The sequence below is a fragment of the Ambystoma mexicanum genome, chromosome 6p, assembly GCF_040938575.1.
Source record: "Ambystoma mexicanum isolate Mex_15411 chromosome 6p, UKY_AmexF1_1, whole genome shotgun sequence".
NCBI lineage: Eukaryota > Metazoa > Chordata > Amphibia > Caudata > Ambystomatidae > Ambystoma > Ambystoma mexicanum.
In genome coordinates, this window is record NC_090935.1 from 621,552,746 (window position 1) to 622,129,461 (window position 576,716).

The window sequence follows — 576,716 nt, forward strand, 5'->3', positions numbered from 1 at the left end:
AAGGGTGGCTTCTGTGCTTGGGCTCCTCCTGGTTGGGCACGTGCCTACGTCCTACCTGGCTAAGCCTTGATCCCAAATCCTCCAGCAATTTCTGTGCGTGCCAACTGACACAGGGTCACAGCACGCCAGGCTGGCCAATCAATCAACACCCTGTGTCTGTGCAGTGCATGCACTGACCTCGGCACGTGCGGGCTGGGGCCTGGCTGGCGCCACCCGGGGAAGTGAAAGCAACAAATGTTGCTATTTGCTGCCCTGTGTCGGCCTTGTGCAAGCAATGCATTATAAAAATCAACGTGCTGCGGTGCATACATCTGCAGAAGCACTGTGACCACGAAATGGATTGCAGAGTCAGACTGCTTGCATGTGCTCAGTCAGACTGGCCCCGTGTCCGGGCTCTGACTGGCACATTGTCACTTAATGAAAACGTTGTACACAAGTGAAAAACAGTATTAATCTTTTTTTCACTAATTATGTATGAGATACTACTGGGCAAACTCTCGGACTGCTGGTGTGGCGCTCCCTAGAAGCTGACATGTCAGGCAGCCACCTGCCCTGCCTGACGCAAAGACTGGCCCTGCTGTTTGTGGTGTGTCGGAAAGCATCACACATAAATGACACCACTTCATCCTGTAGTTTTATTTTGGTAAGATCATTTGATGGATTTATTTACATTTTCCAGGTCACAAGTTCCAATCTCTGGAAAATAGCTCAGCAGGCTAACTAACCTGCATGTTCATTTTACTTTAAGTAATGAAGGCTGCAGATTCAGTTACGACCCCCATGGCCGAACAGGCCATGCTTCCATACGACAAAAAAAAGAGGGTACCAGGAAGCCCGACTGCAGACCGGTAGCCACATAAAAGGTAGGAGAAGATATCCAGGGCATCTGCCTGTCTACTACACATGGAGATCTCACCACACAGTTGCCAACATAACTACGTCCCCCTCACTAAGTCATCTAGACGAAAACTAGTAAAATTAATATAAACATATCTCTTTAATGATTCTGACTACATACACATTTAATCACAGACTGGCATAGCATAAGCAAAATGCGTAACATCCTTGCGTAAAGGCGTTTACACATTTTGCTTACGTAACGCCCCATTTTCCTGCATTTGTATGGCGTAGTGGAGGGGTTGAATGCAACTTGCGTATCCAGCGGCTACCTTCCTCTCTGTCCTAAAAATGCCCCAGCATTTAGACTGGCATGCATTTTCATGCTGGCGTAAATGCTGGGGATCCCTCTGTAGCCAGGGGCTTTATGCACCAGCAGGCAGACTCCATAGGGATTGATTGTAAACCATGGCAGGCAGCATTTAATTGTAATTGTAAACGCTACGTTTATTCATATGCACAGCATAGTGCAAAACCTGCAAGGCGTTTGCACCTTTGCACTACGCTGTGCAAAATACATACAAATTCGGCAGCGGGAACCTGTGCACACCAAAGGGCATTTGTACAGGTCCTCACCCTCAAATTACGTGGAGCTCCAACATGTTCTTAACATACTCAATTAAAGCTCAACAATTGTCTCTACATATGCATCACTTGTGAAATCATCAAACATGCATACTTCTATGCCTACAAAGAACATTGTGAAGTCATTTCGGCAGCCACCCATCCTCCCTCCTTCTCTGCCTTTCCCCTTTTTTCTGCTGACGAGGTTTCGAGACAAGTCCGATCTATGAAAGTCTTGTCAAAACAGGTCCACCCCTGTTCCTCCAAAACTATCAAGGACCACATCGACTCCCTGGCGCCTGCCCTGGCTGACTTCTGCAATCCCTCCTTTGCCTCTGGAGTCTTCCCATCCCCCCTCAAGCACTCCCTTCTGCACCCCCTTCTTAAGAAACCCTTCTCCGACCCCTCCTGCCCAGCTAACTATCGCCCAATCTCTATCACTCCCTTCCTGGGCAAGCTCCTGGAGAAACTGGCCATCTCCCAGCTTAATCTCCATGCTGAATCTGTTGGTAGTCTTCATGACCATCAGTCTGGCTTCAGAGCTGCCAGAAGCACGGAAACTGCTCTCCTGAACATCCGTGAGGACCTGCTCTCAAACCTTGACTCTAATACCCCTTGTGTTCTCATCTTGCTCGACCTCTCCTCTGCCTTTGACACTGTTAACCACACCGTCCTGCTCAACCGTCTCCGTGATAACCTGGGTATCACTGGTCAAGCTCTGGCGTGGCTGTCCTCCTTCCTCTCCAATCGACCCTCCCAGCTCCAACTGGGTCCCTTCCTCTCTGACATCTTTTTCTCTACCTGTGGTGTCCCCCAGGGATCTAACCTCTCCCCCTGGCTGTTCAATCAGTATCTTGCACTTCTTGCTCAACACATAGCCGCTCTCTGTCCCAACTTTCAGTGCTACGCGGATGATACCCAGCTCATTTTCAGGCTACCCTCAGCCTTCTCTTCCACTTTCCTCATCTCTGACTGTCTTTCTGCTATCCAGGAATGGTGTGCCGCCAACGACCTCTGCCTTAATGCCAGTAAGACTGAGATTCTACTTATCGGCACACCCACTCCCTCCTTCCCTGCAGCTCTCTGGCCGGCCTCCCTTGGCCCTCTTCTTGCTCCTACCTGCACGGCAAAAAACCTTGGGGTCATCTTCGACTCCACTCTCCTTCTCTCCTCACATCTCTGACATCTCTAAGAAGTCACACTACCAGCTACACCTCCTCAGAGGTATCCTTCCTTTTCTCTCCTTCCCCCAGAAGCTCACTGTCTCCAGAGCTCTGGTTCTCTCTAGGCTGGACTACTGTAACAGCCTCTATCTAAATCTTCCTGCCTCTACTCTCCGCCCTTTGCAACTCATCCAGAACAGGACTGCGAGACTTGTCCTTGGCCTCAAGCCCAGGGACCGTATCTCTCCAGGACTGAAATCACTACACTGGCTCCCAGTGACTGCAAGGATTAAGTTCATAACCCTCTGCATTGTCCACAAGGGCTTCTGGGGCCTTGGGCCGAAATACCTTCAACTCTCTCTTCCTAAATATCTTCCTTCTCGAGCCCTTCGCTCATCCACCTTCAACTACCTCAGGGTCAGCCGCTTCTCCCAGCAACGAGCTGGTGGTAGATCTCTCACCGCAGCAGGGGCCTCCCTCTGGAACAGCTTTCCTGCCTCCCTGAAACTTGAGGAGAACCATCTCTGGTTCTGGAAGCACCTCAAAACCTTCCTCTTTGCCTCTGCTTTCTCTCCCTCTCTCCCCTGCTAAAATCACTGAACCTGCACTAAATCTGCAACTGGGCCACTCACCGATCTCATGTCCTGGCCCCGTCACTCTTCCTTGCACTGCCTACATGCACTACGGGACTGTCTCTGTATCCTACAGCCCCTTCTCCCGGCACTTACCTTTGCACTTGCCACCAGCTGGCCCTATTATTTATCTCGTATTCTATTAACCATTTACCGCACTTTCCTTGCACTTGCCACCAGTTGGCCCTATTATTTATCTTGTATTCTACTAACCATGTACTGCACTTCCCCTCTCCCCTGCACTTTTTCCCAGTCCCCCTACCCTTGCACTTGCGCGATCTGAATGACACCTGGCCTAGTAGGATCGTTGGCTGTCTCCCTGTGATCCCCCCCGCCTCGTCGCGCCTTGAAACACTTGTGTATAGGCGCGTTACAAACGCCATATCATATCATATCATATCATATCATCAGACAGAAGTGCTTATTATATGTTACAAAACCAGAAGCTCTACACAATATGGAGCCAAAGTTTGAACAATTATCTATAGATTTTTATCCCCCCCATGGGTAATGCCTGTTAAACTACTTCAGGAGTCAACTAGTTCACGGACCGAGAAAAGAAAGCCAAAATCAAAAGCCTCAGGGTAGCCGGCTTAGGGCCTAGGAAATGGACACCTCCTTTGGCACCGCCACTGCCTGTTTGCCTGTTCTCCCTGGCCATCTCTTGCCTATTGCAACTATCAGGTAAGATGGGAAGAGTAGGGCATACAGCCAGTGCTGTACTCCTGAAATCTTCCCATTATGTTTAATATATATATTATTATTATTATTAATACTGCAACTAGAATTCTGCCACTGTTTCAAATCCAGCTGCACTCTGAAGTCTTCCACTGTTTAAATCCTGCTACCATTGGAATTTGCCACTGTGTTGAATTTAGTTGCATTGGGAGTGTAGCCAATGTGTTGAATCTAGCTGTGCTCTGATGTTTCCCACGGTTTTAAACCTTGCTACCATTTGAATTTGCCACTGTGTTGAATTTGGTGCGTTGGGTGAGTAGCCAATGTGTTGAATATAGCTGCGCATAAAGTTTGCCCCATTTTGAATCCAGCTGCCCATCAATTTAGCCACACTAGAATTATACTGAATCAGGCAACACTGTTGCTGAATCTAGCCCTTCTAGAACTGTAGTGGTTTAGATAACACTGCTTCTGAATTAAACCACGCTAGAATTGTACTGAATCAGGTAATGCTGCTGTTGCATTTAGCCACAATAGAACTGTAATGATTTAGATAACAATGCTGTTGCACTAGAATTCAATTGAATCAGCAAGGCTACTGTTTGAACCTGGCCACACTACAACTGTAATGGTTTAGATAACGTTGCTTCTGAATTTAGCCGCACTAGAATTGTACAGAGTTAGGCAACACTGCTGTTGAATTTACCCACACTAGAATTGCACTGAACTTAAGCAAACTGGACCTGTAATAATTTAGATAACACTGCTGTTGAATTAGTCGCGCTAGTATTGTATTCAATCAGCAACGCTACTGTTTGAACCTAGCCACACTAGAACTGCAATGGTTTAGATAATGCTACTACTGAATTTAGCCACACTAGAATTGTACGGATTCGGGTAATGCTGCTATTGAATTTAACCACAAGAATTGAACAGTATTTAAGCACACTAGAACTATAATGGTTTAGATAACGCTGTCTTGAATTTAGTCACACTAGAATTGGACTGAATCATTGAGGTAGACGCCAATGGGTGTCGCAACATAACAGAAACTTAACCCAACAACAGGGAAGCAACCAACCCAGGAGGGCGCCCACCCCTGGCATATATCTTATGCCCAAATGTAAGACCAAGGTGGAAAAGCAATGCATCACAACCCTACAACCATAGCGACGTGGGCCCCACTGGGTGTTGCAGCGCATCGATCTATCTCTGATCTCAGGAAAAGAAAGCAACCCAGGAGGGCACCACCCCTGGAATACACCACAAACCCGATTCAAGACCAAGGCATCTAGACCACAAACATGCCACAATACAAGAAGGACAAAGAAAGAAGAATAGGAAACAGAAAGAGGAAGGAAATCACACCCCATGGAACAGGAACCACTTAAAAGAACTCGCAACACCTAAAAATCCCCACTGCTAGACGGACTAACGATACGGACCAAGACAAGTTCAAAAACAGAACACATCTCCTGCTACCTCTCCACTTACAACCCTACCTCAGCGGTAAACAAACAGCCCACAAGTAAGGACCCAGACAACCTTAGCGTGGACCCCACCAGACCGCACACCACAACAGGCAGAACCCAGCAACTCTAAAGACATTTTTGGGAATACCCCAACAAGAATCCAAGGTAAGCTAGAATCCCTAAACATCCACACCCCTTACATAACCAAACACTGGAAAAAAGACCACACGCACAACCAAACAACTCACTATGAACCAGAACATAGCAACCCATCACTCAAGTTAATTGAACTCCTCAACGGAGAGACAGAGGCTCCAACTTCACAACCAGCAAATAACCTCATCCTAGAGAGAACCGAAAATGTGACAAACATTGCCCCGACCAAGACACAAGAAAGGATATGCAACAATAAACAAGGAAAAGTGCACACTCTATACTGAAATCTACTCAACTTAAGATCCATCGCCAAGTACAAGACAGAAATGAATGACCTCCTAAGCGAGGGCAGCACTGATGGGCTCTTCTTCACAGAAACATGGCTATCAGACAACTACCTCACCTTCCCACACAGAACCATCACAATCAATTCCTTTGTTATATCGAGACTAGACTACGCAAACAGCCTCTACCCTGGAATGCCAGAACTCCTCACAAAAATACTCTGATGCATCAAAAATACGGCAGCAAGACTACTACTGAGATTAAACAGAAGAGACCACATCACACCAGCCCTGAGAAGTCTACAATGGCTTCCAATAAAAAACATATTAACTTTAAAGCCTTCTGCATCGCCCACAAATCACTACACGAAAAAAGAGCTGAATTGCTCCAAGCCAAAATCAAGCACTACCAACCAGGAAGAAACCTAAGCTTGAGCAACGTTATCCAAATCGAAACAAAACACTATAAGAAAAGGAAATTTGGAGGAACCACATCCTCCCGTTTGATAGCCAAACTATGTAACACCGTACCGAAGGAAATAAGAATGACTGAAGATCACTTAACCTTCAGAAAAATTACTGAAAACCTGGCTGTTGAATTTGCTGAGACTAGCATAAAAAGAGGCACCTCCGCATATCATACCCCGGACCCAAGGCAAACATGGGACAGTACGAATCATGGAACCGACTATAAAAGAACCACACATCCTCAGCCGAACCTACTACCTACCAACTTCCCTGTTCCTTTCTCCTCTCCTGCATACATCCCACGTACTACACCCACCCAAAGGGCCTGCCACACTACAAACAAAAACACACAGGCCACACATCCACCACAAGAGCAAACAGCCACAAACAATCCAGACACTAGACATTACTCCTCCAGAAACAACAAGCCCAGTGAACACAACAAAGCACACTGAGAAAACCGACACGCACAGATGCCAGTTTCTCCTGGTTTGGCAAGCATCTACAGAAGAGCACAACCTCTATCCTATCCCTCTTCCCTCATTAACCAACCCCACCCACTTTCTTTCAGAGCCATGTGAGTGCCTGGAGACCATGCAAATGACAACGGCGTACAGTATAAATAAACATAACATATTGAGAAGGACGCTTTTGTTTAATTAACTGTTGTCCCAAGGGGGTTTTACATTATGCTTGACATGTTTTGTTCTTTATTGGCAGTCAAAAAATGTCCTCAAAGACAAAGCAAAGGGAATAATGGGTGATGAAAAGAAAGTAATTCCTGCATCTTCCGAGGCAGTGGGGGTTTGTGACTTGAATTATATTGGAAAAATGTATAAATAGTTATAGTGACTAAAAGCTTAGGGGAGTTATTCCCAATCAACTGTTCAGCTAAAGTGGAAGTAGAACTCGTTGTAGTCCTAACATGAATAATAGTCTTATTCGAAATGGAAGCCTTCTCTCGTGGACCTTCCAAACGCTTTGTCTCTTTGGATTTCTATATTAGTGTGGTCATTTTCTTCACATAGCTGTAGGGAATGGAGAGGCATATATTGCACCTAATTTGCATTGCAAAATGGACTGCATTTTTACACGCAGTTGCTAATTAATTACTACAAAATGTAGGTATTGTTTGGGACCTCTGAGTACCTGTTGGTCTCTTAGAGTCTATACATTGGTATAAGTGTCGGCTGTTTGCATAGTATTACACCAGTCTATTCCAAGTCTTTTTGCTTTCTGTGCTATATTCTACACAGGATAATTGATATATTAGTTATCTCTCCTTATTACCCAAATAAGTGTCATTAGGTATATATCGATTCCTTTGAATCACATAGAGGAGCTTACCTTCAAGAGAAATACCCACTGCATGCTCACCCAAGTTCGTGTTAAGCGGCCAAGTTGGACGTCATTATAATGTGTATCAAATGTCGCCAGCACACAAATCATGAGTGTAGCGTAATGGTGTCATGCGTGTTTTGTGTGGGCATATAGGTCATTGGAGATTTGGGTTCCGCGGGTTGGCTTTCTCTGGGGTAGCTATAAATTGAACCACTATCACTGTTTTAAGTAAAAAAGAAAAATGGGCGATAACCCTAGCCAGGTGTTCGATTGCCATGGCAAATAGTATTGATGACTTTCTAGTTCCCCTTTTTAGAGAAATGGGTTCAGATATCATCGAATTGGTAATGATGTGAGCCTCGGGTGTGGAGTATAAAAGCTGAATCAACTGCATAATATTAGCACCAAACACCATTGGAATCAAACGCTTTCTCAGCGTCCAGAAATGTGGAAATTGCGTCCGACTTTGGGTTAATATCTGCTATTGTGGCAAAAATCCTTCTAAGATTCAGCTGTGTGGATAGACAAGGTATGAAACCCGACTGGCCCGGGTGTATTAAGCCTGGTATATACGGAAAGATGTTAGTCGTAATGATTTTAATCAGGATTTTATCGTGGAGATTTAATGGTGAGAGCAGACTCATTTCTCTGCTGGTTACTCCCGTTTTGGTAGCAAGACTATATAAACCATGTTAAGTGAGGGTGGTAGAGCTCCACCAATGTATGCCTCATTATACATATCAAATGGTGGTTGCCCAGTAGATCAATAATGGCCTTATAAAACTCAGCCTTTAGGCCATTATGGCCAGGTGTTTTGGCACCCGATAAGTCTCCCTCTGCCTTCCATATTTCTGCTAGCTTGATTGATGTTTCTAGTATGACTGCCCCGCCTGGAGTAATTTTGGGTGATGTCTAGCTTGTCTAGGTACTGTGGCGTCTCTACGGTAGATACTGTTGCTTTGGTGTTGTATGGGTTTGCATAAACATTTCTGAACACTGAGTTTATTCCCTTTTTGTCTGTGGATATAGCGCCTGTGTTATTCTCAATCTCTGATATAGCCCTCTTCCCTCTCTCCCTATTCATTGGCCAAGCCATGGATCTGCCAGGCCTATCTCTCTCTCTCTCCATGGTTCTATGTTGTTTTTCAATTTAGTTTTTACCTAAATAATTCCTTCGACAAAACTCATCAAAATATTTTATTTTTATTTGGTGGGATTCCCTGCCAATCCCCTCCTTCTCTATATTTTTATATCTACCCCAAACCCCACCCTATCCTTTTTATCCCCTTAGCCCCTCTATATTTCGATTAGTTTTTCCGCTGGAATTTTGTCAATACAAATACCAGCGAAAAAAATCCTGTCAGCAAAACGTTGCTATACCCTCTCCATATTTCCTTGCTCCTGTTGGTCTGTATGTGCATTTAATTTTATAGTCTATAGTATTCCTGAATTGTGTCACATTGTCTTGTATGCCTGCCAGTATTTCATTACTGCCCGCCCTACTGAATTTTTGCTGTAGCTTAAGTATTTCTGATTCAATTATGTTCGCCTCGCTCTAATGTCTTTGAGAATACCAACTCTACTGTAGATACATTTGTACCATTTGAAAGCCTCCCATAGAGATGATTTGGATGAGACTGAGTCAGTTGTGAGTCTAAAATATTATGTGACTGATGCTGAGATCCTCTCTGCAAACACGATACCAGTCAGTGATCGTGAGTTAAATCTCCATATGTTTGAGTGTTTGTGCGATATGGTAAGTCACCATGTCACCATGACCGGACTGTGTTCCAACAATGTTTCAGTCAATAATTTACTGCTACTCGTCTCTCCTACCATGCCATAAGGATGTAATCAACGCATGCCAATGCATTATGCAATTCAGAGTAGTGTCTCTATTCTTGAGTAGGTTGGCTACACTGCTTCCAGACGTCCAAGAGAGTGTGATATTCCATAATTTCCCTCATCATGATAGCTGATTGTGTAAGTCTCCTAGCATTTCCCCTAATGCTGTCCAGCCCAGAGTCTAGGACCAGGTTAAAGCTCCAAGCTAGATCACTTGACTCTCTATACTGTTAGACAGTATATTCTTTGTAGAGTCAAAAACCAGTGGCTCATCTCTATTTGGTGCATACATGTTAAGTCTTCTCAGTTGCACGCTATGTATTGTTTTTCTCACTTCAAGGTATCTCCCTTCCGGATATTCTTGGATTTCGTCCAGAAGAAATCTAATTGATCTGTGGCTCATTATCGCTACCCCTCGGGCATAGCTAGAATAGGGTGCATCGTAGCAGTCTCTCCCCACTCCCCACGGACCACAGCCCACTTCCTTCCCTTGGTCATGTGTGTTTCCTGTAAGCCTAGGATGTTCACACCATGACGATTCGAATAACCTATAACCCTACAAACGTTCCTATTATCATTCAGTCCTTGCACATTCCAGAACATTATAGTTAGCTTCACACTCATGTTACCACTGGAACAAAGAATTAGCTTGTATACCTTTCGTTGTTCCCCTTCCCGGCCTCACCCAAATTGTATGATACCCTGCCTTTTCCCACCTCATGTCTCCCCTGGAAGTATCTGCTCCACTTGATTGCCTATAATCCTTGATTTCACCATCCCCCCACCCACACTAATTTACCCCAATGCTCAGTGCAGCATCCCCCACATTTTCCAACCTCAACTTCCAAGGAAAAAACCTTTCATTGTCACTGATGTGGGCAATGTCTCATTGCTGAGCCATTTAGATTGATAAAGACTGTTCCTTCAATGGCTTGGCATCATACTATGAACCCAGTCCATGTTTGGGTTTGATATTTCCAAGGAATTAAGTATTAACCTAGAAGTGTGTTTTCTCACGATTGTTGCTGTTCCAGAGTTTGAGATCAGCGTTCCATAGGCGTTAGATTGTTGTAGGCATATGCCATTTTCAGGGTCGATGAAGAACATTATTTGGCTACCATTTGTTATCCGGCGCTTGGAAGGGCATAACGTTGAGTATTTGATTTTTTTCCAAGATCTTTCTTGCACCAAACTGTCTGTGGGCTTTCTGTACACCGAAGCTTAGCTCAGGGAAGAATCTATTTGTGTTTTCATGACACACCTTGACCATTTTCCTGGCCACTATGAGAATCTCATCTCGAGCTCTATAGTTTAATAAGTGCATGATAATTGGCCTTGGCGGCGCTCCTGGGACTGGTCAATGGCCCAGCAACCTTTGTGCCCGCTCTACTACTAAACATTCTGAGATTCCTATGGAGGGAAGAAGTTTGGTGATGAGGGCTTTTATATATTGTTTGAAAGTTCCCTGTTTCAGACCCTTCTTTCAAACCCACCACTCAGATGTTGTTTCTCTGCGACCTTCCCTCCAAATCCTCAATCTTCATTTGGAGTGCCTTGATTTCTGATTCAGAGTGGGTTGCTTTCTTGTTGATTTTTCTTAGCAAGTCTCAAGCCTCAGTTATTTGCTTCTCCGTCACACCTTGATGCACCGCTGTTGAATCAAATTCACGATTGGGCACTTCATGTGTAGAGAGAGTGTCTTACAAACCAGTGTGCAAGCATGAGCTAGTGTAACACAGCACTCTTGCTTCTCCACACTGTTGCATAACAGGGCTTCACCTCCCAGCTCATCTTCCTGTTTACAGGAAGCTTTGTGTTCTCAGCTTATTTGCTGTGGGTGCATCTGGTATACATTGGCACAGTCCAGGGGTGTTGCTAGGTCTGGAAAAGACCCGGGGCTACGCTGATGTCGGAACTGTCGGGACTGGGGGCTAGCTAGCCTTTTGGCTGTAGCTCCTGAGATTCTATCCGGGGCTACAACCAAAAGACCAGGGGCTATAGCCCCCTTAGCCCCCCCCTAGCAACGCCTCTGGCACAGTCTTTTGTTTAGATCACCGCACTGTTGTTTGATGGCCCTTGAGTGGTTGCTTCATCAGTGGTCAAGTGCCCCACTGAGTGAGTGACATGCCCCTCTTTGTGCCTCACCACAGGGGCTTGGTTGCTGGCATGGGCTAGACAGCAACATTCTGAGGCCCGCAGATCCATGGCTGCCTCAGCAGAATCCTGCCTGGCCCTGTTTGGTCTGTTGGACCTCTTTCCCTCTGGTGTGTCTGTTCTTCTGTGCTGCGGCCACCTTTGGTTCACAGTACTGCACATGCTATGTTTCAGGTGGCATGTCTCAGTGCATCCGAGCCAGGGCACTAGCTGTTTTTATCATATACTGTGAGGAGATACAATTGAGCGGCGGACACAAAGTTGTAATGTTTTCAACATTAGACATTTTATTAAAACTAAAGAGAGTTTCCCTGCCCAGGAAATCAAAACTAAAGATCACTCTGTGTCTCGTTGTTAAGATTGGGCAAACTGTCATTGTGTCCAAAACGTATGTGGCCCTCACACTAAAATGAACAACAAAAGGTGCTAGGTGGGTTGGCTTTAGCGAACCGTGTGTATATAGAGCGTGCAATCTGTCCCTAATTACCACACAAACGTGAACAAATCTACCCGACTCGTATTGCTGCACCAACTATGATTCAGAATAACGGACCCACGCTGACCGTTACACGATTATGTCATACTGCCTGAATGATATTATTGTTACCATTGCTAATGCCTAATAAGCTTACCTCTATGTTGATTACTCATTCCTTTTCCCTGTTTTCCCACTCACTGCCTAAGTCCTCCTAGGTTAAACCTTGCATGTGATCTTGATTATTCATCATGTTACCGCTACCTAATATACCTGTGCCTCTAGTCATTCATGCCACGGGCACTGCCTCTACTGCAAGCTAATCTACTTGTTTTGTGTGACATATGAGCACCCTAGCTGCCTCACTAGCACTGTACGTTTACTGGTATATGATTACCACTCAAACTTGCATATACTTGATTATTATGCTTAGTATTTACTGAACATGCCCAGCTAGTCAGCATTTACTGTCCTCCAACTTAAATTGACCTTGCCTACTCTTGATAGTTCTTATTGCCCATCGATTTCAGAACTGAATGTATGCTCAACAAGATTATACTGTCACTTGATTATGAGTTGAACATGCCCACTTGCTAGCATATACAGTCACCGATTTTGCATTGAACCCACCTCTGTTGCTATCATATACTGACCAGCATATACTGCATATAGCATATACTGAACCTACCCCTCAACCTTATACCGAATTTGCCTACTCCGACTACCCTACACTGCCTATTGTGCTAAACCAAATGGCCTTTCCAACTAGCATAGCCATCTAGCACCTGCCCACCCAATACTGCCTTGCTTGCTCTGGCTGTACTCACCTCTGGGGGCTCAATTGATCCTTTTTTTTTTTAAACAATTTTATTAATTTTAAAACAAACAAAACAAAACCACAATACAACCAAACACGCAGTGCATTTTGCAACAAAATAATCACAGTAATTCTTCAATCCTGTCCACTGCTTCTCCCCTTCCCACCCCCCTTCATGAGCCTGTCTGTTCATCGTTCTCCGTGTCCGCCGCATGCGGCGGGGTCTCGCTTCCTGTATATTCGGTCAGATCTTGTATTGCTCCAAACAATTCCGCTATTAATGATTTCCATGCCATCAGGGTCCCTGTCTCTTCCTCCCTCCTACAGTGTTCGACTCTTGCCATACCATTGTGTCTGCCTCTGTCCATTTCTGCAACTCCTTCCACCACACCTCCACCCGTGGCCTATGACAAGTCTTCCATCCCATGGCAATCCTCTGTTTAGCAAGCACATATGCTAGATCTTTCAGTTTATCAACATGCTTAAGTTTTGATGATCTGGGGAACCCTCCCAGCAAACAGGCCCAAACTGTGTCTATGATCAACGTGACTCCTTTCTCGGCTAGCTTTCGTGCCACTTCTCCACAGAAACGCTCAATTACTGGGCATGACCAGAACATATGTGTCATATCAGCGTTCTCCTCGTCACATTTCGGACATGCTTGTCGTCCCGCGTTTTTAAACTTGGATATCCTCATAGGCGTCATATATGCTCTGTGCATTATATATAGTTGTATTTGTTTTAGTCTAGCATTCCTTGACACCTTCTTATGGTATCCCAGTGCCCGTTCCCACATCCCATCCTCTATCGGGGTTCCCACCTCCGCCTCCCAATCTAGCCTCAGCTCCGTCAGGTCCTTCCCAACCTTAGTCATCACCATCTCATACAGCCTAGAAATCTCATGCCCCCCTTCCGATATATCATATATTGTTTCTATGATGGCAGCTGGTTCTTCTTCTAATACAGTTTCAGGCCACGTTTCCCGAATTCTCTGCACAATTCTATGGTACGTGATGTACTGGCCCGCGTGCAATCCTATCTCCACCCGAAGGGCCTCAAAATCCAAAATGGCCCCCATCTGCCAGACGTCTCCTAACGTTACTAGCCCCACCGATTCCCAATGGGTCCTGAGTATCGCTCTTAACTGTGTATCTTCCCCTGCCAGCGCGACTAGCGGTACCTGCGGGGAGCATTGGAATGGGTTCTCCATCATCCGGCACGCCCTACGCCACATCTGCCACCCGAGCATCATCATCCTGGGGCGCTCTCTCATTTCAGACTTGGGCAACCAGATCATCTCTCTTAAGTGAAATGGGGCACAATCATGTCCAAATAACCTAAATTCAGGGGTCGCCTCGTCTGAAAGCCACTGAGCCACATATTGCAGCTGACTTGCTACATAATACACCTCAAAATTGGGCAGTTTTATCCCCCCTCTTTCGTAAAAGTTCTGCAGCTTCCACAGCGCCACTCTGTTCCGGGTACCATGTCACAAAAAAATCCCTACACATACTGTTAAGTTTAGCGAAGAACTTCTTGGGTATCATGCATGGGACATTGCTAAAACAATGCAAAAGCCTGGGCAGGACCACCATTTTTAGCATTGCACCCCGTCCCATCATTGCTAAAGGAAACTTGACCCAAAATTGCATACACTTCTCAATTTTCCTGAGTGCCACCTCGGTGTTACGCTTGTGTTCCTCCTCCACCGTATGGTACACGTCTATCCCAAGATACCGGAAAGAACTAACCTCCCACGGTATTTGTAACACCGGTAACCGCGTCTTAGGGGTTCCCTTATAGTCGCCTAGCGGGAACATGTTGGATTTTTGGGGATTCACCGCTATCCCAGACAGTTCTGCATACCTCGCCATCACCTCCAGTATGTACTGGAGATTTTCTTCCGGGTATCTTAAGTATAGCAACAAGTCATCTGCGTACAAGGAGATCAGATGTCGTTCTCCTCCCACTTCAATACCTATTGTGTCATATTGCTGTCTGAGGTATATTGCTAGGGGGTCCAGGGCTAATATATAGAGCATTGGGGACCAAGGGCACCCCTGCCTAGTGCCTCTACTCAGTTGCCACCTCTCAGATATTACTGCACCCGTTCCCACTCTGGCCAGTGGCTCACTGTATAGCATCGTCACCCACCTCATATAACCGGGCCACATGCCATACTTCTCCAAGGCCGCCAACAACCACGGCCACTTGACCGAGTCAACCGCGTCCAAGGACACGATCGCCATTTCGCCCTCGGCTGTACTACCCCATTCAATCACCCGTCGGAGTCGCCTATGATTATGGGTTATATTCCTATTCGGGACATAGACTGTCTGGTCAGGGTGTATAAGCTTGCTAATTACTCTCTGCAATCTGTTTGCCAGGACAGCCGTCAGTATCTTGCTGTCCTGGTTTAACATCGAGAGAGATCTGTAGGAACCGCAGCTGTGTGCAGGTTTATTAGGCTTGGGAGCGGTATTATGACCGCCTCTCTGAATGATTCTGGCAACCGTCCCACCCCAAACGCTTCATTGAGCATATCCAACATCGGGGGGAGCACCTCTTCCTTGTATGTCTTATAGAATTCACTCGGGAACCCATCCGCCCCCGGGGTCTTGCAGGTAGGTAACTGCCTCACCACTTCTTCTAACTCCTCCAGGGTGATCGGTGCATCTAGCTCCTCCCTCTCCTCCTCACTTATCATGGGTAGTTCTATATCGTCTAATGTTTCCAATATTTCCTCTCGGCTGCCCCCCATCCCGTCTGCGTACAGCGCTTTATAATATTCTGCAAACTCCTCGTTGACACCCTCTTCCCTCATTAGTGTTCTGATCGAGGGTCTGGGAGCCTCGCTCTTGTATAGCCACACTAACAACCGTCCTGTTTTATCCCCTCCCGCTCAATTTATCCTTATAGCCAAACTAAACCATGCCCACTACTAAGACTTAACTATTGTTTACAAAACTAATACTTCTCTTTGCGCACTCACAATAATGGCCTGTATTACTCTCATACCCTGCACCTCGCAGGAGAGAAATACAAGACTACGAACCTAAGGCTAATAGCCTCAGCCTCCAATACTCTGACATACAGCAGAATATTAGAACTTCACGTTCCCATTTACCTACACCACCTGTAGAAAATGCATACAAAACTCACTCTAAAACTAACCTCCCAAAACAAAGACCCTCTACCCAAGGGCAGCACAAAGTGACAACTATCACAGGAGCCATCATTAATGCCAGATCCCTTATGGCACATACCACAGAAATAGCAGATATACTCTCTATGGACGATCTAGACATTTTAGCTGTGACCGAATCCTGGGTTCATGATGCAGCGGGCCCAGCCCTCATGTTAACCATACCAGAGGGATACCAAATACTTAGAGTGGACAGGCCCAATGCCAGAGAGGGTGGCCTTGCCATCATAGCTAAAACTAAACTAGCATTAAGGCTGAGCACACCCTTCAAATTCAAATCCTGCGAGTTACTCTCATCCAAACTCCCAATCTCTGACAATAATACGCTAACTATTTTCCTAGTATATCGACCCCCTGGTCCAATTGGCACATTCGAAGAAGACCTATCCAGCCTCCTTACTAACAATATCAAAGACACCTCACAACTCCTATTGCTAGGAGACTTCAATCTGGGCTTCAATGACCCCAAGGACAAACAAACATGCTCAATCTATTGAAACCATCCTGACTGATCATGGCCTGACCCAAACAGTCCTCTCCCCTACACACATAAAAGGACCCATATTAGACTGGGTAGCTAATATAAATTACGCCATCACCATCACTAAAATAACCCCCCAACCGTGGACCGACCACTATTTAATCAACTTCTCGACTGCCATAGAGTCACTAAAACAGAAAAACAGAAAAATATTGAAATGGCACCACCGCTCCCTACCAGAAGCAAAAAAGACATCACTGTAGAAAAACTACTTACACTCCTCCTACCCTCCCTCTCTTCAATCACCAATAACACTGACCCTAATACTCTAGTAGCTACCTTCAAAGATACTATGACGAAAGCCCTCGATATCATTGCCCCAACCAAATTCCGCAAAAGTAAACAAAAGTCTTACCTCAATACGTGGTTTACTCCCCAGTTTAAAGAATTAAGACTCCAAAAGAGGAAACTCCAAGCCATCTGGCGACACTCCCCTACAGTCGAAAACAAATCTACATTAAACAACTTCGCCAACATGTACAAAAAAGAAATAATCCTTACCAAAAGAAATACATTCACTGAAAGAATCTCCAAAGCAAACTCCAACACTAAGGAGCTCTTCACTATCCTTCGTGAAATGGAAAACCCTATTACACCCTCAGATAACAGCCCGAAAGATAAACAATGGTGCATTAGCAACCAAAACACCTTATCTAATAAAATAGCCACTTTGCAGGCTAAAATAGCTGTCAAAAAAGCCTCCTTGTGCTCCACTGAGGGGCACCCTATCCCTCGCTTCACTTCATCAGTCATGAACACACCTTTCAGATTTACTAATATCTCCATATTGGATACTGAAAGGTTATACTCTCTTTGAAACCCTCCAATTGCCAGGGTGCCAGCTCAAATAATTAAGAATGCAGCCAGAGAGTTAGCACCTTTTATTTCTAAGCTAATGAACGCCTCCTTTAACTCAAGTACCGTCCCGGTCAACCTTAAAGATTCGTGGGTACTACCACTTCTTAAAAACCAGACACTAGACCTGTCCATCCCCACCAACTACAGACCCATCACAACGGTTCCCTTCCTCATCAAAATTATTGACAGAGTAGCCTACCTCCAAATTCAAACTTACTTGGAGGCAAAACACCTACTAGGATCACGCCAATCTGGATTCAGACCACAACATGGGACTAAAACGACATTAATTGAATTAAAAATACAAATCAATGAGTTGAAGGATCCTTTGCTGTGCAGGCAGTTCAGATGTGGAACTCCCTTCCAGTGATTCTGAGACTACAGGAGAATCACCTACAATTTCGAAAGCACTTGAAGACTCACCTCTTCAAGTAATCCCACTTTCTAGACCTTTTACTCCTCTAGCTGCACCACTGAGATCACTAGATAGTTTGTGTTTTGTTTGTGTTAACACGCCCTGATGCCTGCGGGCTACCGGCGCTATATAAGCTCACATTACATGACATTACATTACATTACATTACATTACAAGGATAAAGGGAAAACAGCTATGCTACTCCTCCTCCACCTCTCGGCAGCCTTTGATCTGGTGGATCACGCGGTGTTATGCGAACATCTAGCATCAGCTGCACACTTCCTGAGTGATGCTATGGCCTGCGTTCAATCCTTGCTAGCCAACCCTACGATGAGAGTGTTCTCCCCATCACCTTCAGCAGACCCAATCCAAATTACCTGTGGTGTTCCACAAGGTTCATGCGTCTCACCGACAATGTATAATATCTTTACAAAGCCACTCTTATACTAATTATGCTGACGACACGCAGATCCTCATTCCCCTCTTGGACAACTTTGTCGAAGATACAGCTCTGGTAAACAGGATATACCGCCTCATTCAGGCACGGATGGCCTCACATGGACTCTGCCTGAATGACGACAAAACCGAGATCTTGATCTTGGGCTCTGACTCCAACTTAAAAAAACGAAGCCCCAACTACGCTGCATTCACCATCGATGATACCGTAATTAAAGTAGTCACTCGGGTAAAAACACTAGGTTTTTACCTGGATTCCACACTATCACTAAAAAAACAAGTTAGCTCCATGGCCTCATCTACACCCTATACCTGTAAATTAATCAGGGCCTGTAGACCCTTTCTATCCAAATCCAGCTGCATTACACTTGCCAATGCATTAATAATGTCTAAACTAGACTATTGTACTGCTTTTTACGCTGGCGCTAACAAAAGTATCATTAACTAAATTCAAACATTACAAAATAATGCTCTAAGAGCAACCCTGAATATACCACGACGAGACCACATCTCCAGCCATAGAAGAGACCAGCATTGGTTAAAAATTTGCGACAGGATACTCCTCTAAATGGCATCCCTCTCCTTCAAATGTCTCAATAACGCTGCTCCCCCTTATCTCTCTGCCATACTGATTAGAAAAATCCCAACACACCACACCAGAGCCGCCAACCACCTCTGCCTAGAAATTCCTAGATTCAGACTTTCCAAAGCAGGTGGAACCAGCTTCCCTGTCAAAGCTGCTCTTTCCAAGAATGCTTTGACCACTCACATCAGAGTGGAACAACCATACTCTAGCTTTAGGCAAAACTTGCAGATCTGGCTGCAAACCAATGACAACTAATAACAGCCTCCCAGCTGGACCTCTGATCTTTGTATAAACCTGCGCCTGTATATATATATCTCTGCATCCATTTGCCCCATCAATGTATAGACTAGGCATTGTGTACACCCAACCCAAATTGTAATATGTAATATGTTTCTACGATGTATGTACCTATCTGTATTCTGTAACTAAGCTTCAAGTATTCTTGTAACTGCTGCGCCCAGCTACCTAAGGATTTGGTGCGCATTACCAAACAAACAAACAAACAAACAAACAAACAAACAAACAAACAAAAGAATACTTGCATTCATGGGATGATTCCCTTCCCCTGAACTATGTCAGGTAGAATATTGAAAATGTTCTGTTCAAACAATGTTTCTTTAAGATTAGTAGAAATGTCTTTTTCACATAACACTTTTTTACGGATGATGAAAAATGTCTTTTCCAAGCAATGGTGTTTCATTTAAAGATGGCAAAAGTATCTCTTCTACACAGCTACTTAAGTAATGGTGTTTTAAAACTTCCTTAAAGATGATGAGAAACATGTCTTTTCCAAGCAATGGTGTCTCTTCTACACATTAACTTCCAAAAGATGGTTTCCTGGTATACTATCCTGCCAGGAACCTTTTCACAATATCTTTTCCTTTCACATACTTTAGATGGATTAACTGGTGTACGCCCCTGCCAGGAATCCCCCGCTGGACCTTGTAGATGCCTGGTATGCTCTCCTGCCAGGTATCTTTCCCCCAAAGTCTCACTGTCTGATGTACTTCTTTCACCAGCTCTTCTTATAACCTTCTCTTTATCTTTCAGTTTGCTTTCTCCTTAAGTATAACACAGTTGTACTCCTTCACTGTTTATACTTTATTGGCTGCGGTCCTACTTGTTCCAACTTCCGTTGTATTGACATTACATACAGGAAGACTTGTTTGAGTTTTGTTTGTTTACTTTGTTGTTCGTAGTCATTGGCTTGTGGCAATATTTTTTCCAATCTTCCTCATATTGACATCTCATATATGAAGACTTGTACAGATCTTTCCTTTCAACTTCTTAATTTGTTTTCAATTGCTTATGACGTTTACTCCAGTTTCCCATATATGGAGACTTGTGTAAATTCTGTCTTTCTATATTACTTGGTTGATATTCAAAACAAGTTCCCAACTGTTTGTGCGCCTGTCGCTACGCCCCAGTGTTCCCAATACTTTTGTCAGACTCACCAGTGTTTGCTGGCATTTCCGACCTGTGGTATATGGCTGTGGCAAAGTCCTAGCTTCAGGAAAGTGTTTCCTATTCTGCTGGCCCTTTTTGAGCTCTCCTGTTGGCTTCTCCTTCACCCGTCAGCTGAACTGCTGCTCTTCACTGCGTCCGGTGCTCTTCCGCTGCTGCCGGCTCCTGCGTGGTCCTCCTACAGTACTCGTTGTGCTTCTGCCGGTCTCTCGCCTTTCCGGTAGGACGCGCCTGCCTCCTTCAGCACAGTCTGCTCTCGGGTGTCTGCCTTTGGTTCTGCTTCCCACTTTGCCTGCTCTGCATATTTTCTTTCCACCTTTCCTCCTTACTTAAAGAGGCAAACCATTTTCAAATGTCCTGCACAGCTGATTTCCATCTGAACAACTAGATGGCACATTTAGCTTGGTGTTTCTTTTAATCCACATCGACTTCTTCTTCCTCTTCCTCATCCCAGTACTTGAGGTTTTATGGGAGTCGGAGTCCATAGGATTATTGTTCTTTTTAAAGTTGTATTGCTTTGGATTTCCGTTTAAATCAAAACCATCAGAAACAGCAGGTGTTATACATGTGTTTTGTACATATGAGGTGTGAATGGTATCCTGTTTAGGGTGCTTGGCAAGAAGGGGTTTTAGGGTTTTACAACTATAAGGATTTGTATAATGACAACATGCCATAGCGAATTTAGGAATGATAGGATCTTCTTCACATGGAAGGGGAGAATACTGCATCTCTCCTGATGGAGTCACCACATCTTCCCGACAGCCATCTCCTCATATGTGATCATCCCTCATGATACCACTCCCAGTTTCAGGATCCGGCAGTAGCTGCTGTCCCCTGGCCACAATGGAGGAGATCGTAGGCTGGGGACCAGTGATGACGCCACAGGATTCATCACAATACTCTGGTTGCCAATGGGTACAGTTACCAGGGGTCCCTCGACTGCAAGGGGCATTGGCCCCACTCTGCCGCTGCCTCTCGCCCAGCGGCTGCAGCTCATGTCCCCCTCACTCGTCCATTCCCACGCACTGCTTCCAAGGCCATTTTAGGTGGCACGTGCAGGCATTCATAAGTTCCTCATTTGCCTACTCTCTGTACTCATGGGCAGTGTTTTGGTATCTTTTGGTTCCGCAGAGCTCGGGGTAGTCGTGAATATTGTTTAATGTTAATATTTCCTTGGTAGTATCTGTATATGAGCTTAGATTTATGCCGCCCAGGAGGGAGCTCCCTCTCTGTTCAGCTTAGGCCCCACTCATCAAGTGACCCAGTGCTGGTATATATATTGGAGCACCATTATGAAAGGTGTTTGACAGTGGCAATCTTGGAACTGCTAGCAATAGAAGTTCAACCTGTAATGCTAGGCTTCTTCCCCTGAAAGAAAAGAGTAACACCTGACATGCTTTGGATTTGTTGGGCTTCAACAAATAGGTGCACCTTATTTTTCTATGCTACAGCAAGCAAGGCAACCACATCTGGGCATACCCTCTCACACTTGGGGAGAGACACTACAGCCGAAACATGTGATGGGTGGAAGGTTTTGAATTATTCTCAACCACTGACATTGCTGGGGGCAACCTTCAGCACCACTGTTTAAATCCAATCTGTGCCACTGTGAAAGGGGACCAGCCATATGTAAATAATCCTGGTACTATCACCAGTGAGGTATAACAAATAAGGGGTGCTTCTGTGGGCAGTCGTGGTGGGGGTCAAAATACTGACAAAGAGGATACATGGACCACACTGCAAAAATTAACTACTCATAATTCAGTAACAAGTTATTCTAAGAAAGGAGACGTGCTTTAGCCATGATGTCATGTCCGCTATCCTAAAACTTAATGAACAATGTTGCGTAGAATTATAAACTGGAGTGTTAATGTTAGAAAATCAATATATGCCTTTATTGTTCAGATATGTTTGGAAGGTAATGGTAGCATAACAAATAAGACACAGACAATTTAGTGAATGAACAAGGATAAAATAAAACTCAAGTTCATTCAGAACGAAAACAGTTGTTCAACACAATAAGGTCAATTGTTCGATCAAAGAGTAGTGCACAAAATACAGAAGAGAAAACTAATCTGAAGTACATTCATCAATTTTGCTGATCCATAGAGGTGTGACTTTTTACATCTAGAAATATTCATAAACCCTCTATTGGATATGGTACTTGAGTATGGTATTAGTATAATTGTTCGGTTTTATTTGACCGAATGTTACATTTGACCGAATTTGGTCAGTAACATTTGATCGAATTAAACCGAACAATTAGGCTAATACATACTGAGCATGTGGAGCGGGGGTTGCAGAGGTGTCCCCCGCTCGTATGCAGTCGCCTTGGGAGGTTGCAGGGGTGTCCCCCGCTTCCTTAATATTGGAGGCGGGGGACCAAAAAAAAGAAAAAGAAAAAGGGACCCTGCAGCATCAGATCCGACCCGCGTTAGAGGGACGGATCTGTCGCTGCAGGAGTGAAGTGCACCAGGTAGGTAGAAAAGAGGTAAGTAGGGAAGGGTGAATTTGAGGGGTGGGTTGGTTTGAGCGTCTTTGATCATATGAAAAGTCATCACATGCGGGCTGTTTTTTTTCGATCACTTTGCCGCAGTCACTTTTCGTACGATATAATACCCCCAAAAACTTGAGTATCCATGTTCTGGTCTATCACCAGTGAGGGCAGTCCAGCCAGAACTGCCAGGCCTCTGCAACCATAGAGATGTTTAGGCTTTGTTTAGAAATAGTTCCAGTCCCGGCACCAAAGGCTACCACCACCACTTGTGCGAGGGGATGGTTTTAAACCTGGGGCATTGCCGATGGGAACCTTTGTACTTTGCCAGCGTTGAAGGCAGATTTTGGTGCAATAGAGAGTGTAGAACTCTTCCTGAGACACTGGTAAATTCCTTTTGAAGCAGTAGCAGGGCACACCGGGATCTGAAAGGAGAACAGGAGAGCTTTGAGACTGCACCTGGCCTTTGGGAAGCACAGTAGGTTTGTGTGAGAGAAGAACAAGTGACACCAGTGCAGCGATATCTCTTGACTCTGATTTCAAATAGGAATGATCGAGGTTTTGAGTACCATTACTAGTGACAAATCTAATCGGTGTGTAAACTCCAGTGAACGTTTTCATCATGCTCTGCAGGGTAATGCACATGTTGCAGACAGATGTCTCGGAAAGTTGGAGTCAAATGTTTCCAATCCCTTTAACATATTCACAGGAAGTTAGGGCTGCAGAGATCTATGTAAACTCTGTATATCAGATTCCTAAAGGAAGGCATGGAGGAGAACCTACAAGCCAAATGTATGCAGAGGTGACGAATATGTAATAACGTTTGCACACACAGGCCTCCAGCTTTACTCCTTATTTTTGTGTTGCAAGGTGGCAGTGCACAAAGAACGTCCTCTGAAGGCATGAATCCATGTCTATTCATGGGCCAAAATATTGTGTTAATTTTGTGTGCGCTTAACCCCGCACTGCCCGTGTGTCTCCCAGGCCGTACCCAGTGATATTTGTGGAAGCTGTCACCTCCCAGACCTCCCAGCACCCTTGATTGGCTGTTCCCACCTCAGGTCCCCTGGACCTCTGATTGGCTCCTGGGGCCTCCTTAGGTCATACTGTAGAGCAGCCCCTGCGCCGAGGGGGTCCCATTGCAAAGGGCAGCTCACAAAGAGGCAGCTCCAGATGGTGTCTGCCGGTGTCAGTGGGGAAGCAGGAAACAGGAAGCTGTCAACCAGCAGCGACAGACAAAGTAAGTGGGGTGCAGACAGGGGCCACAGCAATCACTGCTCCCGCAAAACTTGCCCACATCTCTTCTATCTTAGTATCCCCACCACCAAATAGCAGGTAACATGCCTGTACCCAGTTCTATTTTGCAACTATTTGCCCACATAGACTCACTGAGATGTGAACTGTGTTGCCCAGCCATGTCTCACATCAGAGAACTTTTAGTTAGCAATATCTTACAACTAGGTGGACTGTACTCTGTACTGTCCTATCTATTCCAGATAAAAGTGTATACATGAGCCTGTTTCACATCTAGACAGAATTGTGAAGCTTAGCATTGCAAGACACCTAGACAGATTAGTAATACTAACTTGCGTCACATTTAGACAGAATTGTAAAGATTAGCATTCCGTCACATCTAGACATAATTGTGAAAAATAGCTTGTCACATTTAGACAGATTTGTAATAGTAGCTTACGTCAAATATAGACAAAATTGTGAAAATTACCATATGTCACATTTAGTCCGAATTGTAAAGATTAACTTGCGCCACATCTAGACAGAATTGTGTAGATTAGCATTGCCTCACATCTAGACTGTATTGTAATACTAGCATTTATCACTTCTAGACAGATTTGTGAAAATTGGCTTGCGTCACATCTAGACAGAATTTATGAAGATTAGCATTGTGCTACATCTGGACTGTATTGTAATGCTAGCTTGAGCCACATCTAGACAGGATTGTGAATATTGGTTTGCATCACATCTAGATAGAATTGTAATGATTAGGCTTGTGTTACATCCAGTCAGAATCCTGAAGATTCCGGTGTCCAAAATCTAGGTGCTACTGCATTTTACTGTCTACTGTTTACTGTTGTATCCCCATCTAGGTGGTCTCTCCCTCTATCCAGGTGTCCCAAATCTAGTTATTTCTGAATTTTACTGTGTAATGTGGTACCCCCTTTTAGGCCATCCACAACACTGGCACAAAATTCCTTCAAGACATAGTCACTTGCTATCACCCCTCTAGGACTCTCAGATCTCGCACATCATCTCTCATGGCTGTCCCACATTATAACTCCTCCAGACTGGGCGGATCCTCTTTCTCCGTCCAAGCGCGGATGATCTGGAACTCCCTACCCCTGAATATTTGCAATATTGACAATTGTCCAGCATTCAGAAAGGCCCTCAAAACATGGTTTTGCCTCCCTCCTCTTGAAACCCTCTTGCACTCTACACCTGCGATAGGCGCACAGAAACGCGGACCCAAACACAACCAAACTGCTACTCCCCAGTGCCCCACGAGTGCCGGCAGCATTTGCAGAGATGCACCGCAACAAACTATCATCCTCTCCTCAGCCTGCCCCCTCTTTGGGCCCCTCTCCCGCTGCTCAGACTTCCATTCCAGGGAGACCACAAATAGCCAGACCTGCAAAACGCACTGGACCAAGATAAAAGAACACTGCAGTCAAACTCCATCCAAGTGTATGGTACGTATACCTACACCACATCTGTGGACACAGGCCACAATCACGGCCACACATTAATGCACCCTAGAATGCAGCTATGGCTATGCTATTCCAGTCTATCAACACACATAGCTGTCCACTCTGAAATCCCTGACGTACCTCAACATCCTGCCATTAGTATACAGCGACAGCCAATGAGAATACATTTAGTTTAGCTGGGTACATATTGAATCTTCAGCGCTAGCAATCTATCCTAAACCATCCAACAGCATCCACCCACGTGCCTGACCTCCGGGCTTCTTACTGGAGCCTAGCCAGCCCACCTAAGTCCTAACCCAGCACAAAATGCACACATGCATCTTTTAATTAAGACTCCTAGAACCTCCTACACATGAACTGCAGTCACTGAGGAAAGGGCACTATATAAATGACAAATACAATACAATACATCTGGGCAGGGGGCTAATCTGTTTTAAAGCAGCTGTGTCTGTTTTTGGGCTATTTGGCCCAGAGAGCAAATCTCAATGAGGTTAGTCAGAGGCTCCTAAAAAATACTGGATGTGTATAGGTAGGGATGAGTGGCTACTAAGAGGAAACTACATTAATCAATGGAAGTAGCATGCATGGAACATTTCCTAATGTCTTCCTACTCACCTACGATTTTAGCCAAATGGCAGACTAGAATGCTACTGCTTCAGCCTACCATTGGACTCCAATATGATAACTCCTCAAGTTTTCTCAAACACACTCATAACCCAACTAATCATTTCACGATTCAATGTGCCATCACACTTATACTACACTGCCTTCCCACAAAGCAACTTCATGTCTGACGTTACCACTCTCACTGCATTCATTTTGGCAAAGCCGATTAGAACAAACTGTCAGGCCTATCATGTATTTAGCCCCATCACACAAACCATCACCTTCTCCCATCCCCTGCCTCTCTGGACCAGTGACAATCTGTATGTCCTAACAATGTCATCTAATACGATATTGGGTTTTCACCTCCAGATAAAACATATACCCAAGTGTCACCAACACTAGCCACAAAGAACCATACCCACACTCTGGACTAGCACATTCTTCTCTGCACACAGCAACACCACAGCGTTCACATCTGCCTCACCCTCTTCTCCACTTACCACTCCCCTCAGCTTTTGCCAATCCCCTGGACGCTAGGGCACCAGAAAACGGCAGTGGTGGTCTTTACAAGACCATGTTACATTACAGTATATTAGATATTACATGCAACACAGGACCTTTTCAGGGAAAAGAAGATCCATTCAACCACCAGTGATAGAATGGGATGCATGACTAAAGATCCACAGCTCTTCGGATGGTACATGTTGAATGAAGGATGAGAGATGCCAGTCACCACCTCCCACTATAGCCACTGTAGCCACTGCTCCTAAATATTGCAGGGTGCTGTCCTCACCTAGTAATTATTCAGTGACATTGGGTAGGAAGCCTGGAAAATACTGAACCGCAGGGCTCAGATCTGGGAAAATCTAAAACCTTGCACTTCCCTAGTTGATCTCTCCCAGCTCTTTAGCTGCCTTCAGAATTAGGTCCCGATCCCTGTAATTGAAGATTTGGTGGTTGACATGACGCAGCTATCGGGCCCAGGGAACTGTGCACTCTTTCCACCAAAAAGTGTGGGAGATACCTGGTTTTACCAAACACTTCTGGGATCATTTTCTCTAAGAATAGTTCAATCTGATTATGGACGGCAGTCTCCGGTAAGCCTACAATGGCCACATTTTTTCTACGTGATCTCGTTTCCAATTCTTTGCTCTTTGGGTTCCTTCTTGGTGTTGCTATATCTGAAGCATGCTGCACATGATGTCCACCACTCTCTTCTCAATTTCAGTGATTCACCCACATTGCTTAATCCTATGCTGTATGCCTCCACTCTGGTTGGGAGGTCATCAATATTACGATCCAGCAAGCCAATGGCATTTTTTAATTCCCTAAACATATCTTTCAGATTGGGCTGTTGTTTGTCTTGCACCACACCATTCTGGTAATGGGCCATTCTGGTAATGGGCCATTCTGGTAATGGGTATGGTTGTCAGGGTCTTGCGTTCCCCTTGCACCTCCAAAAAAGGCTATGCTGGCCCCTTGTTTGTTTTTACAGCATAACCATCCATTTAGGACTGCCTTTTGGAGCTTCCACCTATGGACATCCTTTCAGTACGTTCCCCACCGCGCAATGAACCTTTCATCGGCGTGCTGTCACAGCGGTTTGCTATAGGTTATAGTAGACTGCATGAAAGTTGGGCCACTGGCAGGAGGAGCAGAGGCTCTCCGTTAGATTGACTCGCGTTATATTATAAAACACTGCCAATCTTCAAAACTTAAGGTGCAGCACATCCTCAGCCCTAACTGGGCTAAATACAGTATTTTTTGCTCGTGGGCTGTCCGTGATTAGCTTGTCCATTTTCCAGGCCAACTCCAATGCAGCTGAAGGGGAAGGAAGGCTGATCCTTGCATGCCCAGTCAAAACAACCCGAACCGCAGCTGCGCTCTTTCACGGGTTTCCGCTTCCTCTGTCCCCTCCACCCAGGTTGTAAGGTCATCTGGTGCTCTATTTATGGCTTTTAGCGCCCAGCCTCTTACCACTTTAGCTGAGCCAGGCCAGAGGCACACTCCTCACCCCCAGCTGCTCTGCAGTCATCCTGTGCAGGGCCTGTAGACCCATTCAGCTGCTGGCAGAATTGGGGCCAAGCCTGGTATGGGCCTCTAGGCCTCACGCCAGTGCACGTCAGCCTCCACAACACCTGGAGTCACAATCTCCCACCTTGTCTTCTTTGCCCTTAGCTACGCTTCCCTCTGCTATTTTTATTGGAGGAGTCGCCCAGTCTTTCAGGATCTCAAACATGATTTCCGCTGGGCACGGAGTAACACAGTAAAGCAGCCATCTTGTATCGCCACACTAGTGCCCTTTGTGCATACTGACCGTTTGTGTTTGTGCACATATGTCACAGTCTGTGAGGTCAACCTGGCCCGCAGGTACCCCTGTTGCCAGATAATGTTTGTGTCCAGAGTGTGTGGGTGCCTGGTACGGACTGGAGATTGGCACTACATATAGTGTAGGGGAGGGTTGAGAGAGTATTCTGGAGGAAATGTATACATTCTGGCCATATGAAACTGGAAAGGCCATCTTCTGTAGACCGTGTGAATTTTAGCAATCATGCAAATCATAACTAGGCAAATAGCTATAGTGATCCGGGTATGGAACTGTTGAAAATTGCATGGTTCTTTTCTGATCGCAGTCAAAGCTGATGTATCACTTTTATTGGAGATATGTGGAAAGTAGCATGACAACATGCTCAGTTGGGTAGCTCTGGCTCGGCACTATTGAACCTGGCATTGTCATTTTCTTGGGGCATTGCTAAAATGGCATGGTTATTTCCAGTAAATTGCAATGTTAAATTATTGGGATTTATACTGTGCCCACCACTGCCATTTGCCTGCTGTCCAGGCGCTCTGATGATCTGCAAGGGAAAGTTGGGGTATTTGGTTAGGGGAGGCGAGGGAGAAGCCAAGGAGTTGTGCTTAGGTGTTGATGCATGAAGAACCAGGACCAGGAACATGTGGCTTCTGTGTGGATGTGTTTCCTAGGTTGGTACATTGATTTATTATACCTGAGATACTTTGTTCCACATGGGAGGCCTTAAGTCTTTACCATGTTAGGGCGATTGGGTTGGTGAGGTTTGTAATTTGATTCGAGAGATGTAGAGTTTTGAAAGGTTCAGGCCAGGGGAGAGGGTTTTCTCAGCTGTTTGTGTTGGCGTAGTTGGTGAGCAGCACGTGGTGAGTGAGGGTGGTTGAGTATGACATTGTTCCTGGGTTTCTTAGGGATACCTAGATGTGAAACCCAATCGGGCACAATATGCAGTGGACTTTCTTAGTGATGCCTAAGTGTGAATCCAATAAAGCACACTATAGAAACAATGCAATGAGCTTTCTTAGGGTTTCCTATATGTGAACACCATAGAGCACCACATGAACATTGTGAAACTAAACTACCAACGTGTGGCCATTACAGAAACGACCATGACAATGTGCTTAACTGGGCTAAAATGCTGTAGCATGGTTGACAGTAGCATAACAATGTCTTTAACAATGCTACGCTGGGAATATGGCATAACATAAAGGAGAATGGTTGACTCTAGGCCCTTATCCATCCTCCATAATAATCAGCATTTTACACCAGCATACAATTATAATGGACCTGTTCAAAAAGCGCGAGACTGGGATTCACACCTGTGTTGTGTTGCTATGCGTTGTCTTGCTTCCAAGGCACACGCGTTGCCCCTGGACTATCCTCCCGGCTCAGGGGGGAAGAAGTCCAATTGTAGCGTAAAGGTAGGTGTGAAGACGCTGCACATCTATCTGCAAGAAGAGGTAACATCTTTCAATAAATGTAAAGAGCATTTCACTCTACCAGGGAAAGAACGATGTCGATGCCTTCAGGTAAGACATTGGCTACTCAAAAGCAAGGGCTCCAGACCGCTCTGCGCTTTCCAAAAAGTGCTTATTACACACACACGTAATAAAGGCTGATCTCGAAAATATACAAAGAACAAAGCCTGGCTCTCCATGACGTAGATCATAAGTGCATTAAGGCATGTAATGATTATTTAGGAGTTAAGTGGGGTAAAGTGGTCTGGGGAAAAATCTAGAAAGACCATCAATAGAATCCATTTGTACCGCCCATAAAGAGCCATATTCTAAAATGATATTCCGATGGTCTCGAGTCCTCGAAACCTTAAAACGATTTGTGGCATGTGAACGTGGGCTATGCTGGAGAGAGTGCAGAGGAGTGGTCACATTGTCTGAAGTTGCACCAATTTTGGGCACACGTGATAGAGGAGAACAGCACAATGACAGGAAATAATGACCGATGACAAAGCGACGTTTATGGTTATAGGTTGCCTGGATGAGTTCCACAAGAGGTGGCAGAGATTTCTGACTTCAACAAGGACTACACATTCCTACTCAGTTGAGAGCTAAGTGCTGTTACAGTTTTCATGTCTGCATATTGAACTAAGCTGATAGCAACAGTTTCATTTTACAGAAAGAATATTCAATAATTGAATGTTTTGGGAAAGTCATCGTACCAATATATCATCATGTATATAGAGCGACTCTGGTGTGAGGTAGGTGTGGGGGTAAGGGTGGGGGTATTTTTCAATAAGGTGGCGGCAGACACCATGTGGAATCCTTATAATGTTTAGTAGAATCTGTTGGAAGAACTTTTCGGTTACATTCAGTGTCTGAATTTTAATAATATATAAGTCAATAAAAAGATTATAAACACATAATTGTGCTTAGCTAAGAAAAAAAAAACAATGTGGCACTGTTATACCTGCAATCACAACATTTTATTTTCAGGATTTTTCTCCAGCCTCACGGGTAAAGGCTTGGGAACTGGTCCCAAAAAAAGGCTCCTGTGCTCACCTATTGAGTCTTAGGTGAGCAATCTAGACCAGCCTCTCAGGAGAGGATTCTAGTGAGTGAAATAATGGACGCCGTCCCATAACAGTCAGCAAAAGAGACTGCCCAAACAAGAGTACGTTTTAAATACCTTGTATCTGAACAATGGACTCCACTATGCATCAGTGAAAATGCTATGTTTCCACATTGAAGAATTTTAGAATTAAGGAACTGCTGTGTTTAGCATCAACCACAGATTCACGCCAGGCTCTGTGGCCCAGTAAAACTCAGTCAAGGCCAAACACATTGAAGGGGCACCCATGAAATAGGTCAACATCCGTTAAACAAATCACACCCCGGCATTATCTGGATTTTTAATGTCCAAGTCCAGCATAGGCTTATTAGCAGAGTGGGAGATGTTCATAGTACTGAGCATGGTTAATGTTTGAGTCAAAGGCATGGATAACCAGCTGGGCTTTCTGGGCTCTGTCTGATTCCATACCACCTGGAACTCGGAATTTCAGTTATTTACAACCCACCTGGGAAGACATGGGTATCCTTCTCAACATCAGGGCCACAGTTCCCAAGTTAAGGCTGGGTCTACTTTACTAGAATTGGCTCCTAGCTGTAAATTGTTGAGCCCAGCAGCTCATGGTCCGTAGGCTTCAGCTGCCGTTGACCTGTGCTTTCAAGACTGTGCCTCGGTTAGAAGCAGGGACTGCTACTTTCATGTTCTATAGTGCTGTGTGGTTCCTGTGACTTCTGATTGGCAGCTAAAATGTCCATAAAGGTTGACGGATCAGAGTGATCGAGGTGGACTGATCTCCTGGCTGACGTTCATTGCAAATCTTTTGGCCTAATGGAATCATGCCTTTATCAATGTTGGCACTGCGTAAGGTGCAGTTACGCATTGGTGGAAAGCAGGTGGGGAATGCCTTCAGGGTGAGTGCGAGTCTCCGGGATGAGAGGTACTGGTAATCAACATTTCTAATACTTAACAGTTGTAGGTTTCAGATGCTCTAGATGCCAGGTAGCGCCAGGTCTTGTTGGTCATTTTTCCAAGCGACACTGTCACTTCCTTGACCTGCGGTAGGACGACTCAGATTACATTCTAACTGCCACAATAAAATAAGCCAGTGCTGGTCCTGGCCTCAATCTGAGGAATGGAAGGTCTAGTCAATGACATACCGGGCAGATGCCCTCCATTTTTAGGGGCAATTGGGGTATGGATAGGGATTGGAATGACTACTACTAACTATGAGAGACCAACGGAGTAGTTTAACGACGCCTGTTCCAAACTCCTATTAAAGCCTTCTGGACAATACAAGACAAAAAAGGAACCAACCGTCTATCTCCTATTCAAACTCTACCTACCCTCCCACTCCCGGCCCATGGACCAAATAGGGACCGAGTCAGAGGTTTTGAAAAACAAGTACAATTTTATTCAAGAAACAAAACACAATGTACAAATTATCTTAAAATGAAATCTAAACATCGTAAAAAAAGTGTAAAACCTAGTGCACTTCTACTAAAACATCAAATACAAAACCACAATACAAGTTCTAAATCAGTTTTAAATAAAATAAAAAAACTGATAAAAAACAACACCAACCTGCCTAGGTGTCACCTATACACCTATAAAACTCATGCCTATACAAATCTTTGCAGTGTAACACAAAAATCCCTGGTGTATAGTTACGCTTTGGTAGGTAGCACCTCCAAACAACCACAATTCTTTGTTTGTTAGAGGTATGTTGTTAATCACCTGTCAGTTAATTGTCTACCCTTCTAAACTGCTACTAGGGTGACTGTAACCATTAAATTGGTTAATGTACCGCACCTTACAACTTAAGGTACTCATATGCCTGACATGTTTCATTCATATACATTTGAAAAAATTGTATGAACTTCTTCAGGGGATCCAAAACAATGCCCACTATACACAATAAACAAACACCACACAGGACACGCTGTTTAAGCTGTCAAAAAGGTGAGGTATGTTCAAACGTTGAGGCTACTTCCAAGTAAATGAAGACCTTTTGAATGCACAACCCGCTAAAAAAGGAAGGGGAGGGGAGATAGAATAAGAGAACAGAAAAGGAGAAAAAGAGAAAAGAGATCCGAGTTAGTTATATATCTCAAATCAACCTACTAGGTTACAATTAACCTCAGTAAGACTCACCGATATCAGGTTTGCCAGTATATGGTCAATACTGCCAAGTTCGGTAATGAGGGGAGCGTCTCAATTGTAGACGTTTAAACACATTTCTGTATTTCCAAGAGAAGAAGACAAAAGGACTGGTGTGAGCAAACAAAACGGATCACTGTTCATCTAACACTGCAGGGGGGTTAGAACAGTGACTACCTAATTCCATGACCAAAAAACGATTCTAGGTGCACTGCAGGTGCGTTAGAACAGTGACTACCTAATTCCATGACCAAAAACGATTCTAGGTGCACGTTATACGAACACTATGGGCCTCATTACACGATAGGCGGAGGACCAAGGTGCTATTAGCACCTTGGTCCATGCCGGTAAAATACTGGCACCGCCTTGGAGGAAAGGGGAATTACCGCCCTATTCCAAGGTTGGCGGGGCGGTAATTCCCCCTTCCCCCATTCCCTTCCCCATTCCCATTTTTGCCCGATAGGGCTCTATGGGAATGGGGAAGGTGCTAATTACGGTGCCGCAAATTGCGGTACCGTAATTAGCACCCTGGTCCCTTTGCGGGTTGGTTTTTAACGCCTGCTAAACAGCAGGCGTTAAAGTACCAACCCGCAAAGGGACCACGTAGTAAGGCGGTAAGGGTTTACCGGTACCGGTGCCCTTACCGGTACCGGTAAACCCTTACCACACTACGTGTAATGAGGCCCTATGTGACTCTCTAAGACCCCGTCACCAATAGCTGAGGGTCCGTACTGCATATCTTAATATGAGGGACCAATGTGAATACAAAATATAATGGGTAAAAGTTCACGCTCGCGCACTCAATCCCCAGTGTGTTGCCCCAAGGGTCACCAAGCTACCACATGCGTATGATAAGTTGTAAAGCGCCCTTCACATGATACAGACAACCTACCCTCTAGGGAGGTAAGCGCGAAAAATTGGCTCGATTACTGTGTCTCACCCGCGTTGTTGCCGTGTCCCGTGTTATGATGGTGCTAAGCCCCTCTGTGCCGTGGTCGTGTGCCACGGGTCTGTAAATAAACAGAGGTGAAACCAAGAGTCACCTAGACACTGCGGGCAGTGCGCCGACTTCTGCTTTCGTTAGTTAGAAAATAAGCAAAAAAAAGCACAACTAGCAGCTCACCCGATATCTGTTGTCACAGAAGGAAGGAACTGCAACTCGCTTCGTCTGCTTGTACAATGCAGCTCGTACGCGCTGCCCCCACTGTGCCGTATAAATGGAAAACCCGGAAGTATAAGTAAGGGTAGTGGGTGTGGTCTACCAGTCACGTGAATAGTCAGGTGGCCGCCTCATCTACGCGAAGCCTACAGAGCGTGATGAGTTACGATCTGTACACACGGCTTTCATTCTAAAATTAGGATCCAACTTATGGAAAAAGGGCGATGGAAACACAGCGTCCATGTATCATGAGTAAGGAGGATTTAGTGGCATGGGTCGAGTGAGTGAAGACGCGTGTTGCAAAAAAAAGCGTATGCTGCTTACTTGAGAACGCAACAAAAACATATTCAACAAATGTCAGTCTGGCTAACCTTGACGACAAATTGGGGGAATGGAAAACCCATCCTCGTGTGAACTTAACCCCATTGAAACATGAGTTAATTGGAGGTGTCAGGCATGCTATTATGCCAGTCTGACTGTTCATTGAGGCCGATTATAGCTGACTTCGTGAGAAATATCAGCCATTGTTCCTTAAACAAAAGCTTATTAGTTTTATTGTCATTTACCTTGGACCTATCTAGTTGCCATAAACCAGTCCATTGTACATCATCTGGGCCATGTTCCATAGTGACAAAGTGATTAACTAAAGGGGCTGCAATATTCTTCTTTTTAATGCAACTCCTGTGTTCACTAATCCGTCACTTAACTTTCCGTTCTGTCATCCCAATATAGAGTCTCAGACACGGGCACCATATAGCATATACCACATCAGTGGAATTGCAATTGGTGAACTGCTTTTGTGTCCACGGTCGTTTTAGGCCTATGTCGACTTCCTTTGTGCGCCTGGTGTATTTACAATTAACGCAGTGACCGCACGGAGAATGCCCGATCATGGTTGGTAGACCCCAAGTTTCAGTAACACCCGTGAGGTGCCCTTGTTTTGCTGTGATGTCATTCTTCGTGAGAAATTCTTTAAAATTAGGAGTTCTTTTGTACGCACACATGGGGAGATCTAACGGACATTCGCCTCCAGCCAAAATGTGCCAATTCTTCCGTATTATTTTCGTTACCTGGTTGGATGTGGAGCAAAAGGTGCTGACAAAAACAATGTTGTTGGTGGTAGGGCCCTTCTGGCGGTATTCTAAAAGAGCCTCCCTGTTATTATGTTTAGCTCTTCTAAAAGCCCTTTTTACTATTTTCGGAGGGTAACTCCTAGCCTCCAATTTAGATTTTAACTGTGCTGCCTCTGTCAGGAACGTAAGGTTAAGGGTGCTGTTCCTCTCAAGGCGCAGAAACTGCCCAAACAGTACATTTTCCCGCGTGTGCAACGGTGGCAACTCCCAAATTTGAGCAAAGCATTGCGGTCCGTCGGTTTATGAAATGGACTGACCTTCAGAGTGGTACCAGTTTCATCCACCTCAATGGTAATGTCCAAAAAATCTATTTTCTTTCTACTACTAGTGCAGGTAAATTTAAGGAACTGATTCCTTTGATTGATCCATTGAAAGAATTCTGCAAACGATTCTTCTGAGCCGTCCCAGACAATAAAAATATCATCTATAAACCTTCTCCATAAAGCGAATGATTCAGACATTCCCGTTGCCCACAAATGAGTTGTGGCAACATTCAAGCTTTGTGGGCTTCTTGCAGAGTGAACTGTCCCTACGTGGATTCACTCAGTACTACCTCTAGAAATTTAAGACAGGCACGTCATGACCATATATGTCGCACACACTGTCCATAGTAACAATGTACAGCTGTAGGACCTCGTCACTGACCAGGATAGGCTTTACACAGCCAGCTAGTGGACTTTACGCACCTAGAAAAATACAGGGTACCCAGTCTAAAACTATGACCTCAGGACCACATCAGGTATCAAGCCCTTGATTAACCCTAGTTATTTTTGGCTTGTTAGGAAAAGTCAACAACACAGGTGAACCAGGCAGGACAATTAAAAGAAATTCAAGGATGCTGTTGCAAAGTTGTAGGTTAGTTCTTCCAGCGATTAACTGGGGGCATTTTACACTCGCTCAGCAATGTGGAAATTGGCATGCCAATGTTTAAAGCGACAGGCTAGCATAATGCGCTGGCATCCTGGAGATACTATGCTATATTTGACTGTCATCTCTTGTGGCAGTCCTCAGTCAGGCATGGATCATTTAGGTGCACCCCCTCCGGGGTCCCAGACTCCAACAAGTTTTTACAAAAAGGGGAGGCTAGGGGTGAAATTCTGGACCCCAGCTTTGGACAGCCCCACAGTCCATTGATGTTCTCCTGCAAGCATGCGTTCATGCCTCAGCAATCGGCAGGGCAGCAGACCTGGTTCAAGCGTGCAAGGTAAAATCCTTAAGTAGCAGGATTTTCAAGCAAGGAAGTCTGTTTGCTGTAGCTTAGAACCAGCCAGCATCCAACAACTCTTCCTCTTTATTCAATGTCTGCTCTCAGTGGGGGGTGGTGAGAGTAAGTAGTGTGGGACTCCTCAGTCAGGCATGGGGCACCTAAGTGCAGTCCCGCTGCAGCAACAGACTGTAGTAACATGTTTTTCCAAAAAGAGGGGTATTAGGGGCACCTCTCTGGATCCCAGCTGCAGTCTGCCCCGCAGTCCAGTGATGTTCTCCTCCAAGCAGGTTAGACTTGAATGGGAAGAAGGCTTTGCTTGCGGTAAAGCCCTAACCGCTGAACAGATTTTCACCAAACCTGTGTGAGGATTTTGGCAAGTCTTGAAAACATTTTTTTGAAAATTTTGCATTTATCCGCCCTTTGTTTTTTTTTCTCCAAATGTTTCAAAATGTAGGTACAAAAAAATAGTGTTACACCTTTGGTGCCAGAGGCATGTCCTGTGGCCTCTTGAGCCATGTGCCGGACAATCTGGCCACGGGTCAAGTCCACCATGAGTCCAACTATGGGGTTAAAGTGGGCACTGGGCCTGGCGTCCGCAAATGCCAAATGTCTACTCTGACATGGCTGGCAGGGCCTGCAACCTGGCTGAGGCCCATGCCCTATGGATTGTGGCCACTGGTCATGACTTCAAGCCATGACCAGTGGCCCACAGTCCCATTGTTGAGGGGCAGTGGCCACTGGGCCAGGCTACTGGCCATGGCCATAGGTTACTGTGAGTTGATTCGTGAGGCATGCAATGTGGCTTTATCTCATGGTCCAGGGAGTGTGGTTAGAGGCCATGGCCGCAAGTCATGGACTGTTGTCCCGGTCCCATAATTGGGCCATAGTGTCCACTGGGCGGGCTGCATGCCAAGCCCAATCTCTGCTGTGAGTTGTTTCATGGGGCCAGCAACCACTCTGCATCCCATGCCCCAGGGCTTGGGCCACGGGCCTTCGCCACATGCAGTGGACAGTGGCACGCGGCCCGATTATGGTATAGTGGTTATTGCACCAGACTGGAGATGGGGTCATGATTGAGTCTCATGCCCTAGGCAATTCACCCATGACTAGCTTCTCCAACATGTACTGCTCAAATTGACACACATCAGTATGCGCTTCAAAAAATATATTTGTTAGAGGAGAGTTACTGTTGTTTCGTATATGTTAAAAGTGGAATTATTATTGATTTACATACAGTGCTGGAACATCATGAACCTTCTTTACTAATAAAAAAACTGTTGAAATTCAGTGAAGAACATGAAACGGACGTTATGGTTAAGTTACTCAATAAAAACAGTTGAAATTCAGTGAAAAAACATTGCTAAAGGGACGATATGGTTGCAGCGCACAACAGAAAGACCAAAGAAATGTGGCAGTTATGGTAAACTATTACTTACCATAATAGATTATTTTAAAACAATTGTTGGGGACGTGTGACAAATAGGTCGGAGTTGCACATAATACCTTTGTTTGCTGGCTTGTTGGTATTTAAGCCCCTTCTCTTTGAAAACCCACCAGCCACCACTGATCAACTATGAACAGCTGTTCCAGTGAAATCAGTCATTAATGCTTCTCTGTACTGCTTATTTGTGGACTATAGTTATGCAGGTCAGTGTGTGCCCCGGGTGCCTTTGTATGATTGGCAGTAGTACAATGGTGTCCCTGCCCGATGCCAATGCCATTTAATGCTCGACATCTCGAGCACAGCCTGACCTGAGAAATCACTAAGCACAAACAATGAGCAGTATTGAGGTCTCCAATAGGGAAAACTTGACGTGCATAACTAAAGTACAGCTAAAGGTTATGAACAGCTAAACGGGCTATTAAAGGCAACTCAAGTCCATCTCAATTACATACTGATTGTTGTTACTCAGTAGCCTTGTGATGAAGTTTAATCTTTAGTTCCCCATGTGAGAATAAGTCATTCTACAAAAGCGAATTCATGATTATATTGGTAGGAGCTATGAGTGTACAATGTGTACCCTTGCTCTACTTAGGGTATCTTTGATAGGGCTTAGAATATTCCTGACCATACATCCAAACGCCATGGAGTTAGCACTCAAGTTTTTCGAATTGGGCTTATGTGCGTTATATGGTCTGTCCAAGGGGATCCAACCAGCGAAACTGAAGCTTGTCAGCACTCGCCCATATCGATTTTGTGTGGATTCATTTAGCTTGTTGGTTTATAGTGCTGGACTCCAGAGTGATGGGTAGATTGGAGAGCGACCACGATCCAGTTACATTGGAATTGTTGTCTCGGGACGAGAATCACTAAAACCACGTCTTTTTTATATTTGGCAAATAGCAGACGGACAATTAAATGGAGTACATTACATCTACCAACTACGTAATCACTTATATCCAAAAATGTTGTTCCGATTGTTGTATTGTTTCACACGAGAATGCAAAGGCAGCAGCTCAAACAGTTGACGTTGAGTTAATGTATTCATTGCTGAAGCAATTGCTCCATGTGTTAAGTTTCCCTCTTCAACCTTGAGAAACCTTCCTGGACCCTACAATGGCTGGTCTGACAACGACTACAGTTAGCAAAAGAAGCCCTAAATGCTGAAACTAAGGCTGGAACTAATGTGAATTGCAATATAATTGTACAATTAGAAATGCATTGTAGATCTCTTGCCTAGGACTTAATCGGACCCTCTTTACTGACAGAAGTCATCGGGAAAGACAATCGGGTCTTTTGGTCTGTTGTTGCCAAAAGGCAAGTGGCTGATGGCCCCTTTGAAAATGCAGCAGTTATCCTGACCCCCTTGTAGTCCAAGTATCACACCCTTTATGGAGATGGGAGCAGAGGGGCTTCCACAGGGGAAAGAAACCTGTTAAGATGCCCAGTGACTTTTTATTGTGAATTATGGAGCTGGGCTCCTTTTCTTACATCTTTTTTTAATATTCATTCCACAAACACTTTATCGAGTAGCTGGAGCCCCATGTCTTATTTAAGCAATATGCCCGAGCCGCGGGGGCATTACCGAGTCAAGTAATGCCCTCGGGCCCATAATTATAGGCCCGAGCGAAGCACCTTCCTCGGTAATGCCCCCGCTGCAAGGGGCATATTGCTATTAGTACCCCGGCCCGCAAGACCGGGGCACTAATAGCATTCTTTTCTGTTCCAAAACGCTGCGGCTGTGTTACATTCTGGTTGACCCTCGCCGGGTACTAATTTAAGAAAACTACTACCAGCGTATATTGCAGCATATATTGCAGCATATAATGTTTATCAACTGTTGAGTGAATGTTAGGAAAGATTTTATTTTTGCAGATTTCCCTCCATTGACATCTGTAGAACATTGTGCTATTGTTTGACTCCTGACCTGACTTTATGATGGTAAGTAAAGCCTTTTTCTTTACTGACCTTGCGTAGCTCATCTGTCCTGTGGGCACTAGTCAGACCCTAAGAATGCCAGTACAGGGGGACTGCTTCCGTTTACCAGATTCCCTGTTATTTTTCAGCTGCACACATCAGTGTCAGGAGTTCTTTATATCCCTTTTCCTTTTTATCTTAGTAACGTTTTTGTTAGTCGCATGATGTGTCCAAGGTGGGCTGGTAGCAGCAGATTCTTTTTTATGCAGGGCTCATTATAAGTTTGGCGGTATCAGAAAAAAGTGGCAGTAATTTCGTTACTGCCACTTTTCCCACACTGCCAAACTACATGTTTGCCAGTGGGATGACCTGATTTCCCTCCAGCAAAGAGCTGGAGGTACGTGAGGCATCCCACCGGCAAACAAATCCAGTGTTACCGGTGTGGGTAATACCGGCAACCCACCCATGGAGTCCTGTGGGCTCCACAGAATGGGGGTTAATTTACCATTGCCGGCACCTATAATCTGCTGGTGATTCCGGCAGAGCAATCACCGGCAATGGTATTACTGTTTGGTGGTATCCCGTAGGACTTAACGGCAGATTACCACAAAACTTGTAATGAGGACCAAATGTCTGTGGCCAATGGCTGTGCCACGTGTTTGTCACCCCATCATTTGGCTGTCCTGTCCTTTGGCTTTCTTCCTTCCTTTTCAGGTCAGGAAATACCATGTAAGCAATACCCTTTCCAGGGCAATGACTCTGCTTTCCCAGACAAAGGAGTGTTGTGTGCAGCTGGCCTGATGGGGGGCTAAGACTGTCTGGTCACAATCCACTCTCTGACCAGGGGCATGTCTGTTGCTGGCCTCATTTGGGGCAAGAGGCTCTCCAAGACTGGACAGTCTTGCCAGTTAGAATGGTGCAGATACTTCCCATTGGCGGGCTGCGTGCGACCCTGTCTCAAATCTAAGATAAAATGGGAACTCCTGCAGCCATTTTTCAAATCATTGTTGGAGCTAAGACCCTTTAGAAGAGCTGCAGGCTGCGAACAACCGGAGGACGACTGTTGAAGATATCCAGCATTGTCTCCACCCGAGTCCCTGTGGAGCGTTGCCTCTCTAGACGGAACTCCTGAAAAACCTTGTGGCTGCTTCATCACTTGCCTTAGTAGGACCAACTAGTCCAGACCTCTGCAAGCCAATCCTGCCCTCTGGAACTTTCAAAAGTTTCCCGGAACCACCTTCTGGGCTGACTAGCTGCGCCCATGGTCTCTGCTGTGTTCTGCTTTTGTCATGGGACTTGTGGTGGTCTGTATGTCGGGGTTCCTGGGTCATTAAGCCGCCAAGTCGTAGGAACCTGCTTGCCGGAGCTCGGATGCATTGTCTAGCCAGACCCAACCCTGAAAACTACTTCTGCACCTACGGCCCCTGGAGCCCTTGCTAATGGATCAGTGATTGAAGTAAGTTGGCCCAGTGGACCCTACGGATGTCTTCCAGAGAAATCTGAGTAAGGGGGTGGGGGAAAGCTTGCATACCTATTCCCACTCCCCCACATACTGCTATAGGGTTGTGTCGGCGCTAGGTCCTGACCCTACCTCTCCCTTTCTTACTCATGATCACTGGAGAGCTGGTCCCCTCTACCCTGGACTTCCCCTAGTGTAGTGGGTTGGCACAGGATCACTAACACTTTCACCACTGGAACAGTTGACGTACCTGTTGGCTTTGCCACTACTTATTTCCTCCACTTAAAACACTCCTGTCTTCCCACCAAAGGTATCTAATTGGGACAAGGGACTCTTTTGGGGACCAGACTTACCTACTTTATCAGGGAAACCCGTTTTAAGTATCAGGGGCCTTATTTAAAAGCAAAGTGTAATAATTACTTCCATCTTGACAGTAAACGTATGGGATAAGATTCTTTTAGCAAGACTTGAGGACTGGGTGAATAGGAATAGCCTAAGAGGCCTGCAGGGTGGTTTTAGTAAAATAAGGGAATCAACAATGTTTTTGCTTTGTGCATCAATACAGGAAATTGCTATACAGAAGAAAACTTAATCTAATTTCTGTCACCTTTCAACTGCACTTGATAGAGTAGTTGAGAAAATAATGTGGCAAGTCCTTAAGGATATGCAGTTATGCCCTAAAAGGATGTGACTTAGCTTTGCACAAGATGGCAACTAGTTTGAACAGGTAAGTCCCAGTGTAGAAGTAGCTAAGGGTTTTTAAAGTCTCCCTAGTTGATTTGGACTTAGTAAACTACTGGGATAAAAATGTGTGACACTGTCCGTAGTGTTGTTACAATATATAGGATTGGTGAAGGGGCAATATACCAATACAAACCTACCTGAATGTACTGCTAAATGCAAGCAAAAGAAGGCTGTTTAACAAATTCAGGCTGAATATTTAGCTGTCTGTTGTGTTCACATCGAAATGAATTATTCTTTTTGGTGTCCTATATTGTCACATTTAGGTCATGCTAGGGAAGGGCACCTCATTCTTTGCACTCTGTTGTTTTTACATTCATGTATTTCCTGAGGAATCCTCAAAGCAAGCTATCCCTAAGAATTCACATTCCACTGTTGCACATTGTGATTTAGGTATCTCTAAGGAAACACATTGCACTGCTCTATTCTGCTCACTATTATTTTTGCCTCCCTTCTAGCTAGGCTGTAGAAGCGCATTGCATTGTATATATTGAGCTCCATCATTGCCTGCAATATACATATCGCTCAGTGCATTGCATTGACTCTAAATTGTGCCCTAAATTGGGACCCACATCTAAATACCTCTTCAAAGCACATTAGTGATCTATACTGTGCACTATTGGCCTACTCTAACTCACATCGAGGTAGCCCGAAGATAAAGTATAGAATTGTTCTTTATTGTTCTCTATTGTAGTTTTACATCGAGCTGTCCCTGAGAGTGCACATTTCATTATGTCTATGCTGTGCTTGATTGTGCTCACATTCAGATGCCCCTGTAAAAGAACATTGCATTGATCTGTGCTGTACCCCATTATTATCTCCCTCCTTTCTAGGTAGTGCGACGAATCTGAGGATGTCGTCCCTTCTCCCATAGGGGGAGACCTTTCCCATGGGGCCAGGGTGGCACGTCCACAGCACAATAGCCCTCCTGAGAGTGGTTAACCGAGGGAGGATCACACGGGGAGGAGCCCTGCTATGGGATTAGGGACGACCATGCTAAGAGAATGCGGTATTCCCGGCATTAGTACACCTAAACCCTTCCGCAATGTTAAATCCTCCTTCCCCTTCTGTGGATAGGGCCAATTTCTGCTATTGTATAGTTAGCCAACCTAATATACTTGGCATTATTAAAAGAGCAGAGAATGTAAAGTATATTGCATGTGGCTCTATTTCAAGTATTGGGAAACCTAATATGCTTGACATGATCAAAACATCATAGAATGCAAAGTATACTTCATATGTCTCTACTGCAAGTATTGGGAAACTTGCTCTACTTTACGAGACTGAAACACTACAGAATGCAAAGTATGTTACATCTGATTCTTTGGCGTGTACTGAGAAGATGATGATGACCAAGAGTCCAAGGATCACTACGGAGAAACAGAATAAGCACTCTAGCTTCTCAACGACTGAAAAGAAAAAGATGATCAGGATTCCAAGGATCACTCTGGAGAAGAAGAGTGAGCGCTCTAGCTTCTCAGCAAATATTATTGGCCCAAGCATTTCCATTTTTCAACACAGGATTTTAAACATCCCACAGCTGGGATGCAAGAGGAGAGCTATCCTTCAAGGAGGAATCCTGCGAGCTGTGGAGCTGCAAATGCGACGAGAGCCAGCAGGAGGGAAGCCGAAAGCAGAGGAGATGTCGAGCTAGCTCCAAGGATGAAGGACTGCTCTGGCTTCTGCCGTGTGAAACCTCTGGGCATCCAGAGCAACGGAGAGGCGTCAATGAGAGAGGACACACCGCCGGGGAGAAACAGATGTCTGGAGAGCTGCTGCAGATCGCAACGGTGCCCCGAATGCTACAGGAGCCTCAAGAGATGCAGCAGCTGCTCGGGAAATACTGGTACCTACCAGAAGGAAGCAAACAGGTATGCTGGTTATCCAAGTGGTGCTGGAGGCCCAGGAGGACAAGTGGTGACGGCGGAAGCCGGGTCAAGAGGGTCTGAGATCCTGGGAACAAAGTGTGAGTCTGAGACCCGCACCCATATGGGTAATTGAAACAAAGCCAATCAGAATATTGTGAGTCTGGGACCCGCACTCAAAGAGGGACAGTCCATGAGAGGAAGGAGGCTTGGCAGGAGAGTGTACCAAGCCAGTTTGAATATTGCGAGTCTGGGACCGCCCTCAAAATAATGACAGTCCATGAGTGGACAATTGCTTGGCTGGGAAGTAAACTAAGCTATTCTGAACACTGCAAGTCTGCGGACCTCACCCAAAATAAGTGAATACATAGTGAAACAAATCCTACACCTGGCAAAAGGATTGTGCCAAGTTGGTGGGATAAATAGGTGAACTGCCTACATTTCTATAAACAAGTACAAGTCTGGGAGGCCCCAAAAGGAGAGAAACACTATAAGAAGGAATCTAGGGGAAAGGATTGCGACCCTAACATTGGAGTCCTACGTTTGTGAATATTTCTTTGTCACCAGGATTCATGACCCAAGGGACATGGAACCTTTGTGTTGGTTGGTTATACAAATAACACTTTACTTTGGGAAGATATCATCCTTGCACAGTTGGTTTAGGTTCTTAGTGTTAGGGACAGAAATAGGCTTTTTTTTTAAACAGATTTATTTTTCCTTTGGCGATACAGTATTCCATACATAATAAGCACAACATAACATTTCTTACAACATAGTCCTATTTACTCTTGTTGCTATATCGTATATATTGTCCTGTATCCCCAGTGTTTTCCCCATTTCTTGTTTTATTTTTGCCCCGCTGGGTCTTCCCTCTCTCTCCCCGCCCCTGGCCATTCTTGCTGGGTTCTTGAGTCCTTTGCTGTCTCCATCTGATTTCCCTCGTCGTGCTGTCTCTCTCTTTCCCTGTTCTGGATTGTCAGGTGAATGAAATATTTCTAAGGGTCCGTGATTTATAAAAATGAGCTTCCCTGTCTCCAACAAAGTCTCTGAAGGGGAGCCATGTGTACAAGTATCTCTGGTATTTTCCTGTTCTCATGGCAGTTACCTTCTCCATTGCCATCACTCCCCATGCTTTCACCCACCACCATGGTGTCGTCGGGCCTTCTGGCGTTTTCCACCGTTGTGCCAATGTCATTCGCGCTGCTGATAGTAAGTGTGTTATCAGGGTGGCCATGTGCCCCGAGGCTGTGTATGATCCCTCTGCCATCACTCCCAACAGGATCACCTTAGGTGAGAGCGGTAAGCCCCTGACAGTAATGTCTTTGATGTGTCCCAGTATCTCCTTCCAATAGGATATCGCCCTGGGGCATGTCCACCACATGCGGAATAGATCTCCTCTCCCTCCACATTGTCTCCAGCAGTCCGGGGGATATTCTGGGTTTATTTTGGGTAATCTGTGGGGGGACATGTACCATCTGTAGCATAGTTTATATGCAGCTTCTTTAATTGCTGTACTTTTGGAGGATCTATGGGCTCTTGTCCATATCTGGTCCGGTTTATAGTGATAGCCTCGAATGCAAAAGCATCGAAGGCAAAAGCCTCGAAAGAAATGCATCGAAGAAAATGCATTTTTTTCTTCATTTTTTTTAATGGGGGGGGCCACAAACCCTGTTTTTTTTCCTCTTAAAACCCATTTTAATAAAAAAACGTTTACCTACAAAAACATTTTTTCGATGCATTTCTTTTCGATGCTTTAGCATTCAATGCTATGTATTCTAGGCTAACTTCTTGGGGGGCGTGTCTAAATGGCCACAGGTTAGGACGTGATCTCCGAGAGCTCCTGCGGATCCGTCCATGATCCTGTAGAAAAAGAAGATCCATAGTTTGCGGAGAGCCGTGAAACTGCACGGGATGCTTCATGAATATGCTGGGAATGCAGCGGCACCAAACCTTTGGGAGCAGTAATCGGAGAACTGCGTAATAAGCCGGCGAAAGTTGTGAGATCCGCCCGAGAGGAAAAAAGAGGATGGCGCCCTGCCAAGAACAAAGGGAGTAGAGGAGTGCGATCCTAACACGAACTGCGAGGCCACGTCATTGTCTAGCACAGCTGACTTGTGGGACGAAGGAATGGTCGGTGGATAAGATGTGGCAGCAGAGTCAGAGGCTGCAGCTGGCACGGTGGGAATAATCGTCAGGAGCCCGAAGCACAGCTGAGCAACAGATACATTGTCGCATTGGCTGGGAACGTACTGCAGGCTGAGGCTGAAACACAGGCACAGCAGGACAGACTGCGGACATTGTGATTGCAAGGAAGGGGGCGCCTAGCAATGCGAAAGTGAGTGAAGGCAGCAGACTGAAACACGGGGCGGGCAGCCCCATACCGCGACTGAGTTGGATTGAAACTTGGGGTGGCCTGCGAGAGCGCTGGAGAAGGCGGGATCAGAGGGAAGAACATTATAATAAACATGACCGGCATGATGTGGTCCAGAGCTTATGCAAAACGCAACTGACAATGTAAATGGGGAAGTAACTCTCCGACTGCACGTCAGCTGGGACAAGAACAGCGTGTGCAAATAAACAGCGGTGACAGAACACAGTGTGAGCTCGGCTGGCAACTGCATCCTGGGAAGGTCCCAACCTACATTGATGAAAAGATGGGCACACCTCCAGCATAGCGGGTGCAGTGGAGCAACAGAGGCTGTGGATAACGGAGGCCTGTAAGTAAAACTGGCAAGTAACGTGCTAAGGGGCCACCACACAGCAGAATTGGACAATTCGGCTAGAGCTGCCCAGGTGGGACACAATGGAACATGGGACTGACTGATGTGAGAGGCAGAAGAAGACCCTGGGAACCGAGCCCACTGGCACAGAAACATTTTCCCGGTACAGAAACTACCTCGCATTTAAGTCTTGGGACAACGAGGCCTGCAGCTATTTAAAAAATAAAAATAAAAAAATAAAAAAATTAAAAGGTGGAATAGAAGCTCGCGAGCACAAGGCGATCAGCGCGAACATTACCATGGTGGGACCCTTAATGGAGTGAAGGCCCCTAGACAAGCGCGGTTAACAGGCACAGCAAATAAGAAGGACCTGCAATACCAGATGATCTTGCGGCAACACGACAGGGAGGCGCACTTAATAGCTACCAAGGCCAACACAGCGGGACAGTGAGAACCCACAAGGCCTCAAAGAAATGGGACAAACCTAAGGCGCTCATCCAGGGGGAAGCACCGCAGACGCATACAAGCCCGGCCGACCCCTCCTCAGAGCCGGCACTTGAAAGGTGGAGGCACTGGGCGTGCGGACAACATAAGCCCAATATGAGCCAGTGCACCAAGGTACACCAAGGTAGCGGTGGCCACAGCAGCCAGTAACATGGGAGGATACAACCCACTAGAAGGCCAACTCACAGCGCTGAAGGGGGCCAGGCCACAGCCTTCTGCCGGTGCCACGAATGGCCTTAGACAGGCTTGGTAACACCGGAAGCCACACCCAGCACAGCCAATCAGAAGCTTTGGGGCAGTAGCGTGATGGCCGGCAGACAGACCAAGATCAAAGCGAAGCAACCCACGCTGGAGGAGTTTGCTAGGTCCCTGCAGGCGGCCGAAGGAGCCAGGAGTAAAGACAGGACCCCATCTACAGACTCCACCACGGCACGAAATGACCAGCAGATCCTGGAAGCGATCGCCGATGTGAAACTCACGTGGGAAACCAAGTTGGAGGCCGCCATGACAGAATTGAAAGCGGCACTGGAGCTCAAAGTCAGAGAAGTCCAGGAGGACGTGAACCTCCTAAGGCAAGATGTAAGAGCACTGGCGGAGCGCACAGGCGAGTTTGAAAAAGAGGTTGCCCCAAACACTGCGGCATGCGCGTCCCACACATCGGAGATCCACATTCTGAAACAACGGCTGAGCAACTTGGAGGAAGCGGAGGGACGCGCTCAAAGAAATAACATACGCCTTGTGGGGCTACCAGAAGGGGCAGAGGGATCTAACCCAACATAATATGTCAAGACGATGCTGCTGCAGGAAATAGAAGGAGGGGTGCTTTCACAGGGCTTTGCAGTTGAGAGAGCGCACAGAGCCTTAACCAGGAGACCGCTACCGGGTGCTCCCCCAAGACCGATTATAGCCGCAATCCTGAACTATCGTGATAGGGAGAAGATCCTTGAGCATTTCCGGAAAGGAGGCACGATACAAAGGGCATCAGCGACCATCACAGCGTACCCGGACTACACACTCCTGGTGCAGATACAACGTATCAACTATGGGGCCGTGAAGAGAAGATTGTGAGAGGCGGGCTACAAATACATGTTGATGTACCCGGCGAAACTAAAGGTGTACCATAACAATAGAGTCCTGTTCTTCGACTCCCCTGTGGACGCAACGGAGGCCCAGAACTGCCCGTCGGGACCAGACAACCGGAAGGAAGCCGGAGCAGATAAGTAGAACTGAGGCGGCTGGCCTCAGGGCACTGCCCAACTTGACAATGGGACTGGAATATAAGATAGGGTGATGCCAGCAGTGATAGTTAAGCAACGGGTGGCACATATATAAAGGAGCCTGCGTTGGGCGAAACAGTGCAAATTGCAGGAGGGCTGGGGAGGTCGTTCTTATACCCCCATAACTAGTTTAGTTGGGCCGCCGTTAGTACGGCAACCCAATGCTGGGTTCTTGAGACCGGCATTGCCGAGTTAAAGAACCAAACGCGGGTAAGGCTGAGATCCAGGGATGGAGCTGGGCAACAGTTGGGAGGGGGTAAGGGGGAAAGTTTGGGTGTGTGTGCAGTGTGGTTAGTTGAGAAGACAGGGGGAAGGGGAGTAGTTGGGGAGGTTATGTTGAAAAAGCACGGGGAACGAGCTAACACTCAGGCCAAGTTAACTGGAAGAGGACGAGGGGGGCGGAGGGAAGGGGATACATATGGATGACCATGGGAGAACTTAGAATAGTGACCTGGAATGTCACGGGCCTCAACATCTACCTGAAGAGGAACAAGGTTATGATGTACCTGAGGAGGCATAAAATAGATATAGCCCTGCTGCAAGAAACCAACCTCACTAGAGAGAGACAGGAGGTGGTGGGAAGAAAGTGGAGGGGGACCACCATCGACGCGACATATTCAGCTTACTCTAGGGGGGTGATTACCTGGGTGGCACCACATGTGCCCTTCCAACTGCTCCAAACCACGGTAGATCCAGATGGGAGGATGGTAATGATGCGGGGGCTGCTAGAGAACAGAGAACTGTGTATCATAAACACATATGCCCCCAACCAAGATACAGTGGTCTATTTCAAAACATTATACCACAAAATTAGCCCCCACTTAGGTGGCGCGGTCATATGGGGAGGGGATTTTAACTGTACGTTGCGCCCCAAAATGGACAGGTCGGATACCAAACTAGACAAACCCACCCCCGCGGCAAGAACATTACAGGCCTTGCTGAGAGATTTTGGATTAGTAGATATATGGAGGCAGCAACACCCAAACGATAGGCACTACTCGCACTACGCTGCCCCACACAACCTGCACATGAGACTGGATTATATGTTTGCCACCCAGGAACTGGCCGGGGAAATGACCGACACAGAATACAAGGCGTGCATATTATCGGACCATTCCTCTCTGGTCCTGGCCTGGCGGCACCTGCCTCCCAGGGCTAGAATCCCCACATGGAGGCTTAGGGCCGAAGCGCTGAAGGACACCGCTTTCCGAGAGGACCTCAGGGAGGAAATAATCGGGTATTTCGGCAACAACACGGGGAGTGTGCAGTCAGAGGGAACCCTATGGGAGGCCTTCAAGGTGGTGGTCAGAGGGGCCGCCATATCTAAATCTAGAGGGCTCCAAGGGGGTATAGAGCGAGAGTTGCATGAGACAGAGAGGAAACTAGAAGGAATTATGTGGCAAGGGAGCACCTCACAGGAGGTCGCTGAGCGGGTGGGCCAACTACAACAGGAGTGTGTGGGACTCTGGGAGAGGCTCTGTAATCTGAACTATAAAAAATATGTGGAGAGGCAGAATGCTGGGGGGGATAAACCAGGGAGGCTGCTCGCATGGCTATATAAGAACGAGACTCCGAGGCCAGCGATTAGAGAGATACTGGGGGAAGAGGGCCAGGTCTGGAATACCCAGGAGGGAGTGAATGAGGGGTTCTATAGATTTTATAAATGCATGTACGAGGACGCAGGAGAGCCCGCAGCACAGGAGATACGGGAAATGCTAGAAGACATGGGTTTGCCAAAATTGAGTGGGGAAGAGAGGGAGAACCTGGACGCCCCCATAACACTAGAGCAATTGGAGACAGTGGTGTTACACCTGCCCCTGTGCAAGGCCCCAGGGACGGATGGCCTCCCTAGAGAATTCTACAAAACATATAGACAGGAAGTGCTCCCCCCACTGCTGGTAATGTTAAACGAGGCGTTTGAGAGGGGGACTCTGCAGGAGTCCCTAGGGGAGGCGATGATCATCCCGCTTATCAAACCCGACAAGCCAAGCACAGATTGTGGGTCGTACAGACCCCTGTCCATGTTAAACTGGGATAGCAAAATCCTAACGACAGTGCTGGCTAACCGATTGAAAAAGGTGATAACCAAACTTATACACCCTGACCAAACGGGTTACGTTCCAGACAGGAGCATAACGGATAATCACAGGAGGCTGCACCACATCATAGAACAGGCAAAGAAGGATCCTGACAACATATCGATAGTCTCACTAGACGCTGTGAAGGCCTTCGACTCGGTAAGGTGGCCATGGATGCTGGCGGCCCTGAAAGAGTATGGGATGGGACAAGGGTACCTGCGATGGGTTAAACTGGTATACAGCTCCCCTATAGCCAGGGATAAAACGGGGGCGATAATATCGGACAAATGGCAGCTCAGCAGAGGTACAAGACAGGGATGCCCATGGTCTCCGATGCTGTATATCTTGGCCCTGGAACCGTTAGCAGTCTGCCTAAAACAGCAATATGAGGAAATAGGGGTACAAACTAAAGGGGGATCGCACTTGGTATCGCTGTACACGGACGATATGCTGTCGTACCTGCGCTTCCCTGAGGAGAACTTGCAATACGTCCTAGAGGTGATGGAGAACTCTGCCACCCTCTCGGGCATAGCAGTTAATCCAGAAAAGTTATGCATGTTCCCCCTGGGAAGGTACACGGGAGCCCCACAGAGTAGTTTGCCCATTTTGCGGATACCATGGCAGACCAGAACATTCCACTACTTGGGGATTAACATATATCACACGACCGCAGATGAGCACAAATATAACAGGGACAGGGCGGTGGAAGGTATTAAGAACAACATGCAGTTCTGGGCAAAACACCCCCTAGCCATGGTGGGGAGGGCGGCCAGGCTCAAGATGGTGGTCCTACCTAGGCTGTTACATTACTTCGCAAACATCCCGTGTATGCTGCCTAGATGTTTTTTCACCAAACTCCAGAGCCTATGTCGAGGTTTCCTATGGCACAACTCTAGGAACAGAATAGCCTTATGGAAACTACAGAATACGTACGATAGAGCGGGCATTAAGCTGCCGAACTTTGAGATATACCAACTGGCAGGGCTGCTACAATATGTGGCTAGATGGCTGTCGGAAGACGAGACGGCAGAATCCAGACTTCTTAGGGGTAAATGCGAACCCTACTTTTTCAAAGAACTAATATGGTTACCGAAATCAGAGCTGCAGGGGCACCCGGGATTACTGGTACTGGGCTGGAAGACGTGGCGTAAGGTGTGCAGGGTGGTGGGGAACCCGACCCCTAGCTCCCCGCAGGTGCCACTAGTGGCACTATACAGGGCGGAGGAGCAACTACGGAGAGGGATCCACAAATACTGGGAACCGGTGGGCCTGGCGACCCTGGGAGATATATGGCAAGAGGGGAAGGCACTGGATTTTCATGCGATAGTGGAGGACACGGGGGTACAAAGTGGGTAGTACATTACGTACACCAGAATAATTAAACGGATAAAGGAGACGTGGATCGAGGCAGCACTAGCGGAGCAGCCGGATGCAGCCATAGAGACGATGTATGACATCTCGGAGGGAGGGCATGAAATATCTCGGATATACGAAGTAGTGATGTCCAGAATGAGCAAGGAGCTGCACCAATTGAGAAAGGAGTGGGAGGAAGATGCGGGAGAACCCATGCAAGACGGGCAGTGGGAAAGAGCCCTGAGATACCACAAAAAGGTGTCTAGAAATGCCAGGTTACAGCAGATGCAGTTATATGTCACCCACAGGGCATACATGACACCTTTAAGGATTGCCAGATTTGGGGGCCCAGATGTACAAAAATGCCCCAGGTGCGGGGAGGTGGATGCTGGGATTATTCACATGTTCTGGGCATGCCCAGAGGTGGGGAGATTTTGGGGTGAAGTCCAGCTATGATTATCCGATAAGGGGATTAAGTTGGATGTGGAATCTGTATGGGCATGCATGTTGGGAGGATTTGCCAGACCACGGAATTTAAAACACGTCAAACTGAAGGACCTGGCATACATCCTGGCCAAAAGGAGAATAGCCATGGGTTGGAAAGTAGCTCACAGGCCTAGATTGGAAGTGTGGTGGAATGACCTCCTGAAATGGGCAGACGCTGAGACCATGGCGTGGTACGAAGCAGTCAGTAGGGGGGGGAGAAATGGGCCCACTTATAGCTTGGAGGCAAATGGTTGCCACAGTGGCAGGATCTCCCATCGTCGACTCCAACAAAAGGCATACTAGTGGAAACGACGAGGGGGAATTGCCCCCGGATTAGAGAAATTTGAGGTAATAAGGGGAAGCTCGAGTTTAAGGGATGGGAGGGGGGATGACTGTAATATGTAACATGAAACAAATGCCATGCTGGAAGTAATTGTGACAGTCGGGTGTGTTGGTTATGTTATGTATGTTGTAAAAACCAATAAAATATGTTAAAAATAAATAAACAAATAAATAAATGTATTCAAGGCTATCACTGGATACCATCTGGTCCCACTCTCTTTCCGTTATCGACTCTCCTACATCTTTTTCCCAGTTCTTTTTATATAGTAGGTTGTCCGTTGGTTGTGCCCCATCAAGCAGTCTGCAGATTCTTGATATCCCCCTCTTTTGTTCCCCCTCTTGCATAGTTAGTTCCAAGCCTGTTGGGGTTCTTGTTCCTGCCTTTTTCACTGACGGATGGGAGATCCAGTGTCTTACTTGCATATATCTGAACCTTTCGTTTTCTCGTTTTCTCAAATGTCTTTTTGCAATCTAAGAAGGGGATTGGGTTACTGTTTTGGCACATGTCCTGCAGTGTCAGGGTATCTGCGCCCTTCCATCTCTCCCAAAATATCTTCTTCAAGCCGGGGTGAAGTCGGTATTATGTGCTATCGGGGATAATGGGCCCAGACCTCGTTTGATCCTTTTCATTTGCATGGCTCTATCCCAGCTACGTAGGGCTGTTGTGGTGACTCGCTCCTAATAGTTTTCCTTCTGATTCACGGGACTGGGGCTCAATGCCAGGAGCGCAATTATCGGGATCTGTGTGGATGCTTGTTCTATTTCTCTCCAACCTTTCGTGTCTGCTGGTTTATCCCATTTGAGTATGGGGGCCAAATGAGCTGCCATGATGTATCTGCCCAGGTCCGGAATCCCCAGGCCTCCCAGGAGCAGGGGACGAGTCAGAATGCGTCTCTGTATTCTGGGTCTCTTTTTCGCCCATATGAAGCTATATACTGCGTTTTGGAGTCCTCTGATTAACTGTGGTGGGATCTCAGCGGGTATTGAACTGGTCACGTATAGTAGTCGGGGGAGAAGGGTAATTTTTACTGCTGCAATTCTGGCAAACCACAATAGTTCCTGGTTATCCCATCTCAGCAGTTCGGCTTTTAGTTGTTTCCAAAGAGGGGGGGGTGTTTGCTCTGTATAGGTTCTCAAATTTCTTTGCCAGGTGTACTCCCAGGCATTCTAGAGTTTTTTTCCCAATTTCAGGGGGAATCTCTGCTTCATGCTGTTTATTATATTTGTGTCTTTATGGCCAACAAGAGAAGTTCTGGTGAGACGAAAAATGATAGATGTTGAACAGATGTATTGTCGTTATTGTAAATCTGGTACCACCATAGAAACACTGCAACATCTGATAGTGACATGTCCTCACTTAAAATCTTTACGATCAAAACAATTTACCGAACTTATAAATTTGTATGTGGACCAAGATGAAAAGGAGATATGGAGTATCCTAGTAAACAGTCCTAGATTTTCAATCATGAAATCAATGGTACATTTCCTGGAAACCATTTTACAAACAGAAATACATCTCTAAACTGGTATGACTAAATTTTACACAATGTATCTAATTCTATTTTGCCACAATATGGGAGAATGAAATCATTATGGGTTCGCATCGAGAAGATTTTATATAAACATGTGATTATTTGAAAGTCAATGTATATATGTGATTTTAAATCGCTCGCATGCTCTTTTTTATATTTTGTACCAATGTGAATTTTGTATCAAATAATGAACCATGTATTTATTTATTTGCAACATTTCATTTTATTAATTGTATAAATATGTAAATTTGAAAAGTTGATTGAATTCAGCTAAATCAAATCAAATAAAAAAAAAAAAAAAATATTTGTGTCTTCCATTCTGTTCAATGCTTTTGATTTAATGTGGTTGATTGTAAACCCGGATATGGTGGTGAATTCTTCCAGTGTTGCTACGGCTCTCGGTAATGTATTTGTAGTGTCTCCCATATAGAGCATCACGTCATCAGCATATTATGCTATTTTCTGAGAGGTCTCTTTGATTTATACTCCTTTTATGTTGGGGTCTTCCCTGTATTGTGCTGCTAATGGTTCCATTGTCACTGCGAAAATGAGTGGGGTTAGGGGGCAGCCCTGGCGCGTACCTCTCAGTATATCCACCTGTTTTGAGTTGTGGCCGTTCATCAGAAATGATGTAGATGGGCGCTGAAAGTTTGCCAGGATCATCCTGCTGAACTGTGTCCCGCACCCGAATTTATCCAGGACCATCTGCAGGTATTCCCAGTCCAAGCTGTCGAAAGCACGTGTAGCGTCTAGGGCCGCTATTGCAAATTTCTGATTTCTGCGTCTCCCCCATTCCATTACATCTATGGCTCTTCTGACGTTATCTTGGCTGTGTCTTCCCCTGACAAACCCTGCTTGATCCTCGTGAATGATGTCTGGGAGGACCTGCAATAACCTATTTGCTTTTATCTTGGCATATAGTTTAGCGTCCGTATTTAGGAGTGCTATCGGGCGGTAACTTGAGCATTCAGTGGGATCCTTGTTTGGTTTCAGGGTCAGGATTGTTAGGGATCTTGCCATATCTGGGGAGATCGATCCAGTGTCTCTGATTGTGTTAAAGAGTTGGGTGAGGGGGCCCAGTAGTTGCGTTCAGAAATAGGCTTTTTGAGACACAACAGTGACATACTTTATCATTTGGACATTCTGACAATGTCCTTATTTTCTTAGAGGCATAGAAACCCCTCTCTGTTTTATGGACAAGGAGTCATTTATCCAATCCCTTTTCACATAATAACCATTTCTGCCCAAAAACATACCACCATTTCATCCAAGTATTATGTCTGCACTCTCACAGTAGCCTGAAGACTCCATTGCAATATTATAGATTGCTCTCTACTATTGTTTCCTATATTTGTATCTTGAGAGAGTGAGATGGGCTATAATGCATATCTTTCATCTAAAAAAACCTTAAAAGCATACTGCAATGTGCCATACGGTGCCTGGCTAAATCAAGATTCAAACTTTACAACATAAAACCAACAATCAAAGATTCAATTTACTTCACAAAAATACAAAACTGAAGTGATTGCATCAAATGACTTCACATAGAAAAGTGCTATAATAAAACTCAAATGGAGGAAAAAAGAAATTAAAGAGAGAACCTTTCCAAGTAAAATGTCTAAAATCGCTAAGTAGTTAGTTTTAGGCTTCTAAGGAAGTTGGTATCTGCTGACCCCAAAGACGTGGGGAAGCCACCCAAGCACCTTCGCCAAAGTACATCTGTATCATTTGAAATTTCTCCTTGGATTAATTTCCCAAAAATTAGTGCGCTGTGCATTCAGTGCAGTGCAATTGGTTATCAAATGTCTTAAGGTTTCGACTTGACTTTTGTTCTCACAAAAATCGAAACAATGAAGACTCCTGAGTAATTTATTTCCTTCTTTAAAGAATCTCCATGGTGGGGAAAACATTGCACCTAAATCTCATCATTTCTTCTCATCGATAGGGATTGGGAAAACTGTTCATATTTGGAGCCACCACCCCATCTTTTTTATGCTCCAACTGGAGGTGTTGCAGAAACTGATACTCGTGGAATTGAGACTTAATCGCTGTCAGTAGGCCCTCATATGGGCGGCTGCATTTACCCTTTTGGGACAATTGTACCAAAGCCACATAGACGTCCAGTGGGGGATGTTCAGTTAGCGAAGTCTCCCGGAGCATGATTAAACCCTGCTCTCTTAATGTACTCATAGCTTCAGGATTTGTGAGCAAATGTACATTCCACATGGTATCCCATGAAATTGCCTTTAAATTATCCAACACGCTAAAGATTTTTCTTTTGGGTTTCGAAATTGGGCTTACCCTTATTTAAAAATCCAGCCATCCATGACCAGTCAGCAGTGGCATTTATGTGGGATATGAAACTTTGAGAACATTCAACTTGTCTACTTCCACAGCCCTTGCTATCCAATGAAAAATCATATGTCGTTCTCCACAATAGCATGGGTAGGCGTGGCCAACAAAGGGAGTGAGGGAGTGATTGCATTCATGCACTTCAAACCCCAATTTACGCAGTGGCAGCTGCTCCTTCAAAACAATCCTGATTCATTTTAGAACCTCTGTGCAAAATTACTTGGTCTGTTCTGTCGGGGTTCAAAAATGCAACACTATCTATGTCTCTCGTTGATATTAACTCTAGGTTCGGAGTTTCACCAACAATTACCAGCACATTTGATCTATTCAAGCACAATCCCTCGCTTCCCAGATAATGGGAGACTACTGTACTACCGAAGGGCATCCTCACTCCTACTCCCCCTGGATTCTCTTCTCAGGTGGCCAGGGAAAGGCCATCACTTTTGGATCCTGAAGCTGGGGGTGGAGAAGCGAGGGTGGATCACCAGGATGGAGGATCCCTGGGGATTGGGATGCCCACAGGGGAGACATGGTATCCCCCTTACCCTATTGAAGACTAACATAACCCTCCCCGGGCTATTATAGGCTATTGTAAAACCTCTCCCCTCACATCCCCACATTTTACCTCTAATAGTACTGGGACTAAGAAGAGGCAACTAAGAGTAATGAACACTACAACCTCCTTTTACCATTCTAGTACTGGGACAAGGAAGATGCCTGCAGAGTACTTCCAAGGTCAGGTATGTCCTTTTAATTATAGCCAGACAGACCCAATAAGAAATCCACACCTGCAACCTGTCAAGTGGTTGCAGGTATATAAAGTGGGACAGAAAGGAGAGCAACAGAGACCCTTTTCGTGAGGAGGTAGCAGTGGTATGACCTGAGAAGGAGCCAGGACGCCAGCTAACATCCTCAAGGACCTGTGGGGCCAGTTGGACCGTTAGGCTACCACAGGTCTGTTAGCCTCTGTGTTGGAGGACGAGCAGCTGGGGCTGCGAACAAGCAGGAAGGAGAGAAAGAGGATGCAATCCACGTCTGTGATGAAGCAGCAAAGCAGCCAGTGTGTGTCAATCTGCACCCGGCGTGTGAGCAGGGCTCGCGGGTGCAGAAGCAGCCAAGTTTTTGGTGTATGCAACTCTGCACACGGCGTGCGAGCAGGAGCGGAACGTCAAGAATTGGTGTGTGTCGGGAAGCCACTCCAAAGCTGGGGCACTCCTACTGGGCTATGCATAAGTAACGAAGCATCGAATTGAATGAAAACTTGAAACCAAACTGAACTATACATATTGGGCCTCATTACGAGGAGGGTGGTAAGGGGTTAACGGTGCCGGTAAAGGTGCCGGAGCCGTTAAACCCTTACCGTCCCATTACGAGATCCGCTCGCGGGACCCGCTCAGGACGCCTGGTTTTACCAGATGTCCCTAGCGGGCCCCGTGAGCGGCCCAGCATGCTAACAACAGGCCTGTCATTAACGGTCCCGTTGTTAGCATGCTCCCCATTCCCATCAAGCCCTATGGGGGCTCAAATGGGAATGGGGATGGACCGGGTCTGGGTTCCCTGAATGGGGAAATACCGGGCCCTCCAAGATCGGAATGGCCTGGTATTTCCCCATTCAGGGAACCCAGACCCGGACCTGGGTTTGGGGGTAGCCATGCACTAAGGGCATGGCTACCTCCAAACCCGTAATGAGGCCCATTGAATATCAAAACTTGCAATCAAAATGAACTATGCATATTGAATACCGAACTGAATAAAAACATGGAACCGAACTGAATTAAGCATGGTGAACCTGAAATGAAACAAAGATTAATGGGCGAAGTAAATAACTGATGAAAGGCAAACGGGAGAGTGCCCATGTGAAACTAGCTTATGTAAAAGAGAGCAAGTGTAAAAGAGGGCAACAGAAAGGTGGGCATGACCAACACCACAACAGAGTGAAGTTTATGAGTGGATGCAGTGCGGCAAGGTCAATGACTGACAAGAGGTGTGCAACGGGCTTTGGCAAAGCCAAGAGGCTGACCAAGAGAAAATAAGTAAATGTGAATCTGTACACAGGGGCAAGTACAGAAGAACCTTTCTGGGCTGAAGAGCCTAGGGAACCAGGTTGCGACCTATGATGTGTAGACCATGTGTTCTGACAACTGTGCCTAGACCAGTGAGTCCGGAATGGTGAAAGCTAAAGAAACTATAAAACAAGCCAAGAGAAGCCCTGTAAATGAACTGGTGATGCAACCCAGAAGGAGGTCAGATTGACCTAGAGCTAAGTTGGACTTTGAACAATTGAAACAGCTATTTTGAGGGGTGCTCATGGCTTCCCCAAGACTTCCTCTGTTGAAGTCTTGGGGAAGGGAAATCTGAGACCTGAAGAACTGTGAACACTGTCTTGAGGGTGGAGCCTCAAGACCCCTTTTCATTTTGAACTGTGATGTCTGAAATTCAGGGAAGGGAACCCTGATGACTATGTAGAACTGTATTACTTTGAACTTGAAAAAGGTAACTTTGAGACATTTGTTGAACTTTCTTGAACTTGGGGAAAGGGATCTGGAAAGAAAGCTAAGAGCTGGAGGAAGCTCAGAACTTTACGCTGATCAACATTTCCTTTATTATTGGCATCCCTACACATTGTTTAACTTTACTTGTGAGAGCAGGAATAGGTTTTGTAGACAGACAGACTTTTATGTTGAATTTGACTCAGACTTTCTGTAGTTTCTTCAGGTAGGGAAATACCACCTTAGCATAGGGTAAATTAGGCCTTCTACCACCCTGACATTTGATTTAATAAACTATTTTGTTTTGAACCTTGAATCAGTTGTCTGTGTCTTGCTTCATGATGCCTTCACACTACCTGTATCTTATACGGTTGAGAACCAATTTTCTTGTGAGCCTACCTAGAGTGGTAACCCCTTGGTGCCCTAGGGCAACCCTTTCCTGACACGGATGGCTGGACTGTGCCAGGAGTAGGGTCCCCAAAGTCTCTGCCATGAGCACCCCTCAAAATACTGAAGACAGAACCAGCTTTAGCTCTGCCCTGCAGAGTCAAGTTGCGCTAGATTTTCCTAGAAGATCTGCCGTTCTGATGACAATTCCTAATATTCTGGATTTCATTTGATGTTAACTAGGGCCTTTTCTTGTTTTTTGAAGTATTGGCAGACCTGAGGGACCTTCTCGGGTCAGCCTCAGCCCCTGTTGGACCATTAAATGTGACAGTACACTCAAGAACTTTAGCTGCGTTTGTTTGTTAAGCCGTAGCTTTGTAGATAGCCCTTTTTGGTCATTATTTAGGGTTCACTTTTATGTTGATTTCACTCAGCATTAATGTGTGACCTCTAACCTCATTGTCGTCACAGTGGTAAACTCATCCTGGAAAGAGGTGATGAGCCGCCTGTCTAGGGTGAGGGGACAGAATAAGAAACTGACCCTCATTGAGCTGTTGCGAGAAGTGGTGAACAGTTGATGTTCTGTGGAGGACACCACGGGAGTAAAATACAAGGGAGATCTATCTGGATTATGAGTGTAAACAGGAGGAAGAACATTTTTAATGCTCCTATTTTTTGCTCAGAACAAAATTCTTAAAAGATATGTACATTATTATAACGAGGGTGACCAAGTAGTAAATGAACATCCATTTGTTTTGAAAAAGGTCCACCGGTTTCAGTGGACTAGTTGTTGCAAGGCTTCGGCCGAGGAGTCTCAAATTCTTCTGTGTTGGTAGAGTGTGGATTGTCTCAAGTTTGTTTGCTTTTCTGATTTGGTAAAACAAAATGAAAAAGGAAGCCTGAACTGCTATTGCTGTTTTTTACAAGCTCCTCAAGAATAGATGTCTTGTTCCCAGGAGACGTTCATATGATTAGAACGCTGAAGTGCTCACGTAGTGAGTGCTTTCTTAGAACTAAGCAGTTCAAGCTTTTGGAAGAATTATAGACTCCATGGCGCAAGCCTTGCAAAAACTAACATCTGGGTGATATCAAAATGTGATCATTCTAACTTTATAGGTCCTGAAGAAACTGGAACAGTCTATAATCCACTGAAACCGGTTGACCTTTTTTTAAATAAAGGGATGTCCATTTACTACTTGACCACCCTCAATATAACTTTTAAGAATTTCATTCTGAGCAAAAACAGGAGCATCAAAGATATCCTTCTTTCTGTTTACACTCATAATCCGGATAGATCTCCCTTGTATTCTGGTCCGGTGTTTTTTAAGTAAAAGTTCACTTCCACAGAACATCCATTGTTCACCACTTCTAGCAACAGCTCAAGGAGGGTCAGTCTCTTATTCTGTCCCCTCACCCTACGCAGGCGGCTCTTCACCTTTCCTAGAGGGAGCTTACCACTGCAGGGACAGTTAGATTGATGTTGGAGGGCCAAATGAGCTATTAGCTAGCAAAAGTTTGAATCAGAATCAACATGACAGCCCTGTTATTTTTCTTTATGAAAACGTTTGGGATTTAAAACAGGGTTCATATACCCTTCATGATCCTTAAGTATATTTTGAGCTCTATCCGCATTCCTGATATTATCGTAAAGTTTGATAAATGAACTCTGGAACGAGTTAAGGGCTGATATTGTTGGAGATGTCAGTATTATCCTCTCATCAACTTCCCTTAGAGTGTGATGCAATAGTTCACTGTTGCCTCCAATAGGAGGCGACTGGGGAACTTCATTGTTGGAGGCCTGAAGCAGTGTGAGTGATGTAGGGTGCCTGAACATAAAGAACCTTGAATTGGAGACACAGCATTGGTCTTCGAGTTATCAAATCCTCTCCCCTGAACCGACAATGACATTGGGGGTCGGGGAGATTAAAAAAAGAAATTCTCATCCATTCCCACCAGACTTTGGTCGTTTGTGTGAGCATTCCACTGATAATACGGCTCATGGTGGCTTCAAAGCCCATACCTCCGTACTTGTGCCAGAGGTTAGGAAGTAGTCTGTTATGTTACAGCTTGAAATAGGGGTTATAGATTGTAATTCCCTCTGAAAAAGATTCAAGTATGGGCTTTTCCTGGATTGACCACAGCCGGTAAAGTGAACAACTTGCTGCTGTAATTGGTTCGCACAGATTCGATTACAGCTCAGAGACTAATGCTGTTCTGATGCCACTTTCCCAGAAGGCCCCCCACCTCTGTAGAGCGCTGCAACTCTATAGGGGTTTCAATGAGCGGAGACAAGCCAAGCATAACGTTATTGTAATTATCAAGGGGCTGTACCAAGGTACTTTGTAGCAGGTACGTATTACATCCGGCCATATTGTGCAGGTGGGTACTTCAGTTAAAAAGACAGTTAACAGGAATTGATAAGATTTTACTCAACAAATCATGTCCCTCTGGACTCAAAGTGCAGAGACTATCGCCCCCTGCCGAACTGCAGTGCACTTATGAACGCACTTAAACACGCGGGTTAATGTGCTTAACTGTGCTTTTAATTCCTTAAAGCAGTGGCAGTCTATCCCAAGCCAGAAGGGAAAAGCAGCAGAATGCCCAGCAGCTCACTCAGGTGTTCCGTTTCCTAAGTGAAACACAACCTTAAAGAACACTTTACTTTGGGAAAAGGTCATCTTTGCACAGTTGGTTTAAGTTATTAGTGTTAGGGACAGAAGTAGGTTTTTTGAGACACAACAGTGACAGACTTTATAATTTGGACATTCTGACAATTTCCTTAGTTTTCTTAGAGGCAAGTCGACCCCTCTTAGTTTTAGGGACAGGAAGGCATTTTTCCAACCCATTTTCAAATTATAAAAGTTTCTGCCCAAAAACATACCACCATTGTGTCCGTACCTTACTTCTGCACCCTCACAGTAGCCTGAAGACTCCATTGTAATAGTCTAGATTGCGCTCTACTATTGTTTCCTATTTATGCGAGAGTGAGATAGGCTATAATGCACAATAAATTGTATTTCACATCTAAAAACACCTTAAGAGCGTACTGCAGTGTGCCTTAAGGTGCCCCATTATATTTATGATCTAATTCACATTTGAGTATCCCGGGCATAGCGTAATACATTGTTCTATATCCTGCTCTCTTATAATTTCATATCCAGGTAAAAAATGCATTGGCCTATTTTCTAACACTATGGTGCTCACATCTGCGCTTCACTGGGGGAGGGGGCATTGCATCACTTTTATATGTTGTGCTGTATTGTGCTTACATTCAGCCACCCTGTGATTGCTTCTTTACTGTACTCGCTTGTGCTCATATCTGGGAATACCAAGAAACGCATTGCATTGCTGTATATTGAACATGCTGTGCTTCGCATCGAGGTATTCCTAAAATACTGCTACCAACCTCTCACTCAACCACATGCTGACCAACCATGCCAACGCAAATGACCATAGAAAACCCTCTGCAAAATGCTGCACCTCTCAAATAAACTTGCAACCCTCACCTAAACAGCAAAGCACCATGAAAAATCAAACACTTCAGGGCTCCCATCTGGAAACAAAAGACAGTGGGCCAATTACGAATTTGGAGGTAGCCATGCCCTTAATAAGGGCATGGCTACCTCCAAACTCAGGTCCGGGTTCCCTGAATGGCGAAACACCGGGCCATTCCGACCTTGGAGGGCCTGGTATTTCCCCATTCAGGGAACCCGGATCTGATTCCCATTTGAGCCCCCATAGGGCTCAATGGGAATGGGGAGCATGCTAACAACGGGCCCGTTAATGATGGGCCCGTTGTTAGCATGCTGGGCCGCTCGCGGGACCCGCTAAGGACGTCTGGTAAAACCAGGCGTCCAGAGCGGGTCCCACGAGCGGACCTCGTAATAGGGCGGTAAGGGGTTAACGGCTCCGGCGCCTTTACCGGCACCATTAACCCCTTACCGCCCACCTCGTAATGAGGCCCAGTGAGTGCGAATCACTGCCCGCCAAGAAAACAGCTCAGCACAGATGCCATTTGCTCCTGCTTCTACATGCACCAGCAGCTAAGCACAACACCCTGTCTTTTCCCGCTTCTCCCGTAACCACCAACCCACCTTCTTTCCCTTTCAGATCCACCAGAGACCCTGGAGACCATGAAAATGGCAGCAGTGTGCAGTATAAATCCTAAGTGTTATTGTGTAACTGTTTACATGATGAATGGGCATATTCTCAGGTTTCCTGAATCCCTGGAACAAATTGGCAAAGCCAGTTGGTCCAGCTTCTTAAAGGACATGTGCAGCTTCCTATGTTTGCGTACAGACTTTCACATACAGATTTTGACATCATTTGTCAACTGCCACCTCAAATCTGTGGATGCTTTCATTGTGAGACAGGTAAAGCCATACATGCCAAACTACAGCCTGCATATGCTCAATGTATTATTGCTCCTTTTATTCTGCGCAGACCAGCATTCCCCCTAACCCCCTTGCCCTTCGTGTTACTGCACTTGCACGATCCGAATGTCACAAGGCCTAGTAGGACTGTTATTGTTATTTTTCTTCCTTGTTTCTTCCACCCCTCCCCTTTTTTTGTCTTGTGGTACCTGAAACACCATTTGTTGTATAGGTGCCTTACAAATATACAATAAAATATTATCATAACAAAGGTTTATTGTAATTTTCTTACTAAAACAGCCTTTTGTTGACAAGCTTCACAATGAAAAACATACCATAACAACCTTCCCACACAACCATTCCCCTTCTGCCTCCTTCTTTCTCCCCAAGCCATCCCCAAATCCCTAAGACTTCTGCCATTAAACTCATGCCCCTCCACCTTCTGCTCTCCCAGCCTCGTTCCTCCCCCTCTCAGCATCAGGGTCCACTATTGCAGTCAATTCATTTCCCCTATATCCTCTGTGGCGGGTCAGAAGGAGGACAGGGACTCTTAGATGACATGAGGCACAGTATTTTTTTAAAGAAACTTTAAAAGGCCTAGCTTTCCCTATCACATTGGGTGTTCACTCCCTACATTACTAACTAAGGGGTTCAGTCGTCAGTCATGAATGTCAAAATAAATGAGTCCTCTGTAAAAATAACTACCCTATCTCGCCCTATCACTATGAAACACTAACTTAAATCAGGAGAATGGCTCCTTTCTCCTGAGGGTACTGCTAGTACCAAGCTATATGTTATTTATTAGTATTTTATTCGCAAATAGTCTCTTGTGACTTTGCGCATCAGTCTCTTTAGTCCATCAACTGCTTTATTACATCTTCCTTTCCTTTCACAGGAATCGCTGTTGGGACTTTCTCATAGGATTTGTATATCTCATTGTTGCTGCTGGTGTATCTTGTTAAAGTATTATTGTTCTGTTGGGTCTTCCCTCCTGGACAATTGTATATCCCCTTCATTTGGGTTAGTTCTCTAGTCCAATTGTCTAGTTCTCTCAAACTGTGGTTCATACTTCTTTCTCTCTCTTCAATTGCATTTTTCATGTACAAGGTATTTAGTTACTTTCCCCTTTTCTCAGGGTATTTTCCGCCTGACTGCTGTTCTCGAATATCAATAGGATTTACATTAATCTGTTTCCATTTAAGTTCTGTTCATATTCTTCACTGAGATTAGTGGTCGAAGTGGGCACGAGCGGTTGGGAGCAGTGCTCTTCTACTTTTCTTTATTATGTTTTACTGTTACTATACTTTTATTTGAAAAATAAACTGTTCTGGAATGGTTTTGTTTTTAATATAAAAGCATAGGAAGAAGTTCAAACTTGCACTTCAGTGCACTGCACTCAACTTAAACAGCACGCGCATTTGTTTGGGGGTTTGTATTGCACATGGGAGAAGCGTGGCGATGGGGTTTGTAGGGAGCTGGGGCAGACCAGCAGGCAACATAGGTCCACTACTTCTTTTCGTACACTTCAACCACTGACTGAGACAAGTTGTCGCTGCGGTATAACAATACCCTGGGTGCCTCCCGTGCTTCCCTTCATTTCCGTTACCCTTGTCCCTGATGGGGGACATCCCATGAAGCTTTCTCGTGAAACACCTCTCCTTGGATCACAGACCACAGTTTGTTTTGTTCGCTGGCCTCTCTCACTCCAACTTCACTTGCTTCTCCAAAGTGTCTTGGCACTTCACTGTGTGACCAGAGCATTTAATGGTTTGCTTCTTGTGGTGGTCTCAGCGATAGTTTGTGGATAGGCTATCCACCACGGCTTCACATCGTGGATAGGCTATCCACCACGACTTCACCTCTGTGGTCTCGCCACCACCCTCTCGCAGGCTGCTGCCTTGCTGCTTTCTCTCTGTTTGTGTTTTCAGTATCGCAGGATTCCAGGTTTCCATGGTCCTCAGGTTTGACATAGCGTGCGGCTTCCCCAAGCCTACGTACTTCCTCATCTCTCTCTTCTCATTGCCTTCTCATGGAGGACTCATTAATCAACCTACTCGTCTCAGTGGATTGGTCATTTTTATAAAAAGGGATATGCTCATTTCCCATAAAATAATGGCATTGATCTTGTGTTTCTTCGTCCCAGTTTTGATATTTTATATCTTCTGGTTCATTTGACCTTCCCATATAAGCTACAATGTATCCAGCTTTAGGGAGTTCCTCATGGGAAAAAAGTCCTTAGGCCTCATTCTGAGGTAGGCGGCAACCCCGCTGACCCGGAAACACTGAATCTGCCGTCTGACTTCCTGGTGCCACCGGGACATTACAAGTCCCGGCGGAGCGGGATGTCAAGCGGCAGATTCGATAACTCCCCATTCCTGTGGAGTCTCCATGGTAGTGGGGAGAGACGAAAGCACCAGCACCGTTGCTAATGGTGATGGTGCTTCCATGATGACTCAGCCTACTGGGGCCAAAGCGCCCGGCAGGGTCAGACCTGCCAGGCGCTACAGCCCCCTGCAGGCAGACTAGTATTGTGGTGGTCTGGAAACAAAGTTGCCGTGAGCTTATCAGCACCATTGTGTCTGTGCCGCCACACTCGGAATGAGGCCCCTTGTCCCCTAATGGGGGGTCTCTCCTGGTGAGGTGCCACTTGCCTCGTGGGTACTGCGAAGTGGGCTCATTTCTCTAGCCTCACAGGAGGGGAATCCCCCTTGGGGAGAAGGGACAAATTGCCTCTCATGTTTGTTGGGGCACCCCTTTTCTTGTACACCAACTTTTCCAGGTTCATGCACCTGTTCATCCCGTTCTCCGACACTTGTAGCATGGGAACATCTCTTTTCTCCCATTTGAATGCAATCCCTCTCTTTGCTAACGCGATAGCCACACCTACCAGATTTGTTTCTGCTACTGTAAGAGATGCATCTCCCCAAATTCCCATCTGGCATATTAACGGATCGACCTCTAGTTCATCCTCGGCCAAGGTGTTCAAAAACTACAGCACTCTCTCCTGGTAGATGCTTATCCTCAGGCAGGCCCAGGCCATATGTTGGTACCTACCCACACCTCTTCTTCATTTGGGGAAAGTATTGTTTTCTCTTCTCCCCATCTTGAAAAGCTTCTGTGGTGTGTTGTAAACCCCTTATGCAATACCTTATATTGGATCATCCTAAAATTTGCATCTATGGCTACCTCTCTGGCCATCCACAGGGTACATTGCCAATCCCTGTCCTCCAAGGGGCCCCAAGTCCCTTTCCCATTAGTCCCTTAATTGAGTCAAGTGTTTCATTGTGGAGCTAGCTATCCACTTGTAGGCCTTTGAAATTGGCTTGTCCTCAAATTGTTCAGTCACTGTTAATCTAGGCAGTGAAGACTGCAGGGAACTATCCGGATCTAACCTCAGCCTTGTCCTGAAAGGGTATTACATTGTTCGCCTATATCACGTCGCTCACCTTTTGTATTCCTTGTTCCATCCACCGACTCTGGCCCTGCAAAACCCTAAGTTTGGGGATCAATATATTCCCCAATAGGGTTTAGACCATTCCCAGACCCATCCCTTCGTTTGTCTTACCCATCAAGGCGTTCCATACCATGACCACCAACTTCCCTGTATGTGGGAATTCGACAGGGTACGTCTTCCCATACAAGATTTGGCTGGGGTTTAGTGCTCCCATACTCCAGGTCTCAAGACAGATCGTCGGGTAACCCTCCTCTAGGAAGAGCAAGTCATTCGCTGACACTATCTGGATTTCACAAAAATATTTCTGTAAGTTGGGAGATTCAGTCCTCCTTTCCAGACCGGGTTCATTAATTTATCCAGGGGTGCCACAGCCCCATGGCATTTAACTCACCTCTTTCTACAGATTATCAAATTATTCTCCCGGGATGACATAGAGGGTGGCTTGCATGACAAAGACATTTGGAGAATGCTCTATTTTTAAAAAGTGCTAACTTGACTAGCAGTGATAGTGGAAGAACTGTCCACTTTTCTATGTCACTGAGGAAGCGAGCAAGTACAAGATCCCAATTTAAGGAAAACAAACTCTGCCTGTGACCTAATAACCCAAATGCCCAAATATTTAAATGCCGATCTAGTGGGAACCAATCCACCCCATGACATGTGGCATCCGTCGCCCCCAGTAAGTGCAAAGTACGCTGACCTTGAGGCCACTGTAGCCTACAAACGTATGCGGCATTTCCACTGACCGTGGCACCGATATCTGTGGGTTGCTCAGGCAAAGAAAAACATTGTCCCAAACAATTCAATCTTATCCGTATACTCAACCAGCCATACAAAACATGTGAGCAGCAGGTCGGGTGTCACCGATTCTGCCAATGGCTCGGTCAAAAGTGCAAATAATTATGGAGAAAGGGGACACCCCTGCCTCTTTCACCGTTGCCATGCAAAGGGTGTGACAGACACTCGTTAACCCTCACCCTGTCTATTGGGGACTTGTAGCGTATTGTCACTGAGGTAATGAAAGGCAGGCCAAAGCCCCGCCTCTCCAGCATTGCCCACAAATAACACCCAGTTACAGGAGTCGTATGCCTTGTAGGAATCTCGGGACAAGATTGCGTTTATTTTCATTGGGTAGCCATTCCGCTGTTGAAATTACACCAAATAGCCTGTACAGATTAAGGCACGTTGACCTTCTTGGCATGAACCTCTTCTAGTCCCTATGAATCAAGTGGGGGATGACTGCTAGCAATCTATTGGCAAGAGCCTTTGGCCAAGAGTTTGACCTCTCCGCCAAGGAGGAGATTGGCCTGCAGGACTCACAGTACTCCTTGTCCTTGCCCTTTTTTGGGATCACCGTAATGACACTTTCCCTGAGATCTGCGATCAGTTTCTCCTCGTCCCTACTTCTCTGAAACTCGGCCAGCAGGTGACTGCTTATCTTTTCCCACAGCTCCGGAGGAATGGTGTTGGGACTCAGGGTTTTGCCTGTTTGTAGCTGCTGTATACTACATTCGATTTCTGAGAGTGTCACATATCCCCCAAGCTTTTTCTTCTGGGCTGCTGAAAGCCTTCCGAGTGGGAGGGCTTCTAGATAGACAGCCATCCCTGCTTCCCCTATTTCCTATTCCCGGTATTGTCCCTGATAGTGTTCTCCCACCTATCACTATCCTGCTATCTCACCATCCAAGCTAATAACCTCCCGCTCCTGTCCCTGTGGTAATATACCCTCCCCTTACTCAGACAGATTGATTGTCTTGCTTTGTCAATGGAGATTGTCCTCAGTCTGTCCTGAGCGGTCTCTCAGCCCCCTCTGCCTTCTTTCATTTTTGTGTTCTGTGAGAAACCAGAGGGTGTCTCACCCATTAGTCCCCAGGGATCTCTCTCTTAGGTGGATAGGGTACGGCCATCGTCTTTGGATCCAGACTCTGGGGGTGGACTAGTGCTGGGGGATCACCTGGGTGAGGGGTCTTCAGGGAGTGGGGGTCAGGCAGTCAATGGTGAGATGCAGTATTCCCCCCTTTTTATTTATCTAACCCATCCTATTTTTTAGGATTCTCCAAGGTTCCGACTCCACACCCCTTTTTACACAAACACTGGGCAGAGGAAGAGGGTGACTGTGAGTAACAACACAAACACTCATACATTGTACTGGACATGTCCCACTGATTGGGTCAGGCAAAGAAAGGCACTTGACTTTAAGTGCATACACCTGATACCATTTAGCTCTCCTCACACAAATAAAAGGCAGAACCTAGAGAGACACTCTGAGCAGGGCGGAACACAAGTATGAGCAGAACTTCCGGGGTGAAGGCAAACCTACTGGAGCCGAGCGACACACAAGGGACGAGAGCAGCGGGTCGAAAACCCCAAGAGTTCCTTACTGGAGGTCGTTGCTTCCAACAGGCCACGAAAGACACATGGAGAAGGCCAGATCCCCCATCCAAAGGCTGCATTGTGTTTCAAGGATGCCATTGACCCTCCCGGGTGAACGGCAGAGTTGGGTTAGGCGAGACCAAGCCTGTGGTACTAACCTTGACTCGTGAATTTGGAAATCCTAAAACCAAGAAAGAAACACACACAGCCGGTGAGTTGGCAAGCGACCTGAGAGATCAGTGTGTGTTAAATTAAGTTTTAAGTGGCAACATTATATCGCATGTGAAGGCTGCACAAGTGTGGAGATACACGAAGAAAGGCAGACCTGTCAATGAACTTTGAAGTAAGGACAGCTGTGAAATAAGCGATTCTGAGTAACGGAGTGGTCCGGCAAAAGGAAGTAGCCCACTCAAAAGTCTCTGTCAAAGGTGCATTGTCTGTGACGATAAAGCAAATGAACTGCAAAAGCGAAGTAAGCAAAATTAACTCCTAGAGAAGGGGAGAGTAAAAGTTGAATCTTGAACTTTGAGTCGAAGTGGTCCTGCAGAGGTCTCTAAAGAAAGCCATGCATATTCGAGAGTCTTCGACATCCGAAAGCAGTCTGAGCCCGGCAGAGGGAGACCCAAAGTGTAATAATGTAGGGTAAGGGACCCCCTAACAAGTTTTGTGGAACTTTGTTCTGAAGAGGTCTGAGCCTGACAGTGGGGGACTTATGTGAACTTTGTTGAGAAAGGCCTGAGCCTGACAGAAGGGGTCCTACGTGAATTGTTTGTTGGAACATTATTTGGAAGTCTGGAAAGAGAGACTTTAACGTGTAAGGCTAGACTCGCCTCGATCCACTTTTTGGAACTGTTTATTGTGTTGAAAACCAGAGCCAGAGTGTGTCATCCTGTCTACAGGGACCGCCTTACTCCGTGTGGTCCAACGTGGGGAGGAGAGCTGATTCAACCACATTTATTCTTTTGAACACTGATGTTTCCTTTACATACTTTTCTCCTTTATACGCATTAGGATTTGTTACCATAGGTCATTTTGATTTGATGGACTTCACTAGGACTGTTTTGTTTATTGTTTGATGGTTGAGACTACTCCCAACTTAGTTATAGGGCAAAGTAGGAGTATTTTTAACCCCAGAAACTTCAATAAAGGTTTTTTCAAATTGTGCCTATTGTGTCAGTGTCATACTTGTGATACCATGTCTCCCCTGCACTTCCTTGCACTTCTCCTCCGATGCCATGACTCTGGTCTCCACCCTTCGTAACTCCTTATGTCTTTCCTTCTCCCTTTTCTTGATGTCCGTCCTCGCCACAACCCTAATAACTGTCTTATAAGCTTTCCCACAACGTCACTGGCCTTTCAACATAACCCTGGTTTTCCCCAAGGAAATTATTGGTTGCCTTTCACAATACGTCCCCCATGCCAGGGGACAAGAAGTGGTAAGCACAAAGCACAGAAATCTCATTCTGAAGTGGGGCCCTGCTGGGGCTCACTAATTTCCCCTGGCAGGCCCAGGCTGTAGAGGTCAAGGCTTTTTTTCTAAAGCCGCCTGAAGCTCTCGCTCATGTGCAAGAGCTTCAGGCTTCAGAAAAAAATGCCTTTAATCCATAATGGTGGCACCGCACCTGCGAGGCATCCTTTTTTTTTTTTTTTTTAAATATATTTTTATTTTTACATATAAACCAAACGACAATACAACAGAACATAAATAACCACATTTAACAACAAAAGCACTGCAATCCCCATCCCTCCCCCCTATGAGCCTGTATGGTGTCCGCCATCGGTATCCGCTGTGAACGGAGGGGCGTCATCGCTCTCAGATTCAATTGGAGCCAACCCCGTTCCAAACAGTTCGGCTATCATCAATTTCCATGCCGCGAGGGAGCACATTTCCTCCTCCTCCCCTGCAATACTGGTATCCCGCCACACCGCCGTCTCGGCCTCCGCCCATTTTTGGAGATCCCTCCACCAGACCTCCACTCGTGGCTTATGACACTCCTTCCATCCCATTGCAATCCTACGTTTAGCAAGCACATAAGCCAAATCTTTCAATTTCTCAACATGTCTGAGTTTACGCGCTCTGGGATATCCCCCCAGTAAGCAGGCCCAGGCTGAATCCACTTTGAGCGTGATACCCTTCCCTGCCAGTTTCTGCGCCACTTCACCCCAGTAGCCTGCAATTACTGGGCACGCCCAGAACATCCTGCGAGGCATCCTTCTAGCAAGAGATGCGAGCGGGCCGGCACCACCATTATGGAACAAAGGTGAGGCTGCAGGAAGGAGAGGACTTTTGTTCTTAAAGCCTGAAGCTTCTGCTCCTTTGAGGGAGATTCGGGCTTTAGGAACAAAAGGCTTCCAACGGACTCCTCTTTTCAACCTTAATGGTGACGCTGCCCCTCCCAGGTATGATGCCTGGTGAGGGGCAGTGGTACCATTAAGGTCGAAAAGGCAAGGCGCTTTCCCCTGCTAGGCAAGCACTTAGCAAATAAATGAAGAGATCAGCATCCTCTCTCACCTAGGGGAGAGGGTGCTAATCTCTACAAAAGACTGCTTGGCGGGTGTGCTTGTAGCTCATTGAGCTGGGACTCATCAAGGGTGCATGGCCTAATGAGCCAGCAGGCGACCCACCATTGTTAGGCCACGCCCCCTTGTTGGGCCCTGGCTCATTTTTCATCGCCACTTACAGCACTGCATTTAAATGCCAGGTTCCTTGTATCTTGGTCCTACCAGACCCCCACCCCATCAATAAAGGCGAGTGATTGGAAAGTCCCCTAAGGAGGTACTCCACATTCTTGATCATAATGACTTATTCCTTGGTGGTAAAATAAATAATCGATATGGGACATGGAGCCCTGGCCCGGAGTGAAATGAAAACCCGTCTTCATGTGCAGCGCCCTCCAAACATCTACTAGGGTCAGCCCATTCGTATAGTTTTGTGGGCTGTCTACACCTATAAGGACATGTCCGAGTCTGACACAAGAATCAAATCCCTAAAATCTCCCATCAGTCCGTCTTTGTCCGGTGGGCAGGCATAGCCATTAATCTATGTGAACAGGTTCTGAAGCACTCTAGCTGTAACATATATATATATCTTCCCATTGATTAAACTTTAAGAGTTCCCCTGTCCCACAGGATTGTCTGTCTAACCATAATTGCCATCCCCTGGAGCCCATAGTGAATCCCGCATGGAACACCCTGGGGTAAACACCTCTTTGCAGAAATATTTAATTATTTCCAAACAGATGGGTCTTTTGGAACTTCACGACATCCAGTCCCTGGCGCCTCTGAAACTGTGCCATGGCTCCGCTTTTAACCTTATCTCCCAGCCCGTTTACGCTCCATGACAAAAATGTCATTGTTGCTTCCCCAATCTCATCACATTGCACCTATTTTTGTGTGTATGTGGGCCCTGTAGGCTGTTCTGAGGGTGAAGAAAGTCTGTTTCCATCCCCTGATGTTATCCTGGGGAATAGTTCCCACATGTCCTTGCGCTTCTCTGACCATGGTAGCCCGATGCCTTATGTGCCAGTAGTCCAGAGCATGAAACCATTTAACCTTTGCCCCGTCCTCATACTTCAAACCCCATGAAGCATCTGTTGCCCTCTCTTAACCCCCCACAGCCCTTTAACCAAAAAAAACACTAAAAGTAGAAGAATACAACCAACCGCTACCACTGAGCGCTCTGCCGGCTAGCGGGGTGTCTCCTAAATTAGTTTCTTCCCCAGTCAACTCCCCCAAACACCCGTAACCTCAGAACCCTGTCACAGAATAAAGGGACTTCCACACTTTGATACCACCTATAGTGCTGCTAACTGGTCTTCAAGCACTAGGACCTAGGAACACAGGCTTAAATCTTCAATAGACCTGGCTTGGGTCCAGACTCATTTGCACAGGTTTAGACTGCATATGTCAGAAACACCCTCTTTAGCTATATACGTCACATGTATTAATTATTTTGACATTTGTAAAAAGCTTATACGAAGAAATTGCTCACTTCAGAGAACATTGTGAAGAGAGGCAAGACACAGACAACAGATTCAAAGTTCAAACAAAAAGACTTTATTAACTTACATATCAGGTTGGTGTAAAGCCTAACTTGTCCTATACTAAGGTGGGATTTCCCTACCTAAATAAACTAAGGATAGTCTGAGCCAGTAAATTCAACTTCAGTCTGTCTGTGTCCAAGATCTATACTTGCCCTCACAACTAAAGCTAAACCATGTGCAGGGATGTCAACAACCAAAATAACAGTGTTCAAATTAAAGTTTGGTTTCATGCGAGCAGTGCGTTCAGAGCGGCTACAGTCTTTTATCCTCGCAGTGCCTTTCTTTGCTGTCGACTTTGGAGGAAGTACATTTCCTACAAAGACTCCGGCTCCAAGCAGAGCGTAGCAGAGTGTTGATTGTTTCGTGCGAGCAGTGCGTTCAGAGCGACTACAGTCTTTTTTCCAGGCAGAGCCTTTCCTCGCTGTGTACCTTGGAGAAGTACACTCCCTACAGACTCTGGTTCCAAGTGGAGCATAGCAGAGTGTTAATTGAGTGTTCCGTGTCTCAGAGGCTGCGTATTGAGAGCAGAGGGTCGCCGGACAACGCTTCATTCGAAGTAGGTGTGTGCCTGAGGCATTTCTTTTTGTTTTCTTGCTGGATGGTGGTAACTAACTCTGTGAGCTAGAGCGCTATTGCCATAAACACTCAGTGCCTAATCCCTTTATAGAATCATAGACTTTACCGGAGTGGAAACTGCAGGGAGTATTCACTCTGATCCATGTGGGGCTTGGCGGGAAAAGCATCACTTGATATCAGCATGAAGTGCAAAGGTAAGGTCAAACGGTATCACCTAAGCAGCTCAGAACATTTACCATCAGATAAGGAGGGAGGCTCCAGGTTTAAGTGAAGTTGGGAATTTGTTGAGTTCCTCCACTAAAGCTAAAATGATGGCGTTCTTCCTGCAGAAAGCAGCAAAAACATGCAACCAAGTTGTCTTGACTGATACTGTATCCCAGGATATGGAGGGATTGGAGGATGTGGAATCAAATGGCCAAGAGCTGGACTGTCGGGGGTAGTGCTCGCCCAAGCTGACCTGGAGGCAAGTAGTCCCCTCACAGAAGTATGCATGAGCCTGTAAAATGAAATTAGAGCAGCAGAAAGCGCCTATGAGTACTTAAGTATGTCTCCAGGTCTTTTTAAAACCCAAGAAGCAGAGGCAATTGTAATTCTGGATACTATACCGGATACCATAGCCTCAGCAAACTGCTTGGACGAGTTCTCCTTTTCGTCTAATGACTCAATCTGCCGGGAGGCACCAGAGAGAGAGAAGGCGAGCGTTCATTTGAACAGAGGGTGCACCATCTTCCCGATCCGATAGGCTGTGAGTGCTAAGCATAGCCTTCAGTTTGGAGCATACAACATAATAATTTGTATAGCGCTGTACAATAGCCTTCCGGAGTGCTTGCCGACATGCAAAAAGATGTGCAGCAGTATCCCTATTAGCTTGTTCATCAGCCAACAAAACCTCAATTTTCCGATTTATATCCATGTTCCACCTCTTGCAATACTAAACGTTTGTAGTCAAAACGCCAGAAGATTACAGGAGATCACAGCAAGTCTGTGCGTCCTTCCGCAGACTTGCCCAAACATGCTAGACCCTGACTGGCCAGCGCTGACTTGCCTGATTATATCCTAAGTACGCTCACAAACTACAATCTTGATGGGATTTGTAGTTAGTAGCGTGGCCAGTGTTCTAGGCCACCCTTCCCGGAGGAGAAGGGTGGCCCAACAAGAAGGTCGAACACATGCACGAACAAGAAGCTCAAAAATATAAAAAAAATGGGCCCAAAGTATCAAATTGGGGGTCACTGAAGTACTTAAAGACTATATGACTGGCTGCTAATAAGAGAGCCAGGAAACAAGCAGACTTAGCTGAGCAAATGACGGAGCAAACAGTGGAACCGAGCTTCGCAGGAAGCGGCCACACAGAGCCTAGTTCTTTTGCTAATGTGGAGTGCTCAGAGGCGCTGTCAAGGAGCAATGATAATGTGAACAATCTAACGTCTGGTCAAAGGGCCCCGAGACCTCAACAATGTAAAAAATATAAAAAGGTAACATCTAAAGAGGCATAACAATGAAAACATAGGTGTCTCGGGGCACACTGGGGGCAGGGGGGCACATCACGCACTACGCCACATAGCACCATGGCCTTATGTGATCCAAGCACAGAGCAGATGGCTCAGAGAGTAAGCGATGCATTGCAATATGCTTACACTCAAGTAGATAACATGACACATTTAGTAGGATGGATGGTCGGGACACCCAACAGGCCCTCTTGCCCCACAAGTCGGGAACCCACCCCATCATCTTTGAATCAGTATTCAAAGAAGACAAGAAGGTACTGCTCAAAAGATGTGGCATACTAGAATTGCTTGCCTCCATCCCAGTTTTAAAAGCTATTACTTCTGTGGACCTAACGTTTTTGCTTTTATTTGACTGATTGCATCTTGTAAAATGAGCGGTCCACTTTCATTTAAAGCTGGTGGAAACTCTGGTTAGTGAGTGCCAAGAAGATCTGCTACTGAATGGTTTTGGGGCATACCATACTATGCCAAGGCCACTGGGAACGAGTGCCTAGACAAGGGGCGAGTCAGTCTCACAGTGAACTGCTTCTTTGAAACTGACCAATGGAGGCTGGTTGACCATGACTCAGCCCCGTCGATTTGGGGCTGGATTGCCAGTTCGCTCCCTGCAACATTGAGAAAGCGTCCAGGGTTCTAATGACTCAGAAATCATAATTTGCAGCTGGAACTCGAGAGGATACAACTCTTTCTAGAATTCTGACATTAATGATTTGTTCCAGGGTGCTAACATCTTTCTGCAGGAAACGGGGCTCAGAGCGACCCCTGTTTTCGGTGGCTACATGATTATATGTGACAAAGCAAAAAAGGCCGCCCGGTGGGAGGGTTATTAACTGCTGCAAGAATTAGTAGTTCACGTATGATTTATCACGTGAAAATGGGTTTGGATGGCCTACCGATAACCAAGAGGTCTGAAAAGATCAACGGCCAAGATGCTCACACCCTCTTGCTTAACATCCATTATTATCCCCTTACAGGGGACTTTGACAGAGTGGATGTATACGAATTGTTCGAACTACAATTGTTCGAATTACAATTGACCTTTGCACAATTGACCGAATTGTGAAGGTCAATTGTTACATATATGGGGGGGGGAAACCCCCCGCAACCCCCCATTATATATATAAATATATATATATATATATATACATATATATATTACCAAACCATATATATGCGGTCAATTGTGCAAAGGTCAATTCGGACCCTCGACTTTCGGTCAATTCGGTAATTCGAACAATTGTGTTCGAACAATTTGGGTAATACCTGACAGAGTAGTGAATGAGGTTGAGAGTGCCTTGTTTGAATGGTATACAAAGGATGGGTGGATCCCATTGTCAAAGGGGGAGGTTTTAACTGTAAATGCATGGTGTCTCCTGCTGAGTTAGAAGAGTTAGATCGGTTTGACTGTGGCAGGGAGAGTGTTGTCACCTCCAGAAGGGCCAATCCTGGGAGGCCATGGTCGCAATATCTGTCTCAATGGGGCTTTGTTCAGTCCAGTTTGATAGGGGAAGCCCGGCTAAAAGATGTCGCCACATGGGACAATACAAGGACGATAGACTACATCTTCATCAAAAACATAGATCTGGCCAGGGTGAAAGACATAAAGATAGTAAAAAATAATGTGAGCGACCACTCACTCCTCTTATTGATTACCGCAAGTATCGTGCGATGAGTTGGAGTCCAAAGGAAGTAGAAATCTGATTATCTCTGGAGCAAAGGGCAGATTGGTCCAGAACAGCCGTAATGCTGGGCCAATAAATAAGAGGTTGGCTAGTTGGTGGTATGGCCTCACTTTGGAAGACAAGAGTGTGGTGGCATCACCAGTCTTCTTCCGCGGCCTGATAACCAAACTGGGGAAAACCAAGGAGGGGGCCCAGGTGTGCCCAGCAAGATCGCTGCAAGACGCCAAATGTCATCCATTCGACAGGGAAGTAGTTAATAGAAGGTGTCTTTTGACAGCAGAAATTCAGATGGTTAGGAAGCGCAACCTTAAGACTAGTGAAGAGAAGTGAAGAGCTATAACATTTCTGAACCAGACGTACAAACTCTGAAATAGACATCGTAAACTACAGAAATATATGCATAACAATCAGGAGTTGCTGTTATGTTTAGTAAAAAAAGGCACAAGGTCTATATGGTGGTCACTCAATAAAAAGAGTCTACTCCAAATTCCCATTCAGGCTTCTGGTATGTCTGAGGAAGCGTGGGTGAATTTTCTTCAGAATAAGTTCAGTGGGGGCATCCAGACGCCTAGTGTAGGAAGGTTTTCTGCAGAGAAGGCCCCCATTTGGGACTTCCAAATTGACATAGAGAACTTAGAATTAGTGATTAACAATTTAAACAACTCCTGAATCAACGACCCGGATGGGGGGACTGATAGGGTTTTGAAAAATAATCCTTGTCTCTGGCTGATACCTTGAGTAATCTGTTTGAACAAATAGCTAGGAGTGAAACGTGCCCCAAGTCATGGAGTAATTCTATTGTGATTCCACTCAATAAAATGGGAGATAGAGTGTCACCGAAGAGCTATCGCCCGATCTCCCTTTTAGACATGACATATAAGGTTTTTGCTTCCATCATACTGCGGGTACTGGGAAACTGCGCCGAAGTTACCCATCACCTGCATCCACTTCAAAAAGGGTTTAGGAGGGGAGTCAGCACTATACACAGTGCAATGACCCTGTATGCTTGTCACTTGGGAATCAACGCCAGCACTTCAAACAATCTGTATGTAGCTGCCATCAATTTATCTGAAGCCTTTGATAATGTGGACCTTTCGTGCCTATGGAAGAAGTTAGCAAGTTGGGATATTCATCTGGGTCTTTTGGCAATAATCTGGATGCTATACACCAATAATACCACTAGGGTTAGGCTAAATATCAAAGAGGAAATATCCAGAGACATCAGTGACAAGGGGGGTCCGACAAGCGTGCATAGTGGCACCCGCTTTTTTTAACTTATATGTTTGAGACTTGTGGTAATAATCTAGAAAGTAGGAAGGGTATGCTCCCTGATGGATGGAGCTGAAAGTGGGATGCATCGCCTACGCAGACAATTTAGTGCTGCCGCACTATACTCCCGCAGGATTTCAGCGGTGCCTGACAGCAATATTGAACTATCTGTCAGAGAATCATCTAAGAGTAAACACTGAAAGATCCTATCTCATGTCGTGTAACAAAAGGAAAAAACAGCTTAGTTATACATGGAAGTTAAATGATTCACCTATAGATAAGGTCAACTGCATAAGAGACCTGGGTTACCTCGTTTCCTACAAACAGAAAATAAATGGAGGAAAGGGATATGGTAGAGAAAGCGCGGGTGTGCCGTTCACTAAAAAAGGCAATCAAAAATAGCTTGTGTGCATTTTCACTGCTCCCTTTAATTGAGTTTTATAGGTCCAAAATGTCCATGATCGTCTTGTACGGTTGCAAATTGACCAATACTAGGTGCAGGATGTTTTTTGCCATTCTGGAAGGCAGGATTCTGAAGCGAGTTCTGGGTCTCCCCTTCTGATTGCCGGTTAGTGTGATTAGATCAGAACTGGGCCTGCTTTCTTGGTGGGCTCAGTTTATGAAGCAGTCTTTCCCTCTTTTGTCAAGAGCGGAAAAAATGCACATTGATTATTACTTGTACACCACGATGGGCAAGCGATATAATCCCGTCTTACTCAGATTTAAGAAAGGAAGGGAGCATTTCATGGAGCAGGTAGGACTTTTTGGTCCGGTACCTGATGACATTCAAAAAGAAGGTAAAAAGGTGGGACAGCATGGCAGATAAGCAAGACCTGTGGTGCCTAAAACTGTACATGGGGCAAGATCTATTGTACTTACCTACTGGGGATGTTAGATTGTATCTAAAGAAATTCCCATCGGCAGAACTTCGAGATTGGTACTTTAGATTTAGAATAAACTGCCTACTGCCGTTAGAGGTAATAGGCCCAAATTGTGGATTCCCATCGAATTACGATCTTGCAGATTGTGTGGTGATGAATTTGAGTCGCTGAAACATCTGGTGTTGTTCTGTCAAAAGTTGCTGGATAAGAGGATTACAACCTTTGGTCCTTTCATTAATTCCCTGGCAGAGATGTTTCGGCAGACCCATAGGCTTATGACGACCTACCACTTGTCACTCACATTAGCACTGGCAAAGTTTTTGGTGGTAATATTTGAAATAATTGAGAAGGTGATGGCTGGAGTGCAAGCAGATTTGGAAAAGGTCATATGATACTAGGTTGTGTGGTTGTTTCTTCCTACTCCTCCCTCCATCCTGCCAACAATGGAAATGAAAGTAGAGCTATTATGTATGTTGCTGTGAATTGTACATAAAATAGATTTTGGGTTGCCATCAGTATAAGCCATTTGCAAGACGGGCGAATCAATTTGACTGGCGTGATCTGATTGTATCATGTGGGTTTTCTATGCATTTTACATTTTTTATGTTTATTGTTATATTTTTTCTTTTTTCTTATTGTGTCTTTACATTTTACTATATTGCAACTGGCTTTTTCTTTCTGTGCTTGTTTGTTATTATGTAAAAAGTACCCTGTCTACTAAAATACATTTTAAAAAAAGAAAAGTAAATGAAAGTTCTGAGCTTCTTCCAGCCACCGGTTTGCTCTTGGCCCTTTTTCCCAGGTTTGAGACAGTTCAAACCAATATAGCCTCAGGGTTCCCCTCCCCAAGTTCAAAAGAGTTTCACAAAATGGTCTCTGGGTTCCCTTCCCCTAGTTCAATGCAGTTCTACAGGTTTCAAAGTCATTTGTTCTGTCGCTTCGACAACTTTGGGCTGACCCACTTCAGCCTCTGGATTGCTTCTTGGTTTACTTCATGGAAGGGTTCCTTGGTCAAGGAGCAGTTTTCGAACCACACCGTCTACTGTTCACAGGTCACGCAACCGATAACCCGTGGCACTTTGTAACAGTTCACTTTCACGGGACTTCCTTGACAACACACGTTTCCTTTCTGCCTTTGTGATGTAAGTCCACTCAAACTACTGGTTCACTTTACTGGCTTCTTGCCTTTCTCAAAAAACAAGGGGAGTCCTGGAAGTCCCTCTGCCAGACATTAGTCCCGGTTACAAGAGAATTATCCAGAGTCTTTAGCTCAATATCTTTCACAGAGGAGCAATATCAAAACATATCAGTCTTTGTCCTGCCCTGGGCAGTCCAGCACCGAAATGCTAGGCAATTCTCCTCTGAACAAGAGTACCAGTAGCAACCCCAGACACGTGTTTCGGTCTGGTTGGACCTCATCAGTAGGGTGGAGCTGTCCCTCTCTAGGAAAAGTGAGCAAGGGCCCCATGTCTGGATTCCCCTAGTAACTTGGGGTGAGACCCAAAGTTACTTAAATTATGCAACAAACAAGGGGGGGCGGTCATGCCTTTCTCAAGAGGTGACTTTCACACACATTCCTTTGTAGTATTTGTCCTGGTAACTACCTTGCTTCCACACTATCCAATAGTGCTCTGCTTTTCGCTCTCTTCACTTCGCTTGCAAATGCTGTGTCCTTAAATTCCTCTCATTCATAAACAGACTTCACTTTCAATTTAATTTCTGCGATATTCTCATATCCCTTTCTTTAGTTCAGCATTCAAGACGTATACAGTACTTTTCAACTTGTTCGGGGTTTTTCAACTTGTTCAGTATTCAATAGTTCAGACTTGGACATCCGACCCATGTAACAATATTCAAAACTCATTATTTGCTTGGCAATTCGTACAGTATTCAATAAGTCTCTTAATTTGTCTCCAGTCCCCAGGTATTCTTCCTTATTCGGCATTCGCCACAACCCATACCATGTCCCTGGAGCGCCCCAGCTGAGTGAACCTTCCCCGTCACTCACCGGTGTGTGCGGCTGCTCTTCCGGGTTCTCTGGTCTCTCTCCTGGGGTTCTCGCTCGCTTCCCTCTCACTCCCGAGGAGCTCTGGCGAGTCTTGCTTGCCCTCACCAGCTCTTCCTGCAGCAGTCGGCATGTCCCTCTGTGTTCCCCACTCCCAACACAAGGCATCGGGCTTCGCACAGGTTCAGACCCTCTGGCGGCTTGCAATAGCCTTGGCGTTGTCTTCACTTACGTGATGCCAACGTCCTTTTCACCTGTACACATTCCACCCGTTCAACCTTGGATGGCCGTGTTCTCCAGCCCAACTAGTTCCCTTCTCTGCTGTTTCTCACTCTTTTTATATACCTGCAACCAATTAACATGTTGCATGTGTGAATACTTACTTTCCCTTGCCTGACCATAGTTATTGGGACATGCTTGGCCCTTTCAGCAGTCCTAGGCCTCCTTCTCGTCTCAGTACGAGTGGTGATATAACTGGTTAGTGTTCACTACTCTTTGCCGCCTCTTCCTCGTCCCACAGCTATAATGGTCTGAATGAGGAAAAGTGAGGGGAGAACACTTACAACAACCTATAAAGGCATGAGGAGGGTATGGTTGGGCTTCATTAGGAAAAGGGGGATGCCATGTCTCGCTTTCTGATATCCTCTCCCCTATACCCAAGGACCCTCCACCCAGGTGATCCTCCCTCTCATCTCCATCCCCACGGTAAGGATCCAAGAGCGATGGCCTTTCCCTGGCCACCTGACAAGAGGATCCAAGGGGAGTAGGTGTGAGGATACCCTCAGATTTCTCACACAGTATGATCATGAAGGATGCATGAGGTGGAAATGGGAACTTGCTTTTCTCTTTTTTTGTATTTGTATGTACTAAACATAAGGTGTGCCATTTTAAACTCACAGGAAGTAATACAGATGGCAGAAGCAGTTCCGCGTTAAGGTGCCTTTAGGCTATGCTGCAGATATATGAGTGAGAGTAAACCGGTTGATAGGGGGTTAGTATAATAAGACATAGTCCAGGGACAAAGACTAAGGAACAGGCATAAATAGGATAAACGGTAGGCGCTTAGTCCCAGAGCACTTACTCAACATACATATTTACATTTGGAACATACATATGTGGCATTACCAGGCATTACCTTTGGTTGGACTCCTGGGACTTGCAGTTTTCCTAAATTTTAAATGGGAAAGGAAATCAAAAGCAAAACAAGGACTCGCTGGCCTTCTCACGCATTACCATGGGAAACTTGATAGCTCTGAGCGTGGCAAGTGCGTTACGAGAATATTTTGTATATGAAAAGTGTGTAGGCATCATACAAAATACTACATTACATCTGAAGATTAAAAAAATCCCAAACTAAAAAAACAGAAGTGGATGGCATTCTCACGCATGGCCACTGGAAAATTGAGAGCTCTGCACGCAAGGCCTGCAAATGTTACTTTTTCAGCCCTACTCTTGCGGCTGGACAAAAGCACAAATGCTCCACATGCAGGGGTTTAATTGCAGCTTCTTTGTGCTTTGCATACTGTAATAAGAGTAAGAAAAGGTTGCTTTAAGGGGAGCTGTAGCACCTTTTGCCTCTGCTTCAGGGTATTGATATTGCTATTGATATTGTATTTCTATCGTGCTCGTACACAAGTGTTTCAGAGCGTGACAAGGCAAGGGAGGGGAAGAAGGGAGAACAAAAATACAACGATCTTACTAGGCTGAGTGACATTGAGAATGCATAAGTGCATGGGAGAGGGAAAGGGGAAAAGTGCATGGAAGGGGGGAGTGGAAAGTGCTGAGCAAAGGAAAACAGATAAATAATAAATAATAAAAAGCACCAAACAATGGTAGTGGAGCCAGCAAGTGGCAAGTGCTGGGTTTAAGGCTACAGACAGGTGTGTCTGGTAAGTGCAGGAAAAAAGGGGGGCTGTATGGTTACAGATACAAACCCCAGTGCAAGGGATTGCCAGGAGGCAGAGCGGGTGGGTGGCAGAGTGAGCAGGCACCTGGGCCCGGAAGTCAGAGGGTAGGCCATGTCCATGGTGCCGCGAGAGAGCAGATCAGCAGAGGAGAGGCGAAGTCAGAAGCAAAGAGGAAGGTCTAAAGCTGCTTCCGGAACCAGAGATGGTTCTCCTCAAGTTTCAGAGTGGCATGGAGACTGTTCCAGAGGGAGGCCCCAGCCGAAGACAGAGATCTACTCCAGCACGTTTCTTTGAAAAACAAATGACACTGAGGGAGTTAGAGGTAGAAGAGCGAAGAGCTCCAGAGGGGAGGTATTTATGGAGGGACAGCTGAAGGTATTTTGGACCCAGGCCCCAGAAAGGCTTGTGGACAATGCAAAGGGTTTTCAAATTACTCCTTGCATCCACTGGGAGCCAATGGAGAGATTTCAAGGATGGAGAGATACGATCCCAGGGCTTGAAGCCAAGGACAAGTCTTGCAGTACTGCTCTGCTGAATGAGTTGCTAAGGGCAGAGAGTCGAGGCAGGTAGATTTAAAAAGAGGCTGTTAGAATAGTCCAACCTAGAGCGAATCAGGGCTTGGGAGCCAATGAGCTTCTGGGGGAAGGAGAGGAAAGGCAGAGTACCTCTGAGGAGGTGCAGTAGGAAGTTAAACATTTTTGAGACACCAGAGATGGAAAGTGTGGAATCAAAGATGACCCGAGGTTCTTAGGCTCTCAGGTGGTGGTAGAAGGGAGACTTTGCTGACCAAAAGGACTGAAGGAACGACCCCCAACAGCTTTATCCTTTGGTGTGCCGAAATGGCGTTGACAGAAAATTATTTCATGTTCAACGGCCAACTTTGCCATCCAGTTCATGGGACAGCGATGGGGTCATCTGTGGCTCCTTCGGCAGCCAATTTATATGTCGAAAGTTTCGAAAGGAGCACCATTTATAGTCCCACAAACCCATTTTTTTCTAACTTGGGCTTGTGGCGACGTTATATTGATGATATACCGATCGTATGGAATGGGTCCCTAGCTGTGTTTGGTGACTTTGTGGAGTGGATCAACAAACAAAGTTGATATTTGAAGTTTACCTCAACACAGAGCAACACAGAAATTAATTTTCTAGATGTGACTATCTGGGTGGATATTGGGTCCAATACCCTGAAAGTAAAACAGTTCCATAAATCCACAGATCGGAATTCTCTTCTTGTGTTTGATAGTTGTCACCCACGCCACACAATGGAAAATCTCCCATTTAGCCAATTTTTGCACCTCAAAAAGAACAGTTCTACTCGTGAGATTTTCCGTCTGAGGCCCAAGTAATAGGCTCGAAATTAGAAGCCAGACAGTACCCTAAGAAGATAATCAAGCTTGCATACAAAAGATCTACGAACAACAACCGTGCAGCTCTCCTTGAATATTGTGACCGAACTATAGAGAAGAAAAACCTAGTGTTCGTGAGTACTTACAATCCTTTGGCCAACCAAGTGGTTAAAATCATTAGGAAGAACTGGCACATCCTCCTAGGGGGATAGTGCCCAGTGCAGCAACCAATGTGCGCATTTAAAAGAGGACCTAATTTGAAAGACCTTCTTACTAAGAATGATATAACCAAACGTCATCCTCAACAGAGAAGCATCACAGAACTTTGGTGGTTACCGAAACTAGTAGGTCACGCACCCTGCGGCCAATGTACCAATTGCCACCTAAATAGTAGATCGGTGCAAGTGGACATATGTTTAAATACACTATGGTCTCAGAATAAATTTACCAATTGCAACACAGATAATGTCATTTATGCAATTTGGTGCCCGTGTAATAAAATGTTCATAGGCATGACTAGCCATAAGGTGGAGGTAAGAATTTCTGAGCACAAAAGTTGTATTAAAAATAAAGTGATCACAGCCCCCTTAGTGAGTCACTTTCTGATGATGAATCATAAAGAAAATGATTTGAGATGGACATGACTTCTTAGTGTTGATTCAGGTCCAAATGGTGAGTCGGTCACCAAAAGATTACAGACAAAAGAAACGTGGCTTATTTTTTTGTGTAAAACCACAGAACTGGGGCTAAATGAGGCCATTGATTGGAATGGCATAGATTGAGACCATTGTTAATGGTGCAGAGACACAGGAGCAGTTTTTACGAGTCTGGTGTCCCCTATGCTAATTGTTTTTCACGAAGACAAACTGTGGAAGTAGTTTTGTTTTTTACAAGGCTCCACTGCGGTTTTTAAGAAGCAGAGGCTGCTGCTCACGTTAAAAGCAGGCGGGCCGCAGCAGGCCACTAATTGGGTTACACCTAGTATCAGGTGTTAATCATTACCAACTGGCGGCTATTTAAGCCATGTAGCTCGAGACCCGTGGTGTTGCAGGGATCAGTCACACGGTACGAGCAGATGCAATAGAGATGGCTCCAGTATCTTGCTAAGTAAGTGGCAGTTCGAGCTTTCATGTCATTTCTTTCTGATGGTGGTTTGGGAAAGTGTGTGTTGGTGTAAAAAGAAATTTGCACCCAGCACAGTATTGCAGTACCAACTGTTAGAGACCTTTTTATGCTGGTTAAGGATCCATTGAGTAACCTGTGTTTTTATTATCTAACACAGGTTTGTCTCTGTCTCTCCCTGCGATACGCGGACGGCGCTATCGCTTTCCCCATTGATTACTTCTGCCGATTTAATTACTTCTGCCGATTTGACTGCACGTGAAAGGGATATCGGATTTTACAACATGTCCGTGTCTAATGCCAGCATTAGCGGCTTACGACTCTATCAAGGGTAAGCCTCACACCCTTCTTTCTCTATTGGTGTTAGACGGCACACAGGGTATCATTTCCCATTTGAATATGTGTAAATTGCGAGCCGCTATTTGCATTGAGGCTCATAAAAGAGTGTTTCCTGCCTATGGTCCCTTGAAAGGCGAGCCTTCTCTCTTCTCATATGTAAGAGGTGAGGTCTGGAGGTTAAGACAGCCACTAGCTCAGTGCTGGTGCCTTTGGAGTGCAAAAGCAGCAGGTGTACTTTCGGTCTTGATACTGTGCACTATCATTCTCTTTGGAGTGAAAGCGACTGTTATATAAATGATAGAGCACCAAATCAGTGGGCAACTTTGGTATGTTTTGTAGAGTTCCCGAGGGAGATTTGTTTTAATAAAATTCTTTGGCATGACTCACAGAGGTTGAGTTGCTTGGCACACGTTTTCTCAAATTGGTGTATTTTGTTTTGTTTGCAGAGTTGGTAGTGTCTACTACGAAGACCTGTTTATCCATCCGTCTAGTAACATTAATTGTGAATAACGATACGGTGAGCCATCAACAGGACAATCATATTCCTGTTGTTTTTGTGCTTCAAATGACCAGTTTATACTCACAGCTGTTTTTCTATGTTGTCCCTCCCTAGGTTGCATGAAGTCCACCATGAAGATATCACAATCTTGTTGATACATGGTGTTTTAAGAGCCAAGACCTATTGTTTTGATAAAACGCCATCTTTCTCACCCCGAAGAAGTTCTCACATTGTCTCTACTAGTGTTAGAGAACGAAACATGTTGGGTTTTTCTGTGTGTTGTACTCTAACCAACACTGTGCAATGAAGAAGTGAACAATTGAGAACCGCACACCAGGTTTGATGCGGATTCATAGAATAAGAACATAAAGTGTTGTAAGAAAGTACCCCCTATGATAGGGACTATCTTTGGTATTTATTAGGAGTGTTTTATCACTTTATAGGGTCTCTTTTTCTGTACTATTAGTCAGTTATTTTCTGTTAATTAGTTTATCAGATTTGGTTTTTTAGGGTGTTTTGAGGTATGGTTTAATGACACTTAATAATTTGTATATTTAAAATGATATGAAATGTGTTTTTAACAGTTCAGTGTTTTTTGCTGTATTTTACAATCCTATTAATATGATCATATTACTGTCAATTTAATAAAATATTAAAAGTATGTATTACCCACTGGCATAATTGGTTTGTTTGCTAAGGTGGCCATCTAATTGGTGGTTTTCATGCTTAGGGAGGGCCTACATGGGAGCCACGAGATTCTCTTGTTCAGAAGCAGTTGCAAGCCTTATTAAGGGGACGAATCTCGGGGCTATTTGCATTCCCCTGAGTCTTTCTTTTGTTAAATGGTGGTAGAAGGGGGGCCAAGGGAGGCCGGCCAGAGAGTGAGGGGAAAGAAGGGTGAAGGTGTGCCGATGAGGAGGATCTCCGTCTTGCTGGCATTCAGGCTGATATTGTTGGCGGCACACCAATCCTGAATGGCAGAAAGGCAATAGGAGATGAGAGAAGGAGAGGAGGTTGCCGAGGGAAGCCTGAAAATGAGTTGAGTGTCTGTGGGGTGTTCCTGCATAGGAGGCATGTGCGAGCACAGCCAAGCATGCTACTAGTGAATCCATACTCTTCCTTCCCTCTGCCAAAAGTCAGGAAGCCCACCAACTTTCCATTCCACATACATATAGCAGTGATCCCAATTGTCCCCCCTTGGCCAAATAACTTGTGACCCCAGCACTCTAGAGAGGACAGTGGGACATTTAATGGAGAACTGTGGAGAACATTCACGATTTGTAAAAATGAGGGCACAGCCATGGTTTGCAGATTTGGTTCGCAGATTTGTGAATAATATTCGAGGTGCACAGTAAGATTATGGGAATTGTGGCTTGAAGAATTCTGGGGAAATTCAATGTTTGGGGAACTGTGAGGGACGTTCTCGGTGAGCAGAGACGTGCTGGGCAATCCTAGTTTCCAGGATGCTGGGGGAATTTATGATGTGCGCAATTTGGAAAATGTCCACAGTTGATGAATAGAAAAAGAGTAAATTCCTGAAGTGTAGAACTGTGTAACATTTATCATCCAGTAAATAGTGATAGATTTTAGTGAGAAAAATAATGATTTTAAATGATAGTAAACCAGTAGACCACCGTTCAAATGGATTTTGTTTTTAAAAGACATCTATTCAGTTTAGACAAGAGATATTCTTCAAATATAATTTGAAAATGCATATTTTTTGACATGCAATCTTTTGGCCACAAACTATTGATTGATCTATTAAAAGAAAATCCTGCCAGCCTGCCTGAAATAGCCATTTTACCGCCTGTGGCGTCCTGCATTTTCCGCCACAATCAGTAGCATCGCACCAGGCTTCATTACATAGCGTTTCCGCCATCCTGTGGCGTCATGCTAATATCGCTGCAGCGTCCGTAGGCCTTCCAGCCATCTGCACCCTCCAGAGCGCATGACGCTTTGATGCCTGTAATCCGCAGGTCATGTCGTTTGGCTAGGAGCCAAGGGCTCAGTTTATTTCCTGTGATCCGCTGATCAAACATCCAGTCCTGCCCGTCCACTGCACTCCAAGTGGGCCGATTTCCACCTACCAAGATTCCCGCCAGCGAGCGAGTGGGAACCCACACCACCTCGCTGAAGGTCCTCACTTGCCACCATCAAGTCGGTGAGTGTGGCCTAGCAATTCACTAGGCTCCTAGACAAGTCCTTGGGAGCCCGGCTCGACTGGACTAGCACTGTACAGGGCAGCTCCTTAGAGTGTGACACATGCCCATTGCACGGGGCTGACACAGGTAGAGGGGTGCCTCTATCCTAAGCAAAAGGGAAAGGACTTTTTTCTCCACATATTTCATATTGGTTGATCTAAGCCGCCTCAGAAGGCCAGTGGACCTCAGGAGGAGAGGACCATCACATGCCCCATAACGCCGGCAAGCTGCCCATATCCACTGAGGCCGTTAGGAATGGCGCCAGCATTGTAGTAGTCAGACCAGGTGCGCACACCTATGAACATTTGAAGATCAATACAGAAGGCAAGTCCAGAAGCTGAACTCTCATCATGCAGGGTCGCGAAGCAGACCAGCAAGCACCGTTGAACGCTGGCACAAGGGCATCCTTCCTCAGGAAGCTGGCCCCATTCACACTGCTACCACAACAGGATAAAGCACCCCGCTGGGTCGAATGGGTCGACGAATTTTGAAGACTTTATCAAGGCTGTGGGAGAAGCAAAATGGCCCATCATTAAGGACATCTTCACTAATCTGGCTGGTAAGGAAAGAAAGAAATTATCAAATCGATTCTGGAAGAAGAAAAGGCAGCTTATGGGGACCCTGTGTCTGCCCTAAATAAAAAACTAGTAATACAACCAAACAGAGACTATGAACGTTATGTTTTCAAAAAGTGTTCACAATTGCCCCATGAAACCATGAATGGGCTCATTACCTGACTCAGGCAGAAACTGGTACCCTGCCAATTTGCACGATTCTTGGACGATAAGGCCATATAGCTACGTGTCATTGAGGGCTTCGTCTCATCAGCATTCCGAAAGCTGCTTCTAAAAAAGCCACTAGAGATAGATGAGGTAATTGGACTTCCGAGAGTGCATGAGAGGGTGGAAATCCAAGTGACCTCCATGGAAGCGCTGAAAAAGAAAGTGGAAAGAGACGAGAGTGTAGCGGCCATCACATCGGCCAGAGACGTGACCAGGGGACCCATAATCACCCCTACTGTGACAAGAGGGCCAGCAAGAGACAGATACCAACAAAGAAGACCAGGAGCCCAACCCCAGAGGATAAGTTTCCGATGTGGGTTGTGTTCCCACAATCTGGAATGTGCCCAGCAATCAGCCAAAGATGCTCCAAGTGTGGAAGAGAGGGCCACTTCTACAAAGTAATAATAATAATAATAATATCTAGTTTTATATAATATCTAGTTTTATATAGTGCTACAAGCCCGCAGGCATCTGAGCGCTGAGATAACAGTTGATATTATTATCCAACAGAGTTTTATTGCGTGGTACTCAATTTATCAACCTCAGAAGGATGAAAGGTTGAGTTGGCCCTGCCCGGATTCGAATCTGCATCAGCAGGCTGCACGCAGATGTCAGTAATGGGCGCTCAGCTCGTTGTGCTATCTGATGAATGCAGAGAAGGGAGACCATTTCCGATCATGAGACAACCCGCCCCCACAACATGGAGGCCTACATACCAGAGAGCCATCTCATGCACCATAGAGGCTGCCACAGGCATATCCGCAGATGCCACGTAGGATGGTAAGGACTATGGACCCTGGTCCGGATTATGGTGAGGAGCAGTTTGAGGAGCAAGCTCTCCAAAACACATACTACCCTGATCAATATGAATACCCACCAGACTCATATAAAGACTTTGGGCCTCATCACGAGTTGGGCTGTAGCCCTTAAATGCGGTGGTAACGGTATTACTGCTGCATTTAAGGGCTGGCCCTATCACGAGTTGGGCGCTAAATCGACTGTTTTACCTCCAGCTTTTTGCTGGAGGCGAAAATCCCTGTTTTCAGCAGTATTACAGCCGGCTGTATTAGCCCGCAGTATTAGCACCGAAAATTCTCCATTGGATCCAATGGACCCAATCAGGAATGGGGATTTACCGTTTAGGCCCAACCCGTGATCCGGTGGTAATACCACCGGGCAGGTCGGTGCTAGGACTATTACAGTCGGCGGTATTACAACCGGGAATTGAGCCGAACTCGTGATGAGGCCCTATGAGTAGTACATAAAAGACTTTTACCCGGAATACACATGATGAATTCATGAACCTGGTGCATGGGGAGCAGGAAGCGGTGGAAGCCCTGATGGTCCTGGTCAAGATGGGGGAGGCAACACACTGGGCCTCGTTACGAGTCTGGCGGTAACAGAGGCGGTAAACCCCCTGGTTTCCGCCAGACTCATTTTACCATTCCGCCTCCGTGATTCCCGGAATTACCGGGGCATTACAATGGTGTGAATCCCCATTCCCATTGAGTCCTGCAGGACTCAATGGGAATGGGGATCATGGAAACACCGGCAGCATCTCGTGATGCTGCCGGTGTTTCCTCGTCCGCCTGCAGGCGGGAGGTGTTAAACCTGCCAGGTCAAACCTGGCGGGAACATCACCTCCTGCCTGCAGGAGTCGGGATCAGGCGGTCCGGAAACAACGGAAACAACGGTGGCGGCGGGTTTTTGTAATGAGGCCCACTGTTTCCTAATTGATATGGGTGCCACAGTAAACATTATGGGAGAACAAGAATTCCTACAGACGAGTGACAGGACCAACCTATCACAGTCAAATGTATGCTTAATCCAGTGGGGCGCGAATACACAGTTACCCTCCATCCGGCAGTTCCAGCAGACTCTGTCGCAGAAAGAAAGAACGACAATCACCACCATATTCGTCCTCAGAAGCCCTGTCAGTGGGAAGTGCCTACTCAGCTACCAGACGGCAAAGGAACTAGGTCTAATTGATGTCTATTACCATGGCAATGAGGTGGTCAAATGTCCCAAGGAATGTGCCGACACAAGGATCCTATCCCGAAGGACGGGAACAATGACCTCGAAAGACATCATAAAACAGGCATTTTCTGTGCTCTTCCAAGACCTAGTGAAACTACATGGAACCATAGAACGGTTGCACATTGACGTAAGGGTATGGCCAGTACGGCAACACCCCAGGAGGGTAGGATTTCATCTTCAACAGGCAGTATGCCATGAGCTACAGCAACTGTTAAACAATGGTTTTATTGAACAAATGGGACCAACGCCATGGATCTCACAGCTGTTGGCGGTACCGAAAGGAAGAAAAGAAAATCAGACTTTGCATCGACATGAGGTTGGCAAACATGGCTATACAAAGAGAGAGGCACCCAGGTCCCAAAATATAGGACATGATCGTCCAACTGAAGAGAGCCACCAAATTCTTGAAACTGTATTTGAACCAGGGGTCATCAACTGGAACTACAGCCCGATTCAAGACCTATAACTAAATTCGCTACTCATGAAGTGGTATTTTGATACAAACGCCTCAACTTTGGCATTTCCTCTGCCACAGAAATCTTTCACACGTCCATAAGGCAGTTACTGATCCACATCAAGTCGGCGTTGAACTACAGCAATGAAATCCTGGTGTATGGGATGACCCAGGAGGAACACGATCAGGCATTCATGGCCATATGCAACATCCTGAGCAAAGAAGGCCTTGCGTTGAACTTTGAGAAGTGCACCATTAACATGGAAAAACTCTGGTTCTATGGGCACGTCTTCTCCAGACGTGGGATGCAACCTGACCCTGAGAAAATTCAAGTAATTAATGAGCTCTGTGCGCCCATGCAGATAGCAGAAGTGAGGTTGTTCCTAGGGATGGCAGGATATTGTGCCAGATATCTCCCCAGTTACACCATCCCCACAGAACCATTGAGGAGACTGTTGAGAAAGGAAGGACAATTCCACTGGTCACATGAGTGTCAACATGCATTTGACTCTATCAAGGAGGAACTGGCAAATGCAACACACTTATCCTTCTTCAACCAGTCGTGGCACACATAAATAGTAGTTGATGCCAGCCCCGTAGGGCTAGGAGCCATCCTGGCTCAGAGAGAGGTGGCTGGCTCGCCTGCAAGTCACATAGTAGCATATGCAGGCCCTGCTCTGTCCCCCTACGAAGGAGCCTATTCCTAGGCAGAGAAAGAGCGCCTGGTCGATGTCTGGGTGTGTGAATATTTTCATCACTTTGTGATAGGGAAGAGATTTGCGTTGGTGACGGAGGACCAACCACTATTTTTGCTGTTTTCCAACCCAAGAACGGAAATGTCACCACAGATCGTAAGAGGGGGCATGCAGCTCCAGGAACATGATTATGACATCGTCCACAGACCAAGAGGTGACAATAACCCAGCTGAATACATTTCACGACATCCAGGCCAGCAACGACAACAGCCAAGGGTGGGCGAGGGCGATGCTGAATACTTATGCTACATCACAGAGAATGCACTACCACCGGCACTGACACTAGAGGAACTAGCCCAAGCATCACAGGAATATCCATCCATTGTCATGGCCACAGACCTTAACAACACCAACAAATGGAAGGACTACGAGTGGCAGCTACAACGCCACAAGCACACCAACAGGAGGGAGGTAGAGCGGCTAGCGAAAATCTACACTGAGCTTGCAGTGTCCAGTCAACAGGTCCTACTAAGAGGGTGTCGTATAGTCATTCCAGCAACTCTTGGGAGGAACATGATGCTGACCGCACATGAGGGTCACAGAGGGGTAGACGCCACAAAGAAAATACTATACCAAAATGTGTGGGTTCCGTTTATGGATGCTATGGTTGAAGAGGTAGTCAAGAAATGCTTCCCCCGTCAATGAACAACTAAAGGTGACCCGCCTCTGCCACTGCAGGAGACAGAGATACCTGAGAAGGTGTGGAACCGAGTTGCCATGGGCTTTTATGGGCCAATGAACATAGGGGACTACCTGCTGGTGATAATAGATGAGTTTTCAAGATTCACGATTGTAAAAAGAACAAACACCAAAGCGTTTGCCCAAGTAGCGGGGTGATTGATGAAGTCTTTAGCGAATGGGGCATCCCTCACACAGTGAAAACGAACAATGGCTTTCCCTTCAATGGCCCCGAATTCCATGAGTTTGCAAAACACTTAGGATTCCTACACCACAAAATCACCCCCTTTGGCCCCAAGCAAACAGCATGGCTGAGCGATTCATGTCCTCCATAAAGAGGATAATTCAGAAGTCGTCATTGAAAGAATGCCAATTCAACAAACACTGTGTAGAATGTTACGGCAATACAGAAACACGCCCCATTGTGCCACTGAAAAGACCTCAGGGGAGCTAATGATAGCCTATTATGCAAAAACGAGGCTACCCGGGGCAATGCTGGAACAAGCAGAAGGAGACCATGACGAGATAGATAGAGACTCAAAGATCGTGACGCCAGGGAGAAGGAGCAATCGAAGGAGTGGACTGACTGTCAGAGGGGAGCAAAGATTAAAGTATTCAATTAAGGTGACAAGGTCCTGGTAAAGCAGAGGATGCAGAAGAAGATTGATTCGAGATATGAAGCAGTGCCCATAAGGATAACAGAAAACAAAGGGACAATGGTGATTGCCCTGAACGAAAGAAAGGAGGTGATCCGAAATGCGTCATTCTTCAAGCACCTCATTCGGGACACAGAAGAAACAGAAGAGCATGAAGGAGACCCAGTACAGGACACCCAAAGAGAGGCCAGCGTGTCAAGGAACCTAGAACTACAAGATCAAAATGAACAACCAGAGAATGAAAGAGGAAGCAGTGAAAGACCACAGAGGATCATCAAGAAGCCAAACCGCCTCCTTGAAGAGATGTAAGATGGACGTAAGGAGATATGTGAGGGGGAGGTGTTGTGGGTGACGCAATGTTGTAGAAGAAGCCCTTAGAGAGGGAGCACCTGTGCGGGAGGAAGAGGCAGAGTCAGAGGAGGAACGGCATTAGAATAAAGATCTTGAACAAACCAGTCCTGCCTTGCTGTGTCTGTTACATGTGATAGATGCAATCCTAGCCAACAGTAGGGATAAAAGTTATGTCTAATTTCCATCTATTGAACTATTCCCAGGAGAAAAGAAAAACACCTCCGGGACAATTGAGAAAGGTTTTGTGCTTGTATGTGACCCCATTGTCTCCCCTCCCTTCTCTGCACTTTGAACTAAGTTGTACTTACATTACTTACATATGGCACGATTTAAACAAAACAAATTGGGAAGGGAACTGCACTGGTTTTTGCTGTCATTTGACTCATCTTAAACCGACATTTCTCAGTATCTTTGTAGTCCTATTATTTCCAGTTTGCAGTTTTATTTATTTAACAATGCAAAGTCCTGAAAAGGTTTTGTTGAAGGTACATTTTACCAGGGCAAGGTCAAATGTACACTTATTAGAACACGTTGCAGAGATCAAAGTAGCTACATTTTTATCTGCTCTGGATTTTGTTGGTTTCTCCCAAAGCACAAGGTACACATTGGACATTGTGTTTTTACATATAACAGAGTTCTCCACCATAAATATCCTTTAAGTTTGCTTTAAATCAAATAAATGTGATAAATGTGATGTTTTGTGTTATGCTATGTGGCATTTATCTAGCTCTCCCTCAGAATTACCATGAACCTGTGGCGATAATGACGGTCATGATTGATGGACTGTTACTGCTAAATGAAGTAGGTCTGTAGAGATGGTGCTGTGAGTAGTCCTGACAGTGTGGCTCAGGTACCTGTAGGCCTTCCGATCTTTCTGGCTTTGTTCATTTATCTTTTCGTGCTATTTGTCTAATAAAATCTAAAAGCTCTATGACACCCTCAGTACCCTACTCCTGGCTACTCTGATTGCCTTGACTCCACCACCCCCACTTTCGCTCCTTATATTCTTTCACTGATTGTTCCCCCACCACTGTGGCTGAGCTGACAACCATCGTCTGGTCTTCCAACCCTCTCGCACTCCTATAGATTTCTTTGCACCCCAGTTCATTCAAGACCTGGCACCCGTTGCCTGCAACTAATGCCCTGCATAATTTCGCTACTCACTGGCATCTTCTCAGCCAGCTACAAAGCAGACATCATAATGCCCCTCTTACAAAATCTATGGCAGACCAAAACAAGTGTGCTAAATGCCAACCTGTTTTCCTTTTCCCTCAAAAGTGTAGTAACCTAGAGCATGTGGTGGTCATCTATTTCACCAACTACCTGGATACTCATGGACTCTAAGACCCCGTCCTATTTTGGTTCTGTAGCCATCACTCCACGGAAACAGTAGTCACTCGGGTTTCTAACTTTCTCACTCCTGCCAATCACTCCTGCCTCTCCTCCTTCATCGTCCTCCTTAATTGTTCTGATATCTTTGATACTGTTGACAACTCCTCTCTCTACTGGCTCTCTCTTACCTTGGCTTCCATTGCACTACCCTTGCCTGGATTATCTCTTATTGTACTGGTTACTACTTTTCTATCTTCTTGAATGGTGGACCATACTCTGCCACACCTCTGCCAGTCGAGTATCACAGTACTCTGATCAATCATCAATCCCTGTAATCCATCTTGTTCCTATTTGGGAAGAGCTGGTCTGGGCTTGATCTCATCAACCTTAATGGTGGCCACATCCATATGAATTTCTTAATGGATGTATTAATGCTTAGTTGCTACCGGTTCATTGATATGCAATAGGTAGCTGACAGGTTTATTCGGCACAGACCCATGCTGAGTGCATCCTGGAATCCCTTAGGGACGTAAGCCTGGCAGGTTGGTGAGTACAACTGCACGATTGATACTGCAGCCCCCCGTGACACGGCTTGCAATTTACGAGACGACGTGTGTCTGGGAGCGTCTTCCCTCCACAGATGGGAGCTCACGCCTAAATATATGATTGATTTTCACTCTGGAGACACTGCAGCCCCTTGCTGCGCAGCTTGGCACATACAAGACATCTCACTTCCGATAGCCTCTTTACCCCACTGATGGGAGCCGATGTCTCCACAAATGAGTAATTTTCCTTACAGTGCTTTCGGCGCATTGCATTTAGACTGATGAAAACACAGTCGTTACCCCATTATAGGACACATGCTGTCCTTCCCTATGGGGCCCACTGTGCATTATTTGCGCACTTCCTCTGTGAGGCTTCGGATTTTTCAATACCTCTGGGACCATTTGTTGTGTTTTCCTGGGTCGTGCTTTCTTTGATACTGATGAAGGCAGAAAGTTAATACGGTCCGAAAGGTTTGGTATGTGTCCTCAGTATGACTACTGTTAACTTGCATAACCATAATTGCATTAGTCACGCATGAAGACTAACAATATGCGTCACAGTAGCTGAATATGTTAGACATGGGCCTTTTGTTCAACGTATGTTCAACGTAGACCCTTGGTACGTTCCCCCCACACCCCCTAGAATAGTTAAAGCAAAGGGAGGTCACAGCCATTTTCTCTTTGATTGGAAGGGTCAGAATTGGTAACAAAGTGGCTTCTCGACATCCCTTAATGGCTGCATGAATTTTGTAATTATTATTTTTATTTCCTTAACCATTTGGACGTTTGTACATATTTTATATGTTGTGTAAATCTTGTGTTTTCTAATCTTCCTTATGTACATGTGTTGCTTCCATTTCTGTTTGCAGGCAGTACAATTTTAAGTACTTTTTGAGCATGTGTATAAATTAATTTCATTCTAGTTGATTTCTCAATATTGCTTTGTTATTACCATGTACGTGAATATCTATTAATTATTTCTTCCAGGCAGAGTTGTCCAATATATTGTATCTGGGGGGCTAAACCAGCTAAGTAAATAAGCCACATTGGCCGTAAATAATACTTGCTAGGAACAATTTCTTTTTGGGCTTGTTCTAGTTCCTCTCCAGTTCCCAGCGGAGATGGAGATTACCCTTCTGTGAATATTAGTTGCTACCGGAAGGCACAAATGTAATCTTGGGTTTAAATTCCACATACTGCCTAGATGCTGTGTTACTCACAGTTTTGCTAACTGCTAGTTGTTTGAAGTGTAGCCATAATTTCAATTGATGGAACATTCTAAACAATTCCACCTGCATCTTCAAAGCTTTCTTGAGGGCTTTGCTTTCCACTACTGACAATGCTCTGTTTGAGATTTTCACCACTAGTGAGTTTTCAACTGGGAATTGTGTGGATCGACCTCCTTGCTGTTCCACTCCCCTTTCCAGTCTTGGTGCTGGTCCAGCCTTAAAAAAAGACTGTCTATTCAGATGTTGAAGGGAGCTTTAGCTTCCATATGTGTGGTACCAGAGGAAGTAGATGTTGCTTCCAAAACGTAATCATTTAGAATATTGGGTTTGTTTATATACACATCCGCTCCTTTTTTTGTTAATCAAGCTCCTTGTGCATGTGTAAACCCTGTCAAATCAATAGTCAAATAGACAAAGGGGTCTCTGTTTTTCAGAGCAACACCCCTCCATTTCCCAATAGTTTTGTCTAGCTTATACCTAATCAGGGACCGTTCTTCAACTGTGAGTCTTGTTCTAGCCACTGTTTAGTGTTATTAAGGTTACGTTTAAAACAGTTGCAAGAAACCTTTAGCTCTTGAATAGTTAACAGAATAAGATCCAAAGAGCACTTAATGATATCATCTGCCAAATTCGAAGATCTTATTTCCCAGGCACAACATGGGTTTCAGTAAAATCTTCAAGCTTATGGGCATATGTCAGTTCTTTAAACAGTATGTTAAATTGTAGTGTAGTTCTTCAATTTATTGTTTAGCCACATTTTCAAAGCATCATCATAAATCATAGAGGACCGGTATTTACACCAACTCTTCTCAATTGCTTTGCCATTTAACCTTGCATAAAAAGTGACTCTTTCTATAATTATATGGGTTGTCATCTCCTCCGGATCCATGCTGTTGCTTTGGGTCAGGGTGTCTTCTAATTTTTGAATTTCGATTGCTCCCTTTTGTCTTGTTCCTTCTCCCAGTGCATTTATTAGGGGGACTGTGGTTGCTATATGCCCTCCTGAGACCACCCTTCCATCTCATAAAACAAACACTTCGCCCACCTACCACATTTTTGTATTAGTATTTATTTTATATTTATATTGCGCTTTACACCAAGGCGCATTACAGATAAAATATGGTACATCAAGTATGAACAGTTGAGAGAAGAATCAAAACTAATGATGTGGAATGCAGATGTTGTTTTAGAAGGCTATGAAAGAGAAAGGAGGAGGAAAGGGAGCAAATGTGTAACGGCAGTGGGACCAATAAAGTAAAAGAGTGAAAATGTGATTGTCCACATGGTAGGCGGGGGAACGTGAAAAGAAATAGGGAATTGGAGTGAAGAGAACGAGTAGAAAGTTGCACGCGAAGAAAGAAAGGGTGGAGAGAAATTGTGGAGTGATTTAAAGACTAAACAGAGAAAGTTACATTTAAGGTGAGAGTGGAAGGGGAGTCGGTGCAGAGAAGAAAGGGCAGGTGAAATAGATTCACAGGGAGACAGAGAGAAAAGGAGAAAAGTAAGCAAATAGAAGAATGATATATAGATTTAAGAGGGCTTAGATGCGATATTGGAAGACCAAAGAGCAGAGAAGAGAAATAAAAGACACATGACAATATTAGTGAAGACACAAGCAGTTTAGTGGTGTGAAAAGAAAGAGACAAGCTTTACGAATAGTATTAAGATGTGCACGACATGAGCAGGAAATAGAAGAGATATGATGTGTAAAAGAGAGAAAATATCAAGTAAACAACAAGATTTCGACAGCTAAGGCAAATAGTTAAGCTGGAGGCAGGAAAAGAGATTGCAGTATGTGGGAGGAATTGGAAGAGCAGGAAAGAAGAGAAGTTCAGTTTTAGAAGAGTTAAGGACTAAGAAATGATAAACTATCCAAGATTGCATAGCCAGCGAGCAAGAAGAAATGTTAGCGTGAATCACAGGCGAGAAAGAGGAGAATGATAGAAAGAGTTGAGTATCATCAGCAAGGAAGTGATGTAAGGTACCGAAGGAAGAAATTTTCGAATCAAGAGGACAAGTGTAGAGGGAAAAGAGGAGAGGACCGAGAATGGAACCCTGACGGAAACTATGGTGAAGGGGCGTGGTCAAGGAGGTGCAGCCAGCCCAAGAAACTGAATAAGTACGATCAGACAAGTACGATTTAAACCAGTTAAGAACAGCACCAGAGAAACTAAAAGAAGAGAGAGAAGAAAGCAGAAGAAGCTGATCGACAGTATCAAATGCGTTGATAAATTAAGAAGCATTAGGAGAGAAGAGTGCTTAGAGTAGCAAGCAGGGAGTAGGGAGTCACACACCAACTGAAGAGCAGTTTCGGTAGAATGGCTGGGGTGAAAACCAGATTGGAATCGGGGAAGCAAAGAATTAGAGGTAAAGGAGGAGACTTGAGAATAGACAGCATGCTCTAAAAGCTTGGACAAGTAGGGAAGGAGAGAAATAGGACAGTGGTTGGAAGGAAGTAAGGAATGTATGGAGGGACAGCCCAAAGCAGACTTTCTTCTGGTTCTTATTATTACTACTAGTTTTGGGGATACTGGATACAATCTGTGCTCAAATATCCTCCTGAATTAATATGCTGAACTCAATGCCCGAGCCAAGCTTGCGTTTTCCAAACAGGGGCATTTGAGATGCAAAGTATAATTTGTGAATGTTGGTGGGTTTCCATTGTAGAGGTTTACATCTTTAAAGATTTGGCATGCACTTTCTCCTGCAAAACCTGCAAAGGCCTGGGCTGTGTAAGGTAGGTACGAAGGGCCACAATCTAATGCAAGTAGCTCCAGATTTCCCTGAGTTGGAGCTCAATTTTTAAGTGCCTGGAGAGTCAACATCTCTGACAGAAAAATTATGACCAGCTCCAATTAGGGTTTCAGGATGAATGGTTTTGCCATTTATGAGGGGTTGTGGGTTTTCCAAACAACCAATTTATTAGGAAGTTATGCTTGCTTTTTGTCCAATATTCTACTAAAAGTAACTTTACAAAAATGTAATTAATTGTTTCCCCTCAATCTATTGCCCATGTCATGCACCAACGTGGTTCTTTTTAACGTTGATCAGAAACAATAAAGTTAATCACCTCCACTACTATTGCTAACCAGTTCAACCCACACAGCACCACCCCATCTCATCTTTCACTCTGCTAAGGGTCTCATCTCCACCCTTGCCCTCATTTTCTGCTCGGGTCATCTCAAAATGCCCCATTGAATCTTTATTGTGTAATATGCTTGTCTGTAGTCATTGTTTGTCAGTGCTGTCCCCTATTGCTGTCCGTTTGCCTCCTGTGAGTGTGTAGGAGTAAGACACGGACACATGGATGGTAAGTTGACTGGCAAAGACTTTTATTAATAATAAAAACAGTGGGGGTTGGAGGAAATCCTAACTAGCCCTACCTCTAAGAGGGGTTTCCCTGCCTCAACAAAACTAGCTAATGAAACGGTCTGTGTCAGAATGTCCAAAGTAAAGTTTGCTGTCCTTTGTCCAAATCACAACCTATTCCTCACAAACTAAACTCAACATAAGGTGAAAAAGGAAAGGTCTCTTTGATTGCCCACCTGCAGCCTAACCTTGTAGGTCAAAACAAAGATTCCAAAAAGGCATATCAAAACAAGTCAAAGTTCCATGAGACTCAATGGGGGTCATTCAGACCCTTGCGGTAAGGTGTTAACAGCGCCGGTAAAGGTGCCGGAGCCGTCAACCCCTTGCCGCCTCATTACGAGTTCTGCTCGCGGGACCCGCTATGGACGCTTGGTTCTACCAGGCGGCCTTAGCGAGTCCCGCTAGCAGCCCAGCATGCAACAGGCCCGTTATTAACGGGCCCATTGTTAGCATACTCCCCATTCCCATTGAGCCCTATGGGAATAATAAATTAACAAATGCAGAACGACAACAGTAAGGCAGATAAAATAGTATGCAGATACAGTAGAGGATTAGAAGAGTACAAGGAAAAGTGCATTTTCGAAAGAGGAAGTGGAAAGGACCTTGCACTCTAAGCGATCAGGTGGGAGGAGTCGTTCATGGCGAGCCATTTTTTAGTGTTCGACCTAAAGCTATGGAAGGTCTGGTTAGTGCGCAGATGGAGGGAGAGAGCATTCCAGGCTTGGGCTGCTTGAACAGGGACGCTAATGCCGCCAGCTCTTTTCAGGTTGAATCATAGAACTGAGATACAGAAGGAGTTGATTAATCTTGTTGGTCTAGATGAGGATATCAAGTTGATTTTATCTTTCAGATACTGTGGTGCAGCATTGTTGAGGCATTTATAAGTAATGGAGACTAATTTGTAGTAGATCCTGTCCTTAATAGAGAGCCATTTGTGGTTCCTTCTAGTTTTTGGAGATGTGGTCTCTCTTAGGGATGCTCAAAGCTGTTCTCAGAGCATTGTTTTATAACATTTGGAGTTTGTTCAAAACTTGTTTATTTGCTCCTGCATACAGTGCGTTACAGTAATCAAGTTTTGACAAGATTAATGCTCTCGCTAGTATGATGCAACTGTTAGTGGACAGGTAGGGTTTACCGGCATGTATAAGCTTGCATGTGTAGGCCGCAGCTGATGCTGTCACGTTGGCTTGTATTCTGAGGTTCAAGATGGAGTCTAGGTAGAAACCTAGAGTTTTAGGTTCTCTGGCAGTTTTAATGATGTTGCCATCTATGTTAAATGACAAGCATAATGTTTTTTTTTTGTTAATGTTAGTGGGGGCACCTAGGATTATAATTTCCGTCTTCTTATCATTCAGGCAGAGGCTGTGGGCTGCCATCCAGGCCTGAATGATAAGGTATATTTATGATGATAAATACATAATAGGGACACACGCCCTTGCGGCACTCCACATGTTTTGGGGATTTGGTCCGCTGCGGCGGAAGATGAGAAGACTCATCGATCTATTGCTTCGGAACGATTTGATCCAGTCTGTGGCCTCTTGTGAGAAATTTGCCGCTGATCACAAGTGTTCACAAAGTATGTAATGGCCCACCAGGTCAAAGGCGGCTGAGAGGTCTAACAGGAGGAGTAGCACATATTGTCTATTGCCTTTTGGTTGATCTATATGCATATTCAGATCGATTAGTGCAGTTTCCGTTCCGTGGAGAGGTCTGAAACCCGATTGTCTGAGCCGTAAGAGATTATTAATCCCTAGATAATGCTGGATTTGGATGTATGCCGCTTTATCAATTATTTTAAGTAAGAAGGGCACAGTTGTTATGGACCTGTAATTCATTGAAATAGTGGGGCCTAGTAAAGCTTTCTTTAGTAGAGATAGCACCCAAGCGTCTTTGAGGTTGGTAGGTACCTGGCATGTCCTAAAGGAGGCATTTATTAATTTAGTGATAAATGGGGCAAGATCTCTGGCTGCTTCTTTAATTATTTGTCCCTGGCATATGTCACCTCGGCATCTAGAAGGTTTCAAGGAAGCAATTATTTTTTCGACCTCTGACGTGGACACTTGGGCAAATTTGAATTCTTGAAGTATATTGAGGGCTGGGTTTTTCTGTAGCTTCTGGGCTATCTCTAAGCTACTGATGTTGGTCCATTTAGTTGCTATTTTGTTTTGAAGGGTGGCAATTTTGTTGGCTAGAGAATTTTGGATGTCAGTGCACCATTCTTTATTTTTAGGGTGAGAGTCATCAGGGCCCATGGGTGATTCTAGTTCACTCACGATTGCAAATAGTTCCTTTGTACTGGAACTGGCATCTTTGATCCTTTCGTTATAGGTTTCTTGTTTGGTTCTGATAATTTCGGCTTTTTAGTAAGCAGATATTGTAATTACTTTTTCTTTGTTTTTTTTTTAGGGTAGATTCTTCCAATTGGTTTCCATTTTTCTTTTTTCTAGCCTAAGGGCCTTCAACTGATGGGTGAACTAGGTGTTAAGCTGAGCTTTAGGCTTACTCTTTCAAAGTTAAAGTGGGGCAGGGGAATCCAAGGCTTGGGTCATGGTGTTGTTAAATAAGTCTATCAGTTCTTCTGGGGCTTGTGATTTAGTAGAATTCAAGGTCGGGAACAAGATAGGCTTCAGCTTATCACGGTGATGTTACATTTGTTTCTAGTGAGGAGGGGTGGCGCAATGGTTTTAGATTTAATGGCTGGCCGATTGGCGCAAATGTTAAAGGAGATGAGAGAATGGTCGGTCCATATCTGGGGTTCGATGGCCGTGATGCAGATATCACAGTTATGGTCAGCCAACCAGTTTAGTGTTCTTCCTTTCTCATGAGTAGGTTGACTGGTTCTTTGCGTAAAGTTGCCTAACACTAAGTAGGTTTGGTGATGTCCGATAGAATGGTGATTAGGTCCTCCTCAAAGGTCCCAGTCGGGCCAGGAGGTCTGTATAATAAGTGAATGGTTAGAGTGCTAGTTTTTGAGGTGGTTAATTTAACTGTGAGAAGTTTGCAGGACTTGATCAAGGGGGCGGTAGTTATTCTGAGCGCTAGGCTAGCCTTTGCAATGATGGCGACCCCTCCCCCTTTCAATGTTTCTCTGTCAGCTCTGTTGCAATATTAAGTCTTCCTGATTGTTCGAGGCGTCATGGTTAACTTCCTGATTGGGGCGTTAAGGCAGGTGATTACTTGCTGTGTATTGCGGCCTGACAGCTACCATGTGAATTGTTTCACTGGTAGCAATTTAAATAATGCCTGCTGTAGCCCATTACGAAGCAAAGACTGCTGTGTATGTACACAGGCACATGCAGTTTGTCGAACACTGAAAAAGAAGAGTGCTAAAAATGTGGCAACAGGAGTAATGGATACTATACGCAAGACTAATGGGATTGAAGGATCTGTTAGAGGGGAAATTACTGCCTTCCTCAAATCTACAACGAAGAATCCTTTTGGAGGCATTTACCGTGCCGTACCCTCAACATCTAAAATTGTGACTCCTCCCACTAATAATGAATGTGCAGTGTTTGACTTATTGTGTGATAACCCAAATGACAACAATGTGTTGCTAAATGTATCTCTTAGCTTGGAAAAGGAGGGTAATATTGCGAAAAACACTGAACTGTTAATTGATTGTGACACCCTGAACCCTGATATTATTAATATGTCATGATCTCTGCTTCCAAAAGGTCAGGGTTTTCCCAACTCCCTTGGAAGCAGATCCATAACCCAGGTTCCGAGTGCCAACCAGTCCCAATTGGGACCTTTTGGACCCAGTCCTGGCGCCAGTGGCACCAGGCTCATAAATATGCCCAGTCCCAGCGCTGGAAGCGCCGGGCTCATAATGCTTGGGTGGACTTACCTGCAGCAGACCATGCTGCTTACTTGCCTGCCAGTTGAGCCTCTGATCCTCTTCTGTTTGGAACTACTTTTTCTGTTGGGTGGGGCAGGAGCCACTCCCTAGATTCAGAACACTGGAACTCTTCTGGAAAGCAGGAACTCTTTTCTTACCTAGGCGTGGCTGTGGAAGGAGACACCTAAGCACTATAGGAGGCTATTTAAACCACACCCGATGGATGAATCTTGCTTTGCGTTATTCTGCAGCCTCTGCAGCAGAACACTCATCGTGTCTTCTGCATCTGATCCTGGGCCTAAGGAAAAAGGCTTACCATCCTGAATCCAGTCTTCAGCAACACCTATAAAGACAAGAAAGAACAGGTTAGCATTACGGTCTTCAGTGACAGCTCTTCACTTACCTGGTCCATCGGCTGTCACCAACGCCTCGCGCTGCATTCCGGCATCTGAAAGACAAAGGCTTACCTACTCTTCGTGCGCTCCGGAGGTCTTCACACTGCATTCCGGCATCTGAAAGACAAAAGCTTACCAACTCTTCGCACGCTCCGGAGGCCTTCGGCGCTGCATCCCGCATCTGAAAGACAAAACAAGGTGCGTTTAAAGACATTGGGGAACTTTAATACTCACGTGCCATTACTCCTTTCCACATCTAACCCAGTGGGTATTCCGGCACCCTGCAGCCGCTCCGAACTTGTACCTGCAAAATAAAAAGACAGTTAGAGCGCATCGTGAAGCAGGCAACAAGCGCTTACTTACGTGCTTCCAGGCGCTTCTATTCATCACACGGGCTCCATCTTCAACTCACTTCAGCCCGTCATCCGCCATCGCCGGAACCCTGCAAAACAAGAAACATCATTACTAAAGACTTTAAAGACATTAGAATTACTCGAAACTTACCGTTCGTGCAGTCAAGAGGCCTGCTCCCCTTATCCAGTGAAGAAACTGGTTACAGCACCCTGCCCCGAGGCAGATGGAGAGCACGGCGTTCACTTACCTAAGGTGAGAGCGTTAACCTTTGGGGTTCTACAGGAGAAGAGAAAGGGAAGAAGAGGGAGACATTCAATAACCCAGTTCCTTAATCCCATATTTTCTATCTGCAGACATCTTACCCTTCGAGTCAGACATACAGTGCACAGAGGTCCAGCCCAAAGAGCCAGCCGTGTGTTACACATCACCTTTGAAGATACGGTATACGCCCAGTCAAGACCGGCGCCTCTATGGGAATCAGGTGAGCGTTACAGAACGCAAAGCCAACCACAAAACTCCCGTCCAGGCGCTATGGAAACCTCGGATACCGACCAGCTAGCCCAGTTACTTGGGGAACTAAGGGCAGAAGTGCATGCATCCCGTCAGGAAACGAACGCTCTAAGAAGGGAACTGATTATTTCCAAGGAGCGAACAGATGATCTCGCTAGACAATTGCTACAGTCACAAGCCGGACAGACCCCGTTACCCGCATCTGGGGGAAATCTTCCTTCTACATCCTCTATGAATCCAGTGCAGATCAACCTACCTGGGAATGTACCTCTGGCTCCGCCCGAACGATTTTCTGGTGACCCAAAGAGGTTTGCAGTATTTATCAATCAGTGCCGGTTGCATTTCTTATGCCGGCCAGCAGCCTTTCCAACTGATCAAGCTAAAGTAGCTTTCGTGCTTTCGTACCTTAGCGGCAATGCGGCAGACTGGTCGATCCCTCTAGTAAATCAAGATGATCCGGTCCTGCATGATTTTCAAGCTTTTCAGCTCAGTATGGAAAAACTGTTCGCAAGACATTCACAGGGGCAGGCCTTGGACAATGAGCTTCTTTCGTTGCGACAAGGTAATCAAGACCTTTTGGCTTATATTGCGTCTTTCAACAGACTGATAGTGGAAACTCAATGGCCTGAGGACAAAAGGATTACGCTGTTTTATAGAGGTCTACGTGGAGAGCTCAAAGATGTGTTAGCCCAAGTAGTGAATCCCCCACAAGATTGTTCGGACTATATAGACTTAGTCGTTCAAATAGATCACAGACTGCAGAACAGGAAGGCCGATCGTTCCAAGTTTGATGCTCGAGTATTTTCCAAACCGCCAACTCCTTCCAAAGGAGTAGACTCCGGGGAACCCATGCAAATAGGGGGTCTGAAAGGTCCTCTAACACAAAAGGAGCGGGAAAGGAGAAAACAGTTGCAATTATGCCTCTATTGCGGAAACTCAGGGCACTTTCTTCGAGACTGTCCGGAGAAACCTGCCAAGAAGGCAGTAGGAGCTGCAGTTACCAAAGTTACAAACTCTGAGCAGGGAAACGACCTCGCCCGACAAGAATAGAGGTCCTTTTGCCGAGCGTGAAAACCAGTTCCGTGACCTCGCATTTCGTGATACCTATGGTCCTCATGAGCCCTGATAATCTGGATCGATTACATGCAATTGAAGCTTACGTCGACAGCGGTGCCATCGGCAATTATGTGGATCATGAAATGGTTTTGAGGATGAATCTAACTCTTTGTCCCAAGGCTGTAAAGGACGTCATTACTACGGTGGATGGTACGGAGATAGATACCGGGCCAGTAACGCATACCACTCAAGAGGTGACGCTAGTAAGTCAAGATGGACACCATGAGAAGATCGTGTTCGATGTGATCAAGGCCCCTCAGTTTCAGATTATTCTAGGAATACCTTGGTTAGAGAAACACAATCCTCTGATCGATTGGCGAGCAAGAATGGTCCAGTTTCCAGAATGTGTCTCTACTTGTCACCCTCCACCTGGTGTTGCACTGGCAGCAATTTCTTCAGAGACTCCCCAGTTACCTCCCGAATACCTAGAATACCAAGATGTTTTCCGGAAGGATCAGGCTAACTCTCTACCTCCTCATAGGTCTTATGACTGCCAGATAGACCTGATACCTGGATCTACTCCTCCTTGTAGTAGAATTTATGCCCTCACCGAGCCTGAGAACCTTCACCTTCGACAATACCTGGATCAATACCTGGCAAATGGGTTTATTCGTCCTTCCAAGTCCCCTGCTTCTTCAGCTTTGTTCTTCGTTCCAAAAAAGGAAGGAGACCTTAGAACTTGTATAGATTATCGCTCCCTGAACCAGATCACCTTTAAGAATAGATATCCGTTACCTTTGATCCCTGAACTCCTGGACCAAGTCAGAAAAGCATGCATATATACAAAGCTGGATCTTAGAGGAGCTTACCACTTGGTACGAGTAAAAGAGGGCGATGAATGGAAGACGGCCTTCCGCACCAAGTATGGGCTATTTGAATATCAGGTCATGCCCTTCGGACTTTGCAATGCCCCGGCCGCCTTTCAATATTTTATGAACGATGTCCTCAGAGAGCTCATAGATGTGTGTGTTGTTGTTTACATTGACGACATCCTCGTTTATTCTTCATCGGAATCTGAACATCGGAAACACGTGAAAATGGTCCTCGAAAGATTGCGTCAACACAAACTTTTCGCTAAATTGGAAAAATGTGTTTTCAACGTGACTGAAGTTGAATTCTTGGGATTCATATTATCACCTGGCGGAGTGCGTATGGATTCAAAGAAGGTCGATGCAGTTCTCAAATGGCCATCACCATCCTCCGTAAAAGGTGTGCAAAGCATGTTAGGCTTCGCTAACTTTTACCGCAGGTTTATCCCCGAATTCTCTCGAATAGTCCAGCCCATCACTGCCTTGTTAAAGAAAAACAAACGTTTTGAATGGTCTACCGAGGCGGAACAAGCTTTCCAGGATTTGAAGACTAAATTTATCTCTGCACCAATCTTAAAACACCCTCGCCCCGAACTCCCCTACATCGTGGAAACTGATGCTTCAAGCCTTGCCATGGGGGCAGTTCTATCACAAAAGGACCCGGTAACCAATCAGTTGCATCCCGTGGCATTTTGGTCCCGCAAATTCTCGCCTCCTGAAATCAATTACACGATTACTGACAAGGAACTTCTGGCTATCAAGTCTGCCTTTAAGGCTTGGCGGCATTATCTGCTGGGGGCCCGACACACCGTTACTGTGATTACGGATCACCGAAACCTGCAATATTTGAAAACCGCAAAAGCCCAATCCTCTAGACAACTCCGTTGGGCATTATTCTTTGCCGAGTTTGACTTCATAATTACCTATCGACCTGGTACAAAGAACGGTAAAGCTGATGCCCTTTCTCGGATGGGAGTGGAAGAACACTTGATCAACCCTAAACCTGTACCAATCATTCCCGAACAAAGAATTCTGGGTGTAATCGCCACAGAATCCATAGAGGAAGTTAAGGATAAAGCCAGGCAACTTGTAACTCCAGCAGACATACAGAATTGACATCCCACCTCGCCCTTGGCATACGCTTTCTATGGACTTCATCACCGATCTACCTCCATGCTCCGGATACAATACGATTCTAGTAATCGTGGACTTATTCTCCAAGATGGCGCATTTCATTCCGCTCAAAGGCTTGCCAACAGCAGCAACTCTGGCCCGAGAATTTCTCGAAAACATCGTCCGACTGCACGGTTTTCCTTCGGTTCTAATTTCGGATCGAGGTAGTCAATTTATTTCTCATTTTTGGCGAAGTTGCTGTCGGTCGGCTCAAATTGATGTGAGACTATCGACCAGTCACCACCCTCAGACCGACGGACAAACCGAGAGGACCAATCAAACTCTGGAACAGTATTTACGCTGCATGCTGCAACAAACTGAAAAAACTTGGAAAGACATCCTTTGGATAGCCGAATATGCCTACAATAACTCTGTCCATTCGGGAACTGGGAAAACCCCGTTTTTTCTTTTGTACGGCAGTCACCCTCGAACATCGGAGTTGGATCCCCTCCAAGATCTTGAAACACCAGCAGTAGACTACCTGCATTCTACAATCACCCAAGCCTTTAAGGAAGCTGTTTCTCACCTTCAAAGGGCTAAAGAACAATACAAGAAAGGAGCAGATCAACATCGGAAGGAAGCCCCTCAATATCAAGTAGGGGATCAAGTCTGTTTATCCACCAAATATCTACCTCTAAAAGGGCCACGCACATTCAACCCAAGATACCTTGGTCCCTATTCCATCACTACCATAGTAAACCCAGTAGCGGTCAAGTTGGACTTGCCCCCGCACATGAAGATACATCCGGTCTTCCACGTCTCTCTATTAAAACCCGTGCAACCTCAAACCCGACTAACTAAATCTCCAAAACCTATCCTAGTTGATGGAGAACTCGAGTTTGAAGTCAAAAGCATTCTGGACTCCAAGATCTCCAAATCTAAACTATTTTACCTAATTGACTGGAAAGGCTACGGCCCCCAAGAGAGATCCTGGGAACCTGCTGAATATGTCCACGCTCCTCGCCTAATCAAAAGATTTCACCGAACATTTCCTGACAAGCCAAAACCCCCGGAGAAGCCCGGTTTGGGAGGGGCCTTGAGGGGGGGTACTGTCATGATCTCTGCTTCCAAAAGGTCAGGGTTTTCCCAACTCCCTTGGAAGCAGATCCATAACCCAGGTTCCGAGTGCCAACCAGTCCCAATTGGGACCTTTTGGACCCAGTCCTAGCGCCAGTGGCACCAGGCTCATAAATATGCCCAGTCCCAGCGCTGGAAGCGCCGGGCTCATAATGCTTGGGTGGACTTACCTGCAGCAGACCATGCTGCTTACTTGCCTGCCAGTTGAGCCTCTGATCCTCTTCTGTTTGGAACTACTTTTCCTGTTGGGTGGGGCAGGAGCCACTCCCTAGATTCAGAACACTGGAACTCTTCTGGAAAGCAGGAACTCTTTTCTTACCTAAGCGTGGCTGTGGAAGGAGACACCTAAGCACTATAGGAGGCTATTTAAACCACACCCGATGGATGAATCTTGCTTTGCGTTATTCTGCATCCTCTGCAGCAGAACACTCATCGTGTCTTCTGCATCTGATCCTGGGCCTAAGGAAAAAGGCTTACCATCCTGAATCTAGTCTTCAGCAACACCTATAAAGACAAGAAAGAACAGGTTAGCATTACGGTCTTCAGTGACAGCTCTTCACTTACCTGGTCCATCGGCTGTCACCAACGCCTCGCGCTGCATTCCGGCATCTGAAAGACAAAGGCTTACCTACTCTTCGTGCGCTCCGGAGGTCTTCACACTGCATTCCAGCATCTGAAAGACAAAAGCTTACCAACTCTTCGCACGCTCCGGAGGCCTTCGGCGCTGCATCCCGCATCTGAAAGACAAAACAAGGTGCGTTTAAAGACATTGGGGAACTTTAATACTCACGTGCCATTACTCCTTTCCACATCTAACCCAGTGGGTATTCCGGCACCCTGCAGCCGCTCCGAACTTGTACCTGCAAAATAAAAAGACAGTTAGAGCGCATCGTGAAGCAGGCAACAAGCGCTTACTTACGTACTTCCAGGCGCTTCTATTCATCACACGGGCTCCATCTTCAACTCACTTCAGCCCGTCATCCGCCATCGCCGGAACCCTGCAAAACAAGAAACATCATTACTAAAGACTTTAAAGACATTATAATTACTCGAAACTTACCGTTCGTGCAGTAAACGACGGACAGCAGTCCTCTGAAGTCAAGAGGCCTGCTCCCCTTATCCAGTGAAGAAACTGGTTACAGCACCCTGCCCCGAGGCAGATGGAGAGCACGGCGTTCACTTACCTAAGGTGAGAGCGTTAACCTTTGGGGTTCTACAGGAGAAGAGAAAGGGAAGAAGAGAGAGACATTCAATAACCCAGTTCCTTAATCCCATATTTTCTATCTGCAGACATCTTACCCTTCGAGTCGGACATACAGTGCACAGAGGTCCAGCCCAAAGAGCCAGCCGTGTGTTACACATCACCTTTGAAGATACGGTATACGCCCAGTCAAGACCGGCGCCTCTACGGGAATCAGGTGAGCGTTACATAATATTCCTACTACAATGCTGTCCAGAACACCAGAACTCACACAGATTGCAGCGAGTGTCTATGCTTAGGCATCTTATATTGAACCTTGGCCCGGACCTGAATTTTTGATTGTCCTTAAGGAGCTATTTATGTTATACAGTACTCTACATAGAGATCAACAGATAATCACACAAGGTTTAACAAAATGTATTGATGTGGTTTTGTCCCCGTATGACCTACTGCCTGTGGATAATGGATCAGATTTAGAGAATGTTTATGCTACCTCTATTATTACTATACCCGATACCATTTTGCTAAATGAGAATCAACCTATGAGATTGTAGCCTATACTAGATAATTAGGTTGACATTACTTTGAAGGGAGAAACCAGGCAGAAGTGGAAACAGCTGGCCACGAAGAAACGTACAAATAAGCTCAGCAAACTTCTAGTAGCTACAGTGGCTACACAAGCTTTGGGAACGCCCTTCCCGACACATATGTGCTGCCGGGAAACAGACAAGGGTTTTGAAATTGTTTCAATTGCCACTAATTCTTTGACATGTGAGGAAAAGCATAAATATATCCCGTCAGAATAGTTTAAGGTTAATAAGAGAGATATTATTATGCTGTCACATGACATCAATAGCAAATCAAAGGAGATAAGCCGCTCTCAGGTAGCTATTAGGAAGGTCTTGGAAACTACTGGAAGCAACACTACTATGCAAATAGAGACTCATGCATTAGACTGTATTGCAACAACTCACATGAGATTATGACCAATGGGATGTTGATCCTGCTACTCAAATAACATCAGCTGCCACAGACAGGCTGCTGTATGCGCCTTTTAATTTAAAGTTGGCTAATGGTGGATCTAAAAGTATGAAGATCTGGGATCGTTATGCAATGTCATCTAGTCCTTATCTAAATCGTATGAATATTTTACAATTATTACATCAAGTCCCCTATTTGAAAAAAATTACCTCGCAGGACTTGGCATTGGTAGAAATACCACATGATCCTAGTGGTGCAAACTGGGTGGTTATACACCTTGTCTCTCCGAAATGTACTGAAGTGATTATGGCTCAATCTCTAAGATTTGTGCATCCCTATGTTCCAAAAATGATACATCAGTCATTCATAATGGCGTAAATATGGTCTATTCTCACATAGGTGGGGTTGAGTGACTGAATGATGATAATCATCAATTATTTGGTTGTGGAACAACAGAGGTTTTGGGTTCTTTATGAATAATCGTAAGGGTGCAAATAATCTTTTGACTGCTGTTGTTTTTCTCCTACAGGAAACATGGATGATGAGGGATTTCTAAATTGATGGCTTTTTGATATTTCAAAATTCAGCACAAAGAAATATAGCGGGTTGTCCTTATAGTGGCCTAATTGTGGGCAAAGCATCTAATTTAAAGGCCACTGAATATTTAAGCCACATGATGTGCCAATTTGTTATGTCCATTTGTGTGTGGTGGGTAGCAAATGGTATTACTGTTTCTACACTATTTACTTCCATAGACCCAAGGGAGTTGAGAATATCAAGGCTATTCTTAAAGATTATTATTTGGATAAAAATGATCATGATTGGCACAAATGTATTAATTCATACCAATTTCTGCAGCTGATCACGGTTCATATTCATGGATTGATCTAGTATTAACAAACACAGTTGGCTTTGTTAAAGTTAAAAAGTTTAGGTTGATTCCTAACAAACTAAGTGATGATGTTGTAATAGGGTTTCTACTGGATAAAGTTACACTTAGCAGACTCGAGCCATTGGAAGGTGCCTATTGCATTGATAATGCTGGAAATAGAGTAAGATGGACTGAGAGGATCTTACACACGTTCAATGATACCATTTTGTTGCAGTCAGTTAATAATGATTGTCTTGAATTTACTGATCAACAACCGTTTTATGATATTGTGAAGATACATTATGATTATTTTTTAAGGTTACAAAACAAAGCAAAAATGATGACAAGGGGTAACACATAGAATAATAAGTATGCTCCTGTTGTTAGATCACAATTATTTCCTCTAATATAAAATGGATGAAAAAATGCTATAGTGATATATCAGTACAACAGAACAACACCAAAACACTAAAAGTGACATTTAAAAATTGGATCAGATTGCATAAGGGATCAGGAGCATCAATTCAATGGCAAACAATGTATAGGGCCCTCAAGGAGAAATATTCTCATAGATGTTTGTTCATTTATCATGAACATAACACCTGACGGTTGGCCAAACGAGAAATGAATCCCATTCAAAATGGCAAATGTGAAGATTACATCTTAAACAGGTATTACCATGGTCATTTAGCTGAAACTATCAACAACTACCAGGATATAATAGAAGAACAAGTTACTTACCAACTGTAACGTTCTTTCGATTGGATGTTCCTTCCACATATTCCTCATCTTAGACATATCCTTACCTTCAGCTTGCTGCTTTTGAATTTTTTTTTCTTCTTTCCACCAGAGGGCGCTCCCCTCGAGGCCGTGGCGTTGATGTCCCTCGGCGGCACCCGTCGAACACCGACGCCATCGCCTGTATAAGAGCCTCGAGCGCGCCCGCTGGCTTCAGTTCTGTTTTTTCGTATATCGTAGTCAATTGATTTTGATTAATGTCGTGCCTCTTTTGACCCAAGCTTTAAAAGAACTTAGAGTGTAACACACATAAACTGTACTGTGGGGTTGGTTGGGAGGGTCGATGAAGAATATGTGGGAGGAACATTCAATCAAAAAAACGTTACAGTTGGTAAGTAACTTGTTCTTTGAATGGATTGTGTCCTCCCACATATTCCTCATCTTAGATAGACTCCCAAAGCAGTTTTGTCTCGGAGGTGGGAGTACAGAATTTTTCTAATCGTTTATAGAATATAGTACAGATTTAGCAAACAGACTTCCTTGAGAAGAAGTCGAGCCCAGAGCATAATGTTTTATAAAGGTGTGCATGGATGACCATGTGGCTGCTGCACAAATGTCTTGTACAGGGACACCCCTTTTTAGTGCTGTCAAAGTTGCCATGGTTGAATGAGCTTGCAATCCATCAGGTGGTTCTTTCCCAGCCAATCTATAACATTCTGTTATAGCCAAAATTATTCATCTAGATAATGTTTGTTTAGTTACTGCTAGTCCCAATTTGCGTCCAGTGTACCCCACAAAATGTTGATCACACTGACATATTTTTGCCAATCTTGAAATGTAGAAAGTAAAAGCTCTTCTGGGATCTAGTCTATGTAGCCGCTCCTCTTCTTTACTTGCATGAGGAGGAGGGTAAAAAGTAGGTAAAATTATTTTTTGTGACAGATGAAAGTCCGAAACAATTTTTGGCAAAAAAGATGGTTTAACTCTTTATCCTTATAAAAGATAGTGTGAGGAGGACCGCTAGAGAGCGCCTGCAACTCACTTACCCTGTGGGCTGATATCAATGCAACAAGGAATATTGTTTTCAAAGTAAGGAGCCTTAGCAGACAAAAGTGTAAAGGCTCCAATGGAATACATGTGAGAAATTTCAGAACTAAGTTCAAATCCCACACTGGAACCTGGAAAGGTATTGGTGGAAATACATTGTTTAACCCTTTCAAGAATTGATTTATTAAAGGTATATTGAAGTAAGATTCTTCTTCTGAAGAGCGCTTAAAAATGGATAGCGCTGCTAAGTATCCTTTTATCGTACCAACCTGGAGCCCCAGATTAGCTAAATGTAACAGAAAAGTTAAAATTGTGGGGATATTACATTAAAATGGGTCCACATTCTTTTCTCTGCACCAGTTACTGAACTTATTTCAACGACATCGATACAGAGACTTGGTTGCTGGCCTTCTGGCCGAAAGCAAAATCTCCATCACGTCATCCAGAAGATCCCAATCCTTGTATCTCAACCTCTCAGGAGCCATGCGTGAAGGTTGAGTATGTTGACCTCCAGATGGAGAACATGACCTTCCTCTCGCGAGAGAAGATCCTCTCTTCTTGGAAGACGTATTGGAGGGCAGATGGACATGTCCAGAAGGTCCGGGTACCACGTTCTCCTAGCCCAATCCGGGGCAATTAGGATCATGGTTTTCCTGAACTTTCTCAACCTCCTTATTACCTGAGGGATCACAGGGACTGGAGGAAACGCATACAGAAGAGGAAACTCCCATTCAACTATGAATGCGTCTCCTAGAGCTCCTCTCGGGGGAAATTCCCTTGAGCAGTACAGTTCGCACTTCCTGTTGACACTGGTCGTGAAAAGATCCACCTGCGGGGTTCCCCAAAGGGCGAAGATGTCTTGAAGGACTTCCTGAGCTAGTTCCGACTCGTGGGATACTGTACTCTGCCTGCTCAGAGCGTCCGCTGCTATATTTTGCTCTCCGGCTAGATGAATTGCCCAGAACCAGAGTTGCATCACCTCTCTGCACAGCGGCAGTGACCCGACTCCTCCTCTCTTGTTGAGGTAGTACATGGCCACTGTGTTGTCTGTCATTATCAGGACATTCTTTCCCCGTACAGAGGGCAGGAAGGCCTTCAGCGCTAATCTGATTGCCCTCAACTCCGAAAGGTTGATGTGTAGTTTGGACTCCGATGGAGACCAACAACCGCTGATTGTCAGATCGTTGGTATGGGCTCCCCACCCCGTGAGTGAAGCGTCCGTCACTACTGTTATCTCCGGCCATGGTTCTCCTCTGAGAATATGATGCCTGCAAGCCCACCATTGTAGATCCTGTGCTACTTTGACTGGAACCTGCAACAGATCTGACATTTCCCCTGAGAATTGAGACCATTGAGTTCTGAGAGCCCATTGAAGGGATCTCATTCTCAATCTGGCTTCTGGCACCAGAAAAATGAAGGATGCCATCAGACCGAGCAACCTGAGAAAATCGAAGGCCGGAAGATACTGGGCATTCTGGAATTTTGTTACCATCTGCAGAATGTGGTGATCTCTTTCTTCGGGAGGCGAGGCTTTGCCCGAGCAAGTATCCAGGACTGCCCCAATAAACTGGAGTTTCTGTGATCGTATCATGTTTGACTATTTTAAATTCAGAGAAAATCCTAGTTTGTGAAGGAAGTGACAATCCTTGGACAAATAATCCTGGGCTTTCTCCGGGGAACGTGCTCTGATCATCCGATCATCCAGATATGGGTAGACATGAATCCCCCCTCTCCTGAGACTCGCTGCCACTACCACCATCAACTTGGTGAAAACTCTTTGGGTGGAGGTTAACCCGAATGGCAGAACTTGAAACTGATAGTAAGACTTGCCAATCGCAAACCATAGGAACTTTCTGTGCTTGAGATGGATTGGCACATGAAAGTAAGCATCCTGAAGGTCCAATGATACCAACCAATCCTGGAGTTGGAGAGCCTGAAGGATCTGAGAAAGTGTGACCATCTTGAACTTGCCCTTCCTTTGGAACTTGTTCAAGTTTCTCAAGTCCAAGATGGGTCTCAGTCCTCCGTCCTTCTTTGGGATGAGGAAATATGGGGAATACCAACCCTTGTTCCTCTCTGCTACAGATACATGTTCTATTGCACCTTTCTGTAGCAGGGTTAAGACTTCCTGCAACAGGAGCGGATCCGGATGTTTGACAGAGTTGTATCCCGGGGGGTGATTCTGAGGTTTCTTTAGAAAAGGAAGGCAATAACCTTGGGATACTGCTTCCAGTGCCCAAGCATCTGAAGTAATGCCCCGCCATTCTTCTAGATGCTGTGAGATTCTGCCTCCCACCGGGGTCTTGTGGGTCAAAACCTCAGAGTGGTCTTGCAGCAGCTGCAGCAGCGGCTGAAGGGACAGATGCTGCTGCTGGGGCAGATCTAGCACCTTTTCTTCGCCTCAGAGGAAATTTTCTTTGACCTCTTTGACTGGCCTGTCCTCTTCCTTTTCCCATTGAGGAATAATAACGAAAAGGACGACCCCTCCAGGAAGATTAGCCTGTGTAGGGGCATTGCTGAGGTTGTCTTATAGCGGCACTGAGAGATTTAGCCGCAGCTTCTCCAAACTTTCATCCGCCTTGCTGCCAAACAACCTCGAGCCGTCAGAAAGCATATTAAGAAGCCTGGATTGCACATCTGGTGCAAAACCAGACTTTCTTAGCCACGCAAATCTACATAGCACCGTGCTAGTTGCCATGGACCTCCTGACACTGTCAGCTGTGTCCAAACCTGATTGAAGGCATTCTCCCGAAGCCTCCTTTCCATCCCTTATTATGGCTAGAAAGCCATCGCGCTTTTCACCTTCTGGGATGGGTTCAGCTGGCACTGACATGCAGTCCCACAGGGTACATGTGAACCTTGCCAATGTACAGGTTACATTAGTAGACTTCAAAGCCATACTCCCTGATGTAAAAATATTCCTAGACCATGCATCCACCTTTTTATCGTCCCTATCTGGAGGGATTGTAGGGTATGCAGCATTTCTTGTGGAAGTGGCTGCTTGTACTACCAGACTTTCTGGAGTTGGATGTTTACTCAGGTATTCTGGATCAGAATTGCAGGGTCTATATTTAGACACACATTTTTTATTAACTGCCGGGATGGCTTCAGGGTGTTCCCATGCAGAACTAACCCTTCTCTGCAAGGCATTGTGAAAAGGGAGAATGGGGTCTTGTTGAGGAGTTCCTGATAGTATATCTGTCATGTCATCATCTTGACAGACTGGTGAACTTCTAACCCACCACATAAATTCTGTAACTCTATTCATGAGTTTTCTGTAACCCGCATCAGCCTGCTCTGATGGGTCTGGCTTGTCAAATTCGAAATCTGGAGAAGTGTCCAGACCACTTGCAGTCTGTAAACATTCTTGTAGATCTTCAATTTGTGATTGAGGATTAATTAATTCCTCTGGAACAGATCTTGTGCCAAATTTAACACCAGCAGAGGTGATCATCTTCTGATGATTCTCCCTCATAGATAGATGACATGATCCTGAAAAAGTCATGTCTATTCTCAGGTTGAAAAACCTTTTCTGGTAATGTGGGTTTTTCCCTTATAAAAGGCTTGGGCGTCGTCGTAAACGTCGATGGCGCTGATGTCATAACCACATCCTTCGCCTTCGTCGAGTGAACCTTCGATGACCTCGATGTAATCGTCGAGGGGGTTGCGGAAACTGTTGAAGGAGCTTTCGAAGTTATCGAACGTGAACTCAACGTAGTTTCCTTTCAAGGAATTTTCAACTCAAGGGCCTTCGAAGTCTTCGATGGCGCTGATGTCGACTTCGATGGCGTATGATGTTTCAACACCATTTTGTTTCCCTCTACCTTCAATTTATGCACCGAAAGGACTTTTTCATGAGGTGATCGAGAAGAGTCCCTCGATGACATTCTTGACGACTTTTTATCAGCTTTTCTTGTTTTGGACCTCCCTCTGTCACGTTTTTCGTGAGTAGTGGCATGGTCTTCTTTAGGTTTTTTTGAGGGGGTCTGGGCCGCGGTCTCAAACATTTTTAGCATGGAAACTCGAAAGGCTTCCCATTTACTCGGGGAGTCAACGGCGCACGACAGGTGTGGCTTATTTTGTTTCCAGGCAGGAGCGGACGGCGAAGAACACGGCATTTGCAGGATGTCTCTGTGAGGGGCTACGAACTATCAGCGGCAGCGGGCAGAGAGTTGCTGTCAGATGGCTGAGGGAGTGTTACTACGTAATCCGGGACAGCTTCCGGGCCTCCCGGACATCATATAAGTACAGGGAAGGGCTGGAACGATTGAAGTGGCGGCGGGTGGAGAATTGCTGCCAGACTGTGGAAGGCGTGGTACTGCTGTGTTCGGGACGGCTCACGGGCCTCCCGGACACAAGATAGGTGGTGGGGAAAGGTCTGGTAGCCTATTAGGTTGATATATGAATCTCCTCCAAAACCGGGTTACAAGGAAGGTGTAATTGTATGAGTCTCAGGAACATGGTGCTATTTATTTCACACATCCAGCACTCTTCAAAAACCGATATGCAAATGGATATTTCCTATCTGTGAAAGGTACAGTGAGAAAAAAGCAAATGGCTGCGAACTCTCAATGTGGTTAACAACCACTGAACAGGTTATCATGCCTTGTTCTTCCGAGGGAGGGGCGCCTGCTACCTTTGTTGAATTCTTTGAAGGAACTTGAGGTTGGTCACCCTAGGTTACCTGGGGGCAACCAGACGTGGACTCCCTGCTCACTGTGCTTAGAGAGGCTCAGCTTCACCTCACTGATGATGCCCAACAAGGCAGAAACACGAATATGGGGTTGCTGTTGGTACTCTTGTTCAGAGAGGAATTGCCATAGCATTTTGGTGCTGGACTGCCCATGTGGGCGGGACAAAGACTGATATGCAAATGGGTATTTCCCATCTCCGAAAGGTACAGTGAATAAAAAGCAGATGGCTGCAAACTCTCAATGTGGTTAACAACCAATGAACTGGTTATCATGCCTTGTTCTTCCGAGAGAGGGGTGCCTGCTACCTTTGTTTAAGATTTATACTAAGTTGGACGTAAGAGGAGCATATCACCTGATCAGGGTTAAAGAGGGTGATGAGTGGAAGACCGCTTTTAGGACTAAGTTTGGTTTATTTGAGTATTTGGTTATGCCTTTTGGTTTGTGTAATGCTCCAGCGGCTTTTCAGTTTTTTATGAAAGAGGTATTGCATGAATTCATTGATATCTTCGTCATTGTTTACATTGATGACATTCTGATTTATTCAGATTCTTCAGAGCAGCATGTGCAACTTGTGAAATCTGTGTTGCAACGGTTGCAAGAGTATCAACAGTGTGCATTCCATGTGACTCAAGGGGAGTTCTTGGGCTTCATACTGACAGCAACAGGAATTGTGAGGGATCCGAATAAAGTGCAGGCAGTCATCTATTGGCCATCCCCACAATACATGAAAGATATGCGGTCTTTTCTGGGGTTTGCTAATTTTTATAGGCTGTTTCTTAGTAATTTTTCTAAGATTGTCACTCTCATCGCGCAATTACTTAAGAAAGCAGGGAGATTTACTTGGAGTCCGGAGGCAGAGAAAGCCTTTCAAGAATTGAAGGTAGCTTTTACCACTGCACCAGTGCTAAGACATCCCAATACAGAAAGGGCCTTTCAAGTTGAGACAGATTCCAGCAATGTAGCCGTAGGAGCTATTCTATCTCAAAAGGATGAAAAGGGAGTATGGCATCCTGTGGCATTCTATTCTAGGAAACTGTCGGGGTGTGAACAAAATTATTCCATCACTGATAAAGAATTATTGGCTATCCGATCAGCATTCCTGGAGTGGAGGCATTATTTACTGGGAGCAAGGCATCATAAGGTGGTGGTGATAACGGATCACAAGAACTTGCAGTACTTTAAAACAGCTCAAACTCTCAGTCCCAGGCAATTAAGGTGGTTGCAGTATTTCAATGAATTTGATTTTGTGGTAACCTTTAGGCCAGGGAGTAGAAATGGAAAGGCTGTTGCCTTATCCCAGCAACAGAACTTGGATAATGCAATAAGTGAAGTGAAAGCAATAATTGCGCCCAATAAGATTATTGGGGCTATTACCAAGCAGTTCATTGAATAGGTTAAGAAAGCATTATCATCTAAGCAAGTACAGAATTGGCAGAGTAGTCATCCGACAAGAACGATACGAGATGGGCTACCATATCATCAGGGTCGGTTATATTTACCAACCAAAGTATTACAAGAGAAGGCATTATTTTGGTGCCATATGTCTCCCTTGGCGGGACATGCAGGTCAGAGAAAAATGAAAATGATGTTGGAGAAGTATTTTTGGTGGCCCACGTTAAGACAAGATATAGTGACATACTTGGTACAATGTGAACATTGTTTACGTAATAAGGCAGATCATGTTCAGAAAAGAGGGTTGTTACACCCATTACCCACTCCTGAGAAATCATGGACTGATATTTCAATGGATTTTATCACAGATTTGCCCCCTGACAATCAATTTGATACAATTTCGGTAGTAGTGGATTTCTTGTCAAAACAAGCACATTTTGTTCCTTTTGTTGGTATACCGGGAGCAGGCCAGTTGGCAGAGTTATTTTTGCAACATGTAGTGAGATTACATGGTTTACCAAAGAGCATTGTCTCAGATAGTGGTTCACAGTTTACTTCCAGGTTTTGACGTGCTTTTTGTCGACTGTTGGGAATCAACCGTGCTCTGTCCACCAGTTATTATCCTGAAACAGACGGTCAGACGGAAAGGGTGAATCAGACACTTGAGCAGTATTTGCGAGGGTATCTGGGAGATGGTAGAGAATCCTGGGTGCAAGCTCTATGGTTGGAAGAATTCACATACAATCAATAACACATTTCACAGTTCTTTGGGAATGGCACCTAACGGGTGTCTGTTTGCTCATGAGCAGAATATGATACCCAAACATTTGTCAGAGGTGGAAAGCATGCCAGTACTGCAGGAGCAGTACTGGAAGTCAAGTTGCTTCTGGAAGTCAGGCAAAAAGCACGAGCAAATTTGGAACAAGCCAAAAGACAATATAAAACACAAGCTGATAAGCATAGACAGAACAGTCCTAAATATCAAGAGGGGGACAGAGTGTGGTTATCAACTCAAAATGTATCCATGATAGGATCACGCAAATTTATGCCTCGCTTCATTGGACCATTATTCAATGTGTTTCTGAAACTGCTATGAAATTACGTTTACCTAAGAATCTAGCTATAAACCCGGTGTTCCATGTATCTTTACTTAAACCCGCAGATCCTGGGATGCCGACTAAACGACCGCCAGTGATAATGAAAGAAGAACAGATGGAATATGAAGTGAAACGTATTTTGGATGTCAAGAAAAGGGGCCAGAAAATTTGGTATTTGATCCAATGGAAAGGCCATGGGCCGGAGGATTGTTCTTGGGAGCCAGCAGGAGCTGTGCACGCTCCTAGGTTGATTTCACAACTTCATTTGCGACACCCGTTCACGCTCGGCCTGAGGAAAGGCCGTGGAAGAGGAGGTAATGTCAGGAATAAGGTTTGGTGCAAGAAAGGAGTCTGTAAAAAACACTAGAAGAACTTGTACATGGAGAAGCAACTACAATTCCCAGCAGTACTTAGGGGAAATTGTAGTTGTAAGCGGTGCGCCCATGTGACCAGCTGTCAGAGATTAGCAACAGCTTAAATTGGGCCAACGGCGCACGGCAGGTGTGGCTTATTTTGTTTTCAGGCAGGAGTGGACGGCGAAGGACTACGGCGTTTGTAGGATGTCTTTGTAAAGGGCTACGAACTATCAGCGGCGGCGGGTGGAGAGTTGCTGCCAGACGGCTGAGGGAGTGTTACTACAGCGTTCGGGACGGCTTGCAGGCCTCCCGGACATCAGATAAGTACAGGGAAGGGCTGGAACGATTGAAGAGGCGGCGGGCGGAAAATTGCTGCCAGACTGTGGAAAGCGTGGTACTGCTGCGTTCGGGACAGCTCATGGGCCTCCCGGACACAAGATGAGTGCGGGGGAAAGGTCCAGTAGCCTATTAGGTTGATATATGAATCTCCTCCAAAACCGGGTTACAAGGAAGGTGGAATTGTATGAGTCTCAGGAACATGGTGCAATTTATTTCACACATCCAGCAATCTTCGCTGGGTTGAGTTTAACAACCCTGACATTCCAATTAAATGCTGGGAAAGTACAACAAGAGAGCATGGGTTGTTCTCGTTCATGTCATATGTCCAGCGTTTCATGTTATGTTTGTACTCATTGATTTATTACGCACCGTGGGCCATGTGTTCGTTAATCATTGTGAGTGTTTATCCAATTGTGTATGTTCAAGCTGCTTACCATATATGTGAGTCCTTGTATTCATGAATTATCATCAGTGCACGTAGTAAGGTCTACTCACAATCAGGAACGGATTCTGGATGAGGCAGGTGCTGTGGGTTCAATGCATGTATTAAGGTGTGTAAATCACAGTTGTAGTTAAGCATAATAGGTTTATGATGGTTAGAGTTATAGAGTGTTAGCTGGTTACAAGAAGCTGTAGGTAGGGTTCTCTCCCTGTTGCTTCCCCCTGTCCTATCCAACTTAGGTGTTCCTAACCCTCTATCCGGTGTTCCTAACTTCCCCTCCCCTATTCACAACCTCTCCCTAACTCCTCTTCCCCCCTTTGGCTGCCACGTGGTAACCTGTTTTTCTACTATCAGGTACCTGTGCCAACCACGGGTGGGAGGACGACTTCATTCGGCTTCCGTGGTTCGGGAGAGAGTGTCGAATTCTCTCCCCTTTGTGTATTATTGACAAAAGTGCAGGAAAAATATTAACAGATGTCACTGGAATATTCAGAACATTTTGTTACAAGAAGTTACTGACTATACATACTTCGGTATACAGATTAATAACAATATGAATGATGTATGCTTGCTGATTCAATTGTAAATAAGACCATGGAAAAGTTCCAGGCTATTCGGTCGTTTATCTATAAAGGAAGTGGTCAGTCTATTGAAGGATGTTCAGATGGATTTCTGAACTCTGACCTGGTGGGCAGAGGTTCGGAAGGCCAGCCTAGTTTCTTGGAACAGGGTAACCTTCTGGACAAGCGAGACCAATCAAGGTAGCATTGGCGGCAGTCAAGACCAGGTCTCAGGAGGGGTGAGGGTGACTGAAGGTCCTCAATGAGCACACAGAGTAAAGGACACTTACAAATCACTCCCAGTCAGGTGTATAAATCTTAAAAATAGAAATACATGTATTCAAGGCCTTTGCGTTTCAACACAATAGTTATTAACAGTAACACTTTTAAACCAACACAATCCTACTAAAATACATATATACAAAACCAAGGGGCCTAAAGGGTTAATGTATGAAATGGGTCCACAACCTAGAATCGGAAAGGAAGCAGGTAGTGCTAAGAGTCCGTAGGCAGTTCTGCAGTAATTGCAACCCTAACTGAAAGGCAGTCCAGTCCCTAAGAAGAGGGGAGCCCATTGCTCAAATGTACTTGCAATGCTGGCGCACGCGGTAGTGCAAATGGGCGAAAACGGGGTCTCTTGTAGGGTCATTAGCAGCTCAGGAAGGTGGGTGAGGTGATGCAGAATAGGTTCCCACTATTTGTGGAGGGTATCCCTGTGAGGGCAGAACAGGTTCCAGGAGTTGGGAATAGCTCGATAGCTCAGGCTATCTGTGGAAAGGAGAGGGGCCCTCAGGGGCCACTCATGTGTAAAAATTGATGGCTGCGCTAGGGGCCACCGGTAAGGGTTGCAATTACTCACTGACCCCTGGCGCACTCTGGACCAAACTTTGGCAGTCAGGTCCAATTCGGTTGCAGGTTCAAATGCAGCAATCTCGCGGCTCAGCAGTTTTCATCAACGTTACATCGTTGATTCCCAAACTGGAAAATGTTAATTTCTCCGCTCCTGGTGGATGGATCAGGCCAGTTTCACAGTGGCAGGCTTCAGGGCACAGAGGGGCACAGTAGCAAAGCACTTGCAAAGTTCGTCACCACGGCTGGGCGGCACGGTAACCACGTGTACTCCAGACTTGGGAATGCCAAGTGTATGAAATTTGGTGTGAGAGTGCCGAGAACACAGAGCTTGCGATGTACCAAGTTTCAAGAGCCTCGTCGAAACGGCAGCGTTATCAGAGCAAAGGTCCTATGCAAGCTGGTCAGCCCACTGGTTGGCCCAGGGACACTTCCGAGAAGGCTTACTTGCAGGGTTTGAAGAAGGTGCCGAGAATAGTTAGTCCCACTATTCCAGTGGGTCGAAGCAACTTCGCAGACCGTCTAGTTCGATCAGATGCAGAGGGGTCCAGCGGGACGACTGCGGGCTCAGGGTGCCAAACCTTCCTGCGGTTCACCAGTGGTTCCTCTACTCGGCTTCCTAGTTTCAGGATACTTGGATCCTGTCCTTCGTTCAGTGAGAACTCAATAGATCGACCTGGTATGGGTGTTTTGGAGCCTTCTCTTCCAGAATCTCCTTCGCACCAAAACGAAGAGGACCCAATGGGAGATCTGCTCACATACAGGCACATCATACGTGGACCAATCATGGACCACAGTGGTCCCAGGCATTAACAGCAGACTCTCTGGCACCCAGGATGTGTATTGGAACCAGGCAGTCCAACCCACATCCTGGAAGCACACACACAAGGCATGCAGAAGCCTGCGAAAGCTTTGCGTTTCGCTGGAAAATGTATGCCCAAATAAGGACTGACCCGGGTCGGCTCGACCTGGGAAAGGTGAAGAGGCAAGATGGCCAAAGGACAGGACAAAGAACCTCGTGGCATGGCCATTTTGGAGCCAGGCCGCCTATTTGTGCCACATGTGCAGAAATGTTGCAACATTGACAAGGAGTAAGGGAAACAAAGTCTCCCAGTACTGACTGTCTTTAAGGGCATGTCAGTTTCCCCATAATAAAGTGAGTGAAAGGTCCAGGGGAGTGCAGCTGAAGGCTGTGCTTCTCTGGCAAAGTCAGACTATGGTGCATTACAGCAGCAAAAAGTTGGGGGGGTACACAACTGGAGGGAAAATTACATATGAAATAGAAATCTTTCCTAACAAAGGGCTTCTCCGGCTAGATAGGATCTGCATTGTTCCTTGCATATTATATGGTTTGGAAATATTTACAGCTGGGGAAGTGAAATGGTTGAGAGGGGAAGCTTTAGAGGATGCTCCGCTTGCCCTCTGCAATTATGTGCATGTAGAGATGATTTGCAATGAACTAGGATTAATGTCACTACAAACTCAGAAAATGATCTCTAACTGCTCATTATACTTAAAAATTAATTATGAAAGAGACAATTGTGATTCTGTCTACTCCTGTTTTGCAAAAAAAAAGATTTCTTGGCACCTCATCAAGTTTTAAAACCCCGGATCGATGAGATCTTTACATTTTTAAATGATATTAGAGTTGTTTTTGCTGATTTAGACAGTATAACTTTAAAGGAAAGGGAAATCAAGAAAAAGGTGGCGATCTCGGATCATTATCTCAGATTTTCCTAACTGTATGGCATGTCAACTTGCTCAATCTATTGAATGCAATCTTTTCTGATAGGGGCTCCATGTAGTTATATTAAAAATTTACAAAATTCAAAGGTCAGGCGATTCATAATGCTCCTTAGATCTAACCAGCTTAAAACTGTGTCAAATCAGGGTGCTTGGTTCCACATACTTATCCAGTAACGGCTATGTAGACTATGCGGTTTGGGTGTTGAGACCCCACAGCACTTACTGACAAATTCCAAAATGCTTGTAAAATGTATATGAAGAGATATGGTAGATTGTCCTATGATTTATGTTTTATACATACCGATCAATTTTGGAGCAATATTTATACTGGTAATAATCTTGTAACGAATTTTACTGTCTATTAAATGTGGCAAGACATTTTAAAAAGACTTGTTTTAATTCACCCTATTCAAACTAATATTATGTTAATGAATTACTATATGCTTTCATGGAAATTATATTTTGATGAAGTAAATTCTTTTTAATATTTGTGTTAATGTATTTAATATAATTGTAACTGTGTATGTGTTTAAGGTTATAATTAACCAATATAAAACTATAATAAAAAAATAAAAACATTGCTTTTTCCCTTGCTGGCATAGCTAGTTGGTAAGCTGAATAATACAAGGGTGGCAGCAATGTTGCGAAGGGCAATGACATTAACTTCTTAGGCCCAAGAGGGTGACTTCAGTTGTATTAGGTTTCCACTGCAACCCATTGTCTAGCATTCAGTGCCCAACTTCGAGACATGGCTTTATAGGCTGGGGTCAGCACCATCAAATATACTTGAGTATCATCTATGCGCGAGCAGTACGCAGTGCTGATGAGCATCACCAAAATGAATGCATCCTGTGAAGAATGGTAAGGCAAGACATGTACAAACATAGCACCTCATAGCATCAGAAGTCTTGCACTTGTGACACTGCAGCCCAGTTAGTCTTTGCTTTCTTGTATTTCCTAGGCTAAGGAGATGTGAGGCGACAAGAAATGTTATTTATAAGCACCTGGGAATGAGATGTAAGGACAGATACATTAAGATGCAGTAGGGAGGTGTTGGGACAGCAAGAGTGGACAGTACTGATGAACAGTAAAAACAGGTGGACATGTGAACATATTATGACTACACCAGCAATGTCATGTGAAGTTCTGACAGGTAGGTCTTTTGGTTCCATTTTAATCAAGTGAAAGACATTAGACAGTGTATAGCACTGCAGCAAAAGAAAGGACTTGTCAGAGCAATTTCTTTGTCAAGATATGAGTATTGTATTTGTTAGGCAGAATCATATGCAGTACCCTTTGGGAACACCACACACAATTAAGACTACAAGTGGAAGCACAATTTCACCTTTGGTACAAGCCTGTACTACTCAGTAAAGTGGTAGTGATGGCTGAGCAGCCAGACCTATCTCAAGAGTAAAGTGAGCAATACAAGGAGTTACACAAAGGACAGCAATTACTATGGTTCAAGCAAACACTGATTCAAGGTTGTTTCTGAGTAAAAGAATATACATTCATTTACACCATCAGTTATAAAACAGTGCACTATCATAAAGTAGTAGAACATTACAGTCTTAATACACTACAACAACACCCAATCACTTCTGGACAAGTTAAGCTCAAAATGAAGTGTGAGCAAAATTGCACTCCAGCAATTTAAAAGGGAGAAAAGACAAGGTTATCCAAAATCAACAACACCAACAAGTTATAGACAGGGCAATCTAGAAAAGGCTACTACAACTAGGATTCAAGTCAATAGGTCTGGCCAATGTTAATGGTTCAGAGTCTTTGCAGATGATCACACAGTTCAAAGTAGTTTGCGGTTAAGTCTTTGCCAAGAGTTAAAAATGAAGTTGGTCGGAGGCAAAGTTATTCAAAAGAGAAGAGAAGGACAAGCCTTCGGAGAGGTGAACGATTTCTCGTACTTTCACCGCGGACGGAACGAACGACTGAATTTGCACAGTACCTTAAAAGAAGAAGAATGCTGTAGCTGAGGTAGTTGTTCCTGGCAGTTCCTGCAGGCTCACAGTTCATGAAGCTTCAGTCGGGGTTACAAGAAGTAGGACGGCTGGAGGGTCCTGCACTGCCCAGGGAAGAAGGCAGCAGCGGAGCAAAACGAGGAATAAAAGGTGCGCTCCTTAAAACCCAAACTGGTTCTTTTCAAACTGGCTATCCGATCTACTGTAGTGATGCACAGTAAATTCGACCAGGATGGTCGAATTTACTGTGCATCGCTGCACATAAGTTGTCTGGCGTTTGGCGAGCTGGTTGTTCCCACCAGGCTCAAGGGAAGAAGATTCCTTGCGGATCTCCTCTGTCGTCGAAGTTTCAGATAATTCGGACCTGCAGCACGGCTTCACCGGGTGTCCAGCAGTTGCAGCAGTCATCTTCCTTCAGCTCCTTGTTGGTTTTCTCGTTCCAGCGGCGACTCTGCCTTCCATTCCCAAAGACTGGCTTTTATGCACCAAATCCCCCATTCACACAGCCTGGCTATCAATCACACAGCAGGGTGTCCTGGCAGGACAGCCAGCTAGCCAATCAAACAAGAGTGTGACTTGGGTCTCCAAGGAGACCCTGTGCATGGGGCCTCAAACCCCTCCCTCAAATCGTGACCACCCAGGCGCCTAAAGAGGGCTTCTGTGCAGAAGCCCGCTAAACGATGGCAAACAAAGGAACCAAAGCTGGTTTGGCGTGCAGAGTAAAACGCTAGAAAGATGTTTACAAAACGGTATGGCGAAACAACTCGACCGGAACCAAGCTAAAATAAAAGTGGATTGCCGGGTTTGAGTTTGAGCCTACAACCATAGCCTCTAACGGTACTGAGGCTATTTTTATAGATCGCAGTAGAATAAAAAATGGTAGATACCACTGCCACCAGCCAAATCTCAGAGAAATGGGAACATACTAATGTTCCATGAGAATCAGACACAAGGGGATAATTATTAACCCCTCCAGTACTCTATTGGAAGATAGTTTGTACTGGGTCTATAAAGTTAAAAAGACTAGTAAAGTCAATGGCAACTTTACATGTTCTGGGAGACAGTAGTCAGTCACAGAAAATGGAGTTTAAAGTGGGAAGTCTGAAAAAAACAACCCTGTGTCACTGCACTGAAGGTGCAGTGGGACACACAGTAAAAAGATGATGCCTATGGAGTGGGTGAGACTCCATAGCCCATGAGCAGAGAAATGTACAACACACAGCAAAACACATGTAAGTGTGGGCAAAAAGGCTCACACTCTTACCAGGTGAAAAAATGAAAATCCTAGAAATCTAGTAAAGCTGCTGAGGGACTCTAAAGGTAAGGGAAATTAGCCATTCTGGAGAATTCTCCCTAACACTAGTTTTCTTTATGTTGGCATGCGTGATAACAAAATAAAAAACCTGCAAACTGCAGATGCTTCAAAACAAGCTGTTTGGCTAACATGTGCACTGGTGTGAAGAGCCGACACCACTCTGCAACATCATTTGGACATTTCGACCAATCACAATTGCAATAGCTGCCATCCCAATACACGTGCCACTCCTAATTTCACAGGCAGAAATGATGCCACTATGGCAAGTAGGAAGGTAAAACCCAACATTACACACGTGTGCCCTTAAACAGCTTCCTAATGACAGCAATGTGGCTTGGGGTGGGCACATCGTTCAGTGAAAGCCGTGGAGGGTGCATGAAAGCATGTTCAAGAGAAGAGACTGGTAGGCAATTGCTGTAAGCTCTTAGTGAAAAGAAAGTTCATGGTAAACCCTGTCCCCAGGTAGCCCAGTAGGTCCTGCTCAATACTCATTCACAGCGCCTTCCCTGGCAAACTTTGTTATCATGGGCTAATCTCACCAGGCTCCCCCCTTAAAACCTCAATAGGAGTGCAAACTACACAGCTTAGACTCAGGGATGTCATTTCACCAAAATGCAAGGGGCAGCGGACGCGACATCACACGGCCCTTGACCTCTGATGACATCACAGGAAGAGATGTGATTTGACCCTACCCCGAAGTGACATCACAGGAAGTGATGGAACACGACCTGTCACCCCTCGACAAAACAGGAAGAGGCATCACATAGCATTGTTTTTAAGTACACTACAAAAATATAGTTACAATATCACTCTAAAGTGATACACATTTCATACAAGAATAGATCACCATATGTATCGTTTTTATCAGTGCATATAGGCCCATATTTACCAATTCACTGTGAATGCAAGCAGACGTTGAATGCCAAACTATAATGATGTGTTATTATATAGCACTTAAGCTTAAGCGCTTCATATAGAACAAATATACATACAATATCACCAAACCTGTGTTGGTACTCATTTATCAACTTCAGCAGGATGAAAGGTTGAGTTGACCTTGCCTGCAGTCGAACCTGCAGATCATGCACACATTGCAGCAGCTAGCGCTTAACCCACTGAGCGATCTTACTAGCTATAGCTATCGCAAAACCAGCCACTGCAGAAACAAAGAGCCACATGCTGCTGGCCACAGCCCATGAGCCTCAATGTTAAAAAAAGAAGAAAAAAAATGTCTTGTTTTTTTAAGGGTAGCAAGGGAGACCTCAGGGGTTGCAGTTGTGACCCATGGCACCCCTAAATGACATCCATGAGCTTAGTCTAGGTGGCAGGAGAAGAGGCATCTGCTGAGAGAAAAAAAGCAGAGTGCATCTGTCAACTTCAAGTGCTGGTTAATCAACATTAACCCAATATCCTCAAGTTCAGGGCTAGTCCTAGGATTTGGGGGACCTTAGGCGGCCAGACCAGCCTGCCCCTCAGGTGCTTGGACACATATATTGCCATCTCTAGTTGGTAGAAATGTTTTTGACTGGTATTTTTGCAACTTTGACTTGTAAAGACGACCTTACTGCGCACTGCATAGCAAAACAAATGCCAGGTGTCGACGAGGAAAACCCAAAATGGAGGAGGCCCCCCGATAACCCGGCCAGTGTCCTCCTCTGAAAGCACCCTCCTCAGAGGAGGGGAAGCAGAGCACGGCAAAATCAGAAAAAGCCCGCGAAGGGAGGAGCGCGGCAAAAAGAAGAGAAAGCCCGCGAAAGCGGGACAATGGAAAGGGGAGGAGTTACCCCCCTCTAAAGCAGGCGGGTCCCCCCTGCAGAAATCATTCACCCCTGGCAGTGGGACCCGCATGCCACCTGGGAAGTCGTTTTCCACCCACCCACCCTACAAACAGGGACAAGCAGGAGGCCTGGTTGTCGACGTCGCAGGACGACAGGCGGTGTGGCGGTGTTTGGGCAACCAAACACAAGAGACAGACTCCGGAAGAGACAGGAGAAAGCGGGAAGGGTCTTTGCCCTTTCCAGACCCAGCGCCCCTTGGGAGCCTAACACGGCAGGGGCGTCTGGGGGGGGAACAACAAGGGCTCAGCTTCCCCCAAAGAAACGGCACTCTCCCCGCCCAAGGTTACCTGCAGGGGCAGGCGAGGCTCAGGCACAAAGGGTTGGGAGAGTTGGGCCTATGATGGACTTTTGGAAAGCAAGGGGGAAGCAGGTTTCGGACACGGAGCAGTCGCCGCATCTTCCAAAGTATCTCCACTAATGTGTGCAGTGTGTTTTATGATCTGTGGAGAATAAATCTGCGGCCTTTTATGCCAAAAAACCAAGCAAGGCTCATGTAACACTTTTCTGGGGGGAAAAAAGGTACGAGTTATTGCTAAGTAATGGGTCCAAAATGGACGGATGCATGGGTTATGTGATTGTGTTTTGCTAACTGATGTGTTGCTCTTGCAGCAGCTTCATGACTGCCTTTATTTTTATGGTGTATATTTTTGCGCGTTTCCTACAAGATCAATACACTTTTCATTCAGAAACTGCGCCGGGGAATTATTTCTCCTCTCAAAATAACAGAATTTCCAAGCAATGCCTATTATTATTTTTTCTCCTGCTGTGTACACATGCTCCAGGGACATCAGGGCAGGGATTGGGCCTGGGGCAGCCAGGGCAATGTGTCTCAACTGCAGGATTGCCCTAATAGTGCATTGAAGTAGAACCTGCAGGGCCGGACCTAGTGGCGGCAGCGCCCCAGGCAGCAAAACAAAAAAAATTGGCACCAACCCCTCTCCTCCCCCGGGCGCCCCATGTCATGTGGGCGCATTTAATTTCATTAGGGAGCCTGCCCGTCTTCTCCAAACAGGCCAGCTCAGGGGAGACATTGAAAGACTCCCCTGAGCTGGCGGGCTGGGGGGCTAATGGCAGAGCTCCTCGAGTGGTCACCCGGGGGGCCCTTAGAACCTGTATAACTTTTAGGTCACGAGGGATTGAAAGTAAGCCATTTTGCAGCTCTTCAACATGTGGACATAATCACCACAGGACCCCAGCCAGGGAAAACAATGTCTCCAGTCTCCAGTCTCCCCACCTTCCTAGCAAATCATCATGACTCACTCACAACCTCCTCACCCCCATGCTTGCTTTCAGCAATACTCTATTTTATGCAAATCCGGGTAGAAATGTGTTAAAACAAAAAAAGTACTATTGTCGCCACATCTTGAATGAAATTCTACAAATACAAACATGCAATTCAGCGTAAGGTTATAACAAGGACCGGCGGGTTTTGTGAACAAACAATAGATAATGCGTGAAAAGGTAACCTGGTGGTTATGCATGCTTCATATGATATGTGATGCGAGGAAAATATGAAATGAAAATAGAAGGAGACAGTTGGCCACTTTTTGTATGACATGTCTCGGAAAAATGCCCCTTTTGCAGTTCTTATCACCGAAAGTTTGCTTGTCTAAAACAACGGTTTCCTAAATGAGTCATAAAGAGTCAACTTTAAATGCGCTTTTAAAACAAAGAGAGTAATAAGTAGCCAAGTATTTATGAAGCTTCCGTGGAGGTATTTTCTCCAGAGCTTCACAGGGGTTAGCAAGGCCTCGCTGATGAAGGCATTAAAAAGAGGCTCGGGCCTGAAAGCCCCCCTGGAATATAAACAGTATCCGCGTGGCAGTTGGTCGCTGGGGAGCTCTGGTCTGTGCAACAGACTGCCCGTGCCTAGGGCCGTCCCTGCTCAAGTTATTATTTGAGAGATAAAAGCAGGGTGTGCTGGCAGTGTAATGAATTACGAGACATCGAATACGCCTCACTGAGACGGGGCTTCAGGCGGTCTGAGCCCCCCTTTGAAGTATCGTGAGGTGTGTGCATTGCCTTTGTCGTCATTATAAAGAAGATGGGGGATTGTCTAAACTCCCAATAATACCGCCACCTTCAAACAACAGGAAATCTCAGCTAGAACAGAGCGTCTATTATACCCTTGAGGCAAACGGATCCTGCACTTTGCAGCCCAAAGTATTCTGCCAAGATATTTCTCTCCACTGCCGCAGGGGGGAGGGGGAGGGGCGAGCGTGCAAAGAAACTGTTTTGGAAAACATGTACACAATACAATTGACATTTAAAGCATTACAGTGACAGATTTTGGATTTAACTGTTTTTTAAATTTACTATTATGCAAGAAAAGCACAAGATGCAAATGCTTAAAGTAAATTGTTTATATCCTGCAAACTTTCAGAATCGCACATGCAGTTTGTTTTAAGATGTAACTTAAAATAAAAGAAGGAACCATCTGACAGCTTACATTACAGGTAGAATTTGAGATGTGGTGGCCTAGTGTTCAAGGAGCTAGGCCCGATATCACGAGTTCTTGTGATCAAATCCTTTGTAGAGCGTCTCGTTTTTATTTTTACAAAAAAGACCTGCCAGTGGCACGTGTCACTTGTAGTAGTGACATGCAGTGGCACGTGTCACTGGCACATGACACATGCCATATTCGGATCCTACCCCTATTGCAGGTGGGTGCCCAGGCCATACATATAGGGCCCAACGTTTATTATTTTTAAAGGTATGCATGGTCCAAATTTACTTGCCAACAATGCCCGTTGCATGTGGAAGAGAGTTTAAAAAATGGCCGATTCTGTAGCTACAATCTTAATTAAGGCCGTGCTAAAACTTGAAATGCCTGATTTATTTATTGGATATTTGTAAGGCACCTATACAACAAATGGTGGTTAAAGGCGCCACAAGGCAAACGTGGGGGTGGAGGGAGCACGGGAGAAAGATAACAATAACGGTTCTACGAGGCCTTGTTACTTTCAGATCGTGCAAGTGCAGTAACAAAAAGTGAGGGGGGGAGTGACTGTGCACGAAAGCGAAGTGCTAGAGTGGGAAGGGAAGGCAGGGCAAGGAGAGATTGCAAGTGATAAGGGCAGGGTGGAGGAGGGGGGAAGAGGACCACAGGGGCGAAGATTGTGCTAAGGGGAGGCCAGGTGGGCAAGTGCCAAGGAATGCATGGGATGAGTGTTCACGGTGTAAGTGCAAGGTGGGGGAGGACTGAGCGGGGGGTTCTGGTGCCCTGCAGAACTCAGAGGGAATCTGGCAGCCAGTCACTGCGGCAGATGGGGGTGTTAGCAGGGGAGCGGGAGAGGGAAAGAAGCAGAGAAAAGGAGGGTCCTGAGGATTGATTGATTGATTGATTTGGTATTTATAATGCGTCTATACACAAGTGTTTCTAGGTGCAACAAGATAAGGGGGAGAGCAAGACAAAGAGGAGCTTCTGGAACTTAAGGAGATCTGGCTCAAGTTGGAGGCGCCTGCGGAGGAGAGAGATCTACCCCCCACTCTCTGCTTAGAGAAGCGTCTGATCTGCAGAGAGTTGGAGCAAGAAAACCAAAGGGCTCTAGCAGGGGGGTATTTAGGGAGAGAGAGTTGGATGTAGCAGAGTCCCAGGCCCCAGAAAGCCCTGTGGATGATACAGAGGGTCTTGTACTTGATCCTAGCAGCAATCGGGAGCCAGTGAAGAGATTTTAAGGCTGTAGAGATGTGGTCCCTGTGCTTGAGGCCAAGGATAAATCTTGCAGTCCTATTCTGGATTAGTTGAAGGGGGCCTAGGGAGGATGAAGGAAGATTGAGGAAGAGGCTGTTGCAGTAATAATAATAATAATAGTCCAGCCTAGAGAGGACCAGCCTAGAGAGGACCAGAGCTTTGGAGACATTCAGTTTCTGGGGGAAGGTGAGGAAAGGGAGAATGCCTCAGAGGCGGTGAAGTTGAAAGTGGGCCTCCTTGGCAAGGTCCGTGATGTGGTGAGAGAAGGAGAGGGCAGTGTTAATGATGACACCAAGGTTTTTTGCCTCACAAGAGAGTGAGGGGAGAGAACCCATAGAGGGCGGCCAAAGGGTCAGAGGAATGCGGGAACAGGGCTCCCAATGAGAAGGATCTCAGACTTACTGGTGTTAAGGCAAAAATCGTTGGCAGTGCAACATGTCTGAATAGCAGTCAGACAGTCAGGGATGAGAGTGGAGGAAGAGGAGGCAGTGAAGGGAAGCATGAAGGAGAGCTTTGTGTCATCTGCATAACACTGGAAGTGAGGCGAGAATGAGGAGATCAGGTGGGCCAGATGATCAAGGTAGATGTTGAAGAGCCACGGCGAGAGGATAGAGCCTTGAGGCATGCCGCAGGAGGAGAGTGTGATAGGGGAGAGAAAAAGGCCCCGTTGAACCTGGGAACGTCGGTCGGAGAGGAAAGAGGTTGACCAGTCCAGTGCTAGGCCTGTGATGCCAAGACTGTCACAGAGCCGATTTGTCAAGATGAGTCGAAGGCTGAGGTACGCTCCAGAAGGATAAGAATGGATTAGAGAGTCGGAATCGAGATTTGAGAGCAAGTCTTCACGGGTGTTTAGTAGAGCCATTTCCGTGCCTCTGGCTGCTCTGAAGCCACGGTTTTGGACGAAACGTCCGAATAAAAATCACCGACCCCACCAAAAGACCAAAAACACACACTACGAAAAGTTCTAACTACCAAAGGTTCGAACTTTTCATGGTATGTGTTTAGGTGTTTTGGTGGTGTTGGCATGGGGCTGGAGGGGGGTCCCCTGCAACAACCCGCTCACTACAGTGAGCCGGGGTTGCGGGGACACCGCCCAGACCCACACCAGACCCCCACCAGAAGAAAAAAAATCACAAAAAAAGATGGAGGCTGCGGGGGTGTCCCCCGCAACACCCCGCTCACTATACTATAAAGTATTCTATACTAAAGTATAGTGAGCAGGGTGTTTCAGGGGACACCCCCGCAGCTCACCCGAGCAAACAAAAAAAAAAACTGGGGGCTGCAAGGTTGTCCCCCGCAACACCCCTCTCACTATACTATGCAGTACAGTGAGTGCTATACTATACAGTAGAGTGAGCAGGGGTTGCGGGGGACACCCCTGAAGCTGCCCAAAAAAAAAAAGAAAAGGCCCCTGCATCACAGAAATGAAAGCGAACCGGCACTGCAGGGACACAGCACGAAGGAAGTAAAGGTAAGTAGGGTGGTGGGGGTGTGTTGTGGGTGTGGGTGGGGCTGTATGCATGTATGGTTTTCTATTGGATGTTTGCATGGGATAATGTATCAACATTTATAGTGCGTACATTTCCCATGCAAACATTTACGTTGCTGACTTTTCTGCGACGGAAATATCACGCAGATCCGAAGCCACACTGGTGGTTGTGGAGACAACCAACAGATTCAGTGTGTTGGATCAATTGGGAGATGACCAGTTCGCCAAGAGTTTGCCCAAGAAGGGGGTAATGGAAATAGGGCTGTAGTTAGCCCGGCAAGAGGAGTCGGCACAAGGCTTTTTGAGGAGTGGATGCACAAGGGAGTGCTTGAGGGGTAGCGGGAAGGAGCCAGTGGCAAAGGAGTGAGTACAGAAATTACCTAAGGCTGGGGAAAGGGAGGCTATGTTGTCGTTGATAGTTCTGGAGGAGCAGGGGAGCGCCTGTTTGGAGTAGAGTTTCATAGCAAGGACTTGTCTAAGACCTCATCCGGTGCTATGGTCGAGAAGGAGGAGAGTAGGAGGGACAGGGATAGGGAGGGCAAGGGAAGCCTGAGAGCTGATGAGGGAGGAGGGAGGAGAGTGAGGACAGGATGTCCTGAGTTTTTGTTAAGAAGTGGCAGGCCAGTGAAGTACAGAGGGTCAGGGATGGCAGGAGAGAAGAGGAGACTGCAGTAGGACTGGTGAGTTCCCTGCAAATTGTAAACAGTTTGCCCATGTTGTTAGTTTCCCCAGAGATGCAGTCTTGGGCATGAGCCCTCTTCTTCATGCGGAGGAGTGTCTGTATTGCCTTTGGAGCAGGTGGCAGGCCAGTCTGTCTGAGGGTGTGCCTGATGTTCACCAGTTCCCCTCAGAAATTCTGCACTTGCGTGTCAGAGAGGCTAGGTCAGAGTCACACCAGGTGTTGCGCTTGGAGGCAAGCTTCATGCGGATCCTCATGACAGGAGCAAGGATGTCCAGGGTATATCAAATATGTCGGGTTATTGCCTTATTATTTAAAGCAGGAGATTTCTGAAAGAGTCCTAACTGTGCGTACAGTGGGGGCTGGATTCACAAAGTATTATTAGTGGGATGCAACTATTGAAAACACGTTGCGAATCAGGCACATGGTGTTGTGGTCACATGTTTGCATGCAAATACAAAGTCAACCTGTACTTGGGAAACCAAAACCAATAAATAAGAGGGTTGCACGACATGTATCAACACCATTTGAATACATTTATCAGTATTGCTTTTACAAGCACTGCCTTCGCTTTAAGAACTATGTGGGTACTTATAAGTTTCCCGGCCTGGGAAAATTGACAGTAAAATTGACAGTAATTCCTTGACAGTAATTTTCCCGGACCAGCAAACCAGTTTGCCGGTGGGGATTCACTGATTTACCTCCAGTAAAAGCTGGAGGTAAATCAGGCCCCCAGCAGCAAAAACATTCAGTATTTCCGGCAATCCCCTCCATGGAGTAATATCCCCAAAAATTCCAGGATATCATGCAACGGAAACGGTAGGTCAGTTTGCTGGTATCCCGCCAGAATTACCAGTGGCATACTGGAAAATGTGTAATGATGGCCTATGCCTTAAAATGCTATGGACTGGCCCTCTAAATGCAAGGGCAAAAAGGGTGTGTACTGCAATTCCATCAAATCTATGGGTCTACTCTGCTATTCGTAAAATGTACACGTACAGGAGCCAAGGAACATGTCATACAGGAGCAAGGGGAGGGTCAGTGACTTAGATTTACTAAGTTCGGTGAAATGCATCAAAGTTCCTAAAATACCTGCACTGTTGATGGCTGCTGCATGCACACTCTCTCTTGCTTACTTTGGTCTCTTCGCATTCCCCATGCGCGTAAGTGTGCAAGCTCGGTGCAGTAAGTGGGCCTGAGCAGGGGAGTATTGAGTCTTGCAGGAGTGATGGGCAACCAACCATGGAAAATTACCTGCTTTTTAATGGAAGAATCGGTTTCTCCCATTGTCTGGTCACAGAAGGGAGTAAAACCTAACCAGCCAATTCATGGCATTGAGCTTCCTCCGACAATACTACGACCGTTTTTAGTGGTTGCAGCTGGTGAATTTGTTAAGGGGAGGAGTGAAAAAGTTTTCCCCGAATTGGTCCAAGGGGTGGCCCTGCACTAATCCAGTAAGAGTTTGAGCTGTGGCTCCCCTTAGAAACATTTAAAATAATGGGTTGAAATCATGCAAAATTGAGTAACAATGCACAATTTACAGTCGGTTCTGCAGTGAAACACATAAAGCACTCCAATAGATGTCAGGTTATCAAAACAACTCGAGCGTTGTGCAACACTTCTTGATGCTGGCTTACCCTCAAGAAAAACCATGAGGCCTCTCAGCAAATTATGTCTCCAATGCACCATTTTCAAGCAGGTTCTACCCAAATCTGTTCATGAGGTCTCTCACCCTTTCATGATTTCTGTGTCGAAATAAATTAATGAGGCTAGTCTCAACAATATATGCCATCATTGCCACTGTAAAACACATTTTCTTGTTGTTGGTGCTCAAAGAAAACACGAGGCCTGTCTCAGGAATATATACCTGTGCTGCCCACCTTTCATGCTGTCAGTGCCCAAAACAAATCCTTCAGTCCATCATAATATATGCCCAAGCCGCTTGCTGTTCTTCATAATGTTGCTCACAGTGCCCACAAAGTACCCCTTTGCCACACACACACACACACACACACACACGCACGCGCACGCACACGCACACACGCACACACGCGCACACGCGCACACACACACACACACACACACACACGCACCCCCCCCCCAAATTGGAATGTGGGTATGTGTATGTTAAAATACATATATTTCAAATACATACATAAACATGCATTCATAAATACATATACAGAACACTTACCTTAGTTAGATCTTCTTCTGTCGGGCAGGTAAGGGACACCACAAGCAGCATGCTGGTGTTGGCATGCATGGCAATGGCGTGCGCCGGAAGGATTCAAATTCCTGGGGTGGGCCACAACACCTACATGGTTGTCATGGCAACTTTGTATGTGGTGCGGTGCGCCACCAACAGAGCTTTTTTAAAATATCTGCACTGGCTGGCGCTCCCTAGCCAGTCAGTGCTGATATTAAATATATGAAAAAAAACCTGTGAGTGGCGCGCCGTACAGGGTGTTTTTTTATTCTAACATGCACGAAATAAGCAAAACGTTAACAAGGCAGGAACACTCGAGCCAAGTCGTGTGTAGCTTAGAGATGGAGCCACTAGAGAAGCAGGTGCTGCCTGTATGCACTTATGTGTTCTGCCTTGTGGGGAGCCATTGTGATTGCTGGGGCGTTAAGTCAGGCCTTGCTATAAAAACATTATTAGCTCCAGAGTATATCTAGGCTGATGGATAGGCTTTAGAAAAAAGAAGATGTTGAAGGTATTGCTCTGCGTATTTATTGCCAGAAATCTGAATTTGCAGGACTTTGCAATGCAGGTTTTTTTATTTTCCTACACAAAATAAAACCAATGTCAGCATCATTTGCTCAGACAGCATTGTCCAACTGCCGAAATAATGGAAGGCTTTGGCAAGTTTTCATGTGGGTGCTCTTTAACTACTGCCTCTGTGATAAGTGAGAGGCGCAGACCCCTATCTTACTCCTACTGTGATGGAAGAGTTTATCTGTGATAAGTGAGAGGCGCAGACCCCTATCTTACTCCTACTGTGATGGAAGAGTTTATCTGTGATAAGTGAGAGGCGCAGACCCCTATCTTACTCCTACTGTGATGGAAGAGTTTATCTGTGATAAATGAGAGGTGCAGACCCCTATCTTACTCCTACTGCGATGGAAGAGTTTATAAGTCACAAACTTTGTGACCAGCGAGAGGGAGGAAGTGGCTGCCTTCTGCACACTTTACACCTTAAATCATGTATCCTAGCTCTGCTTATCAGTTTCAAAGGCATGGTTTACTGATGAATATTCCCCAAGCCAGTTGAATATGAGGCCAGCTGATTTTAAAAAATGCATGCCTCCTCAGCACTGCCCATTTTGCTCGAAATCTTCTGTGGCAAAAACACATTTGGGACAGCTGTTTGTATAAAAGGCATGCATCAATCAAACATGGTCCACAATCATAGACATGTTTTCCCTGATCTGGGCTTGTTAAAATGCAAAATGCAAACTCTTTTTCAATGTATGTAGGAGGGATTGACTTTTTCTGAGAATTTCACATCAGCTTGTTTACCTGTTAGTTATATAAATTCATAATTGGCACATAATCTGTACCTTTAAAACATGTGCATAAATTACAATAGCTCACAAAATTGTGAAATAAATTAGGTCTTTGAAGGACTTTTTATCAAGGCCCACTGCCCAGGCACCAAAACACGGGACAGATTTGCAAAACCATGCTTCAGGTCCTTGCTGGTGCTCCTCGCGCATGTTTGCTGCAATCCCGTCCAGCTCTTCACCTATCCTGATTTCAAAACACTTTACCACATAGCTGGTTTCTGGTGGCCATGCCAATTTTAACTGCATTGCCGGTCCATCGTGGTCATGGCCAGTGGCCAGATTTTACCTCAGTCACCAAAGGTATATCACTATTTTTTGTACATACAATATGACACTTTTCAAAAATGAAAACAGACACATTTGCAAAACTATGCCTGCGGGTCCTTGCCAAAGCTCCTTGCACAAGTTTTCTGCAAATCCGTCCATGTTTTATTTTTTTTAAATTGTAAAAATCTGCGTACACAAAATAATCATATAACTTAGCCCCCACTTGACAAAATCCATTCAACCTTTGCACAAACATTCAAAGTCGGGTCTTTAAACTTTTTGCAAACCTTTGTGCAGATATGTGAAATGGCACTAGAGTTATAAGCCATCTACAAATGTTGAGACTAGCCCTCTAGTTTGCCCCCTCTTGACAAATTCCCACCAAACATTCTGCAAAAACATTCAAGGGTGGGTTTAAAATCCTTTTGCAAACTTGTAAGCTGATTCGTCAAACAGCACCAAATTTATATGCTGTTCAAACATTTTGGGACCCCCCTCCAATTTTGCCTGCTACCAATCTTTACAGAACCATTTGGGGTTCAATCTAACATGATATTGAAAAGTTTCATGCAGTTTCATTGGGCCTCATTACAAGTTTGCTGGTCCGGGAACTACGTTACCAGTAAACTTGCCAGTACCGTAGTTCCCGGACCAGCAAACTACGAGTTGTGCTCGCCGGTGCCTTTCAGGCCATCAGGTCGGACAAGGCGGGCAGAGTGGCACCCTCTGCTCCTAGTGCATGTTTGACGCAAATCCGTTCAGCGGGTTGGGCTGTAGGCGTGAGCAAATTTGTTTTTGCATTATGTCTATGAGGATTTCAGAGGTTTTGGGACCCCCCTATAATTTTGCCCTCCCTTTGATGAAACCGCACCAAACTTTGCATAATCATTCGGAGCTGGCCATATACTTTATTTTCAAAGATTGGTGAGAATTTGTAAAACGGTGCCAAAGTTATAAGCCACTTAAAAAGTGCTCTTCCTATGGTTGAGCATCTTAACCATAACTACATGGCCGCTACCGCAGGCCGTGTAATATATATATATATAGGCTTATGTTAACCATATTGATTTACACATGTAATATATTGGTTTATTTATGAGCCCTATTGGTGGTGCCTTTTTGTGTACACTACTGGTTCACACAAACCATATTGGATTTTATCCACTATACTGTACAATATGCACTGAGGTGATTGCATAACACACTGGTGTGTATGCAAAATATAATGGTTTGTATGCATAATATATTGCTCTGCCCGCTTAATATACTGCATTATATACACAACTAGTGGAAAAGCCTGTGTACACGGGCCAAAGTTGTGTTGGATGGAGGTTTCCCATCATTATTTTAGTAAAATTTCCATTGAGCAGCGTTCTTTTGATCAGTGATGTTGGTGCAAACATTTCTGTTGTATTTACAATTGTTTTCCCCCTCAAGGGCTCTTTCTGCGTCTGTCATATTAAAAAAATCAAACATATTCATTCTACGGACTGCAGAACGGGATCGTTGCATATCCTGTTGTGGAGCTGTTTCCTGAGCTGTTATATTGGCCCTATTTTTTGTTCGTTTGCAGTACTCTTTTCATATTGACTTGCCTTTTGTTCCATAGTCATATTTGTCAGACAAATACGTAGAGCCTCATTTCTTTGGCGTTTAAGGCTTTCTGCATCTTCATGTGTTAAACTTCTCTTCAGAGGCATTGTGAGGAGTGACATGCTGAAAATAATTGTATTTACGGAAAGTCCTCTCTATAGGAAAGAAAAGTAATGTATTTTGTTATGTTAGAGAAATAGTGCTTAATCAAATGAATTTTTATTTATATAGCTTTTTTATGTATATATTTTATCAGTGTAATGTTTCCATTATCATAGAGCGTTATCAGTGGGATAAAGAAGATACTTTCGATTTTCATCAACACAGTAGAACGACTATATATCCTAAAGTAACAGCTCCCTCTAGCGGTGACAACAGGCGAAGCACGCAGTCTCTACTGAGCACGACTGCATCGGACAAACATACATCTGGCCTTTTAGTATATTGTATGATATTGTGGTTAAAAAAACCAAAATCTGATGTGCATTTTTTCTTATTTACTAATTTAACCCATAAATATTGTTGTTTTTTCACATATCAGACAGGTCTGGACACATAGCGTACAAGCTTGTATGTATCATCATCATCTGCTCTGTACATTTAATACACTGCTGTGCATGCAAACGGTAATGGTTTGAATGCATTATACATTGGCTAGTCGACATAAGGTACTGATTAGTTTGATTGATGTAATGGTTGCATATGCATAACCCATTGGTTTGCATGCATTTTACATGAATTTCCAGCCATGATGCACTAGTAAACAGGTTCAATGTGCGGATTTACACAGAAAACGACTTGCAGAATCTTCTGGCTTCCATGCATGGAATTCTGATTCTATCAGCTTGGTTTACAGATGTATATTACTCATTTATATTAAGAACGCAGCAGTTTGAGAGCAGCTTCTATTGATTTATCTGCGCACACCCTGCTGTTATAAATCCCCTGTATACTCATTTAATAAACTGTGTTCTCTTTTCTCATCACACTGTTGAATTAATCAAAACCCATGACTCTACTGTGCTTGCTGTGTTTCACACAATGTGCACTTGTCCAGTTTTGGCTCATCTAGTTGGGTGGAGATAGTGACAGTGGTCACATGGTTTGTGCAGGCTCCAGGGATTTGGGAGCAGAGCACTTCCTGTTCAGAGAAAACACTTGTAGCAGACCTTCTCTGCAGAAAGGTAACTAGAACGATCTACTCTTTTCATTTGCTCACAACGGTAATATGGTGTTTTTAAGACCTCATCACGAGTTGGGCGCTAACCACCGGGGCTGTTAGCCCTACCGCCAAACCCCCCCCGGCACTATTAGCGCTGGATCACGGGTTTGCCGGAATGGTAAGTCCCCATTCCCCATTGGGCCCATTTGTGAATTTCCCATTTTCCATTGGGCCTGATAGGGAATGTTCGGCGCTATTACCGCTGGCAGTAATAGCGACGAAAATCAGCAAAATCGCAGCGGATTTGCCCGCAGCTCAGAGCTGGGGGTAAATCCGCCAAGCCCGTGATTTGGCAGACCCTTAAATGCAGCGGTAATAGTATTACCGCTGCATTTAAGAGTTAACGCCAAATTTGTGATGAGGCAGAATGGGTTTTGCTGTCCTGCCAGGGACTGGGGTATGCGCGGTATGTGTGCAGATCCCCCACACTGCTCCCCAACCCTGAGTGGGAACAACAGAGGAGAGGAGACAAAGAGTATGTGGAACAGCGCCCTTTTTTATTAGTGTTACTCCCAAAACTGAAACATTCCTTCCATCCCCCACCCTTTATGCCCCCACCCTCCATTGTCGTCACTTCCCTGAACATGTGACTCGGCCGAGGCCAATAATGTCACAACCCCCCTTTCATAACAAAATGTTATTCTAGTCCATCTCCTCTATGAGTCTTTGCGTTCGCATTCGTGCCCTTTGAGGTCTTCGGGTCTCGCTCACCTGAGAGTGCCTTGGACTTCTTGGTGAAAACGCCACCCCTGGAATCCTATCCATCTCCTTCGTAGGGAACATCCCACTCCCGGGGATCAGGGTCCTCATCTTGTGCTTGTGTCACAATGATTCCTGGCATCCTCTTGAAGTATGATGAGTTGCAAGCTATTTTCCTCTGTTCACCTTCCGCCGTGATGAGGGATCCCTTCACCTGGGTAAGAGTCAATGGCTCACTGTCAAAAGTGGCTGTGTGTTTGTGAGTCTGGGGTTGGCGCACCATGACCACATCCCCTACCTCAAAGTCGTTTTTCTAGGCCTTCCTAGCCTCGTCAGCTCTTTCCTTCATTTCCTCCTTGGCTTCTTTCTCACAGCTCCGCATCTTGGAGTCTTTCTCGTATTCTTCTCATGGGCCTGCAACATGGGGCATTCGTGTGCGAATGCTCCTCCAAAACATCACCTCTGATGGTGCCTTTCCAGTGGCGCTGTGAGGGGTGTTTCTGTAATCATGTAAGAGCTGATATAATATATTCTCCACCGGTTCTCCCGTCAGACTTGCGATCTGAATGTTCCGTTTGATGTTGCTCATAAATCTTTCTACAGTTCCATTGGCCTGAGGCCACAAAGGAGTGATTCACTGGTGAGTGAATTCCATGTATTCTGGGAAGGCCTTGAAGTCTTGCCCAGTGAATGGGGACCCGTTGTCCGACTTTACCACTCGTGGAATCCCGTAGGCAGCGAACATTCGGTTGAGCGCTGGTATGGTGTGATATGTGGCTGTGGACGACACCAGCTGCACATCCGGGAATCTAGAGTACTCATCCGTTGCCACCAGGAAGTATTCCTCCCCTTCAATGGGTCCGAAGAATTCAATTGCTATCTTCTCCCATACCTTTTCAGGTAAATCCGTCATGTACAGCAGTTCTGGTTGTGTCTTGGGCCCAATGGCTGCGCATGTGGCACATTGTTTAAGAAGCATTTCCACTTGTGTGTCCAGCTGTGGGAACCAGACCTTCTGCCTTAGCATGCTCTTCGTGGACATGATTTCCCGATGTCCCTCATGTGCAAGTTTGAGCACCTTTATTTGTAGTGCCCTGGGGATGACAAGGGTGGTGCCTTTGAGTAGAAGCCTATCTTCTGATCTGGCCAGCTCCTCCCTTACTGCCATCAGGCTCACAAGGTCCTGTTGTGTGTCCACACTCATGCCCTCCCCCATCTGTCTGGCATGCTTCCATCGGCCCGATTTGATGCATTTATAGATGGTCTGGATAGCCTGATCATTTTCAGCCTCTTGTGCGATTCAGGTATGGTCTATTCCTGTGGGTGTCGCGGCTTGTATGACATAATGTATGTATCGTTCCGCTATCGCTGGTGCGTGGTGGAGCTCTTGTGTGGATGCTGAGACAAAAAGTCAGCAGGATTGTCCTCCTGGACAAATGCATAGTGTTGTTGGTACAACCTGCGATTTTCAATACCTTCTATGTTGATAAAATGTACTATTTCTGAAAGTTCTCTTGTTTGTAGAGCTCCATAATATTTCAATCAAACCTTTGTCTTTATACAGTATCCCATTGTTTCCACAAAATAAATTACTCTGTTGCAATTTACTTTGTAGGTATTACTTTGAATTACTTCACATTTGTATATGTATTTGTTGGGCAAGTGGTAAACGGGAGTGCCTGTTTAGTGTGGGAGTGGTAATGGAGGGAAAAATCAAAGTAACATTTCGAAATAATGAGAACGAAGTAAATTACATCAAAGACATTTAATTTGTTGAAATGACATGGAACATGTTACAGTTAAAGTCAGCAGGGCTGTCTTTGTTTAAAGTAAACTGGACAAACACATTGCACTCTTGGAGGAGACCAATAACAAATATCGTATTCATTAGTAGTATGTAAAAATCCAATGTTCGGTCAGCCCATCACATACAAGTGCATTCATGTAGGCAGTCAACCATTCAAGCTCACAGGTATTTAGGCTATTCACTCAAACCAGTCACCCACAACACAGAATGTGGATTGGAGTAAGCACCCAGCCTTTCAGAGCACTACACTGCATTCATACCAGTTTCAGTTAGTGCTGGCCCAGGCATTGTGTCACACAACCAAAACCAGACACCCACAACACAGATTGTGAGTTGATGCCCAACTCAATTCATACAGGTCCCACCCAAAGTGTGTTCCCCACAACACAGTCACTGGGAAGGCTCTAGCCAGTCTGGCATTGGCAACCCACCGTGATCATATATGGTCCATCCACCCAACAGCCATTAAGGAGGAAGAGGACAGAGTCAGGACTTTGGGAAATAAGGGGGCAAAGGCAATAGAAACTAAGATGCTACAGTGGCCATCTTGCCTTTGTTCAGTAATCCATTGATTCCTATGGCAGGGCTTGGGTGTCCCAAAATTAGAGGACACTCAGAGCCACTGTTGAGTCAGCATGTAGCTGCTACCAGCCAATAACCTGCTCTGTGGGCAACACACAGGTGCCCAAAAACATATGCTAGGGGTACAAGGTTGTACGCCCACCCATGGGTGCCATGAGGATATCCCATGGGTGTTGCCCACCAAAAGTAAAAATGAAGAGCTGCCCTGCCAAAGGCCCAGGCTGGACCACGGTGGCAGAAAACATACAGAAAACATACAAAGAGAAGCGGTAGGACAAGGACTGGGAGGCCCTGTCCCTCCAAAAGGCATTTCCAGTATCGCACATACCGAATGACAAACGATGCTGCAGGCTATGTGGTGACCCAGGGGCACTGGAAACTGTGTGCTACATACAAATGCATGCAAAAGTATTATGTTAGATTTTATATGAAATATATTGATGGACTGCATGAAATGCAAAATGAACCCTTTTGTTTGAACTGCATCTTGGGGTGGAGTACTTCCTTGTTGATTGCAATTGCAAAAGGTGCGACATGCCTTTGAAAAGGAAATCGCCTCGGAACAGCAATGACAACGGGTACAAGGAATAAGTAAACAGTACAGTGTGATATATGTAGGTGATGTACTATTTTATGTGGAATTTAAATATATTGTATGATTTTACGTTATTGGTATAATGGTTATTGATGTTTTTTCTTGCTTCTTTACTTATATAAATTGATATTTTTTTAGCTTGTTTTGTGATATGTGAAAAGTTCTTTTTGAACTATATCACATTAAATAAACACAAAAGTAAATAGAACAGCAATGAACTCTACAATCACCAATGATCACAGCAAGGCACTGATTCAAAGGGGTCAACAATGGTAACAGCACCCCCAAGTGCTGCTTTAAAGGAATGACCAATGGTCATAATCTGTATGTAGAAACTATTGAGGTACACACCATCATGAACAACCTTAATCCCTACAGGAAATACATCAAACTGTGGAGGAGGTTTATTGACGATATCCTTTTGATCTGGACGGGTGATTTGCTAAATTTTGAATCATTTGTATCATGGCTGAATTTACAAAATCCTTTCTTACAATTTACTAAAACTGTGAGCACAGAAAAGATTAATTTTCTAGATTTGACAATTTTCATAGATAGAGACTCATTGACGCTACAAGTAAGACCTTTCCACATAGAAACAGATAAGAACTCTATGTTACTGTATTCGAGCTTTCATCCCAGACATACAAGACAAAATGTACATTTTGGACAATTTTTTGCGTATGAAACGCAACAGTAGTAACAGAAGGGATTTTGTGAAAGAAGCAGACAATCTAAAACAAAATCTAATTCTGAGGGGTTATCCGAAAAAGATTGTGAAAACAGCGTACAAAAGAGCATTGAATAACCACAGAGAGGCTATTTTGGATTATAGGCAGAAAAAGGTTGAAAATGACAACATTGTGTTCGTGAGCACATTCAATCCATTATCCAATGCCATAACAAAGATTGTAAGGAACAACTGGCACATACTTGAAAAAGGAGATTGTCCATTATCGGCACCTAAGTGTGCATTCTGCAGGAGTAAAAACCTTAAGAAACTGTTAACAAGAAATGATGTTTCCCTTAAAACAAGTGCTCAACAAACCCTGACCGAAGGTTGGGGCTTACCTGAAACCACAGGACATAGCCCTTGTGGCCATTGCAATTGCTTTGCCCAAACTTGCCGTTCTAAAGACAGTGATCTAGGACTTAACAAAAGATGGGAACAAAGAGTATTAACCAATTGTAATTCAATGATGGTAGTTTATGCTATTTGGTGCCCTTGCAAGAGGTTCTATATTGGGAAAACCGAGAGAAAAATCAGAATAGGCGAACACAAAAGTTGCATTAGGAACAACATCATGAATGCACCGTTGGTAGGCCATTTTGTAAGCCTAGGACATAAACCAGAAGAACTAAGATGGACAGTTGTGATGAAAATTGGACCTACACAAGACCTTTCCAACAACAAACATACTTTGAGCGTGCAAGAACAAAACATGATTTTTTTGACTAAAAGTTATCCACAAGGACTCAATGAAAACATAGACTGAGTGTTTTTATAAAATAAACCACTGATTAGTTGAAAGAACTCTTCGGTTTTTGACACTCCCAAAAGGCATCTATTCCTTGTGAAACTCCCGAGACAAGTCTTCCTTCCACTTACACTTATATCCGTAGGCATTCCTCTAGCTATTCAACTGTATCCAAACGCAGAACACCGATACCAAAGGGTGATTCCCCTTCCATAACTTGAATTTATTTACAATATTCCCCATCCCCAGGCCATTTTACATAAGCGAGACCACATTACCTTCTTCCCCGAGGACACCTGCACTTCAACACCTAGGGGCTACATAGCACACTAGATACACAAAAGTTCTATGACACAAATTGCATTCATACCTACAATTCGAGTCACGAACTCCACCCTAAAAATGTAATGGCTGCCTATGAAAAATGTACCTACTATCTGATTGTCCCTGTCAGTTGCTTTTTTAATACATGGCATTTGAGTACCATGACACGTTACTTCATTGCCTCTCGGAGTCTTTCTCCATCACAGCTCCGCAATAACGGAGATTAGCATCTCCGGTAAGAGATTAGTATCTCCGGCACTGCGCATGCCTGTTATTTCACTTCTTGCAAGACTTTCCAATCGCGAGCGCATTCGTAAAATATTTTCTCTACAGACTTTTGGATGCCAACAGTTTATCGGAGGCATCACATCAATTATAATACCTTTATGGCAGGACCATACCTATTTCCTGATTTTAAGAGAGTAGTCTTATATTTCTAGACTCTTTGACTCACGCGCCATGTTTGACGCTAGTCACCTCACACATGCGCAGTCTAGTATACGTACCGGCCCGTATTTAGAAGGCTATCCGAACACTCACAACCTGTATTTCTGATGGAACCTCAACTACAGCGACATCAGGATGAAGCGCCTCTACACATCCCTGTGTAAGTAACATATATAGAGTGCGCTACCAAATCGCTAATGCACCATAATTAACTCTGCAATATAGATCGAGATGCAGCTTTCTCCCCGATTCGGTATTTACTGCCCGAGTGCACAAATTTGTTTGCCGATCTCGCTACATTTTAAAAATATGCCTGCTATTTGCCCTGGAATCAACTGGTCACAGTTCTGATTCATTTCCAGCCAGATGATGTTCGTAATCTTGGAGATTTAGACTTCTCATTTTTCCAATATAGACTTGCACCGCTTCCATTGTGAAACCTTTGATTATTTCTGTACAGAAGAATATATGAGAGTTTATTATCAATCACATATTGACACGGGGAACCTTTTTCTAATCCATAGAATTTGGGAGCGAACACAGCATGCCTGCATCAACTAAACTTTAACAAGCACTCTTAATCTCCAACAACACTTTGAGACTATGAGTGAAGTTCTAAGTAAGTCCTCTTTCACTTATATTTGTGTGACTTTATCCAAATTTTTGATCACACCACATTTTTCACAGCATTTATTTAGAACCTCAATCTATTGGGCCTGACAGGACGGTGTGTTTTGTATCTGTATGTCTATAGGGTTCCCACTGGAGACTGCAATACTGTGATTCCACGCAGTATTCATGGACCACTTACCAACACTAAGAGATGGTAAGCGCCCGCACTAAGTGCATCTTCTAATGATAATAGATCACTGATGCATCTTATTGAGCAACCACACTAATTACGATGTGGTTTCCTTGTGTTTAGCTTAAATAGGTGTGACCAGGATCGATTTTCTTGTATTGTCAACAAGACTACACAGACATTATCTTTCCGAATTGTCCTTTAAGAAACACAGAACAAGACTTCACACCTTCATGACAGTCTGACAGCTACCATCTCAAAATGGGCTGGGAGTGTTTCTCGCCCCAACCCCCACACATTTTTTTTCCCCTGAAGAAGTTCCTAATATCAACCTATAGGACCATAGGAATGAAACATGTTGGGCTTTGGACAAATACTAATGTGAAGTATGTTTCTATGGACTTATATTCCAGTGATGCACTTTAGGTACTCTGTGACTAAGGCATTATAATCAGAGACACCTAACAAAGAAGGTCTCTATTCATGCACCTTGTGTGGTTGTTGTTGTTGTCCAATTGAAGCTGTATATTGGACTCATTCAAAAGTACACAATTGTTTACAAATCTAAATGTACAATGGGAGCTTGATTTGATCTATGTTTCTCGCCCTTTTGTAGCCATTTGGTAAACAGCACTTAGCACTTTGAGTTGTAAGTACTAGCTACTTTGGCAGGACGTATATCAGATTTTATATGTTAGTTTTACACAGTTGGTTTTAACATTTGTATGGTTTTTTATTAAAATTGCATAATTGATTGTATTGTCAAATGAAGTCAGGTTGTATTTTCCTTAGACTTCGATTCTGTACTGTCCCCCAATTATTGTTGAGTGTGATTTTTCTAGCGATCTAGTTAAGTGCATGCTCACACCTACTCTAGGTACGGAAGCCCCAATTTTGCTTTTGTTACACAATGGTCGCAACACCTCCAGGCACTGCATCAAAGGGTTCCCCAATGGTCGCAGCACCTCCAGACAGTGCTTCAAAGGGTTCACCAGTAGTCACAGCCCCTCTGGGTAGTGATTCAAAGGGATGACCAATGGTCACACCACCTCCAAGTACTGCATTAAAGGGATCATTTATTGTCACAGCACCTCCAGGCAGTGCTTCAAAAGGTTCCCCAATGGTCGCAACACCTCCAAGCACTGCTTCAAAAGGTTCATCAATGGTCACAACACCTCCAAGTCCTGTTTTAATGGGATCACCAATGGTCACAGCACATCCAGACACTGCTTCAAAGGGATCATTAATTGTCGCAGCAACTCCAGGCAGTGCTTCAAAGGGTTCACCAATGAGCCAGCACCTCCAGGTACTGCTTCAAAGGGTTCCCCAATGGTCGCAGCACTTCCAGGCACTGCTTCAAAGGGTTCCCCAATGGTCACAGAACCTCCAGGTGCTGCTTAAAAAGGATCACCAATGGTCATAGCACCTCCAGGCACTGCTTCAAAGGGTTCACCAATGGGCTCAGCACCTCCAGGCACTGCTTCAAAGGGGTTCCCCAATGGTCTCTCAGCACCTCCAGATTCTGCTTCAATTGGATCACATATGGTCGCATCACCTCCATGGGTGCTCAAGGTACTGCTTCAAAGGGTTCACCAATGGCCACAGCACCTCCAGGTACTGCTCAAATGCATAATGACTCCAGCTGCAGTAGCTGCACATGGACTTCTCACCAGGAGGAAAAGAAAGGAAAAACTGCCAGAGCAAGAGATTCATAGAACGAGTCCATTTGTGTGAAATTTTTTGGTGATTAAATTCCAAGTTTTAAAAACTTGACACATTAAAACGGTCGTTTGTAGGAAAGTGTTCACGATAACTTATAGACTTCCCACAGTGCACTTCCCCAGCATTGCCTGCAACACGCTCGTCGTACCAGGCAGTGTTTCTATGTTTGCCAGAATATCACTGCCAGTTTCCCCTGGATTTTGTAACAGGAGTTAAATGGGATGTAACAAGATTTTAAAGGGTACACTTCTTTCCCACAAAATATTAAGACAGTTTGTTCATGGACTATCTAGATGTTGAAACATAGTAGGTGGAATTGATTGTAACATGTAAGTAGATACCTGCAAGAGAAAACGATCTTATTTTTCGCAACAGAAAGATGCATTATTGAATAAATCTCAAAAGTCATTTTAACTTACTTTTAACACATTAGCGTGCAGGAGATGGAAGGTCTAGGCATGTCCTGTGCACAATCATGTAGTCAAGAAAGAAGTTATTCAAAACTGTTTTCATTTTTGTTTAAACCGAAACAGAAATCGAAGAAATAAATAAATGAAAACTTTATTTATTCCAAATAAATGATGCACAAAAAAGGCAATGCGCCTCATCACGAGTACGCCGGTGACACCAAAAGCGGCAGTTGTGGACTTACCACCACCTTTTCACTCCACACAATTACAGGTCACCGAAAAAGGGCATTAATTTACATGGGCTCATTCCAGCGAAGGAATTAGCGTCGGAGGATGCACGGATACGCACCTGCGGTAAATCAAGCAGTACTAATTCCTCCAGCGGAATTGGCCTCCAAAAATAAAAAGGAAAATCCACAGCATTACTGAAGTACTGCTACATTACTGCTAAAGACATGTGGTAACTGCTCAAATACGCAGTGCATTTACCTCCATCTAAGGCAGTGGTCTTCAAACTTTTTTGGCCGGGGCCCCCCTGAGCAAAATTTGGGCAGGTCGGGACCCCCCCAGGAAAGCCAAATGGACAGTATGTATTGCCACCGTCACCTGCTCCCATCACAGTCGCTGGGCTCCCTCATCCTACTCCTACCCAGTCCCTGGTCTCTCCCCACCCCTTCACACATCCTGGGCTCTCCCCACTCTGCTCCCACCACTATCCCATGGTTCCCGGCCATTGTGCTCCCACCATAGTCCCTGGGTTCCCCCCATCCTGTTCCCAACACAGTCTGAGGGCCAGTGGCAGCTGGTGATTTTTTTACGTGGAGGGGCATAATTATTTCCCTCAAAAATGCCAAAGCGACCGAGCATAGTGAGGGAGCCAGAACCAATAAATGGGGGTTCGGGCAGAGTTTCCCCCTGTGAATTTTTGTTAAATAATGGGTTGCAATGTTGCATTCTAGAGCATACTTTTAACAAAAAAATGGGTAAATAACCAATCAGTTTGCAAATGGTGCTGGGGGGCCCAGGGGGTAGGCATGACATTTTTTACTGGACATCTATGATAGATGTCCAGTAAAAAGATACCAGCCCTGTCTCCTGGGCCCCACTGGGCCTAACACAATCAACAAGATTATGTGTGTATGCAAGGCGCTGCACATTCATACAGCAATCACTCTATCATTCACACGAGCATCCATCACCATACACTCACTCATAACATAAGCATGCACGCATCCATACACATGTTTAAATAAAAACAATGAACATAAACATACCTTCTGCATTGGCCTGCGTGTGGGTGCTGAAATGCCCTGCTCCAGGCTGCTCTGTCCGTATGTGCGAGGAGGTGCAGGAGCTCCCCCTCAGACATTCAGACATGCAGTGCCCCAGCCAGCATTTCCAATGAGCTATGCAATGCTGGCGAAGCAAAACACCCCAGCACTTGCATGGCTCAGTGAGCATGTGCGGCTGGGGAACTAAACTGAACTGTCAAAGGGAAACAGTGTTTCCCTTTCCCCATGGCCGGGAACCATGGGATAGTGGTGGGAGCAGAGTGGGGAGAGCCCAGGATGTGTGAAGGGGTGGGGAAACAGTGTTTCCCTTTGACAGTTCAGCCAGCCCAGGAGCACTCCATCTGCTGGAAAAAAGCAGCTGAGGGAGTGCTCACTGTTTCACTGGGCTGGCTCCTTAGCTCCTCCATAATGGGTGAGCGGCCACTGGGTGGGCGTCCCCTCGCCATTATGGATGAGCCGCCAGGCTCGGACTGGCCTATAGGGCAATGCCTGTACCAAAATGTAAAATGCTAGTGTAGGCCAGTCAAAATGGGCCACCATTTTAGCCAATGTGGACCGGGTTTATGAGTTACTTAACTATGCAGTTAGTAATTTTGAACATTGTTGCTGAATTTATCCCAATTTACTTACATTTTAACACAAAGCATCCCCTTGGGTACTATTGAAACAGTGGGCCTCATTACAACCCTGGCGGTAGCTGTGCCGGTGAAACCGGCACGGCTGTCGCCAGAGTTGTATCCGGGTCCGCCACCCGTGAATGGGCAATTACCGGGTCATGCCGAGTTAGGCAGACCTGATATTTGCCCTTTCGCGGGTGCCGGTACCGGTAGATCCCCATTCCCATCTGAGCCCCATATGGCTCAATGGGAATGGGGAGCTTGGATGCACCGGCACCGTTAATAACGGTGCCGGTGCATTCGACGAGCTGTGCTCGCGGGTGCTGCACGGCCTGCCAGGTCAGACCTGGCAAGCACAACTCTTACTATGGCGGTACGGTAGCAACGGTGCCAGTAGCTTACCAGCACCGTTGTTACCGTACCGCCATAGTTGTAATGAGGCCCAGTCTGTGACTAAAGGAATGAATATCCATTTACAACTGCGGGCCACTTTTTCATTGTTGCCTGAGACAGTTTCATGCTTCAACCCGACCATGTGAGCCACCCCTGCCCATTTCTTCCAATCTAAAAAAAAAAAAAAAACATTTTTTTTAATATTTCTTGCTGAGCTCTCAGGGCCCCCCAGGGATGCACCCACGGACCCCTGGGGGGTCGCGACCCACAGTTTGAATACCGCTGATCTAAGGGTTGAGGGTAAATGTATCCAGGGGATGTAAATTAAGTGACAGGTGCTGATAATGTTAGGACAACACCTTCCGCTAAATACACTTCCAGACACCTTGCAGTGGTGGTTAACCTGGACCTCCATTGGGTGTTGCTGCCCGTCATGGACCGCACAAGTATTTGAATCAAGCTTTGTGCTGCAAACCCACCTATTCTGCAATATGAGGATCCTGGGGGACCCAGCAATTGGACAATGAGTGTGGATATGCAGAAGCGACTGGTGAAGTGATAATTAATAGATGCACCTCTGTGGAGTGATATCGATGGGATTTCTAATGGATACCCACACTACAGACATTAACAAAATGGTGGCTGCGGTCGAGGACTGAATATGAATGGCCTGGGAGCACAAGGCTGAGCATGGAATGGACCGGAACACATCACTGGGTTGCCTGAAGAGGCTGTGCATCTACGGCGAGGTAGAAGAGGATGCCAATGCAGGAGACAGGGAGCAATTGGAATAGCCCAGCCAGGGACCACATGGACGGTGTATGTCGGAGAGAGTACCCCATAGCAATTGAGGCGATTTGAGCTTGTGGTTAGTTTGAGAGAAGGAGGGAAGGTGCTAAAGAAGAGCTTGGACTACACAACAAGACTGCCCCCATGACAGTTGTTTACTGGTAGGATACACAACCTTTATTAAAAGTAGACAGCCACAAGGAAAGGTACAGAATTAACTGAACTAAGTCTGGATGTGAGATCTGTGGATTCTTGAGATCAACAGAGAAGTCCTATAATCCTGAAGTTAATGTGAGATAATGACAGGAGGGAGACTGCAGAAAGGAGTGTGCCAAATGAAAATGTATGCGTTCCCGGTGGGCTCGGCAGCAGAGCCTCTACCTGGCCCATAAAATACGAGCGCAGAGCACTTGGTGAATACAGACATAATGGAGGCCTTACGCGATTGCAGAGCTACACTGAACAGTATGATAGACGCTCTGGGGATAGATCTGATGCTGCTGAGGCAAGTAGTGAGGAAGATTTTGGAGAGAGTCTTGGCAACCGAGTCCAAGATGACATTGGTGGAGGAAAATACTAAATCTCATGAAATACAGATCCTGGAACTGCGGGCCTTTAATGCTGCCCTTGAAAACGATGTGAAGATGAGGAGGGGAGAACCCGATGCACAGGGGTGGGCAGAGGCAGAGGTAGAAGAGGTTAAAGATCCAACCGACTAAATGGAAAAACTACTACTTAAGGTAATCGGCCCATGCCATTTGTCACTGATGTTTGCTGTGGAGAGAGCTCTCAGGGCATTGTTGTGTCGCTATCATCCTGGACTTCCAATTGTTAAGCTCCTGAATTATCAGGACAGGAAGACTATTCTGAAGCATACACAAGATCCAGCCAGCTTGATATAGGGACCATCTACATTATCTGTCTTCTCAGTTAGTCCCCAAGAGGTGCAGAAGTTACACAACTCCTACTGAGAAGTTACATGATTATTGCATGAAAATCAGAGAAAATACTTGAATGTACTGCATAACAGTAAGGCACTGTTCTTGTGCGACATGTTGGGCAGCGTTTATAATGATTTCCTGTGGAAACTACCTGATTTTTGCTGGTGCATAAAGTAGTCGGTTTCCATAAGAAATCATTGGTTTCAAGCCAGCATGAAAATATTGTGCTGGCGTGAAACCATGGGGTTTTTAAAGGGGGAAGTTAAACGGGAGGTGGAAGCTTAACTCCTGATACACGCCTGCCCTCTTCCTTCAAAACCAAGGGAAATTCCCTATAGCATGATTGTGGCATTGAGACAGGCGTAGCTGTGTTACGCCTGTCATTTGCGCCTCCATTTACGCTACAGGGCTTCCGAAAGGAGCTCCAAAGACTCTGGAGATTCTCCCAGAGACCTGTGTGCTCACGCAGAGGTGCCAAAATGGCTACAACAGTTTATGAAACAGTAATCAACATCAAACAATGGGTGCCAAATGTGCATAACATACATATATAGATGCATTAATGTGAAAGTCCTTTCTAGGTTGAGAGGAACCAGATGCAACACACGTTTTTCACCAATGCAGGTCGGCCCTTGTCCGTTATCATGGCAAATCTACCATATGTATAAACATATACAAAAGGATAAACAAACATGTAACACACCGAAAAAGGAAGAAAGAAAATGGGCCTCATTACACGGAAGGCGGTAAGGGTTAACGGTCACCGGTAAGGGTACCGGTGACCGTTAACCCTTACTGCCTTACTACGAGTACTCTTTGCGGGACCCGACCTTAACAGCTGGTGTAGACCAGCCGTTAAAGTGGGGACCCGCAAAGGCAATTTGCGGTACCGTAATTAGCGCCTTCCCCATTCCCATTATGCCCTATGGGGCAAAAATGGGAATGGGGAAGGGCCATGGAGAAAGGGGGAATTACCGCCCCGCCTACCTCGGAATGGGGTGGTAATTCCCTTTTCCTCCATGGTGGTACCGGTATGGTACCGGCGGCAACCGTGGTGCTAATAGCACCATGGTGAGGCCCAATGTGTGTTAACGGTTTCAATTACCAAGTAGAGATTGACTCTTTGTAGCCAAATGTCTAAACACTTTACTGCACTATTACCTGTGTTCCTGTGTGTTATCACTGAATCTACAATAAAACATCAAGTGTTCTATATGCACGTGTACTCCAAAGCTCTGGTGATCCTAAAAACACCATTTAGCTCATCTGTACCAACAATTGGTCACAAAACAAAGTACCTGAGCCACTGCTGCGGGTATCTAGTAGATCAATGAGCCAGAGGACAAATTACCTGCAAGTAAAATGTAAACATATGTTTCCATGTTTGGGTTGAGAAAAAAGCATGCAACAGTTTATCTAACAAGGTATGAATCTTTGTGTGTTAGGCACCCTCAAAAGGCTGGGCCTTCATTGATACAAAAAATGTAAGTACTAAACCTAGTTATTTTTCCATGTCCTAAAAATAAGAACATACTGCAGGAAACAACAAGTGTGTACAGATGCAGTGATGTCACAAATGCGATGACATCATCAGTACGATGATGTCATCATGTGCGTCACTGCTTTTTTAAAAAAAAAATTAGATTTGTAAAGAGCAACTGCACCCCGCGGTCATCGAGGCACTAAGTGGTGCTTATGGAGGCTTACTTGTGGGTTACATGAGAGCCGCCCAGAAAGATTCTTATACATGGTAAGGTTAATACGAAACCTGACAGAGAGTATACGAAACCTGAGAGAGAGTTGCGAGTTCAAACTGCTGCTTGGTTACAGATGCAGCGTTAAGCAGGAAAAGCAGGTTTAGAACAACAACAATTTCAAACAAAGAGCACAGTTCTGATCGCCTTACGCAAGGCTACATGGGAGTTTGTATGCATTTACAAACGTGGTAATGCACTAATCCGATAACGTGAACGTTATCTAGTAAAACACAAGTCCAATTCAGAAAAAATACTTTTCTTTTCGGAGCCTTTAAGCAGTGGTTGAAGTGTACGAAAAGAAGTAGTGGAACTATGTTCCCTGCTGGCCTGCCCACGCTCCCCACAATCCCCACCGCCACGCCCTCTCCCACACACAATTCAAACCCCCTACCACTAGCACCTGCTGTTTAAGGGAACGTTCAGTGCAGTGCACTGAAAGTGCAAGCTGCAACGTCTTCTTACACTTTTATTTTAAAACGAAACCATTCTGGAACGGTTTCTTTTTAAAATAAAAGTATATGAGCTGTAAAATATAATTTAAAAAAGTAGAGGAGCACCGCTCCCGACCGCTCCCGCTCACTTCGACCACTGCCTTTAAGTTAAAAACATGAAAAGCAAAAGCGAAGTGAAAAGGAAACATGAATGACATTAACAATGCGGGCCTCATCCACTGCTACTTCCTATGCCATAAGGAATCTATAAGTTTGGCAACATGTTAGATGCAAGCTAAGAGGAACCAACATTATACTTAAGTATTTGCCAATACATTGAGAGCCTTTCATTGAAATGCCACCTATTGATAGTAATCCTCAACAATCTCACTCTTAAAATGTGTAGTAAATATTGGTACATTCAAAATCTTTCACAAAATACTCCTTATGGGTCTCTAAAAATGCTAATCAAAATCAATGCTGAGCTAAGTATACTGCAATTAGACAAGCAGATATGTAACCTTCATTACAGAACACACAATCTGAGAAGGTAAACAAATGCAAAAGGTTCAGCCATCTTCTCATAAAAGAAATTCCAAATATTCCAAAGGTATAGTCTTCATTCATGCATCCTGGGGCAACTGCGTCTAGCTTATCGATCCAGAATGTTTCTCTGCAGGCCAGCCTGTTGTGGAGGTCATCATGAGGTTCATATTTCTTAATTACCTCCAAAACTTGAAAACTAATTTGTGAAATGTTATGCCTTTGTTCCATCCAGTTTCTGGCCATTGAGGAGTTCAAGTTGATAGTCCTTATGAGACTGTTTCCATTTACATTTTTTTGAATCCCTAGAGAACACTATGAGCTCGATGGAGACCCAGAGCTGCAACACGGAAAGGGAGTACTGAAAGGAGTGCACACTAAAGAGCAAGACAACTAACAAGGGGTAAGGAAATAGTGAGCCTGGATGAATGGAAATACTGATTCAGGATGCAATTAAATAAAACACGGAAGTGTCTGAGGAGGAAGGGGATGGAAGTCCTGGATGGCAAGGAATGTGTATTGACAATACAAAGCATTAAGTGAAAAAATGAAGGAGGGCGAGGCGCGCACTCCAGGTCCTGGTCAATTAAACCTGTTGCAAAATATATATATCTGGGTTAAATCCCAACATGGACAAGCATTCACCAGGGTTAAATCCCATCTGCTGAAAATCCCAAAGATGAGCAAATATTAACAGGGTTAGATCCCTTCTGCTGGCATTCAGTTGTGCAGTATTAACAGGGTTAGATCCCATCAGCTACAGTTCTGTTGTCTGTAGTTGTTCTCCTCCAAGCGCTTTCTTGTCTCAAATAATCATCAGGGAGGCTGTGTTTCTTTAACAGGTGTTACTGATTAGACTCAAAGGATTCTGGTAGCTGTAGTGAAAAAGTGTTTTCAGTTCAGGTGACCAGGGACCGACACCCCTCCAAAAGCAAAAGTCCTTCCCAAGTTTGGGGGAGGGGAGAGAACAAACTTTATGATTCTCTAAAGTGGGGCACAGTAACCCCGGTGCCGCTGCCTCCGGAGCCCGGGACTGCCATAGCATTAGTGAAAAAATGAAGGAGGGCAAGGCGCGCACTCCAGGTCCTGGTCAATTAAACCTGTTGCAAAAAATATATATCTGGGTTAAATCCCAAAATGGACAAGTATTCACCAGGGTTAAATCCCATCTGCTTCAAATCCCAAAGATGAACAAATATTAACAGGGTTAGATCCCTTCTGCTGCAGTTCTGTTGTCTGTAGTTGTTCTCCTCCAAGCACTTTCTTATCTCAAATAATCATCAGGGAGGCTGTGTTTCTTTATCAGGTGTAACTGATTAGACTCAAAGGATTCTGGTAGCTGTAGTGAAAACATGTTTTCAGTTCAGGTGACCAGGGACCGACACCCCTCCAAAATCACAAGTCCTTCCAAAGTTTTGGGGATGGTAGAGAACCATCTTTATGATTCTCTAAAGTGGGGCACAGTAACCCCGGTGCAGCTGCATCTGGAGCCCGGGACTCCCATAGCATTAAGTGAAAAAATGAAGGAGGGCAAGGCGCGCACTTCAGGTCCTGGTCAATTAAACCTGTTGCAAAAAATATATATCTGGGCTAAATCCCAAAATGGACAAGTATTCACCAGGGTTAAATCCCATCTGCTGCAAATCCCAAAGATGAACAAATATTAACAGGGTTAGATCCCTTCTGCTGCAATTCAGTTGCCCAGTATTAACAGGGTTAGATCCCATCAGCCGCAGTTCTGTTGTCTGTAGTTGTTCTCCTCCAAGCGCTTTCTTATCTCAAATAATCATCAGGGGGGCTGAGTTTCTTTAACAGGTGTTACTGATTAGACTCGCCCTCCATCAAACCTCAAATAATTTGAGGGTAAAATATAACCATTAGATAGAATTATAACAATCAGAATTATATTGAGGAAAGGAGGAATTAGATAAACAGTGCAAGCAATATTGGAGATGCAGGAAGAAAAACAGCATGAGTTTGGAGACAAGACAGGCCAGCTGCTGGCATGGTTTATTAAAGGGGTGGTACCAAGCCTGATTTGCGTATGGTCTTTCCCCTTTCTGTAATGGCTTGGCAGACAAAGAACGATACTCTGGAGCGTTGCCCAGAGCAATTGCTAGAGGTTTAAGATGAATTCTAAACCTTCCAGCCATCACCTCTTTGTTTTGCATTGTCAAGGGTATGCCCAGACGTGGTCCCGTGCCTGCTGGGCCTAGAGAACCAAGCTACTCCTCAGTGATGACGCCCAATGAGGCTGAAACATGTCTCTGGATGCTTGTAGTCTCGTGCAGAAGGGATGTGACCTAGCAGTTCATGCTGGACTGTCCCATTAGGGGTGGCACCAAGCCTTTATTTGTATATGGTCTGCCCTCTTCCTGCAATGGCTTGGCAGGCGAAGAACAATGGTCTGGAGGGTTGCCCAGAGCAATTGCCAGAGGATTAAGATTCATTCTAAACCTTCCAGCCATCACATCTTTGTTTCGCATGGTTCATTAAAATACAGGATGGCGGGAAGAGTATAACCATTTTTATAGACGATACTGGTAATATTGTATATTCATAGCACCTGATCAATAATAGCTTCAATAAGAGCCCCCAAAAGCTACATAGGAAACAGATAATGGCATTGGAGACAACAACACACAAAATGATAGCAGAGGAGAAGCTGAGTAAAATAGACAGAGAACATAAACACAGATAAATGTTCCTATCAGTGAACCAGAGATTAGGGAGGTCATTCTGGAAATGGCCAAAGGGAAGACACCGGGCCAATGTGGGATCCTGAGTAAGTTCTAGTATATACTCAATGAAATATATAACCCAGCAAGCTTCTGGTGGTATATAAAGAAACATATCAGATGGCTCCCTCCCCCAGTCCATGCGAGAGGCGGTCATTTCAATGTTTTTGAAACCTGGGAAGGAAACGCTAGACTGTTGCTTTTATAGGCCGCTGCCCCTTCGTAACAAAGATTTAAAAACACTTAGTAAGTTATTGGTGCTTAGACTGCAGCCGTACAAAGACCAATGCAGGTTTTATTCTGGGACAAACCACCTACAGCAATCTTAGAAGAGTGACACACGGAATATAGGAATCTGAAAATAGCAGCAAAGCATATGCTATAGCATCCTAGGATGCTGAAAAAGCTTTTCATTCATTGGGATGGGAATGTATGTTTCATAAAATGGCGGCAATGAATATTGGAGCTGAATATATCAAGTGAGTCAGATTTTTAAACACACTCTGAAGCGCTAGAGAAAGAACAGTAGTATCCGATAGATGGGGTATTCAGAGGGGACCAATACAGGGTTGCCCTCTGTCTCCCTCCTCTTTAAATTATTAGAAACAATAGAGGAATCTTGGAGATGCGCTGGCTTATATAAAAATCAAAGGAAATCATGCCTGTTCCCATTGGGCACGCTTTGGGCTCATTACAAGTTTGCCGGTATTCTGGCAGTAAATCCACCAGAATACTGGCAAACTGTGTTACCGTTACCAGCACTCGGTCCAGCGGTCTTACTGTTGGATTAAAAGTGTTGGTAGACGGTGTAAATCCCCAAGTCATGGAGCCCCATTGGACTCCATGGGGGATTCTGACGGTATTACAGCAGCTGTTATACCAGCGATTTTTGACGGTACGGTGGCTGAATGACCTCCAGCTAGTAGCTGGAGGTCATTCTGCCACCTCACCGGCTAACTCATAGTTGGCCGGTGTGGTTACGTGCCGGTATATGTTAAAACCAGCACCTTGTTACCGCACCGGCCAACCTGTTATGAGGCTGACTGCCCCTTACGTAGTGCAACATGGAAGGAGAGTTTGAGGCAATGTGTTTACGAATAAGCATGGCACAGTGGTCTATGCCAAGGACTGCCCAAGATGGTATTTACCACAAGTTAGCAAGGCAATGAAGGAAGTAGATCTCAGTCTGTGGGAAGATGGGGGATGTATGGTGGGGGGAATTTGTATGCAGGGAGCACCTTCTTTCGCTTTGAAGAAATGGCAGGGATGTATAATGTGAAGTCAGGTACAGTTTGCAAGGCCATCCAAGGCGGCCTGTGAAACTTGGCCAAGCTTTCTGGATGAATCAGAGGAGTCAGAGGCAATGAACATTATATTGGACTTGGGTTAAGGTGGGGTGTAGAGAACATACATAGTCCTAAAATATGATGGGAACATCACCCGGCTTACATGTAGAGAAAATGTCAAGCTGATTTGAATAAAACAATTAGTGACAAGGAATGGAGGGCCGGTCACGGGAATGAAAAGGCAGAATCATGCAACAGGAGATTGAAACGGATCCAATGTAACATATTTAATGGGACTTAAATTATTGATCATATGGTGAAACATAAAGCAGAGCTCCACAAGGGAATGTCTGAAATGCAATGCCAGAGATTCCAGTTTATGTCATTGGTTTATGTCCTGCTGAAAAATTGGAGAATAGATTACTAGTTATTGAGAATATGCTGAATTTAGAGCTGAGAAACCGCTATGCATGCTATCTGTGCTAGAGTAAGCTGCGTTTAACGTTGAATTGCTAGGATTGAGGAGAAGTAAGAGAGATCCAATAAGGCAGATGGATGGAAGTTGGATGAATTAGATAACAGACATAATCCATGTATAGACTGACATTGATACGAATTGTGCCTAATGCTGGTTGTTCTTTATGCATAAGCAAATAATAAAACGATTTTAAAACACGTTGAGCTCCAGAATCTCCTGCTGTTCATTGAGCTACAGAGGTGCACGCAGTGGCAGCGTACCATGATACAATGTGGCCCAAGGTCGGAGGAGACTTTGTGTAAGGAGAGCACCCATTCCCTGGGTTAGGCCGTCAGGCTTGGGCACTCACTGACGGGCAGCTAAGTGTACTGCCGAACAGGGCGGCTATAGCTGAGCTAATCCTGATACAGGCAGCTGTAGAGAAAAGGATCAGCATAAGAACAGCCATCCCACCACTGTTGAAACTAGTGTTGGTGCTGCACCTCTTTGCCACATGTACTTTCCAGCATACTGTGGGCATGCTGCATGGCATGTCACAGCCCACATTTTCCATAGCGCTTCAACAGGTGTTAGAGGTGGCTAGATGCGCTCATGCAACATGCATCGCAGTACATTTCCTTGCCTTCCGTCCCAGCAAATGCCACAAAGGCATGGTTCTATGCAGCTACGTCCTAAATGCCATTGCAGCTCTGGACTATACGCATGTCACATTGGAGGCCGACCCGGTGTCGGAAGCAGTGGTCGAAGTGAGCGGTTGCGGTTGGGAGCGGTGCTCCTGTACTTATTTAAATTAAGTTTTACAGCTCCTATACTTTTATTTTAAAAAGAGACCGTTACGGAACGGTTTCGTTTTAAAATAAGAGTGTAGGAAGAAGTTGAAACTTACACTTTCAGTGCACTGCACTGAACATTCCTTTAAACAGCAGGCACATGTGTTTGGGGGTTTGTATTGTGTGTGGGAGGGGGCATGGCAATGGTGTCTGTGAGGAGTGGGGCAGGCTAGCAGCGAACATAGTTCCTCTACTTCTTTTCTTACACTTCGAGCACTGGTCGGAAGAGGTGTACCAGAACCCGAAACAGCAGCATTCCCTCAATGTAAATGTGACCTGTGATGATGACTTGACCGTAAAACACTGCTGTGCCTTTTATCCATTATGCTATGGTCCTGCAGAACAGTACACCTACTGCATACATGGAGATCTACAGAGGACAACAGACCTGGATCCTGGGTAAGTAGAAACACAATCAAAATAATCATGCATAGGTCACGCGTGAGAAAGGTGGGAATAAGTAGGAGGAGGTGTGCCAGCTCTGCCACTCTCCTCTACATGACTGATCTGCACTTTGGCCCCTGTATGACAATAGGAGGCCATGATACAAATGCATTACCCCACGAGTACACAGGCGCTTGGCGTAAATATTCAGACACAGGCCATGGCACAGATCACCAGTGGAAGATGTGAGTGCAGCACAGACAAGTACATAATAGTGTAATGAATGCTGCACACCATGAATGGTATGTCCTAAGTGCATGATCACTATTACGAAGCATAGCTCCTATCAGAAAGTGTAACAGAGAGCTACCAGCGCCGTTAACCTCTACCGCCTTCCTCGTAATGAGGCCCTCTGTCTTTCCCCAGCACCCATGGCTAATGACACCTGTCCAGAACCCTCAGACGGCACAGAATGTGACATATAATGAGGCGCACATCAGGGCCAGGTTGGGTATAGAGCACCTGTCCAGAACCCTTAGACGGCACAGAATGTGACATATAATGAGGCGCACATCAGGGCCAGGTTGGGTATAGAGCACCTGTCCAGAACCCTCAGACGGCACAGAATGTGACATATAATGAGGCGCACATCAGGGCCAGGTTGGGTATAGAGCATACTTTTGGCCTGATGAAGGGAAGGCTCTGGTGCCTCTATCAGAAAGGGGGCACTCTAATGTACAAGCCACATAAAGTGGGAAAAATATTTGATGTGTGTGCCATGCTACACAACAAGTATATCAGGAGACATGCCCCCATACCGCCAGATGGTGACATGGCACCCGCAGAGGAGGGTGACACCACACTTTGTGGGGACCACACGCCATCACATAGTGACCATATGGAAGGCAGGGGCGGTGTTAGGAACTCGGAGATAGCTTTTTCTTAGAACATCTGATTGCACCTACTTCACATGACTGTATATAGTCACAAAGTAAATATTTGACACCCACTCAATGAGTATGCTTGTCTTAATTTATGTTTAAATGTCACTTTATTTTCTGATTATACAATTCTTGGGCCCTTCCCCTACCCTCATCCCTGGCTCCTGTGCCTTCCCTTCACCCTCATCCCCAACATTAATGTCTCAGGAAAGGAAGCCCTATTTACGTGATTGTTTGCCCTGGCCAAATTGCTATGCTAGAGGGTGAGCAGCTGAACATTGAGACAAAAAACGGGGCTCCAAGGCACTGAGTCTTTAGTGGCGGTGACAGAAGTAAAACTTTAAGAATCCAAGCCATGGATGTGCTGCATTGTCAGGAGCAGTGACCTTTGCATTGTCTCTGTGCTGGACGATATGGACTCTGCCAGCTCTTGGACTCTTTGGCCCACTACTGCATTAGATGCTGTCGTATCTGTGAGGTGGTGACACTGCTAGCTTATCACTGTAGCCATCCATTGGGATGTGCCCTACATGGCATCCCCAATGGCCTGCAGGTCTATGCCATTCAGCCTGCTCTATATCCCATCAAGGGTCTACTGGGGGCACACTATCAAGGGTGTGGAAGCAGTGTGGGTGTCACACATGCAACTGTCCCCTCACTCACGGGCATCCAAAGATGCAATGGCATCATCATCAGTCCCCGTGCCAGTGTCCTGATGCAGGTGCCGCTGAATAAGAGGAGTAGGTGAGGAGGGGGCAGGAGGGCCCTGGAGACTGGTCTTACCCTGCCAGTGGTAGGCAATGTAACCCCATGGATCCCATAAGAAGTGTCGAACAGCTGTCTTGCAGGTGGTAGTGGTGGTGGCAGATGGAGTTGGTGCTGCCAGAGAAGTTTCATTGATGGTGTAAGTGGCCACAGCTGCTGTGGTGGTGGGAATCTAGCTGGTGGGTGCTGCTTCCTTGCAGGAACTTGTGTCAGAGGTATTCCTTCCAGGGATAGTCCAGCAAGTGCCATGAGTGCAGGGAGCACGGGAGGTGGTGAATGCGCTGCTGGGTGATGTTGGTACCTTTCTGGTATTAGAAGCAGGTTGTCTAGACCCAGCTTCCTCTCCATGGGTAGCCTGTGACCTGTTTGGGGGTGAATGATATGAGTTCATTTTTCATGGGGACTGGCTTGTTGCTGGGAATGACAATCATGCATTTTGGAGAATGCTGACCAAAGGCCAGTGGGAGAGGGATGGGTTCAGGAGCACGGGCATGTCTATTCTGCTACTGGCACATCTGCCCTCTGAAGTGAACACGGCTTGGTAATTGTGACACAGAAGTTTGGTTTCTCTGGGTTTTTGTTGATGTGTACACCTTGTGAGGGACACTGCATGCTACTTTATTATCATGGACAGGGTATGTCTTAGTGGCCCACGCACAGCAGTTGGACTGTGAATGGCTATGACTGGGGATACATGGTCATGCAATAACATGGTTGAATTCGGGCATGGATACATGATATCTTGGCCTGCCATGTGTGCCGATGTTCATTGGCAGGTGCATTGCTCTTGTGGCATTTACATTAGTTTGTCCAGTTACTGGCTCTGGTGTTTTCAATGTGGGTTTATTATTGCAAGATATATAGGGGATGCATGTGGGCACAGAGGGATTTTGTTGACCATTTGCCCATGGCCATCCCTAATGGATGGATCTCCAGGTTGTATGAGGTCACATATCCATAGATGCTATGTTACATTTCTGTCTTCAAAGTCGTGTAGACTTAGGGTCTCTTCCTAGGTGTAACATGCATTTTGTTGCCCAAGGATAGCCTCCAGGCCATTCCACCTCCTGTGGCAGTCTTTGTTGTCCCAAGGTAGAGTGCTCACATCTACCACTTTCTCTCTTATTTCTGTCCAAATGGTGTTCTTCCACTGGACAATTATTTTCAGAAGCTGCACCCCAAATAGTTCACCCGCAAGGCTGACCAACTGTTCAGCAAGGAACCGAGCTCTCCTTGCTGAATCTTGGTTTTGGCACTGGTATTTCGGGCACTTCCGCTTTGCCGTCTTCCACTGGCATGATTGAAAGCCCTTGTAGTCTCAGATGGCAACAGGAAATGAGTGATGTTGCATGGATTGAGTTTTCAAAGATAGCCGCCACGGAGCCTCTCCCTTATGGAATGCTGCTATTTCAGTGTGGTACTAATACCTCCAGTTTTCGCCTGTTTTTAATTGGAAACAATATTTCCGCTGAAAGGTGATGAATGTTTACTTGGTACCGGGTTTTCACCCTACGTCCCCGGAAAAGAATTACTGTTATCGCAAGGGTTTGGTCACATATTAGTTGCCTTATAATTTCCACCATATAGGATGCCGGTAATGAAGCCCAATATAATATATCTATGTAGAAATAATGAAACACATTTTAAAAATAACCTTTCAACTCTCCCAAATAAATTGTTACATAAGCGAACAGTAAAAAAAACTATAGAGCAACTATTTTATTTTTTTTAAACTTTTATTTTTGGCGGCAAGGGTTACATGGTACATACATCAAGGCAACAAGCAGAAGTAAGAAACATTAGGTGGAGCAGTGCATAAGTTGCTGTACATAATCACAGTAATGTCAGACAAAGATCATACAACATACATATGAATACGAGTTTATGTTGTAGTAGTGGACACTGAAGGGGTGGGGGACGAGCCGGAGCCGGGTGTGTCTTCACTACGACTGTTAAGGTACGAATTGAATTCCACCCATATGTTCTTGGGTCGAGAAGTGACGGGGAGCATGGATATAAATTCCTCCTCACAGTTCCGTGACCAAGTAAGCATATGGAGCCATTTCTGGTGGGCCGGGGGGAGGGGACTTTTCCAGTTCTGAAGTATGCATTTTTTGGCTATCATGCACCCAATATTAAGAAACTTAGCCAAACGTCTCGTGTCATCCGTTTTCCAGGCTCCAAAGAGGATGGCTAAAGGATCAGGGTCAATCACTGTGTCAGTGATAGCCGTGAGTGTTTCTAGGATGCTTTCCCAGAACCCCAGCAATTTGTCACAAGACCAGAACATGTGTAAGTGGTCAGCTGCCGTCGCCCCGCAGCGGGGGCAGGGGTGCGCCGTAGCACTGGTGAACCTCGAAGTCCTGTTGGAGTGTAGTAAAGTCTATTTAGAAGTTTGTACTGCATGGCACGAAGACGGAAATTGAGGGAGACTTTCTGAGTGTGTAGGCACATATCCCCCCAAACCCTATCTGATATTTCTAGATCTAGTTCGCCAGCCCATTCATCACGTGCCTTGAGAGTGGGAGTAGGGGTAGCATCCTGTAGGATCTTGTAAAGTGATGAGACTACTCCATGGGCACCTCCAGAATTGGCAATATATGCAATGGCCGAGTTGTCTGGGGGCTCATCGGGGAATGTGGGCCATCTGGTGTGAAACGCAGCTCGCAGTCTGTAGTATTGAAGGGTCTCCAAGGCGGACCCGGTGTGCCCCGGTTTCCAAGTTTGGGGGTCGATGAACCTGCCCTTGGGGTAGAAGTCCGTCAGTGCTTGGTATCCCAGCATCCCCCAGTGTCGGGCCAGTGCCGCATCATGAGTGGGTTCTAAGCCGGGAAAGGCCCACACAGGAAGCCACTTGTAGTACGGAGAGGCTTCAGGTGTCTGAAATAGCAGGCGAGCCCAGGCTAGGGTCGTGTTGATTGGGTCAATGGGAGAGTCAGGTGTGTAGTGCCGATGTAGTATGAGGGACATTAGGTTGACACTAGCAGCTGCCAGTCGTTCCAGTTTGATATGGGGACGCACCGGAGTACCAGGGTACCAGTGAGTGGCATGTTGGGACTGGGCCGCGGACCAATAACGTGACAGATCTGGAGCCGTGAGTCCCCCTTGTCTATATGGGAGTGCCATGTCCGTCCACTTTTTGCGTACTGCGCCAGAGTGCCAAAGGAACTGTGCACATAGTGTGTGTAGTCTAGTAAAGTATCGCCTCCCGGGCCATACGGGTACGTTGCTAAACGTGTAGAGAAGTTTGGGGAGTAGGATCATTTTAATGAGGGAGAGCCGTCCAGCAATGGATAGTGGGAGGGCACGCCACCGTAGGAGTTTAGTCTCAGCTATTTGTGATATCGCGGAATAGTTATCAGCAATGAGGGTGGATTTGTCTAACGATATTTGCACACCCAGGTATCTAACACCATTCGGTGACCAGCGGAGGGGGTATTCAGTGGTGGGTTGCCGGGTGGAATTAGTGAGCGGGAAGATCTCTGATTTGGAATAGTTAATAGTGAAACCGGAGTGGGTGCCAATGCGGGTGATGTCCCTTAGTATGGGGTCAAGATGTGTTGCAGGGTCTCTGATGTATAGCAAAACATCATCCGCATATAGAGATATAATTTCGGGACTATCTTTCAGTCTTATTCCCTTGCGGGCGTGATGAGCACGGACATAGTCTCCCATCGGCTCTATTGCTAGGGCGAACAGGATAGGAGAGAAGGGGCATCCCTGTCGGGTGCCCCTGAAGAGTGTGAAAAGGTCAGATGTCAGTGTATTGGTTCTAACCCGCGCCACAGGAGAAGTGTACAGCAATTTGATGAACCTAATCATGTTTGGGCCTATGCCCATGGTTTCCAGCACTAGCCATGTGTATTTCCAGGAGACCATATCGAAGGCCTTCTGGGCATCAAGCGTGACCGCCACAGCTTGTACATCTTGATCAATGCGGGACATCACGTTAAACAGTCTTCTGATATTGTGGGAGACCTTCCGGGTACAAAGCCGGCCTGGTCTTCATGGACTAAATACGTCATAATGGGCAGGAATCGGTTAGCTATAATTTTTGCAAAAATCTTTGTGTCGAGATTCATAAGGGAGAGGGGTCTATAGGACCCACATTCATCGTCAGGTTTACCAGGCTTGAGCAGCACTGTAATGGCTGCTTCGCGCATGGAGAGGGGGGGGGGATAGAGGCACGGAGCGATTCGTCCCAGACCTCAAGCAGCCTGGGGGCGATTATGGCGACGTGCTCTTGGTAGAAATCGGCGGTTAGGCCGTCAGGTCCCGGGGCCTTACCTTTGGGCAAGTCAGAAATGGCTGTTACTATTTCATCTAGTGTAATTGGGGAGTCCAATTCGTCTCGAGTGGCGGAGTAGATCTAAGTGGTAGGGATCTGGTCGAGGAGTTCATGCATATGTTGTTCTGTGTGTTCAGCGGGTTGAGAGTAGAGGGACCTGTAGAACTCAGCGAATGTGTCTAGGATTTGTTGGTCAGCCCATTGTGCGTTGCCATGTTTATCTTTAATAGAGGTGATTTGCGTCCGGCCAGATTCCCATTTTAATAGCGTCGCTAATGTTTTCCCGGGCCTGTCTCCCTCTCCATATTTCCTGGCTGCTTGCGGGCGGGTAAAGTATTGTGTTTCGCTGATGGCGAGCTTGTTGTATGCCTGGAGTTCATCGGAGACCTGAGCAAGAATGGCAGGGTCCGCCCTAGTGGCACATTGTAGTTCCAATTGCTTCAATTTGGTTCAGATCGACCCAATGCGGTTCTGATTGATTTCAACACCCCAGCCTCCCGGGAGATAGACATACCCCTAATATACACTTTGAAGGCGTCCCACCTGACTGCAGCCGAGGTGTCCGGAAGAGTGTTGTGTTCAAAGAAAGACAGAATGTCAGCAAGTATTTCAGCCCTAAATACAACATCCCTAAGGGCCTCGGATTTGAAACGCCAGGTGGTAAACGTCGGGACAGGTATCCTCAGCCTCGCCGAGAGTGTAATCGGGGCATGATCAGACAGTGTGCGAGGTAGAATCTGGGCTTCCACCACCCCACCCATGACTCCTTTTGATACAAGAAATAGGTCTATCCTAGAGGAGCTATTGTGCGCTGATGAGTAGTAGGTGTAGTCTCTCCGTTGGGGGTGTAGCTTTCTCCAAGCATCACAGATGTCAAGTGTCATAATGTGGGCTTGCAGTCTGCGTGCAGCACTGGACAAGGAACGAGGAGCAGTTCCAGTCTGTCCAGGACCGTGTCAAGGATAAGATTGAAATCCCCACCCCACAGGATCGGTACGCCCACATATCCCAGCAGTATGGTGGTGATATTGTCAAAAAATTCAGGGGAATCCACATTGGGGCAGTAGGTATTGACAAGTAGATATTCTTTGTTAGCCAGAGTGCAGTGCAGTATTACATAACGTCCCTCAGGGTCGGTGTAGCTTTTGTGCAGTGTAAACTTAATGGATTTGTGAATCATCGTTAGAACACCCCTGGATTGAGTGGAATAGGAGGTGAAGAATCTCGCTGGTTCCCATGCAGGGGCCATAGTTTTTGGTATGGGGCCATTGGAGTGCGTCTCCTGTAGGAGCAGTAACTTGCAGCTGTGTCTGTTAGCATAAGCTATGATTTTACGGGCCTTGGTGTGATTGCTTAGCCCACGGACATTCCAGGACATTATGACGGTAGACATTGCAGTAGTAAATATCCTATCATACCGCACACATTTTTAGTGGACATCTCGGACCCAACAGTAGTGTGTGCCCCAACGTTTGAAGTCGAACATGCATTCATGGACCTTTAATGCTCGCACCAAGCAACCTCGTGTGCCTTTTTTAGATAACACCCCGTTCCCACCCACCACCCTCACCACTAACCCAAATTTAGTAGTGTAAACGCCAACCCCCCCTACCTGTGCACAGCCGGATCGACCCCAACCTGATCCAGCTGGTGCAGGAGCCCAAGAGGGACTAACCCATAACAAAAGTATAAAGAACAGTGCAATCGCAATGGGGTGCGCTATTGCCGTGCGCTAGCACGCTTGGAGCCCAGTGGGATCCGTGAGAAAACAAGCAGTGTTTGCGGTATGAAAATGCATGTTGCTGCATCCATCAGTGGCCGTGCCGGGTCTGAATGTGGATCAGAGGAACGTTACACTCAACAACAATAGGAAGTCAACATGGTCAAGATGAGTAGTTCAACATTATGGTAATTTGACAGTGCGTCTCTGAGAGATTAGGTGCTGTGAGTACAGCCAGGGCTACATAGGAAATGTAAATAGAACAACCGGATACTTGTGGAGCCATCAGGACGCCTGACCATAGGACGATCAGAGGGAGCAAGCCTCGGATGGAGTTCAGTCATTCTGCATCATATCCTCAGCGGGTATCCTCAGCGGGTATGTGAGGGGGAATGTGTGCCTCTATGAATTTCACCACCTCCGAAGGCACTGTAAAGAAGTAAAGTGTGTTGTTGAATGTGAACTTCAGACGTGCAGGGAATAGGATGGCATAAGGAATGCTTCTCTCCCTGAGCAGTTTCTTAACTCCAAGGAATTGGCGACGTTCCTGCTGGACTCCGGTCGAGAAGTCAGGGAAAATTCAGATCACCTGCGAGTCCATTCTAAGCTCACCCTTCTCACGTGCGAGGCGGAGGATCTGGTCGCGATCTTTAAAACACAGGATTTTTGCAATAATGGGTCTTGGAAAGTCCCCAGGCCTGGGACGTGGGGCCAGTGCCCTGTGAGCCCTTTCGATCGTGAAGAAGGGGGACATATCCGGGTTGCCCAATAGATCCTTCAAGAGGTTCTCAACAGCCAGTTCGAGTCGGCCCTTCAACGCGTTTTCCGGGACCCCAATAATGCGTATATTATTCCTCCTTGATCTGGATTCGAGGTCATCACACTTAGCCTTTACTGACTTCATGTCCGTGACAAGGGTGGCCACTGTACTCTGCAGTGTGGCTATAGTGTCCTCGCTGGCACCAATTCTATTTTCAGCCTCAGTGATTCGCGTCCCCTGTTGATCTAACTTGGCCCTAAGAGATGCCACATTTGCATTGATGTCATCCAGCTTTTCATGAAATGCAGCGAAGTTTCTGGCCATAGTTTCCATCATGACCGTCAGGTCCGCCTGAGGCCCCTCCACAGGGAGCGGCGTGTCGGTCTGGTCTCATGAAGAATAGGCCGATTCGGATCTCGAGGTGGCTTTTGCAAATTTATCCATAGGCCCAGTCTTGCTGGTATTCCTGGATCTGTTGGACATTATGTGGTATGAGTACTTAGGCACTATATATGACCTGGGGCTATGCAGAGCAAAGGTCAAATGAAGGAAACCACTCTCTTCTAGATGGTGTAGCAGTAACTCACAGAGTCATCCGGAGCGTATTATCAGGGGAGGCAGTGTCAGGGGAGATGTCCATGCAGTGTGCCTCAATAGGTCACAGGAGAACTGGCCGGCGTGGCGAGGTCCCAGGGGCGTATAGCACAGGTGAGGGCGCGGGGGCCGCAAGTGGAGCGGAGGGATTACATGGACGCCCGCACGCAGCAGCCACCCCGGCTCCTCACCTCAAGCCTGCGATCGATCCAGATGACGGGGTCCCCAGCGAGTCCACGCGTCACCCGCAGGGGTATCACACGCGTCTGGCGGCACAGCGGTGCACCGTGAAGTTCCCCGGCCGCAGGCCCCACGGGGAGATGTCCTCGGGGGTCCCGCGGAGACACAGGGGCCGCGGGAGGGAGCCAGCCAGTGGCGCCACGAGAGCGCAGAGCGGCGGACGGCCACGGACGATCCCAGCGGCCAGGCGGTGAAGTCCGATGCGGGATCCACCCACGTGTAGCAGGGCAGTGAAGGCGGCCCCCGCGCTCCAGATCAGCTCCAGCCCCCAGGCGTCGGGAGGCCAGCGACCGAGCGAGGGAGGCGGGTAGCAAGATCACGCGAGCCGCAGGGCTGCAGGCAGCGGCGAGCCCCGCCCGGCGCCACCTCGTCCCCCGCTCGGCAGCAGCGCGGCAGCCCAGTCGGCCCAGTACGGGGGCAGCGCCGTCGGTCAAACCCAGGCTCAGAAGGTCCGGTTCACAGACAGGTAGCTCCAAGTGTCTGCAAGGCAGGAGCCGGGTTTGAAGACGGGGCAAGATGTTAAACTGCAGATGGAAGCAAATATGAAGCGGCAGCACTCGGAGCTGGAAAGCTAGGCAGCCATTTTGTCGGCTGCTCAACAGTGCCCCCCTAGAGCAACTATTTTTAATTTAACGTGCATTAGCCAAAAACAATTCTGACTTTTTACACAAAAACACTCAAGTAGATTACTTTCATTACATTACAAAAAAAAAGAAAGAAAAAGCAAAAAGAACTAACATTTTATCACACCTCCTCCATCAGACCTTTGACTTTCATTCATTCAATGCACAACCCATTTTATCCGTGAGTTTCAAGGACCTCAGAAGATTAACCACTTCAGTCGTGAGGAAGATCTCATTACCTGATATTAGTCTCTCCCAGAACATGAGGTAGTCCAAGGAATTAATATTATGAACACATCTACTCAATCGAGAGGCTCTCATGGCCCAAGTGCCTGTACATTCATTTAGAACATGTTGAGTAGAATGCTTGAGTCCAAACTCACATCCCTGGCAGATGTCAGTTGGATAAGCTTCCCCATCTCTCACGTGTAGGATTTCTAATGTTGGTAATATATTCAGCCTAAATCTGAGGAAGTCAATTCGCACACTCGGATTCGGTGACTTTCTCAGAAGCAGCCGGAAACAATCTAGGTTTATTGCACATGGCGAGGGACGAGGAAAGTTTTAAATGTTGAAGAAATAACATCAGGCGCGTGTCCTTCAACAAACACATATGATAACCAACCTAGCAACCAATAGCCAAATACCAAGAACCAAAGCGTGCTGAATGGAAACACGCATGAATTCAGCAAAAAAAAAAACTATAATTAGGAGCCATTTTGAAACAAACTGACATTTTCTCACTGAATGATAGATTTTTAAAATGATGTGCAGCAATATTACTCCAAGAAAATAACCTTTTGGGGCAATCCTTCATATTTTTAGGGAGAATTCGAATATTCAGCTCTACTATGTTTGTCTCAATAGCAAAAGACCAATTATTTTGAAATAACGGTTAACAAGGAACATGCTGTTCATGTACTGTAATCATGACATCATGGAGCTGGACATGTTTTCATTTTTTTAATATGCCTGTCCAAACCCTGGTAAATTCCGGACAGCAAAATCCATATCTTTAAATGTTCATAATTCGTGTACACAATTGGTAAAGGTAGAATATTGCTGCAGGTGTTAGAATGTGGCAGAATAGTGCCTCCAAATTGGAATGTAAACGGTGGTTGCATATCCGAACCAAGAGCAGGTGGGTAATTGTTTCCCATGACGTAGCAGCTGTCCCAGTGTAGTAAGTAAAATATGTCTATAACAAATACAAATAGCAAAACATACTAATGGGGTAATTCATGGAATAATTGTGTGCCGAAATTTGTGGCGCAAGCTGGCACAAGCGTGAACAAGCTAGCGCACGCTTGAGGCCCTGCACGTGTTTTTCCCGGGATGTGTGCCAAATCCTCGCTTACCTTACACGTCACTGCGACTTTCCAAATGTGTGCGCAACAGGAACGAGGAAAGCGCACAACTTCTCGCGCACACACCTAAAAAGGGGGCGGAACACGGGGAATGGGGAATGGGGAACAACGAAAATGTGGGCGTAACGTGGGAAGTACCGCTGGGAAACACATGCAACGCCCTCACGCTAGTTAACAACACGTATTCATGGAATTGAATAGGGAAAACCCATGCATGTCAAAACACACGCACACGCACAAATACATCCTCCACACGAAAGCAGACGGAAGTGCCCCCGCGCAGCATAAAAGTGTGCACAAACAAAAAACAAGCATATACAGCTACGATGAATGTCCCATTCCTCGCAGCAGTGATCGTGGGACACCGCAGGAGGAGGAGAATAGCCAGGCCCCAAATTGTTTTGCCCAGGACCAGCCTTTTTGGGATGCCTGATGACCAGATCTATGGCAGGTATAGGTTTCCACCTCATATCATCCTAGAGCTGGTCACTGAGTGGGAGGATGAACTCACATCACCCACGCTGTGCTCCCAAGCATTGAGCCCCTTGGAGAAGGTGCTCAATGTACTGCATTTTTTGGCCACTGGGTCATTTCAGCGGACAACTGCCATAGTGAGGGGTGTCTCACAGCCCACGCAGTCACGTTGCCTACACCAGGTGTTGGCAATCATCACTGCGCACCCCTCAGTCTGCAGGCACATATACATGCCCAGAACACCCGCAGAAAGGCAGGCCGTGGTCCTGGACTTCTACAGAGTGGCACACTTCCCCAAAGTGCTTGGTGCCATAGATTGCAACCATGTAGCCCTACGTCCACCTAGGGCCACTGAAAACATCTACTGCAACCGCAAGCACTGGCATTCCATCAACGTGCAGGTTGTATGCGATGCCAAGGGAATCATCACCTCTGTCTATGCAAACTATCCAGGGTCCACCCATGACAGTTTCATATACAGAATGTCCACCCTGAGCCAGGCCCTGGAAGCTGGGAAGCATGGCGACACATGGCTCATAGGTGAGTACAAATGCCTGTGCACATGCATGCATGTCACACACAGACAAATACACAAGCCCAACTAATGACAACCATTATCACCTTGCCAGGGGACAGTGCCATCCCTCTGAGCACCTACATGATGACACCAATACGGAACCCCACCACACCACCCCTGGTAAAATACAACGCAGCCCATATTGCAACCAGGGCCATAGTGGAGCGCACATTTAGAGTGCTCAAGTCATGCTTCCTCTCCCTTGACCGCTCTGGCGGACAGCTACTATATGCACCCCCAGTAGTGTGCAGGATCATTGTGGCAGCATGTGTCCTGCACAACGTTGCAACATGGCAGGGTGTACCGGTGGACATGGTGGTGCCCCCACATCCCCAATCACACGCAGGGACCCTGCGCATGGGAGGGGAAAGAGCATGTGGCGAGGCAGCCTGTACCCAGCTTGTGCCCACATTTTTCACCTAAACTCCAACCCCTGCGGAGTGCACACAGGCCTGGCACATACCAGGTGATAATCGATGATGAGAAAGGGACAGTTTACTGTCACAACCTTACCACCCTGAGAATGTGTCCACGTAAGTGCCACATTGTGTGCATCCCTAGCTACTTAAACACAACCAATCCCATGTGACCAAAAGGAACACATGCAAGGTGCATATCCCACCCACACCCTGCAAAACAGGGCATGAACGTACTGGTATGCCACCCAAACCCATCCAACTCCGATGATCCCTGTCTGCCACAACATACCATGGTATGCAAAGGAAAAACATCAAACCATATGCACAACACATGACACAATAGTCATGAAGTGCCACGTGAGAAATGTAAATAGGCACCAGACAAATCAACCCGACATGGAATCTGAAGAAATGACTGACCAAAACCACACCCCCTGAAAACTGTGGCACAAAAGCATGCCACCAGTGGTGCAAGCAACAAAAGTTAGAATACCTGTTGCCATGCACATTGGACAATAGCAAATTGGCATTACAAATACCGTTTCCTACTTGTGTGTCCCCTGCAACACACTGCTCACCGGGCAGCACAGTGAGTGTGTATTGCGTTGGGGAAACCCCTTGAGCATCATGAAAAATAAGTACAATCAACCAAATAGTAGCCTGTGGTACATGTACACGATCAATGAATCAGAAGTGAACATGGATTGTAGGGTCACAGCATGCCTGAGAAGGCAATCTGGGTGCACGTGTGTGCATGGTGTCGCCGTAGTTGGTGTGGGGGGCGTTGCCTAAGTGTTTGTGTCAGTAGGGACATGCATCGAATACATGCATGTGAAATGAAGTGAGCCTCAGTGTCCTGTACACAGCACATGTGAACATTGCACTCAAGGACCCCTCTGTGTGTTAAACCACACCAATCCCCTGACACCTCAAAATCAAACCCAACATAGGATCAGCCACTGACCAGCAGAACATATCATGTACAGAGTACCCCACATCGACAATGGCAGACAGTGAGCAATCACTGATTCATTGAAAATCCTTATAGGGCCTACACACAAAGTGCATCAAAGCGCCTCAACGAGGGAGGGAACAAGGGAGAATAACAGTACCTTCCTACAAGTCCTTCAAACAGTCCAGAATGTGAAAATGAACAATCAAATCAAAGTACATAGTACAAGTGCTTGTAACAATAAGGGAGATTCTAGGGAGGGAAAGTGGGAAAACAAAACTAGCATCAACATTGCTATGCCTGACGGCAATAGTTGCAGTGCAGGAGTCACATAAGGAAGGGGGTGACGGAAGAGGAGGGAAGAGGTGAGGAGAGTAACAAAACAAGTGACAAACTATGGAAGGTCCATGAATACTCAAGATAGTGCTGGGGAGGGGGAAAAGAAACACAGAAGGGAAAGGGGAAACAGACGACCTGTAATCAGTGTTGGAGGGACTGATGATAAATGTAAGTGCCAAAATAAAACTCAAAAAGGTGAAGGTGGGAGGTGGACGGACGGAGGCAGAGGGGCAAGTGTCTGCAAAGAACACGCAGCTACGTATCACCATGAATGACGGCAATTGGGGTAGTGCCGGAAAAAGACAGACAGAGGACAAGGAGGAGGGGAAAGGGTGGTGGAGAGGGAGAGGGAGGAGGAGGAGAGAAGGGAGGAGGCCTGGAGGCAGTGCAGCAGGGAGAGCAGGTACCCGGGCCTGAAGGACAGAGGGTGTCCAGGTGCACAGTGCCAAGAGAGGAAGCAGTTCAGCTGGCGAGAAGAGGGGCTAATGCAGGAGTAAATAGGAAGGTCTTGAGGTGCTTCCGGAAGCAGAGATGTTTCTCCTCAAGTTTCAACGTGGCAGGTAGGCTGTTCCAAAGGGAGGTCCCAGCCGTAGACACAGATCTGCCCCCAGCTTGTTCTTCAATAAACGACTGACCCGGAGGGAGTGTGAGGTAGAGGAGCAAAGAACTCAAGAGGAGAGGTATTGGCAGAGGGATAGTTGAAGGTATTTTGGACACAGGCCCCAGAAATCCTTGTGCACAATGCTGAGGGTCTAAAATGTTATCCTTGCATCCACTGGTAGCCAATGAAGGGATTTTAGAGCTGGAGAAATAGGATCCCAGGGCTTGAGGCCAAGGACAAGTCTCGCAGTCCTGTACTGGATTAGTGGTAGAGGGTGGAGTGTGGGGGCAGGTAGAATTTTGAAAGAGCCTGTCACAGTGGTCCAACCTTGAGACAACCAAAGCTTGAGAGACAGTGAGCTTGTAGGTGAACTAGAGGAAAGGCACAGTACCCCTGAGGAGGTTAAGCAAGAACTTTATATATCTCAAGAGACGTCAGAAATATGTGCGGAGAAGGAATGTGAGGTGTCAAAGATGACCCTGAGGTTGTTGGTCTTGCAGGTGAGGGTAGGAGAAGGTCCAAGGGAGGCCGGCCAGAGAGTGAGGGGAAAGAATGGTGAAGGTGTACCGATGAGGAGGATGCCAGTCTTGCTGGCATTTAGACATAGATCGTTGGCAGTACACCAATTTCAAATGGCAATGAGGCAATCAGAAATGAGGGAGGGAGAAGAGGTGGCCGAGGGCAGCCTGAAAATGAGTTGAGTGTCATCAGCATAGCACAGGAAGTTGCAGCAGAAAATGAAAATGCAGTAGCTTCAACTTGGGTTCTTCACAGCGGCAGGGATCCCACCACCAGCCGGAGACGCAAGGCCCAGCTCCCCTCCGAGGTAATCATATCTTCCGGGAGTGAGGAGTCTGGTGCCGCGTCCATGGCCGCAGCTGCCGAGGGAAGGTCCAAGAGGCGGAGGTTGGAGGTGGACTCCTCGGCAGCAGTAGGGGCAGCTGAGCCCACACAGGGGCCTACGGGGAAAGATGGCACGGAGTCATCCAGGTTGGTGGGGGGTTTGGTTGAGGAGGAGGGCGTGGAAGCCCCACGCACGGGGCCTGGAAGGGGGGATTCCACTGGTGCTAGTGGTGCAGTCCAGGGCCAGGGACAGGAGGCAGCACAGGCCGCCGCAGAGGTGCCTGTGTGTAATCCTGTCCCTGATCCCGTGACTGCATCATCCGGCACCAGCAGAGATGCCTCCGTCCAGACCCGTTTTCAGGGAGGGGATGCGCATACAACAACTGGCCGTCCTCTCCCTGCGGACGTGGCAATCCATGACCGGATTGAGCCTGTCCTGGCTGGTGTGGCGTTGCGCCAACGTGGTATTCGCGATGACATGCAGGGTTCTCGTGCGGACAATGCACGTCATTTCAAATGCCTGATTGGCCGCGTCACACTACTAGGACAGATCGTCGACACTGGGTTCCTCCGTGTGCTGGATCTTCTTGTGCCCCCCTCCTCTACTGAACCTCCTATGCGTCAGTCGTCCTCCATGCCATCTTCCCGCCCAAGTATCACCTGGGCTCCCTGCAGAGCTGCCCCTGAGCCAGCAGCCAGGTTTGTTGAGGACACATCCCTGCCACAGTTGGGAGTCGGAGGTCCATCAGGGGTGGCCACCCCACCAACTGGACCCCAGCAAATGGATGACGTGCAGGCATCAACAAGCAGGGAACGTGCACGGCAGCAGCAGGCTCATGGTGGGAGCGATCATGGCTTGGGGCCATCAACATCCCTGGGGCAGGCATCGGCCGGCGGGCAGGAGGACCCAGGATTGGGAGTGTCTTCCGTGTGGCAGCGGTTGGGCCAGTGAATAGATGCGTAGCAGCTGCGGGCGGAGAGGGCAGGGCTCACAATGGTCAGGGCAGAGAACTTCATGCACCGGGCGTTGAGGCGGGCTGAGTTCCTCGAGGCAACTCGCAGGGAGTTGGAGGAGGCCATGGCTGCATCCCTGCAAGACCTCGAGGCCAGGGAACAGGCCCGCCTCCGGAACATCGACATGGAGTTCGATGATGCCCTGGCCCGGGACATCAATGAGTGAGCCGTTGGACTAGCCCGCCGCCTTTGTATATAGTTATTTAGGTTTAGGTTTCATTTGGTTTTTATTATGTTTTGGAGTCCACAGACTTTGCTCCACTTGTATTTTAGATAGGGTAATTGGTAGGTTTCATTTTGTTTTGGCATAATGGACCCTTCAGACTTTTGTTTTCAAGATTCCGGACATGTACATACTTTTTTTGTTGGGATATTCACATGGAGCAATGTTTTTTTATGCTTTTCATCTTAGGATTTATTTATATGAACTTTGGGGATGGACCACTTTTACTTTACCTATTTTACCTGGATGCCTGCATGGTGCGCCTGCGCGAAGTGCTTGAGCCAAGTGTTAGAGCAGTCGGCAGTCTGCAGATTGCTACTGTTGCAGTTTGGTTTACACTCTGCCATCCATGCGGCACAGTAAGACCTAAATTTGCTATTTCCTACTTTGGCTTTACCTATGCATTACCAATTATGAAGTATGGTGGGAATTGAGCCAAACAAATTGTCTGAGACTGATTCCTCCATCGCCTGACATTATAACGTACCAACCAGCCTGTTAACAGCCTTAACAGCGACACGAGACACTTAGCGGGATCGTTAGAAGGTAGAAAGATAACTTCATATTTTGCCCTGAAATCTATACCTAAAACTGAAACTCCAAAATGAGTTGTAGCTAATAATGAAACATCCACACTCAATAGTCAATAGTCCAGTTATAGATAACAAGTTGCTCTTGGACTTACGTTTAGCTTACAACGGAAAGTGAGGCAGTTTCGAGCACAGATCAACCCCTTATTTTGGCCTGTGAACCAGACAAACAAGTGGTACAAGTTAAATGAAAATCTTAGAGCTTCTTCACGCTCCCTTAACTCATGTACCACTGTTAATACATCCTAGTTGTCGGTGAAAACTGTTCCTGGGGCCAAGCAAGCGTTGCAGTATAGATGTTAATTTGTATGGATGCAGGCAGAACTGCGTAGGGGTGCAGTCTGTGCAGCTGGATTGGTGTCAGTGTTGTCGAGAGTCTCTTTTCCCTGGCTGCAGTCTCGTGACAAGGAACGATTATGAAGAAAGTTGCAAAACCATTCTGACCCGCGGAGTGTAGCTGCGTAGATGTGCTGTCTGTGCAGCTGGATTGGTGTTGGTGTTCGCAAGAGTCTCTTTCCCTGGCTGCAGTCTCGTGACCAGGAAAAGGGAGTTTCAAAACATTTCTGACCCATGGAGCGGCGCAGAGCTGCATAGAGGTGCAGTCTGTGCAGCTTGAATTGGTGTCAGTGTTGGCGAGAGTCTCTTTTACCTGGCTGCAATCTTGTTTTCATAAGGCCCTTTGGGTAGCATGTATGCAGTGGATGGGAGGCAGAGTAACTCTTACACCAAATAATCAAACCACCTCAGGAAGACGGCAAAGTTTACTGTTTTATTAACAATTATCTAAAACAGTTACAACAGACATCAACAGACGTTCGCGCAAGTCTCTCATCAACCCACGCAACGCATTTCATAAAAAACCTAGACTTTATACTCGTCATAGGTGACATCATAATACGTGGCAAATAAGAAAAATATATGAGGGATTGTGATACATTCAAGGGGATCATCTAAGTATAGTTTCTATAAGGGGCGGGTTGTGATTGAATCTCTACTGTGAGGTGAACAACTTATGCCCACCTGTAGTGCAAGTCATCTTCATCACTATTAGGTACACGATAGATCATGGCATCTCAAACTATAAGGCCCTTCGTTATATGGCCCTCTACAATTGGTTGAATGCTCGTGCCCTTCTGGAACATTCGGCTCACTTAGCAGCACATAAGATCAACCCCAGGTGCCAGGAGGTGGACTTGACTTTACCTCCCCACCCAATTAGCCCATCATCTCTCATCACCCATGCCTTCTGCCACGAAGATTGTTTTGAACTTGGCCTTGCAAAGTATCCTTGCCCCAGGGAATATAAGGGAGTGCGAGCACACACTATCGTTATTCTGGAACTCCAAGCTCAATTCTATTTCCATCCTTGGCTCACGTGACAGGTGACCACAATTTGGTCCATTTCGCAGCATTTAAGTCTCTTAAATGAATAAAACTTGACACGCATGGTGTTTTTTCTTTGCACCTTAACAAGGGATGATTCAGCAACTCCCGTTCACCGCCTTCGAGAATAGATAACCGGCCTTGGCTGCTTCAGTTTTGACACCAGGCCGACAGCCCTTCCAGACTCTTCCACGATCTCAGCTAATTCATGCTGCGGCACAGCTTTAGGCTCTTCTCTCCATGGGTCTGAGCTTACTAAAATTCATGACACAGATGTCCAGCTTCTATACAATGGCGGATTTACCTGCTGTCTACTCACTAGTTATAGCCAGCTTCAAAGATTACTTGATCTACTTGCATTACAGCATCTGTACATTTATTTAACGGCTTGCATTCTATGCAGTGCTCTTCACACATGCAATCTTATCTTCACAAATGAAAGTTTACTCGAGTCTTAATTTCGTCATCAGATTCTATAAGGTCCATACGTTTTGTCCAAATAATCTTCTTCGGGCGTCACATTCGTCTTTCGTAACATCACCAGCTCCTCTTTGTTTCATTTTCATATTCCTTCGGGGAGTTCCTCCCTTAAATTGTCATCTCTTTGGTATACATTTGAAAGGGTACCTTCTTTCGAATATACGCTGTGGAATTGCCAGAACTGTTGGTCTTAAGCATGACACAATCTTAGGCTTGCAACATATGGCCGGTAGGGGGGTGGGACTTCCTGCAGAGGCAATTAGCTGCTCCTCTACACTTGTTACCAGGCACAAGGGAGAAGGAAGTTTCAAAAACCCTTCTGATGCGGCTGCGCAGCACAGTGCTGCATAGAGGTGCAGTCTGTGCAGCTGGATTGGTGTTGGTGTTGGCGAGAGTCTCTTTTCCCTGGCTGCAGTCTCGTGACCAGCAACAAGAAAGAAGGATGTTTCACAACCCTTCTGACCCGCTGAGTGGTGCTGAGCAGCGTAGAGGTTCAGTCTGTACAGTCTGTGCAGTCCGTGCAGACATGCTCTTGTGCTGGTGTCACTCTCTCATTTACCACTGGTAAGAACATTGGCTGATCTGCTACTGCAAGTTCTTTTTTGGAGTGGACCAGGATTTCAAAGGCCTGCACATACGGAAATATTGACAAAGTAAATGGAAGGCATCCCAACTTTCTCTGTAAATTGTCCCAACCAAGAAACCCTCGAGGTACATATCATAAATATATCTCATCCTAGTACATGACCCCATGGATGCCAATGTTTTATCACAAGTGTGAACGGCAGGGTTTGAAATTGACATTCAATGAGCAGGAGCTAAAACCCGCACCTGGGTCTCGGGCAACACCCTGCAGGCAGGAGCTACCGCAGGGGAACCAGGAGCTACAATAGATGCTCCTTTAACCTTTTGTCCATTTTGTATGAACCGTTGTGTTTAAATGTGTATTAGATGTGTTCTACTATTTCTTCATTAAACATTCTCAAAGTTAATGTCACATTTACATGTTCGAAGAGCACCAGTTGGCCCTGGGAGCCAAAAGTAGCTCCTGGTAGCTGTTGGTTAGATAACAAGATAACAAGGCTCTCCTAAACTAGAAGCAGGAGCTAAATAGCTCCCAACTCCCCTCAATTTCGAACCCTGCGCCCCAATTCCTTAATTCCCCACAGCCTAGCTCTGGCGTATATGGGACCTGGGATCCTGTATGCCTATGTAGCCGTATTCATGCTTGCAAAGCACTGAACACAGGTCAAATTTGCAACTATGAAGAGTAGCAGTTGAGAGAAGCATAGCTTGTAACGAAAATGTAGCGTTATAAATGCCATATCATATCATATCATATCAGTGACATCCTTTCTATTCTTACATGAGGGAAAAATGTGGACTCCGGCATCCAGCAGAAAGTAAATTGGGCCTACGCAGCCAAGAATTAAAGCTCCATGTCAGGGGCCCCAATCCAAAGATGGAAGAAAGGGTGTATCATGGTTTCCCACTTAATCCTGGGGGTGTTTGGGTGCCACACCAATTGTATTAGCAATGAGCACAGCTGCGCCAGAACGCTCCCACTCAGCCAGATTGGAATGCTTTTGAACGAGATAATGGAGTTTCGGGATGATGAGCATTTTAGCGATAGCTATCCTCCCATATGGAGATAATGGCAACAAACTCCATCTAACTATTTTATGGCATAGAGATGCTAGATAGGTGGAATGATTATCTCGTAGAATGGAAGCATATCTCTTACTGATTACTATGCCTATGTGCTTGACCGATTGCTGTTCCCATCTATAGTCCCCATGTCTTTGAGTAAAGTCATAACTTCAGTTACAGGGAAAATTAAAGACTTAGACCAATTTATACAGTGACCCAATAGCTGCCCGAATGCTACTATTTCTTGTGTGAGAAGGAGAGTATTTTCCGATGGGTCCTTGACATAAAGCAGAATGTAATCCGCGTAAAGTGATATGTCTCTCTGGCCCCTGACAGCCAGACTTCTATCTATATGCAATTGCGTTATCCTGGTTGCCAGTGACTCAAACTCCAAGGCAAACACAATGGGGGACAGTGGACAGCCCTGCCTAGTTCCCCTGCCAAGGCCGAATGAATCCAAGCATCTACCCAACAAACGTATCCTAGCGGACGGATTTGAGTATAATAATTGTGTACACTGTAGGACATATCTCAATATTACCACCCTCTGTAGCCAAGAAAACAGAAAATCCCATGATAGCAAATTGAATACCTTTTCAGCATCTAGGAGGGCGGCCACTGCCTGGATGTTAGGATCAATTTGAGCCAGGACCGCAAATAGACTTCTCAAATTTAGAGCCGTCAATCTTCTAGGAAGAAACCCTGTGTGGTCTGCATAAATTAGTGGAGATACATGTATTATGAGGTGATGAGATAGGATTTTTACAGAAATTGTCATATCGAGGTTTAGCAACAGAGTTCAGAAATAGCCTTAAAGATATCTGTCATAGTGATCGGAAGGTTTAAAGAATTCAGAGCGGTTTGGCCAAGCCTGGGTATGGGTAACTTGGATAGGTACTTCGATCTTTCCTGGAATCAGAACACATTCCTCAGCGCATATAGCTTCTCATACAAGCTCTGGAAAGTCCTGGTGGCATCCTTCAGGTTAGTGATGAGTGTTCCCTCCCTGCTTCATACCGCAGGTATGCTAGTGGGTCCCGATTGGTTTTCGATTGTTTGGCTTAGAAGACGAACAGGTCAACCTCCATCACTGTATCTGCGGGCCTGTACAGGGCCAGACATCCATCTGACCTTGCGGTCGTCCAGTGAACACAACTGATCAAGTTTGGATTTTGTCGCCGAAGGGTGTTGGCACAGTCGGACTGTTATAATTTGGCCTCTAGAGCCTTGATTTCTGTCTACAGAGGGCACATATTCAACCGGATGGACTTTAGGATGCCACTATCTAAACCTATACAAATCCCCTGAATATATACTTTTCCTATACTATGGATGCTGAGGGGACTGAACCAACATTGGTTTGAAAAAAAGTAATTATTGCTTCTACATCACTCTCAAAGGCCACGTCCTGGAGTGCTTGCAATGTGGGCGCTCAATTGCATTGTCTTTGACTCTAATGGCTCATGATCAGAGAATGTACGGGGCAAGAGTCGCTGCCTCTTTGATCTATGTAGAATCCCAAGAGGGGTGCATATGTAATCAATCCTCAAAATCATGAACCGAGGAGTAGAATGAGTGGTCCCGAGAATCTGGATGCAAAGTTCCCCAGAGGTCTATAAGACTCATGTCTTCTATGCCCCTAAGAATTGCCTGTGCTGATAGTGAAGCATCCGAGGAGACACACTGGATCTATCTAGGGACACATCTAAAATGGTATTAAAGTCCCCTGCACAGATAATAGGGGTATTCATGTACCTGAAGCATTTATCAATCTGGAAGTCATGAAACTGCAGATCTTCTATATTTGGGGCATACATGTTGATAATTGTAAGGTTGGTTTGAGACAGGGTGCCCGAAATTATCACAAATCGGCCCGCTGGGGAACTAGTGCTTATGTATCTGAAATCTTAGGGATTTATGCATTAGTGTTAATACCTCACGTTAACTGGTGTAATAAGACATATAAAACCTCAAGGAAAATGACTTGGATCAACCAGATGGGCTCCTGGAGCAATATAATTTTTTCTCCTTAGCGCTCACAATAAGCCAATATCTTGCAGGCTTTTACAGCTTGTTTAAACCCCATACATTCCAACTGATCAGGGTACAGGACTTCTGGATGGGAATCTGCGGCCTAGATGAGGACAATGTGTTTAGCTAGCAATAAAACTCACTCTTGGTGGTATGATGGTCAGATATGTAAAATTGGTGTCATGAATTGCTGTGATAAAATTTGAATTGTAGAAACCCAAAGAAAAGCCATGTGGAAACCTCTATCATCCCCATCCACACTGCTCTGCCCCAGCGTGCAGTGAAGAAATCCCTCCCGAAAGCATCCCAACATAATCTAACCAAAATCACAGGGTAACCATCCAGGGGCATCTCGGAGCCATGCCTTACCAGAGCTCCAAGGCAGAAGAACACAAGAGGGGTGGGAGCAAAGGCTGGTGTAAGGGCCACATATTTGAAACTTAGGATCAAGTGAGTCGTTACATACATGAGTATTTTATAGTGCATCTCTCAACCAACCGAGAGTAGGGGAACGATTGAGCCTATGGGACTTAGCCTTTTCTACAGGTGATCATCTTGGGAGAAGTGACTCCAAAAAAGAATGGGCTTCCGAAGGATTGATGAAGAAGAGCGTTTTATTGTCTTGGATAACACATAGCTTTGATAGGTATAACATGGCATACTTCAAGACCCTTTCCCTCAGCTTGAGTTTCACTGATGCAAATGTTGAATGCGCTGTTTGTGTAGCTAATGTGAAGTCTGGATCGATGGATATCCTAGCTTCTTGTTAGCGTAACCTTATGTACAGCACTTTGGGCTATGTACAGCACTTTGGCTTAAGGCGCTATATAAATCCCAAATGTAATACAATTACAAAATACCCAATTCTCTAGCTCACCTCAATATTGTATCATGATCGCGGTAGTTGAGCAGTCGAACAATGATAGGGCATGGATTTTGCCATGGTCGCGGATTGGGACCCGCCACTCTGTCTGCTCTTTCCACCAGAAACTGGGAAGACAAGGGTGAATCTTGTAGGACCTCTTTTATGAAATTCTCCATACAGGTTTCCATATATCCATTCCAAAGGGACTCTGGTACATTGACCAGCCACACATTATTCCTCCTTGACCGGACCACAAGATCTTGATTTGTGGCATGCACTGCCAGAGTCTTACAAGACCCAAACCTGATGATCAACTTCAGACATGTGCCTACTCTCTTTCTCAATCCTCTGCTGCATCTTGTCCACCTTGAACACTAGGTTATCTAGTTTACTGTTGGCAGAGTTAAACCTAGATTTCATTTGCGATATAAAGATGGAGAGTTCTGATGTGGCCTGCTGCTGCCCCACTGCTGGCACCTGAGATGATTGGGTTCTTGGGTAGTCTGACACGGTGTGATCCAGTCATGCCATCTTTGATGGGACGTTGAGCGTTTAGTTTAGACAGCCAGGATGTTATTAGCAAATGACAACTGTGCCTGTTTCTTCCCTTTGGCTATAGAGGCACCTAGGGTTGTCACCCTCAGTATCTCGGGCCCCAGTGGGGCGGATTGGATGCCTGGACTGTAGATAAAGCAGGTATGGGCCCACTTTGAAAGCAGATCGGAATGCCTGGATTGTTGATTAGCCAAGTGTAAAGCAATTTTCGATGAGGATTGGCTTCAAGGTGACATGGTACAGCAGGTGTCTGTGCCAAAGGTATATCTGCAGGATTCGAGTTTCTTTATTGCAAATCCAGTCCTATTCATCTCCAGAGGCATTAAAAACGGGGTGGGAGGGGTAATCAAGGCAGGCTCTGGGAGAAGGGTCCCAGCATGTTCCCCCAGATCATCAGATTGACTCGCCAACCCTCCCAAATGATCTGGGCATTCAGGTAAGAGATTACGGCTCAGCAGTACCGCTGCAGTACCGCTGCTGCCGACGGCTCAGAACTGCCTACAACCAGACCAGCCTGCTCTCTCTCAGGTCTTCATACCAATTCCACAAGGGCGCATTGTCTAATTGGGGCTCCTCTGTCTGTTTATGGAGCCACCGGTGCAGACAAGCAAAAGCTTGGACTCCCATGCAGAAGGAGGCATGGGGAGCAGGTGCAGAGAAGGAGGGTACAGGGAGGAGGTGAACATACCACTCTGTCGTTGCCGCTCAGAAGATGGCCGGGCCTCCTTCAACTACTGGTCATCCTACGGTGTCCTCTTAGCTGAGGCCCACTCTCCGCCGTGACTGCTCGGTCCCCTCAACGTTTTCACAGAGCGAGATGCAGTCAGGGCAGCTAAACGACTCCAGCTGATCCAGTTGTTTCCCCCCTCTATAGAAGCTTCGAACTCGGCCACCATCTTGGACGCGGCCCACCTAATTACATGTTTTCTAAAACCATATGACGTTAAAATGCATGTCATTGAAACAGAAAACAGAGATCTATTCATTTACATGCAAACAATATTTAGTAGACCACTTAATTAATACATTTCCAAATACATCTCGTGCTATTGGCCTGGTTGAAGCATGGGCAAGTATTGAGGGCTAAGCGTTGCTACCTGAGGGAACAGCCTGCACCAAGGGCTTTGCTAGGCGCAAAGGTACATGAGCATTAAAATAACAGGCAGTGGGAAAATTATGGTTAGCCTAAAAAACTATGAATAAGATGGCTGCCTTGGAAATGGTAGGGGGTATCTGCACGCAGTCCTAGCTGTGAAGGGTGCCAGAGAGAGGTGGGACACCATAGGTGAGGGGACATGTGGGACAGTGGCCACATATCAAGTAAAAGGTATGTTGTTTTTTAATTAGAAAAATTAGGATAGGGGGGGGGCGCTGTTGAGCAGCCCGAGAACGGCTGCTTAGCTGTGGAGCTGTGTGGCTGGGACTCGTAATCCAGCAGCATCAGCGGAGTTCATCATCTTTCCTGCACATTGCCAGCTTGGATTGTTGCTGACACTGAACTGCACATTTCGTAGTCTTCCTGAACTAAATCGGGCGTTGGGGGCCCTGCTGGGCCGTGCTGAAGTTCTCGGCCTGCTGCCTGCTACGCACCACAGCGTTTTCAGAGGGCCGGCGCGGCCGCCTCCGGGGAGGATATCTGTCATCTCGCCGTGGCGCGGGGGGCGTGGCGCCTGCGGCTGCCGTCACCGCTCTGTGCCCCCGGCCCCATCCGCGCACTGCGGCTTCCCCCGCTACTGCTCACACCGCTCTGGCGGACCGGAGCGGCGCCCGGGCGTGTGCCTGCCCCTGATCGGCTCCCCCACCTTGACATCTGGGGAGCCGCGGCCACTGGGTTCAGCGATCTTTCCGCTCGTGTCCAAGACTCAAAGTGGCTTCCTCGCGGGTTGCAGACTGTACCCGCCCCCAGGTGAGGAGTTGGGCTGGGCGGGGGCCAGTCCTCCCACATTCTTACTACTCCCAGCCCCAACGCCTCCTCATACGCACCACCCGTGCCGCACCACCGCCTGTTCCTTGGGCCCAGCTGATCACTGGGGCCCTCTGTCAGCTGTGGGCCCCTGGCGCCCCCCGGCTGCTCGGCGCTGGACCAGGGGCGCCCACTGCGACATAGCCAACAGGGAGTACTTGCTGGTGAATACTTATGGCCCTAATGTTGACTCTCCCGAATTTATTGATCAAGTAGTATCCATATTGCTAGGATACGTTGGCGTACAGATCATTTGGGGGGGGGCATGAATTTTATATTGGATACCGTGATGGACAGGACGGGCCCGGCCCCTAGGCCCCTGTCAGGCGCAGCGCGCAGATTGCTCACTCTCAGGGCGACACTTGACATCCACGACATATGGAGAGCACTACACCCGCAAGCGTGTGAGTTCACTTACTATTCCTCAGTACACAACAGCTCGTCTAGGATAGACATGTTTTTGTTGTCCGGTTCACTGCTAGGCAGGGTAGCGGAGTCACGGATACTAGCGCGCACACTCTTGGATCATTCACCTATTTTGATAACCCTAGACCTGGGAATTCCTGCCCCTACTATTAACACATGGCGATTTAAATCATCTGCTCTGCAGGACATTGTATTTAAAGCAGACATCCTCACCGACATCCAGACCTATTTTGAACACAATACCCCGCAGTCCACCACACTGGGGATCCGCTGGGACGCCTTCAAAGTCTTCATCAGGGGTGCATCCATTTCTAGAGAGTCAGGAGTCCTCAAAACTATTAGAGCCGCCCTGTCCCACGCGGAAACCAAACTGCGAGACCTGGAACGTACCCACCCAGCCTCGGTTGACCCGAGCATCCTCTCTCAGATCAGTGAGGAACTCAAAATCTTCAACGAACACGCCACCAGGGAAGTCGAGTACTTCAGCCGTCCACAGGCAGCTCGGAGGTACGGCGAGGGGGACAGGCCCGGGAAAACGCTGGATGCGTTGGCAAGAGGGGAGTGGGGCCAATCCCAAATAACCTGCGTCAAGAACGGACAGGGGATCCTACAGTGGTCTGATCAGCAAATCCTTGAAATCTTCACAGACTTCTACTTAGACCTATATTCCCAGCCCCCCGAACATAGTGACTCCCAGATGCGAGAGCTCCTGGAACAGATACCCACCACCTGTGTCTCCACCGCCATGAGAGACCAATTAGATTCCCCTTTCACACTGAATGAAATAGTGGAGGCTATATCCAGCCTCCCTAAAGGAAAGGCGCCGGGCCCCGACGGGCTAACGGCTGAATTTTATCAAGAACACGTGTCAATCTTGGCCCCCGAGCTGCTTGGGGTATGGAATGAATCGCTCAGGCTGGGCTCCCTTGCCCCGTCATTACACGAGGCCGTCATTACGGTACTGCTCAAGCCTGGTAAACCTAGCAATGAATGTGGCTCCTACCGGCCCCTGTCATTGATGAATCTGGATACTAAAATCTTTGCTAAGGTGATCGCTGCCTGTTTCCTGCCTGTCATGGCCCATATGGTGCATGACGACCAGTCGGGCTTTGTCACCAGGAGATCCACGTCCCACAATATCAGAAGGCTCCTGAATGTTATGGCACGCATCGATCAGGGGGTGAGTGCCTTCAACATGGTGTCTTGGAGGTACATGTGGCTCGTCCTTGAGGCCACGGGCACAGGACCCAGGATGATTGCATACATCAAGCTTTTATACACCTTTCTGGTTGCCAGGGTCCGAGTTAACTCCCAGACCTCTTCTCTATTCCCTCTCTTCAGAGGCACCCCCAGGGATGCCTGTTCTCCCCGATCCTGTTTGCCCTCGCCATCGAGCCTATGGCAGACTACGTTAGGGAGCGCCACACACGCAAAGGGATACGGCTGCAGGACTCCCCTGAAATTATCTCTCTCTACGCGGATGACGTGTTGCTGTTTGTCTGAGACCCCAATACCCATCTTGACCCAATCCTCCGGGACATCACCCGTATCGGCACGTATTCTGGTTTCACAATCAATTATACCAAATCTGAACTCTTCCTTTTCACAAACTCCACAGCACAACCGGCCACCGAGTACCCCCTCCGCTGGTCCCCCGACGGGATTAAATACCTGGGTATCCAAGTGTCCCTGACCAAAGACACCCTCCTGGCTAACAACTACCGGGCCGCGGCAGAACTGGCCGAAGCCAGGATAGCACGTTGGCACCCTTTCCCGCTATCTCTGGCAGGGAGATTGTCACTGGTAAAAATTATATTGCTTCCTAAGCTACTGTATATATTCAATAATGTTCCTATCTGGCCCGGTAAGAAATACTTCACAGACTTACATAAGTTGTGTGCTCAGTTTCTGTGGCACTCAGTGGTGGTGCGTAAAAAATGGCTTGCTATGACACTTCCCTACGAAAAATTTGATTTGCGATACTGGATCGCAGCGCAGGCAAAATTCGCCTCCTACTGGTATCCCGGCCACCCCCACACCCTCATGTCAAGCTGGAGGCCCTCGCGGCATCTGGCACCAACATAATGGGCCTCATTACGACCCTGGCCGTTACCGCCAGGGCCGTGACTTTACCGCCATGGCGCAAACTACGTTTACGCCATGGCGGTAAGGGGATTTACCGCCCCATTCCGACCTTGGCGGGGCGGTAAATCCCCAATCCCCATTTACCCTTCCCCATTCCCATTTTTGCCCCATAGGGCATAATGGGAGTGGGGAAGGCGTTAATTACGCCACCGTAAATTACGGTGGCGTAATTAACACCAAGTTCCCTTACCGCCATGGTTTTTTACACCTGCTAAAAGCAGGTGTAAAAACCGCCATGGCGGAAAGGGAACTCGTAATTGGCGGAAAGGGGTTGGCGCAGCTAACGCTGCCGCAAACCCCTTTCCGCCAGGGTCGTAATGAGGCCCAATGTCCCTAATACTGCATCGACGATATGAGCCGGACTCCGCTATTGACCCGGTCCAGGCCACCGTGCAGGCCTGGGGACAAATATTTGCCGCCGGGGCAGAGGAACACCCATACTATAAGTGGCTCACCGCTTGGCATTTCCCCGGACTGGAACCCACAAACGACGTAGCTCTAGCACGACATTGGCAGTCCCTGGGCTACTTAGGCCTAACGGACTTCTACCCGGACGGGCAGTTCATAACACCGCAGACCTGGAAGCCGGGCCACACGGGGTCACCGTTGGAGCTGCTACAATTCTACAGGCTCCGAGCGGCCTTCCGAGGTGCCTAGCCAGGGTTTCCCTGTGAACCCCCCGATTCCCTTGGGATTTCATATATTGCCAACTCGGGCAGGGCCCGCGGGGTGGTATCTTCTTTATGCAAACTCCTCCTAAATACTACCTCACCACAGCCTTCCGGGGCCCGGGACGACTGGGCATCCGAATTGGGACTGGAACGCACCGACCAGCTGTGGAGGAAAATGTGCTCCACCACTAATAGAGTCTCATTGAACTTTCGCTACCGTGCTATTCAGTACAAACTGCTGAATAGGTTATACTATACCCCACGCAAAGTCTCGAATTTGTTCGCTCCGACCCATGGCTCTGTCCTCGCTGTAGTGCAGAGGATGCGGGCCACCTACATATGTTCTGGGACGGGGTCCTGAAAACTTTGTCTGAAATCTGTGATACTGTTATAGAACCTGACCCACTGGGGGTGTTGTTTGGTGCATGGGAGGCTGAGGGAGCTAGAAGTGCTGCTAAATTCTTAAACGTGAGTTGCATAATTGCTAAAAAGTATGTGTTACAGAGATGGAAGTCCCCCCCAACATTCCAGAAATGGCTGAACTTATTAACGTGGTCTCGGAACTGCGAGGAGGAGTACCTCAGTGTCCTCCCGGCCCACTCTCGGCCAAAAATATATGGACTGCTTTCAATAGCTATCTCAACAGCCTTGATACACTCTTGTCTGCAGACGATTCATCACACTCATCTCTATAGTGTTCTACAGCCCCTGTCACTTTACAAGATTGCCTTCCTGACTGTGTTTTTTTCTCTGTTATTGTTCATATGTACCACTGTGTCCAGGTAACTATGTATCATGTTCCTACTGGCTGCTCTGATGTTTGTGTAAGCTATCTACCACAAAAATAAAAGTTTAAAAAAAAAGAAATTTAGGACAGAGTTGGAGGTAGGCAGAGGGTGGAGCAAGCACTGTGGGTGGCTTATACTGGCTGTTAAAGCCCAGGATTCAAGCAACCGGATTGGTTGTTCGCACCCACCAGGGTACGACTGGTTATTGCTCTTCATCTATGGCCATCTTTAAATATCTGGTGTATTTGCAGAGTGCCCATTCCCTCTCAGTGGGGGAAAGCAGTGTTTCTGCTCTGTTGATAGTTAATAGATATTTGCCATTATCTAAATTAATGGTATTCACTTTATCAACCTTGGAAGGAAGAAAGTCTGACAGTATATGCCAGTTTTAATTTGATCAAATTCGTATATCAAAAGAGAGGAGTGGTATTGCAGATGCCTGTCTCTTGACAATTTGACGCACTCTACTATAATAGTATGTTAAATAAAGTTCTAAATGTATACAATGCCCAGCCTATGGCTTCAAAATTGGGCTCTTCAGTAGAAAAAGGATTTACCTTGGAAAGACAATGAGGCTCTTTACAGGTTTGGTGGTATCCCGCTGGCAAATCTGTCTGGATACCAAGAAACAAAATACCTGTTGCCAGCACTTGGTCTGCCGGAATTACCTGCAGATTACAAGTGCCTGCAAGGGTGGTTAATCCCAATTCCATGAAGTACCGTAAAACTCCATGGGGGGATTGTCGGTATTACTGGCACCAGTAATACCAGCTGATTTTTGCCTGGGGCGTCACTGACTTACCTCCAGCTCTTGGTTGGAGATAAATCGGGAACCCCACCCGCAAACATGTAGTTTGTCGGTGCGGAAAACGGGCCGGTATACAGAATTACTGCCATGTTATTTCTGCACTGGCAAACCTTTAATGATGCCAATGTTTTACGTTAGAATCACCACTGAAAGTTTAACATAGCAATATGGCTAAAGCAGAGTTATGTTGAGGAAAATGTGTATAGTGGTAGCAAACCATCAAGTGGTTGTAGGCCCCATGAACAATATAGTAAAGCTTAGCTAAACTGGGAAGTTATTGGTTGAATAGGCCATGGTTTTGAGGGTCTTTGGAAGATGAAATGGCATTTAATTTGGCACAGTGATGTAGGGTGGAAGTTCCAGACCACCTTTTTGACATTGTGAAAACTGGAGAGCCCATGATAAAGTATGCAGATGAACAAAAGATCTTTCTATTTTAAATAGTGGCGGATCTCGCTGCAGAGGAGCCATGGACTCAGGATGTAGCAGGAAGAGAGACCAATCCAAAGTGTCATGAAGAGGATGCATTTGAGTGCTGGTAGCTGAAGGAGCACCTCATTCTGGGGTAACATGGTATCTGCAGTTGGTGCGGTTGAGAAGGTGGGCTGATGCAATCTGTACTTGTTGTATGTGGTTTATCAAGATAGCTGGGAAGCAAGGGTATCAGCTACTCCAACTGTAACTGGACAGGGTAGGTTAGACTATGGGGGCCCTGTGGGGGAATGTAATGCAGAGATAGCTTCTGTGTAGGAGTTCCAGGTGGAAGGAGCAGTGTTTGAGGACAGATGTAACTTGGGTAATGAGTGGAAAAAGATTTGACGAACTGGGATACTAGGTCAGAGATATAGATGGATGGGTTGGGTGCAGTGCTATGAGAAGAGGCATATGGAGAGGTGTTCCAGATTTGGACATGATCAATGAATGTAATCATTTAGGGGTTTTAAGCATGTTTAGCAAATTAAGGGCATATTTAATTGCTCTGTCATTGCTTTTCAGGTGGGAACTCAGTTCAGCTGTTTCCAGCAACTTTTCAAGGAATGAGAGAACAAACATTGTACTGAAAATGTCAGCAGGGTCAATGGCAGCGTCTTGAGAAGTTGGGTCATAAAAGCAGTGGGAGAAGGACTTGATACTGATCAGAGACAGAGGGTTGTGGTAGATCCTAGTATCTCCAGGAGTATGTCATATAATGAGTCAAGGGACAATCCAGTATATTTGCCAGAGGAGGATAGCTAATCAAAATGTTATTGGATGAGGTCTTGAAAAAGGTAAAAGGATGTGGCAAAGCAGATTGTGGTACAGCATCTATGGGACGCTGTCAAAGGAGATGAGCTGCACCTGAGTAGGAGATTGAGGTGTGAATCTTGTAGATCTTGTTGTTGAAGAATGTAGATATGTGATCCAAGAAGAATTGGAATGGAGGAATAAACCAATGGGAGGATTTTGTTTTGGTTAATTGTGCAAGCCAGAAAATCTCTTTTTGAGTGTTGGGGGGAGCTGTGGTTTCTTGAAGTGAAGTGTTGTTTTTCGGTGTATGTTGCTTGTAAACATTAAGCTTTGAGGTGCACACGGTATAGGTATTTGCCAGTGCCGTTGATTTCCATTGCTTACATTCAATTGTGTGTGTGGCTGATGAGTGTGAGAAAAGGCAGGTCGGAATTAAACCATTTTGCTCTGGCAGATTTAGAATCCTATGCAGAAGTTAACCAATTGTAAAGGACGGTAGGAGTCAGTGTTGGAAAATGAGAGGATCCCATTGAGGATGGGCTCCAAGCCAATAGGTTTGAGATTGTTATATGATATAAGGGGGCAAGTGTGTTCCACAGAAATGCAAGCAGCCTTTGTGGTATTGCTTTGTAGAGCGCAGAATACAGACCACACAAAGTGACCCTTTCTTGTCCAGGTTTGGTCCAGTGAAAAATGCCCTGTCCTCTTCAATCCTGGGCAGATAAATGGTCAAGTGAAAAGGGATTAGGATATGATATGTCCTAGCCATCGGTAAAGGAAGCCTAAATGTTATAGATGTGTCAGTAGAGAACATAAGATCAAGTAGGTGACATCTTCCCCAGCTCTGCCTGCTTTTTAGTTTGTGCAGTATTTCACAGAAGAACTTCCAATCGACAACCACAACTCCTGGAAGACGAACCCGATGAAAACAAAAACCCAAGACAAAACCTAGAAGAACTATTCGAAGACGCCAACACCCCGAAACCTACACCTCAAGATCAGAAGACGACCCTAACAAGAAAAGCCAAATCAAACTACACCTCCAAACTCCACTGCAATCTAGTAAACGCAAGATCCATGTCAAAACACTCTACAGAGATCTTCGACCTTCTCGATGACAACGGCATTGACATCCTATTCATCACAGAAAAATGGCTGGAAGAGAACTACAAAATCACACTCCAAAGCTGCCTTCCAACCAACTTCAAATGCCTTCAAATACATAGGAAAAATAAAAAAGGAGGAGACATCGCAATAGCATTCAACACCTAAAAATAAAAACAGACAAACCACTCAACATCCTCAACTGCGAAACCATGGTTATACACCTAACAGCGAGCCCAAAAACCAACATCACATTCATCTTGGTATACAGACCACCGACATATGATGCAGCCTTCGTCGACAACTTCATAGTAGCCATCACCAACATAGCCATCAACCACGAACCCCTAATCATCCTGGGGGACTTCAGCATCTGGTTCGAAGACAGTCAGGCCAACTCCCAAAACTCACTGATTGAACAACTCACTACCATGAAACTACGACAACTAGTAAAAGGGGCAACACACCCGGTAGGACACACCCTGGACACACTTTCCGCCAAGAAAAAACTCCTCACCACGGCACCGCCGATACAAATACTGTGGAGGGACCATCTCATCATCCCATTCGTGATCACTCTGCCTACTCAAGTCTGCATCCAACCTCCTAAACTCACAACACTACAAAAAGAAACTGGAAAGACGTCAAAGAAAGCAACCTATTCAAACAACTGGAGTTCATCAAACCCTCAACTAGAGAACTAGAGCTAGCTGACCTAGACGGGAAAGCAGAGCTATTACACAAATGGATTGCAGATACAATTGACAAGATCGCCCCAGAAAAACTATTCACCCCATCAAAAAAGAGCAATGGCAAAATGGTTTACCCCACTATTAAGCACCATGAAAAAGGAAAGCAAAAAGATGGAAATGGAATGAAGGAAAGAATACAACCCAGACATAAAAAACAATGTTCCAGAAACAAATCCTTGCATACAAGAAGGAAATCCAAAAGGCGAAGAGAAGGCATTATGATGACAGAATCACCAATGCCACCGACACACAAAAAGAAATGTTTAACATCATTAAAGAAATGAGAAACCCACCAGGCTGTGATAACACCCCAACCCCCTCAGAGAAACTATGCAATGACCTGGCAGACCACTTCAAGAAAAAAAATCAATGACATCCGACAAACCATTCAACAGAGACCAACAAACCACAACATACAACCAAACTAACCTAACTCAGAACCACCACAGCACAAACTCAAAAACTTTCCTGAAATATCAGCAGAAGCATTCGCAATGCTGGTAAAACACAGCAAGAAAGCTGGTTCACCCATGGATCCCTGTTCCCCAGACATCTATAAATCAATACTCTCACAAGGAACGCCAGCAGAATATTACAGAAACCTTCTAAATCTTTCACTAGCAACAGGAACTGTACTGAGGACCTTCAAATCAGCATATATCAAACCACTTCTAAAAAACACAAGTGGCAACGTAGAAGACCTCTCCAACTACAGGCCGATCTCAAACATCCCCTACCCGGCAAAACTCCTGGAAACCTACGTATACAAACTAACCCAAGAACACGTAGAAAAACACCACCTGCTAGACCAAGCTCAAGTCGGTTTCAGACCCGCAAGAGGAACGGAAACAGCACTACTATCCATCTGGGACAACCTAAAAACTAACGCAGACTCAAACACAACCTCAGCCCTTATTCTGCTCGACCTCTCCGCAGCCTTCGACACAGTTAGCCATGATGCCCTAAGCAAAAGACTAGAAGACATAGGGCCTCATTCCGAGGTGGGCGGTAAGGGATACCGGGCACCGGTAAGGAGGCCGGTGCCGGTAATCCCTTACCGCACAATTCCGAACCATAAAGGACATGTGGTCTGACCATGTGGTCTGACCACACGTCCTTTATGGGTCCCACTAAGGGACCAGAGCGCTAATAACGGGCCTGCTATTCGCGGGCCCGTTATTAGCGCATTCCCCATTCCCATTGAGCCCTATTGGGGCTCAATGGGAATGGGGAATGGTTTGGTGAATGGGGACTTACCGGGTCCTCCAGGGTCGGAATGACCCGGTAAGTCCCCATTCAACCAGACCAGTGCCGGACCCGGTATTGGAGGCAGCCATGGCGCAAATAGCGCCATGGCTACCTTCAATCTCGGAATGAGGCCCATAGGCATGACAGACACAGCACTACGCGGGACTAAATCATTCCTAGCAGACAGAACAGAAACCGTATGTATTAAACCCTTCAAATCCACCCCACGAGTTAACAACTGTGGAGTGCCACAAGGATCCTCACTATCACCGACTGTACTTCAACATCTACCAGACCCCAGTTATCAGAATATTCAAAAAATACAACATTACATGCTACAACTACACAGATGATACTCAAATCATCTACAAAATCAAAGACACCCAAGCCGATCATTCAATCCTAATCGACTGTCCAAAAGAAGTCTTCAACTGGATGAATGCCAACAACCTGAATATCAACCCAGGAAAAACAGAAATCATGATCATATCCAAAGACCAAGAGAACGAAACCGCCATCCCGTGGCCAACGGAAATGGGAACCGCACCATCACCATCTAAGGTAGTAAAAAATCTGGGAGTCCTGATGGACAACACCCTAACCTTAGAACCACAAATAAATTCAACAGTCAAGAAATGTTTCTTCCTCTGCCACACGGCAAGAAGAATCCTACCTTTCCTCTCCTTCACGCACGAAACATTCACTATCGTCGCCCTCATCATGTCAAGAATCGACTATTCAAACAGCCTCTACCTCAGAATACCAGAATACTACAACCGATCCAAAATTGAAGAAACTACAACAGATCCAAAATACAGCAGCAGACTACTCCTCAAACTATCCAGAAGAGGCCAAATCACTCCTGTCCTGAAAACACTACACTGGCTCCCAGCAAAACATCACATCACCTTCAAAACAATGTGCATAATGCACAGGGCAATCTGTGGACAAGGAGCAGAATTCCTACAAAAGATATAACAATCTACAAGCCAACGAGACTCCGCCTGGAACTAAAATCATACCTTAAGAAAAAACTTGGAGGCACCTCCTTCTACCACTTAGCCGCAAAAACCTGGAACAACATCCCAAAAGGAATAAGAAACACCAAAGATCACCTAAAATTCAGAAAATTACTAAAAACCTGGCTCTTCAACACCACGACTCAAACTGAAAACTGAAACAACAGAAAGGAAAAGAATGACTAAACCGGATAGGACACTGACAAGCTCCCAGAACCTACTGAGAAACACCCACGGCACCTGAACGGGTGACGCCGGGTACAGTGGAACACAGGCGATACCCATGGAGACGGAGTCAACAACCCCAGCCAATCCCATCCAACATCTTCACTCACTCCTTAGATGCTACCAGGTTGCACAGTGTTGTGGAATTGTCGGGATATTGCAAATCACCACACTGAGTTGTGGACACTGGCAGGTGCACTGGCCATATAAGTGGAAAGGGAGGACAGGTGGGGTTGTGAGGGAGGCTTGTGGAGGTGGGAGTGAGATGTGAAAGGGACCTTGAATGCCGGACAGGCCCAGATCAGGACAGGGGCGCAGGGTGCCCCCGCACCACGTCTGGAGAAATTACACAAGCCCAACACGTCAATTCTGGATAGAGATGCCAACTAACCAATTCCACTAACAATTTCCCCCTCTGCATACCTCTCAAACTCCAAACCAAACACAACCACAAACCTAAAGCACAACAAACTGCACAAACTTCACTACACTCCAACAACAAAACAAAAAACACACATAGACTTGCACAACAGTACACAACGACTACCGGCCGCAAACACCCCAGGCCCAGCCAATGGACCCACTGGGCTGAGGCCGCCAACAGCACATCACTGCTCTCTTGCACTTTTCCAGCTTTCTCCCACTAACTCACCCTCCTTTCCTCTTTCAGAGCCGCCAGAGTGCTAGGGGATCACTCTGGTGGTGATAGTGCACGATACAAATGTCCTTTAACATTAACATTAACATTAACAATATAGTAGCACATGTCTGTAGTTTTCTTCTCCCCAAAAATGCTTGAAATTGACTCAAATACCCCTAATGTAATTGAAGTGGATTCAAATCTTTGTTTGTGAATGTATAATGTGTAAATAAGGTGCCAATCATTCACCATTAGAGAATATCTGAAATTAATTTCCCAAATATTTGCTATCTGTGCAACTTGTAAGTACATTTAAAAGTGAAAGGCCTGGAAATGTACTGGCCAATGAAAGAGTCAGTTGTATTTCAAGCATAGGTTAACAAGGGGATTAATTTTGCACAACCTAATCATCCTTTCTGATGAACCGATAGCTGTAATGGAAGTGACTTTAAGGTTGAGCTGGAAATTATTTAAAAAACACAGAAGGTGGCAAAGTAGCTCTGCAACCTTATCCCCCGCTCCCAATGCATTGTTGCAGTAGGTATGGCGTCACAAATAGTGCCAATAACATCATCTAAGAATGTACCTATATTCAAGGTGAATGTCTCCGTTATCTGCCAGAGACCTGGGAAGAGAAGGATTTGTACAGTTAGGAACATGTTACTTACCTGCAACTTATTCTCCAGCATGGGTCTTACATGGATTCACATGCTCATGAATATTCCCTGTCATCAAGCTGGGAATCCTCGGTAATATAAAGCAGTTTAGCTTTAAGCTAAAAACTGCATGTCGCTTGTATAGCCTATGGCTGTCACTTTGGATCATACTGCCCCTTTCAATGACATCCGTACTCCTTTGCTCAACCTCTGGTGGCCATCTTCAAATTTGGTTGTGCACGTAAAGTGGCAGTAGGAACCAAGAAAGCCAAGAGGGGAAGGAGGGAGGATTTTCATGTGAATCCATGTAAGACCCATGCTGGCCAACAAGAGTTACAGCTAAGTAACTTATTCCTTCTCCAGCATGGGGTCTTACATGGATTCACATGCTCATGAATACGATTACACAGCAGTGCACTACACAACCATGGTAGCAAGGCCCAACTAAAGCAACCACTGGAACTCACCTCATGCAAATAGATTCCGAAGCACTGCTTGTCTGACACAAGACTCCTCCCTGGAATCCCTGTTGACACAGTAGAATCTTGTGAAGGTATGGTTAGACCTCCAGATAGCCGCCCTCCAAATATCCAGCAGGGGAACAGCAGAGAGGAACGCTGCCGTTGATGCAATGACTCTAGTAGTGTGGGCTCTCGGCCGGCCTGGCAATGGTCTGTTGGCCAGCTGATGGCAATGCATGATAAAAAGGGAGAGACACCTGGAGATGGAAGCCTTGGACGGGGTCATCCCATGCCCCACAGGTCCAAAATTGACGAAAAGTCAAAAATTCTTTCGCAAAGTCCTTTGTGCGTGCAACATAGAACTTCAAGGCGTGTGAAACGTCCAGCGAATGAAAATATTGTTCAACAGGTGAAAGAGCGTTTGCAAAGAAAACTGCCAGAACCAAAGGCTTATTTTAAATTAAAGTCTGACAGGACCTTTGGCATATAGGAAGGGTGAGTTCGAAGAACCGCTTTAGCTGAGTATAATGACAAATATGGAGGCTTACATGAGAGAGCCTGTATTTCCCCACCCGCCTGACAGAGGTAATAGGAGACGGGAAGGCAGTCTTCCAAGAAAGAAACTTCAAGGAGGCCCGATGCATAGGTTCAAACGGAGCACCCATCAGTTTGGACAGTAACACATTCAGCTCACATGCAGGGGCAGGAGCCTTCATCGGAGGGAACATTTTGAAGAGGCCCCTGAGGAACTCCTTAAATATCCAATGTGACCACAGGGAGAGCTTTCCCGGAGCATGGGCGTACCGGATATGGCATCCAGGTGTATCTTGATAGATGCATGGGCAAGGCCAGACTTGGCCAGTAAGATCAAGTAAGGAAGAAGCTGCAGCGCTGTTATGCGCAGCAGAGAAATAGTCTGTGACTGGCACCACATCATAAATCACTTCCACTTGTGTCTGTAGCAGACAACTCTGGACCTGTTATAGAAGGAAGTGTTCAGACAATGATCAACCTATTGGCAAGTCCAAGTTGGATATTGTGAATGTTTGTCAGTTGTTCAGCAAAGCGGATGACCATATATTGGGGCTACCCAATATTGAAATCAAATTGTATCTTTTAGGTGGGCTATCCAGTATGCGCCAAAATGCGGTGTTGTTAGGAAAAAGCACACTTACAGTTTTTATGGTGGCTACAATTCAGATTTATTTAAGATTACTCGAATTGGTCAGTATATGTCCTTGTTTCAAATTGCAATCAGGTATGTTTATAACTCTTATTACAAATTGCAGTCAAATGTATTCATAACCTCTACACGTGTTTCACCATTTTAACTCTCAGCGGGTCATCAGGCGGGTTTGCTATAATTGGGGATTTGTCCTTTGTGGGTTTCTTAGTGTTATTGGTATGGATTTGCCTTAGTATTTTGAGGGCGGTCTGGGTTTCATACATTTGTTAATCAACCCTTAGATTGTAGCTTAGCAGGATTCAGTTGTCCTGTGGCGTTCTTAAAATTTGAACCGCTTTTCAGATCTCTGGACCTGTCTAGAATGACCTTGCATTCCAAAGGCAGCGAATAGTGTCCATATTCGTGGGCTGCAGGAGCCAGGCTGTCCGGCTCAGAGACGCTGGGGCGTGGTGCAGGATTGACCCTCCTTCGCTAGAGAGAAGGTCTGGAAGAGGACGCAGTTTGATGGCTGGGAGCACAGACAGATACAAATTGCATGAGTACCAGATGCGCATGGGCCATGCTGGCTCAATGAAGATCATCTTGCAGTGACATTGTCTGAGTGTGTTGAACACTCATAGCAACAGAGGAATCGGCGGGCATGTGTACAGGAAGAGGCCCTCCCAAGGAAAAAAGCAGGCGTCCCCCAGACGCCTGGCCTGAGGATACCTTCTAGCAGACCTTTGGCATTTGGTGTTGGCCGCTGTCACAAAGAGGTCAATTTGAGGGTGACTCTACTCTTTGAAGAGATGGGACACTTGTGCTTGCTGTTGCTGGCACTCATGGCAGGACCCCAGCTGCCTGCTGAGAGAGTCTGCAATGGTATTTTGAATGCCTGCCCGGTGAAATAGCATTGAGGATTGAACTCAGAAATAGTGCGTTGTGGGGTGGTACTATGCAGGATGTGGGATAATTTATGGAGAATCCAAGAGAGGTAAGGGTCTGGATAGTGTCTTTGTATGCTGCACTGCCAGGTGGTGAGAATGAGACAAGGTGAGCCAGTCGTCCAGATATGGATAGATGTAGACACCTTGGTGGTGAAGAAAAGCGGCCCCGGGGCCAAGTACTTGGTGAAAATCCTTTTGAGCCTATTTCTTGCTGAAAGGCAGAGCCTTGAATTGGCAGTGTCTTCCTTGGACGAGGAACTGGAGGAACTTTTTGTGCTTTGGATGAATGGAGATGTGAAAATACACATATGGTATATACTCCGGAGCACCGGAGTCATAGAGGTACAGGGTCTATTGCCCCTTTTCCACAACATGGCTTGGACTTCCTTGACAAGTTGGGTCCCATGCAGCTCTTGCCTTGAGATGGGATGTATGCAAGGGCAGTTGCTTTGAAACTCCAAGGTGTGACCATGTTGGATGATATTGCGCACTCATTTGTCCGTGGAGATGTTGCACCACTGGCGGTCAAATCGAGACAGCTGGCATCCCACCGGGGTGCGAAAGTGGGGTCACAGGCCCCAGGTGGGTCAGGCTTCCTTGGCTGTTGGCTTCCAGGTTGCTGGGGCGCAAAAGCCCTATATAAGCTTCCCGCGAGGTAGATCGAGATGGCTGATGGTAGGCTGGACTGAGGACCGTAGAGGTTCTGGAAACCTTTCCCTTAGTGCGGCAGAAGGACTGCTTCCACATTTGAGTTGTGCCCATTGAACGTGCCATCCCAGTGTCCATTTTGATAGCCAGAAGAGACATGTCCACTGCCTTGCGGAAGAGGTTATCCCCATCAAACAGCATGTCCACCTCCCCAGCCTGCACACCTGGGTAGAAGCTAGTGGTCTTGAGCTAGCCATGATATGATATGATATGATATGATAGTTTATTTATATAGCGCCTATACACAATGTGTTTCAAAGCGCTTCAAGGCAAGGGAGGGAACAAGGGAAAATACAACAACATTTTTACAGGCCATGAACAGTAAGGATGTGAAGTTAACTATCGTACTCGGCCTGACGACATTTCAGATAGTGCAAGTGCTAATACATAGATAAGGAAGGGAGGGGGAGAGTGGGAAGGAAATGGAAACAGACAGCCATGGTGGCGTAAAGCTACTCCATTCCCCATTTGCCAGAATCCAGAGTTCACGCGCCTAAGGTGATGGTGATAGCATGTTCGGAAGCCACCTCACCATCCTGGAGGATGGCTAGAGCCTCTGCCTTCTTGTCATCCAGGAGAAATTCAAACAAGGGGGCCAGCTTGTACCAAAGCTCTCTATCATAACAAGAGTGAATGGCTAAGGTGTTGGCATCCTTGATCGTGGACACCACAGTCATAGTTATGCGCTTTCCACCAGCATCTAACTTGTTCCCCTCCTGGTCCGGCGGGACTGTACAAGCCGAAGAAGTGTTTACTGACCTTTTTCTTGCTGCCGCGGAGACCAATGAGCCTGGTGTGGGTTGGCTTCCGAGGCACTTGTGTTCTGTGTCCGGGACCCTGTAGTTCTTTTCCAAATGCTTCTTTTTGGGAGGAGCAGAGTAGGGGTTCCTCATCACCGCCATGCCGTCTTTCCAGACGTCATCCAGTAGAGGAACAGAGACAGAGTCTTCCTGGAGGACTCAAGACATTGAAAAAGAAAACCTTTCTTCTTTTTCTCATCAGGGATGTGGTTAAACAGCTTCAAAGCCCGGGAGATCATGGCTGGAAAGGATCTGATCTGATCCAGAGGAGAGTCTCTAGCTGGCATGTCTGCGTGGACATAGCCATACTCATTCGTCCACCGAGTACCATCCGTGTCCGGGTTGGTGTCAGTAGTGGTATCCATACCTGTAAGATCAGGGTCCCCCAAGATAGGAGGGCGTGGAACAGGTGGCTGCTGTGGAACAGCAGGAGTCGGATGAGGTGGTGTCTGGCAAGGTCGGGACGGTCTTGGACGACTTGTAGCTATCGCCGGGCTGGGAACCACTTGAGTGCTGGGAGCCACTGATGGAAGAAGCTGCTGAATCTCACAGACTAAAGTATGGAGAGTGGTCAAAATGTCAATAGAGTTGTGTGACAAGTGATAGAGAAAGTGGGCACTACTTATAAGTATATTCTTCCTTAAGTGTGAAGAGTTCAAAATTAATTCAATTAGTCTGCAATTCTGAGTGAGGTGCAACCCACTATATCATGACGCCATGCTGGGCATGCAAAATAGTACTAGTGAAAAAATGTACCTAGGCTGGTTAGCCTTCTATGTGGGTTACACTCCCTTATTGCCACTCAAGTGGCTACATCAATTTAAGATAGTTGGTAGTATTAAAATTCAAATAGATTCCTATTGAAACTTGCTGTTTCTTAAAGTTTATTCTGAAAAAACGAGTTGTAGATATGCCAAAGGTAGCATATTATATGCAAGTGGATGCCAATGTGTTTCGGACTATGAAGAGCTCTTCATCAGGGCATTTCTTGATGAATATGATCAAAATATACACAAGTGTTAATTGAATCAGCAAGTCACCAAGGACCATAAATTCCCATTCATGCATGCCGTCAGATAATCATAATGTGTTCCCATTGTATCATTGCAAGTTTCCCCCATGGTATCACTGATGGTTGGACAACATTGATTTGTTACATCGTGGTGGGACATATGTATCAGAACATAGGTCATGGTTCAATTACATAGACAGAAATTCAACGAACAACAATTAAACAACATGTAGAGAAAGAGCGAAAAAAGAAAGAAAAAATAATAAAGAAAAAACACAATGCAAAACAGTCATGACCTAAAATAGATTAAAATCAATCGGATAAGTACATAACATGTTAATTATGTGTTAATTTGCCTGTGCTATGGACAGTGATTTTTTCCTACGACAGCTGGCTCAAATGGTTTTAATGGCGGTCCTTATGCATAAAAACATAACATTGTCTCAATATGGCGTGCAAACCTGATGTTAGTGATCTAATGTGCCCTTCAATTATGGATATCCCATGGATAGAGAACAGCAGTCTCATGCGTGTTACACACTGTTTGTATGTGCTCTTAGTGGTGGCATAAACCTACTACCAGTCCCATGGTCACCCATGCAGTGCTGGTGGCTGTTGGAGAACATGAGTCATTACTGACCTTTACTGTAGCGCAATGGCACATGCAGTAATGCTGGCACTGCGTCAAAGAGATGCATTATCTATATGAGGAATTGGGTTAATTCACGCAATAGATAGCCTAATCTCTCTTATATCATAATCACTGGTCTTCTTACCTCATTCGCACGTGGCTCATATGCGTCATACCTTGATTGTTACTGTAACTAATCTGTAATTACAGAACACACCAAGGTGGGTTATAATGCGAGTCCGTGGTTGGGGATTTCTGTCTCTTATCTTGTCAGACTGCAGTTTGCTTACCTGTTCTGCTCGGGCAATAGTGTCTAAGGTTCCGCACTGACAGCATTACAGACTGTACAGTGGTGTGTGAGCTCGCGTTCACTGGTAAACATATGGTTTCTATGACAACAGTATACAGCCATGATGTTGTCTGGCCCAGCGTTTGGAAAGATATGCAGGTGGCCATGTTTGAAAAGAGTGTAGGTAATGCAAAGTACTAGCATCTTTGCTCTGTATAGATAAAACAGTAACTAGTATGGGTTCATTGTTTCTCATCATCTGTTTTTACAGCCATGATAATGAAAGGATATATTACACAACTCATCATCTATTATAATTCACGGACAAAAGATAAAAATTGCACCTTCAACTTATAGCGTTAACTGATGCTGTCACACAGGATAAATGAGCATAAAATTTGCATTAGGAACAGGAACACAACATCAGCTGTTGCAAGACATTTTCACGAGAAAGGTCATAGCGGTTCTCAGTTAATGTTCCAAGTACTGAAAACTATAGATGCAAAAAATCAAAGGGCGATAGTTAGCCGGGCAGGAGGGGTCAGCAGACAGCTCTTTTAGGAGACGATGCACAAGGCAGTGTTTGAGGGATAGAAGGAAAGAGCCGGTGTCTAAGGAGTGGTTATAGAAGTTGGCAAAAGCTAGGATGTGGGAGAAGATGTTGTCCTTAATGGTTCATGAAGAGCAGGGGAGCACCTGTTTGGAGGAGACTTTCATAGAGCGGACTTTAGAGAACTCATTTGGTGCTATGGGCAGGAGGGAGGAGAGTGTCGCGGGTGTTTAGAGAAGAGCCAAGGGAGGCAGGGGAGCGGGAGCAGAGATGGGAGGAACGAGAGTAAGGACAGGACGTCCTGAGTTTTAGATGTGAAATGGGAGGCCAGAGCTGTACAGAGAGCCAGGGAAGGAACGAGAGAGGTAGAGACTGAGGTTGGATTGGCGAGTTCCTTGCAGAAGAGTTCAGCCATGTTGTTAGTGGCTCCTGAGATGTAGACTTGGATGTGGGCCCTATTCCTGGAGCAGATAGAGGAACTATATTGTCTTTGGAGCAGCCGACAGACCAGTTTGTCAGAGGATGAACCTGAGGTCTGCCACTTCCCTTCAGCAACTCTGCACTTATGTTTTATTTAGTCATACCAGCCATTGTATTTGTAGGCAGGCTTTAGGCGGATTCCTGTGACAGGGGAAAGGATTTCTATGGTGTTAGCTATGGAGAGGTGCAAATTAGCAAAGACAGAGTCAGAGGGAGAGCCAGAGGCAGGGGCTGGTGGGGGGCTGAAGGTGGAAGCAAAAGACGCAACTGACACTCGCTTCATCGGTCGAATGACGGCGAAGTAGGCTGGCTGGGCTGCAAGTGGCTCTGATAGATGGCAAAGGGGCCCCAAGCAAGAGGAGAGGAAAGAATGGTCAGACCAGGAAAGGGGGGTGGTGACCGGGTTGGAGATGAGAGAGATGAGGGCCTCCAGCGTGTGTTCAGCTGAATGGGTCAGGCCAGAAGGGAGCATAGAGAGAGAGAGAGGGAGTCACAGAGGACACAGAACTGTGAGGTGGCTGATTCAGGGGAGTGGAGGTGGATGTTGAAGTCACCAAGGAGGAGGAGTTTGGAAGAGGAGGTTGAGAGGGAGGAGGAAAGGTCAGCCCATTCAGAGAGGAAGACAGAAATAGGGCCAGGGGGCCTGTAGATGGTAGCGAGGGTGAGAAAGAGTATGTGAGACCCTGAGCCTACAGGCGAGCCATTGAGGAGTTGGATTGAGTAGGTAAAATAGAAGCAGGGACCCGGGAAAATCAGGGCTACTCCACCTCCAGGCCTGTTGGGTCTGGGTTTGGAGAGGATGTTGTAGCCCTCAGGAAGGAGAGTGCCAAGAGCAGTGACAGAGCTGGCATTGAATCACGTCTCAGTAAGGGCGAGTACATCAAGGTCAACATCCTCAAGAAGGAGGCAAATGTCAGAGGATTGTTTGACAGAAGAACAAGCCTTCAGGGCAGCTAAGGGAAGCTGATTACCACCTTTGAAAGTGTGTTTTCTGGGGGGGGGGCACAGGGGCGTGGTACTCCCGTTTGTGGTGGTGGAGAGGTTAGAGAAGAGGATGAAGGAGGAGTAGCAGGAGAAGGGAGGAAGGTGATGAGAGATGGCAGGTGCCAGTCAAGGAGGAGGAGAATAGTTTGCGAGCATTGCGCCATGATAGTGCCATTGTGATAGACATTAATGATACACCTAGAGGATGTGAAGTATGCCAAGAGTAATTCCCATCTAGTGCCACGATTAATGGGTGAAGAGGCAAAGGGGGAGAGAGTAGAGATCAGGTGAGACGTCCAGAGGACTGGGGAGGGGCTTGTAAAGAGGATATTGGTAATAGTCTGCCTGGAAGTAGAATGGGTGTCAGCAATAGGTAGGCCTGGGATGATGACCAGGAAAGCTTGTTTTGGCTTTTTTCTTCCAGATTTCGTGAGAGAGATAGGGTCAGTGTTAAAATAGCCGTTAGAATAGATAGGGGGGATGGATAATGCCATATGAGTAATGAGTGGGGAAGAGAAGAGAGAGACAGAGGAACTGGACAGTGCATGAGCAGGTTCACCAGATGGCCTAGCAGCACGACAGGCACAGGTGGAGGTGATACTTTAAGCAAGGTGTGCACAGAGGTAGGGAGTTTTGAGAACCCAGACAGACTAGTAACACGCAAGTTAGAGGTTCATTTGAATCAGCTAAACACTAGAAAGCAGCAAAAACCACAGGGTGCAGCTTTTAGGGGCATATCTACATTCATATGTTAGCTAAACACTAGAAAGCAGCAAAAGACAACAGGTGTGCAGGTTTTAGAGGCACATCTATATTCAAATGTTTTGCTAAACACCAGAAAGCAGCAAAGAAAAGAAAATGTGGGTAGGTATAGTGCAAAGCAGGGTTCACATTACATAAAGTGCAGGATTACAGAAGTAAAGGCAGGCTTCAAAAGTCAGGAAGATGAGGAGGAAATATATCGGTGTGTGGGCGGACGGCCCTGGACGGTGGAGGATAGATCAGTCAGGAGAGTTGGCTTTCTGCTTGAAGTGATACATTGAGTTCAAGTCAGGAGGAGGCAGCGAGATGGAGTTGGCAGACGAGAGGCTGAGTAGAAGTGGCCCAAGCAAGCTGGGTCATGGTGTAGGTCCACCTCATGGTCATGAGGGGTGCTGCAGAGGGTGTCGAAGGCGAGGGGAAAACAGCCGTGTTAGCAGGGCATCAGGGGTGCCCCAGGCAACAATTTTACTCCATCTACTACGGAGGAGTGCAGGAGGCTGGACATATCAAAGGTATGCAGCGGTGGATGCCCGCTGCCCCTGCGGCCACGGCCAGACACGGCTCCCTGATTGGGTTTAAGGCTGCAAAGGATGGGCAATAACGGTGCAGGCAAGGCGAGCTGGTGAGGTACTACATTGTGGGACATGGCATCGGCCATGTTTGAAGATCTAATGCCACACAGACTTCAACCGCCCCACTGGGCTGCTGTGATGATAAAGGCGGCAAAGTAAATGTATGTAGCAGGCTGTAAAGAAAATTGTAGGCAATTAGGAGATGGTTTGAGCTAAAGTCTTCATTTCAAAGTGAGCGCACATAAAATCAAACAAAGCGCAGCTGGGCTTACCTGCGCTGTTCTGTGGTGATCTCGATGTTTCAAAAGGCTTGTGATCTCGTGGAGGCTTGCACTGCTGCCGGCTGTGGAGGTACCAGAGAAGAGTGAGGAAGGAGTATTCTCAAAGATCTTTAAGTTTGAACTGATAAATTGTTTTGTTGAACTAAAGTTAGTCAAACATTCCTTGTATAATTTTGTTGTGTGTATGAGTGTGACGGTCAGATATATCTGGGAAACTAGGTCACTTTTCTTTAGTATTAGTTTGCTAGGCAGGGACCTCCATGTTAGGATTGGGAAAGACAGACGTTATCCCACCCTTTTTCATTATTAATGGCAAACCTTGAGAAAACTTTAGCATTGTGTCTGTCTCGCATTTCTGACCCCTCACAGTGTCTAGTAAGAGTGTGTGTCGTAAGAGTGCGCGTCATAAGTGTGTGTGTGTCATAGGTGAGTGTGTTTAAGAGCATGTTGTAAGTGTGCAGGCCTGGTAAGTGTGTGTGTTGGAAGAGCGTGTGTCATAGGTGTGTGGATTTGTTGTAAGAGCGTGTGTTGTAAGAACATGTGTTTTTAGTTGCATAAGAGCATGTCTTGTAAGTGTATGTGGTAAGTGTGAGTGTTGTAAGTGCCTGTGTCATAAATGTGTGTGTGGTGTGCGTGTGTTGTACGATCATGTGTCATATATGCGTGTGTTGTAAGAGTGTGTGTCATAAGAATGTGTGTGTTAAGTAAGTCATAAGAGCGGGTGTTGTAAGTGTGTGCGTATGGTAAGTATATGAGTTGTAAAACCGTATGTGATGTAAGATCATGTGTTGTAAGTGTGTTGTCTTGTAAATGTGTGTGTCTTACATGAACATGTGTCATAAGAGTGTGCGTTATAAGTGTGTGTGTTGTAAGAGAATGCGCTAATGCGTGTGACAGAAGAGCGGGTGGTGTCATTGTTGTAAGTGCCTATGTTCACAGATTGTGTGTGTGTGTGTGTGTGTGTGTGTGTTAAGTGTGTGTGTCGTGTGTGTGCTGTTAGAGCATATGTCATAAGAAAGTGCGTTGTGAGTGTGTGGGTCTGCTAAGTGTTTGTGATTTAAGAACATGTGTCATAACAGTGTGTGGCAAAAGTGTGTGTGTTGTGAGAGTGCGTTTCATAAGAGTGTGTGGCATAAGAGCCTGTCTTGTGAGTGTTTGTGTTGTTAGTGTTGCAAGTGCCTATGTCATGTAGTGTGTGTGTGTCATATGTGCGTGTGTCATAAGTATGTGTCATAAAAACGTGTGCCTTAAGTATGTTGTAAGTGCATGTTTTGTAAGAATGTGTGGTGTAAGGTGTAAGCCGCTGGCATGTGAGTGTATGGGATATAATTATCATTGAGGGTTTGACATGAATTAATAAGATGCACGTGTCGTATATGCCTCGTATGTTTATGGAATTTCAGATTGAAATAAAAATGGACTTTGATGCAAGTTTTTATATGTGTAGAAGGCACATAAGAGTTGTACAGCTCATACCTGTATTCAATGTACATCTGCTGAAAACTGACATCAAAGTTAGTCCTAACTTTCATGGTAGTGTTCAGATGTATATTAGTGTAGAAGTATGAAATGTATTTCTCCCACACATTCGTACATAAAACGTACATTAATTCTGCTCAAGTATTATATGCCTCCTATGCGTTTAAAAGGTCAAATTATAGCGAGATAAATCTTTGATGTGAGTTTTGAAAATGTACAAGCAGCGTATATGAGTTGTATAGTTTGTACATTTATGCAATTTACATCGCCTGAAAACTGACATCAAAGACAGTCCTGACTGTGATGTGAGTTTTCAGATATATATTAGTCTACACATAAGCATACCGCTGTATATAAAATGTACATTCATTCTGTTTTTGTATCATATGCCTCCTATATGTATAAAACCTTACATTAAAGTGAGCTTTAACTTTGATTTGGGTTTTTAATACATCTGACAGGCACATAGGAGTTTTACATCTCGTACATGCACACAATTTAAATATACTATACATCTGATATACATAAGAAACATATCTTCAAAGTCAATCCTACTTTTTTGTGTTTTCATACGTATAGTAGCATATATATAGGAAGTTTACATCTTACACGTGTACAGTTCATTTAAAAGGTGCACATCAATTCTGTGCATTTATCATTTATAGATAAATCTTAGAAAGTGAATATCTCGAAATTGGCCTCTTTGATTTTCAAGATTTTTAGCATGCACCTAGATATTGGGTCTCACCACGAGTTGGGCGGTAACCCTTAAATGGGGCAGTAACGGTATTACCACCGCATTTAAGGGCTGACCCTATCATGGGTTGGGTGGTAAGTTGGAGTTTTACCTCCAGCAAAAAGCTGGAGGTAAACATTTCCACTTATCACCCGTTTTTGGCTGTTTTTGGCGCTATTACCGCCAGTGGTAATAGCACCCCCAACCCCATTGGGTCCTATGGACCCAATGGGGAATGGGGATTTACCGCCCAACCACTACTTGTGATCCAGCGCTAATAGCGCCAGACCAAGTAGTGATAACGCTATTAGTGTTGGGTGGTATCCCAGTGGTATTACCGCCGGGATACTGCCAGACTCCTGATGAGGCCCATTATCATGAACTGAAAATTGGGCGTGCCAATTTTAAGATATTTTGGCTGAAAACATGTTTCAAGCTGTTCAAAATGCGATCAAAACAGCAGTGTTTAAAATATCAAGCACACTTTCAGGAAGCGAAACTGAGGAAATTAAATATGTTATGTCCAGGCAAAGGTCTTATAAATCACCAGGAGCTAATGGAGTTCCTAATGACATTTTTCTTTGCCAGATTGACCTGTGGGCGCCAGTTCTTGGCCAGGTCCAATTCGCTGATTACTACTAACATCCTTCTGTGCAGCTGGAAAATAGGAACTATTGTCCCTATATTTACAAAGGGCAATAGATCGGATCCATCAGTTTACCGCCTGGGAACCTCAAAAATGTTAGTAGGAAATATTCTAAAAAGATTGGAAGAGCCGGCACAGGAAAGGGATCTTTTATCAGATCCCAGCTCGCCTTTAGGGGAGAATATGTAATATCTATCAGGGCCTTAATCTATACCTCATCCTAGCAAAACATGTAAATATTATTTTTTAAACGCTTCATTTATCATTTAAACACATGTCAAACAACAAACAATATGGACATTTTCGTAACATCAGAGGCTAACATTTAAAAGATACCATGTGTACCATTAAACAATTTAAATATTCTGGACACTCCTCTCTACATGGCATTTATGAACCTGAGTTCCGCTTTTGACCACGTGGACTGGAGTCTCCTTTGGTCTGTCCTGAGTGATATGGGAGTCCCTAAACTTTGTTCTCTATGATAGTGGCCCTTCACCCAGATTCTAGTGCGTCCGCTCGCTGTGAGACTGGGGCCACCTTTCTTTTCAATCTGTATGTTAGTTCACTTGCAAATACTCTGAGGGAAGAGGAAGTTGCCAGTTCAGAGCTATGCAATGACCCTGGGCTCCAGGCCACAACTCCGTTTACTTCAGCTACTGTTCAATGAATATAAATGCTATATGTCAGATAGAGGCCTACTAGTTAACCATAGTAAATGCATTTAACTCCTGGCTAAAATGGGAAAACCACATTGAAAAGTCTACAACCATGAGTCAGGTGTCGATCTGCATTTTTATGTTTGCTAAAACCAATAATCACTATTCAGTTGACCATTGGATGGCCACATATAGGGGCAAGGCCATTCCAGCCGGATCATATGGGTGTGGAATCTGTGGTAAGGGGAACATAGACTCGCTACAAATGGCTGAGAATTCTTTTCTGACACCTCTGCTGCACACCCCCAGTTAACATCACCCATTTGGAGACCGCCTCAACCTATTTGACTGATTTACTGCACTCCCGTCCTGCTCTCTTCTGGCTCTGTGGGCCGATAAACAAGAGAATCTGACAAAAGATATGTTTAAACACGTGTTGTTGTAAACAAGCTGGCATAAGATAGCCTGGCTTACTTTTGTCAGATCCCATCTTTACAAACTGTTTCGTGAACATTGATATGCTGATAATGGACCCCAAAATATGATTCAAAAGACCCAAGTAATACTATATCTGCCCCTCTCTTCTATTGAGAGGGCCGCAGGGTATTTGTTGACAGTTGCAGACACACATCATGGATTTTACTCACTGAGGAAGAGTTCTTCTACTGAGGTCTGTTACTTCTAGATGACGACACAACTCAACAGTTAGTGATACCTTTCTTTGCCTTTGTGGGGAGTGGGAGACATTGGCACATTTTCATCTGTTGTCCTCTTTATGCGGACACTAGGAACACGCTACTGGTGGGGATTCTGAGAGATAGCGGGTTAAGGCATTACAAACCAGCCCTCACTTTTTTACTGTCGTGTTTGGAGATGAAGGTGGCATTTGCCTTTGCTAGCTTCTTGAGGAAAGCATGGGCTACGAGATCATGCTTAATCTTATCGCCCCCGGAGCAGCGGAACCTGGTGTAAAGGGATTGTCTGTTCATTTATATGATACCTCAATACATTAACTGTTTCATGTTACTATTTTAGATGATCTTGTATTTGTTTGTTTTTTATTCTTATGACGTCCAAACAATAATCAATGTATTATTTTAGGATTTTAATGTATTATCCTTTTTTGAAGGATTCATTTTTCTTCCTATATCGCTATTGTATAAAATGTGATCTTATGTGCTTTTTTTGGATCAGTGATCTGAAAGAAACGAAACAAAAGACAGAAAGATGAAGCCGCCCATGAACAATTCTGACTTTTTCAATGTAGAGCTGGCTGCCTCGAAATGTTACTGTTAATTTGCTTATTTCATTATTTCTGTGAAGATTTGTGTTTGTTCAAAGATGGAGGCGGAAAGTGCTGTTTGTCCACTAAAAATGTGTATCATGAAAAACAAGAAAGCGATTAGAAACAAGGATTTTCGCTGCGCTTCAGCTCTATATTAGAACCTTTGACACACTAAATCTGAGATACATCAAATCGGTTCTTTGGAACGAAACAGATGTTATCTTCACCCAGAGATGTTAATGCAAAAAAAAATATTTACAAGTGACAGAGACACGCTGAATTTATTATCTTTGAGCCGATACATGTGGCTTGAATCTGGATCAGGAACTGAACATCTTGTCCACTAAGCTGTTTATTAGTAATATACTATTTAGATTAGGTGTAGCCCTTTCCTCTCCATGTGTTAACCCCAAATTACTTGCACAGCTCTTGTTGCTTCCTAGCTAGGTTTAGGCTATATAAGCCAAATTGAAAAGCCAAATACAAATACACTGACATATGCTCACTCTTTAATTTTTCACACAAGTGTTCTTAAATTAAGTGTCAAAAACCAGAGGGTGTTTCATGACCAAGTCCCCGAGGATTCCATACTCAGGTGGCCACGGAAAGGCCATCGCTTTTGGATCCCAGCCCTGGGGGCGGACAAGCGAGCGAGGATCACCGGGGTGAGGGGGTCCTCATGGAGTGGGGGTGAAGCACCTGATGGTGAGACATGGTATCCCCCTTTTTCCCTAACCCACCTTGCCCCTATCCCTGCTTATTTTATGGGTAACTACATCTCCCATAATTCCTCCCCACTTCACATTGACAACACTACTGAGCCAAGGAAGATGATTACCTGTATTGACTTGCAATGGCTCTGTCCCTCTAATGAGAACAGGCATAGTCAGGCACAAAATCAAAATTACATACACCTGCCACTTGTTATCATTCCCTGTCAGGATAAAAGGTGGTGTGCACAGGCACACTTTGGGCGAGGCTGGGTACGAGAGGGAACAGCTCTTTCAGGGCTGATATGCCAAAGTGGAAGGCCAAGGGGCTGATCGGCGGCTGTGGAGAAAGAGAGAGAGCCAGGCGAGAATTCCATACTTTCAGAGCCAGGCAAGAATTCCACACTTTCGGGAAGCCGTATGCATTCCACGACCAAAACCGAGTGAGCAGAAAGGAGAAACCTTCAAAGTGCTTCCAGGTGGCCTGCTACCCTCCTGGGTGAATGACGGAGTTGGGGAGGAGCAGAGGAAGCGTTGGTAACAGCCTTCACTGCTACGTGAAAGGCGCTGAAGATAGAAGCCCAATTAACACGACCAGTGAGTTATAAAAAGCAACAAAAGCTCAGTTTTGTCTTAAGAGCAAAGGAGGCATGTAAAAAGAGTTTAAGGTTGCACATGTGCCGATAAAATGTGTAATGAAGAGGACAATGGTTGAATGGTGAGAAAAGTATACAAAGTAACAGAGTGGTCCTGCGAAGTGGAATCACACATTCAAAAGTCTCTGTGAAATGTTCTGAGTTATGGAAAGCGGGAAATTAAGGCAAGAAAGTAATTGTGTTCAAGAATGAGAGTTGACTGAGTGCAAAGCAAACTATATGAACTTTGATAGATGCCAAGAGGGCAAAAGTAAAGAGAATAAGAAACTACAAGTACCAAGAGGCATTGGTGTTGCATATTAACTTTGAAAGGTGACAAGAGGGCAAATGTAAAGAGAATAAGAAACTACAAGTACCAAGAGGCATTGGTGTTAAATATTAACTTTGAAAGGTGACAATATGGCAAAAGTAAAGATATTAAGAAACTACACGTACCACATTGATGTTGGGTGGTGATGAAGATTGTTGATAGCCAAAGTGTTTAAAAGGAGGTCAAAGTGGTCATGCAGGGGTGTAAGTAAAATCTTTGAGGTTTTGAAAGTCTTCGACAGTGAAAAGAGAAAGACAAGCTCGAGCCCGCCAAAGGGAAGCCTGTGCTGAACTGTGATAAAGTGAAAAGTTGAATGTGGAAAGAGAAAGGCAGACTCAAGCACAGCGGAGGGAAGCATCTGTTGAATAGTGGCCAAGTGTTTATTTGTGGTAAGGTGGAGGACGCCTATAGAATTGATTAGACTGTCAAAAGCTTGAAGCCCAAGCATGAACTGTTGAATTGTAGCAGTAAGCCAGAGCGTGCAAGACTGATAGAACTGTGCCATCCACCTATCCTTTTTAAGAAAAACTCGATGCCCTGTGCTTCTGAACGTTTGGAAGGAAGTTGTTACTTAAGCCATTCTGACATTTCATTTAAGACACCATTTTTTCCTTTTTGTATTTCCTTTACACATTTGTCATTTGATGAAGGAGGGCAAGGTTAGGTTTTTTAGTGTAGGCCTTTTTATTTTGACTGGACTGACTTGGACTCATTTGTTGTTTGTTTAATAGGCAAGACTACTCCCATTTTAGAGTTAGGGTCAGTTAGGAATTCCCCCAACCCCAGTAAACTACAAAATAAAGGTTTTTGAATATTGCGTCTATTATGTCTGTGTTTATTGTTAATACAATGCCTTCCTTACATAAGGCAACTCTTAACTTGCAGTTTGTTGCCTGTCTTTATTTATTTTTATTTTTGTGTGATCTCCTGGTGCTTTTTCTACAGGGATAGATATGGAATAAGGTAACACTGGCATTGCACTAGTTTAATATTGTATTCCAGTAAAGGTCATCACTGTAGTGTAATAGACAGCAGGATTAATGTATGTTTTTTTTACTTCAAATTCGTCTTTATTGAAAGTGTTGTAAATGAGCAACATGACTTTATGAGGCATACATTTCAACAGTTTTGCAAACCCCACTGGAAGCCTTTGCCCTCTACCTCCTTCTCATAAGAATCAACAATGAATTGCCCCCTCCCGCGCCCACTCCCTGCAACCCTCCTGGTACCCCTGACCTCTTTCAAACCCCCTTATTCAAACTGTTATTCCCTTAAAACTAACCATAGGCGCTCGCTCTCCACTCTGGGGACCATTATTCTCCTGATTCATCAGCGTTGCCTGCCCTCTTTTGGCTAGTTCTTGATTCGTATCGTTCCGTGCCCTTACTTTCATTCTCCCTGCTCCCCCTCACCCCGCTACTCCACCGACCCCAGATATTTATCGGCAAACCCTCCCCACTCCATCTCCAGTTGACCCGCACAGCCGTGCAATCCCGATGTTATCCGTTCCATCACATAAAGGTTCTTAGCAACATTTAACCCTTCCTTTTTATCTGGAGTGTTAGGATTTTTCCATTTCATGGCGAGACATGCTCTCGCTGCTAGTAGTAAGCCCGAAGACATCTCAGGCATCCTAAAGTGCCCCCCTTCACGCTCCTCTACTCCAAACAAGACTAACAGCAGGGATTTGGCTTGGTCAATCCCCTACACCTCTTCAATCCAACCCAAGACTTCATCCCAGTAACACAGCACCCTTGGGCAGCCCACCACATGTGCCAGTTGTCGGCCTTCAGTCCACACTCCCGCCAACAAAGTGGGCGTTTTGGTACATTTTAGCAAGTCTATGGGTCAAGTTGGGTCAAGTTGCCATCTATGAAGAAGCTGCTTTATGCTGTACTGTTTATATTGACTTGATTTCGAGGTCTGGTGGGCACTCCTACAGAGACGTCCCCATAATGTGGCACCTATAACTGCCTCCAGATCCCTTTGCCACCACTGCCTCAGTTTCTCTGTTGACTGCCCCCCACCCCCTGGATTCTACAAGAGGCCCGATACATCACTGAGATCAATCCCTTCAACTCTGACCTTGTATCCAGAATTATTTCAAAGAGGGTCAGGTCCCTCTGTATTTGTTTGCCCCATGCCTTATGTGTAAGGACCCCCTTAGGTTGTAGATACAGGAAGACGGATAGTTTCCCTATACCCAGTGCCTCCTCCAACTCATGTATATCTATGAACTTGTCCCCTTGTATTAACTGGCCTAATCTCTCTAAACCGGCCTCAAACCATGTCTGGAATCTTTCCGGGTTAGGAATTGCATCTCTGACTCCTGGGACCCATAGATGTCCCAGTGGGAAAGGCCACGTTGTGACCCCCCCTCATTTCCGCCCCTTTCCTCCAAATGTTCCATATAGTCCACAGTATGGGGAGTTCTCGAATTCTACGGGGGATTCTGTCTCTTGGCACCCATAACCCTTCACCCACTGTAGCTGGTCGCAGGTGACGGTTGTCCAGTGCAATTCATTGGAGGTCCCCCTGGACCCTGAGATGTGGTATAAGAACCCTGAGTTGGACTGCCTCGTAGTACCTTTTCACATCCGGCAGACCCACCCCACCTTTTCCCTTGGGGAGCACAAGTACCTTCCATGCGATCCTGGCCTTCTTTCCCTGCCACAAAAAACCGATAGGGAATGCGTCATCTCCCAGCAGAATGAGTCTGGGATGCCAATAGGGAGCATTGAAATAGATACAAAAGTCTTCAGAGGACCACCATTTTTATTGTGTTGAGGTGCACCAGCCATGACACAGTGAGCTTACTCCATTTTGCCAGCTCCTGCTCAATCGTGGACTTCAGTGGGGTGAAATTGGCATCAAAGAGCCCGCCCAGGCCCTTGGTAAGATTAATGCCTAGGTATCTTAACTTCCCCCGCTAACTTGCATCCCCAGGGGTTCAGATCTTTCGTGTCACCATCTTTATCCCTGTCCAGTGGGAAGATAATAGATTTAGATGTATGTATCTTCAGTCTGGCGAGTGCACCGTAGGATTCTATCTGGTCGACTGCTGCCTTTATGGAAGTCAGTGGGTTCACAGTGTGACGCAACATGTTGTCTGCATAGAGGGCAAGTTTACATTCTTCCCCTCCTACACATAAAGAGAAACCTTTGCCCTGGCTTCTTTTGATCCTTGGACAGATAAGGCATAGGGTATTATCAGATCTAGTTGATCTCCCCAGAGCTTGGCGGGTGAAACAGTTTTTCAAATAGGTAGGAGCCTTGTCCGTGTAAGCATTTGTGTGCTAGGGTCAGGATTTTAAAGGAAATCCTGCAATTAGCTGGGAGCAAGTGAAGCTCGCTCCTGGCCTTAGTTATATGTTGCATTCTAGACACACCTTTAATAACGCGGACTGCATAATTATGAAAAACCTGAAGTTTTTGTATGCAATTTTTACTCACTCTGATTTATATAAGGTCTCGTAGAATGAGGCAAAGGCCTCCTAGATCCCCTATGTGGATGTCTCTGTTGCCTCGCCCCTCCACCCCTCTATTTCCACCACCCATCTTTCTGCCCTCTGCCCACTTAAGCTGGCCACCAGGAGTGCGTCAGCTTTATCCCCTTTTTTGTAAAATTTCTCCTCAATGAGCCGCAGGGCCTCTCGTTTACCCCTGGCCTCCTTAATCGCTTCCTCCCTCCCCTCCCTCTGTGCCTGAGGTCTCTTATCCAGGTTGTGTATCTCCTCCCGTAGTCTGGTCTCAATTAGACCCTGCTCCCTTTTATCCGTGCCCCCTCTCTAATCAGTACCCCATCCAAGTTGCCTCCCCCGCCTCCCACACCGTCCTTATGTCCACCTTCCCTCTGTGATTAGTGTTGAAGAATTCCTTGATTTCCCTAGCCATCTCCTGTTGGAAACACCGGGTCCTTCCATAGGGACTTTTAGCATCTCCATTTGGTCCCCCCTTAGTTCATTGCCTCCCAGCCCAAGTCCAATGTCACCATATAGTAGTCCGACCAAGAGGTTGGGTGAATTTCTGCATTCAGTGCCTCCTCCCACAGACCCCTTGAAGAATACACATAATCTATTCTAGTAAATGTTCTGTGGGGTGGTGAGTAAAAAGTATATCCCCTCTCTTGTGGCTGGAAGTAGCACCACATATCCCGCCGCCCATACAATTCCAGAGTCTCCTGGATCTCCCCATGGCCTAACCTCCCCACTTCCTGGACCCTATCCTGGTTCCCCTGCCTGTCCAAGTTTACGTCTGCCCATATTTTCAAGTCGCCTCCAATGATGAGGTGTTCCGAGCTCTCCATCATTATTTTAGGGAGGATATTATTCAGGAATCTCAGTTTACCTTGGTTGGGTGCATAAACCATGGCAAATGTGAAACACACCTTTCTAATGGTCCCTGAGACCAACAAGGTCCTCCCCCCCACATCCGACCACACCTTTGACATCTCCATTTTAAGGGCCCTGTTAAGTAGAATGCCCACCCCCGCCCTCCTTACCAGACCCGACCCCCAGTATACCTGACCCACCAATACACCGGGAATTCTTCTCCCCCTTACAATATTTGGTCTCCTGGAGGATTAATGTAGGTTTAACATGGGATGTGGTCGAGTTGTGCTATAACTGTGCCGAAATATAAAAAGTGGCAATAGAAGGGTTGCTATAAAAAAAAACTCAGCAGTTTGAGTACCCACTGCAGAGACGTAAGCGTAATCTTTAGATGACCAGATCAAATCAGCTTTTATCCTTTCGAGGTTGGTGGAAGGAATTCCATTTGGTTGTTAGTAGTGGTGTTTAAAGATGCCAATAGTTTATGCCAGTATGACTGCAAAAACAACAGCACTGCACAAAAACAGTGATGTGAAAAAACAGCATTACAAATTTCAAAGTATGGTGCTTTGCACCATAAAAAAGATAGAACCGTTAACATTGAAAGCTTCAGTCATTTGTAACATCAATGAGTATATGGATTGCATTGAGGTATATATATCTACTTGGTTAATTATTCTTGTGGTCTATGACTTTGAACTATAGTACAAAGGAATAAAGTAACCCCAACAGCACATTATCCGTATATTGCCTTTACCATCAAGCCCCTGTGAATTTTATTAATAGAATTCATAGGAATACCCGTTTTACGATCTCTTCGGTCCAACGGACACAATCACTTTTTCAGCCTCGTCATAAGCTTCAGTCTTTTGGAGGCACTAGCTTTGACGTACGTGCTCCTGGCCTCTGGAACTCATTGCTGCTTGAGTTAAGAAATATCCCAGATCGTCATCATTTTAAAAAAGCCATTAAAATGTATTTGTTTAATTATGATGACTAAATAAGGATTTTGTCTCTTCTGCTCTGCTTCCTTTGACATTTGCATGTTTCTGGACTGACTTTCTCCTACTCCTTGGTTAAGTCTTCCTGCGCACTGAGGCCTTTGGGCGTGTTGCACATTATAAAAATGAATAATAATAATAATAATAATATTGCAAGTCATCATTCAGTCTGAAACTATACAATGTCATAGAACTCTGTTTACTTGCATACTCTGCCCCTCCACACATAAAATATATATTTTCATGTCAAATCATGTTGGATAGAGGTCTGATTCAGGTTCCAAATGTGTAAAGACACTCCTACCAGAGTCACCATTCAGCTCTTATACTGCAGAACAATACAATGCTGGAACACAGTTTAGATGTCTCTTCTGGGGCAGTTATGTCATCACTGTCTTATTGCACGGACTAGAAATCAGGAGCAGGACTATGATGAAGCGGAAGGACAAGGGGAAGGTCAAAGTGCTAGGAGAAGGACTAAGATGAAGCAGAATGACTAAGATGAAGGACTAGGACATAGGATGTGGACCATAATAAAGGATCAGGATGAAGGATTAGGAGGAAAAAGAATGACCAGGACTAAGAATGAAGATGATGTATGAAGGAAAAGGAGTAGTGGGAAGGCGAAGGACTAGGCCAACATATTAGAACAAAAGCTCGGACAAAAGAGAAGGGCTAGGACTAAAAGATTGGGATGAAGGGCGAGGACAAAGCAGAAGGACAAAGTAAAAGGACTAGGACGAATGGCCAGGATTACGATGAGGGTTATGACTAAGGCAAATGAGATGGACTCAATCTAACAACTAGGGAGAAGGAGAATGATGAAGTCGAAGGGCTAGGACAATGGAGCAGGGCTAGGACAAGGATGCAGGAGTAGGATTAGGGCAAAGGGGAAGTATAATAATGAAGCAGAATGTCTGGGACTAAGGGCTAGGACAACGGGCAAAGGGAAAGGTTGAAGAGAAGTACTAGGATAAAGGGGGCAGGCTAAGACAATGGACGTGGAAAAAGGAAAAATACCAGCATGAGTGCAAAAAACTAGCCTGAAGCATAAGGGTTAAATCTGAAGGACTAGGATTCAGGACTAGGACTAAAATTAAGGACTAGAATAAAGAAGTATGACTAGCACAACACATTAGGATTAAGGAGAAGGATTAGGATGAAGGACTACAATGAAAGAGAAGGAGTGGGACAATGGAATAAGATGAAAAGCTAGGACGCCAGAGAAGTACTGGGACAAAATTGAAGGAGTAGGATGAAGGAGAAAGACTAGAACAAAGGATTAGGAAAAAAGGGCAAGGATGAAAGACTAGGATGAGTGTGAAAGACTAGCATAAAGCATAAGGATAAAAGCCGATGGACTAAGATGCAGGACTAGGAGTAAGACGAAGGACTGGGGTAAAGAAGAATGACTAGGACAATGAATTAGGATTAAGGAGAGGATTAGGATGATTAATTACAATTAAGGAAAATGAGTAGAACAAAATAATAGTATGAAAGACTAGGACAAAAGGGAAGTACTGGGACATAGATGAAGGACTAGGATTAAGGAGAAGGACTATAATGAATGACTAGGACAAATGACTGGGATGAAAGAGCGGGATGAAGGAACAGGGTGAATGAGAAGGACTAGGATAAAGGTCTAGGGGGAAGGAAAATGACCAAGGTGAAGGACTAGAACTGTGGACTATGATGAATAACTAGGATGAAGAAGGACTAGGACAAAGGAGAAGGATGAAGGACTAGAAATGAGGACTAGCATAAAGGACTAGGAGAGAAGACTAGAACAAACAACTAGAATGCAGGAATAAGATTACAGTTTTATTTTGTTAGCTTGTGCCTGCGCTGATACATGTTGACAGAAGAAAGCATGTTGAGCAGCAGAACACCAAAGATAACTCTATATCGCTGCCAATGCACTCCAATAGCATTGCCATTTGCCATGCAAAACAAATATTCTGCTTCTCAACACCCATTCAATTATCTCGTCATTCTATATCATTGTTTTGGCCATAACCATATGTACCAACAGAAAAACAGCCTCTCTGTTGTAAACATAGATAAAAGTGGGAGCCACATTCTATTCTCACTTATGAGAAAGGATTATTCCAGTGCTGACATTTGTGTCTGACCTTCAGGACACTTGTTAAAATCAATGTAGGTCTGAGAATCCCATATCTTTTAGAGGCGACAAATCGTGTGCCATTAAAATAGATGTGTTATCTTCAATACGAACAAACGCAGAACCAAACACTATTTAAAAAGAAATAACCTACAAAAGGCTTTGACAGCTTTTCTCAGAGCAGTCATGATCGGAAAACTAAAACCCTTCTGTTGTCACATCAACAAACTGTCTTATACATTTTCCAGTCGCTCCCTACAGAAAAAATACATATAGTGCAACCACTATTAAGTGTTCAGACCACTACCTGCGCCAGCCATTGTTCACAGTAGGGGCTGCCACCAATAAACACATAGGCCGCCAACTATACATTAAAAGGAAGTTGCAAGTGACTCTGTGTTTCCTGACCTCATAAAGACACTTGGCTCATTAGGAGTTGGCCAACTCCTAGTCTGCCGGTAAGGGCTGCTAGTAGATCAGGGCCCTACCGGCTGACAATTGCCACAATCCCTGGCACCGGTGCCTGTGATTGCGGTATCTCCATCCTACAGGACTCCATGGGAATGGGGATTTACCAGCGTCTCCGCCACCCATAATATCCTGGTAATACTGGGATATCGGGCAGTGGAGATATGGTAGTCCACCAGTATCCTGCCGGAATTACCGGCGGGCTGCCTGGGGACTGGCAATGAGGAACTCCATGGTGACTTTCAATACCAGTCGCGAGACCATAGAGAACCGTAATAGATAGAATAGGTTCTGGCGCTCAGAATCACTGTTCTACAATCACGGCAGAGTACAAGAACACTTGCATGGAGCAGGGCATATAGATTAAATAACAGCATAAGTAAAAGCCGCCAGATTAAGAGGTAAGGAACTGAGCCCACACTAGTTATTAGTGTTTCAAAGTATAATAATGTGACTGATATGTGTCCTCCATACCTAGAATTAACTAGAGGCTGAAGAACTAGCCAAGAGGAGACATGTCGCCCCTAAGGAGTACGACAGAAAATGAGAAACTCTAACCAGAATTGAAACATCCCTGCATGCCGTCGAACCCACACAGGTACGTTTGTTGAGGAACTGAAGCATAATTTTGTAGATTTGACTAATAGTCGAGACACAGACCCACTTACTAGCTAAACATTCCATTTCTTCATTGTAGGTGGATAAACTATGAGAGTCCATAAAGAGCCATTGATACCCTGATCCACAATGTATGCTACAGATTCCCCCACGGGTAATCACACCTAGTGAGGGCAGTGAGGCGAGTGGAAGGATATCTTGCGACCACTCCCATTAAATAGTTTAGCATTTAGTGCTAATAATATCCTGTTTTTTTATCTTAGAGATAATGAGGAGTCCCAAATGTTATCAAGTCATTACAACTTGGTTATAAGTGACAAAAAGAAAAAGTTCCTGAAGAAAGTTCACCACATTTGGGTTGTATAACTGAAACATGTTGAGCATGACAGGAGGGAGGATAATTTATTAATTTAATGTTCCCCCCCTTACTATACCTTGGTATATTTTCCCTGGAGTGGTAAGAAAACAAACAAGTCACTTGCGTATGTCTTTTTATGGTGTTTTTTTAAGATGGCATATGAATCTGTTGTTTTTAGGTACTGTATTTGTATTTTGGGATCCATGAAGGCATTGATTGTAATGTATTATATTGTTTTTGGCTAAAATGGTGAGTTTTTGCTAATCCTAAAACTAGAGTTGGAACTGGTAATTGCCTAAATGTCTTTGGGAATCAAGTTTTTAAAATCATGAATGGTCTCCACAGATGAGAAAAAAACAGTTTAAAGCCCCACCTGAGCTTTGATATTAGACTTTCAATACCATACACATGTATATTTGGGAGTACCTTATCCCATCCATTACTATTATTAAACACATGTGTAAAGCGTGACACCTGCCACCAAATCTGTGGACCTGACAATGGGGTACAGAAATACAGAAGTATTCTTTTTGTTTGAAGACTCTGGTTTCTGCATATTTGTGAGACTCTAGAGTCTAGACCGTGAAAAAGCAGCACTTTCACTGGGGTGGTACTTGGAACTTCTTTTTGGAAGAGCACCCAACAGTTTTTACCCAGGATAATTTAAATTTTTTGTCATCACATATCTTCATGACAGAAATGTGTTGCTAGGTTACAACATTCGCAACGATAGAAAACAAGCTACAGCATCAGTTAATCTCAGCAAATTAGCGTGCATCTAAATCGTTGTAGGCACAAAAGTCAGCCCCTGGAAACAAACGGGCCCATGTAGAATGAATTCAGAAAATGTCCATTAGACATCAACCATCATAATAATATTGTTACAGAAAGCAAGAGGCATATGGTTCATTGGGCATGGTCTCTTCCGAGGCTGGGTGGAAGTGCAGTGCCCCAACTCCTCCCCCATAACCTAATATCTGGTTGTAAGCCCAACCGTCCCATATCCACATTAGTTCATGGTGTCCTCAACAATCTGTTCCTCCTATCAGGAGACATTTGCATTTAACAATCTGTTCCTGCAAAGGGGGAAGGAGAATCTGTGGACAAAGTTTGCCCCATTGACCCATCCCTCCCTGAACTTTAATTCTGCTAATAAGGCCTCTTCTGTCATGACGCATTTCATCATCTCCGTGTTGCAGGTTTCAAAACAAGGAACGCTGCACCAATCATTTGCTGAGTGATTAATCGTTTGCAAAATAACAGTTCCAAAGGGATACATTTTCCAGTCATTTTAACCATCTTTCTAAACAGCGGTAAACCCAAAATTCATCTTATTGAGTGAAAATGTGGCCAGCGTCTCAGTGCTGTGAAACTAGTCATCGATCTTTTTCCACCAATCTGTAAGGGTACGCATGATCAGACCATGTGGAAAAAGGCATCATGTCACACACACACCTAGCAGAAATTGGGGAGAGCTTGGGTTGGAATCTTTGCACCCTCTGTGGAGTAAGATAACTCTTGTGAAGTATGTATTGAGAGAAACCAACTTAACATGAGAACATATCCTCTGCCGTTCTGGTTCAGTGTAGGTTACTTTTAGGTCCTGATCCCATGGGGGCCTCATCTCCACAGTGTGATGAATCTGAGGACGTTGCCCCTTCTACCCCAGGTGAAACCTTTCCCGTGGGACCAGGGTGCTGCATCCACGGTACAATAATCCCCCTGGTGGTGATGCACAGAGGGAGGATCACATGGAGAAGGAAGCCACCCATGGCATTGGGGATGACTATTCTCAAGAGACACGGAATACCCCTGTTTCAGTACCACCAACCCCTTCTCCAGTAGTAAGTCCTCCTTTTCCGCCTCTAGCCAGAGCCAATATGTTCTATTGTGAAAGAGGTCAGACTAATATACTTGACAGGGCTGAAATACCAACTAAGTACTTTGCATCTGCTTCTAAAAGAAGTACTGTGAAAAAGAAGATGACAGAGTCCCGATCCCATGGGTGCCTCATCTCCACAGTGTGATGAATCTGAGGACATTGCCCCTTCCACCCCAGGGAAAACCTTTCCTGTGGGACCAGGGTGGTGCATCCACGGTACAATAATCCCCCTGGTGGTGATGTGCAGAGGGAGGATCACATGGAGAAGGAAGCCACCCATGGGATTGGGGATGACTATTCTCAAGAGACACGGAATACCCCTGTTTCAGTACCACCAACCCCTTCTCCAGTAGTAAGTCCTCCTTTCCCGCCTTTAGCCAGAGCCAATATGTTCTATTGTGAAAGAGGTCAGACTAATATACTTGACATGGCTGAAATACCAACTAAGTACTTTGCATCTGCTTCTAAAAGAAGTACTGTGAAGAAGAAGATGACAGAGTCTAAGGATCAATTTGGAGGATTAACATGAGCGGTTGGTCTAGCTTCTCACGGGATGTCATTGGCCCAAACAAAAGCAAGGCAGCAGTTCAAAATGAGCTCAGTTGGGACGCAGAAGAAGAACAATCCTCCGAGGAGGAACTGCAGGAGCTGTGCACTGGGCAAGCTGATGAGACCCGAACGGGAAGCTGTGAACGGAGGAAAAGTAGAACACAAACTTTGTCCATGCTGGAAGGGCCGCTCACACTGCTGCTGAAACGAACCTCTGGGCACCCCAGGCTCCAGCAAAGCACCTGCAAGTAGGGAAGTACAGCTGGGCAGAGTCAGACATCCGCAGAGCCGCTGCAGGGCCCACCACTCACCCAAACGCTACCGGAGCCTCAAGAAGCAATGCAGCTGCCCGGTAGACACCAGTATATACAACAAAGAAGCTAACAGGTACGGGGGTTATCTGAAAGGCGTTGGAGGTCCGGGAAAGCAAAGGGATGAAACGAGAAGTTGGAGCAAAGGGGTCTGGGACCCTGAGAAGGTACTGCGTGTCTGGGACCCGCACCCATGTGGAAGTGAAAGTATAAGTGGGTCTGGGACCCCGAGGAAAAAGAGGGTGTGGGACCCTGAAGGGACATTGCAAGTCTTGGACCCACACCCATTTGAAAGTCAAAGAATAAGAGTGTCTGGGATCCATAGAATAACCAAGAGAGAGGAACCATATGTTTGGCAGCAGAGTGAACCAAACAAATATGACAACGAAGTGCGGGTCTGTGACCCACACCCATATGAGAAACCAAGAATAAGAGAGTCTGGGACCCTAATTGAAGAAGGAGCAAACCAGGAGGAGGTGTATGCTTGGCAGGGGAGTAAGCCAAGCAGGTCCAATCCTACATTGCGTGTCTGGGACCTGCACCGATGTGAAAGGCAAAGGAAGGAAGGAACGAGGAACAAGAGGGTCTGGGACCCAATAAGAGAAAGAGAGATAGTCCATGATAGGACAACGGCTTTGCAGGAGAGTACACCAAGGTGTTCACATCTTTCCAAGTCTTGGACCTGCACCCATGTATGAAGCTGAGAACACGAGGGTCAAGGACCCTGGAAGTGAAAAGGACATAATCCTATGCTTGGTAGGGAACTGCGCCAAGTTGATGGGATAAAAGAATTGTGAAGCTGAGAAAAAGATCCTTGTAAATTACCCAGTGACATTTACCTAAAAGGATACAGGGCTCAGAAGCCCAAAAAGGAATGAAAGTTGAAGAAGTCTGGGGAAAAGGAACACAACCCTAACCTTGGAGTCCTACACTCATGAACATTGTTTATTTCATCACTTTTGATTGCCTGATAGACTGGGAACTTTTCCGCTCACTGGAACTATCATGAACACTTTACTTTGGGAAGAGATCAATCTTGCGCAGTTTGTTTAAGTTGTTAGTGTTACGGACATAGGTAGGCTTTTTGAGACGCAACAGTGACAAACATTTGGGGTTTTGGACATCCTGACCATCCCACTAGTTTTATTTGAGGCAGGGAAACCCCTCTTAGCTTTAGAGATACAGAGGCCTTTTTCTAACCCTTTATTGATTAATAAAGGTCTGTACCCAAAAATATACCACCATTGTGTCCGAGCCTTACTTCTGCACCCTTACAACAGTCATGAGAAACTTATGGGGCTAGGGATTGATGCAACATTGTGAATTTATCCGGCTTCCTATCATAAGGGACATTGACTGCATTGGTATCCATAGAAACTATCAAATTCCGAAAATGTCAAATAAGGGGAGTGGGGGTTGCAGGGGTGTCCCCCGCACCCCTTGTTCGATATTAAGGACATTCGAAAGTTGCAGGGGTGCCTCTCGTTTCCATAAAAAGGAAAGCAGGGGACATTTAATGTTTTTTTTAAAAGCACATAAAAAACGCACCCTGCGGCGGAAGTTCCACCCCTGAATGGCAAGGCGGAACTCGCATTGCAGGGAAAGAGCTTCAGCCGTGGAGAGGATCAGCAGGTAAGTGAACCGCAGAGGTAGGTTTCAATGGTAGGGGGTGGAGGGTGGAAGGATAGCAGGGGAGGGTGATGTATGTGATTATTTTGTGACAGGCATTTCAAATTCGTGATTTTTGGATTCAAAATATTCCTCAAAAAAATAATCACGTACATCCGGCTGCATCAGAAGTGACTGAGGAGTTTCTGCTGAGTGGTCGTGCCAAAGCCTCCTACAACTGAATGGATTTTCAAATATGTTAGAAATTGTCTTGCTGGCAAATCACATTCTTGCCATATCTCTGAATAGTTCCTACCTTTTCCTTTTCTATATGAACAGCTCCCCTTATTGCAAAACTTCTCTTGCCAGACACGAATCTCCGTCCCCAATTACCGTCTATGTATTTTAATTGTACTGGTCAACGACCCTTCTGGAGCCTAGCTGCATCCTCCAATGTATCCTTCCTTACACTTGTGCACTGGTGTACATCAGTGCCAGCCCTTCCCCTTTACATTTACATTTATGTGCACTGTCTAACAAACATTCCAGAGGAGTTTCCCCCTTCCCAATGTTGAGCCAGCACTGCATACGCCAAGTTTCCCTTTCCACACACCTATTCCACAGCGTGCTGCTGCACAATATCGTACGAAGTCTGAGTCTCCCAGGCCCCCTTTTCATATGGCAGTTTCAGTATCACTTAGGTAACTTTTGGTAACTTTTCCTTCCAAATCATATATATATATATATACACACAGTGAAATAACTTTGTTAACTGGACGGTGTGGTTAAGTTACACTAATAAAAACCTATGAAATTCAGTGAATAAACTTTGTTAAAGGGACGTTATGGTTGCAAGTAAAACAGAAAACCCCCAGAAATTCGCCAGTTATAAGCTAAGCAATCATAACTCACGCCACCACTGTGCACTGCTAAGAACGGTTCCATGTGTTAAAATCGCGGCACAAATGGCTGTTTACACAAAAAATCGCAGCAAAAAGGCTGTGGTTTTGCCGCTGCAATCCTTGTAAAGGATGCGGGGGACACCCCCACAACCCCCAGACCCATTATACCATTTAAGGGGACCGGGGACAACCCCGCAATCCCCGCTCCCCTTAAATGGTATAATGGGGTAAACCACAGCATTTTTGCCGCGATTTTTTGTAAAGGTGACATTTTTGCCACGATTTTATTACTGCATACCCTAAGAACACCCAGGTCATCAAAGATATTGGTTTTTATAAGTGAAAATGTTTCTTGATGTTATATCACTGTATATAAGTTATTAATAATTCCTTTTAACATATATGAAAGTGCTATAAACCTCCTTTAACAAACATATTTTTTGCAACGCTTACTTATGTGTGCCGTTATCAGCAGCGCATGCATGCTGGGGATGCAAATCATTGTTGAATTGCCTACGCAATGAGGCTCAACCATGACCCCAGCCCCACCAAACCACCCCCATTATTCACTGCACCGACCCTGCATCCTAGCCCAGTGTCCATTATACCCCAGTTGCCAGTGCTCATGGCTTGCAGCCATGGCCAGTCTCCAGAATCCACATTCCCCAAAACGCAAATCAGAGTACACATTTGCATTTGCCAAGGGCCAGGCTCACTACCCAAACACTAAATGGATACCACTAGTTTTTTAACATTCTGACACTTTGGAAAAATAAAACACAAGACATATTTGCAAAAACATGCTTTCAGGTCTTTGCTGATGCTCGTCGCACAAGTTTGTTGTAATCCAATCCAGCCCTTCAGGCTGCAGCCGCAAGAAGAATATTTTTTCCCATTCAAATCTAGGACTTCGGCCAATCCGAAAGCCCGAATAAGCAAATCAGAGTACACATTTCTTCTTGCTGAGGGCCAGGCCAATTGCCCAGGCACCAAAGTTATATTACTGTGTTGTGTACTTACATTTTGACACTTTCAAAAAAATAAAAGACACGACAGATTTCCAAAACCATGCTCTGAAGTTCGTGCAGATGATCCTCGCGCATATTTGCTGCAATTCCATCCAGCACTTCAAGCTGTAGCCACCCCAGAATTTCTTTCCCTATTCAAACCTATCCCGACTTCGAAAAACGTTCGCACATAGCCGGTTCCTGGTGGCCATGACCACTTTAACCCCTTAGTCGGTCCCTCATGGTCATGGCCACTAGTCAGATTATCCGGGTCATGGCCACAGGCTATACCCCAGTCCCCATAGGTATATCACTATTTTGTGTACATATAACACTTTAAAAAAAAATAAAACACAGACACATTTGTGAAACCATGCTTTCGAGTCCTTGCCAATGCTTCTTGCACAGGCTTGCTGTAAATCCATCAATGTTTTAGTTTTTGAAAAGTTTCAAAATGTACGTACAAAAAATAGTCATATAACTTACCATATCCTCACAAAAATTATGACACTTTTCAAAAAATAAAACACAGGCACATTTGCAAAACCATGCTTTCGGGATCCTTGCCAATGCTCCTTGCACATGTTACACAAAATAGTCACATAACTTGGCCATATCGTGACAAAATCTCACCAAACTTTGCAAAAATATTCAAATCTGGGTTCTAAAATCTTTTTGCAAATCTTTGTCCAGATTCGTCAAACAGCACCAAATTTATAATCTTTTAACTATTTGTGGACCCCCTCTAATTTGACCCCCTCTTGGTGAAACCGAACCAAACTTTGCAGAACCATTCAGCGTTCGGTCTTAAATGATATTGCAATTTCATTGAGTGGTGCTAATGTTATAAGCCATCCAAAAACTCCTTTTCACTGACCATATTATTCAGAAATATACATACAAGCCTGTGAACATCTGGGATGTGCGCGAGCATCAGAGGAAGGCCCCGAACATCTGAGATGTTCACAGACATCAGAGAAGAAAAATGCCCTGTTTTTTGGCTTTTTATGGCCATATCCCACCCCATCCTCATCACCCATCACCTCCCCAGAGATAGTTTCTTTTGTTTGACATGTGGAATGTTGTGTTTTTTAATATGTTTTTACTGCGATGTCAGCAGACTATGGGCGCAGTCCGCTAATCCAACATGGCGTCCGTTTCAAAAGTTTTGACGCACCTCATGTTTTTTATTAACTAATCAGTGGCTGCTTATGATATCTGCGCACATCACGCCATATCTGATTGGCCCAGAGGTGCCTGCAGACCCCGAATGAGGAAATGAGTCTGCAGACCGGACCCAGCTATCACACATTTACACCAAATATACAAAAGCACGCTTTCGGGACCAAGCCACCACTCCTGGCGCAAATTTGGTTAAAAATTCAGTCGAGCGGAATGTGCGGAAGGTGCAAGCAAAAACTTTTTTCCATTGCGTCCACTGTACCCATGATCCCTCACGCGTGTAGGACCCTCAGATTGTATTTTTTCTGACATGAGGTAGCATGAGGAGTAGCGTGAGTACAGATAATCCAAGCAGATAGAAAGAAAGGTAAGACTACAAGTATCCATGCGCCTTCTCTCAGAGGGGAGGAAGGGTGGGTTGCATGTGAATCTAAGCAGATACAAGCATCAGAAATACGATTACAGTGAGTAATGTATCCCTTCTGAAGCTTGTGGAATCTGCTTAGATCACATGCTGTGCATAGATTAGCGAGCAGTACCTGAAGAAGGAGGTGGGATGTGAGAAGGGTCATGAGCAAATAAATGTCTTAGAGCCGCTTGTCCCACTTGTGTATCTGTCTTGGAATGGGTGTCAATGCAGTAGTGCTGAGTAAAAGTGTGAATAGAGCTCCAAGTAGCTGCTTTGCAAATGGTGTCGAGGGGTACATTTGCAATGAAAGCCAGAGTGGCCCCAATGCCTCTTACAGAGTGGGCTCTTGGCCTGAAAGGCAGAGTTTTTTCAGAAAGAGAGTAACACAGCTGGATACAGTTAATAATCCACTTAGAGATGCCACCTTTAGAGACGCAATCCCCCTCTCTGCCTGTAGCTACGGAGACAAACATTTGGTCTGTTTTCCCTAGCGGTCTGGTCTTGTTTACATAGTAGAGAACCACCCTACGTACATCTAGGGTGTGTAGTTTCACCTCAGCCGAGCTTTGTGGGTTTTGGAAGAACCCACTGGTTCACGTGGAATTTGGAAATAAACTTAGGTGAGAACCTAGGGTGTGTACGGAAAACCAGCTTATCCTTGTGGACTGTAAAGAAAGGATCCTGCACTGACAGAGCCTGAATTTCACTAACCCTTCTTCTGGATGTAATAGCTACTAAGAAGGCTGTCTTATACGTCAGGTGTTTGAGGCTGCTTTTATGCATGGGTTCGAATGGGGGGCCCATGAGTTTAGCTAGCACCACATTAATGTCCCACCCTGGTGATGGGTTTGAAATAGGAGGGTGAAGTCTCTTTACTCCTTCCATGAAGGCTTTAACCACTGGAACTTTCCACCACGACACCTTGTTATGGGAGGTGGTGTATGCTGACAGAGCTGCCAGATGCACCTTCAGTGAGTTAAAAACCAGTCCTGCATCCAGCAGGTGGAGCATGTATGTAACAATAGTTGAAGGAGTGCAATCAACTGGGTTGATTTGTCTATTCTGGCACCAGATAACAAATCTCTTCCACTTGTCAAAGTAGCAGTGCCTCGTGTTAGGCTTCCTAGATTCTTTTAGGATGTCCATACATCTTTGAGGTAAATTGAGATGTCCAAACTCTATGACCTCAGGAGCCATGCTGCTAGGTTCATTGAGCTGGGTAGAGGATGTACTGTTTGACCTTGATGCTGGGACAGTAGGTTGTACCAGCCCGGGAGTTTGATGGGTTCGCACGTCGCTAGTCTGCGTAAGTGTGGGAACCACGGTTGTCTCGCCCACATGGGAGCAACTAGGACGAGCGTCATCGATTCCCTGTTCATCTTGTTCACCACCTTCGTGATGAGAGGAGTTGGTGGAAAAGCGTATGCAAACATTCCTGACCAGTTCATCCACAGGGCGTTCCCCTGGGAGCCTGGTTGTGGGAATCTGGACGCGAATCTTGGGCATTGACTGTTTTCGCTTGTGGCGATTGGGTCTATGGTGGGGGAACCCCACTGATAGAAGAGATCTTCTACGATTTCTATGTGTAGACACCATTCGTGCTCCTCTGGGAGGGGATTTCTGCTTAGTGCATCTGCTAGAGAATTGAGATCCCCTGGAACATGTTGCGATGATAGGAAGATGTTCTGTTTGAGTGCCCATGTCCAAATTCTCTGGGCAAGTTTGGACAGATTTGGTGAACGAGTCCCTCCCTGCTTGTTTATGTAAAACATGGCTGTAGTGATGTCCGTCCGGATCTGCACTGACAGATTCAGCAGGTAGGGCTCGAACGCTTGAAGCGCTCTGAATACTGCCAGAAGCTCTAGCAGGTTGATGTGATTCTTGGCCACTGAGTGAGACCAGAGACCCTGAGCTGTGTGGTGGAGGAGGTGAGCTCCCCACCCTGTCAGGCATGCATCGGTTGTGACTACCGCCTGTATCTCGGGATCGTAAAAGGGTTTCCCCTTGGACAGATTTTCTCTTGTCCACCAGTGAAGGCTTTGTACCAGTGTTGGCGTAACGACCACTAGATAGTCCCACTGCCCTCTTGCCTGAGACCACTGTTTCGCCAACCATTCCTGCATGGGACACATGCGCAGGGGTGCATGGGGGGACCAGGTAAATACATGACGCCATCATGCCTAGCAAACGCATTGCTTTGCGTACCGTTATCTGACGACCGGCCTGATATTGAGGAATTTGCAGTAGTATATTCCGAATTCTCTCCTCTGATGGAAAGGTCAACCCCTCTTGTGTGTCTAGGATAGCTCCTAGGAACTGTTTGGAGGTGCTTGGCACCGGACTTGACTTTTTCTCGTTTATTGAGAAACCCAATTCGAAGAGGAGGTCGATTATTCTTTGAATGTTTGTTCTGCAAATCGCTGGGGTTTCCCCCGTGATGAGCCAGTCGTCCAGGTAAGGGTACACTGGGATTGCCTCCCTGCGTAGGTGTGCTGCCGCAACCGCCAGTACCTTGGTGAATACCCTTGGAGCCGAGGCTATTCCGAAGGGCAGTACCTCGAACTGGTAGTGCCGATTGTCCACCTTGAAGCGCAAGTACTTTCTGTGTGCTGGGAACATGGAAATATGAAAATAGGCATCTTTCATGTCCAATGTTGCCATGTAGTCCCCCTTTTTTAGGAGGAGGATTACCTCTTGGAGAGTTGTCATGCGAAACTTTTGGGCTTGACATATTGGTTTGCAGGCCGTAAGTCTAATACTGGGCACATTGTTAAATCTTTCTTTGATACAAGGAAGTAAGGTGAATAAATACCCTTGTTTACCTGGTGTCCCGGGATGAGTTCGATGGCATCCTTTGCTAGCAGATTGACGAGTTCCTCGAGGAGGATTCTTTGGTGGTCCAAAGAATTTGTTCTTTGTCGTGGAGGGTGGTTTTGGGGACGCTCTAACAGTTATATGCAGTATCCTGCGAACACTGTGGATAGCACCCATCTGTCTGATGTGATCCCTTCCCAAGCTTGGATGAAGTTGGAAATGCGTCCGCCTACTGGGGATGCGTGAGAAGGGACTCTGAGCGGAGCATCACTGTTTTAGTGGAGGCGTGCCGCCGTCTCTACTGGGGCTGCCTCTACCTTTACCCCATCCTCTCTTATTCCCCCTGCTATAACCTTGGGTAGACTGTTGGTTATTGTTCCACTGCGTACCCTGGCCCTGGGAATAGTTTGACCCTCTTTGGGAATTTTGTCCGTGTGTGCGGCGAAAATTGCCATTACCCCTTTGATTAGGGGGTTTGGTGGTTAGTTGACCGAGGGACTTGAGTGTTTCATACTCGTCCTTGGCATTTTTCAGCGCGTCCTCGCCCGCCTTACTGAACAATAGATCTGGCTCCACCGGTTTGTCTAACAATGATGCTTGGGTTTCGGCCTTGAATCCAGACTGATGTAACCAAGCATGTCTCTTGATAACAGTACCCTCTGCTATCAATCTACCGGCATTATCGGCGGCATCAAAGGTTACCTTTAAAATGCAACCGGATACGGCTCTTCCTTCCGCTGAGACTCGTGCCAATTTGCTCTTTAGGGGTTCTGGGGCGGAATCTATGAGTGCCGCGACTTCCTCCCATTGGTGGCAGTTATAACTCGCCAGCAGGGTGGTGGAGTTGGCGATTCTTTCTTGGTAGGCAGAAGTGGAGGCAACCTTTCTGCCAAACCCATACATTTTCTTGCTCTCCTTGTCGGGAGGAGCTTCTGATGATGACAAGGGTGTTCCTGCCCTATTGCGGGTGTTTGTAACGACTAGGGAGTCCGGTTTCAGATGCCCTCTTATATACAGTGGGTCTGATTGGGCTGCCCTGAACCGCTTCTCAATCCTGGGGTTGACTGCCCTGGTGAGGTTGGGGTTTACCATTGAAGGGTCTATTCTTCTTTGGATCGACCTAAGGATAGGGATGGCCTGTGCAACAGGTCTCCTTTCTCCCACCAACTCTTCGGCAAAATCTCTTTCCTCTTGAGCACCCTGGGTGTCAATGTGGAAGTGGTTTGCTGCTCTAGATAGGACTTCATTTAGGAGGGGCTGGTTGTCGACAGGGGAGTCGTTAACCGGTGGTTTTTTATCTACCGGGGAATCTACCCTGTATATTTCTGGGTCGTCCTCTTCCTCCTCTTGTTCCTCATCGTCCCCATAGTAGCCTGTCCCAGTCTGTTCTTCCAACATGCCCAAATCTGTATCCTCACAAAGGGAAGGATCTTCTTGTTCTTGAGAATAAGGGTGAATGTGGAAGGGATCTGAAGACGGTGTTGTTTCGATCCCGGGACTTTTTACTTGGGGGATTGGATCCTTGGAGCCTGAGGGTGCTGACCCTTCAGGGTTATAAGTGAGAAAATGTTCTGGATTTTTAGCATAGAAATCTGCCAATGAAGACATTCTTGACATATCTCTATGTCCTCACTAGACCACTCTCTTGAACTTGGAATGGCTCTGCCTGGGGGGAGTTTCCCTGTCTCATCTATAATAGAGGTGTGCGACCTGTCTGTCTGTTTGAGTGGAGTGGAATGTTTCTGCGGTGTGAAAGTAGGCTGAGACTGCTTCCTCTGTTGTTTTACCCCCTCCCCGTGGCTGGAAGAGTGTTTACCCTGCTTCTTTGGGCCTTCGGAGATTTTCGACGCCTGGCGTCGAGCTTCGGTAGTGGTGGTACTATCCTTCGTCCGTGTAGGTTGGGATTCGGGAATGGGTGTTACTTGGGCTGCTGGCGCCGACTCCTGGAGTGCGGTCTGGGGATAGAGGTCGGTTTCGTCTTCCGACGATCGAACCTCGGTTACCTTGGGGAGCATGGCACTCTTGGCAATAGTGGATGATTGCCTGGCGTCATGCGGCGATCTAGATCGCGAACGCCCAGAGGACGCCGATTCGAACCGTTCCCTATGTGCCTAAGTATATAAGAGTGTAGAGTATGTCCACCCCCCACTCTCCCTACTTGTAGGGCCGAGGCCAGAGGCCTTCCTAGGCCCACTCTTTCGTGAAGCTCTCGACGGTCGCTTTCTTCTCTGGTTTGGCGTCGGGTGTCAAATTTCGGTGACTCGACGTTAGGGTGGAGAAAAAAGGGGAAATATAACAATATTTTTCAAAGTATGGCTAATGCCAGGGAACTCTGCTGAATGCTTCCGACCAATATGGCGGAAAAAAACAATCTGAGGGTCTTACACGCGTGAGTGATCATGGGTACAGTGGACGTCACACTAGGGATAGTATTACTGGCACGCCCTGTGTCGACGCCCATTTTCGAGTTTCGAAAAACAAACTGTAATACTCCACAACTTCCACTAGATGTCGGCCTATGCACAGCATGTGATCTAAGCAGATTCCACAAGCCTCAGAAATATATATATTTTAAATTGTGTTTATGGTACAAAATATACTTTACACAACCAATTTAATAAAATTTTAAATTAATATTTAAATAATATTTTAAAAAACAAAGGAGAAACAAAGAAACAAACACGTAATAACAATAAAAGATAAACAATTAATCCTAGAACCATACATAAATTACCAATTCAATCATTCTACTCCAAGTACATACAGTGGTGATATTTCATCAAACAATATATAAAAATATAGAATGTGACCCGGTTAGAGCTAATCTGAAAGGACTGCAAAATACACAATCAAACCAAATATTATTCTATTCCATACAGGAGAGGCACAGTCAAGGAACATAACCAACTGTTATACTTCATTAGACATTTCTACATATTAGTTGTAAGAATTCCTCCCCTTCAATTTCAATTAATTTCAATGTATTAAAAATCTCACCAAAGCAGGTGCTAAATATAGCTGTGTTCCATTCATTAATTCCAGAGAACAGTTTTAATAACCCTGGAAATACAATTACAAAAATCGGCGGAATTACCACTAGGTAATTCCAACAGTGGTAATTCTGCAAAAAATCCCCAATGGAGTCCTATGGACTCCAGAAAACGGGAATTTACACTGCCTATCACCACTTGTAATCCCATGGTAAACTCACAGGACCAAGTGGTGGTAATAGTAATTCTGTTTGGATTTATCGCTGACAACAAAACTCGTAATGAGGCCCCTTATCTACCAGGGAATAAACAAATGAAACCTTTCCTGAGGGATGACAAGTTCACCATAGAGCTGCATCTCAGGTTCATCCTCAGGATTTTGCAAGCCTATCGCTGTCCATGGCGGCAGATAGGTCTGCTGAAGTATTGCACTCCGTATAGGCTTACATTGGAGAAAGGAGTACACGCAGTGTCACTGACCCTCCCATTCCGCTGACATTCCACGCTACTGTTTCAATTCCTCATGTCTTTCTTCGGTTCCCATCACTGAATGCACATACTGAATTCTATGGGTCCAATAGATCTCCAGCTGCGCAGCATCCAGACCAAGAGCCTACCCTCACCCATAGAACAAAAAGCTGAAAAATCCTAGCAAACCAATCTTCCATGCTCTGGAAACATGCCCGCTCTTGCGGAAATGACTCAACCATGACCATCCCACAAAATACTTTGAAGACCATTATTACTGAACACAACTGTGTACTTTATAGTATTCCCTCATCCACCACCTATCAAACAATTATCCCAATAACCATGAAGTAAATACCTCTGATCAGAATTAGAGAATGCCACTCTGTGGCAGTTAGAACAGGCAGAGGTTATGACCTATTCCATGAAGTGACCAAGAATTAAATACTAAATCACTGATCAGAATTGCAGAATGCCACTCTGTGGCAGTCTGCACAGGCAGCAGTTATGACCTATTCCAGGAAGTAATCAAGAAGTACATACTAAACCAATGATCGTAATTACAGAATGCCACTCTGTGGCAGTCTGAACAGGCAGCAGTTATGACCTATTCCAGGAAGTTACCAAGAAGTACATACTAAACCAAATATCGGAATTGCAGAATGCCACTCTTTGGCCCTGCCCAGGAAATGGTAATTACCTATTCCTAGAAGTAACCAAGAAGCACGTACTGAACCACTGATCGTAATTGTAGAATTCCACTCTTTGGCGGTCTGCACAGGGAGCGGTTATAACTTATTCCAAGAAGTGACCAAGAAGTACACACTAAACCACTGATCACAGTTGCAGAATGCCACTCTTAGGCACTCTGCACATGCAGAGGTTATAACGTATTGCAAGAAGTAAGCAAGAGGTACTTACTAAACCACTGAGCGGAATTGCAGAGTGCCAGTCTTTGGCAACTGCACAAGCAGAGGTTATGACTTATTCCAAGAACGAACCAAGAATGCATACTATACCACTGAGTGGAATTGCAGAATGCCATTCTTTGGCACCTACACAGGAAGCGGTTATGACGAATTCCAAGAAGTAACCAAGAAGTACATACTAAACCACTGATCACAATTGCAGAATGCCATTCTTTGGCAGTCTGCACAGGCAGAAGTTATGACTTATCCCAAGAAGTAACAAAGAAGTACATACTAAACCACTGATCGGAATTGAAGAATGCCACTCTTTGGCAGTCTTTACAGGAAGTGGTTATGACCTATTACAAGAAGTAACCAAGAAGTAAATACTGAACAACTGATCACAATTGCAGAATGCCATTCTTTGGCAGTCTGCACAGGCAGAGGTTATGACTTATTCCAAGAAGTAACCAAGAATACATAGAATAAATACTATACCACTGAGTGGAATTGCAGAATGCCACTCTTTGGCATTTGCACAGGTGGTGGTTATGACTTGTTCCAAGAAATAATCGAGAAGTACATACCAAACCATGATCACAATTGCAGAATTCCACTCTTTGGCAGTCTGCACAGGCAGCGGTTATGAATTATTCAAAGAAGTAACCAAGAAGTACATACTAAACCACTCATCACAATTGCAGAATGTCACTATTTGGCAGTCTGCACAGTTAGTGGTTATAACTTATTACAAGAAGAAATCAAGAAGTACACACTAAACCACTGATCGGAATTGCAGAATTCCACTCTTTGGCACCTACACAGGAAGTGGTTATGACCTATTCCAAGAAGTAAGCAAGAGCTACATACTAAACCACTGATTGCAATTGCAGATTGCCACTCTTTTGTAGTCTGCACAGTCAATGGTTATAACTTATTCCAAGAAGTAACCAAGAGGTACACACTAAACCAGTTATCGGATTTGCAGAATGCCACTCTTTGGCACCTACACAGGAAGCAGTTATGACCTTTTCCAAGAAGTAACCAAGAAGCACATACTAGACCACTGATCGGATTTGCAGAATGCCACTGTTTGGCAACCTGCACAGGGAGCGGTTATGACTTATTCCAAGAAGTAACCAAGAAGTACATACTAAATCACTGATCACAAATGCAGAATGCCACTCTTTGGCAGTCTTTACAGGAAGTGGTTATGACCTATTCCAAGAAGTAAACAAGAAGTGCATACTAAACCACTGATTGGAATTGCAGAATTCCACTTTTTGGCAGTCTGCACAGGGAGCGGTTATGACTTATTCCAAGAAGTAACCAAGAAGTATATGCTAAACCACTGATCACAATTGCAGAATGCCACTTTTTGGCGGTCTGCACAGGCAGAGGTTATGACTTATTCCAAGAAGTAACCAAGAATACATACTATACCACTGAGTGGAATTGCAGAATGCCACTCTTTGGCACCTGCACAGGAAGCAGTTATGACCTATTCCGAGAAGTAAGCAAGAGTTACATACTAAACCACTGATCACAATTGCAGAATGCCACTCTTTGGCAGTCTTTACAGGAAGCGGTTATGACCTATTCTAAGAAGTAACTAAGAAGTAAATACTGAACCACTGATTGGAATTGCAGAATGCCACTCTTTGGCAGTCTGCATAGGTAGCGGTTATGACTTATTCCAAGAAGTAAACAAGAAGTACATACTAAAACACGGATTGAAATTGCAGAATACCACTTTTAGGCGGTCTGCACAGGGATCGGTTATGACTTATTCCAAGAAGTAACCAAGAAGTATATACTAAACCACTGATCACAATTACAGAATGCCACTCTTTGGCAGTCTGCACAGGCAGAAGTTATGACTTATACCAAGAAGTAAAAAAGAAGTGCATACTAAACCACTGATCACAATTGCAGAATACCACTCTTTGGTAGTCTGCACAAGCAGAAGTTATGACTTATTCCAAGAAGTAACCAAGAAGTAAATACTGAACCACTTATCGGAATTGCAGAATACCACTCTTTGGCATTTGCACAGGTGGTGGTTATGACTTATTCCAAGAAGTAACCAAGAAGTACATACTAAACCACTGATCACAATTGCAGAATGCCTATTTTTGGCGGTCTGCACAGGGCGCGGTTATGACTTTTTCTAAGAAATAATCAAGAAGTACATACTAAACCACTGATCGGAATTACAGAACGCCACTCTTTGGCGGTCTGCACAGGCAGCAGTTATAACTTATTCCAAGAATTGACCAAGAAGTACATACTAAATCACTAATCGGAATTGCAGAATGCCACTCTTTAGCTCCTGCACAGGCAGAGGTTATGACTTATTCCAAGAAATAACCTAGAATAGATACTATACTACTGAGTGGCATTGCAGAATGCCACTCTTTGGCACCTGCACAGGAAGCAGTTATGACCTATTCCGAGAAGTAAGCAAGACTTACATACTAAACCACTGATCATAATTGCAGAATGCCACTCTTTGGCAGTCTTTACAGGAAGCGGTTATGACCTATTCTAAGAAGTAACTAAGAAGTAAATACTGAACCACTGATTGGAATTGCAGAATGCCACTGTTTGGCAGTCTGCATAGGTAGCGGTTATGACTTATTCCAAGAAGTTACCAAGAAGTACATACTAAACCACTGATTGGAATTGCAGAATGTCACTTTTTGGCACTCTGCACAGGGAGCGGTTATGACTTATTCCAAGAAGTAACCAAGAAGTACATACTAAACCACTGATCACAACTGCAGAATGCCACTTTTTGGCGGTCTGCACAGGCAGAGGTTATGACTTATTCCAAGAAGTAACCAAGAATACATACTATACCACTGAGTGGAATTGCAGAATGCCACTCTTTGCCACCTGCACAGGAAGCAGTTATGACCTATTCCGAGAAGTAAGCAAGAGTTACATACTAAACCACTGATCACAATTGCAGAATGCCACTCTTTGGCAGTCTTTACAGGAAGCGGTTATGACCTATTCTAAGAAGTAACTAAGAAGTAAATACCTAACCACTGATTGGAAATGCAGAATGCCACTCTTTGGCAGTCTGCATAGGTAGCGGTTATGACTTATTCCAAGAAGAAAACAAGAAGTACATACTAAACCACTGATTGGAATTGCAGAATGCCACTTTTTGGCATTCTGCACAGGAAGCGGTTATGACTTATTCCAAGAAGTAACCAAGAAGTACATACTAAACCACTAATCACTATTGCAGAATGCCACTTTTTGGCGGTCTGCACAGGCAGAGGTTATGACTTATTCCAAGAAGTAACCAAGAATACATACTATACCACTGAGTGGAATTGCAGAATGCCACTCTTTGGCACCTGCACAGGAAGCAATTATGACCTATTCCGAGAAGTAAGCAAGAGTTACATACTAAACCACTGATCACAATTGCAGAATGCCACTCTTTGGCAGTCTTTACAGGAACCGGTTATGACCTATTCTAAGAAGTAACTAAGAAGTAAATACTGAACCACTGATTGGAATTGCAGAATGCCACTCTTTGGCAGTCTGCATAGGTAGCGGTTATGACTTATTCCAAGAAGTAAACAAGAAGTACATACTAAAACACAGATTGAAATTGCAGAATACCACTTTTAGGCGGTCTGCACAGGGATCGGTTATGACTTATTCCAAGAAGTAACCAAGAAGTATATACTAAACCACTGATCGCAATTGCAGAATGCCACTCTTTGGCAGTCTGCACAGGCAGAAGTTATGACTTATTCCAAGAAGTAAAAAAGAAGTGCATACTAAACCACTGATCACAATTGCAGAATACCACTCTTTGGCAGTCTGCACAAGCAGAAGTTATGACTTATTCCAAGAAGTAACCAAGAAGTAAATACTGAACCACTGATCGGAATTGCAGAATACCACTCTTTGGCATTTGCACAGGTGGTGGTTATGACTTATTCCAAGAAGTACATACTAAACCACTGATCACAATTGCAGAATGCCTATTTTTGGCGGTCTGCACAGGGCGCGGTTATAACTTTTTCTAAGAAATAATCAAGAAGTACATACTAAACCACTGATCGGAATTACAGAACGCCACTCTTTGGCGGTCTGCACAGGCAGCAGTTATAACTTATTCCAAGAATTGACCAAGAAGTACATACTAAATCCCTAATCTGAATTGCAGAATGCCACTCTTTAGCTCCTGCACAGGCAGAGGTTATGACTTATTCCAAGAAATAACCTAGAATAAATACTATACTACTGAGTGGCATTGCAGAATGCCACTCTTTGGCACCTGCACAGGAAGCAGTTATGACCTATTCCGAGAAGTAAGCAAGACTTACATACTAAACCACTGATCACAATTGCAGAATGCCACTCTTTGGCAGTCTTTACAGGAAGCGGTTATGACTTATTCAAGAAGTAAATAAGAAGTACATACTAAACCACTGATTGGAATTGCAGAATGCCACTTTTTGGCAGTCTGCACAGGGAGCGGTTATGACTTATTCCAAGAAGTTACCAAGAAGTACATACTAAACCACTGATTGGAATTGTAGAATGTCACTTTTTGGCACTCTGCACAGGGAGCGGTTATGACTTATTCCAAGAAGTAACCAAGAAGTACATACTAAACCACTGATCACAACTACAGAATGCCACTTTTTGGCGGTCTGCACAGGCAGAGGTTATGACTTATTCCAAGAAGTAACCAAGAATACATACTATACCACTGAGTGGAATTGCAGAATGCCACTCTTTGCCACCTGCACAGGAAGCAGTTATGACCTATTCCGAGAAGTAAGCAAGAGTTACATACTAAACCACTGATCACAATTGCAGAATGCCACTCTTTGGCAGTCTTTACAGGAAGCGGTTATGACCTATTCTAAGAAGTAACTAAGAAGTAAATACTGAACCACTGATTGGAAATGCAGAATGCCACTCTTTGGCAGTCTGCATAGGTAGCGGTTATGACTTATTCCAAGAAGTAAACAAGAAGTACATACTAAACCACTGATTGGAATTGCAGAATGACACTTTTTGGCATTCTGCACAGGAAGCGGTTATGACTTATTCCAAGAAGTAACCAAGAAGTACATACTAAACCACTAATCACTATTGCAGAATGCCACTTTTTGGCAGTCTGCACAGGCAGAGGTTATGACTTATTCCAAGAAGTAACCAAGAATACATACTATACCACTGAGTGGAATTGCAGAATGCCACTCTTTGGCACCTGCACAGGAAGCAATTATGACCTATTCCGAGAAGTAAGCAAGAGTTACATACTAAACCACTGATCACAATTGCAGAATGCCACTCTTTGGCAGTCTTTACAGCAACCGGTTATGACCTATTCTAAGAAGTAACTAAGAAGTAAATACTGAACCACTGATTGGAATTGCAGAATGCCACTCTTTGGCAGTCTGCATAGGTAGCGGTTATGACTTATTCCAAGAAGTAAACAAGAAGTACATACTAAAACACGGATTGAAATTGCAGAATACCACTTTTAGGCGGTCTGCACAGGGATCGGTTATGACTTATTCCAAGAAGTAACCAAGAAGTATATACTAAACCACTGATCACAATTGCAGAATGCCACTCTTTGGCAGTCTGCACAGGCAGAAGTTATGACTTATTCCAAGAAGTAAAAAAGAAGTGCATACTAAACCACTGATCACAATTGCAGAATACCACTCTTTGGCAGTCTGCACAAGCAGAAGTTATGACTTATTCCAAGAAGTAACCAAGAAGTAAATACTGAACCACTGATCGGAATTGCAGAATACCACTCTTTGGCATTTACACAGGTGGTGGTTATGACTTATTCCAAGAAGTACATACTAAACCATGACTTATGACTTATTCCAAGACTTACATACTAAACCACTGATCACAATTGCAGAATGCCACTCTTTGGCAGTCTTTACAGGAAGCGGTTATGACCTATTCTAAGAAGTAACTAAGAAGTAAATACTGAACCACTGATTGGAATTGCAGAATGCCACTGTTTGGCAGTCTGCATAGGTAGCGGTTATGACTTATTCAAGAAGTAAACAAGAAGTACATACTAAACCACTGATTGGAATTGCAGAATGCCACTTTTTGGCAGTCTGCACAGGGAGCGGTTATGACTTATTCCAAGAAGTTACCAAGAAGTACATACTAAACCACTGATTGGAATTGTAGAATGTCACTTTTTGGCACTCTGCACAGGGAGCGGTTATGACTTATTCCAAGAAGTAACCAAGAAGTACATACTAAACCACTGATCACAACTGCAGAATGCCACTTTTTGGCGGTCTGCACAGGCAGAGGTTATGACTTATTCCAAGAAGTAACCAAGAATACATACTATACCACTGAGTGGAATTGCAGAATGCCACTCTTTGCCACCTGCACAGGAAGCAGTTATGACCTATTCCGAGAAGTAAGCAAGAGTTACATACTAAACCACTGATCACAATTGCAGAATGCCACTCTTTGGCAGTCTTTACAGGAAGCGGTTATGACCTATTCTAAGAAGTAACTAAGAAGTAAATACTGAACCACTGATTGGAAATGCAGAATGCCACTCTTTGGCAGTCTGCATAGGTAGCGGTTATGACTTATTCCAAGAAGTAAACAAGAAGTACAAACTAAACCACTGATTGGAATTGCAGAATGCCACTTTTTGGCATTCTGCACAGGAAGCGGTTATGACTTATTCCAAGAAGTAACCAAGAAGTACATACTAAACCACTAATCACTATTGCAGAATGCCACTTTTTGGCGGTCTGCACAGGCAGAGGTTATGACTTATTCCAAGAAGTAACCAAGAATACATACTATACCACTGAGTGGAATTGCAGAATGCCACTCTTTGGCACCTGCACAGGAAGCAATTATGACCTATTCCGAGAAGTAAGCAAGAGTTACATACTAAACCACTGATCACAATTGCAGAATGCCACTCTTTGGTAGTCTTTACAGGAACCGGTTATGACCTATTCTAAGAAGTAACTAAGAAGTAAATACTGAACCACTGATTGGAATTGCAGAATGCCACTCTTTGGCAGTCTGCATAGGTAGCGGTTATGACTTATTCCAAGAAGTAAACAAGAAGTACATACTAAAACACGGATTGAAATTGCAGAATACCACTTTTAGGCGGTCTGCACAGGGATCGGTTATGACTTATTCCAAGAAGTAAAAAAGAAGTATATACTAAACCACTGATCACAATTGCAGAATGCCACTCTTTGGCAGTCTGCACAGGCAGAAGTTATGACTTATTCCAAGAAGTAACCAAGAAGTAAATACTGAACCACTGATCGGAATTGCAGAATACCACTCTTTGGCATTTGCACAGGTGGTGGTTATGACTTATTCCAAGAAGTACATACTAAACCACTGATCACAATTGCAGAATGCCTATTTTTGGCGGTCTGCACAGGGCGCGGTTATAACTTTTTCTAAGAAATAATCAAGAAGTACATACTAAACCACTGATCGGAATTACAGAACGCCACTCTTTGGCGGTCTGCACAGGCAGCAGTTATAACTTATTCCAAGAATTGACCAAGAAGTACATACTAAATCACTAATCGGAATTGCAGAATGCCACTCTTTAGCTCCTGCACAGGCAGAGGTTATGACTTATTCCAAGAAATAACCTAGAATAGATACTATACTACTGAGTGGCATTGCAGAATGCCACTCTTTGGCACCTGCACAGGAAGCAGTTATGACCTATTCCGAGAAGTAAGCAAGACTTACATACTAAACCACTGATCACAATTGCAGAATGCCACTCTTTGGCAGTCTTTACAGGAAGCGGTTATGACCTATTCTAAGAAGTAACTAAGAAGTAAATACTGAACCACTGATTGAAATTGCAGAATGCCACTGTTTGGCAGTCTGCATAGGTAGCGGTTATGACTTATTCAAGAAGTAAACAAGAAGTACATACTAAACCACTGATTGGAATTGCAGAATGACACTTTTTGGCAGTCTGCACAGGGAGCGGTTATGACTTATTCCAAGAATTAACCAAGAAGTACATACTAAACCACTGATTGGAATTGCAGAATGTCACTTTTTGGCAGTCTGCACAGGGAGCGGTTATGACTTATTCCAAGAAGTAACCAAGAAGTACATACTAAACCACTGATCACAATTCCAGAATGCCACTTTTTGGCGATCTGCACAGGCAGAGGTTATGACTTATTCCAAGAAGTAACCAAGAATACATACTATACCACTGAGTGGAATTGCAGAATGCCACTCTTTGCCACCTGCACAGGAAGCAGTTATGACCTATTCCGAGATGTAAGCAAGAGTTACATACTAAACCACTGATCACAATTGCAGAATGCCACTCTTTGGCAGTCTTTACAGGAAGCGGTTATGACCTATTCTAAGAAGTAACTAAGAAGTAAATACTGAACCACTGATTGGAAATGCAGAATGCCACTCTTTGACAGTCTGCATAGGTAGCGGTTATGACTTATTCCAAGAAGTAAACAAGAAGTACATACTAAACCACTGATTGGAATTGCAGAATGCCACTTTTTGGCATTCTGCACAGGGAGCGGTTATGACTTATTCCAAGACGTAACCAAGAAGTACATACTAAACCACTAATCACAATTGCAAAATGCCACTTTTTGGTGGTCTGCACAGGCAGAGGTTATGACTTATTCCAAGAAGTAACCAAGAATACATACTATACCACTGAGTGGAATTGCAGAATGCCACTCTTTGGCACCTGCACAGGAAGCAGTTATGACCTATTCCGAGAAGTAAGCAAGAGTTACATACTAAACCACTGATCACAAATGCAGAATGCCACTCTTTGGCAGTCTTTACAGGAAGCGGTTATGACCTATTCTAAAAAGTAACTAAGAAGTAAATACTGAACCACTGATTGGAATTGCAGGATGCCACTCTTTGGCAGTCTGCATAGGTAGCGGTTATGACTTATTCCAAGAAGTAAACAAGAAGTACATATTAAAACACTGATTGAAATTGCAGAATGCCACTTTTAGGCGGTCTGCACAGGGATCGGTTATGACTTATTCCAAGAAGTAACCAAGAAGTATATACTAAACCACTGATCACAATTGCAGAATGCCACACTTTGGCAGTCTGCACAGGCAGAAGTTATGACTTATTCCAAGAAGTAGCAAAGAAGTGCATACTAAATCACTGATCACAAATGCAGAATGCCACTCTTTGGCAGTCTGCTCAGGCAGAAGTTATGACTTATTCCAAGAAGTAACCAAGAAGTAAATACTGAACCACTGATCGGAATTGCAGAATGCCACTCTTTGGCATTTGCACAGGTGGTGGTTATGAGTTATTCCAAGAAGTAACCAAGAAGTACATACTAAACCACTGATCACAATTGCAGAATGCCTCTTTTTGGCAGTCTGCACAGGGCGCGGTTATGACTTTTTCTAAGAAATAATCAAGAAGTACATACTAAACCACTGATTGGAATTGCAGAATGCCTCTCTTTAGCTCCTGCAGAGGTTATGACATATTCCAAGAAATAACCTAGAATAGATACTATACTTGTCATGATGCCTACCCCCGGGCATCAGGACCAAGGCCCTCAGCTCCAGGAGCAGGAATCCAGACATTTGTTTAAACCTCAGCAGCCCCAGCTAGGGGCTGTCTGGCTTCAGTCCTGGCGCCTTAGGCGCCAGGCTCATCACAGAAATCAGTCCTGGCGCAATAGGCGCCTGGCTCATAGACTTTACTTACCTGATACAGACCATGCTGCAAAAGAGTCCAAGCCTACATGAGGCCTGCATGGGACTATTTTGTTACAGGGACTATTTTTTACTCGGGCGTGGCTCTAGGGAACTTCTTACCTGGAACTACTTTGGAAGCTATTTAAACCACACCCGAACAGCAGCATATGCTTCACGTTCTTCTGCATCCAGCAGCGTGACGCTCACCATGCCTGCAGCCAGCATCCAGTCTTCTGCCACGCCCGCGTGCCTGCAGCCACCATCCAGTCTTCTACTAAACCACTGATCACAATTGCAGAATGCCTATTTTTGGCGGTCTGCACAGGGCGCGGTTATAACTTTTTCTAAGAAATAATCAAGAAGTACATACTAAACCACTGATCGGAATTACAGAACGCCACTCTTTGGCGGTCTGCACAGGCAGCAGTTATAACTTATTCCAAGAATTGACCAAGAAGTACATACTAAATCCCTAATCTGAATTGCAGAATGCCACTCTTTAGCTCCTGCACAGGCAGAGGTTATGACTTATTCCAAGAAATAACCTAGAATAAATACTATACTACTGAGTGGCATTGCAGAATGCCACTCTTTGGCACCTGCACAGGAAGCAGTTATGACCTATTCCGAGAAGTAAGCAAGACTTACATACTAAACCACTGATCACAATTGCAGAATGCCACTCTTTGGCAGTCTTTACAGGAAGCGGTTATGACTTATTCAAGAAGTAAATAAGAAGTACATACTAAACCACTGATTGGAATTGCAGAATGCCACTTTTTGGCAGTCTGCACAGGGAGCGGTTATGACTTATTCCAAGAAGTTACCAAGAAGTACATACTAAACCACTGATTGGAATTGTAGAATGTCACTTTTTGGCACTCTGCACAGGGAGCGGTTATGACTTATTCCAAGAAGTAACCAAGAAGTACATACTAAACCACTGATCACAACTACAGAATGCCACTTTTTGGCGGTCTGCACAGGCAGAGGTTATGACTTATTCCAAGAAGTAACCAAGAATACATACTATACCACTGAGTGGAATTGCAGAATGCCACTCTTTGCCACCTGCACAGGAAGCAGTTATGACCTATTCCGAGAAGTAAGCAAGAGTTACATACTAAACCACTGATCACAATTGCAGAATGCCACTCTTTGGCAGTCTTTACAGGAAGCGGTTATGACCTATTCTAAGAAGTAACTAAGAAGTAAATACTGAACCACTGATTGGAAATGCAGAATGCCACTCTTTGGCAGTCTGCATAGGTAGCGGTTATGACTTATTCCAAGAAGTAAACAAGAAGTACATACTAAACCACTGATTGGAATTGCAGAATGACACTTTTTGGCATTCTGCACAGGAAGCGGTTATGACTTATTCCAAGAAGTAACCAAGAAGTACATACTAAACCACTAATCACTATTGCAGAATGCCACTTTTTGGCAGTCTGCACAGGCAGAGGTTATGACTTATTCCAAGAAGTAACCAAGAATACATACTATACCACTGAGTGGAATTGCAGAATGCCACTCTTTGGCACCTGCACAGGAAGCAATTATGACCTATTCCGAGAAGTAAGCAAGAGTTACATACTAAACCACTGATCACAATTGCAGAATGCCACTCTTTGGCAGTCTTTACAGCAACCGGTTATGACCTATTCTAAGAAGTAACTAAGAAGTAAATACTGAACCACTGATTGGAATTGCAGAATGCCACTCTTTGGCAGTCTGCATAGGTAGCGGTTATGACTTATTCCAAGAAGTAAACAAGAAGTACATACTAAAACACGGATTGAAATTGCAGAATACCACTTTTAGGCGGTCTGCACAGGGATCGGTTATGACTTATTCCAAGAAGTAACCAAGAAGTATATACTAAACCACTGATCACAATTGCAGAATGCCACTCTTTGGCAGTCTGCACAGGCAGAAGTTATGACTTATTCCAAGAAGTAAAAAAGAAGTGCATACTAAACCACTGATCACAATTGCAGAATACCACTCTTTGGCAGTCTGCACAAGCAGAAGTTATGACTTATTCCAAGAAGTAACCAAGAAGTAAATACTGAACCACTGATCGGAATTGCAGAATACCACTCTTTGGCATTTACACAGGTGGTGGTTATGACTTATTCCAAGAAGTACATACTAAACCATGACTTATGACTTATTCCAAGACTTACATACTAAACCACTGATCACAATTGCAGAATGCCACTCTTTGGCAGTCTTTACAGGAAGCGGTTATGACCTATTCTAAGAAGTAACTAAGAAGTAAATACTGAACCACTGATTGGAATTGCAGAATGCCACTGTTTGGCAGTCTGCATAGGTAGCGGTTATGACTTATTCAAGAAGTAAACAAGAAGTACATACTAAACCACTGATTGGAATTGCAGAATGCCACTTTTTGGCAGTCTGCACAGGGAGCGGTTATGACTTATTCCAAGAAGTTACCAAGAAGTACATACTAAACCACTGATTGGAATTGTAGAATGTCACTTTTTGGCACTCTGCACAGGGAGCGGTTATGACTTATTCCAAGAAGTAACCAAGAAGTACATACTAAACCACTGATCACAACTGCAGAATGCCACTTTTTGGCGGTCTGCACAGGCAGAGGTTATGACTTATTCCAAGAAGTAACCAAGAATACATACTATACCACTGAGTGGAATTGCAGAATGCCACTCTTTGCCACCTGCACAGGAAGCAGTTATGACCTATTCCGAGAAGTAAGCAAGAGTTACATACTAAACCACTGATCACAATTGCAGAATGCCACTCTTTGGCAGTCTTTACAGGAAGCGGTTATGACCTATTCTAAGAAGTAACTAAGAAGTAAATACTGAACCACTGATTGGAAATGCAGAATGCCACTCTTTGGCAGTCTGATTAGGTAGCGGTTATGACTTATTCCAAGAAGTAAACAAGAAGTACAAACTAAACCACTGATTGGAATTGCAGAATGCCACTTTTTGGCATTCTGCACAGGAAGCGGTTATGACTTATTCCAAGAAGTAACCAAGAAGTACATACTAAACCACTAATCACTATTGCAGAATGCCACTTTTTGGCGGTCTGCACAGGCAGAGGTTATGACTTATTCCAAGAAGTAACCAAGAATACATACTATACCACTGAGTGGAATTGCAGAATGCCACTCTTTGGCACCTGCACAGGAAGCAATTATGACCTATTCCGAGAAGTAAGCAAGAGTTACATACTAAACCACTGATCACAATTGCAGAATGCCACTCTTTGGTAGTCTTTACAGGAACCGGTTATGACCTATTCTAAGAAGTAACTAAGAAGTAAATACTGAACCACTGATTGGAATTGCAGAATGCCACTCTTTGGCAGTCTGCATAGGTAGCGGTTATGACTTATTCCAAGAAGTAAACAAGAAGTACATACTAAAACACGGATTGAAATTGCAGAATACCACTTTTAGGCGGTCTGCACAGGGATCGGTTATGACTTATTCCAAGAAGTAAAAAAGAAGTATATACTAAACCACTGATCACAATTGCAGAATGCCACTCTTTGGCAGTCTGCACAGGCAGAAGTTATGACTTATTCCAAGAAGTAACCAAGAAGTAAATACTGAACCACTGATCGGAATTGCAGAATACCACTCTTTGGCATTTGCACAGGTGGTGGTTATGACTTATTCCAAGAAGTACATACTAAACCACTGATCACAATTGCAGAATGCCTATTTTTGGCGGTCTGCACAGGGCGCGGTTATAACTTTTTCTAAGAAATAATCAAGAAGTACATACTAAACCACTGATCGGAATTACAGAACGCCACTCTTTGGCGGTCTGCACAGGCAGCAGTTATAACTTATTCCAAGAATTGACCAAGAAGTACATACTAAATCACTAATCGGAATTGCAGAATGCCACTCTTTAGCTCCTGCACAGGCAGAGGTTATGACTTATTCCAAGAAATAACCTAGAATAGATACTATACTACTGAGTGGCATTGCAGAATGCCACTCTTTGGCACCTGCACAGGAAGCAGTTATGACCTATTCCGAGAAGTAAGCAAGACTTACATACTAAACCACTGATCACAATTGCAGAATGCCACTCTTTGGCAGTCTTTACAGGAAGCGGTTATGACCTATTCTAAGAAGTAACTAAGAAGTAAATACTGAACCACTGATTGAAATTGCAGAATGCCACTGTTTGGCTGTCTGCATAGGTAGCGGTTATGACTTATTCAAGAAGTAAACAAGAAGTACATACTAAACCACTGATTGGAATTGCAGAATGACACTTTTTGGCAGTCTGCACAGGGAGCGGTTATGACTTATTCCAAGAATTAACCAAGAAGTACATACTAAACCACTGATTGGAATTGCAGAATGTCACTTTTTGGCAGTCTGCACAGGGAGCGGTTATGACTTATTCCAAGAAGTAACCAAGAAGTACATACTAAACCACTGATCACAATTCCAGAATGCCACTTTTTGGCGATCTGCACAGGCAGAGGTTATGACTTATTCCAAGAAGTAACCAAGAATACATACTATACCACTGAGTGGAATTGCAGAATGCCACTCTTTGCCACCTGCACAGGAAGCAGTTATGACCTATTCCGAGAAGTAAGCAAGAGTTACATACTAAACCACTGATCACAATTGCAGAATGCCACTCTTTGGCAGTCTTTACAGGAAGCGGTTATGACCTATTCTAAGAAGTAACTAAGAAGTAAATACTGAACCACTGATTGGAAATGCAGAATGCCACTCTTTGACAGTCTGCATAGGTAGCGGTTATGACTTATTCCAAGAAGTAAACAAGAAGTACATACTAAACCACTGATTGGAATTGCAGAATGCCACTTTTTGGCATTCTGCACAGGGAGCGGTTATGACTTATTCCAAGACGTAACCAAGAAGTACATACTAAACCACTAATCACAATTGCAAAATGCCACTTTTTGGTGGTCTGCACAGGCAGAGGTTATGACTTATTCCAAGAAGTAACCAAGAATACATACTATACCACTGAGTGGAATTGCAGAATGCCACTCTTTGGCACCTGCACAGGAAGCAGTTATGACCTATTCCGAGAAGTAAGCAAGAGTTACATACTAAACCACTGATCACAAATGCAGAATGCCACTCTTTGGCAGTCTTTACAGGAAGCGGTTATGACCTATTCTAAAAAGTAACTAAGAAGTAAATACTGAACCACTGATTGGAATTGCAGGATGCCACTCTTTGGCAGTCTGCATAGGTAGCGGTTATGACTTATTCCAAGAAGTAAACAAGAAGTACATATTAAAACACTGATTGAAATTGCAGAATGCCACTTTTAGGCGGTCTGCACAGGGATCGGTTATGACTTATTCCAAGAAGTAACCAAGAAGTATATACTAAACCACTGATCACAATTGCAGAATGCCACACTTTGGCAGTCTGCACAGGCAGAAGTTATGACTTATTCCAAGAAGTAGCAAAGAAGTGCATACTAAATCACTGATCACAAATGCAGAATGCCACTCTTTGGCAGTCTGCTCAGGCAGAAGTTATGACTTATTCCAAGAAGTAACCAAGAAGTAAATACTGAACCACTGATCGGAATTGCAGAATGCCACTCTTTGGCATTTGCACAGGTGGTGGTTATGAGTTATTCCAAGAAGTAACCAAGAAGTACATACTAAACCACTGATCACAATTGCAGAATGCCTCTTTTTGGCAGTCTGCACAGGGCGCGGTTATGACTTTTTCTAAGAAATAATCAAGAAGTACATACTAAACCACTGATTGGAATTGCAGAATGCCTCTCTTTAGCTCCTGCAGAGGTTATGACATATTCCAAGAAATAACCTAGAATAGATACTATACTTGTCATGATGCCTACCCCCGGGCATCAGGACCAAGGCCCTCAGCTCCAGGAGCAGGAATCCAGACATTTGTTTAAACCTCAGCAGCCCCAGCTAGGGGCTGTCTGGCTTCAGTCCTGGCGCCTTAGGCGCCAGGCTCATCACAGAAATCAGTCCTGGCGCAATAGGCGCCTGGCTCATAGACTTTACTTACCTGATACAGACCATGCTGCAAAAGAGTCCAAGCCTACATGAGGCCTGCATGGGACTATTTTGTTACAGGGACTATTTTTTACTCGGGCGTGGCTCTAGGGAACTTCTTACCTGGAACTACTTTGGAAGCTATTTAAACCACACCCGAACAGCAGCATATGCTTCACGTTCTTCTGCATCCAGCAGCGTGACGCTCACCATGCCTGCAGCCAGCATCCAGTCTTCTGCCACGCCCGCGTGCCTGCAGCCACCATCCAGTCTTCTGCCATGCCCGCCTCGAATCCGGAGCTCCTAGAATAAAGAAGAAGAAAAGGACAAGGTTAGAAAACAAACTTATTTCAAATTCCTCACCTAATTCCGGAACCATTTCATCTCCGGACCTGGAAAGTACATCAGTCCTGCACACGTCGCTTCGCCAGCTCCAGCACGGCGCCATACTCACCAGTTCTCACAGCATCTTTCCATCTGGCACTGTCTCCATCATTTCTTCGCCGTATTCCGGCACCTAGGGGACACAAGAAAAAACAAGGTGAGCTAAGGGAATCAACAAATACAACATCTTACCACCATAGACTTACCACCGGCGGTATTATTCCATAACTCTCCACATTTTCATATGCTGCATCTGTAAAGAGGGAGAAAAACAACACGTTAACACATGCAATAGTTACCGGACAGCGTTGGGTAACACAGACTCTTACCTGAACGCCAGCAGCAGCTACGAGACCTTCTTCTCACGAACTCAGTTGCAACTTAAGGAAGGAAGGGGACAAGAGTGAACAGCGGGCACATTGAACTCTTTGAACTTGATACTTACCAATCCCGCCAGGGACTTCAGAGTCAATACTTACCGGAACTCTCCCAACGCCTTCAAGCCAGTGAAGTAACTGGTATCTACGTGCCCCTGCAAGACACGCAGGATGGAGAGCTCATCTTTTACGAACATAAGGTGAGGTTACTAAGGGGATATCGGAGGTGATTAGTGGGGGAGAGCGAGAACAGTTGGGAGGCCATCACTAAAACCCACAGGTGGTTAATCCCTGTCTCCACTTGCAGAAAAATACTTCTTCAGGTCCAGCAGACAAGACTAGGCGGGCCAGTCCAGACAGTCATCTCTGCACTACGCATCACGTTGAAGCAGACCGCAGCTGTCCGGGTCCGATCGACACCCCTGTGGGGTCCAGGTGAGCGTAACAATACACTGAGTGGCACTGCAGAATGCCACTCTTTGGCACCTGCAAAGGCAGAGGTTATGACTTCTTCCAAGAAGTAACCAAGAATACATACTATACCACTCAGTGGGATTGCAGAATGCTACTCTTTGGCACCTGAAGCAGTTATGACCTATTCCGAGAAGTAAGCAAGAGGTACATACTAAACCGCTGATCGCAATTGCAGAGTGCCACTCTTTAGCAGTCTGCACAGTTATTGGTTATAACTTATTCCAAGAAGTACACACTAAACCACTGATCGGAATTGCAGAATGCCACTCTTTGGCACCTACACAGTATGCAGTTATGACCTATCCAAGAAATAACCAAGAAGTACATACTAAATCACTGATCACAATTGCAGAATGCCATCCTTTGGCAGTCTTTACAGGAAGCGGTTATGACCTATTCCAAGACGTAAATACTGAACCACTGATTGGAATTGCAGAATGCCACTCACTGTTTGGCAGTCTGCATAGGTAGTGGTTATGACTTATTCCAAGAAGTAGGCAAGAAGTATATACTAAACCACTAATTGGAATTGCAGAATGCCACTTTTTGGCGGTCTGCACAGGGAGCGGTTATGACTTATTCCAAGAATTACATACTAAACCACTGATCAGAATTGGAGAATGCCCCTCTGACACCTGCACAGGCAGAGGTTATGACTTCTTCCAAGAAGTAACCAAGAATACATACTGTACCACTCAGTGGGATTGCAGAATGCTACTCTTTGGCACCTTCACAGGAAGCAATTATTACCTATTCTGAGAAGTAAGCAAGAGGTACATACTAAACCACTGCCCGCAATTGCAGAATGCCACTCTTTGGCAGTCTTTACAGGAAGTAGTTATGACCTATTCCAGGAAGTAACCAAGAAGTACATACTAAACCACTGATCACAATTGCAGAATGCCACTTTTTGGCGGTCTGCACAAGCAGAGGTTATGACTTATTCCAAGAAGTAACCAAGTACACATACTATAACACTGAGTGGAATTGTAGAATGCCACTCTTTGGCACCTGCACAGGAAGCAGTTATGACCTATTCCAAGAAGTAAGCAAGAGTTACATACTAAACCACTGATCACAATTGCATGATGCCACTCTTTGGCAGTCTTTACAGGAAGCGGTTATGACCTATTCCAAGAAGTAACTAAGAAGTAGATACTGAACCACTGATTGGAATTGCAGAATGCCACTCTTTGGCAGTGTGCATAGGTAGCGGTTATGACTTATTCCAACAAGTAACCAAGAATTACATACTAAACCACTGTTTGGAATTGCAGAATGCCACTTTTTGGCGGTCTGCGCAGGGAGCGGTTATGACTTATTCCAAGAAGTAACCAAGAAGTATATACTAAACCACTGATCACAATTGCAGTACGCCACTCTTTGGCAGTCTGCACAGGCAGAGGTTATGACTTATTCCAAGAAGTAACAAAAAAGTACATACTAAACCACTGATCGGCATTGCAGAATGCCACTCTTTGGCAATCTTTACAGGAAGTGGTTATGACCTATTCCAAGCAGTAAACAAGAAGTAAATAGTGAACCACTGATTGGAATTGCAGAATGCCACTCTTTGACATTTGCACAGGTGGTGGTTATGACTTATTCCAAGAAGTAACTAAGAAGTACATACTAAACCACTGATCACAACTGCAGAATGCCACTTTTTGGCGGTCTGCACAGGGCGCGGTTATGACTTTTTCTAAGAAATAATCAAGAAGTACACACAAAACCACTGCTCAGAATTGCAGAATGCCACTCTTTGGCACCTGCACAGGCAGAGGTTATGACTTATTCCAAGAAATAACCAAGAATACATACTATACCACTGAGTGGCATTGCAGAATGCCACTCTTTGGCACCTACACAGGAAGCAGTTATGACCTATCCAAGAAGTAACCAAGAAGCACATACTAAACCCGTGATAAAAATTGCAGAATGCCACTGTTTGGCAGTCTGCACAGGCAGCGGTTATGACTTATTCCAAGAAGTGACCAAGGAGTACATACTAAACCAATGATCACAAATGCAGAATGCCACCCTTTGGCAGTCTTTACAGGAAGCGGTTATGACCTAGTCCATGAAGTAACTAAGAAGTAAATACTGAACCACTGATTGGAATTGCAGAATGCCACTGTTTGGCAATCTGCATTGGTAGCGGTTATGACTTATTCCAAGAAGTAAACAAGAAGTGCATACTAAACCACTGATTGGAATTGCAGAATACCACTTTTTGACAGTCTGCACATGGAGCGTTTATGACTTATTCCAAGAAGTAACCAAGAAGTACATACTAAACCACTGATCAAAATTGCAGAATGTCACTCTTTGGGAGTCTTTACAGGAAGTGGTTATGCCCTATTCCAAGAAGTAACCGAGAAGTAAATACTGAACCAGTGATTAGAATTGCAGAATGCCACTCTTAGCATTTGCACAGGTAGTTGGTATTACTTATTCCAAGAAGTAACCAACAAGTACATACTAAACCACTGATCACAATTGCAGAATGCCACTTTTTGGCGGTCTGTGCAGGGAGCGGTTATGACTTATTCTAAGAAGTAACCAAGAAGTACATACTAAACCACTGAGTTGCATTGCAGAATGCCACTCTTTGGCACCTACACAGGGAGAGGTTATGACTTATTCCAAGAAGTAACCAAGAAGTAAATACTAAATCACTGATTGGAATTGCCGAATGCCACTCTTTGGCAGTCTTCACATGTAGCGGTTATGACCTATTCAATAAGGACTCTTGTTGCACTGGAGCATTACTAGCATACTTAACATGAATCATCTTTGCTTTATCATTCTTCATTCTCGATTACTACTCTATAATCAACCCTTAGGATGCACATTCCTTGCAGGACTTCTGGTAAACAAAATTCCCATATTGTCATACCCACTCTCCCTGTATCCTAGAAAGCAGCAACAGAACACTGTGACTTACGTACGGTCTTCATCTTCAGTTGTGTCTACTCACTCCAACTGTTTAAACTGGTTTTGCCAATCATTAGTCATCTCTTCTTATTCAGCTGATCCAGACCTCTGTCCTCCTCAGCCCCCTACATTTGCCAGTCCTTAACCTGTTGGTCCAGACCAGGGTGCCTGGATCCTTTCATTCGCTGCTCAAATTCAAGTTTATCTGCCCAGTTCCATGCTTCCTGCGGCATTGTAAAAAGCAGAGGGTATCTGCATCCATCAGTTTCAATTTGGAGGATAATTGTGATGAAAAGCCCTGCATGAGTACAAGAATGAGTAGTGGCTACACCATTTACTCAGCCCACACACTTCGACACAACAAGAGTGATCCCTATCATAAAGGAGAAATAGGCACAGTCAAGAGATATTCCTCTGTCTTTTGTGGTAATATGGGCCGATGGAAGGCTATACTCTCAAGAGGGGTGTGAATGTGATTCGGTAGTAACACAAACAGCAAAGTATAACAGCTCCAAATTAAGGGAATGTCCAATCAAGTTTCTATGAAAATATCTACACTTTAATTAAACGCACCATCTGCAAGAAACCCACCACATTGGAAAGAACAGAGAATATGGGAATATGCAGAAAAGAGAGAATGCAGTACTCTTTATGAAAAGTACAGGGGTGAAAAGGAAATTTTAATTACCACAATGCTCTTTGTAATGCAGTTATGGGTCAACAGTACCTTATTTACGTTTCGACTATGGCGCACCAGGCTGTTTGGTGCTGTTTGTGTGGATCTACCATAAAAGACTGTATTGGAAAAACCTGAGATACAAAAAAAGCATAGCTGACTTTCTCACATTTTTTAACTCATGCTTTTCCAAATGTGACATTTTGTCCCCCGCTTTACATTTGATGTATGCAGGGGGCACCCCTGCAGCCCCCGCAGCCCATAATGCTGAACTAGGGAAGCGAGGGACACCCCTACAACCCTTGCTTCTCTTGTTCGGCATTATAGGCGACGGTTTTTTTACTAAGCCAAAATCGCACTCAAAGCGCATTCAGCTTTTTATTTACAAGCTTTTGCTGCAATAACGTTTGTGCAGTTCGATGCTTTTCAAGTATGGCGGTTGTGGTGTCCTAATCAGGGAGTCATGTGGAACAGGGATCAAATTGAGCTTGTTGCGGTTTGAAGGCAATGTGTGGAGATGAGCGGATCATAAGTGCCCCCAGAGTCAGTTCCACAGCCAGTTCGAAGAGGCTAGTGACTGGATGTGCTGGTCTGTGGGATCGGTTTGATGAAGCGTTCGAGGTGCTGCAGATCGCGAGGCACACCAGGGTTTGTTCGACAGTCGAAAAGATGGCGACGACGCTGATGACCGGATGCGCAGGTTTGGTTTGAGCGGTTTGATGAGGCTTCCAATGGTTGAGGCTCGAGGATCCATGAGGGTCAGTTCCTCTGGTGATGATGATCATCTGCGAAGATGCTGGTAGAGCGAGCAGCAGTTTGGCGGTGGCAGATGCAACAAAGAGCTGGTAGTTCGAGCCGAGTGTCATGATCTCTGCTTCCAAAAGGTCAGGGTTTTCCCAACTCCCTTGGAAGCAGATCCATAACCCAGGTTCCGAGTGCCAACCAGTCCCAATTGGGACCTTTTGGACCCAGTCCTGGCGCCATTGGCACCAGGCTCATAAATATGTCCAGTCCCAGCGCTGGAAGCGCCGGGCTCATAATGCTTGGGTGGACTTACCTGCAGCAGACCATGCTGCTTACTTGCCTGCCAGTTGAGCCTCTGATCCTCTTCTGTTTGGAACTACTTTTCCTGTTGGGTGGGGCTGGAGCCACTCCCTAGATTCAGAACACTGGAACTCTTCTGGAAGGCAGGAACTCTTTTCTTACCAGGAACTCTTTTCTTACTTAGGCGTGGCTGTGGAAGGAGACGCTTAAGCACTACAGGAGGCTATTTAAACCACACCCGGTGGATGAATCTTGCTTTGCGTTATTCTGCACCCTCTGCAGCAGAACGCTCATCGTGTCTTCTGCATCCGGTCCTGGGCCTAAGGAAAAAGGCTTACCATCCTGAATCCAGTCTTCAGCAACACCTATAAAGACAAGAAAGAACAGGTTAGCATTCCGGCATCTGAAAGGCAAAGGCTTACCTACTCTTCGTGCGCTCCGGAGGTCTTCACACTGCATTCCGGCATCTGAAAGACAAAAGCTTACCAACTCTTCGCACGCTCCGGAGGCCGTCGGCGCTGCATCCCGCATCTGAAAGACAAAACAAGGTGCGTTTAAAGACATTGGGGAACTTTAATACTCACGTGCCATTACTCCTTTCCACATCTAACCCAGTGGGTATCCCGGCACCCTGCAGCCGCTCCGAACTTGTACCTGCAAAATAAAAAGACAGTTAGAGCGCATCGTGAAGCTGGCAACAAGCGCTTACTTACGTGCTTCCAGGCGCTTCTATCCATCACACGGGCTCCATCTTCAACTCACTTCAGCCCGTCATCCGCCATCGCCGGAACCCTGCAAAACAAGAGACATCATTATTAAAGACTTTAAAGACATTTGAGTTACTCGAAACTTACCGTTCGTGCAGTAAACAACGGACAGTAGTCCTCTGAAGTCAAGAGGCCTGCGCTACCTATCCAGTGAAGAAACTGGTTACAGCACCCTGCCCCGAGGCAGATGGAGAGCTCGGCATTCACTTACCTAAGGTGAGAGCGTTAACCTGTGGGGGTCTACAGGAGAGGAGAAGGGGAAAGAGATGGGGAAACTCCAATAACCCCAGTTCATTAACCCCGTATTTTCTATCTGCAGACATCTTACTCTGCACGTCAGGCATACAGGGCACAGAGGTCCAGCCCAAAGAGCCCACCAGGTGCTGCACATCACCTTTGAAGATACGGTAGTCGCCCAGTCAAGACCGGCGCCTCTGCGAGAATCAGGTGAGCGTTACAGAACGCAAAGCCTACCGCAAAACTCTCGCCCAGGCGCTATGGAAACCTCGGATACTGACCACCTAGCCCGGTTACTTGGGTAACTAAGGGCAGAAGTGCATGCAGCTCGTCAGGAAACGAACGCTCTAAGAAGGGAACTAATTATTTCCAAGGAGAGAACAGATGATCTTGCTAGACAATTGCTACAGTCACAAGCCGGACAGACCCCGCTACCCGCATCAGGGGCAAATCTTCCTTCAACATCCTCTATGAATCCAGTGCAGATCAACCTACCTGGGAATGTACCTCTGGCTCCGCCCGAACGATTTTCTGGTGACCCAAAGAGGTTTGCGGTATTTATCAATCAGTGCCGGTTGCACTTCTTATGCTGGCCAGCAGCCTTTCCAACTGATCAAGCTAAAGTAGCTTTTGTACTTTCGTACCTTAGTGGCAATGCGGCAGACTGGTCGATCCCTCTAGTTAATCAAGATGATCCGGTTCTCCATGATTTTCAAGCCTTTCAGCTTAGTATGGAAAAACTGTTCGCAAGACATGCACAGGGGCAGGCCTTGGACAATGAGCTTCTTTCGTTGCGACAGGGTAATCAAGACCTTTTGGCTTATATTGCATCTTTCAATAGACTAATAGTGGAAACTCAATGGCCTGAGGACAAAAGGATTACGCTGTTTTATAGAGGTCTACGTGGGGAGCTCAAAGACGTTTTAGCCCAAGTAGTGAATCCCCCACAAGACTGTTCGGATTATATAGACTTGGTCGTTCAAATAGATCACAGACTGCAGAACAGGAAGGCCGATCGTTCCAAGTTTGATGCTCGAGTATTTTCCAAACCGCCAACTCCTTCCAAAGGAGTAGACTCCGGGGAACCCATGCAAATAGGGGGTCTGAAAGGTCCTCTAACACAAAGGGAGCGGGAAAGGAGAAAACAGTTGCAATTATGCCTATATTGCGGAAACTCAGGGCACTTTCTTCGAGACTGTCCGGTGAAACCTGCCAAGAGGGCAGTAGGAGCTGCAGTTACCACAGTTACAAACTCTGAGCAGGGAAACGACCTCGCCCGACAAGAATAGAGGTCCTCTTGCCGAGCGTGAAAACCAGTTCCGTGACCTCGCATTTCGTGATACCTATGGTCCTCATTAGCCCTGATAATCCGGATCGATTACATGCAATTGAAGCTTACGTCGACAGCGGTGCCATCGGCAATTATGTGGATCATGAAATGGTTTTAAGGATGAATCTAACTCTTTGTCCCAAGGCTGTAAAGGACGTCATTACTACGGTGGATGGTACGGAGATAGCCTCCGGGCCAGTAAAGCATACCACTCAAGAGGTGACGCTAGTAAGTCAAGGTGGACACCATGAGAAGATCGTGTTCGATGTGATCAAGGCCCCTCAGTTCCAGATTATTCTAGGAATACCTTGGTTAGAGAAACACAATCCTCTGATCGATTGGCGAGCAAGAACGGTCCAGTTTCCAGAATGTGTCTCTACTTGTCACCCTCCACCTGGTGTTGCACTGGCAGCAATTTCTTCAGAGACTCCCCAGTTACCTCCCGAATACCTAGAATACCAAGATGTTTTCCGGAAGGAGCAGGCTAACTCTCTACCTCCTCATAGGTCTTATGACTGCCAGATAGACCTGATACCTGGATCTACTCCTCCTTGTAGTAGAATTTATGCCCTCACCGAGCCTGAGAACCTTCACCTTCGACAATACCTGGATCAATACCTAGCAAATGGGTTTATTCGTCCTTCCAAGTCCCCTGCCTCTTCAGCTTTGTTCTTCGTTCCAAAAAAGGAAGGAGACCTTAGAACTTGTATCGATTATCGCTCCCTGAACCAGATCACCGTTAAGAATAGATATCCGTTACCTTTGATCCCTGAACTCCTGGACCAAGTCAGAAAAGCATGCATATATACAAAGCTGGATCTTAGAGGAGCTTACCACTTAGTACGAGTAAAAGAGGGCGATGAATGGAAGACGGCCTTCCGCACCAAGTATGGGCTATTTGAATATCAGGTCATGCCCTTCGGACTTTGCAATGCCCCGGCCGCCTTTCAATATTTTATGAACGATGTCCTCAGAGAGCTCATAGATGTGTGTGTTGTTGTTTACATCGACGACATTCTCGTTTATTCTTCATCGGAATCTGAACATCGGAAACACGTGAAAATGGTCCTCGAAAGATTGCGTCAACACAAACTTTTCGCTAAGTTGGAAAAATGTGTTTTCAACGTGACTGAAGTTGAATTCTTGGGATTCATATTATCACCTGGCGGAGTGCGTATGGATTCAAAGAAGGTCGATGCAGTTCTCAAATGGCCATCACCATCCTCCGTAAAAGGTGTGCAAAGCATGTTAGGCTTCGCTAACTTTTACCGCAGGTTTATCCCCGAGTTCTCTCGAATAGTCCAGCCCATCACTGCCTTGTTAAAGAAAAACAAACGTTTTGAATGGTCTACCGAGGCGGAACAAGCTTTCCAGGATTTGAAGACTAAATTTATCTCTGCACCAATCTTAAAACACCCTCGCCCCGAACTCCCCTACATCGTGGAAACTGATGCTTCAAGCCTTGCCATGGGGGCAGTTCTATCACAAAAGGACCCGGTAACCAATCAGTTGCATCCCGTGGCATTTTGGTCCCGCAAATTCTTGCCTCCTGAAGTCAATTACACGATTACTGACAAGGAACTTCTGGCTATCAAGTCTGCCTTTAAGGCTTGGCGGCATTATCTGCTGGGGGCCCGACACACCGTTACTGTGATTACGGATCACCGAAACCTGCAATATTTGAAAACCGCAAAAGCCCAATCCTCTAGACAACTCCGTTGGGCATTATTCTTTGCCGAGTTTGACTTCATAATTACCTATCGACCTGGTACAAAGAACGGTAAAGCCGATGCCCTTTCTCGGATGGGAGTGGAAGAACACTTGATCAACCCTAAACCTGTACCAATCATTCCCGAACAAAGAATTCTGGGTGTAATCGCCACAGAATCCATAGAGGAAGTTAAGGATAAAGCCAGGCAACTTGTAACTCCAGCAGACATACAGAATTGGCATCTGCAGGGAAAGGACTTTGCAGTAAAGGACAACTTATTGTATTTCCAAGAACGATTATACCTACCCAGCACAGATTTACAGAAAAAAGTAATCTCTTGTTATCACGACTCTTTAATGGAAGGTCATCCCGGTATAGCCAAGACCTCAGAAAAGATCAAGCGCTACTTCTGGTGGCCGTCTTGGAAAAAAGATATCAGAGACTTTATAATGTCCTGTGGAGTATGCGCCCAAAACAAGAGTCAAAAGGAAAGACCAGCAGGCCTCTTACGCCCTATTGACATCCCACCTCGCCCTTGGCATACGCTTTCTATGGACTTCATCACCGATCTACCTCCATGCTCCGGATACAATACGATTCTAGTAATCGTGGACTTATTCTCCAAGATGGCGCATTTCATTCCGCTCAAAGGCTTGCCAACAGCAGCAACTCTGGCCCGAGAATTTCTCGAAAACATTGTCCGACTGCATGGTTTTCCTTCGGTTCTAATTTCGGATCGAGGTAGTCAATTTATTTCTCATTTTTGGCGAAGTTGCTGTCGGTCGGCTCAAATTGATGTGAGACTATCGACCAGTCACCACCCTCAGACCGACGGAAAAACCGAGAGGACCAATCAAACTCTGGAACAGTATTTACGCTGCATGCTGCAACAAACTGAAAAAACTTGGAAAGATATCCTTTGGATAGCCCAGTATGCCTACAATAACTCTGTCCATTCGGGAACTGGAAAAACCCCGTTTTTTCTTTTGTACGGCAGTCACCCTCGAACCTCGGAGTTGGATCCCCTCCAAGATCTTGAAACACCAGCAGTAGACTACCTGCATTCTACAATCACCCAAGCCTTTAAGGAAGCTGTTTCTCACCTTCAAAGGGCTAAAGAACAATACAAGAAAGGAGCAGATCAACATCGGAAGGAAGCCCCTCACTATCAAGTAGGGGATCAAGTCTGGTTATCCACCAAATATCTATCTCTAAAAGGGCCACGCACATTCAACCCAAGATACCTTGGTCCCTATTCCATCACTACCATAGTAAACCCAGTAGCGGTCAAGTTGGACTTGCCCCCGCACATGAAGATACATCCGGTCTTCCACGTCTCTCTATTAAAACCCGTGCAACCTCAAACCCGACTAACCAAATCTCCAAAACCTATCCTAGTTGATGGAGAACTCGAGTTTGAAGTCAAAAGCATTCTGGACTCCAAGATCTCCAAATCTAAACTATTCTACCTAATTGACTGGGAAGGCTACGGCCCCCAAGAGAGATCATGGGAACCTGCTGAATATGTCCACGCTCCTCGCCTAATCAAAAGATTTCACCGAACATTTCCTGACAAGCCAAAACCCCCGGAGAAGCCCGGTTTGGGAGGGGCCTTGAGGGGGGGTACTGTCATGATCTCTGCTTCCAAAAGGTCAGGGATTTCCCAACTCCCTTGGAAGCAGATCCATAACCCAAGTTCCGAGTGCCAACCAGTCCCAATTGGGACCTTTTGGACCCAGTCCTGGCGCCATTGGCACCAGGCTCATAAATATGCCCAGTCCCAGCGCTGGAAGCGCCGGGCTCATAATGCTTGGGTGGACTTACCTGCAGCAGACCATGCTGCTTACTTGCCTGCCAGTTGAGCCTCTGATCCTCTTCTGTTTGGAACTACTTTTCCTGTTGGGTGGGGCTGGAGCCACTCCCTAGATTCAGAACACTGGAACTCTTCTGGAAGGCAGGAACTCTTTTCCTACCAGGAACTCTTTTCTTACTTAGGCGTGGCTGTGGAAGGAGACACCTAAGCACTACAGGAGGCTATTTAAACCACACCCGGTGGATGAATCTTGCTTTGCGTTATTCTGCACCCTCTGCAGCAGAACGCTCATCGTGTCTTCTGCATCCGGTCCTGGGCCTAAGGAAAAAGGCTTACCATCCTGAATCCAGTCTTCAGCAACACCTATAAAGACAAGAAAGAACAGGTTAGCATTCCGGCATCTGAAAGGCAAAGGCTTACCTACTCTTCGTGCGCTCCGGAGGTCTTCACACTGCATTCCGGCATCTGAAAGACAAAAGCTTACCAACTCTTTGCACGCTCCGGAGGCCGTCGGCGCTGCATCCCGCATCTGAAAGACAAAACAAGGTGCGTTTAAAGACATTGGGGAACTTTAATACTCACGTGCCATTACTCCTTTCCACATCTAACACAGTGGGTATCCCGGCACCCTGCAGCCGCTCCGAACTTGTACCTGCAAAATAAAAAGACAGTTAGAGCGCATCGTGAAGCTGGCAACAAGCGCTTACTTACGTGCTTCCAGGCGCTTCTATCCATCACACGGGCTCCATCTTCAACTCACTTCAGCCCGTCATCCGCCATCGCCGGAACCCTGCAAAACAAGAGACATCATTATTAAAGACTTTAAAGACATTTGAGTTACTCGAAACTTACCGTTCGTGCAGTAAACAACGGACAGTAGTCCTCTGAAGTCAAGAGGCCTGCGCTACCTATCCAGTGAAGAAACTGGTTACAGCACCCTGCCCCGAGGCAGATGGAGAGCTCGGCATTCACTTACCTAAGGTGAGAGCGTTAACCTGTGGGGGTCTACAAGAGAGGAGAAGGGGAAAGAGATAGGGACACCCCATTAACCCCAGTTCATTAACCCCGTATTTTCTATCTGCAGACATCTTACTCTGCACGTCAGGCATACAGGGCACAGAGGTCCAGCCCAAAGAGCCCACCGGGTGCTGCACATCACCTTTGAAGATACGGTAGTCGCCCAGTCAAGACCGGCGCCTCTGCGAGAATCAGGTGAGCGTTACACCGAGGCTGCAACGCACTCAGCTTGCGCGGTCGGGCAGTGAACCGGTTTGATCATGCAGTTTGAGTGTGAAGAGATTTGTGAATGCCAAAGGCATCTCCAGAGGGTCCTGCTGGTTCGGGATGCGGTGAACCCGGTTTGACTACAGTTCGACCAGTTCAATGCAAGGAAACACAGGGCGCCTAGCTGTCTTAGTTGTCAGGATGCTATGAGTCCCAGTCTGCGGTTCCAGGGAGAGGTTCAGTCCTTGTTCTCGGGCTCCCAGCAAGTGAGGCTGATACACATCTTCAGGGGTCCTTGACCATGTGGAGGTCCTGGCAGCAGAGTGCCTGGCAGAGATGCAGGTTTTGTTCCTGCAGCAGGTTCACCCCTAATGTGCCCTGGGATGTGTGGGAAACATAGCTCGACTCTGCCTTGGACACTCAGTCTTCCCCTCGCTGGTGGAGGGTTCTGGAAAATCAGCTTATCCAACAGAGGTCCAATGACATCCTTCTTAGTTGTTTGTTGCAAAATGAATCTAAGAAGTGTTGCAAGACTCCTTTATTTCATTTATTTATTTTGGCATTTGTAAAGAGCGCTTAACCCTGGGGCATCTGGGTGCTGATTTTAAAGGTAAAATCCCCAGGTGACTGGTCTAATGCTATCCTGCGTTAGGGGTCAAATCCCTGCTTTTGGAACCAGTGACCTCTGCCTTCTGACATCACACCATGAGTGATTTGTGCTACAGTAAGTGGGGAGAACAGGAAGGAAAGATAGAGTCAGAGTGAAACAAGGTGGTGGAACCTACTCCAGCTGTACAGGTCTCCCTCGGGCTACACTAACCTCACCCCTTCTCTTCCCAATAGAATCAAAGGGCTTTAGATATGCAGCACCCTGGTGTAAGGCTACTCCTGTGTGAATAGGTGCGCTCATTTCATTCCAGTTCTCAGGCCAGCTGCCTGTGGAGGGGCTGACTCCTTTGAAGGTTGTTACCTGCCCTCACAAAAGGAACTATGAGAGGTAAGCCCATGGCTATGGTCTTGCTAGCAATAGCAGAGACAACCTTGTCTGAGGAGAATACACTGGGCCTCATTACAAGTTTGCTGTTATTTTGATAGTAAATCTGCCAAAATTCCACCAAACGGATTTACCGTTACCGACACTTGGTCGGGCAGGAATTGCCGCTGGATTATAAATGGTGGTAGGTGGTGTCAGTTCCCATTTATTAGAGTCCATAGGACTCCATGGGGATTTTGACAGAGTTACTGCTGACGGTAATTCTGCTTATTTAGCAGATTTTTTGGGTGGCAAGGTGGCACATTTTCCTCCAGCTTTTAGCTGGAGGGAAATCCTCCACCTCACCACCAAAGTTGTAGTATGGTGGTGCGGTAACGTGGCAATTGTTTCCTGCATGCCCATACTTGTAATTAGGCCGATAGTCCCAACACAGCTGAGCTGGGCTCACAGGGCTGATACGTGTGACATCAAATTTTATGTGGCTGTAGTAATTATGAGGATACGATCATAACTCAGGTGTGGCTTATATTTAGAGATTTTTTTTTAAATTATTTTATTGTGATATAGTCAAAACATAGTAATTTGACTTTTCACAACTCATTATTTATACAAAAATGCATCATGGAATCAATATCTCAAATCAAGCACAGGATATGTATGTTACACAGTTGATACAAAATTCATACCACGTAGAGTTTAAAAAGTAGAATAGAACAAACAAACAAAACATCAAAACGTATTATACCATGCCTTTTCAAAGATTAATCATGAAGTTACTCTCAGTTATTCCTACACCTTCAACAGATTCCACTGTTTCAATAACTTTACCACTTCACTAGTGAGGAAAACTTCCTGGCCTGATGCCAATCTTTTCCAAAAACACTGAGTTTCCAGCCACGAATCATGGGGTGCAAATCTTGCTAACATTTGTGTTCTTTGATCTAAGGTTCCAGAGCACTTGCTCAATAGATGTCTAAGAGTTTGAGTATCTAGACCATCACATTTTTGGCAAAAGGGAGAAGGTGTTTCTACTGCATCCCTAATGTGCTGGATTTCCAAAGTAGGTAGTAGATTTAGGCGGAATCAGAGAAATTCCTCTCTAATAGTAGGGTCTGGGAAGTAAGTTGTCAATGAGTTTCTAGGTTTGTCTGTGGGGTTCATTGAAGTGCATATCTTAGATTTTCTCATGATTGCAATGGTTCTGATCCAATCCATCCTTTTAATTTGTTCTTTAACTTTCAAAGGATTTTATATCAGAGTTTCTTCAAGACTTTCTGATTCGGCTAAGATGTTAACAAATATCTTTTTCAGATTATTCAAATACTTGTTCTTTTGACCTTGTAGGGTGAGCAAGACTTCTTTGTATAGGGAAAGGGAAGGCAGTACCAGAATCCGCCTGTACAGAGAAATTCACTTCCATTCCAGATGTCCTCTAGCTCGTATCTCAGGCTTGCAATGGGCACGCAATTGGACTACCCTCTAGTCTCTCCCATTCAGTGGAGTGTGATTGCAGATTTGTGTCGTAGCCAAAGAGTAAGGCTGGTATAATTTTGCAAATATAATATTTAACATTTGGGAGAATAGAGAATTTGCAACATTTGAGATCCCAATTGAAGTATCTTTGCATCCAGATTGGCAGTGGCATGTGCCTTAGTAGTGAAGGATCTAACCACGGATCCCAAATATGGTGTCTCTTTAGCTATCGGTACCATGTGGTTATCCAGACGCCAATTAAAGGTCTTGGTTACTCTAGATGGATGTTTGAAAATCAAAATTTTAGATTTATTGGGATTTATCTTTAGGTCATTTAATTCTGCGTATGCAGAAAGCAACCTCTGCAAGCCGATCTGGGTGCGATCTAATAGCACAATGTCATTGGCATAAGCGATCCAATTGATCTTTAAGCTACCCAGCTTGGGGCTTGCCAGAGCTGAATCCAGGTTCCATTTCACTAGGTCAGCTAGATAGAGATTAAAGTTCTAGTTGCCATCCCTTTTGAGAGATTGCCCAGTCTGTTCAGCCTGACTTGTAACTATGAGTTTTTATGGAGCTCAATCAGAATAGCGAGCAAGTTATCTGGCAAACCCCAGTCTCTCAGTTTTCCTCAAAGGCGGTCCCTGTTGGTGGCATCAAAAGCCTGGGACAGGCGAATCCATGCCCCAAACAAAGGTTGGCCACCTTTGGCAAAAGACTCCGAGCTCACATCGCAGGCTGTTCAAAGATGTTGAGAGGCCTCTACAGAAGCCAGTTTGATGTTTTGAAAAAATGCACCATGCTTTAGCCCGATTTCTAAGTCCCTTAAGACTAGGCCTGTAAAAAGAAATCTGTCGGCATCTAGGAGCAATATTGGGCGGTAATTGGAAGGGTTGAAACGGTCCCCCCCATCTTTAAGATTGGGATAAAAATCACCCTTCTCCATGTATTTGGTATTTGTTTGGAGTCGATTATTCCTTTAAACAGGGCCACCAGCATCTGAGCCCATAGATCGGGGTTTGATTTGAGGATCTCGTTGCTTAAGCCGTTAGGTCTGGGAGATCTAGATTTAGAAGGTTTCATTATGAGCACTTTTATTTCATCTTGTGAAAACTTCAACAAACACGATGTGTCTTTGCAATCTTTACCATATCAGTGCAAGAAGCTCCATACAGCTTACTGAAATGGTCAGCACATGCGTGCTCCTGGATAACTCCACCCTGTCCCAAAGTAGCTGGGTTATCCATTGAGCCAGTGATAGTCCAAAAATGTTGTTAGATGAGTTATTTTGGCAAATGGACCTCAACATTATTTCCCCCTCCAATTGTGCATGCATGGGGCTCATGTGCTCTGGACCAATTTCTAAAGGAGTTTTTTTAGGATTGTCACTTGCTTTATATATTCTGTTCCATTTGAACTCCTAGTTTTAAGATTTCTAAGTTGCCTCCTCAATTCTCTTTTCTTTTCCCAGGTCTGAATATCAAAATGATGGGGCTGTTTAGTATACGTGGAGCGGGAGGATGCTGCAGGGGGGATGTGGCCCTTAAGAAGTCCACAGAGGTATTTGGTTTGCAGATCTTCTGTAGTTCTAATTCAGACATGAAATGGATTGCCTTCCCCAAACGGTCAACCCAAGCCTGTCCATTCTTTTTAAACTTTATCACTCTATTCCCCTCTTTTTGATTTTCAAATCTAGTGGGAAGCATTGGAGTTTTGCCTGGGATTTTCTTTTATTAACAAACATTGCCTCCAAGATATCAAGGTCGCTCTGGGGGCCTGTTAGTGATTGTAAAGCAAAGGCAACTTTCAAAGAGAGTTCTAGACAAGAATAAATAGTCAATAGTTGAAAAGCTTTTCTCCCTCCTCCAGGTGGGAGCCGGGGGAATGTCCCCCTCAATAGTACCGTTGGCCATCACAAGGTCCTACCCAGTGGTCGAAGTGAGCGGGAGCGGTCGGGAGCGGTGCTCCTCTACTTTTTAAATTACCTTTTACAACTCCTATACGTTCCGGAATGGTTTCGTTTTAAAATAAAAGTATAGGAAGAAGTTGAAACTTGCCCTTTCAGTGTACCGCACTGAACGTTCCCTTAAACAGCAGGTGCAAGTGTTTGGTGGTGTGTATTGTGTGTGGGAGTGGACATAGTTCCACTACTTCCTTTCGTAGACTTCGACCACTGGTCCTGCCCCATTAGAAAATTCATCCTGCACCCCCCATTATCTGAGGAGGGTTTATGGGATGCGGACCCCGGGGCAGAACTTTCTATGCATTGGGAGTTGAAATCCCCCTTAACTAAAAATTCATGATTGGGCAACTTACCCGACCAGAGAAGAAAAAGACCTGCCAGGAGGTGATGAAAGGCTAAGAGGCCAACCCTCTTCGGATTCCAATAGATATTTACAACATTCCATTTCAAAACCCTCCTACCCCTTAACCCCCCCCCCCCGATTCAGCCTTGACAGCCACAATGCCCGTTTCTGTGTCAGTATAGCAGAAAACATAATTTCTACAAGCAACACAAAATCCCCCTGAGGGCCGAACCACCCCATCTCCCTCTGCCAGTTGATGGAAGATCGAGAAACCTTCCAAACCAAAGGGAGATTGAAGCCACGTTTCCTGGAATTCTATCACATAGAATTTCTCGAACATATATCCCTTTCAGCTTTCAGTTCGAAAGATCTGTAACCCTGTGTATTCCAGACTAATAGATCAATGGACTCTTTTACTAGAGTCTCTTCCCAGGCAGACCTAGCTTAAGGAATATTTGCGAGACAAACTCCGGCACTGGCGCTCAGGCATTTGAGGCAGATTTGAACCTCTGTGGAGATGAGATTTTTGAGTGCCCGTCATGTTTTTCAGACCCAAGTCATAACTTGGCTTTGGGATTGTTGGTAGTTCCAGAGATACTTCCTTTTCAAGTATGTGCCCGCTTTCCATATGGTGTCCACGCCTAATCTGGATTTAAGGTCGAGCTCCACCATATCTGTCAAAGGTAAATTGGGAAAGCGGATATATTCAATGTCTGATGAAGTGAAAAAATGTAGATCGGGGATTTCTTTCATAATTGTTATAATTAGACTCCTGTTCAATGGGCTCCTTCTCGGATTTTTCACGTCTGATCTTGTGATGAAGACGGCTGGACACTTCTTGTTATGTGGCTCCTGTAGTTTTGGAGTTTCCCGCAGCCAAGTGGGTTTTTCAGAAAGACCCTTCGAGCAGGTCGAGGCGGGCACAGGCATGCTCTTCACCATTCTGGCTGTTCCCCCCATTCTCGTATCCCCAGTGAGAGTAGTCTCCCTACCATCCGCAGGATTCCCCCCCCTCCACGGGGCTTTGAGTTGACATTTGCCAGAATAGGCAATGGGGAATCGGTGGGTATGCATGCAATTACTGGTTTTTGATTTTTACTTTGACCAGTCAGAAACCCAGCCCCATTCTCTTGAAAAGGATCGACACTTTGTTTGCCTCTAAGAAAGATGGAGCAATCTTTAGAGGTTCCAGTGGAGCCTCAGTTTGACTCCCCGCTGTTGTTGTCCCGGGTATTGAGCAGGTAATTTCTTTAGATGTTTGTAAGGATATATGAGCCTTTTCCTTTGTTTTGCCCTTAGCCAACTGGCATCGTTTTTGTTGGAATTTCCACAACATCCAAATCAACTTGTTTGATTTTCCTAAGAAACTGATTTGTTGTCGAGCTCCTGTTTTTCTTATTTTTCTGGTGTTTAGTTTTCTTATTTTCCCCTATGTCAGCTTGGGTCTCTGAGGCTGTTAGGGAGAATTCTCCAGAATGGCTAATTTCCCTTACCTACTGAGTCCCTCAGCAGCTTTACTGGATTTCTAGTATTTATTTTTTACACCTGGTAAGAGTGTGAGCCTTTTTTTCCCTTCTTACATGTGTATGCTGTGTATGTTTAACATTTTCTTGTGTTCCTAGACTGTGGTGCTTCACCTACTCCATAGGCATCATCTTTTTACTCTGTGTTACACAGCACCTTCAGTGCAGTGACACAGGGTTGTCTTTTGTAGGCTTCCCAAACTCAGACTCCATTTTCTGGGGCTGACTACTGTCTCCCAGAGCATGTAAAGTTGCCATTTACTTTATTAGTCTCTTTTAAAACTCACAGACCCAGTACAAACTATCTTACATAGAGTTCTGGAGAGGGTTAATACTTACTCCTTTTTGTCTGTTTCTCTTGGAACATTGTTTCGTTCCCTTTTCATTAAGACTTGGCTGGTGGCAGTGGTAACTACCCTATTTTTCCTACCGCGGTTATCTTAAATAGCCCTGGTAGCCTCGAACTTAAACCCGCTGGACCACATACGTTTTAATATGGTTCTGGCTGGGTTTATTCGCCATTTCTTTTTGTAAACGTCTTTCTCAGGTTTGACTCTGTGCGTCAAACCAGGTTTGGTTCCTTTGTTCGCCGTCCTTTCGCGGGCTTCTGCACACAAACCTTCTTAGGTGCCTGTATGCTGAGCGGGACATGATGTGAGGGAGGGGTTTAGGACTCCCTGCACAGGGTCTCCTTGGAGACCCATGTCGCACTCTGATATGATTGGCTGTGGTGACTGTCCCGGCGGGACAGCCACCCTGCTGTGTGATTGACAGCCAGGCTGTGTGAATGGGGGAAAAGACTGCATAAAAAGCACTGGGACTGGAAATGCAGAGTCGCCACTGGATCGAGAGAGAAGAAGAGAAGCTGATAGAAGAGAACCTCTACCACGACTGAAACCTGGTGAAGCACTGCTGCAGGTCTGAATCTTCAAACTTCGATGACAGGGAAGATCTGCAGGGAATATTTTCCCCTTGAGCTGGTGGGAACAACCAGTTCACCAAACTGCTCGCCAGGCCTCCCTTCTCTGGTCGAATTTCCTGTACAGAGCTATAGTGAACCAGATAGCCAGGAGGAACGGACCCTTGCGTTTTAAGGAGCGCACCTTTTATTTGTCGCTTTGCTCTGCTGCTGGTTTCTTCCGTGGGCAGTATAGGACCCTCCAGTCTTCCACCGTCTTGTTAGTCCGACAGTCGGTTTAGGAACCGTGAGCCTGCAGGACCTGCCAGGAACGTCTGCCTCAGCTACAGCATTCTTCTGCTTTAAAGGTACTGTGCTAACCCGGTTGTTCGCTTCGTCCAGCCGCGGGGTGTAAGTGTGTGAAATCTTTCGCCAATCCGCGGGCTTGTGCTTCTACATTCTTTAAAGTAACTTTTCGTCCGACCAACTTCGTTCTAAACTCTTGGCAAAGACTTAACTGCGAGCTACTCTGAACTGTGTGATCCTATGCAAAGACTTTGGTCCATTGACTTTGGGCCAGACCCCTTTAATTTGATTTCCTCACTGTAGTTCCTTTTTCTAGATTGTCCTGCTTACTCACTTGTTGGCGCTGCTCAATTTCTGGCTCACTTTGTCTTTCCCTCCCTTTTAAATTGTTGGAGTGCCATTTCGCTCACACTTCATTTTGAGCCTAACTTGTCCATAATCTATTGGGTGCAGTGTAGTGTATTAGTAACCTGATTTTTTACTGCTTGATAATAGTGAAATATTTAATAACTGATGTGTAAATAAATGTATATTCTTTTACTCAGAAACCTTGAGTCAGTGTTTGTTTGAATCATAGCAATTGCTGTCCTTTGTGTAACTATTGATACTGCTCACTTTACTCTTGAGATAAGTCTGGCTGCTCAGCCATCGCTACCACTTTACTGTGTGGTAAAGGCTTGTACCAAAGGTGAATTTGTACTGTCACTTGTAGTCCTAATTGTGTGCGGTGTTCCCAAAGGGTACTGCATATAGTTCTGCCTAACACTGGTGTACAGCGGTGAGGATCAAGTATAGTGATTACATTTAGAGTGCTGCTACTACCTTGGATCAACTAACCACAAAGCTAAACATCACTAAAAAGCAATATTAATTATGTCTGATATGGAAAGCTACAGTCAGGAGACCCTCCTTAGTTACACTGTGGATTATCTGAAAAATATGTGTCGAGAAAGGAATCTGTCTGTTAAAGGGAAAACGTCTGAATTGATTGAAAGGTTGTTAGAGAAAAAGCCTGGAGGGTGGGTCTGAAATACCTGACCCGTCAGCAAATGTGGAAAATAATGAGGATGATGTGTCTATTATTGATCAGTTAGATGAAACAGATGTGTCCCACAATGTAGGCCTCACTGCTCCTTTACCTGCTCAGCAACCTCAACCTTTGTCCACTCGGACCCCTACAGGTACTACACTCAGTCCTGAATTCATTGCTCTAGAAAAGACGAGGCTTGATTTGGAATTTAAATGTTTAAATGCTCAAACTGAACAAAAGGATCAAGAACTTAAGCTCAGAGAAATGGAGATGAACCATGCCTTAGAAATGAAAAAGTTGTCTATTGAAAATGCTTCTCTCCCAGAGTCTCCTAGGTCTTCCAGTCCTAAGAGACCCGGTATGCCTAAAGAAATTGTGGGTATGCATGAGGCTAAGATTGATATTTTGGATTGGTTGGCAATGTTTGAATATAACCATGGGATTCAAGACATTACAGGGAATCAGTTGCTTCCTTGGCTCTTCTCTAGGCTACCCACTGTTGCATCTGATGTTGTGATGGAGTTGGGGGAGGTGGATAGGATGGATTATGAGTGTGTGAAGCTAGCTTTAATTGCTAGATTTGGTAAGACCCCTTCCCAGTACCTTAAGAGGTTTAGGACCCAAAAAAAGCATGATGGTACCACTTGGGCTACCTGGATATGTGAATGTTTGAAAAACGTAGATGGTTGGGTTAAGGGTTACAGAGTAAACACTTATGAAGGTAAGAGAAATCTTGTTATGTTGGAGTCAACTTATGATGCCTGCTCTCCTGAGCTCAGACAGCACTTGGCTGATTCTAAGGAGATAGATCCAAAGAAGTTGGCTAAGGCTGCTGACTTGTGGGTTGCCAACAGGGATACTCATAGGGATTCTGGGGCAACTCCGAAGAAGGACGAGGGAAAGCAGCCAAAGAAAGATAACAAGGAGAATTCAAATACCTCCAATCCAAAAGAGGGCCACAAACAGCAACATAAGGGTAAACCCCAAGGGAAACCGAATCAGGCTAGTTTATCATCTGGACCCAAACCAGATGGAGGTCAGAATAAACCCCCATTCATCAAGACATTTGGGAAATGTTATGTTTGTGGGTCAACTGACCATGTGAAATGGGATCCCGGATGTAAGGGTAAACCTTCAGGGGTCCACACTGACTCCTTAGGCTTCTCCCCAGAGAAAGAAGTACCTATGGCAAGTGGAAACTTTCACCTACTGGCTGATGAACCCATGAGTCTCAGCTAGTGTTTCATTCGTGTCCCTGGGCTTGTGGAAACAACAGAATTTATATGTCTATAATTCAATCCCAGATAATACTAAAGAGTTTTATAAAGATAGTGTTCTTGTGAATGGCCAGGAGACTCCTGCCATCAGAGACACTGGAGCCAGCATAACTGTATTGGATGAATAATTTTTCAAGGTGGAGGATGTTGCTAAGGCACCCAAAGCCTCACCAAGTTAGCTGGAGGCCCTGTGCAAATGCTTCCCCAGTTATGAGCTCTCATCCAGTGTAATGATATGACTGTCAAAATACCTGTTAGTGTGCAGAGTGAAGTGCCTGGGAGAGTCCTATTGGGTAATGACCTGAAAACTCTTGGAGTTGTGTCTAGTACCCCCAGGCCTCCCAGTAAAAGGAAACAGGAGCTCACTAGGCCTGTAAGGGAGATGACCTTGAGAGGCTCTCCAGAGGAGTTGATAGAGGAAACTATCAGCCCCCACGCCACAGGAGATGCTCACTGCTATTTCTGGAAAGAAAGAGGCAAAGGGGAAACCCAAGACCTCAAGGAAAAAAACAGACAGCACTCCTGTGCTACCAACAAGGACATCCCCAAGATTGTCCAAGGTCACACCTGTAACTCCTCCACCTGCTGAGGCAGAGTGTGAGGTACGACCCTGTGTGGTTGACCCAGTTTCTGAAGAGTCAGATCTGGAGGAAGACACTGTTTTGGTTGGAGATCTTGACCCTGTTGACCATCCTGAGGTGCAGTCTTTACTGGCAGAAGGTGGACCCAACAGGGAAGACTTCAGCAGAGGACGAAGAGAATGTCCTACTCTCGAAGGTCTTTCCATAACAGGCTGCTTCTCAACTTGATGGGCAAGAAGTTGGAAAGCATAGGTTGAGCTGGGACGATGGCCTCTTCTACAGTGAACCGACTGAGTCTATCCCTGGGGACTGCAAAATAGACCAAGGAAAGGCTCCCCTTATACTTCTATTGGCCTAAGGTGGGTTCAGAAGTTGACAAATTCTGTAGGAGCTGTCACACTTGCCAAACCTCTGGCAAGAGTGGAGGCTAGAATGTGGCACCCCTGGTGCCTCTCCCAGTGGTGGGAGTTCCCTTTGAGAGGGTGGGCATCGACATTGTTGGTCCCCTCGACCCTCCCACATCTTCAGGAAACAGGTTTATCCTGGTTGTAGTAGATCATGCTGCTAGGTATCCTGAAGCAATACCTATGAGGACTGTTACGGCTCAGGCTGTGTCTAAGGCTCTACTTGGTATTTTTACCAGAGTAGGGTTTCCTAAGGAAGTGATATCTGACAGGGGATCAATTTTATGTCCCACTACATGCAAGCCATGTGGAAGAACTGTGGTGTCACTTACAAGTTCTCTACAGCCTACCATCCACAGACAAATGGACTGGTAGAGAGGTTTAATCAAACTATGAAGAGTATGATAGGTGCTTTAGAGGAACCCCTTAAAAGAAAGTGGGACCTTCTACTGCCATGCCTTCTCTTTGCTTATAGAGAAGTCCCTCGGGAGGGAGTTGGTTAAAGTCCCTTTGAACTTCTCTATGGCCATCCAGTCAGAGGTCCATTGGCCTTAATTAAGGAGGGGTTGGAGAGTGCTCCTTCCCCCAAGCCAGTCCGAGTGACTGACTATGTGATAGGTCTCCGGAGGAGAATGTCACACATGATGGCAGAAGCTAGTGATAACTTAAAAGCAGGTCAGGTTCTGGTCAAACATTGGCATGACCAGAAGGCCAGCATGGTTCAGTTTACTCAAGACCAGCTTGTATTAGTTATGGTGCCAACACCAACAAGGCAGAGGGCATTGCAGGACAAATGGATAGGACCCTTCAAGGTTGTTGCCAAACTTGGAGAGGTGAACTAATTGGTGGGCTTAGGCAGACCTAAGGGGGCTCCCAGAGTCTTTCACACCAATCGTTTGAAGGCATATATCTCGAGACTAGAAGTGGGAGCTTTGCTTCTAGCTTCAGCTCAAGAGAAGGAGGAGAATGAACCTCTACCTGACCTCCTCAGAGGCCAACCTTTGGATGAGAACATAGATGGAATCAATCGCTCTTCTCAGCTGACATCTGAACAAAAGGAGGAGTGCAAAGTTCTGTTGAATCAGTTTGCCTCCCTGTTTTCACTTTCACCAGGCCTGACCCCTTGGGGCCAGCATGATCTTCTCACTGGTGACTGTTTACTGTGAAAAGCAGAGGTTACAGAATGTCAAAACATGTGAGATCCCACATCAAAGGAGATGTCAACAAGATGATTGATCTCAGGGGTATAGAGCCCTCTACCAGTCCATGGTCTAGTCCAGTTGTTCTAGTACCAAAGGCAGGATCCAAGGATAGACTTGGTTCAGCCAAGTGCCTCAGTACATTTGATCTAACGTCAGGCTATTGGCAAATAGCCCTGACAGACCATGCCAAGGAGAAAACTGCATTCTCAACCCCAGCATACCTCTAAAAGTTTAAGGTTATGCCTTTTGGACTAACGAATGCACTTGCTACATTCCAAAGGATGGACAATCAAGTTCTGAATGGGATGGAGGACTTCTGCAAGGCATACTTGGATGACATTGCAGTGTTCAGCCCTACATGGAAAAACATATTGATCACTTAGGATATGTTTTGCAGGCTCTTGAGCAGGCCCATCTGACCATAAAGGCAAGCAAATGTCAAATTGGTCAGAGCAAAGTGGTCTACCTTGGTCATGAGGTAGGAGGAGGTGAAATAAGGCCATTGCCTAGCAAAGGACAAGCTGTACAAAACGGGGCCACCCCTACTACTCAAACCCAAGTGAGAGCCTTCCTGGGCCTCACTGGGTACTACAGGAATTTCATAGAGAACGATGGGACCATAGCTTCTCCCTTGAATGTAATCTTCTCTCCAAAATTCCCAAGAAAGGTTAGATGGAATGAGGAGTGCACTCAAGCCTTTGAAAGCCTGAAGAAGCCCTTTTCAAGCTCCAGTCCTAAGAGCTCCTGATTATCACCAACCCTTCATTGTGCAGACAGATGCATCCAATACAGGTATAGGTGCAGTCCTTAGTCAACTGGATAAGAAAGGTAGGTAGTACCCCATTTGCTTCATCAGTAGGAAACTGAAGGAACCAGAAACAAGGTGGACAACCATAGAGCCTGAATGTTTTGCCATTGTGTGGTCTTTGAAGAAGTTTAGACCATACCTGTATGGATCTACTTTTGTGATTCAAACTGACCACCAATCCTTGAGATGGGTAATGCAAATGAAAGGGGAGAACCCAAAACTTCTAAGATGGTCAATCTGCCTGCAAGGGTTTGATTTCACCATTGAACACAGAGCAGGATGTCACCACCAAAATGCTGATGGTCTCTCTAGGATGTTTTTAACCGACTAGAGGAAGACATTCATCCAGGAGTGGATTAAATCCTCCTGTCGCTTAGTCTGGGGGTGGGGGGCTAGTCTTAGGGAGAATTTTCCAGAAAGGAGTAATTTCCCTTACCTACTGAGTCCCTCAGCAGCTTTGCTGGATTTCTAGGATTTATTTTTTCACCTGGTAAGAGTGTGAGCTTTTTTTCACACTCTTACATGTGTTTTGCTGTGTATGTTTAACTTTTTCTTGTGTTCATAGACTGTGGAGCCTCACCTACTCCATAGGCATCATCTTTTACTGTATGTTACACAGCACCTTCAGTGCAGTGACACAGGGTTGTCTTTTGTAGGCTTCCCAAACTCAAACTCAATTTTCTGGGACTGACTACGGTCTCCCAGAGCATGTAAAGTTGCCATTTACTTTATTAGTCTCTTTTAAAACTCACAGACCCAGTACAAACTATCTTACATAGAGTTCTGGAAAGGGTTAATACTTACCCCTTTTTGTCTGTTTCTCTTGGAATATTGTTTTGTTCCCTTTTTATTAAGACTTGGCTGGTGGCAGTGGTAACTACCCTATTTTTCCTACCGCGGTTATATTTATTTATTTATTTATTGTTGATTTGATCAGAAAAAAATCAGATCTTTCAACAAAGCATACAAATAATATTCAAATGTTAAGTGTTATTCAACACAATACACAATACACCATCTATCCTTTGTGAATTAACACATCCTGGCATAATTTCATGACAAAGACAAATTATTACCATTTGATATTAAAGGAAATAGAAATCATTTAAACATACTGACTACGTAAAATATCACATAATTAGGTATCCACAGAGCTATAAAGCAAGAACTACCTCATCAGAAAGCTGAAACCTGATATTTTCTTACATACTGTGCGATTACGTTTTTGTCAAGGGATTCTTTAAGTTCAAACCATTTAAATACCACACAATTGCATATTGCACACATCTTCTATTCGTATGGAATAGTTCACGCCACAATGTTTCTTCTGTCACGCCCACATTACCAATAAAATAGCTTTTCAAATGAAGAATTCACTTTTCTAGGATCTTACTACATGCAAGCATTAAATGTTTCAACGTCTCAGGGGATTCATTGCAAAATCTACAGTGTATGGCTTGTATAGGTGTCGGATGCCATTTTATCAGAACTTCCTTGGTAGGCCAAATGTTCAGTCTGAAGCGTAGGTAATATGCCCGATGTATAGGAGAGGGGGATTGCTGCAAATATGCTTCTACTTGACCATATGATTTTAAACAGTAAGGAATTGTTTGAAATGTTTGTAACTGCATACACTTAGATTGCGTTTTGATCCAATCGGACCTCCATAATTTTTGTTTGGCTTTGACTGGATTTTTAATTAACATTTTTTCTGTTATCCTGGCTCCCTGGAGTGACTTGGACGCAAAAGTGTGCCAGCTGTTTGCAAAGTCCTCGTTTCCCTGTATTAGATGCTTAGAAATTATTTTCAACAAACCATTATAGTTTCCCTGAATAATACATTTCCTATAAAGTTGACAAAGCTTCCATTTATACATGGGGTACAAAGATATTAAACCCAGTTTGTGCCGGATAATAGCCATAGATTCAGATTTTGGTAGATTTAGAGGTCTTTTCCAATAGGACCCTTCCTGATATTGCCAATGTTCGTAAGTTTGACATTTTCTGGTCTCAACCCCATACAGCATGATTGGAACAGACTTTTGTTTGTGATATATTATTAATGAGAATATTGAGAACTTGCAATATTTGGCACTTATTATACGCATTTGGGAAATAGCAGTCTGTTGTTTGGTTTTCATAAGATCCTCATATGGCTTGTCACTATGATTATTATATACGCACACCCCCAGATACCTATAGGTCTTAACTGATAGCAAGATGGTGTTTTGTAGTTGCCAATGATATTGTTTATGATTAGCTTTACCAAACAGCATTGAGATTTAGTGGTGTTAATACTAATGCAGTTTGCTGCGGCATATTTATCTAGTGCTGACAGTAATGTTCTGAGCCCGGAAGGCGTTTTAGATATGAGAATCATATCGTCTGCATATAAGAGCCAATTTATCGCCAAGCCCTGTAGTTTCCGAGGATCTGTAATCAGATCTTTAAAACAATGGCATATATCTGCTCGAAAGAAATTAAATAATGCAGAGGCTAGCAGACAGCCTTGTTTTAGGCCTCTAGATGTTTCGATGGGGGCGGACATCCACCCATCATTCCTCAATCATACTTGGATTGATGTGTGCCAGGAAGTGTTTGTTTCGATGTTCAGCAGGGTCCGAAATGGATTGTTCCCGATGAAGGCTGTCCAGATTACTACACACTGCCGAAACGCTGATTTGAACTTTTTCTTGGCATCGACCTTGGATGTATTTAAATCTCTTGACACGTATTGTGTCACACCTGAAGTGTGAGACACTGTGCACATCCAGTGTTCTCTTTTGGGAAAGAATACAGGGATTCCGTGCCATTGGTTTAGTGCACTCGAACTAATTGGCCTGTAATACATTCAGTGTGGAGGAAACAACACCTCTGCGAATTAAGAAGTGGCTTTCTGAAAAAAACGTAATCGGATCATCACTATTGAACACCTTGTGAAGCAAAAGAAACTGGCTCGTTGAAATTGAATGAAATTCGTCAATTCACATCAATTTGAATTCTGTTTTTGACAACACCACAGGGCCTACTCCTCCCAGAGATGGCTTTAACTTGGGTTTTCATAGACAAAATATGGGGATCAATGTGGGTCCATGAATGATCATTTTGGAATACCTACCCAGTGTTCTTACATCTTTTGATGGAAAAAATATTGTCAAATAGGCACTTTTGGAATCATTAAAATATCAAACCCATATGGATGGGATGGTCTGAGTCACACAACAAAATTACCAGGATTGCGTTTTTTGCACAAGTATGAGTGGTTCTTTGTATGTATGGGGATGAAAGAGTATGGAAGGCAATGATATGTGAGATGTGAGCTATTTTTGTTGATGTGATAAAATGTGTTCTTGACAATTGATTTTTTATAGATGTGTTATTAATATATGCTCTTTTGTAAAAGTTTTCTACAATTAAAAAATGATTAAATACATCCAAAACAAATGAGTTCTGGCATGCTGTCTTATGTCTAAAACACACAACCTTCAAATAGGGTTGTTGTCTTGGAGGGGATTATGCAGCCTCTTTACGCATAAATTTACATTGAATCAATTATAGGAGTTTGTGCAGTTTATCCGCGGATAACTGCTGCTTTTGTTTGGTGTTCGTGTGTAAAGCCACAATCCACTTCATTATAGACCACAGACATTTCTGATCACATAACTTTTTAAACAATAGTTCCCTAGGAACTAAATCGAACGTCGATCGAAAGTCTAAATGCAAGGTATAAGGGTTGATTGAGCTGTTTATGTTGTGATATAATAGCAGTTAACGTTATCAAATTTATTGCGGTTCCTAGACCAGGGATGAACCCTGTTTGATAGGGATCACAACGTTTTTTTGTATCTAACCAGATGTTAAATTCATCCAATATGAAGCGAGCAAATAACTTGCCCAGACAGTCCAAAAGAGCTATGGGCCTATATGAGGCTGGATCACTTCGCGAGCCCTTTTTAAAGATCGGCAATATTATTGAGGTTTTCCAGGACTCCGGTACATGGCCTGTTTTTATAACATTTCTGAATATTATTTGTAGAATGTAGGCTCATATATCTGGATTTTTTTTAAGCATGGAGTTGTGAAGCCCATCCGAGCCAGTTGCTCTAGAATTACTCAATTTACCTATATGATATGGTATATCTGCTAAATCGAATTCCATATTACAAAGGTGATTCGGGGCATAGATGTCAACGTTAAGGCCTCTGAAAGGTGTTTGAAAGGCATCACCAAAGTAATTACGCCATATTTCTTCGGTGACAGGATTAATTTGTATGACGGATTGAGGCTGTTGGGATGATCCATTTAACAACGCCCAAATGCCTCCCATAGATTTAAGCATGAATTGTTTTAACATTGACTCACCATTATGTTGATACTGAATGGCTCGTCTTCCTCTTTGCCAATATGTATAGGCACTCTTGAGTTTTTTTATCTGCTTATGACTATTCCCGGCCTTTCTAGCATCCCGTATGTTTTTCCTAAGTTCTCGTTTTTTGTCTTTAACTTCATAATCAAAAGCATGGCCATGCTTACTATTGCTTCACCAATCAATCACCTTCTTGGTTTTAAATGCCTGCATAGAGTCAACATAGCTTATATTACTGTTGCTATTAGCAATTTGAAACGAGGTATACAACATTTCTCGATATTTAAGTAACTTTACAGTGTTCCATGATACTCTGGTTCTAGCATTGTTGACAATTAATTCAGACATGGATGGATTGATCAAATCCTCTGTATGGTCTGCGGGCCAATCACGTACCAAACATAGTTGATTGTGATCACTTTTGGTTGAAGTTTTGATGTTCAATGATCTTACTTTGTCTACAAACTGGTGATTTACGTAGATGTAATCCAAAGTTGCATACTCCCCATCTCTATGCCATGTCGTACCCGGTGGAATGTCACCTTGAATGGTGCCATTTAGCATGACATAGTTGCGTTTGTTCATAGATTTTAACCATTTGTATTCTTCCATGGTTTTGATAGATGTTACATTGGTCATCAAGTGCATGTTTAAGTCTCCCATAATTAGAGTATGCATGATTGTTTGGTCTATACCAGGCTGTCGAGAATAAAGTATAATTCATTAAAAAAGGCATCCACAGACAGACGTTTTCTGCCCCAATAGATACTGACAATAGCAATCGTGTATACTCCTCGTTGAACTTTCAATACTTGAAAACATGGAGATAGAGTAGATAGATTGAGAATTTTAAACTGTTTGTCATTTCTAAACTCCATGAGTAAACCCACCATCGGGCGCCCTTGCAAAGCTTCTATAGCGGGTATTGTATGGATGTAATATGAGTCCCATATGGGGGCAGTAGAAAGCCACGTTTTATGGAATACTATGATGTCATAGTTATGTGGATCTACACACTTGGTGTTAATGAAGTGACCATGGCCTCTTGTGTTCCAGGAGATAATGTTGATATTATCACATGACTGGGAGTGTTACGATTTAATTTCCTGATTAAGGTTTGCCCATGAAGTAGCTCCAATGAATTGTGCGGCCTGACCCCCTTGATTTTTATTTGCGCCATATATGTGTATTCTTGGCTGTGCTGGAATTTTACCCATAGATGGATTAGGGGGAGCATCCTGATTGATAACAAAACCTAGGTTGAAAAATGCAGTGTGCGCTGCCCATAATGTGTTCCAAACCACTCCAGATTGTATGTAAATTCTTACCTCACCTGAGCCTTGCGGTTTTGTAAATTCGACTAGACCAATATCAGAGGATCGCATAGGTATATCAGAACAAATATTCAAAACACTTGTTCGATTTAGGTCATATCGGGGAAAGGGGTGAGGCCTACATGTAATTAATAAGCAGCGGTGATGTTCATAGGGGGCCCATCGCTTATCTATACATTTCTCTCGGGGAGTTTTTGTTTGATGCACTCCATTCAAACCAAATTGATGCTCCTCAATTTGAGGTTCACGATTTTGACCTCTGGTGTTGACCAGACCTTGTGTTATCACGTGACCTCTTAAAAGGCAGGTGACCTCTGGGAATGTGTTCAACACGGGGTGTTTGCCACTAGTCCATAGTGGGTTATCAGTCGTCCCGTCCAGGCTGGGTTGATTCATCTTCTGATTATCACTCTTATAGGCCGCAAATGAGGCTCGTATTTCCTCCCGTAGATCTTGAATGGATTTGTAAAGAGGTTGTAAGAGAGCCGGCTGTGAGGTGGACGATGTGGTGCTCATTGCCGGTGCTTTGCTTGGTGTCTCAACGGAGGGCGGGATCTCTGATCTGTTTATACAGATTTCTTTATTCATAGTGCCTGAGTCTGGAGTTGCCCTTGGTATGATTATCTGATTTTTAACTATTTGACTTGATGCCGGGCAAGAACAACTAGCTATCGATTCTGCCACGAGATCATCCAAGGGTTGATAACTCTTTGACTGCTCTTTCAACTGTTCTGAGTTAGCAATGGCCTTGATCAGTCTCTTTTTTCTCGCTGCAATTGCTGCGAGTGTAGATTTTTTCAAAATGTTTTTGGCTTGAGACTTTAGGCGTAACAGCACTTTTTTTATCATTGAAACCTCATTGAGAGGTTTGGCGGTTATCCAATTTTTACCATTGTTGAATGTGGGGATAAATGGCTTGACTGATAAATCCAGTGTCCCAGTCTCCGGCACTACTGGGTGAGGTAGGAGTGCCTCCTGGATTAGAGTAGCAGGCTTGGTGCCAGTATACAGGAGCGATTTGCACATATTTGTCAAGTCACTTTGGACTATAACTAGGGGAAATGCCTCTTTCACGGTATCATGACACTTCTTTAACTCCTCTGATTGCTGGTGTAGTTGGCCCTTGTCAATTAGATTATTTGTAGAATTAGTGATCTCAGATTCATTATTTTCAGATTTATTTGAAGGCCGATTATTCTTTAACATAGTTTGATTATTCAATTTTGTCATGATTTGTTGCCAGCATGGATGTATGGTTATTTTTTTTTTCGTCGAATGCTTCATACAGTTTCGCCATTGAAAAAAGGGCCATATTCATAGCCCCTAGCGTATTATTTAATGCAGGAGCTTCAGGGAACGAGAACCTGTGCACAGTCGTCAGATTAGTTTGTTGGTTTATGATAAAGAAAGGTTGATCGCTTCTGGGGGCATCAAATTTCGTTCCCCTTGGAGTAGGAGCAACAAAAGATAGTGACCTACTAGAGCCACTCCTATCTGTTTTATCAAACATGATGGGCGACTTTGATAGATCATGTTCCTTTGTAGGCAGAGTAGTTAAATTCGTGTTAATCTCCATCTTGTCTTTACTGTTTTCACCTGTAGCGGTGAAAACCTGATCAAGTTTCGTCAAGTCCCCCATATTGGAACAGATGTATTTTATCTCCTGGGAAACCTCGCCTTGATCAGTAGAACTATTCATAAAGTCCATAATATCATTGTTAATTTCTCCAACAATAGTTAACCTATCATATTCTTTTCTCAAATCATGTTGGGATTGTACTGAACATACACGCGGATTTTGTGGTGATGAGTTACAATTAAGTAGAATCTGCTGAGGTTTAATAGGGTTCAATTGAGTTGCGCATGAATGACCTGGTAGTAGGGTTGTACATAAATCCCCAGTTTCACACGCACATTCAATCGTTCTGTCTGTTAATTCATTCATGGAAAGAGGAAGCATATTCTTTACAACAATACTAGATTCATTTTTGTTAATTACCAGTTGTTTAGGCAAAGTCTCTTGATTAGGCTTGCTCTTTACTAGAGTTTCGTGAGCCACAGGAGTGACTACGCCCTTTGCTCTAGCTGGATCTAACGAGCAAAAGGAATGAATGTCAACGGTGAGAGGAACAGACCGTGGTGCCGTCGACATTTTTTTTCCCTTGCGTTTAAGGGCTATGGTATTCTTTCTTAGCTGCAGTAGTTCATCTGTGGGTGTCACCTCCGCCAAACTTTGCGGCATGCCAGTTTTTAGGGTAACGATATTGAGACTGCAATGAGAAAGTTAACCTCCGTAGGTAGACCAGGAGCTTACTGAACTACAAGTAGTATCTACTTAAATACATCACGGTCTATGAAAACTTACTGCCCCCGCCCCACGCTATCCTGCTAGACAGCAACACAGCCACACACTTGCAGCCAACTCACTTCAACTCCCGCGCGCGGTTACAGTACTTTTGGAGGCGTTGAGATGGGCTGGGGGCGGGTTTGAAAATCAAATCTAGGTGAATTGAAAAACAAGGGGAGGAGTGTTCGGTACACAGGTGGTTAGAGTTCTCAGAGTCCTCAGTGTTTACCAACAAGGTACCGGCAATAAATCCAGTCCAGGAGATCTTCTTACCACGAGCACCAATCAATACAGGCACAATATCCTGAAGGACAGTCGTATGGAGACAAGAATCCGGCAGCAGCGTTCCAAGACAGCAAGACAGCCACACTCTTGCAGCCAACGCACTTCAGCTCACGTGCGGTCACAGTACTTTTGAAGGTGTTGAGCTGGGCTGGGGGCGGGTTCGAAAATCATGGGCACCAACAATACAGGCACAATATCTGGAAGGACAGTCGTATGGAGACAAGAACCCGGCAGCAGCGTTCCCGGACAGCAAGAAAGCCACACACTTGCAGCCAACGCACTTCAGCTCACGCATGGTTATCTTAAATACCCCTGTTATTGTTTTAGGCTATCTTGGTAGCCTCGAACTTAAACCCGCTGGACCATATACGTTTTTATACGGTTCCAGCTGGGTTTATTCGCCATTTCTTTCTGTAAAAGTCATTCTCATGTTTTACTCTGCGCGCCAAACCAGGTTTGGTTCCTTTGTATGCCGTCCTTTCGCGAGCTTCTGCATAGAAGCCCTCCTTAGGCGCCTGTATGTCTGAGGGGGACAGGATGTGAGGGAGGGGTTTAGGTCTCCCTGCACAGAATCTCCTTGAAGACCCATGTTGCACTCTGATATGATTGGCTGTGGTGACTGTCCCGGCGGGACAGCCACCTTGCTGTGTGAATGGGGGAAAACTGCATGAAAAGCAGGTCTCTGGTACTGGAAAGGCAGAGTCGCAACTGGATCGAGAGAGCTGAAGAGAAGCTGACAGAAGAGGACCTCTACCACGACTGAACCTCCCGGTGAAGCCCTGCTGCGGGTCTGAATCTTCAAACTTGGACGACAGGGAAGATCTGCAAGGAATCTTCTCCCCTTGAGCTGGTGGGAACAACCAGTTCACCAAACTGCTCGCCTGGCCTCCCTTCTCTGGTCGAATTTGCTGTACAGAGCTACAGTGAACCGGATAGCCAGGAGGAACAGACCCTGCTTGCGATTTAAGGAACACACCTTTTATTCGTTGCTTTGCTCTACTGCTGGTTTCTTCCCTGGGCAGTGCAGGACCCTCCAGTCTTCCTCCTTCTTGTCCGTCCGAACGTCGCTTCAGGAACCATGAGCCTACAGGACCTGCCAGGAACGTCTGCCTCAGCTACAGCATTCTTCAGCTTTAAAGGTACTGTGCTAACCCGGTTGTTCGTTTCTTCCAGCCACGTTGAAAGTGTGTGAAATCATTCATCAATCCGAGGGCTTGTCCTTCTCCGTTCTTTAAAGTAACTTTTCGTCGGACCAATTTCATTCTGAACTCTTGGCAAAGACTTAACCGCAAACTACTATGAACTGTGTGATCCTCTGCAAAGACTTTGGTCCATTGACTTTGGCCCTGGCCTCTTGATCTGATTTCCTCACTGTATTTCCTTTTTCTAGATTGCCCTGCTTACTCACTTGTTGGTGCTGCTCAATTTCTGTCTAACTTTGTCTTTCCCTCCCATTTAAATTGCTGGAGTGCTATTTTGATCACACTTCATTTTGAGCCTAACTTGTCCAGAATCTATTGGGTGCGGTGTAGTGTATTAGTAACCTGATTTTTCTACTGCTTGATAATAGTGAAATGTTTAATAACTGATGTGTAAATAAATGTATATTCTTTTACTCAGAAACCTTGAGTCAGTGTTTGTTTGAATCATAGTAATTGCTGTCCTTTGTGTAACTATTGATACTGCTCACTTTACTCTTGAGATAAGTCTGGCTGCTCAGCCATCGCAACCACTTTACTGTGTAGTACAGGCTTGTACCAAAGGTGCATTTGTACTGTCACTTGTAGTCCTAATTGTATGTGGTGTTCCCAAAGGGTACTGCAAATAATTCTGCCTAACAGAGGCAGATTCCTCAAGACGGTTTTTCCTTTTCTTTTTTTTCTTGCCATTAGGCATAGCAGATTTGTCACTAGGGTGGTTCGGCTTAATAGACACCCTTGTACTGGTTGTGTTATCACTCAATAGGTTTATAGCTGGTTCATCAACCAGTTGGGCCAAACGCACAAATTCTTCCATGGCTGAGGCTGACAGGGGTGTGTCATCTAACACAGTCTTTGCAGATTCTTGGCTCAGGCTTTCAGAGCCACTCAGGGGGTCTCCCTTTGGCCACAAAGGGCCCACTCCTGGCTTCAGCCAGGTTTGATTTTCAACATAGCCAGTTCAGTCTTGAGCCCTTCCCATTGCGTTTGTATGCGGTCCAATTTTCTGGATTGATTTTTTGTTTCAATTTGAATCTCAGCTAATGCCTTCCCACTTAATCATTAAGCGCTGATTTTAGTGCTACTAGTGATGACTTGTTCATTTCCATGTCTTTGCTGATTTCCAGGAGAAGGCCCGAATGTTGGTATACTTCTGACTTTAGAGCTTCAAACACTTTATCTAGTGAACTCAAAACAAAATTTAGGGCTGTGATTGTCGGCGTTGTAGTTGCAGGCTCCCGATTAGCCTGTGTGGTATTATAGAGGAAGGCGGACCTATCATCCCCTCCTTTGATGGCATTGTGTTGTTCGGCCACAGATTTCGATACTTGCAAAAGGGCTGATAAGGCGTTTATTTGAAAGGAGGAATCAAGGGAAATGTGTGGCCATGTCTGCCTATTTCAAAGATTCTATTATGAGGGTCTCCCTCAGTAAATTGGTTAAGGGGGCTCCCCCAACCATTGCTGTGGGAGTCAGCTGGCTGGCACTTTCATTTGAGGGGAAAAATTCAGCAATGGTGTTTTTTAACATGGTAGCCTTCATTGTATATTCCGAATTGGAGGCCAACACCCCGTTCATAAATGGGTGGGAGGTTGTAGAGGCGCCAAGTATCCTCGAGTCCATGATGTTGGTGTCCATAGACCCGCAGCCCGTGGGGACTTGGTTATCCTGCACAAAAAGGCTCTTAGGAGGGAAAAAGCAGCCACAGCCTGCAGGATAGGGCTTGAAGATGGATCTTTCTGAGACTTTTTAAATTTTTCCCTGAAGCAACCGGAATGTCAAATTCTGGTGCATTCAGGTCATCCACCAGAGCTGTGCTAAGCAAATCACAAGAGCGTGACATGATCTTCAATCAAAAAGCAAGGGCTTAACCCTTTTCGCCCTCGGCCGTTTGGTAGGTTCACAGTAGAACTTCTAGAAAGCCCCTTTATGACTGGGTACGCTTACTTTGTAGATGCCAATCTTGCGTTCAATGGACCGTATTCACTTTGTGCAACTGGCACAGTTGTGCTGGTTTAAGCTTTCATCCATGAATGTAATCAGTAGAACCAAGCGGGTTTACCTGCTCCCATAGAGGCTGCCGGGATGAAAGGGTAACACCTCACAGTCTCCTGACAGCACACAGTAGTTGCGGTTGGATTTTCACTGAAATGGGAAGAGGCAGTCCCTCTAAGCACTTGAGACCCCACTGCTGGGATCAAAGGATAAATCCCCACAGTCTCCCAGCAGCACACGATCTAAGCCAACAACAGAAGCACATGGCCGAGAACTCTTTTGACCTCCCCCGGCTCTGCTGTAGGTGTAGAGGTGTTGAACAATGTTTAGAGATTTTTGGAGAGCGAAAGTTCCTTCAATACTGCTTTCAGGACACAGTACTTACAATTTTGTTTAAATTACTTGTAGCACTGTGTCCACCTACAGCACGTAGTAAATGTGAGGAGAGAGGAAGATCTTTTCTGGCAGTTACAGTAACCAATAACCGCGAACTGCAAACTGCACTCCACTTATCGACCTACTTTGCATCGCTTTGCAGAGCGGCAGCAGTTTTGAGCTGGTCTCAAGGGGGTGGAGCACGTCTGCCTGCACAGTGTCCCCTTTGATTTTAAAGGAGTAGGCTCCTTATTCTTGAATGTGCTCCATTGTATTGGAGCCTTGCACAGATATGAAAATAAAATATAACGGCACAGACCTATCCACGAAACAGAATCTAATGCTGGAAACAAAGTAACCACTGCCAACTGCACCCCACTTAACAACTTAACTTAATCAACCCACTTCGATTATTCCTCCACCAGGACAGTAGACTCATAATTATGGGTTTTGGTACAGGTGTGCATGTCTTAAATCCATTCCCTGTTCTGCAGAGACTTGGCTGTCACTGCAGCTGTCCGATTGGCACCTGTGTCCTCTGAACCTGCTCTGTGCCACTGAAGAGCAGGTGCTGCAGATCAGACTACTGATGCAGCAGGGCACATGTGTATGTTGGCATGAAGCTTATGAAAGGGGAATCTGATTGGCAGATTACCCTTTCAGAGATGCAATTACAGGATCCTTTCATTAATTGATATAAATTTAAAAAACAGGGCTTCTACACCCCTGCCTGGTGTCAATTCCTAACAACCGCATGCCCTCCTTCATCCCGGGCGCTGGCTCCAGAGACACACTCGCCAATAACCATGGAGGCAGACTGTTTTATTTTAGCCCTCATCCACCTCCTCTCTCAATAACTCTGATCCTACCAGTGCCTAATCTTATGTGTCCTCCGGCCTATGTCACTACCGTGACTCACCAACAGGTGACATTTTAGGATTGCTGTGAGGGAGGGAGGAGGTATATTTCCACACTCCATTCAGTTCTCCAGATTAATTAATTTTGAATCAATTTCAGCTCACTTTGTTCTACATTGCTTCCTGCACACGAAACTGCTCGCTATATGAATTTTGTACAAGCATTACCATCGGATTAGTTGCCCGCTGATGAGTGCCAGGGGGGCTCACAACCTATCCCACCTAATTGATCGGAGCGGGAGGCTGCCATCTTCCCTCCCCTGGAATCCAGTAAGTGCGCTCCCCGCACCCACTTCCCCAACCCACTTGTCTACATTTTTAAGGACCCCTTCCCCACTTACCTTCTGCTACATTATCCCTCGCTGGCGCCGGAAACAGGACTGTTCCTGGCGCATCGTCGTCCCACGATTAGCCGCCATGGGAAGCAAGAAGGGACTACATGTAGTCCTTTCCCATGGCAGCCATTTTTTTTGTTTACATTATTTAATTGGCTGCCATGGAAAGGGAGAAGGGACTGAGATGTCATCCATGCTTCATGGATGAATACTGAATCAGATTTCAGTTTGGCTGTAACTGCAATAGGCTGGTAAAACGAAGTCGTATGCTTTAACTTAAAAAAGAACAATTCCAGAATGGTGAAAGTGGCTGTCAAAAGTAGTGGAACTGTTAACAGTAAAAAATAAAGGTAGAGGTACTCAGCTCACGATAGCTCCCGCTAATTTTGACCTCTGCTCTTGAGTAGTACAGAGACGAATGCTGGGAACATGTACAGTACCCATTTTATTGGGATCTTCAGCACAGTGGCCAAAGTAGGCGGGAGCAGTTGTGAGTGCCCATCTCCTTTTCTTTTAAACCGTACCGGAACGGTTTACTTATAAAATAAAAGTGTATGAAGAAGTTGAAACTTGCACTTCAGGGGTCAAGATGTTCCCTTAAACAGAGGCGCCTTTGCTTTTTGCATTTTCCTTACTGAGGATTTGAAATTTAGCACCTGCTGGATGAGCTCCAACCTCACATCATAGCGAGCTATCATAGATCTGCTGGTGTTAGGCAGAATTATATGCAGTATCCTTTGGGAACACCACACACAATTAGGACTACAAGTGACAGTACAAATTCATCTTTGGTACAAGCCTGTACTACACAGTAAAGTGGTAATGATGGCTGAGCAGCCAGACTTATCTCAAGAGTAAAGTGATTTGTATCAATAGTTACACAAAGGACAGCAATTACTATGATTCAAACAAACACTGACTCAAGGTTTCTGAGTAAAAGAATATGCATTTATTTACACATCAGTTATTAAACATTTCACTATTATCAAGCAGTTGAAAAATCACGATTCTAATACACTACACCACACCCTCGCACCCTGAAACACTTGTGTATAAGCGCGTTATAAATGCTATATCATATCATACCCAATAGATTCTGGACAAGTTAGGCTCAAAACGAAGTGTGAGCGGGGAGCGCTCGAGAGCCCGAGCAAGATGGCAGCGGGACCGTGAAGCTCCGTGCGGGCCCTCCGTTACATCCAGAGATAACCCCCCATGCACCGCCAGTGCATGCTGTAAAATGCACCCAGTTCACTTAAGAACATGCTGATTGGAGGCATGTAAAAGTCCGGCCAATTTAAAGGTCACCAAGACGCCTTCCGACGCCATCGAAGAGTGAGGTTTCCAGTTCCCGCTTGAAGATCACAGAGACCAGCGCCGCGTCACTTGGCAGCCCCGCGGTTGGAGGCGAGTGAGCCGCGACACCAGGGCGCCCCACCGGATCAGTGAAAGACACAACCCTCAGCTGCATACGACAAGGGGGCTGGGACTGCGGGGGAGCTGCATGAGCAGCGCTCCGCCCGACGCGGGCCCTGCAGCCAGAAGGACCTGCCACAGAGCCACTACAGTGGCATATTATCAACCGGGGGGACGCCGGTGAGCGCGGACGCTAGCCCGGAAAGATCATTGGAGAATAGGGGGCTCGCCACCACACCGGTCCCACCTCCGTGGGAGCGGCTGCCACCACGCAACAGCTGCTGCAGAAGGTTGCCCCTGATCCCATCGACGACCCAGCCAGAGTGGGAGTCTGGGGTGCGCCGCAACGTCTCCCAGGACGTCCGGGCAGGACCCGGGACGGCAACCTCTACCGCCACTACAATCTCCATCATCCAGACCCAGCCCCCCTCTTATCGAGGGCCGTTGACCAGCCCCCACCCTGCACTGCCAACGGAGGGGTGCTACAGGGCACGACAGTGGAGACCCCGGATTGCCACCACCGGCTCGCTCAGGCGGTCTCCCCCTCTCCTGACTGCCCGCCCGTCCCATCTCAAGTAACTACAAGGGGCCAGGATCCAACGGAGCACCGCGGGCCGCACCACCAACCACCATCGGCCTGCAGGAACCCTCCAGGAGTTAAAAGAGCCCAACATCTGAGGTGAGGAGGCTATAGTACTATCTACGCCCTGGTCCAGGGGAAGATCAGGGGGGCCTTGCTTTGCACCCCGACCACACCCCCAGTCACAGCCAAACATGGCCCTGCTCGCCCCTATCACCATCACACCGCAACCGCCCCAACTTCTGCGAGTCGCGTGGGGGCCGTCAAGGGGAGTGACACCCACACCCCCAAAACAGGTGGTATAAGCCTGTGGCAACGACCTCCCTACACCCAGCCGCCTGCACAACCCTCACCTTACAGCAATAAGTGGCGTGACCCCAGCGGACCCGGGATGTAGTGGAGTACACGGGACTGCCTTGCCAAGGACTCTTTTGGTCAGAGAAGCACTATCTGCACTGGGGTCTCAAAGACAGCTCACCTGCTCAATTAAGCCCAGACCCTCTCACACCTCTCTCTGAACGAAAATAGGGGGCCACAGGACCAGCACACACGGTCGCAGCACCAGATCTACCATATGACTCGACCATCAAAGCCACCCCCGCCCATCAACAGGAGGGCCTGATTGATTGTCGCACTGCAACAAGGTACAATCTGCGCCACCATCCATCGGTAGGCACCCAGCCCGACGCGACCAGCACACATTAAATGAACTACCCCGTGTGACCCCCAGCCCCTCCGGGCAGAATTAAACCCGAGACCTGTGTGGCGCGAGAGTGGTCACCGGGACCAACCCCCTGCTCGACGCTCCTGTGGTAGACCAGGTCGAGAACGGGGGTGGAGGAAAAGAAAGTGGTGTAGCAGTCCGGAGAGGGTACAATAACACCCCGCAGATCCCTGACAAGGGGCAGAGCTACAGGCCATCACAAACTACAACCCAAGCCTATCGTAGGAGTCCCAGGGGGTACTCTACAATACTAGGGGGAGTGCACAGGACGGCCCCACCAGCAAAAGGACTCCCGAAAATAGCCGCTCTGCCATAGACACGGTGGAACCAGATAATTTGGGAAACGGAACCACACATAAATACGGTACCACTGCAGCCCCACGAGACTCATCCCGCTGTTGGTGGAGAGAGACCCGCACAGCCAACAAGAAGGACATCGCGGAACGGGCTATGATAGAGGAGCCCACACTCAGAAAGCCTGAACCCCCGATTGAGGCGATCACCACAGTACCCACGAACCGAGGATCTCCGCTAGACACAAAACAAGCGGAGATATCCCTGCCCAACTGCAAGCGATCCTCGCGGAGATGAAGCTCATCGGACAACGCACATAGGAGACCAAGGAGACCAACACTACGGTCCAAGATATAAAAAGAGACCTGCAAGATGTACAAGCGCAACATACGATCCAGACAGAAAGAACAACGGACAATGAGCAGCGTATCAGCTCACTAGAGGACAACCTGGTATTGACATCCACCAAACTCGACGGAATGATCAGCGAGGTCCAACGCTTGGGTGCCAAAATGGAGGACCAGAAAATTGGTCCAGGCGGAACAACCTGCGGATGGTCGGCCTCCCCGAGAATGCTGAGGGACTGGATCTGGAGTCCTTTATGTATAATTTCATGCAGGACATTTTGCGCATTGAGAACCCCAGAGAGCTGACGATTGAAAGAATACATTGCGCTCCTATCCCAAAACCGGCGATGGGTGAGCACCCACCCATAACACTCAGACTCTTGAATTTCCAACACAAGATGGCGATACTCAAGGCGTATCGATCGGTAGGCCAGGTGAACATTGAGGGGGTCCCCATCAGGCTGTTCAACGACTATTTGGCAGAGGTGTCACGCCGGAGGAAGGGGTTCAACCTCATATTCGAAGCTCTGAGGGGCCATGAACTGAGGCACTACCTAAAATTCCCAGCGATCTGGTGCGCCCTAATAGACCGCCAATGGCACTCATATGACGACCCTGAAGAAGCCTGGCGATTCTTACAACGACAAAACCTAGTCTCTACAGACTTCCCACGTGAAATGGATCCAAGGGCCCAATCCGCTCAGGCTGCATCAACATCGGACCCTCGCCCACAGCCGAACAGAGACAGGTGCCATAAAAAGGGACGGGGCTTGAAAGGCCCGAACCAGAGACGCAGAAATCCGGACACTTGATTCACTGGCAAAATATAGGCAAATAAACAAATAAATGAAAGAAAAAATAACGCCCAAGGATGAAGGGCAACGAGTATGGTCATGGCATCAGTAAACGCTTGAACTGGTGATCGAATCTGAGCATAGTCACTCAAGAGTGAAGACTTTTCCAATAGCCCCAATCTCCATCCGGACGCCCCCGCACGACTGGAAGGTTCATGGGGGGGGGGCATCAGACAAACAATGGCGACAAGTGTGATGGCGGGCCTGCCCGGCACCAATGGCCCTGCGTCGGACATCTTCCCTCCAAGACTACAGCACTAACGGACCCCTCAGCCCTATCACTGGCCAATGGTAGGGGTGGCGAGCACCATGTGGTCCGGCCCCCAACTCCACTGCAGATGACACACAACACCAACCCCGGACTACGCAGGACCGCCACCCCGCAAGGCTGCCCACACCAAGCAGAGGGATATCCGTTATGCATGGAAGAGGGGATGGACCGGTGGGTGCGCCCTCACGGACACCATGCATTGGCTTCACGGCCTAGTATTGGAGGTGATATACACATCTCCAATGTTATACAAGGGATGTTTCTCTCAACTGTTGTTGTTTATGCTTATAGTTCCACACATGCCTCATGTCCGGAATATGGGCTTTGTCACATACAGGCACACCACAACACTCAGACACAACCCCCACAGGGTGGAGCAACCTGCCCCCTCCCCACTCCGGGATAGGGAGGGTGGACGAGCGCTCACCAGTATACTGCGATGGCTAGCTTCACACTGATCACCCTGAATGTGCAAGGTCTGGGGCACCCCATTAAGCGCAGCCGCGCCTTGAACCACCTTAGAGACCTTAACAGGGACATAATATATCTCCAAGAAACACACTTGAATGATGGGGAATCGAAAAAATTGGAGCGGGGATGGGTGGGGGTGGCAGCGCACTCTCCCTGCAGGGGGAAAAGGGGTGTATCCATTTTGATCCACAGACGAGTACCTTTCACACTCCAAAACTCATTCGCGGATAGGGAAGGGAGGTGGATTCTGTTACAGGGTTTGCTACACCAACACCCCATTACTCTCCTAAACCTCTACACCCCTACGATAGACTCCCCGGCCTTCTTTACACATACCTTCGCTAAATGCGCACCATATATGAGGCGCCTCACGCTGATAGGGGGGGACATGAATGTGACATTGGATCCTGCCCTAGACAGACTTTTCACGAGCCAACCCTCCACTTACCGACCAAAAAAATTAGCGGCTCTCACCTCCCTTATCGCAGACCTCGGGCTCGAGGATGTATGGAGAGATTACACATTTTATTCCTGCAGGCATCAGAGCCAATCAAGGCTGGACTATTGGCTAGCCCCGCGCACGGCCCTACATGCCCTCGAAAAATGTTCCATCCTCCCCACCAGCCTTTCTAATCATGCACCTCTTAGACTAAAACTATCAATACCAGATGCCCCACGCGACTCTCCTGCCTGGAGACTTAACCTGCGGGCCCTGGCGCACTCTGACTTTATAGACCACATAAAGGGTGACATGGGTACGTGCTGGGACACCAACCTCGACTCCTCCTATACTACATATACCTGCTGGGACGTGTTTAAGGCCTTCCTGAGGGTCCAATGTATCTCCAGATGGGCATACAAGCTGAAACAGTGGCGCACCCAGACCGAGAAACTGACCCACACCCTGCGAAAGCTAGAGAAACAACATAAAGAGGCACCCGATCAACATAACCTCACTCAGCTTCTGAAAACCTGTGCAGAAATTAAAGAAATAGAGACGACCAGAGTCCAGAAATCCTACTCCACATGGTCCCAAAAATACTATCTAGATAACGATACACCCTTGCGTCTTATGGCACTCGCTTTGAAGCAGAGACAGGCGGCCACTGCTATGACGGCCATTAAAGATGGGGAGGGGAGATACTAGAAGGAGAGACGGCTATCAATCAGAGATTTGTCGAATTCTACGCGCACTTATACGCAGAACCAGAACCACTCACTCCAAACTCAATCCAGGGCTTCCTACGGGCCATTCAACTACCCAAAATCAGACGGGCTCAATATGAAGTGCTAGACACCCCCATCGGGGAGGCCGTGGTCCGACGGGCAATACGGACTCTGAACTCCGGCAAAGCCTCAGGCCCGGACGGGATTCCCATAGACCTAAATAAGGCCACAATAGACGAAATAACCCCAAGGCTTCTGGCAGTATTCACTGAGGCAACCGAAAGAGGCCGCCTACCCAGATCAATGATATAGTTATTTTTAACAAAAAAGGTAGGCCCGCAGATGAATGCGGATCATATAGGCCCATATCTTTAATCAACTCTGATGCTAAAATCCTTGCGAAGTGCTTGGCCCTGAAGCTGGAGACGGTATTACATGGTTCCTGAAGTGACTGTCGGACTGACACGAAGTAGGAAGACTGGAGGGTCCTGCAATGCCCAGGGAAGAAGCCAGTAGCGGAGCAAAGGGGCGAATAAAGGGTGCAATCCTTAAAACCCAAGCAGGGTCCGTTTGTCCTGGCTATCCGGTTCACTGTAACATTGCACAGCAAATTCGACCAGAGGAGGGAGGCCTCGCTTGCAGTTTGGCAAAACTGGTTGTTCCCACCAGCTCAAGGAGAGAAGATTCCTTGCAGATCTTCCCTGTCGTCGAAGTCTGGAGATTCGGACCCGCAGCAGGGCTTCACCGGGAGGTTCAGTCGTTGGAGAGGTCCTCTTTTGTCAGCTTCTCGTCGGTTCTCTCGATCCAGTGGCGACTCTGTCTTTCCAGTCCCAGAGACCTGCTTTTTATGCTGTTTTCCTCCCATTCACACAGCCTGGCTGTCAATCACACAGCAGGGTGGCTGTCCCGCCGGGACAGGAAACTCAGCCAATCATACCAGAGTGCGACATGGGTCTCCAAGGAGACCTTGTGCAGGGAGTCTCAAACCCCGCCCTCACATCCTGTCCCCCTCAGACATTCAGGTGCCTAAGGAGGGCTTCTGTGCAGAAGCCCGCCAAAGGTCGGCGAACAAAGGAACCAAACCTGGTTTGGCGCGCAGAGTAAAACACGAGAAAGACTTTTACAAAAAGAAATGGCGAATAAACCCAGCTGGAACTGTATAAAAACATATATGGTCCAGCGGATTTAAGTTCGAGGCTACTAAGATAGCCTAAAACAATACCAAGACAATTTAAAATAACCGCGGCAGGAAAAATAGGGTAGTTACCACTGCCACCAGCCAAATCTTAATGAAAAGGGAATGAAACATTGTTCCATTGGAAACAGACAAAAAGGGATAAGTATTAACCCTTTCCAGAACTCTATGAAAGATAGTTTGTACTGGGTCTGTGAGTTTAAAAAGACTAATAAAGTCAAATGCAACTTTACATGTTCCTGACAGTAGTCAGCCCCAGAAAATGAAGTCCGAGTTGGGAAGTCTGGAAAAGACAACCCTGTGTCACTGCACTGAAGGTGCTGTGTAAAACACAGTAAAAAGATGATGCCTATGGAGTAGGTGAGGCTCCACAGTCCATGAACACAAAAATGTTAAACACACACAGCAAAACACATGTAAGAGTGGGGAAAAAAGGCTCACACTCTTACCAGGTGAAAAAGAAAAATACTAGAAATCCAGCAAAGCTGATGAGGGACTCAGTAGGTAAGGGAAATTAGCCATTTTGGAGAATTCTCCCTAACAGCTGGGTTGTTGCTATTTTTTCAGTGGCTTGCTTGGGAAAAGGTCAATTCCCAAGCCCTTTTCCCACAGTAATAAGAATTTCTCTTTTGCATTTAAGCAACTTAACATGGACATAATACAGGCACCTCTGAACATGCACTTAATGGGTAGGTGGGAGGGGTGGCTTTAATCTTTATTATTCCCCTTAAGAGGTGCAAATGGTGGGTGATTTGAACGGGGAGGGTGCAGAAAGCTGAATGCTGTGGGGGGAAATGCATAACGTTAATGGGTGTCCTTTAAAATGCACTTTGCATTTTCTCTTGCTGTGTTTCAGCGTTTATACAGTAGTGGGAGTGGAGTGGATGACAGATGGGACCTTTACAAAGTGGTGGGAGTGGAATGGAGGAAAGGTGGGACCTAGGTATGAGGTTTGCATTGTGGGTGGGAGGAGGCGTGGGGATGGGGTTTGTGGGGAGGGGGTGCGAGCCAGCAAGGAACACATTCACACTACTTATTTTCCTACACTTCACACTTGCCTTAATGCATACTACTGGCATCCCTGATTGCCGTAACCTGGAGTTCATGCTTTCTCTGCAGTGCTAAATCTCCTCTGGCAATAAGCCAGTCCCTGCAGTCAGATAAACAGAGATTATTGACTATTTCCCAATCGGAACTGCTTTCAACAGTGTCACCTCTGTACCAGTGCTATACATGAAAGGCAACGTTTATTAAAACGTGACGGTGTTGTAGTTTCTCCCTCGTTAGTGTCACCAGGACCACATTAATCCAGTCATGGCTTATTAGCCATACATGTTGGGACTTGTTTTGCTCATTCCATTGTAAGTATGACCTGTTGGTTTAAGGTTCAGAAATGAATAATCGAGATGGCATTGTTCAGTTAGCGAGCTACTATATGCGTTCGTCTGTGGTGCTGTGGAAGAGTGGGCCGATCACTTTCGGTGCAACTCATATCTGAACTGGTTCATTGTGAATCAAAAACAGTTGATTGGTATGGTCACGTGGTCAGAGAAGACTAGCTTAATCTTGTGAATCAAGGTTATAAACAACTGCAATGGAGTGGGTGGGGGAGGGGCAGGACTCAACCAAACGTAAGAAATGCCACTAGATCTTATTACCTCCATCTGCCTCTTCATCGTCCAGTATTTACTTATGAGGCACATGCCTCCATGACAGAAACACGTTTTCTATTTTTCTTATTTCTTCTTCCCATGCCCCTCCACCCATACCAGGAGTATAATAAACTCCTCTCCCTGGCATGCCCCAGTTTTTTTCAGTTCCTACCTACTGGCGGGAATCCCGGTGGGTTTCTGGGCTGCTTCCCTTTGGATCCTCCCTTGATGTGGCTCTGGCTCAATGTTCAGGCCTCTATCAGGGTGACGGCTGCTGGGCTGCCTGGTGTGGCATAAGGGTCAAGTAGCTCCCGGCTGTTTGATCCAGCCTCCGCGGCTCTGCGCGCGGGGAGACTGGATCAGTGATGATGATAGGCCGCGCGGCCGCTATGTCGCAGCTCCAGCAGGAGCGAAGAAACCATGCAGCACACAGTGCGTAGGTTGGCCCGGAACTGCCTCCCGTGCTCGGGGGCGGGGCTTTTATTAGAGCGCCCTGCGTCACCGCGTAGCGGGACGCAGGGCGGATGCAACATTCCTCCTTTATTTCAAACAAGGTAACAGCTAAACACAAATATGCTATAGACTTCAAATCAAACCAATATTAAACTGTTCACATACAAGGACCCTCTTTGCTCACAGTCCACAGGGGGCCGACTACCATACATAGTCTTTGAGCCTGGCGGGCGGTCTCGTGGCAGTTCTCAAACTATAGCGCCCTCCTCTGGGGCTGACCCCCATTGTCCCATTGGGTGGCTCACCTTCTCTGCCCGGCTCACCCATGTCCGGCTCACTCCACTGCTCCCACGTCCTGTCACCCGCTGCTGCCTCTTCCTGGAGGGGCGCGGGATCTTCTTCGTTGGACTGAGATGCTTCATCTTCCTGGTGGCCTTCTCCATCGGTCCACAGATTGCGTGGCACCGCCTTGAACCACGACGCATTTCTTGTCACCCGGCGGCGTCCTCTTGTTACCGTCACCAAGGTCCCTTGCCTGCCACTGACAGTCCATGGGAGCTCGTCGTATCTGGTGTCCAGTTTTGACTTTGTCGGATTTCGCAGCATGACCACTTGGTCGCCCACCTGGTGGTCGGACGGTCTCGCCCTCCTCTTGATACTCATGTGTGCGTTGGCACTCGTTCTCCTTCTCTCCGTGCGCTCCTCATCGACTTCGTCCGAGGTCCTGCTGGGGTAATGTGGAATCGAGGATTTTATTACTGTGCCGAACATGAGGTCAGCTGGCGGGACGCCCGTCGTGCTGTGAGGGGTGACCCAGTAGTTCTGCAGAAACCGGTATAGGTCAATCTTCCACGGGCTGGCGTTCGCCTTTGACACTCTTAGTACTTTGTTTAGAGTCCTCATGAAACGTTCCACATCGCCGTTCGCCTGGGGCCACCTCGGCATAATGTGATGGTACTTGATGTTCAGTTCGTACAAATACTGTTTGAATTCCTCCCCTGTGAAAGGGGGACCATTGTCGCTCTTGATGGTGGTGGGAAAACCATGTGTTGCAAACATTTTCTCCATGGCAGGGATGACCACCTCCGCTGCTGTGGATTCCATTATTTCGACCTCGGGATATCCCGAGTGGTCGTCAATGGCCACCAGGAGGTAGAGGCCTTCCCGTAGTGTGCAGAAGTTGATGCTGATGGCATCCCACCGGCCACGACCACGTTACGCTGACTGAATGGGTTCGGGTTCAGGCGAGGCCCCGGTTATCTGGCAGGGTAGGCATGTACTTATCAGATTTTCAACCTTCTCGTCAATCTGTGGGAACCACACCCGGTGCCTGATCCGAGCTTTTGTCCTTGCCATCCCTTGATCTCCTTCGTGGTCCAGTGCCACTATTCTATCTTGTATGCTCGGTGGGATGACAATCTGATTTCCCCTGAGCAACAGTCCGCTCTCTGTGATCGACAGGTCTTGTTTTACGGTGAACATCCCGGAGAGAAAAACCTTCGCTTCCACTGTCCTGTTGTGGGTGTTTGTCATGAAGGTCTTCCAGTCGCCTGAGATGATGGCGTCCTTCACTAGGTCGCAGCATGGGTCTTTGTGGGTCTCAGACTCAATGTCCTTGATGCTGACAGCCTTTGGCCTCATGGCTCGCACTACCTGGCATATGTGCTCCTCAGTCTCTTCGGCCACTTGGACTTCTTGTGAGGTTGCCGCTCGAGGGTGCCTTGAGAGGAAGTCTGCCGGGTTTCCACTTCCCGGCGGGTAGGCCAGTTCAAAATTTTACTGCTGGAGGTGCAGCAACCATTTAGTGATCCTTGCCGGTGGGTGTGACGACGTACCCATGAAAATGGGTAATAGTGGTTTGTGATCTGTGATCGCCGTGAATCTCTGTCCATAGAGGTATAGGTGAAAATGACGACACCCCCATAGCACGGCAATGGCCTCTTTCTCGATATGAGAGTACCGCTGTTCTGTCATCGTGAGAGCTCTTGATGCGTATGCGATGGGCCTCTTCTCCCCCTCTTTGGTGACCTGCATGAGGATGGCCCCTAGCCCTACGGGGCTCGCATCCACGAACAGTTCCGTCGGGAGCTCGGTGTCATAGTACGCCATTTTCGTGTCGGCGGACAGGGACTCCTTAATGTTTTCGAAAGCCTCCTGGCACTCCTGCCCCCATTCCCATTTGGTGTTCAGTTTGGTCAGTTCGCGTAGGGGCTCCGAAAGAGTGGCCAGATTTCGGGTGAACCTACCGCAGTAGGTGGCCATGCCCAGGAAACTGCGCACTTCAGTGGGTGTCATCGGCGGGCTTGCAGATTGAATGTCTGCAACCTTCTGGGGGCCGGGGGAAATGCCTGTGCTGCTGAATTTGTACCCAGAAAATGTGATTTCAGATTTGAGAAATTCGTACTTTCCCTTATGTATGGTCAATCCAGCGTCTTCTAGCCTGCCCAGTAGCGTCTGGAGCCTCTTGAGATGTTCTTCCCTGTCATGTGCGTGAATCAGGATGTCGTCGCTCACATTGAGGACACCAGGTATATCCCGGATGACCTCTTGAATGGTTTGTTGGAAGACTTCAGCCACTGAAGATATCCCAAAACTCAGGCGTTTGTACCTCCGCAGCCCCAGATGTGTTGAGAATGTGGTAATGTAGCGAGAGTCTCTGTGAAGCTTTAGCTGGTGGTATCCTGCCTTCAGATCAACTTTGGAGAACACTCGCGACCCCGTAAGGTCGGCCACGATTTCGTCGAGTGTGGGTGTGATGTGGCGCTCCCGCTTGATGGCGGTGTTCGGGAGACGCATGTCTATGCAAATCCGGACTTTGCCGGGCAGTTTGTGCTTTCTTGTTACTACCATCGGGGAGTCCCATGATGTAGGCCTAGTCACCTCCTCTATTATTCCGGCTTCTTCCAGAGCTTTGAGTTCTTTCTCCACCTGTTCTCGCATGTGGAACGGTGTCCTCCTGTGTTTTACTGCCTTCGGCTGTACTGATTCATTAATGTGGAGTCTGATGGTCTTCCCTTTCAGACACCCTATCCCCTTTTGCAGTTTGGGGTAGTGCTTCAAAATGTTCTCGACTTCTTGCAATTCATGAACTTGGCAGATGAACATGACCAACCCCAGATCTTCAGCCGCGTCCCCACTCAAAAGGCATTCGATCCCCGCCTTCACGACGTAGATTTCCGACCATAGTCTGTTTTTGGAGGGAACGAGAGTGGTGCGGAACCGGCCGACGACCGGTAGAGGCTTCCTGCTGCTATACGCAAACAGCAGTGTGTCCGTATCCTTCAGATCCAGTTGTGGTTGTAACGTCTGGAACATGCTTGTGGGCATGACGTTAACAGAGGCTCCCGTGTCGATGGTCATCCATACTTGCTGATTTTGAATGGTGACCAAGCATTTTCGCCTTCGAAGGTTCTTTCTCTGTGTTGTCTGCCCCTGATCCAACGCAGACACTAGGTAGACCTTCCTCTTTTTTCTCCATTGTTCCTTACCGGCTTCATGTTGCGTGCCTGAGACATCATCCCCCTCTTCCTCGGTTGAAGAGTTGGCCGTTTCGACTCGCCTTGCGCTGGCCTGCTTCTTCTTCTTGATCCTGCTCTTTTCTTGAGGGTTCTGCGGGGGCTGTGCCGTGGTGCCCACTGACCGGCATACCTTCGCATAGTGGTCCTTCCTACCACATGCCCCGCATGTTGTTCCTTGCGCAGGGCAGTTCCGCCTTCCATGTCGCGGTCCACCACACCATCCACACTCTGTGGGACCCGGGACACGTGGTTGCCACCTGTTTTGAGCGTAGCTGCCACCAGCCTCGTCCCTCGTGAGTTGTCTGTTGGTGACATGGGACACCATGGCTGTGGTGAGGGCGGGCTGCAGTTTTTGTAGCGTTGCCCCCATGTTGGCAGCCCTGGTATGCGCCAGTTCTCTTTGTCGTCCCAATTCGAGAATCCGTGTGAGGGAGATGCCTTTCTCACCAAGTACCATCCGTCTCAGTTTTTCCGATTGGATGCCATTGATGAGTTGCCTCCGGATTTCCTTTTCGACGTTTGTGAATTCATAGGACATGGCTAACTTCCTCAGCCGTGTGTGGTAGGCGTCCAGCGTTTCTTCTTCTGCCTGAATGGTGGTGCAGAATATGAAGGTCTCATAGTCCGGGTTTAATTGGGAGAGGAAGTGCGCCGTCCGGGCATCTTTTGCACTTTGGTATGCGTCCTGGCCATCATCAACGGTTAGAGAGTTAATTATGCGCAGTACCTCATCCCCCACGTGTAGCAGAAGGTGCAATCTCATCTTCCTGGCAGTCGTTATGTCCTTGCATTCCATCGCCATTTCGAATTTCTGGATCCATAGTTGCCACCTGGGGCCAACTGATGACGGGTCTGTGAAGGGGTCAAAAGGCTGGATCAATCCTGAGGAACTCCCTTGCGGGCGAGCCTGTGGTGATGGCATCGACAGGTTTGCCACCAGTCTGGGGGTCGATGTTCCGGTCGCCATGCTGTGCTCGGTGCAGGTCCCTGGCCGATCCCTTCGATTGTTCAAGTGGGCAGCAGTTGCGGTATCCGGCACTCACCATGTGCACTCGTGCTGACCAAGTCAATGTGGATCAGCATTGGGCCTCCTCCGACGATTTCTGGAGCTTTCTGGAGCTTCTGACTCCTGGGAGAGAGATGGAGAGCCCTGGCGCCTCCACATCTTGGTAGGCCGCCCATTGTAGTTTGGGTCAGGTTGATGCAGGTGGGGGATGTTCTCCCCTGGTGAAGGAGAAAAAAAATGTTTTTTTTTTGTTTTTTTTTGTGGGTGGGGGTTCACATGCATTTCCCCCCCCCCACCGGGTGTCCAAAAATTGATTTACAATAGCCGTGAGCCATCCGGAGCCTGTCGAGCGCTGAGCGCGTGTGTCTCGAGTAAATCACCTCGTCGCCATTGTTAGATCCAGCCTCCGTGGCTCTGCGCGTTGGGAGACTGGATCAGTGATGATGATAGGCCGCGCGGCCGTTATGTCGCAGCTCCAGCAGGAGCGAAGAAACCACGCAGCACACAGTGCGCAGGTTGGCCCGGAACTGCCTCACGTGCTCGGGGTGGGGCTTTTATTAGAGCGCCCTGCGTCACCGCGTAGCGGGACGCAGGGCGGATGCAACACCGTCATGCCTGCTAGGTGACGAATGCCGGTGGAGCATTTTCTGGGGGCGAGGGTGCTTGGCAAGAGCTGTTCCCGAATGCCTGGCCCAGACAGTGGGATTGCCACGCCTAGGCCGTTCAGGTAAGGAGTGGGGAGCGCGCTCAGTGGCCATTTTTCCTCTTATGGCCAGTGCGATGCCCTGTTGCCTGGATACGCCAGGTTGCTGTCATGGGTGGGGTGTGAACGGCAGTGCCGGCTATGTTTTCCTTTATTTATTAAGCTGTTTGCTGGGTGACTGTGTGGGTCTAGGATTGTGCAGAGCATGGCAAGCATGCTGCTAAATAAACTGCACCATGTAAAGGTGTCCTCCTCCTCCAGTTCTTCTTCCCCTAAGCATCGTCATGAGAGGCATCATTCTGCCCTTGATGCCTCTGAATCAGCCGGCTAGTGCGCCAGTCTTGAAAGCCCTTGTACTGGGAAGATAAAGGTAAGAATAGAGATCTCCTTTTGTAATGTGAGTTAGTCTTGTTATCTATCACTGGCCAGGAGTGCATGCTGATAGAATGTGGATGTATGTATGATAGACAGCTCAGGAGAATGTTGAGTGAGTGTTGTGTGAGTGTTCCATGAATGTCAGTTGGGGGCCTGAACTGGAGGTGAGAGATGGCCGGTGGATCTGCCCCTTACATGTCTACTGATGTGTACCTGTTTCTGTTATGTACATACCTGCAAGTAACTGGAGTTGTACATATGTAACTATATATAAAGTATCCTGGTTTAACCTACATGGCTCCACAGCTGGCATGTGTATTTATGGTCAGATCCCTACACCACATCATAACATCCCCTTGGTTCTTTTTCATCCTCTTCTTCCTCAACGACCTCGAGTTCTTCTGACTCTGAGCCTGTGTCAGATCATCTGGGGAGGTCCCGGCCATGACGCCATACGCCTACACCAGGACCCTTACCCAATTCAGCTCTCACCCCACTGAACTATCCACAACTGGTGTCTACCCCAGGCCGCCGAACATTACAGTGCCAACAAATATACTGTTGTAAGACCTGCACTACCCATCTTGCCTCTGTCATAATGATCCTCACCACTACATAGTAACTTAATTGAACTGCAGATAATCACAAGGTGTTCACAGCGCTAGTATTCTGCCCTGTAATGCCTTTAAACCACCCGAAGCGCCGTTTTATTGTTGTGTAGGGTATGTTACTGTTTAAATCACTATATGCATTGCATAGATTATCACACGAAAAGTATTCAGTCAAATGCCGCTAACCCAAATGTACTGTATAGTATTGCATCGTGTAACCTCTCACTAGTATTCACTAGAGCATGGGTTCCATTACTGTGTTCTGTATACTATTGTCACATGTATCACCTAGATTACCACATGTAAAGCATTATCACACAGTTACTAACCCTAGGTCCAGCCTAGTATGGCTCTGGGTAGCCCCCTCTAGCACTCATTTAGCCAGTAACTTATACTATTCCACGGCACTGTTTTCACGATTGTACCGTGACGTCACCACATGTGTAGGCCGACCTACCAGGGCACCATTGCAGCACTGCCCTGATACGAATGTGTCGCAATCCACTGCTAAACTACCAGAGGCCCGCCGTGGCCAGTCCTTGATTCTCGATTCTACACTGTGCCAATTGTTTTGCCCAAGATTGCATTGTCTAAATATCTCCCAACATTTATTAGCCAGTAGAATATAGTACTCTTGGTGCGCTATTACGTTTGCACCGCTTACTACACTTATGGAACCTGCCTACTCATTGCTGACAATAGAGTCTATCCTAGGTCTTTCTGCAAAGCCAAAAGGAAACATTTGCTCTTCACACTACACAATTGCCAAACCCATAGGAATAATACTATGCACGTTGTATTGCTTACTATTATTGCTTCCGCATAACATACAGCAAACCCAGCTCAGCAACAAGTCCACAGCAGCCACACACCACCACCAACTCATCATGCATCACTTACCCATCACCAATAGTACATACTCCACACCTTGCTCCAAGTGTGCATTCACCCAAATAGGCACAGGCCTATCACGCCTATACTGCCCCAGACACCACCCCCTACCATGCCCCACCTAATTTCTGCCCAATATACCAGCCTTCATCACTACACCGCCCATCGCCCCATATCACATACCACTACAGCTCTCCTAGGTACAGCTCGCTGCTAGAGACTCTCCTCCAGAACCTTTACCTCCCTCGCACACACTAGACCCATACTAGGAGCCATAAGAAAAGTTACACTCTCATCCCACACCATCAAGAATACCACCACCTCACACCCCTTCAGGAACATAGTCAGACACCAAGTAACCGATACTCATCCAACCACTAACCCTAGTTTACCAAATTATCCTAAACTTTAAAATAACCACCAGAAAACCCAATACACCACCCCACCTCCCCCACCAGTTCCCATAACCAAAAATAGCCTCTCCCCACCAGTCACAGAACCATTAATGGGTGCCCTACTCAATGTTAGATCCTTAGGCGCTCAGGCCACTGATGTTCATGACCTTATTATCGAATTCAGACTGGATTTTCTTGTAATAACTGAAACCTGGCTCCATTCAGCTTCAGGCCCTTTGACTACCTTAGCTATACCACCTGGTTACACATTACTCAGAGCAGATCGCCAGGAAACCTCCGGAGGTGGAGTTGCCATCATCGCGAAAACACCCCTCTAGTTCCGGTAATGTAAATCGGAAATCCTACCAGGCTCCGAGCTCCTAGCCCTTAAGCTAGCCACAGACCCCAAACCACCATCAACTTCTTAGTAGTGTACAGAGCCCCCAGTTCCAACAATAACCCTGATATCGAACTACCCCCCTGCTCATTTCCCCATGTTAGGCAGAATCCTATGCAGTTCCCTTGGGGAGCACTACAGAAGATTAGGACTACAGGTATATGCAATAAATCCCCTTTGGTATCAGTCTGTACCACACAGATTTAGTTGGTAGCTGTGGCTGAGCAGTCAGACTTATCTCAAGAGGGAGATGAGCAGTATTCAGGGTTTACACAATAGGACTACAATACTATGGAACAAGGAAAGACTGACCAAAGCTGACCAATATATATTTATTTTACACACTTTTAGTTCAACACAGAAATCACTATCATAAAAGCAAGTTAAAACAGTCAAGAAAAGTATACACAACTCCCTAAGTAAATTGTAGACAAGTTTGAGCAAGAGTGAAAACTGAGCAAAATGGCACAGTGTAAAACCAAGCAGAAATGGCACTCTAACAATTTCTTCAGAGGCAGGGAAACGTCAAGTTATATAGGGTTAGACTCCTAACCACCCCAGCAACCCTTCCCAATTGGATTGTGAGCAAGTTAGGCAAGGCAAAACTTTAGCAGAAGCAATACTTAGGTGAAAACCAAGCAAAATGGCACTTCACAATATTTAAAGGGGAAGGAAAAGGCGGTTATAAGAGTTTGGGTGCACCAACTAATTTCTTGAGGAAAAGCAATCTAGAGAAGGCAGTTGTAACAGATTTAGCCAGAGTCAATAGGCCTGTGCCAGAGTCAGTGGTACAAGGCAAAGTGCCCAGGATCAACCGGTTCTAGTAGCTGCAGTCAAGTCTTTGTTTAACGGTTCGAAAAGGAGGGTGCAGAAAGTCAAAAGACAATGTTAGACGAAAGGGGCGGCCAGCCCATAAGGTAGGTAAAGGATTTAAGACACCTTTAGCAGTACCCAACGAAATGGGAGGCCTGGCGGAACACTGTACCTTAAAAGTGGATGAGGCTCCTGCGGTGGCGATAGTTCCTGGCAATTCCTGCAGTTCGGGAGATCCAGCAGAGGAAGAGATGCTCTCGTCGTGGAGGAAGGTTCAAGTCACTGCACTGCCCAGGGAAGAAGCCAGCCGCGGTGATGCCAAAACGGAATAAGAGGTACCCTCCTTTAAATCGCGGTCGTGGTCGACGGGTGCCTGGCTATCCGGTCTCGGAGTGCTTGGCACTGGCGATTCGACCGAGGCAGGTCCTGGAAGGCGATTGGCGAACTGGTTGGCCCCACCAGCTGAAGGGAAGAAGACTCTTGCAGGTGAAGATCTTCTCGGGTCGTTGGAGAAAAGTGGTGAGGATCTGCAGCAGGGCTTCACCGGTGGTTCAGTCGTTGCAGATGTCTTCGGCTTCTCTCCTCTTTGGATTTCTTAGGTGCAGTGGCGACGTCTTGTCCTCCAGTCCTCAGAGCCCTGCTTTTGTGCAGAAAAACCCCCATTCATACAGCCTAGCTGTCACTCACACAGCAGGGTGGTTATCCTGGCGGGATAATCCCCAGCCTATCAGGGCAGAGTGCGACCTGGGTTGCTTAGGCAACCCTGTTAAGGGTGCCTATTCCCCCTCCCACAAATCCTGTCTACCCCAGACTCAGTGGCGCCGAGAGGAGGGCTTCTGTGCAGAAGCCTGCCAAAAGGACGAACAAAGGATCCCCGACCTGGGTTAGGATTTCAGAGAAAGAAATATTATCAAAGATCTGGCAATAAAACCCTACCGGAGTAAAGTTAATAATAAAATAAACCAGCGGTTTGTTAGAGGCTGTCAGTAAAAGTGGTAGCCTCGAACAATGGGAAAATCCCATAGGGAAATATTTGCGGTCGAATATTTATGGTAGTAACCACTGCCACCAGCCAGAAACTTTGGAGGGAGGGACTGGACAGTACCCTCTCGAAAATGAACACTAGGGAAAAACTATTAACCCTGGCCAGTACTTCCTTAGTAAGATGGGTTGTACTGGTTTTGTTCATAACCATGTACTAGTAAAGTCAATGGGGACTTTACATGCCCTGGGAGATAGTAGTCAGTCCCATGGTATGGAGTCTATGTTTGGGGGTCACTATGACACCCCTGTGTTACTGCACTGAGGGTGCTGTGTAACACACATGCAAAAAGATGATATCTATAAGGGTGAGAAAAACCCCATAGACCATAAGCACAAGAATAGCCTAAAACACACATCAGCAATCTGTCTAAGAGTGGGAAAAAGAGTCTCACTCTTAGCAGGAGAAAAAAATAGACACTTCAAATCCAGCAAAGCTGCTGGGGGACTCTATAGGTAAGGGAAATTAGCCCTTTAAGAGAATTCTCCCTAACACCCCACTCCTCAAATCCAATACTGAATTCATCCTCGTAGGAGATATCAACTTGGGGTACAACGACCAATCTGACCTCAGAGCTACAGCATTCTACAATGCATTTTTTGAAATGCAATTTCACCATATTGTCAATGCCCCAGCTCACTCAAAAGGACAAATCCTTGACTGGATTCTAACACTGAACACTACAGCCCTCTTAGCAGGGGCGTAGGAGACACATATAATCTGGGGATACACGGGACACCTTGGGGACTTTGCGTTTGTGTATGAGGGAAGTCCCCAAGGTGGGCTTGAGGGAAGTGACGTCCGGAAGGTCACCAGCAAAGCACACATTGTAAGCCCCAGAACGAATGTAATATAGAAAGGAATGTATTGCCATGTTGTAGGTGCTGACTGGCAAAACGGGGAGTCAATGTCATCTGGAAGTTTGAGGCCCCTCTTAAATGAAATGTTTGAAAGGCCCTTATGCTGCCCCGGAGGGGCCACCTTGTTTGTCCGGTTTTACCCACTTGGCCGTTAACTTGTACCAGCCTAAAACCCTTGACATAACTTGCACCATGTTCCCACTTACCCTGTGCCCTTCTTCCCCCAGCAGCTCAAGCAGAACCCTTGGGCCATTTCCATGAGTTTTGTAAATCATGAGGGGAGAAGCTCCCTGTTGTTTTGTTTCATTATGTTGCCATCATTATGTTGCCATGTACATTTTGCTGCCTCAACTCCCATTGAGGGGGTGTTACAGGTCCGAAGCTTTGTTTCTATCAGGTACAAGGGGGTCAGAGGAATGTATGTTTGTAGTGATTTAGGAAGGCAGTAGGCTATTTTTTCTGGCAGGTTTGGTTACTATTAGGTGATGTCAAGTCGCTAGGTGGGTATGCAGAGTATCAAGGTGTGTTTTTCCCCTAACATCCCTCTACTATCCAATTTTGTTACCCTAACCCCCTTCCCGGTTTCTCTACTTCCCCCTACCCATCCACAACCTCTCCCTAATCCCTCCTTCGCCCACTTGCTGCCACATGGTCATCTGTAATTTCTATCATCAGGAATCCGTGCCAACCATGGTGGGAGGGTCACACATCCAGCCCCGAGCTAAACAAGTTGTGCACCCCTGCATTAAGGTTGGGGCCACTAACATGGAACTCCTTTTGGGGGATGCGTGGGATGTTGGCCATATGGTTTCCTCTTTACTCGTCAGAAGATGCTTCGGTATTACCTTCAGCACACAGCTCCCAAAACCTGTGCAGTTAATTTACATTAGTAATGCACAGTGCAGCCCCTAATTACGTAGACATCTGGCCATTGCCATATATGTGAGACACAGCTGCCTCTTCAGAGTTTGTGCTTTGTTCGTATGCTGGCACAGTTCAGCAACCACAGGGTACGTTTGCTCTGCTTCCCTGACTCTGCTTCCATTCATTTAGGAAAAGTGGCTTACTTCCTACTAAGCTAGAGCTGTGCATTCATAATGGAATGGTAGGACAATCAAATTGCCCAATTATATGCTGCCAATTATATAGTTTTGCGTTATAACATGACATGTCTTTTTCTGCAGGTCAGCCGATCAGCCGATCAGCCGACCAGGCTCTAACATGGAATCTTGAGCTCCCCACATGAACCCCCCACGACCAGACCATAACATGGAAGCTTGAGCACCCCACATGCACCCTCCGCTTACCAGGCCCTAACTTGGAAGCTTGAGCCCACCATATGCACCCCCTGCCAAGCAGCCCCTAACATGGAAGCTTGAGTCCCCCCACTGGTACCCCCACTGACCAAGCCCTAACATGGAGCGTGAGCCCCCCACATGCACCCCCCGGCGACCAGGTCCTAACATGGAAGCTTCAGCCCCCCACATGCACTCCCCGCCAACCAGGCCCCAACATGGAAGCTTGAGTCCCCCCCCACATGCACCCCGCACTGACCAGGCCCTAACATGGAAGCTTCAGCCCCCACATGTACCCCCAACTGACCAGGCCCTAACCTGGAAGCTTCAGCTCCCCACATGCACCCCACACTGACCAGGCCCTAACATGGAAGCTTGAGCCCCGCACATGCACCCTCCGCTGACCAGGTCCTAACATGGAAGCTTCAGCCCCCCACATGCACCCCCCGCCGACCAGGCACTAACATGGAAGCTTCAGCCCCCCCACATGCACCCCCGTGCTCAGCATTGTCTCCCTTATGTGACTCTGGGAATGTACATGATAGGTTGTTGGGTGCAGGTGTTAAAGGGGGCTGGTGGACATATACGTGTATACTGAGATCTGGGTAGGCAATACACCTAGAGTTGTAGTGAATAATCGTTCCTCCTACACTAGGCCACATTTAAAGTATCAGCCTGCAATTATGTTTCAGGTTACATTTGACACACGTGCAGGCATTTACAATTGATTAACTTCTGCGGCCTCCAAAAGCATTCTTAATCGGGAAACCAAAGTGCTGGACGTCCTTTCACTAGGATACGTCCCGTTGGTTTGCATTGCTTTTCTGCACAGAGTGCTGAGGTCAGTGATGGGGTAACATTTTTAGGGAAGGAGGGAAATCAAGGGGTGGGGCAAGGCACTACACACTCCAGAACATTCTGGAGATCTTCATGGCATTCTGAGGGCATAGCTCTTTGCAATATGGAGATTGCAGTCTCTTATTCAAAACGGGAAAAGCAAAACCACAAGTCCCAGAATTCAGATGAACACCAGGACTGAATGGGCAACTCACAGAGGATCTGGTGGCTTCTGACATGTGATGCAGGCGCATCGAGTCGCCTTGTATGACAGTAGGAGGAAGGGCCCATCATTTGATGGGAACAGGGTATGCAAGAGCAAATGAACCAACAGAGAGTTGCACCGGGGCTCTGCCCAGAGTACATTAGAAGATCCGTACCTGTTGAAGCGCCCATAACCAGACAACCCTGGGCTGCACGGTACCCTATCAGACAGCCATACGAGCCGATGATACGAAATGAGGAGTACCTACATAGAGTCAACGAAGAAACCCCAGGAGCCTTAATGGAGGGCCAATGGAAATGACAATGGCCCGAACCAGCACGCGAGTAAGACACGTTAGAACAAGCTGTTATGCAAACCTATGTATCGAACACAGGAAGGAGACGATGCTAAAAAATAAGGAAACGTGTTACTAGACATGATGAGAACAACCGACCTGTCGAATGTGTGTAAATAAGCTTGGAACGCAAGAAGCTAAGAAAACGATACTGCTTGCAATGCTTAGTAGAATATTAGGAGCGGCATGCGCCGACTATATAGCTACCTCAAGAGGCACGTTATACGAGTGCAAAAATGGGCCCAGGCTGCCAGAGGCCTGGCAGGCCAAGTTTCACAACTCAGCCAGAACAGAGAGGAAGAGCGGAATCGAAACTGAACAGAGAGCGGCTCGTGCCTGGGAAATCGAGGTCACCCCGAGAAGGGAGGAGAGCGTCAACTCGCAAGAACCAAACTTCGGAGCATACCAACTCGCCCGTGAAGGTCAAGATAAGAGAGGCCCAGGCAGGTGGTAGGGCCGAAGCAGAATTAAATACAATAAAAGCTGGAAACTGAAGCAGATCCATGGTGAACAGACATGTGACCAGCCAGGCGCTAAGAGGTACCATCGCCTGATGTCATCCAGAACCCAGGATGCCATAGCTTTTCCCGATAAGAGACTACAGTCTCGAGGCCAAACCCAGCCAACTAATTGACACATAGCCCTAAGATACTGATTGATGGAAGGGAGGCAGGGTGAAACTTGGTACACCAGACCCTTAGGTGTCCATTCTGCATGCTGCTAATTAAAATGTGGATTTATGTCTAGGGGTGTAACCTGACCAAACACAATGGAACAAGTTATCTGGAGTCTTATAGATAGTAGAACCAATGAGATGTACTTGTAGTGACGTCAATCACGTGTGATGTAGTGGGATGGGCTTTTACGCCCACCTGGTGTCCACGGGGGTGTCGATCTGAACTGGGCTGTTGTTACCTCTTCCAGCGACACACGGGGCGCCGAAATAATGGACTGGACCGGACCACCCAGCTTAGCTTGTTTTGCCCGTATGAATATTCTGCTGTAATGGAGAAAAGGGAATTAGCCACCTGCGGGGACTGGGCGCCAACCCCACCTTCCCCCACTCCTGCGAACTCTTCCCACAAATTACTTCCGAACTCTTGCTATGTTCTCACCTGATAGTTTGGAAAGATGAGCTCTCCATCCTGCCTCGAGCGCAGGGGCGCGTAGATGACCAGTTACTTCACTGGTGTGTGATGTTGGAGAGTTGCAGAACGGTATTGACTCCGTAAGGAAATAGTTTGAAAAAGAGTTCAAAAACGTCTGGCTTTCACTCTGTCCAAATTCCCTAGGTTGCCTTAATAGTTCTTGAGAAGAGTTCCAAGTGGCAACCAGTAAGATGCAGGTAAGTGTTTATGGATTCAGTTCAGTTCGATAATGAGGACCTGGTCTAACCTGTGACCCTTTCCTTTTGCAGGCGCTGAATCGGTGGAGGTTCCGGTGATTGCGGCCTCAGGCAGTAACCAGGTAAGTCTGTAGCAGAATTCGGTTTCCCCTACTTGCGCTTTTGTGTTGCTTTTGTTTCCCCTTTGGGGCCGGGGTACGGCGGAGAAGCTGTGGAGGCTGCGCCGACCCGAGATGAGGTAAGTACCCCCTGTGGTATCAGGTAAGTCCTGGGGGTTGCCTTTATTGTCGGGGAATGCTCCCTTGCTCACCTTATTGTCTTTATTTCCACAGGTGTTGGAGAGCTCGCTTTTCAGCATCTAGAGGCTGCTGGATGCTGAAAAGCGCAATGGAATGCAGAGGATTGCTTCAGGTGAGTTCCCGCGCGGCGCTGCAGGATGCGAAGCGGCGCGCATCTGATGATTTCTTCCTTCTAGGTCAGAGCCAAGAAGATTCAGGATTCAGGTAAGGATTGCAGGTAAAAACTCTGGTTCTAACCTTCCCTCTGCTTTCTTTCAGGTTTCCAGGAGCTCCAGCATCCAGGCGGGCGTGGCTGAAGACTGGAAGCTGCTGCAGGCACAGTGAGCGTTACGCTGCAGGTGCAGAATAACGCGAAGCATGGATTGCTGCCAGGGCGTGGTTTAAATAGCCTTAGAAGTAGTTCCAGGTAAGTATCCTTCCGCGGTCCCACCCAAGTAAAAAATAGTTCCTAGGGAAAAATAGTCCCTCCTAGGCCTCATTTGACTTCTGGTCACTGGCAGCATGGTCTGCCTCAGGTAAGTTAGCAGCATGGTCTGCTTCAGGTAAGTCCTTGACCATGAGCCTGGCGCCTATGGCGCCAGGACTGATTCTGAATTTATGAGCCGACTGCACCCAAATAGCCCCTAATTGGGGTTCATGGGCTTGCATTAAATGGCATGATGCCTGCTTCCGGGGCAGCTGGGCCAAACCTGGTTTCCCGGGGGCAGGCATCGTGACAGCACTCCCCCTCAAGGCCCCTCCTAAAGTCGTTCTTCCTCTGGGCTTTGGTTTGTTAGGGAACTCCCGGTGGAATTTCCTCACCAATTGGGGTGCATGCACATGGTCACTACTTTCCCAGGACCTTTCTTGGGGTCTGTATCCTTTCCAATCGATTAGGTAAAAGAGTTTTGACCTAACCCTCTTGGAGTCCAAGATGTCATTAACTTCAAATTCAGGTTCCCCGTCAATGAGGATGGGATCTGGTGGTTTGGTTAATCTAGTTCCTGGTTGGACTGGTTTCAAGAGAGAGACATGGAAGACGGGATGAATTCGCATATGGGCGGACAGGTCCAACTTGACGGCCACTGGGTTGATAATGGTCTTGATCGAGTAAGGTCCCAAATATCTAGGATTAAAGGTTTGTGTTCCCTTGAGTGGGATGTGTTTAGTAGATAGCCATACTTGGTCTCCTATCTGGTATTGTGGTGCTTCTCTCCTAAGTTGATCAGCGTTTTTCTTGTATTTATCCTTAGCTCTCTGTAAATGTTCTGTTGCTTCCTTGAAGGTTTGTGTAATGACGGTGTGGAGATGGTCTATTGCAGGCATCTCCAAACGTTGGGGCGAATCCAAGTTCGAGGTTCGAGGATGATGTCCATATATAGTATGAAAGGGGCTGTCTCCAGTTCCTGAGTGTACTGAATTATTGTACGCATATTCAGCGATCCATAAGATGTCTTTCCAATTGCTCTCAGACTGATGTAGCATACAACGCAGGTACTGTTCAAGAGTCTGATTGGTCCTCTCAGTTTGACCATCGGTCTGGGGGTGGTGACTAGTTGAAAGCCTAACATCTATTTGTGCCAGTTGGCAACATTTTCTCCAGAAGTGTGAGATGAATTGACTCCCTCGGTCGGAAATTAACACGGATGGGAAGCCGTGTAGGCGAACGATGTTTTCAAGGAACTCCTTGGCCAGGGCTGCAGCTGAAGGTATCCCTTTTAATGGAATAAAGTGGGCCATTTTAGAAAAAAGATCCACAATAACTAGGATAGTGTTGAAACCATAGCACGGGGGTAAGTCCGTGATAAAGTCTAATGACAAGGTGTGCCAAGGAATCGGTGGGATGTCCATAGGTTGTAATAGACCAGCTGGTCTTCTTTTTTGACTCTTGTTTTGGGCACAAATGCCACAAGATAGGACAAACAACTTAATGTCCTTTCGCCAGGTGGGCCACCAAATTGTTTCTTGATTTTAGCTTCCGTTTTTGTAATACCAGGATGCCCCTCCATTAACGTATCATGGTAACGAGAGACGACTAGCTCTTGTAGTTCCTTTTGTGGCAGAAATAGAGGTCCTCGGTAATATGGTAGCTCATTGGCGACGGAGAAGTCTGGGCCTTTCTTAGCCCAGTCTTGTAAGGCAAGAGGATCAAAGAGTTGTCGGATAATTCCTTGAATGTATTCCAGCGTCTGTACAGATGTTATGCCAAGAATTCGCTGTTCAGGAATTATAGGTACAGGTTCCAGGGTCACTTCTGCTTCTCCCATCCCTATTCGGGATAAGGCGTCTGCTTTACCATTCTTACAACCGGGCCGATAGGTTATTACAAAATCAAATTCGGCGAAGAATAGTGCCCAACGGAGTTGGCGAGAAGACTGGGCCTTAGCTGTCTTTAGATATTGTAAATTTCGGTGATCGGTGATGACTGTAATGGTATGTCTGGCTCCGAGTAGATAATGCCGCCAAGCCTTGAAGGCGGACTTGATAGCTAACAGCTCCTTATCAGTAATGGCATAGTTTAATTCAGGAATCGAGAATTTTTTTGACCAAAAGGCCACTGGGTGAATCTGGTTAGTTTCGGGGTCCTTTTGAGAGAGGACGGCTCCCATTGCTAAGCTGGATGCATCAGTCTCCACAATGTACGGGAGTTCAGGACGTGGGTGCTTTAGGACTGGTGCAGATGTGAATTTAGCCTTTAACTCTTGAAAGGCGCTTTCCGCTTCGTCTGTCCACATAAAGCGTTTGTTTTTTCGTAAGAGCGCCGTAATTGGATGAACAATATGCAAAAAGTCTGGGATAAACCTGCGGTAAAAGTTGGCAAAGCCGAGCATGCTTTGCACACCTTTGACAGAACTTGGCGAAGGCCATTTGAGAATTGCATCCACCTTTCGTGTATCCATCCTGATTCCTCTCGGGGTTAGGATAAATCCTAGGGATTCCACTTCGGTGTTGTGAAAAACGCATTTTTCCAATTTGGCATAAAGTTTGTGCTGGCGTAATTTTTCTAAAACTGCTCGGACGTGTTTGATATGATCAGATTCTGATGAAGAATATACTAGGATGTCATCAATATAAACGACAACGCAAACATCGATGAGTTCTCTAAGGACATCGTTCATGAAGAACTGGAAGGCTGCTGGTGCAATGCACAGTCCGAAAGGCATCACCTGGTACTCAAATAGTCCGTACTTAGTGTGAAAGGCTGTTTTCCATTCGCCGCCCTCTTTGACACGTACCAAATGATATGCCCCCCGGAGGTCGAGTTTAGTATAAATGCAAGCTTCTTTCACTTGGTCTAGTAATTCTAGGATCAAAGGCAACGGGTACCGATTTTTAATGGTTATCTGGTTCAGTGCACGATAGTCTATGCATGTTCTGAGGTCACCTTCCTTTTTGGGCACGAAGAACAAAGCGGATGATGCAGGGGACTTAGACGGGCGAATAAAACCATTAGCAAGGTACTGGTCCAGGTATTGGCGTAGGTGAAGGTTTTCGGGCTCCGTAAGGGCATAGATTCTGCTACAAGGGGGTTGTGCGCCTGGGATGAGATCTATTTGGCAATCATACGATCTGTGCGGAGGTAAGGTGTTTGCCTGTTCTTTTTGGAAGACATCTTGAAACTCTTGATATTCCGCAGGTAATTGCATGGCAGCTGGGGTTACAGAAGCCAAGGCTGTGTTCTGAGATTTCCTGGGGTAACAGGTGTGCGCACATTCTGGGAAGGTGATTCTCTTCTCTCGCCAATCAATGCAGGGATTATGTTTTTCCAACCAAGGTATCCCCAGTATTACTTGGAACTGCGGGGCCTTAATTAAATCAAACACCAAAGCCTCTCGGTGCCCATCCTGCGCCAGCAATGTCATCTCTGTGGTGGAGTGAGTTACGGGACCAGAGGCAATTTCCGTTCCATCAACTGTGGTGATGTCATCTAAGGTGGCTTTTTGGGCGAGAGGTAGGTTCATCCTGGAAGCCAATTCACGGTCCACGTAGTTTCCTATGGCTCCGCTATCAACGTATGCTTTTACCGCATGCATCCGAGATGGCTGTTCTGGATCTACGAGGACCATTGGAATGATGAAATGCGAGGTCTGAGTGTCCTTCTTTAAGCTCGGCAAGCGGACCTCTACACTTGCCGGGCGGGATCGTTTCCCGAGTCAGAGTTTTTATCTGCTTCCCCCACGACCTTCTTAGGCAGTTTTATAGGACAGTTCTGCAGAAAATGACCAGTATTCCCACAATATAAGCATAGCTGCATTCGCCGTCTCCTTTCTCTCTCTTTTTGAGTCAAGGGTCCTCTCACCCCACCGATTTGCATAGTTTCTGAGGCTTCTGCTCCCTTGGAACTGAAGTGGGTCTTGACCAACACTCGGTTCTCAAACTTGGCTCGATCGGCCTTCCTATTTTGAAGCCTGTGATCTAGTTGGACCACTAGGTTGATGTATTCCGCACAATCTTGAGGCGGGTTCACAATTTGGGCCAAGACATCTTTGAGTTCTCCTCAAAGCCCTCGATGGAACAATGTGATTCGTTTAACTGCAGGCCATTCGGTTTCTACTATTAGTCTATTAAAGTTTGCAATGTAAGAAAGAAGATCCTGATTCCCCTGTCGTAGGGACAAAAGTTCGTTAACCAAGGCATGACCCTAGGAATGTCAGGCAAAAAGTCTTTCCATGCTTGTTTGAAACCCCTGGAAATCCCGAAGAATTGGTTCATCCTGATTAACTAGAGGAATGGACCAATCTGCTGCACTGCCGCTGATATAGGACAGTACAAAGGCTACCTTGGCTTGATCACTTGGGAATGCTACAGGTCTGCATAAAAAGTGTAAGCGGCACTGATTCATGAATACGGCAAACCTTTTAGGGTCTCCGGCAAAACGTTCGGGCGGAGCCAATGGAACAGTTCCTGGCAAATTTATTTGTACTGGGTTACTTGATGGTATAGGAGATGGACTAACCCCGAGTCCAGGTAGTGGTGTTTGCCCCGCCTGGTTTTGCAATAACTGTCTGGCCAAATCATCTGTCCGTTCCTTTGAAACTATCAGTTCCCTTCTAAGGGCATTAGTTTCCTGGCGGGCGGAGTGCACTTCAGCTCTTAGCTCCCCTAATAATTGGGCTAACTGATCCGTTTCTGAGGTCTCCATAACGCCCAGGTGGCCTTTTGTGGGTAGGCTTCGCGTTCTGTTACGCTCACGTGGTGTCCACGGGGGCGTCGATCTGAACTGGGCTGTTGTTACCTCTTCCAGCGACACACGGGGCGCCGAAATGATGGACTGGACCGGACCACCCAGCTTAACTTGTTTTGCCCGTATGAATATTCTTCTTTAATGGAGAAAAGGGAATTAGCCACCTGCGGGGACTGGGTGCCAACCCCACCTTCCCCCACTCCTGCGATCTCTTCCCACAAATTACTTCCGAACTCTTGCTATGTTCTCACCTGATAGTTTGGAAAGATGAGCTCTCCATCCTGCCTCGAGCGCAGTGGTGCGTAGATGACCAGTTACTTCACTGGTGTGGGATGTTGGAGAGTTGCAGAACGGTATTGACTCTGTAAGGAAATAGTTTGAAAAAGAGTTCAAAAACGTCTGGCTTTCACTCTGTCCAAATTCCCTAGGTTGCCTTAATAGTTCTTGAGAAGAGTTCCAAGTGGCAACCAGTAAGATGCAGGTAAGTGTTTATGGATTCTGTTCAGTTCGATAATGAGGACCTGGTCTAACCTGTGACCCTTTCCTTTTGCAGGCGCTGAATCGGTGGATGTTCCGGTGATTGCGGCCTCAGGCAGTAACCAGGTAAGTCTGTAGCGGAATTCGGTTTCCCCTACTTGCGCTTTTGTGTTGCTTTTGTTTCCCCTTTGGGGCCGGGGTACGGCGGAGAAGCTGTGGAGGCCGCGCCGACCCGAGATGAGGTAAGTACCCCCTGTGGTATCAGGTAAGTCCTGGGGATTGCCTTTATTGTCTGGGAATGCTCCCTTGCTCACCTTATTGTCTTTATTTCCACAGGTGTTGGAGAGCGGCCGCTGGATGCTGAAAAGCGCAATGGAATGCGGAGGATTGCTTCAGGTGAGTTCCCGCGCGGCGCTGCAAGATGCGAAGCGGCGCGCATCTGATGATTTCTTCCTTCTAGGTCAGAGCCAAGAAGATTCAGGATTCAGGTAAGGATTGCAGGTAAAAACTCTGGTTCTAACCTTCCCTCTGCTTTCTTTCAGGTTTCCAGGAGCTCCAGCATCCAGGCGGGCGTGGCTGAAGACTGGAAGCTGCTGCAGGCACAGTGAGCGTTACGCTGCAGGTGCAGAATAACGCGAAGCATGGATTGCTGTCAGGGCGTGGTTTAAATAGCCTTGGAAGTAGTTCCAGGTAAGTATCCTTCCGTGGTCCCACCCGAGTAAAACATAGTTCCTAGGGAAAAATAGTCCCTCCTAGGCCTCATTTGACTTCTGGTCACTGGCAGCATGGTCTGCCTCGGGTAAGTTAGCAGCATGGTCTGCTTCAGGTAAGTCCTTGACCATGAGCCTGGCGCCCATGGCGCCAGGACTGATTCTGAACTTATGAGCCTGGCGCCATAGGAGCCAGGATTGCACCCAAATAGCCCCTAATTGGGGTTCATGGGCATTCATTAAATGGCATGATGCCTGCTTCCGGGGTAGCTGGGCCAAACCTGGTTTCCCGGGGGCAGGCATCGTGACATGGGCGTAGACGCCCACCCGATAAGAGTTATCCAATCCGCATGCCCTATTATCATATACAGATATAGTACCTATTTATAAATTACCTTTCCTAACCAATTGGATTGCATGCCAAGTTTTGTGGAGTTAGACGTCAATGATGACGAATATTGTCTATAAGAAATGCTGTTCAACTGAAGTTCGGGGAAGTTGGAGTGAGACAGGTGATCGCACTGCAGCTGATTTCTATTTGTTTTCCTGTTTCATGTACTTGTCATTAAATGGACTTCCCTTTGCCAAACTACTGAGTCCTCGTTATTGATTTGTGTCAGAGTAAGTGAATCCTGCACCCCCTGTCCTAACATGGTGCAGCTATCTTGTCTTACAAGTTCTAGAGGGTGAGTGCTGACCAATGGGCCCGTCAGCAAATTCCTCTCCTCCTGAACACTTGGTAGCGTGAGGATGGTTACGGCCATCGATTATAGATTATCGATTGATATAGTTATAAGACACCCTTAGACCGAAGGCACGAAGTAACTCTAGGCCTTCGGTAGGATCACAAGTCCTTTCGCCATTTCGGCTGAGTAGACTGAGAAGCTCCCCGTGGACAATGATAGAGTAAAAATTTCCAAAATCTGGAGTGGGTCTGAAGGAACCCGCCTTTTCAAGCATAAGCCTTCTCATTCCCACGGGCAGCAGATCGGACGAAAACCTTAAAAGCAGGAAGAGGAAGGGGCGGTGATCCCGAAGTTCCAGAGAGGAAACGATGCGATACGTGAGTGAAGCAATAAAACTCGTTACTTTGGCAAATGTTGTGTAGGCATTAGAGCCAGCAAGGGAAAGGTAACGAAGGGCGGCGGGGAAAAGAAAAATAATAAAGTAGCTAGAAGTAGAAGAAGACTGTATATATATATAGGGGGTTAATGACTCTAACATAAGAGATACAACGTAAAGAATACTGGGGGGGGCACCTGAGAGAAAGCGTAAAGAATACCGGGGGGCACCCGAGAGAAAACGTAAAGAATACCGGTGGGGCACCCAAGAGAAAACGTAAAGAATACCGGGGGGCACCCGAGAGAAAACCTAAGGATTCGCCTTGTTCCTGCGCTTTAAAGAGTGGTCAGAAGGAACGTGAACCCATAGCCCATAGTGGGGGTCAATTAGGCTACGATGACGTTTAAAGACGTCATTAAGGGGGTTTGTTCACATCCCATGACAAGTCTTAATTAGAAGGCAGGTATACGTATGACCAGCTGGTGTCTGTCTAGTCTGTCAAACGTCTGTCATATGTATTCTGTTGTATGTGAAATATAAAATAATTGTATTGGTGATTGTTTAAAATGCATCTTGGCTTTACGCGATTCTGTAACTAAGAGGGAATCGCCACTGAATTGATGAGTTTTGAGTACATTTTTGATATAAAATTTGGCAGGAAAAGATTGGATTGGATTTTGCGTACTTGGTGCTCGCTCATACTATTGAGAGGTCATAGAATTGTATAATCACTGTGGTTATGAAATTAAGAATGGAGGAAGTTACCCCGTTTGCGCATCTATGGAAGCAACTGCCCAAGCATGCAATGAAGTTGAAGAAATATAGCCAGGAATGTGTTAAGGGAACCGCCAATAAGATGTTTATGCCATGGCCCCAGAATGGGTCACTCTCTAAGGCTGTTTTACAACACATGACCACCTTCCTACATGCCACATATACCGGCAAGAAGCTAGAGAAACGTCTTGCTTTGCTGGAACTGTGGAAAATGTTTGAAGAAACAAAGGTGGAAGAACCACCCACAGACTGGATATTAAATGTATGTACGGAGGGGGGGTGAGACGCCTACCGCGCCACCTGTCCTGCCTGAGCCAGTGATCGAAGGGAGTAAGTCAGAGGGTATTTACCCACTAAGAGAATTTAAGGCAGCTACGGGGTACAGCAACCCGGCATATGAATCTCCTACATACAGTAGTGACGACATCAAAGAAAAGGAGCAGGAAAGTAATAGTGCCTCTGTAGTCCCGAGGGACAAGGAGAGACGCAGTGATGAAGGAAAGGATCAGGCACAGAGTAGTGCATCTCTCTCTCTCTCTCTCTCTCGAGAGAGAGAGAGAGAGAGAGAGAGAGAGAGAGAGAGAGAGAGAGAGAGAGAGAGAGAGAGAGAGAGGGAAAGAAGCAGAAAGGAAGTAGCGAGTTAGCATTCGCAAAGGACGAGTGGATGGGAGGTCAGATATTGCTGAAACTTGATGGTAAAGGGAGTGATGACATTAGACCGAGGGAATGGTCTGATGAGGTGCAGAGAAAGGGAGAAAGAAAAGGAAATAAGAGACGAGAGGGTAAGAAAGAAGGATAGGTTAAGGCGGGAACAACTATATTGCGAAGAGCAAGGAATACCGCGCAGTCGCACACAATACACAGCCTATGAGAAGTACAGGCAGAACATGCTAAAACTAGAGGAAGAAAGGAGAGTGCAAGAAAGAAAGGTAAAGAAGCGAGAAGACGAGGAAAGTAGAAGGGCAAAAGAACGTACAAATAAACGGATGAGGGAAGTAGATAAGGCAAGAGAAGAAGCGAAGAAGCGAAAGGAAACAGATGAGGAAGCAGAATGCAAGTATAGACAGAGGGAACGTGATTTAGAATATTTGCAACAGGACGTTAAAAAACCCAATCCTGTTGTAGAATGGGAAGACATAGAAGAATTCTTTCCTGCAAACGATGCGCTACCAGGTACAAGCGGGACAAATATTGAAGATGACTTCGACACCAGAAGCATCGGGGAAACGATTGATAAAATCTATGACGAGATGGGGCTGGAACTAATTTCCCGAGGGATGAAAGGAGGATGAGCGCTTAGAGAGCACTCAGCTATATGACAATGAGGATGTCACCCGAAGTAGTGGGAGCAGGGGACTGTCCCTAGACAGGCTGGAGATTGGGCAGAACAAAGGAGATGCAAGAAGTTGTGTAAACCGGGAGTATTCAGGATCTGACTCCGGTGGGGAAACGGAGGATGGGGCACAAGAAGAAGGGAGACGGTGCGAAAAACGGCTCCCAAGGGACCGAGGGGTATGATGGTCAGATGCTAGCAGGTCCACAAGTAGGGCACCGAAGTCCGCTGGACAGTCCAGCCGACATGAAGAAACACCCCATGGTCAGAGGGGGGCGTCAGCACCTGCCTATGCAGACAGATTAAGGGCATTGCCAGGTAGACGGCAAGGCGGGAATGCCACCCCGGCGGTAGGCCAGAGAGCTATGGGGAAAGAGAAGGAGGACTGTGCTTTCCAATTCCCGTTGCTAGAAAAGGGGGGAGCAAGACCACAATATGTTCCATGGCCACACATGGACCGAGAGAACCTTAAAATATAAACTTCCAATGTTGACATCGGGAGCCGGAAAGTGGATACATGAGTTAGAGAAAATGACAGGGTGTGTCACCTTAGCTACAGGGGACATAAAGGGCCTCCTAATTGCCATACTTGGTGAAAGAGCCGATGATGTATGGAAACGGGCAGGCTACCCTAGGGTAACCCTAACTAACACCTCCCATGATGGAGCGCCATTTAATAATTGTAGAGCAGCAGTGTGGAAGGCGCTGCATATGCTGTATCCAGACACTTCTAATATGGGAGCTATAATGACACGAAAAATGAAAGAATCTGAGGATCCGTTGATTTATATCCAGAATTTTCAAGACGCGTGGGTACTCAAAACGCATGAGTCTTGGACGAAATCTATCCCTGTATTTTACCATATATTGTGCCAAGGGTTACCAGAACCGGTGCAAAAACAGCTTAAGAAATTGGTAGGAATAGAAACTAACCCATGGGCCGAAATACAATTAACAATCACGCACTATTGGAGATTGCTGCAGGAAAAGAATCACAAAAAGGAGGCATCTCGTAAGGGAGTGGAGGCAAAGCTGGTGCAAAAGAAACTCTCGAAGTATGCTCTCGAGGGAGCCATGCTCACCAACCCAGCCGAACCAAGCACACGGCAAGCGATTAACCCATCGTAGAATAATCAGGGTAACACGGGATTTTACCCCAGGGGAAGGGGTTTTGGAGGTAGAGGATGGCAGAGCAATCAGGGAGGGTTTCGAGGTAACCAAGGAGGTTTTCAGAATGTTCAAGGTGGCTTTCAGAACGCACGAATGGGCGGTACAGCTATGCCGGATGGACAAATGGCCCAACACCGCCAGTGTGTTGGCTGTGTGGAGTGACAGGACACGTCGCGCGCATGTGCAGAAGCCAAGGCATGTGGCAAAACAGCCAAGGGATGGGGAGAGGCATGGGGAATCAACCTGCCACCCCAAAGCAGCGCGGTGTACGAAATTACGCAGTACAGCCGCAGGTGTCCGGCACGCAGCAAGGTGCACAGCAAGCGGGTCAACCACCGAACATGGGGAATTTGCCACAGGGACAACCCCAGCAGGCACCACCGCAAATAGCTCAGGGCAATAATCCCGGAGGGGGAATTAACCCTGGAAAGGGGGGAAACCCACAAGTGTACAGTGGACCGAATTTATACATAAAATAGGACAGCTCTCGGGAGACTATGATGTGTTCTATCCTATCACTGACACCAGACCCTAACAGGGAGCCAAGGGTGAATGTCACCATAGGGGGCAAAGAATATTCCTTCTTATTTGACACGGGAGCAACGCGCTCGTGCATACGTGAGGGGACATTTTCCTTGTCCGGCGAGGCCATAGATACCCAGAGTTTCACTGGAGCTCATAGCAGAGTTCCCTTTACAGACGCACTCCCAGTCTCAGTGGGAGAGCGCAAAATTAATGTACCTCTATTATATTCACGCCAGACCACAGTAAATATTCTGGGTCGGGACCTGATGACTAAATTAAACATGATCATCTTGTTTACCAAGAATGGTATAGTGTGCTCCACCCCAGGAATGCATTATTCAAACGTGTGCGAAATGATCAGAGCATACCCAGGACGTGTAGCAATGAGGGCTACACCATTAGAGCCAGAGGTTTTCACTTATGCCGTGCGGGTACTTATGGCGGGACTGCCAGGCCTCGCAGACAAAACTATTAGAACCCCTGATGAGTTTCTATTTAGACCAAGAATACCCATGCACGAAGAGGAGGGACAGGTATTTCCCTTAATGCTACAATCTGCCGCAGTACGAGGAAAAGTGATATTGGTTGAAGGAAATGACGATGAAGGCAGACAATGGTGTGCTATTATTGCCATTGAAGAAGGGTATCGAGTGACTGACATCACCGATGATGATCTGTTCGAAGAAACACCCTGACCTAGAAGAGACAAGGGTGGAAGTGAGTCTCATATTTTGGGTCAAAATGATCAAACGGGAGGTGCCACAGAGAATGATGTTGGCACTGATACACCCAGAGTACTTTGATGATGACATGGCCCAAGTGCCTGCCGCAGTATGGACTATAGGGCCTTATGACGTAGGTCTCCTAAAAGGGGCAGGTGAAGTGAAGAGTAAGCTGAAACCAGGAGCAATTTTGCCACAAGCACGACAATATCCCATGTCCAGAGAAGCGGATGAAGGGATCGCAAAGACAATTTCCGCCAAGATGGAACAGGGCATCTTAGTGACGTCAGAATCACCTTGCAACACAGTGATTTATCCTGTCAAGAAATCAAAAGGAGGGTCTTGGCATTTAATCCAAGATTTAAGAGCATTAAACGATATTGTTGAAGCCGAGTTCCCTATAATCCCGAACCCCTCTACAATTCTATGCAATATACCCACTGAGGCAAAATATTTCACAGTGATCGATTTGAAAAACGTGTTTTTCTCGATTCCATTGCACCGTGACTCATTCACTCAGTCACAAGGTCTGACGTCATTCACTTTCAGACAAATGCGTCTGAAAAGCACGAGGTTGCCACAGGGGTACTGGGAGTCCCCATCAATCTTCAACAGAGTACTGCAAATGGACCTAAGCAACATTGCGGTGGACAGTGTTGTCTTGCAGTATGTAGATGACATTCTGATCTGCAGCACCACTGAAGAGCAATTCAGGCACGACTCTGTGCAGCTATTGACTATACTGGCTGAGACGGGATACAAGGTTGATAAGGAGAAGTTGCAGTACTGTCAGCCAGAAGTGTTATACATAGGCCAACTGATCTCTCATGAAGGGAAAAAGGTAACCCCAGAAAGGGCTATGAACACGGCCAAGTCGCACACAATAAAACAGATGCAAAGCTTTTTAGGCCTGTGCAATTACATCAGAGCATGGGTCTCTGACTACAGCTCATACACCAAGCCCTTGCTTCAGGCCCTAAAAAAGGCCCAGGCAACAAGGGAAGATATCGAATGGACTGAGGCAATGGAAAAGGGGTTTACAGAACTCAAGGGGGCAATTTGTAAGGTCCCAGTCCTTGGGATACCTAATTATGCAGAAGAGTTCTACCTGTTCTCACATTCCAATGGTAATTTTATGACGGCAGTGCTTGCGCAGCGAACCTCGCTGGGGTACAAGCCCCTGGCATACTACAGCGGGAATCTGGACCCAGTCATGAAGGGCTACTTCCCATGTGAACAAAACCTAGCTGCTGCCGCATTCGCTATCGATAAAGCATCATCCATTGTGATGGGGTGATCCATGACGCTGTATGTTGAGCACTCACTGTTCGCCATACTAGAGAAGCCTAAGGGCACACTGACATCTCAGAGAGCATCCGCCTACAAGGTGATTATCTCCAACCCATCGATCAAAATAGTGTGCTGTAAAACTGTGAATCTAGCTACGTTCATAGCAGAGCCAGTCACAGAGGGAGAACCTGTACACGACTGTGCAAATTATGAGGAATTCTATGATGAGATCCCCAGAGTAAAAGAAAATGCCCTGGCAGGTGGAGAGATAGTCTTTATTGACTGGTCTTCGAGAATTGACCAAGAAGACGGACAAAGGTATACAGGAGTTGCAGTGGTAAAACACCTAGCAAATGGAGAGTTTTGAGAACTCGTTAGTGCACGAATACCATCTCATTATTCACACAGGCTGCAGAACTATTGGCACTGATACTCGCCATTGAAAATCATGCAGACCAGGAAGTAACCGTGTACAATGACTCCGCCTATGTGACGTCACCGTACATGCAGGTCTGGCGCGCTGGAAAAGGAGGGGCTTCCTTCGAGCAGACGGCACGCCAGTGCAACATGCAGCCCCATTGGACAGGCTGATAAAAGCACTACAGCTCCCAGTGGGCATAGCAGTCGTGAAATGCGCCCCTCATACCAAGGGGACGGATTTCGTGTCACGTGAAAACCATGAAGCGGACACGGAAGCCAAACGTATGGCATCCAAGAATGAAACAATCATGGACATGGAGGTGGCACGTACCCATGAGCGGATGATGGTAGTGCGAGCCACACCAGAAGCCTATACCAATATGGGGCAGACTCAGCTAATGAAGCTCCAGGGGAAGGCACCTCAAGAGGAGAAAAATCTGTGGAAACGTCGAGGGTGTTCTTTAAACCCCTCTGACAGGTTGTGGAGGAAAGATAGCACTGGTAAACCAGTAATGCCTGTCACCCTCCTAAGGGTAGCGCTAGAACAACTTCACTACCCTATCCACAAGTCAAAAGAAAACCTAGCTGCAACGCTCGCGGAAGACTGGTTCACACCAAATTTAGCGGAGCAAGTAGCATTTATTATGGTGAACTGCATTATCTGCCAACAGTTCACCGCTGGGCACACATTAAAAGTAGTGAGAGGGATCATTCCCAGACCAAATGGACCGTTCCAGCACCTACAAATCGATTATGTAGATATGATTCAAGTGTGCAATGGGTACAGGTACTTAATTGTGGTGGTGTGTCCATTCTCTAGATGGATAGAGGCAGGCCCCTGTACACACCCCGACGCTACCTGTGCGGCCAAGTTCCTGGCAAGAGAAGTGTTCCCTAGATGGGGGATATGCGAGGTAATGAGATCAGATAATGGGGCCCACTTTGTAAATTCAGTTTTCAAACCGATTAGTTTGTTGCTTGGTATAAAGCACAAGTTCTCGTCTGCGTATCATCCTGAGGGGAATGGGATATGTGAACGGATCAACGGCTTGCTTAAGGGAAGGATAGCCAAGTTGAAGCTCACATCAAAGAAGGGATGGCTGCACTGCCTACCACTGGCATTGTATGCACTTCGGAACCAACCAGGCTCCAACCATCCTCTCACGCCGCACAAGATAGTTACAGGCAGAAGGATGAGGACCCCTATTACCCCCCCGAGATAGAGCTAGTTGTAATGCCCAGCTGACTAGAGAGGTTCTGGGAACAGAGATGCAAAAGTAAATTGATTGTATGACATCCAGTGCCTCTGTCATTACAGGCCAGTTGCAGCGACGGCGAAAGGAGGACGGCGCAGCACGAAACATAACAGGAAGTGCTGAAGCAGACACTGAGCAAGGTGTACATGCGCCCCTCGTCTTCCCTGGTGACAGCGTGTTGGTGAGGAACTTTACCAGGAAAAGGTGGGACGAGCCAAGATTTAATGGCCCGTTCATCGTAGAAGACTGCACCCCATCCGCCGTCAAGCTCCGGGGCAGAAGGTCATGGATCTTCCTAAATGACATTAAACCCTACATAGGAGAGAGCCCTCCAGCTACATCTAACTGCGAAGAATCTACAGACAACGAGGAAGAACCTCAGCACGTGCAGACAAGATCCAAGGTGAGGAAGAAGGACGCATGAGCAGCTACACAAATGGCAAGCACATCCAGTAAAATTATGGCTTTCATAACAAGACATTTCCTCAAACTAAGTGAAAAAGAAATGATGATAAAGAGACAATAACATGGACATTCTGTGCAGTCAAAGTCACAGAATAAAGGAAGAGAGTCGCACATCCAAAGCAGCAGTAACGCTACATATATGAACGTTCAAAACCACACAAAGCATTGAAAAAAAGCTCAAAAACTCTGATAAGCAGGAGATAAGACATTGCCTGAGAGTGTAACTCAGTATCCAGAAGCAATCAGTATTGAGACTTTGATCACATAATTCATGGTACATTCCAGCAGAAGTCTCAAGTGGGATGTGCTCACCTATTTTCAACTCGTGGTGTTATCATACCCGTCACTCATAGGGAGAAGAGCCGGTGTCAGAAACTTTATTCAAGATCCAGCCAACAAAAAGGTAATCAGGCAACTGCTAACCGTCATCACAGAGGTCTTCACAGAGTTACCCGAGCATAGTGAGAGGGACACAAATGCTTCCACCACCAATAGACATTGATGGATTTACATTTAATTTGTTCTTCCAAATAATCGAGAAATGCCCAGGACTCGTCGGGAGAACTACTGATACACGCACTTATATCAGAGATCCAAGAAACTTAGCTCAACTAAACAAGCTGTGGACTAAATTAAATTATTTGGTAGGGATCCACACATCAGGAAGGTGCAAAGACTGCGAATCAAAAGAAAAGCTCGTGATCAGGACACAGCCAAACAGGGCAAATGTCCCTATCATCCGAGGACACCCGGCTGGCACAGAACGTCCTGTTTAGATTAGTCATAGACTATCCAGAAATGGTAGGAAGGCCTGCAGATGTTGACGTCATTACCTTCCTTAGAGATCCGACCAACGCCCCACACATGGGCACACTTCTCCATTGTATAATGCTCCAAGTGGAGCTGTCCAACTTCCAGCGAGAATTCCTAAGGAGATACCAATAAATGTTCTGCCGAGGACAGATCGAGAAGAGCAGAAACAAGGATTACGACATCTTGTTCCTAGTTCATTTTTATTTTTTCTTCTATTTTTCTTATTTTCCCTTTCGTCACCCTTCCACCGTGGAGCAGGTCAAGGAGAAAGACACTGTTCTTCAATTTATCGCCGAGAGACCGAGCGAAAGGAGCAGACACAAGAACTTCACCGTCTTATTTTCCTTTTTCTTCATTTTTCTCATTTTTTCCTATTTTTTCATATGTTCATTTTTATTTTTTTTTTATTTTTACAGCATTTTATTTTATGTGATTTTTAACAGTTGCACCTTTTCATTCTTTCGCATTCAGCAAGTTCCAGCATGTCCTCAGGACCAAGACAAATTCGAGGCGTGCATTGGGACCTCACCTATTATCGATATGCATAGATGAATGTGATGTACCAAGAGTGCTAGCCTAACCCTTTTCCATAGTCTAGCACAGGAACTTTCCCGAGTACCCAGAGACTACCGTCGTCACCCGCAAGAAGGGGGACACTCGAGGAGCACTCGACACCTTAGTAATAATAACTTTAGAAGCTACAAGATCGGAGCAAGAAGAGGAATAAATAATTGACTATGGGCCTGGTCGAAATGGGGGCCCAAAACAGTAGCGTATTTCTACCTCCAGCGGAGGGGCGCCCCCACTTCCCTGGAAGAAAATGCTGCAAATTATCATTCCGAATAATTATGTGTATATGTATAGTTATTATTATTGTTTTTCTCTCATTAACAATCAGAACTGCTTTCTTTATTGGAGCACAAAGCGTCCCAATTTCAGTGCACCCACCAGATAATGTACATACAAGTCCTACGAAAGCACCCAGACCCTATATATTGTTTCTAGTTCCAAGAAAAGCTAATGATGAAGCAAATGATTTGAAATTGAATGTAATTAGCAGTGATACGTATACCCATGAGGTGATGAATGAGAGAAAAGGCTGGAGACAGGGTCAGCACGGAATGAATGATAATGTAGCATTGACCAAGGCACGCACCCACACACAAAATGCACACAAACAAGGGCAAGTGTCAATGGCTACAAGGCCTCCAACAAAGGCAGCAGAGAAGGAGAGATTGCCTGCCGAACATTCAATTCTAGAGAATAGTGGAAGCGACCAAGAAAAGCCGAGGGAAATAAAGAGCTGGGGAGCCAATGGCGGTTAGGGGAAGTCTATGACAACATACAAAGAGGAAGGAAAGAAAAAACAGACCCTTCTCCTACTACAGCGATGCTGTCGAGGCAGCCAGCTCCACCGAGATACCCAGAGAGGAAAAGCAGCACAGACGCATTTAGGGATATAGTCATAGCAAACTACAGAAGAATGCTAAGAATCATGAGAAGCCCGCACGAAGATAACAATAAACTTAATGATTACCTGGACAGCACAGCCCATCTCGGAAACAATATATGGTACCAGCACATGAAAGAAGTAGAACGAAGGCAGTTGGAAGGAGAATGCTTCATCTGTTCTCTCCTACCATACAGCATGGGAAAATCCAAGATCTTCATGGCTGTAGAAATTGATGTCCCTACAGCACACTGTATGTCACATGTAGCAATGTGCAACACCAGAGGACAATTTATGGGAAGAGAAGCCTCGTTGATATGGGCCAATGAAATGGATCACCCAGATGAAGATGGCCACGTCCAGGACATTAAAACAAGAAACCGAGCGCACACCAGAAATCATGTGATCAGGTACGAGAACCCTGGCACCAAAGGATCAGGGATAAGATGGGAAGTTAACCTGAGACTGAACGTTTGAGGTAAGACTGCAGAAGAGGCTCAAATCTGGAAGAACAGAGGCCAAATGCAGATCTGGGGGTAAGTGGTCTCCCCAGATGGATGGGAGGACGGAGTAGTAATCTGCCGAGCATGGATGGTCCTTGGAGCCTGCAAGGAAGCAATAGAGAATTTGCAGAGGTTATGCAAACCTCTGTGGCCAAAGCTAGTAAAGTTACTAACATGGGTCGAAGATAGAGGGGGACCCCTGCAGATAGTGCCACAGGAGAGCCTGAAACTATGCTTCAGAAACAATGGCACAAGGAAGATGGGAGAGAATCAAAACGGCGGAAGAATCTTTGAAGACCCAGGAATGACACAAGGAACCGCAGTTATTATGGGCCATTACTGGGCGTGTGGATACAAGGCATACATAAGGTTGCCGCAGACCTGGGGAGGCATATGCACACTAGTGAACGTCCACGTTCGCGCGCTAGTGATCCCTAAGAATGACCTGAAGTTGGACAGTTTCCCGAAAGCAGATGCTCATCCAAGAAGAAGGAGATCTGTAGAACTGGTATCCAGGATAAAGAGGGAAAACTACTTTCCTCCCAAATCAGAAGAGGCTTTCCATGCAATCCCGTACGAACACAGGCTGTTCAGCCTCACCTCAACAGTATTCACAATACTACTCCTGCCCCACATCCAAGTTGGAGTGAATGCTAAATGGTTGCAGATAACCAGATGGGAGTTATTACAGACCATCAATACTACTTTAAAAGGATTCAACGCGATCAAAGAAGAGCTGAGAGCAATCAGACTGATGACACTCCAAAACAGATATGTGCTTGACATGATCACAGCGATGGATGGAGGTGTTTGCGCAATAATCGGAGACTCATGTTGCACATTTGTACCATCCCATGATGAAGAAAATGGAACCCTAACAGAGGCCATAAGTATGTTGACAAGCCTGAAAAACCAGATTATCGATGAAAGTGATGAAGTGGACGATGACAGCTGGTTTGGAGACCTATTCTCGTGGGCCCCACAATGGATGGCAGATATATTCAAGTTTCTGGGAGCTCTCCTAGCAATGGTATTGCTAGAAGTCTGCGTAATCAAGATAATCATTACACAGTGCCAGAAAACTGCAAAGAAAGCCATAGGGATGAAAATAATGGTTGATGTCGAGCCAAGATGGAAGCCTAGAGACCTAACTGAGGAAGAAATAAGAGACTTCGTGAGGCCAGCAAATGTGCGCCAGAAGGAACAAAATTCACATATCCTAAAAAGCGAAGAAGGTATGAAGGAAAATGGATCTATTGCAGTCCAAATGGACAATGCCAGCTAATGACCTGGAACAAAGATGAACATGTCAGTACAGCAGGGAGTTTGAAAGGCGTGATAAAAATATGGACTCTAAAGACACACATGTTCATGCCATCATTTGCCAACCCTGAAGACGATAACAAAACAAAGAAGAATCAAAAGAAATAGAAATGAAGAATGACGCAGAAGTGGTTGATGAACCGACCAGAGGGGGGAGTGTAAAGGAGGTCCCAGACATGACCTGTCCCCCTGCCCCTCCTTTCGAGGTACCAGGAAGGTACTCGCCAAGGTGCGTGATGTGTGAAGAGCAAATGAACCAACAGAGAGTTGCACTGGGGCTCTGCCCAGTGTACATTAGAAGATCCGTACCTGTTGAAGCGCCCATAACCAGACAACCCTTGGCGGCACGGTACCCTATCAGACAGTCATACCAGCCAATGATACGAAATGAGGAGTACCTACATAGAGTCCACGAAGAAACCCCAGGAGCCTTAATGGAGGGCCACTGGAAATGACAATGGCCCGAACCAGCACGCGAGTAAGACACGTTAGAACAAGCTGTTATGCAAACCTATGTATCGAACACAGGATGGAGACGATGCTAAAAAATAAGGAAACGTGTTACTAGACATGATGAGAACAACCGACCTGTTGAATGTGTGTAAATAAGCTTGGAACGCAAGAAGCTAAGAAAACGATACTGCTTGCAATGCTTAGTAGAATATTAGAAGCGGCATGCACCAACTGCTACTTCAAGAGGCACGTTATACGAGTGCGACTCCATTTTGTAAAGCAGAAATGGGCCCAGGCTGCCAGATGCCTGGCAGGCGAAGTTTCACAACTCAGCCAGAACAGAGAGGAAGAGCGGAATTGAAACTCAACAGAGAGCGTCTCATGCCTGGGAAATCAAGGTCACCCCGAGAAGGGAGGAGAGCGTCAACTCGCAAGAACCAAACTTCGGAGCATACCAGCTCGCCCGTGAATGTCAAGATAAGAGAGGCCCAGGCAGGTGGTAGGGCCGGAGCAGAATTAAATACAATAAAAGCTGGAAACTGAAGCAGATCCATGGTGAACAGACACGTGACCAGCCAGGCGCGAAGAGGTACCATCGCCTGATGTCATCCAGAACCCAGGATGCCATACCTTTTCCCGATAAGAGACTACAGCCTTGAGGCCAAACCCAGCCAACTAATTGACACATAGCCCTAAGATACTGATTGATGGAAGGGAGGCAGGGTGAAACCTGGTACACCAGACCCTTAGGTGTCCATTCTGCATGCTGCTAATTAAAATGTGGATTTATGTCTAGGGGTGTAACCTGACCAATCACAATGGAACAAGTTATCTGGAGTCTTATAAATAGTAGAACCAATGAGACGTTGTACTTGTAGTGACGTCAATCATGTGTGATGTAGTGGGATGGGCGTAGATGCCCACCCGATAAGAGTTATCCAATCCGTATGCCCTATTATCATATACAGATATAGTACCTATATATAAGTTACCTTTCCTAACCAATTGGATTGCATGCCAAGTTTTGTGGAGTTAGACGTCAATGATGACGAATATTGTCTATAAGAACTGCTGTTCAACTGAAGTTCAGGGAAGTCGGAGTGAGACAGGTGATCGCACTACAGCTGATTCCCATTTGTTTCCCTGTTTCATGTACTTGTCATTAAACGGACTTCCCTTTGCCAAACTACTGAGTCCTCGTTATTAATTTGTGTCGGAGTAAGTGAATCCTGCACCCCCTGTCCTCACATGGTGCAGCTATCTTGTCTTACAAGTTCTAGAGGATGAGTGCTGACCAATGGGCCTGTCAGCGAATTCCTCTCCTCCTGAACAGTACTTTTGCATGGTGAAAGCTGCAGCCTGCAGTGCAGAAGTATAATTACACACTGCAAATGTTTACACGCTGCATGCACAACACTTACATATTTTACTTACATATTCTGGGGGGGATAAATGCCATTATATCCCCCCCCCCTTAAAATGGTGGGAGGGATTTGTCCCCCCTGGCCCCCATATCCTACGCTCATGCCTCTTAGAAGTCGTTCCAGAAATATCCTGGACAGATCACTTCCTCATTAGGTTTAACATCATCATATCAAGGGATCCCACCCCACCCACCACCTCTGCACTACCCATTCTGATGAGAAACTTGAAGAAACTCACCCCTGAAAACCTAACTCATCTGCTAAACAAGCTCATTAACATTCAACCACCAGGCTAGTGCCCTCGAACAACACTAATTCATGCGAAAACATAACAGCTAAACCAGCTATTAACAACTCCCAAACCCTCTCTATCCACCTTATCTATAGACCTCCAGGACCTATTGGAACCTTTGAGGAGGACATTTCTACCATCCTATCGCACAACCTAAAACAATCATCACAAGTCATCCTGCTAGGGGATCTTAACCTAGGCTTCAATGACCAAAATGACCCACAGGCAACTCGAATAGCCAACCTACTCTCTGAACTAGGCTTCTCACAAAAAGTACTTCACCCCACCCACAACAAGGGTAGAATACTCGATTGGGTGGCAGACCACAACTGCAATGCCTCCATCCTATCGATCTCCCCACTAATTTGGACAGACCATCTCCTTATAACTTTTGCTCTAGAAACGATCAGACCCACTACCGCCTCAGTCCAGCCAGCACCATCCATCCCAACCAGAAATAAGAAAAACATCACCCCGGACAACCTACTCCCGCTCATCCTCCCCACTTAGTTCACTACCAGACAACCTGAACCCTGAAACACTAGTGTACGAGTACAACAAAGTCATGTCCTCTGCCTTGGACATAATTGCACCACTCAAAGTGAGACGCAGCAAACCTAAAGCCCACCTCAACTCCTGGTACACCCCCCATCTAAAAACTCTTCGTACCAGAAAAAGACAATGCGAGGTCGCATGGAAATTACAACCATCGGAAGAAAATAAAAGCACCCTGAGAGATATATCTACCCTCTACAAAAAGGAAATACTAGCAGCCAAACGGGAAACCTACAACAATAAAATAGCCCAAGCCAACTCTAGCATGAAAGAACTCTTCATTATCCTAAAGGAAATAGAATCCCCCATCCCAGTGCCTGACAACTGTGTCAAAGATAAAACATGGTGCACCAACATTCAGCAAGCCCTAGCTAATAAAGTAACATCTCTCCAATCTAAAATTTCCATGAGAAAATCCTCGCTCAGTCTCAACACTAAGCCCAAAACAGATATCACCCGTCCAAAAAATAGCACCAACTACCCTCGCTTCAAATTCTCAAAAGTATCTACTATTGAGACAGAAAAAATCATACTGTCACTCAAACCATCTAATTGCCAGGGGGATCAATGTCCACCTCAACTGATAAAGGACGCAGCTAGAGACCTGGCTCCCTTTATCTCAAAACTCATTAACGCCTCATTCGCTACAGGGTCCATACCAGGCAACCTAAAAGAATCTTGGGTACTCCCTTTGCTCAAAAAACAGACACTAGACCCTGCCATACCCACAAACTACCGCCCAATCACCACTGTGCCATTCCTCTTAAAAATCATAGACAAAGTGGCGTACTCACAAATACAGAAACACCTTGAAAACAACAATTTACTAGGAGTACGGCAGTCTGGCTTCCGTCCCCAGCATGGAACCGAAACTGCCCTCTTAGACCTAGAGGCGCAAATTGACGAGCTAAGGGATCAAGGCAAACCAGCCTTACTCCTCCTCCTGGATTTATCATCCGCATTTGACCTTGTTGACCACAAGGTCCTCTGCAGGCACCTGGATATAGCTGCGCACTTCTCAGAAGAAGCCACAAAATGGATCCAATCCTTCCTCAATAACAGGACAATGAGAGTCTTCTCCACCACTGCGGCAGCAGACTCCATCCCCATTACATGTGGTGTGCCCCAAGGATCCTGTGTTTCGCCTATACTCTATAACATCTTTACTAAGCCCCTTTTCGATAATCTGGACCTTCTTGGTATCACCTACACTAATTATGCAGATGATACCCAGATTCTCCTACCACTTACCGGTGATTACGACAAGGATTTGGCCTTGGTGAACAGAGTGTATCTCATCATCCAGGCATGGAAGGCCACACACGGTCTATGCCTGAATGATGACAAAACCCACACTACACAGCTATAGCCATTGATGACACCCTATTACCATCATCCTGGGCACACCACCCACCCTCAAAAAACTGGGCCCCAACTACTCCTCCTTCAATATCGACAACAACCAAATCACAACTGCCCACGCGGTTAAAACTCTGGGTTTCTACCTGGACTCCACCCTTTCTTTCAACAAGCAGGTCAATGCGATGGCTTCAGCAACCGCCTACACCTGCAAATTGATAAGAGCAGGCAAACCCTTCCTATCAAACAATAGCTGCATCACACTCGCTAGAGCGCTCGTGTCATCAAAACTGGACTACTGCAATTCGCTCTATATTGGGGCTAAAAAGGAAGTCATCAAAAGAATTCAAATTCTGCAGAACAACGCGCTTAGAGCAGCACTTTGCATTCCCAGGAGAGCCCACATCACCGCACTCAGACGAGCTAACAACTGGCTCTCTACTCAGGAGAAAATCCAACTAAAAGTTGCCTCTTTGGTCCACAAATGCCTTAACAACGCTGCACCGCAGTACCTCTCTGCCAGATTCACCAAACTAAAACCAACAAGACTTACTAGATCTGCTAACTCCAATAACCTATCCATACCTAGAGTCAAACTGACTAAAGTCGGCGGCTGCAGCTTTCAGGTGAAAGCAGCTCAACTCTGGAACGCCCTACCATCCACCTTGAAGACTGACCAACCCTACCCCACCTTCCGACACAACCTTATAATGTGGATCAAAAATGCAGATACACTTTAGATCATCTACTGCCTGGACATATTCAAGCCTAGGAATCTCTGCCTAGGACCGTAAACACATGCTTTTACACTCCACATGCTGTATATTTCTGTATATTTTGTGTATACTCCTGTATATTTTGTTGTATATTATTCTTGTTGCTCTATTTTTGCTATTTTTGCCATGTGATCTTGTAACAAAGTTTTGAGCTGTCGTATAAAATACGCCCGGTTACCCTTGCGTCTGGTGCGCAATATAAGTAATAAAACAAACAAACAAACAAGCAGACCCAAGCCCTGATGCCATCTCGCTGCATTACCATACTTGCTTGAAGGTAGCTATAAATGAAATAGCCCCTCGTAGATCTAAGCGTCCCAAACAGAAGCGCAGAAACATATGGTTCAATTATGTCCTCATAGAATTTAGAAGGAAAATAGTTTTAGGACACCTATACAGAAAGAAAACCACTAGTGAATCTAAAAAAGAACTCCAGCTATTATCCAAATCCATAAATTGGAAGTATATACTCAGAAAGCGAACTCCCTAAATGTACGCATCACTAGTGCCACCTCAAATAGCAAAGAGTTATTTGCCATCATCAAAGAACTAGAAACACCTATCCTTTCTCCCAGCATAGTCAAAGTAAGTAAAGCATGGTGCACCACCATCCAGGATGCAATAGCCTCTAAAATAAACATCTTAAAAACAGAATCGACTCGCAAAAAATATACTAGCAGCCTCCATAGCGTCTTCCTCCATGTCCTCCTCTCTGCCATCTATAGATTCCATAACTAGCATAACTGAATTCTATTTTACACCAGTGACCACAGATCAAGTACTTAAAACCATAGCTTTTTTAAAACCAGATCACTTTCCTTCTAAACTAGTTAAGGACTGCTCCCCCACTCTTACACCCACCATCACTAATTTTGTTAATGCCTCATTCAACACCAACACCATTCCAATCAATAAAAAGAAGCCTGAGTTACCCCCTCCTTAAAAAACCCACGCTAGATCCCACCATCCCCACCAATTACAGACCCATCACCACAGTCCCCTTCCTCCTCAAAATCACAGATAAAATTGCCTATACCCAAGTCCAATCTCACCTTGAAAATAATCTACTGCTAGGGGAAAGACAATCGGGCTTCCGTCCCGGATACAGCACCGAGACAGCACTGCTAGATATTAAAAACCAGATGGACGCGGTCAGGGTGTCAGGGAAGCTATGTGTCCTTCTATTACTCGACTTGTCCACGGCATTCGATTTAGTAGATCATAACAAACTATGCCTAACACTAGCAAATAACTTCCATTTCTCCAAGGAGGCCACCGCCTGGATAAAATCAATCCTCTCAGACCGCACGTCTAGAGTAGCCATAGGCGACGTAGCAGCAGACCCCATCTCAGTCCCACTGGGAGTCCCACAAGGATCCTGCCTCTCCCCAACACTTATAATGCATACACTAAATTACTCTTTGCAGCACTAGATGCAATGAGAGTAATTTATACCAACTTCACGGATGACACACAAATACTTATACCAATATCAGGTAACCTGGAACAGGACACCATCTGTGTGAATAAAATGTATTCCATCATCCAGAACTGGATGGCGGCAAACAGCCTCTGTTTAAATGGAGAGAAAACAGAAATCCTCATAGTAGGTTCCCCACACTACACAGCTATAGTCATTGATGACACCCTATTACCATCTCCAGCCAAGTAAAAACCTTAGGGGTCTATCTGGACCCTAGTCTTACTATGTGCAAACACATCAGTGCACTCGCCACATCCACGGCCTACACTGCCAAACTTATTGCACTGGGTAGAGCTTTCATCACACAACAAAATAGTATCACCCTCACCAGAGCTCTCATACTTACCAAGATTGACTACTGCAACATACTCCTACTAGGGAAATCAAAGAAAAATATTTAAAAAATGCAACTACTCCAAAATAAAGTGTTAAGAGCAGTACTAGGCATAAAATAGGGACCACATATCACACCACAGAAGAGAGGCACACTGGCTACCTATTCAAGCCAGGATACTCCACAAAACCCTGACCATGACACACAAATGTGTATCTGGCAACGCCCCGAGTTATCTCAACCAAAGCCTTAACAGAAAAACTGAACTCTGAGATCCAATGCTCACACGCAATTACTCATCCCCCGATTCAAGAATGCCAGAACAGGCAACTCCAGCTTCCCGGTAGCAGCCTCCAGAATTTGGAATTTAATCCCAACTAACATTAGTAATGAGTCTTCCCGTAACAAATTCAAGAAACTCCTCAAAACCTGGCTTTTTAACAAATACTAATGACATGCCAGATACATAGCAAGACCACTACTGGTCTCTGCCCCAGTTCTGTCCCTACATACCTGTCCACCCTCCAGACAGAACCATACCTAGTTTACCTATCTGAGACAACCGCCATATAATATAATTACCTCCTGTTATGTAAATAAGTATTGTATGTACGAGTATTGAATGTAAGACTGTAAATCTACTTACCATGTAATTATGAAGACTGTACCACAGATTGTACCAGATTCAGTACCACCACGATGCTAGTATCTAAGTAACAAAGTATATTACCTTAAGAATCATGACTATACAACTGTAAATCTGCCTATTATGAAATGAAGTACATCTGCCTATATCCAGACCGCACCATTGTAAAGCTATTTTCATGTACTAATTAAGACTAAGTATACTTGTAAAACTACGCAGTGATACCCCAGGGTTTGGGTGTACAACAAATGCAATCAAAAAATAAAATAAATGAAAATACCTTGGCAGGGAATCAGTAGCCCGGATCATGGTTCAGGTGGCTGACTTGGTTGTAGGTGAAAGTATCTAAAACAAAAGGATCAAATGCCTTTTTTTCGACACCAAAAGTGGCAAAAAAAAGTTTTGAATGATTTTTTAAAGTTTTTTTTTATGGGGGGGTTCCCCACCAACCCCCGTTTTCCTTTTTTAAAAAACTTTTTTTTGCACACTAAACTAAAAAATATATAAATAAATAAATATAAAAGCATTCGAAACTTTTTTTCCAGTCCTTTTGTTTTCGAAAAAAAGAGCATTCGATCCTTTTTTTTCGATCCTTTGACCGGACACCGGCTGACTTCATGGGTTTCCGGCGCAGGAGCCTGGGGTGGCTTGTGACACGGAGGGGAAGCCCACTCTTCCACAATTTTGGCACTCTTAAGGTAGGACTCCCTCTCTTGACTGAAGTGAAGGACAAGATCTTTTGAGAGTGGAGAGATCCAGAGAAGGCCTGTGTCTCCAGGTTCATGTCAAAACTTGATAGGTTCAGTAGTGAGGACAAGACGCTGCTGCAGATGGTGGCGGTGGACACTATCATTCCCAGTCAGGTGGGCAAATCGTCCATGACGGGATGGATCGTAAGGGGGATTCCTGTTTCAAGAAGGGCTATTCTGGCTCTCACTATGGCTTGCGCGCAGCTACTTATGCCTTCTATACAGCTGAGACTGCCTTGGGGTCTGGGCGGTCCTTGGAGCACACATTGGAAGACAGTGCTGATTATGCTCCCGTGCTCCCGGACTTGAAGCCGCAAATCGAATTTCTGTCTAACCTGGCCTATGATGGGGTGATGGCGGCGGCCATCTCCATGGGAGCTACTGTTGCTGTGTGACGGCACCTGCATGTTCGTGACTGGCATACAGTGTCCCATCAGAAGACAACAGCCACCAGAATGTCCTTTGAGGGGAAGATGTTAATCGGGGCTGACTTGAGGAAAAAGTCACAAAGTCTTCAAGGCCGATAAGCATATTGTCAAACTGCAATGAAAGCCTGCGGTCAAATCGTGCCCTTCCAGGGAGGTTTAGCGTTCGGGCAGGAGTCAGCAGTCCTGAAAGCGTTTCCAGCAAAGCTGAAGTAAGGGGAGGCCACAGACATTCAGGAGATCTGGGAAGGCCCCTTCCACTGGTGCGCCCACAGAAGTCCTGATGACAGGCTTGTGGGAGACAGGCTTTGGTTCTTCTCGGGGGCATGGTTAGCCCCGTGTTTCGTGGGTGGTGCAGACGGGGTAACGGATGGAATTTGTGTCCTCCCAGCCCCTGCAACCTGCATGGTCCTCACACTCTGGCCACGTAGCCTGGTCAAATGTCGAGCCATGTGTAGCAACATTCCTGACCTGCTGGCCAGTGATGTGATCCTGAGAGTGACAGTGACTCTACCGGGGTGCAGATACTATTCGATCGTTTTTCTGGTGCCAAAGCCCTCTGGGAAATTTTTTCTCATTCTGTACCTGAAGCGGTTGAATCTGTTTAATGCCAATCGGAAGTTCAAAATGGAAAGTCTTAAAGAAATCATTCTGTTGATACATGAGGTTGACTTTCTTGCCTCCTGGGATCTGCAAGACGCTTATTATCATGTCCCCATTTTACCGGTCCATCAGAAGCTCCTGCGGTTTTCTGTGGGCAGGCTACATTATCAATTCCGGGCTCTTCCCTTCAGGTTGAAGACTGCCCCTTGGGTCTTCACAAAGGTCCTGAGGGGGTGGTGGCGCTCTTCGTGCTCAGGGGATACAGACCTTCCCCTATCTGGATGGATGCTGCATCAGCCTTTTTCGATCACGATTACTACAGATGCCTGCAAACTGGGGTGGGGCGCCACGGTGGAGGACCTCTTGCATCAGGGCATCCCACTCATCCAATTGGAGGGAATTGGCTACGGCAGCGAGAGCACTGTAGGTATTTGGGTTCATTCTCCAGGGGAAGGCTGTAGTTCTCAGAACCAATAACACATCGGCCATGGCCTACATCACCCAACAGGGGAGTACCATGTCTCTGTGCCTGGAGGAGTTGGCCTGCTCCTTGGGAGCGTGAGCGGAACACCTGTTGTCTTTGAAGGCTGTGCACATCATGGGGTGAACAATGTGTGGCGGACCACTTAGGCAGTTTTTCCATTTGCAGCTTGGACATCAATTTTTCTGTTGATTTGCCTGCGGTTTGGGACACCGGTTCAGGGCCTGTTTGCCTCAGCCCTCAATGCGAAAGGTGGGGTAGTTTTGCTCCATGTTCCCCTGTGGAGAGATGTGGGGGGCGTGGATGCCGTGAATATTCCCAGGCTTTCGGGTCTTTTGTATGCCTTCCCTCTACCAAGGTGGTGGTGAAAATCAGGGACTCCAGGCTGGACGTGATTCACCTGGCTTTGTTTTGGCCGAGAAGTTTGTGGTTTCCACTGGTATTGGAGCAGGTTGTGGCTTTGGTGTTTCTGCTGTGGACCTTCCTATGTCTGTTAGTTTTGGGGAAGGGGTGTCTGCAGTCCGGGTCCCTCACTTGGGGGGAAAAGGGAAGGTCTGCAGTTGCTAGGCCTGTCTGCTTCCTTGGCTCAGAGGGTGTATTGTGCCCAAAAGCCAGCCACATTGAAGGTGTGTGATCAGCAATGGGTCATCTTTTCTGCATGGTGCGAGCGACTGGGTTTGTTAGCACAGCACTGTCCTATTCCGGCTATATTGCAGTTTTTGTTAGAGAGGTTTGATTTGGGCCTGGCTGTTTCCACACGGCAATCCCAGTGGGCGGTGATCAAGGCGGTTAGGGACCCTTAGGTAGGGGGTGGTTGAGCATGAGCACCTGGTATCCCAGTGGTTGAAGGGGTTCCCTATTTCCCAGCCTTGTTTAGTGTCTGGTTTACCCAAATGGGACTTGTCTTTGGTGTTGCAGACCCTGCAAAGTGCTCCTTTTGAGCCTTTTGCCCAGATGTTGAGCTAAAGTTTGTTACTCTAAAGGCTGTGTTCCTGGTGGCCATCATGTTGGCTAGACGATTGGTGGAGATTGGGGCACTGTTGTGCAGGGCTTCCTTTTTGGAGGTTTGTTCTGATGACTTTTATTTGTGTTGTGATCCGGCTAGTGTACAGGAGAGCGAGATGCCCACCAACGGGCCCTAGGTCAGTGCTCACCCTCTAGTACTTGTAAGACAAGATAGCTGCACCATGTGAGGGATGGGGGTGCAGGATTCACTTACTCCAACACGACTCAATAATGAGGACTCAGTAGTTAGGCAAAGGGAAGTCCGTTTAATGACAAGTACATCAAACAGGGAAGCAGTTGGGAGTCAGCATGGTTGCGACCACCTGTCTCGCTCCGACTTCCTCCAACTTCAGTTGAACAGCAATTTTTATACACAAAACTCATCATCATTGACGTCTAATTCTAAAAAAACTTGTCATGCAATATAATTGGTTAGGAAAGGTAACTTAAATATAGGTGCTATATCTGTATATGATAATGGAGTATGCAGATTGGATAACTCTTATCGGGTGGGCGTCTACACCCCTTCCTATACATCACACGTGATAGACGTCACTACAAGTACGAGGTCTCATTGGTTCTACGATATATAGGACCCTAGATAACTTGGTCCATTGTGATTGGGCAGGTTACACCCCTAGACATAAATCTCCACTTTTAATTAGCAGCATGCAGAATGGACACCCAGGTGCCTGGTGTCCCAAGTTTCACCCTGCCTCCCTTCCATCAATCAGTATCTTGGGCTATGTGTCAATTAGTTGGCTGGGTATGGCCTCAAAACTGTAGCCTCTTATCAGGAAAAGTTATGGCATCCTAGGGTTATGGGTGACATCAGGCAGTAGTACCTCTTCGCGCCTGGCTGATCACATGTTAGTTCACCATGAATCTGCTTCAGTTTCGAGCTTTTAGTGTATTTAATTCTGTTTTGGCCTCGCCACCTGCATGGGCCCCCCTTATCTTGACCTTCATGGGGCAGGTTGGTATGCTCTGAAGCTTGAGTCTTGTTAGCTGGCGCTCTCTTCCCTTTCTCTGGATGACCTCGATTTCCTAGGCATGAGCTGCTTTTTGTTGAGTTTCGATCCCGCTCCTTCTCTTGATTCTGGCTGGGTTATGAAACTTGACCTGTTAGGCCTCTGGCAGCCTGGGCACATTTCTGCTTTACAAAATGGAGTCGCACTTGTATAATGTGCCTTATTGAGGTAGACATGTGGTTGGCGCTTGCCGCTCTAATCTTCTACTAAGCATTGCAAGCAGTATTGGTTTCTTAGCTTCTTGCGTTCCAAGCCTATTTACACACGTTTAACTGGTTGGTTACTTCCATGTTATCTTGTAGCAACGTTTCCTTACGTTTTAACATCGTCTCTTCCCTGTGTCCATTACATCTATTTTCATAGCTACTCTCAGTGGCGTGCTATCTTCGATAGCTGTTTTTGTTAATTCACGAGTCTGTCCAGGCCCTTGTGTCATTTCCACTGGCCTTCCATTAAGGCTTTATGGGTCTCTTCATGGACCGTCTTTAGGTACTCTTCATTTCATCTCAGCGGCTGGTAGGGCTGTCTAATGGGGTACCGTGCTGCCCAGGGCTGTCTGGTTATGGGCGCTTCAACAGGTATGGATCTTCTGATGTACACTGGGCAGTGTCCCAGTGCAGCTCTTTGTTTGTTCATCTGCTCCTCACACGTTACATACCTTGGTGAGTACTCTCCGGGTACCTCCAAATGAGGGGCAGGGGTGTAGGTCATGTCTGGGACCTCCTCTACACTCCCCCTCTGGTCGGTTCATCGACCACTTCTGCGATCTCTTTTGCATTTATTTCCTTTGATTCTTCGGTGTCATGTTCATCGTCTTCAGGGTTTGTACATGATGGTGTGAATGTGTGAGTCTTTGGAGTCCATATTTTTATCACGCCTTTCAAACTCCCTGTTGTTTTCACGTGTTCGTGTTTGTTCCATGTCATTAGCTGACATTTCCCATTTGGACTGCAGTAGATCCATTTTCCTTCATACCTTCTTCGTTTCTTAGGATATGTGAACTTTGTTCCTTCTGGCGCAAATTTGCTGGCCTTCACAAAGTCTCTTATTTCTTCATCAGTCAGGTCTCTGGGTTTCCATCCTGGTTCGACATCAACCATTATTTTCATCCCTATGGCTTTCTTCGCAGTTTTCTGGCACTGTGTAATGATTATCTTGATAACACAGAATCCTAGCAGTACCATTGCTAGTAAAGCTCCCAGAAACTTGAATATATCTGCCATCCATTGTGGGACCCATGAGAACAGGGCTCCAAGCCAGCTCTCATCATCCACTTCATCACTTTCATCGATCTGGTTTTTCAAGTTTGTCGACATACTTATGGCTTCTGTTAAGGTTCCATTTTCTTCATCGTGCGATGGTACAAATGTGCAACATGATTCTCGGATTTTTGCACAAACACCTCCATCCATCACCGTGATCATGTCAAGCACATATCTGTTTTGGAGGGTCATCAGTCTGATTGCTCTCAGTTCTTCTTTGATCGCGTTAAATCCTTTTATAGTGGTATTGATAGTTTGCAGTAACTCCCATCTGGTTATCTGCGACCATTTAGCATTCACTCCAATTTGGATGTGTGGCAAGAGCATCGTGGTGAACACTGTTGGGGTGAGGCTGAATAGCCTGTGTTCGTATGGAATTACATGGAATGCCTTTTCTGATTTAGCAGAAAAGTAGTTTTCTCTCTTCATTCTGGATACCAGTTCCACAGATCTCCTTCTCCTTAGATGAGCATCTGCTTTCGGGAAACTGTCCAAATTCAGGTCAATCTTGCCCAGTAATGGTCCATAATAACTGCAATTCCTTTGGTCATTCCTGGGGCTTCAAAGATTTGTCTGCAGTTTACATTCTCTCCCATCTTCCTCGTGCCATTACTTCTGAAGCATAGTTTTGGGCTTTCCAGTGGTACTATCTGCAGGGGTCCTCTTCTGTCTTCGACCCATGTTAGCAGCTTTACCAGTTTTGGCCATAGAGGTTTGCATAACCTCTGCGAATTCTCTATTGCTTCTTGGCAGGCTCCAAAGACCATCCAAGCTCGGCAGATTACTAATCCCATCCATCTGGGGAAACCACTGTTCCCCAAATCTGCATCTGTTCTTCCAGATTTGAGCCTCTTCTGCATTTTTTCCTTGAACGTTCAATCTTGGGTTTATTACCCAACGTGTTCCTGATCCTTTGACGCCAGGATTCTCGTATCTGATCACGTGATTCCTTGTGTGCACCCTGTTTCTTGTCTTAATGTCCTGGACGTAGCCATCTTCATCCGGGTAATCCTATTGTTTGGCCCATATCAACGAGGCATCTCTTCCCATAAATTGTCCTCTGGTGTTGCACATTGCTACATGTGACATACAGTGTGCTGTGGGTACGTCAATTTCTACAGCCACGAAGATCTTGGATTTTCCCATGCTGTACGGTAGAAGAGCACAGACGAAGCATTCTCCTTCAGTCTGTCTTCGTCCTACTTCCTTCATGTGCTGGTACCATATGTTATTTCCGAGATGGGCTGTGCTGTCCAGGTAATCGTTGAGCTCATTGTCATCTTCATGCAGGTTTCTCTTGATTCTCAGCGCTCTTCTATAGTTTGCTATTACTATGTCCTTAAAAGCATCTGTGCTGCTTTTCCACTCTGTGCGTCTTGGTAGGGCGGGCTGCCTTGGCTGTATCGCAGTGGTAGGAGATGGTTTTTCGTTTCTTTTCCTTTCCTCTTGTAATCTTCCATAGAGGTTCTCTAACAGCCGTTGGCTCACCAACTCCCCAACGCGTGGCTGTGTCGTAGGTCTGGTGCTTGTTCCTTGAGACTGATCTGGTGTGCTTACTGTTATAGTCTCTGTAGTTCTATTTTTCAGCTCCTCGTGCAGTTCCTTTACTCTGACTATAAATGGGAACAAATAATCTATCAGTGCTTGTGTTTTCTCTGTGAGTTCCTTTGTGGCTACTTCTGTTCTTCTGAGGGATTTTGCTATGCCCTCTTTCATTGGTGTCTCACTTGGTTCTCCTTGGTTTCTTCCGCTATTTTCTGGAACTGATTGTTCGGCAGGCAGTCTCCCCTTCTCTGCTGCCTTCGTTGGAGGCCCTATAGCCATAGACACTAGCCCTTGTCTGTGTTCATTCTGTGTCTGGGTGCGTGCAGCGGTCAGTGCCGCGTTTTCATTCATTCTGTGCTGACCCTGTCTCCAGCTTTTCTCGTCATTCGTTACCTCAAGTGTGTCTGAAGCACTGCTAATTATATTTAATTTTAGTTCGTTAACTTGACCATCAGGTTTTCTTGGGACTGGGATGACTAAAAAGGGTCTGGGTGTTTTCGTAGGCCCCAGACGCTCATTATCTGGTGGGTGCACTGAGATTGGGAACTTCGCGCACCAATAAAGAAAGCAGTTCTGATAGTCCACGATAGAAAGACAATGATCATTACTACGCATATACACACAATGGACTTGTAGGACATATGGCAGCATTTCCTTCCAGGGAAGCGGGGACACCCTTGTGCTGGTTGTAAAACCAAGTTACTGTTCTGTGCCCCCATTTCAAACAAGTCCATAGTCAGTTATTTATTCCTTTTCTTGCTCTGATCTCGTAGCTCATGAGTTCATTACTACTAAAGTGGCGAGGGCTTTTCAAGAGTCCCCCCTCTTGCGGGAGCTGTCGGTAATTTCTGAGTATGCAGTACAGTTCCTGTGCTAGACTATGGAAAAGGGTTAGGCTAGCAACTTTGGTACATCACATTCATAATGCATATTTACAGTAGGTAAAGTCCCAGTGCATTCCTCGAATTTGCCTTGGTTCTGAGGACATGCTGGAACCTGTTCAATGCGAAAAGGTGGAACTGCTAAAAATCACACAAAAATAAAATGTTGTAAAAATAAAAATAAAAATGAAAGTGAACATGAAAAATAAAAATAAAAATACGGAGAAATAGAGGAAAAGGTAAAAAGGAAAAATAAGATGGTGTAGATCTTGTCTCTGCTCTCCTCGATCTGTCCTGTGGCAGAACATTGAAGAACTGTGTCCTCGATTTGTCCCACGGCGGAAGATAAAGCACTGTCTCTCTGTCTCCACGATCTGTCCCACGGCGGAAAGTCTCACTGGAACCTCCTAAGGTATACTCGCTGGAGGTTAGATAGCTCCACCTGGAGCATTATGCCGTGGAGGAGTGTGCCCATGTGTGGGACGTTGGCTGGATCTCTAAGGAAGGTGATGACGTCAACATCTGCAGGCCTCCCCACCATTTCCAGATAGTCTGTGACTAGTCTAAGCAGGACGTTGTGCGCCAGCCGGGTGTCCTCGGGTGATAGGGACATTTGTCCTGTTTGGCTGGGTCCTGGTCATGAGCTTTTCTTTTGATTCACAGACTCTGCACCTTCCTATTGTGTGAGCTGCCACGTGGTGATTTAGTTTAGTCCACAGCTGGTTCAACTGAGCTAGGTTTCTTGGGTCTCTGATGAAAATACGTGTGTCAGTTGTTCTCCCGACGAGTGCTGGGCATTTCTCGATTATTTGAAAGAGCAAAGTGAATGTGAGTTCATCAATGTCTACTGGCGGCGGAAGCATTTGTGTCCTCTTCGCTGTGCTCGGGTAGCTCAGTGAAGGCTTCCGTGATGACAGTCAGCAGTTGCCTGATTATTTTCTCGTTCGCAGGATCTTGAATAAAGTTTGTGACACTGGTTTCTCTTCCTATGAGTGACAGATATGATATTACCACCAGCTGAAAGTAGGTTAGCACATCCCACTTGAGGTCTCTGCTGGGAGGTACCATAAGTTCTGTAAACAAAGTCTCGATACTGGTTGCTTTCAGGACGCTGTGTTACGCCCTCAAGAAATTTCTTTTTTTTTTCCTTCTATCAGAGTCTTGATTCTTTATACTACTTGAGCGTGACGTTATTTCAAAAGGTTGTTTTTATCAGCGTTGTTGTGGCTTTGTGTATGTAGTTCTCTTCTTTATCCTGCAACTGTGATGCACAGAGTGTCTGTATTATTGTTCTTTATCACCTTTCTCTGGTTAGGGGAAATGTTCTTATTTAAACGTCACAAGTTCTTTGTCATTGTTTTGCTGTTCATGCGTTCTTCTTCCTCGCCATGGATCTTGTCTGCACGTGCTGAGGTTCTTCCCCGTTGTCTGTGGCTTCTTTGCGGTTGGATGCAGCTGGAGGGCTTTCTCCTATATAAGGTTTAATGTCATTCAGGAAGAGCCATGCCCTTCTGCCCTGGACTTTGACGGCTGAAGGAGTGCAGTCCTCTACGATGAAAGGGCCATTGAATCGTGGCTCATCCCACTTCTTCCTTGTAAAGTTTTATAAGAACAGCATCCCCAGGGAAGATGAGAGGCGTGCATAAACCTTGCACGGCGTCTGTTTCAGAATTTCCTGTTGTATTTTGTACTGTGCTGCACCCTTTTCACCGTCGCTGCAGCTGGCCTGAAATGACAGAGACGCTGGATGTCATACAATTCAAGTAATCCTGCATCTGTGTCCCCAAGACCTCACTTGTTAGCTGGGCATCACATCTAGCTCTATCTCGGGGGGTAAGAGGGGTCCTCATCCTTCTGCCTGTGACTCGTGCAGCGTGAGATGATGGTCGGAGCCTGGTTGGTTCCGAAGTGCATACAATGCCAGTGGTAGACAGTGCAGCCATCCCTTTTTTAATGTGAGTTTCAGCTTGGCTATCCTCTCCTTTAACAAGCCGTTGAGCCGCTCACATATGCCATTCCCCTCCGGATGATACACCGACGAGAACTTGTGCTTTATACCAAGCAACAAGCTGATCTGCTCGAAAACTGCATTAACAAAGTGAGCCCCATTGTCTGACCTCATTACCTTGAACACCCCCCATCTAGGGAACACTTCCCTCACTAGAAATTTGGCAGCACAGGTAGAGTCTGGGTGTGCACAGGGACCTGCTTCTATCCATCTAGAGAATGGACACACCACAATTAAATACCTGTACCCATTGCACACTTGAATCATGTCGACGCAGTCGATATGCAAGTGCTGGAATGGCACCATTTGGCCAGGGGATAACTCCTCTTACTACTTTTAGTGTTTTCCCAGCGGTGAATTGCTGGCAGATTATGCAGTTCACCATGAAGAACGCAACATGCTCTGATAAATTCGGTGTAAACCAGTCTTCTGCGAGCTTTGCAGCAAGATTTTCTTTTGACATATGTATAGGGTAGTGTAATTGCTCCAATGCTACTTTCAGTAGGGCGACAGGCATTACTGGTTTACCAGTGCTGTCTTGCCTCCACAACCCGTCAGAGGGGTTTAAGGAACACCCTTGACGCTTCCACAAATGTATCTCTTCCTGAGGTGCCTCCCCTTGAAGTTCCATTAGCTGAGTCTATCCCATGTTGCTATAGGCCTCTGGTGTGGCTCGTGCTACCATCATACGCTCATGGGTACGTGCCACCTCCACGTCCATGATTGTTTCATCCTTGGATGCGCTTGGCTTCCGTATCCGCTTCATGATTTCCACGTGACACGAAATCTGTCCCTTGGGTGTGTGTGGCGCATTTCATGACCGCTATGCCCACTGGGAGCTGTAGTGCTTTTATCAACCTGTCCAATAGGGCTGCATGTTGCACTGGCGTGCCATCCGCTCAGAGGTAGCCCCTCCTTTTCCAGCATGCTAAGCCTGCGTGCATGGTACGCACAGTCACTGTACACCGTTACTTCTTGGTCTGCATGATTTTCAATGGCGAGTATCAGCGCCAATAGGTCTGCAGCTTGCGCAGAATAGTGAGATGGTATTTGTGCACTGACGAGTACCTGGAACTCTTTGTGATGGTGAGTCGGGCACTCCTTGAATTTGCAAATCAATTATAATTAATTATATCGATATAATATTACAAGTTTGGGGTGCAAACCCACTGAAAAAGGTGCCTCGTGATGTGGCACCTGAAAGAACCATAGAAAAAGAAAAGACCTTGGCTGTGTGGCCAGCGGTGCAGGCTGCACACCCGTATTCCACTGCACAGTGGTGTAGTTCAAAGAGAATGGTAAAATATATTCTTGAATTAATTCCTTCTTTCAAAAAAAGTTTAAATTAATCAGGCTTCATTAGCTTTCTTTAAATCAAATCAAATTGTCGTGGCAGAATTCATCACATATGCGGCCTATGCATTTCGGGTTGAAACCCTTCCTCAGGGCCTGTGATTATATCTTCTCTTAAGTACCTGGGACTCTCCATTCGCTAGGTGTTTTATCACGGCCACGCCTGTGTATCTTTGTCCATCTTCTTGGTCAATTCTTGATGAGCTGTCAATAAACACGATCTCACCACCTGCCAGGGCATTTTCCTTTACCCTGGGGATTTCATCATAGAATTCCTCATAATTCGCACTGTCATGTACTGGTTCTCCCTCTGTGACCGGCTCAGCTATGAACGTAGCTGGATTCACAATTTTACATCGCACTATTTTGATCGATGTGTTAGAAATAATCACTTCAAATGCGGATGCTCTCTGAGATATCAGCGTGCCCTTTGGCTTCTCTAGTATGGCGAATAACGAGTGCTCGACATACAATGTCATGGAGCACCCCATCACAATGGATGATGCCTTTTCAATGGCGAACGCGGCAGCAGCTAGATTTTGTTTGCTTGGGAAGTGGCCCTTCATGACCGGGACCAGACTCCTGCTGTAATATGCTAGGAGCGTGTACCCCAGTGAGGTTCGCTGCACGAGCACTGTCGTCATAAAATTACCATCGGTATGTGAGAACAGGTAGAATTCCTCTGCATAATTAGGAATCCCGAGAACTGGGGCCTTACAAATCGCCCCCTTGAGTTCTGCAAACCCCTTTTCCATTGTCTCAGTCCATTCGATTTTTTTCCTTGTCGCCTGGGCCTTCTTTAGGGCCTGAAGCAAGGGCTTGGTATACGAGCTGTAGTCGAAGACCCATGCTCTGACATAATTGCACAGGCCTAAGAAGCTTTACATTTGTTTTATCGTGAGCGGTTTAGCCGTGTTCATGATAGCTTCAGCCCTTTCTGGGGTTACCTTTTTCCCTTCGTGTGAGATTAGCTGTCCTATATACAGCACCTCTCGCTGACAGTATTGTAGCTTTTCCTTGTCAACTTTATATCCTTTCCCAGCCAGGATAGTCAATAGCTGGACAGAGTCGCGGCTGCATTGTTCCTCGGTGACGCTGCAGATCAGAATGTCCTCCACATACTGCAAAACAACACTGTCTACTGCAATATTGCTTAGGTCCATCTGCAGGACTCTGTTGAAAATGGATGGAGACTCACAGTACCCCTGTGACAGCCTCATGCTTTTCAGGCGCATTTGCCTGAAAGTAAATGACGTCAGGTCTTGTGAGTCATGGTGCAACGGGATTGAGAAAAACGCATTTTTCAAGTCAATCACCGTGAAATATGTTGCCTCAGTGAGTATGTTGCATAGAATTGTGGATGGATTTGGGACTAGAGGGAACTCGGCTTCAACTATATCGTTTAATGCTCTTAAATCTTGGATTAAACGACAAGACCCTCCCTTTGATTTCTTGACAGGGTAAATCACTGTGCTGCAAGGTAATTCTGACGTCACTAGGATGCCATGTTCCATCATGGCGGAAATTGTTTTAGCAATCCCTTCATCTGCCTCTCTGGATATGTCCAGAGCACTTTTACCAAGAGCATGACAATATCCTATGTATTGTCGTGCTCTTGGTAAAAGTGCTCCTGGTTTCAGTTTAATTTTCACTTCACCTGCCCCCTTCAGGAGGCCTATGTCATAGGGCCCTGTAGTCCATACCGCGGCAGGCACTTGGGCCATGTCGTCATCAAAGTATTCTGGACGTATCAGCGCCAACATCATTCTCTGTGGCACCTCCCGTTTGATCATTTTGACCCAAAATATGAGACTCACTTCCATCCTTGTCTCTTCAAGGTCAGGGTGTTCTTCGAACAGATCGTCATTGGTGACGTCAGTCACTCGATACCCTTCTTCCATGGCGATAATCTCACACCATTGTCTGCCTTCGTCGTCATATCCTTCGACCAACAGCACTTTCCCTCGCACTGCGGCAGATTGTATTATTAAGGGAAATACTTGTCCCTTTTCTTCATGCATAGGTATTCTTGGTCTGAATAGAAACTCATCAGGTGTCCTCATAGTTCTATCTGCAAGGGCTGGCAATCCCGCCATAAGCACCTGCACGCCATATGCGAAGACTTCTGGCTCTAATCGTATAGCTCTCATGGCTATACGTCCAGAGTATGCTCTGATAATTTCACACACGTTTGAATAATGCATTCCTGGAGTGGAGCATACTATACCATTCTCGGTAAACGAGATTGTCATATTCAACCTAGTCATTAAGTCCCGACCCAGGATGTTTACTGGGGTCTGACGTGAATATAAGGGTACATTCATTTCGCGCCCTCCCACAGAGACTGGGAGCGCGTCTGTAAAGGGAACTCTACTGTGAGCTCCCGTGAAACTCTGAGTATCTATGGCCGAGACGGACAAGGAAAACTTGCCTTCTCGTATGCACGAGCGCATCGCACCCGTGTCAACTAAGAAGGAATATTCTTTACCCCCTGTGACGACATTCACCCTAGGTTCCCTATTATGGTCTGGTGTCACTGATAGGATAGAACACATTAGAGTCCCTCGTGAGCTGTCCTATTTCATATATAAGTTCGGTCCACTGTATACTTGCTGATTCCCCCCATTTCCAGGGTTGACTCCCCCTCCGGAGCTTGTGCCCTGTGACATTTGCGGTGGTTCCTGCTGGGATTGTCCTTGCGGTACGTTCCCAATGTGCGAGGGTTGAACCACTTGCTGCGCACCTTGCTGCGAGCCTGACACCTCCTGCTGCACTGTATGATTTTGGGCACTGCCCTGGTGTGGGATGGCAGGCTGATTCACCATGCCTGTTCCCATTCCCTGGCCATTTTGCCACATGCCTTGGCTTCCGCACATGCGCGCCACATGTCCTGTCATTCCACACAGCCAACACACTGGCGGTTGTCGGGCCATCTGTCCATCTGGCGTAGCTAGACTGCCCATATGTGCGTTCTGAAAGCCACCTTGATTATTCTGAAAGCCTCCCTGGTTACCTCAAAACCCACCCCAATTACTCTGCCATCCTCTTCCTCCAAAACCCCTTCCCCTAGGGTAAAATCCTGCTCTACCCTGATTATTCAGCGATTGGTTAGTCGCTTGCTGTGCCCTCAGTTCAGCTGGGCTTGTCAGCATGGCTCCCTCGAGAGCATACTTTGAGAGTTTCTTTTGCACCAGCTTCGCCTCCTCACCCTTACGAGTTGCCTCCTTTTTCCGATTCTTTTCTTGCAACAATCTACAGTAATGTGCAATTGTCAACTGTATTTCAGCCCATGGTTTGGCTTCTATTCCTACCAATTTCTTGAGCTGTTTTTGCACTGGCTCGGGCAACCTTTGGCATAATATGTGGTTGATTTCCTCCAATACTCATGCGTTTCGAGCACCCATGCGTCTTGAAAGTTCTGGATATAAATGAATGGATCTTCTGACTCTATCATTTTCCGGGTCATTATAGCCCCCATATCAGAAGCGTCTGGATACAGCGTTCGCAGCGCTTTCCACACTGCTGCTCTACAATTATTAAATGGCGCTCCGTCATGGGAAGTGTTAATTAGGGTTACCCTAGGGTAGCCTGCCCGTTTCCATACATCGTCTGCTCTTTCATCAAGTATGGTAATTAGGAGGCCCTTAATGTCCCCTATAGCTAAGGTGGCACCCCCCGTCATTTTCTCTAACTCATGTATCCACTTCCCAGCTCCCGATGTCAGCATTGGAAGCTGTTTTTTTAGGTTCTCTCGGTCCATGTGTGGCCATGGAATATATTGTGGTCTTGCTCTCCCCTTTTCTAGCAGCGGAATTGGAATGCGCAGTTTTCCTTTTCTTTCCCCATAGCTCTCCGGTCTGTCTCTGGGGTGGCATTTCGGCCTTGCCGTCTCCCTGGCAATGCCCTTAATCTATCTGCATAGGCAGGTGCTGATGCCCCCCTCTGACTGTGGGGTGTTCCTTCATGTCGGCCGGACTGCGCGGCAGACTTCGGTGTCCTACTTGCGGACTCGCTAAGATCTGACCATCGTACCCCTCGGTCCCCTGGGAGCCGTTTTTCGCACCATCTCCCTTCCTCGTGTGCCTCATCCTCCATTTCCCCACCGGAGTCAGATTCTGAATACTCCCAGTTTACACAACTCCTTGCATCTTCTTCGTCCTGCCCAATCTCCAGTCTGTCTAGGGTCAGTCCCTTGTTCCCACTACTTCGGGTGACATCCTGTGTCATATAGCTGAGTGCTCTCCAGGCGCTCATCTTCCCTTTCCCTATGGGATCTCTGTTCTAGCCCCATCTCATCGTATATCTTATGAATCGTTTCCTCGATGATTCTGGTGTCGAAGTCATCCTCAATATTTGTCCCACTCGTACCTGGTACCGAGTCATGTGCAGGAAAGAATTCTTCTATGTCTTCCCATTCTACAACAGGATTGGGTTTTTTAACTTCCCGCTCCAAATATTCAAGATCTCGTGCCCTCTGTCTGCGCTTACGGTCTGCTTCCTCATCTATTTTCTTGCACTTCCTCGCTTCTTCTCTAGCCCTGTCTACTTCCCTCATCCTTTCATTTCTACGTTCCTTTGCCCTTCTAATTTCCTCATCTTCTTTTCTCTTCATTCTCTTCTCTCGTACCCTTTGCTCTTCTTCCAACCTTTGCTTATTCTGTTTGTACTGGTCGTAGGCTGCCTTCTGTTTGCGATCGAGCTGGTTCTCTTGCTCTTCGCGATATAGTTGTTCTCGCTTCAGCCTATCCTTCCCTCTTGTCCTTTCATCCTTTATTTCCTTTTCCTTTTCTCTTTCTCTCTCCTTGGCGTTTCATCAGACCTTTCTCTTGGCCTTTCATCATCACTTCCTTTTCCATCTAGTTTCAGCAATATCTGCCCTCCCATCCATTTGTCTTTTGCGAATGTTATCTCATCGGTTCTACCTTCATTTCCCTTTCGTTTCTTTCCCTCTTTCTCCTTAACGAGAGATGCACAACTCTGTGCCTGATCCTTTTCTTCGTCATTGCGTCTCTCCTTGTCCCTCGGGACTGCGGAGGCAAGATTAATTTGCTGGTCCTTTTCTTTATTGTCGTTGTTACTATACGCAGGCGACTCAAATGCAGGGTTGCTATACCCCATGGCTGCCTTTAGTTCTCTTAACGGGTAGAGCCCCTCTGTCTTACTTCCCTCGATAGCTGGCTCAGGTGGGGCCGGTGGCGCTGTAGGCGTTTCACCCCTCTCTGTGCATACGTTTAATATCCAATCTGCAGGAGGCTCTTCCTCCTTCGTCTGCTCAAACATCTTCCATAGTTCTAGAACAGCAATACGTTTCTCTAGCTTCTTGCCTGTATATGTGGCATGTAGATAAGTCGTCATGTGTTGTAAAACGGCTTTTGATAGGGACCCATTCTGTGGCCAAGGCATAAACATCTTGTGGGCAGTAACCTTAACCCACTCTGTGCTATACTTTTTTAATTTAGGTGCATGCTTAGGTAGTTGCTTGCATAGATGTGCAAGCAGGGTGACCTCCTCCATTTCAATTCCGTTACCAACAATATTTATATAGTTTGCTATCCTTCTACTAGTATGAGCGAGCACCAGATACGCAAGCTCCAATCCATCAATTAACTCAAAACCATCAATTCATTGGCGATTCCCTCTTCTTCACAGAATCGCGTAAAATCAAATTTTATCTCACACAATCAACGATACAGTTCTCTTACATTCAGCATACAACAGAACACATAGGACAGACACTTGACAGACTAGACGGACACCAGCTGGTCCTACATATACCTGCCTTCTAATCAATACCCCGTCATGGAGTTTAAACGAACTCCTTTAATGCGTCTTTAAATGTCATCGTAGTCTAATTGTCCCGTATTATATGGGCAATGAGTTCACGTTTCTTCTGACTGCTTATTAAAGCGCAGGAACAAGGCGAATCCTTATGTTTTTCTCTCGGGTGCCCCCCGGTAACCCTACGTTTTTTCTCTCGGGTGCCCCCCCCGGTAACCTTACATTTTTCTCTCGGGTGCCCCCCGGTAACCTTACATTTTTCTCTCGGGTGCCCCCCGGTAAACTTACGTTTTTCTCTTGGGTCCCCCCCCCCCGGTAACCTTACGTTTTTCTCTCGGGTGCCCCCCGGTAACCTTACGTTTTTCTCTCGGGTGCCCCCGCGGTAACCTTACATTTTTCTCTTTTATACTGGAGTTATTAACCCCTTATATATATATATACAGTCTTCTCTACTTCTGACTATTTTATTTTTTCTCCACCATCCACCGTTACCTTTCCCTTGCTTGTTCTAATGCCTACAAGACATTTGCCAAAGTAACAAGTTTGTTGTTTCACTCACCGATCGCATCTTTTCCTCTCTGGAGCTTCGGGATCACCGCCCCTTCCTCTTCAGCCTCTTGCGGTCTTTTCGTCCAATTGGTTGCCCGTGGGAATGAGAAGGGTTATGCTTGGAAAGGCGGGTTCCTTCAGACCCACTGCAAATTTTTATTGACTTACACTATCATTGTCCACGGGAAGCTTCTCAGCCTACTCAGCCGGAATGGCGAAAGGACTCGTGATATTGCCGAAGGCCTAGAGTTACTTCGTGCCGTCGTTCTATAGGTTTCTTATAACTATATTAATCAATAATCCATAATCGATGGCCGAAACCATCCTCACGCTACCAAGTGTTCAGGAGAGCGAGATGCCCGACAATGGGCCTATAGGTCAGTGCTCACCCTCTAGTACTTGTAAGACAAGATAGCTGCACCATTTGAGGGATGGGGGTGCAGGATTCACTTACTCCAACACGAATCAATAATGAGGACTCAGTAGTTAGGCAAAGGGAAGTCCGTTTAATGACAAGTACATCAAACAGGGAAGCAGTTGGGAGTCAGCATCGTTGTGACCACCTGTCTCGCTCCGACTTCCTCCAACTTCAGTTGAACAGCAATTTTTATACACAAAACTCGTCATCATTGACGTCTAATTCTAAAAAAACTCGTCATGCAATATAATTGGTTAGGAAAGGTAACTTAAATATAGGTGCTATATCTGTATATGATAATGGAGTATAGGGATTGGATAACTCTTATTGGGTTGGCGTCTACACCCCTTCCTCTACATCACACATGATAGATGTCACTACAAGTACAACGTCTCATTGGTTCTACGATATATAGGACCCTAGATAACTTGGTCCATTGTGATTGGGCAGGTTACACCCCTAGACATAAATCTCCACTTTTAATTAGCAGCATGCAGAATGGTCATCCAGGTGCCTGGTATCCCAAATTTCACCCTGCCTCCCTTCCATCAATCAGTATCTTGGGCTATGTGTCAATTAGTTGGCTAGGTATGGCCTTGAAACTGTAGCCTCTTATTAGGAAAGGTTATGGCATCCTCGGGTTCTGGGTGACATCAGGCAGTGGTACCTCTTCGCGCCTGGCTGATCACGTGTTAGTTCACCATGAATCTGCTTCAGTTTCCAGCTTTTAGTGTATTTAATTCTGTTTCGGCCTCACCACCTGCATGGGCCCCCCTTATCTTGACCTTCATGGCGCAGGATGGTATGCTCTGAAGCTTGAGTCTCTGGATGACCTCGATTTCCTAGGCATGAGCAGCTTTTTGTGGAGTTTGGATTCCGCTCCTTCTCTTGACTCTGGCTGGGTTATGAAACTTGACCTGTTAGGCCTCTGACAGCCTGGGCACATTTCTGCTTTACAAAATGGAGTCGCACTTGTATAATGTGCCTTATTGAGGTAGATATGCAGTTGGCGCTTGCCGCTCTAATCTTCTACTAAGCATTGCAAGCTGTATTGGTTTCTTAGCTTCATGCGTTCCAAGCCTATTTACACACGTTTAACTGGTTGGTTACTTCCATCTTATCTTGTATCAACGTTTTCCTTACTTTTTAAAATCGTCTCTTCCCTGTGTCCATTACATCTATTTTCATAGCTTCGATAGCCGTTTTTGTTCATTCACGAGTCTGTCCAGGCCTTGTGTCATTTCCACTGGCCTTCCATTAAGGCTTTTTGGGTCTCTTCATGGACTGTCTGTAGGTACTCTTCATTTCGTCTCAGCGGCTGGTACGGCTGTCTAATAGGGTACTGTGCTGCCCAGGGCAGTCTAGTTTCAACAGGTATGGATCTTCTGATGTACACTGGGCAGAGTCCCAATGCAGCTCTTTGTTGGTTCATCTGCTCCTCATACGTCACATACCTTGGTGAGTACTCTTGGTGAGTACTCTCCTGGTACCTCAAAATGAGGGACAGGGGTGCAGGCAATTTCTGGGACCTCCTTTACACTAGTATCTAAGTTTCATTTGCCGCAGAAAATTGTTTGCCTTCCTTTTTTCAAGATCCTAGTTCCCCTGAAGAGGCTCAGTGGCACACTCTGGATGTCCGTAGGGCTGTTCTGGTGTATTTGGACCGGACTGCTTCCTTGTGTCGGTCTGACAGTCTGTTTGTTATGTTTGGGGGCCCGCATCCTGGGAGGAAGAGGAAGGCGACGGTTCGCTTGATCAGTTGGTGGATTAGGGAGGTGATTAAGTTGGCCTATGAGGGGTCTGGTCAGTTCCTTCCTTATGGGGTGCAGGGCCGGTCTTCAAGGGGTATCAACTTCATGGGCAGAGGCTTGCAGGATGGATTTGCAGTAAATTTGTAGAGCGGTTACATGGGCTGATCCCAACATGTTCACTAGGCACTACCGTTTGAACTTGCACACGGAGAGGGCTTCCACGTTTCGCAGGGAGTGTCTGAGTGCTGGCATTTCCTGATGCTGTGTTTCCTCTTTTATTGTGTTGGTTTTGCAATAAAGTGGTGGTGGCGCGTGCGCTCAGCATTTCTTCTGGTTTGAGTCTACTTTCTCGTCCCATTCCTTGGGGTGCTTTGGTATGCCTCATAAGTAAAAACTGGGCGGGGAAGATGGATGTGAAGGTAATGTTCTGATTACTTACTGGTAATCTTTATTACTCCTAGTCCTGCTCTACCTCATCACAGTACTTACATCCCACCTTTCCCTCCCTTTTGTGGGCTGGAATGGCCCCGGCAGCCTGGTGGTACGTTGGATGTAACGGTGGCATGCCGGGGAGAGGAGTGTATTGAACTCCTGGGCCATCATAAGCACTTGTGGGGCCCTGGGTACAGACATCCTTGGGGCCCCCCTTCACCAAACCAAAGGAATTAAGTGATCAAGAATATCTGCCACAGCCCACCCCCGCCGCGATCACAACCCATAGGTTGATATGCTGCCTCACTGCATTAAAAATAGGCATTGTTTAGTCCCTTTACGTCCTCTTACCCGCTTCATTCTTGCTCTAATCAGAATGATAAACAAGTACCATTTGAAGGCCAACATTATCAGTCTACAAAGAGGTTACTTCTGTTCTAGCATAGTTACAGGAGACATTTTATCAATAGCATCCAGGTAGGTATGGAGCCTGTAGTATTAATGCAGGACTGTATGTAAAAGGTACATGTAACCCAGAGTAGACAGAGAACTCACATATGCTGCCTCACAGAACGCAAACATGCTCAAGGATGGATAGAGCAGACCAATTGGGAGGAGGAAGAAAGCTACACATACCATAGCATGGATAGTGGATGCAGATTAGAAGCTACCAGGAAGGTGCCTGTATCCAGACATACTGAGATTGTAAGTGGGACGTGGTTTTCAAATAGTGTTGCCATTGGAGATCAAAAGAATAATTGCCTGTGATGTGCAATATATCAATGCTCACTATTATAGTGGAAGCATCACAATAGCCAGTGACAACATGAGTGAGGCTGTTTTGAAGATCATACCCTGAGAATGAAATCACTCTGAAGGGCTGACAATAATGAAAGGTTTAGGGACTGATAATTACGAGAGGCTAGGCAATCCAAGATTAAATTCGATGCCCATTATTACACACACTGGTTATGGGATTTGTGCCAACTCTGCAATTTATGCATTTGAACACTTTCATGGCCAGGTTTTACCATGAACTAAAATAATCTCATTTTATAAAACTGACTTGGAAAGTACACCAATGACATTACCAAACATGACAATTTTTAAAAACAAAATATTATAGACGGGTGTAACATAGAATGATTCTAGCTTCATTCTTTCCATCATCAAGAGATGTATATAAATACCAGCATTCCAATCAGTGTGATTTAACAGATTTAATCTGGGTTTGTCTTTTGTATTTTAAAGCTTTACATACTTCCAAAACACTGGCTTGTGAAATTGTCATTTATAAACGTGCAGAATAATCTTTGACTTTTACAAAAATGCAAAGTGTTTTTTTGTGTCAAACGAGCAGACTTTAAAATATGTTTGTCCGAGTCCTGCACCATCTGGTCCGCTTCCTTCTGTCTACCACCCCACAGAGAGTGTCGGGGCACCTTACACGGAACCAGCACGCTGTGTCCACACAGCGTGCAGAGGGCAGAGATCATCCTGTCCTATCCGGATCACTGGACCCAACGATCCCAGCTGGGGGCACCCAGCGGATCAGACTCGGTGTGGGGTCACCCAGGCCAGAGCGTACACCACAGGCCACGATCACGTGGCAAGGCCCACCATGAATAACTGAGACAGACACGAGTTGCCGCTTCCTGGGGCTCTGCTGCACTGCCGTGTGCGTGCCAGCAGAGACCCTTTTATTAGAGAGGCGTCATGACAAGGTCATGACGCTCTCTCACAAAAAGAACTAGACCCACACATAACATCCCTCCTTTATTATAAACAAACAAAAATCACCCCACTGCAAACGGGAACCCTCTACTGGGATACACTTGGTGCATTCTAGTCCGTGAACCCACTGTGCTCCTACATCATCACAGCAAACATTGGGTGCATTTCAGTCCTAGCACCACCTAAACTACTCCCCCACTTCAACTTTTGGCACTGCAAACAAACAGGTGTGTTCCAGTCCGCACACCACGGGGCACGACAGTGGGCTGATTGAGCTCAGAAAGTTCCGGGATCGAACTGGCCAGTGGCACTGCTGCAGGACAAGAACACATTTTCTTCATCTTCCTCCTCTCTGACGTCATACTGTGCTCTCCTTTGGTCCCCCGCCACTCTGGGGGTCCTTCTCCCCTTTGACTCACTCCCCCCCAATGTACCCACCATGCTGGCTGGTGTCGGGGCGAGTCACACCCGTGCAAAGTGATCCACCTTCCCGCACCTTCCACAGATGTGCCCTTTTGCTGGGCAGTCCTGCGGGTGTGGAAGATCCCACCCGCACTGATGACATATTGTGGCGTTGGGGTCTCTCCTTGGCCAGTCTCCCCTCCTCATCTGTTTTCCTCCTTGCCACTTGCCGACGGCTGCCACCTCCTCGAGCTTGACCCGCTGCATGGGGGCCTCTAGCTTGAGGTGGTGTATGGATGAGTCCATGACTGAGGCTTGCACCTCCACCAGTTCCTGGGCCCGGCCGAGGTCTAGTATTCGATCGAGGGTCAGCGTTGGGTCCCTCAGGACTTGTTTGTGTAGCTTCGAGGAGCTGCAGCCGTAGATGATCTGCACTCTGATCTCGTCCCCCTCGAAGTTTTCCAGGTCGCAGGACAGTGCAATGCCGCGCAGCTTCCCATGGAACGCATCAACTTTCCCCCCCTCCTTCTGCCTCGCATATCTCATCCTGAACCGTTCCTAGTCCCTGTTGACCATGGGTCGGAAGTACTCGTTCAGGGCTGCAGCATATGACTGATTTGCGGGCCTTAGTGTCTTGAACAGCCTCTGAACACCCAGTCCAGCGGAGTACAGGAGTGTTGGGTGTTTGGCTGCATCTTTGATCTCCACCGCCTCAAAATACAGCTCCAGGTTCTCCACCCAGGCTGTCCACCGGGGTCCCAGACTGGCAGGCAAACCCACCATGTCAAAATGATGTAGTGGCGCGCGCTATCCTCGACATACCCCTTCGCTGTTGTTGTCCGTCACGATGAACACCAGGCGGGGCTCCGGATGCATCTACTTGCTGGTGGGTCTTGTGGTGCTTGCCCCTTTTGGCAGTGCCTTTGAGGGCGCATGAGCACTCCTGAGGAGCTGCTACCCTACTTGACCTATATATCGGTCAAGCTGCCACCGGGCCTTTGTGACCCCCCCCAGTCCTGGACCAAGGTGGGCGGCTGATCACTCCTTAGGGCCCCACGGGAATGGTGATTTGACCCGAGACATCAGAAAGGTCCACCACATGCCTTCACACCCTCCCTTGGCATTTGTGGCTTTGCTTGTTGGCATCTTGCAACCATCTGTGTTTCTTCTTTGCTGATCAGGGGCCCACTCAATCAGTGCTGGCACCGCTAAGCCTTCTGGCTCTCCAATCACTTGTCCCTTAGGCCCTCCCAGCTTCTGCAGGAGAGGACTTTCCTCCTCCATGTTGTCTCGCTGTGTTCAGTGGAGGAGAGTAAACTTTCTTTCCTTTTGGCCCGTTATGGGTTCGGGAGGAAAGCAGGACCAAATGTTATTCTCCTCCCCTTTCTGTTGATCATGGGCCGCCCCTGCACCTCTCCGGGGCCAGCCGTCTCACCTGTGTGCTACAGTTCACCGCATGCGGCCCGGATCTGCTTGCCACACCCCTTTTGTTCGTCTCAGGGATCGCTGCCATGCCCCCTTCAGCCGACACTACAGGTGCTACAATTTCCACCCTTCTGTGGGGGCCGGGTCCTGATGGGGAGCGTTCACATAGCCTCCGTTCCAGGGGATGTTGGGGTTGTTCACTGCCGCGGGCCCGGCCAGTCACACTCCACCCCTCTTTCTTCTCTGGGGCCGCAGCCCACAAACGGCAGGCACTGAGCCACCCTGGATGAGCGGTAGCACTCGGTCTCACCCTGCAGGGACCAGGTGACCCATGCCTTAACAGCAGCACGAGGTCCCTGGGCCACCTGCATGGACCGAAAACAGCTCCTCCACAAACCGCAGCAGACGCTGCAGGACCAAAGATGCCACAGGGCTTCGGTAGCCCACACACACAGTGGTGTGAAGGGTCCGACCATCCTTGTCGTCAATGTAGGGGCAAGCCATAGGGAGTGTCAGGGCACCCGACACAGAACCAGGACACTGGCCCTCATTACGACCCTGGCGGAAAGGGGTTTACGCCAGCGTAAACTTCGCCGACCCTCTCCGCCTGAGTACGAGTTCCCTTAGCGCCATGGTGAGTTTAACGCCTGCTTTTTGCAGGCGTTAAAATCCATGGCGCTAAGGGACCTTGATGTTAATTACGCCACCGTAATTTACGGTGGCGTAATTAACGCCTTCCCCACTCCCATTATGCCCTATGGGGCAAGAATGGGAATGGGGAAGGGCAAAATGGGGATTGGGGACTTACCGCCCCGCCAAGGTCGGGATGGGGCGGTAAGTCCGCCAACCACCATGGCGGAATTGCACCCTTACCGCCATGGACCATGGTGCTAATTGCACCATGGTCCTCCGCCAAGGTCGTAATGAGGGCCACTGTGTCCACACAGCGTGCAGAGGGCAGAGATCACCCTGTCCTGTCCGGATCACCGGACCCAACGATCCCAGCTGGCGGCACCCAGCATGGATCAGACTCGGCGTTGGGTCACCCAGGCCAGAGCGTACACCACAGGCCACGATCACGTGGCAAGGCCCACCATGAATAAATGAGACAGACACGAGTTGCCGCTTCCTCGGGCTCTGCTGCACTGCCGTGTATGTGCCAGCAGAGCCCCTTTTATTAGAGAGGCGTCATGACGAGGTCATGACGCTCTCTCACAAAAAGAATTAGACCCACACATAACACTCCCTTCCCTTTTGTCGACTTGGGTGACCTGCCCGGCATGTGGAAAAACTTTATTGTCTTTAAAAACAATATCTGTCTGAACTCAGCCCTTCGCAGGAAAGTGGTGGCCGGGCGCTGCTTTAATACCATGTGATTTGGCGGATACCCCCTCCTGCGGCTTCAACAACAAACCATTCCAGGTCGAGACATGTTTATTGGTAATAGGTTCCCTACAGGTGGTTTTACTGGTAAAATAGTTGGGTTTGGTGCTTGCTGTAGTAGTTTGTCTGGCTGTGCACATGAGCTTCACTCGATTGTATTCTAAGCACCAGAAATCCCAGTAGATGCTCTGAAGTCCTTGATTGGGAGAAGGGCAATCAGAGCATGCCTTCCAGTGCAGTGCCTCCTTCCCCGTATGTAGGGCACGCCAAGAATATTCTCTCGCCCAAGAGACAGCCAAAGACTCTGAGGAGAATATAACTTTTTTCTTTTATTTGCCGTAAATCAGTTGAAGTACAATAAGTACGCCTTTGGGATTGACTACGCCCCTTCATTCCCTTTAATATGTAAGCCTTTCATCCAATTCTATTTAGGAGCCAGAGGGGGGAGTTCAAGTCCTGCCATCCAATCGGGAGCCTCGGAGCTCTGAACGATAGTTTGACAAGCAATCAAAGGTCTTGAGCAGTCTAAAAAAGTATTGAGGCCCAGCTCATTTCCTGCTTCCCTTTTGGGTTATATTTGGCTGATGACATCACAATGGACAGGATTAGCTCACAAATTGGTCGTTTTGAAGTGCTTTTGTAGAGCTTGGGAAAGTTTGTACTTGTATTTGTATTTGTTTTATTTGTAACGCGCACCATCAGGCCCGGAGGCATCAGGGCGCAACTTAGACATGGTTACATAAGCAAACAGTTACATATATTCAAAAAGTTGACAGTACAGAGTAATCAGGGCATACAAGCAATATATACATATTTACAGCAAGTTGTGGAGAGTTTTGGAGGAGTTTGATAGTTATGGTGTTCTGGAATGTTTTCTTTTTTTATTTGAACTCCTTTCTTCCATTTGTAGTTGTTCATGGCAAGGACGTCAATTCGCGAAAATGTCAATGCTAGTGAAAGTGACATCACACACCTGATGGCATCACATGATATTATATCACATGACCTTTTGAATTTGTTATCACAGGAAGTGACATCACATGTATAAAAAGAACTGCAATGTATATAACAATATATGCTACAGAACCAAAGCTGAAAAGGCTGTTTTTTATATTAACTTGATATGATATGATATGGCATTTGTAATGCGCCTATACACAAGTGTTTCAATGCTAACTTCAATGCTAACATCCTGCCATTGTAGTTGAGGGGCGTCTCTTACCATAACCTAGTCCGTGGGATTTTGAAGGAAGTGAAGGTATGCCTAATGGGGATGCTTTGATAATGAAGCATACAATCATGTACTACCAGGTATTTTGTCTGAATTTGTGGCAGGCCCTCATTATGAGTTGGCCGGTGTGGAATTAACGTGCTGGATTACCGTATACCAGCACATTCTACACCAGCCAACTACAAGTTTTCCAGTGAGCTAAGAGCTGGAGGTCATTCCAGCACCTTAGTGTAAAAAATCGGTAAAACCAGCGACTGTATATACCGGCAAACTCCCCAATGGATGGACTCCATGGACTTGGGAGTTACACCTTCACCTGGCACTCTAAATCCAGTGGACATTCTACCGGACTGATTGCTGGTAACAGTAATACATTTTGCCGGTATCCTGGAGGATTTACCGGCAGGATACCGGCAAACTTATTATGAGCCCCTACAGCCTCTTAAATTATTGCTACTTCATTGTAAAACTTTGACTGTATGGTCACTAAATTAGAAAGTTTGAAATAGTTTGCAATTTACTCATTGAAATATACTATTTATGAAAACTACAATAGCTATTTACATTTGAAGAGAGAAATTAAGGTTTCACAGGTCATCCTTTGAGTCCCAGAGTTCATTTTCATCATCTACAAAAGCAATGTCACAGAGCTCTTAGTCGCCAACACACTTACACAGTTCTGTGCACCTTAGTGACTGAGCTCAGGGTTTGCAATGCATTGCACAACGTCCGTTGATGCATGCACACAGTACTAGCTGTATGACTGATAGTGGTGCACATGAAAGCGTATACATAGTAGGAGACAATTGATTATCTGCCTTCTCCCACCCGAATTGTGATGGGTCTGGGAGATTGAGGTGTTTCTGACCAGCGCGTCGCCACTACATTACCTGGTAATGAGTCCTCAAGATATATGGTATTAGAGAGGATATTGTTGGTGGCAGATTTTCAATGTGCATCGCTTTTTCTGTAAACACCCACCAATGCATTGATCAGTATCTGAAATCCTTGTTCCTGCCGAGTAGTCTTGACAAATGAATCACTCTATCAATCGTTCATCTTCCTTCTTAATTTCTTCTAGACATCCAAGTCTTCCCAAAGCTTCAAGGATTTCTTTTTCTGAAGTCTTCAAAACTTTCCAGACAGTTTTCCTTTCTTTGTAAAGTTCCCGGTAACATCCCACCCTGAAAGAGCACAAAGGCCTAGTAATGCCGATACGTTTGTAGGACTTAAGCAGGAGCACACACATTTGAGATCTAAAAATCTATTATTTCCAACTCCTGTGACAAACATGCTGTCAGATGGGAAAAAATAGTGACCACCAGAGTTGAAGGACATAAACATCAGTATCAGGTGAAAGAATGTGTGTAGTAGCATGACGGCATGATAGATAAAGGGAGTGAAGAATTATATTTGTGTCTGCCTCCTCATGTGTACTTTCAATCTCTCCAACATATTTTCCATTTGATGACTTGGAGTCATTTCTCCAACTGGCTAGCAAGCTTCTTTTCATTCTTTGTGCATGCAGAATTGCTTTATTTGAGAGGTAAATTGTTAACTCATCTTTAGTTTTAGAATACAATAGGAGGGTTCTCATGGAAATAATTTCTATATCTGTAGAATCTGTGATTTTGTACTCATCAGGTGTTGCCTTCCCTGCTCCTTTTCTTTGCATGCAGTTCTTCAGTGAATTTTCTCTAGGTAGGTTCAAATACTACATGAGTTGCATCATACTTGAGCAGATAAGGTGTTATTTTCTTGCTGAATTCAATTGCAAGGTAATGGCATTTTTTCACATATGACGGTTTCTACAGTACTTGCAATTCTGCCATTCCGTCAAGGACAGCACAGCTGCTGGATATGTTTGCTCTGGTACAGATAATCTGTCATCAGTAACAAATGAAGAGACCTCTGTGATGAATCCGGTGACATCATTACTAATCCTCCGGCGGTAAGCTCCTCCCATGTGGCCAGAGAACGGCAGCCGCTACCTGAACCTGACACTTGGGGAGCTATATGAGGGAGGATCACATGGGAGGAGATAGCTTCCGGGGAGATCTCATGGCTTCATCGGATGAGACATGGTATTCCCCATTTTCCCTTGAAAATAACATCCCCATGTCTGAAACCCTCATGACCTATTGTCATGCATCTACTCCTTTTCCTATGAAGAGCATGGAAAACCCTTCTACCAAATCTTTCAACCAACCTTGGTCTACCTTGCCAATATGATGAAATTACCTTTTTCAATTCCACTTGTCCATCAATCAGAACTGACTTGCCATCAAAACCTTTTAAAAATACTTAACCAAATTGCATAAGTCATTCATCCACAATGGGCTTATGTTCCCTAGAATTAACGAAATACTGGGATGATGAAGAAGAAGGATCAAGCTATATGTAGCAAAAGAGACTGCAAACCCAGTGAGCATGCTAGAGTTTTTATGGCACACATCTGTGCCTGGAAAATGTAAGCAGCCCAAACAGAGAATGGAAGACATCTGCTGTGGTGACTGGCGAGAGAGCTGCACCTCTCTGCGAGGAGCGGAAAACTGAAAAGTCGGGATCGATGTGGTGGATCCAGGCGGCTCACCACCGGAGGAAGAAGAAATTGCTGGGTCAAGAGATGCTACAGGAATGCCAGGAGCTGGTCAAGAAATCATGGGCATTCTCAGATGAAGGAAAACAGCATTTCTCTTACCGGAGCCAAGAGGACAGCAGGCGTGTCATATGTAAGCCGTGGAAGACTGACGAATGAAGGGAAGAAGGCCACGAGAAGGAAGCAGACGGGAATCCTTCAAAGGCCGACTGCGAGAGAAGATACCATTGCCTACAGAAACCGGTCAGTGCTCCCAAAAGCAACAAGGGCACTTGGGCATATCAGCATACATGCCAAGTGTCAACAATTGAAAGTTACTTACCTCGATAAGATACCATCAAAGAGAAGGAGGAGTGAAGAGAGTGGCCATTCCTTTGATCACACAATAGCTTCCCCATTACCCCAGACAAACTGGTATCTCAAACTGCTCCATCAGCATTCCTTCCCACCCCCTCTTATGACTTCCATCTTAAATCATATAGCCTCCCTAGCATGTATCCTGCTTATCTTCCTGAGTACCCAAACGGAATCCTAAAACATCAGTCAAGCTCTGCCCTCAAGCATCCTTTCATGAATTTATTGACTAACCCCAATCCAACCTCGCAATCCTAACCGGACCCACCGGCCATTCAATAACAAGGCTTCCTATTCCCAGGAAGTTTGTCCCGCACATCTACACATCCATCTAACCATAAAAACAAACCTAATGGTAGTTCATTCGTCCTGCCTCCAGGAACCATTTGGCCTGCTATTGCCATCTGCCCGAGGCGTTCTGCTTCCTTCCCCTTCCCTCACCTCAGTCATCCAAGCACTCGCGGAGGAAAGGAAACCCAACCCCTTCAAACCAGAAACTTTGCAGCCTAAGGCTCTAACTACAATAAGTCTGCAATCTTCAAGAAGGCTCTTTGTAAAGACAGCAGAACGACTTGATACAATGATACTCTAACTACATATTTATCCTAATTCATCCTAAGCCCTCATGTGTCCACTTAACAAGTTTACTGCACCCCCTACAATGGCCCTCTCTACCAAAAACTCTTGATGTTTAGAGCAAAAACAATGTTCTCTCGCTTACGGACACTGAGCTCCTCAAAGCTCAATTCAATGCACTTCAAAGTTGTAACCCACACGGTGACATCACAATTAAATTGTTGTTTGTTATGTTGCTAAATGAGGCAACCTAAAATGTATTCAAGACAAAATTCAAATCTGAATCTCCAAACTAAATAGAACACACCCTAACTGCAACATTACTGCATTTAAATGAGCAGCACCAGGGACTAATACAACGTATGTATCGTAAACCTCTTTCTCCTATCGGGACACTGTACGTGCACCCCAACACTCCTTGTTAGTTAATCCATTAACTAATCTATTTGCATCCCTCTCTCTGACCGTCATATTTGGGGACCCACACGCTACAAACATCACACATGCTCTCCCCACTATGAGCATACTCCTCTGGGATACAAGACAAAAAACAGACACCCGCCATCTCTTCTACAATCTACCCAATGTTCTGTAGAATTATCTAAATCAGGTGGAGGATAAGAAAAAGTACCTGAAGGAACAATTAAACTCCTACTCATCCATGGATCTTTTTGTATGACAACATACATTAAGATGGGAGTGGTTTTGCCTGTGTTCAAAGTAACTCAAGGTAACTTTGCAGAGCAGCACCTCAAAAGTACCTGACATGAGCAAAAGATCATGAGCAGGAAAACACCAATGGGCATTTTGACAGTTAAACCCAATCAAGATGGTACCCAAAATAAGTCCAGCCATGTTTGCCTTTGTATTCTAGCCTCCGTTTTCATGGCAATACGAAGATTCTGCAATGCTCCAGTGGTATGTGTAAAAAACCATCATGCAGATCATTAGGAGGAATGTAGGTGCAGCAAGAGCTGCTGATCTTCTAACACATCCTTCCCTCCATGGCAGTAAGAAGCTATATGTACCAATTTTGGAGTGCAATCAATCAAATGTCTCTCATTTCCTCCTTGATGGCATTGACCCCATGCTCGGTTTGGTTAGCCATTTGGACCAGATCATATCGAGTCACTTGAAGCCATTTGACATTCACAGCAGCCTGAACACCAGGAGCCAGAAAAACACTTTCATCTTGCTGAACAGCTTGTACTGCTCTGGAATGCTCTTTAGTGTCTCTGAAGCTATTGACGGAAAGTAATTGGAGCGTTTATGTCTCTGGAAGGTCACTAACATGTTGTGTTCTTCAAAAGTCACTGATCTATAAGCACTTTGTAGGGGAGGGGGCACAGGTCTAACTTGGGGTGGCACATTAACAACAGCAAGATGATCTTCAGGTTCTATAAGTACAGGCAAATGCAATGTGGAAATATTACACCTCTGGTGGGAGCTGAAGATAGGCAAAGTCTCCACATGTCCAATATGCATCCTTCATCACGGATGTCCAACAGCAAAGTCTGTCATTCGTATGAACTTACTACAGTTCTGATTGGTGTTCACTGGCACAGTGCCAACGCACCTGAAATGCTAGAAAATGTGTGTAAGCAACTGGCTCTTAACAAGTTTTTCTTTTTGCTTCAGCTAGGTCCATTTTTTAAGCTAGACATTCCAAATCTCAAGACCATTTTCATTAATATGTGCCACTGCTTCTTCTGTGAACCCCCGCAATCCTCCTTCTATGGAACTCATCACCCCCTTCTGCCATCGATTGTGCGAAAACACAGAACCTTCAGATTTCAACTGAGAATGTAGGCTAGAACTCACATTTTCCCGCTCCCTCCTGTCCTGTTTAACAAACTCATTTTCAACGATTGGTGTGACGGTACGTATTGTCCTTGAAATAGGCCACATCCTCTGCATAAGGCTAGATGCAATAAACATATTGCTATTTGAGGCAGCATTTATCTTAGAGTAAACAGTCTTGGATTGCCAGTAGCGTGTTGAATGAGGGAACAAATCTAACAGAAATCTATAGATTTCTCGCTTTCCAGCATTTTCATGTGGCTGTACCACATGGTATCTAAATCGAACAATGGGCATCTATGATACTATCCCAAACAACACCTTCATTCTCGACAACCCTTTTTTGCTCACTGCCCTTTCTCCTCCTGGGCACTGGCACATCATGAGATCTTATGTCAATGACTCCTACATTATCAACATTTTCATACCGACCCTCTCCAACCCCCCACACAATCCCTGCTACACGTAGACAAAAACAAAGAATAAAGAGAAAAAAAACTGGCAAATATACATCATAACATTCTTGTTTCGGTATGCTGCTCCTTAAGTGGCAGTGGAAAAATCATTGTCAAGTCATCCACAAGAATGCCCTAATCTAAAAAATGTCACACATCTCGTAAACATACTCATCTTTTTAGTCTTTGGGTTGGTTTCTACTAAGGTCTTGCTCTTGTGGATGTGGGTTGGTGTTGATGTCCCGTCTAACATCCGAAGGATGTATCCAACACATCTGACCTTCTACCTTCACTGCACTTGTAGTTGCGAAAACCACCCAATATGACCAGTGAAACCTCAGTTGATTCCGACGGCAGACAAATGTTCGAATATATACGCTCTCCCCTGGGAAGATTTGAGGTTGCGGTAGGGACTCTGGATTGACGCTTTCAGATGCAGCCAGCTGTTGATGACAAGATGTAATCTGTGGAGATATAGCTTTAACAGTTTTGGTTAGGTCTCTAAGATAGCCCTGACACTCTTCCCCATGGATGTCGGCAGACTTGTGTGCATCAGAGGTTGAACGTGCAGGTTAGAGTGGTGTGTGCAGCCTCCTCCCAGCCATGATCTCATGAGGGGTCAGGTGATGTACTTTCCCTGACTGATTCCTAAGACTAAACAAAGCCAATGAAAGACAGTGGGCCTCATTTCAAGTGTAGCGGTCAAGAAACAAGGATGCTGGTAAGCTTACCGACACCCTTGTTTCTGGACCGCCACACTATAAGTTTGCCTGCAGCGGCCATTGCGCCCTGCAGGGTCGGACCTGCCGGGTGCAGCAGCCCCTGCAACACACCTTTCACGGAAGTACCGGCACCGTTAGCAATGTTGCCTGTGTTTCCGTCACCCCACTCCCATGGAGTCCTATAGGACTCCACGAGAATGGGGAGTTAACGAATCTGCCGCCTGACTTCCCACACTGTCAGGACTTGTAATGTCCCGGTGGCACTGGGAAATCAGGTAGAAGATTCAGTGTTTCAGGGTCGGCAGTAAACCGCCGGTGACACCGGCGGGTTATCGCCGACATCGGAATAAGGCCTATTGTAAGCAGTTCTTAGACAGGGTATGGCAGATTTTGGAGAGCTTTAACTTTAACAGTCTATTGAGATGCTTAACGATAACGTTGGCTTGTAGATGATACATTGAACATAACCTGTGTTTTATCCCCAATAAAGAAGTGATCTCATTGAAGAGCTCATTAAAGAAGTGAGTCCCATTGTCAGATTTTAGGACGTCACATATTCCCCAAGGAGGAAATACCTCTTGTACCAGAAATGTAGCTGCTGATTTAGCATCAGGGTGAGTACAGGGTCCAGTGTCAAGCCAACGGGAAAATGGACAAACAACAACAATTAAATAACCATAATTACTACACCTGTTAATCATATCAATGTAATCCACATGGAGCTCCCTAAAGAGCCCCGAGGGGCAGGGCAATGTTCCTTTCAAAGTCTTGAGAGCATGGCCTGTGTTGTACTGGTAAAAGCTGGTGCAGTTCCCTACAAAACTATCTACGTTCTCTTGAAGGTTGGGGACAAACCAATCCTCCTGCATATCAGCAGCAATTAACTGTTACAAAACATATCGGTAGGGTAGTGCAGCTGCTCAAGTGCAACTATAAGCAACTCTTGGTGCATCACTACCTTACCTGTGAGATGCTGTCTGAAAACCAAATCAGTGGGTGATGAAGGACAACCTCTTTTACTCCACAAATCTATTTCTTGCTGCGAGGCCTGACTTTGAAATTCGATGATTTGCATTAGGGGCACACAATTATAAGGAATTGATAACTGAGCCTGTTGCATCACTAATTTAGTGGCATTGGGGATCTGCTACTTCAAGATAAGTGGATACCTTCACTGCTTTTTCCACGGCATCGTTATCAAGAGCAGTTGGATCAGTACTGTTAGTATGCACAGTGTACTTCAGTACTGCTATTGTTGCTGGCATTGTTTTTTTTGCCATTTAAACTTTATTAAGCACTTTATATTATACACCAATCACCAGTATATTATACCTTGGTCCAATACAGAAAGAGAAATATAATTCCTCAACTTGGTTCCAGTAGTGCTCATGATGAAACATATCCGAATATAAACATGGGACAAGTGCCCTGTATTGAAAGTAGAGAAATTGAGAAAATGGAAATAAAACATGAAGATGGAAGAAAAAGAAAAAAGATGGTGCAGAAATACTCATCAGTTACAACACATACAAGAGACTCATACATCTGCAAATTTTAGCGACTTCTGGCACCAACTGCCTATGATTTAAGTCTAGTTCCATAGCCTATAGCAGTGACAATGATGCCATCTTGTGGGGACATATGCGATTAATGGGGCCCAGTCAGCTAGGTACTGGGGCATCCACCCCTGCATTGCCCCATCTATTTTGCTTATATCGGCCACAAACCAAACTCGTGTCCACCATTATATCTGGTTCAATCTGAATCTTCCAGTACTTTGCTATCACCAGTCTTGCCGCCACCAAGATGTGGGTGACCAGACCGGTGTTACGCTCACCTGGTATCCACGGGGACGCCCATATGCCCTGGTTTCTGGATTGACTCTGGGCCCTTCTCGATTCTGGATGGTGCCTTCTATGGAGGTCGGGCCCGAAAACACAGGAGGACTGGATTTAGGAACAGATTTCGTTTCCTCCACCCTGCACCCTGGATTCGATCTGATGGCCCACTCCTCACCTTGTTGTGATGCTGGCGTGCTCTCCGTCCTGCTTTCTGTGCAGGGGCGCGTTGTTGCCTGCGAGTTTGAGCGACCGAGTTAACTTCACTGGTGCTAACCCACTCAAGTGTCTTTAAGGAGGTAAGTCTGTATAGCAGTCTTAAGAGGTCCTTGCTTTCTTTTCTTGCGATTAAAGTCTTTGCCTTATTTTTTCCCCCTTAGGTGCACAGAGGTTCGGTGGATGCGCAGCTTGGATCGGGCTCCTAACAGGATGATGGACGCAGGAGCGTATGATGGATGGTAGGTTAAGCGGGAAGTGCGGCGCGGAACTGTCTTCTTTTGCTAACCTGTATTCTTTATTCCTTTTCAGGTCGCGAAGGTCTTTCTGGGCATCTCAAGATTTCTGGAGCGGAGCCCGCCAAGAAATGCCCAGCCAGGTGAGGTTCTCGTGATTACTGCGGTAAATGGTGTGAGTAATCTGTTTTAACGTTGTCCTTCTTTCTCTCTCCCTCCAGGTGCTTGGTTCCAGTGCGTGCGTGGTGTCCCGATGATGCTGCCAGCTGATTGGAAGACCGCGAGCAGCAGGAAGATTGATAATCGATGGATGGAAAGTTGCAGTTAAGCAGAGACTGCTAATGATGTTCTTTTGTCTCCTCTGCAGGTCCGCTGTTCAAGAATCGACGGATTCTGGTCTCTGGACACGATGAGCGTCACGCTGCTGGCTGCAGAATAACGCGAAGCACGTTCTGTAATTTGGGTGTGGTTTATAATCCCTAATCCCTAATGCCTAATCCCGGGGGCAACTTGATATTTCCACATATCCCTGTCATAGGAGAGGAGAAGGTAGTCGTAGCATATCACTGTGCGGCCTTGTCCCAGAACTCCAGTGTAGTGTTTGTTGTTGAGAGCCCTCGCCTCACCGTTCTTCTAGCTCTTGGGAGAACCAGCACCAGTGATGTATGGGGGATCCCAAGGCCTCCTGCTCAATAGCAACCCAGTGCTTCAGGTTATTTTCCGTGGCTTGGCTCTCTAGGACGGGTGCAAATTGAGCAGCAAAGAGGTAGCTTTCAATATTAGGCACCACCAGTCCTCCTGCTACCCTCACTGTCATAAGCGTATGCCTAGCTACCCTGGGAGCTTTTTTTACCCATATGAATCTAAAGATATGTGTCTACAGTTCTTTCAGCGCTGCCCTAGGGACCCAAATTTGTAATGTTTGAAATGTGTATAGCAACCTTGGCAATAGGGTCATCTTAATCACCGTTATTCTGCCCAACCATGACATTTCGGAAGCACCCCATCTGACCAATTCCTGCTTAGCCCCATCAAACAGCGGCAGAATATTTGCTGCATATAAATTGGTATATCTAGCTGTAAGGTGGATACCCAGGTATTTCAGAGAATGGGAAGCCCATGAGAGCGGAAATCTGGATTACTGGCGCTCCACCGTCTCCCATCATTCTGTTATATAAAGGATCGTAGATTTTGAATAATTAATCTTGAAACCCGAGACCCCCCCGAAATCTGTCTAGCAATTAGATAATATGGGGCAGGGATTTTAAGGAGTCCCGCATATAAAAAAGTAAGTTGTCGGCATAGAGCACCAGCTTATGTTGGTAGCCTGCCACTTCCACCCAAAGAATATCCCTTGAGGAACGCACTAAACAGGCCAGGAGTTCCATCGCTGGGTCCCCCTACGCAAGTTCACCGGGCTTCATAGGACCCCATTCACCTTGATCCGAGTAGAGGGAAGAACAAAATTAGCCAGTACCAGTTTACTAAACCGCACAAACCCTATGAGTACCTTGGAAAGTTATCCACAGTCTACTCGATCAAACGCTTTCTCAGTGTCGATTCAAAGAAGAGCTAGCGAATGTTTATGTTGCCGCGCCCAGGCCGAGATATCCACCGTCCGATGTATATTATCGAATGTCTGGCAACCAGAAACAAAAACTGTCTGGTCTGACGCCACCACCCCAGTGAGTACCACCGCCAAACGTGTAGCTAATATTTTTGTGAATATGCGGGCATCGTACTTTAAGGCTGCTATAGGACGGTAAGAGGAGTAGTGTGGGGTCCTTCCCAGGTTTGTTGAGCAATGTTAATGTCAATTGGTGGCATAATGGACCCTCTCTCCATAAAGGAGTTGAACACTCAGCCATGTAGGGAGTGAGGACTTAGGCACATTTCTTGTAAAACAGGGCCGTGAACCCATCTGGGCCTGGAGCTTTATTCCTGGGAAGAGCTCGAAGAGCTTGTGTAACCTTTTCTGTTGTTATGGGCAAATCTAATGTCTGCTTGTGTGCTTCGGATATTTGGGGGAGGGAAGAGTGCAACAGAAACATATCCTGCTGTGGGCCATGGAGAGGATCTGCTGCATACAGTTCTGTCTAGTATTGTGTCAATAAATCGATTTTAGCCGATTCCTCATCACGGAGTTGGACTTGGGTGTCCCTCAATACCCTAATTGTAGTACTGTTCCTCTGGGACCGAAGCTTGCAAGTTAACACATGGGATGGGATGCCTTATTCAAAGTGCTGTAATAGAAATGGTTCGTCCTGAGCAGCTTATGGGAGATGTCATCTGCTCATAAGGCTTTTAATTCTGACCTCACCACCTGCAGCTGCCTATGCGTTCTCCTCACTCCGTCCACCTAATATTGTGCTTCCCGATCCTTAACCAACCCTTCTGCCCGAACCCTTTGGGCTGTAAGGACTCTTTTCTGAGCAGACGCTAGGCTAATCAGTTCCCCCCTCAGCGTTGGCTTTAGCGCCTCCTATACCCCGGTAAATGACACTTCTTAAGGTTCTCTTGGACATTTTTGGTTATCCTCTCTGTGACGGGATCGCATATTGCTTGGTCCGATAATAAAGAGTCATTCAACTTCCATCCCATGGATTTCCTCCCTCCCAGCACGTGCCCGTCTAGTTGCAAAGTTATGGGGGAATGGTCAGATATCAGCGATACTTCTATGGTGGTGGATGAGATTCCCAGGGGAAGAGACCCAGACACCAAGAAGAAATCGATTCTGGAGTAACTTCGATGGACGTATGAGAAATATGTGTAGTCTCGTTGGTGGGGGTGTAGGTCTCTACATACATCTACCAGATTCCTGTCTCCTATAGCTTTTTTGAGAGAAACCATTTTAGCCACCACATTGGGGGGCAATGAGCCCATTCTGTCCACCATCCCCCCCAGGACCACATTAAAGTCCCCCCCATCACAAGTTCTCCCCTTTGAAATTGCTCAACGTCCGGGAATAGGTCAGTGTAGAACTGGTCTTGGTGTTGGTAGGGCCATATTCCAATACCAAGGTGAGATCACTACCCACTAATCGTAGAGTCAGCCCAATGTATCTGCCTAAAGGGTCCTTTAGGACCATTCCCCGTTCAGAGTGGAGGGAGCCAGCTATTAGGATTGCAACCCCCCCTTTTTTCTGGGTGGAAGAAGCAAAGTATTGGTCGGGAAACCAATGTGACCTTAACTGCGACCAGCCTCACTGCAAAAGGTGGGTCTCCTGGAATAGGGCTATATTTGCTTTTGGATCTCCTAGTTTAGTTAACATGCTTTTCCTTTTCGTTGGCAAATTCAGCCCCTGAACATTCAGGGAAACAATCTTCACATCAGTCATCCCATTCCATCACTAGGTCTGCAGGCCATGGCAATTGTACCAAAACCCTTCATCCCCCTGTTTCCAAGCATTTCCCCGATTGCCCCATCCACTTCTATCTGCGGCTTAACACAATTTGACATCCAGTCTGTTCACTGTGTCGACTTCTTCTGAGCTGCACCATAACACAAATAATTAAAAGAAACCAAGAAAAAAAAAACTCACAACCTCAATAACCCTGTTTGGGGTAAACATCAGGCCTGTCGCCTGAAATAGGGCGTATTCTCCTAGTGCCCTTATAGTCGAGTAAATTCACTATTCAATCTTCTAAACACAGCCAGTGAACCTCCACACCTGCCCTACCTCCTAAATCCTAAATTGTTCACTATTTCCCCCACTGGCTAAGAAACCCACTGGCCAAAGGTAAAGTCTCAAGTAGGGGCCTCCAGGTTCCCGCTCCTCTCCCGTCTGTCCATTTAGGGCCTGCAAAGCTCATTCCTTCTCTTTCTCGATTGAGACTGCATCCAGGTGGACGTCGAGGGACCCTGGGGCTGTCGTCTGGCAAGTACCAGTCTGCTTCTGGTATCTTAAGAGTCTACACTGCCGCCCAGAGGCAAGTGAACTGATGTTGGATATCGTCCGGCTGAAACATGATGCAAAAGGGGTACCCTCACCTGTAGTGTAGCAAACTCTTTATCTCCTAGCCAGATAGCCAAAGGCCCCATGAGCCTACACCTTATGATTGTCCTCTGATAGACATCCTGAAACAGTTGGAGGGAGGCCCCCTTGTACTCCAGACATCGTTGTTCTCTGGTTTTCTGGACGTTCAGTTCTTTGGTCTTGAAAAAATGAACTCTCGTCAAGACATCCGGGAGAAGATTTTGATATGTTTGAAAGTTGGAGTACACTCTGTGTGTGTGGTCCAGTGTAAGATAAACTTCTGTGTCCCCCAATATCTCTTGAAACAGCCCCTGGATGTATACCTCCAAATCCTGATCCTTAATCTCTCTTGGCATCCCTCTGATCCATACATTCTCCCTCCGGGAGAGATTTTCAGCATCCTCCTGCTTTTCTTCTGTGGATTGCCTGTATGCCTCAAGCGCCACCACTCTCTGCTCCAGCTGATCCTGTGCATTCACTTGGTCGCAGAAGGCCGTCTCTAGCTTGCCAAGTTAAGCTTCATTCTGTAGCACATTATGAGACAGGTCTTGAAAGGAGCTTTTTAGTTCTTGCAATGTTGACGCCTGTCACACCCCTGGAGTATCACACAACTCCTTCCTAGCCACAGAAGCCAGATGTAGTGACCCCTTCCACCTTGGTTGGCAAGGGTTCCTGATTTGAGTACCAACAGGCACCACGAGACAGCCAATGGGGGAGTGAGGGTTAGGGAGAGGTTGTAGCTAGGTAGGGGGTGTTTTAAGGTAACCAGGAAAAGGTATTGGGAGTACCAACATAAACAAACATGAAACCAATCTTTCATGACAACCTAATATTCCAAGAGATAAGTACCCTTCTTAATTAGAGTACTGACCACTTGCTCTTGCTTATAGAGATCTACAAACAAACACATGTAGCATGAAATGAAACAATGATTCAATGACACAACGTACATAAATGAACAGACATGTTGGCAGTGTACTTCTTATTTAACACTGCCTATGAAATGCATCTCTGCGTGAGGCACCTGAACAGATTTACACATAACATTTGACGTGCACTGAAATGACTGCAGTATGAAACAGAACAGACGCATGAGCCGTATAAACGTACACAGCGTTACTTCACACCATGAAAAAGCTCCATAGACACATGAGTGATCTAAATGAACACAGCGTTACTGCACACCCTAGTAAAAGCTCCATAGACACATGAGCCATACAAACAAACACAGTGTTGCTGCACACTATGTAAAGGCTCCACACTCATATGTTTTGAGCGTGATTTGGTCCCACAGGAATTATGGGTCTGCCCAACATGAGTTTGTAGAGCTTGGGGTAGACACTCTGTGCGATCTGAACGCACGAGAGCCCACTGTAGTGAAATGCTAATCAGCGAGTCTTCAAGTGATGCGAACGGCACCAAACAGAAACAGAATACACGCTAGGTACTACATGCGTTCCATTCAAGCACTTATCTGTGGCCTGGGGGGGCACGCCGGCTCTTCCCCAGGCAGTGAGTATCCCGCATTGTATAGTCTTCTGCCGTGCTCCTGCTCCTTTGTCCGTGACACGTGAAGCACTGCAAAGAAAAGCAGCTTTTCACCGCCGGGCCCGTGTTCTAATAATTCAGTGCTCAGCCCGAGTCTTAGATGAAAAGGAAACCTCCACCGTCATCTCCGCATACAGCTTCTTCCGGCCCGTGTCTGCCATGCCAACAATCACCAACAGGCAGCATGGGCAGAGGAAGTTCTTAAATAGCAAAGGATCATGGGTGTTGTAGTTTGCAACCCGTTGTGCACCAAACACTCCTTTAACATGGCTTTTCACGGCCAACAGCCCCTTTTGCCTCATATCACTCCCTCCTCTAGGACCCTTCCCTGCACCGGCCTTCCCTGGATGAAGCCGATGAAATTGTGTTACCAACCGGTCCGCATGAACCGCCTCATCTGGTTCCCAAGAGTTATTCTCTGGCCCACAACCCAACCAGGATATCAGGTACGATGCTTGTGTGCCTCGCCATCTGGAGTCCAAACTCTTCTGTACTTCAAATTCTTCCTGCCCATCTGTCATAACCCTGGACCCTTCCTTCTCACCACAGCAGGAGCTGCAGGTGTAACCAGAGAAACATGGAATACTGGATGAATCTTCATATGACCTAGCAATCGTAAACATAATGCCGTATCAGACACACATTTCATCACAGTATAAGGCCCTATGAAGCAAGGCACCAATTTCCGAGACCCAAACAGCGTAATATGCTGCGTGGACAAACATACCCGATCACCCACCACATACTTAGGGCTACATTTCTTTTTTTTATCTGCTTGTCTTTTATAATTCACCTTGGTCATATTCAGATTTTGGCGTGCCTGCTCCTGTATCTTAAGAATCTCTTGCGTATGTTCAGTTACTTCCTCCTGTAACATATGACAGTCTGACCATACAAACAAAAATGGGGGGCATACCCAATGAGTCATGTCTGGCATTATTGTAACAAAACTCTGCCAACCAGAGAGATCGAGCCCTTCAGCCAAAAAACATCTCAGGTATTGTTCCATGGTCTGATTTACTCTCTCCGTCTGACCGTCCGTTTGCGGATGGTAACTAGTAGATAGTGCACAAGAGATTCCAAGCAATTTTCAGAAAGCACACCAAAACCAAGAAGTGAATTGAGACCCGCAATCAGACACTATCATTCTGGGTACCCATGTAGTCTCACTATGTGCTGCAAAAATAACTCTGCCAGTATACCAGCACTGGGAATTCCTTCACATGGTATGAAATGAGCCTGCTTTGTAAGATAGTCCACTACCACCAAGATGGTGTCACAATTTTCATCTTTAGACAATTTGGTTACACAGTCCATGGACACACATGCCCACGGATCCATAGAGGTAGCTAATGGCTGCAACAACCCTGCTTTCTTTAAATAATCTACCTTAGATTGAATACAAGTCTCACACTTCATCACTTATTCCTGTACCTGGGAGGCCCACCCTTCCCACCAAAAGTATCTTTGCACCATATCCTATGTTTTCCTCACACCACCATGCCCTGCCATTTGAGAACCATGGCACCAAAACAAAGCCTTTTTTTCCTCAATGTTTCATTAGGAAGTAACAACTTCCCCTCCTGATAAGGAGAATCCTTTCGTAAGACTCTCACCTTTCCCTTCTGTACCCACTCTGTCCACGCCTTCTTGGGGAAACTCTGATGTACCTCCTCCAAAACCACCTGCATTACTGCCCCCACAATTTTATCCACTGGAATGATACTCCTTTCCACCTGACATTGCCCTCCCTGATTCTCCTGCCTAGAGAGTGCATCAGCCTTGCCATTACTTCAGCCTGGTCTGTATGTTGCCACAAAATCAAACTCTTCAAAGAATTGGGCCCATCTCAGTTGCCAAGTACTCAATGTCCTAGCTGACCTTAGATATTGTACATTCTTACAATCAGTGATGACCAATACTGGGTGTCGGGCCCCCAGGAGGTAATGACACCATTCCAGGAAAGCCTCCCTAATGGCCAGAAGCTCCTTGTCCATGATGGCATAATTCTGTTTGCATGGTGTCAATTTACGAGAAAAGTATGCCAGAGGTTGTAGTACTCCCTCCTCATCTGTCTGTGATATAATTGTCCCAGCAGCCAGATTAGAGGCATCTGTCGCCACCTGAAACTGTTTCTCCAATTTGGGATGACAAAGAATCGGTCCTCTGTAAAAGCTGACTTCAATCTCTAAAAAGCGTTCTCTACCTCCTGATCCCACTGACACTTGGTAGTCTTCTTTAACAATCTAGTAACGGGTGTGATAATTGCTGAAAAGTTATGGCAAAATCTGAGATAAAAATTGGCAAACCCCAAAAATGATTGAATGTCCTTCACACACTGAGGTACCGGCCATTTAGTTACCTCCTGCACTTTCCTTTCATCCATTACTACTCCTGATGGTGTCAAATTGAAACCCAGAAATTCCACTCTGGTGACATGAAAATGAAATTTTTCAAATTTGGCTAACAAATAATATTCCTGTAATCGAGTCCAAACTGTCCTGACATGCTGCATATGCTGCTCCTCAGATTCTGAAAAAATCAAAATATCATCTATATACACAATCACAAATAAATCCAAATATTCCTGCAACACCTCTTGCATAAAATGTTGAAAAGCAGCAGGTGCGTTGCACAAACCAAAAGGCATCACCAAATATTAAAATAAACCAAACTTTGTCCTGAAAGCCGTCTTCCACTCATCGCCCACCTTCACCCTGATGAGATGGTACGCGCCCCTCAAATACAACTTAGTATAGATTTTAGCCATCTTGACTTGATCTAGTAAAACAGAAATTATGGGGAGTGGAAACCGGTGGTTACTCTCTTGAGTGCCCTATAATCAATTCAAGTCCTTAACGTGCCCTCCTTCTTGGGCACGAAAAACAAAGGAGAAGAAACAGGTGACTTAGATGGTCTGATAAACCCACAGGATAACATCTTTTCCAAGTATGTCCGCAGATGTTGTGTCTCTTTCTCAGATAAGGCATACACCTGACTGCAAGGTAACTTTGCCTGAGGCTCCAACTCAATCACACAATAAAATGGCCTATGGGGTGGCAACTGAGAGGCACCCCCCCTTTGTCAAATACCCCTGCAAATTCTTGATACATTACTGGCAGGACAGTAACTACTGCCCCAATCTGCACCTGCTGGGTAACTTCCTCAACCAAGAAAGCAGTTGGACCCCTTGTACCCGTCAAATGTGACACACACTGCTCATCTTCAAAAGTCACTTTTCTCCTTTGCCACGAGAATTATGTGCCACCAACCAAGGCATTCCTAAAACCACCCCGAATTGCAGAGCTGCAATCAAATCAAATGTGATAACCACCTCGTGCCCCTCCCAACATCACATTCACACTTCTTCAGTCTGAGTGGTAATTGGACCTGACGTCAAACATGACCCATCTACTGCCTGCACTAATTCACTCTCCTCTTTGATTCTTGTGCGAATTCCTAACTTGGTAGCCAGGGCAATGTCCATGAAGTTTCCTGTAGCTCCAGAATCCACCATTGCTGATACCATCGCCTTAGTATTTGCAAAAATCAAAGACACCAGCAGATAGAGGTGTGGGGTCTTCATCTGCACTGTGTTAGCTACCACTAAAGGGAACTCTGTCTCCTGCTGGCTCAGTGTAGTCATTCCCCCACTTACCGAGACCCTTCTTTTCCTGCCTCCAACTTTCTTTTTCCCCCACCACGAGCAGGAGTATTGGGACAATTCTAGATGAAATGCCCTGATTGTCCACAATACAAACATAAATTATTGGCCTTCCTTTTCTCCTTTTCCTCCACTGTCAAAGGCCCTCGCACACTTCCAATCTGCATTAGCTCTCCCTGCTCCCAACCAGCACACCCTCCACCTTCCCTACTCCTATCCAAACGTACAAAGGGTATTCCATTTATTCGCTTCTTCTCACCTTTACGCTCCCCAAGCTATGTTCCAACCTCAGAGCTAGATCAATTAAAGCACTAAATGATTCTGGTTGGGGTTCCACATGAGCTATGGCATCTTTAAGTTTATCCTTTAATCCTTGTTAAAACAACAAAGTCTGCTTGGGTTCTGGCATGCCGTTTCCACTACCAAACGGTTAAACTGTGTCACATACGTTACTAAGTCATTTGTACCCTGTGTTAATGATAAAGTTCCTTATCCTGAGCCAAAGACACATTTCTTCGGTCAAACAATCTTGCAAACTCTAAAGAGAATCCTGCCCAATCATATAGGATTGGCTCATCCTTTTGTACAAGCGGAATGGCCCATGCTGCTGCATCACCAGTCAAATAAGAAATAACAAAGGCCGTCCGTGCCTGTGCGTACTCAAAGGTAGTGGGTTTACATAAGAAATGTAACTTGCATTGTGTTGGAAAGGTAGAAAACGTTCTAGGGTCCCCTGCAAATCTTTGAGGAGCTGCCAATGGAACACCAAGTTGCTGCTGTACCACCATTGTATTTGACCGACGAGACGGTCCTGCCGTAGATGGCGCAGTTGCTTCTCCCTGCAGTGGAGTTCCTTGAGCAATCAATCCACTAACCAGCATCTTCAATGTATTTGTTTCCTGACGGGACTGAATGAATTCTGTCTGTATATCTTGTAATGCCCTTAGCACCTCTGTCAATGGCGGATGGGACTCCATCTGGTATAAACAAATACAGCGTTACCTCACACCATGTAAAAGCTCCATAGACACATGAGCGATGTAAACGAACACAGCGTTACTGCACACCCTTGTAAAAGCTCCATAGACACATGAGCCGTACAAACAAACACAGTGTTCCTGCACACTATGTAAAAGCTCCACACTCATATGCTGTGAGCGTGATTTGGTCCCACAGGAATTATGGGTCTGCCCAAAATTAGTTTGTAGGGCTTGGGCCAGACACTCTGTGCGATCTGAATGCACAAGAGCCCACTGTAGTCAAATGCTAATCAGCAAGTTTTCAAGCGGTGCGAACGGCACCAAACAGAAACAAAATACACAATAGGTACTACATGCGTTCTATTCAAGCACTTATCTGAGGTATGGGGGGCAAGCTGGCTCCTCCCCAGGCAGTGAGTATCCCGCGTTCTACGGTCTTCCGTTGTGCTCCTGCTCCTTTCTCCGTGATATGTGGAGCACTGCGAAGAAAAGCAGCTTTTCACCGCCGGGCCTGTGATCCAATAATTAACTGCTCCGCCCGAGTCCTGGATGAAAAGGGAACCTCCACCGGTATCTCTGTATACAGCTACCTCCGGCCCATACCTGCCACGCCAACAATCATCAACAGGCAGCACGGGCTGAGGAACTTCTTAAATAGCAGTTGGCTGCACCTGCCTCATTCCAGCCAACTGCCATGCAAAGGATCATTGGGATTGTAGTTTGCAACCACCTTTTGCACCAAACATTCCTTTTACACGGTTTTAGAGGCCAACAGCCCCTTTTTCCACAGAACGCCATTTTCTTTTGTATGGACTGGAACAGGCACAAGATGTCCCCTCTTGTGGCAGGCTGCGCATCATCTTCTATGACAGGGGGGGCTCAGATGCCACTTTAGACTGCTGGAGTATCTCTTTAATAGATGTCACTGGTTTGTCCTTAGACTTCTCTGACTTCATCTTGTTCATGAATCGGTCGAGGTGTGGGGATGGTGGAGGAGGTTCCGCTATAATAAGAGTCCAGGAAAGAGCTCTCTTTTGGCCACTACAGGGTTGATCAAATCATCACCAGCATCCTAATAACACAACTCTAAGTAGCTCCACTCCCTGCTGCCCCTTCAGTGATTCTGCTTGGTGGGGTCGTGTCTTCTCCCCAACTTTCATAATGAAGTAGGCTCTGGCTTGGAGGACTTCGAGTAAACCAACGTGAGGGAAGCGCTGCCCAACGTTAGATCGGTTGCAATTTCTGACCCCCCCTGCTCTCATGCAAGGTTATGTCTCACTCAACAACAGTTTTTACACCAATGCGATTGCTAAAGAGGTTGGCTATCACACTTCCTGACCCTGTTTGTTTGTTTGTTTGTTTGTTTGTTTGTTTGTTTGTTTATTTGTAGAGCGCTCCGGACCCATGGGTAGAAGGGCGCTTAAGGACATGGTTACAGGCAAAAGAAATGCATTTACATTTACAAAGTACATCAATTTACAAAAGATTTGCATAGTACAACAATTTACATATAGTACAGGTATGGTTGCGGCTGTTAGATATTCGGGATGATGGTGGATGCTACTCTTTGTTCAGTAACCAGCCAATAACAAGTTTCCTAAAGATCGGGAAGGACCCAGTGGTTTTGATTCTGAGTGGTATGGTGTTCCAAAGTTGGGAGGCTAGTACAGTGAAACTCGCGCCCCCTGCTCTTTTTAAGGCCAAATCTGGGCACTAGCAGGCAGAAGGAATTGGATGATCTAGTTGTTCTGGATGCGGATTTTAGAGTGAATTTGTTGGAGAGGTACAGTGGGGCTAGGTTGTTTAAGGCCTTGTAGGTGAGGCAGATAGTTTCGAGGTCAATTTCTTGCTGTATGGAGAGCCATTGCACGCTTTGCTGGTTGTGGAGATGTGCTCACGCCTAGGGATGTTGAGTGCTGCGCGTAGAGCGTTGTTCTGGAGAACCTGGAGTTTGTTAGTTACGGATTGGTTGGCTCCTAGGTACAGACTGTTGCAATAGTCTAGTTTGGATTGAATGAGTGCTCTGGCCAGGGTGAGGCAGCTGTCGGGGGATGGGAAGGGTCTGCTAGCCCTGATTAGCTTAACCGTATAGGCAGTGGCCGAGGCGGTTGAATTGATTTGTTTGGGGAGGTTGGTGTTGGCATCAAGGTGAAAACCTAAGGTTTTCACACTTTTAGCGATAGGGATGGTGTTACAGTCTATGATAATGTTCTTGTAGCTGGGACTGAGTTTAGACAGGTTGTTAGGAGAGCCGACCAGCAGGAGCTCTGTCTTCTCAACATTCAGGCAGAGGCTGTGGGTGGCCATCCATGCCTGAATGATAGAGAAGATTTTGTTGATCCGGGTGAAGTCCGCATTGTAGTTGCCTGACATGGTTAGGAGAATCTGAGTGTCATCTGCATAGTTGGTGTAGGTGACACCCAGACGGTCCAATTTGTCGAATAGGGGCTTCGTAAATATATAATATAAGGTGGGGGAGACACAGGAGCCTTGTGGGACTCCGCAGGTGATGGGGATAGGGACAGCAGCAGCTGTTGTGGAGAAGACTCGCATGGTTCTATTCGCCAGGAAGGATTGTATCCATGCGGAGGCAGAGGAGGAGAAGTGGGCTGCGATAGATAGGTGGTTGCATAAGATTTCGTGGTCGACTAAATCGAAGGCCGCTGAGAGGTCTAAGAGAAGTAGGATGGCTGCATTTCCTTGGTCTTTGATTTCATCAATCTGGCTTTTGAGGTCAACCAGAGCAGTTTCAGTTCCGTGTTGAGGTCTGAAGCCAGATTGACGTATACCTAGCAGTTGGTTAGATTCCAGGTACTTCTGAATCTGGATGTAGGCGAATCTGTCCAGGATTTTTAACAGAAAAGGGACAGTGGTGATGGGTCTATAATTTGTTGGTATGGCTGCGTCTAGGGATTGTTTTTTTAGGAGAGGGAGCACCCAGGATTGTTTTAGGTTGTTGGGGACCGAATTGTTAGCAAATGAGAGGTTAATTAGCTTAGTGATAAAGGGGGTGAGGTCTCTGGCAGAGTCTTTTATTATTTGGGCAGGGCAGCTGTCCCCTTTGAAATTAGAAGGTTTTAGGGAAGTGATGATTTTTTGGACTTCTAAGATGGTCACTTTCTTAAAGGCGAAGCCTATATTGGCTTTGTTAGGTGTTGGTGTGCTTAAGCTAGGGTTGGCGGTTTTGTTGCTGGGGAGTTGTTGACGTTTGTTCTCGATTTTGGTCTGGAGTCTTGTGATTTTATTGTTGAGGGCATTCTGGATGCTGGTGCACCAGGGTTTATCTTTTGAGCAGTTCTCTGGAGGGGGATTGGGGTTTTCTAGCTCCTTTAGAATTTTAAATAATTCTTTGGTGGAAGAGCCTGCCTGGTCAATCCTAACGTTATAGGCATCTTTGTTGGTGTGAATTATCTCACTTTTGTATAGCGCAGTTTTTAAGATTGGATTTGTTTTTAGGTGATGGGTTAGTTTTCCATAGTAGTTCTAGTTTAGCTTTCTTTTTCCTGAGTTCTGGAGTGTACCACAAATTCAGGTGGTTTATTGGGTTACTTTTACATAGTTTCAAAGGGGCAATGGTATCAATGGCGGTAGCCATGGAGTTGTTGAAGGTGTCGACTAGTAGGTTAAGGTCAGCATTGTCCGGTAGAGCGTTAAGGGTGGGTAGGACCAGAGGTAATAGGGCTTCGGTCGTGATGTTTCTGGTTGGGCAGGCTGGTGCCAGGGGGCGTTTCTTGGACGTGGCCTGGTTAGTATGAATTTCGAGTGGGATAAGGTAGTGATCTGTCCATGTAAGAGGTTGGGGATCCTTACAGGTGGTGTTGCAGTTAAGAGTTGCGAGACTTCTGCCTTTCTGGTGAGTCGGTGAGATGCTGAGTTGAGCGAATCCGTGCTCAGTTAGGGCGTTTGCTAAGGATGCGGCTGGTGCGTCCTTGGGGTCATTGTAGCCCAGATTGAAGTCGCCGAGGATAATAGTTTGTGCTAGAGGCTTGGAATTTTCAGTAATAAGCTCTGTAATGTCTTCCTTCAAGGTTCCCGGAGGTCTATATATAAGGTGTAGTGTAATCGTACTTGTGGGGGAGGTTTGTAACTTGATTGTGAGTAACTCACAGGATTTAAGAGATAGGCTGGAGACTAGTCTGCAGCCTAGTGTTGATTTGGAGATGATTACTACGCCTCCTCCCTTACCATTAGGTCTGTCGGCTCTAAGGATGGAGTAGTTGGCTGGAATGGCTAGCGATAAGTGTGGTCCTGAAGCCTCATGTAGCCATGTTTCCGTTAGTGCAAGGAAGTCAAGATCATAGGTTATAATGGTGTCAGCAATTTCTGTGGGGTGACCGGCCAGGGATCTGACATTGAGTAAGGCTCCTTTTAGGGAGAGCGGGTCAGGCGCATTAGGGGTCTTTGATTTCTTCTTAGTTTTGGTGTTGAGTTTGGTCAGGTGGATGCTATTTGTAAGGGGCAGCCTGGTGCCTAGTCTGTTGTTGCGGGTGGTGAGGTCAGGGTTGGTAGAACGTAGTGGTTCTGGAGATTTCAATGTGGGGGGCCCCGTGCGACATGGCACACTAAGTGTGCTATGATTGGGAGTCTTGTTAGAGGTTGCATTGGCAGGGGAGCTGTTGTTTACGGAGGAAGTAGGGTGGGAGTGGTGGTTGGGTGGAAAAGGCGGCTGGGAGGGTAGGAAGGGCGTGGGGCAGGGGATCGGGTAGTGCCTAGGGCAGCATAGATTGGCTAAACCGTTGTTGACGGTTATGAAGGTGTTGCCGGTACAGTGTACATTGTCCGGCATGATGCAGAAAGGGAGCATGGTGAGAGTGAGAGTGAGCCAGGTGATCATGGGCTGGGCGCGCAGCTACGCAATGCAAGTCTGGTACTCACTAGGCCTAGGTTACAATGGGACAGTACCTAGATTTGAAAATGCACTCTGCGGATAAATGCTGTGCGGTAACAGCTAGGGGTACCTTCTAGGTTTAGAACATGCTAGGCATAGACGTGGAGCAGTAAGTATAATGACAAAAGATGGTGGGAGCAGAGATGGGCTAGTGGGGGCTTTTCCTATCAGCATAAGTCATGTGTACAGCAGTGTAGGTGCTGTAAAAACAGAATAGGCTAGTTTCACTTTGCACAGAATCGATCCAGAGCTCAAGATCATACGATTGGGCTAATAGGTGACACCTAGGTTCAAGATCATACGATTGGGCTAAGATGCAGCAGGCTAATATCTAAATTCAAAATAACACAGTTTGGTAAAAAGGCCATAGGGTAACATCTAAGTTCAGAATAGCACAGTTTGGCAAAAATGGGCTAAGGTACCATCTAAGTTCAGGATAACACAGTTTGGCAAAAATGCCCTAGGGTAACACCTAGGTTCAGAAAAACGCAGTTTGACAAAAACACCTGACGTAGCCATCAGCTATTTCTTCTTAGGGTGCCATGCCTGTGGGGTGGACAGCAGCCATGATCCGTCCTCAAGTCGCGTTCCTCTTTATCTGTTAGGCAGGGACCTACTGGTTCCCTCTGCCTAATCTGCGCCTCACAGGTCCCCTGACCATAGCTTCATTGCTGTGAGGCCTGCTCAGGCACGAGCTGCCAGTACTGTGTTTCAGCATTGGGGGGACCTGCCCCCCACTGCAGTCACTGGTGCTCCTTCAGGCCAGGTCGCGCCACAGCTGACCATCTCATTGCCCTCTGCCGGGGTCCCACCGGGATTGGGCGGACTCCACTGACCTTCAGGGGAGGGGGGGGAAGCTGCATGTCCCTCCGCTATTCCGTGGAGGACGGGAGGCCAACAACTCCTCCCACGAGGAGCTCAGACACGCAATGCCCGCCGACCCAGCCCCGTGGCTCAGCTCAATGCTGCTGACAAAGGGGGGGTCTCCTCACCCCCACCCGGGGAACTCTGTTCAAGGCACAGTACCTGCTTGAATAGCGCAGCAGGTGCAGGTCTCCCGGCCGTGCCTGGGAACGCCACAGTCAAGTATGTCTATCCCGGCTCCTAGCTCGATCTTCTTGGCTCGGTCGCCATTTTGGCTATGAGTCCTCCTGCCCCACGGAGCAATTCCGCCTCCAGTCCTCACAGGATTTCATGGCTTTATACCGAACATGCTCATTTACTTAGCGCTCGGAGTCCCGCTGTCAAGTGGTACACTTTGACGGCTGATCTTTCCATTTACGCTGCACAGGGCTGCGGAGCTAACTGGGTCATACATCCAACAGCCTCAGCCAGGCCAAGCCCCCTGTTGCTGGCATTGTTAATTAGTTGGGAAAGTAACGCAACATGCTGGACAGGTGTACTGTTGGACTTCTTAAATCCTCTCCTGTGCCATCTTGACAACCCTGAGTGCACAGTAGATGTACCATAGGCAGAATCAGATAATTGGGGACTACATTTTTACTGCTAATTTCTAGCGCCTCTATGAGAGCCAATAATTCTGCCGCCTGTGTGGAATAATGCAAAGGCAACCTCTTCTTCACCCTGACTAACCATCCACAGTGTGCACAACTGCCGCACCAGTGTGCCTTTCACCAGTGCCCTAATCTATCGTTGAGGAGCCATCAACGAAGAGTACTTCTCACTCTTCGAGTGCATCCTCCTTGATGTTCGGACTAACATTCGTTTCTCCTTCCTTTGCCGCGCAATCACGCACAACCTCACCTGGTTGCACTGACTTGGCTAAGAATGTCACGGTATTGACCGTGTGGCACATTACTGGGTGAATGGAAGCATTCAATAGTATTACCACATACCCCAAGTCTCTGCATGGTAGGGGTTGACTTTTCCAAAATCGCAATAACTGCATGCTCTACGTATAAGGTTACCGGGCAGCCCATAGCAATGGCCGAAGACTTCTGGATGGCAAAAGCTGGTGCTGCCAAAGCTTCATCACTGGATCTAAAAGTCTGCTATAATAGGCTAAGGGCTTGTGACCCATAGCTGATGGCTGTTCGCTGAGTTTGCTGAGTGAGGACAGCCATCATTACTTGCCCTTTCGAATGCGAAAATAGGAAAAATGTTTTCTTATGGTCTAGTGTTGTTAAGACTGGAGCATTAATGATCACAGCCTTAAGCTCCTGGAAACATGTAATCATTTCCTCCGTCCAGCTAATCAAACCCTCGACTTTCCTTGCATTAAGGGTCTCATGAGAGGATAGTCTTGGGGGGGATAGCTCAGGGGTAACGTGCTCGCCTTGGAAGCAAGACGACACGGAACAACAGAGGTTTGATCCCCGGGTCCGCGCTTAGAAACCTCTTGGTATTATCATGTAGCTATAGTAGTCGTAGATCCATGATCTATAATAGCTACAGAGCCTTACAAATTGTTGCATTTGCTTGACAGTAACTGGCTGTGGTGTATTTTTCACTGCACCTGCATCCCTTTCCTTCCTGCTGGCAATATTATTTGCCCTAAATACATTACCTGTGGCTGACAATACTGCTATTTCTCTTTGTCCACCTTTTACCCCTTATCAGTGAGCACAGTAAGACGTGTTATTGAGTCTCCTCGTTATTGCTCCTCTGCGGTGCTACACACTAACAAATCGGCCACGTACTTGGTCGCCATGCTTGGCCAAGGTGCATTCCCCAAATCCATCTGTACCACTGTATTAAAGATACTAGGGGATTCACAATAACCCTGCAGTAACCTTGTGTGCTGAAATCTCTGTCCATGATACGTGAACACAGTCAATAGTGATAATTGGGGTGCAAGGGAACCGATAAAAATTCATTTTTAAAATCAATCACAGTGAAGTAAGTGGATCCAGTGAAGATATTACAAAGAATTTTAGCAGGATTTGGAACCACCTGGAACTCAGCCTTAACAATATTATTCAAAGGACACAAATCATGTACCATCCTCCAACTAGACTCCTTTGCTATCTTTACAGGGTATATCACTGTATTACACAGGGACACTGATGGTTGCATTATTCCCTGCGGCCACAATGTCCAGAAAAGGACCAGAAAACAAGCCTTCTATGCCTACGCCCCAAGACTATGGAACCTCCTCCTTGTCAGCATCAGTCTCGCCTCCACGCTCCTACAATTCTGAAAAGAACTCAAGACTCACCTCTTCAAGGAATCTCTCCTCCTCAACAACTAGGCCATCACATCGGCCCTCGTGCCACCTGACTTGCTAAACGCTGCCTGCTCCTCCCCTTGCCCCAGTACAGCTGAACCCATCTTCTTTGCCTACCCCCAGCTGTCTATCTGTTCTGTTGTTACCTCTGAAAAATGCTCCGTTGTGCATCGGTACTGTTGTATACCTCAGTAAAGCACTCTGTTGCTTCTCAAAGCTAGGTCTTTGCGCAATAAATACAATAATAATAATAATAATAATAATAATACCACAATAATATCAACCTCCTTTCACATTGGGTATTGTCTCACTCGGGGCAATATCACACCTGGCTTTAACTTTATCTGTACTTCCCCTATGCTCTTCAATAACCCTATGTCATGGGGGTTACTGGTTGATAAGTGGCTAGTTACTTTCTCCAAATCCTCCTGCAAATCTGGTGATGCGGTTTTAAAAGTGGACATAATCTGTGGTATCTCTCTGTGCTCTATCATAATCTGGCAAGGTATACAGATCTCAAATACCATCTCTCCTGTGTCCTTGGCATCCTCGAACAACTGTTCATCGACACCCCCCTTAATGACAACGTTGGATCTTTTCACAGAACTGTGCACCATTCCTCTCCTTCCTCATCTGTGCCTAAAATAACAACCTTGTCCTTTCTCATAATCACTGCTTCTAGATGCAAAGTAATAACAGTACCTGGCACTTTTTCTTGCGGGACAGCAGGACGGAATAAAAACTCAGCAGGTATGTGCAGCACTCTATCTCTAATCCCAGGCACCCATCTAGATGTACAGGCACTCATCGCATGCTATCGCTCTAACATGCTGGCATACATGCTATTGTCCTAGCGGTATACAAACCTGGTGTCGAGCATACTATACCTTCCTCCGCAAACGAGATTGTCATATTCAGTTTGCGCAGGAGTTCTCTGCCCAAGAGATTCACTGGGGTATCTGCACAATACGACAAAGGAGCTGACAAAACCCTGTTTACCTACTGTAATAGGTAGAGCCTCCATGTAATGAACTGACAAAATAGTCCCAATGAACCCCTGCATGTCCAGCATCTGTCCTGACAGGGGAAACTTAACTTCCTTGATGCAAGATTTAGTTGCCCCTGTATCGACCATAAAAGTAAATGTATGGTCTCTGATCGTCACAGCTACCTGAGGTTCCTCTTCCAGATCAGTAGTGATTGACAGGACTGGACATGTCAGAGCTCCCTGTGGGCTGTCCTAGTGAGGATATGTGCTCGTAACAGGAGCGGGAAAGAACTGCCCCTAAGACACTCGCCCTGGTATAGTGCGTCACTGTACCTTGGGGTAAGGGATTCTCATCCCAGGATTGTATAGGAACCTATGTTGGTACAGCTAGCTATTGTTCGTGGGTCTGTGTGGCGTCAGGCCTTGGGTACAGAACTACTCATGCTTGCTATCGCTGCACATATCCTGAGGCTTATGGCATAGTTTGGTGCTGCATTTGTGATGAGGGATTATATGCAAACCTACCTGCTGATCTGTTTGGGTTAGCGCAAGAATCATGCAAATATGGCAAACTACTACTGCAATCCCGCACTAAATGCCCCATCCTTCCACAAGACCAACAACTGACATCCAAACTGTCCGCCAAACCTAGGCCTCATTCCTCTGAATCCACCTCCTCCATCTATCTGAAAACCTCCTCTTTCCCTTTGAAAACTTCTCATCTCCCTTCTATCTGTAGCGTATCTATCTGTCCATCTGTGTGCGATATCCTGTTCATGTTGCCCTTGCTGTCCCTGCTGTCCTTCGGGGGAGCTCATAATCATGGCTGTTATATAATTAGCTTAGTTAGCTTCTTTTGTACTAGCTTTGCTTCCGCTTTCTTCTTTTTCTTGCTTCCTTCTAGAGTGATGAACTACGTGCACCTGAATTTCAGCCCCACCTCTTGCTTCGATTCCCTACTACTTTATCTAGAACATTATGTACGTCTTTGGGGCGTCTCTTTCTTACCATATGATAGACTATTGCAAACATTTTATCTCATGCCTCCCTTGTTTTGACTCGCCACATTTCCTGAATTTGCTTAATATACATGTCAGGAACATTTCTGCCTTCATAGTGCAAGCCACAATTGAAGTTATCTCTGGCGTGTCAAGGGCACGCGTTTCTCAAAGCTGCCCATACTCACGCCCTACCATTATTAAAGGGTGCTCCGTCATGATCATTAGTGTCCAGCTGCACCCCTGGATACCTTGCTTTTCAGCAAATATCATCTGCCTGCTCCCACAATAGAGCAGAAAACAATCCTTTCACATCCCCACGACCAACATTGACCCTTCTATATGTTTTTCCAGGGCATACATCCACTTCCTTGCTCCTGCAGTGAGCTAGGGTACAGTTTTCATTAACTTATTTCGATCCATATGTGGCCATGGTACATAATGTGCTCTTCCGAGTCCCTTCTGTAATAGCAGTAACTGTATTCCTTTGATTCTTGTCTGAGCCATCCCCGTTTCCTTTTTACATTTCACTACCAGTGCATGGCCACTGTGACGCATCCCGAGCCGTGGTTCCTATGGTGTAACCTCCCTCAGATCTCTCTGTGCTTCCCCCTGTTCCTCATCTGTTACCCATTCTCCTTATTCTGCTACTTCTACTTCCCTTTCAGTAGTCACTGAATCATAGCCTACACTACTGCGCAGCGTGCCATTCTGTGTGCCCGAACTTCAGCTATCCCATATAGTCTGAAACCTTTCTCGTCTAGGTCCACCTTGACATCTCTAATAACCATGCTCTCAATCTTAAAAAGAATCTGTGCCGATCTCTGCGTAGCCATACCTGTCTCTGTACATTGCTCTTGCTAACTCCTCTGACGCTCTTTTCAGCGCTTCTTCTAAACCACTACGTGCTTGATTCTCTATCACCATCCTTAATCGTTCCCTTGTTCTAATGGTCAGAGTCGCTGTCTGTACCCACCTATATCGTACTTGGGCAGAATACTGGGGATTGGTATATCCCACAGCCGACTGTAAAGGGAAACAACCATACAGTGGGAGTTTCTGGGTGTATATGCGTCTGCCTTACTGACTATCTTATCGTCAGTGGCTTTTCCTACATCCTCAAACATTTTCCACAGCTCAAGGTTGCTTTGCCTATTGTTCAATTTCTTCCATTTGTGTTTTACCGACAGGCAGGCGTACATGTTCTCCAAAATACACGTCATATGTGCCCTCTTCTGGCCGAGATTTAAAGATCCTGCCTTTAGTACCCTGAACCAACTCACGGTGGTAATATCATGTTGTTAGCCCAAAAATAAAAATGTCACATAGGCCGATCCAGCGGCACTCCAATAAATACTATTACTTCTTTAACAAAAAACAACTCCACCCACCTTTTTAACCCCTCAATAATCACTCACCTCGTCTTTATTCACACCTCAATAACCTCACTCTAGGCTATCACTGGCCAACACTAAGCACTCCTACATACAAGACAAATACAGCCTCAAAATACAAAATAACACAGTAACTTAGACCATGGTTCTTCATCATATCGCCTTCACTTGAAATAAAGGAGTGTACCCCTACACACACACCTTTTTATAGGGACAGGGAAGTACCCCGTATCCTCCATATAACGGACCGCAAATACATTGCTTTTGACTACAAGACTGCCTTTGCTCAGTTACGAGGAGATCCCTCTTCCTAACTTCACTACCAATAAGAAAAGAAAAGAAAGTAATAATAAATAAATTACCTGTCTCTCTCTTATTCAATGTCAACTACCTTTCTGACTTTTTAACCTCAATGACCTCTCTGACTCCATTCAAACTCACACATCCCCTTAACCCCAAATAATTACCTTTCCCTCTTGGTTTCCCTGAAAAATGCACTCACCTAATATGCGTCCTCCGAAGCTCTCCGAAGCTGCGGTCCTTCCAATAGCCTGTAAAGCTGGGCCACAGCACAATACACCAGGGAACAGGCAGGCCTTCTAACAACACGGTACCTGCGAACCCCTCTTAGTGTGCCCGTGCACTGGTCACTGTAGATAGGTGCCGTAGCCGAGTGTGCAGCAAGGAAACCTGCAGCATCATGTAGCGTCTGGAAATCACATCATAGGTCATCAAATGTAGACCGGTAAACCCAAACCCGAAATAACAAAAGAAAACTCAAAAAGAGAGTGACTGCATGTTGCCGTAAAAGTGAATTTATTACATGCAAATGATCGAGGGAGTGCTTAGTCACCTTCGCAAAGATGAAAGCTAATGACTCCACGCTGTGTTCAACAAAATTACAGCTTTTCTACACAAAATCAAATAATGTACATAATTACACATAACAGCTACAACATCATAACACAATCCCCAATTGCTAAACCTTATACAAAGAACCTAAAAATCTCCTATATTCTCTAACCCCATTGGATACATTTACTAAAACAAAAGAAACTTTTCACGTCGTGTCATTACATAGGCAGTCATGACCTCTCGAAATATAATTCCATTTGTCAGAGACATTTTAACCCAGTTCGTGATGTGCATAAACTCGCTAAGATCCCATCAAAGAGTGGAAGGAGTGAAGACAATGGCCATTCCTCTGATCACACAATAGGTTCCTCATTAACCCAGGCAAGCTGGTGCCTGGACTGCTCCTTCAGCATTCCTTCGCAACACCTCATGCGACTTCCACCTTCAATCATATGGCCTCCCTAGCACGCATCCTGTTTATCTTCGTGAAAGCATAAATGGAATCATCAAACACCGGTCAAGCATTGCCCTTGAGCATCCATTTTTTAAATTTAATGACTAACCTCAATCTGGCCCACGCAATCCTAACTGGACCCACTGGCCATTCAATAACAACATGCTTCATGTTCCCAAGAATCTTGTCCCTCTCATCTACACATCCATCTAACCATAAAAACAAACCTACTGGTTGTTCATTCCGTCCTCGCCCCCAGGAACCATTTGGTCTGCTATCGCCATCTGCCCAATGTGCTCAGCTTCGTACCCCTCTCCTGACCTCAGTCATCCAAACACTCGCAGAGGGAAGAAAACTCAACGCCTTCAAACTAGAAACTCTGTGGCCTAAGGTTCTAAGTACAATAAGCCTGCCATCTTCAAGAAGGATTTATGTAAAGACAGCAGAAATTCCTGATACAACGATACTCTAACTACATATTTATCCTAAGTCATCCTAAGTCCCCATTTGTCCACTTCACAAGTTTACCACATCCCCCTACAACCGCCCCCTCTACCAAAAACGTCGCTCGTGTTTAGAGCAAAAACAACATTGTTCTCTCGCTTACAGACACTGAGCTCCTTACAGCTCAATAGTTTGCGTTACAAAGTTGTACCGCACACGATGACATTGCCATTATATTGTTGCTCGTTATGTTTCTACATAATGCAACCTAAAAAGTATTAAAAACTAAATACAAAGTAACATATACACGAATCTCCAAACTACACAGCACACATGCTAATTGCAACATGACTACTTTTAAACAAGCTTCACCGTGAACTAATAAAACTTACATAGCATAAATCTCTTTCACCTATCGGGGCACTGTACATGAATCCCAACACCTCATAAAGTGCAAGTGCAGTTAAGGTGGCCTCAATTCCTGTACCATCCACAAAAGAACCATTAGCTTGAAGCATTGTCATTATTATATGTAGCTCCCCTAGTCCAAACATCCAGTTCTTTGATGAGTATTTTTTAGCCATAGCTAATTTCAAACAAGGCTTATAAAGGCCAAGATCCAATGTTACAACTGTTTTTGATTCTGGGGTAATAACAGATGTTATTTTCTCCAACATCTTCATGAATGTCAGCTGTATTTGTGTGCTTGTTGGGCTGGCATCTATGAGTGGGAGTGCAAAGACTCTAGTTTCTTTAGTTGGAGGATCACTTATAATGGAATTGCAAGCTGACCAAGTCAGAACTGTAGTGAGTGGTTCTGACTATGTATCACATTCATCAGTCTCGATTTCTTCAGTGAGATTGCAATGTGTATCCAGCAACTCTTGATTGAAAAATTCAACGGCAAGACTCCGCCATCATCCAAAGTTGGTCCTCAAGCTTTTTGGAATCTAAAACAACTTTATTCCTCTCTGTATGTCTCTGAATTCAAAAAGAAAATATCTCTGTTCTGTTTTTCCGTAATGGCAATAATTTATTTTTGAATTCTGTCAGAGTGACTCCAAAATAAATTCTTTAATTTTGAAATCTGAGCCCCCTCCACCCCTCCACATGGATGGATCTGGTTCTTGTGCTCTGCTGGACGACAGACCTTGCATGAGAGCTGGAGCATGGGAGTCAGAGTCATGCCTGCAGTGAACGGATTCTGGAAGGTAAGGATATATATTTTTATTTTATTTCAAAGTGTATGGGCCTCATTATGAGTTCACCGGTACAGTAACAACGTTACCGGTAAGCTTGCTGGTACCGTTGTTACCGTAGTGGCAAACTATGAGGTCTGCTCGTGGATGCGTTTATGCCCGCCAGGTCTGACCTGGCGAGTGGACCAGCACCCGCGAACAGATCATGTCGGATGCACCGGCACCATCCACAAATGTTGCTGTGCATCCGGCCTCCCCATTCCCATTTGAGTCCCATGGGACTCCCATGGGACTCAAATGGGAATGGGGAGTAAACTTTTCTGGCGCCCGGGAATGGGCAATTACCGGGTCTGGCGGGGCTGTAATGCCCCGGTAATTACCCATTCCCGGGCGCCGGAAAAAAAAAAGATACCGGTAGCAGCCGTGCCGGTGTTACGCTTACCTTGTCTCTGCGCGGGGGCGTTGGGGCATGGTTGTAGCCCTCCCAGGGGTGAAATGCGTCCAGGGTATGTGCTTGCCGTGGGCACCAGTGACCACGGTAGGAGTTTCTCAGGGTCACGCACCTGCGCGAATACAAAGGGTAGCGTTGAGTGATGCTAGCTGCAACCTTGCGCCCCTTCCATCCCTACCACAGGATTTTACTCCCAATAGGTGCACTGTCCCAGTTGGCTCACCTTTTAGTAGAGTCTGTGGGCACTCTTTCCTTCTACTTCTGGCAGGGGCGCTTAATTGCCAAGGACCGAGTTCCTTCACTGGTCCTTTGCGGGCAGTAATCCAGTCCAGCTGTGACTACCCGGTTATTTTGGTAAGTAGTGTTCTTATTCTTGTCTGTCTTCTTTGCGTGTTGGTTTTCAGCCTTTCCTTGCTTGTCTTTGTATTGTTCGTCTTCTGTTATCTTTCGTTTGCTTCGTTCCTCAACAAGCGTCCATTCTGTGTGTTATTGCCCGTACCTTCTGTTATCCTGTTTTTGCTCTTTCCCCCGTGTAGGTGATGGAAACAGGGCCTGGGAGTTGTTGAGCACGGATGCTCTAACCGGAGCAATGAAGAACTGGATTTGCGGTTGCAGGTAACAGGTGAGTTACATTGCAGCATTGCGCGCATGCTCTTAAATGGGTGCACTCCCAGTTGTTGCGAAGTGGTAACCTTGTCTTGTCTTCGGTTGCAGCGACCGGACTCGCTGAAGAAGAATGTTGTGGAGAGATGGCAGAGCGGAGTGTCAGATTCCTGGGTGAGTATTTCTCTGCAGGTTCATGCGTTGGTAAGCGTCACGTTGCTGTTGAATCCAAGATAACGCGAAGCGCTGGCTCTGAGGATGGAACGGCTTATATAGCTGAGCTCCTTGGCCACGCCCATTAGCCTGTTTTGTCAGCCACGCCCAGCAACACCTAGTCCCTGGCACGTGAAGCTGGGCCAAGAAGACCACACCCAGCACCTTGCAAATAAGAGGCCTGGGAAATAAGTGTTCCAATGGAATTACTGCAACCCAATGTCAATTCCCCACATGAGTCTGGTGCCAGAGGCACCAAGACAAAGTCCAGCCAGGCCCCCTTTGTCTGTGTGTTCCGAAGGGACACAAATTAGTAATTCCTCTGCATGGTCCCATGGCACCCACCATCCGGGTATCTGTGTATATGATCCAGGGTGTGTGGTTGTGACAGCTGGTTTTACTGGCACGGCTACTGCTGGTCTCATAATGAAGCCCTATGTGTGTGTGCATATTATGTAATAGACATGTGTGTGTGTATCATGTGCACATCAGGTGGCTGGGCATGCTTGTATGAGTGAATTGTGAATGAGTGCATGTGTAAATGAGCAAGTGGTGTATGAATATGTGTGCTCATGTTAAGTTCCTAGATTATTTACCAGTAATCTTTATTACTCATAGTCCCACTCTTCCTCTTCCCAGTACTTGACTATGGAACACCCTTGCCTCATACATAAGCATTGGGAAGAGGAAGAAGGATGTTGCGGTAATACTGGGCTGAGGAGTTGATTTTGGGGGTTGGAGGAGAAGAGTGGGTGGGAGAGGGGACATGTGGGAGGATCGGGCAGGAGAGGGGTGCGCTGATATATAAAGGTCATCAATGATAAAGCAGGCATCATATGTATTAGTGGCTAGACTGGCATTTTGGTATAGCAAGTCTAGTAATGTCTTACTGTGGCATGACAATGTATCTGGGCATCTGTAATAATGTAAGCATGATAAGTGTTATTACCTGTCTACCCTGGCATTTCGGTGCAGCCAGTATAGCCTTTTCTTACTGTGTCATGGCATATTTTCTTGGCAAATATGATTAAGTAAGCATCATAAGTGTTATAACGTGGCCAGACTAGCATTTTGATGCAGCTAGTCTAGCAATTTCTTAATGTGTCTTGACTTTTTATACTGAGCATCGGTAAGAAAATAAAAATGATAAGCGTAATTACCAGGATAGACTAGCATTTGGGTACAGCCAGTCTAGCCTTTCCTTAATTTGGCATGATATATTTGTCTGGGCATCTATGATACAGTAAGCATGGTGCTATTACGTGGTTAGATGGGCATTTTGGTGTAACCCATCTAGGTATGTCTTACTGTGGCATTTAATGTTTTACTGTACATCATCAAGGCTACATCAGACATGATAAGTGTTGTTACATGTCTAGCCTACATTGTACAGCTAGTTTTGACAGGTTTTCTGATTGTGGCTATGTATTTTAATAGAAAAGCGGTAAAATAGCTCAGCTGGTTGAGCGATCACTGCTGTGATCTATGTGTGATCTGCAAGTTGCAGGTTCGAATCCCAGCAAGGCCAACTCAGCCTTTGATTGTTCAGAGGTTTATAAATGAGTACCAACTTCGATTAGAATGATAAGTGTATTTAAACATTTGCTATGTACAGTCCTTTAGCGAAAGCACCTTATAAATAGCAAATAATTCTCATGAATCAAAGCATTAATGTTCCTGGTCTCATGCAATGAAAGTGGAGAATCAAAATGATGCACACTGAAAGTACACACACTAAGGTAGCTCCTTACACAGTAATAATCACGAAAATGGCACATCAGGTGCTATTATGGAAAAATAATTTTCTTACGCCAATGAATGAAGGTAGCACTCCCAGTTGTTGCGAAGTGGTAACCTTGTCTTGTCTTCGGTTGCAGCGACCGGACTCGCTGAAGAAGAATGTTGTGGAGAGATGGCAGAGCGGAGTGTCAGATTCCTGGGTGAGTATTTCTCTGCAGGTTCATGCGTTGGTAAGCGTCACGTTGCTGTTGAATCCAAGATAACGCGAAGCGCTGGCTCTGAGGATGGAACGGCTTATATAGCTGAGCTCCTTGGCCACGCCCATTAGCCTGTTTTGTCAGCCACGCCCAGCAACACCTAGTCCCTGGCACGTGAAGCTGGGCCAAGAAGACCACACCCAGCACCTTGCAAATAAGAGGCCTGGGAAATAAGTGTTCCAATGGAATTACTGCAACCCAATGTCAATTCCCCACATGAGTCTGGTGCCAGAGGCACCAAGACAAAGTCCAGCCAGGCCCCCTTTGTCTGTGTGTTCCGAAGGGACACAAATTAGTAATTCCTCTGCATGGTCCCATGGCACCCACCATCCGGGTATCTGTGTATATGATCCAGGGTGTGTGGTTGTGACAGCTGGTTTTACTGGCACGGCTACTGCTGGTCTCATAATGAAGCCCTATGTGTGTGTGCATATTATGTAATAGACATGTGTGTGTGTATCATGTGCACATCAGGTGGCTGGGCATGCTTGTATGAGTGAATTGTGAATGAGTGCATGTGTAAATGAGCAAGTGGTGTATGAATATGTGTGCTCATGTTAAGTTCCTAGATTATTTACCAGTAATCTTTATTACTCATAGTCCCACTCTTCCTCTTCCCAGTACTTGACTATGGAACACCCTTGCCTCATACATAAGCATTGGGAAGAGGAAGAAGGATGTTGCGGTAATACTGGGCTGAGGAGTTGATTTTGGGGGTTGGAGGAGAAGAGTGGGTGGGAGAGGGGACATGTGGGAGGATCGGGCAGGAGAGGGGTGCGCTGATATATAAAGGTCATCAATGATAAAGCAGGCAATGATTAGTAGCTTGTGTAGTCTCTCCCACAGTATAAGTTTTAAAAAGATGGATGTTAGAGAGGAACAGGGTTTCTTCTTCACTAAGTAATAAATCACCTTTTGACCTCTGAGAGCAAGGGTCACTGGGCCAGGGGTCGCAGAGGTAGTGCCAGTGGTACCAAGCAGATTGCAGAGGGTGGCAGATTCTACCCCTGACTACCACTAGATGACGTACATGGTGTGATTAAATGAAAACTGCACTCAATTCAATGAAGAGTGAAGGGTGGAAAGGAGAGATAACTCTGGAGAGAATTGCGATTTCTTGCAGCAACGCTCTGGCTTTCTCACTGAAGATCTTAAAGTAAGAAGTAAAGGGGACAGCCAAGGCTGGGGGTGAGAGGGTTACAAGAGGGGAAAATGATTGAGTAGGATAAAGAGGATCAGTTGTTTATTAAATAGTGTTGCTAAGAGTTCATGCAGATTGATCTGGTTAGAGCGAGGCAAAGGTTTCGACAGGAGTTATAGAGGAGGTCAATAGAGATAGAAATGTAGATGAGACAAAGAAGCGAACTCATGCTGTTGAAATAGGGAAGTGGAAAGTGTACGGGTTTGAATTGTGGATAGAACTGGGAAAAAGATAGATGAAAATGGTCAGATAGATAAACGCCATAAGCAGTAACAGGGGTATCACACGCAAAGCAAAAGAAGATGAGATCAAGAGATGAGCCTAAGTTATGAGAGGTAGGGGAGAGGATTTGGCACAGAAGGCACAAAACTAACAGTGAAGCAATGCCAGTCCTGTCTAGTTTGGGCTATTAGGTGTCTCTTTCATTCGTGCTTAAAAAGATATAAAAAAACTATAGCATAGTTCAGCTGTCTATTGCAGGTACAAACCAATTTAATCACCTATAGACGTACTGAACATGTCCCTAGAATCTTTACATTCTAAAATAGTGTTTACTGTAACAATTGCTTAGTTTTGCTATAATGAAGACACCGGCTCTGGTCTCTCTCTGTGCCCTTGTGACTTGCTGTGGTCCGTGTCTACCGGTTTCAGTGGTGTTTGTTTATTAGAACCCCTTTCTTCAGGATAGTCTTCAATAAAAAGCAAAGATATACTCAGTGGTATCTTGAGAAAAATTGACAAGTGTTGAATTTCTTACCACACCGTCCTCAATTGCCATGCATGAAAAACTCAAGTCAGAACCCTGCAAAAGAAAGGGTGCAGGGTCACAACTTAGTTGCAAGACTAAGTAAATTAGATAGGTTAATACGTGTTGGTTCCCGTTCCCTATTTGCACAAACTATTTCAAACGCACCATACAGTCGCTACCAAGCATCTTAATTACACAGACAATGCAGCTTCTCCTTATGCTCAATAGTGATACATATCATATTTTAGAGTAAGTACTGTAGTGAAATCTGTTTGCTATGCCACTATGTTAGTTAGAACTGCAAGGTCCAACACGCCTTGAGCGCTGAGCAGTAAGTTGGTCTCTGGTCCATTAGGTTCTCTAAAATGACAGAAACAAAAGAGGAGAATGAGGAGTGAGAGCGTGTTTGAGAGCTCAGACTACCTGTCCATCCGACAGTATCTTTGAAGTGCGGTAGATTATATAACATGCCGCTTTACTTCTCTCAGTGAGTGAATTCTCAACTCACTTTGACAAGTTTATTCCACTTCTTCCCCGATAGTGCCTAATGGTGCCCATTCTTACCTAATGATTAGGTCTGCTGACTTCACCCGCCGTCGCCATTAAAACATAAAGCCGGCCAGTGTTGTAACCGGAGAATGCTGTTATTCTGCCGTATTAAGCCATTGGCTAGTCATGTGACTGCCTAGGCGTTGATAGAATGTGTGCGTGCATTACGTCTCCCGTCAGAACGCACGTTGTAGTCAGGCAGGTCAGGCATTAACAGATGCTGATGTCGTGAATACAGCATTAAGGCAGATGTTAGCATATTGTTGCCAAATTATGGTAATGCTTCTTACATCAAGTTATGCACCCTCATGATGTCTCCACCATGCCCCTTCGGTATGACTGAAAATTAAATTTGTTTGAAAACGTCCTATAATTAAAAGGTTGCCAATGATAATAGCTGCCTCAATTTCTGGTGCCCATATTGTGACCGTGTGCAGAGCCCAACAGGCCAAAGAGCACCGACACATACATGGTGCGCTTGGATTGTTGATGTGTTAAAGTATTTGATATACTCGAAGGTCATGTCTCTTGATTGATGACACTACCAAAGGCTACTGTGTCACATTTCTCCCCTCAATCACATACGTACTATGTGGTAATTCGTAGGCTTGATGTTCAAACTCTATTTATTGGAGCGTGGCTAGTGTTTGCCAGGGTATTGTTTCATTAAGACCCACACAGTCTGTGTGGAGGCATAATATCCAATTCTGCTCTCTTTTGAGTAGCATGGACTGGATGTCACCTCCCCTCCAGGGACACATCACCTTTTCAATTATAGTCCATTGTATATCGGTAGCTGCATGTTGCTTTTGTTGTAAATGTGCCACCATGGGCGCGTGTTCCCGTCTGAGTGTTACAATTCGTAAACAATGTCTGTTTCCATGGCATTCTTTTAAGGCCAAGGTCTAGAGTTTTAGAGCGTGTTGTCAATGAGCATACATTACAATGTCCACACGGGGAATGTCCCAAAGGTGGTTCCACATCCCACAGCGTACCCTAGTGCACAATCGGATCTGGTGGATGATACAATTGTACTAGTGTATGATGTACATTATTCCTCTTTTTGCTCGCAATTCGTGGTCCAGGTAGACTGAAAAACCCCACATTGAGTATTGGGCATAATTTGAGAATCTCTCTTTTGATTCTATTGGTCTTGTCTGAGTGGCTTAATACCGCTTTGATTAGCTGTTGTATCTATGGTTTCTTGTGTTGTTGTAATGTGATATCTCTGGGAATGTTCCTGGCTCGTTTCCTACCATGTTTAATCATTTTGACCAGGCATCCCCTTTCTCTTAGGCAATCAGTCAGCATAGTGGCCTGTGTGTCATATTCCTGGAGTGTGGAGCAATTCCTCCTGTATCTCAGAAATTCCCGAACAGTAAATTATCTTTAAGACTTTTCGGATGGAAACTAGAGTATTCCAATAGGGAATTCTGATCAGTTGGTTTACGGAAAATGGTAGTAGTGAGGCTCCCATTAGAGGCTTGGATTTCAACATCGAGAAAGTGAATGACCTCCTTACGTAAGGTACAAGAACATTTTAAATAACTATTGCGAGAGTTGAGCCATGCCATGAAATAGATAAAGGATGTATCTTCTCCAGTAAATACAACCAGTATGTCGTCTATGTATCTCTTCCATAAGGTGATATGGTTTCCAAATGGGTTTTAATCTTTTTAGATGTGTTTGCTCTCAAGGTTGGTCACATATAGGTTGGCCAATAAGGGTGCAAATGTTGATCCCATCGCGGTTCCAGAACATTGTTGGTAAAAGCTGTCCTTGTACATGAAAATGTTTCTAGTTAGTGCAATCTCTGCAAATTGTAGAACAAACATTCTTGGAATCTCCAGTGGTAGTGCTGAATCTTGGAGTACCTTGTCAATTATCATTAATGGCCACATCTCAGGGATATTTTTATACAGTGACTCAATATCCAAGGTAATAAGGAACTGGGTTGGGGGTTGAATTGTAATTCTTTAACCATATTGAGAATGCGTGTGGTATCTTTCAAATGAGAATGCATCTTAGGGACTTCAGATTTAAGAAAGAAATCCACAAATTGAGATTGCGGCTCTAGGATGGATTTAATGCCAGCCACAATAGGGCAGCCTGGTGGTAGGGGGATGCCTTCATGAACTTTAGGTAGTGAATAAAAAGCAGCAGTCTTGGGATATTTGGGGCATAGAACTTCAGCTTCTTTGGGGCTGATATATCCTTCGCATAAGGCCTCCTCCACTATTCCTGTGATCAATGTTCTTAAACTATTAGTCGGATCACCCGGCAATGGTTGGTAATTCTCTCTATTGTCAAGCAAAGATGTTACCATTTTATCATAATCCCTGTGTTCGTGACTACAATTGCTCGCCCTTTATCAACCTGCTTGATAGTAATACTGTTGCTGTTACTCAATTTCTCAGTGCTACCGGTTCTCTGTTGGATACATTCTGGAAAGAATGATTAGGTTCTTGTTCAATTTCTTCCAGTTGACTATGGCTTTTTCAAAGGTGATGGACTCTGCATACATAATTTTCGGGTAAAATGTAGATCGGGGATGTTGACCAGTGACATCCTTTTATGGGTCATTATCATTCATATTTCATTTTTCAACAAAATATTGCTTAGGTCAGATTTTTCGCATGTGTCGGGCTAGTTATAACCTAGTTTCAAACTGATCATAGTGTGCTGATGAACAATACTTAGACCCTTTTGTAGAACTTCAAGTTAAGTTCATCATTCGATAATAGGTGGATGGACAGGTTAATCACTAATAGTTCTGATGTGGGAAAAGGCCTCTCCCTCGACTCGTTGTGATTCTGGGGGAGTTCTGATCTTGTCCTCTCCCACAACCTCTTCCTCTGCCTCTTGGGTATAAAAATCTCTCTTAGCTTAATCTTTTCCTCTTTGGTTCGGTCTATCCTGAAACTGGGCATGTCTGTCTCTAGATTGGTCTTGGTTCCTGGATGAGTTACGGTCATTGCCCTTTGAAGTGCTTGGTCTGCTATCATCATCCGAACTTCCACTCGAAAAACTCCAGGCTGCTGGTGTGTTCCTCTTTTGATTTTGTCTCAGCAGACGCCACATGCGTAATTGTCTGAGACCAGTCTCATTGCTTGTTGTTTCATTTTAGTGGCTATCTACGATGTACGGATATGTTCGCTCATGTATGAAAGCCACAATATCTTTTTGAAGTTTCTGTATTTTTGTATTCAGATTCGACTCTTTGAAATCTTTTATCATGGAGTTCAAATCTTCTAGTTTCTTCTTGTAATTGTCTAGAATGGATTTTGACTTTAGTTGGTCCAGATTTTGTTCTATTTCTGTCATCAATTTAATGGCTACTGGGCCTCATTCTGAGTTGGGCGGTAAGGGTTGCCGTTAAACCCTTACCGGCCAATTCCGAGGTCCCTTAGCGGGACCCGCAAAGGACGTGTTCTTTACGGGACCCGTTAAGGGACCTTGGAGCTAATAACGGGCCCGGAATTAGCGGGCCCGTTATTAGCGCCTTCCCATTGAGCCCTATGGGGGCAAAAATGGGAATGGGGAATGGCATTTGGAATGGGGACTTGCCTAGGTCGCCTAGGTCGGAATGTCCCGGTAAGTCCCCATTCCACCGGACCAGAATAGCGCCATGGCTACCTCCAAACTCGGATTGAGGCCCACTATCTTTGCTGTGTTGATGATTATAATTAGCCAGTCTCGCATGCACTTATTCGCAATAAAGCTCCAGTCCTTGCGGAATTGGAGCTAATCGAGGAAAATCAGGAGTTCAATCCGGATGATAAGCCCATAAGGGACTGCTTGTGCTTGTAAAAACTCTGTCATTAGCAGACCATGTAGCTCAGTCCTTCTAGTTCATTCCATTCATCACTATCTGATGGAACATGTGCCATGGGAATATTCCCAATCAAAGATGGTGCTGCTAGGATCGTCTCAACGAATTCCTCCGAAAAAGCTGGGTAATTGGATTCTGTATTTATATTTTGTTCCGTCATTGTGCAAAGGGAATGGTGTTTGAAACAGTAGTGCTAAGGTTTATACTAAAAAAGTGTAAAACCTGAAAAGTGAATGAATCACTGTGGCTAACCCACAGCTGTCACCGTCAGAAGAGCAAAGAAACACAGACGTGAGTCTGCTATCCAAGTAAACAGGGTTTGCCCTAACATTCAAGTATTAACACAAAGGAGGGGCAAACACATGTGCACATCAGTGCTTTGCAACAGGTTTCTTACTCATCCTGTGGTAGTAGAGAAGAACTCGAAGTGCACACAATAAAAAAGACAAAAGGATACTGTGATTTTCTCACTAATGCTGACTATTGTAGTGCTAATTCTAATTCTCGCTGGTGTGCCGCTCATCTAAAAGTAGATAGAATAAGAAAAGAAGTAAGACGTACTATCTTCTGTGTGCTTCAAAAGTCACTGGGCCTCATTACGAGGTGGGCGGAATGGGTTTAATGGCGCCGGTAATGGTGCCGGTAAACCCATTCCGCCCTATTACAAGGTTCCCTTGCTGGACCCGCTCAGAACGTCTGGTCAGACCAGACATCCTTTGCGGGTCCCGCAAGGGGACCAGGGAGTTATTAGCTCCATCCCCATTCCCATGGGCTTGAATGGGAATGGGGATGGGTTTTTTTAATGGGAATGGAGATGGGTTTTTTGAATGAGGAATACCCGGATCCTCCAAGGTTGGAATGACCCGGTAATTCCTCCTTCAAAGAACCCAGACCCGAGTTTGGAGGCAGCCATGGCGCTAATAGCGCCATGGCTGCCTCCAAACTTGTAATGAGGCCCACTGTATTGTAAATTCTTGCAAACCTCCCCCTCTTCAACCACTCTATTTCATTGGTGCTTAAAAAGATAACAACTATGGCATAGTTCAGTTGTCTATAGCAGGTACAAACCAATTTAATAACCTACAGACGTACTGAATATTTCCCTAGAATCTCTTAATTCTAAAATAGTGTTTACTGAAACAATAGTTATGCTATAATGAAGACACTGGCTCTGGTCTCTCTCCGGGCCCTTGTGACTTCCTGTTGTACATAAGGAGATCAGAGTGAGAACTGCTTGTTTGGATGAGAATACTAATACCCCTATTACAGTCTTTGCTGTCTACCGGTTTCAGTGGTGTTTGTTTATTAGAACCACTTTCTTCCAGTCTTCAATAAAAAGCAGTGATATACTCACTGGTATCTTGAGAAAAATGGACAAGTGTTCAATTTTTTACCACACCAGTCTCAATTGCCATGCGTGAAAAATTCAAGTCGGAACCCTGCAAAAGAAAGGGTGTAGGGTCATGACTTAGTTGCAAGATTAAGTAAATTAGATAGGTTAATACCATTTGGACTATAATTTAAAACGTGACGTATCCCTGGAGGGAAGGTGACATCCAATCCATGCTACTCAAAAAAGAGCAGAATTGGATATTCCGTCTCCAAACAGACTGTCTGGGTCTTAATGAAACAATACCATGGCAAACACTAGCCATGCTCCAATAAATAGAGTTTGAACATTGAGCACATCTGATTTTGTGTTATGACTTGTAATGTAATTCTAGGCTGTTTTTTTCTGTTAGGCTAGGCCACTGTGTTGGGTTATGATATGATGTGATCTGATGTATTGTGGAATGCTACTGTGTCGGGATGCGTACAGAATGTGGTTATACGCTGTTGTATTGTGTTACGATTTCTTTTGTTATATTCGGATATATCACTTTATGTTGTGGTGAGTTATTTTATGTTCTGTTGTGCCATGCTGTTGTGAAATGGCTTTCCGTTTTATGCCTTGTTTATGATATACTGGGCACTCCAAATTTATGCTATGCTATTTTACGATGCGGTTTGTTCTTTTATGTTTTGCTGCATTATATTCTGTTGGGGGTTAAGCTGTGCTTTGTTTTCCTAGGCTATGTTGTCTGGGCTGTATTATATGTTGTTATGCTGTTTTATATCATATTGTGCTGGTCTATGTTATGCCCTGCTATATTGGGCTATGTTCTGCCGTGGTATGTTATACTATGCTGTGCATGTTTATATTTGTATTTTGTATTTTATTGTTTTATATAGCGCCTTAAACCAAGGCGCTTTACAGTTAACAACAAAAACACATCAAACATGGAACAGTAGAAGCAATAACAGTATACATGAATCAAACCATAGAATATGCATTTAGAACAATTTGCATGTAAGAAAGGAGAGGAGAGGAGGGGGGTAGGGAAAGAAAGAGAAGGAGAGAGTAATGAGTGAAGTGAGCAACAAAAGAAGAGATCACAGGAGAGGCTGGAAAAGATAAAGATAAGGAGAACAGAGAGAGGGTATTAGAAGGAAGGTGAGAATGGAGAGAGGGGAAAGGTGTCAGGGAGGGGAGTGAAGAAGAAGTTCTTTCAATGAGGAGCGGAAGGAGGAATAGGTGGGGGAGGAGCGGATAGAGAGAGGTAGGGAGTTCCAGTGTAAGGGGGCAAGGAGATGAAAGGAGCGGAAACGAGAAGAGGCACATAGTGGTGGGGGAACAGAAAGTAAGAAGAGATCAGCCGAACGAAGGGAGCGGGAGGGGGTATAGAATGAGAGGAGAGAGGAGAGGTAAGGAGGGGCAAGGTCATAAAGAGATTTAAGGACAAGACAAAGGAAGTGAAATTTAAGTTGGGAGTGGAAAGGGAGCCATCCTAGGTATGAAGGTGATTTGGAGATAGAGTCATGGGGAGAGAGTAAACAGAGGGTACGGGTGGCAGAGTGATAAAGGGACTTGAAGGGCCAAGATGGGAAGCGGGGAGACCGAAGAAGAGAGAACAACAATAGAAAAGGCGAGAAAAGATGAGGGAGGAGATTAAAAGTTTGGTAGCATGGAAGGTGAGAGAGGGACGGACTTTACGGATGTTAAAGAGATGATAGCGACATGCCCGAGAAGTGAGGGAGATATGAAAAAAGGAGAGGGAAGAGTCAAAGTAAATACCTAGATTACGAGCATGTTTGGGAATAAGAAGATTAGAAGGGGGAAAATGGATGGAAGGAGGGGGAGATGGAGAGGGTAGGGTGTTAGAAGGAAAGAACAAGACTTCAGTCTTGTCAGTGTTAAGAGAGAGATAGCGAGATGGCATCCAGTATTTAATGGCAGTAAGACAGGAAGAGAGGTTGAGGTGTAAGTCAGAGGTGAAGGAAGAAAAGGAGAGGAACAGCTGTGTGTCATCAGCATAGAAATGGTGAGAAATCCCAAAGAAGGAGATGAAAGGGGCAAGAAGTGAGGTGTAGAGAGAGAATAAGAAGGGTGGTCGGAGGACAGAGCCTTGGGGGACGCTGTATTCCCCCAAGGCTCTGTCCCCAAGAGACGGTGAATGAGCGGTGGGAGAGGCAAGAGGAGAGCCAGTTAAGGACAGAACCTTTGAATCCAAGGGAGGAAAGAGTGTTGAGAAGTAAGGGGTGATCGACAGTGTCGAAAGCAGCAGAGAGGTCAAGGAGAATGAGGATTGAGGAACGCTGGAATGGTTAGAATATCGAGCGGTAAAGAGGGAGTTAAGGACATCGATAAGAGCGGACTCAGTGGAGTGTTTGGGGAGGAAGCCAGATTAAGAGGGGGGGAAGGAGAGAGTGGGTAGTGACAAAAGTTGAGAGCTGAGAATAAGCTAAGCGTTCAAGTGATTTAGAGAGAAAAGGTAGAAGTGAAATTGGACGAAAGTTGGGATTAGCAGAAGGCTTTTTTAGTATAGGGATGATAGTGGCATGCTTGAAGGCAGAAGGGAAGGGGGCCGTGGATAGAAAAGTGTTGAAGTAGGAGGTTAGGTAGGGAATGAGAGGGGGGTAAATCTTGGGAATAAGAAGGGTTGGAATGGGATCAGAAGGGGCGGCAGTAGTATGGGATTTTGTTTAGAGAGACATCAGAGGGAGTGATAGGAGAAAATGTAGACATGTGAGCCGAGGGGGAGTGTAAAGAGAGGGGGAGGGGGAAAAGAAGGAGAACAGACCATTTTTAGGCGAAGCGAAATAATTTTTTCAGAGAAGAAGTTCGCAAAGTCAGAAGGAGAAAGAGGAGAAGTAAAAGAGGGGTCAGGAGCGAGAGGGGAGAGGAGACAAGAGCGGGTTTGAAAGATACAACGAGGATGAGAGGCTTGGGAGTGAAGGAGGTTAGAAAAGTATGCACATTTGGCAGAGTTAAGGCAGGCATCTTAAAGGGAGCAATAAAAAAAGTAGGAGATTTGGTTAGGAAGAGTGGGGGATTTCAGCCAGCAAGGCTCAAGGCGACGAAGGAGACGACGCATGGACAAGAGGTGAGGAGAGAGCCAGGGTTGAGAAGGTTTACAAGAAGGGCGGAAAGAGGAGAGGGGGTAGAGTTGGTCGAGACTAGATGAGATAGAGGAGGATAAAGAGGATAAGGCAAGGTCAGCCGGGAGGGAGGGGAAATCAGAGAGGGGAGGAAGAGAAGAAGAGTATTTATCAAGGAAGAATGAAAGGCAAAAGTTCTGGAGGTCGCGTCAAGTAAAAGATGAGGATGAGGGTAAAGGAGAGGGATGTGGAGTGCTGGGGGTAAGGGAGAAAGAGAGCACAGCATGATCAGATAGATAGCTGGGTAAGGAGGAGACAGGACAGGAAGAGTAGGTGGAAATAAAGATGAGATCAAGAGTGGAGCCAGAGGAGTGAAGGATCGAGAGAAGAGGTGAGGGTTGAGGGAAAGTAGGAAGGTGGAGGTTGAAATCACCAAGTACAGTGAGGGGAGAAAGGGAGGGAGATAAGAGAGAGGAGGTGGTCAAGGACATCATAAAAAGAGGAGAGGGGGCCAGGAGGTCTCTAGATGATTAGGAAGGAGATGGGGTGAGGATGAGTAAAGGATTGGTAAAAGTATTCAAATGAAGAGAAAGTAGGAAGGGACAGTGAAGAAGTAGATGAAAGGTATTTAGGATGGAAGAGGAGGCCCACTCCACCGCCATATGTTGCATGATGGCATTATTTTTTGATAAAGAGCATTAATGCGGAAGGCAGGACATACATGATATACAAGTTTGTCAATGTTCTACATGAATGACAGTCTTAGAGCCTAGAAACACACTCACAACTAATTTTACGTGCCGCGATGCTCTCTTTTTATCATCCTTGTGTGCCACGAAATACTTGAATAATGTGGAGAATGGAGATTATGCACGTTGCGAAATGTCCAGTAGAAAATATAGCACTTCTCACCCCCCCAAATGAATAATCACCAGTACCCGTCAAAGCCCTGTATCAAGGGTCTCACTCATTCCAGTATTAAAGTGCATGCAGTCCTGCACTGAGGAACCTCCACTAGTCAGCTTCGATCATCACAGGCAAAAGTGCTATGTAGCCAACGTGGGGCAATCAGAGCGCTACATGCTGATGCCTACTCTTGCATAGCACACTTTAAAAAGGGCATTTTGTCTGGGAGCTTATGACACATTTTATCACCCAACTGAATGTGACTCATTTTAACAACCTCAAAATAAATCAGAGGGGGAGCTGGATTCAAACTTGTGACCCAAGTGTTACAGATAGATCCCTCACGTGGACCCGTTAGCCAATAAGGAATCACGTCTGCCTTCAGTCACTCGATTTATAAGCACGCTGCGTGTCCTTCACTGAAGTCCTGTTAAAAACAAGCATTCTCAAATCCAACATTTTTGGCTTGTGTACAAGTTTTAGGCATGTGGCAGGCAGCCAGGCACTGCTATTCTCAGGTACTCACACCATTGTTCACCACCTAGCATCAATGGGCAGTTAATACTATTACCTATAAGCACAATTAAGGGGTGTGGTGGCCTCCCAGCCAATGAGGAGGCTTAGAGCGGGGGCTTTACCACAAGGTACATCTTCCCATCTTCCCTCTCCAGTCTGCCAGGTAAGTTCGCTTCCCCTGGGCCCCTTTATCCCATCCCCCACAAGCACCCCCCTTTTCCACATATTTTGCCCCCCAACTCGCTCCCCACTTACCTTCAGCTTCCTTGTTGGTTGCCGTGCCAGGAACTGTAGTGTTCCCGGTGCAGCACTGACATCCAATTGGCCACCATGGAAAGGGAAAAGGGACTTTGTGAAGTCCCTTTTTCCCGATCCATGGCGGCCATCTTCTTTTTCTTTCTTTTTAAGCATGAAACGATGAATCTGTCGTTTCACAACTTAAACACTGTTAGTATCCTGGTACAACGTCCCAGGATACTAATAGCAATACAGCCCTTACTTTGGGGCCATTACTGCATCGGGCACCGATAATGCCCCAGGCTTTGTTAAGTAACTTGTCCTGGGCATTACCTGACGTGGTAGGCGCCCTGCGCGTGCCTTATTCCTTAACTATTGCATTAGAGTACAAAAAGGGTGAAATTGCATGCAAGCCCGAACGGTTGGCATTGCCAATGCTTTTTATTAAAAGGGGGTGCACATGGCCACATGGCCCCATGGCCTAAAATCCCTCGCTTGGTAGTACACACAGTAGGAATCTGAATGGATAGCAGCTAGTGAGGAGGATCTGTAGAATTCCAATAAACGTAGTAATGTTGACACATTATTGGTTACTTTTCTCATCTACTATTGATCATTAATGTTAACACGCAGACTGGCGCCTGCAGGTGATGTTCTACACAGTGTTTCACCCTGTCGGTTTTCATTGTTGTATTATTTTGTCCTGCCTTTATAAGTGTTGGAGTACGTGCATCAAAATGGAAAGTGATGCCAGCTACCACCTGGTAATATACAACTTCAGATTTCTGTAAGCACCCACCTATGCTTTAAAGACACATTTCAAAAGGGCATGTGATAGTCACATGCTCTTAAAGTCTTTTTGACTTTAACCTGCATCAAGAGATACATCTGCAGCTCATAGAACAAGGATGTTTTTATGCGTCAAAAAAGCAGGCCTCATGAAAATAAAGTGGGCAGCTTTGAAATACTTTTACATTTTTCTTTGCTTGGGTGGAAATATAAATATTGTACAGTTTACAGAGCTGGATCAAGAGCAATTATCTAATAAGAATGTCAGCCCAGCTTGTGACCGTGCTGAGGTGCACTGATCCACAGATTCACACTTCAATGGGACACCACCTCTCTTTCATGGCCTAAGAGAGGCTTTTCTTGTCTGCCTATTTCGGATTATTTGTTTCTATGTTGTCTGTTTCTGCTCTCTCTCGTGTGCGCCCTGAGGCCTGTAGGTTAGTGGCGCAAAACAAGAACTCAGATAGACAGACAGACAGACAGACAGACAGACAGACAGACAGACAGACAGATAGATAGATAGATAGATAGATAGATAGATAGATAGATAGATAGATAGATAGATAGATAGGTTAAACAGATTCCTCACTCTGAAAATAATAGGGAGAGTCAGTTCAATCGAATGTACCTGCAACTTGTGCCCTGGGTGTTTGTTCCTTGACAAGTGGTTGGGGTAATGCTTTAAAAAATAAAAAATAAATAAACAAGAACATTTAATAGCGACCATGGATGTTCTCAAGTGCCGCGCCCCCTCCGCCTTTGCCTACTAGGCTGTTCTCATTCATGCTCCCGGAAGAACCTCCATGTATCTGCAATGGTGGTAGGACTTTTAGTTGGGAGGTTGCTTGCTATGGACAGGGGCCCTGTTCTTTTCCCACATGTCTGGAGTTAAGGTCTTCCAAAGTTGTATAGTAAGACCCTTTGCGTGTCCTTTACTGTTAAGACTCGGTGCCCTAGCCTTTTCAGAGTCTATTTTGCGATTTCTAACCTGGCAGCGCATAGTGACCTTTTAGTACATTCCCATCCTACGTTTGCTGGGTTAGGATAGTTGAGGAATGTATGCAGCCCTTATCACATCCACTTGGACTTAAATGCTTTGCTATCCTTGGATCTGGGCCCGCTAAATGCATGTTTCCCTTTGCAGGTGACTGTCTTAGCCTCCTGTTTGCCTCCACTTGTCTTAGCCCATATTTCCCTCTCCTTCAGCCATGAGATGCTAGTATTTGAAATGTCTTTACGTTCTCGGCGCAGTGAAACCCGCGTGACCGCTGCCTTTCCTTCCCCACAGTAAACTTGCCCAGGAAACTGCACTTGCTGACACTGTAAAATGGCAGCTAGGAACCACCCTGGCCATGTCCCTGTCGGCAAATGTCTACAAGCACTTCAGTGTTCGCTCAGTGGTATCAGCAGAGCAGTGAGACAGGAAGCTCGCAGCAATTAATGCTGACTGATCTGAAGAGGAACTGTAAGTTAAAAATGAATCTTTTAATTTGAACGAACAGGTGGAAAAAGTATGCCTTACGAAATGATATCTCTTTTAGACTTCAAATTTAGTTTCACTTGCTGAAAATATACAAAATTTGGGAAAAGGAATTACTTTTTTCACTCACTAAAAAAAGTTTACTTTCCGGGTCAAAAACGAGGGAGGGAAATGCTCCTATTTCAAAATCTCACCTCTCGCCTCAGCTGCCCACTTCTCAAAAGAGGCCATAGCCTGGATCCAATCATTCCTGGACAATCGAACCATGAGAGTCTTCTCCTCTTTAGCCTCAGCAGACCCTATCAAAATAACTTGCAGTGTTCCCCAGGGCTCCTGCGTCTCCCCTACCCTCTACAACATCTTTACCAAGCCCCTATTTGACAAGTTGGATAGACTAGGGGCCTCATTACGACCCAGGCGGAGGACCATGGTGCTATTAGCACCATGGTCCATGCCGGTGTCCACCATGGCGGAATGGGGAATTACCACCCCATTCCAAGGTTGGCGGGGTGGTAATTCCCCATGCCGCCATGGCCCTTCCCCATTCCCATTTTTGCCCCATAGGGCTCAATGGGAATGGGGAAGGCGCTTAGTACGGTGCCGCAAATTGCGGCGCCGTACTTAGCACCAAGGTCCCTTTGCGGGTCCCTACTTTAACGGCTGGTAAAACCAGGCGCTAATAGGCGTAATTAGGCGCTAATAGGTTAACGGCGCCGCAGCCTTTTACGGCGCCGTTAACCCATTAGCGCCTAGGTCGTAATGAGGCCCAAGGTGTCTCATACACTAACTATGCAGATGACACCAAGATCCTCATACCCCTTTTGGGCAACTTCGACTCAGATACGGCATTGGTAAACAAAATATACCTCATCATTCAGGCATGGATGGCCACACACGGCCTATGTCTGAATGATGAGAAGACCGAAATCCTGCTCCTCGGCTCCAACTCAACCTAAAAAAACTCAGCTCCGTCTACAAGGTATTTAAATTTAACATTGATGGCAACACTATCACAGTTGCCAAAACAGTGAAAACTCTAGGCTTTCACCTTGACTCAGCCTTGTCACTAAAAAAACAAGTTAACTCACTAGCATCCTCTACCGCTTACACGTGCAAGCTCATCAGGGCAAGTAGAGCATTCCTCTCTCAAGCTAGCTGCATCACCATCGCCAATGCCCTAATATTGTCAAGACTCGACTATTGTAATACCATGTACCTAGGTGGAAAAAATACATAACAGACAAACTTCAAACCCTGCAAAACAACGCACTCAGAACAGCCGTTAACTTACCATACAAGGAACACATATCCAACAAGAGAAGAGAACACAAATGGCTCAAAATCTGTGACCGCATCTCACTTAAAACAGCATCACTCACCTTCAAATGATTAAACAACCCAGCCCCCCCATACCTCGCAACCAGAATAGTAAAAAGAACCTCCACCCGACCCACCAGGATGACCAACTCTTACTGCCTACAGGTACCCAAATTCAGACAAAAGACAACAGGCGGCAGCAGCTTCCCAGTCATGGCAGCCCAATACTGGAATGCCCTCCCACTCAACATCAGAACCGACCAATCCTACTACAGCTTTAGGTGAAACACTCTGATCTGGCTACTCTCCAACGATCCCCATGACTGAAAAGTGCCCCTGTACATTAACAGACCCTAGCCAACCTAACTGTATATATGTACATAAACTGACCAGCTGAAATTTAAAATACTGTATGTATATTTGTGTATATGCCCTCTTAACAGATTCTACGTAATGTAATGTCCTGCTCCCTGCTCAACTGTTCCTTACCTTGCAACTAAGCTTTTATGTAATCTTATCCTCCTGTTCTCTGTTGCGCCCTGTTACCTCTGGGTTTTGCGTGCCATATCAAATAAATAAACAAACAAACAAACAAAGAAACTACTATGCTCCTTCCACAGTGCATTATGTTTGTTTTGCTCATCATCTCTCCGTACAGATTTCTTATGTGTTGTCAGCAGTGGTCGAAGTGCATGAACAGAAGTATTGGCACTATGTTCCCTGCTGGCTTGCCCCAGTCACCACAAACCCCATCACCACTCCCTCCCATGCACAATACAAACGGCCAAACAAATGCGCCTGCTGTTTAAGGGAACTTTCAGTGCAGCGCACTGAATTGCAAGTTTGAACTGCTTCCTACCAGGCCCGGCTCCAGGAACGTTCATCTGGGTGGGCCAGGTTTGTGATCAGGGGGGCCCAATTTCCATTGGTGGGTGTATGAGTACCCTAGACAATGTGCTGGCATTAATCCAAATTTCCCAGATCCATGATTCAGCAAAAAATCCCTTCCCAGATCTGGAAAATGCATTTGCACCAATCTATAAAAAACAGTACCGAGCGAAAGAAAACCAAGGAAAATAGTGTTTTAGCATAATTCTACCTATCTTCCCTTGTCATCTACTCTTCTTCCCTTTCTATTATATCCCCTTGTCCTTTACCTTTCACCCCGCAGTAACCTCCCATCAGGTCAGGTGCCCCTGGCCACCATTCCTATGTACCTCCTCTCCCACCTACCCCAAAAACCCATATCATGTTTCAGTGCTTAATTTGAAAAACAAGTAAGTGCTTATTTTCTAGCACCCGTGTGACACTGCAGATGGACAGTTCCCCAACACTGCTGCCACCACCCATAGCTGCTCTCCACAACATATTTGGGGTTACACTACAGCTCGCACCTGCTCATTGTGGTTGATGGATGGACGGACTATCACCACTTCATAATTGAAGTGAGTCTGAGACAATAAGTGCTCGGGCTCAAAAATAAGTGCTGGGGCTGAGCCCGGGCAAACACCCCCCCACCCCAATGAAGCACTGCATATTTTTCTTGGCCTGGCTGGGGAAAATCAAAGGTGATGCTTACTCCTCCTCTGCGAGGGTTGAGCAGGGAGACCCCCAGTCTTTGTTCCTTCTCAAATTGCTTCTTCCTCCTCCACACGGCAAGAAAAATACTACCTTTCCTCTCCTTCACACACAAAACACTCACCATCGTCGGCCTCGGACTATGCAAACAGCCTCTACCTCGGTATACCGGAATACCTACTGAAGAAGCTACAACGGATACAAAACACTGCAGCCAGACTACTCCTCAAACTATCCAGGAGAGACCACATCACCCCGGCCCTAAAAACACTACACTGGCTCCCAGCAAAACAGCGTATCATCTTCAAAACAATGTGCATAACGCACAGGGCAATCAGCGGACAAGGAGCAGAATTCCTACAAAAAAATAACAATCTACAAGCCAACGAGACCACTCAGGTCAACCAACGAAATCCGTCTGGAACAAAAACCTTACATCAGGAAGAAACTCGGAGGCACTGCTTTCTACCACTTAGCAGCGAAAACCTGGAACAACATCCCAAAAGTAATAAGGAACACCAAAGATCACCTTAAATTCAGAAAATTACTAAAAACCTGCCTCTTCAACACCAGAGACTAAAACCGAAACAACAATAAGACAAACGACTCATCAAAAAAAGGACATTGACAAACCCCTAGAATCCGACAGAAGTACCCCGAGCACCAGTAGGGCTGACGCTGGACACAGAGGTCCACCCGCGAGACCCAGAGAAACGGAGGCAACTACTCCAGCCAACCCTTACCATCCCCCACCGCCCGTACAGCCACAACTAGGTATCACGGGGCTGTGGAACAGACAAGATACCACCAATCACAACACAATCGGAAATATGGACACTAGCAGCTGCGCTAGTCATGTGGAGGGGGTGAGGAGCATGCAAGGTTGTTAAGGGAGCGGGCGGAGGGGACAGCTAAATCCTCAAGCGGCCTCGAATGCAAAAACGGGCACGTACCTCCTGAGGCTCAGGATGTACAAGCATCCCGTCGTGTAAGACTACACGAGCCCAACCAGTTCAGTCCAGGATAGAGATACAAACTAACCAATACCACTAACAATTTCCTTCTCTGCATACACCTCTCAAACTCCAAACCAAACACAACCACAAACCTCTAGCGCAGCAAACCGCACAAACTTCACTACACTGCAACAACAAAACAAAAACACACATAGACTCGCACATCAGCACCCAACGACTACCGGCCGGAACCACCGGGCTGAGGCTGCCAACAGCACATCACTGCAATCTTGCACTTTTCCAGCCTCCACCCACTAACCCACCCTCCCTCCCTCTTTCAGAGCCGCCAGAGCGCCAAGGGACCACTCCGGTGATGATAGTGCGCAGTACAAATGACCTTTAACATTAACATTAACAAATGGTGTGCACTCAACTATCCCACCCTGAACACTGTGGTAACTCCCAGCAGGCCCCGGACAAGGTTCTTGTGGTCCCGCCATCTTGTTGTAAAAGACAGGTTCCCCTTTCAGAATAATGAAGCAAGAAATAGGACATTTTGTTGCTTACAAAATGACATTTAGAAGCACAACATTTTAATTTTATTGTATATTTTTGCAGATTATTTTAATTGAGTTAAGTGCACGAGGGAGTGCTAGCATGCAGGAGAGAGAGCCAGGGTGGGGGGTGGAGGGGCTGGGTTCTGGAGCCAGACAGTGCAGGCTGAGATGTTTCCAGGTTCCTGCTATCACTCCTGGTGGGGCTTGGCATGGAGCAGGGGCACTTCTTCCTCTGCCATGCCCCTGTATATCATTGTCTGGTACATATTGTTTATATACTGGTTATAATATGCAATTGTCCATGATTGCTTTTTGTTTGACGTGTTTACTTTGATTTGCCATTGAATTTCACAATTTTGTTGAATAATGTGGCCTGATATTTTCAAAGAAAGTTGTGGGTGTGTTCTTAGCAGGTCCTGAAACATGCGCTGCCCATCTATTAAATCATGAACGTTTATTTTTTAATAACATATACTGTGAAATGAATCACTTCTAGAGACACCTGATTTTGGAAGTTAAGGGACAGTGAACCTCATTCTGACCCTGCTGGTCCGGACACCACAGTGCTGGTAAGTTTACCGCCACCATTGTTTCCGGACCAGCATGTTACAGGTCTGCCTGCCGGAGCCACCGTGTCCAACAGGTCTGACTCTGCCATGCACAGCTGCCATGGTAGGCAGACCCGTCACAGAGGCACCGGCACTGTTAACAATGGTGTCAGTGATTCCGTGTCCCCGTTCCTATAGAGTCCTATCGGACTCTATGGGAATGGGGATTAACAAAATTACTGTGCCTGACTTCCCGGCCGCCGGACATGGAATAACCCGGTGGCACTGGGAAGTCAGGTGCTGGTAATTTGTTACGGGTCTCGCAGCAACCCGCCGGTAGCACCAGCAGGGTTCCCGCCGGACCCGTAATGAGCCCCAGTGTGATTACATGATTTGCCCAGGATCACACATCTTGGTTAAGTGGTAAAGCCAGAATTTGAGAATAGTTTTAAAATGTAGATACTTGACCACACATCTTCCCAGCTCAGGTTGGTATAAATAGGTGTTGAAATTTTTTTTAAAATTCCTACCAAAATACTCAATTGTATACAATTACTTTAAAAGGTCACATGATAAACCAATCTGATAATGTATCATTGTAAACATGTTGATGAAAAAGAGTAAGGGGGTCATTTAGTTTTGAATCCTAAATTGCACAGCGAGGACCACTCTGGTTTGAACTATGTACAAAAGGGCCCCTCCATGCAAAATTAATTGTTGCCACCAAGTACTGGTAAAGTAAAGCAGTAAACACTGGTAAATATCACCTCTGATCGTCACTTTTCCACTGAGTGTCTGTAAAAGTGTAAATCCCTCCCACTATTTTTTTTTTATTAAAATGTTTTATTGGTTTCAAGTCAATCATGAAAAAACATATATCAACTTAAAATAAACCTTTAACATTCACTTCCATATTCTTCCCTCATACAGTCACTTCAAAGGGGTCAAAATCTCCCGATAATCATTCACTAGTCAGTACATGATCCCTATGCAGGAAATTCCCCCCGACCCCCTCCACCAATATCATTTCCTCATGTGTCGGCAACACAGCGTCCAACATTTTCAAAATAGCAATGATCAACCTTGTCTGATCCCCAATTAGCACTCATTTCCACCATTCCCTTTTGGTAAGAATAGACCCCATGAGTTCAAATTCATCCAAAAAAAAGGATCTAGTCTCTGATAATACCTCACAGTACATTATCAGATGCTCAGGGTTTTCAATCGACAATGTACCCTTACAATAACGACATGCAGCATTATACACTCTGGGAGCTTTTCTCCTCTATTGAACCTCTCTTGTGTTAAGAATATTTAGGCGACATCTAAGAAGAATGTCCCGAAACTTCAGCGAGGGGAATTTGTGAAGGTATTTGGGCAACTCATTCACCATCCCACTATCCACCGACAGAAATTCTCTAGATTTCAAACCACCACATTGCTCAATAGTAGAGATCAAATCTCGAAACAACTTCTTTTTTACCGCCATTGGGTTATACAGCAGGGTTTTTATCTGCATATCTTTGTCTCGCAAGAAAGCTTCTACCTTCAGCCTCCACCTTTCAAAGGGGCCTTTTACCGAACATTTGTCCCTAGCTAAGATCTTAAATGTCTTTTTCACACTTACCAGGGCACATTTCCTATAAAGAGTAACAGTTTTCCGAGCCACCACCGACTCCAATGACTCTAGCCTCAATTCCAGCCTGATCACACACGCCGGCAGACTACAAGGCAATTTCAAAATCTTACGCCAAAAATGGCCTTCCAACTTCTCCCAACATTCACATGACAGGCGGAGGACCACCCCAGCTCCATACGTGAGTATTTGCGCAACCTTTTGGTTATTATGAGTACCAATGTAAATTTCCCATATCTACGTTGGAACACTCCACCCTGATTGACTAATGGAATCATTCTCGACCACAGGTAGGCTAGTTTAGTTGCCTCATTGCGATTCCTCCAGGTAAACCTATCTTTTTTAGAATTTCCTGCGATCTTCATAGGGAGAACTTTAGATTATTTTTACATTAATCTTCATACCATTCTTAGTTAAGTAAAGTTCAAAAGCCCTTAGGCAGCATTAGAGTCCAATCGGAGTGAGATCCAGAAAGACCAGATCGCCTGCAAAGAGGATCCAAGGCACCTCAGTTCTGTTGATTTTTGGGGGGAAAACTCGAACCTCGGACTGTGATATTGGTAGTCCGCTATATACAAGCAGAAGAGTAGAGGTGCAAGAGCGCACCCCTGCTTCAAACCCAGATAGGTGAATATCTAATGGGATAGGTTTCCCTTGGAGGATAGCCTAATTCTGACGGAAGTGTCCGTGTATAAGGCTTCCATAGCCTCTACGAGGTCCCAAGGGCATTTCCATGACTGCAATTTTGCCCAAAGAAGCCTCCTAATGACCCCATCAAAGGCCTGTTCAAGGTCCATAAAGGCCAAGGACAGGGTAGATGCCTCCTCCAATCTCTTTTCCTTTAATAAGTTTATTATAAAGAGATTCACGGCCGTGCGCACCCCCTTTACAAACCCGGTTTGTCTAGGGTCCAAGATCTCATTCACTTCCGCCCAATTTCTCAAGTCGCGGAGAAGGACGGTTGCAAATAATTTCCCGATTGAGTCCAGAAGAGTGATTGGGCTGTAATTTTTAGGTTCCACCCTATCACCCTTTTTAAAGATCGGCACAATCAGTGACTCTCTCCATGATGATGGAATCACTTTATTTATCATAATTTGATCGAACATGACTACCAAGATTTTGCTCCAGTGTTCTTTGTATTTTTTTAACTCTTGATTAGAGAGTCCATCTGGGCCAGCAGCACGGAAGGCACTCAGATTACCAATCATTTGGCTGGCATCTTGTTCGTCAAACACAAAATTCCACCTAGCCAAATCTGCTACCTTAGTCATTATCTTCTCATCGCCTGGGTCCGAAAACAAGGTTTGATAGTATTTAATCCAATCGTTCTCCGCAACCATGGCCAATGTATTAGCCTGTCGAAACACACCACCATTATTAATCAACTCCCAGGTATTTTTAGAATTTTTCTCACATACCGCTCGTAAAGTGCACTCAGCATCTTTTTGAGCACGTAGGATACGCAAGCCCCTGCACCAATTTCTATACTCCTGATGGGCTTTCCTTATCCTTTCAGATTTAATGGGCCTAGCATCCCCGTTAATCTGTTTCACTACCTTTCTCAAAATGTTTCACCTATTTACTAATTCTGGATCATAAGTGTGTTTTTGAGACCACGCAGGATTTCATCCCGTAACATTTGGTATAGAAAACTCTCTTAATAGACACATATAATCAATATTTTCAGGATCGTTACGTAACTGCCCCTGATATTCCTCATCTATTTTCTTTACCTCCTGTGCTTTTAATCATAGGAGAATCTGACAATTACCAAGAGTCACATCTCCCATCTTCTCTCTCTCCTCACTCACACCCCCCCCCATCTCAGACAAATGACTAACAGGTCATGACCACTAAAGATCTGAGGCCTAACAGAGAAGCTCTCCATCCTTTCCTTCAGATTCTCAGAAATTAAACAATATTCAATACAAGACACCATATTCCCATTTCGCCAAGTTGGACACCCAGGGATATCTCCCTCCATTTGGCCATTAACCATATGCATCTGTCTGGGTTCCATGCTCATCATCCATTCCCTCTCTCTTTCATTCCACTGGCTCTTTTCAAACACTTGCCCCATTTTATCCAGGAGCCTAATCTTGAGGTCACCACCAACCACAATCTTAACCCCGTCCACTTCACAAATAGCCTCATCAATCACATTTGTAATTGACCGCACGAAGTGAATATTTTTTCCCATATTCACAAGCCAGTAGAGGTTTATCACTACCAGCGAGAAGTCATTGGCATCTTGATCGTGTTTTAAATATAATGCCTGCACGTAAGGGTTTGGGCATTGTGACTTGGTCACCGTCCATCCCTGATCATTTTTAATCATCCTCAAAAGGCCTGCAAAGGGGCGACTCATCTCCTTGGGCGCCGGGTTTAGAAAGGCTAAATAGGCATCACATTGGGGCGGTTTTCTGAACCATGTCTCCTGCAATAGTAGAATGTCAAAGCAGTCCAAATCCTGAATCTTTTCACAGAACAAGGCTCGGAAACCCCTAGTATTCCAACAACCAATCCTCAGGAAATTCGGCTCTTCCCCCTTTCAAATCTAGCATCCCTTGGGATGACCCAACATACCCGCCAACCAAGACCAAGAGGTTGCATTGTCGATCATTGGGCTAAACTTTGTTTTCACCGCTTCCTTTAACATTCTTTGATTGATTAGCCACTGCAAAATTCTGGGAGTGAAGAACTTTATGGTTCGCCCCCAAATCTTCCTCTCTCCTCTGATTCTTTACTGATTTCTTTTCCCCATCCTTCACCTTTAAGGCTTTAGGAGCAGATCGATCCTTATCAGGCGCCCTCCAAGATGTGACCTCTCTCCAATTTGTTTTCAGTAGTGTATGATAATCTGATATTTCATACCCCAGAGACAAAAATGTCTCTTGTAGCGCCAATTGTAAGTCTTTTTTCGCTTGAGAAAATGTATGCAGTACAACCCAGTCAGTTTTTTTTTCCCCACAAATTTGACTATCTTAATGTCTCTCGATGCACATTTGTGATCCGGGATTATGCTGTATAACATTGCCTCTATTTACCATCAACATGGTGGTGTCTTTCTTTATTCTTTCCAAACAAACATTTAGGCTCAGCTCTTCGACTTCTTTGGGCGAGCCTCCCTGTCCCTTATCGACCTCTCAGCCACTCCCCATCAATGTTCCTTGGCAGACTTATGGTTAGTTCCGCTATAGGAATATTGTATCTTATTTTGGGCACTTGACCCTCTCATTCTTCTTTCCTCCAGGGTCCTAAATCCCGAGCATGGTTCCTTTGCATTTATTTGCTTACTTCCAGTCTGTGTTTCATACTTTCTGTTTTGTGCACTGGACCTGCCACTTCTTCATTCCTCCAAGGCCTTAAAGCTCTCCGCCTTTTTTTGCGATTTCACCTCAACCTTCTTTGGGAAGGAAGATACTTTAGGGGCCATTATTTTCTTTCCTCCACCTGTATGCTTCAATGCCACTCCCTGATCTCTCACTATAGTCCTCCGGGCTCTTCCGCTTTTGATTATATTACTTGTCGGAGCCGGCTTTCCGACCTTTCCCATAAGAACTTCCATATTTTACCACTCCGAGTTACTCATATCTTTCCATCTCCCGTCATCATCCGCGCTCTCCAGTTCTTCCACTGACATACTCAGCTCGCCGATGGAAGGGATCCTCGCTCTTCCCATTTGCATAATGTCGCTTTCCCTCACTGATTCCCCCTCCAAATCTTGTAACGGAGGGAGTTCTTTTCTAGGCTTTTTTGATGCAGGTAAGCTTGTCATCACTGGCGGGGATCTAATATTCCTTAGGAAGGCCCGGGATCCCTTGGCTTTCCTCCTTATATTTGCTGGCAGTTCTTTAGATATTTTCACCAACTTGGGTTTGCACTTTTCCACCCCTCCTGCTCCTGAACCCGCTATAGGATCCTCCTTGGGTAGGCTGGGGAACTCCGCAACTGCCGAGAGTGTAGATTTGGAATCTTTCTTAACATTAAATGTGGAGAAGACGTTCATGTCCGGGGGGAGATCAGTACTCTTCTCCACACCCAATGTCAAATCCACCATCATCTCCGACCATACCGGCCCAATAATGGGCCTATTGGAGTTTTCACTCTTTTTTTCATTTAGAGGAGAACTTATCCTGGTTGTACCTTTAATGTTTGACCTCATTCATTGCAATCCTGCAAGATGGCTTCCATCGTTAAGATCTTATCCAGGGATTCACATCTGGCCAAGTCACATAGTCTATTTTGCCAGGAAGATGAAGTTTCCGCCTCTTTACCCAATCTTTTGTCCACTCTTGTTGCTATCGACTCCAGATGTAAAGAAAATTCCGACATACCCATAATCAGGGCCGATTGGCTTTGTAGAGAATCATTTAGGCTCTCATATTTTGTAAAGGGCGGTTGGGATGTGGATAGCAATGCCATTACTAGCTGTTGTAGTTGCGCCCAATCCCTGGCCCCAACCGGATCCAAATGCCTTCTTTTTTTTCTTCCCCTGCGAGCCGACAATCTTGATGGATATGGATAGGAAATTTCCCCTACTCGGGATTATGCTGGTGGGATCCTACACTTTTTCCCTTGGTTCTTCCAATCCGGGCCCCATAATTGCCACCTCTTCACTTTCCACACAGGAGCACCCACCCCCCCTCCTTTCTCCTCCACTCTTGGTTTCAAAGTAAGATCAGTCTCCCTCTCCACCATTTTATCCACTTTCAGGAGAGACTGATCCAATAGCCTCAAGCATTTGTTGACTCTAGAAATGCTTAATCGTTTTTGTCTGGCTATTTTAATGGTGAGGTCTGTCAGATCCTTTGCCAATTTATTGGCCAGCTCCTCATTAGCCTAAATAATTTCAGGCCGACTACCACACATACAGATCTTTACTGGAGGTGGAGGCTGTTCATTGATGTTAGCCGCCAAAGCGTCATAGTCCTTTCCCTCACCCGCCCCTCGCTGTGACCTGCTCAGCTGTAAGCAGGTTTCTTCTTCATTTAGAGATGTTATAGTGGCACGGTACACCGGGCTTTTTACAGGGTCATCTATACATATTTCCCCCTGTGGTCCCAACCTGGTGGTGATCTCCGCACTTGAAGTCCCACTGGAAGCCCCGCCCCCTCATGGGCCCGAGTCTCTTTGTTGACACTCCACTCCTCCATCCATGCCTTATCCAGCTCTGTTACATTTAATGAATCATCTCCCAGCAGGGACCCAAAGTCTTCATGATGCACTTCCAGCCCGGCCCCTCCCCTCCTTACCTGCAATCTCGTTCTAATGTTGGCCACAGAATGCGACCGGCATCTTCAGGCAAGCTGCACCACCGCACCCACCTGCAAACTCCTGTCAACTCCACTTGCCTCCACTTGGCACCGCTTCACGGAGGAAGGGAGGTTAAGTAGGAGTGACTGCTTCCTGGCAGAGGGTGGGAGGGGCACAGCGGGCTCACCGGGCTTTGCCGATTCTTAAAGGAACAGGTCATGCAGCGACAAATCTCCTCCAAAGCACTTTACAACTCCAATTGCTGTAGAGTCCAAACAAATTCACACGTGGTTCCAAGAAAAGAGGGACACAGCAGTAGCAGCTGCACAGTCTGACCCCCTGTCAACTCCACTTGCCTCCACTTCGGTATGGGTGTGTTCCTGATATTTTCAAAGAAAGGTGTGGGTGTGTCCCTGGCAGGGAGTGAAACATGCGAGCCCATCTATTAAATCAGGAGCTAGGCTTTTATTTAATAGCTTATACTGTGAAATGAATCACTTCTAGAGGCACCTGATTTTGGCAGTTAAAGGACAGTGGGCCTCATTCTGACCCTGCCGGTCGACAAACCACAGTGCTGGTAAATTTACCGGCACCATTGTTTCCAGACCAGCATATTACAGGTCTGCCTGCCGGAGCCGCCATGTCCAACAGGTCTGACCCTACCGGGCACAACGGCCACGGTATGCAGACCCATCACAGAAACACTGGCACAGTTAACAACGGTGCCAGTGCTTCCGTGTCCCGATTCCCATAGAGTCCTATAGGACTCAAATAGTCTTACATCATACTTTCCGAACAACAATACACAAACATGATGTATTCTGTTTGCATGCAAACTCTGTGAAGTTACTCAAGCAGGATGAGGTTATCAATTTAGTACTTATTGGTTTGAACCAAAGCTGTTGAGCCAGAAAGACTAATGTAGTGAACAAGTTGAGTTGGCGTCAGTCTCAGGCACACTAGGTATGCGACCAACAGACTTACCATGGGCGCTAGTGATTGGCCAAGTCTCCTGTCCCCAAAGAAAGGTTTGAAAGACTATTTGAGTGTTGTATTCCTTTGTCCTTTGTTATAATAGTATTTGTGCACATGGACTTTTACTCCCTGCCTTTGTCACCCTATAGACTCGGGAGGATAGCTCAGCAGCAACGTGCTCACCGTGGAAGCAAGACGACATGGAGCAGCACAGGTTCGATCCCCGGGTCCGCGCTTCCATATGCAGTGTTTTATTTTGCTATGACGAGCTTGGCCATATAATATTTGCCCACCTTATTACAATGTCCTACGTCTAAGAGTTTTTGTGGTGTTTGCAACTTTATTCTGTGACTAACAAATAACTCTCATCCTCGACACTAACCAACGCCCACCTACTTCACACTTGCCCCGCCTGTCTCCACAGACCTTGCTCTCCTCCCGCTATCCCCTGAATCCTGATTTCTTGCAGAAGACCCAAAGCACCGAAAAATCACGCACAAGTCAAAAGCTCACTTCCATAAAACCCAATCACAAAGCTTCACATGTTAGTGGGGGAGGGTGAAAAGTAAAAACTAATTTTTGAAAGTAGAAAATAGGCAGGGGACATTTTAAGACTTTACAAGACAGCCGGAGAAGGATGCAGGACACATTGCGTCAGGAGGTGGGTTTTATTGGACAAAGGACTGGTGGCTTTGGCGGGGAGGCAGGCAGAGGCGTTGCTGTGGGGGTAAGGGGCTATAGTTGTATCCCTGGATAGAAGCTCAGGGGCTACAACCAAAAGGCTAGCTAGTCCCGGGTCCCAACAGTTCCGACATTAGCTTAGCCCCAGATCTTTTCAAGACCTAGCAACACCCCTGGAGGCAGGGATCGCCAGGACGCCCTCCCTCCATCACAAGTGTTTTGCTAGGGTAAACCTGGGCCCGGCTGTCAGAAGGCCCCGACTCAGACCAAAGGTTTTTTGGGAAGCCTGCATAGCGATGAGGGTGATATATGCTGTATCTACGAATGCAGCTACATGCAGGACTGATTCAGAGGTGCATGCCAAAACACATAAGTGTTCATCCATGGAGGATGAACACTTTCTTTAGAAGCACCCTTTTCTGATGAAGTGCTAGTGCGGTGGTCTGGCATCAAAGCCACGACTTTAGCATGACCCTGATTTACTGCTCGATAACAGCCTTAGCAACCATGAGAAATGCAGGGCTGGCAATGCAAGGGGATTCTGCTCTCAAGAGTGCAGCTTTAGCACGTCAATGAGTGGAGTTCAAATACAGCACCAGAAAGGTGCCATTAAACGCTGCTTTACACTTTTTCCTTTGTCAGAATGGCTTTCCCGAGACTGCAGCACCACTCTTCTAGTTTAATGATAGCTTAAGAAAACGTTCTTAAACTAGAAAAGTGCCCGTCTTTTAGCAAATGCTTGCAGTGCCACTGGAGCACGTTTCTAGGGAAATCGTATATTTTTGCAGCTTTTGCTGCTGGGAAGCGCGACATTTCCCCTCCAGTGTGTTCACTCACCACAGAATGGTGGTGCTGCAAACTGGAGGGGAGAATGTCCGCTTTCAACACTATCATTTACACGAGCTCAGAATCAGCCCCTGAGTCAATAGTAAACGCCTCATACCTGCCCTTGACAGGATAGCCTTGTAACTATTCATGTTCTCTCGAATATTCTCCCTCCCCCACTTGAGACTTTGTATTTACTGTGTTTCAGGACAAGAGCAAACGCCTAATTCTATACCGTATTTATCCCTCCAGATGGCCCATCCTGGACTTCTGGAAGTTTTTAAGACTGCTTGAAGTCTGGCAGCTGGCTCTCTGGAGCACACGCTGCACTGCAAGTGCTCCCATGAATGGCATCAGCCAGCCCAGCGAACGCAGCACTAGATTAAACAATGCAAGCGCTCCAAGGATGTTTGCGGTCTGTGATTAATGGCAAAACTCTTTTTGCAGCGATTATTTCATCGCTTGGGAAGCTGGTCGGCCATCCTTTATGCACAGCGGTGACGCAGTGTTTACTGAGCCGGGCTTTGCAGTCCGTTTTTTGCTTCCATGCTACGAGCACAAGAATCCGACCTTTCCTAGCCAAAGGCAGTGGTTCTTGGAGGATTTAAGAGGCTACATGGTGATTGTACAAGAGCCTGTTTGTCATTTGTTGGCCTTGTAGTAAACTGGCAGTGTGTGGCAAACCCACGGAATCTCAGTACATTTTGGTATGTGAATACAACAGGTTCTGATGGAGCTGGCTTACACTTGAAGGAGAGCTAGTTCAGGTTGAAAACACATTTAAAATATAGAGCCACTGGCTCCCGGTGGCAGCAAGGATCAATTTCAAGACCCTCTGCATTGTCCACAAGGCTTTCTGGGGCCATGGACCAAAGTACATCCAAAGCTCTCTTCCAAAATACCTTCCTTCTCAAGCCCTTCGCTCTGCTACCTCCAACACTCTGAGGGTCAGGTGCTACAGCAGGCAGAGAGTGGGGGATAGATGTCTCTTCTCTGACTTTGCCTCCCTCTGGAACAGCCTCCCTCCCCTTTCAAACTTGAGCTGGGCCACCGGAAGTTCCGGAAGCAGTTCACAACCTTCCTTTTCTCCTCTGCTTTCTCTCTCTCCCTCCCGGCTCACCTACCTGTCTGCAGCATCAACTGGTCACTTGACTACCCTCAGAGTCGCACTGGGTACCAGGTCCCTCTGTGACCAGTCCCCTCTGCATTGCATCCGGGCCTACTGCGGTTTTTGGGGGACTGTAACTGTAACCTTTACAGTCCCCTGACTGCAAACATGACCATCAGGACCCCAGGTACAAAGCATTAGCATTGGAGTGAAGACAGGTGTCAAAACGTTAGCAGCTCGACCTGCAGGCTCAAAAGGAGCCGGAGCCGGAGCCGCCCAGAGAAAGAAAGCAGCAGGTTGTCCCAACTTGCTGTCGCCCAAGAATCACACTCCAGGGCACAAAGCAAGTCGGGACAACCTGCGTCCCGCACAGCCACTCTGCAAACTGCGGGACAGAGACCCCAATTACGGGACAATCTCGCAAAATACTGGACAGTTGGCCACCCTATTACCAACGTTTCATCTAGGCAGCATAGGCTGTACACATGGGAGTTGATTTGTTAAATTTGTAAATTGTCCCGAGGTGAGCACTTATGTGCAAACAGGTCCCCGCTGCGTGATTTCCATCATGCGCACTGTGGAGTTCAAATGATAAATGTAAAGAGATGGCATCCTCTATACACTTCTCTATTTGCACTGCGCAGTGCAAATAGAGAAAACGGTGCTTGCCATGTACGAATGGCAGGTGGTGCTTACAATGATTTCCTATGCTGGTGCAAAAGCAGGTGGTTTGCATAGGAAATCGCTGGTTTTACAACAGCATGAAACTCTCATGCTGGCGTAAAATCTATTTGTTTTTGGAGGTGGAAGGCAAAGGAAAGGCTAACTCCTGTTCCACCCCCTCCCCTGTGCCTTCAAAAACAATGAAAATCCCCCAGAGTGTGAATGTCGGCGTTCAGACAGGCGAAACGCTGTTACGCCTTTCTTTAGCCCCTGCATTTATGCTCCGGGGGTCGACAAAATGTGCCCCAAGGTGGAGGTTCCCACTGAGAATTTTAACTCATAAATTAATTGGCATGAATGTTGTGTTATGGTACTGTGCTTTTGCACTGTGCTGAATCATCAGTTTATATGCGAAAATGTCCCCCGCAAAATGTAGTCATGTGAAAATGTCCCCCGCAAAATGTAGTCATGTGAAAATGTAGCAGGCAAAAAGTTGTTTTAGGAAATGTAGTCCTTCAATAAAATCAATGAAAAGTGTGAAAATGTTGCCAATAATAAGGTCGCCAAAACGCTATTTTGATATACGCAAAAGTACAACGCTTTAACCGTAACAATGATCCAAACCTTTAATAAAACCTCCACTATCACACTCACTCCGTTCCTAAACCTTCCCCTAATTCTAATGACTACCATGAACTCTTCTTACAAGACACTAATCCTTCAGCGTGCAAAAGCATTTTATTTACATGTTACTCAAAACAAAATCAGTGGAAAATCAACAGTGAACATTTTTCCAACCTCATCAACAGCTCCTCCATATGACATAGCTCTTGCCCTAACCAAAACCCTTGCTCTAATCCTAACATTAGCCATACCAGCCCTGCAGCAACCGTCCTGACCTTAACTCTTACCCTAATTCTAACCAAAATCCTGACTGTAACCCTAACCCCAATCCTTACCCTAACTGCTATTCTAACCCTAAACCAGGCAATCACAAGCCCAGAAGACCCTACTTAAGCTTAACAATTACGCTAGCAGCACTACATTTTGGGCTACTGTTCAGATGCGTTTTTTGACATCTTTTTGCTTAGCAACTTTTTCACTGCAGAGGTATTTTCAACATGACTTTTTCACTGACTACATTTTTGCTGACAACATCGTTTTTTGACATCTTTTTGCTTAGCAACTTTTTCACTGCAGAGGTATTTTCAACATGACTTTTTTACTGACTACATTTTTGCTGACAACATTTTCACTGGATACCAATCACCACTGTAGTAGTTTCAAAGTGTTGATCCTTGCCCGTGGCGTATTGTGCCCCTGCCTTTGTCAGCTGCGAAGGAGAACAATAATAGCAAGAGAAGGTAAGGAGGGAAGGAAGTTGCTGACAAAGAGGGGGGGGGAGTCAGGCAGCGGGAATTGCTTTGTGTTAGAGTTGGTGTACAGAAGAGTATGTGCTGGGTTAATATACACATTGGGAACCAAAGGCAGTTTCAGAAGAATAATAGGTTAAAGAATGAGTGGTGTTAGGTGGATGAGGTGCTCAAGAGCATGCTTGCTCGGACAATCCCACCAGATGCATTGACTGAAACTGAAGTGTCTGTTTATGTTATTGCAGGTAAGTTCTTGTATGGTAATTCAGGAACTGCGAAGTCGACTCCAGACGGCACTCAAGTACAAGATTACAAAGTGTGAGAAAGTGACCATTGTTGGTAGAAAATGGCAGGAGAGTGGAACAGACAGAATTGATCAAGTAAAATGTGATTATCAGTGAACCCCATATGTAAAAGTAAACAATGTTTGTGCATGTCCCTTATTCTTCTCGGTTGACTTATGTATAGGCACACATGTCGGTGGGATGTGTAACGTGTGTCCGGGCACACTGCTTATGATTCAGTGATATGAATGTATAATAGCGAAACTTAAGGACACCAAATCTGGGGGTATTTACTGCAAACTTTGATGAGAAGAGGGCCAAAGTATACCAGGAAATAATGTAAAAGACAGACATTTCCCTGGGGAGCGTTCCGCATTGAGCGAGAGCACCTACCTTGCTAACTCCTGGCCGGCACACATTCTGTGGCGTCTGTGGGGATACACATGAAGTGTAAAAATGTAAGTACGGTGCAGGAAGTGGAAGCGCTCCAGCAGAGGATAAAGCAAGACGTAGAGGTACACTGCAAGCAGAGAAAGGCAATGTGGCTACATCCTGAAGGACATCGTTTCCACCGAAAGATAGACGCGCCGCAAGTGTGGCAAAGGAAATCATTGTCTCTCTCTCTCTCTCTCTCTCTATCCACGAAAACACTGAAATGGCAGACTGTTGATTTGCCAGGCCTATAATGCACGCAACATGTTCAGTATTTGGTAATTTAGTAGGAGCATTTTCACAAGCACAGAGGTTTGTTTGTTTATTTTATTTATATAGCGCTCCAAACCCAAAGGTATCTGGGTGCATGTGTACATGTTGCATACATTGGTTACATTGAGCATGAAGTATTGGTAGCATATATTACAGTTGACATGGCCTGCAGGTGGCTTAACAATAACTACTGTTCCCCAATAGTTTCCCTCCACAAAATCCCAGACTACCTGTCACCAAGAGTCCATGGCAGGTGCGCACTTGCCATGGAAGATCAGCACAGAGATTATAAGAACATCCAGCAGAATACATGAGTTGACAATACGCCTGTGTTGCTCTCCATAATGTAGTGTTACTGTGCGGAAGGGAAGCTCTGGTTTATGTTAACATCAGCGAGCCTCCACTACTTTAACATGAGTAACTATTTGACATGGTGACAGACTTGGTCAAATAGGTTATTCTTTAATATGCAGAATCATTATCTATTAGAAAATATCTAATGAAATCCTAGGAACATGATCTAATTATTTGTAACTGTATTTTGATGATTGTTAGTTTCTGCAAGTGTTATAGCTACTTTATGATGCTGTTTTTATGGAAATAATGTGTTTCCGAAATAAACTTGGAAAATAATAAATATGTAGAATCAACATAGATGAAAGTGCGAAACCTTGCTTTCAGGTTGCACATGGGAGATTTTCCTACTTCAACTACCACAGCCAGTTGTATTTCACATGTCAGCTGTGCTGCGTGCAGCGGTATAACATTAATAATTAGCCTGGGCTGGAGGTTATGACCTTCGGTTGACATTTCAGACACTTATTGCCTAAACAAACTTTGAATCAGCTGTTTCATTCTGCTGTGAGTTTAATTTCTTCCATAATTCTCTTAGCTTCCTTATCCAGGAACTCCCAAATTATCCAGGAGACCTTCATATGCTCCTAACTCTGTCCATCACATTTGGCCAGACGTGCAGTGCAGGGGATGCTGTGATATTGCAAAACCTGCAAGCACGCATGTAAACTGCCTTTTGATGAACTCCTACAAAATAATAGTGGATTTAACGACAGCACCTTGCATTAAGCCACAGTCACAAGTTCCAGGTGAGCGCTTGTTGGGTTTGGAACCTACATTTTTACAAGTGTTGCCATGGTCAGAATGGAAAGGAGTTCCAGCATGTCGTAAACCACAGATCCTCCAGACAGTTCCACTCTTTGGAGATGCCCTGATAATTTTGTTGAATTCTGAGTGCAGTTTTCCACTGCTGTGTTTCGAATTTAGGTGCATTTTCCACTGCTGCGTCTCTCGAGTCTAGGTGCATTTTTCCAATGCTGTGTGTTTCAAATCTAGGTGCATTTTTACAGCTGTGTGTTAGCAAACTCTAGTCATGCACTCAACCTAGAATACTCAGCCATCCGCTGCACATGAAAGCTTCAGACATGCACAGCATTTAAGCGGATGGCCTGATTACAACACTTCAGTTTCTGTTTTCTTGGAGGATCCAGCCACGTATTGCAAAAAGTATTCCACGTTTGCATTGACTTGGGCGTATGTGCCTATCCAGAAGCCTCTAATCTATGAGCAATACCCAATCATGTAGACACAGGGATGGTAGACAGAAGATCTGTAACGCCTTGGTCCTGCACTGCATTAACATGACCTTAGCAATGTTACTACACTCTGCAACCGTAGCCATGCCCAGACCTAGATTATTGTACATTCCTCTGCACCTGGAAGTTACTAGCCTCGTACAGCAGGTGGGAGGTGGCCTAACAGAGCATTGCGTGAAGTACTAGGCCAGGAAGGTACAGCCATGTATTGCAGATAGAGCTGAGTTCAGACTAGACTTAGAGGTTCCTGACACACCAGACACCTATAAAGGGGAGCATAGTCAATGTGGTAGGGACAGGAAGGCAATCGGGAAGAAGGAGACCTCTTCCAATCCCACGAGTACTCACAACACACTTACTAGAATGCAGCTATTCCCCATGATACATACTACCTGTCTCACATACTCTGCACACTACTTCTAGCATTAGAATGCAGCTATCCACCACGAAAAATGTGGTGTACCTGCACACATACAGAGTGCACATACATACTATTTACTGCTCTATTTCCACTGATTTGAACTCTGGTCCCCGAGGGCATTCAACCTACAGCGCGTTGAGACCATACCAATGGTCAGAGGCACTATATAAATGCTTATTAACATAACACAACAAATATCATTGAAATTCTGTAACGTGCTACATGTAGAGCGAAGCGCTTCACGTGGTACATCTTTGTGTCATGATAAAAACGTCTCCTATGGAATGTATGTAGCCAAAATGCTGCTTCAAGGCACTTGATGTGCGTATGTGATAAAAGAAAAGATAACAAGTGCAGTCGGAAAGCTCAAAAAGGGGGAAGGAAAGCACGGAGAAGCTCTCCCACGGCATCACTGAGCTCACTTTTGCTCACTTTTGATTTGCACCAGTGGCTAAGTATGCACATATTCTTATGCAAATTAGGATTCTCCATATGCAAAGTAGGAATCAGGAGAAGCCAGTGTTCTTGAACTTTGTTCAGTGAATTTCATTTTATAAAAAGGGGTTCCCTGCCACGTATATCATCTCCAACAAGAGTTATTTTGTAGGGTTAATACCTACCTGGGCCTTGCCTCGTTTTAAGGAGTTATGGTCCAAGGCATCTCTGTCATATTGCATTCCGGCAAAATGAGTACTCATGAAGTGAGCTCCTCAAGTATGAGTTACCAAAGTCTATGGCATCCACAGGTAGTCAGCCGCCCATTTTTTTTACCTGTGCCAGGCTCACCACAATTACAATGGGAATTTTGGAAAGAACTATTCGAAGGGTACCTTGAGGCTCAGGATGGTGAGTCATTTCGGCCATCGTCGAAAGTTGCCAGTATAAAGATCTGTCTGGGGCCTGGAGGGGTCCCTTTGATGAGGCATCTGTCGCCTGGTGGCTCAGAGCATGACTTTGATCCGTTTGACATTTGCAAGTCTCCGTTCAAGAGACATTTTAAGGAGAAAACAAATACCATGCTGGAGGGAATCAAATTCTATTCTCGGAAGCAGAGTTCACATGAGAGCATTCATGAGTATGAGGCTGATTTAAGGTGCATAGCAGCATCTTGTAGATTTGAGACTATATCACCTGAGCAAGTCTTAAGAGATCAAATCCGTATGCATGCGCACAAAAAAAAAAAATCAAAGAGTGCCTCTGGACTGGAAAGAAGCCAGACCTAGTGGAAACTATTGAAATTGCAAGTAACATTGAAATGTCGGGAGTCCAGTTTGAGGGAATTGAAGAAAGATCCTGTGGAAGGGGTGTGTGTTGTGGGGAACATGGACAAGACAAAAGCTTCCATGTAGTCCAGTCAAACAGAAAGGTCCACTAGGAGCAATCATGTCAAGCAGAGGAAACCAAATTTGTTTCAGATGTGGCCAATTAAAATGTGTACTGTATGCAAACGTAAGGGTCAGGAATCTAATATAGTAGATGTGGTATGTGTGGATGTTGACACAAATGTGGGGTCTAAAAAATATGTTATTCTCATTGCTGTGGATCACGTTGGGAGTGTAAAATGCCCTCAGCCTTGATGCACTGTTTATTTTATGGTAAACCCATTGGGGTCATGGTTGATTCAGGATTATGTGACACTATAATTCCTGAGAGTTCTTATTTAGGAAATGGAAATGATGGCCAGCAGGGGTGGCTCGTCCATAATGGGAGAGGGGGGCGTCGACACACTGGGTCTTGGCCCCCTCTTGCCCATTATGCAGGAGCCAGCCCAGTGAAACACTGAGCGCTCTCTCAGCTGTTTTTTTCAGCTGAGGTAGTGCTCTAAACAGTCAAAAGGAAACATTGTTTCCCTTTGACAGTTACATTTCCCAAGTTGTGCAAACTCAATGAACCATGCAAGGCTGGGCGTTTTACTATCCCAGCCTTACATAGCCCATTGGAAATGCTGACTGAGGAACTGCATGTCTGTATGTGCAAGGTGGCGCTCCTGCACCTCCTCACACATACAGGCACAGCAGTCTGAAGTAGGGTGTCTGCTCACCCACGCTCAGGCCCCTGCACGAATGTGCAGTAACCAGGAAGCTTCCTGATTCCTGTTCATGCTAGCAGGGGCTGGCGCCCTGGAGAGGAATTTTCAGGACCCACGACAGGAGATACGTTTGTTCAGGTTCATGTATTTATTTATTTAAATTATGTGTATGGATGCATGCACGCTTGTGTTGTTAGGTGAACATATTATGATGGATGCTGGTGTGAATGACAGTGTTCTTGTTGTGTGTATGTTGTGTAAATGTGTGTGTTTGTAAATTCATTATTTATTATTTAAATATGTCAGCATTCGTATCCCAGAAAGACTACGCCCTGCAAGGCCACGAGGGGGTTGAGAAGAGAATGATCCCACGAGAAGGCCTTCTCTGTCCCAGCTCTAAGTAACAGCACCCAAATGCCCTCACCTCAGGATCTCCAGCATTCCAAGGTAACGGTCAGCCCCAGACCACCAACCATAAAACTGTTAGACCCACAATCAATCAGAAAAGATCAGAATGCAGGGACTAGTTGCCTACACCATAGGTAATGTGATTTGCGCTACGAGGGGCCAGGAGAGATAAAACATGATACCCAAATCAAGGGTGGGGAGCTTTGGACGGGCCCCGACGTGTAAGTGTATGCAATGGTATAACCTTGAAGTATCTTCTTAGCTCTTCTTAGCTCTTGTCTGCAGTACCAGTTGAGTATTGGTTCAGAGATGTAGAGGGCATTGTTTTTTGGTCCCTATTGGTAATTATTTGTAACTCTGTATTCGCTGACGTGCCAGGAGGAGCGCAAATAGAAGATGATGGACAGAAGAGGCTAGAACCAATGGTCTAGCATGCCTTATGGAGCATGTAGACTATGTATAGGGTTGTGACAACCAGCCATTCATATTTGTAACCTATGTAACTGATGTAACTGATGACGCTGTGTGTCTTTACTAATTTTGCCAGATCGTTCCGTGGCAGCAGAGTCCTTTGCTGGCGCATTTCTATCCATGTGGAAAATACAACTTTCTTATCCTTGCAAGAGGTGTGCTGGGCCTTTTTCTCCAGTGGGGCATATTTTTGTCTGGTGTGAGCATTGAGGAGGGTATACATTTTTGGTGACCCCTATGTGATCCCAGCGACCCCCGCAAAGACAGAGGCTTCCAGGCCGAATCGACCGAGGGGCTGGGCCCACCTACATTGACCTTTCCCCAGTGCGCAATCCGCAGTGGTGTACAGGAGCCGTTTTTACAAAATTCCTGTCTGCTCTTTGGAGCGGGGCGTGGCTCCTACGAGAGTGCAGGTCGTTATTGGGACCCCATGATGGAGGAACTCAGGTGAACATGCCGATGTAAGTACACCTCTTGCGAGTGACAACAACAGGGCTAAGAATGAGTGGGAGGCGAAGTGTGTGTGCGCTGGTGACGGAAGAGAGTGAGAGGCCACATGGCGGTTTTTGTGGTGTTGTTTATGGTATTTTCTATTATTATTAAGGAGATAACGAGGAGGAAAACAGGAGTGTGGGATCCTTTCCGATTAAGGGGAGAACGTCGATTTTTATTGTGATAAGGAGGATACAAAAGTTGTAGCTGCATTTAATTAGAGAACTTGTATTCCTGTACCCAATATATTCTGGGTGGGTGAAGGAGGAAAAGTAGTGGGTGTTGTTTTAGTTTATTATTTTAGTTTATTGTTTTAGAGTATTGAATTATAATCATGAACTTAGCGGGAAGGAGGGCCTGTGGAAGTGTTGTGAGTGTGTGGAGTGGGAAGTGTGGAAGTGTGTAGGGGGAGGGAAGAGCAGACAGGGGGCGACTGGGAGGTTGGATTGGAGGACTGGTAGTGACGGTTGTATAAATATTGTGCGTAACATACATATATATTACACATTTCTTCTGAAAATACGATTGTCGATATGGGGTGGATGACTCTGCTGGAGTATATGTACAGTGCATTACCATTATACAAAGATAGAAGAGAGAAGTATCACCATCAGTGGGTGGCAGAAACCCAGGGGGGGATGCCCTGCCCCTGGCCAGAAAAAGGTACAAATAACAGAGAGATATTTTAACATATGAGCACGTTTCTATCTGCCAAATATAAAGGCAAACAACTGCAGAAACAAAAGGAGATTTTAGATTTGTGGAAAATGGTGGAGAATATAGGGGACACTGGTGGGTGTACGACCCGGCGCGAAGATAGTGCTACCTTAAATATAGTGACTGCGACAGCGCCGGAAGGAGGGCTGCAGCTCGCACCTAGGGAGGGGCTATACCCCCTTACTGCCCGCCCAGCTAACCCAACATATGTGCCTACACCTGCCACCGCCCCACCCCCATATCGACCAACAACCAGCAGCATTGTGCCACAGGAAAGTAACTCACAAAAGGAGTTAGAAGAAACTTTAGAGGTGACGCAAACGGAGTTGGCCCATCTCAGGGCAGTGAAGGAAGGGGAGAATCAAGGGGTGCGGTTTGGACAAATGGAGGGCAAGAGATATTTTGTTCAGATTGGATAGCACCATGATAAAGGATGTGCATGTGGAGAGAGGTAAAGGTGATCACTGCGGAGTGGAAAGAATAGGGTATAGAACAGTGAGGTCAGATGGAGATGCGAACAGGGAACTGTGGGAAGGAGAATGGGACACTGTGGACGAATTTGTGATGACGAGGGCCCCCCCCCAGAAGGCGCCAGGGATATCACCCAGAGTAGAGAGCTTGTGGGGACTGCGATTGAGGAACAGATTTGGGTGGGTAGCATTGGCGAGGAAAAAGGGAAGTGATGGATGGAAAGAGAGGAGCATGTAGCTGCTGCTGTTACATAAGGGGCCAGGGGCGGTGCATCATGTGCCATGGGCTCAGATGGATAAGAATAATGTGATTAAAACACTCCCACCCCTTACCACCGGGGCTGCCAAGTGGATATATGCCTTTGAAAAGTGGACGGTAGGGAGTCCCCTAGCAGTAGGAGAAATGAAAAGATAACTTGTTGCAATCATGGGGAACCAGGCTGGGGATGTGTGGGTTAAAGCTGGGTACCCAGTAGTTAAGTTAGATGATGATGTACATGATGGGGCCCCTTTCAACAATATCAGAGCACAAGTATGGGACACAATGTGGCGGGCATACCCAGACACACCGGACTTGAAGTCCATAATGCAATACACCGTGGGTGACGATGAGGACCCTGCGCAGTACATTTTAAAATTTCAGGAGGTGTGGAGAGGGGTGACCAGTGGGACCGATCAGTTCCTCTTTTTTCTTTTGTCATTAAGAGGGGATTCCCAAAGGAAGTTCAGAAAGCACTTGACAAGATAGTGGGCCTGGAAGCAAAGGGGTGGGTCAAAATTCAGACCATTATTCTACAGCATTGTAAAAGGATAAAGCAAAGAGAAAACGAAACGGCTCAGAGATTGCAGGCTGAGGAAGTGAAACTAGTTCAGAATAAATTAGCAAAATTAGCACTTGATGGAACAGTAGCAACAAGTACATAGGCAGGCTGCAATGCGTGCAGATGTGAGGAAAGCAGCATTCCGGCTAGGTGGAGTTCAGGGACAGTGGGGTGGCAGACCTCAGCACAGTACTCTGAATGGCACCAAGGAGGCATAAAGCAGGGCAGAGGAGGGCTCCAAGGATGTAGAGTAACCAGAGGGGAGTTCAGGGGAATGGGTCCCAGGGCGGGTTTGGGACCATCTCAATATTGGAGCTGCAGGAAGTGGCGACACTTTGTGAGAGAGTGCAGAAACAGACAGGGGGCAGGATGTAACCCATACAACCAACCTGCCCCTACACAACCAAAGCCATTTACCTCCCCACCCACTATGTTCACCTCTATACCCTAAAAAATACACCAGGCATATACCCAATTGCCACCAAAACCCCCAAACATGCAGGCGCAAGGTCCACCTACTGCATACCCACCAGCGGCCCAGCAGAATACTGTGTAAGGGGACACATGCCCACCTCCAATGCAGTGCCAAATGGAACAGTGGCACCTTACCGAGTGGTCAGCATCATGGGAGGAAACTCTTTAACATTCCCAGGTACAAATACCTACCCTGACTAGGACAGCCTAAAGAAAGCTCTTTTTTGCCCAGTCCTGTCCATGACTACCAACCCTGACGAGGAACCCTTGGTGGGCGCTGAGATAGGTAACAAGCAATTCATCTTTATTGTCGCCAAAGGTGCCACTAAATCATGCATCAGTGAGGGAAACTTCCCGCTATCAGGTGAAACTCTCGACAAGGATTCTCTGGGGCTGTCGCGATGGTTCCCTACACAAAAGAGGTAGCCATCAAAATAGGAATCAAAGTGGTGCATGCCCCCTTGCTATACTCAGAAGCGTCCCCATATATCTGTTGGGATGAGATTTTCTGAGTAAACTGACATGACCTTTAAGGACAATGGGGTGGTATGAGTCACACCAGGCATGTGTGCATTAAAGGCAATGGTCATCGGTTAGGCCCGGGGAGGGGAGGTGGTGGTCCGTGGCATCCCAGTAGACCCGGACATGTTTCTCTATGGAATAACAGTATTGCTTAATGGAGTGCCCCGGATTGGTAAGGCTTGTTGGCGGTTACCCTCACATTTCATCTTTCGCCCTGTGGTAACACCGGAGCTTGTGGCAGGTACAATACTATCTCTAGATTTACAGGGCCTGGTCATGTCAGCCAAAAGGATTGATGAAGGACAGCGCTGTGTATTGACCCAATGGTGCCCCTTAAGGAGGGCGGAGGAGGGTATACAGGATACCATTGTGGCACTCCTGAATCAGGGAATAATAGTGCCCTCCATCTTCCCATGCAACACGGCTATCTATCCAATAAAAAGGCAAAAGTGAGGAGTTGGAGGATGATCCGGGACTTTCATCCTCTAAATTATATTGTTCAGGCAGAAATGTCTGTATTTCCAAATCCTGCAACAATACTATGTAGCATCCCCAAGAAGGTGACCCACTTCACAGTGTTGGATCTTAAAAAACACCTTCTTCTCAATACCCCTGCCCTCTGATTCACAGTACCTCACAGCATTTATACATGAGAGGATGCACTTCAAACACACAAGATTGCCTCAAGGGTTCTGTGAGCCTCCCAGCATTTTCAACAGGATATTTCATGCTGATTTGGGGAACATTCAAGTACCCAGTACTATCATTCAGCATGTTGATGATTTACTGGTGTGTAGTGACAGTGAGCAGCAGTGCCGGAGGGGCTCCAAAACTCTCCTGCAGCTGCTCACATATAAGTGATACATGGTAGTGAAAGCAAACCTGCAATATTGCCTCCAAGAAGTTCTGTATTTAGGCCAGTTGATATTTGTAGTGGTAGCTACGGCTGATTAGACACAAGAGTTTTATCTCTTTTCCCATTCAAATGGCCAGCTGACGACAGTAGTACTGACGCAAAAAAACATGATGGGTCACAAGCCATTGGCTTACTACAGTGGTCTGCTAGATTCGATGATGAAACGCCAGTTCCCAAATGAACAAGCGCTTGCTGCGTTCAGTTGTGATTGAGAGGAGCTCCCTGATTGTTATGGGGTGCTCTGAAACACTGTACATGGAGCACGCTGTGTTTGGTCAAAAATGATTTGGAGCGCTCCAAAATGGCACAGAGCGGGCCTCCGCATACGAGATAATTCTGTCCAGCCTGAACATACATATTGTGAGGTGTAAAACTGTAAATCCCACTGCATTTTTTAAAGAACAATGTACAGAGGAAGACCTTGCAGCACATGATTGTGTAACATTTGAGGGGGAGGAAGATAACACCAGGAAGGAAAGAGACAGCCCACTTGAAGGGGAGTGCTTTTCATTGATGGGTCAGCAACTATCGACCAGGGCACTGGTTTGAGGTTTACTGGGATGGCAGTAGTATGCTAGACGATGGTGTCTATGAGGTATTGGTGCAGAAAAGATTGCCCATGCATTATTCAGCCCAAGCACCAGAGTGTATTGCACTCATAGAGGCACTTCTAGCATTTCAAGGGTGTCGCGTTACCATCTATTCTGATTTGGCCTAGGTCACCACCATGGTGCACTCAGGGCTGACACGTGAATGAGAAGGGGGTTTAGGAGGGCTGACAAGTGTGAGAAGCCTTAATGTGTCTCACCCGCTATCCCCCAGGGATCTGTCATCCAGGTGGCCAGGACACGGCCATTGCTATTGGATCCAGTTCCTGGGGGTGGACCAGTGTGGGAGGATCACGTGGATGGGGGGTCCTTGGGGAGTGGAAGTGGGACACTGACATGTGAGACGCAGTTCCCCCTTCCCTATAACACCTTTTCCCCATTTTACCCAGTAGGATATTCATAAGTTCTACCGCTCCCTTTCCAACACGAACACTTTCCTACACTGTGACAGACAATGGACTAACACCCGAGCCGTTTACCTGACATGTCCCAACACAAGGGTCAGACAGAGTTAGGCAATTGACAATAACTATACACACCTGACGGCCCTTTCCCTTCCCCACGGGGATAAAAGGCAGAGTACGAAACCACACTTTGAGCAAGGCAAACCGCATGACAAAACAGCTATTCCAGGATGGCAGTTCTAGAGGAGGAGAAAGGCAGCGATAACCGAAAGGACAACAACGAGGGAAGTGCCCTTGCCCTTTTCGACCCAGACCCGTTAAGCCTCTGTGAAAGGAATTATAAGAATGGGAACAATAGCTAGCGTGTGGAATAACAGATGCCAACGGTGCACTGAGCCCTGCTACACTGATAAACAAGTCAGGGAGAGATGCTTGCTACCGTGGTACCACCCTTGCATTCAGAGACAAGAAATACCAAGCGGTTCATCACAGCCGTTGAGTCGGATGGAGAACTGCTAGTAAACTGAACTGTGTTGAATGAAGGTTGCAAATGAAAACAGAATGTGAATTAAGAACAAAGACTTTGTATGTTGCAGAATTGTTGAAACAATCCAGGTAGAGAACAGCTACAGCATGATATCGACCATGGGGTGCTCATTTGAAAGACTCTGACCGGTCCCCACTGCTTAAAACTACAGATCCATGAAGGCCCCAGGAGAGCCGATGCAAGAGGTCAAAGTGGTCATTCAAGGGTCGAGGAAAAATCCCTTGTACAATCAAACGTCTTCGACCTGTAACAAAGAGGAAAGCAAAGAGAGGTACATCCTGCTTTGTGTTAAGTAAAGTCAACTGTGTAGCTGGCAAGCATGAATCCGACTGAGGGATGTCTGCAAAACAGGGTGAAGTGCGATAACCCCGTGAACATTGTGTTGACAAGAGTGAACCCGGCCGAGGGATGTCCACAGTGAAAGATTGTATAAAGAGGCATTGAGACTCGTGAATACAACAGTGAAATATTCAGAGAAAAAGGATGTAATGAACCTGACCAAGGGAGGCCCATGTTGTAAGAAGGATCGGAGCCCAGTTGAGGGGCATCCAAGGGCGAAGAGAAATCACCCAACGTGAAGATTTATTGAATACACTTTTTGTTTGTTGTTTGGGGTCCGCCAGGCCTTCTAAAGCAAGAGACTTTTGCATGAAAAGAGACTTGGCCCAAGAAGATCCTGGTTTTGTTGCAAAGAACTATAACCTTGTGCTGGCGAGTCCCAGGAGTGTGCTGGGCTCAAGAGTCCCACCTTGTCCTGTGCTGAACATGCGGGGAAAGGAGACCCCAGCCAAACCATTCTGTCTTATCCTTTGGTGAACACTTCTTTCTTTTCTTGAGAACATTATCCCATACTATTTTGTAACTTACATGTCAGGATTGCAATATTTTCTTTTAGTATAGGCCCTTTTTTATTTGATAAGACGCCACTGGGACTGCCTTATTATTATTTGATGATCTTAGCTTGCTCCCATCTTAGATTTAGATTAGGCATTTTTCTCACCCATTATACAGTTGAATAAACACCCTTGAACTGTGATCACTTGTGTATGTCTTTACTGTTTCCAGTATAAGTTCCTTATACAGGTCACCGGTGCAGCATGCAGCACTGTTAGATTAAACTGATCGACGCAATGTCCCACCCCTCCTTGATGGTGGTGGTGAAATGCACTGCCCATACTAACAACACTGACGAGGTCTCACTCGGTAACACTGCCACAGACATGGCAGCAAAACAAGCAGCATAACTCCCTGTCCCAAATGTTGTGGAGTACGTAGTAGTGACAAAGAGAAGTTGCCAGACTCGTATAATTCCTTACCAATTGCACAACTAATTGAGTTGAAGTGTTGGGCACTGCAAAGAAGAGAAGGATCTATGAGTGAATAGGGGCTGCAAACAGTCCTGCACAGATTTACTATGGCAACAGTAAACATCTGGCAAAGCAGTTATGCTGCACAAGTTGCTACTGGTCACGTTTAACCAATTGCATCATCCTTTGCATGTGTCCAAACACCATATCGCTACAGATATACAGGAAGACTGGTTTGTCCCCAATCTGCAAGAGTCATTAACTATCATAGTTATTCATTGCACCACATGCCAGACATACAGCACATACTGTTTTTCTGAAGTTGATGCTGAACCTGTTTCATGGAATGAAGGGCGTAGTAGCAGTCCCGGACGATATATACTCATATACTCTTATACACAGGAAGAACGCAGCAAATATTTGGCTAAAGTTCTACACAAGTTAGGCAATGTTGGGCTCACATTGCACAAGGAGAAGTGTAATTTTGCCCAAACTTAAATTGAATATTTGGGGCATATATTGTAATGTGATGGTGTGAAACCAAAAAAAAGTGGATTAACACAAATGTAGGTGCCCTGTGCTCAGATAATAACTGATGTCTTTTCTAGGATTAGCTGAATTTTATTTGAAATGTGTGCCCCAATTTGCTAAGAAGGCAGAAAAAAATGAACGTTTTGTTGAGAAAAGACAAACCTCATGTTTGGGACAGTGAAAATGAGAAATGTTTTACAGAGATAAAAAGGGAAAATGCCCCATTTCGCGAACATTTGAATGTGAAAAGAGTGTACCATTTCTTTTGATGCCAGTGGCTATGGTCTGGGTGCTGTTATGATGCAAACATACTTAGGAAAATGGTGTCCAGTTGCATTTGCTTCAAGCACATTAAATAAACCTGCACGCATGTATTCGTTCATTGAACGCGAGGCATTATGTTGTTGCTCGGCTGCCAGCCACTTTTATATGTTTGTCTGGGGCAAACCTTTCATTATGTATGTTGACCACAAACCCTTAGTAAATGACTTTGGGTATGGCAGCATGCAGAATAATTATCCAAGAATAGAAAGGTTACAACCGTACCAATGTGATGTACAATATTTTCCATGATGAAAAAGAATCTACCAAGGATGAGTATGATGTGATGTGGATTAGGGATGGTGTTCTGGCTATGGAGGAAATTGAGTTGTGAAAAGGTTGTTCAATAGATGAAGAGTTGTGGACCCAGGAATGTGAAGAGGATGAGGTTCTCACTAGAGTGTGTGACATGTGCCAAAATGGTTGGCCTGAAGAAAAATATTTACCTGTTGAATTGCACAGTTTTTGGAAAGTGTGCGAGGATTTATATTTGAGCGACAGGAATGTCTTACGCCAGGAAAAAGGAATACCTTCACATAGTTTGACTAAAGTGATTGTCGAACAAGGTCACAGGTTTCATTGTATTAGATCAGCAATGAAAAGGAAGATTTGTGAAAACGTTTGGTGGCCAGGAATTGACCATGATGTTGAGATGCATGTTAGAAATTGCATTGTCTGCAATCAAAGCGATAAAGTATTGAGGCCAGTTGAGTCACCTTTGACTCCAGTGGAATTTCCAGAACACCCATGGGGCCTCATTACACAGTAGGCGCTAAGGGATTACCAGTACCGGTAGGGTCACTGGTGCCGGTAATCCCTTAGCGCCCTACTACGAGGTCCCTCAGCGGGTACCATCCTTAACGCCTGGTCTGACCAGGTGTTAAGGACGGGACCCGCTAAGGGACTTCAGAGCTAATAACGGTACCGCAAATTGCAGTACCGTTATTAGCTCCTTCCCCATTCCCATTGAGCCCTATGGGGGCCGAATGGGAATGGGGAATGGTATTTGGCATAGGGATTTACCGGGTCCTCCAGGGTCGGAATGACCCGGTAAGTCCCCATGCCGCCTACCCGGACCCGGTATGCGGTAAGGGAGTAACCATGCCGCTAATAGTGGCATGGTTACCTCCTACCGTGTAATGAGGCCCATGGTCTAAGATTGCCATGGATTTGCGGGTCCGTTGAGACTTTGGAAGATGACTTCCGCTATAGACTTGTGATCATAGATTACTACTCATTGTGTGCCAGATGTGGCTGGTTTGTCTGAAATAAATACTGGGGGCCTTATTACACGGTAGGTGGTAAGGGTTTACCGGTACTGGTAAGGGCACCGGTACCGGTAAACCCTTACCACCTTACTACGAGGTCTCTTTGCGGGACCCGACCTTAACGGCTGGTGTAGACCAGCCGTTAAAGTTGGGACCCGCAAAGGGACGTTGGTGCTAATTACGGTACCGCAATTTGCGGTACCGTAATTAGCTCCTTCCCCATTCCCATTGAGCCCTATGGGGCAAAAATGGGAATGGGGAAGGGCCATGGAGAAAGGGTCCCTGGCAAATGCCTAATACTCATACACAAGCCAAACCTGTTGCCTTTTCCAATGCTTGTTTTTAACAGGACTTCAGTGAAGGACACGCATAGTGCTTATAAATCAAGTGGCTGAAAGCAGACCTGGTTAAGACATTTTTATTACACAATTAGCTAGGTTACAGCTCCAGTTAAGTCATTAACTATCAGAAGACTGCTTTGAAAAAACACTACTAGGCAGACGGTAAGGCTTGATTAATGTGAGCTCAAGGAGTTCCCATGAGGAGGTGTTTTGGGTAGGGAGGGGCAGAGTGGGGTGGAAATTACCATAGGGATTAGCATGGCCATGGGCAGTCAATGGGTAGCAAAATAACCAAACAACACCTGCAAGCTGGCTGTCCTTCCTCATATATCATTTCTCCCTATATGTACTCTATGCAATCGTTTTGGCTTATAGGTGGTGCAAGCGCTGCCTAATAGCCCAAACAAATAAAAACAGGTTTGACTTCCCTGGTATGGATATTCCATTGAACATTGTGGATAAACTTCTGAAAGATATGGAACCCTTTTAAAATTGGAATGTCTCAATTGCTGCCTCATCATTTATTATGTGGAAAACACAGGATACGTCTACTTTTAGCCAAGCCTCTCCTCACGCATTCCTTTGTTTGGAATATCCAGAAAGAGGTGCAAATGCCCAATATTCCCCCTCAAAACATTTTACCCCATCTTGCGCCATTTTCACACAAACCCGATAAGCCCTCTTTTGAATTGCGCCAAAATTGATTGTTATATGTAGTTAAAGCCCAAAGAAGGCTCTAAAAGATATACAGTCACTAATGTTTATATTTATTTGGGCCAGAGGGACACCCAGGATCCAAAGGAAAACAATTGTTATCATCGAAACTAAATGGAGGCATGCGAGTCGCAGATTTGTCTCGGGAGGATAGCTCATGCTGCCTTGGAAGCACAATGACTCGAAGCAACGCAGGTCTGCACTTAGAAACCGCTGGGTATTAAGCGCGTTATAAATAACCAATTACATCTGTTTGCAGCCCAGCTAACACTAACTTTTGGCTGGAAAATATCCTGTTGTTGATTTACCCATTAGAGAGATGGCGTTGGCTCTCTGCAAAATCAAGAACCACAAACCTAATTACTTCCAGCCACTAAAATGACTTTGCAATACTGGAATAGGGGAATAAAGACATTCTGAACCTCTATTTATGTCAACACTTACTCCAGGCCCTGGCAAACTAGACTTCCCCGCCCCGGCCTTCACCCAACTATATTTCGCCAATGGATTGAGGGTGGATTAGATAGAGTAGGGCAACTTTATAAACAGGGAGCCCTCCTCTCATTCAACGAATGCAACCATTCATGCTAGCAGAATCCACTAGTTTCCCATACCTCCAAATAAGACACTCGGCAAACGGCAGCAAAATCAGGCAGGCCACAATTTGGGACAAAACAAAAGTTGAGGAACTTTTTATAGGTGATCTCCAGCCTGGAAAATCACTTCCTTAAACACGATTTTAAACACAAATTGGAAGAATAAACCTCAGTCCTGTATGCTGAAGGCACCTGGTCCCAACATGATAAAAAATATACCAGATAAAAGGACGCACCCCAGTAGGGAATGAGACCAGGAGATAGATTGCAAGTTGAATAAAGTTTATATCAATAAAGATATGCACGCAGAGAACTCTGCTGCCCTGAGAACGCTCTGCTAAACAATACACAGGCAGCACATTATGAACCAAAAAATCGTCATGAGTGATGTAACAACATATAGTACAATACAACAGTTTTGTGTGGTTGGCCCAAACAGCGCATTATGGATTGTAGGTGATGTCAGGCTCCAATTGGTTGCTGTGGCTTGGGCGATCGGTTGGCACGTGGGTCAGCTGGGCTCATCTTCACAGGATGAAGGTCAGGTTTAGTTCACAAAGTGTCACAATCCTGACTAATCTAAACTGCACAATGTCCATTGTCATGCAAAGAATAATGTTAGACATGAAACCATTACTTAGATGGTGGTGTCTATAAAATATGGACCAGTATATGCACATTCTAACCCATGCCTTTATGGGGCAAGGGTACCTTTGGCCCTTTTCCCAGGTGCCTTACCTACAGGGTCTGAGCTGTGATATATTCCCCCTGGTGCCTCACGATTCACACAAATGGATGGATGGATGTTAGTTTAGACGAGGATATATGCGGGCCAAGGGTCTGTAAACCGTAACTTCTAAACGTGGGGGCAAGAAGTGGCACGGGCACGTGGCACGGGCAGGATTGTGGAGACAGATCAGCATGCAGACCAGGGTTTGCTCTGGTCACATGCAGGGCAATGAGCTCAGAGGAACAGAGAAGGATACTGAATATTTGCATCAATACATGGTCAAGCGCTTCCATAAGAAATATGGATCTGTGCAGAGCTGCCAGGAGATGAGGGGGGAGGCTGGGCTTTCTGTGCGCGGCGCTGGACAGAGGGAGAGATGGTTTATGAGAAATCATGACAGGGCCTAGAAAAAGATGGCGTTTCAGGGTGGCAAAAAATAGAGTCTGTAGGTCTCACCAAATGGCTTTGTTTACCGTCTTTTTTGTGATTACTTTAAGGCCAAATTATTAGAGCAGACAAACAAACGAGGGGACGTCTCCCGCCATTTGGGTAAACACAAGATCCATTTCACGTGGGAATGTCAGGGGGGACTGAAAAGACCTTTCTTCCCTTACAATGCCCAAATAGGAGGTAGACCTGGTACTACAATAGATGATGTCTCTTGGTACAATATTTGGACAAGGGCTTTGAAATCCTCTGCATGTGCACAGGTGAAGGAGAACAGCTTCAACATGTTTTAGTGGCTAAGTAAAATGTTCCCCGCTATGTCTCCCTATTGCAGGCAATGCAAACAGGTGCTCAGAACAGTATTACTTATCTGGTGGAGCTGTATGTTGATTCAGTCATTTCGGGAACAAAATCCTTTCCCACATCAAAAAGGTGCTAGATACAAAGCTGCCGCCCAACCGGTTGTTCAACAATATGACTCCATAGCTATACATCATAAACCTGTGTATTTGAAACCCTTTACTACCATTAAGTCAGAACCAGTTTACACTTGTGCTATACCTGTTCTTTATCTTTTTTATATTGAATTATACATTTGTCATACATTATAGTTAAGTTTTGCAGTGATGCCAGATAGAGATTTGAGGATTATGTTGTTAAGGACTGAAATTGGAGTATTAATCCGCGAAAGGCACAATTTACATGGATAGTGTTGCTTCAATTTAAGTTGACGAACCAAGGCAGTCATATCATGCATTGGAAGGGTGAAGGGCCCACACTGCTTGATAAAAGAGCAATAATATCAATTGACACCAAGGAATGCCTTCATATGAGTCCGTATCGTTAAAATATGTTCCATTCTGTAACCAACTGGACTTTATCCTGCAGAGGCTGTTTCTTACTGCCACCGACCTGGTATTCTTTGTCACTGCCCTACGATAGCTGGCATTTGGAAGCCTTGGGAGTCATGCCAGAGTTCTGCATGGGATGAAGCACCTGTTTCAGGTGGAACCAGTGTGAATGAAGAACGCAATGCCATCTTAATAGGCAACACTGAAGTCTGCAAGCTCCAGCAGGATCTGGTTTACCATCTGCCAAAAAGGGGCAGGCACATTTTGCAACACAAAGGGCCTCACAGTAAAATGAAAAAGTGCCCCCCTGGTGAGAAAAATTCTGACCTCTTCTTCGGGCCATCCACTAAGCCAATTTGCAAGTACCACAGGCCAGAAGTGCTCATGAATTTCACAATGCGGAAATTATCAAAGAGCTCATCTGCTCTGGTTGTGCAATGGCCCTTTGTTTTTGTAAAAAACTTGGACCATCTGAGCAATCTATAATCAACACAATCATCTTTAATCAACACAAATGCAGACTTCTGTTCCCTTTCTGACTCAATTTCTTTGGCGCAAGTACCACGCGGCTAGACCATGGACTGTGGGGCAGCAGTGTGGGATGGATCAATAACCCACATGGCAAACATTTTGGATACACCATCCTTAATGCAGTGTATCACCTTATCTGATGTCCAAATAATCCAGGCCTTTACCAGCTTACTTTCTCCTGTGTCCAAATGATTAACACCCCAGTCTTTTCAACCTGCAATCAATGAAAACAAACTTGTGAACTCTCCTAGCTCACACCAGGAGGCCTGCAGTTGTTCTTCGATCAGACCAGGACAGATTAACACTCCTTCTACTGATTCTTATGTTACATTTGTAAGCAGGAGGTCTGGGAGGGGATCACCATAGAGCCATTATACATCACCAGGCCATCTGTGCTGTAATGTAATTTTTGCTGGTAGACATGGAAGACTATGAGCTTGCCTAGGATTCTTGGTATCAATTTGCAACGCACACTCCAAAGATAGTGCTCGTGTCCCTCTCCCCTTCTTCACCACCACGAGGCTTGTTCCCACCCTGGGCCTGGGTGGTGGAGCCGGCGGGGATTAAGGGTCTGCATCTGCACATTGACGCTTTGCGTAGCTTTTGCTCCATTCCAAGATGGCAGATTCTCACCACAGCGAGGACCGGGCTGATGATCATGCCCTTTGTCCCGCCTTTGTTGCCTTCGGTAGGCTGTGGCCTGCTCAAAGTCCCTGATTGTTTGCGAGCCGTTATGGCAAAGCCAGCCCCGTGCAAGGACCCTGTTCAAGGATAAACGCCTGTCTGGGCCTGTCCGGGGATGTTCAGCACTTGGCGCGTTACTCTTTCACCACGTCCTTGATCTTCTCTCACCCATCACCTACGACATGCCTGTAGTGTCATTCTGATCCAGGGTCACTCTGCCTAAGGTGCCCCTTCCATACTCCTATCCCCTACTGACTGTAATCCGTCCTTGTTTCTGCTTCTACATGTCTCGTCTCCATTGCTGGTTGCTCCTGGTGCACTATACCTGATTCCCATTCAGAGCATTGTGCTGCAGTCCAATTAACTTCTTACTCTTCGCAGTCTTCCAATCGCCTGCTCCAGAACTACGGCGTTGCCTCCTCTGTGCCACCTTCCGCTTCATGTTCTGCAAGGCATTTTTACTACACGGCCCTTTCGCCCTGCCTTTGATTTGTGCTCGTTATCTCACATCACGTTGTTTTCTATCATACGCTGTACCTCACTTATCTTACTGCTGATTCCTTGTCCGGTTCGCCTGTTCATTATCGTCACCCGCTATATGATCTGTCACGCCTCTGTATGCTCCCTCCGTATTACAGTATTTCTAGTGTCCTGCTGATTTCGTGTTATCTGGCGCTACACTTGACTGCACTGTTCCTTCAAGGACAAATCTCTTCCTTTGTTACCCTTGACCTTAAGCGCTCCTACCCAGTTCGCGCCTTGCAAATTGCATTCTCCTGGACTTGCTATCACTGCGGCAATCCAGAGCTCTCCACCCTTGTCCTGATTGCCTGAAAGTGAATATATCTGGGTTTTTTACATCTACCGAGGCACATGTCTCCTGCATTTTATCCGGATTTCCTAAAAATCAAATCTAGCTAAGTTTATAAATCTCTTGCTGTACCTATGCTTAACTGTGCTTCACACTTGATGTAGCCCCCGTAACATGAGGCGTGGCTTTGCCAAGTTTGTACTACTTTACCTACTGTATCTATGCTTACCTGTACTACACACTTGAAGTAGCCCCTGTAACATGCAATGTGGCTTTGCCAAGTTTGTGCTACCTTACCTACTGTATCTATGCTTACCTGTACTACATACTCGATGTAGCCCCCTTAACATGAGGCGTGGCTTTGCCAAGTTTGTGCTACCTTACCTACTGTATCTATGCTTACCTGTACTACACACTTGAAGAAGCCCCTGTAACATGCGGCGTGGCTTGCCAAGTTTGTGCTACCTTACCTACTGTATCTATGCTTACCTGTACTACACACTTGAAGAAGCCCCTGTAACATGCGGCGTGGCTTGCCAAGTTTGTGCTACCTTACCTACTGTATCTATGCTTACCTGTACTACACACTTGAAGAAGCCCCTGTAACATGCGGCGTGGCTTGCCAAGTTTGTGCTACCTTACCTACTGTATCTATGCTTACCTGTACTACACACTCGATGTAGCCCCCTTAACATGAGGCGTGGCTTTGCCAAGTTTGTGCTACCTTACCTACTGTATCTATGCTTACCTGTACTACACACTTGAAGAAGCCCCTGTAACATGCGGCGTGGCTTGCCAAGTTTGTGCTACCTTACCTACTGTATCTATGCTTACCTGTACTACACACTTGAAGAAGCCCCTGTAACATGCGGCGTGGCTTGCCAAGTTTGTGCTACCTTACCTACTGTATCTATGCTTACCTGTACTACACACTTGAAGAAGCCCCTGTAACATGCGGCGTGGCTTGCCAAGTTTGTGCTACCTTACCTACTGTATCTATGCTTACCTGTACTACATACTCGATGTAGCCCCCCGTAACATGCGGCGTGGCTTTGCCAAGTTGGTGCTACCTTACCTACTGTATCTATGCTTACCTGTACTACATACTCGATGTAGCCCCCTTAACATGAGGCGTGGCTTTGCCAAGTTTGTGCTACCTTACCTACTGTATCTATGCTTACCTGTACTACACACTTGAAGAAGCCCCTGTAACATGTGGCGTGGTTGTGCTAGGTTGTATACATACACCAACTTTGTCTGTAATCATATGAGTTCTATTGCACTTCACTATGTTTATGCACTTTCTGTAACTCGCGCCTAGATGCCTCAGGGCTTGGTGCGCTGAAATAAATGCAAAAAAAGAAAATCATAAATAAAATGAGATAATTAACCTCACTGATTTTCTGAAGCACATATTAGGGTTTATTGCACGTCTCTTGAACTACACTGGGCTTGATACGGTCAACTTTCTAAACTAACAGGCCCAGAGAGTACTAGAGAGTACTCGGTAATTAATGATAGCTTTCTAGTCATGTCAGTGCTTCTGCAATTCCTGACTGGTTTTCAGGGTCTTTTCCTATCCACCAACTGGACAATTCTAAACCTTAACAAAGTCTCTAGTGCATTATGTCATGAGTAGGGGTTTGGGTGTTATCTCCCCACCCTTCTCTTACCAGACACAGGAGACCCCTCATAGTATGGCCAAACAGAAGCTAAAATGGTCTGACCTTTACTCCATTCTGTGGCATCACTCTGTAGGCGAACAAAAGACATGTCAGGAGAAAATGTTCTGCTTAGGTGCACTTCCAAGTAAAGAAGAAGGTAGAGAACCTATATGGATCTGCACAATCATCCCACGTAGATTTCAGATATGTAGATATGAGGGTGGTACATCTATCATGGGAAAGCACTTTGGGAAAACCCATACGACAGAAAATCCCAATTGCAGCCTTGGCCCCAGTAGGGGGCTTTATACTCTCTATGGGAACAGTTTCTGGGTAGCATGGAGGGTAAGCCCTACCAGTTTCCTGATGCTGCTATGCGATGCAATGTACTGAGACGTCTCATAATGTCCATTTTTATTCTCTCAAAAGAGCATCCAATCACTGAAGTTGGATTACAGGGGGGCTTTGCTGCACTTTCTAACATACCAAATGCTTGGCAAGTCTGGCAGGAGGGCACACACTCTTTTACTTTTATGCTCTTCTGAGGCCAACTTGCAATGCCACCTGCTTAGGCAGACTAGCTGCAAAGGAATGCCATTATCTCTCTGTGCCTAATAAAATTCAGCTTGATTTGGGCCTCCAGATGACGAAAACTCACTCCAGTCCTTACAGCTTTGACGCTACATCTATACATCTACCTCCTCTTCCTTTTCTACAACAGTAGGCAACCTGAGATTACTAATTAATCAGCTACAATAGTAGGACACTCAATGGCCACTCGCACCTCTCCCGCAGATGTAGGGAACTCAGTGGACTGTGGTGCAGGGCTTGGAGCTAGCGGTGTGTATGCAATATACTTCTTGGCCAACCACTTTATAAGCAACTTCCTTTGCTTATTGCAGAGCTATAGCTCTAGTGACTACTACAACACGATCATTAGCCTAGCAGGCAGCCTGCTGGATTAATTAATTCACAGCAATGTTGTGCTTGGAGCTTTCTGCCCTCCAACTGAACTCTTACATAGACAATTGGGCATGTGCTATGTCCATGCAAAGGTCTAACAGTGCAGGTCTTGCAGGCACTTCTAGCCACTCTCATTGGAAATTGGTTACAGTGTCACTCAGTGCAGGGGTTTGGTGACTGTTTGCGTTTTGTGACTGATATGCTTCATTAGTAGCTGTGGCTACACAGGAACTGGGAACTTACTGCGCGTGGACAGTACACATTCTGCCACTTCCTGGCCTAGTGGGCATTCTTCCTCCTGTAATACCACACTGACAACAGCCTGCTTGTGACTGCCTGGGCAGATTGGACCTCCCTTTCTATGAGACGTCGCCACATAAACAGCAAGGTCCAGGTTCTCTAGCGTTAGTGACTCCCTGCGAATGAGGTGTCCGGCCAGGTTTTATGGAGACCTTTCTTAAAGGGGTAGTTCTACATCCTTAACTGCTTAATTTGTGTCAGAAGCCTTATCTTCTGGTTTGGCTGTACTTGCTTGTGCTTTCTTTTGGGCCAGAATACTATCATACCCATCAACAGGGTCTGTGATCTTTTTGATGCAACTTGTTACCATTTTTAAAAATGAAGCAATCACATTATACATTCCTTCAAATGTATCAACACTGTTACCACATAACTACCCAGGCAGGTATTTAAAAAACAAATGAGAAATTGCTTTGAGAGTTTGGCTACCCCTCTTTCTAGAACTCCTGAGGAAATGTTTAGGAGTCTTGCAAAACTTCCTAAGAATGGTTGCTTTCATTTTTATTTTTCTTTATTTTATTGTGCATTTGTAAGGCGCTTATACATCAAGTAAATTGTGTTTGAAAGCGCCCATTTATTTTACAATAAATGGGCCTCTCCTAAGTGGTAAGCTGAATGGCAACTTGTATGCCCTGTGTCAGTAAGCGGCTCATCACGGCTGTGCCACAAAATACTTCTTCCGCTTGTTGGAGTTGGTAAGCCCATTCTAGTCGTAAATGTCCCCCCCACCCACCTCATAAGGTTGAAGTAAACCTTTTGGGATCTCTCTCCTAGGCTTAACCAGTGTTAACTTGGTTTATAGCGCTACTTTCCTCTCTGGCGGTTTCCCTGTGGGCATCCCTATGGCCCCCCAGCTCTAACTTGTGAAGCTCAAACTACTACTAGAATCACCAGGGATTTCTCCATCTGCTGCTTCCGCTTCTCTTTCAGGCCGTTCCCCCTTGTGGCTAACTCAGCTTCAGCAAGACTACCATGGGTTCTAGCGAGATCCGTACTACCTACCCCGCGGGAAGTGATGGGAGAAAGGAGCTCATCCTCACTATGCCCGTCTTCTTTTGCTCCTCCCTCTTCTTGAGGCTCATTAACTGTCCCTGGGATGTCCTCAGAATTCCTTGCTTTCTCGAAAGCGTAGAGGTGTTTAGCACGTCAGGTTTGTTAACCCTTTTGACAAAGTGCATACTCACCTCTTAGCATAGATCCTGAAGTGCACTTGCTTTTTCACATTCTATTAAAAAACTGTCTAGAGTAGTGCTATTAATGTGTGCAGTTATTTTATTCAGGCGGACTAAGCTGTTGGTGCAGCCGAGTAATGGATCCCTCTTGCTAGTACTGGTGTGATGAAATCTTATCCTGAAAAGAAATACAAGGGAGCGCAAAGTCTTCCACTGGCACTTGTACCACAGCGCGGCTCACTGGTCTTTCAGTAATATAGGTAAAGCAAAAAGATAGTGAATTGTCTGCCTCCTTTGCCTCTATATTGAGAGCATAGGATGAAGGTCGGCTGTGCTCTTCTGAGATGTGAACCAGCAGCAGAGGCCTCCAAACAACAATAGTACGGTGAGTCTCAAAATAAAATGAATGTCCAAACAAGGGCCTGTAAAACATGAACTTTACATAAAGACAGATAACTAACACCTTTAAGGTAAGCACACAGATAATGAAGTCTACAGATATTTACTCGTACTGTGCAGTATGGGTATTATAATTGTATTATAATTCAGAAGGGAAAAGCACAGCAGGAATTGGAGTCTGAGAAGGAACCTGAGTCAGAGAACGAGCTAACAGGCAACACGGAAAGCCTGAGCACCCTGAGATCAGCTGTCAGAGAACGGAGCACCAAGACGTTGAGAGGCTGTGGTTTGGGAAGGCTAAAGAAAGCGTGGCAAGTGATCTGTGTCTCCAAGGAGCCAGAAGGGGATTACATGGTATGCTGATCTCTGAAGAGAAGTCCTTGAAAAGGTGCTCGTTCCCCTGGGCCTACGAGGTGGCCCAAGAGTGTCTGAGGGGCAGGGTGGAGCCCTTGACCTCGATGTGACATAACCGCAAAAGCTACGCGGACATAATCACAATCGGTGAGTTCAAAGTGAGACGGGAGCCCGGTTTGTGAAAGACGCATAGCACAAGAGATACTTTGCTGCAAGAAAGGACAAGTGTATTATGAAAGATGCACTGAAGAGAAAGCTTCAATTGTTCACTGTGAACTGTAATGTGAAAACAATCATTGTGAAAGCAAAGGAAACAAAGTAACAGAGTGGTTGTCGAAAGACTCTGTTGAAAATGAATCATTCTCCGAAGGTCCAGGGGAGCTGTGCGAAGCTCGAAAAAAAGAGCAAAATAGAGAGCATGAGAGGGGAGCTGCGCGAGACGGGAAGAGCGAGCTGAAACCCCAAGAAACGCTAATTGTGAAAGTGAAGAAGCTAAAGATTGCATGTGGCACAACCCTATTTGTGAGCTATAGAGTGCCGGTGCTACGATCCCATGAAAGCCAAGGTATCAGAGTGGTCCAGCACAGGGCTGAGTAAAACGGTGCGCTCTCGAAAGTCTCTGATATGAAGAGTTGTTGAGAATTGATGAACTGTTGGGGAAGGAAACCCCAGTTTTGAACAAGAGTATCTAACGTGAAGATAAACTAGCGAACTGTCAAGTTGTTGGTATTGTATGTGAAGGAAACCTCTGATGAAACCAGAGCAAGAGTCTTGTGAAAGCGAAATATTGTGAACTGTGAAATTCCTGAGAGAAGGTGACAAGAAGGGCCTCTAAGTCTGTGGAGAAAGAAAGCCCTTAAAAACCTAAAGGAAATGTGTGTGAATTATTTGAACCCAAGGAACTTTATTGAATCCCAAGTAGCTCAAGCTTGGGGAAGGGAGCTGTGGGACAGCTCCAGTGACATGCTGATATTATTTTGACATACTACTTTATTTTAATCCAATCCTGTACACATTATTGTTCTAAAAGAAAGCGAGGGCAAGCATATGACCGGCACAGACATCTTTATTATTTTGACTGACAGATATTTGACTACCTTTTGACTTAGTTTAATGGTTGAGACTACTCCCATTTAAAAATAGGGCCAGCGAGGAGGATTCAAACCCCTATTCAAGCTAATAACGGTTTTACAAACTTGATTCCTTGTGTCTGTGTCTACCTCTTAATACCATGCCTGCCTGACAGAATAAGCATACAATTTGTTTTCTACCGGGTGGGGTACCCATAAATGGGTAGGCTTAGAATCAGCTCTGCAGAGCACCGCTTTGAATCCTGTAATTATATTTATAATTGTTCTTTTAAGACTGCAGACCAGTTTCTAATTGCGAGACCGGGATTTGAATCTGTGTTCAAATCATACATTGTCTTGCTTCCAAGACAAACGTGTTGCTCATGAGCTATCCTCCCAGCCCAATTACAATATAACCCCATTTTTTTTACTTTCCCAAAGCAACTGCAGCAGACGCTACATACTAAAGGGTGTTGTCTGATGCCTGTATTACACAGACAGAGGTATCAGGGACCTTGGACAGTGCAGCTTCCTGGAACAAGCTATCCTACAGAAACCAACACTGCACTCAAGTAACCGAGGTAAACCTCTCATTGACTGCTGTGGATGGTGGATCATTGGTTCAGACAGCCTGAACACTTGCCTGGTGTCGTCCCACCCTGACTGCCAGCTGACCCTGTCGGTTGGCATAAGACCCTCCCGCACTATAGAGGTATGTGCCTGAGTGGAGAACCACCTAAATGTACTGTCGGCTCCCACACTTTGTTGCATCTAAGGGGAGGAGGTACTTGAGACCAGGCTAATTGGTGCTTACTGCAGATAAGTGATCCAGGTGAGTGTGACCGGATGGCACTTTACACAAGGCCTACATTACTCATCACTCACTGTTGCATCAGGATCATCACAGCAAGCTTAGAAAACATCCGCCGTGGCAGATTCAACTCTTGCTAATTTGTATTTGTATTTATTTATATTTTATGTAGCGCCTTAAACCAAAGCGCTTTACAGAGAGACAGATAGCGGTACAATAAAAATTAATAAGGATAAAGCATCAAAACCAATCAATCAAACATGTTGGAGAAAATGAGCCTTCAACGACTAACGAAATAGAGGATAGGTAGAAATAGAACAGATAAAGTAGGGGAGGGCGTTCCAGTGTACAGGAGTTAAAAGAGCAAAAGTACAAAAGCGAGATTGAGCAGATGGGGTGCGAGGTGCCACCAGGAGAAATTGAGAAGAGGAGCGAAGAGAACGAGAAGGGGTATAAAAAGAAACCAAGCCAGAAAGATAGTCAGGAGCAAGTCCGTAGCGGGACTTGAAGACGAGACATAAGAAATTAAATTTGAGTTGAGAGTGAAAAGATAACCAACCAAGAGTAGCATGGCAGGGTGAGATGCAATCTTGGAAAGAGAAAAGATAGAGAAGACAAATAGATGAGTTGAAGACAGACTTTAGAGGGGCAAGGTGGGAAATTGGGAGCCCAAAGAGAGCAGAAGAGCAGTAGAAGAGTCAGGAAAAAATCAACAGTTTCAAAGTTTGAAAAGTAAGACATGGGATGCTTTACAGATGTTATGCAGAGGTAAGAGGCAAGCAAGCACGTGATGTTAGAGAAATGTGGTGAGGGAAGGATAGGGTAGAGTCAAGATAAAGCCCCACATTTCGAGCCGTAGTAGAGATTGGAAGCTGGGACAAGGGAAAATAAATAAAGGAGGGAGGAAGAGAAGGGGAAGAGTGTTGGCGGGGAAAAAGAGAACCGCAGCTTTCCCAGCATTAAGTGTGAGATAGTGAGAAGACATCCAAGATTTGAAGGATTGGAGACAGGCAGAAAGTGTGTGGTGAATGACAGAGGAAAAGGAAGAGAAAGACAGAAAAAGTTGAGTATCTGTTAAGACGGATTTCTGAACTCTGTCCTGGTGGCGCAGAAGTTCAGAAGGCCAACCTAATTACTTGGAACAGGGTAACCTCTGGACGAGCCAGACCAATCAAGGTAGCGATCGCGGCGGTCAAGACTAGGTCTCAAGAGGGGTGAGGGTGACTGAAAGTCCGCAATGAGCACACAAAGCAAGATCACTTACAAACTACTCCAAACAGTTGTTATATTAAAAATATATACACATTTATTTCAAGGCCTGTAAAACAATGACTGTAGCGATAAAATCACAATATAATGATAGTAAACCAACACATACCATATCAACACATTATATATACAAATACGACAGTCTCAATCGTTAGATGCACGAAATGGGTAGTCCACCTAAAAGGGAAGGAAGACAGGCAGTGCGAAATAATGCTTAGACCCAGTTCGCCTTCAGAGGCACCTAACTAGATGGAAGTCCGAGCCCTGCGAAGAGTGGAGCCTTGTGCTCAAAAGTACCTGCACGGGCTGGTGCCAACGGGCAAAAGAAGAAGCTCTTCGAGGGAAATCAGGCAGTTCAGTTTAGTGCACAAAAGAAGAAGAACAAGTTCCGCGACTCAAGCGCAGCCTCCACAGTGGGCAGAAGCAGAGCGCGAGTACGGAAAAGGGTGCTGTTTCACACAGCGGGGAAAAGCAATGGGTTCCTGCAGGAGGGCGACCAGATCCTAGCTATGCTACTCACCGGTCCCCGATGCAAGCAGACCCAGGCTTCTCCGGGTCCGTTTCAGTAGCTGGCAGGTTCAGAAGAGCAGGGAACGCCTCGTCGTCGTGTTGAGTAAAAAGACGTCCCAATCGAAGAAACCCGCACAGTTTGTTACCACAGCAGGGCAACGGAGCAAACCGTGTGTATCTGAGCCAAATGTACACTACTCACTTCAGACCTGGGAACGCCAAGTGTACGAAGCATGTGAGAGTGACAAGGACTCGAAATACTACACAACCTGGCGGCGGTTACAGAGCAAGACTCCCGTGTAAGCTGGTCAGTCAGCTGGATGGCCCAGAGACGCTTCCGAAGGCTTACTGGCAGGAGATGGTGAAGATGCCGAGAATAGCTGTTCCCGCTATTCCAAGGGTCGAAGTACCAGTACAGGCCTTCTGGTTCGATCAAAGGTGAGAAGGGTTTCACAAGGCGACAGCAGTGCAGAGGAGAAGTCCTTCAGCGGGTCACCAGCGATTCCTCGGTCCAGCCTCTTGGTTGCAGGATACTTGGCTCCTGTATTCCTTCGTTCGTGAGAACTCAGGAGATCGACATGGTAGTGGTGTTTCCAGCCCCCTCTTATCCACGGTTCCCTTCGCGCCAAAACGGAGGGGACCCAATGGGAGATCCGCTCATCAACACTCACACCATTCGTGGACCAATCACGGACCACGGTGGTCCCAGGCATTCACACCACCTTAGACTCTCTGGCACCCAGGATGTGTATTGGGACCAGACATACCAGCCCACATCCTGGAGGCACACACAAGACATGTAGAAGCCCGCGAAAGCATCCGTGTTTCGCGGGAAAGTACATGCCCAAATAAGGAAGGCCCTGGGTCGGTTCGACCTGGGGAAGGTGAAGGGAGCAAGACGGTCAGCGGGCAGGACAAAGGAGCCTCGTGGTCTGGCCATTTTGGGAGCCAGGCCACCATTTTGGGTTAAGCGCGAGAAACGCGCTTAGAACGCCAAAAGGAGCTCAAAACACAAGAAACGATCGCTGCCACCATTCCCGTCCCTGAATCTCTTGCACCGATCAGATACAATCCTAAACGAGTATCTAGGGCCTGTAGAAGGCTAGAGACCCACGAGAGCTGTAACTTAGCTTACAGTGCCCTCTTGTGTCATGTTGCACGAAAGCCGCAACATGATAAAAGAAACTACGGGAAACAACGTTCCCCGGTACTGACTGTCTTAAGGGCATGTCAGTTTCCCCGTAAGAATGGAGCAAAAGCCCAGAGGAGTGCGGCAGAAGGCTGCACTTCTCTGGCAAAGTCAAGAACAAGGTGAAAAACAACAGCAAAAAGTTTAGGGGTTGCCACATGGAAGGAAAATTACCTACAATTACGAAATCTTTCCTAACACTCGCCCTTCCCAGACTATGGACAGGGGGAACTAATCCACCCCTGGATCAGTCTCTTGTTCAGGTCGGTTAAACATTCTGGACAACCCATCAGCATTGCTATGTTGGACACCTGGCCTATGCTCAATAGTGAAGTCGAAGCCTTGTAGACTTATGGACCACCTAAGCAACTTTGGATTCTCCCCCTTCATGTTCATTAGCCACTTTAAGGGCTTATGGTCAGTTTGCACAGTGAAGTGGGTCCCATAGAGGTAGGGCCTCAGCTTCCTTAGGGCCCACACAACAGAGAAACATTCTTTCTCTACCGTGGACCATCTGAGCTCTCTGTCCTTAAGCTGGCGGCTAATAAAACCAATAGGGTGTTCCTTACCCTTCTCATCTACTTGTGATAGTACAGCTCCTATCCCAGTGTCAGAGGCGTCCGTCTGCACGATAAAAGGTCTTTGATAATCAGGGGCCCTGAGGACAGGGGCCTGGCACAAGGAGTCTTTTAAGCCATTGAAGGCCTTCGCACACTCGTCGGTCCAAGTTACCTTCTTGGGTTTCTTCGGAGTTGTGAGGGCAGTCAGAGGGGCAGCTATGGTGCCATAGTCTGCCACAAAATTGCGGTAATACCCCGTGAGTCCTAAGAAGGCTCTCACTTGGGTTTGCGTAGTGGGGGTAGGCCAGTCTTGTACTGCTTGTACTTTACTGGGAAGAGGCTGTATCCTCCCTCCACCTACTTCATGTCCAAGGTAAACCACTGAGCCTTGTCCAATCTGGCATTTGCTAGCCTTTATGGTCAGGTGTGCTTTCTGAAGAGCCTGGAGCACAATCCTGAGGCGTTTCACATGGTCTTCCCAGGTGGCACTGAAAACTGCTATATCGTCCAGATATGCAAGACAGAATTCGTCCAACCCATTCAACACATGATTCACAAGCCTCTGGAAAGTGGCAGGTGCATTCCTCAATCCGAACGGCATTACCCGGAATTGGTAAAGGCCGTCTGGAGTAGAAAATGCTGTCTTCTCCTTGGCATGTTCTGCTAAAGCTATTTGCCAATAGCCAGCAGTGAGGTCAAACGTGCTGAGGTACTTGGAGGCACCCAAAGTATCCACCAGCTCATCTGTTCGAGGCAAGGGGTGTGCATCTGTCTTGGTGACAGCATTCAGAGCCCTGTAATCCACGCAGAACCTCAATTCAGCAGTGCCTGCCTTTGGAACCAAAACCACAGGGCTGGACCAAGGACTACTTGAGGGTTCAATCACCCCAAGGTCTAACATCTTGTTGACCTCGGTCTTAATATAAGACCGTACTTTGTCTGACATCCTGTATCCCCTACTTTTGGTAGGTACACTGTCTCCTGTGTCAATGTTATGTTTGCACCAAGGTGTCAAACCAGGCGACTGTGAAAACAGGGGGGAAAACTGCCTAAGCAAACTTTTCACCTCTGCCTGCTGATCAGAAGTCAGGTGAGGGGCCACTCGGACACCCTCAAAGGAGTTATCTGAAGGACCGCTTTGGAACAGGTCGGGGAGAGGTTCAGACTCCTCTTACTCAACATCTGAAGCCAGTAGCAGTGCTGCGATTTCGACTCCTGGGACGAAAGCCTTCAGCCTATTCATGTGAAACACTTTTGGAGCCTGTCCAGGCCTTCCAAGGTCCACTAAATAGTTAACCTCACCCAGGGGCTCCACCACTGTGTGAGGGCCTGACCATTTGTCCTGTAAAGCTCGAGGCCTTATGGGATTCATGATCAGGACTTGCTGACCAGGTGTAAAGTTGATGAGGGAAGCTTTCTGGTCGTACCAATGTTTCACCAGCGCTTGTCCTGCCTTTAATTTATCAATAGCCAAGCCCATCAGAAGTACCATCCGATTTCTGAGCCCTAGCACATAATCAACTATGTTGGTAGTAACAGGGGGAGTGGGCATCTCCCATCCCTCTTTGACGATGGCTAAGGGTCCCCGTACGGGATGACCGAACAGAAGTTCGAAGGGGCTGAAGCCAACACCCTCCTGTGGTACCTCTCGGTAGGCAAACAGTAAGCATGGTAAAAGAAGATCCCATTTTCTTCTCTGAGGTTCCTCCAGAGCCCCAATCATGCTCTTTAACGTTCTGTTGAAACGTTCCACCAGACCATTGGTCTGGGGGTGGTATGCAGAAGAGAACTTGTAGGTGACCCCACATTCTTTCCACATAGCCTGCATATACTTCGACATAAAGTTGCTGCCACGATCCGACACAACTTCTTTAGGGAAGCCAACCCTAGTAAATATGCCAAGTAAAGCTTTTGCAACTGATTTGGCAGTTACAGTTTTCAATGGGATGGCCTCAGGATATCTGGTTGCATGGTCGACCAGCACCAGGATAAACCTATTGCCCGAGGATGTTTACGGGTCAAGGGGACCAACGATGTCGATCCCTACCCTTTCAAATGGTACCCCCACAACTGGGAGTGGTACCAACGGAGCTTGTATTGTCGCGCCAACCTTACCAGACAACTGGCAGGAGGCACAACTCCTGCAGTGACTTTCTACTTGCACCCCCATCTTGGGCCAGTAGAAGTGCATGGATAACCTTTGCTTGGTCCTCTTCATACCAAGGTGACCAGCAAGGGAAACTTCATGCGCCAACTGCAGGAGGAAGGGCCTAACAGCAAGGGGAACCACCAACCTCCTATGGTCTTCTTCTGTAGACTCTGTGGGCTCACTATACAGGAGTCCACCTTCCCAATAAATCCTATGCATCCCAGGAGGTTCACCCTCAAGCTGGGAGCAGGCCTGTCTCCTTAGGCCTTCCAGAGATGGGCACTCACGTTGGCCTTTACTGAATTCGTCCCTATCAGGACCTCCTTCAACTAACAAGTCTTTTAGTTCAGGATGATTGTTGGGGTCAAATACTTCAGGCATCACCTCCTCGTCAGGCCCGGGCGATTGACCAACTTCCTCCACCGCAGTGGTAGGCGAGCTCGGGGGAATATTCTCTTTCCCTCGTCTTGACTTGTCGACTCCTTTCGCCTTGGGTTTCCCCTTCGGCTGGGGCGGCGTATTGGTCTTGGCCAATGCTGCCCGTGCTTGAGACCGTGTGTAGGGTCTTTCGGCAGTGTCTCCTACAAGCCCTAAAGCTCTGAGATCATTACCTAACAAGACCTTTCCCGGGACGTTTCTCTGAATGCTCACTGGAATCTTGACTGCTGTACCATTTAAAGTAAGATTTACAGGTATTACTGGGAACATACGGAGTGGGCCGTCAGTAGCTCTGGCAACTTCCTCTGAGTCTACCAAGGTAGAATCCACTACAGTGTGACTGCACCCACTATCCCTAAGAGCTGGAGTATCTACTCCATTGATCAGCACACTGGCCCTCATTACGACCCTGGCGGATTTTTTCCGCCAGCGACGGACTTTCCGGCCATGGCGCAAAGTCCCTTTACGCCATGGCGGATGGCGGACTTACCGCCCCATTCCGAGGTCGGCGGGGCGGTAAGTCCCCATTGACCCATTTACCCTTCCCCATTCCCATTTCGGCCCCATAGGGCTCAATGGGAGTGGGGAAGGAGTTAATTACGCCACCGTAAAATACGGTGGCGTATTTAACACCAAGGTCCCAGAGCGCCATGGATTTTTCCGCCCGCAAAAAGCGGGCGGAAAAATGACCATGGCGCTCCAGGAACTCGTAGTTGGCGGTAAGGGGTCCGCGCAGCTAACGCTGGCGCAGACCCCTTAGCGCCAGGGTCGTAATGAGGCCCACTGTCTTTAAAGTAGTGCTTGGTATTATCCGGAATCCTAGCATAAGCCTCTGCGACTTTAGGCTCCCAGGAACCCAGGGACACTAAAACTACCTCAGCCTCTATCCCGCTGGGAAATGAGTCTGAGTATAAGGATGCTCCTGTAATCTCTTCTTCCTCGTAGGAGGAGAAGGCCAGATTAGCGGAGTGGACCCCCAAAGGTCTAACCTTACACCGGGGATCCCCCTTCACGTGGTCAGTTGCTCCACAAGCAAAACAAGATCCATTGGGTCTGTTTACATAGGGAGGCTTATTGTAACCAGAGTTCTGTTTCGGAGGCTGACCTCCACTACCCTGTGAGTTCTCTTGTGTCTTACCCTTATTTTTCTTTTTGTGGCACTTATGAGAAGAAGATTTATGCTGCTTAAGCTCCGGGGAAGAAGATGCAAAAATGTGTTCCAGCATGACAAGATTTATCATGCCTTCGAAGGTAGAAACCTTATAACCTTCGACCCAGCCAGTTAAGTTTTTCAAGGATTCAGTGACATAAGATACCCAAGTACCACCTTCCTTTTTCTTATACTCTCTGAAACGTTTCAAATATTGGGCCGGAGTCTTCCCAAACTTTAAAATGAGAGTTTGCTTTAACATTGCGAAATCAGCTCGCTCAGCCTTCGACATTTCCATAATGGTACTACAGCCAGAATGGGGCAGTCTGCTGAGTAACCAGGCAATCTTATCAGCATTGTCAACTTGTTGAACTTCGCATGCATACTCAAACGCATTCAGCCAGTCCATAATGTCATTCCTTTCTTCATACACACTGAGCAGATCTTTCGGAAACCGTGGATGAGAGGAAGCCCCAGACCCATGTCCAGGACCCTTGGACCCATTTGCAAACTGAAGCTTGGCCAGTTCCAACTGGTGATCCCTGTCTTTTTGTTTTTCTGCCTGTTCGATTTTTAGTTTGGCTATGCTGAATTCTAGCTCCTGCTGCCTAAACCGCAGCTCTTGCTTCTTGAATTCAAGCATAGCCTCCCCATCAGCAATGGCAGAGGAAACATTAGACATCTCGTCCTCCCTGTCCTCGTGGTCGCGATGGATCAGTGCAGCGGCAGAACCATCGGTTCTACCAGTGAGAGCAGCCCCACCACCTTCCGCACTGTCCTCAGAAGTTATAGCGTCAAGCTGCGCTTCTTGCCACGCCACGATTCTTTGGATCATTTCCAATTTCGTGCCTTGAGAGGAAACACCTCTCTCCGCACACATCTTTTTCAATGTTTCTGATTTGGAAGCATTTAAAGTTAACAAGGTATTTGTTTCCATACTGTTAGATAGGACTATGGCCTATTTAAAGTTAGACTACAACAATTCACTACGTGTCCTTGTTGGAATAACCTGAAATGTCTTGGTTCGTGCGCAACACTGGATACCTTCAGTCGTATCGCACCGCTGTACACCAATTTGTTAAGACGGATTTCTGAACTCTGTCCTGGTGGCGCAGAAGTTCAGAAGGCCAACCTAATTACTTGGAACAGGGTAACCTCTGGACGAGCCAGACCAATCAAGGTAGCGATCGCGGCGGTCAAGACTAGGTCTCAAGAGGGGTGAGGGTGACTGAAAGCCCGCAATGAGCACACAAAGCAAGATCACTTACAAACTACTCCAAACAGTTGTTATATTAAAAATATATACACATTTATTTCAAGGCCTTTAAAACAATGACCGTAGCGAGAAAATCACAATATAACGATAGTAAACCAACACATACCATATCAACACAATATATATACAAATACGACAGTCTCAAGCGTTAGATGCACGAAATGGGTAGTCCACCTAAAAGGGAAGGAAGACAGGCAGTGCGAAATAATGCTTAGACCCAGTTCGCCTTCAGAGGCACCTAACTAGATGGAAGTCCGATGTCAGGGCTGGGACAATTGGCAGTGTCTTGGGGGTTTTGGGAGGAGGTAAGAGGGCCCTCGGGAGTCCCATTACCTTGTCCAGGCGTGTTCTCCTTCCGTTTTGCAGGACAAAGGCCCAAGGAAGGAGAACCGCCCAGAGACTACATTGCCCAGCAGGCCGAGCGCATCACGGGCCTGCTGGGAGGAAAAGGATCACACGCGCGCTACTGCGCATGCGCGAGCCGCGCCCAGGGAGCAGCGCTCGCAATCCTGACCATCGGCAAGAGAGGACGTGTTGCCCTCGAGCTCCTGCAGGCACGCCTACGCGGGGCACCGCCCGCCAGCTCAACCCCCGGCCCCGCGTACATGAAAAAGCTAAGTACACGTCTTTTTCCTAGACAGCTGATTTATCCCGTGGGAGGGTAGAGGGTAACGCGTTACGCGCTGAGGAATTATTCTGTTGACATTTTCGGAAGCACAAAAAGACGAGTTAAACATTTCTGCATGCAAAGCATGATACTAACCCAGAGTTGGAGTTAGCTTGGCGGTGAAGCAACCGCACCTTTAACAGATCTTTAACCCTTTAGGGAACGTTCCTTTGGAACGGCAATTTCGCATGCACGTGCACTGACTTCGTTTTGCTATTTTCAGCTTATTGTTTGATCGGATTGGTGAGACATATCACGCCCGTCAACACGAAAAGGCTGAAGGACCTAGAACTCCACAGAACACTGAGCTAAGTGCTTTAGCACCTCGTGTGCATGTTATAGTTTGTTGTTACTATTGCACAGGGTGAGGTGGGGAACATGTAAACTGCATATTGGTGGGGAGTTACCACGATATGATGTGAGGTTGGTAGGGTTTGCCTTCATGAAGTAATGAGGGCGAAGTTCATGTTAGAGGAGGCAGTGTGAAAACCAGTCAGCACTAGAGAATACTGATCTAGGTGTAAGTTGGTTAGAGGCTCCAATACAAAGGCCTCCAAGGAGAATTTCTGTGAGAGTGATGGTAGTGAGAAAGTGTGTGAGAGCAAAGTCAATGCCAACAACCATCAGCAAGAGGAGCTTTGGAGCCGAAGAGCATGTTTCCCTAAAACCCCCTTTCCCATCCATTGTGATTCCCTAAACCTCTTTCCAGTGATCCTGAACTCCCTCTACCCATCCATTCAACGAACTCTAACCCTCTTTCCCCAGAGGGTTGCGGTGGCCTGCGGTTTTCATTTCCCAGGTGCCAAGACCCAATGGGGAGGGAGGAGTTTGTGCTGCCTCTGCGCCTGTCAAGAGGAGTGAGGATTTGACATCCGAGCCCTGCGAAGAGTGGAGCCTTGTGCTCAAAAGTACCTGCATGCGCTGGTGCCAACGGGCAAAAGGAGAAGCTCTTCGAGGGAAAACAGGCAGTTCAGTTTAGTGCACAAAAGAAGAAGAACAAGTTCCGCGACTCAAGCGCAGCCTCCACAGTGGGCAGAAGCAGAGCGCGAGTACGGAAAAGGGTGCTGTTTGACACAGCGGGGAAAAGCAATGGGCTCCTGCAGGAGGGCGACCAGATCCTAGCTATGCTACTCACCGGTCCCCGATGCAAGCAGACCCAGGCTTCTCCGCGTCCGTTTCAGTAGCTGGCAGGTTCAGAAGAGCAGGGAACGCCTCGTCATCGTGTTGAGTAAAAAGACGTCCCAATCGAAGAAACCCGCACAGTTTGTTACCACAGCAGGGCAACGGAGCGGCCGTGTGTATCTGAGCCAAATGTACACTACTCACTTCAGACCTGGGAACGCCAAGTGTACGAAGCGTGTGAGAGTGACAAGGACTCAAAAGACTACACAACCTGGCGGCGGTTACAGAGCAAGACTCCCGTGTAAGCTGGTCAGTCAGCTGGATGGCCCACAGACGCTTCCGAAGGCTTACTGGCAGGAGATGGTGAAGATGCCGAGAATAGCTGTTCCCGCTATTCCAAGGGTCGAAGTACCAGAACAGGCCTTCTGGTTCGATCAAAGGTGAAAAGGGTTTCACAAGGCGACAGCAGTGCAGAGGAGAAGTCCTTCAGCGGGTCACCAGCGATTCCTCGGTCCAGCCTCTTGGTTGCAGGATACTTGGCTCCTGTATTCCTTCGTTTGTGAGAACTCAGGAGATCGACATGGTAGTGGTGTTTCCAGCCCCCTCTTATCCACGGTTCACTTCGCGCCAAAACGGAGGGGACCCAATGGGAGATCCGCTCATCAACACTCACACCATTCGTGGACCAATCACGGACCACGGTGGTCCCAGGCATTCACACCACCCTAGACTCTCTGGCACCCAGGATGTGTATTGGGACCGGACATCCCAGCCCACATCCTGGAGGCACACACAAGACATGTAGAAGCCCGCGAAAGCATCCGTGTTTCGCGGGAAAGTACATGCCCAAATAAGGAAGGCCTCGGGTCGGCTCGACCTGGGGAAGGTGAAGGGAGCAAGACGGTCAGCGGACAGGACAAAGGAGCCTCGTGGTCTGGCCATTTTGGGAGCCAGGCCACCATTTTGGGTTAAGCGCGAGAAACGCGCTTAGAACGCCAAAAGGAGCTCAAAACACAAGAAACGATCGCTGCCACCATTCCCGTCCCTGAATCTCTTGCACCGATCAGATACAATCCTAAACGAGTATCTAGGGCCTGTAGAAGGCTAGAGACCCACGAGAGCTGTAACTTAGCTTACAGTGCCCTCTTGTGTCATGTTGCACGAAAGCCGCAACATGATAAAAGAAACTACGGGAAACAGCGTTCCCCGGTACTGACTGTCTTAAGGGCATGTCAGTTTCCCCGTAAGAAAGGAGCAAAAGCCCAGAGGAGTGCGGCAGAAGGCTGCACTTCTCTGGCAAAGTCAAGAACAAGGTGAAAAACAACAGCAAAAAGTTTAGGGGTTACCACATGGAAGGAAAATTACCTACAATTACGAAATCTTTCCTAACAGTATCGTCAGCATAAAAGTGGTGCAAAAGAACACAAGAGGAAATGACCACAGAAAGAGAGGAAGTGTAGAGGGAGAACAGAAAAGGACCCAGAACAGACCCTTGCGGAACGCCATTGCCAAGCAGAAAAGATTCAGAAGATTTGCCAGCCCAAGAGACAGAAAAGGTTCTTTGAGACAGATATAATTGGCTTCAGGAAAGGACAGAACCAATAAAACCAAATGAAGAGAGGTACAGCAATAGAAGGAAGTGATCAATGGTATCAAACACAGCGGAAAGATCCAGAAGAATAAGAAGGGATATTGTTTGGAATACCGTGCAGTAAGCAGTGAATTTGAAACAGAGAGAAGAGCAGTTTCGGTGAAGTGAAGAGGGTGAAAGCCTGACTAGAATTGTGGAAGAATAGAGGAATTAGAAACAAAAGTAGATACAAAACTAGAAACATGCAGAAAAAAATAGCCGTTCAGGTAATTTTGAGATATAGGGTCACAAGGAGATAGGATGAAAATTTGAGACGAGCAATGGTTCAGCAGTAGGTTTCTTTACAATTGGGATGATGGAATCATGCTTAAAGGATGAAGGAAAAGTTGGCCAAGATATAGCGTATGGTATCCATCAACACTTGTAATACATCAATGCTTGTAATACATTATCTCTGTGAAAAATGACACTAAATAGTGGTGACTCATCCTCATTTCCTGTAAGACTTTCAGCATCCGAACCCAGTAACTGTTTGCGTCCACTGAGGGCAATGAGAAACCAAAGAAATGAGTTATACAAAGCAGAATCAACTAATATGCCCTAGCAACCCCAGCTACAACTCCCAAAATAAACTGGTGTCGAAGGCCATTACAATGAGGAGCACACTGCTCAGGTCACTCAAGCACTCACAGTTGTGATGCGAGCAACTAACAACTCAAGAACCTCCCTAGAAAGCAACACTGATACCATTGGAATGGATGCATCTTTCCTGCGTAAAGATCTACAAAACATGTCTGCAGTAGTGGGAGTTATGCAACAGCGAAAATTGGACACAAAGTACACCTTGAACTCAGTTAAATTCAATTGTTGGAGGTGCACAGCAGAACCAGGGTATTGAAGGAAAGGTAAGAGGATGCAGAAGATAGATCAAAGAGAAGCAATGCACGCATCCTCAGATTGCTTGAGAAAACAGAGAGACCTTAAATTGAGTTATATCTCGAGGAATGTTTTGAAAGTATTGTGCGCCCATCGGTCCTCTCTGTTTTTATTTTCTACTGAACGTACTCACTGCGTACCAGCCAAAGCTACTCTACCAGGTAACCCACCGAGAACCATTGTGGCTAAACTCCTTTATTTTTGGGAACACAACGCAATCCTTCAGGTAACCAGAAGAAAAGGACCCCTTGAGATAAATGGATCGAGGTTCACCATCTTCCCCGATTTTGCCAAGTAAGTCCAGAAAGCCAGACAATCGTTTGCTGCCTTAAAAAGAAGTTGCATTCCTTGGATGTGAAATGTGTTTTTTTTGCCTGCCAACTTAAAAATATATCACAAGGGGAAAACACATTTCCTCACTGCCCCCCAATAATTGTGGAACAGGAACAAGACTAATCTTACTACCAACAATGATAAACCACCGCAATAACTAAGGAAGACCATATCCCTCTGCAACCATAACCATGTAGATAACCCTCATCTCCAACTGCTGCAACTTCGAAAACACCAGAGAACTGTTTCAGCAAACAAGACGACCCAGGCTGAAGGACCTTGCGCTGGCAGTTTGAGTTCCTCATATAAGGTCCTTAAATATATCTCCCAGAACTTCCGTGTTGTCCTCTTCCTTTCCTGTTGTGGTCGCAGATGCTACCCGCCAGAATATTTCAATAATGGTGACTACACTGAAACTCTGGTCAGACTCACTAGTGCTCCTTTTTTTCTGTTGAGTATATTGTTCTATGTGGATGTTCGGACGGAAAATACTCGGGGTTATGGGTCTAGGGAGTTGGCGTGTTTATCCTTTATATTATTACCAATCGTGCAGCAATATATTATTCAGGCATGCTTTATTGGTACCTTTGGCTCCACAACTTGTGTCAACAAATACACTCTATTCCCAGAAGACCTCTTGACTAGACCGGAGGTAGTGGTTTTTCCTGTCTAACATGGACTATGAATGGCCTGTGTGCCAAAATTAAGTGAAGCATTGTTCTACGATTTCTCAATAGACATAAGCCATACTTTGTTCTCCTTCAAGAAACCCACTTGATGGGTGCATACTGTCAATGTTTTGCTAGAAGTAATTACTCTGTTGTATACCATGCTGGAAATGCCCAGAGCTCAAGAGTATTGATGACAGTGACTAAAAAGTGTATCCCCTAGAAACCTACAAAGGTAGTTGAGATATCAATGGTTGCTATTCGCTGGTGATTGGTGACTTATGGGGAGAATCTGTAGGTTTTATCAACGTATATGCCCCTCCAAGTTGCAACTCACTCTGTGGACATGTGGATAATGGGCAGTGACTTTAATGATGTCATGAATCGTGCATTGGACGCTTTAAAGGGTATTCAGGGGCCCCCATTGGTCATACTAAACTATCTAATTTCATAAAAGCATTCGGCCTTGCTGACATTTGGAGTGAACTATCACCGAACCAAAAAAGATACTAATTTCACTCAAGCACGCACCCATTTATGTCCAGGTTAATGATAATAATGTGTCATTTACTTAGCGTTTTTGCCCAAGCACCTACCAGAGAACATATTTACATGCAATATCAGTCAGCCGAAGTTGGCACTCATTTATCTACCTCAGAAGGATGAAAGGCTGTGTTGGCTTAGCCGGGATTCAAATCTGCATCCTGCAGGTCACACCCAGTTAGCATCAGCGAGCGCTCAACCCACTGAGCTTTCTTACCAGCGTTTACATTATTTCTTCACCCCACACAATACAAAAGAATCTCTGACATTGGCTTTCTTCCTCGTGGGATCTCTGACTTGCTTTTACTGTTGTCAATACATGGTCATAACCCAAATCCAAAAAAACATTGGTGCTTAAATCCATGCTACCTGGGCAACCCAGAAATCTGATGCTATAAATACCAAGACAGCAGAATACACCATCCGTGCAGCACCTCCGGGTGCTATCGGAAGGTAATAAAGCTGGACGTCGGGGCAACTGATATCAATCTGAGCTGCAAAGAGTAAGATCAGACTTGCGTAATTTACAGACTAAGAGGGTGAAATGGGAAAACTCGAGGAAGAATTCCATTTGACTCCATCACCATTGACTCAAAGAGCCCTACTGAAAACCTGCGAGGAATATTGCAATTGGAAAATGGACATCGTAAAATAAGTGTTCTGAGATCCTAGGGGGCACATCTATGAATCGGGGAGCAAAGCAGGAAAACTTATTGCCTCGCTAGAACCTGGAGAAGAGGCATCCCAATTCTACATGAAATACTAGATGATCGGAGTAACAAAATATCAGATGATGATGCAATTCGTGAACACATTTGCCTCATAATATGAACAGCTTTATCAAACGTCCACAAAACAACGTGACACGAGCAGAAGAAAATTAACATGCTCTTTTCCGATCTGAGGAAATTGTCAGAGCAGTAGAATATTGACCTGGACCACGAGATCACCATGTACGATATCTGTTAGAACCGGGCACCCGATAGACCTTTGAAGAATATTAGAAAATGAGAGTACCCATTACTTGCTACAAACGGTCAATGACAGCAAGGACGAAGAAGAATTGCCTCATGGCCTGCATCAGGCAACGATCAACCGATATCTGTCATCAACTCAAAAGCTAATATTCTGTCTAAAATACTTGCTAACCGATTAATAAAAGTGATACCTACTTTGATCAGCTGAGACCAATGTGGATTCATCCATCTCGAGCCACTAGAATGACCATACACAGGGTACATACAGCAATAGCTCATGCCCCCATCATTTAGGCAACACTTGCTATTTTCTCAATCAATTTTGAAAAAGCTTTTGAAACAGTCTTGTTGCATTTCCTTTGGGAAGTACTGGCGTAGATGGGGTTTAGCGACAATGATCTGACCTGGACAAAACGCCTTTATAATGGTATATGGCTTTGATTAATGTCAATGGGAGAACCTCTCGACCTTCTCTCTTGGAAGGGGCACTGGACAAGGATACAGCCGTCCCTTCTTTTATTCACGAATGCTATTGAACCGCTAGCCAGTTGGCTCAGAGATGGCCATGGATGGTCTGGTTTTATATGGACCAATGGACAAGAAGACAGGATTGACCTCTATGCAGACGATCTGCTCATCTTTGCGGGGGACTTGAATAGATCTATCCCAAGATTCATTCAAGGTTTACCACAATATGGTTGTAATAGTGGCCTCCATGTGAACTGGAGCAAGACTAGTCTCTTTCTAATACAAGGTGGTCTATTTGTTCTACCTACAGACTACGGTTTCCAAATAGCTTAGAATAAGTTTAAATACCTTGGTACAGATAAGCAGAAACCGAAAGGAATTCCTGGAAAGAAACTTAGACCAATTGCTAAATGCTTCCAGGGGGATGTGAGACACTCGGCGTTGCTGCCACTGGCACTACTTGGCAGGGCTGCACTATTTAAAATGTTTATGCTGCCCAGATACATGTACATTCTACACAACATACCATTTGAAATCCCTCATCAGAATTTGACTAAATCAATATCATCCTGAAAAGCTTACTATAGTGGAAGGCCCATCCTCAAATCGCTCTACTGATATTATATGGTTCTGTGGGGGGAAGTGGTATTGGACTGCCAGATTTAAAAAGTCTTACTGGACCATTCAATTGATTGTGGCTAATAACTGGATTTACTCTTACCCCGGTCTACCCCATATTATAAGGGAATGTGTGTAGATGGAGCAAAGCTCCCCTTTACAAGCTCTATATAGTGGATAACAGCCTTCATTACCCCTGATTGCAACTCAGCAAGTTATTGGAATCAAAACAAGGCCACTAAATGGATGCGATGGGCGCGTAAACTTACTTTATGTAGACCATGCACGTGTCTGGGGTTGCTGATGGTACTCTTGTTCAAAGAAGATTTGCCTAGCATTTCGGTGCTGGACTGCCCTTGTGGGTGGGACAAAGACTGAGATGCAAATGGATAGTTCTCCTCTGTGGAGGGTGCAGTGAGCTAAACTGTGGTTGTAGACCCTCCTGAATGGAGGAAATTCCATAGAACAGGGTATTTCCCCTAAGGTTAGGATTGGAATCCTTTTACCAATTTCTTATCTGCAGTCAAGCTTTTGATTATTCCAGCAGGTAACATTTCTGTCCCTCAGAAGGAGTTGCAGAAAGGTCTTATTAATCGCTTTTGGAAACCTATCTATGAAAGGACTTACTCTCAACAGCAGATTTGAGGTCCGTGCATTGGAGGGTATGATTCCTTTTGACATCAAAAATCGGAATAGATGGAATCTCTATAATTGGTTTTTATATTAAGTTAGTTTATGCAGACTATGGACTGCATTAGCTTGATTTTAGATTAATTGTGTAAGACATACATTTATATGAGTATATAGGGGCCGCCCCTCACCCCAATCCCTAGTGTGGGGGAAACTCGGAGGATTCATCTTCAGCTCTGATCTGTAGGTGAATGCGCCGACTTTCCACCAATTTTCACTGCAATTGCCGCGGCGCAATTTCTGCTACGGTAATTGCATAGAAAATGCCCCATTGAGTCCTATGGACCCAGAAAATACGGAGCCACTGCAACTTGGGATCCGGTGCTAATACCGCCAGACTATTTTGCGGTAACGGTAATCATTTGGGTATTTGGCGGATTATATAGATAGAGCCCATTATATGTATGGTCATTTGTTACCGTTTTATTAATTTAGAATTAGAAATGAACATTTGCTGTCATGGCTACATCAATGAGGAGCTCCCCTCCCTGTCTGTCTGTCCTGGGCCTGCCTTTGTCTGCTGTAGTCTGTGAACTGAACTCCCTTGGTTGCCTTAAACAAAGGGCTGATGCTAAGCCCTTTGCTTAAGATAATTGCATAATAACTGGAATTTGAGACTGCAGGGTGCCCGTGTAGAGTGGCACACAGCTTGTACTATCCTATAACACGTGTGCGGAGGGCACTGTGCCGATTGGGGGTGGGGAAACAGCGCGGGACCATTGCGGGTCTTGAGGCGTCTGCTGCAGCGGCTATGTCGTGACAGATGACACAGCGAAGTCTAACAGGGGGAGACTTACAACAGCAGAAAGTGAATACACATTACAGCGAGTTTGGCGGAAGTTAACGGAGGGGTGAAATGTTACAATTCTGTCACTCAATAGAACATATCTAGGTCCAGCTAAATGTTGCACTGGAAGTCATCAGTGCTGGAAATGGAATGAATTTGGCGAGGATCCCAAAAATGACACAAACAGCCCAAAAAAGATTAGGTGGAGGGGGTTCGCTTCGCCAGAAAAAGTTTTATAATGATGGTTTGAAATGGTAAAATTTCACAACAAATTTCATGGCGCTTCTGTCTACACTACACATTATCAATTCCACTTTGAATCACTTTCATGGCAGTAGTGTGCCCAAAACATGTCACAACTGCAACTTTAATTCTCTCTCGGAGACCATAGTCTGATGAGGCGTGGAGGCCGGCAGCAAGTGCCAGGGCCGGGCATGGAGGAGTCAGGCTTAATCATGCCACCTTCTGCTGGTGATCTAAGCTGGCTCAGAAGATAGCATGAATACCACTGTGCAGCTCAATAAGAGCGTCAATCCATTTGTGTATGATATATGAATTACCTATGTTATATGTAATAATATATTAGTGTATTTATGGCCAAAACCCCTCACTGCTCATATCCAAAGCGAAGGAGGAAAGTGGCAGTTTTGGCGCCATTTTTATCTTTGGTTGGCTTTAGAATTCTCACATTGAGCAGGTGGCGTCTCCAGAAATCAATATTAGGGGGGCAAACCAGGGTGCACAAATAGGATGGGGCTGGGGGCGGTGTTGGCACATCAAATAAGAGTCCGCTGGGCAAACTGGTTTCAGTAAATATGTGTTTTACCAAACTGGGTAAAGAAGGGGATATTATGCAAATTCAGATTAAGACAATAAAAGTTTTGCATCATGTTAATATACACCTTAAAAAGTTAAATCATGTTCAAAATGCCCTAGAAAACATAGACCTTTAGAGCCTCATTACAAGTGAGGCGGAACGGGTTAACGGGACCCGCTAAAGAAGGTGGACCCGTTAAACCTGTTCCGCCTCATTACAAGCTCCCCTCGCGGGACCCGGTAAGTAACGCCTGGTCAAACCAGGCGTGCTTACCGGGTCCTGCGAGGGGAAGAGGGAGCAAACAACGGCCCGCTCGTAATCGGCCCGTTGTTTGCTCCCTCCCTCATTCCCATTCAGCCCTATGGGGGTTGAATGGGAATGGGGAAGGTCTGGGCCCGGGTTCCTGGAGGGAGGAATTACCGGACCCGCCGAACCCGGAATGGCCCGGTAATTCCCCATTCTGGGAACCCGGACCCGATTTTGGCGGCAGCCATGCCGCCAATAGCACCAAAATCGTAATGAGGTCCTTAATCTTGCAGGTGTTATGCTGTGCGTTTTTCATTGAAGACATTTTATCATCATTTGCTGCTTTATCTTTAAAACGAATAATGAAAAATGAGAAGTTGAAAGGTTGGCTTGCTTTGGTCTTTGGTGGTGTATGAGGCTAGTTTGTGGCAGTAAAAAACTGGCAGCTGTTAATTACTGCATATGGTAACGGTAACTGAGTTTGGTGGTATTGCCGTTTGGTAATACCGCATAACTCGTAATCAGCTCTGTGGGCCTGATTATGAGTTTGCTGGCATTACCTCTGTAAAATCGGCACACTGGGCCTCATTATGATTCTGGCAGTAGCCGTGCCTGTAAAACCGTCACGGCTGCCGTCAGTATCATTTTTTTTCCGGCGCCGGCGAATGGGCAATTACCGGGTCATTACGGCCTTGCCGGACCCGGTAATTGCTCATTCGTGGGCGCTGGAAAACATTCTTCCCCATTCCCATTGAGCCTCATAGGGCTCAATGGAAATGGGGAAGCCGGATGCACCGACACCCTTCGTGAATGGTGCCGGTGCATCCGACATGCTCTGCTCATGGGTGCTGGTACGCCCGCCAGGTCAGACCTGGCAGGGGAAAAGGCACCCGCGAGCAGAACTCTTAGTTTGCCGGTCAGGTAGTAACAGGGCTAGTAGCTTACCAGTGCCGTTACTACCGAACAACTTATAATGAGGCCCACTCAGTTACAGTTACCACATACTTTAATTACTGAGTGCCCCGGGAGATGCACATTACTTGTAGACATGCAAACCTTTCCGTTATCTCCTAGTTTGCAGTCCAGTAATTACTGCATGCAGTACTGATTTTGTATTTGTATTTTATTTATTTGTATAGCGCACTAGGCCTGAGGGCAACCAGGCGCATATCTTAAGGCACAAGGGTACAAAAATGGCATTGATACAGTTACAGGCTAAAACTTATTCAATTCACAGGCGCATATTTTAAGGCACAAGGGTAAAAAAATGGCATTGATACAGTTACAGGCAAAACATATTAAATTCACAAGCATTAAGGTGCCAGTAGGACAGGTGCAGTGGAACAAGTGGCTTAGGCTGGTAGTAGGTGGGATGTAGAGGATAGCCAGGGCTTGGCTTTGTGTTTGAATAGCGTGGCGGATGGAAGGGTTCTGATGGACAATGGCCACCACACAAAAGCAGCTAGTAAAGAGTTTCAGAATTTTGTTGAGGGGTAAAACACCTGATAAGGTACATTCTGGGTGTGTCAATATTGCTGCCAAATGTCTGACTAAGCGCAGTTAGCTTAACACGTTATATCTCACCAACAGGTGCGAGTAAAGGGGGGAAGTGAAGAACGGTTCCCTCTGGCCATTAGCCATGGAGGCAGGAACCTCAGCTTACCCCCCGCAGAGATTGCTGGTAATACAGCGATTTTGGCAAATCAGGGACCAGATCTGATGTTGAATTCGTTGACGGTAGAGTGAGTGACATGTCCCAAAGTAGAAAGCTACCAAGGTAGGTCAGCAGGTTAAATTGCATGTCTTGCTCATATTCAGGGCAGGTGTGGGGGTATTTCTTTCTCCCAAAAGTGAAAATTAAAAGTTGTCATCCTCAGCTCATCCATAGCTCAGTTTCTAATAACTTCTGTCAGCGCAATACACGCATTTGCTTTTGATTCAGCAGTTTGAAAATAAGCTAACACCGTTAGAAGTATACCCTGCCATAAAACTCAAAACAAGGGTCCAAAAGTTAGTCCGCCACAAAAGGTAAACACAGTTTAAAGAAAACTGGTAGATTTAAGTTTAAGAAGCACATTTCACTTTGGAAAGGTGTTGTTTTCTTGTTTCAGTAGAACACAATAGTGTGCCCAGGATGTGGGAAGCCGCTTTTAACATAGATTGCCCCAAACCTGATGTTACTGGTGTCTGCTTCAGACCAGGCCAAGCAAGCAAAGATATTGTAAACATGTGCCTGCCACCGGTCTGAAAAGAGTTCATTGAGGATGGGGGCTGAGGGAGGGACAGGGCAAAAATTAGGGTGGGTGCAAAAAAGCAATGGGGGGGTGCAATTGCCCCCCCTCGCCACCCCCAGCCACGCCCATGACGGCTTTGTGACTGAAGAGAAAACATTTCTCTCTTTAAGCCAATAGGTTTCTGCCAATTCTGGCAGCGCCGTCTTGTGCTTTTACAACACCTACCATGCTACAAAACAACATACCTGTGCTTGCTGTGCAACAACCCACGGCTGTGTTTGAACAAGTCCCTGGAAAATGAGCTGATGGCGCGAGGGCTCGGCTTGGTGATCTCTAACCTGCGAGCACTTGAAAAATAATGAATGAGCTCTTTTAAGGAATAATGAATGACCTGCATCGGGGTCATTCATTATTCGTTAAGAGTGCGCAGATTAGATCACCGAGCCGAGCCCTCACACCACATGTTTCTCTCCCAGGGACTCTGCCCTGCAATAGCACAGCACACGGCTGCCAGTGATGATGAATTTCTCACCATGAACTGTTACTGCTGCCAATGAGCCACAGAGCGGGTCAAGGCCTACCTGCAGTCCTCCAAGTACAGAGCAGGAATGAGTACTTCCGGGCCGGTGCTGCCTGTTCAGTTCTGCAGATGCACAGGAAGTGCAGGTGCATGGAGCATGGGTTGAGGGTCCGAAAAGTGGTGCAGATGGCACGGCCCTACCAATATCACGACCGGGGTAGCATGCGAGCAGCTGTGCTACTGCTGCCAGTTCTGATGTGTTTCTTGCCGGCTATCTGAGGTCAGGATCTGGGATCCGCCCAAATCCGTCTCAATTCCAGCACTGGAAGATGAGCAAGATCATGATAAAAATTATGCTTAAACAATTAGAGAACACAGTGATTAGAAATGTTTTCAAGATATATGTAACCCCTCTTGGGCATTCTTACTTTTGGCTTTGTGGGGTTGTAAAGACTGTAGGGGGGGTCTGTACTTCTGCTCTCTATATGGTAGAGGAGAGGCACAGATGACCCCAGCCAAGATTCTCTATTGTTGGTAGCAATGGACGAGCAATCAAGGCCTAGCTTCTCAGGAGGTGATGCAGGCTGATTCTTAAGTACAGTTTAGTCCCCAAGCCCCCACAAAGGAATGTCCACACACTGTATTAGTTAAAACACAGTCTTTATATAATTAATATTCAAGGTTATGTACACTATCAGCATAACTCACTTTGTGCTCAGAAAATCAACAATGGTAAATATATACAGTTCTAAAGTGGTAACACAATTATTATCAGATCTCATTAAAGTGCATCAACTATACTCTGGTCAAATGTCACACAGGTCACTTAATAAAGGCAACCAACAATAGACATAAGAGGAACGCAGTTGGTTAGACAATTGGCAGAATACTGGCCTCTACCGTTAAACACAGTTCTGTGTGGAGATCCCCCCACCTGGGCAACCTGTAAAATAAAGATATAACACAAGCCCAGTCCATATATTATTCTATAAGTCTTATTTCCTTCTATATTGTTTCTACCCCCCCCAAATGTACCTGGTAGAGCAGAGTTCTTCGAAGAGGTGTCGATGGATCCTTCTTGAGTGACTCCCTTTAAAGCAGGAGCCACGGATCATCGATCGGCGTCGAGGAAGGTGAACTTGGCATCGCTGGCGTCAATGCAAAGTTCGAAGGTGCCAAGACCACGGCGTCGATCCAGGCGGTGCTCGTCGGTGACGTCCTGCGAGGATGAGGTGTGCGGGGCACTTCGGCGATTGATAGTTCAGGACCGCAAAGAGTTTCTGAAGAACAGTGGCCCGACAAGGGCGTCGAGTCGTCAAAGTCTTTGTGGTCTTTGGGTGGCGGGAAACCCACGGGCGTATTCTTCTCGACGCATCGGCGTCCTCGACTTTCTCCGGCGGGATAAAACGGTCAATGGTGCGGACAAGGGAGTCCTTCGATTCAACAGACTTAGGCAAAGGAGCGAGCTGCTCCGGTCATCGGTGGCACGGCGTCAAGCGATCCCCTCTTCTGGGCAACACAACTTAGACGGGCCTCCAGCGGTTACGGCGATACTCCGAACCCTGGTCGACGGCAATGGACTTTGACAGCATCGATGTCCGGGTGCTTCGCTTCGTTCTCCTCGTTGGTTCCCGTCTCTGGTCGGCAGCCTTTCGAGGGTCTGACTTCCAGGGAGCTTCGGCAAAGGTTGGCGGTGCTCGATGGTCCCTCGGAGCACGGGAAGAGGGAGCCTAGCCAGGTCCTCTCTCGGATCAGTCCTCGACGAACTCGACAGCTTTCGGATCGGGTTGAAGCAAATGCAGCAGCAGTTCTTTTTCTTCCAGCTGGGCGTCGAGGATAAGCAGTTCCAGTTACTCTTCAAGTGTCAACTCAGCTTCTGAACTATTTCCAGTGGTGAGAGGTCCCCAGATATACTATTCTGTCTCTCATCCACACTGCTGGGTCACACTCAGCAGCCAATCATACAGAAGGGAATTCATGCAATCAGTCAGCCAATCAGGCATACAGTGCATTCAGGCCATACTCCTCCCTCTCAGACACTCACAACAAGGAATGTGGATTAGGACAAGTACCCAGCCATTCAACACTACACACTGCATTCATGCCAGTTTTGGGCAGGGCTGTCTCAGTCTTTGTCTCTCATACCAGAAACCAGACATCCACAACAAGAAGTGCATATTGGTCACACACTCCATTCACCCAGGTCCCACCCACTGGGTGTATCCACAACAAACACAGTTACTGGGAAGGCTCCAGTGAGTCTGGCCTTGGCTTCACAACAACACCATATATGGAACATCCACCCCACAGCCAGTCAGGGGGAAGGGACAGAGTCAGGGCTTCCCAGGACTTTGGTAAAACAAGGTAACAGGCAATAGAAAGCAAGAGGCCACAGGGGCTATCTTGTTTCCTAGCAGGAATCAACTGATTCCAATGGCAGGGCCTGGGTATCCCAAAATGGAGGATACTCAGAGCACCTGTCAAATCCAGCATGGAGCTGCCACCAGCCCATACCCTGCTCTGTGGGCCACACACAGGTGCCCAAAAACATAAACTAGGGGCACAGGGTTGCACCCCCACCCATGGGTGCCATTAGGGTATCCCTTGAGTCTGTACACCAAACCAAAAACAGGAAGACCTGCACTGCCAGGAGTCCCACATGGACTCCTGGGCAGAAAACAATACAGAACACAAATGAAAAAGGACTACGGGATAAGGACAGGGAAGCCCTGTCCCTCCAATGCATTTCCAGCATCACAGGGGTGTTTATTAGTGGCCACGATTCCTATCTTGATTTTAGATATGATATGATATTTTATTTATATCACGCCTATACACAAGTGTTTCAAGGCGAGACGAGGTGAGGGAGGGGAACAAGAAAACGATCTTTCTATGCCCAGTGACATTGAGATCGTGCAAGTGCAGTGGAGAGGGAAAGGGAGAAGTGCCAGGGGAAGGGGAGGAGGAGCAAGCGCAAGACATAGGATCAAACATTGAAAGCAAGAAGTGCGGCCATCAGGTGGCAGTGCAGTGCAGAAAAACAGGTGACAGATAAGTGCAAGTATGGGGGGGATTGTAGGGTTGCAGATGCAGCCCCAAGTGCAGGGTTGCTCGGGGGCAGTGCAGGGGTGCAACTGGGAGGGCAGGAACCTGAGCGTGTGGTTTAGAGGTAAGCCAGGTAACCAGTGCAGTATCAGGCAGGAGATCAGCAAGGTAGCGAAGAGAGAAGGCAGAAGCAAAGAGAAAAGTCTTGAGTTGCTTCAGGAACCGGAGATGGTTCTGCTCAAGTTTCAGAGATGCAGGGAGGCTGTTCCAAAGGGAGGCGCCAGCTGCATAGAGGGATCTGCCCCCAACTCGTTGCGCAGTGCTCGAGAAGGAAGATACTTCAGAAGAGAAAGCTGTAGATATTTTTTTGTCCCAGGCCCCTGTAGGCCTTGTGGACAATGCAAAGATGCATTTTGGGAGAATGTTTGGTCATTTGTGATTATTTTATGAATGCACAATTCGAATTGAACATACATTAGATCTGGAACCTTTCGAAAATAGGTGATTTATTTGTCTCAACCTACCCTGTTACTTATTTTTTATAAATGTATATTGATTATATATCACTACCCATGCTATGCGTTGTGTAATTAATTTGAAGAGGAGAAAACATCAGCCCACATCGACTACTTGGTCCAAACTGCTTTTCTAGGTCATTTAGACTCCAACCGGAGCCTGTATGATGTCCTTCAATTAAGCAGGTGCTGTACCCTAGGGGGATGTAGCCCCCATTCTCCACATTCTCTATCCCGGCCCCCCTACTGCATGTCCTTTCTTAAAACACACAAGGTCCTTTGCCTCTTCTCCCTCTCCTTTTTCCAGCAAGCTTGTATTGGGGTGGTCTCTTCTTGTTGAGGGGCCCTCTACAGATGACACTTATGACGCTTGACAAGGTAATCACAGGCAGCCTGGGCGTATGACCTTCTTGTCTCTCTGGACAAAAGAGTGCTCCTTGGGGCCTTCACCAGTCATTCACCCTGGTCCACTTCACCACCCCCCACCCTTTGCTTAATTTACATGAGGCATATGCCATGCAGGCTTCGACAGATAGCAGCGCTAGTGACACACCTACCCACTGGCAAGGGGGCAGACCCTCTCTGCACCAGCGCTGGCATACTGGTCTTCACCACCCCCCCCCCCCCCAAGGATCTAAGGATCTACGGCGGGATCACCACCTGTACCAACCTCTACCTTCTTTCTACTGCTGCAATTTCTTTTGATTTCTCAGCTTACTGTGCAGTTTGTGAGCACGCAGCTGATACCATTACACTGCACCTTGTCCTGTCTGGGCCTTTCAATCTCAGTCCCCTGTTTTATCTCATCCTTCCCAGCAACCTGATGGAGTTTAGCATCTCTGACGCTGCCCATCAGCGTTTTATACAGGTGCAAATGTATGTTTGCTTACTCAGTGTAAATAATATTAAATGATATGTAGGGGGAAAGGCAGAGATTTGGCAGCTGCGGTGCTCTAAGGTCTTGTAATTCTGCTTCAGAGGCATTAGAAGACACTGGCCTGCTTTGCACTGGCCACTTCACCCACCGATTTTGGTACCGAATGCAGCTCTGAGTAAAGTGTTTTCTCAGTATTTAATAGAAGATAAATGCCTTTTGCTAACTGTTATATGTACCACCTTGTTTGCATATTATAGCAGTAACACTAACAGTTATTATTGGCAAGCATTACGAAACTCAGAAAAACACCCCGATTCATGGAATTATTTGTGCAGTAAATAGGGACGATGCGCGCCAAACCGCATGCAAAACCCTGTTTGTCAATTCATGGAATCAATTAATGGAATCGACTGCTCTCAGGTAAGGACAAAGCCAGTGAATATGGCAAGGGAAATGTGCACAAAATCACACAGTGAATAGCTTTGAGTCAAACAACATGCATACTAAAACCCAGGTGTGCAAACAGAGTGTGACAACAATACAAATATATTAAAAAGGGATGTGGGGTAAGCACTTAGATGCTCCTTATGACTGCAAGGAAAGTCGGCAAGCTCCTTACCCACAATTGCTATTACAGGTACTGACAGCGCTAAACCCACGTAGAGGGCAAGCAACGACAGGATCTGTGATCTAACACTCTTGATGGTATTAAATAAGGAAACTTAAAAACAGTACTCGTGAGGACGAGAAATACCACTTGAATGTCAGCAAGCCCACGACCCCTGTTGATCAAACAGGGACCCCAAAAGGCTATAACAGCAATGGAAGGATAACTAAATACATAAGACTCAAGACAAGGGGCAAGTAGGAATAGTGATTACAGAATAGTGAGGAAAACATAGGCATTCACACAGGAGCTAGCTACAACCGCACACCACACCTAATAATCAATGGGAAATATATGCAAGGGTGCAAGGGAAAACATGGAATGGATTCCAAGAGAAAGTTAAGGAACAGGAGCACGGAAAACGAAATTACAAGGGCAAACTTCCCCCACCCATCCAAGGAAAAAGGCAGGAAGCTAATCTATAAAGAGGAAAGACTAAAGTATCACGGTTTACAACAGCAAAGGACAAAGTCAAAGAAATATAGAACACAGGCAAACTGGGCTGCACCAAAAGGGAAAGCACTGAGAAAAGCTGCCTGCTAACAGAGGAAGACAGAAAGGGAATCTGGGAAGTAGAAATCAATTAAGCACATAAATTAGAAATCCAAGGATAAGGAACAAGGAATAGAAACTTGAAACTAGGCACAAGGCTAAGAACCAGGAACAAAGAACCAGTCACAAACAGGAACACTGGATCAATGACCAGCGCTGGACTGAAGCAAACCAAGGCTTTTAAACCTGCTTAACGAGCACACGCCGCAGGTGTGCTGCTTGCTGCACCTGCAGCCACAGGTGTTGCCTATCCTCCACCCAGCCTTGTCCTGCAAGGGTGGAGATGAAAATGTGGGCCAGGCATTCTGGGAAGCATAGTCATTTGATTAAAGCAGCATACTGGCTGCCAAAACCCTGGAATGGATCCGGAAGGGAAGTAGTTTGGAAAATAAGGATTTAGCGCTCCCAATTCATCACAGCACTGTAGCATAAGGTTTGGAAGGAAAGTCCAGTAGGGAATAAACCCCAAATCATGCCCCCAAGTGGTGGGAACGGGAGCGAAGGGAGCGAATTGTGACAGTATACCCCCTCCTACGGCCGTCTTCTGGTGCCCGCCACTCGAACGAGGCAGCTTTTTTCCATGATAGGAGTGCTTTTTCTTTGGAGGCGGCACTGATGGCAATGGTGGCCTGTGGGCAAAGGCAGATGGACTGGAATGCATAGAATCAGATTGCAGACTAAAAGAGTCATAGGCAGGCTTCTGCTGAGGAAGATACTTATGGGTCGAAGAAAGGCATGAAGGACTTGCAGCATCTGAAGCAGAGCTGGAAGGCCCAGGAAACTCATTCACTGAGAGCGGACACTTACAAGTCCTTGAGGAGGAAGGCAGGCTAGTGCAACATGCATTAGACAATGGTAGATGCTCGGTTAGCCTTTCTGTCGAGAGCAGACATGCGGGAGGTAAGGAAATTGCAGGCATGCTGGCAAAAGTCTCAGATTCTGATGCTGCATATTCGGTAGGCTCTGATGTTAAAGTCAAGCAGTTGGGAGAATCGTCTTGTGTAAATGGCAGGCATTCTGGTGATCCCCCTGAAGCATAAGAAGGGCAGGCTGGACGTCCATCAACAGTAAATGGTTGGGATTCAGGAGGAATCTCTGGAGCAGAAGACAATGCAGCAGAATCTGATGGTGTAGACAGGTACACCTCCGATATTGGCAGCGAGGCTAAGCAGGATACAGGTGTCTCATGAATTGAAGGCAGACAAGTGGTAGGCTCTGGGACTGAAGACATGCACTTAGGATGGACTGCCGGAGGCTCTATGGTTGAAGAGTGGCATGCTGGATGATTCGCTGTAGCTGAAGCCAGGCATGCCAAGGAAATTGTGAGGCTGACAGCATTTAAGCTGGAGCCATCTCGGTAGCTGAAGACAAACATGTCAAGGTCTTTGGAACTGACCACGTGCATGGTGGAGGCTCTTGAGTAAATGGCAGACATGGCAGAGGTTCATTGATTGAAGACACATGTGCCAAAGATGACTGCAGAGCTGTGGACTGGATCATAGAAGAGTCAATGGTTGTAGGAGGACAGACTGAAGTCTTAGAAGTCGACAGACACATGTGTGGCCCAGGAATGGAAGGCACCTTCAGGGCAGTAGACTCATTGACACCAGTAACCAAAGACCGAGCTGTACCCTTGCAGTCCCTTTCCTTAGTGGATGACACAGAGTCTCTTTCTTTGTAGAAGTCAAAATCAACCAGAGGAATCACCATAGTAAAGTCTCTGTTAATCAGGATTTCGTCAATTGTCCATTCATCTGTCTTAGCTTCTGAAAGTGGCAGATTAACAATCAACAATTCAGGAATCGTCTGCCGGGTTTTTGGTTCTGTATACTGTGGAATGAATCCATCAGAACATGAAATCTGTACTGTCTCTGACTGTTCGTTGTGATCAAAATTGGCAGAAGAAGGAGTGAACCCAGAGGTAGCATTGTCTTCCACATCAGCTTGAACATCTACTTCAGTCTCAGCAGCTGGATCAAGAGCAGGGCCTAAGTCTACTGTAGTGATTGAATATGTCTATGCCACCATTGTGGATTGTGTTTGGAAATCAGAAGCTTGCATGAGTGCTGGCTCAGGGTTATGACGAGCTGCTACACTGGAAACCTTAGGTAAAGGAGTGCCTAGTAAATCTTCAGCTAACTGCAATCCCTGACAAACAGCAGGACAATTGTCAGAAAATGTGCCCCGATTAAGCGCTGTGCTGGAAGAAAGACTTCCACTCCCAATAGATCTTACATATTGACAAATATCATGGTTTACTGAAGTCTCTGCATTCAGGGGCTGAACGGTGTTCACTTCATCAACATCAACGGACAAAGTCTGAGGTGTATTCAGTAAAGACTGCAAGGTTTTATTCTCCTCTTGCAAAAAAATGAATTCTTGTCTTAACTCCTCAAGCTTAACCTTTAGCATGCCCTGCATTAACTGTACATCACTATCAGTAGGCACAGTGGGAGGCATAGTGGCATCAGGGCTGGATCCTGCACTAGCAATCTGGATGTGCATGGATTGTACATTGTCATTTACTGCTTGGAGGTTCTGTGACTTATTCTTTCTCTTACCAACTTGGTCTGTGTTTCCCTTAAGCAAACTATTGCGCTGAGGTAAGATTGCATGTTGGATTTAGGGGTGCGTGCATGTAGTCAGGGTTCCGATCGGACTTGGAGGTGTGGGTAATTAGTATAGTGGGGTGCAGGCACGTTTTACGGGGGTTCGCATGCATGTGTACCGGGATGTGATGACTTTTACGATGCGTGCTATGCATGTTGAGGGGGTGCTGGGAATAGTTACGGGGGACCCCAGTTACACCTGCTGGGGTGCTGGCCTGGTCGTGGGGGTTTGCAGGCTGTGTTTCCGGGGTGCATTGCATCGTGCGCGAGGATTGCGCACATTTCTGTTTCCATGGCTCTGCATGTGGGCGTTCTGGCCACGACTTGCGCATAGGGTTACTTTGCATGGACAATTCCATGAATACGGGTAGAGCAAAGATTTTCTCAGCTAGAGCCTGAGTGGCGGGGGCTCATTAAGAAGAAATTACCATTTCCTGTTTCCCTCACGTGACCATCATAATAAATAAGAGGAGAACAGGGTTGATGTTGCCTCCTTTGTACTGCTCCTGCTTCCTTATTTGCACCACACATATGGGAGCCAACCTGAAAGTGGAGTATAAGAGTCTAAGCAGTGCATCTTTTACAGTCACGGGTTCTTATCCTGTAGTCAGCACATGGGCTCTTTGCCCCAAGGGCCTCCATTAGTCACCTAGGAGGTTTTCAAGAAAAAAAAGTGATATAAATCCCTGCCCTCAGGCCACATTTTGGAGTAAGAGGGAACTGTTTTCTCACAGGACAGGGACATTACATTTAGAAAATACCTGATATGAAGGTATAGATGGTCCATACACTGTTGTTCCCTTCCTCCACGCTGGCTTTTTTAAGTGAAACTCTCTGCCCTGCCTAACTGTGGGTTCAATTTCTCTCAGCCAGTTTTCGCCTGGTTCCAGTACAAAATAAAAACAACAAAAAAGGAAAATACAGTATCTACCTTCAGGCCTGATGTGAGAAGGGTTTCTCAGCACAGATGTCCTACAGCCATTGCAGTAAAGGGAAGAAAGTCAATTTGGGGGCCATGGACTATGTATCACAGTTAGGCTAGCTTTGATCCAAGAGAAGAAGGACCGGCCTTTATTCTTCTGCCCTTCCTGCGACTCACCACACTATCCACCACCTGGACTCCCGCAGTACCAGGTGGAACATCTTAGCCACTGTTGCAGAATGCAGATCTGCTAGCGAGGTTTCCTCCCCGAGTGGCCACAGCAGGTTCAACACAAAAGCCCCCAAACATCATCAAAAGAAGGAGGCGTAGTCATTTCACCAAGGACGCTGTAATATTTAACAGTGTGTTACATCAACTTATTGAATTGGGTTAGGACCTGTTGAGAAGGATTTGCCTTCATATTTATGCGTATGATAAGTTAGACCAGGCACCATTTGTTTTGGCATTCTACTGTTGTCTAACGATGCCTAAGCGAATGTCTAAGCTCGAGGTAGCTGTTGATATCAGATTTTTTGGCAATTATTTTGTATTTGGTTTTAACAATATTTGCATTTGTATTGCACTGCACTTGTCACCTTGTTGCGATATGTATGTAGTGTGTATGATGTTTATATGTTTTTATATTTTTTTAATCTATTTGTGAAAGCTTAAGCATAAAATGTAATAACTGTTTAATTAGATGTTTTTTGATGTTTTAGTGGACACATCTTATATTTGCTGAATGAGTTGTGTCACCTGTTCGAGTTAAGAAGAGATAGTACAAAGTTAGTAGGGTTCTTTAGTCTTCTAGTTCACACTTATAGTTTTTTGGGGGTGAACCCTATGGCCGTATACTTCCCTGTGTCTATCTGTGGTAATTTGGTGGTTCACAAAAGCCCCTGAAACATCATCAAAAGAAGGAGGCAAAATCACTTCACCAGAAGGAATAGTCCTGCACTGAGGACGGAATCTAGCTAACCCAGCCCCGCCAGCCGCTCGCTGCATCAGGCCTCCACAGACTATCAGTAACATCAACCAAGCAGCCAATCCCAGGAGCAGGTGTTATTTTTAATTGGGTCATCCTGTTGTTTTTTTGTTTTATCTGTGAGTTTTTTGTGGTATTTGGTAGACTGCAGCCACCAAGACTTTATTACAGTTAATGCTGCACACAATACAGGAACTAGAATCAGAGCGTAAGCACTGGGTGAGGGAGATGGGCATTGAAGGTCTATACTGGGAAAGATAAAGCGAGACCTTGCTAAGTACTGTGGGGCATTCATTGAAAGACATGATCAGAGGTGCTAAGGCAAAGTGTAGGAGTGTAGAACTTTTACCCATGATACAGCTTCTATTAACCTTTGTGCTTTATAGTCATTGTTCACTTTGAAGTGAGAAAGGTCTTTTAGATCGCACTGTTGATGACTTGCCTATGGGTGTGCACTTATTTATGAAGCCACTCGTGACTTATTCTTTATTTACTTATTTATTTATTCAGCAAAAGAGAAAGGTTCACCCTATTAAGGGTCTATTTACAAACAATTGTGAACTGAGGTTTTTCTAATGTCCATAGTGCTCAATTGCAGTGATTCATAGCTGAGTTTGGAGGGATGTGTGTATATATTTTTCAACTATTCATAGGGTGTCACTAAATAAAGATAGGATTGATTGATTTTATAATTATGGAGTTTGGTTTGTACCCGGCATAGCATATTCAACATGTTATACTTTTTTCATAAGTATAGAAAGTTTATCTTTTTTTATGATAATTTATTTTTGTTTATTGTACTATTTGTGCCACATCCAGTTTATTTTGGGATTTTTTTGCTCAACCACACAAAATGGTTATACAAAATTATTGTAGCCTTTCTGTCTGTCTTCTTGAACAAACATTAGTGAGAATGTATTTGGAGTGGTGTATTGACACACAAGATTAAATGATTCGAATTTCATACTATAAAGAATATTTTTCTACGTGAATCACAAGCTCGTTTTTTTCCTTCTTTTAATAATGTCCTGGGTCAATTAGCTGGCACATAAATCGAATCCATCGAACAAGTGATGACCCAGCTTTTCCCCTTTTACTAGCTCTGGCATAACATCAATGTCAGGGCATAATAGGGTTATCTGTGCACAATTTCATTTATCAATAAGTTGGTTGTTTTATAAAGTATTTGTATTGACATGCTATCAGTACATACACCGTATTTCATCATCAAGAGAAAACCATTAAGAGTCCAAAGAAACAGATTAACTCCAACTCCCCTCATTTGTCCTCGTCACAGCTTTCCTTCCCCATTCTCCCTTCACAATCAACATCTAACACTTCAGAAGCATTGATCCGAAGTGCAAAACGATGTTCAAGCAGTGCTCTTACTCTCCTTTTCCCATCATCCCAAGGGGGCGCGAGTGTGGTCTTCTTCCGACCATGCAAACCACATATCCCTCCTCAGTAGTGATAGCACTGGTTCACATGAAAACCGATTAGGACCCTGCTTTTGTACTTTGCCCATTGCAGAGATGAGCTAGTTCCCTGAGGTTCTCCCTCCAGGTCTGCCCTGTGTGTGCCTGAAAATCTTTTGATCTGTACATTTCACATGGATTCCTTGAATGTCATATGTCATCTAATTCTATGAAAGCATATAACTCTTCGTGATATTTGCTATGTGCTGTTCACCTGTGAAGTCCCATCACTATCCGTAATCATCATAATATGCTTAGCTTCCTCTCATGTCTTGCTGTCCAGGCCAATCATTTGCCTACCCAGACTCCCTGCTCATACATTCTGCATTGCGTTTCACAGACTGTTCTGTGGTCCTGACAAATGTCACTGCTTCTCCCTCAGTACTGCTTTGTACAACATTTGCTATCAACTGAGAGTATGAAAATTAAAATACTCCCTTTTGTCTAATCCTAGGGTTGGGACTTATTTGTCTTGCAGGTGGAATGCTCTGTCTCCAAACCCTTTGCAACTTGGGGCTATGCCTAGTGATAAAAATGAGAGGGCCAAGGTGTCAGATAGACCCCTCACTAGAGAGTCCCCCTTTGTGAGCCGACCTGTGACTGCCTGAGGCAGGAACCCATAGTCCAACCTTAAGAAGCAGGAGTGGGCTATGGAGAAGAAAGAGAATTCCTCCGTGCTCCCCTTCTCCACCGACCACACGCCCCTCAGTCCTAAGGTGGCTGCGGACAGTGAAAGTCATATTGGCCCCTTCCTTACTTTGGTGTCTTCTTCAGACATATTTATTGTCGGGTCCATGACCTCATTGATTTTCCCTGTGATCACAAGTAGCCCCAATTAGCCCGCCCACCTCCATTTTGTATGGTTTCCAATAAAGGTGCATTGAGTGTCGACGGAGGATATACATCTAATATTGTGAGAGTTTCATTACCAAGGTCATCCGACCATACCAAGTATCCATTCTGGGTCCATCTTCTTCTCCTAAAGCCTAAAAAGCAGCAGAGACTTCCACATCAATATGATCACAGTCCTCGCGCCTCTAACAAATCCAACAGGTACACCTGGCTATAAATGAATGGCCACAAGAAACCACACTCAGGAAATGAGTCTCACAGAGGAGTAGGATTTCGGCTTAGTGTCTTCTGAGATACTGTAATGCCATTTCCCTATTTATTTTGCCACAAAGACCATTTACATCTCAAGACATACATCAGGTGTAAAAGACCTGCCCCTATCCTGTGCTGTCAATCATTTCATCCTCCATCATCCATAGTGTTGTGATATTAGCAATCTGCTGTGAACTGTGTACATCTCCTGTGAACTGGGTCATCTCATTTTTTAGAGAAATCAACAGTCTGCGTGTGTGTGAATTAAACAATCCACATAGTATACCATAATGAGAATCAGCCAACACATCTAATAACAATTGTCACAACAAATGTACATCACTGTCCCACAATTGACTTTCGATACCCCATTGTCCCATAATTCTACTGGGTGTGTTCTTCTGGGTTCCCGCTAATGTCCCCCGTGCACATCTGGCACTTCTGCCCATCAGGCCAGTCGCCCAGAGCAGGCAGTGCCGTTGAGCCCCCTTGTTGGATGCTGTTGGTAGCACTGCCAAGCCTGGCCTGAAGAATATTTAAATCCTGTGCACAGTGTTTCATTGGGGATGGCTGTGGGTTCGCACAAGTTGGGCACATTTTGCATTTTGTGCTTGCAAAGTTAGCCCACTTTCTACTTTGTTAAAAAATAAAGTTTAAAAAAAACGCGTTTTGGGCTGGAAACTCAAAATTCTGTCAGTGTTATGCACTTTTCATCTATGCAAAAAAAAAAGAGGAAACAGCGGCCCAGAACCAGATTGTACAGGCTTATAACTGCAACATTCACAGCAGATTTCCATTACTTTTCCTTGATGGAATTTTCCAGAAAACTCTCATGAGTAGTCAATGTATAGTGTTCGCGCTACTGTGGTAACCTCCCCTTCACATTCAGGCATCCGTTCATTGTATTTGTGTGCGTGTCGATTAGGATAGGGAAAAGAGCTTTGAGAAGAAACTCTGTACATTGACAAGTACGGCTGACCATGAAATCCTAAAATTGAGTGCCTTGCAATAATTGGTGTAGTAAGGAAGAATTGGGACCTCAAGATTACATAGGACTGACAAGCATTGATTACATAGCAACATATCACCTGATAAACATGATAAACATCTGGTGAATCAGTTTACACATGCTACAAGAATATCCACTTGCAGTATTGACATCTAAATACGGGTGGTAGGGCTGGATTCGGCATCATGAAGGAGGGAAAGTAATCAGCAAACAGACTGGGTGTCCATTATGGGCAAAGAGTGTTCTTCGTCTGGGCAGTCCTGAAGCCTGGTGCAGTGGGGGTAGACTTGATCGGCCCTCATTACGACCCTGGCGGAAAGTGACTGACCTGACCGCCATAGCGTAAATAGCGTTTCCGCCATTGCACGACGGAGTAAAGTGCGGCTAATTCCGACCCATCGGGCACGAGCACTACGCCATGGCGGAAGTGCAAAGTCCGCGATGGCGGAAATGTCCCCAAAACGCCCCTCACCGCCGTCGTACGGCGCCCTAGGTGCAATTCCGCCACCCATCTTAGCGGTCACCGTAATGAGCGGCAATCGGAAAGTACGGTGACCGTAAATATACGGAAACGGAAGTAAAAACATGGTCCCGGAACGGGAAACAGCACGCCGTACACCTATAAAATCAGAATTCCCACACAACCATAAAAAATACTACCTTGAGACACATCCCAACCCGTCATCCACCCTAGTGAAAGCAATAAAAATGGGAAAAGTAGCGAAAAAAGCGTGCGACCGCAAGCGGCAGGTCCACTTCTCCCGTGAGGAACTCACCGTGCTCACAGAGACCCTCCAGGAGAATGCTGCCGTCGTCTTCTCGACGCAAATGACCAGGACGGCACTTGCGAACAAGAAGGCCATATGGGCCCTGGTGGCACAGCGGGTAAGTGCGGTGGGGACCGCACCCCGCAACCCACAGCAATGCAGAAAGCGATGGGACGACTTGCGGATACGCGTACGGAGCATACTATCCGCCAACCGTAACATTGCCACAGCTACCGGGGGAGGATCGGAATCACCCATCAAGTTGACCCCCTGGGAAGAAATCTGTGCCTCCACCATTGGAATGGAGAGTATAGAGGGAGTCGGAGGGATGGAGAAAGGAGTGCAGACATCCGAAGAATCAGGTAGGTGGCCCAAATAAAACAATGCTAAATCCACAATGTCCAATCATGTGAAGTACCATGTGTCCACATAGTGCAACAGTAACACATGTCCATGAGAACGTCCACATACATTGGCCTGATAGCGCACTTTAAAAGTCACATTAAATAAATAAATAATTAAAAATCCTAAAAACACCCTCTACACGTGCAGCAGGCACACCCTAACTGCAGGCTGCAAAACAACTGCATCCTCAATCCACACAAAAATGAAACCACCTCCAAGGCCCTGACCCAAATCACCCTCAGGTACCACCCCAATGCATGTGATACATTGCCATTCCAATTTCCACAGACCCATTAATAACGCTCGCCCTCCTTTACTCCACCACAGGGTCCGATTCAAACGACGAGCTCCAGGACACCCCTACCAGCACACCTGCAAAGAGGGCCAAGACCAACGGCCAAAGACCCTCCACCTCAGCTGCACGGATCAAGACACGGCAGCAGCACAAATCAAGTGGCAGCACACATGAGGGAACTTCAACAGGCACCCCAGCAGCCAGCATGCCCACAACAGCACCACCACAGGTCCCCCCAATGGATGCCACAGAAGGCACTGCTTCTGGTGGCAGCAGCACCATAGGTGACACTGCATTAATGGCAGCATGCTCCGACACAGAAAACGGGGATGCCGATGTAGGATCCATCCATGACCTGTCTCAATCCTCCTGTTTGTTTCATCCCGTACACCATGAGGATACCACGCAGGGGCACCCACAAGACGACGACTGGCCATCCCCCACAAGCCCTGTGGCAAGGCAACATGAGGTGATCAGCCCCTCTGTGACACCACCGCAAATGGCCATGGCACAGCAGAGGCAACAGTCCCTCGACCAGGTGATCGTGCAACAGCAGCAACTGGCCACGCTCCTCAAGGACCATGCTGATGAATGTGGGGGTACTAAGGCAGCCATAGAAACATCAACTGAGACACTTAGGGCACAAATGGAGAGAAGTACAGAGACACTAAGGGCACAAATGGAGAGAAGCACCGAGAGCCTGAGAGTACAAATGGAGAGAAGCACCGAGAGCCTGAGGGGGGAACTGCATGCGACGTCCAAAGACGTATGTGCTGAACTTGCCGCTGTGCGCCGTGTGCTCACTGAGCTCTCACAAACCCTTAGGGACATGCATGGACGTGAGCAGGCAGAGACATCATCCGTTGCAAGTTCCGTCCAGGGCAGCCCCCAACGTAGATCTGGGAGGAACCTGCGCTCCACAGGCAGGGGTGCCCCTGATACCCGGAGAGGGGGCTTTCAATAGCGTCTGCCCACTGACAATGAGCATCTTTGGACACTGGTGTTCGGGGGGGAGGTAGGAGGGTGGAGGGGGTGTGTTGGGCTCACTTGGGTGGCGGGTCGATGGGGTGTGTAACATAATTTCACATATGCTATAAACATTGCACAATCATCCAATGAGATGTGTGGACATTGATCTTTGTGTACGAGGCCTTTATAGGCGTACAGTCCATATTGTGCATGTTCCAGACACACACAGTGCCACAAGTCCCGTGTCCATGTATCAGCCACCAGGCGTGAGTGCTAGAAGCATGAATCAATGAGAATCTGACGAATGTCACGGCCCTCCTGTGCCTCGCGGACTCCTTGAGGTGCTGCCACATCCCCACCCTCATCATGACCATCTTCAGGTGCTTGCAGTTCTGCGTCAGGGGGCATGGGCACATTTCTACGTACGCACATGTTGTGTAGCATGACACATGCCATGACCATCTTTGCAACCTTCTCATGGCGGTACAGGAGTGCCCCGCCAGACCTGCTGAGGCAGCGGAAACGAGTCTTCAGTAGGCCGAATGCCTGTTCTATGATTACACGGGTACGTGAGTGGGCATGGTTGTAGTCCTCCTCATGCTGGTTCTGTGGGTTCTGGAGTGGTGTAAGGAGCCATCTCTTCAGTGGATACCCGGCATCACCTGTATGTGGACAATAAAGGATGTTTGTGGAATGACATTGCTACGTACGCACCCCCCCCCTTCCTGCCAGGTCATTGCCGCATCACATACCCCACATTATCATGCATGAAATGAGACTCACCGAGTAGCCACGATCTGTTCCCTGCGTGTCGCTCCATGTAGCGTGGTATTGTAGAGTTCCTCAAGACCATAGAATCATGGGTTGATCCAGGAAATCGGGCACAACAATGTGTAATGATCCTGTTGGAGTCACACACCATTTGTACATTAAGAGAATGAAATTGTTTTCGGTTGCGGTACTGGGCCTCCATGGCATGTGGGACGACCAATTCCACATGGGTGCAGTCGATGGCACCAATGCAACCCGGTATGCCGCCAAGTGCATGGAATCCCACTTTTGTGTTCGTAATTTCCTGCTCCGAGCGTGGTAGAGAGATGTAGTAGTCTGCGTGCTTCAGGAGGGCATCGAGCACTTGCAATAGTGTCCGTGAGAACACTGGCTGTGAAATGCCATGCAACTGTCCGACTGTGTGCTGGTAGGTGCCTGTGGCCAGGAAGTGGAGTACAGACACCACCTTCAGTAGGGGTGGGATGGCGGTTGGGCTATCTATCATGCTGACAAGGTCAGCCTGTGTCATGTCCACAATGGCGGTTATGGTGTCCCGGTCCAAACGGTAGAGGGTGTGGATCTGCTCATCCATGAGGTTGAACGGATGTGCTCGGAGGCGTGGGATTGCGGGCTGCCTGCGTGGTGGTAGTGGCTGTGCTGGCGGGCCTTGCTGGCCCTGCCTTGCCCTCCTCCTCCTCCTGCGTCTCCTCTGTGCGGCCGGTTGTTGTAGTAGTTGGTGTTCGTCTTCTTCTTGAAGTTGGAGTACTTGCAGTGCTATCAGGTCCCCCAGGGCCAACATCGCTAGTCCTGCCGGTAGCATTTTGGAGTGGGTGTGGTTGTGGGAGGGGGTTGGGTGTGCAATTTATGTGTTTTCAGGCTGTATAGCCTCCACCTGTGGTGATTCATTCCACCTGTGCAAGCTGCAATCCCCTTTGGGCGAGCACGTCCCGCACACAACGCTGCAATTCGACGCATGGCATCTTGCTATTACAATCATGTATTTGATCCCGATGGCAGTGAAATATTGGTTCATATGTTCATTCTGCTATGGTCCCATTGTTTCACATACTATCTTTGCAGTCGCGAACAAACTTGTGAAGGGTCAGTGGAATGTAGTACTCGATTAACGGTGGACCCTCATGCAGCACTGTACCGAGGTTCACCGACGGGCGGGGCGTCCCATTTGTGAGTGAAGCCAGTTGCCATTTTCACACACTGCCGCACTACATGGATGAATTTGTGATTTCAAGCGGTCACAGATGCCTTTTCGACGTGATGTTGCAAATGAGGAATTCGAAGGACGGCGCTTTCGGTTTTCAGCTAGCGGCGAGGAGACGCCCACAGGTCTGACTGCAAATATAACGTTCTATTGTTTAATGTCCTTGGGACAGGGGCCATGGCGTGAATGCAATGATTGATATGAATAGTATGGGATGCGCAATAGCGTAGTGGACGATAAGGCAGGACGTTCCCAAATACATGTTACTTCACAACACTGGAATTCCGGCCTGGAGCACAGTGGATTTTGCAGACTGCATTACGCACAGACTCAATGGAAATTTCACATGTTATGTGAGTAAATAATCAGGCGTTTTCATTCCGGGATGAGGGAATGATGTATGGATGCATGGACAGATGATTTAATGGAGAGTTTGCCATGTACAGGGCTTTTTGGAATCTATCCACCTCCCCTGCGCTATGTGATGCAGAGCTGCCATAGTGGGACCATCGTCTATCTGCCCTTGTTGAACCCTCCCTGTCTCGACGCGCCTTCAAACACTTGTGTCTATGCACGTTACTAATCCCATCTAATGGATTCTGTTTTGACAGACGCATGCACACAAACACTCGTTTGTAATAGTGTTTTCACCTCGATTTTTATAGTTATGATTCGCAAGTGATTTTTGGGTGGGAATAATCCTTTTGAGTGGGCTAGCATGCATATGGCTGTGGATTTAGTGTGATCATTGAAGTGAGTAATTCAAATGAAGTTCTGATGCCCATACTATTCTTTTTCATTTCATTTGGGTGACAGGTATCTCCTCCCCTTTTGCCGCTGCCATCTGTATGCCACTCCTGCAGATGGCTTTTACTCCCGACACCTGCTGCTTCGTGTTAATCAGTGGAGCACCATTACGATCTTATGGGACGATCACCAATGGGCCACATGCCCTTACGCAGTACTAGTGGCTAGGAGCAACATATCGACCTTTCAGCTGGACTAGTGCCTACCTAATGGGACGGCCCTGCGGTTCTAGGCGCTTCCATGTTGCCTTTTTGAACGTGAATGTAGCCCCTGTGTACCATGAAGGAACAGGGCGTCACACAAGAAGAAGCTGGTCATTTATTGCGGATGCAGCCCACAATAATGAAATATATTTTGGAGTTCATGACCTAATGGCTGTATGGGCTTGGTGATTTTGTTGTGCATTAAATTTCTATTCTGATATTAACCGTGTAGCGTTCTTCTTTGCAAGTAATGTAGCATATTCCTATTTGTGGAGCGATGTATTGTGAGAAGATCTGCATTGGGTTCCGGCTTCTGAGTATAGTTGCGTGGTACTGTACTGGGCGCGTTTGCCTACGAAGCCCAGTGTGACCAGGGAGTGGTGTACAGGCACTCAGTAGGGCCTTTTACGGTTGGTTCGCGATGCCGTACTTCTCACCATGGCGGAATGGTACTTTCCGCCATGCTTGATGGCGTTAGGTACATGTCCGCTAGGGTCAGAATTCGCGTACCGTTGCGCCATGGTGGTAATTACGGTTTGGCATGGCGCGCGTGCGCGTACTTGGTACAGTTAGCGTTGGCGTTCACTACGGTGTCGCTAATGGCATCGTACTTTACGGTGACGGGTCATAATCGCACCGAGCGCTATTCGATGGCGGTATTGCATTTCCGCCATTGTTTTTCGATTTCCGCCAGGGTCGTAATGAGGGCCAGATGTCAGCGGTTTGGATTACCAGTGGGTGGGGAGCAGTGAGAACAAAGGGTAGCCCAAAGAGGATGGAGAAGAGTGGGCGAGAGGGGCGTGAGATCTCCGAGTGTGACAGAGTGAGTAGTTAGCCAGGTATGGGGACAGCAACCGCTTGGATGGATGTATAGACCAGAAGAAGGAATTTAAAGAGAGAGTGATTACACCCGACAACTACCCCACATCGTCACTATTGTCAGAGGTGGTGAGGATCTAGGAACATTGCAGAGAGTGTGGGTGGCAAAGTTAAGGGCCTTGTCAAGTGGGCTAAAGGAGCAGAGGGTAATCCCCACGAGGAGGCTGGAGATGTTCCCAGACAGTAGATGAGAGTATAAGCAGGATTGAAGGGCGTTCATGATGTTGAACTTGGCAGTAGTAGTGGTGGAGGTGAAGAACAGCTGTAGTGTCACATATTACTATTATTATTATTATTATTGTATTTATTGAGCGCAGACCTAGCTTTGAGAAACAACGGAGCGATTTACAGAGCTATACAACAGTACAGATGCATAACGGAGCACTTTTCAGAGGTAACAACAGAACAGATATACAGCAGGGGGTAGGATACAGGAGGACGCAGAGGAGGGGTACAGCTGTACTGGGTGGCGGTGAGGAGAGGGGTGGGCGTCGTGAAGCGAGTCAGGTGGCACGAAGGGCGATGTAAAGGGCTATGTGTTGAGGAGGAGAGATTCCTTGAAGAGGTGGGTCTTGAGTTCTTTTCCGAATTGTAGGGGTGTGGGGGCGACCTTAAATAAATAGTTTGCTCTGGGTCTGCATACCACACCTTCCATAACAATGTTGAACATTCCAAAGTCCTACCTGCAGCCTTATGCTCTGGGATAGAACATCAGAGGATTGTGGTAATGTTAATCATCTCTTAACATGCTGTATTCAAGGACATCAAAAGTCATCCATGCCCCCAAAGAAGTGGGTGGTCTGAGACGTTGACAGCACATCTCACCTGCCATCCATTGGCTCAACTCACTTCCAATGAGCTATGGGATACAGCTCAGGTGCTTGTACATTATTCATAAAGCCGTCTTCACAAATAATGATGCTTACCAATATGCAAACCCCACTACACAAGTAACATCCGTCCACAGGCGCCACTGCATGCTGCTCGCGATGCTCAAACAAAATGAATCCCATTCCTTGGTCACTCTCTGTCTCTGGACCTCTGATCCCCTACACATTAGGGGAGCCCAGGGTTTTATTAGCAAGACTTAAAAGCATCTTTTCCCTGCTCATCAAACCACACACTGCTTTCTTCTCCACGGCTTTCACAATAAAGCACTGCAGAGCCAGCTATCGAATCCTCAAACAGCTGGCCTTGCTGCCCTGATTAATGTGAAGCTTACCAAAATAATCGCTAAACGTACGGCAAAAATGTACGTAACATGTAAAGCAAATGCGTGTTGAAGAGAAGCTTACATGTGACTAAAGGACGCTAAAAGCTCTGACTGATGGCGTTGGTAATCATGTTTTTAGCTGAGCTATTAAGAGTGAAAACTAAAATAAAACATAAGGAACCGAACGCCTGTGGCTCCTGTGCAGAAGGAAGGCCGAACAGTCTACCTGGGGACTGTTAAAAGGCGCCGGAAGCGCAGTAATAGGATCAGGGCACCACGAGCTTCCCTTTCAGCAGCACGTGACTGTGCGAAGCTGCAGAGAGGCTCTCCTTCCGCCTGCAATCCTGTAATGCCGCTCCCATTAGGCGCTGACATCATCACCTTCTCGCAGTACAATTAACGGACCTCGGACGCTTGCTGTGCTGCAAATGCTTCTTCCAAGTTCACTGTCCTGCATAAGCTTTATTTGAAAGATTCTACCATATATTGGTTTTCTGTAGTGATTCCTTCCATTTCACGGATTTTAGGACCCATTATTGACCTTTAATCATTTAGTTGAAGACTAGTCACATCTTTTCTTTCTGGCAATGGAGTTCTGTCTTTTTCCACTATTGGCTGGTTGGAGAAATGAGGACAGGCTTTAGGATAGGCAACAGCGAGGGTTGGCGTAGCTGAAGGGAATTCATTTGGCTGTGCAGTGCTCGTTAGGGGTCACGTGCAGAGGGGCCTGAAGGGTGTGCTGTGCCTAGGTGAAGGTGCACAGCTGCCGGAGACCATTGCCGGATCCCTGCACTTCCCAATCAGCCTGTGCATCGGTCTTGCACATCTTCTCAGACTTCGTGCCTCGCCGTTTGCACAATCTCTGACAAGCAGCAACCGAGGTACTTATTATACAATGGGCCTCATTACACGGATGGCGGTAAGGGATTACCGGCACCGGTAAGTGCACCGGTGCCGGTAATCCCTTACCTCCCTACTACGAGGTCCCTTTGCTGGTCCCTACCTTAACGGCTGGTTTTACCAGCTGTTAAGGACGGGACCCACAAAGGGACCTTGGAGGCAATTACGGTACCGCAAATTGCGGTACCGTAATTGCCACCTTCCCCATTCCCATTGAGCCCTATGGGGGCTCAAATGGGAATGGGGAAGGGCAAATGGTGAATGGGGAATTACGGCCCCGCCAACTTTGGAATGGGGCGGTAATTCCGCCATTCACCATGGCGGGATCGGTAAATTACCAGCGGCAATAGCGCCATGGTTACCACCTTCCATGTAATGAGGCCCAATATCTTTGGCTCCATCTGTTTGGCACTGAGACACCATCAAGGTGCCAAAATAAATAGGAGCTCATTTTCAATGAGCCCTACCGGTAAATAAATGCGTAGATGCCCTCTGTAAGACCTGTACGAATTCAATTACCGGTGCAACTAATTTTCAACAATTTGTGGGTTGGTTGGATCCAGTGCTAATTGTAATTAAAATAAGTGGCAGGGCCAAAATACTTTCTAGCACTCCTGTGCACTGCTGCCACCAGCCATAGCTGCTCCCCAGAGCGAGCATCGACATATTTGGTGTTACACGACAGCTCGCACCTGCTCATTGTTGTTGACAGATGCACTGCCTATCACCACTTCATAATTAAAGTGCGTCTGACACAATAAGTGCTGAGGCTCAAAAATAAGTGGCAAGGAGAAAGCAGCAGGAGGAAATGCAGACGGAAATTCTGGAAACATGGGTCGAGTAACAAGGTCAGTTCTAAGAAGACAATTAGCAAAATGACCAATTCGCGTCTAGTTTTCAATCTGTCAGAACGACAACTGACAGCCTATGAGAGGTCTGTCCTTAATAAAGACTGTCCTTTGCCCCCACACAGGGCACCAATTTTGTTAACTTTCAAATTGACCTGTTCAAATTTATCAGGAAACTTAAGTTAAAGAAGTTTTTTGCTAATAAAACACAGAGGGTCATTACGAGTTTGGAGGCAGCCATGGCGCTATTAGCGCCATGGCTGCCTCTAAACCCGGGTCCGGTCTCACTGAATGGGGACTTACCAGGTCATTCCGACCTTGCAGGACCCGGTAAATCCCCATTCAGTAAACCATTCCCCATTCCCATTTGAGCCCCCATAGGGCTCAATGGGAATGGGGAAGGTGCTAATAACGGGCCCGCAAATTGCGGTCCTGTTATTAGCTCCAAGGTCCCTTAACGGGTCCCGTAAAGAACGGCTGGTCAGACCAGCCGTTCCTGCTGGGACCCACTAATGGACCTCGGAATAGGGTGGTAAGGTTTTACCGGCACCGGCATCCTTACCGGTGCTTGTAAACCCTTACCGCCCAACTCTGAATGACTCGCAATGCCATTAAAGACCAAGGGCCTCATTAATAAGGGCATGGCTGCCTCCATACCGGGTTCCAGTACCGGGTTTTGTGAATGAGGAATTACTGGGTCATTCCGACCTTGGAGGACCCGGTAATTCCTCATGCACAAAACCATTCCCCATTCCCATTTGAGCCCCCATAGGTCTCAATGGGAATGGGGATGGAGCTAATAACGGGCCCGTTAATAACAGGCCCGTTATTAGTTCCTTGGCCCCTCACGGGACCCGGAAAGGACGTCTGGTTTCACCAGACGTCTGTTCCAGGTCCCGCTAGGGGACCTCGTAATCAGGCATCCCGTAATGAAGGCTGCCGGTCCCCTACCGGCACCCTTCATTACGGGAGCGCCTGCCTCGTAATGAGGCCCGAAGTATTTAAATTACCTCCCTACATAAGCGACAGCACTCAAGTGTTGCTATTTCTAGCAGATATTGTCTGGCAGGATAATCGGCTACTTGGTACACTAGATGTTACTGCTTTATATACTTCTATTGACCACTTGTTGGCCATAAAGGCAATTCATTATACATACAACCAATATGGTATAAGTCTGACAGGACATTGTGATGCTAGTAACATTGATTTTTTGGGCTTACATATTTATATTAATAATGGTAAAATTGAAACAAACACTTTCCGAAAATCAACTGAAGTGAATTCTGTTTTGCATTTTAGCATTTGTCATAGGAGGGCCACCATCCTCAATATACCTGGTGGTGAATTTCATAGGGCAAGGCAGAATTGCAGTGAGGATACACAATTTACCAAAGAATGTGAACTTATAACAGAAAGATTTCACAGAAGAGGGCATTCACGTATCAATGTTCAACTATAATATAAAAAAACTGAAAACCGTAAAAGAGAAGATTTGTTACAATGTACACCTAAACCTATTCTGCATATGAACCGGACAGTGGATATTGTCACTCAATAATCAAAGGATGCTCACAACCTTTACCAAATTGTCCAGAAACATTGACACCTCTTGTTGATGGACCCAGATCTTAAATTGCATATATCGGATAAACCTAGATTTAGTCCTAGAAGGGCACCGACTAAAAAATCACCTGTGCCCCTCATTCTTAGATCTTTCTGCCAATAAACCTACTGACGGCAATGACTGGTTGTGGACACTCAAAGGGTTGCACAAACGTGGCACCTGTAATATGTTCCAGTATGCACACCAGGACACTGAACAATATACCTATAAAGCAGGCATCACAATAAAGATTAAAGACCTCATTAATTGTAAAACCACACGTGTGGTTTACGCTATAATTTGTGTCTGCAAGAAAATGTATGTCAGTAGTACTATTAGACCTCTAAGGATTCGGATTAGGGAACATTTACACAGTCTAAGTAGTCAAGATCAGAGACTACTGCTCTCACAACATTGGCAGACCTGCCATCAAATGGAAGAAAAGAGCGAGATTAGATCAATTGGACTGCATCAGGCTAAACTGAGCAAACGTGGAGGGGATGTTACACATTTGTTGAGATGTCTGGAATCAAAATGTATCTGCTTATTACGTTGAACAACTGAAGGCTTAAATTCGGAACATGAAATGGGGGCTCATTACGAGTCCAGCAGTAGCCGTGCCAGTAAAACCAGCAGGCTGCCGGCAGACCTCTTGGGGTTTTACCAGCTATGGACTTGCCGGATTTACTGGGGCATTACAGCCTCGGTGGTCTGGTAATTCGGAGCCGGCATTCCATTATTCCCCATTCCTGTGGAGTCCCATAGGACTCCAATGAAATGGGGACAGAGGAAACCCCAGCATTGGTGGTGTTTGCACGTCCATGTGCGGCCGGTGGCGTTACGCCCGCCAGGTCAGACCTGGCGGGTGTAACACCACACAGCCACATTACTCGGAGTTAGCCGGTCTGGAAAACGGTGCTGGTACAGTTTTACCGCACCGTTAAATCTGGACCAGCTAACTCGTAATTAGGGCCCATGTCTTTCTTGGATGATGTCTCATTTTCTCTTTCTTTTTTAGCCTTATAACTTTGAAACTGTGCTTTAATACAACATGTGACAAGGGAATTTAAGTTTGTTTTAATGATCTATTGATTGATGTTGTATTCAATGTTTTAATGTTGCTTGTTATTAGAGTTCGGATTAATGATTGATTAATGCTATATTTAGCACAAACATAGAGAGGCTTTATGTTTTCGGGGCACTTTATTTGTAAATAGCAAGTCAGACAAGGATGATCTGTCATGTAGGACCTGATAATTTAGCTGTTTGAGAGACCACTGAATGTACATTTTACATGCAAGGATAGAGGGAGGATCACAATAACATTATTTCACTTATCTGGATCGCAAATTAGCATTTTAACTTATTACTGACAGACGATTGCAGCTACTAACAGGTTCCATGATTTTAGTATTATCTACTGATAATACTTACTTTCAAACCCTCTAAATGTGCACGAGTGAGGTTCATTGCACGTTACTGTATTTGGAATTTACCGGTCTAGTTGCCGACGTTCGGCTACACTCACAGAGGACAGGGTTGCGCACACCCGGAAATGCTCTAATATGGTGGCAGAGGCACATGCGCGACATTACACTGCGTATGCCACATCAGATGATTCCCTACAGGACAACTGTTTACAGGAATGGAGTAGGTTATCTTTCTCTCCGATTTTCTATAACAGGACCAAGCTATATCTTTATGTACTGTGAGAAGTTTCTCAATATATATACTTAGTTTACAATATGTGACTTGCAGGAGAACTACTCGAAATTGGACTTGTTGGTGTTGACCATTACGGTCTATTTACAATTGAAGGCTTATTTGACAGTAAAACGCAGGGTTTTTCCTCACAAGGTAAGCGCATATTATTATCACTCATTAATAGGAGAGTTAGGACTGGACTATCCAACATTAACAGGGTAATTCATAGAATTTCGCACAAAAGTGGCGCACACGGCTGGCGCACAGTGTCCCCGTGCGATACACTGCGCCAGCCGCGTGCGATAAAATCCATTTCATCGCACAGCGTATTCATGGATTTTAGCCTCCAAAACCAGCCGTGGTGCAGAGTGGCGCAGCGACCCTGCAGCAGCGCCAGTTACGCCCCCAAGAACGCCCTCGCGCAAGGAAAAGCCATCAAAATTCCCAATTCATCGCAAATGTCTGCGCTAACCCTGGACCAGTTCACAGGGCTGCCAAACAGCAAACGGCAAGCGGGGAACGTGTATTTCAGTGGTTCGCGGGAAGTTTCACAGGCAATTGTCCTGGGTACGTGTACATCAGGGGTGCGCGTGAAGTAATACACGCAAATCCATCAGGGCACATGTATTCCAGGGGTGCGCGGGAAGTATCACATGCAAATTCAGCAGGGTACGTGTATTTCCGGGGTGCGCAGGAAGTATCACACGCGACTCCATCAGGGCACGTGTATTTCAGGGGTGCGCGGGGAGTGCTACACGTGAATTAGCCGTGTGGGTCCTCCCAGGTGTTCCCTCTACACCCTCCACGGCCCCTGCAGGCAGCCCACACCACAGGGGACTACCCTGCACCCCTGCTCATGTCCCGCAGGCAGCCCATCCACCATTGGCATGCCCCCCAGCCAACCCACATGTCACCTTGCAACACTGATGAACAACGCATGTCTCCCAGCACCCTCACCCCCCAGCACTGTGGGGCACCTGCCAGCAGGCCCCCACACATGTCCAACTCATGTCCCCCTGCACCCCCACACCCTAGCACTGTGGTGCACCCTCCACCAGGCCCCACTCATGTCCAACTCATGTCCCCCTGCACCTCCACCCCCCTGCATCCAGGGCCACCCTCCACCAGGCCCCCACACATGTCCAACTCATGTCCCCCTGCACCCCTACCCCCCCAGCATTAAGGGACACCCTCCACCAGACCCCCACTCCCGTCTCCCTGCACCCCCACCCCCCAGCATCCAGGGGCACCCTCCAAAAGGCCCCCACTCCTGTCTACCACCCCACCACCCTCCAGCAGTGCGATTTGCCTGGGTACGTGTATTTCAGGGGTGCGCGTGTATTCTGACACGCAAATTCATCAGGGTACGTGTATTATGGGTCCGCGTGAACTTCCACACGCAATATCAGCAGGGTACGTGTATTACGTGGGTTTGCGGGAAGTTCCACACGCGATTGCCCTGGGTACGTGTATTTTGGGGTTGCTTGGGAAGTTCCACACGCGATTGCCCTGGGTACGTGTATTTCGGGGTGCGCAGGAAGTTCCACACGCGATTGCCCTGGGTACATGTATTTCGGGGTGCGCGGGAAGTTCCACACGTGATTGCCCTGGGTACGTGTATTTCGGGGTGCGCGGGAAGTTCCACACGCGATTGCCCTGGGTACGTGTATTTCGGGGTGCGCGGGAAGTTCCACACGCGATTGCCCTGGGTACGTGTATTTCGGGGTGCGTGGGAAGTTCCACACGCGATTGCCCTGGGTACATGTATTTCGGGGTGCGCGGGAAGTTCCACACGCGATAGCCCTGTGTACGTGTATTTCGGGGTGCGCGGGAAGTTTCACGCGCGATTGTCCGTGGTGCGTGTATTTCGGGTTGCGCGTGAAGTTTCACATGCGATTTCAGCAGGGTACGTGTATTCCAAGGTGCGCGGGAAATTCCACACGCGAATCCAGCCGCCTACGTGTATTCCGGGGGTGCCGGGGAGTCCTACACGTGAATCGGCCGTGTGGGTCCTCCCAGCTGTTCACTCTACACCCTCCAAGGCCCCTGCAGGCGGCCCATACCACAAGGGACTACCCTGCACATGTCCCGCAGGCAGCCCATCCACCATGGCCATGCCCCCCAGCCAACCCACATGTCACCTTGCACCACTGCCCACCAACGCATGTCTCCCAGCACCCCCACCCCCCAGCACTGTGGGGCACCCTCCACCAGGCCCCCACTCATGTCCAACTCATGTCCCCCAGCACCCCCACCCCCCTGCATCCAGGGGCACCCTCCACCAGGCCCCACTCATGTCTCCCTGCACCCCCACCCCCCTGCATCCAGGGGCACCCTCCACCAGGCCCACTCATGTCCAACTCATGTCCCCCTGCACCCCCACCCCCCAGCACTGTGGGGCACCCTCCACCAGGCCCCCACTCATGTCTCCCTGCACCCCCACCCCCCTGCATCCAGGGGCACCCTCCACCAGGCCCCACTCATGTCCAACTCATGTCCCCCTGCACCCCCACCCCCAGCACTGTGGGGCACCCTCCACCAGGCCCCCACTCATGTCCAACTCATGTCTCCCAGTACCCCCACCCCCCACCAGTCAGGGGCACATGCCAGCAGGCCCCCACTCATGTCCAACTCATGTCTCCCAGCACCCCCGCCCCCCACCAGTCAGGGGCACCTGCCAGCAGGCCCCCACTCATGTCCAACTCATGTCCCCCTGCACCCCCACCCCCCTGCATCCAGGAGCACCCTCCACCAGGCCCCACTCATGTCCAACTCATGTCTCCCAGCACCCCCACCCCCCACCAGCCAGGGGCACCTGCCAGGAGGCCCCCACTCATGTCCAACTCGTGTCCCCCTGCATCCCCACCCCCCTGCATCCAGGAGCACCCTCCACCAGGCCCCAATCATGTCTCCCAGCACCCCCAACCCCCCACCAGTCAGGGGCACCTGCCAGCAGGCCCCCACTCATGTCCAACTCATGTCTCCCAGCACCCCCACCCCCGACCAGTCAGGGGAACCTGCCAGCAGGCCCCCACTCATGTCCAACTCATGTCTCCCAGCACCCCCACCCCCTACCAGTCAGGGGCACCTGCCAGCAGGCCCCCACTCATGTCCAACTCATGTCCCCCTGCACCCCCACCCCCCTGCATCCAGGGGCACCCTCCACCAGGCCCCCACTCATGTCCAACTCATGTCCCCCTCCATCCCCACCCACCTGCATCCAGGGGCACCCTCCACCAGGCCCCACTCATGTCCAACTCATGTCGCCCTGTACCCCCACCTCCCAGCACTGTGGGGCACCCTCCACCAGGCCCCCACTCATGTCCAACTCATGTCTCCCAGCACTCCCACCCCCCCACCAGTCAGGGGCACCTGCCAGCAGGCCCCCACTCATGTCCAACTCATGTCTCCCAGCACCCCCACCCCCCGCCAGTGAGGGGCACCTGCCAGCAGGCCCCCACTCATGTCCAACTCATGTCTCCCAGCACCCCCACCCCCACCAGTCAGGGGCATCTGCCAGCAGGCCCCCACACATGTCCCCCAGCCAACACGTCATCACAATCTAGATCCCTGGCCCTTATGGGCAGCCTCCACATGCCAAACACCCACCCAAGTATTGCATCCACCCACTTAGAAATGCCAATTACATGATACAACCCCAATGGCAAGTATGTAAATGAAGACATGTCCCTCACATACACACAATGGGCGTCAGTGAATGTCAAAACCCATATCATGACATGCATGAAACCAATGAGATGATACTACACATTGAAGTAAGATGAAAAAATATGTATTAAAAGCAATATAAATGGAATCAAAAATAAACAAACGAAAATGGGAATTAAAAACAAAAAGCAGCATGTCCGTAAAATAATGTAAAACCACAAATCATAATCCAAAGGAAAGGTTTCCAAAGTCACAGTTCACAAAAGTAAATCCAATGGAAAATTAAAACCAAAAAACATTACTCCATGGGTAAAATCAAAAAAAAAAAATCCAACAGTCAACTATATACAGATAAACAATCCAGGGTCCATGATCCCAACAGAAGAAATTAAACCTATCTAATAATACTACCTAATAAAAAACTATATCCAAAAATGTGGTCCATTGTCCAAAAGGTCCAAAAAATATAAAAAAGCAAAGGAAACCTAACACTAACTACAGAACTATTTACAAGGGCAGCGGGCCAGTCCGACGGCTCACTTCGGGATTTTCCGGGCCAGGGCATCATCGAACTCCTGCTCAATGTCCCGGAGGCGGTCCTCCTCCATGGCCCCGAGGGTCCGCAGGGCCGACGACATGTTCACCTCCAACTCCCTGCGGATTGCCCAGAGGCACTCGGCCCGCCTCAGGGCCCTCCGCATGGAGTTCTCCGCCCTGACCATCGTGAGCCGTGCCTCTTCCGCCCGCTGCCGCTCTGCATCTATGGCGTGGCCCAACCGCTGCCACATGGAAGACACTTCCCGTCCTGGGTCCTCCTGCCCTCCGGCCGATGCCTGCCCCTCCGATGTCAAAGGCCCAGAGCCATCATGGCTCCCACCTCGTTGCTGCTGCTGCTGTGCCTGTGCCTTTGCCCTGGCTCCTGCTGCCTGCACATCCTCCACCGGCTGGGGTGCAGTCGTTGATGTGGCCACCCCTGCTGGACGTCCGACTCCCGACCGTGGCAGGGATGCCTCCTCCACCAGCCTGGCCGCACCGTCAGAGGCAGCTCCACAGGGCACCCAGGTGACAAATGGGTGGGAAGATGGCACGGAGGACGACTGGCGCATAGGGTGTTCAGTTGAGGAGGGGGTCAGAGCAAGCTGCAGCAAACGGAGGAATCCGGCCTGGGTGACCTGTCCCAGTAGGCCGACGCGGTCAACGAGCCATTCGAGATGACGTGCAGTCTCCTCATGAAAAGACTGCAGGTCACCTCGCATGGCCCGTTGACGCAACGCCACACCAGTCAGGACAGGCTCAACCTGTACCTGGATAGCCACGTCCGCCGGCAGAGGAAGGCCAGTTGTTGTGAGCTCATCCCCTGCCTGAAAACGGGTCTGGACGTAGGCATCCCTGCTGGTGCAAGATGATGCAGTGACAGGATCAGGGACAGGATTGCACACAGGCACCTTCCGCGGAGGCCTGTGCTGCCTCCTGTCCCTGGTCCTGCACTGCACCACTAGCACCAGTGGAATCCCCACCTCCAGACCCCGTCTCTGTCACTTGCACGGCCTCCTCCTCCACCAAACCCCCAACCAACCGGGATGACTCCGTACCATCTTCCCCCGTTGGGCCCTGTGGGGTCCCAGTTGCCCCTTCTGCTGCCGAGGAATCCAACTCCGATCTCCGCCTCTTGTACCTCCCCCCGGCAGCTGCGGCCTGGGATGCGGCACCGGACTCCTCACTCCCCGACGAGATCACAACCTGGGAGGGGAGCCGGGCCTTGCGTCTCCGGCTGGCAGTGCGATCCCCGCCGCTGTGCTCCACAGCACCTTCTCCACCCTCTTCATCAGTTGACGCTGCAGACAGGGAGAAATAAAACACAGGCATCAGGGCACTGTACAATGGACACATACACACATGACAGTTGTACATGAGTGGCATTGGCAAACCTCCGACATGGCATCACAATCGCCAATACACATGTCATTTCAACTCGCACACATGAGCCATACCACAGCCATATCGCAACAGCCAGCACCATCCATACACATACAACAGCATGAGCAGGCAAAGGTGAGCCAGACATCACATGCAACACAGGGAGTGCACTACACATGCACACACACCACCACACTTGCATGCATGTGTACACCTCTGCCAACTGTCGCAGTGTTCAGATTGGCATCCATGTCACATCTGCTAATCAGGCTTCCACATCCCGCTGTCACATGCATCCATGTTGCATCACTGTTGCACCCTTGTCAAATACACACACATGCACATGTACACAGTGCTGATACATGCAGCTGAAAACGACATCCATGTGTGACATCACGAACATGCCTACTTACATACACATTCATCCAAACATGTGTGCCCACACAACTGCATTTGGCATGCAAGCCTACACACACAAGCACCATCCATGTCTCACACATGACAGCCCTCGCATGTGTTAGCCTCACGGCCCTGTACACCCCCCCATACTTGGCCCCATAAAAACACATGTGCAACCTGCACACTACTGGCACATCACCACACGCACAGCTCACAATCATGATGCATGTACACTTACCGCTCGACTCCAGACGGGTCTGCCTCTCAAGGACCTGGACGTGGAGCGCTGGGGATATGCGTTCCAGGACCCTCATCTGATCGTCCAAGAAGTGGCCCTGGCGCCCCTTAGCATCCGCTGCCTTCAAGAGGCGCCGGGCCTTGTTGAGGGTCCTGGACCTGAAGTCCTCCCAGCGCTTCTTGACATGATGGAATAGTCGGACTGCCACCCCCTCCGCGTTGATGGCAGTCACGATGTCCGTCCAGATCCGAGTCCGTCCTTCCTTGTCGGCACGCAAACTTCCGAAGAGGGCATCATACTGCCCCAGGACTTGCTCCACCAGGACACCAACTTTGGTGGCAGTGAAGCTGGTGCCCCTCTGCCTCTCTGGCCAGGGGTTGTCAGTGGTGCCAGATGTTGCAGTGCCCGACATGACAACCCCAGAGGCAGGAGTGGGTGGGCAACTGGGTCCTGGGGCTGGTCTGTGGAGCGATGGAATCCCAGTTGGGAGTCTTCGGTTCCAGCAGGGGTGGTCACAGCAACAGCACCCCTGGCTGATGTGCAGGCAGCAAATGGCAGGGCACGTGGGCAGCAGGCAATCAGGCAGCAGCAGATGGCAGGTGGGAGCGTGCTCGGGGCTCTGGGGGGCAGTAATTCAGCCTTCTGGGCAGGAGCGTGGTCTTTCGTGTGCTTACGCGTGGCCAGCTTGATACGGAGTGATTTGGCACGTGAAAATCCAGCACGTCTGCGTGTAATTCAAGGAAAGGGCCTTAGCGCGTAAACGCGTCAGCACACGTACGCGAATTCATTGGCCCAAAGGCCACCAGCGCGTATGCGCGTCTGTGACGTGCGTGCATGGGCGTTTCCCTGTACACGGGTGCATGTTACACGTCCAATGACTGCACGTCAGAGTGTCAGCTCTTGTAATTGGAGGATGGGGCCTTAGCGCGTACACGCGAAAGTGACGCTGGACGTGTGGGCATGTTTAAAAGGTACGTGTAGAACGCCATTTCCTTGTACGTGCTTTTCGTGGAGAGCGAGTGGGTGAAATCTGTACTTCTTGTCGGTTCACACGCGATTTACTTCACACCGTTCCAAGTTCGTACTCCCTGTTACCTCTGACAGCTTTTTCTCTTCTTGTCTTTTTCCTGGGCCTGTTTCCTCAAACAGCGTTCACTTCTCCTGTTGTCCTGTCTCCTCAGACAGCGTACAATTCTTCTTTTGGCAGGGGTGTTGCCAACGCGCACACGCGCGTATTTTTCATGAGATTTTTCCTGGCAGACGGTGAGTCGCGCACGTATTTGACATCTGTGCTTACCCTGTGTGTTGCCTACCCCTTCAGAGGTCAGTCTAGGCTGCGTGTGACACGCTTACGTTCATTTTTGTGTTTCTGGGTGCCACAGCGTAGTGCAGGTTTATTTTTCCACGCACGTGGTCAAGGAGGGGTTGTGTGCACATGATCTCCCTTTTTCGGGGTGCCTGTGCATTGCGTGACCCGTCATCTTCCCCCAGGCGTCACATACAGCCTTGCTAGAGCACTAGGGTACGAATTCCATCTAGTACCCTACCCCTTTCACCCCCAATTGCCCAGGACAATAGTTTACTGCAACTCCCATATGCAAAACAACATCAGTGCCATGGTTGGGAGGCAAGCACGCGGTAAGGGTGGCAAAGGTGGGCGAGCCACAAGAGGTGGCCGTGGTGGATACGGTAGGGGACGTGGCCGGGACTTGCAGGGTGCCCCTAGCCCCCCATGTGTGGGTGACCAGTCAGGGACACCCATGCCCCCCCCGGTTGAGGGTAACGTGGCTGACACCATCCCTGCTCAGCCCTTGTTGGACCAGCCCATTGTGGCACCAGACCTGGCACAGGGTGACTCCATGGCTGACTTCCAGGTCAGCAGGTCTAGGCCACGTGTGGCGGTGCACATTGGTGTCACCAGCCCATGTGGATCAGGGGCACCTATGTCATCTGCTGCCCCGAGTAGGCAGGGTGGGGAGGCTGCAGGGGCAGCTGCGTCTCCATCCACCCCAGCTCTGAGTCTCCCAGCCAGGACAGTGTCAGTCCTAGTCCATCCTGCTGACGTTCCCCCTGACTACATCACACTTCAGCTAATGCCTGCACCAAGTCCCATGGTGAGTGTTCATTCCCACACTCCTAGTCCACAGTCCACCGGGGCTCCTGCCCCTAGTGTCCAGAGCAGCATAGGACACTCAGTATCACCACCACCTTCCAAGCGGAAGAGGAAGAGTGCTCGTCCAGTACAGTGTGATGCCCCAGACACGGCTACACAGTCCGGCCCACCAAGGAAGCCCAGCTTCAATCAGGCCGAACTTGATGCACTTGTGGAGTATGTGTCCACACATGACAGCAAAATGGTGATTACTGCAGGATGCAAGACCACACCTGCACAACGTCAGGCACACTGGCAGACCATTGCGGACCTCATAAGTGCCCTTGGATTCGTGAGGCGCACAGCTAATGATTGCTACAAGTGCTGGAATGACCTGAAGCGCAGAGCAAAGAAAAAGCTGGCCTCAAGTCATGCCGCAACTCCAGTGACTGGAGGTGGGTCTCCAGCAGAGGACATAGAACTCACTCCACATGAGTATGTTGCTGGGACCTATGTCACGGAGGAACAGATCCAAGGCGTGGGAGACCTGCCAGATTACGAGGCACTGTCCGGTGAGTGCACATGCATGTGTGTGTCATTCATGTGCATGGTGTGTGTGTGAGTGCTTTTGATTGAGTGCCAGGTGAGGGGGTGTGTGCCTGAGTGGTTTGGGTCACCCATGTGCTTCATCCAATACATTCTGCGCACCAGGATTTGGGTGTTGCAGTATCCCTTCTGGCAACAGTAGACATTCAGCCCAACCTCACGCCAGTTGCCCTTGAAGTGTCATCTTGCCACAACATAGTTGCATATTATTCTGTGTTCATTCAGGCTGCATTCCAACACTTTCACTAGGCATTTCTCAGTCCTATTGTCACATGTGTGACATGGCTAGGGTACATGCCATGTGTGTGATGGCATGTGTCATGTATGTGTATTGGACATGCCAATCACAGGCCAATGTGTGATGGCACTGCTAGCCAGCATGCAGCAAATTTGTTGGTCTTCCATCTTGGTGTCATCAATGTGTGCCATTTGCCTCCCCTTTATACGCAGTGACAGTGCATGCATGGGAGGGTTATAGTCATGTGGGACATGTGTCAATGAAGTACTGTTTCTGTTGCTTCTCAGCCCTAATTGTGTGCCATGGTGCTAATGCCTGTTCCCATTTATTTTCTTTCATGTCTTTGCAGGGGATGACGCACTTGATACTGCTGGGGTTGTGGAGATGGTGCAGACCCAGGAGGGGCCTCAGGCCCGAGCGGGCACCAGTGAGGGATGTGGTGTGGTGGTGGGTGAGAACCCACACTTGCTGCGGACCATCATCTCAAGGGGTGTCTCTGGGTGCACCTCCCCCGAGCTCTATTCAGGTGTCGATTCGGATGAAGAGACCTATGTGCCGTCGCAGGTAAGTGTTTCTGGGAGGGATTCTGTACTGTCCAACCCACCTGCACCAGGGGTAGAACCCTCAATGGGGATGTCAGTGTTGGTAGGTCTGCCTTTGGTGGTTACGGATGCAGGGTCACACTCCGCTACATCTGATCCTGTTCCTGGGCCAGCAGATCAGAGGGGGAATGCAGTCCTGCAACCTCAGGCAGTGCCGGCACAGCAAGGCGCAGTTCGCCTTGCCCCAGACAGGTGTGGTGCCCGCCGATGCGGTGGGCGTACGCCACCTGGCAATACCGCATGGGAGCAATCCATATACGGTATGGAAAACCAACAGGCAGCATCAACTGAGATGATGGCTCAGGGCATGGATTGGGTGGCCACTTCCATTGTCCCCCAAGAAAGGCTGATTGAACAACTACAGCAGGCAACAGACTCCATTTGCCAGTCACACAGGGAGGACATGTTGGTGTCCAACAGGGACAGGCGGGCGGCACTGGAGACTCTGCGGGAAGCCATTTCTATTGAGTCCCAGGGCCACAGGGAAACCCTGAGGGTGGACCTCCGTCAGCTCAGGGTAACTCTGGTTGAGCTTGAGGCTTCAGCTAACACGAGGACAGAACAGCAGCTGGAGCGGTTCACACGTACGCTCTCAGCTGAGATGCAGGCAACTAGGGAGGAGGTCTGGGCATCCCGTGAGTTGTTGCATGGGGACCTCCGCACGATTATCCTCCAGAACCAGACCTTCCACACCCGCATGCTTGCTGCCATGGAGGACCAGGCTAGGGCTTTGCGTGGGCTGCCTCCCATAGTGCCACCACCTCCTGATGCAGCTGCAGAGGGTGAGGAGAGCGACAGCAGCGATTCTCCCACAATAGGGTAGCCGTGCAGGCCATGAGCCCATGGAGGTGTTTTTTTCCGCAAGATCCACACAGGTGGGTTTTGGTGTGCACCCTGTCCTCGGACCTCCTGGGTGGCCTCCTCCACCCCCCCTGGCCCATTCATGGCCATTTTTGATTTTTGATTTTTTGGACAGTGTGTTGCCTTGTGTGGCTCCCGTGGGCATACGCTGTATTGTGGCTGGGCACATGCAGGCTTGTCCTGAATTTGGGTCAGATGCTTGGGTTTGTGTGACACACACCACTCCTGCTTCCCGTTTCCATGGGCTTGCAAAGGGTGTGCCCAAGTGACATTGACTTACACAGTGACGTTGGACTCCCATTTGATGTGTGGGCAGTCTGTAGTCAATACTGTGTATACATTCCTAGTGCATATTGTTGTTGTATTGTACACTGCATGGTGTATGTATTGAAATGTGCCTCTGCATCCATCTCATCCTCCTAATTTGCAGGTACATTTCTCATGTCTTCACAAGGCGGTCTACTTTGGAAATGGAGTCCATGTTGTAAGCAGTGCACCTACACTTTTGTGTGGCGCTAACACTGTACAGTTGGAAGTGTTCCAAGTGCTGGCATTATCAGGTAGTGAGGCTACCAATTTTTAAAGTCCGTACTGTCATGTTTATGGTCGGTTGGAGGTTGTGTAGGTGATTAGTATTATTGGTAAATATTTGGTAATGTGAGTTGTTGGTCCTGCATTACTGTGAGCATTTCATGTGTGGCCAGTTTCCATTAGGGACACTGTAGTTGGTGACACTTGTGTCATGTTGTGGGGATTAATTTGTTTGCTCTCACATAGCATGACATGCCATGGTGTGTTGTGTGGCGGTGCCGGGGAGGGGTTGGGTGACATGGCACTGTTCTCATGTTGTATTTTGCAAGTGGGTATTCATTTTTGCAGCATAGAAGTGTGTCTTTTGATGACACTGCATTGGTGGTGTTTGTGTAGGTAGGGATGCACACATTGTGACTCTTCCAGGTGAAAAATCTCAGGCTGCTATGGTTCTGACAGTTGACTGTCCCTTAATTCATCAGAACTGTCAGATTGAGTCATCATTGATTGTCAGATGGTATGTGCCAGGGCTGTGTGCACTCCACAGGGGTGTGATTTCTATGTGAAGTAATTAGCTACCAGCTGCGTACGGGCTGCCTCACCCCGTGCCCTTTCCCCTCCCATGCGCAGCGGGCGTGCATGTGGTTGGGGATGTGGGGGCACCACCATGTCCACAGCCAGGCCCCGGCGTGTTGCAACATTGTGCAGGACACATGCTGCCACTATGATCCTGCACACTACTGGGGGAGCGTATAACAGCTGCCCGCCAGAACGGTCAAGGGAGCGAAAGCGTGACTTGAGCACTCCGAATGTGCGCTCCACTATGCCCCGGGTTGCAATATGGGCTGTGTTGTATCTTACCTCGGGAGGCGTGATGGGGTTCCGAATTGGCGTCATCATGTGGGTGCTCAGAGGGTAGGCACTGTCCCCTGGGGAGGTGGTGATGGGGATCATTAGTGGGGTAGTGACATTACTCTGTATCTGTCATGCATGCGTGTGCTGTGGCATTTATACTCACCAAGCAGCCATGCATCGCCATGCCGCCCAGCTTCCATGTCCCGGTTTAGGGTTGACATCCTGTAAATGAAGCTGTCGTGGGTGGACCCTGGATAGTTGGCATATACTGAGGTGATGATTCCCTTGGCATCACATACTACCTGGATGTTGATGGAATGCCAGTGCTTGCGGTTTCTATAGATGTGCTCAGATGCCCTGGGGGGACGTAGAGCCACATGGGTGCAATCAATGGCACCTAGCACTTTGGGGAATTGTGCCACCCTGTAGAAATCCTGGCTGACAGCCTGCCTTTCTGCAGGTGTTCTGGGCAGGTATATGTGCCTGCGGACTGATGGGCGTGCAGTGATGATGGCCAACACCTGGTGTAGGCACCGTGACTGCGTGGCTTGTGACACCCCCCCCACTATGGCACTTGCCCGCTGAAATGATCCGGTAGCCGAAAAGTGCAGTACATTGAGGACCTTCTCCAGGGGGCTGAGTGCTTGGTGGGAGCACAGGGTGGGTGATGTGAGGTCATCCTCCCACTCACTGACCAGGTCGAGTATTATGTGTGGTGGAAACCTGTACCTCCCATACACCTGGTCATCAGGCATACCAAATAGGCTGGTTCTGGGTGTGAAGATTCTGGCCCTGACTATCCTCCTCCTCCTCCTGCGGTATCCCACGGCCACTGCTGCTAGGAACGGTATATTCATCCTTGCGTCTGAGCTTGTTTGTTGTTTGCGCACTATTTTATGCTGCGCGGGGCGTGCACTGTGTTTCCGGATTGGACCTTTTTTTTGGGCGCGTTGTAGGCGACCGTGCAAATCTTCCCGCCCACCCCAGGAATACACGTGACACGGTCTCCCAGGCCCAGTCGCAAGTAAATATTCCCGCCCACCCCAGGACTACACGTACCCCACTCTCACAGGCCCAGTCGCGTGTGGAAGTTCACGCGACACACGTAATACACGTACCCTGCTGATATCGCGTGTGGAAGTTCACACGGACCCATAATACACGTACCCTGATGAAATTGCGTGTAAGACTACCCGCGCACCCCTGAAATACACGTACCCAGGAAATACGCACTGCTGGGGGGTGGGGGGGTGGGAGACATGAGTGGGGGCCTGGTGGAGGGTGTCCCTGGATGCAGGGGGGTGGGGTTGCAGGGAGACAGGAGTGGGGGCCTGGTGGAGGGTGCCTCTGGATGCAGGAGGGTGGAGGTGCAGGGGGACATGAGTTGGACATGAGTGGGGCCTGGTGGAGGGTGCCCCTGGATGCAGGGGGGGGTGCAGGGGGACATGAGTTGGACATGAGTGGGGGCCTGGTGGAGGGTGCCCCTGGATGCAGGGGGTGGGGGTGCAGGGAGACACAGGAGTGGGGGCCTGGTGGAGGGTGCCCCTGGATGCAGGGGGTGGGGGGGCAGGGGGACATGAGTTGGACATGAGTGGGGGCCTGGTGGAGGGTGCCCCTGGATGCAGGGGGTGGGGGTGCAGGGAGACATGAGTTGGACATGAGTGGGGCCTGGTGGAGGGTGCCCCTGGATGCAGGGGGGTGGGGGAGCAGGGGGACATGAGTTGGACATGAGTGGGGGCCTGGTGGAGGGTGCCCCTGGATGCAGGGGGGCGGGGGTGCAGGGAGACATGAGTTGGACATGAGTGGGGGCCTGGTGGAGGGTGCCCCTGGATGCAGGGGGTGGGGGTGCAGGGAGACAGGAGTGGGGGCCTGGTGGAGGGTGCCCCTGGATGCAGGGGGGTGGGGGTACAGGGAGACCGGAGTGGGGGCCTCGTGGAGGGTGCCCCTGGATGCAGGGGGTGGGGGTGCAGGGAGACAGGAGTGGGGGCCTGGTGGAGGGTGCCCCTGGATGCAGGGAGGTGGGGGTGCAGAGGGACATGAGTTGGACATGAGTGGGGCCTGGTGGAGGGTGCCCCTGGATGCAGGGGGGTGGGGGTGCAGGGGGACATGAGTTGGACATGAGTGGGGGCCTGGTGGAGGGTGCCCCTGGATGCAGGGGGGTGGGGGTGCAGGGAGACAGGAGTGGGGGCCTGGTGGAGGGTGCCCCGGGATGCTGGGAGGTGGGGGTGCAGGGGGACATGAGTTGAACATGAGTGGGGGCCTGGTGGAGGGTGCCCCTGGATGCTGGGGGGTGGGGGTGAATGGATACATGAGTGGGGGCCTGATGGAGGGTGCCCCTGGATGCAGGGGGTGAGGGTGCAGGGAGACAGGAGTGGGGGCCTGGTGGAGGGTGCCCCTGGATGCAGGGGGGTGGGGGTGCAGGGGGACATGAGTTGGTGGGCAGTAGTGCAAGGTGACTTGTGGGTTGGCTGGGGGGCATGGCCATGGTGGATGGGCTGCCTGCGGGACATGTGCAGGGGTGCAGGGTAGTCCCCTGTGGTGTGGGCCGCCTGCAGGGGCCGTGGAGGGTGTAGAGGGGACAGCTGGGAGGACCCACACGGCCAATTCACGTGTAGGACTCCCTGGCACCCCCGAAATACACGTAGGCTGCTGGATTCGCGTGTGGAATTTCACGGGCACCCGGAGTACACGTAACCTGCTGAAATCGCATGTGGAACTTCACGCGCACACCGAAATACATGTACCCTGAGAATTTGCGTGTGAAACTTCCCACGCACCTTGGAATACACGTACCCTGCTGAAATCGCGTGTGAAACTTCCCGCGCACCCCGGAATACACGCACAGGCTATTTTTCACACAGCGGGTGTCCGTGTTTGTCGGTACCCCTTTGCACCTCATTTGTCCTAGAGGGCCACATTATGGATCATTCATCATAGCTGTATATAGGTGCTTTTTGTTAGCGCACATTTTGGCGCAGATTTATTTCAGGCGCAGGGACGCTACCGCCTGCTTTCTTGTGGCGGACTTGTTTGGCCCTGTGCGCGTCTTTGACCGTGCGCTGGTTTGCCCTATTCGATTCCATGAATACAAGTTGTGGGCGAGCATGTGGGCGTTCCGCGCACTTGCCTCCTGTACTTCCCCCGTGACTCCCATATTTTCATGCGTTGTTCCCCACTCCGAGTGTTACGCCCCGTGTTCCACCTACTTTTGTTATGTGCGCTGCGCTATGTGCGATTTCGCAGCGGCCGTGGCGCACGCCATTGGATGACCTGTGCGCCGGCATGCGCCGCGCACTTTTTCAGCGCACATCCAATATTTTTCTCGCGCATGAATCAATGTGCGCTGGTTTCCCTGCGATTTTCGCAGTTGCACTGCGATTTTCGCACTTTTACTGCGAATCGCAGGTTTTGGCACCTCTGCGCCGGAATTTTCGGCGCACATTAATTCCATGAATCGGCCTGACAATCTAATTAATATGTGCCTGAACATTAACTTTTCCAACAGCAACCTTAACAGAGAGCAGTAGACAGAATCCACCCACTGCATGGGGTAAGATACTTTACCATAATATTTGAAGTCTTTGGGCCTCATTACGACTTTGGAGGCAGCCATGGCGCTATTAGCGCCATGGCTGCCTACAAAATCGTGTCCGGGTCCGGTCTGGTGGAGAGGGGACTTACCGGGACATTCCGCCCTAGGCGGACCCGGTAAGTCCCCATTCCAAATGCCATTCCCCATTCCCATTTGAGCCCCCATAGGGGTCAATGGGAAGGGGGAAGGCGCTAATAACGGGCCCGTTATTAGCTCCAAGGTCCCTTAACGGGTCCTGTAAAGAACGTGCGGTCAGACCACACGTCCTTTACGGTTCCCGCTAAGGGACCTCGGAATTGGGCGGTAAGGGATTACCGGCACCGGTCTCCTTAACGGTGCCTGGTATCCCTTACCGCCCACCTCGTAATGAGGCCCTTTGTCCCTGATTGAATTTTCAGAAATAATGGGCCTCATTACGACCCAGGCGGTAAGGGGTTTACGGCGCCGTAAACAGCGCCGACCCTTACCGCCTGAGTACGAGGTCCCTTAGCGCCATGGCGAATTTAACACCTGCTTTTAGCAGGTGTTAAAATCCATGGCGCTAAGGGACCATGGAGTTAATTACGCCACCGTAATTTACGGGGGCGTAATTAACGCCTTCCCCACTCCCATTATGCCCTATGGGGCAAAAATGGGAATGGGGAAGGGTAAATGGGGATTGGGGACTTACCGCCCCGCCAAGGTCCGAATGGGGCGGTAAGTCCGCCAACCACCATGGCGTAAACGTAGTTTACGCCATGGTGGTAAAGTCACTGCCCAGGCGGTAACTTACCGCCTGGGTCGTGATGAGGCCCAATGAGTGTGTTACCTACTAATATAACCTCTGTTTGACGCAATCTGCATTACAGATTGACAAAGGTTTGCCCAATGGTGAGTTTTTAATCTTAGGAAACTGGTATCCCCTCACCCACAAACCCCACCCCCCCCCCCACCGCCAGCTCAAATTTATTGCACGCATTAGATGATGGTCCATGGGCAACTTACCCACATAACACTGCGGGCAGGGGTCTGATTTAAATCTAGCTTTGTGGTTATTACATTAACCAAGGTGAATACAAATCCTTGCGTATTTTTTTGGCATTTGGGTACCTCTCATATGCACTTTAGTCACAGAGAACACTTTTAATTGCTATGTAGCACAATTAATGCAACAACTTGGTGACACGGACTGTGTGGTTTATGTATGGAGGTAAAAGCAACAGGATATATTTTTCCATAATTTGTAACTTTATATTTTTTCATGTTTCATCTGCTAATTCACCTGCATACCCAACTCCTCTCTGGTATGTGTAATCAATTTACTTTATGAACGCAATGCACTTGTTTATATCCCTCAATGCTAATCAAGTTATGTGATCTGATTCATGTGTTTCCTGATGATTTAATGTCAATTACATATATGTTTTATGATATAATTTGGATCAAATGGCAGGCTTGATAAATATGTTGTGTCGGAACACGTGTTGGCTGCTCATGAATGCCATGTCCAACAGACTGCTGTAGAAACAATAAATACATTTCTTTGCTAAGCGCATAAGACTAGTACCTATAGAGTCCGCTTGCATTTTACACCAGCAAAAAGCAGACAGACTCCATAGGAATGCATTGTAAACGCTGCCTGCCAATTTCAATTGGTTAATACTTATAATATACAAAACATTTCTATTTAAATTGCTTTGGCTAAAAGCACCATATAAATACCAAGTTATTATTATTATTATTATTATTATTTACATGATATTTGGCATTTACTCCATCACACACACTCTTTTGCACTCCGATGTGCAACTGAGAATATTATGCACCGGGGACCTGTTTACACAAAAGTGTAAATGTAACAGGTCCCCGGTGCGTAATTACAGGGAATTAGAAAATGAGCACCAGAGTGTCACTAAAGCACCAACAGCTAAAACTAATGGCGGTGCTAAAGTGCCAACTATTAGCCAAATGTACTTAGCCAACACGAAAACATTAATGCTGCCACTAATGAACCACGTACAAACCTATATACCTCAAAGTGGTGTTAAAGTAGTACCTGTGGGGCACAATTAAAGGTAGCTCTAAAGTGCTATCTTTAAGCCAAAACTATGAAGCCTCACTAGTTGGTGCTGAATCAGCAACTCTGATCCAAAACTAAAAAAATGTTTAAGAATTGGGCCTGTCACAGGGCCTCATCACGAGTTGGGCGGTAGTCCTTAAATATGGTGGTAACAGCATTAATGCCACCAATACAGCCCTGCCGGATTACGAGTCAGCGCAAATACTGCCAGCCACAAAATGAACCGACGCTATTACAGATGGCGCTATTACAGCCGGCATTAATAGAACCGTTAACACAAAGCGCAATTACAGCCGTATCATACAACTCTATGTACGGTGGTATTAGCGTAATACAGCTGAGATTTACCTCCAGCTGAAGGTAAATGAACACAGGTGCCAGAAATGAAGCGACAGGTGCACCCAATGCACTCCAGAGGGCTACATAAGGCACACCTCTACCCCTATACTGTTTCCAACACCATGCTGCTGCCATTATTTGCTGCGAGCTGGGACAGGCAGCTGCTCATGATGCACCTGGAAGTAGAAATGCAGGACAACCAGGCCAGGGCACATGGAGTACAGTTGGTGGGGAGGAGGAGGAAGAGGGTGAGGAGAGCCCAAGCAAGGCATGCACCCATCCCCAGGGTCAGGCCCTCAGCCTAGACCCTCACTGACACCCAGTTGATTACTCTGTACCGCCTCAACAGGCAGACCATGACTGAGCTCCTCAGTACAATACAGGATGATCTAGGAAGCAGGATAAAAATTCAGACAGTTGTGCCCCGCTGCTGAAGCTAGTGTCTGGATCTGAAGGCAATACATGAGGGGAACAGGAGTATGTGGGTGAATGGCATCTATGAGCATGCTTGTACTATTCAGAAAAATGTGAACTGCTCTTTAATTGAACTGTGTTACAACCCTGATAGAGAGAGAGAAAAAATGCCTATATCGGTTGGACTGGGTCTCAACCATGGAAACAATGCATTCATTCCCCTCACTTGACCATTTGAGATTTGACCATAAGAAACTGGGATGCTTAGCTCCCTTTTTGGCTCTATATCCTGCAAAATGGGTGCGAAGTGCATTCCTAAAATTCCGTTGGAACTTAATCCCCACTAAGCAAATTATGGTCAGAAAGTGTCAGTTAGGGGGGTGTCTGATGGGGTGTCGTTTTTGTGAGAATGTGACTATCTGTGAAACCCTGAAACATATATTTATTGCATGCCCAGTGTCTCTGAGCTGAGGTCAAAGTATCTATGGACATTTTTGCGAGATGGGGATTCTGTGATCACGGAGGTCTCCTGGGCAACCTGTTTATCTGGCCACTCTACCCCAATTACTGTAATTACTGTTGTTACATTTTAAAAGCATTAAGGACAGACAAGGGTTTTCCTAATTCGTGAGGACACATGATGCCGCCCTTATATGCTGCTATTTCTTTTTTTCTCTCTTTTCTCTGTTTAATGCGTGAATGCTGCTTGATGAGTAATGATGAATTGATGTTTCACCGCTATTTGATTCTTTTGTCATGTGTTTATTATCTTGATTAGATTTTTCTTGAATTTGTAATGTCTTCTTTTAATTGTGCACACGATTTCTATTTTATTTGATGATGAATGTCCCCTCATTGATACATTTTCACAGTTTTAATTGAATTTAGTGCCCAAACAATCCCCGTTTCCCCTCCCACTACCAACTCCCGAGCACACTACTCCCTCCCCCTCCCACCACCAACTCCCAAGCACACTATCCCCCCACCACCTCCCCAGCACACCTAACCTAACCTAGCTGTCCTCTCCCGACTGCTTGCCTAGACATATGGGTACTAGCCCCCGTTGAAAAACAAACATTGACATTCTCTCTACCTGGAAATTACTGCAATGATATATTTTATGTATTATACCTGTTGTGTGAATGGTCTTGTAACAGTGCCTTGATGCCTGCAGGTTTAGCGTGTTTTATAAATGTAAAAATAAATATGTAAATAAATAAACTATCCCCCCTCCCACCACCAAATCCCCAGCACACAGTTCCCCCTCCCACCACAAACTCCATGGCATGGACCCTCATGGCAATTGGTGTTAAGTCATTGGCTATGTCTGTGTCCTCTTCCCCCCATCCGAGCACCCAGTGAGGTGGAGCGCAGATGGTGCAGGGACTGATGCCTCGGCGTTCTCTGCTTGGTGTGGTGGAACTTGAAGGAATGGAGCTAGGACCCAGGAGCTTTTGGCATGCCAACACATTGCTTTTCCGGATGGCCTCCACAAGTGCTGAGACGCATTCCACCATCTCCCTGACCCACTGGCCAAATGCCGTCAGTGCGGCCGTGTTGGCAGTTGTCACTCTCCATGTCCTTGCGTTGTCCCGCGCAATCCTGCGTGTGGCCCCTTGAATCCTGCATGTGTCCTGGGTGAGTTGGCCCAATGGCCTCCATCTCCCTCTGTCTCTGTTCCATGTCCCTCAGCCTCTGCAGCACCATGCTGAGTGTGGGTGAAGGCTGCGTTGGAGAGGGTCTGTGCTGTTGGTGTGGGCTGTTGACAAGGGAGCCATAAAATGGTGTGTCGGTGTGCGGGTCAGGTGTATGCATGCGCCGGCAACTTGGTGGGCTATCAGGGGTCTTTCCACGCTGTTGCCAGTGGGGTGGGCTATCAGGGGTCGGTCCACGCTTTTGTCGGCGGGGTGGGCTCTCAGGTATAGGGGAGTGCTGCCGGTGTAGACTGCAAACAGGGGTTGTTGAAACTTCTGCATGTGTTGTGACCAGGCTCCTGTCTCCCTGTGTTTCCATGGTCACTCTGCTAGGTGGCATGGCCTCCGTGGCGGTTCCCACAGCTGCGGGTGTGGGTGCAGATGCTCCTGGTGGGCTGTGGGGGGTGGTCTGTGGGAGGGGTGGGCCTGGTCCTGCTGTGATGTGGTGTGTCATGGCGGGACATCCGCTTTGGCGTGGCCTGTCTGTCCCTTTGCGGGATGGTGGTGGTGGTGGTACTGGCGGGTCCTGAGGGCTGGGACGTCTCACTCCCAGATGGGCCCATCTCATCGTCATTCTCGGATGCCTCTGGCGTTGCTTGAGTGCCTGTAAGAGACATAGAAAATGTCATTAGGTTTCATTCCCCCATGTGTTTTGGCATGCAAGACATTCATTACATGATGCTGAGTAGGACCCCAGACAATTGGGCTGATGGGCATGGATGGTCAGGGGTGTTTGCATGTGTTTTCCCAATGATGGGGACAGATGCAGATATGGGGATGTGTCACATGGCTAGTTGGTCTTTCGCCTGTGTGTGGGGATGTCAAGGCTTCCATGCTGGGGCAGCTGTTGTCTGGCATGCATGCTTCTGGTCCCCATGCACCCACCTCCCCTCCATGGGTATCTCTTAAATTAGGGGGGGCTTGCTACATGGCATTGGCAGGTCCCTATGGGGCACTGCTGTGCTGTCAGCATGAGTCTGTAGTGCATGGCACTTCGATGGGTCCCTTGGCTCCCCTCCCCGCTGCTGTGACTCACAGGGGTGGTCTTGGTGCATTAGCACATGGCTGCTGTGGTAGGTGGCTGATGTGGCACCCACTCACTGCACCCTGTCACCATGCCCAGCTCCTGGGTCTGGCCACTGGGGAATCTTGTGCTAGCATGTCACTGATGCATGGGGGGCTTGACTCACCTCCTGCCTCCAAGCTGCTGGCACCCACCTCCGCACCTCCAATTCCCTTGATGCCCTCCATGTCCAGCACTCTTCTGCACTTTTCCTCCCATGAAGGACCAGTGGCTCCACGGTTCCTCCTCCGGTTACAATGCTCTTCTGTCTGTGTGGCGACAGCAGTCCGTGCACCCTGACCCTCAGGTCATTCCAGCGCTTACGACAGTCCTCCCCATCACAGGGTACACTGCCCACTGCTGTCCCCTTCTCGCTGATGGAGTGCCAGATTGCTGAACTCCGCTGGGCTGTTGTTTTGCGTTGCCTGGGCCCATACAGATCGTTATGTGTTACCACCTCATCTGCAAGCACCACCAGCTCCTGTCGCTGAATTTTGGTTTTCTTGGGTGATCTTGGACACCCTTGCCTCTGACCCTGTCCTGGGACATTCTGGGCCTCATTAGGGCCCTGGCGGCCACGGAATGAACGGGGCCGGTAAGGGTCCGGCCCCGTTCATTACGGGCTGCCCTATTCCGAGGTCTGCAGCGGGTAACGCTCTGGACGTCTGGTCTGAAACGGGCCCATTGTTAGCACCCTTCCCATTCCCATTGAGCCCTATGGGGGCTGAAATGGGAATTGGGAAGTATCAGGTCCGGGTCCGCGAAAGGGATTTACCGGGCCCTCCAAGGTCGGAATGGCTCGGTAAGTCCCCTTTCGCAGGACCCGACCTGGAACCCGGTGTGGAGGCAGCCATGCCCTTATTAAGGGCATGGCTGCCTCCATACTCGTAATGAGGCCCTCTGTCTTGTTTCAAGGTCAGGATGGCTGCAGGAAGTGGAGATATTTAATGAATTAAGCTTTTCAAAATGGCCACCGGAATGCTTCCCGTTTCGGCAGTGACGCAATTTCTGCTGGCGCTATTAGCGCTGGGTTTCCCAGCGGTAGTCCTATTAGCACTGGAACTCTTATCTTGGTGCAGTTTCTGGCAGGCGCTAATACCGTTACCACCGGGGGTTGGTGCATGTCCACGCCAAGTTGTGATATAGCCCTGATACCGCTGCACGACCTGGCGGTAATGCTATTTCCGCCAGATTGCTGTCCAACTCGTGATGAGGCTCCAGACTCCAAACAAATTAAGACTTGCTCTTTGGAAGGCTGCATACTATGTTTCTTTTCTTGAGCTAGTTTTGCAGACATGCCACTTTCCTGTCACTGTCCAGTGGCTTAGCCAGGAGGGGTCAAGGAGGGTGGCCACCCCCTGCATTGCCTCTGGTGCCCAGTGCGACCCCGAGCCTCCCGCTGGCACCTTATTATCCGCCCCCTTGGCACCAAATGCCACCTCTGCCACTGTCCGAATATTTACTTCTGTGATAATCTGTGAATACAGTCTGATAAAAAAAGAGGCTACAAATTGCAATATCAATTTACAATTCAAAGGCTATATAAAGTATATTTTAGGGCACTTACACATGACCACTTTTTGCCACTGGTTGAGGATGCTTGATATTGAAACATGAGTTACACTATGCTGGAGGAATCACCCAGACCTCTAAAAGTCTGTGAAAGTTCCTAAAATAATATGAAACCCTGGTGTGGAAAGGGTGTGCATGAGACAAGAGGAGTGACTGCATCGAGAAGGCGTAGCCACACAGGCCACCATGCTTGAACCTTGGGAGCATGTTAGAGAAGTCCAGCAGTGCCTGGCAACTGTAGAGTTGAAGTTACAAATTTAAAATGATCAACCTTCCCTATAAAATGCATATCATGCAATGTGTAGGGATTTAAACTGTGCATTCGATGAAGCTTATTTATTTACACTTTCGTTACGGCATTTCATCCCTTGCATCCTGCTTGGATAGAAAAGGATCATAGGTTTGCATCGAAATTGATACCAATGGTGCACCCGGGCTTGACCCCATCTAGCCTCAGACTTGACATAAATTCTAAGGTGCACACCAGGGTGGACAAGATGAACTGCTCAATAGACAGAATTCATTATTCTGTTGCGACTGTATAGCAGTAAGAATTAGCATGTGGCGTTTGCTGACAAGGAAGTATTTGAGTGCTAAGTCTTGCAGACAGGAGAGACATTTGCTCGGGCCAGGAGTCTGTTGCCAGCACAATACCCTCCACCTGAAAGGGTCAGTGATTCCAGCACAAGAAATATCAAAGATAAAATTCCCCCCAAAAAAACTATCCGTGAAACCCTAGGAACTCACAACGGAAATCACTCAGGACATTTTTGAGAATCATGAAACAAGAAGCCACGCAGCAAACTCCCCCCAATTTTTTAACATCAGCGCCATTACAGAGCCTACTGAGTCGTATACTTCAGACGGACGCCAGAAGAAAAAGAAATCTAAAAAGAAAGTTTGCCCTGAAATTAAGAAAAAGGGTAAAAACAAGGCCCTGGAATCTCAAGTCAATGACTGCATTACCTTGTACTTTGGTGAGGTGACAAACAATTGTCTATACAAGAATTTGACAGTGGGCCCTTTAAGGGTGGTGGACTTGGCAAGGAGGTGGTGAGCCTAACAATACATGTGGTTGAAGAAAACATCTCAGTTCCTACTCCTACTCCTATGCAGGCTCCCATTCACAATCTATAACAGCCACTTCAAATGATTCTTTCCAGCTCATAACATCGCCACCCACCCCATTGAACCTGGGCCTTGAGGCAATCTTTCCATCTCAGTAGCGGATTTTGAATCATGCTATTGTTCTTGCTCTACTTCATGACATTCCTTTTCAGTAAATAACTTCCCTGGTGGTCTGGCCTGGCTAATTCTTTATTCTTTTTTATGGTGTTTGTCTTGTCTCTGCGCTCTAGGCGGTGTTCTAGCGTGTTATAAATAAAATAAATAAATACAATTCCAAGTCTCAGGCAGTTGTACTCTACTGATATTGATTGGATTGAATTTTCTGATGATACCAGACTGGTCCATATCCATCTAAAATCCAGAATGATTGCAGCTGCACTAATGGAAGTGTCCAAGTGCTGCTATCACTGGCAAATGAGCTGTTTGTGCGCAATGAAAGAACATGCAATAATGCAGAAGTCGATTACACCATTGAAAACTGATCATTCTCAAGACCACAACACAATTGTGGTATTATGTGTCAACGATCAATGGAATAAAAGTTCAGTTAATTGTGTTTCCAAAGAAATGACTTTGGGCCTCGTCCCAACCTTGCCGGTATCCTACCATTTCTGACACTCGGTCCGCCAGCATTGCCGCCGGATTACAGGTGCCCGAGGGACGAAGTCAATCCCCATTCATGGAGTCCAATAGGATCCCATGACGGGATTTGCTGTCATTACCGGCACTGGTAATGAGGGCTTTTTTGCTGGTAGGGTGACGGCCTTACCTCCAGCTGGAGGTAACCCAGGTGCCTCACCTGAAAACCCATAGTCGGCCCGTCCGGTAAAGTGCTGTTATGCATGAATGATGCCCTTTGTCTTCAACTCACACAGACTGGTCCTGTCTCCCCCTGGCTATAAATAATGATAGAGGAAACTACAGTGAAACTAACCCTTCTCACTAACAATCACTGTTAAGTATACTTTCTTTGAACCCCAGAGAACCAAACTCGTGTTCTGAATTAGTGACAATGGGCTGCCTTTTAACCATTTCAGTATAATTCTCTTACAGAAGGTAGGATTAACTGAACTGCCTTTAGTGACTGGCTTTACTTTCCAACAAGCAGCTAAAATGAACTCTAGAGGCAGGTCTTCCAATGATATGATATGATATGATATGGCATTTGTAACGCGCCTATACACAGGTGTTTCAAGGCGCGACGAGGCAGGGAGGGGAGGAACAAGGGGAGACAGACAACGATCCTACTAGGCCAGGTGTCATTCAGATCGCGCAAGTGCAGGGGTGGGGGAGGGGGAAAAGTGCAAGGGGAAGGGGAGGTGGGGAAGCGCAGTACAAGGTAAGTGGCGTAAAGTAATAAATAAATAGGGCCAGCTGGTGGCAAGTGCAAGGTAAGTGCAAAACAAGTGCTGGAAAGGGGGGGGGGCTGTAGGGATACAGAGACAGTCCCGCAGTGCAGAGGGGATTCCAGGGCATCAGTGCAAGTGGAGAGTGGCTGGGCCCAGGACCGAGGCCATTAAGAGTGATCCAGTTGCAGAATCAGTGCAGTTTCAGTGAAGAATATTAGCTGTTCAGCAGGGGAGAGGGAGAGAGAAAGCAGAAGCAAAGAGGAAGGTTTTGAGGTGCTTCCGGAACCGGAGATGGTTCTCCTCAAGTTTCAGGGAGGCAGGAAGGCTGTTCCAGAGGGAGGCCCCTGCCGCGGAGAGAGATCTACCCCCAGCTCGTTGCTTCGAGAAGCGGCTGACCCTGAGGGAGTTGGAGGCGGATGAGCGAAGGGCTCGGGAAGGAAGATATTTGGGAAGAGAGAGTTGAAGGTATTTAGGACCAAGGCCCCAGAAGGCCTTGTGGACAATGCAGAGGGTTTTGAACTTTATCCTCGCAGCCACTGGGAGCCAGTGTAGAGATTTCAGTCCTGGAGAGATACGGTCCCTGGGCTTGAGGCCAAGGACAAGTCTCGCAGTTCTGTTCTGGATGAGTTGCAGAGGGCGGAGAGTGGAGGCAGGCAGATTAAGATAGAGGCTGTTACAGTAATCCAGCTTCGAGAGAACCAGGGCTCGGGAGACAGTGAGCTTCTGGGGGAAGGAGAGGAAGGGAAGAATACCTCTGAGGAGGTGCAGCTGGTAGTGTGACTTCTTAGCGACGTCAGAAATATGAGGAGAGAAGGAGAGTGTGGAGTCGAAGATGACCCCAAGGTTTTTTGCATTGCAGGTAGGAGCAGGGAGGGGGCCAAGGGAGGCAGGCCAGAGAGCTGCAGGGAAGGAGGGAGTGGGTGTACCGATGAGTAGAATCTCAGTCTTACTGGCATTAAGGCAGAGGTCATTGGCGGCACACCATTCCTGGATAGCAGACAGACAGTCAGAGATGAGGGAAGGAGAGGGGGAGGCTAAGGGTAGCCTGAAAATGAGCTGGGTATCGTCCGCATAGCTCTGGAAATTAGGGCAGAGGGCGGCGATGCGGTGGGCAAGGAGTGCCAGATACTGGTTGAACAGCCAGGGAGAGAGATTAGAGCTCTGGGGGACACCACAGGTGAAGAAAAAGATGTCGGAGAGGAAGGACCCCAGTTGGACCTGGAAGGGTCGATTTGAAAGGAAAGAGGTCAGCCACGCCAGAGCCTGACCAGTGATACCCAGGTTTTCACGGAGACGGTTGAGCAGGATGGCATGGTTGACAGTGTCAAAGGCAGAGGAGAGATCGAGCAGAATCAGAACACACGGAGTGTTGGAATCGAGGTTCAAGAGCAGGTCTTCACGGATGTTCAGGAGAGCAGTTTCCGTGCTTCTGGCAGCTCTGAAACCAGATTGATGGTCATGAAGACTACCAACAGATTCAGCATGGAGGTTAAGCTGGGAGATGGCCAGTTTCTCCAGGAGCTTGCCCAGGAAGGGAGTGATGGAGATAGGGCGATAGTTAGCCGGGCAGGAGGGGTCGGAGGAGGGTTTCTTGAGAAGAGGGTGCACAAGGGAGTGCTTGAGGGGGGAAGGGAAGACTCCAGAGGCGAAGGAGTGGTTGCAAAAGTCAGCCAGGGCAGGAGCCAGGGAGTCGATGTGGTCCTTGATAGTTTTGGAGGAACAGGGGTGAATCTGTTTAGACGAGACTTTCATAGATCGGACTTGTCTGGAAACCTCGTCAGCAGACAAAAGTGGAAAGGCAGAGAAAGAGGGAGGAGGGGTGACTGCAGAAGGGCCAGAGGAAGAGCCGGGAAGGGAGGGAGGGAGGTGAAAGGAGGAGAGCGAGGACAGGATGTCCTGAGTTTTAGAGATGAAGTGAGAGGCCAATGCAGTGCAGAGGGCCGGGGAGGGGACAGGAGAGGTAGAGACTGCAACAGGGTTGGCCAGCTCCTTGCAGATTTTAAAGAGTTTGGCGGAGTTGTTAGATGCCGCAGAGATGCGGGCTTGGATAAGGGCTCTCTTCTTGGTGAGAACGGAGAGCCGATACTGCCTTTGGAGCAGGCGGCAGGCCAGTTTGTCAGAGGATGAACATGAAGCACGCCATTTCCTCTCTGCAACCCTGCACTTGCGTTTTAGGGTGGCGAGATCCGAGTCATACCAGGAGTTACATTTGGCATTGGGCTTCAGGCGGATTCTCATGACGGGGGCAAGGATATCAAGAGTAACAGATATAGCAGAGTGGAGCATGGAGAGGGCTGTGTCAGGGTGGGAGTCAGCCGAAGGGGCAGGGGGGGGCGAGAAGGTAGCAGCGAAAGCCTCAACTGACACACGCTTCATGGGTCGGATGACCGAGAAGGTGGGTGGCAGTGAAGAGGGTGGCTTTGCCTGTGGGGTAGGGAGGGTGAGGTGGGAGGATAGGAGAAAGTGATCACTCCAGGAGAGAGGAGTGGAGAGAGGGACGGAGAGGGGAAGGTCAGAAGAGATCAGAGCATCAAGAGTGTGCCCAGCAGAGTGAGTAGGCCCAGACGGGAGAATAGAGAGTGAGAGAGAGTCGCAGAGGTCACGAAAGAGAGCAGTGGGGGGACTGGAGGCATCAAGGTGGATGTTGAAGTCGCCAAGAAAGAGGAGTTGAGTGGTTGAGGACAGGAGTGAGGAGGAGAGGTCAGCCCACTCAGAGAGGAAGGAGGAAATTTGACCAGGTGGCCGATAGATAGTAGCCACGGTAAGGGAATGGCTAGGAGAGAGAGAGAGTCGGCAGACAAGACATTCAAAAGAGGAGTAGGTCTGCGTAGGAGTGACAGTGGCAGGAATCCACTCAGGGAAGATAAGGGCAACACCACCCCCTGCACGGTTAGGCCTGGGCAAGAGAGGATCTTGTAACCGTCAGGTAGGAGAGTGTCAAAGCTGGTGGCAGAGCTGGCTGTGAACCATGTCTCAGTGAGACAGAGGACGTCGAGGTCCAGTTCCTCAAGAAGGTGACAGATATCAGAGGAGTGCTTGATGGCAGAGCGAGAATTTAGAGTGGCAATGTGGAGAAGGTTGCCCTCCTTGAAGAACTTCCGGGGAGGGGTACAGATCAGAGGTACGCCCTGCGGAGGTGTTGAAGAAGGAGGTGACGAAGGAGCGCGAGAGGGGGCAGGGAGGGAGGGTAGAGGCAAGAAAGCCAAGGATAGAGGAGGGGGGACAGCAGGAGAGGAGAGGAAGTTGATGAGGTGTGGGAAGCGTCTATCAAAGAGGAAAAGGTTGGCCTGAGGGCCTTGGACCAAGATGGTCCCATTAGCGTAGATATTAATGATGGCCTTAGAGGAGCGGAAGGGGGCCAAGAGGACATCCCAACGGGTGCCACCATTAATGGGAGAGGAGGAGAAAGGAGAGAGCACAGAGACCATATGAAGGGTCCATAGGTCAGGCGAAGGCACGAAAAAGAGGATGTCAGTGAGAGTTTCCTTAGAGCAGGCACTAGTGTAGGTGTCAGCGATAGGGAGGCCTGGGTTGGAGACCAGGATGTCCTTTTTAAACTTTTTCCTACCAGATTTAGTGAGGAGAGCAGGATAGTCAATGGAGAAGCAGTTAGAGAAGATAGGCGAGACAGAGAGCACCATGGAGTAGGAGGGAGGGGGGGATACAGACGAAATGAGAGCACGCAGACAGGAAGTGAGCGGCAAGCACAAGTTACCACAATTAGAGCAAACAAACAGTAAAGCGTATTAGGTACCGGGCCACCTAGGTTTGAGAATCCTGCGAGGGGAGAAAAACACCCTAGTTTACCACAGTTCAGAGCAAACAGTAAAGCGTATTAGGTACCGGGCCACCTAAGTTTGAGAATCCTGCGAGGGGAGAAAAACACCCTAGTTTACCACAGTTCAGAGCAAACAGTAAGCGTATTAGGTACCGGGCCACCTAAGTTTGAGAATCCTGCGAGGGGAGAAAAACACCCTAGTTTACCACAGTTCAGAGCAAACAGTAAAGCGTATTAGGTACCGGGCCACCTAGGTTTGAGAATCCTGCGAGGGGAGAAAAACACCCTAGTTTACCACAGTTCAGAGCAAACAGTAATGCGTATTAGGTACCGGGCCACCTAAGTTTGAGAATCCTGCGAGGGGAGGATAGCACCCTAGTTTACCTCAACTGTGAATACAGTGAGGCAAGGCCCCATGCGGCCTACTTATTCATTTGTAAGGCCACAATACGGCATGATGTCTGCCCTGGCACATTTTCGGTCAAATGTGCCATACAACAATCAAACTTTAGAAGTGAAGTGAATTCCTGATAGCGTGTATCGTAATCTAGTGTATATAAGTATTTATCATGTCTTTAAATGCTTTCAAGATATTTTAACTGCTTGGCACGAGACTGGAGGTGACCTTAACTGGTATTGCCCAAACTTGGATGAAAAACCGTGTTCAATTCTTATAAAACCACTAAAGGAATCGAAAGCTTGTAGAAAACTCTCAAATGGGCTCCGTTATTTGAGAATTGGAATTTATTCAAGTTAAACGGCAATATAGAGGGTGATATACAGCCAGCTCCTACTTGGAAACATGAATGGTGCTCCTCTCTTACATTGATTATATCCTCACTTCCAGAAAGCTGTTTCTATGTTGCACTTTATTTTAAGTTGTATTTACATCACTAAACAATCGCAACTGGCTTCAGGTGACACATCTGCTGGTCATGATTAGACCTTGCAGTCATTGCAACTTAAGCTTGCTTAAGGTGACATCTAAGGCAAACCGTGTACTCTGGCAACCTAACATTCAGAGTCAATTCTCTTTCTCACACCTTAACCTTTTTCTTTCAACAACTCCTTTCCCCCTTGCAATTACATTTTTCATATTTCAATCACTTAAGAGTCTGAATAATGGTAGGTCAGATCACTCAAGAATGAATAGGGGTCCTCCTTTGCATAAATAGAATGAGTTAGTGGTTGCTAAAAATGAACAATTACGTCACTCCGTAAAAGAGTTATCCCACTTAGCAATCAAGGGTCTTCTTCATCATAATGAGGCTTCTGATTTAAAGCAGAAACACAACAACTATCTCAAAACCCATAAAATCACTGTGCTTCGTAAAGACTGTTAATGTATGTTAGATATACTTACAAAGAAACATGACACCAACGTTTTGGCTTTAACAAACAAAAGTATTGTGAACTCTTTTGCTTCCCAAATTATTCCATTTCTGAAACGGACTGGTCTACCCATTTTAGAGACCTTTACTGCACATCTGAAACGTATTTTCAGATAACGTTCTATATAATGCATATAGAATAGAGTTCAAAGGTAAGTCATGAAGACATAGAAATTCACATTTCAAAGTTGAAAAACTCCCAAGCTCCTGGCCCGAATGGCATACCTAATATTTTGCTTTAGAGCAAACCCACACTTTGTGGCAAAATAATGTTAACATTTTTAAGGCAAGTGCTGCGCTGCAGACCCAAAAAAACTTCTGTGGACTTGGCATGCAGCCCATAAAGTTCCCATATATAAATGAAATAAAGGAGATAGAACCAACCCCAAATTTTACAGACCTATAGCCTTATTAGATGCCTGTAGCAGTGTTTTTACGTCACTAATCCTGGAGGACCAGGAAGACCCGTTGGGCGGGTCGCTTTTAAGAATTTCAGACAGGCTTCAGGAAATCAATAGGCACTCATTTGCACTGATACATGATCACATGCTTACAACATTAAACTTGGACTAATAAGGAGACCACTATTTACACTGTAAGTATAGATATGACTGCTGCATTTGACCTTGTGAACCGTCACTTGCTCTGGCAAAAATATGGACTTGGGGTCTCCCTAGTAATCTTTTGAGCTTGTTATTTCAATACACACCAACACTCACATACGAGTCCGCCTCAACATTGAGGGTGATTTGTCACAAAAGATATTGACTCACAGAGGACTTGCCAAGGGTGCATTCTTGCCCCACATTTATTCCATTCATTCATATAGACAATGCCTTTGATGTTGTTGTTGCCAATTTTCCACCTAAACTGCGCCACTTGAAAGTCCACTGGCTCGCCTATGCAGACAACCTCGTCCTGCTCTATCAGGGTACAATTGGTCTTCAATTGGCGCTTAATGCTGTTGACTCACATTTGATTAAACAACGATCTAGAGATGAATCCCTCAAAAGCAACGGTTATTCAATTCACAAAAAAGATCAATGTTTATACATTTTATTGGATGCTCAAGGATTTTAAGCTTGACATTGTTCAGGAATTACGGAATTTAGGTCTCCAAATATATATTCAAGAACAAATTAGGCTCTTCTTTCAGAGTTCCTAAAAAAGAAAACTCTACTTTTTATATCTCAATAGAAGAGATTGAAAAAAAATGTTGTCAGTTTTCCCATATGCCTCTTGTGAAATGTTATAAGGGTAAAGTTATACCAATCCTAACATATGGCTTAGAGTTATTATATTTTACGAATGGCCATTAATGAATGGCCATTAATTTTGCAATTAGAGTGACTTCTTTGCAGGGGACCTCTCACTCTCTCTAACTGTGTATCCCCAGTGGTCCTAAAATACAAATTGGGCCTATCTCTTTGGAAGCCCGAATTAAGTGAAATCTCCTATCCTTTTATAGAAAACTCATGTCTTCCAAATCAAACAAGTTCTATGAGGACTCTAGATCTTGCACAGAAGCCAGGTCATGTAACAGCATAAATGAACAAAATCAAGAAATATCACGTGACTCGTTAATATTACAACAGCTATCTTAATATTAATAAATAATCCAACGCTGGTAAAGAAAAGGCTATGGGACATGGATTGGTTCAACACGGTGGACAGGATTAAAAGGTACACACTTTATACACATTTAGTGACTCCAGGAAGGAAGCGTGATCATTTGTCCAAATACTTGCAGAAGTGTCCTTATTCAACTGCTTGTGATATTTTCTTAAGATTTTGTTTTAGCGTTCTCTTTAACTGAGTAATCCGGAATATAAGATCTACAGGAACTCAGTTTATGCCTTACTGCTGATTCTGTAAAAACAACATCTCCAAAACAGGGAAACGTCTATTTACTGATTGTACTGGCACGTATGAAATAAGATATCTCAATCTGAGCTCGTCTGTCAGAGACATGACAACCCTTAGTCCTGTGACAATTTGGTAGATAATTCAAGCTTGCAACGGTGTAGCACTGACCTTAGCATTATTTAGATGTATTACGATAATTTTACTGACTACCTTTAGCTAAAGAAATATTTTTAATATAAAACATAATTATTTTAAATATGAACTTTGATTCGTCTATCGGACTGTATGTCTTATTACTGTTTTGTTGTTATTATTTCTATTATCTTTTGATATCTTCTCCTCTGTTTGCTTTCCTTTCCTTCCTTTTTATTCTTTTGTTTTTTCTACATATTGTAATGAACCAACTCACAAGTAAAAGAAAACTACATGGTGGATGCACATTTTTGTACTTGTCTTCTGTAAGTGTTGCCTTTTGCTCATGAAAGATAATTGGACCATAACCCAGGACTCACATTTTTTGTGAAAAATGACTAAAAATGTATAACTGGATACCTAAAACCTGTTTATAAAGTCTGATGAGTGTGCATTTGATATGCTTAATAAAAGGAGGTTATCATGAAGTAAGCTAATCTCACAGAGTAGCTGGTGTCTTGGAGGACACATGATCGCTATCACTGACTAGGCCACTCTGTAGTGCAACCCGCTCTTAAAATATTTACAGCAAAATACCCATGCTTTCTTTCTCACTCTTGACTTTTGTACTTCTTCAGAAAACATGTCTGTCATTGAGAAACACAATAATATTTCACTATGCTCCCACCTCCAGCTGCTTTTTAGAGCTTCTTCCTCAGAAAGGCAGGTGACCAGAATGACCTTGAAAACGGTCCTAGTCACGGCACCCAGCACTGTCCCCTCAGACACACCTAGACGTTGTCCTATTGCCACCACTTCCTTCCTTGGGTTTGGCCCCTCTACATCTCTGTGCCTTTGACCATACTCACATGATTAATGCACCCTGCTTTCCACTGTTGATTGTGTTTATGAGTGCTTTTAAAGCACACCGTTATCTTTCAGTTCAGACGAAGGACAGATTATGATTGGTTTGACTTTCTTGGATCGTGGATCAATGTTGTTTCTTATTCTAGACCTTTTGGGGTTGTTCATTCCATTCCTTTTGGTAGGCGTGGAGGGATGACATTACCAGGGACCTGTTTGCTTAGGACATGGTCTCTAATTAGGCATGTCTTCTGGTTCATTGTTGAGAATGGAAGGATTCATTTTACATGGTGCACTCCCTTAGGGACTGCATTTATTTTGGGCTGAAAAGATTGCCCAAGTAAGAGGTATCTTGCATTATGCTTGAATGTAAAGCAAACAATCTCAACATTTGATTTGGTTGCAGCGGTTTCCAGATCCTTTTTGAGTTTGGGCTAGATGAAACTATTGCATTAGAGTAAAGATAGTGATAAATGGCATATGAGGAAGGACACAAAGCTTGTAGGTGTTGTTTGGTTATTTGCCCACCGAATAGCTGCCCATGACCATGCGTATCCCTACGGCCATTCCCACACAGTTCCTGCCCCTACCCGCCCAAAACACCTCCTCATGGGAACTCTTTAAGCTTGCTTTAATCAAGCCTTTCCATCAAACCTGGCACTCAAAGTGTCTGCCAGTGTTTTTTTAAAGCTGTCTGCTGAGAGTTAATGACTTAATTGGAGTTGTAAATCCACTACTGGTGTAATAAACATGTCAACCAGGTCTGCCTTCAGCCACTCAATGTATAAGCCCTATGCCTGTCCTTCACTGAAGTCGTATTAAAAACAAGAATTGACAAAGCCAGCTGTTTTGGCTTGTTTATAAGTATTATGCATTTGCACTGCTATTAGATGTCCAGGTACCGATACCACTATGCACCTGCTACCGCCAATGGCCAGTTAATACCACTATGGCTGTGCCAGGCAAGTGCCTTTCCCAAACCTACACAAAAGCACAAACTGCTGACATTGTCAATGCTTGTTGTACACTGATGCACATCTAAATGTCGTCCAAGTTGATTTGGAATTGTTGATAGTGTAGTAGTGGGGTGGCCTAGGCTTGCTTAATGGTCTTGGAAATCTCATCTTTGATCAGAGGGACTCTCCCTGATGCAGCCACAATGGCCATGTTTTATATGAGAGTGGCAGCTGAATAAGGGATCACAGATACCAAACATTACTTTCATGGATGCCATTTGGGGGTTACCAGGGGTCGCACATGTGACCCCTGAGGTCTCCCTTTCTGCCCCTGTGGTCTCCCTTGCTACCACTAAAAAAAATATATATATTTATATTTTTTTAATGGAAGCTCCAGGGCTCCGGCCAACCCAGTGTCGCTCTTTGTTTCTGGAGTGGCTGGCTTTCTTGGTCAGGCCGCTTAAAAAAACAGGGGGTTCCACAAGTGTAACACTTCGAGCAGTGACCCTAAATAAGAAAGAATAGGAATAACAAATAATTTATCTTTCTGGAATTCTATACGATAATGGCTAGACTTATTAAAGGTTTATTTCAGGCATATTTCAGTGGGTGAGTCACTGATTTAGTGTCTTCTTAAACACCTCAAATTCACAATGCAGACACAAACCTCCAAAAAGCATTTAGAGTACAATAAGCATCCATTTCGGACTAAGTATTTTGCTTTTTGCAAGTTGCAGTTATAGCATGTTTTCACTACTGCTGTCTCTGTTTCGATAATCCAAGACATTCCATCTCTGTGCCCTCGGTCAGTTGACAAAATCCTTGTGTCTAAAAGCTTGTGTACAGTGCCTGGAATTTTTGACCATAGCACATAAAGTGGCCCTTGATTTAATAGTACCACAATTAATGCTTTGTTGTAATGCATCTAACTTTCCTATCTCCCTTGCATATCTCCCTTTCCTATTCCTATTATAAAAATCACAACTAGAAACTCCCACTACTGCATCTCTCTTCCACCCCTTCCAACAAACAAAGCCAAAGCCATACCTCTCTTCCTCTGAGACTCAACTTCTCTACTCTTTCTTCCCTCATCAACTGAACATTGTACTCTGGAATGCTCAATCTGTATGCAACAAACCTTTCTTTATTACTGACTACTTTCACTCCAGCTGTCCTCACCTAGACCTTCTTGCTATCACTGAAACCTGGATTTCTCCATCTGACACTGCCACTCTGGTGGCCCTACATAACTCCAAACTGTCCTTCATTCACTGTCCTTAGGCACCTACTCTCTTCCCACCTCAATGCTTCACGAATCTCCAATGCCACGTCTTCTACCTCTTTTGAATTCACATCTCTACTATTGCTCTGCCTGGTTCAAATAATTTCCATCTATTGCCCTCCTGGTCCCATTGAACAATTCTTTGATGATCTTGGGCAACTCCTTGATTCTCATTCCACTAAACATCACCTCATTCTCTTAGGTGACATTAAGCTTCCCTCTCCAAACACTTCCTAGAAAGCTGAACGTCAGTCTTTTCTTAGTGACCACGCTCTCCACTCTATCTATAACCTACCTACGCACACGGGCGGTAACTCTTTGGATCTCTTATTCATCTCCACCTCTCTCAGCCACTAATACTACTGTCACACTATCCATATCCGATCACTCAATTGTTTCCGCCAACATTTGCTTTCCACTCTCTGACCTTTCCTCAACCCTTGCTTCACCTATTACTAAAAGGAAATGTAAACCTTCTGCCATTCCCCCCTTTCACCCGATGCCTCTTCCACCAACACTGCCTTCTCCAGCTTCCAATCCCCACTATATGACTCATTCTCCTCTCAATTCCCACTGCTTACTTTCACCCCTAAGTCTCAGCATCCTCAACTATGGGTCACCCCATTCATATGCTCTCTCCCCACAGACATGCATCGGCTGCTGTGCAAATGGAGGCATACCAACTCACATGAGGACCTGCAACTGTACCTCTCTTCCCTGAACTCTCTCAAATCCACTCTTGATAGAGCAAAAAGGGAATTCTACCTGACCCTCATTGACTCTCACTCCAACCATCTTCGCCGGCTACAGGGCACCCTAAACTCACTCCTCGCTCCTCCTAAGTCTGTGGGCCTCATTACGACCCAGGTGGTCCGGAAAAAACGGTGGTGGTAAACCTGCTGTTACCGTTGTTTCCGGACCACCTGAGTCCGACCACTGCAGGCGGGAGGTGATGTTCCCGCCAGGTCTGACCTGGCGGGTTTAACACCGCCCGCCTGCAGGCGGACGAGGAAACACCGGCAGCATTACGAGATGCTGCCGGTGTTTCCATGATCCCCATTCCCATCGAGTCCCATAGGACTCAATGGGAATGGGGATTAACACCATTCCGCCTCCGTGATTCCCAGAAAACCGGGGTTGTAATGCCCCGGTAATTCCGGAAATCACAGAGGCGGAATGGTAATACGAGTCCGGCGGTAACCAGGCGGTTTTACCGCCGTGGTTACCGTCGGACTCGTAATGAGGCCCTATGACTATTAACTCCACTCTCACAGCTAACTACCTAGCTCAATACTTTGCTGCACAAGTGTCCAGAATGAGAGACCTTCCACACACTCCCTCCTTCAACATTCTACACTCTGCCTACTCTACCATCATCCTCTGCCACTATCTCCCAATTTAGTCACACTAATACTGATGAAGTGCTATCTCTACTGATGAAGGCTAACCCCTCTTGTGCCCCAACAGACCATCTTGCTCCGCAGCTAGTCAAGCCTATTGCCCCTTTAGTGACCTCTCACCTAGCTGAACTCTTCAACCTGTCCTTCGACTCGGCTTCCTTTCCTCTGTTTTCAAAACAACCACAGTCATCCCTCTCCTAAAAAAGCAAGGGGCTGACCAAAACCAATCGGCTAACTTTCGCCTTGGGTCTTTCGTCCCACAGCTACTCTAAAGTGCCGGAAGTGCTGTGTCCAACCGTTTTACCATTTTCTTATACATCCACATCCTTTGAGACCCTCTACAAGAAGGTTTCCACTCCTGTGACTCCACGGGAACCACTCTCTCGAATGAATTTCTTCAACTTCATATCCTCTGCAAAGCATGCCAACCTATCCACTATCCTAATTCTCCTTGACCTGTGTGCTGCCTTTGACACTGTCGATCACTCTGATCTCCTTAATACTCTCTTTCCTCTTGGGATTTGTGATCGAGCCCTTGCCTGGATTGAATCCTACCTTGCACCTTGCCAATTCTGTCTCTTGGGGCAACAACACCTCGCAACTCACTCCTCTAACTGTTGGTTTTCCACAAGACTTTGCCTTGGGTCGCTCCTCTTTACACTCTACACCTCTGCCCTTGATGCACTACTCTCTTCCTTTGGGTTCTCATACCAACACTTTGCCCACAACACCTAAATCTTCATTTTCCTGAACTCTCCTCTGATCTCTGTATCAAACTGTCCAACTGTCTCTCTGACATTAAATAGTTGATGGCTTTGCACTCTCTGATATTAAGCTCTACCAAAACAGAGGTGATCTTCTTCCCTGCCAAAAGCTCTCTCATCTCTTTTTTTGCCTATCCAGTTCCCACCTCAAGCACCCCTAGCCTTCTTAAGATAGGAATCTCAGTGTCATCTATGACCCTTCTCACACCATCTCTACTTTCATCTCCAGAACTGAAACAGTAGCTCGCCTCAAACTCCTAAATATCAGTAAAATCAGGCACCTGTTTTATTTCAACAGCGCCAACAGATCTCTTAACCACTCTTGTCTTCTCTAAACTGCACTACTGTGCCAGCATCCTCGTTTGTCTCCCCAACTATTCTTTCTTTCCTCTCGATAAGATCATTAACTTCGCTACCAGGATTCTCTTTGAACTCCCTCACTTAACACCTACTTCCTCGTACCGTCACCAGGCTAGATGGCTGACGATGCAAAACAAGTCCACATTTAAATATCTTCTTCTGGTTCCTAAATGTATCCACTGTAAGTCACCACTCCATCTATCCTCCTGTCAAGTCTATCAGGTTTGTCACTTAAATCAGATAGGAATCCCTGTTCCTCACCTGATTCTTCCTGACTCGATGAGGACTCCTAGTTCCTTCCTGTTACACGTCAGCAGGGATCTTCTGTTCCTTTATTTTGTACGTCTTCCTTGCAGGGAAACAAGCACTCCTGGACTTCCCTATGGCACATATTCAGGTTGCCATGGAGCCTGTTTAGACAATAGAGAAGGCTGTGTCAGCTGATACGTCCCGTGCGTAGAATACGTGCAAGGAAGCCCGCCCACCTGCAGTTTAAATCCGGCATCTCCCGGTTGCCTTTTGCTGCTAATTGTGGCGTTATGCACGCATCAACTTTTGTTCCCATCCCTCTCCTTCCTCGAATTACCCTCCGCGAAGTTCTACTGATTTCCTGGTTCTTTCATCCCTGCTTACGCTACTCGGACTGTCTTCGTGTTTTCCATTGGCTTTGATTAGATAGCTACTTTGCCGAATCGGACGCCTCTTGGACTGCAATTGCATTTTCCCTCGTCTGCTGTTTCGATCTCCTGGTGCCCGACTTGGAACGTTTCCGGATTGCCTCACACGGGGCGGGTGCCTCTTTGCTTCTCAGAGTGCACTGCATCACGAGAATTCCTCACAGATCCTACGGAGTTCTTTAAACTTACCTGAAAACTTGAGTACTGTCCACTGCTGGTGTTATATTCTTTTACAAATGTTAAACGAACGTTCCACTTACCTTCTTGGGATAAGCATTCACTGCCTCAACGTTACCTTGACTGCTTCAGTTATCCTTCATACCTGTACTGGGATTCTTGGGTCACTTACCAGAAGTTGTAATTTCCGGTTCTGCTGGGACATTTCTACTAAGTGCATTATTCTGAACGCTTTCCTGTGTATGCACCAACCCGTACCTAGTGCGTCCCTCGTGCCGCCCAGGTATATTCTTCCCATACTAACTTCCCAGTTTATTATTTTTTCCTTCCGTTGTACTCCTTTCAACTGGAACCTTTGGGCCCCTTGGAATCTCTTTCCTCAGGTCAGTCTTGTGGTTTATTGACTATACTGGGGTCCTACTCGTCTGGGTTAATTACTCACGGTATTGGGGTTTGTTTCCTTGTAGGTTCAGGATCCATATCATATTCATTGCCATTCAAACCTTGCCCTAGGTATTCCAATTAGTGAGTTATTGCTTTGTTTCATTACATTCCTTACCATATAGTTTCTAATCATTTCTGTAATTCCTTTACAGCATTGGTTTTGGGAGTGCACGTTTTCCCCGCTCTTTTGTACGATTGACACCCCTGCCTGTTTATACCTGAAGAGCAGAGAGGTACATCGTAAAAAAGAGTCGCTCTTCCAGAGGAAGCCTGAATCTTAGAATTCAGGGGAGCTGGAGTCCTGGAGGCTGAACACTAATCTACTCAGTATAACACTCCTTTTGTTTAGGTCGTATTACCAACGCCTTGACCAGTACACGGTTTGATGAGTAACATAATTAGCAGCCCTATAATGTCCACTGAGGCAAGCGACACCTTAGCACAGATTGTGCAAATGGTCACTGATCTACGAACGGACTTGACAAATGCACAAGAGGCGTTGCGTCAACGCATGGACGCAATTCCGTCCCTGGTGACTACTCCGGCATCACAGCCAACAGGCACTGGAGCTACAGCTTCGGGGGTCTGGTTTTCCTGTCCCCAGCCAGGAACCAGCCCCTGTAATGCTTACCACTCAGTTTCCTCTAGCCCCCCCCCAGAACGCTTTCTGGGTGACTCTAAGCAATACAGGACTTTCGTCAATCAGTGCAAATTGCACTTTTTGTGTTGTCCTGCCTCCTTTCCCACCTCCACCACTAAGGTCGCTTTTATGTTATCACACTTGGGTGGTACTGCCGCAGCTCGGACAAATCCATTGCTGGAATCCAACAGTCACGTTCTTTATAATTGTGATGCCCTTCTCACTATGATGAGTAAAGTATTTGACACACGATATACCACTCAAGCCACTGAACTGGAGTTACTAAAGCATAGACAGGGGAATACTTCTCTACTGGTTTATTTAGGCCGCTTTTATCAACTAGCAGCAGAAACAGACTGGCCCGAAGAGAAGAAGATGGCTGTTTTCTATCAGGGTCTTTCTGATGAACTAAAGGACATACTGTCCACCATCCCTGTTGTTCCCACAGCGTTTGGGGAGCTGCTTGACTTGGTCCTCCAAATCGATGCTCGCAAAGCTAAAAGACGTGGCGAGAAAAGAACAACCTTACTTGCACCAGCAGTCTCAGAGTCCACAACCGCACAGTTGCCTGCCCCTGAGGCTATGCAGATCGGGGCTGAACACCCGCTGAACGAGAGTATCGCAGGTCCCACAACCTGTGCATGTATTGTGGAGCCTCTGATCATTTGTTGCCTGAATGCCCCAAAAAATCCAAATGAAAGGCGGAAATGCCAAATCCCGACAGTAGACGGAGTCCCTACGTCGGGAGGACCAACTCTGGACACACCCATGCATGACCCAATCAAGTTGTTTCATCTCCCTGTCGCCTTTTCCTTGGCTCATGGAGTGTCTTTTAAGGCTATGGTAGTGTTTTGCCTCTGTGTCAGGGATACCACTGACTCATAAAATCATAAAATACAACCCGAAACAGTTAATGCAGTAGACGGTTCGACCCTTGCCTCTGGTATGGTTACTCATCAGACGGTACTGTTGGTTATGAGTACCGATGAAGGACATACTAAAGAGATATCCTTTGACATTATCAAAGCCGCTGCATATAAGGTCATTCTTGGTATTCCGTGGCTTCAATATCACAATCCTGCCATTGATTGGTCATCGCATCAGATCCAATTCCCTTCCACAGTTTGCAACACTCAATGCACTCCATTCCATGGAATCAGCCAGGGTGGACACGCCACAGCACTTGTGTCTCCTTCTATGCACATTGGGGCCGTCTCAAACACTCCTATGCCTGCCGTTCCCCCCAGTATGTAGAATACATGGACGTATTCGACAAAGGTATGGCAGAAACGCTACCTCCACATCGGGTCTATGACTGCCCGATAGACCTAGTACCTGGGGGAGAAATACCAGCTGGGAGAGTGTATTCCCTCACTCTAAAAGAAGACACAGTACTTAAAGAGTACATAGACAAGGCTCTTGCTATGGGGTTCATCCGCTCTTCAAAGTCTCCGGTGGCATCTCCCCTCTTTTTTATTCCCAAGAAAGAGGGTGATCTACGCCCCTGTATTGATTACTGCACTTTGAACGCAGTAACCATCAAAAATCAATATCCACTTCCATTGATTTCTGTCCTTCTCGATCAATTGGGATCATCACAGGTTTTTACGAAATTAGATCTCAGAGGAGCCTACAATTTGGTACGCATGAAAGAGGGGGACGAATGGAAGACCGCATTTAAGACACGTTACGGTCTATTCGGAAACCTGGTAATGCCCTTTGGGCTCTGTAACGCCCCGGCAACCTTTCAGGCCTTTATGAATGATCTGTTCCATGACGTCTTGGATCAATACGTAGTGGTATACTTAGATGACATATTGATCTATTCACAGAATCTTCCAGAACATATCCAACACGTCAGAATGGTACTTCAGCGTCTGCGTGAAAACAAACTGTTTGTAAAGGCTGAAAAATGAATTTTTCACACCCCTGAGGTGGAGTTCCTGGGTTACGATCTTACAAACCATGGTGTTCGTATTAGTAGGTCCAAAGTGAAAGCTATCCTGGACTGGGCGGTACCTAAATCCATTAAAGCACTCCAATCGTTTCTGGGATTCGCCAATTTTTATAGGCGTTTCATTAATGGTTTCTCAGAACTATCTGCACCTTTTACTTCCTTGACCAGTGCTAAAGTACCGTATGTATGGTCACCAAAAGCCCAAAAGGCCTTCGATCAGTTGAAATCAGCTTTCACTTCTGCACCTGTTCTTAAGCATCCTGATCCGGATCTTCATTTTTTTGTGGAAGCTGATGCCTCTGGGTATGCGGTCGGTGCTGTTTTATCACAACAGTGCCCCCACTCGGGCGACATACGTCCCATAGCCTACTTTTCCAGCAAACTGATGGCTTACGAAAGAAATTACTCAATCACGGAACGCAAACTCCTAGCCACCAGGGATGCCTTTTCGGAATGGAGAAAGCATCTACTAGGGGCTCGGCACCCTGTTACTGTCTACTCAGATCACAGGAGTTTACTAGCCTTCAAATCGATGAAATGCCTCACCGCCAGGCAGGCGTGTTGGCACTTGTTTTTCTCACAATACCAATTCATTATTACGTATCGCCCAGGCCCAGGTGTCTGCTGATGCTCTCTCTCGCCTTCATGCGGGGGAACATTCCTTACAGACAGATGCCCTGTCATTTCTACCGAACAGAGTCATATGTGGGTGTTCGGTTCAACCCTCTTTACGATCCAATATTGATGATTGGGTGTCTACTCATCCAGCGGAGATAACAGAACTCAACATGGATTTGGTTCAGGGTTTGCCCTTCATCCAGGGATGTATCTTTATCCCACCTGGTTATGCCCGCACTCTAGTGGTCTCATGATTCTGTTGTTGCAGCACATCCAGGTAACCAAAAGACATTGGAAGCTTTATGGCATTGGGCTTAGTGGTCTACCATGGCACGTGATGTAAAGGACTACATAGCAACCTGTGCTATATGTGCCCAATGCAAAACATCCAGAGCCAAACCAGTGGGTTTGTTGCAGCCCTTACCGGTCCCATACAAACCCTGGCAAATGGTGTAAATGGATTTTATAGTTGACTTGCCTGGAATACAGGGACACGATACCATCTGGGTGGTTGTGGACTATTTTGCGAAGTATGCCATATTCGTACCTTGCTCCGGGTTGCCATCAGCACCCAGGTTGGCTAGATTGTTCATGGCTAACGTGTTTCAGTCCTTCGGACTTCCATCCATCATTGTCTCCGACCGGGGGACGCAATTTACATCACGGTTCTGGAAGGCACTCACAGCTTCTCTTGGCATCGACGATAGGTACTCCTCGTCGTGCCACCCTCAGACAGATGGTCAAACCGAAAGAGCCAAAGCTACTATTAACAGTACCTACGTTGTCTGTGTCTCCAATTCCAACAATCCTAGTTCACGGCTTTGCTGCAAGCCGCCTTTGCATACAACAATTCCATGCATACATCCACAGGGGTCTCTCCGTTGTTTGCCTTATATGGATACCACCCTAGGATGCTACCACTTGAACCAACCTTACCGGACTCAAATCTGGCTGCACTAGCTTGCGTGCGTGATCTAGACCAGATACATCGGGATGTACGATGTCATCTACTCCGAGCCAAGGAACATGCAAAAAAATCTGCTGATGCACATCGATCACCAGCACCAACTATCAGATTGGCATGAAGATGTTTTTGTCCTCCCGTAATCTGCGGATTGCTGGAAAGCGTTCTCTATTATTGCGATTCGTGGGCCCTTTTCTCATTTCCTCTGTGGTTAATCCTGCCGCTGTCAGATTATCTCTACCTAGATACTGGCGTATACACCCTGTCTTGCATGTTTCTCTTATGAAGCCTTTTGTTCCGTCCAACCGTCTACCGGCACGTCCTTCCCCTATCATGGTGGATAGCGAAGAGGAATACAAGGTCTCTCACATTTTGGATTGCAGGATATCTAGGGGTTCGGTCCTTTATCTGGTTGACTGGAAAGGCTTTGGCCCTGAGGACCGTACTTGGGAACCTCTTGCTAATCTGCATTGTCCCGTCCTTTTAAGGGACTTCCATTCCGCCAGGGTGTTGCCGGTGTCTTTGGGGGCGGATGCTGTTACACATCAGCAGGGACCTTACATTCCTTTATTTCGTACGTCTTCCTTGCAGGGAAACAAGCACTTGTGGACTTCCCTATGGCACAGATACAGGTTGCCATGGAGCCTGTTTAGACAACAGAGAAGGCCCGTGTCAGCTGATATGTCCCGTGCGTAGAATACGTGCAAGGAAGCCCCGCCTACCTGCAGTTTAAATCCGGCGTCTCCCGGTTGCCTTTTGCTGCTAATTGTGGTATTAGTCACGCATCAACATTTGTTGCCATTCCTCTCCTTCCTCGGATTACCCTCTGTGGAGTTCTGCTGATTTCCTGGTTCTTTGATCCCTGCTTACGCTACTCGGACTGTCTTCGTGTTTTCCATTGGCTTTGATTATATCGCTACGTTGCCGAATCGGACGCCTCTTGGACTGCAATTACATTTTCCCTCGTCTGCTGTTTTAATCTCCTGGTGCCCCACTTGGAACGTTTCCGGATTGCCTCACACGCGGCGGATGCCTCTTTGCTTCTCAGAGTGCACCGCATCACGTGAATTCCTCACAGATCCTACAGAGTTCTTTAAACTTACCTGAAAATGTGAGTACTGTCCACTGCTGATGTTGTGTTCTTTTACAAACTTTAAATGAACGTTCCACTTACCTTCTTGGGATAAGCATACACTGCCTCAATGTTACCTTACTGCTTCAGTTATCCTTCATACCTGGATTCTTGGGTCACTTACCTGAAGTTGTAATTTCCGGTTCTGCTGGGACATTTCTACTAAGTGTATTATTCTGAATGCTTTCCTGTGTATGCACCAACCCGTACCTCGTGCCGCCCGGGTATATTCTTCCCATACTAACTTCCCTGTTTATTATTTTTTCCTTACGTTGTACTCCTTTCAACTGGAACCTTTAGGCCCCTTGGAATCCCTTTCCTCAGGTCAGTCTTGTGGTTTATTGACTATAGTGGGGTCCTACTGGTCTGGGTTAATTACTCACGGTGTTGGGGTTTGTTTCCTTGTAGGTTCAGGATCCAAACCATATTTAGCGCCATTCAAACCTTGTCTTAGGTATTCCAATGAGTGCGTTGTTGCTTTGTTTCATTACATTCCTTACCATATAATTTCTAATCATTTCTGTAATTCCTTTACAGCATTGCTTTTGGGAGTGCACGTTTTCCCCGCTCTTTTGTGCGATTGACACCTCTGCCTGTTTATACCTGAACAGCAGAGAGATACATCAGGAAGCCTGAATCTTAGAATTCAGGGGAGCTGGAGTCCTCGAGGCTGAACATTAATCTACTCAGTATACCACTCCTTTCGTCGAGGTCGTATTACCAACGTCCCGACCAGTACACAGTGTGGTGAGTAACACTTCCCTTCTTCTTCTTCCTTGTGGACCTTTTCTTCTTGAAGAGGTATGGCCTGCCTCGAATGGGAAGACACTATGTCTGTCTGGGCAACTGCAGACTAGAGGCCCCTTCTCTGAGGAAGCCAGTCTGGGGAAAAGCCTATGTAGGCGGAAAAACCCCTCGGAGTCCTTGGCGTCGGGAGAATTCAAGCAGAGATCTCTGGAAAGATCGGAGGTGTCTGGACTTGTCTTTAGCAGTCCTTGGTAGAGATGGGATACAGTGAAGAATACTGACGGGAGCTAATAAGCAGAGAGACTGAGAGCCAAGAGACACTGAAGTATGCAGAGCGCCCTCGAATAAGGAACCATGGAGGAGTGGGTGAACCCAGGAGGGGAGAGCCAGGGAAAGAAAAACCAAAGAGACAGAGAGCCGGCCGAGAGCCGGAGGAGGGAGCAGAGAAAGCAGGAGAGAGAACTCTGCCCTCCGACTAGCGAGGGATGAAAGGGGAGAGCAAGCGGAAGCAAGCGAAAAAGCAGGCAAGCTCAAAGGAGCAAAGGAGGAGCAGGAAGCACCTAATATAGTGTATCACCCGTAAGGAGTCGTGGAGTTTTGCAACACACTGCCGCCTGGGATCGGGGAGTGTTTATCCGACATGGCGGCGACCATGTTGGAAAACATCTAGACTGTCACATTACATTTAGGAAGAACATGATGTGCAAATTAATGGTGGAGAGTCCATTGATCCCATTGGTGCCACGGCTTGCTGTGCGTGACAGTATGCCCCCTTCGAGGCCGGGTGGTTCCCGGTTTTCCTGGGTGCAGTCGGTGAAATCTTTGCAGTAGTTGAGGGGCACGCATATACAAGCTGTGTTCCCATGAATTTTCAGAGAGTGGGTATCCCTTCCATTGCACCAGGTATTCTAGTCTTCCTCTTCGGTATCTTGAGTTACAGATTTGTGATACCGCATATTCCTTGGGTTGAACTGAATTCGGAACTCAATGTTTAGTCTGCTGCCGTACAAATGGATCAGGTACCCATGGATGTAGAAGGGAGGCATGAAACACAGGGTGTAAGCGACTGAGGGCTCTTGGTAACTTGAGCTTGAAGGCTACTGGGTTGATTTTAGCTGACCCTCTCATAGGGTCCAATATAGCGGGGGAGAGCTTAGACGGGTGAACCCATCTAGGCAGAAATCTGGTAGACAACCAGACCTTGGACCCTTCTTCCCAATCAGGAACCTCTCTTCTATGATGGTCGGCATGGATCTGGTTTCTCTTCTTACTTTCTTCTAAACTCTGATGTGCGATCTTGTGGGCTTCTGTAATCTCAGATTATACAGAGTCTATGGAAGGTATACTGGAAGAGGGAGACACTGAGGTAAGCAGACTGCAGGGATGAAGTCTGTAGGTGCAATGTAAGGGGCTAAGTCTCGTAGCTGAATGGATGGTGTTGTTGTATGAGAGCTCAGCTGTAGGCAATAGATCCACCCAGTTATCCTGTTGAGAGTTGATAAAGCACCGTAAGTATTGTTCCATGGTACTGTTCAATCGTTCCCTCTGCCCATTGGTTTGTGGATGGTATCCGGATGATAAGGCTCTTTGGATGCCTAGGATCTTACATAAGACACTCCAAAATCTAGAAGTGAACTGAGGACTGTGATTCGACACAATGCACTCAGGTAGACCGTGCATGCAAAAAACCTCCTTAAGGAACACTTTGGTCATTTCAGAGGCTGTTGGTAATCCTGAGAGTGGGGTGAAGGGAGCCAATTTAAAAAAAGAGTCAACAGTTATCATGATAGCCGTACATCCCTGGTAGAGGGGAAGGTTGACTACGAAATCTGTGGAGACGTGACTCCATGGCCTTGAGGGTACTGGGCTCTGTCCCAACAGTCCGATGGGTTTTTGTGTGCTGTATTTGCCTTGAGCTCAAGTTGGGCAAAACCGAGTGTAAGCCCCCACACCTGCAAGAAGAGCGGGCCACCAGAAGCTTCGTCGGATGAGCTCTACGGTGTTGGAGAAACCCCTAAGATCTGCTAGTTTGCCATTATGGCACCATGACAAAACCAGTCGGCGCATTAAATCTTCTGGAACATACATACGGTTGTTAATGAATACCAAGCCTTCTTTCCTTTCGACCTTGTACCTGTTGGTGTGGTGCACTATTTCTCTGTTCTTGCTCCACTTGCATGGAATTCTGTTTCTCCAGCCATCCGAGAACCAGTCCACATGGATTTGTTCAAAACCAAACTAAAAGCCTACACCCTCGTCTCTGAGTTACCCTCTTACCTACCTCTCATCTGCCTGCTAGCTAACATTTTTCCTTGTTTCTCACCTGCCTCTGTCCCTCGCTTCCTCTGCCTCCACTCTAGCACTTCACCCATCATGGATACATCCTGAGCACAGCCGGCCGTACCACCTACCTGTACTTAAAAATGGCCAATGTTGGTTGTCCTAAATCTATTTACATCCACTTATGTATTGTCTCCGGTAACTGTTCCATTAACTCCCCCCCAAAACCTGTTCAGAATGTCCTTCAAACTCACCCCATTGTAAGAAGCTCACTACTTACCGTCAAAACTGATTTCTTATCTATTGTACGTTCTTTTGTGATCAAAAGACCACTGTTCCTCATATATATATATATATATGTATATATATATATATATATATATATATATATATATATATATATATATGATACATTACTCACCGTAATCGTATTTCTGATGCTTGTATCTGCTTAGATTCACATGCTGTGCATAGGCCGACATCTAGTGGAAGCTGCGGAGTATTACAGTTTGTTTTTCAAAACTCGAAAATGGGCGTCGACACAGGTTGTGCCAGTAATACTATCCCTAGTGTGACGTCCACTGTACCCAAGATCCCTCAGGCGTCTAGGATCCTCAGATTGTATTTTTTCTGACATGAGGTAGCATGAGGAGTAGCGTGAGTACAGATAATCCAAGCAGATAAACAGAAAGGTAAGACTACAAGCCATCATGCGCCTTCTCTCAGAGGGGAGGAAGGGTGGGTCGCATGTGAATCTAAGCAGATACAAGCATCAGAAATACGATTATGGTGAGTAATGTATCCCTTCTGAGGCTTGTGGATCTACTTAGATCACATGCTGTGCATAGATTAGCGAGCAGTACCTGAAGAAGATGGTGGGATGTGAGAAGGGTCATGAGCAAATAAGTGTCTTAGAACCGCTTGTCCCACTTGTGTATCTGCCTTGGAATGGGTGTCAATGCAGTAATGCTGAGTAAAAGTGTGAATAGAGCTCCAAGTAGCTGCTTTGCAAATGGTGTCAAGGGGTACATTTGCAATGAAAGCCAGAGTGGCCCCAATGCCTCTAGTAGAGTGGGCTCTTGGGTGAAAGGCAGGATTCTTTCAGAAAGTGAGTAACACAGCTGGATACAGTTAATAATCCACTTCGAGATGGCACCTTTAGAGATGCGATCCCCCTCTCTGCCTGTAGCTACGGAGACAAACAGTTGATCTGTTTTTCTTAGCGGTCTGATCTTATTTACATAGTAGAGGACCGCCCTACGCACATCTAGGGTGTGTAGTTTCACCTCAGCCGAGCTTTGCGGGTCCTGGAAGAAAGCCGGAAGCTCGATGGACTGGTTTACATGGAATTTAGATATAAATTTCGGTGAGAACCTAGGGTGTGTGCGTAAAACCAGTTTGTCTTTATGGACAGTAGAGAAGGGATCCTTCACTGACAGAGCCTGAATTTCACTGACCCTTCTTATAGAAGTAATAGCTACTAAGAAGGCCCTTTTATAAGTCAGGTGTTTGAGACTGCTTTTATGCATGGGTTCGAAAGGGGGGCCCATGAGCTTGGCTAGCACCACATTAAGGTCCCACCCTGGTGGTGGGTTTGAAATAGGAGGGTGAAGTCTCTTTACTCCTTCCATGAAGGCTTTAACTACTGGTACTTTCCACCACGAAACCTTGCTATGGGAAGTGGTGTAAGCCGACAGGGCTGCCAGGTGTACTTTCAGTGAGTTAAAAACCAATCCTGCATCCAGCAGGTGGAGCATGTATGTAACAATAGTGGAAGGAGTGCAATCAACGGGGTTGATTGATCTACTCTGGCACCAGATAACGAACCTCTTCCACTTGTCAAAGTAACAGTGCCTTGTGTTTGGTTTCCTAGATTCCTTAAGGATGTCCATACACCTCTGTGGCAAATTGAGATGTCCAAACTCTATGACCTCAGGAGCCATGCTGCCAGGTTCATTGAGTTGGGTTGCTGGTGCACTGTTTGACCTTGGTGCTGGGACAATAGGTTGTACCAGGCTGGAAGTTTGATGGGCTCGCACACCACCATCCTGCGTAGGTGTGGGAACCACGGTTGTCTTGCCCACATGGGAGCAACTAGGACGAGCGTCATCGACTCTCTGTTCATCTTGTTCACCACTTTTCCTGATGAGAGGAGTTGCTGGAAAAGCATACGCAAACATCCCTGACCAGTTCATCCACAGGGCGTTCCCCTGGGAGTCTGGTTGGGGGAACCTGGATGCAAATCCTGGGCATTGTCTGTTTTCGCTTGTGGCAAATAGGTCTATAGTGGGGAAACCCACTGAGAGAAGATATCTTCTACGACCTCTCTGTGTAGAACCCATTCGTGTTCCTCTGGGAGGGAGTCTCTGCTCAGAGCATCCGCTAGGGAATTGAGCTCCCCTGGAACATGTTGTGATGACAGGAAGATGTTCCGTCTGAGTGCCCATATCCAGATTTTTTGGGCAAGCTTGGACAGATTTGGCGAGCGAGTCCCTCCTTGCTTGTTCAGGTAGAACATGGCTGTTGTGCTGTCCGTCCGGATTTGCACTGACAGGTTTAGTAGGTGGGGCTCGAACGCCGGAAGCGCTCTGAATACTGCCAGAAGCTCTAGCAGGTTGATGTGGTTCTTGGCCACTGAGTGAGACCAGAGACCCTGAGCTGTGTGGTGGAGATGGTGAGCTCCCCACCCCGTCAAGCATGCATCTGTAGTGACTATTGCCTGTACCTCGGGATCGTAAAAGGGTTTCCCCTGTGCGAGATTCTCTCTTGTCCACCAGTGAAGGCTTTGTACCAGTGTTGGTGAAACGACCATATAGATCGTCCCACTGACCACTTGCCTGAGACCACTGTTTTGCCAACCATTCCTGCATGGGACGCATGCGCTGGCGCGCGTGGGGGACCAGGTAAATACATGGCGCCATCATGCCCAGTAAACGCATTGCTTTGCGTACCGTTATTTGTTGACCGGACTGATAATGCGGAATTTGCAGTAGTATATTCCGAATTCTTTCTTCTGAAGGAAAGGTCAACCCCTCTTGGGTATCTAGGATTGCTCCTAGGAATTGTTTTGAGGTGCTTGGCACTAGGCTTGACTTTTTCTCGTTGATTGAGAAGCCTAACTCGTGAAGGAGGTCGATAGTCCTTTGAATGTTTGTCCTCCAAATTCCTGGGGTTTCCCCCGTTATGAGCCAGTCGTCCAGATAAGGGTACACTGGGATTGCCTCCCTGCGTAGGTGTGCAGCCGCCACCGCCAGTACCTTGGTGAATACCCTTGGTGCTGAAGCTATCCCGAAGGGCAGTACCTTGAATTGGTAGTGTCGACTGTCCACCTTGAAGCGCAAATACTTTCTGTGCAGTGGGAACATGGAAATATGAAAATAAGCATCTTTCATATCCAAGGTTGCCATGTAATCCCCCTTTTTTAGGAGGGGGATTACCTCTTGTAGCGTGATCATACGAAATTTTTGGGGCTTGACATACTTGTTGGCAGGCCGTAAGTCCAATACTGGGCGCATTGTCAAATCTTTCTTTGGCACAAGGAAGTAAGTTGAATAAATACCCTTGTTTACCTGGTGTATCGGGACAAGTTCTATCGCGTCCTTTTCTAGCAGAATGGCGATCTCCTCGAGGAGAATCTTCTGATGTTCTAAAGAGTGTACTCTTTGTCGTGGAGGATGGTTCCGGGGACGCTGCAGTAGTTCTATACAATATCCTGTGGATACTGTTGACAGCACCCATCTGTCTGATGTGATCCCTTCCCAAGCCTGGGTGAAGTTGGAAATGCGTCCCCCTACTGGGGTTGCGTGAGAAGGGACCCTGAACTGAGTGTCACTGTTTTGGTGGAGGCGTGCCGCCTCCCTTGTTGGGGCTGCCTCTGCCTTTACCACGACCTCTCCTATTACCCCTGCCGTAACCCTGGGTAGACTGTTGGTTGTTGTTCCACTGTGTACCCTGCCCTTGGGAATAGGTAGATCCTCTCTGGGAATTGTGGCCGCGTGGGCGACGAAAATTACTATTCCCTCTCTGGTTAGGGGGTTTATTGGTTAACTGGCCAAGGGACTTGAGTGTTTCATATTCGTCCTTGGCATTCTTCAGTGCGTCTTCGACCGCCTTACCAAACAACAGATCGGTTTCCACCGGTTTGTCCAACAATGATGCCTGGGTTTCTGCCTTAAAACCAGACTGCCGTAACCATGCATGTCTTTTGATAACAGTGCCTTCTGCTATCAATCTGCCTGCGTTGTCCGCGGCGTCGAAGGTTGCTTTCAAAATGCAACCAGACACGGCTCTACCCTCTGCGGAAATCCGAGCTAACTGGCCCTTTAAAGGTTCAGGAGCAGAGGCTATGAGTGCCGCGACTTCTTCCCACTGATGGCAGTTGTAGCTGGCCAACAGGGTGGTGGAGTTTGCAATCCTTGCTTGATAGGCGGACGTTGAGGCTACTTTCCTGCCGAAACCGTATAGTTTTTTGCTCTCCTTGTCGGGAGGAGCTTCGGACGATGACAAGGGTGTTCCAGCCCTCTTACGAGTGTTGGTGACAACTAGGGAGGCTGGCTTCAGATGTCCTCTTATATAGAGAGGGTCAGACTGGGCCGCCCTGAAAAGTTTTTCAACCCTGGGATTGACTGCTCTGGTGAGGTTCGGGTTCACCAGGGACGGATCTATTCTCCGCTGAATGGACTTAAGGATAGGGATGGTCTGGGCAACAGGCCTCCTTTCTCCCACTAACTCTTCTGCAAAGTCCCTTTCCTCCTGGACACCGTGGGTGTCAATGTGGAAATGTTCTGCTGCAAGTGAGAGAACCTTGTTCAGGAGGGGTTGGTTATCGACCGGGGAGTCGGTAACCGGGGCTTCGTTCTCTGCCGGAGAAATTACTCTGTATGTTTCCGGGTCCTCCTCTTCCTCTTCCTGGTCCTCATCATCCCCATAGTAGCCCGTCCCGGTTTGCTCTTCTATCATACCAAATTCTTTGTCCTCACAAAAGGAAGCCTCTCCTTGATACAGTGAGTATGGTCTTGTGTATGGTTGTACCTCGAAGGGTTCTGACCTCATCGGAGTTTCAAACCGGGGCTTCTTACTCGGGGGGATAGGATCAGTAGAGCCTGAGGGTGTCGCCCCCTGTGGATCATACGAGAGGAAATGTTCTGGATTTTTATCATAAAAATCTGCCAAAGAAGACATTCTTGACATGACCCTATCTATGTCTTCACTGGACCATTTTTTGGAACTGGGGATGACTCTCTCAGCAAGTCTATGGGATTTATCTTGAGTAGCTTTGCTGGTTTTAGACATATCAGCAGACCTGGTTTTGTCTGTCTGTTTAGGGGGAGTGGTGTGTTTCACAGGTGTGGAAGAGTGCAAAGGTTGTTTCTTCTGCTGTTTTCCCCCCTCCCCGTGAGTGGAAAAATGTTTTCCCTGTCCTTTAGTGGCTCCGGAGGTTTTCGACGCCTGGCGTCGAGGATCGGGGGTGGTGTCCCTGTCCTTCGAGCGTGGGGCCTCGCTGGTTTTAACTGCGGGCTCCGACTCCTGGAGCGCGGCCTGAGGGTGGAAGTCGTCTTCGTGTTCCGACGATCGAACTTCTGTTAGCCTAGGGAGCGAGGCACTCTTGCCAAGAGTGGATGATTGCCTGGAGTCATGCGGCGATCTTGATCGAGAGCGCCCAGAGGACACCGAATCGGACCGTTCTGTTTGTGCCTCTTTCCGAGAACTCGACGTCGTTGAGTCTCGGTTAGACGTAGTGTGTTTAGTGTGTGTAGTATGTGAAGCGCTTGTGTCGCCGGGGGTCTTCCCCATAGCCGCCCTGCCGGACGACCTTCCGAGGTCGGGGACCTGCGCTCGGCTGTCTTTCGACGCCGTAATGCCCTCGCCGTCCGAAAGTACGGCGTCGCTGAAGGCGCCCTCCGCTGCCATGGCCGCCTGCCTGGCGTGGTGGGCCCAACGCTTCGTCGAACGGTCCTTAAGTGTCTTAGGTTTAAACCTACTACCCGCTCTGCAGTTCGCTTCGGGGTGGTCCCTCGGCAAGCAGAGATTGCACGTGGCGTGCCTGTCGACCCAAGGGTATTTGCGATTGCACTTGGGGCAGAATTGAAAAGGGGTACCCTCCATACGCCCCTTGAGGCAGCGGGCTGTTAAGTGTAGGAAATGTATAAGGTGTACCTATATACCAAGAGTGTAGAGTATGTACCACCCCCCACTCTCCCTACTTGCAGGGCCGAGGCCAGAGGCCTTCCAAGGCCCGGGCCGAGGCCAGTGGCCTTCGGAGGCCCAAATCCGTCGTGCAGCAGCCGACGGTCGATTTCTTCTCCAGCCGGCATCGAGTTTCGAAGTTCGACGTTGGGGTGGGGAAGGATGTCAATAGATTATTATTTTAAATTTTTAGCAAAAGTATGGCTAAGGCCAGGGGACTCCGCAAAATGCTTCCGACCAGTATGGCGGAAAAAAACAATCTGAGGATCCTAGACGCGTGAGGGATCTTGGGTACAGTGGACGTCACACTAGGGATAGTATTACTGGCACGCCCTGTGTCGACGCCCATTTTCGAGTTTCGAAAAACAAACTGTAATACTCCACAGCTTCCACTAGATGTCGGCTTATGCACAGCATGTGATCTAAGCAGATCCACAAGCCTCAGAAATATATATATTCAAGGAAAAAACTTCAGAAGATGAGAACTTAATGCAACAAAACTCCTGGAATTCAGCTAAAGCCACCTTAACTTTCACCCCCTTTTGCACAGTCTATGACCACAATGATGATATCACAGATCACATCACTGATGACGTCACTAATTACATTATAACAGTAACTGGCATTAACCATGGCCTTCAGCCATGGTCAGTGTGCATGGCCAAATATATCTTAACACATGAATGGGTACTAGTCATGGCCTTCGGTTATGGACAGTGGTCACAACCTTCACCATGTGCACTGAGTATTTTAAAACACTAACAGGCTACCAACCATAGATTTTGAGCTTTACCAGTGGATACAGCTTTCAACCTTGTCCACTGTATATTATATACACTTTTCAGGCACTAGCCATGGACTTTAGCACAATACTAGCCAGTGGGCACAATCTTTGGCTGTGCCCACTATACATTCTAACATATAAATGGGCCACTAGCCATGGCCCTTGACCTTGAGCAGTTTGTACATCTTTTGGCCATGTCCACTGTATATTTTAAAATAATAAAATGCAGTAAGTGATGGCCTTCGGCCATACCCACTACGTGTTATATAACACTAACCAGCTACTAGCTATGGCCTTTGGCCGTGCTCACTCTATATTATATACACTAACTAGCAACTAGCCATGGTCTTCAATACAATACTAGCCAGTGGCCACCGCCTTTGGCTGTGCCAACTGTATATTCTAAAATATTAATGGGCACTAGCTATGGCCTTTACTTAGCCATGGCCACTGACTACAGCTTTCAACGTTGCCCACTGTATATTTTAAAACAGTGTTGGGCTACTAGGCATGGCTTTTAACCATGCACATTGGTATTTTTAAACACTAACTGACCACTAGCTATGGCTTTTAGTGCTGGCCAGTAATCCAAGCCTTTGTCATGGCCAAGTCCACGGTCTAAATTGTTATTAAGGTAATCATTTTCATGAGCTAACTTACAAATTATGTTATGTCTAATTCCATTATTGATGTAATCAGTTATATTCAATGTAATTTGTGTTGTCACCAGTGATGGCATCAGTGATGTGATTTTTAATGTCATCAGTGTTCTCATACAACATGTAATAAGGGATGTCATCAGTGATGTGATCTGTTATGTCATCATTGTGGTCATAGGCTGTGCAACAGAGGGCACGAAGTTAAGGTGGCATTAGCTGAATTTCTGGGGTTTTGTTGTGTTAAATTCTCACCTTAACGTCCCTGTAACTAAAGTTTCTCCCTTGAATTTCAAGGGTTTTGTTATTCCATAGATTTTTAGAACACTTCCAGACCACTAGCATGATCTTTGAATTGCAGCCTTTGAGAACT